The sequence below is a fragment of the Balaenoptera acutorostrata genome, chromosome 4, assembly GCF_949987535.1.
Source record: "Balaenoptera acutorostrata chromosome 4, mBalAcu1.1, whole genome shotgun sequence".
NCBI lineage: Eukaryota > Metazoa > Chordata > Mammalia > Artiodactyla > Balaenopteridae > Balaenoptera > Balaenoptera acutorostrata.
This window is the reverse complement of record NC_080067.1, coordinates 12,748,241-13,324,956: the sequence shown is the minus strand read 5'-3', so window position 1 is coordinate 13,324,956 and position 576,716 is coordinate 12,748,241. Positions and strand designations below refer to the sequence as shown.

Sequence of the window (576,716 nt, the reverse complement as noted above, 5' to 3'; positions counted from 1 at the left end):
TCATTTCTAATCTCATAGCGTTGTGGTCAGAAAAGATGCTTGATATGATTTCAATTTTCTTAAATTTACTGAGGCTTGATTTGTGACCCAAGATGTGATCTATCCTGGAGAATGTTCCGTGTGCACTTGAGAAGAACGTGTAATCTGCCGTTTTTGGATGGAATGTCCTATATATATCAATTAAATCTATCTGGTCTATTGTGTCATTTAAAGCTTCTGTTTCCTTATTTATTTTCATTTTGGATGATCTGTCCATTGGTGTAAGTGAGGTGTTAAAGTCCCCCACTATTATTGTGTTACTGTCGATTTCCTCTTTTAGAGCTGTTAGCAGTTGCCTTATGTATTGAGGTGCTCCTATGTTGGGTGCATATATATTTATAATTGTTATATTTTCTTCTTGGATTGATCCCTGGATCATTATGTAGTGTCCTTCCTTGTCTCTTGTAACATTCTTTATTTTAAAGTCTATTTTATCTGATATGAGTATAGCTACTCCAGCTTTCTTTTGATTTCCATTTGCATGGAATATCTTTTTCCATCCCCTCACTTTCAGTCTGTATGTGTCCCTAGGTCTGAAGTGGGTCTTTTGTAGACAGCATATATATGGGTCTTGTTTTTGTATCCATTCAGCCAGTCTATGTCTTTTGGTTGGGGCATTTAATCCATTCACGTTTAAGGTAATTATCGATATGTATGTTCCTATGACCATTTTCTTAATTGTTTTGGGTTTGTTTTTGTAGGTCCTTTTCTTCTCTTGTGTTTCCCACTTAGAGAAGTTCCTTTAGCATTTGTTGTAGAGCTGGTTTGGTGGTGCTGAATTCTCTTAGCTTTTGCTTGTCTGTAAAGCTTTTGATTTCTCCATCAAATCTAAATGAGATCCTTGCTGGGTAGAGTAATCTTGGTTGTAGGTTCTTCCCTTTCATCACTTTAAGTATTTCATGCCACTCCCTTCTGGCTTGCAGAGTTTCTGCTGAGAAATCAGCTGTTAACCTTATGGGGGTTCCCTTGTATGTTATTTGTCGTTTTTCCCTTGCTGCTTTCAATAATTTTTCTTTGTCTTTAATTTTTGCCACTTTGATTACTATGTGTCTCGGCGTGTTTCTCCTTGGGTTTATTCTGTATGGGACTCTCTGCGCTTCCTGGACTTGGGTGGCTATTTCCTTTCCCATGTTAGGGAAGTTTTCGATTATAATCTCTTCAAATATTTTCTCTGGTCCTTTCTCTCTCTCTTCTCCTTCTGGGACCCCTGTAATGCGAATGTTGTTGCGTTTAATGTTGTCCCAGAGGTCTCTTAGGCTGTCTTCATTTCTTTTTATTCTTTTTTCTTTAGTCTGTTCCGCAGCAGTGAATTCCACCATTCTGTCTTCCAGGTCACTTATCCGTTCTTCTGCCTCAGTTATTCTGCTATTGATTCCTTCTAGTGTAGTTTTCATTTCAGTTATTGTATTGGTCATCTCTGTTTGTTTGTTCTTTAATTCTTCTAGGTCTTTGTTAATCATTTCTTGCATCTTCTCAATCTTTGCCTCCATTCTTATTCCGAGGTCCTGGATCATCTTCACTATCATTATTCTGAATTCTTTTTCTGGAAGGTTGCCTATCTCCACTTCATTTAGTTGTTTTTCTGGGGTTTTTTCCTGTTCCTTCATCTGGTACATAGCCCTCTGCCTTTTCATCTTCTCTGTCTTTCTGTAACTGTGGTTTTTGGTCCACAGGCTGCAGGATTGTAGTTTTTCTTGCTTCTGTTGTCTGCCTTCTGGTGGTTGAGGCTATCTAAGAGGCTTGATGGGAGGCTCTGGTGGTGGGTAGAGATGACTGTTGCTGTGGCGGTCAGAGCTCAGTAAAACCTTAATCCACTTGACTGTTGATGGGTGGGGCTGGGTTCCCTCCCTGTTGCTGTGGCGATCAGAGCCCAGTAAAACCTTAATCCACTTGACTGTTGATGGGTGGGGCTGGGTTCCCTCCCTGTTGGTTGTTTTGCCTGAGGCAACCCAACACTGGAGCCTACCCGTGCTCTTTGGTGGGGTTAATGGCAGACTCTGGGAGGGCTCACGCCAAGGAGAACTTCCCAGGACCTCTGCTGCCAGTGTCCTTATCCCCACGGTGAAACAGAGCCACCACTCGCCTCTGCAGGAGACCCCCCCAACACCAGCAGGTACGTCTGGTTCAGTCTCCCCCAGGGTCACTGCTCCTTCCCCTGGGTCCCAATGCACACATTACTTTGTGTGTGCCCTCCAAGAGTGGGGTCTCTGTTTCCCCCAGTCCTGTCACAGTCCTGCAATCAATTCCCACTAGACTTCAAAGTCTGATTCTCTAGGAATTCCTCCTCCCTTTGCCGGACCCCCAGGTTGGGAAGCCTGAGGTGGGGCTCAGAACCTTCACTCCAGTGGGTGGACTTCTGTGGTATAAGTGTTCGCCAGTCTGTGAGTCACCCACCCAGCAGTTATGGGATTTGATTTTACTCTGATTGCGCCCCTCCTACCGTCTCACTGTGGCTTCTCCTCTGTCCTTGGACGTGGGGTGTCCTCCTTGGTGAAGTCCAGGGTCTTCCTGTCAATGATTGTCCAGCAGCCAGTTGTGATTCTGGTGCTCTCGCAAGAGGGAGTGAGAGCACGTCCTTCTACTCCGCCATCTTCGAATTTCTTGAATTTTATTTGAACAATTTTGCTTTGGTTCCCCTTTTCAAAGCCCTGCCCAGATGCACTAATGAGTAGTATTATAATAAGGGCATTCCTCCCTCATCGGGGTCCCATTTTAGTTCAGCTGTGGGTGATGCCAAGTGGGCTCCAGTTGTAGAGGACCCTCCTTTTGAAGGAGGGTTGCAATCTTTCCAGTTAAAGAAGTCTGAGAAACGCAGCTGACTGATCATTTGCATTTAGTCCCCATATGAGGTAAAGGTGTAAGGGAAATTGCCCTGCCCTGGGAGATGCCCAAACTGGGTGCCCTATCAGGTCTTAGATGGCGGTACTAGACCAAATCCCTGTGCCCCAGGAACTAACACAGGATTTTCTAATTGATCACTATAAGGAGGGGCAGTTCTGAGCCCCAGTGTCAGGAATTGGGGTTGGATAGGAACGGAAAGTGGTGGAAGGGGTGGATATATTGGCATAACAGCTGGAGGAGTTAAGGTTTTTTATCTTCCCCCCAGAATTAGACTTTTTAAATTGAAGTATAATAGATTTTTTTTAAATTGTATTTATTTATTTATTTGGCTGCTTTGGGTCTTCGTTGCTGCGCACACGCTTTTCTCTTGTTGCGGAGAGCAGGGGCAACTCTTCATTGTGGTGTGTGGGCTTCTCATTGCAGTGGCTTCTCTTGTTGCAGAGCACGGGGTCTAGTCGCACAGGCTTCAGTAGTTGTGGCTTGTGGGCTCTAGAGTGCAGGCTCAGTAGTTGTGGCGCACGGGCTTAATTGCCCTGTGGCATGTGGGATCGTCCCAGACCAGGGCTTGAACCCGTGTCCCCTGCATTGGCAGGCGGATTCTTAACCACTGCACCACCAGGGAAGTCTGAAATATAGTTGATTTACAGTGTTTTGTTACTTTCAGGTGTACAGCAAAGTGATTCAGTTATACTGTATATACATATATATATTCTTTTTCAGATTCTTGTCTCTTATAGGTTATTAGAAAATATTGAGTATACTTCCCTGTGCTATACAGTAGGACCTTGTTGTTTATCTATTTTGTATATAGTAATGTGTATATGTTAATCCCAAACTCCTAATTTATCCCTCCCCCTCCTTTCCCTTTTGGTGACCATAAGTTTGTTTTCTATGTCTGTGGGTCTATTTCTGTTTTGAATATAAGTTCATTTGTATCATTTCTTCTTGGATTCCACATATAAGTGATATCATATGATATTTGTCTTTCCCTGACTTACTTCAATTAGTATGATAATCTCTAGGTCCATCCATGGTGCTGCAAGTGGTGCTGCAATCCCACTCCTCGGCATATATCTGGACAAAACTCTAATTCAAAAAGATACATCCACCCCAATGTTCACTGCAGCACTATTTACAATAGCCGAGACAGGGAAGCAACCTAAGCGTCCACTGACAGGTGAATGGATAAAGATGTGGTACACACACACACACACACACACACACACACACACACGAGTAGAATATTACTCAGCCATAAAAAAGAATGGAGGAGTTAAGATTTGAAGCAAAATATTCTCACTCTCAGTCTCTTCCTTTTCTTATTTTCTTTGATGTAATAGCGCAAATGCTTGCTCATAAAGGATTTCATCATTCTTCCCTGCTTCTTCACAGAATAGCCATAAATAGTCATTGATGATCTCTAACCTTTAAAGGATGACTTTTTGCCTTGGCATCAACCAAACAAGGAGAATTCTGGGCTGAGGGTTTTGGTGATTTTAGGAACCAAGTGGAATCTTTCTCTTCTCCCTAGGAATGTCCCACAGACATGCCTTTGCCCCCCGCCCCATTCCTTTTCTCCATTTGACATCAGTAAAAGTTTTAAATATCACAAAATTGATTTGACTGTAAATGAAGAAACAATACCAAACAAAATGAAGTGAAAAACTCAGAGGACAAAGAGTAAATCCTAAATAAACCCTCAAATTTGGTCTTGGAGTTTTACATATACAATGACAGAGGAGACCATAAATGATGTAATTAACACAACAAGGGTAGTAGTGCATGGTGCACAGGGTCCCAAGATAACCCTGCCTAAACCCCCTGTGGAGATCCAGACAGGTACAGTGGCCACACATTTTTACAGTAAAATATCATCTTCTCACTCATGGGTTCATGGCTGTAATCAGGTCACTTATCCAAAACCTACCTCAGAGGACTTACTATAAGGGATATTTAAAACATTTCCCATTTTTAAAGACAGAAATTCTAGACAAAACACAAATGGCACATATAAATGCTAGCATCCAAAGAAGCAAATAAACCAGTTCACAAATCGAGTAAAAGTCCAACAACTCTTTCCTCTCTCCAACAGGGTACCCTAAACAAAGGTATTTTAGCTTAATGCTCATTACCTGGGAGGCAGGGTTCCCAAAGATGAGCCATTATGTATAATTTAAGCTTATAGGCAACATCCCTTTAGTGATTAACTTGTAATACAATACAAAAGTTCTTTCCCATTACATCTGCAGATGGACTGTGTGTCTGCATTTGAGTTTGAAGGAGAAATTTTCTGATCACCTTTTAGGATCACAAGTGTGAGCCCTGTCACTTAGAGCCAGACAGGGAGCAGAGGATCCACTTCACCCCTGCTCCCCACCACCAGCACCTTGTACAGCTCCCTATTTTTGAAGAGGATCAGGACCCTGTTCCCACAAACTTTTTCAGTGGCCCAGAAGAAGTGACCTGAGTTCTACTGAGCCAGGTGGGAAAGGAGGATGCCTTCTCTATGCTTACAGGGTACAAAAGCCAAAGTCTGCCTGGTCCAACAGACACTAAGCAAAACACCTGTGATTTGCTAAGAATCTTAGGTCACTTTCTGGCTCCAGCTCTTGTCATCAAATATTCAACTCGAGGAAAATGGAACTCTGCCTACTATGGATAAGCAGTACATGGTCTGGACACGGGTCACTCGCCTTTCTGTTTGGAGCCCATGCAATACTAGTAGCTTACTCTTGAGCTGTGTTGGCAGATGGAAAGGCATGGAGTTCAAATGGGCTTGAACTTGATCCACTGTTTTAGATTTTGTCTTGAAATGAGGAAATTTTGTAACCAAACTTCATTCAGTTTAGACATTTCTTCCAGTCTTAGTTGGTATTAGCTATTAGTTATAAAATAGGTAAATACTGGGCCTCATATAAATTCTGTAGGCCTCAGTGAGGCCAACTGGTCAAGACATACCTGCTTTAGCACCATTCACAATAGCCAAGATATGGAAACAACCTAAATATCCATCAATAGATGAATGGATAAAGAAGATGTTTTATACACACACACACACACACACACACACACACACACACACAATGGAATATAACTCAGCCATAAAAAAGAATGAAATAATGCCATTTGCAGCAACATGGATGGACCTAGAGATTATCATACTAAGTGAAGTAAGTCAGGCAGAAAAACAAATATCACATGATATCACTTATATGTGGAATCTAAAATATAACACAAACGAACTTATCTACGAAACAGAAACAGACTCACAGACATAGAGAGCAGACTGTGGTTGCCAACGGGGAGGAGTGGCATGGGAAGGCTGGATTGGGAGTTTGGGATTAGCAGATGCAAACTAGTATATACAGAATGGTTAAAAAACAAGGTCCTACAGTATAGCACAAGGAACTACATTCATTATCCTGTGATAAACCATAATGGAAAAGAGTATATATATCTGAATCACGTTTCTGTACAGCAGAAACTAACACAACATTGTAAATCAACTATACAATAAAATACACTTTAAAAAAAAATGCCCATTAGTGCCCGCATTGGCTGAAGGTCACTGCTTTGGAAGTTCCCCCTGCTCTTGCAGGAAGTATGGCAGGAGAACGGGCTGGTGGTGCTTATCTTGCTTCTATAAATTGTTGCATAATGGGCACACATGAGAAGGGAATGGAATGAGCATATTGAAGATTTTGTTTTCCTTCTATTCATTTGACCTTATTCCTTCCTCTGGTCTCGCTTCCCCTCTGCGTCCCGCTGACCAGCATAGTGCTCGGCAGGTGACAGGCAGAACCTCCAGAAGGCTTATTTGGTAAGTGAATGAAATGAACATACTGAACATACTGGAGCATCTTCTTTCTTTTTTTTTTTTCTGTCTTCCAATTTCCTTGGTTATTCTATTTGCCTTTCTCTTGGTTGACTCCAAGCACCATAGTGACATTCTTGTAAAGGTCTGAAACCATTTGAGAGGCCCACAGGGCAAATCGCACATTTACATACCCTACGCTTCTAGATGTTAATGGTCAGATTAAAACATGAATAAGTGGAGGGCAGACTTGTTCCTGGTGAAAATACTATATTTCATAAAATTTCCTGTTATTTCTAAATTGTACCTAAAGGTCCAGGGCCGTTCCATCATAATCCCACCAGAGTTGAGGGAAGGCAGTGAACAGAAAAGGCATGAGGGTATAATTCTGTAAAAATGGTTCTCAAATTCATCCAGAATAATAAACTAGAAGAAATCTCAAAAGAAATTCTAAAGATAATAAGTAAATGGGGAAAGATATATCTTTCCAAACTCTAAACCATAAATACTGCTTTAAGAATGAACAAAGCCCATGTGGTACTGGCACACGAATAAGTAGATCTAAAAAAACAATAGAACAAGTACAGAAAGATGCTTTTATAAGTAGTCAGTTTTTAAATTTTAAGATATTTGAAACACAGGAATCCATAACTCCATACAATAATACATATAAATAAGTGGGAGAGAAGGGAAGACTATGGCTTTCAATGGAATGTTGACTGCCCAGCTGACAAATGTGGAAGGGGTGCTAGAGTTGGAAAATCATTGTTCTGCAGCCATCATGGTACAGACAAGAATCATCAGTGGATACTAAGTCAAGGGGGAAGGAGGGACAGATTTTGATGGTAAGCAGGATATTTGCATGGTATTAAAGTGTCTCCCCATACATGGAAGCAACCTAAATGTCCATCAACAGATGAATGGATAAAGATGTGGTATATATATATATACACACACACACACACTGGAATATTAGCCATAAAAAGAATGAAATAATGCCATTTGCAGCAACATGGAATGGACCTGGAGATTATCATACTAAGCGAAGTGAGTCAGACAGAGAAAGACAAACATCATATATCACTTATATGTGGAATCTAAAGTATGACACAAATGAACTTACCTATGAAACAGAAACAGACTCATAGACATAGAGAACAGATTTGTGGTTGCTGGGAGGGCAGGGAGATGAATTGGGAGTTAGGGGTTAGAGAATGCAAACTATTATATATAGAATGGATAACAACAAGGTCCTACTGTATAGCACAGGGAACTATATTCCATATCCTGTGACAAATCATAATGGAAAAAAAATAAAGTGTCTTCCCATGGATTGCTTACTAGTTGAAAGGGGAAAACACTAACTATACAGTAATTACCAGGTGATCAAAATTAATAGCACCAATATGGGACAGATGAATATTGTGAAACCAGATATAATACTTTGAGACAAAATGTCACTCCTATCATATCCCAGCTGGAATGTACAATCTGAATTTAGTCATTAAGGAATGTCAGGCAATTCCTCCCAAAGAAAAAGGGAATGAATGCTTTCAAAAAATGTCAAATGCATAAAAAAAAATAAAAAAAAAAGACTGGATATAGATACCAGATTAAAAGAGATTAAAGAGACATGACAACCAAATGTAATACCTGATCCTAAACTAGATCCTGTATTGGAGGTGGGGAGGGATGCTAGGAAGGACATTATTGGTAAAATTGGAACATGGACTTTATATATTTTTTTTATTGAAGTATTGTTGATTTACAATGTTGGTAGTTTCAGGTGTACAACAAAGTGATTCAATTATACATATCTATATATATGTGTATTCTTTTCCAGAATCTTTTCCCCTATAGGTTATTACAAAATATTGAGTATAGTTCCCTATGCTATACAGTAGGTCCTTGTTGGTTGTCTATTTTATATACAGTAGTATGTATATGTTAATCCCAAACTCCTAATTTATCCCTCCCCTGGAACATGAACTTTAAAGTATTGTGTCAATGTTAAATTTACTTAAATTGACAACCCTACTGTGGTTATGTAAGAGAAATTCTTATTTCTAGAAAAGGCACACTGAAGTATCCAGAGGAAAAGAGTCACAGGGAGTGCAACTTACTCTCAAAAGTTCAGGAAAAGACTCAGGAGAAAATATTTATATAAAATAGGTAGATAGATAATAAAGCAAATGGGTGTAAAATGTAAGCAATAGGTGAATCTAAGTAAAATGTACATGGATGTTCTTTGTAGTATTATTGCAACTTCTCTGTAACTTTGAAATTATTTCCAAATAAAAAGTGGTTTTTTGTTGTTTTTGTTTTTGTTTTAAGAATACACACAGTTGGGACTTCCCTGGTGGCACAGTGGTTAAGAATCTGCCTGCCAATGCAGGGGACATGGTTTCGATCCCTGGTCCAGGAAGATCCCACATGCCGCGGAGCAACTAAGCCTGTGCGCCACAACTACTGAGCCTGCACTCTAGAGCCCATGAGCCACAACTACTGAGCCTGCATGCCACAACTACTGAAGCCTGTGTGCCTAGAGCCCATGCTCCACAACAAGAGAAGCCACCACAGTGAGAAACCTGTGCACTGCAATGAAGAGTAGCCCCCACTCGGCACAACTAGAGAAAGCCCATGTGAAGCAACGAAGACCCAATGCAGCCAAAAATAAAAATAAAATAAAATAAATTTATTAAAAAAAAAATATGTCCACAATTTAAAAATACTAAAAAAAAAAAAAAAAAAAGAAAAACGAATACACACAGTTATGGTCCCATTTATATAAAGTTCAAGAATAGGCAAAACTGGGACTTCCCTGGTGGTCTAGTGGTTAAGAATCTGCCTTCCAGTGCAGGGGATGTGAGTTTGATCCCTGGTCAGGAAATTAAGATCCCACATTCTGCGGGGCAGCTAAGCCCATGCGCCGCAACTACTGAGCCTGCAAGCTCTAGAGACTGTGTGCCACAACTAGAGAGCCCATGTGCTGCAACTACTGAGCCTGTGCACTCTGGCATGGAACGAAAGATCCTGCATGCTGCAACAAAGATCCTGTGTGCCACAACCAAGACCTGACACAGCCAAATAAATAATTTAAAAAATAAAATTAAATTAAAAAGGATAGACAAAACTACTATAGAGGTACTGAGTGGGTGGGGCTCACAGGAGTCAGGTGTGGTGTTGGAGACATTTTATACCTGGATTTCAGTAATGGCTATGTGACTGTATATGTTTATATGTAAACATTCATTGAGTTGTTTGCTTAAAATTTGTGTACATATACATACTATGCCTCAATTATAAATTTAATTAAAAAAATTTTTTATTAATTGTGGTTGAGAGCAAGTCGTGTATGAAAGCGTAGGAATAGAAAATGAGGAATGGCAGATTGGAGAAGATGGCGGAAGAGTAAGACGCGGAGATCACCTTCCTTCCCACAGATACAGTAGAAATACATCTACACGTGGAACTGCTCCTACAGAACACCCACTGAACGCTGGCAGAAAACGTCCGACCTCCAAAAAGGCAAGAAACTCCCCCCGTACTTGGGTAGGGCAAAAGAAAAAAGAAATAACAGAGACAAAAGAATAGGGACGGCACCTGCACCAGTGGGAGGGAGCTGTGAAGGAGGAAAGGTTTCCACGCACTAGGAAGCCCCTTCGTGGGCGGAGACTGCGGGTGGCAGAGGGGGGAAGCTTTGGAGCCACGGAGGAGAGCGCAGCCACATGGGTGCGGAGGGCAAAGCGGAGAGACTCCTGCACGGAGGATCAGTGCCGACCAGCACTCACCAGCCCGAGAGGCTTGTCTGCTTCCCCTCCGGGGCGGGCGGGGCTGGGAGCTGAGGCTCGGCTTCGGTCGGATCGCAGGGAGAGGACTGGGGCTGGCGGCGTGAACACAGCCTGAAGGGGTTAGCGCACCACAGCTAGCCGGGAGGGAGTCCGGGGAAAAAGTCTGCAGCTGCCGAAGAGGCAAGAGACTTTTTCTTCCCTCTGTGTTTCGCTGCGCGCAAGGAGAGGGGAGTCAGAGCGCCGCCTAAACGAACTCCAGAGAAGGGTGCGAGCCGCGGCGATCAGCGGGGACCCCAGAGACGGGCGTGAGACGCTGGGGCTGCTGCTGCCACCTCCAAAAAGCCTGTGTGTGAGCACAGGTCACTCTCCACACCGCCCCTCCCGGTAGCCTGTGCAGCCCGCCACTGCCAGGGTCCCGGGATCCGGGGACAACATCCCCGGGAGAACGCACTGCGTGCCTCGGGCTGGTGCAACGTCACGCCTCGGCCGCCGCAGGCTCGCCCCGCCTCCTCCGTACCGCTCCCTCCCCGCGGCCTGGGTGAGCCAGAGCCCCCGAAGCAGCTGCTCCTTTAACCCCGTCCTGTCTGGGCGGGGAACAGACGCCCTCAGGCGACCTACACGCAGAGGCGGGTCCAAATCCAAAGCTGAACCCCAGGAGCTGTGCGAACAGGGAAGAGAAGGGGAAATCTCTCCCAGCAGCCTCAGAAGCAGCGGATTAAAGCTCCACAAACAACTTGATGTGCCTGCATCTGCTGAATACCTGAATAGACAACGAATCATCCCAAATTCAGGAGGGGGACTTCGGGAGCAGGAGATATTAATTTTTCCCCTTTTCCTTTTTTTTGTGAGTGTATATGTATATGCTTCTGGGTGAGATTTTGTCTGTATAGCTTTGCTTTACAATAGCTTTATTTTACTTCACTATATTATAGCCTCTTTCTTTCTTTCTTTCTATTTTTTCTCCCTTTTACTCTGAGCCGTGTGGATGAAAGGCTCTTGGTGCTCCAGCCAGGCATCAGGGCCATGCCTCTGAGGTGGGAGAGCCAACTTCAGAACACTGGTCCACAAGAGACCTCCCAGCTCCACGTAATACCAAACGGCAAAAATCTCCCAGAGATCTCCATCTCAACATCAAGACCCAGCTTCACGCAACGACCAGCAAGCTACAGTGCTGGACACCCTATGCCAAACAACTAGCTAGACAGGAACACAACCCCATCCATTAGCAGAGAGGCTGCCTAAAATCATAATAAGGCCACAGACACCACAAAACACACCACCAGACGTGGACGTGCCCACCAGAAAGACAAGATCCAGCCTCATCCACCAGAACTCAGGCACTAGTTCCCTCCACCAGGAAGCCTACACAACCCACTGAACCAACCTTAGCCACTGGGGACAGATACCAAAAACAATGGGAACTACGAACCTGCAGCCTGTGAAAAGAAGACCCCAAACACAGTAAGATAGGCAAAATGAGACGACAGAAAAACACACAGCAGATGAAGGAGCAGGGTCAAAACACACTGGACTTAACAAATGAAGAGGAAATAGGTAGTCTACCTGAAAAAGAATTCAGAATAATGATAGTAAGGATGATCCAAAATCTTGGAAATAGAATAGACAAAATGCAAGAAACATTTAACAAGGATGTAGAAGAACTAAAGAGGAACCAAGCAATGATGAAAAACACAATAAATGAAATTAAAAATACTCTAGATGGGATCAATAGTAGAATAACTGAGGCAGAAGAAAGGATAACTGACCTGGAAGATAAAATGGTGGAAATAACTACTACAGAGCAGGATAAAGAAAAAAGAATGAAAAGAACTGAGGACAGTCTCAGGGACCTCTGGGACAACATTAAATGCACCAACATTCAAATTATAGGGGTACCAGAAGAAGAAGAGAAAAAGAGAGGGACTGAGAAAATTTTTGAAGAGATTATAGTTGAAAACTTCCCTAATATGGGAAAGGAAATAGTTAATCAAGTCCTGGAAGCACAGAGAGTCCCATACAGGATAAACCCAAGGAGGAACATGCCAAGACACATATTAATCAAACTGTCAAAAATTAAATATAAGGAAAACATATTAAAGGCAGCATGGGAAAAAAAACAAATAACACACAAGGGAATCCCCATAAGGTTAACATCTGATCTATCAGCAGAAACTCTGCAAGCCAGAAGGGAGTGGCAGGATATACTTAAAGTGATGAAGGAGAAAAACCTACAACCAAGATTACTCTACCCAGCAAGGATCTCATTCAGATTTGATGGAGAAATTAAAACCTTTACAGACAAGCAAAAGCTAAGAGAGTTCTGCACCACCAAACCAGCTTTACAACAAATGCTAAAGGAACTTCTCTAGGCAAGAAACACAAGAGAAGGAAAACACCTACAATAACAAACCCAAAACATTTAAGAAAATGGGAATAGGAACATACATATCGATAATTACCTTGAATGTAAATGGATTAAATGTTCCCACCAAAAGACACAGACTGGCTGAATGGATACAAAAACAAGACCCATATATATGCTGTCTACAAGAGACCCACTTCAGACCTAGAGACACATACAGACTGAAAGTGAGGGGATGGAAAAAGATATTCCGTGCAAATAGAAATCAAAAGAAAGCTGGAGTAGCAATTCTCATATCAGAAAAAATAGACCTTAAAATAAAGACTATTACAAGAGACAAAGAAGGACACTATATAATGATCAAGGGATCGATCCAAGAGGAAGGCATAACAATTGTAAATATTTATGCACCCAACATAGGAGCACCTCAATACATAAGGCAAATACTAACAGCCATAAAAGGGGAAATTGACAGCAACACAATCATAATAGGGGACTTTAACACCCCACTTTCACCAATGGACAGATCATCCAAAATGAAAATAAATAAGGAAACACAAGCTTTAAATGATACATTAAACAAGATGGACTTAATTGATATTTATAGGACATTCCATCCCAAAACAACAGAATACACATTTTTCTCAAGTGCTCATGGAACATCCTCCAGGAAAGATCATATCTTGGGTCACAAATCAAGCCTTGGTAAATTTAAGAAAATTGAAATCGTATCAAGTATCTTTTCCGACCACAACGCTATGAGACTAGATATCAATTACAGGAAAAGATCTGTAAAAAATACAAACACATGGAGACTACACAATACATTACTTAATAACGAAGTGATTACTGAAGAAATCAAAGGGGAAATCAAAAAATACCTAGAAACAAATGACAATGGAGACACGACGACCCAAAACCTATGGGACGGAGCAAAAGCAGTGCTAAGAGGGAACTTTATAGCAATACAAGCCTATCTCAAGAAACAGGAAACATCTCGAATAAACAACCTAACATTGCACCTAAAGCAATTAGAGAAAGAAGAACAAAAAAAACCCAAAGCCAGCAGAAGGAAAGAAATTATAAAGATCAGGTCAGAAATAAATGAAAAAGAAAGGAAGGAAACAATAGCAAAAATCAATGAAACTAAAAGCTGGTTCTTTGAGAAGATAAACAAAATTGATAAACCATTAGCCAGACTCATCAAAAGAAAAAGGGAGAAGACTCAGATCAATAGAATTAGAAATGAAAAAGGAGAAGTAACCACTGACACTGCAGAAATACAAAAGATCATGAGAGATTACTACAAGCAACTCTATGCCAATAAAATGGACAACCTGGAAGAAATGGACAGATTCTTAGAAATGCACAAACTGCCGAGACTGAACCAGGAAGAAATAGAAAATATGAACAGACCAATCACAAGCACTGAAATTGAAACTGTGATTAAAAACCTTCCAACAAACAAAAGACCAGGACCAGATGGCTTCACAGGTGAATTCTATCAAACATTTAGAGAAGAGCTAACACCTATCCTTCTCAAACTCTTCCAAAATATTGCAGAGGGAGGAACACTCCTAAACTCATTCTACGAGGCCACCATCACCCTGATACCAAAACCAGACAAAGATGTCACAAAGAAAGAAAACTACAGGCTAATATCACTGATGAACATAGATGCAAAAATCCTCAACAAAATACTAGCAAACAGAATCCAACAGCACATTAAAAGGATCATACACCATGATCAAGTGGGGTTTATCCCAGGAATGTAAGGATTCTTCAATATACGCAAATCAATCAATGTGATACACCATATTAACAAATTGAAGGAGAAAAACCATATGATCATCTCAATAGATGCAGAGAAAGCTTTCGACAAAATTCAACACCCATTTATGATAAAAGCCCTGCAGAAAGTAGGCATAGAGGGAACTTTCCTCAACATAATAAAGGCCATATATGACAAACCCACAGCCAACATTGTCCTCAATGGTGAAACACTGAAACCATTTCCACTAAGATCAGGAACAAGACAAGGCTGCTCACTCTCACCACTATTATTCAACATAGTTTTGGAAGTCTTAGCCACAGCAATCAGAGAAGACAAAGAAATAAAAGGAATCCAAATCGGAAAAGAAGAAGTAAAGCTGTCACTATTTGCAGATGACATGATACTATACATAGAGAATCCTAAAGATGCTACCAGAAAACTCCTAGAGCTAATCAATGAATTTGGTAAAGTAGCAGGATACAAAATTAATGCACAGAAATCTCTTGCATTTCTATACACTATTGACGAAAAACCTGAAAGTGAAATTAAGAAAACACTCCCATTTACCATTGCAACAAAAAGAATAAAATATCTAGGAATAAACCTACCTAAGGAGACAAAAGACCTGTATGCAGAAAATTATAAGACACTGATGAAAAAAATTAAAGATGATACAAATAGATGGAGAGATATACCATGTTCCTGGATTGGAAGAATCAACATTGTGAAAATGACTCTACTACCCAAAGCAATCTACAGATTCAATGCAATCCCTATCAAACTACCACTGGCATTTTTCACAGAACTAGAACAAAAAATTTCATAATTTGTATGGAAACACAAAAGACCCCGAATAGCCAAAGCGATCTTGAGAACGAAAAATGTAGCTGGGGGAATCAGGCTCCCTGACTTCAGACTATATTACAAAGCTTCAGTAATCAAGACAGTTTGGTACTGGCACAAAAACAGAAATATAGATCAATGGAACAGGATAGAAAGCCCAGAGATAAACCCACACACATATGGTCACCTTATCTTTGATAAAGGAGGCAAGCATATACAGTGGAGAAAAGACAGCCTCTTCAATAAGTGGTGCTGGGAAAATTGGACAGGTACATGTAAAAGTATGAAATTAGAACACTCCCTGACACCATGCACAAAAATAAACTCAAAATGGATTAAAGACCTAAGTGTAAGGGCAGACACTATCAAACTCTTAGAGGAAAACATAGGCAGAACACTCTATGACATACATCACAGCAAGATTCTTTTTGACCCAGCTCCCAGAGGAATGGAAATAAGAACACAAATAAACAAATGGGACCTAATGAAACTTAAAAGCTTTTGCACAGCAAAGGAAACCATAAACAAGACCAAAAGACAACCCTCAGAATGGGAGAAAATATTTGCAAATGAAGCAACTGACAAAGGATTAATCTCCAAGATTTACAAGCAGCTCATGCAGCTCAATAACAAAAAAACGAACAACCCAATCCAAAAATGGGCAGAAGATCTAAATAGACATTTCTCCTAAGAAGATATACAGTTGGCCTACAGACACATGAAAGAATGCTCAACATCATTAATCATTAGAGAAATGCAAATCAAAACTACAATGAGATATCATCTCACACCGGTCAGAATGGCCATCATCAAAAAATCTAGAAACAATAAATGCTGGAGAGGGTGTGGAGGAAAGGGAACACTCTTGCACTGTTGGTCGGAATGTAAATTGATACAGCCACTATGGAGAACAGTATGGAGGTTCCTTAAAAAACTACAACTAGAACTACCATACGACCCAGCAATCCCCCTACTGGGCATATACCCTGAGAAAACCATAGGTCAAAAAGAGTCATGTACCAAAATGTTCATTGCAGCTCTATTTACAATAGCCAGGACATGGAAGCAACCTAAATGTCCATCAATGGATGAATGGATAAAGAAGATGTGGCACATATATACAATAGAATATTACTCAGCCATAAAAAGAAATGAAATGGAGGTATTTGTAATGAGGTGGATGGAGTTAGAGTCTGTCATACAGAGTGAAGTAAGTCAGAAAGAGAAAAACAAATACAGTATGCTAACACATATATACGGAATCTAAGGGAAAAAAAAATAGATAACTAGTGGGAAGCAGCCGCATAGCACAGGGAGATCAGCTCGGTGCTTTGTGACCACCTAGAGGGGTGGGATGGGGAGGGTGGGAGGGAGGGAGATGCAAGAGGGAAGAGAAATGGGAACATATTGTATATGTATAACTGATTCACTTTGTTATAAAGCAGAAGCTAACACACTATTGTAAGGCAATTATACTTCAATAAAGATGTTTAAAAAAAAAAAAAAAGAAAATGAGGAATGCAATGAAATTGCATTTGTAATGAAATGGGACCAAGAAAAACTACTTCAAAATTGGCCTCAGAACTTTCACAAATGAAACAAACTATTCTAAATCACCATAGGACTACACACAACAGAATGATACAATCGCTGTGCAAGAAATGCTAAGTCGGAGAAGGATTGGCAGAGAGGTTGATTAGGAAAGGTCTCCAGGAAACCTGAGGTGAGGCTTGAAAGGAAATATAGGAGTTGGAGGGGAAGAGGATTACATAGCATACTTACTAATTTCCCTTCTTCAACCATTTATGTAAGCTTTTAGGTTGGTGAGGCTTTCATTTGAGACTGGCTTGGTCTTTTTTTTTTAATGCACAAGTATAGAACTGAAGAAAGTCATATCTGTTAGATAAAGAAATAAACAAGCATATATTATCTCTCTGAGGAGAAGTATTAAAAAAAAAAAGAAAACTATGATGATGGATTCTCGAGACATGGGGCTGCAAGAGAAGGTTGGCACTTAGCAAGTCTACATACTTACTTAAACCCACATTTATAGAGGAACTTCTCCCATGTCCTGGACAAAAGTGCTATTCTTGGGAGACCAAGATGTGTCCCTCAAAGCCCCAAAAAGCTTACACACTCATAGGAATACATAACGAAGAGTCATATTAAAAATGGCAAGTTGGGACCTCTCATCTGCAAAGTGAAATGAGATCACACTTTTTTGCACCCCCTCTGTTCCAAAACATAACAGTGATAGACAAGATCTGTAAATAGACATAGCCAGGCTCCACAACAAATAAACCAGAAAAGGAAAAATATGTAAAGCAGAGAACAAACTGAAGCACAAGCCTCTTAAGACATGGGTGAGAAAAAAAAATTGTGGCAGTGGAGTTAAAGGGGCCAAAATGCTTGATTAAAGAGGGGAGACCAAAGCCAGAGGAAGGGCTATACCATCCCAATATCCTCACCAAATGAAGACAAGGGGGAAAAAAAAAAAAAACCTTTTGCCAATGTCATTTACTGGCCTAAGCATACACACACACACTCACACACGCACACACACAATGGAATATTACTCAGCCATAAAAAAATTAAATTTTGCTATTTTCAGCAATGTGATTGGACATAGAAAATATTATGCTTAGTGAAATAAGTCAGAGAAAGACATACTGTATGATATTTATATGGTCGAATCTAAAAAATAATACAAATGAATGTATATGCAAAACAGAAACAGACTTACAGTTATAGAAAACAAACTAGTGGTTACCAGAGGGGACAGGGCAGTGGGGAGGGGCAATTTAGGGGTATGGGATTAAGAGAGAAAAACTACTAGATATAAAATAGATAAGCTATTTTATTTATTTTTAATATATAAATAGATATAGCCATTATCTTATAATAACTTTTAATGGATTATAATCTGTAAAAATACTGAAACACTAGGCTATATACCTGAAATTATTATGACATTATAAATCAACTATATTTCTATTTTAAAATATATATATATATATTGCCCTTCCTGTTTATAACCCTGCAATGATTTCTGTTGTTTTTAGAGTAAAATCCAAACTGAGCCAATCAATCAATTAATAAATGTTATTACCCAGAGATAAACAAAGTTCCTGCTGGCTCAGTAACTGGATTTGCAAAGTCTTCGTTATTACCAGAGATCAGGATCTTTTGAAATCCTTCTGGACTAAGGGTCCAGGAGCCAGGTAGAAGCAACTAAAAAACCATCAGATGAAGACAGATGAGCAATGAGGCTAAAAGAGAAAAAGAAAATACATTTTTATGGGTAAATAAACAAAATATCTCCCATTCAAAATCAAAATTCTTTTTTAAAATGTTATGTTTTTACCATAAAAAGAAATCAAACGCTAAGAAAGAGCCAAAACAACCAACAATCATAATGAAGTCTCTCCACATGAAAGTTATAAACAGTTCAACAAAGAACTTAAAATTAATGTCTTTAGGATGCTCAAAGAGATGACTAAAATTACAAATTTCATTCAACATGGTAGGAAATGACAAAATAAAAACAGGCCAAAAGGAAATAAGAATGGATTGCTATATCACAAAATGGTATGCTCCTAACAATTTAACTTCAAAATATATAAAGCATATAAAAATAAAATTTCAAGGGAAAAAAATCACAAATCAATGATTAGAGTGGAAAATGTTAACATATCTTTATCGGGTATGTTAAAATAAACTGATAAAAGAAGCAGACCAAAATCAACAAGGACATGGAAGATGTGAGCAACACAATTAACAAGTTTAATCTAATGGGTATTTACAGAACAGTTACACCCTGGCAGCACAAAGGTCTCTCTGGACTCTTCTAGGCATTAATTAATACTTTGCTGTTTCTGGAAGATTCATTCCAGCCTTATCCTAGATAAGGTGCCTATCATTTCTGCCATTATTGCATCAGTGACAATAATAATTGCTGAAATTTATTGCACCAGGCCAAGGGCTAATTATGCTGTTATCTAATTTAATCTTAAAAACAGTTCTCTAAGGTTGTACTTTCCAAAGTACTGGCTACATGTGACTCTTGAAAACTTGAAATGTGTCTAAATTAAGATATAATGTAAACATAAAATACGCACTAGAATTTTAAGACACAGTACCAAAAAAAAAAAGAATAACACATTTCATTAATAATTTTCATAGGGTGGCCTTAACCCTGGTGGCCCAGTGGTTAAGAATCTGCCTGCCAATGCAAGGAACACAGGTTTGCGCCCTGGCCTGGGAAGATCTCACATGCCATAGAGCAACTAAGCCCACACACCACAACTACTGAGCCTGAGCTCTAGAGCCTGCAAGCCACAACTACTGAGCCCATGTGCCACAACTACTGAAGCCTCCGCACCTAAAGCCCGTAGTCCACAACAAGAGAAGCCACGACAATGAGAAGCCCACGCACCGCAACAAAGAGTAGCCCCCGTTCACCACAGCTAGAGAAAGCCGTGCACAGCAATGAAGACCCAACACAGCCAAAATTTTTTAAATAAATAAATAAATAATTTTTATATCTATTACATGTTGGACACAGACAATCTCATACATGCCAACAGCCAACAAATCTACTCGGTGACTGTGACAGAGCAGTACAAAAACATGATCATTGAAATTGTGTCTGAGCACAAACAGAGCAAGAACACAGTCCAGACCATAAAAATGACCAAACGCCCCAACTCCCAGCTAATACAAGTGACTTCTTCACCAATTACAGCTTTTATTATGTTTTGTTTCTCTCACCTCTGAGGGATAAAAATTATTAAGGTTAGCAGAATTGTTCCTGCTCACAGCACCCAGTCACAGCAAAAGCACCTGTCTTTGAATTCTCTCCCAAATCACCTAACACAAGTTCAAATCCTGCGACAGCCCCCTCCTAACCACCCCTTTCTGAAAAGCCTTGAGGCTCCTTGTGGATGGCTATTTCCAGCATTGCCGCAGGTCATTAAATCCACTTTGTTCAACTACAATGTATTCCTGATGGTCTTTGGCTGGAGGGCATTGACAAACCCGTTTACCAGATAAGAAAATTGGGCCTGGAAAAGCTAAGTCACTGGCTTGAGGTCATACGGGATACTGGGCTACCATCAGTGATCTTCAACCTTGACCACACATCAGATTCTCTGGAGATGGGACCGAAATATCCATATGTATTAAAAGCTCCCCCCAGCAGTAGCCAGCCAGCTGAGGTTGAGAAACGCTGGCCGGGTGATGTCTAGGGCGGCACATCTCAAACTTCAACATGCCTGTCAATCATCCAGGGATCTTGTTAAAAATACAGATTCTGGGCTTCCCTGGTGGCGCAGCGGTTGAGAATCTGCCTGCCAATGCAGGGGCCACGGGTTCAAGCCCTGGCTGGGAAGATCCCACATGCCGTGGAGCAACTGGGCCCGTGAGCTACAACTACTGAGCCTGCGCGTCTGGAGCCTGTGCTCCGCAACAACAGAGGCCGCGATAGTGAGAGGCCCGCGCACCGCGATGAAGAGTGGCCCCCGCTCGCCGCAACTAGAGAAAGCCCTCACACAGAAAAAAGACCCAACACAGCAAAAATAAATAAATAAATTTACAAAGTTCCTACCAAAAAAATTCTAAAAAAAAAAAAAAAAAAATACAGATTCTGATTCAGTGGGTCTGGGTGGAGCCTGAGATTCTGCATTTCTAACAAGATCCCAGGTGACACTGACACTGCTGGTCCATAGACCATATTTCGAATAACAGAATCTGGTGTCCCCTACACCTCCATACACTGACTTTCCAGAAATGTGTTTTATGTCTCTATTTATCAAAAAAAGTAACTTATTCATTTATTGAGCACCTACGATTCATTAAGCACCATGCTGGACCCTGGGGAATCCAGCAGGAAACCAGATAAAAAAATGTCTCTGACCACCCAGAACTGACTTTCTCAGGACTGAGGGGGAAGTGTCTCATTGTCCGGTTGACCCAGGGTCAGCGATCGTGCTTCCCCTCTAGCTGGGGCCCTTGTGTTGGTTGGGGCCCTGGTAGCTTCCTTCCAGCATCAACATTTTATTATTTGATTTTCTCCTGAATAGTATGAATTTGGGAACCATACATTTATTCCAGAGATGTTTGTTTACTAAAACAACTATAACATGGGGAAGAGAAAACACAATATATTCAAGGTCATGAAAATAGAAACTGTGTTGTCATTTTTAAAAAATCACAGCAAATGTAATGGAATTTCACAGTAAATTATTTAGCATCCACGAAAGAATCCCCCCAAAGATTATCGCATGCTTAAAGTAGGTCAGATTCTGGGACTGTGTGTCTTTAGACTGTACCTAACTGAAGCTCAAATGTTTTCATTGCTCTTGCATTAAATGGTTTTGACATGAAATTTTAATTAGTCTTCAAAAGGCATTGTATGTCTGCTGCTGGGAGATGGGGAATTTGGTAACCCTGGCTTTTTTGTTTCTCCTGGATGTTATAACTACAGGACCAATTTATTGAAAGCTGGAGTTTTCTTGCTCTTCATGCCTGGTCAGTTGTGTAGGGTGAAAAAGAGAAAAGCTGTCCTTGACACCTGGGAGCTGGCTTGGTGCTCTCTGCTGGGCTGTGGTCCTCTTGAGGAATATAACACTTGCACAGACCATCAGCATCAGAGGAGGCCATCCTGTGATGTTGATGGATGGAGACAAAAAATGACCACCCTACAATCACGTATGAACACAGACAAATTGTGATCATCGTCCAAACCACAAAGTGACCACATGTCCCCTATCTTGGCTGAGTGACCGCTGCTGCTTTCCCAGCACCAGCCTTGGTCTATTCCTCCCTCCTTCTAGGTGAGATTACTCGGGTAATTACTTGGGTAATCACAGAATTCTCCTGGCACACAGTGGCCACTCCAGATATAATTGTGGAATGGATCTCCTAATTTCTGATTCCGTACTCCCTCTTCTTGGACCGCCATTTCCTATTCTTCTAGCTCACAAGACTTACCTCAGATGCATGGATGTCAAGGATGCAAAGCCAAGCTTTTCACCTTCCCCAGGCCTGGCCTCAGCCGCTGGACGAGGCCGAAGAGACTCACAGCATCAGCTGAGCTGCCTCACATTAGGCTCAGGAGCAGGGCCACTGCAGATGCTCACACATGCTCTCAGGCTGCGGGACAGACCGGGCAGGCGATTCCCCCGGGGGAGATTTGAGCCGGGCAACATATAAGGAAGGTAAGAGGGGTTTGAGATAGAACTGAGAGGTCCTGGGGCAGAAAACATGGAGGAAAGGGGATCAGAAGTGAGGGGTCATCTTCAGAAGCACGGGCTTCCAGTGGAAGAAAGTGGCATTTCACGTCTCTGGGGTAGAAAGAAACAAATTCCTTTTGGGAGCATGACCTCTTACTCCTCATCCCCCAAGTTCTGGACCATCCCATTCATAAGCCCTTTTACAATATTTTAGAAAGAGGTTCATTTAATAAAAAAGCACTACCAAGTAGCCTAGTGCTGCCGTTGCGTGCAGGGCAGAGAGCCCCGTAGCGGTCTGGTCTCTGGATATCCCCCCGTTGTTGTCACACCCACAGCGCTAGATGGGCGTGGACTCTCCCCACCTCCTGACACACAAGCCCTCTGCCTTGTCCGGCTTTCAGCCCCTACTCCCAGCTCTCCTGTGACGTGGAACAGCTCTTAACTTATTTTGGGCCATCCTTCTCCTTTCGAGCTCCGCAATCACCTGCCTCTTTCCCAAAACACATCTCCAGTATTAATAAAGGAAACATTTCTGCTCAAGCCACAGTCTCAGAGCATCTAGTGTCAATGCCCCCACATGGCAGTAGGAAAGCATTCTTTCTTGGGGAGTGTGGTAGACTGAAAACGGCCCCCCAAAAGATACACATGTTCTAATCCCTGGAACCTGTGAAAGTTACCTTATGTGGCAAAACAGAACTCTGCAGAAGTGATTTTGAGATGGGGAGATTGTCCTGGATTATGGGAGTGAACCCTAAATGCAAGCTCATGCATCCTCCCTGGAGGGAGGCAAAGAGAAGACAGGCAAAGAGGAGAAGCAGAGTGACGACGGAGGATGCAGCCACACGGCCAGGAACACCGACAGCCACAGAAGGTTGGAAGAGACCAGGAATGGATTCTCTCCTGGAGCCTCCAGAGGAAGCCCAGCCTGCCAGTGCCTTGATTCAGACCTCTGCCCCCCCAGAACTGGAGAGACTACATTTATCTCTAGCCACTGAGATTGTGATCGTTTGTCACAGCCTCCCCAGGAAACTAGTATAAGGAGGTCCCACCTCTCCCTCTCCTGCCAGCAAGCTGGTGAGCAGCCTGCCGGGAGCACAGAGTGGGCACCAGACTCAGAAAGACAAAGAAATATGTGTGGAGCAGCAAGGGGATTCCAGCCAAGGTGTCTGCCCATGTTTCTGCTCTTGACCTGTCATTGGGCAATGAGGGTCACTACCCAAAAAGAGGCAGAAAGTTCATGACTCCAGATGAACCCAGAAGCCCTCAGCTACAAACCAGCATTTCTTGGGGGGGGGGGAAACCCCCCATTTTTGGAATAGAAAAATTTACAGGGAAAGCCTTCAGGGAGGTGACCTTTCTTGAAATGTCATGGCCTGTGCAAACTTCCAGTGTTCAGTTTGGCAAACAGAGGAGCCTGGGGCTGGCAGGAGAGGAAGGCCCAGGGTAAGCTGATACTACTGAAGGCTGTTGGTTTAGAAGGGGCTGGAAGCACCAGGGGCTGAAACCATTTGCAGAAAGCCCCTTCCTTTCCTGAGTTCACCTAACCCCAGTGTTGTCCAACAGGAGCTGAAGAACCAAAACGTTCAATGAATAAAAATGTTTCTAGCCTCTCAGACCTACCCCTTCCCCAGGCTAGTGTGAATGGCCAAAAAAAATCCCTTTTGGTGGGTGTGAGTTATGCTGTGCCCAAGGGGAGTCTGGGATCTATTAAACAAATACTTCTTTCTCTTAATATTTACTTTTCATAATTAAAATATATAAGCATTTTACAGAAAATTTGTAAAACAGAATAGAAGGGGAAAAAAATCATACACCCATCCGTCTAAATGCACCCACCCACTGTTGGGATTTCAGAGTATTTCCTTCTTCCACATCGTTTTTCTTTGGTTTTAAAAAACTATAATCAGAGGACTAGATTCTCAAATTCTGAGAGCTTGCACCTGACCACCCACTTTGAGACAGTTACCTATCACCTCTCCCTGTTTTTATGTTCCTCATAACCCTCATCATCGTTTGCAGTACTCACCTGCAGTCAAGGCCCAGACATTGGAGGGAAAAGGGATGAGGAGGAGGGGAATGAAAATTGGTAACAATCACCAAGCAAAATTAAGCTCATTTGGATAAATAGTGTTCATTAGTGATGTCAAATCCAAGTGACAAAAGTGAAAACTCTGACTTTATAAAGTTGATTCTCATTATTCATGGATTTGTGAATTCGCCTACATACTAAACTTCCTCTGTAAGTGGAAAATCCGTACTTGTGGGCCTGGGGTCATTTGCAGACACAGAGGAGGGAAAACCTTGAGACCCTGCCACCATGTTCCAAGCCGAGGTCACACAAAGGGACACGGCCTCCTTGCTTCAGCTCTTCCTGTAAACAAGGGTCCTTTTTGAGTTTTATTTAGCGCTATGTTTATACATTTTTGCACTCTGTGTTGGTGATTTTGCTGTTTTCCGAGCCTAGTACAGAAGTGCTGTCTAGGGTCCTAAGTGCAGAAGGCTGTGATGAGTCTTACAGAGAAAATACACGTGTTAAATAAGCTTCATTCAGGCGTAAGTTCTAGTGCTATTGGCCATGAGTTCAATGCCAATGAATCAACCAAATATATTAAAAGGTGTCTTTAAACAGAAACACACGTTAAACAAGGTATGTATCCATCGGTTGACAAAAACACCATGACCAGAAGACCAGGACCCTAACCCTGTATTTCCCCTGGGAGCAGTGGTTCCATGTTCACAAATCTAGTGTCCATGGCACCTTTATAGAATATCATGACTGCAAATAACAAGATTCGATTAGACACATTTTAAAAAATATTTTCCTTAAAAAACTAAAAATAGAGTTACCGTATGATCCTGCAAGCCCACTCCTGGGCATATATCCAGAGAAAACTCTAATTTGAAAAGATACATGTACCCCAATGTTCATTGCATCACTATTTACAATAGCCAAAACATGGAAAAAACCTAAATGTCCATCGACAGATGAATGGATAAAGAAGATATGGTACATATATACAATGATATACTACTCAGCCATAACAAAAGAATGAGATAATGCCTTTTGCAGCAAAATGGATGGACCTAGAGATTATCATACTAAGTAAAGTAGGTCAGACCAAGACAAATACCATGATATCGCTTATATGTGGAATCTAAAATATGACACAAATGAACTTATCTGTGAAACAGAAACAGAATCACAGACGTAGAGAACAGACGTGTGGTTGACCAGAGGGTGGGAGAAGGAAGAATTGGGAGTCTAGGGTTAGCAGATGCAACCTACTATATAGAGGATGGATAAATAGCAAGGTCCTATTGTATAGCACAGGGAACTATATTCAATATCCTGTGATAAACCATAATGGAAAAAATATGAAGAAGAATGTATGTATATGTATAACTGAGTCACTTTGCTGTACACTAGAAACTAACAAATCATTGTAAATCAACAATACTCAGTAAGAAATTTTTTTAAAAATTATACCTTTAGAGGATTTTGATGCATGTATAATGAAAACAGATGGACCAAGTTCATGGGCACATCTGTGTACAAGTCAATGAAGACAGCAAAGGTGCTTCTAATTTTTGTTCTGCGTGTCAGAGACCACTGGAACTCTCCCCAACACCTCTTTTTTCTCACAGCACCCTAATTTTATTTGGGGTACAAAAACATACAACCCAAAAGTCTACATTTCCCAGCTTCACTTGCAACTGACAGTGATCACAAGAGTGTAAGCAGCAGTCATTGATGGTGAGATGGTTTTTTAAATTACAATAAAATATACATGAACATAAAAGTTACCATTTTAGCCATTTTTAAGTGTACAATTCAGTAGTATTAAGTATATTCATATTGTAGTGTTGCTATCACCACTATTCATCTCCAGAACTTTTTCATCATCTCAAACTGAAACTCTGTCCCCATTAAACACCTTCCCCACCCTCCCCTGCCCCCTGGTAACCACTATTCTACTCTCTGTCTCCAGTCACATGACATACCTGTCATACCATATGACATACCATTCCAGTCATACCATATGACATACCAGTCATGTGGTAAATGTATGTCTAACTTTTTAAGAAACGGTCAAATTGATTTCCAAAGCATTTGTGTATTCCCACCAGCTAGTCTGAGGTTCAAGTTCCTCCATGCCCTCACCAGTACTTGGTGTGGCCAGTCTTTCTATGTTGAACCATTCTAATAAGTGCGTAGTGGCATCTCATTGTGGGTTTTTGGATTTTTTTATTTGTCTCAAAAATCTTTTCTTAATAGGGTGAAATTCACACGACAAAATTAAACATTTTAAAGTGAACACATCAATGGCATTAAGTACATTCACGATACTGTGCAACCACCACCTCTATCTAGTTCCAAAACCTGTGCATCCCTTCCAAATAAGACCCCATTAAGCAGTCACTCCTGGTCCCCTCTCTCCTCAGACACTGGCCACCATCAACCTACTCTCTGAATTTGATGACTCTAGGGACCTCATATAACTGGAATTACATAGTATTTATCCTTTTGTGTCTGGCTTATTTTACTGAGCATGTTTTCAAGTTTTATCTATGTTGTAGCATGTATCAGAATTCCATTCCTTTAAAGCTGAACAGTATTCCACCTTACATTGTCTTAGTCCATTCGGGCGGCTATAACAAAATACCATAAACCATGTGGCTTATAAACCGAAATTTATTTCTCACAATTCTGGGGGCTGGGAAGTCCAAGACCCAGGCACAGCAGATTGTGTCTGGTGAGGACCCTCTTTCTGGTTCATAGACAGTGTCTTTGTGCTGTGTCCTCACGTGGTGGAAAAGGAGCAATCTAGCTCTCTGGAGTCTCTTTTAAAAGGGCACTAAACACCTCCCAAAGTCCCAACCTCCTAATACTATTAGATTGGGCATTAGGTTCTACATATGAATTTGGGTTGGGTGGGGGGAGGTTACAGTGGGGGACACACAGTTTTTTACCCCTCCCTGGTTCCTTTACTTCATCTCTAAATGTGGATGTAATAGCTGGAGCTTCAGCAACCATCTTAGAACTTGAGGGCAGTTTGAGGATGGGGCACTAAGAAAGATGAAAGTCTCCTTGATCATATCATGGAATGTAGTATAGAGATGGTGATGGCCAGGTTTCCTTCCTGTGAGAGAAAAATCCAGTTCCTCATTTGTCTTGTGGGGTCAGAGTGGCCTCTGATACTTGGCAAATACAGGCCCTAACTGACACATCCCCCTTAGTACTGACCTCCATCCTGGGGCAACATTGGTTGGATCAGAAATAATTCTGCTAGGAATAAACCTACCAAAGGAGGTAAAAGACCTGTACTCAGAAAACTATAAGACACTGATGAAAGAAATCAAAGATGACACAAACAGATGGAGAGATATACCATGTTCTTGGATTGGAAGAATCAATATTATGAAAATGACTATACTACCCAAAGCAATCTACAGATTCAATGCAATCCCTATCAAATTACCAGTGGCATTTTTTACAGAACTAGAACAAAAAATCTTAAAATTTGTATGGAGACAAAGACCCCAAATAGCCAAAGCAGTCTTGAGGGGAAAAAATGGAGCGGGAGGAATCAGACTCCCTGACTTCAGACTATACTACAAAACTACAGTAATCAAAACCATATGGTACTGGCACAAAAACAGAACAGGATAGAAAACCCAGAGGTAAACCAACGTACCTATGGTCAACTAATCTATGACAAAGGAGGCAAAGATATACAATGGAGAAAAGACACTCTCTTCAATAAGTGGTGATGGGAAAACTGGACAGCTACAGTAAAAGAATGAAATTAGAACACTCCCTAACACCATACAAAAAACAACTCAAAATGGATTAAAGACCTAAATGTAAGACTAGACACTATAAAACTCTTAGAGGAAAACATAGGAAGAACACTCTTTGACATAAATCACAGTAAGATTTTTTTTGATCCACTTCCTAGAGTAATGGGAATAAAAACAAAAGTAAACAAATGGAACCTAATGAAACTTAAAAGCTTTTGCAAAACAAAGAAAACTACAAACAAGATGAGAAGACAGCCCTCAGAATGGGAGAAAATATTTGCAAACGAATTAATGGACAAAGGATTAATCTCCAAAATATATAAACAGCATATGCAGCTCAATATTAAAAAAAACAAACAACCCAATCCAAAAATGGGCAGAAGACCTAAATAGACATTTCTCCAAAGAAAACATACAAATGGCTAAGAAGCACATGAAAAGCTGCTCAACATCACTAATTATTAAAGAAATGCAAATCAAAACTACAATGAGGTATCACCTTACACCAGTTAGAATGGGCATCGTCAGAAAATCTACAAACAACAAATGCTGGAGGGGGTGTGGAGAAAAGGGAACACTCTTGCACTGTTGGTGGGAATGTAAATTGGTACAGCCACTATGGAGAACAGTATGGAGGTTCCTTAAAAAACTAAAACTAGATTTACCATATGACCCAGCAATCCCACTACTGGGCATATACCCAGAGAAAACCATAATTCAGAAAGACACATGCACCCCAATGTTCATTGCAGCACTATTTACAATAACCAGGTCATGGAAGCAACCTAAATGCCCATCAACAGACCAATGGATAAAGAAGATGTGGTACATATATATAATGGAATATTACTCAGCCATAAAAAGGAACGAAATTGGGTCATTTGCAGAGACGTGGATGAATCTAGAGACTGTCATACAGAGTGAAGTCAGAAAGAGAAAAACAAATATTGTATATTAACACATATATGTGGAACCTAGAAAAATGGTACAGATGAACCAGTTTGCACGGCAGAAATAGAGACACAGATGTAGAGAACAAACATATGGACACCAGGGGGGGAAAGTGGTGGGGGGGTGGTGGTGGTGGTGGGATGAATTGGGAGATTTTGATTGACATGTATACACTAATATGTATAAAATAGATAGCTAATAAGAACCTGCTGTATAAAAAATAAAATTAAAAAAAAAAAGAAATGCCAAATTTTTCATGCAACTTTTGACCAGTGAACTCATACTTTTTACTTCCTAGAGGATGAGTTGGTTTTAATTCAATAAAGTGAATGGAAACACACACACACAAAAGAAACACTCTGATGTTCTGATGTCAGAATGCCCCAGGGGTTCCAGGGGCCAGGCTGGCCATGACTCTGTCAGACATGCATCCCAACTCACCTGCCTCCTCCCCCACCTTCTACGGGTATTGATCTCTAGTAAACATCCTGTGCCCCAAACTCCATCTCAGTCTCTGCTTCTGGAGAACTCAATCTGCAATACACTCCACAGTCTCTCAAAGTGTTTCCTGGCTCTAAGCGTCTATGTGGAAAGACCAGTGGAGAAAATACAGCAGAGTAAGGGCATGGGCTTCAGAGTCAACCTTGTTTGAATCTTCATGCTTCCCAGCTGTGTGGCCTTCAGTAAACGACTTAAATTTTCACATCTATGAAAATTTTCACATCTATGAAGGACAAACAACAGTTTCTCCTTTGTGTAAAAGGGAAGAACAAACCTGACTCCATATTAGATCTGTTCATTTTTTTTCTTTAATTTTACAGAAATAGTTGATTTACAATGTTGTGTTTAATTCCTGCTATACAGCAAAGTGCTTCAGTTATATCAATATATAACTGAATATATTCTTTTTCATATTCTTTTCCATTATGGTTTATCACAGGATATTGAATATAGTTCTCTGTGCTGTACAGTAGGACCTTGTTGTTTATCCATCCTATATATGCTAGTTTGCATCTACTAACCCCAAACTCCCAGTCCCTCCCTCCCCCACCACCCCTCCCCCTTGGCAACCACAGGTCTGTTCTCTATATTTGTGACTGTTTTTTGTTTCATAGATACGTTCATTTGTGTCGTATTTTAGATTCCACATATAAGTGATATCATATGGTATTTGTCTTTCTCTTTCTGACCTACTTCACTTAGCATGATCATCTCTAGGTTCATCCATGTTGCTGCAAATGGCATTATTTCATTCTTTTTTATGGCTGAGTAGTATTCCACTGTATATATCTATACCACGTCTTCTTTATCCATTCACTTGTTGATGGACATTTAGGTTGTTTCCATGTCTTAGCTATTGTGAATAGTGTCGCTATGAGCATACAGGTGCATGTGTCCTTTTGAATTATAGTTTTCTCTGGGTATATGCCCAGGAGTGGGATTTAGATCTGTTCCTTTTACTTTAAACTTTGTGCTCTGTTGCCTGTGCTTAATCATGCTGGCTCTTTACCTTTTGTAAAAGAATATTGCCTATAGCCTGAAATATATAGGATAGCACATTCTCAAGGCTCTGACATTTAAGAGTCCGTTCATATAGAGGTAAAAAGTTGCAGAACAGAGAATAACATTTGTCCTGTTGAAGGTTTACAGGAACATTATGACCTGACCTATGTGGTGCAAGAACGAAGGATTCCAACACCAAGAAGTTTGTAACAACCAACCACGTTTCTCCCTTTCCTTGCCTTTAAAAATGTTTGTTGAATCCCTTCAGGGAGTTCGGGGTTTGGGGGGCACGAGCCACCCATCTCCTTGTGTGATCCTGCAATAAACTTTCTCTGCTCCAAACTCTGACATTTCAGTATTGTTTGGCCTCACTGTGTGTTAGTGTGCACACGAACTTTTGTTCGGTAGCATTTAGACAGTTATTGTGTGGATTAATTGAGCTAATGCATGTAGAGGGCCTGGCAGAGGGAATGGCATATGCTAATAACATTATTATAATTCTTCCTTTGGCAAAAACCTCCTTGTGCATTCAACTTCACACAGTGATTCACATAAAAGAATTCCCTAATGAGCGTGCATGAAGCATCAAACACTAAGATTTACATGTATTTTCCCATTTAATCTTCCTGGGAACCCTACCCAACCCAAGGTGGTTGTCATTAATATCTCCATTTTACAGATGAGAAAGTTGAGGTTCAGAGAGATTGAATAACTTGCCCAAGGTCACAAAACCAGTAAGTCATGGAGCTAAGATTCAAATCTGGGTCTCTTTGTGTCCAGAGTGTGAGATAATAAGAAATACATGTATTGGTCTCTGCCCCAAGATTCTAACACAGAGTTCCTAAAATCCTTGTAAAAAGGGATGCTGGGAGAATCTTTAGTTCTAATATTTAGTCTTTGATCCTGGTTCCTAATACTGGTTCCTAAATCCCTTGGAATTTCCTGGGGGGACAAGAACATCTTCTGTTCAAATGAGATGACTCTGGGTGTGCTCTTTGATGAAGGCTGGTCACAGGAAAGACCAAGCCATGATTAGAGGCTTGGAACTTTCAGCCCCTCCCGTCATTCTACAAAGAGAGGAGGGGGCTGGAAACAGAGTTCCTAATCGATCATGGCTATGTGATTAGGTTCCATAAAAATCCCAATAGGGGATTTCTGGGTTAGCAAACACATCCAGGTACCAGGGGGTTGGCACACCTGTGGTGGAGGGGGGAATTTTCCCCCTACCTCTCGTGGGTTCTTGTGGCTGGATTAATAATGAAATTAACACAAGACAGATTAACAGGCAGAAAAGAAACAGTTCAAATAGTGAGCACAGAGGTCACATAGAAATGGCACCTATGAAGTGGCCAAAGCAGGCAGCTTTTATACTTTTTAGACAAAGAAACAGTAAATTTGAAAGGACAAAGAAACTTAGGTTTGGGTGCTTAATTAGTAAAGAAGTAACAAGGTTTGTTTATATGAGCTTCTCAGCCCTGGATTCCCTGCCTCTGGATGTCTCTCTACCTCCTGGAATGGGGAGGATGCCTTTCATGTGGGAGATTTGTTTCCTGCTCTCAGCGGACAGAGAGGAGGGTAAAAGTCTCTCTTGTATCAGCTGTTTCTTAAATAACTTTAATTCAAAACAATCAATACACTATTGAGACATATTTGGGGGCAGCCTGTCCTGGGCCCCAACACACCTCAGCTCCACGGGGACTGAATTTCCTGCACTTGGGGCTCTTCCAGACCTTGTCTTATGTATCTCTCCACCTGGCCATTCCTCTGCATCCTTTATCATATCCTTCATTATATAATAAACAACTAGTAAACATGAGCATTTTCCCTGAGTTCTGTGAGCTGTTCTAGCAAATGATGGAATCCAGGGAAGGGGTTGTGGGAACCTCTGATTCGTAGGCAGTTTGGACAGAAGTTGTGGGTCACCTGGGAACCTACTGCTTGTGATTGGCATCTAACATTCAGGGGATGGTCTTGTGGAACTGAGCCCCTAACCTGCGGGGTCTGTGCTAACTCCAAGTCAGACTTGAACTGAATTGTGGGATACCCAGCTGGTCACAGAGAATCTCTTGGTGAAGGGAAATGCCCAGACATTTGGGGACCAGAAGTGTCAGAGCAAAGTTCTCTGTGTGAGGAGTAACAGGAGACACAGACACGTGCCGTCCTGGGTGAGACGCAGAGGCTGAGCGCTTTGCTGCACAGCCATCATGCCCGTGGCTCTGTCCCCATCATGCAGCCCTTCCCAAAGTAGCAGGGGCTGAAGAGATGATTGCTAGTTCAATATTAGGCAGGGGAAGCCTCAGGGAGAATACAGATACAGATCAGTATTTGCTTCTATACATTTATGTTTGTTGATTTTAGTTAGGGAAAGATAATCTTCAATTCACTCCCTGGATCAAACTAGGGCACAACTGAAGAATGCAATCGCTGTGCATGTAAAGCTCCTCTGGGAGCCCCAGAGGGAGGGAGTGAAGGGGCTGGAACCATGGAGAGGTGGGAGGAGGAGACAAGTGGAGGTCAAGCTGGACAGTAGGACAGTGAGGGGCAAAGCACAGGTGGCAGTTGTGGCTGGGGGACTTCTAAGAAGGGGATCCCTGATGACTGGTGTTTACAGACCAGCCGGACTGACCCAGACACCCCAACTCCATGGTGATCTGCAAATCATCAGTAGTGGAGACTTCACAGGAGTGTGAGTGGCTTGGGGGCAGCAGGGAAAGGAGGCAGGGGCTGGTGTTTGCAGGGGGGGTGGTTCACATGCAAAAGAAGGAAATGGCCACAAGAGACAGAATGGGATACAGAAATCAGCAGAAACAGGAAATCAGAGCAACGATAACTGGGAGAAACATGTGCCTTCAAGAGTTTCCCCAAATACTAAGGAGGCCAGGATTTTGGAGGACTTGACACATCCAGGTGGTGCTGGGCCAGATTGATTGGAAAATGGCCAGGTACCTCCAGCTCGGTGTCCACTGCTTCTGCAATGGCTGAGCCTGGATGTCCTCTGACCAGGTCCCTTAAAGAATCCTAATCGGATAGAGAGACACTGCCCCACCCCAAGTCACCTGGGAAAGAGAGTGCATGTGTGTATATACATCTGTGCACGTGTGTGTGCATGTGTGTGTGTAGGGGCATGGAGCATTCTCTGGGACTGGAGCTGCCTTCCCCTGCCTTCCCCTCCCCTTGGGCTCAGCCTTTGAGAGCTGAGGAGGGGAACGCAGAGAGAGGGCTGCTGAGGGCTGGAGGGAATCGTGCCTATGAATGGGCCCTGCCGGGACCTAACTTTTTCCCTCTTCCAACCACAGTACACATAAATGCTCCTGCATTAACGGACTAGGTCTTACCTGTCCACAGAGGAACCCACCTGTGGGGAGAAAAGCACGGAGATTTATCAGCTGTCCACCCGCAAGACCATTTCTCCTAAGGGCCTTGCCGGCAGCCCTCACACCCACCTGGAAGAGAAACTGTTTAGTTCTTCTGGGTGGCAGGAGGTGGGCGGGTAAGGAGACAGAGGCCTGACCCTCTTGGCCACCCCCCCATCAAAACAGACACCCCTTCCTCACCTGCCTCTTTCCCACCCACCGTGACAGGGAGCAGGCAGGGAGGAAAAGCAGCTGTAACGGGGCTCTTTCCACTTCTCACAGCAAACAGGAAGCTCATCCCACCCTGGAACGCTGTCTTCCCCAGAGTAGAAGGCAGCAGCCTGGAGCAGGAAGACTAGGCAACCTGGGGTTCAAACCTACCCCCAGCACCTACAAGATGAGAGTCCTTGCGAAAGTAGCAACCTCTTGACGCCTGTCTCCTTGCCAGTAGAATTGAGATAGTAGTTGTGGAGATTCAGAATATGTCACCCCAAAACATGCCATTTGGGCATATTGATTATTTTGAATTAAGGGTACTTGAGAAGCAGCCAGTACAAGACACTCTGAATCTTCTGAAAGCAGGAGGTGAATCTTCCATGTGAAAAGCACCTGCCCAGTGCTAGGAGGGTAGAAGCACCCTCATCACCAGAAATAGGGAATTCAGGGCCCAGAAGTCTGTATAAACAAACCTGTTACTTCTTCACCAGTTCACTACCCGAAGCCCAAACCCCTTTTCTTGTCAATTCTTCACAAATGTATTATTTCTTTGTCTAAAATGTACAAAAGCTTCTTGCTTTCGTTACTTCTTTGAGTCTCATATTTTTATGGGACTCCCATACATAGGAAATTAAATTTGTTTTTCCCCTCTTAATCTGTCTTATGTCAATTTAATTGTTAGACCAGCCAAAGGATCTAGAAAAAAAGAAGGGAAGTTTTCCTCCCCACTCAGTCTTGTGCTCACAGGGGGGCTCTAAGAAGGAGATTGCGAACACAACACACTTGGAGCAGAGCTAATGCTCAGCAGATGGCAGTTTACTTTTGCTCTGGAAAACCCAAAGCCCTTCCCACCATTTACTGTTTTCCCCAAGTCAACTTGAAAAAGCAACAGGGGCTCATCATGTGACCTGAAGGAAGGTCAGTATCTGCAAGCATCTGCCGTCAATCAGGCACCTGCTGTGGGCCTTCTTAAAACAAAACAGATGTGTGGGGATGAGACCAAGGAGCCCATCCTCTCAACCCCAACTTGTGGCCCCTGATTTTCTCAGTAAAGAGCTAAAAACGACAAAGGGTTTGATCAGGGTGGTGTATGGAGCCTGGAACAGAGACCATCTCCACCCCCGGTCTCGTGAACGCTGTTGCCTTCTGGCTCTGATGAGCCTGGAGGGAAATTGGGAGAGAATGGAATGGGGTGCAAACCTCTGTGAGCTGGTCTTATTGTGTTACTGAGTCCAAGCTCACTCTGCTCGCCACACGACAGGCCAATAAATCAGAGACAAGGTGTTGTGGCAAAGAATAGCAACTTTATTCAGAAAGTCGGGCGTCTGAGAATATGGCAGACTAATGTCCTAGAGTCCTATCTTATTGGTGTCTGGATACCAGTTTCTTTCATAAAATGGGGGGGGGGGGTGTGGGTGAGGAAGTAAAATAAAAAGGCCATAAGTACCTCCTGGCTTGGCCAGCCTCAGGGAGGGGATGTGTTAATTTCTTCTTTTCTGCAGCCATTCACAGGTGGGCAGGGTCAGGGTGTTTCCCTGTGAGCTGAACAAAGGCACTTTAGTTTAACAAGCAGGTGGAGGGGCAGGGTTCCCCGAGGCAGGCCATTATGTATGCTTACAGCTATAGAGAGCATCCTTTTAGTGATTATAGTAACAAAAGCAACAAAAAGCAAAGGTAAAGTAAAAGAAACAGATCTAACATGGAGTCAGATCCTGTTCTTCCCTGCTACAGTTGTCTACAGTAACTGGGAGTGGGGGCAGGCACAAGGCCCTGCTCTCTTCATTGAACTAGAGTCTCCTACAAAATAAAAGCCTTACACAGCTGCGGAAGCGGCAGTAAAGCTTGCTGTCTCCAGGGCACAAAGGCCCATGTATCTGGAGGAAGGATGGAAGAAAAACTCTACCCCAGCTTAGGGCAGAAACCTGTCTTGTGGGAAGGGAGCTGCTGTACTGTGAAAACACTCAAGCAGCCCTGTGGAGGGGCTCCCATGAAGAAAAACTGAGCCCTCTCCACCTCCCTCCCCCCACCCCCTCCCTGTCCCAAGAGCCAGAATCACCTTTCCAGATGCATGAGTAATCCACCTTAGAAGTGCCACCCCAGTCAAGTCTTCAGCTGACAACTGACTTCAACCTAATTATAAACACCAAGCTAGAACCATTTAGCCAATTTACTCCCAAATTCTTCACACACACAAACTGTTAAAACCAAGCAGGACCCTGTAAGGCCTTCTCTGGTACAAGTCCTTTCTGTGTCCCCCATTTCTCATTTTCAGGAAATAGGCTCCATTTAGCCTCCTTGACCTTCCCTGACTTCCAAAGGACAGATTTAAACAGTTGTTAATCAGGGAAGGGAGGGAAAACAGAGACAAGAGAGGAGCAGTCAAGAAACAATAGTACAGCCTTGGGGCAGGGTCCTGGTTCCTCCTCAAGTAATATACATAAGGATACCTTTGAGTTCTTCTGCAGGAACTAAAGCCTCCACCCAGGTGGAGGATGTTAACTTCAGGCTGAGCACAAGATTTCTGGAGCACCGTCCTGTTACCTCACCACTGACCAATCAGAGGAAAGTCACACACCCTGTGGCCCTCACCCCAAATTTTGCCTATAAAATTTTTTCCCCAAAAACCATCAGGGAGTTCAGGGTTTTTGAGCACAAGCCACCCATCCCCATGCATGGCCCTGTAATAAACCTTACACTGCTCCGAACTCTGATGTTTCAGTTTGTTTGGCCTCACAGTGCATCAAGCACATGAACCTGTGTTAGGTAACACTGTGAGACATAATAAATTATTACTTGTTTAAGCCACTAAGTTTGGGGGAGATTTGTTTAACAGTAATAGGAAACCAATACAAGATTTTATACATCAGAATTCCAAGTAAAATTTCATTTGAAGAACTCTGTTGTGTAAAAGAAAACAACAGCAAACAAAAAACTTTAGTATCCATGTAATCCAACCTTCTTAATTCATTAATTAGAAATAGAGCCAAGAAAGATCAAGATATGGTGACATAACTGAGTCAAGGAAAAACCAAACCAACACACAATTTTGATGGCTACTTCATTCCATAGCATTCAACAAGATCAGATATTGAGAGAACAAGGTATTCAGAATTTGGTTTAGAGAAAAGACTGGTTTATCCAACCTGGTTGTTAAGGCAAGTACCAAGATGTTCTTGAGGGAAGTTTAGTTGCCTGGCCTTCAGGTTTAATTTGATAACAAGGTGAGACAGGAAGGGGCCAGGGAACAACATTTTAAAGAATGATATGGCCCAAGGACATGACATAAACTGGTTAGAACCAGCTAGGTCCAAGATGGCAGATGAGTCAACTTCTGCTAGACCTTGAGCCTCAGTGTACCCTCATTGTAACACAGCATGCTAAATGACACACCCACAGGTGCCATGACAGTTCAAAGGTCAACCATAAAAGGTCAAAAAGTGGGTGGTGGTCCAATTCCTGGAAATCCCCACCCCTTCCCCAAAATAGCTAGAATACTCCTCCCACTCATTAGCCTATGAAATTACCCACCCCTATAAAAATTGACAACCCCATTCCCTGGGTTCTCTCTCACCTTCTGAAATGACCCACACCCTGTCTATGGAGTGTGTATCTCCCTGAATAAAACTTCTTTTGCTTTACTTTGGCTCGCTCTTGAATTCTTTCCTATGTGAAGTCAAGAACCCACACTTGGTGGCTGTCCCAAGGATTCACCTGAGACCTGGGACATGACAATCCTCTCGTGCCCCACTCTTTTTCATGCAAGAAAGGGTTGAGGTAAATGGCAAGACATCACTGTTTATCACTATCCTGAACATAAGGCATGATGAGTTGGAACTTTAAGTCTTTATTTAAAAAAAAAAAATTTCTTTATAAGCAAGTTTAAAACTCATCAATCCATTAACTAAAAACTTTGCTGCCCCAAACATGGCAATTTCCAAACACCAAATCAGTGATTTGCAACATAAATAAAGCAATCAGAATGATGAAAATAGAAGCCTTCCAGCAAAATCCACTTCTGAGAGCTGCTGCCAAATGGAGAAGAAAAAACATTTTCAAGTTAAAATTTGGACTGAAAATGAGCTGAGAATAAGCTGAAAATTATCACCTCTCTCTGAAACCCAGTGGTTAATTACACTGTTTCACAGCAAGGTGCATATAGATGTAGCTGGGATAAAAGAAATAAGTGTACGTTCAGAGAGAATTCAAACCACAATTCCCTTGATGGTGCATTAGTCACTTCTTTTTCCTGAGCACAGGCCAGGCTGCAAATGTTATGCTGACTTCCTTCCATAGAGGTTGTGAAATTGCTAGAAAATGGCTGAGGACCTTTGCCCTGTCTCTTCAAATGGCAAGTTCCCAGATCTCTCCTTTCAACATGCCCTGATCACTGCTATTTATATTCCCACCTGGAAGCATATGCAGTGTGTGGGACCAGTCGCAAAACTTGCTGGGGTTCTTGCTGTTTCCCCAGTCTGTGTGAGTAGCAAAGATTTGGAAGGTCTCACACGTGCAGGGGCTGGGGCTGCTGCACAGCTCTACATGGAAGTGCTTTCCTCTCTATTCAAAATATGATTTATATTATGATTTAATTTTTATATAAATGCATCTACTCACAGTCAAAGGCAGGTAGAATAGGGCTATTTAAATAATTAGAATGAGCAGAGTAGCTCATGTTGAAACGAAGCAGGATCCTGTGGGACTCTCCCAGGTACAAATCCTTTCCATGTCCCCCGCTTCTTGTTCATAGGAAATAGGTTTCATTCAGCCTCCTTGACCTTCCCTGAGTTCCAGACAGGGAAGGGAGGGGATGCAGAAGCAAAGGAGGAGCAGTCAAAACAAACAAAACAAAACAAAACAAAAAACAGTGCAGAGTAAAGCAGGGTCCTGGTTCCTCCTCAAGGGATACACATAACAATGTGTTTGAGTTCTGCTACAAGAACTAAAGCCCCCACCCAGGTGGAGGATGGTAACACCAGACTGAGCACAAGATTCCTGGAGCACCACCCTGTTACCTCATCACCAACCAATCAGAAGGAAGTCACACACCTTATAGCCCTCACACCAAATGTTGCCTTTAAAAACTCTTCCCCCACAAACCATCAAGGAGTTTGGGGGGTTTTTGAGCATTAGCTGCCCACTCTCCTTGCTTGGCCCTGAAATAAACCTTTCTCTGCTCCAAACTCCAGCGTTTCAGTTGGTTTTTCCTCACTGTGCGTCAGGCACACAAACTGAGCTTGGGTTCGACAACAATATACAATGTGCCAGGTGACGTATTTTGCAGTAGTGTGTCCTGACCCCACCATTAGTTTATTCTCTTCTTTATCATGGTTGATTGAAATGTATTATTATTATTATTATCATTGTTATTAATAGTTTTTAAAAGTTTCTTTTATCTTTACTGCTCATTGTTAGTAAAGTTATGTAAATCTTTAGAACTATTGTCAAAATAGAAAATTATCCAGTTTCTTTCACAGATGTAGAAACTGGAAGATTTCAAGGCATGTCAGGTCTTCCTGTGCACTGAGCAATATTAAAGAATTATCACATCAGTATACTAAAAGCCATTCCTAGACCCAGTCACATACAATAAACATTCTATTAAGGGTTTGACTTTGTATGTGAGCCAAGGCCCACAAAGCTCTCCTAGGAAAAATGGCCTGCTGCCTGGCTGACAGGTCCCAGCCTCACAGATGGAAAAGAAGGTCACTTCCTGGGAGGCCGCAAAGCTGAGAAAGTTGAAAATTGAGAGGACCTCAAGAAGAGAGGAATTTACCAAATTGATAGGTTCTCTAGGTTAAATCTGGTGGATATAGTTTCTTGGGTTTCGTTCCTCAAGCCTAGGAAAGAAAATAATAGAGACTTTATAAAGTCCAATTTGAGATTCTTAATCCATATAGTTGTCCAATACTATATGGCTCTAGATTTGAAAAGCAAATTCGAGGAAGCCTTTAGGGTTACTTAACACTCTCCCTGCATCTCTTAAACATTGCAGATTATTTACGATCCCAGTAGAGGAGACTGTCAAGAAAAATTATCCTAAACTTGAAAATAGGCCAAGGAGATTATTGGGCATTCTTTCAGAGTAGTGTTGGGAGTGTTCCTCTGACTGGCTTTCTATGGACCAGGCTATTTTATAGCTCTGTAGGGGTAGAGGCAAACTTACAGAAAACTGACGGCACTGCAAATAATTTTTGCCCGAAAGCAATGCAGTGGCTGCCTGACAAATGCTGATTTTGTCTGGTAGTAAGACAATTGATTTCCATCTGTAAAAATGATAACCTTCAAAGTTACTCTTTATTGTCTGTAGGATATTAACCAATTCTGCATCTCTGAACAAACTCATTTCAACATTTTCTTTGGTCTGACTCTTGTAAAGCTCTGCTCTTCAAATTCTCATTTGAATTAGTTTTAACGTTTTACTGGTTCCCTAATGAGTGGAAGAAAATCTCTGACATGTTCATTTTATATTTTTATGAAATCATGTATGTAACTTTTTGAGAAGTATTTTTCAGCACACGAAACCGAGCAGGACCCTGTGGGGCTCCTGGGCACAAAACTCTTTCCGTGTCCCCCGTTTCTTATTTGTAGGAAATAGGCTTCATTCAGCTTCCTTGACCTTCCCTGAGTTCCAGAGGATAGATTCAAATAGTTGCTAACCAGGGAAGGGAGGGGATGCAGAGACAAGGGAGGAGCAGTCAAGAAACAATAGTGCAGCCTTGGGGCAGGGTCCTGGTTCCTCCTCAAGGGATACACATAACAATATCTTTGAGCTCTTTACAGAACTAAAACACCTAACAAATGGAAGATGATAAGTACTCGATGGAGCATTCTTTATTCCAGAGAGAAGGTCACAGTTCAATAGCTTTGAGAACCGCAGAAGCCCATCATGAGACCACCTGACGCCAGATGATCTCTAGATTGAAGGAATGCAGGCCCTGCATGTACCCTGATCCTTATCAACAACTCTGCCCATTGACTAAAAGACTCCTCACAACCCCCCACCCCCACCCCAGGTCGGGACACACAGTTTTGAGGGCATTAGCTTGCTGTGGCCCCCTTTCCCTGTAAAAGCAATAAAGCTATTCTTTTCTGCTTCACCCAAAACTCTGTCTCCGAGATTCAGTTCAGTGCTGGTGCATAGAGGTCGGGTTTCCTCATCACACATGCACTAAAAATATTCCAGCAGTTTTGTAATGTGCCTCCTTAGCCCAGTCTTAAGATCCAGTTCACACTATGGAGCCAGATTAAGCTTCCCATTGTCCAGCTCTGACTTTATCACTCCCTTGTTCAAAACTCTTCAATAGCTCCCTCCTCTTGATACAAGAAGGTTCAAATACATTAGGTTGGTATCCCAGGCCTCTTACAATCATGCCCCAACCTCTCTAGATCTACCCTTGGCTTCAGGTAGGGTACCTAATTAATGTGTGGTAACAAATAGATGACTGAATTCATTAATACCATTTGCCTGAATGTAATGGCTTGCTTTCTGCTGTTAAGAATGAAAGCTGTCCCTTTCCCTTATTGGGCATCCCACCTAAAGTATTTTTCATCTGGCTTCCCCCAGGAGCAGAGCTCAAGACAAGGTTTTAAGGATCAGTAGTTTGAGAGCTGATCTGAGAAAACTCCAGCAAAGATGTAAAAAAGGTGGCCTAGGAAGAGAACAATGTGACAGAGGGTGTGTGATGAAGCCAGCTCCCACGGTATGTAACTGTGAAACCGAGCAGAACCCTGTGCCCACACCCGCAAGTGAAAAGGCCCTTCCATGTTTACAGAAGAGCGGAAGTCTCCCAGGCCAATTTGAGTCACAAAGAGCTGGCTCAAGCAGCTAATGATTAGGACAAAAGAGTCACAGACCCAGTGGCTGATGAATATTCCTGAGTTGTCTTACAGATACTGTACTTGCCACCAGAGGGAAAAAGCTAACTGCATGATGAACAGACTGCAGCCATGACATAAGCTGCTCCATCTTGAGCAGTACTGAATGTATGGCTAGTACAATTCCAAGAACTGGCCTTAGGAGAGTGGGATTAACACTATTGCTCATAAGAATCTATATCTTTGTGGGCATCCAAATAATTGTAGTTTGTTCTGCCCATGTATGAAAATGGGCAACTACAACTGTCAGCAAAGAGATGCTACAGACCCATGTCGATGTCTTCCACTCTAAGAACATGGCACCTTGTGTCAGCATGAAGAAGTTACAGAAGATGGACCTTAACCCATGATCCCATAGAAATGAAGTGATGTTCTGAGAAGTGGGGATTTGTAAGCAGCTTTTGGCAGGAAAGACCACTTTGCAGGAAAGAGTTCTCTGCAGGAGGCCCCTTTTCTCTTGACACTAACCTTAAGCCAGGCACCTCCATGATCTACTCATCTCTGGCCGAAGCACACCTTTCAAATCTTTTGACCACACAGTACTTTGCCTAACTTGTTGGTTCTTTCTGTAGAACAAAGAAGTCGAAATGAAGAATAAGTAACTAACAGATGACCTGATCTCTTCCCCAGCCTCCCTTTCAGTAAACTCATGAACAAACTGTGTGAAGAAGATAGTATCTAAAGAAAGACCACAAACCTGCACACAGTGGGGGTTAGTGACAACTCTGACCCTCTATCTCAATGAGTAACTAAGATTACATCCCTGTTTACCTTTAGAAGCTTTCATGGCTGAGCAGAATCTTCAGAGGTGGTTTTGGGGGACCCTGTGTCCACCATCTCCCCAGATTACTGGCTTTCTGATTAAAGGCAACTTTCCTGTCTACCATCATCTGTGAGTATTGATTTTGTAAGGGGCAAGCAGTGGGACCCGATTCCATAACTGGAGCTCACTTCTACTGAGGTGTCCTGGGGGGTAGAACAGGACCCTCCTCAGAGCTGTCCCAACCAAGCAGTGAGGACACGGTGTGTATTTATCTACTGATTCCCCATCTGTCATTGGTTAAGTGTTACTTCTGGGGACATTGTCTCCTGACACTTGCAGCTGCTCTGCACACGGGCCAAGCTGGCTCCCTCATCCAGACAGAAATGCTCAAGGAGAGTCAAAGTTCTTCCCAGTAAGCAGCCTTCAGAGCACCAACAGCCCAGGATGCAGTCCTGCAGAGATTCCCAGCCAAGTAATTCAACTTGTTTCCTACAGATTAAGACAGGTTCCTCTCTCCTAACAGCTTTCTATGTCAGAAGCTGAATTTTTTTCTGATTATATTCTACCACTACTGAGTTATATTGCAGTCCTAGATTTAGGCATTATGGCTTTGGAATATATTGAAGGGTCTCAGGGGTCTGGACTCATCGTGTTTGGTCATAAAGGCAATTAGATGTCTGCAATTTTTTATTAAGATTGTATAATGTGTCAATTACATGCAAGATGAGATTGGTTGGGACTCCTGCCTGCCTTTATGGTATCACTTTTCCATGCTTTTAATGTGCTCCCTTTGGGCTCTGTTTAGCATGCAGGTTACAGTGTGGGGAAGTAGAGGTGAGGGGAGGAGGCCAAATGCTGGGAATCTGAATCATCCTTGTTAAAAGATAATCTGCATGCATATGAGGAAGAAAAAAAGGGAGGCTCATATCTCTCTGCAGGAGGTTCTTGAAAACCAGTAACAGACAGCTATCTGTTCACCTCTGGAAAGGAGGAGGGCCAGATGGAACGTGGGTAGCTTTGGGAACCAACTGAGTCATGAGAAATTTCAAATTGTGATAAAATTTAACCATAAATGTGCTCCAGTACAGGTGGAACAAGGCTTGTAACCAAGCAGGACACTGTGGGGCTTTCCTTGGACAGACCTCTCCCCGCATATCCTCTGCTGTAGCTCTTCTCTGAAGTACCCAGATAATAGTATTTGCTATATTTCCTGAGTTTTTCAGATCCTAAAAACCACCACCAAGAGGAAGAAATTAACTGCTTGATGATCATGAGCACAGAGCCCCCCGACCTACTGGTACCTAAGGATTGATAATGGTAACCCCAGTGACACTGCCCTGTTACCTCAAAATCAGCCAATCAGAGAATTATGCAGGAGTTGATCACACACCCTATGATCCCCCCTCCCTCACCTGGCCCTCAAAATACTTTGCTGAAACCCTTCGGGGAGTTCAGGGTTTTGGGGAGCATGAGCCACACATTCTCTTCTCATGGCCCTGCAATAACCTCACTGTGCATTGGGCACATGGACTTGTATTTGGCAACAGGCTGACTCCTAGTTCAGACTGGATAATTGTACTTGGAGAAATGCTATAATCTGTGGATTTGTTATCCAAACACTGGGTTTGCCTCTTGGTGGGTGTTGAGCCAAAAGACACAACCAAGCCGAAGATCAGGAGAAGGAAGGATTTATTACCTGCAGCAAATAAGGAGAACACCTGGGATTTTTCCCAAAGCAGTTTCTCCCCCAAACAGCAAACTTGGGGAAGTTTTAAGGTAAGGGTACAGACATATTCATGAGGGGCTTGGGTGGTGTATGCATATCCATGAAGGGCTTGAGCAGAGGAGAATTCAGCATAGAATTGGGGCAAAGGTCAACAGAGTCTAAGCTTTAGCTGATTGAAGTCATGAGGGTCAGAAAATGTCAACATCATCATCCCTTAGGTTCCAGTAGATCTGGTGGTTGAGCTTCAGACTAATCTTTACCATTGAATTAGAACTGGGAGCCTTTATACCTGATTTGTTATCTTTGCTATTGTTACTCTTTTGCCTGATAACAGTCCTTAGATTCTTTGTTCTTTTGTTCCCTTAAGATCATTAATTATTGAGACCTGTTCAAGAGCAAGCACCGTGGCCAGGCTTAGATCCCAAAATGGCTTCTCTTATGTCAAGAAAGTCATGCCTGGTTCTCCTTTCCCGGGGACCCCCTACAGTACCTACTTACAGATTTACACACCAAGCTGACAGTCCTTCACCTCTTCCCTCTGCCTCCCACCCTGTTTCCAGCACACTCCTTACCTCCCTGGGTTCCAGTGTTCTTAGAGGCTTGTTCAGATTTGCAGTTAGTTATACTCAAGAACAGTAGTTCTCAAACTTGAGCTGCATCAAAATCACCTGGAAGTTTTGTTAAAACGCAGATTGCTGGGTCTGAACTCCAGAGTTGCTGATTCAATAGTTCTGGGGTAAATTTGCATGTCAGGAAGTTCCCAGGCGATGCTGATACTCCTGGTCCAAAGGCCATACTTTGAGAACCACTGCTCTAGGAAGAGTAGGTAATTGGACATGGGTCTTCAGCCCCACCAGAAGTCTGCCCAGTCTTTACAGAACGACTGAAATCATCACATCCTTCAAAAGGCCCATGAATACCTCCCAGCTCAGCTCTATGTTGAAACTAGCAGATCATCCCATTTTGGGGCTTCTGAATTTTAGGATTTGCATCAGAAAGTCCTCAACAATGATCCCACCCACAATCATCTACATTCTTGCTTCTCCACAAAGTTTGTGGATTGTTCCTAAAACCCCAAATGCAATCTTTTCACTAAAGCTTTCACTCTTAAAAGGCCAAATATCTACTCAGTGTGAATATGACTGTTCTACAGATGGGAAAAGAGGAAAGATCCCAGGGACCAGATCATGAATACAGGAATCTGCTGAATGTAATGGAATTTGGGTCGTCCGTCTCCTGGCTGAATGCAAGTTTCACTCTGGTTCCCTCAGTGTTTGGTGAGTTCAAGGACAGCCTTTGGCCCACAATCCAAAGAAAGCAGCACCTGTGGGAACTAGAGCCCTGCCTCCCAATTTTGGCATTTGGTATGAAAATCAGTATCTTTTGGCTTTTTTATTTTTATTTTTTGGTATGAAAATCTACAGCTACCAGTGGATTCTTGCCCCTAAAGGTGGGGACTAGAGCTCTTTAATCCAGCATCACAGCACAGAGAGCCCACCAGCATGTCCCCTGAAGCTGCTATTGACAAGGACTTGGGGACAGGTCCTGGAATCCCAGTGCCCAAACTGAGCTACGGACAGTGAGCTGGCATCCACAGGGACAGGGCTGCTGTGAGAAGGGGTAAGCGCATCCTCTGAGCCGAGGATTTCCCATCTATTCACTGGATGACTTAGAATAAGCCACCGATTTCTCTGAATTAGTGTCCTCATCTGTAATAATAACACAGCCTGTGTTTACTGAGAGCTGGACTATGGGCCAGGTGCTATGCTAGTCCCTGTCGACCAAAAAAACCCACAGAAGGCTGCAAACAAGAGTTTTTTTAGGGTCGTAAGAATTGCAATTTGGGGGCCTCCCTGGTGGCACAGTGATTAAGAATCCACCTGCCAGTGCAGGGGACACAAGTTCGAGCCCTGGTCTGGGAAGATCCTACATGCCACGGAGCAACTAAGCCTGTGTGCCACAACTACTGAGCCTGCACTCCAGAACCCGCGAGGTACAGCTACTGAGCCCGAGTGCCACAACTACTGAAGCCTGCATGCCTAGAGCCCATGATCCGTAACAAGAGAAGCCACCGCAATGAGAAGCCCACGCACCGCAATGAAGAGTAGCCCCCGTTTGCCGCAACTAGAGAAAGCCCGCGCGCAGCAACGAAGACCCAACGCAGCCAAAAATAAATAAATAAATAAATAAATAAATAAATAAATAAATAAATAAATAAATAAAATTAAAAAAAAAAAGAATTGCAATTTGGGAGGTGCACCAATTCCAGTAGCAACTCAAATGTGCTCCAAGGGAAACAGAGAATAGCAGGGGTTTGTAAAGACGACAGACAGAGACATTCAGAGAAGTTAACATAGGTTGTTTTATAGAACTACAACGCGTGCCAGCAGACATTCAGTTACTTACTTGTCGGCAGCAGATTGCTTGCTGAGCTGCAGTTTCTAGGGAGTAAAGAAAATGAGTTCTAGGTGGCCTGTGGATGCCTGGATCAAAAGTCTATATTATATCTGGGTGGAGGTGTGTTAAGTTCCCCCTCCCCACTGCCTTCCTGGCTCCAGGGTAGATCCCTTTGACATAAGTGACTCCATTTTATTATTTATAGTCCACATCCTTTACCTGCATTATCACATTAATTCTTCCTGAGAACTCTATGTGATGGGTATTATTATTACCCCATTTTACAGATGAGGACACTGAGGCATGAACTGGCTGAATAATTGGCCCAAGTTCCTAAGCAGTGAAAACAAGATTCAAGTTCAGTTCTATATGACTCTAAACCATCCTTTCCCTAGTGTGGTCTCATCTAATCTCATGATTTGAAGCACCACCTACTAGCTAATGACTCTCAAATTTATACCTTCAACTCCAATAAGTATCTCCAAAACTGAACTCTTTTTTTTTCAAAACTGAACTCTTGATCCAGCCTTCACCATCTCAAAAGTGGTGATGGAGAGAAACAGACTGAATACGAAATAGTTTGGAGGCAAAAGCAACACAATTCTACCATTAGTCCCTGGCCAAGGGTGCAAAAAAGTTCTCACATAATTACTGGGATTTTTCGTGGTCAAGGAGTGATAGGATAAGGACAATCTTCCCCCTAAATCCCATTAGAATGCAAATCTCCCAGACAAAGATAGCATCACCTCAATCAGTATCAAGCTTTATCACCTTTGTGTGACTAATTTGACTGAGACCTGACCAGGACTCCCCAGCCCAAGGGCCCACCTGGCCTGGCAGGTAAAGTGAGTGAGTGAGGCCGCCCCGCTTTCAGAGGATAACCTGCAGCCCGTGCTGTTGCCTTGTTAACAAATGCATGCTGCTTCTCCAGTCCAGCCCCTCCCTAGCACTGGACAGTATTGCTGGAGCTTCCAGTTTTCTGAGATGGAGCATGGGCTGCAGGTTATTAGTGTGAGAATGCTCAATTTTTAAACATTGCAACTAATTTATACTGGGCGGAGAGGGGGACTCTGAGGGGGGAAAAAAGAAAAATAAGGTCAACCCTTGCAGTAATTTTGGAATTTCTTGACTAGTATGTTTAGACATTAACTCATTCGATTCTTACATTAATCCTGTGAGGTTAAGTGGGAGTGTTCCCATTCTGCAGATGAGAAAGCCTCACAGGGCATGGAACTTGCTGCAAATTAGTCTGAGGTCTTGGGCCTGAGTTTCTATATCTGTAAAATGAGGAAGAGGAGGTTTCTGAGCGCCCTGAAGTTGGGTGTGAAGGTCTGCACAAGTTAACACATGTGTATTTTTCTCAGAAAAGGATGCATAATAAGCTTCATCATATTCTCAAAGGGGTCCCAGACCCAAACAGCTTGAGTATCACCATCCCAGAGAGGATACAGATGTGGAATTTATAGAAGAAGGCTGTCAGATGTCCAATAAACATGAAAAACTGCTCAGCTTCTCTGCAGTCAGGGAAATGCATGTGAAAGAAAGGGGCTTATTTCAAAGATAAGCCATGAGGATCCAAGGACCCGAGGTGGTGCAGTGAAGCTGCAAATGGCTCATTCAATCAGTTATGGCTCCTCTGGTGGTCGTGCCTCTCCTGCTTGATGTCTGTGGTCATTCTTGCGCTAATCACGCCAACAAGTGCCCTATGGCTTCACAATTCCTGTGCACCAACCTTCAAGGAACAACTATAAAGCTCAGTGTATCAGGATATTATTCAAGGCTGATTCTAGCTGTTTGAAAATATTTTGTATCTTTTGAATCATTTTATAACATCCTACCCTCCTCTCTACTGCAAAAGGATTTTCAGTAATAACTACGAAATGAAACTAATGATAACAATGATCAGAAGGGAAATGAAGACAGTAAATATTTCTATTATTGAATTGCAAATATTTCTATTATTGAATTGCATGTGCATAATTATGTCAGTAAATAAATCTTTAAATAAGTATTACATTACAAAGGATAAAAGATGATTAACATTTCAAAATTATATAAATGTAATTTTTGAAAAAGAAAAACCTACCTATGCCATCTCAGTGATGAAATAGCATTATAGTTCTTGTGTTTGAGCCTTAACTTTTGCAAATGTCAATAATTTGGTCCAAATTTGCATATTCATGTTACATAGAATAGCCAGATTTGCCTACCTATCTCCTCACTAACAGTTCATGGAAGACAGTTTTTATTAATTTTAATTCTGAAAGTTTTCTTTCACTCGAAGTAAGTTATTCAAATCATTAAGAAAAGTCTTAAATAGGGACTTCCCTGGTGGCGCAGTGGGTAAGACTCCACGCTCCCAATGCAGGGGGCCCGGGTTCGATCCCTGCTCACAGAAGTAGATCCCACATGCATGCCGCAACTAAGAGTTTCTATGCCACAACTAAGGAGCCCACCTCCTGCAACTAAGGAGCCTGCCTGCTGCAACTAAGAGACCCAGTGCAACCAAATAAATAAATAAATAAAAAGAGAGGCACCTAGTTCTCAAAAAAAAAGTCTTAAACATAAAGATAAATTTGACCGATTCATAAAAACCTCAATTTATAATGAATGTCAGAAATGCAGCATTTTCCACATCTTTGTTTCTTGGGGATTGTTCTCAGTGGTCTTCATATGTCTCTGTAGCTCAAACATTTCTACTGAAATGTTTTCACCAGAAGATTCATCATAAATTTCTATTACATTTAGTAAAATCCCTAAAGATTTTCCTCTTACACTGAATTTAGAGGAAATGACTAAATAGTGAACATTGAAATTATTTGATCCATTGCTTTAGAATGAGTGTCCTGTTCCTGGTGAAAACTATCCAGGTGTTCAAAGACTGTCCTTTTGATTTATTCTGGCAATAGAAGACCAGCACCTTTTGTCATGTTTCCTGGAGTTCTTCTTCAAAATTTGACTCTGTTTTCCATGGAATTGCCTATTTCCTTACTTTTTAGCAGTTGTTGTATTATTCCTGGCTTTCTCCACAGTTTCTGTGCACTGACCTTCAAGGAACAATGTTAAAGCTTGGCGCTTCAGAATACGTGATTCAAGGCTGATTCTATTTGAAAAAGTTGTTGTGTATTTCAATCTCCAAACAGAAAAATTACATCCAACTCTCCTGGTTTATTATGAATCTCCAGTGTAAACACGAGTGTGTGGAACCATAGGGACTGGAGACACAAGCCACACCTGAAGTCAGCTAGAATTATTGAAAAACATTATAATTCACTTTTAAACAAATATGTGTGGCTGAGTTTGTGTGCATTTGAGGCCAGTTGTATAGCTGGGACTCGAAGCTTACACATATTATTAAAACTCAACAGTACCCACAGCAATAGCTTAGAATGTAGGCCAACAAAAGATTTTTTTAAAATTTATTTTACTGAAGTATAGTTGATTTACAATGTTGTATTAATTTCTGCTGTACAGCAAAATGACTCAGTTATACATATATATATTCTTTTTCATATTCTTTTCCATTATGGTTTATCACAGTATATTGAATATAGTTTCCTGTACTATATAGTAGGACCTTGTTATTTATCCATTCCATATATAATAGTTTGCATCTGCTAATCCCAAGCTCCCAATCCACCCTCCCTCACCCCCTCCCCTTTGGCAACCACAAGTCTGTTCTCTATGTCTGTGAGTCTGTTTCTGTTTCTGTTTCATAGATATGGTCATTTGTGTCATATTTTACATTCCACAAATAAGTGATATCATATGGTATTTGTCTTTCTCCTTCTGACTTACTTCACTTAGTATGATAATCTCTAGTTCCATTCATGCTGCTGCAAATGGCGTTATTTCATTCTTTTTTATGGTTGAGTAGTATTCCATTGTATATATGTACCACATCATTATCCATTCATCTGTTGATAGACATTCAGGTTGCTTCCAGGTGTTGGCTATTGTAAATAGTGCTGCTATGAACATAGGGGTGCATATATATTTTTGAATTAGAGTTTTCTCCAGGTATATGCCCAGGAGTGGGATTGCTGGGTCGTATGGTAGTTCTATTTTTAGTTTTTTGAGGAACCTCCATACTGTTCTCCATAGTGACTATATCAATTTACATTCCCACCAACAGCAACAGAAGATTTTTGAGGGAGGGAGTACATTATCACTGACATTGTTAGAATGGCCTACATGTGGTGATGGATAAAAGCAAACTGACGTTGTTTGCAATCTTTTATTGCTTGTACCTTGAGCACCTGCTATCACCGGAGTCAGTTTGCCACTGGAGAGAGACACCATTTTTCAATCATAATTCTGGAAAAATCTAGAGGTGTGACAGCACCTAATGCTAGACCAAGATGTGGAGTGTCTGGGGGCAGTGAGATAGAAGGGGAAGGGAGAAGGCAGAATATACTCACTCATTGCAGGAGAAAATGGGGATCAGTCTCACCTTTGAGCTAGAATCTGGTAATATCTATGAAAATTAAACATAAACATGCCTTTCAATCTAATCCTACTCCTGGGAAAGAGGTTGAGGTACCTCAAAATATCGTTATATCTGAACCGTGGAATTCCACAAGGCCACTAACAAGAATAAGTTAGATCTGTTTTGGCTGACTCAGAAGTATTTCAACAATGTTTTATTAATGGAAAAAAGTAAGTGTTTACCAACTACAAGCCCTTCTACGTGTGATATGAAATTTTCCATGAGGGTAAGAGCCCAGGGGAAGGCCTGGAAGGGCTCCTACCCATCTGGCTTATCCCGACAAGAGAGGGGAGGGGTCAAAGCAAGAAAAAATAAGCCGTAGATAAGAGAGAATAACTAAAGAGTCCCACAATAAAAACAGCATGCAAAATACTCCATTTATATAAAATTACATGTATTTGTTCACTGTCCCCGAGAACTATGAAAAAAAGGCCAAATTACCCAGGGCTGCCCATCAGAACTTTCTATGATGATGGAAACGTGTTCTATTCATGCTGTGCTATCCAAACCAGTAGCCAGGAGACGCATGTGGCTACTGAGCGCATGAAATGTGGTTAGTGTGACCGAGGAACCAAATCTTTAATTTATTTAATTTTAATTAAACTTAAGTAGCTAGTACAGCTATAGACAATGGTTTACTATAAGCAGTACTGTTGCTTTATTTTCTTTTTTCTACTCTTTATAGTGTTTGAATGGTTCTATGATGAGCAGTTATTATGTAATCAGTAAAATAAATAAATAAATAAAATTTAAAACCTGTAGAGAAGCAGTATGTGTGGTGATTAAGAGCTCAGATTTAGATCCAGACAGCCTGGTTCAAATCCTAGCCTTGCTACTTCATTGCTTATACTTTGGAGCAAATGCCAAATAAATAATTTTTTTTTTTTTTTTAAAAGGGACTTCCCTGGTGGTCCAGTTGTTAAGACTCCACGCTCCCAATGCGGGGGGTCTGGCTTTGATCTCTGGTCGAGGAACTAGATCCCACATGCTGCAACAAAAACCCCGCATGCCGCAACTAAGACCCGGTGCAGCCAGATAAATACATACATACATATATACATAAATATTTTAAAAAATAATAATTTGGGGCAAATTACTTAGCCTCAAATTCCTTTCTTTACTATGCCTCAGTCTCCTCACCAGTAAAAGGGGCATAATCATAGTACCCGTGTCATGGGGTTACTGTGAGGATGAAGTGAGTCTGTACATGAGAAACTCTTAGACCAGTTTCTGGCACATGGTGTTTGATAAGTAGTTGCAAATACAAATATTACCAAGGGTTTAGTTACAAGTGATAGGAGACTCTGGCTAAAGAATATACTCATTGGATACCTGTGGGCTCGCAGAAATGTTGAGATGTCTGGAGGACCAGGTTTCAAGCCCAGAGGGCAGACCCCCAAGTGATGCCTCACTGCTGTTCCGATGCCAACATATGTTGTCGGGGGCCACTGCTTCCCTTCGGTTCCCGAGTGCAAGTGCTGTCGGGTGTATCAGGTTGGCACAGCCTAGATCACCAGTCTGGCTGGAGCCCTGGCTGGAGGGAGTCTGGGCAAGCGAGTACTCTACCTGCGAACTCAGCCTCTGTCGGGCGAGGGGGAGGCTCTACGATGGGAGGGCTCCCCTCAGATTCAAAACACTTCATGTGCTGGGAAGACCAAAATAAAGATAAAAAAATACTACAAATGTTATTTAAATTAGGGAAAGGCTGGGGAGAGGGGGGAACGAAAGAAAAAAAGGTTTTTCCTCAATGTTCTGATAGTTTTATTTAAAGAATTATTTTTCGAAAAACAGTTCATTAATAGAGAAACGTTGAAGGTTTAGAATGGGGGAGGAATAAATTAGGAGTTTGGGATTAACATATACACACCACTATATATAAAATAGATAACTGACAAGGACCTACTGTATAGCACAGGGAACAGTACTCAATATTTTGTAATAACCTATAAGAGAAAAGAATCTGAAAAAGCATATATATATGTAACTGAATATATATATAACTGAATCACTTTGCTGTACATCTGAAACTAACACAACACTGTAAATCAACTATACTTCAATTTTAAAAAAAGGATAGGAAAATTTTTTTAAAATATTTCATGAATTTTTAAGCTAGAATTTGAGTCTTTTTTTTTCTTTTTTTTGAATTTTTGAATTTTATTTTATTTTTTATACAGCAGGTGCTTATTTGTTATCTATTTTATACATATTAGTGTATACATGTCAATCCCAATCTCCCAGTTCATCCCACCACCACCACCCCCATGCCGGCCCCCCCCTCCCCCCCGCCCACCCCGTATAGAATTTGAGTCTTGAAAGATATTTTCTTGCTTGAGGCAGAAGATCCAAGCAAAACACTTGGACCCCCCCCACTAGCTCAGCTACTTTGCTTTGCCCCGGGGTTAGAAATTTGGGTAACCTTGATAATCAGGTTAATCAATAAGATCTGTCCCAGCTCTTGGATTCTAAAAGTACCTCCTCCTTTCTCTCCTGGGGCCCTTATTCTTTTCAGAGGTGAGAAAAAGATATTCCAGTAGCTGAAAACTACTTCTCCCCATGTTCGTGCTGTGCCATCTATACAAAAAGCCTCTCTGATGGGACATTCTGAGAATTGTGGGTTTGAGGATACATAAAGCCCTGGGTGGTGAGTGCCCAAGGTCACTGGAACCAGGGGTTCTGCTGTCCACGATCATCTGATACCACTTCACTAGGAGCCACCACTTCTAGCTGTGTGACCTTTGGGCTCATCCCTTCACCTTGGTCCTGTCTCAGTTTCCTGGTCTATAGAATGAGGGCCATGATAATAGAATGTACTTCATGAGGTTGTTAGCAGATTGCATGACTATGTATGAAGTGCTTAGAGCAGTGCGTGGCATATATCATGCACTATAAAAGTGTTCTGGTGGGTAAATAAAATTTATTTTGGACCTGTTCCTTTCTCAAGATATTTAAAAATTTTTAGTTCCAATAAAAAAGACTGACCTTCAATAAAGGGGAAATGTTGAGTTTGGGTTTGGATATGACATATTTTAAATGCCTACAAGATAGCCTCTTGAGGATGTCTGCCTACACACACTGTAAACTGAATCTGGAATTCTGTTGATATCTCTGAATCTCAAGTTTGGACATTTATGCAGCTAGAAGTAGAAGGCCTCTGAAGAATAGCTAGGGTGAGAGTTGTTATGCATTAAGATGTGTAGATACTGGGACTTCCCTGGTGGTCCAGTGGTTAAGACTCTGTGCTTCCACTTCAGGGGGATGGCTTCGATCCCTGGCCAGGGAACTAAGGTGCCATGTGGCACAGCCAAAAAAAAAAGACTAGTAGATAAGGAGTTTATTATTAGTATTTGTGAAAAAACAAAGAAATGAGATTGCTCCTAGGCTGATCTCATTCTTTTTTGATTTATACTGGTGATTGTTATGGTCCTAAAATTTCCTTAGAAGAAGACCAATAAAAGTCTCATTTTCTGCCATCAGCTTCCAGGTAAAGTGATTATCTCTTCAGAAATTGCAGCTCCCTTAAGCCATCTGTAAAAGGAAACAGCATCAATTCCACCAGTCCCCAAAGGACAAACTTTGAGCAGAAATACTGCCCACGGGGTCTGGTTTATTGAAAGGGAACGTCTCCTGCCTCCACGGCACCCACTTGCTGCTGAGCATCTGCTTCTCAACTTTTTGAGAATTCAGTGGAAGGGATGGGAAGGAAACAAAGAGATGGTTGACTATTTAGGAGCCAAGACCTCTCCATTACTTGAATTTATCTGAAAGCCAAGTGTTTTCTATGGCAGGGGATGAACAACACTTTGTCTCCAAAATTAAAGCAGGTTGGTGGTGGAGCTTTCCTTATTTTGTCTTTTTCCAGGTTCTTGCCAGAGAAACAGAAGCCCTTGTTCTAATTCACGTATTCTCTTCCAGGTATGTAATAAAGGTTCATGAATGTGTCTAAGGCATTCAGTTTGTATTCCAAAGTGTTTTTCCAGAGGCGGTTGGAATCTTGCTAACAGCACCCTAATTTTTCCCATGGCTAGTGTCTTTAGGATTAGTTATTCTGGCTAAAGAAAGTGCACACAGGTTTCTTTCTTTTTCTTTTTTTCCCTGTCTTACTTTGGATCTTCCTTCTCTTAAGTAGTATCGTAAAATGGTAGTCTCGGTGAAAAAGCTGGTTAAATTGGTGACATTCGTGGATGTGGAATAAGCCTTTTTTTTTTTCCTTCTTCTTCTCTTGTTTCTTCCTTCTGCTGTTGCACCAATCATGTTTACTTTCCATGTAAGCAAGGGGGGAAAAAGTAGTGAAAAGTGGAAAAGTAGGAGAGCATATTCCGCAGGACTGAAGGAAGGTATGGGCATAAAATATCTTGGAGACGAGAAAAATGATAAAATCCTCATGGAGGTGCCGGGGATTGAACCCAGGGCCTCATACATGCAAAGCATGGGCTCTACCACTGAGCTACACCCCCAAGTGACAGTTGCTTCTTTTTTTGGTATGTTAGGAAATATACCCATTTTCTGTATTCTTTGGTAAAGCTATTTCCTTTTGTCAGAAAATTTATTCAGTTAACTCCACTATTTCTACAATTTTTAAATTAGACTTTTTTTGGTGGATTGCTATGCTCAAGACTAGTAAATTCTAAACCCAAATTGTTACCATTCCTGCTCTTAGTTTCTTCTCAGCCGGGTCAGTCCTCTCCAAGACCTTCTCACCTGGACCAAAAGACTATGACAGAGTAGATGGAAGCGTATAAAACAAAGAAACCAGTTCACTGGAAATTATCACCTGGAAACAGAAAACTGATTCCACATTAACAAAAATTAATCCATTTCTCAGAATCTTTGAAGATTATTCAAGAATGAATGAAAAGAAGAGAAAAAATAAGGGACTCTAAGAAATTTAAAAAAATTTTTTCCGTAGTTTTCTGAGCTGTGTCAGAGGAGCAGAGAGGCTTTCCAATGAATCCCTATCATTTCTCTTTGGTATCTCCTGCTACCATCCCACACCACCAGGAACTGGATGCAAACATCATACGTGGAAGACATTCCAAACTTTTTGGGTGGATAAATATATTGGACAACGAGACAGCAACACTTTCAAAGACTGAAATGTTCTAAAAAATTGATTGAAAACAATCTCCATTTTGAAAAATGAGTGTCAGGGAAGCTCACCCCTAAGGAGCTGAAATAGCTCAGTTGGGAGAGCATTAGACTGAAGATCTAAAGGTCCCTGGTTCAATCCCGGGTTTCAGCATGTTAAGTGTTTTAGTCAGCATCCATGAGGAGGAGCAATTCTGGTAACCCCTACCAGAAAGGTCTACCTTTGCATCCTTGAAACATCAATTTTTTTTTTGTTTTTTTTTGTTTTTTTGGCCATGCCACATGGCAGTGGAAGCTACCAGCGGAATCTTAACCACTGGACCACTAGGGAAGTCCTGAAACTCCCATCTTTGAATTTAGGTCTTGTGATTGATGTCCGATGAGCTTGGCACATGAACAAAGGGAATGTCTGGCATTCATTGCTTCTCCCATGTGTGTGCAGTGATTGCAATGCCCAATGAATTTTGATGTGCAAGATAAAAATGAATAGTAAAATTCATTCTTATAATTAAAAAACAAAAAAAAGACTGCCCTTACTGATCTCACCAGAATTCCCACAGCAATTATTATATGGATGAGTAGTAGGACAGGGTTCTTACTTCCCCTCACCATTGGCATTTTTTCCTCTCCTTACACGTGGTGGGGTGAATAATTTGCATAATAGATACTGCAAGTTATTCTAAACAAGGTCGCCCATTTTAGCAAAGGAAAGATTTGTTTGGCTTGGAGATGCTTGTGATAGGCTTGAATAATGGCATCCAAAAGATGTCTACACATTAATCCACAAAACTGTGAATATGTTACCTTATATGGCAGGTGTGATTAAGTTAAGGACATTGAGATGTGGAGATTATCCTGGATTATCCTGGTGGGCCCTGTATAATCACCAGGATCTTTATAAGAGGCCGGTGGGAGGTCAGAGAGGAAAGATGCTACATATGGCTGGCTTTGAAGATGAAGGGAGGGACCATGAGTCAAAGAATGGAGGCAGGTTTTAGAAGCTGGTAAATTCAAGGAAACAGATTCTCCTCTGAAGCCTCCAGAAGAAATGCAGCCTTGATTTTAGACTTCTGATTTCCAGAACTATAAAATAGTAATTTTGTTTTGCTTAAAGCCACTAACTTTACACTAGTTTGCTACAGTAGCAAAAGGAAAAGAATACAATGCTCTATACCAAAGACTTTCTCCAGTTAGAACATGGAAAGTTCAGAGGACTTGACCTTGCAGAAGACGCCTAGAGTGAACCATAGCATAAGTAGATGGCACTTTTTTTTAAAGAAAGATTTGGCATCATCCTCTGGACTCTGTTTTGTGATCAACTAAGAACGAGATCATTTGCCATCTGGTCATGAGTTGTACCTGCAGGTGTTTCCAAACATAGCAGCGAATTTTTTCCTTAGAACATACTTGAAGAGTTCCTATTTTTCTCTTGTGCCATTCCTTCCATTGTTTTTGTTGTCTGTTCCCTAAATCTTTTATTTACATTTTTACGTATTTATATAATAGTACTTAAAACTACCATGTATCACAAGCCTTCTGTGATCAGGCATGGCCAAAGCATTCACATGCATTCATTCATTTAATCTCCACAATAACCTTTGGAAGTATTTACTGCAATTTTACCCATTTTACAGATGAGGAAACTGAGGCATGTAGAGAATAAGTAACTTTCCCAAAGTGGCACAGCTTTACAGTGAGCCATGGTTCAAAACCAGGTCATGAGCCTAACTGCTCATAACAATGAACTTCCTCAGGGCCAAGACCCAGTGTTATTCTTGTTTTTACCTCCCCGACTCCCACTCTGCCATGCCTAGACCATTTATTGAGCTCCTGTTATTGCTAGCACTGTGGTAAACACTTCCACATATATGACTTCATATCATCTCTACTAGAACCTCAAGTGTCTTGTCCAAGGCCCTACAAATACTAAAGTGGAAGACCTTTCCAAACCACTATGCTGAGTTACAGACCTGAGAGCACTGGAGTTGGGGCCAAAAGCCTGATTGGAGCCTTAGCTCTTCCACTTACTACCAGCGGTGCAACTTGTGCCAGTCTCTTCATCATTTGGGTATCTGTTACTTCACCTCTAAAATGGGGGTGATCAAACCTACCCTGTAGGCATTTCAAGCTCCTCCTGGATGGGGCTGGTGGCACATCACAGCTGGGAGACAGAGCTGGCTCCCCAAAAGGCAGCAGCAGGTGCCTGAGGCTGGCTGATGGAGCAGAGCACTGGAGGGCACTCTACCCTTTCTCCAGTGAAGCTCAGCTCTGGTCCTCCTACCTTGCCTTCTCCAAAAGGAGCCACCAGCCAGCTGAAGATGTTAGAGGTTACTTCCTCCCTGGGAGCAGTGTCACATCACCTGCCCCAACTCCCGTACCATTCATTCACTAGGTGCAAATGCTGTTTCTCCCCCCCTCCCCCCCTCAGCCAGGGTCTTGTTGCCACAGGCATTGGCAGCAGCTTACAGAGCCTCACTGTCACGTGGGGATGGGAGCAGGAGGCTAATGCCCTACCTGACCCTTTCCTTCACCATGGTTCCAAACACCTATCCAGGCACTGAAGGAAATTTGAAGACGAAAGGGCTATGGGACCTTTATGCTTGAGATGAGGGAGAGGGTCCCAGTGCCTGGGAAATAGGCATGCCACCAGTTTCTACTACTTCTGCAACCCAAGGATAAGGAAGAAAGGAAGCAGCCCACAGCAACCTCCAACCTCAACTCCAGGAACCAGGAAAGATTCTCAGCCACCTCCCAAATTATTTAAAATGTAATTCAGGAGAGACCGGCCAAGATGGCGGAGTGGAAACAACTTGAGCTCACCTCCTCTCATGGGCACACCAAAATCACAATTATCTGCAGAACAACCATGAAACGATGAAAAAGACCAGAACTTACCAGAAAAGATCTTCTACAGCAAGACACAAGGAAGGAACCACAAGGACGTGGGTAGGAGGTGCAGACTCACAATACAGTCAAGTCCCGTACCCCCAGGCACCAAATTAGCACCAGCACCTGGCCCCGCCCAGCAGTCTGTGGGCACAGGTGCTGGGACCCCTCAGGCTGAGCAACCCCCGATCACCAGCAGACAGACTGCCTACAGACTTCCTGAGCCTACAGCCACCTCTAAACACGGCCCTGCCCACCCTGGGAAATCTTCAAGTACACTTGGATTTGGACTCATGAGCTCAAAGTAGCTCTGCAGTTTTCAGAGGGAACGCTCTCTGGACCCTGGTTTTCACATCTGTGAAATAAAAGTGTTGGATGAGGTGATTTGTCTGGACATTGGCAGCTGTGAAATGCCACGTTCTCTGATGATCTCAGTAACTGGTATGCTCTGACAACAAAGGACATCAAGAAGATCCCATTATTATGCTGAAAAAAAATGATTATTTTGTCTGAAGTTGTCTCTAAATTCCATTTTGGAAATAGGCAGTGTGTGCATTTTTATAGGAATTTGTACTCGTTTCCCTAAAGCACTTGCCACAGTCACACTCTTGGTTATTGGAAGAATTGAGGGGCGGCCCTCAGTCTCCAGACTCTGAAGCCGGAATGCGGGCCATTTCTATAAGGACCGAAAGAGGTGCCGAAAGGGGACCGAAAGGGCAGGCTCTGCTTCTGTAAAAGTCCTTTGGAGCTTGCTGACAGTTTTAGTTTCAGCCACACTCAGACGTGCGCTCTTGCTGCTGTTCCCATTTTCCACATGAAAGTTGCTAGGGCTCTTTCACACTTTCCTTCTGAATTACTACAACACGGTTTTAGGATTATTCCTATTTCACCTGGAGGCTTTCCTTTAAATGTACAGTGAGTGTGCACACATCTGTTTACAGTTTGCTGAAATCTCAAGTGTGATTCCATAACATCTCGGTTTCTTTTTCCATGGGGGATGGATGTCTCCCTCATTTTAAGCCTAAGTCAGGGCTGCCCAAGGTTTTTCACATCAGGGCACTCATAAAAATGGTATTTGCACAGTGGATGGGGCTACTCCAGATCCTGAGGTGCCTGCCTGGAGACTCCAGCCTTTAGGTACCCCATCCCAGCCCAGCATCCCTGAGGACTGAGGGCATGACAAGGCCCACATGTTTTCTCTAACATTTTGTTATAAAAAGTTTCAGACATAAATAAAAGTTAAGAGAATTATACAGAGGATAACCATGTACCCACCACCTAAATTCTACCACTAAGATTTTACTTTACTTGCCCTATTACATTTGTATTCATCTATCCACCCTTTATCCAGCCATCATATTTTGTGATGTAATGCGATGTAAGTTGCAGATGCCAGCATCCTTCACCCTAAACTTTTCAGCACACATAGTATTAGTAACTAGAGCTTCAATATTTATTTTTTTAAGATGAAGCTTATGTACTGTGAAATGCACTAATCTTTCTTTTAACCATTTTTTAAAAATTGAATTATACTTAATTTACAATGTTGTGTTAGTTTCAGGTATACAGAAAAGAGATTCAGTTATACATATATGTGTGTATACATATTCTTTTTCAGATTCTTTTCTATTATTACAAGGTTATTACAAGATATTGAGTATATTCCTTGTGCTATGTAGTAGGTCCTTGTTGTTTATCTATTTTATATATAGTAGTGTGTATATGCAAATCCCAAACTTCTAATTTATCCCTCCTCCTGGTCCCCGTTTTCCCCTGGGTAACTATAAATTTGTTTTCTGTGTCTGTGATGAAGTGTACTAATCTTAACTGGCAAACCCATACACTCGTGTAACCCAAACTTCTATCAAGATAAAGAGCATTGCATCACCCAGGAAGTTCCCTACTGCACTTTCCAGTCCATCCCCACGCCCACCACCCCACCTCACCCCTACAGGTCAGTTTTGGATGTTCTAGAGTTTCATGTAAATGGAACAATACAATATGTTCTCTCTCAGCCCAGCTTTCACTCAGTGTGTTTTTGACATTCATACATGTGGTTGCATGGAATCTGTAATCCCCTTTTACTAACAAGTAAACCACACTGCATAAATGCACCATGGTTTGTTTAACTGTTCCTCTGTTGATGGACCCTGGGCTGCCCCACTTTTCCATTCTCTCTCATGATATCTACCACTCAGATACATTTCATGCTCCAGCAGATCCATTCCTGGAAGACTGTGTGAAGAGTGCTCTGGTATATCAAGCCCAGTTTGCCCACTGGCTTGGGCTGGGGTTTGGTTTCTCCAGGGGCAGTTTGCACACTGGTGAGCCGTGCATGGGACACGATGGTGGCCTTGTCATGCCCTCAGTCCTCAAGGATGCTGGGCTGGGACGGGGTACCTAAAGGCTGGAGTCTTGACTGTATTGTGAGTCTGCACCTCCTACCCACGTCCTTGTGGTTCCTTCCTTGTGTCTTGCTGTAGAAGATCTTTTCTGGTAAGTTCTGGTCTTTTTCATCGTTTCATGGTTGTTCTGCAGATAATTGTGATTTTGGTGTGCCCATGAGAGGAGGTGAGCTCAAGTTGATTCCACTCTGCCATCTTGGCCGGTCTCTACTGAATTACATTTTAAATAATTTGAGAGGTGGCTGAGAATCTTTCCTGGTTCCTGGAGTTGAGGTTGGAATTTGCTCTGGTCTGCTTCCTTTCTTCCTTACCCTTGGGTTGCAGAAGTAGTAGAAACTGGTGGTATGTCTATTTCCCAGGCACTGGGACCCTCTCCCTCATATCAAGGATAAAGGTCCCATAGCCCTTTCGTCTAAGAGATTTATTCCAGTGACCTCATTTAACAGATGAGGAAACTGAGGCCCAGTGAGTAAGAGACTTGCCCTGGGTCACACAGCTAGCTAGTGGCAGGCGAGGCCTAAAACTTTCAGGCTGAGAACCCTCTTGGTTCTATCATTAGGAAAGGTTTTTGCCTCAAATCAAAGCATTGCTATCGAATGCATTTTAGAATCTTGGACTTTTAGTTCTAATAATGTATTTCTGCAAAGGGTAATCTTTGGTATCTCCTGAAGCAATTAGTTCAAACATTTTTTTTTAATATTTGTTTATTTATGTGGCTGCTTCGGGTCTTAGTTGCGGTATACAAGCTCTTCATTGCTCACACTGGCTTCTCTCTAGTTGCAGTGGGCGAGCTCCAGAGCGCACGGGCTCAGTAGTTGTGGCGCGTGGGCTTAGTTGCCCTGCAGCATGTGGGATCTTAGTTCCCCAACCAGGGGTCGAACCTGTGTCCCCTGCATTGGAAGGCAGATTCTTAACCACTACACCACCAGGGAAGTCCCCAAACATTATTTTTTAAAGTTTGTAGACACTTTAAAAAAAAAAAAGAATGAAACGGTAATTTAATTACCGTTTAATTTAATTAAGCAGCTTAATTAAAGTTTTTAGCTATTTATCTATTTATTGCTTTATAATAAAGTGTTTCTGCAATGCCCAACTGCTTTGGCAGAGCATAGAGAAATACAATTATTAATTGCTACTATCATAACCACTTCACAAAGCAGTGAGTACTTAGATCTTCACCCATACTTCCTGGGAGCAAAAGTTTCACACCAACATTCCTCAAAGACAAGCAACTTCAGAGTAAAATATTCATATGAATCATCAAGAGCTATTATTAAACTCTTTTCAGAGTTTCTGAGTCATTGCCTAAAAGAATATCTAACTTGGGTTTAATTTGAGGAGAAAATAGGGGGCTCAAATTTAACATTTTTCTTCTGCCTTAAAAAGCACTGGTCCTTGACCCTGTTTCCTGGTCCTGCCCTCCCCATCACTCCTTCTAGGAGAGGAGTGGTACTCACAGGCACGCTGACTGCTCTGTAAAATGAGATGTGTGCACAGGCCTTTTCGTAACTCTGACAAAGTAGCGCGCTGACCACCTTGCCAACTCCCTCCAACCCAGAGCCTCCCTAGAAAAGTTGTAGAAGCAGGTGCAGCTGAAAAACTATCAACAACACCTCCAAAGTGTTAGATGCCCCTGGGGAGAAGGCAGGCTGTCTAGGCAGGTGTGATGGGGGAGACAGCGGGAGGGCAGAGCAGACGGAGGGTATGGGCAGAGAGAGGATTCTAAATTCTCTTCCCTCTCCATGGCCTGGCCTTGGATGGATCAGAGCAGCCTCTTGGCCGCAGAAACCTGCAGCATCAGTGCAGGCGGCCAGTGCTGCCAGGGTACGTAGAAGTACCACAGAAGCCCTGCTGGTGCGAAGAGCTGATGAAAACTGGACCGGCAGCTGATACTTAGCATCCTCTCACTCATCTCTCCCACCTCAAGCTCCCCAGGATGACGGATTCTAACCTAGGAAACCCCTGCTCACAGGAGGTGCCTGGCAGCACGGTACCGAAGGTTGTAGTCTGCGGGGTTCTGTGGGGTCCAAAGTGGTCTGCCCAGGGGCTCGTCCCTTCCCTTCTTCTTAAACTCCCGTGGAGGGATCTGGCTCTTCCTCAAAACCAGAGAGGATAGCTTGAAACAGGAACATGAGTTCCCAGGGTGAAATAACCTTGCACCTAAAGACGACAAACGGAACAGCAGACGTTGATTGGAACTCACCGGGCAAAAGCTTAAATAAACACAATAAATATTCTCTAAAGGGCTGGAGGGTGGGGAAGAGGCGAGATGGTGGCCAAAGGGCACGAACTTCCAGTTACAAGATGAGTAAGTTCCAGGGAGCTAGTGTGCAGCACGGTGACTACAGTTAACAACACTGGGGGTTGTATACAATGGAAGTTGCTCTGAGATCTTAAATGTCCTCACAACAACAGCAACAGAAACGGTGGTTATGGGAGGTGAAAGAGGTGAGAACTAAGTGATCAAGAAAAACCAAGTCCTATCAGGTCGTTAGAGCAGAAATGCCTAAAGGCAACCACTGCTGGGCTTTTCCATGGCAGAGCCAATAAAATCCTGTGTACGTGTGCGCACGCGCACACTCCAGACAGCTTGAATTAGGTTTCTGTCTCCCGGAAACAAGGACCTAAGAGAGGACGCGGGAGGGGGCGTAGCTTTGCCGCTTTGTGATGCAATGAACAGAGTGACTTCAGAAAGAGCCCCTTTCCGAAGGCGTTAGTTACTTTAGCTAATAATTCACTGGCTAAAGCCCCTAGTCTTCTTATCCATTCTTGACTTGGCAGTCCACATAATCTTGCTGAAATAATACAAAAATGTGTACTCTTTAGAATACATATAAATTTTGATTCCATCTATACAAAGCTCTGGAAAATAAAAACTAATCTCTACTGACAGAACGCAGATCAGCAGTCGTCTGGGTCTCTGAGTGAGGCAAGGAGGAGGATTTAAAAAGGGGCAGGAGAAAATGCTTGGGGTGATGGACATGTTCGCTCTCCTGATGGTGTTTATGGTTTCAACAGGATATATGTGTGTGGAAACTCACCCAAACGCATACTTTTTTTTTTTTTTTAGTATTAGGTTCTTCTTGTCTCAAAGTATATATATATATATATATATATATATACTTTTTTTTAAACATCTTCATTCGAGTATAATTGCTTTACAATGGTGTGTTAGTTTCTGCTTTATAACAAAGTGAATCAGTTATACATATACCAAACGTATACTTTAAATATGTGTAGTTTATTGTATGACAATTATATCGCAATAAAGCTTTAAAAAAGAAAACAAAATAAAAACGTATTGGCAAAACAAAAAGCAAATTGGATAATGTCACCCTATTTAACACCCTGCAGTGGTCTCCCAATTCTCTCAGGGCAAAACCCAGTCTGTAACGGGGTTTGGAAGGCTTTCCTGATCTGCCCCTGCCCGGTCACAGCTCTTACCATGTCCAACCTCTCAAGTGGGGCCCCAGACATCCTGGATTCCTCCCAATTTCTGGGTCCACTTCAAGCATGTGTAACCTTCTGCTTCTTGGAACATCTCCCCATGCCCACTCCTGCACGTGCACACACACGTTTACCTGGATACTTGCTTTAGGCTCCTGCTCATACATCCCCTCCTTGACACTTTCACGGAGCATCTCCCCACCCCCACGAATGCTCAGAGCCTTCCTATGTACTCCATTGTACACAAGGCTTTCCACAGCTTAGCACGTATGACTCTGTCTCCTAAGTGCCTTTTTACTTCTCTGAAGCCCCTCACCATCCTGTGAGATATTCTGAGGGTCTGTCTTATAAATCATAGCTCTGGTGCCCTGAACACTGTCCAGAATATGATATGCTTGTTGAATGATTTGATAAATAAATCAATAGGTCATAGACAGTCCAAGAGTATATCTTAACTGCTAAACTTAGAGGAGACTGTGGCCAACCTTGAGAAAGGGGGAGAGTCAGGGTAGCACAGTGATAAGAGCTCAGGCCCCAGTGTTAGGTAGTCTTGGGTTCAGATATCAGCTCTGCCACGTAGTAGTGTAAACACATGGATGTTCCCAAACCTCGCTGTGCCTCAGTCTCCTCCTCTGTTAAATGGGGATGGTGATATCTATTTCATTGGGGTGTTTTGAGGATTAAAGGAGATAATCTGTATAACTTGAGGTCCAAATGTAACTACAACTAAAGAAAATAATATCATAGTCCTTAAGAGAAAAAGGAACTAAATAATAATAGAAGCCAGTCAAATACATGTTCCTGGTATTACCAAAATGAGGAAGCCAGTTTAAGGTCAAGTAGCTGCACAGTAGTTCATTTCCCTCCGATCAGTTTGTGCCTGAGAGCCCATCTCAACAAACTTCTTGCCTGAAAATCTCTATCTCAGGACCTGCTCCCCTGGAAACTGGGCCTGCGACACTAAGTCCAAACACCCATCCCTCGACGCACAGGTCACCCCCATGCGCATACACCCATGCACCACTGGGCAAGCAGTCAATTCAGGACTCTGATGCCTCCCCTGAAGCCAAAACAATGGGGGCAGCTGAGTATCTTGGATCAGAAGAATAAAAGCAAATTCCCACTGCCCTTATGAATCTGAAATGTTGAATCATATTTCAGGGCAAGGAGCCTTTGGGAAAGAGGCTCTGAGTTTATTGACGGACTGGAAGGAAAAGGGTATTTAGGGGGAAAATCTGGGAGAGCAGGACACAGACAACTGAGCTTATTCTTGATAGAATATAAGCTCCTGAAGGGAGGGATTTCTGTCTGCTTTGTTCTCGGCTGTGTCTCCTGAAACAGTGTCTGGCATATGGGAGGTGCTCAATCAGTATCAAGTCAATGAATATAGAGTTTGACAGGGCAGGGAAGGAGGCAAAGCTAACAGCAAAATGAAAACTTTAATGCAACTGCCAGAGAAAGAGTGAGGCGGTGAAGCTTGGTGGGTCAGATCCTGAGTTGTGACCACAGGCAGACCTGAGTTCAAGTCAGGCTTTGCAACTTACAGCTCTAGGACAGCTGGCAAATCATTAGCCTCTGCAAACCTGTTTCCTTATCTGTGAAATTGGACTCATATTTAATACAATGACTCTGAAGATTAAATAAAATGATTTAGATTAAGTGCTTGTACAGGGTAGACACACAGTTCTCTGTTCATAAGTGAGCACATTTGGTACACATGTACACACACACATATACACACTCACACAACCTCCAGGGACTTGAGGGGTGACAGTGTTTTACTTCTGGATCCTCCAGAGGAAGGAGTGTGGTGCTTTGTCTGCTTTAAGGATGACAAGAATCAATGCAAAATGTTCTGGCCAAGTAGAGCCTGTGAAATAAACCTGAAAGGCTATACCAGCCCATTAATTTGAGTCTTAACCATATTACTGATTTTAGAGTCACTTAAGCAAATCAATGTTTCGAAACACACTTTGGAGAACAGCCTAATTTGTGAGTAATTTTTTTAAATCGGCCATTTGAGATACTGCCGCTGAGGCCTGACTATTCCACTTTGATTTAGAGCAGAACGCTTGTGCCAGACAGAGGACAGGCCATTTGACTCTTTCTGCCCACGCATTCTAAACAACAAAAGCTAGGACACAAGATTAGCTATGGCCTCCCGTTACCATGGTATATAAGCTACAAAATCCATTTCTGACTCCAGTCTCTAATTGAATGTGGGACGGAACTGGGAAAGCTGCCAAGGAGAGCCAATGGTTTCACATAAATTCTTCAACTATAGGGAACAATACAATACAATACAGGCAGAACAATACAAGTTTCCTTTGTGCTCCCTTTACACTTTGATTGACAAAAGTAATTATGTACTTATTCAGAGGTAATGGTCTGTCTTCCATGGTACCATTATGGGTGGTTTGGACATTGTGGTTTTCTTTCCTCCCTCACTGAATAGCATCCATGAGATCTGAATAGAACCGACCCTCACTTAATCCTGTTCCCCTGGGCACAGTCGCTGCTTTAGGCCACCCAGGCCAAAGTTCATGGTTGCCCTTTGACCATAGGGGTTGGTCAGGGCTGGTCAATCATGGCAAAGCTAAGGACTCTTGCTTTGGATACAAATAAGGGGAACCAGCCTTGAGATGGAGCCCTCACTATAGTAGTATAGTGTAGAGAGAGAATAAAACTAAGTCATTGAGCCTTTGGGTCAACTATTCCTGAAATCTACATACTTCTCAGATTTCCAGGTATATGAGCTAAAAAGGTTTAAATTGGATCTTCTGTTACTTACAACCCAAAACTTCATAAATAATATATGCCCATCAGAAAATGAAAAGGTATGTACATTTACAAAATTATATTTGACTTCCTGCCTTTCATCCCAGACCCAAATTCCTTGCAGTGGCGTGCATAATCAAGGTGGACAGTCTTACATACACAGAATGATTTTCCTTCACATCAGAAAAATCTATCATTCATCCAATGGGCTTGGTTTATCTGTTAAAATGTATGAAAATAACACTTGCTATAAATAACTTATATCTTAGTGTAATTACAATTAGCTATAATGAATGCACTTGGAGGCCTATCTTGCGGTCTGATAAACTGCCACCAGCTGTCATGCTAGCAGACCTGAAACAATGATTTGTGAGTTTAATTCCCTTAAAATAATATCATGAAACTGAAGCAACATGACCTCTCAACTCACCAGTGTTATCTTTAAAATTTCCATGCAGCCAATACACAAAGATATTTGTTCTGATATTGGACACGGTTTAAAAAAAGTGGATGTTCTATGTTTTTTGAAGGACATAAAGCCCTTCACACTAAGGAGATGAACCATAGAATTTCAGTTATCAGCCAATAGGTGGAAGAGAATTTGAGGAGTGTCCGTTCCATAGGGACCACAAAAACCTTATCACATAACAATCAGCAGGGCTGGTCTTGAGTTCCAAACCTCAATGTAAATACTAGGTCAGCTCATCTCGACTGTACCCATATTTGAAGACTAGGAAGTGTGATGTTGCTATGGTAATAATTTGCTAGGATACCTCCAAGCAGCCAGTGTAAGCTGACTTTGTTAAACGGTATCACAAGGATTAAGAACTAATACGTGTTTTGATTGGATAGAGTGACTAGAAGTGTTTCTTTGCATTATTTAGGAAGCCAAATAGGGACCTTTGAGATAATTTATCCTAACCTTTTGTTCATTTCACAGATTAATTTATTCAAATATTTATTGAGCACATACTATGTGTCAGGCAATGTGATAAATAATGGAAGACACAGGGCACCCTTGAGATGTGCACAGGAGATGCGGAGACCAAGACCCAGAGAGACTAGGAAGTTGCCTAATGGACACAAGACCCCTGGACTTGTACAAGAGTCTTGAATCCCATTCCAGTGCTATTTGCCACAATGTGAAAAAACTTGTTGGAGGGACTTCCCTGGTAGTCCAGTGGTTAAGAATCTGCCTTCCAAGGTAGGGGACGCAGGTTCGATCCCTGATCAGGGAACCAAGATCCCACATGCCACAGGGCAACTAAGCTCATATGCCACAACTACTGAGCCTGCACACCACAACTAGAGAGAAGGTCAGGTGCTGCAATGAAGAGCCTGCGTGCTGCAATGAAGATCCCGCGTGCTGCAGCTAAGACCTGACACAGCCAAATAAATAAATTTAAAAAATTATTTTTCAAAAAAAAAAGAAAAATCTTGGACAAAAATTAATATGAATTAATATTCAAAATGAGCTTCTACTGGCTTGCTCAGCTTTCATAAGAGAAAAGACTTTTCAAGAAGCATGCATTCAATAAGCATTTTACTGAGTGCTTACTGGGCCTACTCTATTGTAACATGCCAGATGCTGGGGAAACACAGTCATGTTCTAGTAGGGCCGAAAGAAAATCAAAGGAAGAATCCTGGCCAGTGGGATGGTTCTCTTGTGGAGGCATGCTCAAGTTACCATGGCAGCCCAAATGAGGGGAATGAAAGCTGCCCTAAAGGGGTGATGAGCTTTGAAGGACAAGCTTTGAAGAACAAGTAGGCATTAAGGAGGCTTGGGGCAAGCAGGCCTTTCCAGGAACGGACTCCATGTGATGTAATTAATATGTTACTACAGTGAGGACTGGCATTTTCTCAGCAGTGCCTGAGGGCAGGTGCCTGATACCTATGGGGACCACGTGTTCAGTTTAAACAGTCAACAACTTTGTCCCAAAAAGTTGGAGCCATTTCAACCAACCATATTCTAGTTTGGGAAATGGGGTATTGAAGCCAATATTTGAACAGATCTTAAAGTACATGGTGCTGGAGTTACTATGAATGGTTCAAGTGGTTGAGTTATTCTGCCTGAAACATTTGTCCCAATCACAGACCCAGCACAGTTTTAACTCCTTCCTTAACACCAGATCCATAAAGGCTTTGCTTCCCCTTGTGCCCGCCTCCTCCAGGCTGCCTGTCCTACACCGTTAGCCCTTGTCTCTGGAGACAGTTTCGTGTCCACTGTGATCTCCTCCCTGCTTGGCTGGGCCCTCTCTTTCACAGGAGACTTGGGGCTGGTCTGGTCATCGATGGCACTGACAGGCAGAGGCACTCACCCTCCCAAGCCTTGCACCCTGAACCTCCATTCTGTTCCATGCTGGGGAGGCCTCCACCAGCATCCTGCCCCACCCGCCCGGCCACATTGTCCAGTCTCCAGCACCTCACCTCTTGCTTCCAAGCTCAGCGCTGCCCGTCCTGGTCTCTGCCTGGTGCTTTGGGCAGTGGCGGATGGGCCAGACCAGCCAGTCGTTGGCCTTTCTGACCCCTGTCTCTCAGCCCCCACTGCATGCTGTGCCCTATTTCTTAGAAGTCACTTAGGACTCCAGATGCCTCCAGGGTGAGAAATGAGCTTCTCCCCTCCTGCATTTCACCCACTGTAAGACATCATTGACTGCTACATGCATTATTATTTTATGTACTTCTAAGAAAGAAAAATTCTGCCATTAAGCCATAACACGATGTTTTCTTATCACTTCATTTTCTAAAAATTTCTATATATTGAAGATTTTTTTACTTCATTAGACATGGTTTTTATCATAGATCACTCTTGTGCATACACGGGAAATATACCCAAAGTAAAGTGATTTAAATATTCCTAAAACTTCTGCAGAGTGTTCAACTCTTTTGAATCATTTTTCAACTTGAGGTGTTAGGTGTTTGTGTTTTTCTACAAAACATCGACCTCTGTGCCATCAAGAGCAACATTTCTTAAGAGTTCTCCACCTGAGTCTCTGGGGTTTCCTCCCAAGCTGCTGAAATTCATCCCACAGGTTTTCAGGCCATGTGCAGCAGGTGACGACCATGTCAGGACCACCACCTGGCATGAGTTGTAAGACCTATCCTGACTTCAGAGAGTTTAATGTCTGTCTTAGAATAATGGAAACAAGGGGACGTCAGACCTGCTGTTCCCCACACACGACCACCGCTGCAAAACTCACCAGGGAAAAGCCCAGGACCTGAACTTGTCTACCTCAGCCTTTTGACACAGCACCACCCTGCGTGCATCTCCAGAGATGTCTAAGCTGTGAGTGGCTCTTCCTGGCGGCCTCGTTCCTGGCAGCCCCACCCCAGTGGGAGAAGGATGAGCTTCAAAGCCGGCACCACAGCAGGACCTGTGTTCAAGGACTCTGAATTCAAACCTGTCAAATTCATGCCTGGATCCCTCTGAAGAGTTCCTGGAGTGAGTGGTGTGCTGAGGCAGGGTAGGCCTGCAAGGAGGGTTCTCACACCCAATACCCTCTTTTATAATCAACACTTCTAGACACCAAAGATGGCTGCAAATATATCTGTCCCACCTGATCTTCTAGAACTTGGTCACTCCTTTATCCAGAGATGGAGCTCAGCCTCCCCACCCCTCGAATCTATGTGAGTTTTGTTGTTTGTGACCAACGGAACATGGCAGAAATGAAGTTGACTTCTGAGGCTGATTCAGACAAGGCCGTGCAACTTCCATCTTGCTTTCTGGAGCCCTGACGGCCAGGTGAACAGTCTGACCACCCTGAGGTGACCACTCTGAGGAGCCCAAGCCAGTTACCATGAAAAAGCCTGAGACTGCGCGGCAGGAGACAGGCCTGGACGGCCTGCAGCTGCTCAAGTCCAGCCTGGATCTGACCCCAGCCATGAAGGATAAAGGAACTGCTGTTACTCTAAGCCACTACATTTGGGGATGATTTGTTACATGACCATAGCAGATGGAACCCACCTTTGTGGATGGGGTGTCATTCCCACGGGGAATGACGGGCCTAGAGTCATTAAATCCTCCACGTGACCACCAAGAACAGCGTCGCCAGGGAAAGGCTTGGAGCTCCGAGACCACTGTTTTGGCCACTTCCTGCTCACAGAGCTTCAATTACCTTCTCCATGCCCTCTTCTCCTCTTCATCACCCTGAAGTCTTAGGATGGAAAATCTAGATAACTTACCATCTACCGCGTAAGCAAGGAACAACTTGAGCTAGCTCTTGAAGCTGGAAAAAGGTCAAATGGATGACAGATAATTCCCTATTTAGTTACACCCTGGCCTTGGCTTTGGGGCTCCATCGTGGCATCGGCGGCTTCATGGGGTGTGAGGTGGTGACAGGCCTTGCCTGCCTTGCTCTACGCCGATAGTGAGGGCGTCCAGGCCTCCACACTCAGCCGGACTAGTCTTTGTGAGACATGAATCTCATACAACTTGGGGAATGTTCTTTAGGAAAAAAAGAAACCAAATTTAGAAAAAAGGAAACCAAATGGAATATTGATATAGGATGTAAAAGCACAACCAATTACAACTTTAAAAAGCTGAAAAATACCACAAACATGACAAAATCCAGGAAAAAACCCCCCATAAAATTATGATGAGTTAATTACCTGACATGATTTTATGGTATTCTTTCCTACTTTGGGGGGTTGCATACTCTTTTATTCCATTTTATACTATCATTTTCTATATAGTATGAGGTAGATTAACCTAGTCCAGAAGGTCAGGACCAGAGACTGCTTCCCTTAGGAAGTGACATTAAAAATAAGAAAGAATGAGAGTTAGTGAGGCAAAAGGTGCATGTGGGAGGGGGAGCTGGGGCGGGGGTGGAGGGTGAGTGGCCTGGGGAAGGGGATGAGGATTGCCCTGCAGTGAGCCTGAGGTCAAAGTTGCTTTCTCAGCTCTGGTGGGTCGGAGGATGAGAAACTAAAGGGGAGGTGATCAAAATGCAGGGGAAATGCCTGCGTGGAACATTATGCAGCCATTAAAAGGGATCCTGTGGGGGCTACGTAGCAGCATGGAGCAACACTTTGGCTGCAAATTGCAGGCATGAGTTTCTACACAAAAGCACAGCCACGTGAAGAATTATGGAATCTCATGAACAAGATCCCTATTGGAACAAAGAGGAAGTTTGAGTCTTTAGTCTTTTTTTCCACCTGTGCTAGGCATGGGTTGTTTGTGCTACACAGCATCCCTGCCCCCTCCCTCGGGGGTCTGCTATATCCCCAGATCTCCTCTCTGCTCCCCCAGCCACCACGAGGGTGGAGGAGCCTGGCCTGGTCAGTCAACTGCATAGTCCTAGTGCCAGCAGGGAGGGCCCAGGTGAGCATGTGACCACACCTGGCCACTCAAGCTCCACCGTGACTTTCTCATTTGGGGCTGAAGAACTTCAGTCCTCCAACTCAACAAACTACCCAACATTCTTCCTGGGACGGGTCCCATGTCCGCCCTGAATCCTTTCCTTTTTTCTTTAGATTCATTTGGGTTGGGTTTCTGTAAACTCACAAGAAAAAAGCAATTTCCTTTTTATTTTTTTAACTGGTCATTTTAAAAACAAAATACGTACACATTGTAGAAGGTTCAGGCAATATGAAAAAGCATAAAGAAGAAAGTGTATGTGGCTCTCCCTGTCATTTACTTCCAGTTTTATCACGTTGTGCTCAGAGAGTGTGATGTGTACTCTGTCATTTCAGAGGTGGTACAAGACTGGAGAGGATTTACTGAGGTTTTCTAACGCCCAGTAGATGAGTAATTTGGTAAATGTTTCCTGGGTCCTTAAAGGTAGATTCTCTGCTTCAATCAACAGAGCTCAGGATTTATCTTTCATTTTGCTGACGTTTGTGCCTAAGTATTTTGTTTGGAGTCTGGAGATAATATAATAGTATCTCTACCTGATATAGTTGGGTTGTCACATATGTTAACACATGAAAAGAGCTTACTTAGAATAGTGCCCACAGCACAGTAAGCACTGCCAGAATATTTGTTGCCATCATCATCGTTATTATATATCCTAGATCCTGTACTTAAACGTTGACATTTTATCTGCCAAGGACTGAGTTTGTGGTCTCCCAATACTGTTGTGCTGACTTCTCCTTGCATTTTCCATAGATATCCTGTATATAATCTGAAATTCATGCGGTCATTGTGGATAAACTCTTGATCAATTAAAGAAAGCTAATACAGATCTAGCCCCTTAAACCCTTTCCTCGGGGCTGCCAGCTCTTTGTGTCTTATCCCATCTTTCCTCTTATTCCCCAGTCCACGTATTCCTTAAATTCCCTGAGCAAAGCCTGCTTCTGTTGGGGAATCAGTCTTCTAGAGAATGCTCTTTATCATTTACAGCCAGCGTTCACGTCCCTTTCATGAACAGACCGCATGTTGTTATTTCCTGTTTACTTCAGTGAATTGGAGGCGATCCTTCCACTCCTTTGCCCTCAACAAGCACATGGCTCACTCACCTGCTCGCCCCTCCCTGTTACCTGGCCTCTGCCTACATCCCCACCTGGAACCAGTCCTGGACCGCAGGAAGTTGGGAATGGATCAGTCTGTTCTTTAGTGGCCAGGAGAGGCTGGGGGGCTGGGGCTGTGGGTAACAGCCATCCTCCCGGGGCTTTTCCAAGGGCTGTTTTATAATTACTGAAAACCCCACCAGGGTCATCTGAGAAGAAAGAGAGAAGTCCTTGCCACTGCATCCCCTGGGAATGCCTGTGGAGGGTAACAGGCCCCGGGGGGTAGGAGGGGGCTGCGCTCATATGCGCATCAGGGTGAGCAGAGCACTTGGCAGGGGTGGGGCGGGGATGGGGGAGAAGGCCCCAGAAGGCAGCTTCATCTCTCTGCCTCTGGCCTCTACCAGGCTGCCTTTACCTGGAGGGAACGTGAACTTCCATGTTCCTGCCTCTTGCAGAGTTAGGGGGCGAGGCCATGTGGTTTCTTTTCCTGGAAGTTTTCTGTGGCCTTAAGTCCACGGTGGGTGTTTCTCTTTCCCCTGCCCTGCCCATGCCCTGTCCTTCCTCCTCAGAAGTGAACGTGTTTTAAATATAACCCCCCACCTCCTGCTCACTGCCTGTCCCTGAGGAGGGCCAAGGTACAGCGTTTGTTAGCTGTGCTCAGATTCTGTCGCCATTCACTAATTTCGTCAGATAAAATTTCTCTGTTTTTTTTCTCATGTTCATTTGTCTGTGTGGAGGGGACGGTTTGGAGAAAAAAGTTTTCTGTGCAATAAACCAAAGTCATAGGACCCCCGCCTTCCCTCATCTGCACGTCTGCCCTGGTCTGGTTTACTCAGCAGCCTTTGGCCTGAGTAACTGTGAAGGTGGCGGCCACTCTCCTCAAATGTTTCTGCTCAAAGCAGCAGCTTTGCCAGAAATTCGATAACCAAGGAGACTCTGGCTCCGGACAGCATGGGGCCCAAAAGTGTGAATTCAGCACCAGCCGCCGCAGCCGCAAGGAAAAAGCAGAGAACTGAGAAGTGCGAGCATCTTGCTGACTCTGCTGAGAAAGGCAGAAATAGGTGTTTGGGGGGATGCAGCCGGGGCCACTCACCTCCCATGAAACAAAATGCGAGAGGGGCCAGCATCAGGTGGAGACCGTGCTGGGTAAGTGCTGCCTGCTTTACCCTCCCCACAGGAACCACAAACCCAGTGGCTCAGAGGAGGAAGAGGTCAGGTGCTGGCTGAGTCACCACCGCAGTTAATGGGGTCAAGGATTCCACGGAGCTGCCCGGCTTCTCTCTCCCCTTGATGACTGGTTTCTCCAGGCCAAGCGGTTTCCTCATACTGCAGCAGGAAGGTACTGGATAAGAGGGGCGAGACCAGAGGCAGGTGTGCCTGCCTGCAGAAGGGAAGATGAGGCAGGCGAAACGAACACAAGCCACAGAAAGATGAACACTCTAGGGGGGCTGGCTGAGACGGCACCCTCTCACTGGGAGAGTGCGTGTGGGGGTGATACAGGGGAGCCATGGGCTGTCCCCCTCAACAATCCCCAGAGCCAAAAAATAAGAAGATTTAGTAGAAACAAAAAGGCAAGCTGACGACTGCACTGCCAGGAGGCTCTGACGTGCGGGGACAGCCCAGCAGTAAGATGCAGTCTGTAAGGGCTGTGAAAAAGTGTGCGCGGCTGGGCCCCGGGCCGGGTCTGCACAGGCCCAGCTCCAGGTAACGTAAGCAGTGCCATCACTCTGATCCCGCTCTGCCGCAGGGTCCTTGCCTCCTCACAGGGATGAGCGAGGGCTGCGGGACACACAGCACAGATGGAGTGGGTGCAGGCTGTGCCCTGGGAGGCTCTCAGGCATCCCTTCCCCCGGCCTGCCTACCTGGGGAGCTGACGGAGGGTCAGGGCCAGGTTAGGAGACAAAGGACAGAGTCGGCCACCTCTCCAGGCACCTACCTGATCTCCACAGCTGCTCCCACCCCCACCGCTTCAAAGGCCAAGAGCTGCCACCCGTCCCCACCCACCCCTTCTTCACAGCCCTCTCGCCCAGGGCTCCTGCCCTGTCAACGCCCTCCTTCCCCTCCTGGAGCCTCGCTGAGGACTTGGCTAGTAGCTCACACCACCTTCTCCAGCAGCCGTCAGTTTCTGGCTTCATCACATGGACCTTGACTTTCCCATGATGGCTCCACCTCAGCTTCAGAAACACCCTCTCTGGCTCAAGTACCCCTCCCCACCCACCGCAGCCCATGCTGGAGTCCTACCTCACCAAGACCTCCAGTTCACTAACCCTTCCGGGGTCACCTCCTGCCTTCAATTCCCGTCTTATTCAGATTAAACCTTACACCCCACAGTCCAGCATTACATCTCCTCTAATCTCAGCCCCCTTGCCCCTCCTCCCTTGTGCTCTGCCTCAGTGACCTCGTCCCACCTGAACGCAGCTGTGGGGGAAACACGTGTGTGTGTGTGTGTACACCGCCCCCCCCCAAGATGTGGTACATCTAAGCGCCTAGATCCTGGTCTCATAGCTCAGCCCTGCCTGCCCTTCTGCGTTTCTGTAATCGACTTGCTTTCCCAGGTGCGGATGAAGGACTGCCTCACGCCCTCTGACAGCATCCTCCACCCACGTCCAGCCGACGGTCTCACGTCCTTTCACCAGGAAGAGATTACAGCTCCTTCAGCCCACCACTAATTGAGCCCCTCCTCCTCTATACTTTCCCCTCCTCTTCTTGAGCCCATTGTGTTGCAGGACTGGCTGTCCTCCTCTCAGAGGGCTCAGCCCGCCTCCTTTTTCACGACTGTGCCCCTTCAGGAACCCTCTCTCCACTCTCCACCTTGACTGTTCCCATCGACACCCAGGCTCTCCCACTGCAAACCCTCCCTGACCTGACAGCCCTCTCCAGTTCTCGCCCCATTTCTCACACCCTCTGGACCTGCTTCTCACTGTCCACCCCACCACCACCTACTCACTCAACCAACGCCCACCCCTTCCTGAAACGGCTCCCCTCCAGGTCATCCAAGACTCCACGCTAAGAAATCCAAGAGACAGTTCTGCCCTCCTTTCACTGAAACACTCATGAGAGCTTGGCATGTCCACCCTCTTCAAGCAGCTTCCTCTCAACTCCTTGTCCTCCTGAACGTGTCCTGCTCCCCCAACCAGACTTTCAGGGCTGGGCTCCCTTAGGGCCCCGTCCTGAGTCTTCTTCTCTTTTCTCTCTCCCTGGATGACCCCATCCAGTCTGAAGTATTGCCACACCATTTTTATGTGGATGACTCACAAATTTAGGTCGCAACACCTCCAAAATGACCTTGATTCCATCCCCTCCAAAAGCCTGTGTGGTCTCCCTTCCAGCTTTGCCAGGCTTTCCCTTCATCCATAAGTTGAACACCTTAAGGCACCAGCTGAAAACTCACCCTTGAGTCCTCTCTCTCCTCACCCCACCCTCTAGCCAGCCCATCAGAGGGCCTGTCAATGCCGCCACCACCATCTCTCAAGGGCTCCCACTTCTCTCCACCTCCTCTGCCATCCAGGCCCAGATCAGCACCACCTCCCACTTCCCCTCCTACCCGCTTCCAGTCCGTGCTCTACACACCTTGCCCCGACCATGGCCTGTAAGGCTCTGTACCATCTGGCTCCTGCTTCACCTCCCCTTGCTTACTTTAGTCTAATTACACTGGCCTTTTGCTGCAAATTCTCTGCTTCCCCTTACCCCCCGCTGCCACCCCCAATTGAGAAATGGAGTCTCACTCCCTACCTTTGTTCTGGGATAATTTGCCAAGATTCGTTCCCAGAGCCTTAACACATGCTTCTCCCTGGAACACCCAGAATCCTCTCCCCACACTCCTCCCTGGCTGTCCTTTCCATCCTTCAGCCTAAATGCTCTTCACAAAGGCCCTTCTGGACCACCTCAACTAAAAGTGAAAGATACCAAGGTGGGACCTGTAGCAATCCTTTATTTCCTTCTTAACACGGACATAAATAAAACAAGTAAATAAGCATCATAATTTAATTAATCTTATCTTCCTTTCTAGAGCAGTGGTTGGCAAACTGTGGCCCACAGGCTGGCCACATCCCTTTTTAAATGGTTTTATTGGAACACAGCCACACCCACTGATTTATGTATTGTCCACTGCTACTTCTGACTTGGCAGAGTTACGCAGTTGCTACAAACACCATGTGCCCCACCAAACCTAAAATATTTACCATTTGGCCCTTTAAGAAAAAGTTTCCTGGCCACACGGAGAGCAGTCTATGGCTCTCACATCCCTAGATCACCAATATCTCATACAGCTAATTTGTTGAAGGAATTGAAGGGCTTTGAGGCCCGGCTATAAGCCCTTCTTTACTGGGAGACTCTTTTTTGTTGGGGCAGGTCTAGATCAGGGCTGGGCCAGCTCCCTTCACTGTCCCCAGAGTCTAAGGGATCCCAAGTGAAGGGATCCCTTAGATTTCTGGAGGAAATGCACCAGAACCCAGGAGTCTCAAGTCCAAGGTCAGTCCAAGGAGGCCAAACCTTTTCCTCACCCCTTCTACCCAGTTTCAGAAGAGGGCAGGGGGTAGGTTAGGGCCCTCTACCACCCTTTCGGGGGGATACTGCTCTGGCCAACCCCCAGGCAAGGATGCAACTACTTTCAGGGGGAAAATGGGTCCTCTGCTTCTCTGTCCTCCCCAACAACCATGGGCTGGGCTAGACCCTGGGAACAGCCATGTAGGAGTGTGGGGAGAGACCCTCCCTGGTTCAGAAGCTCCTCCCCAGCAAGGAGATGGGTATGGCGACAAGCTACGCCCCACACGTGCCACTTCCTGCTTAAACTGGACATGGCGAGGGATGGGGGAGGCATCAGCTTGTGTGTGAGTGCGTGTCTGGGGGTCACTAGGCTGTGTGTGTGTGCACATGTACAGGGAAGAGGCAGGCTCTGTGAATCTGTCAGGGCGCCCAGGATGAGCTGCGGACTTTTGCCACTGACGCCATGAGTCACCACGGTCTGCTCAGAACACACTACATACCTTTCCCTTTTAATCTGTTATCATCTATCAGGCCCAGGCCCAGAGGAGAAAACATCCCCTTTTTCCTCCCTCCCTCCCCAGTACAAAGCCCCTGATCTCAGGCAGGTTCCATGGGTTCGTGGAGGGCAGCCTCTAGGGACGAGCTGAGAACTTAAGGCGTGCGAAAGAGCCAGGTTCCAGCAGTCCGAGGTTCTGGAGGGCTTCCAGCAGCTGTTCCCGTGCATTTCCAATAAAGGTGTTCTCCAGGAAGGCAGGCAGGCCTCCCACACCATCCCGCAGGGTGTACAGGGGCACCCGTACCAGGCCCAGCACCTGGAAAAGAAAGGAGACATGAGACTCTGGGAACGCAGGGAGCTCGTCCCAGCCAGATCTTTCTAGATCAGCAGTCTCACCCCTTTATCAGTCCAGCAGAACCAGGCCTGAGGATGCACACCTCTATGGCCCTAGAGGGCCCAGGTCTTTGCAGACAAATGACCCAGGTCATGCTCTCCAGCTCCGCAAAAGCTAACCCTTCCCACATCACTGTAGTGGCTCCTGCCTCCGGGATGCACCCTGGGCCCTACGCCAGTAGTCCTCAAAACGTGGTCCCCGGAGCAGCCGCATCAGCACCATTTAGGAACTTTTGAAACATGCAGTTCTCAGGTCCTTCTACCCCTCCCCCACTGAGCCGGCAATTCTGGGAGTGGGGCCAGTAATCAGCTTTAATAAGCCTCCCAGATGATTCTGATACCCGCCAAAGTTTGAGAACCATCGCCATACACAATGTCCCCCTCTCCCCTCGCCTAAGTGCCAGGGTTTTCCCACAAAACATCAGGCCACTTCTCCTACGCAAGAAAAACAGGGGACTAAGGTACAATGCCTGCCACTACCAAGGGGGAGTAGAAGAGTAACTTGGGTGGGTGTGTTCTACAAAGACAACTGTAGAGGCTTGTGAAGTGGGGAGGGGGTTAGATCTCTGCAGGGAGACCAGGTTGGCTGCAACTAGTCACCCAGACCCCAACTACACGAGGAAACTTCGGGACAGGCCTTCGGGAGCTGGAGGACGCGGGGTGGGCTCCTGGGCTGGCCCCACCTCCAGCCCGTGGTCCCGGGCGCGCGGCGCGCCCATCTCCACCGCAGTCAGCTGCTCCAGGGTCAGGCACTTTGCGTAGAAGTGCGCCACGACGCGCGGCCGGGACCCGGCGTGCGAGCTGCGGTAATCGGCACGCTCCACGCGGAAAGAGGCCGTGGCCTCGCCCAGTTCCTCGCCCAGCTCGCGGTTCAGCCCGGCCTCCAGGCTGCCGTCCCGCAAGTCCACGAAGCCGCCGGGGAAGCCCAGGCGCCCGTCAAAGCGCATCTGCATCTGCGGGAGAGGGAAGCGGAGATGGCCGGGGGCGCCCAAGGCGGCGTGGCCGCGGGGCGGGGGCGGGCGGTGGCCGGGCGCGCCCCTTCCTCACCAGCACGGCGTAGCGCAGCGGGATGCGGCCGAAGAGCAGCCCCGGGTCCGGCGCGTAGAGCAGCGCGTGGCACGCGTGCCGCCAGCCCGGCCCCAGCTGCAAGGCCTCCCCCAACTCCAGCCTGCGCATCCCGGCCATGACCGGACCTCCCAGCTCGGCTGTCCAGGGGGCCGACGTGGGTAGCGGGCGGGGCGGCCAGGACCAATCCCTGCAGGGCCCGGCGGCCAGGACCAATCCCTGCAGGGCCTGAGGCGGGACGCGGCCGTGGGCCCGGGCGGCAGCCAATCAGAACGGGGCGCGGCGGCGGGTGTCCGGCCCCGGGAAGCCTAGGGCCAAATGGGACCTGGGGGAAGTTGGCCTTGGCACTGGCAAGGCTGCAGGCGTGGCCAGGTCCTGGACGCGGCGGGAGACCGTTAATAGTGCTGACGTCACAGTCTAGCTCCAGGGGACTTCCCCAGCCGGTTGGGAGAGCTGGGTCATGCGAAGAGGTTTGCAGGCTGGTAGAGTTTAATTATCGAATTAAGGACGCGTCCTGGGAGCCACACCTAGTTGGTCTGGATGGTTCACGAAGCCCGGGGCCTAGGGTGGGGTAAGGGTTAGCAGAGTTGGCTTCCGAGCCGCGGCCTTGCCTGGGTGGTGGGAACAGAGGAGCAATGGGTGTCAGAGCCATCCTGAGGGTGACACTGCGGGGACTCAGTAGCTGATTGAGTGTCGGGGGGACTTTGCCAGGATGACGTCAGGGTGGATGGCGCCGTCACTTTCTGGGATGGGGACAGTGTAGTTCTGAAATTGAGGGTGGCAATAGGTGGTGGATAGGATGGACATACCCACGAGATTTTCCGGGAAAGGGTAAGGAAAGGGCTGTGGGTGAAACCCTGTAGGCACAGGAAGGAGAGAGAGCAAGGGTCAGAGGTAGAAGAAGAGCCCAAGGCTTTCTAGACTTTACTCTCACATACGCTCGCTCAGACCACTGAGCTGTGAAGCAAGGTGGGGAACCGCGCACCCCCAGGGCAGGGGGCTGCTCAGGACCTGATGCTGAGTGAGGAACAGGGGTTCAGAATCCCTCGCCCCAGGCCTCCCCACTTTTTCTCAGGCCCTGCACTCTTTGCAGGTCATCTCTCCTCAAGAGTCAATATTTATTACACAAAGGAAAGGAGGAGGCAGCTTCTCGAGAGGGGCTGGGCTTGGAGTCACAGACTGTTAGTAACAGCACGTGATGAGAAAGAGCCCAAGAACCCACCCAGAGACAGGCTGGCGACCTTAGCAAGGCAGTCAGTTCTCTCAGATCCCAGTCTCTCATCTGTCAAGTGCAGAGTATTCCAACCTATTAGGGATGTTAGAGATTTAAAGCACTTAGAACGGTGCCAGGCACAGCAAATGTAGCCATCCGTGGAGTCAAGGGTGGGGCAGAGTCTTATGTTAAAGGCCCGCTGGTTGGAACTGAGCCACACTCACCAGGCCTCAGCATGGGGGCTGGGGGGTGGGGTGGGTGGAGTGAGACGTTCCTGGCATCATCTTTCCTAGCTTAGTCTTCTGAGTAACATGGCAGAGACGGTATCTACTGACATCAGGCAATTGGATCGAGGTGATGAGACACACTCATTCCCCCCTTAGAGTTCTAGGGAGCCTGGAAATGGCCCTGGTTAAACGATTAAACCTTGCAAAAAGCTCATAAAGACTGCCAATTCCAGAATGTAAATTGGTGCAGCCACTGTGGAAAACAGTATGGAGGTTTCTCAAAAAACTAAAAATAGAGCTGCCATATGACCCAGCAATTCCACTCCTGGGTACATATCCAAAAAACAAAAAATAAAACAACAACAAAAAACAGAAACACTAATTCAAAAAGGTACATGCACCCTAATGTCTGTGGCAGCATTACAATTGCCAAGACACGGAAGCAACCTGAATGTCTGTTGACAGACAAATGGATGTGGTATATATACAATGTGATACTATTCAGCCATAAAAAAGAACGAAATTTAGCCATTTGCAGCAACACGGATGGCCTTGGGGGATACTGTGTTAAGTGAAATAAGTCAGACAGCAAAAAACAAATACTGTATGATATCACTTATATGTGGAATCTAAAAGATACAACAAACTAGTGAATATAACAAAAAAGAAGCAGGTATAGAGAACAAACTAGTGGTTACCAGTAGGGAGAGGGAAGGGGGGAGGGGCAGTATAGGGGCAGGGGATTAAGAGGTACAAAATATTAGGTACAAAATACCTACAAGGATACATTGAACAACACGGGGAATATAGCAAATATTTTATAATAACTATAAATGGAGTACAACCTTTAAAAATTATGACTCACTATACTGTACACCTGTAATTTATATAATATTATACATCAACTATACCTCAATAAAAAGATAATAAAAGCAAAAAGACCTGCCACTTCCAGTGTTCCACCCCAGACCAATCGAATCAGAATCTCTGGCAGTGGTGCTTAAGTGTAAGTGGTTTTTATATGTGTTTCAGGTGACTCTAATAAGGAACCAGGGCTGGGAACAGTGCCCTAAACCCTTACCCCTAACACTCCAAAGGGTTTCTTGGTTTCTCTCCTAGAAGGGTTTCCTTGAAGGATTTAGGGTCAAACATGCACTTTCCAGAGCTTCTGGCTGTTGTATTTTTCTTTTATGGTTGCTTGAGGAGACTTTTTAAAGATAGATTCAGCTATTTCTAAGGCAATGTGTAAAACTATGAAAGCAAGGCAACAGCTCTACAAGAAAGTGACTGGAGGCCAGAGCTTTTTCAGGATGAATGAATATGGAAGCCCTCAAGACCCTCCAATCTTGCCTCCCCTTCCAAACTGCTCTCTGCCTCTGCCGGGGGAGCCCAGCCTCTACCCTCTGCTATTCCACCTCCTGAGGCAGACTGCCTAGCAGTCGGGGCTGAAGGTAGAGAGCTGAACCATGTGCCTCCGGAGATGCTGCAAGTTCAAAACCAAAAATAGCTCAGTGTTCAGCCTCAGAGGATGCTAGGGAACATATTCATTATTTTTAAGATAATGAGGAAAGGAATTAAGCATTTATCCTTTTTATATGGGCTCTACCTCAGGGTAACCAAATAGTTGATGAGGGGAGGTTTTTCTTTCTATGGAGAATTCCAGTTATTCAGAGAAGAAAGATGGAGCCAATCAAAACTTTGCTTTTTTTTTAAGCTTTAAAGAATTAAGAGATCCTAGGAAATGATCATCAATGGCTGCTAACATCACTAAAATGATGGAAGAATGCACCACCTATGAAATATTCTTGCCAAAAAGTTGAATTTGAATCTAACCACCATATTATAAGAAATACAAAAGAACATCTTTTTCAAATATCAGGAAGAAGCTAGAATGATCCTGGTGGTAGTGGATTAGAGTTGGAGACATCAGTAAGAATTTGTTTAGTTTAGATACAGATGGTTACATACAGAAGCATTTTTGGATAAGTGTATATTCAAGGATTATTTCGTACACATATAAATTTCATTGCTCTGTCAGCTGGGAGGGCCTAGAAGCAGCGATTCCCCAGGAGCAACAAGCACACGCAGCTCCCAGATCTTGGTTTCTGTTACCATTTCCCAATTTAAGGAATCAAGACTCCTTGGAGAAGTGCTGATTCAGGCACCGGGGCAGGAAATATACACAGTGGATACATGATGAGCCTGGAGCATCTTGTGATGCCAGAAAATAAGGAAGTGCACCGAAAAGCCAAAAATCAATAATGAAAAAAATAAGAAAAACCACCCATATCGATGGGAGTTTGTCAAAGGGATAAGGACACAGGAGCCAACTCAAGAGCTAAAGAGCTCCCTACAGCTAAAGCTGAAACAGTCTGGGCAAGAAAATAAAGCAGTATAGGATTATAACCCAAAGGATGAAATAAATCTCTACGGGTCTATACTGATCTAAATCATGAATAAGTACATAAATGGGGGGAAAGAAGATATCCCACGCAGAAGTAGCTGAAATAATTTATATAGGAGCTGTGCCCTGAAGACAGTGAAGTGTAACTGCCGACTCCTTCAGCGTGGGCTGCTGAGAACAGCCACTTCTTTCCAAAGGGGGCATAATGGAAGGGGGTAGGGGTGGGGCCTCTGCCGGGTGATCCGGGGCAGTATCAACAGTGGTAAGTCCTGGGGTGGGGGGGGTATGCACTCGTGATATGATGGTAATTATAGGGGCGACTGCGTGAACTGTCTGGGGTCTCTGTACTGTCTTCACAATTTTTCTGCAAATCTAATACTTCTAAAAAGTAAAGTTTATTTTTTTAGAAAATCAGGATGATGCCATCTAGACTGAAGGAAACTTTACGAAAGAAACGAGCTGGTTTCTTCAATAAATGAATTACATGGGGAAAGGAGATGGGGGTAGAATCTATACATTAAAAGAGATTGAGGAGACATACCTAGTGAAGGGATTACTTGGATCCTAATCTGAAGAAACAAAGAAAGTGGGGGAGATGTGAATACTGAGCGGATATTTGATATATAGGAATTATTGATCATGCTTAAAATGTGATAGTAGTATTATGGCTTTTTACAAAAAAGTCTTTATCTTTTATAGATACATGCTGAAATATTTATGAATGATAAAAAATTAGCCAGTGAGGGGGTAATGGGTGAGACTATAAATAAAATAAGATTGGCTACGAATTGATCATTTCTGAAGCTGAGTGACAGTTCCCTAACAAGGGCTTATTATGTTATTCTCTTTAATATAGTTCGATGTTTTTCATAGTAAAAAGTTAAAAATAAAAAGCACTTTGACTTCTCATGAAGTTAAAGGTAAAGGTTATAATTTACAGTTGAATAAAGCTTTGCATTTCACAAAACCCTTTCATAGATAGGATCCCTTTTGGTCCAGGAGAGGGAGAGGGAGGTGAGGGTCTGGTCTCACTTTTTAGGCAAAAGAGGACTGCAACCAGCATCTCCCATCTGTCAGGAAATTTTACATCATCCCACTTACTTCTCATAAAATTTCCCAGGTGTTTCAAGTGCAGAGCCAAGACTAAGAACTACTGATTTTGAAGAGTATAGGAATGGGGGAGGGAGGGAGGGAGAGGAGGTGCTACTCTCAGAGAGCTGCCAGCTAGAGCCTGTTGGTGTTTATCCAAAAGGACCTACTGAAAGTGTTAAATGCTGCTGTTATTATTATTTTTCAGGCATTCACATACCTGCAGTCACATCCAGCAGCCTTCAAGGAGGTGGCATTCTACAGAAGGCAGCCCTCTTCTTGGTTATTTGCAGGCACAGCATCAAAAATATCCACGGCTGTGTTGTCTGGAGCTCATCAGGTGGATCCATTTCACTAGGAGGACAGAACTTTTCAGACACCTCCAGTTCATACCTGGACCTCTCCCCCTGAATACCCCACAAATGCCTCAAGTCCAGCACACCCAGGAATGAGCTCAGTATTTCATCCCCACCTGCGTCTCCTGTAACCCCACCTCTGTGTATGCCCACCGCCTGCCATCCTCCTTTACCCACCCCAGGCAGCCCTCACCCCTCAGCTCCCTCTCATCGTCTCCACGCTCCATGCCCTGACTCATCAGATGAAGGTCAGGCTTCATCTTTGCTCACCTGGACTAACCTCCTAACTGCCTTGCTGTCCTGCCTGTCTCATCCTTTTCAAACCTGCCCTTCACAAGGTCTCAAGTTACAGCTTAAAGTCATGCTGTCTTCAGGTACTTCGCATTTCTAAGGGATTCTTGCAGAGCAAACTCAACAGCTCACATGTGAACTTCACCTTCTGTATTAGTGATCTGTTGCTGAAACATACTGTAAAGTGTAGTGACTTAACAATAAACACTTCATATCTCACAGTGGCTGAGGGTCAGGGACGGGATCAGCAAGGGCTGCAGTCAAATGAAGGCCTGACTAGGGCTGGAGAATTTGCTTCCCGGGTGGCTCACTGTCATGACTGGAGGTTAGTGCTGGTGGCAGAAGCCTCAGTTTCATGCCATATAGATCTCTCCATGGGGTTGCTTGAATGTCCTCATGACACAGTGGCCGGCTTCTTTCAGAGTGAGGGACCCAAGGGAAAGCAAGATGGGATCCATGTCTTTTATGACCTAGTTTTCAGAAGTCATACATGACTGCTACAGGATTCTCCTGGCCATAAGGCCACCCCTGATGCCACGTGAGAGGGAGTTGCACAGAGCAGGATACCTACCAGAGGTGAGGACCACTGGGGCCATCTCAGAAGCAGGCCACACACCTTCCTCTCAAACCTGCCATGGTCACCCTTACACTTGAACCACCAGCACAAAAAGATGACACATTCCTGGAACCCACAAGGCTTTGTGTTCTTCATGTCTGTAAGATCTTTGTCTCCTTCTTTCTTGCCTGAAATATTTTCCCCAGCTTTATTGAGGTATAATTGACAAATAAAAACTGTATATATTTAATTGATATACATATACATTGTGAAATTACCACAATCAAGCTAATTAACATATCTATCACCACACATATTTTATGTGTGGTGAGAACACTTAAGATTTACTTTCTTAGCAAATTTCAAGTATACAGTAATACAGTATTATTAACTATAGTCACTATGTACATAAAATCTCCAGAACTTATTCATTCCATATAACTGAAACACTGTACCCTTTAACCAACTGTCCCTGTAAGTTTCCTGCTCCTGAGTGATCACTCAGCCAGAACGAGTTCAATGGCCAAACTCAGAGTCTGAGGGTAAGGAAATACTCTCTTCCCATGATAGTGGGAAGAACTACGAAGTTAAAAGGGAGCAGTCAGCGTCCAGGGAGGGGTGAATTGGAACCAAAAATTCAATCAGAGAAGGAAAAAGCATAATATTTCGGAAAAACAATGTTCTAGCTGTTGAAAGTTTGTCTCCCAACTAAACTTACAAATCTACTTTGCAAATACTCTATTGGAGTCAAGCTCTCAGTTCTGCATAAATGTTAACAACTCCGGTACTCCTAATGAGTATTTATGAATATATTATTTCATAATGTATATTTGTTGGACTAAATTTCTGAATTTCCTGCTGAAGTTAGGGGAGAACTGAGCGTCCTGAGGGCACTAGGGATGCTGCTTACCCCGGGGTCACACAGGTGGGTTCATGAATGTGAAGTGGGTTGAGGCCTGGTTGGGGGACGCAGCTGGTCCTCAGCACAGCTCGGTTGCCTTTTCAGAGCTGCTTTCTTCATGGCCTCTCAGCCGACTGTGAGCAAATTTTTAGTCAGACGCTGGATGAAAATGGCTAAAAGTGTCTACTTTTGGGGTGTGTTTGCATGTTAGTACTAGAATCTTAGCCGCCTAAGGAAGTCTTCAGGGATGAATCTCCAATGATGGGAGATCAGGCAGCCTGATGATAAATAATTCCTCCTCCAAAGTTGAGAGCATCTTAACAGAGTTTAAAGCATACCCACACATTACACCGAACCCCATGAGCAATCTCCTGCGATTCAACATATGAGATAATCTTGCTTATTTTTTATGGCTATCTTCAGACAAAGGCAGGAGACTGAGACTCAGAGGAAATGACTTGCCCTGGATCACACAGTAAATGGCAACAGTGGGGCCAGAATCCAAGTCATCTGGGAGCAAGTTCAGTTTGTTTGCCTTACACGAAGGAAGATCATTTTAAAACACTCTGCTGTGTGTCCACACCTGCCCCTCCCCCGGTCCCCTCTCTGTCTCTGTCTCACCCCTTCTCCTTCTCTTCCTCATTTTTCATTCTTTCTCCTTTATCATCTTGGTGTCCTGGCTCCCTTCCCTTCTGACACAGTAGTTAACACACATGAGTTACCCATCATCTTGAAAGAGGAGCAGGGTATTTCTACCCCCCTCCCCTTGAGTTACTGTCTGATTTGTCTGCCCCCTTTATCCTGATCCCATATAATGGACCTAGAGCTTTCACTCCAGCCTCAGCCCCAAATACATTAAATAATTAACTCCATCACTCTCCTTTGTGTGCCTTATCTCTGCATCACCCAAAATAGCTCGTGGCATTTCCTCTGCATAAATAGAAAGCGGAAAGGTCAGTTGGCATTTGTGAAATATATATATATATATATTTACAAAGCCGAGAGCTAGCAAGGCTTCTTTATTCCCTCATTCCTGTGACTGATTCATAACAAACAACTTCCTAGCTTTCCAATTCCTCAGCCAGTTTCCACTCACCATCTTGCAATTTGGTCAGTGATTAATACCCACATTGAGTATGGCTGAGGGACAAAGCATTTTCCCAATGGTAAAATCAAAAAGGAATTTTCTAGTCATCTTAAATCCTGTGCTGCCACTCCCAGTGAACCAACTAGAAGGTAAACACAGTGAATTTCTTTTATAAGACATGGAGCTCTGATCCAAGATGGTGTTTCTTCCTAGCTTTCCTTTCTTCGATGCCTGATACAGTGCACAGCACAAATCCTGGAGGATAAGGTGTTTTCCTTCTGCACCTGTCTTCCTAGACATTGTAGGGGACCAGACTAGGCCACCTCCAAATATGCCACTTTGGCATAAGGATTATTTTGAGCTGAAAGTAATTAAACAGTAGATGCAGGAAGAGCCCTCTGCCTTCCCACGTTCTGCCTAAATCATACATTTCCCATGAGAAAAGCGCTTTCCCTGGACCAGGGAGAGAGCATTCTTATCGCTGGAGATGGGGCACCAACACCGAGATGAATCTGTACAAACAGACCTACTAACTCAACCCTTATCTTCCATCACTTTCCCCGCGTGTCTCCTAGTCACTGCCCCACAATTTACCTCTCCTCAGAGCTCAAATCTCTTTTCCTTTGTTTTGTCACATCTCCACAAATTGATTACTGCTCTTTCATCAAAACAGTACATAAGCTGTCTGGCTTCTCTGGTGTTTTCACTTCTTTCTAGAAAGCACCCCCCTCACCTCCCCAACCCCATCACATGCCATGTAAAAACATTAAGATCAAATAAAACTGTATCCTTTTTCTCCTGCTGTCTGTTGTCAGTTTATTTTGTAGGCCCCAGCTACGGCACCTAAGAGGGTAGAGGAGGTCTTTTCTTCCCTCCAACATGTTCTTAAACCGAGGGTGTTGTTCCCTGGACATGTTTATTTGTTTGTGAAATATTTGAGAATCTAGCTATTTCCTCTTGACCCAGCAACTCACCCAAGTGTCAGGGAGGAAGAAATTTCCCCTCCGCCCCTCTTGAGTTCCTGTGGCTGGACTAGTAATAAAATTAACACCAGACAGATTAAAAGGAGAAAAAGAAACACATTTTAATTCATGTGCCTGAAGGTCCCATAGAAATGGGACTTAAGAAGTGGGGCAGCTTTTATACTTTTTAGACAAAGAAACAATACATTTGTGAGGAACTGACAGGACAAAGAAACTTAGTTTTGGGTGCCCAATTAGTGAAGAATCTAAACGGAGCTTGGGCTTGGGTAGTAAACTAAAAGAAGTGGTAAGGTTTGTTTATACAGGCTTCTCTACCATGTTCCCTACCTCTGGTGATAAAGGTGTCCTTCTTCCAGACGCAGGGAGGGCACCTTTCATATGAGATTTATTTCCTGCTTTTCAGGGAGATGCAGGAGGGTCAGAGTTTCCTTCTTGCATCGGCTGCTTCTCAAGCAACTTTAATTCAAAATCATCAGTCTGTCGTAGTGGCATAATTTGGGGCTGCCCACCCTGAGCCCCGACACAAATATTCTGTTCTAACATGAAAACCATCAGCAAGGAGATTCAGAAACTTTTATTAACTTGGGTGCTACCCCTCTTCCAGATGTAGTTGAATCTGTTTGGTCATAAAAGGGCATGGGAGCTACAGGGAGCTCCTCCTGGTGGTGAGGGCTCTTCCTTGTTCGCACGAGGGGCATGTCCTCATCTGTTCCCCTCAGCAGAGTGGTCAAGTGCTCCATCCATCACGGGCTTCCCAGGGCAGACCTGGCTTTCAGTGTTCCCCCCTGGCAACAACCGCAGGTTCTGGATTTTGACGTGAGCAATGTGCTCAAGTTCAGAATTCTGCTAAGTCTCAGATCCCACCTGCAGGGAAAGAGGGCAGAACGGGCATCTTCGGCTTTGGGGAGAGGCAGCGTGAAGATCTATGGTGGCCCTCGTACTGGGGTACAGAGGCTAAATCTCAGAGATGGAGTTTTGGGTGAAATAGAAAAGAATAGCTTTACTGCTTTGCCAGGCAAAGGGGGCCACAGCAGGCGAATACCCTCAAAACTCTGTGTCCTGACCTGGAGGGGGTAGTGAGGAGTTTTATAGTAATGGTTCAAAGAGGGCATGATCAGCTCATGGACATTTTTCTGATTGGTTGGTGAGGAGGAAAGCGGGAGTCAGCATCATCAGCCTTCTGGTTCCAACCAGTCTGGGTTCTGCATGCTTATGGGCAGCATACAGTTAACTTCTCCCACCTGGTGGGGGCTTCAGTATCTGCAAAACAGCTCAAAGTTATTGTTCTGTGTATCCCTTGAGGGGGAACCAGGACCCTGCCCCAAGGCTGCACTATTGTTTCTTGACTGCTCCTCCCTTGTCTCTGCATCCCCTCCCTTCCCTGATTAGCATCTGTTTGAACCTGCCCTTTGGAACCCAGGGAAGGTCAGGGAGGCTGAATGAAGCCTATTTCCTGTAATCAAGAAATGGGGACACAGAAAGGCTTTTGTGCCCAGGAGCCCCACAGGGTCCTGCTCAGTTTCAGCCCCAACACCTCTTCATAGGGCACTGGAGTTGGAGGGAACACAGAACAGTGATGTTCACAAGCCCTTGATCATTGAAGTCATGGCTCACTTGGGTCCCCGTGATTCCTTGGGTTTCTGGGCAGAGGTGGGAATGAGGCTTAGAGCACAGCCACCAAGCACCCTTGTCCTTAAACTGACCCCACCAAGTTCCCTCAAGTTAGTCACACTGACCTTTTTCCTCTCGATCAGTACGTTTTGAGAGTATTCACAGTGAGACATCTGGAGTCTTTGGGCTCTTCCTCCCAATCCTCAAACCACCTTCAGGGACGGTGGTAAGCGAGATGAATTATGCCCCATCTAAGAGAAGACAAAGCTACTGCTCCAGTAAAGGGAGGTGGGGAAGAGGGCAGCAGAAGGAAGGGTCTGGAACAATGGTTCTGGTTGTGGTCCTTATGCTGGCAGCGTCAGCATCACCAGGCACTTGTTAGAATCGCAAATTCTCAGGCTTCGACCAGATCTTTTCAATCAGAATTGCTGGGGATGGGCCGGTAATATGTTTTTTAATAAGCCCTCCAGGTGATTCTGATGCTCAGATTTGAGAAACACTTGCCTAAAAGACCGTGCATTGAACTGGGGGCACAGCCCCATCCATAATGGGCCAATAAGCCCCTCTGTCTCAGTGTCCTCAATCTGAGGCAGGAGCAGAATAGTGAATCTCAGTGCTTCCTTGCACCAGATTCACCCAGGCAGCTTGGTAACAAAAGACAGGCTTTGGTCCCTTATCTCCCCAGAGAAAGGGAGGGGATTGGGACTGGGTATTGATAAAGATTCTCTCCTTGACCAATCCTGGAAGCCCTCTTTTTTTTTTTTTTTTTTTTAAATATTTATTTATTTATTTATTTGGTTGCACTGGGTCTTAGCTGCAGCATGTAGGCTTCTTAGTTGCAACACGTAGGTTCCTTAGTTGTGGCAGGCGTGCTCCTTAGTTGTGGCATGCGAACTCTTAGTTGTGGCATGCATGTGGGATCTAGTTCCCTGACCAGGGATCGAACCCGGGCCCCCTGAATTGGGAGTGCAGAGTCTTACCCCCTGCGCCACCAGGGAGGTCCCTGGGAGCCCTCTTTTGACTACTCCTCAACCTTGGGCCCTGTCTTCAACCTGGTAAGTCAGTTTAGGGAGAACCCCCCACCCCTGATGTTTGATCACCTGGTCTGCCTCCAGCAGGAACCCTGTTAGGTCAGTTTAGCAACAATCCCCCCTGCCTTGGATGTCTTCTCTTAGTAACCTTCTACCCTGGATGCCCACCAGTGCCCCCACTCCTCCTTGGCTGTAAATGCCGTGCTGTCTTTGCCGCATGAGGAGGTGAGTCTCTCCTGTCTCCCTACTGCAATAGTCTTGGCACCTGGTCCTGAATAAAGTCTTCCCTATGGGTGTAACAAGTGTCAGAGTAACTTTTCCTTTAACACATTTTCTTAAACGTGTGCATGTGTAAGAAGCTGCTCAAGCAGGTCTGATGTAGCTCCCTGGTCAGAAACCCACATGCACTATGGTTACAAGTGTGGGCACTGGAGTCAGACAGACCTGGGTGAAACCTAAGCTCAGCTTCTCGGGACTGCGTGACCTGACTGGTTACCTAACCCGAGCATCGTCAGCTGCAGAGTGGGGAATTTCTCTCTCTCTCTCTGGTGAAAAGATCGAATGAAGTAAGGTCCTTACAGTAGTGAGCACAGCACTGGTCCATAATAGACAACAAACAAACCAAGTCTTAGCTGCTTTAAGCAATAATTACCCTTAGATGGATGTGCTACATTCAATAGGATACTTCTGGATAAGGACAGGGTAAAATAGGTGATTTATTTTGTAACCATGGAAAATATATTTATTACGAATAAAAGTCTTCAATACTCCATGGATGAGTCTGGGGAATAAACCACAGAAAGGAATCACTTTATCCTTACACATATGCTCTTCTTGCTTTTTAAGCATTCAAGGGCAAAAGCGGGTCAAAAGCAGGTCACCTGAGACAGGTACATCTGACCCATGGGCAGCAGCCCAGCATGGCCGAGGTTGGGGTCCAACGCTCTTCAGGGGCAGGTGCCCACAGACCATGGAGACCCAGAGCGGTCGGGCGCTGAGCCTGTCCTCCAAGTGGAAACAGTGAAGAGCAGGTGCTTCTCCCAGGCCAAGGTCAGGGTGGTCCAACCCCGCTGGAAACCCCAAGGGCACACAAGCGGGAATGCTTTTCAGGAAGCTAAACTTGACCGATCTCACAGTTTAGACCCAACAACACTGATTAGCCCAGGTTTACTACTCCCTAAAGGAGCCATTCCATTTGACAAGGGATTGAGAGTAGAGATAACAGCTCCAGCTCTGTACCCAGTTCCCAGTACAGAGTCCAGCATACGTGCTGACGGATGCTCACAGGCATTTGTCTACTTCAAGCTGCTTGTTTCTGACATTTGCTTTGCGATGGTTCTGGAGAAGAGCGGCCCCTTCTCCCCTTGTGATCAGCAACTGCTCCTCAAAGTAGAGCCACTGGTCAACCTCAGAACAGTCACTGGCTCGAGGCATGACTGTTTCCAGAGCCACCCGGACCTCTGCCTCGCTGGCTCTCTGCTGCCTTGCTCTCGAGGTAACTGTAGACCTCCTCAAACACCTCCGCCCCCAGCTTCTGCACAGCTGATCTGCCAAGCAAGTTAGGAAAGAGTAAGAAGTGTTACATATTGAGATCACTTTAGAGAAAATGTACTGTCAGCCCTCCGTGTCGCGGGTGGTTGAATCTGGGGGTGCGGAAGCCAAGGACACAGACGGCCAACTGCGCTGCCAGTTTATACGAGGGAATTGAGCATCCGTGGATCTTGTTATCTGTGAAGGCGGGGGTGAGGAGAGTTTCCTGAAACTAATCCTCCGTGGATACCGAGGAACAACTGCATTTTAAAAGCATTTATTTAACCTAAGTGTCCATCATCGGATGAATGGATAAAGAAGATGTGGCACATATATACAATGGAATGTTACTCAGCCATCAAAAGAAACGAAATGCAGTTATTTGTGGTGAGGTGGATGGAGTTAGAGTCTGTCATACAGAGTGAAGTAAGTCAGAAAGAGAAAAACAAATACAGTATGCTAACACATATATATGGAATCTAAGGAAAAAAAAAAAAAAGGTCATGAAGAACCTAGTGGCAAGACGGGAATAAAGACACAGACCTACTAGAGAATGGACTTGAGGATATGGGGAGGGGGAGGGGTAAGATGTGACAAAGTGAGAGAGTGGCATGGACATATATACACTACCAAACATAAAATAGATAGCTAGTGGGAAGCAACCGCATAGCACAGGGAAATCAGCTCTGTGCTTTGTGACCACCTAGAGGGGTGGGATAGGGAGGGTGGGAGGGAGGGAGATGCAAGAGGGAAGAGATATAGGAACACATGTATATGTATAACTGATTCACTTTGTTATAAAGCAGAAACTAACACACTATTGTAAAGCAATTATACTCCAATAAAGATGTTAAAAAATAAAAATAAAAATAATTTAAAAAAAATAAAAGCATTTATTACACAAATAACATTGTAGCCCTGGGATTTAGAGAAAACAAGACCTTGAACATTCAACAATATTCAACAAATACTTCTTGAATGTTTATTACATGACAATTATCCTTCTAGGAACTATGAATACAGCATTCAACAAGTGAGGCAAATTCCGGCCTTCATGGAGCTTACCTTCTAGGGCAATGGTCCCCAACCTTTTGGACACCAGGGACCGATTTCTTGGAAGACAATTTTTCCACAGACAGGGGTGGGTGGGGATGGTCCAGGCAGTAATGCGAGCGATGGGGAGCGGCAGGTGAAGCTTCACTTGCTCACCTGCCTGCCGCTCACCTCCTGCTGTGCGGCCCGGTTCCTAGCAGGCTGCGGCCCGGGGTTGGGGACCCCTGTTCTAGGGTAAAGAATAAACAGGTAACTAATAAGATACATACATAATAAAATAGGTGGTGCTAAGTGCAATGAAGAATAAAGCAGGGAGAGAGATGGAGAAGGTGGGTGGACAGGGCAGCCCTCTCTGAGGAGGGGTCGTTGAGAGAGACCCACAGGAAGTGAGCCAGTATTGGGGGGAAGAGGTGAGGGGACCTTGAGGCTAAAACGTGCAGGAGAAATATCCGGAAGGCGAGTGTGTCTGGAGTCAGGCAAACGAAGGGAAGAGGATGGTTGGGATATGAAATCAGAAATAATGATAATGAGAACAATCAAATGATAATGAGGAGAGAGAGGCAGAGGAGGGGAGAAGAATAGTCCTATTACCCACCCGCTAGGCACTTTTCTACCCACTTACACTTTACAACAGCTCTGTAAGGGAGGCATTTTAAAAAATCCCTATTTTACAGATGAAGAGACTGAGGCTTAAAGGCTGCGGTAATTTGGCCAAGTTCCCACGGCGGCCAGCGCTCACTTCCATGCTTGCCCCGGTCCTGGTCCATGTGGAGCCACAGTCTGTGTTATAATCCTATTGCCACACCTGGAATGTTTATTTTGCCTCTGTTTCCCCTCATCTCTAGCCAGGGTCGCAAACTAAAGGCTTATGGGCTAAGCTTGGCATGGGACGTGTTTTTTTCCATCAGCACCATGTTCTATTTTCTCCTGTTTTATTCGTATTTTTTACACTTGAATGTGAAAATCTTCAGGCTGCGCCTGCCCTCCTCATTCTCTGTTTTCTGCCTCTTCTTCACTCACCTCCCTCACTCGTGACCATTTTATCCTAGGCTGCGTCCACTTGCCTGACTCAAGGGCACTCGAGTGTCGAGAATTTTGTTTTACAGTTCACGGTTGTTAAAGGCTCCATACTGCTCCACCGAATCTGTGTGCCAACACTTTCCTTATCACTCCTCCACCATACATTTAGTTTTTTTTCACAATAGCACTGTATGGACGCCCTTAGGAACACAGCTTTTTCATTTAGGGGAATCTTTCCTGGCATCAAACTTCTAGAAGTGGGGCTAATTACATAAGTGTGTCCACCCTGTGAAAACTCATATATACACTTATGATTCATGCCCTTTTCTGTATATGTATTGAGTTCGATTAAAAAATAAAATATTTTGTGAGAACAGATTAGGTTGATGTGTATACAGTCGTCCCTCAGTATTGGCAGGGGATTGGCTCCAGGACTCCCTGCAAATAACAAAACCCGTGGTTGCTAAAGTCCCTTATATAGAATGGCATAGTATTTGCATATAACCTACCCACACATCATCTCTAGATTACTTACAATACCTAATACAATGTAAATGCTATGTAAATAGTTGTAAATACAATGTAAATGCTATGTAAATTGTTGCTGGTTTGAAGCAAATTCAAGTTTTGCTTTTTGGAACTTTCTGGAATTTTTTTTTTCAAATATTTTTGATTCCCAGTTGAAGTCACGGATGCAGAACCCATGGGCCCAAGGGCCAAGTATAAATATTTTTATAACTTTAACTGTGAATAAATGTTTCTTTATTCTTCATTTCAATGGATTTGGTGAAAAGAAAAATCAGAGGTTGTTTTTTGTTTTCCAACATTTTTAAAGCATTACTGCTAAACAGTAATGATGGTAATGTTGACAATAACATTGAAGGCATTAATCACAGATGCTTTCATTCATTTTTTATGCTTTTGTTGTATAGTAATATTCAACCTTGTAATCCCTAGAACACAAGGATCTGGGTTAGGTATTGTGACAGATAAAAAGAAGAAGTAATTGATCCTGCTCTAGTTTAGAGGCTTGTAATTATAATGCAAGTTATATGCATCTTAAATTTTAATTAACATTTTTATAGTACTTCAGAACTTGCAAAATGCTTTTACATTTATTATGACCCTTGTGAACTAGGCAATACATTGAACATTTATCTCCGTTTTACAGATGAGAATAAGTAGGCTGACTTTCACAAACTAACACAACCACTAGGTTGATGGAACTTGAACTCAAACAAAGGTCTTGGAACTTCAAGTGCTGGAGAGATAAGCAGCCCTAGGGTCCCACATCCTCCAGCTTGTGTAGGTTTCCCAACTCTGCCAAGAGATTATCAGAACCGATCCCAGGATGCCTCACATACCTTGTCACCTCAGCCACTCTCAGAAATCCAAGCTTTCCTTGCTGACATGGTCAAATCCTACCACTTCCCTGCCTCACAGACTCATATAATATTAGGGTCTGATCTCTTCTCTACTCTCATTTATCAAGTTGTGTATACTCTGTCTCCTGCTTTCTTCCACCAACCTACTCTGTCTTGTCCACAGTCTGTCTTAGCCACTAGCCTCCAATCACACCTACCTCCTTTCTGTTCTTTAAATGCAACCCAAGCCTTATTCCCACCTCCAGGCCTTTGCACTAGCTGTACCCTCTTCCCTGAAATGCTTTTCCCTTTGATGTTCACATCACTGCCTCCTTCTTGACATTCAGATCTCAGCTTACATACCTCTTTCTTGGAGAAACCATCCTTGACCACTGAGTCTAATGGATCCATCCAGTGATTCCACAGGATCACATCACCTGAACCATTTGCGCAGCACCTATCACTCTGGTATTTTTCTTCTATCTTTTTGCGTATATTTGTTTATTGTTACTCCCCTAAATACCCTACTCCCCTAATTAGCATACAGATTCCATAAAGGAGGGACTCAGTACCTAGAACAGGACCAGGCATGCAGTAGGTGTTCAGGAAATACTTGGGGAATGAAGGAACCACCCAGACAGCCACTAATTATCATCAAATAGTGTCTCATGAAAGTTTACTGTTGGGAAAATCAGGGAACACCCAGTGGAGGAGAAGGGGACACTGTAATAACTGGAGGACTGTGGGTGGGAGCCAACCGTGGGAGCAGCGGGAGACCAGTGAGGCAGCCTGGCAGGTACGGAGGATGCGCGAAGAAGAGGGTGAGAACCGCATGAACACAACATTAAAGAAACCTTAGAATGTAATTATTAATATTAACCATTGATGATAAAGAAGCCCCAAAATGTTCCCTGAAAACATAAAAAGTAACTAACAGTTCTTGAGATTTCTCTGTGTGCCAGGTTCCATTCTGAGCATCGTCTCAGATCATCCTTTTAAATCCTCATAACAACAGTATGGATAGATGTTATCGTTATTCCCATTTTACAGATGAGATAGAGGAGGGTATTAAATAACTTGCCCACTGCCACCTAGCTTTGAAGTGGTGGAGCTGGAATGTGAGTCCTAGTAGTTTCACTCCAGAACTCATTCTTTTTTTTTTTTTTTAATTAATTACTTATTTATTTTTGTCTGTGTTGGGTCTTTGTTTCTGTGCGAGGGCTTTCTCTAGTTGCGGCAAGTGGGGGCCATTCTTCACCGCGGTGCGCAGGCCTCTCACTATTGCGGCCTCTCTTGTTGTGGGGCACAGACTCCAGATGCACAGGCTCAGTAGTTGTGGCTCACAGGCCTTGTTGCTCTGCGGCATGTGGGATCTTCCCAGACCAGGGCTCGAACCCGTGTCCCCTGCATTGGCAGGCAGACTCTCAACCACTGCGCCACCAGGGAAGCCCCCCAGAACTCATTCTTTTCATCACTATGATATGGCCTTTGGATTCAGAGAGACCAGAGTTGGATCCTGGCTCTCCCTTTCACTGGCTGTGTGATCTTGGGCCAGTTACTTAACCTCTCTGAGCCTTGGGTTTTTCATATCTAAGTGGAGGTTACACACACACACATTTTAGCAGAGTACCTGTCACCTACCAGGAACCTGATAGCCATTGTTTTTACTATCCTGTACATTATTGTTGCTTTCCCAATGGTGAATTGCACAGTAATCCTATTTCAATTTAACTGGAAGCTTCAAGTAATTTTGTAGTTCTACTGCCAGTTAAGACACTATTTTAGGGGACTTCCCTGGTGGCGCAGTGGTTAAGGCTCCGCACTCCCAATGCAGGGGGTGGGGGTTCGGTCCCTGGTCAGGGAACTAGATCCCACATGCATGCCGTAACTAAGGAGCCTACGTGCCGCAACTAAGGAGCCCGTGTGCCACAACTAAGGAGCCCGCCTGCCACAACTAAGGAGCTCACCTCCTGCAACTAAGACCTGGCGCAACCAAATAAATTAAAACAAAAAAAAGATACTATCTTAAGTATTTTTATCGTTTCTAACTGAATTTGAAAAAAAAATGACATAAGAAGTCTAGTGGCACAGTGGGAGTTTAAAAAAGAAGTAATTTTGTAGAAGTAATCATGAAAACCGAGTTTAGCAGAAAGCATTAAGAAACACAGATTATTCTTCAGACACAGTTTAAGGAAACTTGAAAATGATTTTACAGACTATAAAACATTCCTGCACATCACGTATGTATGAGGCACTGCAGGAACAGAATGGCAACATGAGCTTTCCTTTTACCGTGGCTATCTTAATGATCACTGGTGCTGACAAGTACCAGGAAACTTTAGGAAAGATGGATCTTGTACCCCTTCTCTCCATGTGTAGTATTTCACATGGCTGTCTCTGAATCTGGTGGGCAGAGACAGGACAGATCTCTGCACAGAGACAGACGACTGCATTTTCCACGCTTGGGCGACATGTGGCACCCCCATACGGGACGTGTGACTTTCAGGCCCTTTGTGAAAACGGTGTTGGCTTCTGCTCTGTGCCCTGGGCACAGAGTCTTGTTTGTTGGGTACCCTGCTATAGCTAATCATTCCTGGAAGGGTTATTTTATTTGTGATCTAAACATCCTCTAGTAAATGTGGATGAATAAAATGTCTAAAAACCAAAATCCATCTAGGTATAATTTATGAGACACACGTTAATATATAGGGCATTGAAAGGTTGAGAGTAAACAAATCTAAAAAAAAAAGATACGCCAGGCAAATAATAACCAAAAGAAATCTGAGGTAGCTATATTAATATGAGACAAAATAGATTCTAAGGGGAAAAAAAGCATTATTAGAATAAAGAATGCCACTAGACAATGAAAACCGTTCAACTCACCAGGAAGAAATAAAAATTCCAAACTCACATGCATCTAGTAAAGTAAAATCAAAACACATCAAGCACTATAGGGAGAAACTGTCAGTTACATCCTCATAACGTAGGATTTCAATACACCTTGCTCAGTTATTGATGGAAAGCATTTGAAAAATTAGTAATAGAAAATCTGGATATACTTAATAAGCTAAATTTAATAGATATATATAGGACCCTCTCCCTCCTGATGATTAGAGAACCTACACTCTTTCCAGACTCTCATGTAACATTTACAAAAACTGACCATATACTAGACAACAATTCAAGTCTCCACACATTTCAAATAATTGATTTTATACAAGATCTAGTTATCTGACCACAATTGTTAGAAACCTGTAACAAAAGTATGGAGTAAACAGTTCTGTGTTTGTAAATTTATTTATTCTAAATAAATTGTGGGTCAATCAAGAAATTAGGCATACCATTAAACAAACTCATTTTAAGCCAAAAGAAAAGTGACAGGTGTGCTACCATTGTAAGATTGCAGCGTAAATTTACTTTGACACTGGGAAAATAGGCTGTAATATTTCTGCAATGATGTGTTCCAGTATTTTAGGAATCATAAAATAGAAAATTCTATTTAAGGGGACTCTCTTGCTGTTATCTAAGGTTTGGAGAGAGTGTTCCTTGTGCTGTTTAAGGGGAAAAAGGGGGTTCTAGGTTTGTTTTTATAAAGAGAGGGGGGCAGGAACTATCCCTTTAGTTATGTGGATATCTCAAATAAAAAGAACTTACATTTTCAAATGAAAAAAAGTATATTTTAATCCTTTTTCATCTATTTTGTCCTATGCTTCATATCCTTGATCAATTTTATCCTCTTGCTCAAAGTATTTTAAGTGTTTAAGATATCCTAAATATCATCTTAGCCCAGATGGTTCATTTACAGGCTGGTGCTCTTTGGGCTGGATCACCACCCTGCCCAGGCCAGTGGCAGACACAGGGGAGCTGAAGGAAGCCTCCCACGGTTCTAAAGAAGCTCCAGCTGCCTGGGGAAACCCCCAGTATATATATTTGGCTGATTCTCCAGCTGAAAAACTCCATTAAACCGCAAGGGAGCACTTCCGCCCTCCCCTGCCTAGCTCCTCTAAACTCAATCTCTCATCCTCCAAACTCCTTTACTGACCTCTTCTCATGTTTACTTGTTCTTTGTAAGCAATATATTTATCATACCTATTTATTTTCCCATCAGCTATTGATTGCTCTGTGTGCCCTCTATCTCTCTCTCAGAGGCTCTAAAGAAGAGGTCTGTGTCTGTGTAGTTCTATAAGAACAGCCAACGAAAATGTCCTCACATTTTAAATATTCTTTTAGTTTGGAAGCCATCTCACACTTAGAGAAGAGTTACAGGTATAGTTCAAAGAACCCTTTTTTGACTTGAGCCTTTTGAGAATAAGTTGCTGACCTGATGCCCCTTTCTCCCATACTTTGTGTGTATTCTTTACAAATAAAGATACTCTCTTACATAATCACAGACCAGCCATCAAAATCACGAAATTACCACTGATATATTACTGTCATCTAATTCTCTAATCCATTCAGGTTTCCCCAGTTGTCCAGTAATAAATAAAAGGATCCGGGTCAAAATAATTATGTTGCATTTATTTGTCATGTCTCTTTAATCTCCTTTAATGACCTTGACACTTTCAAACATTTGAAGCAAGTTGTTTTGTAGACTGTCCGTCAATTTGCATTGTCCTTGCCCATGGGACTTACCAAGTCTAGCTATCCTTCCTTTTACATATTGGCCTGAAAGACAGGAGTAGAGCCTTCTATTACCTCAGGGCATTCTTTGAGAGCTCCACCTGCACCCCTTCAAGAAGGTTCTCTCTTCTCTAGAGTCCAAAAAATGCCTGGGTGGTAATAGTATCTTGGTGCCTAGTTCATGATTCCTCCCTACAGCTTTGTTCCCAGTGTCCTGTAAGAAATAAGGGATCTCCTAAGGGAAAGGAAGCAGCTTGTGAAGTAAGTTTCCAGACATTCAGGAAAAAATGCCCTGAACATTCTACCCACTTGATATCTCCACTTGAATGTCTGGTAGGCATCTTACAGTTATCACGCCCAGATGAATTGCTGATCTTCCCTCCAAATCATCCTAGTGCTGCAGCCTTGCCCACGTCTGTTCATGTCAGTTCCTGCCTTCCAATTTCTCAGACCACAAACCTTTAGGTCATCCTTGATTTGTCTCTTTCTGTCACACTCCAATGGTCCACTGTCTGTCATAATCAGACCAGTTATTAAATCCTATTGGCTCTCACCATTTCCATCACTACCACCCTGGTCCAACCTACCATGCTCTCTCACCTGACTGCTTCAGTAGTCTCTCAATTGGTCTCCTGATTCTACCCTCACTCCCCTACAGTCTGTTGTCAACTCAGCAGCCAGAGTGACCCAGATCCCTTCCTCCTCTGCTCAAAACCCTCTTTTGGGCTCCCCATCTCACCCAGAGTAAAGTCAAGATCCTTCTGGTGGTTTAGAATATCCTGAACGATCTTCCCGCCATATCTCTGCAAACACATCTCCTCCCTCCCTCCCCTCACTCACTCCATTCCAGCTACACTGACCCCCTTGACCTTCCGTGAATACACTGGGCTCATCCCATGCCAGGGTCTTTGCACTTGCTGGTCCCTCTGACCAGAATGCTCTTTCTCCAGATATCCATATCTCTTCTCTTCATCCTCTCCAAGTCTTTGCCCTGGTGTCATCTTTTCAGAGACCTACCCTGACCACCTTCTTTAAAACTGTAAACTTTACCCCCATTCTGCACTGCCACTCCACCCTCCCTGCTTTGTATTTTCTTCTTAACATTGTTACTTTCTACTGTACTCTGCTTTCCCTTTAGGATTTGTCAATCACCCCATTTGAAAATAAGGTCCATAGGGCAGGGATTATTTTCACCTTTTTTGTTCACTGATCCCACTGCTTGGAATAGTGCCTGGCACAGAACAAGTACACAATAAATGCTTGTCAGCTGAATGAATATATACCTTGAAAGCCAAGTAAGGAAGGAATAAGGTGATGTTATACAATTTTATTTTAAAATATTTGCATCTGAGGTGGGGGTCAAGGTGGTGAAGTAGGAAGACTCTGAGCTCACCTCCTCGCAGGGACATACCAAAGTTACAACTACTTACAGAGCAACTACCACTGAGAACAACCTGAAGATTAGCAGGAAAAATTTTCCACAATTAAAGATATAAAGAAGGAACCAAAATGAGCTGGTAGGAGCGGCAAAAATGGGTCCAGCCATATCCCCTGGTCGGTGACCCACAAATGAGAGGGAAATCACAAATGCAGAGGTTCTCCCAAGGAGCAAGGGGTCCAAGCACAACAGCCTCAGCATGGGGAAGATGAGGCCCCAGAAAGTCAGGCTTTGAACACCAGCTGGGCTTACATTTGGCAGAGCTGGAGGGCTATAGGAAACAAAGACTTTGCTCTTAAAGGGCACGTGTAAAGTCTCACAGGCTCGAGTCCCAGCAGAGAGGCAGGATGTTCAAAGGAGCCTGGCTCAGACCCACTTGCTGATCTTAGAGAGCCTCCTGCAGAGGCAGGAGGCCGTGGGACTCCCCCCGGGGACTGAGACACTGGAAGCAGACATTTTTGGGATCTCATTTACCGCACTGGCGCTGGCGCTCGCAAGTACCATTTGGGAATCCCCTCTCTAGCCAATTAGACCTTCCTTGCCCACTGTCAGCCACAAGCCACTGGGCTGCACAGCCAGCAGGGGGTCAGCCTGCTTATGAGCACGACCACAGTGGTCGGCCCCACCACATCAGAAGTGCACACGCAGCTGACGCAAGGAGCACCCCTAGAGCACATAGGTCCGAGGAGAGTGTGTTACTGGGCCTCACAGGACGTCTCCTGTAAGGACGTCTCCACTTATCCAAGATCAGAAGACATAATGGACCTGCCTGATACGTAGAAATAAACACAGAGAAGTAGGGGAAGTGAGGAGACAGAGGAATATGTGCCATATGTATATATAATATATATATATACACACACACACATACACACACAATGGACTAGCCACTGAAAAGAATGAAATCTTGCCATTTTCGATAACTTGGATAAATCTAGAGGGTATTATGCTACGTGAAACAAGACAGAGAAAGACAAATATCATATGATTTCACTTACGTGTGGAATCTAAAAACAAAACAAATGAACAAACAAAAAGAAAACAGACTCATAGATACAGAGAACAAACAGGTGGTTCCCAGAGGGGTGGGGTGGGGTGAAATAGGTGAGGGGAATTAAGAGGTACAAACTTCCAGTTATAAAATTAAAAAGTCTCAGGGAGGTGTTGTACAGCACAGGGAATATCATCAATGGTGCTCTAATAGCTTTATTTGGGGACAGATGGTCACTAGACTTATCGGGCCCATCATTTTGTAATGTATTTAAATGTCGAATCACTATGTTGTACACTTGAGACTAACATAATATTGTACATCAACTACATTAAAATAAAAGATAAAAATAAAAATATATGCATCCTTATTATTTGTTCTAAGAATTAGCACATAGTGAAATTATAACCTAATTTTGCAAAGTGTAAGATCACTTCTGTGATTCTTACTTGTTTTCCAAATTGTTTTTTAAGATAAAACTCTGATCAAGTGTACTTTTCAGTATTTCTTATGTTATTTTCATCCTATTTCAAGTGGATTGGCTTTATGGGGACTGCGTGATCATCTGTGGATAAAAATGACCTCATATTTCTCTGAGTGGAAAGCAACAAGCTTTGTTTTTTGTTTTTTTAAAATTTTTTTAAATTAATTAATTAATTTTTAACATCTTTATTGGAGTATAATTGCTTTACAATGGTGTGTTAGTTTCTGCTGTATAACAAAGTGAATCAGCTATACATATACATATATCCCCATATCCCCTCCCTCTTGCGTCTCCCTCCCACCCTCCCTATCCCACCCCTCTAGGTGGGCACAAAACACAACAGAGCTGATCTCCCTGTGCTGTGCGGCTGCTTCCCACTAGCTCTCTATTTTACATTTGGTAGTGTATATATGTCCATTGTTTTCTTAAAATAATTCTGTGTGGAAGGGGCTGTGTCCCTGCCGTCCTCTTTCACACTTGCACACCGGGGCATCTGGAGAGCTGCCTAGCCAGCTGCCCAGCCGCACGTGCGAGGCCTCGGAGAAGGATGGAGGGAGTGAGCAGCCGAGGCGATGCCCTTCTACAGCCATCACCCTCTGCCGTGAGAGTTAAATACGGCAGAGAGCAGCAGCCGAGGGCACTGTAACCTCCTGTTCTAAACAATATTTTAGCTTAGCAGCAGAAAATGTTTGACACCATCCCCCCTCCTAGAAGAATCACAAGCAGTTTCTCTTCAGGGAGAAGGAATGAGTTTCCACCCGTTCCCGCAGCATCATCAAAGCTCCCTTAGCCCTGTCCCTTAGTGAGGACTAACAGGAAAGTCTCTCTCTTACCTTGGGGTTGATTTGCTTTGCAAACCTTTCCTCTGCCCAGTAGAAGTTCCCCAATAATGGCTACATTTACATTTTTGTTTCCAGATTAATTAACCACTTGAGGAGTGTAAAACTGAAAGCAAAGGACTTTTCTTTGTTTTCCGGTCTGCTCCCCCACTGGACTTGGGGCCCCCTGGGGACAGAGGGCCTTTCTTAGGCATCCTTGTACCCAGCATGGTCCTGGCACAAACCTGCCCCTACATTATTTATTCATTCAGCAGATCTTTAATGAGTGCCTAGTGCATGCCAAGTTCTAAGAAGCAGCCATAAGCCTGTGACTTCACAGAACTCATATTTTAGTGGGAAGATGATGGCTGTTAAACAAATAAACAAACAAATAAGGTAATTTCAGATTTTTGTCATTGCTGCAAAGAAAGTAAAACAGGGAAATGGAAGAGTGAGAGCAGGGCTGCCTAGAATAGGGTTTGAGCCCCCCAGCAAGGTGGCGGCAGAAAAGGTGCTTCTAGGGGGTCTGGTACAGGCCGCTTGGTGACCGCCAGGCCCTGTCATTTTGAACCAGCTCCCCCATCTTCTTGACTGACCCTAATGCAGAGGAAGCAAGGCCCGCCTCGAACATTTGTGGGGATACAGCAAGAGGACCAGTGGAGTCCCACATGTCTAAATATCTGTAAGTTATGAACCAAGCTAACAAACTGTTAAATAAAATATGACCTACCTTCTTACCCTGACAAATTAACTTCACAGAGACCTGGAAGGCCAGCTTCAGTATTCTCAGACTCCTCCGAGTTCTGCAATGGAATGCGACAGAGCTGGGTGTGCCAGCCCCCCGACCCTCATCCCTAGATGTACATCCCGACCCTGCCCCCACCTCTCCCCAGCCTGGCTCCATCTCCCACAGTGAGGGGTCTCCGCACACACTTGACACCTCAGTCCCTACGTCCAAGAGCCACTGATGCCTTCTGCAGACAGCCAGCCACCCTGTGGGCCACCTCCGACGTTGGGGGGTGCAAACTGGCAGCACAGACCACCCCCGGGAGGAGGGCCCTGAGGCAGAGGCCCGCGGACTCTGGAAATGAGCTTAGGTCATTTGGGCCTAAGAGAATTGCGGGGTTCCAGGTGACCAGGGCATGGTCTAGAAGAGGAGACACAGGCCCTGAGTATGCAGGTCCCCTTGGCCCCATGGGCTCCTTGCTCCATGGGGAGGGTTGAGGCTGGAGGATGACCACAGTGGCGCCCTCGACAGCCAGGCCCAGGGCCTAGGGATGGTACCAGGAGGGAGGTTACCTTTGCCAATGTAATTAAGGAAGCCCTCTCTGGGGGGCAGGCGTAGGAACGACATTTGAATGGAGACTTGAATGGTAGGATGAGTCATCCAGGCCAGTATCTGGGAGCAGGGCATTCCCAACTGAGGGAAAAAGAAGGGGCCAGGCAGGTGAAGCTCTGTACGGAAGAAGACTGGGGTGGCTGAGGCCTAACTCAGGGGAGAAGAGTGACAGGAGAAGAGGGCAGATGGTCAGGCAGGGGCAGCGACCTTGGAGGCCGAGGTAAGGAGCCCTGCCTTGACCTGGGTGCAGGGGAGCTTCTGAAGAGCTGACACGATCTGAGCCCTGTTATAACCAGATCACTCTGGTGCTGTGTGAAGTGGATGAATCACAAGGAGCTACTGTCAAGGGCAAATCAACAGATTTGAGCACCACTCAAAATGCTTCAGTGCCTTTGATGTAAGGATCCTTGTGATTAATTCTTCCCCAAATTTTCGAACCAAGAAAACTCTCCTACTAAGCTGGCTGCTGTTGACTCAGAGGGTTTCTCCTCCTGTCTAGGCTGCCTGCAAGCTCAGAGCTGAGTTGGTGCTTATTTGCAGGGTAAACTGTTCATTTATCAATCTGGCATCCAGTCTCAATTTTATATCTCCTACCCATATACATGTTTTCACAAACTTTTCTCAGAACAGCAAAAATTATAAGTAAATAACAATAGTAGTTAGAAACATAAGCAGTTGCAACTCAAAACACTGGTACCTGACCAGTAGTTCTTTTGGCAATGTGTACACTGGAAGTTGTTTGTTTGTTTTGTTTTGATTGTTTGGTATATTGTAATTGAGGGGCAGGTAGCATGGAGCTTTTAAATGCACGTTAACCTTTTCTACTAAAAAATTATAGCGACTTGTTGAGACTCAGTTTCTAATCTTTACAAACAAATGAATGCCATGGCTTTTCATAACTCTCCCAACTTTATTACAAGGATGTCATAAAATATTTTAAGATATACAAAAAAGTATAAAGTATAACACAATGAACACTCACATAACCAACTCCCAGTTTAAGGATTCAAGCATTAGCAAATGCAGCTGAAGCTCTGAATTCCCTCCCTAATTATAACCCCTTCCCAATCCCCACTATTCTGAATCTGGTGTTTTATCATCACCAAGCATTTAAAAAATACTTTTATTATATATGTAAGTATGTAACCCTCAAAACAAGTAGCACCGTTCAGTGTGCTTTTACACTTTAAGTGATATCATACTTGGTTTTTTTCTTGCCTTTTTTGATCAAAATTGTTGATATTTATCCCCTTTGATGCTGGAGCTCACTGATTATCTGTGTGTCATTCCAGCACTATTCTGCATTTGTTCTCCTGATGAAGTACCTTTCACATTGTTTCTACCCCTTCCCCACCTCACTATCACTTTTACTAACAAAGCTGCTGGGAACATTCTTTTTTTTTTTTTTTTAACATCTTTATTGGAGTATAATTGCTTTACAATGGTGTGTTAGTTTCTACTTTATAACAAAGCGAATCAACTATACATATACATATATCCCCATATCTCCTCCCTCTTGCGTCTCCCTCGCACCTTCCCTATCCCACCCCTCTAGGTGGTCACAAAGCACCGAAGTGATGTCCGTGCTGTGCAGCTGCTTCCCACTAGCTATCTATTTTACATTTGCTGGGAACATTCTTGCATACCCTCCTTGGATTCATTATACCTTAAACTACAAAATATACACATGCATGGAAAACCAAGCTTTTCAGACACAGTTCCTACATAAAGTCATTATTTTCAGAGTGATTTACCATCACTCATATTTGATCCTTTATAATGGCCCCAAGGTGTATATTTTATAAGAAGATGCAATCCACAGAGGGATAGACTGATTTAAAAATCAGAATTATGGAACTTTTGAAAAGCCCTGCAAAGTACCAAGGAGTCATCTAATCGAACACCTTCATTTTATAGACGAGGAAAGTGATTCCAGGATGGGGAAGGGGCCTCCCCAGTGGTGAGCACTGGGCTTCAGAGTGGATCCTATACTGGTCTCCATCATGATGGACATACGTGTGAAATAAATATAATATAAATAAATCCCTTGCTTTTTCTTCTGTTCACTAAGACCCACTAAACAATGCACCATGAGACGTGGACCACTCATAAGTCCTTCCTGGCTGAATTATGACTGTGCTTCCCTTGGTCAATTCAAACCACATTCTTAATTTTTGAAAAGTCAATTTCACCCTAGCTTTGCTGGAATCGAAGCAAACATCAGAAGATAAAATAGATTTTCTAATCAAACACAAGAATAATTGGATTTGCAAAGGGAAATAAAATCATAAAGGAAAAGAAATTAGAACATAAATATGTTTGGAAGAATTTCTCAGAGCAAGAGTGAGTTATTACAGTTGGGAAACTATGGGTTTCCTTGGGGAAGAATGAATTTTAAAAGCTTCCTGTCATTTGATGAGATTCCGTAAGAATTCCCTCTTTGACTAAACTTTAGTCAGGCTCCTCTGAGTCCATCCTCTCCTCAACAAGGCCTCCTCCTCGGCTGCAGTCTCTGTCCCACTGGGCCCAGCTCAGCAAGTATTCCCATGCCCTTCATACCTAACCAATTCCCTTAGTAATCTTCCATCCACTGACCCCTCCCTGCCCACTGGCTACACATCCCCAGCTGCCTGTGTTGTATTCAGCATGGAGGTTAATCTCTCTCCCTTATTGCAATAGTCTTGAGTAAACTCTTCCTTGCCTGTTTGATTTCTGTCTGGTGCAATTTTTCTTGGACAACTTCATGTCTAAATGCCAGAATGTCACTGGGTCCCAGAGTACAAACTGCCCATAATTAGGAGGACCGTGTCTTGGTTAACCTGAAAAGGTTTTAATTTCTCTGTCAAATCTGAATGAGATCCTTGCTGGGTACAGTAATCTTGGTTGTAGGTTTTTCCCTTTCATCACTTTAAATATGTCCTGCCACTCCCTACTGGCTTGCAGAATTGCTGCTTGAAAGATCAGCTCTTAACCTTATGAGGATTGCCTTGTATGTTATTTGTTGCTTTACCTTGCTGCTTTTAATATTTTTTCTTTGTATTTAATTTTTGATAGTTTGATTAATATGTGTCTTGGCATGTTTCTCCTTGGATTTATCCTGTATGGGACTCTCTGTGCTTCCTGGACTTGATTGACTATTTCCTTTCCCATGTTAGGGAAATTTGCAACTGTAATCTCTTCAAATATTTTCTCTGACCCTTTCTTTTTCTCTTCTTCTTCTGGGACCCCTAAAATTTGAATGTTGGTGTGTTTAATGTTGTCCCAGTGGTCTCCGAGACTGTCCTCAATTGTTTTCATTCTTTTTTCTTTATTCTGCTCTGCAGTAGTTATTTCCACTATTTTATCTTCCAGGTCACTTATCCATTCTTCTGCCTCAGTTATTCTGCTATTGATCCCTTCTAGAGAATTTTTAATTTCATTTATTGTGTTGTTCATCATTGTTTGTTTGCTCTTTAGTTCTTCTAGGTCCTTGTTAAACGTTTCTTGTATTTTCTCCATTCTGTTTCCAAGATTTTGGATCATCTTTACTATCATTACTCTGAATTCTTTTTCAGGTAAACTGCCTATTTCCTCTTCATTTGTTAGGCCTGATGGGTTTTTACCTTGGTCCGTCATCTGCTGTGTGCTTCTCTGTCTTCCCATTTTGCTTACCTTACTGTGTTTGGGGTCTCCTTTTTGCAGGCTGCAGGTTCGTAGTTCCCGTTGTTTTTGGTGTCTGCCCCCAGTGTGTAAGGTTGGTTCAGTGTGTTGTGTAGGCTTCCTGGTGGAGGGGACTGGTGCCTGTGTTCTGGTGGATGGGGCAGGATCTGGTGTTTCTGGTGGGCAGGGCTGCGTCCAGTGGTGTGTTTTGGGGTGTCTGTGAACTTAGTATGATTTTAGGCAGCCTCTCTGCTAATGGGTGGGGTTGTGTCCCTGTCTTGCTAGTTGTTTGGCATAGGGTGTCCAGCACTGTAGATTTCTGGTTGTTGAATGGAGCTCGGTGTTAGTGTTGAGGCGGAGATCTCTGGGAGAGCTCTCACCAATTGACATTACATGGGGCCGGGAGGTCTCTGGTGGATGAATGTCCTGAACTTGGCTCTCCCACCTCAGAGGCTCAGGCCTGACACCTGACCAGAGCACCAAGACCCTGTCAGACACACAGCAGATGAGTGGTTTATTACCAAGGATATTAAAGCACAGGAACCAACACCCAGATGAAGAGCTACATAGGGTGAGATAGAGAACAAAGAAACTTCAGTCCTCTTGGAGTTTGGAGCCCAGCACAGTGGCACAGGGAGGCATTCTGCTTCACCAACCTGGAAGTTCTCTGAAACCCCTCCTTTTGGATTTTAATGGTGGCTTCACTACACTGCATGGTTGATTAAATCTCTAGGCACTGGTGATTAATTCAACCTCCAGAACCTCTTGGTTAACCTGAGATGGTCTCAGTGCCTGCCTGACACAGAAACATTATCACCAATGGTGCCCGTTCCATTGTCAAAAGGGTCCTGGTTTAGACAATAAATTATATGGCCACCCACATGTGATGTGAAATTTACTGGCTAAACTGTCACTGAGGACCTTAATGACAAGAGGACCTGTTGGGCTTAAAAACGGTGTTACAGCAACTACAAAGGACACAAGAGAGAAGACTCTTTAAATGAGAACATTCCTTTTTAGTCCTGACTCCCTAGGCATAGTTACATTTGATTTTATGACCCAAATTAAAATGTTTCTCCATAAATAAAAAATGATTTTCGTCACTTCGTATTTCAAACATGTTCACCCATTGCCTTTATTATACCTCTCCCTTGATGACTGCAGATAGGTTTATCACAGTACATTTTATGAGACATGCATTCCAGAGTGAGAGGGAGGGAGGGAGGAGATAGAGGCTGGGAAAGCCCATGAGGCACAGGCCTCAGGAAAAACAGCGGAGATAAGGGAAGCACTACCTCATTCTCTGCTGAGTATCATTAAAGGACTGAAATGAATTTGCAAAACAATAACTGAGGTTGACACCTGCTCTTGACAGGTGGGGGCAGATCAAGATTGAGCTGTGCTTTTACTGCTGTGGAAAGAGGGCCAGGCAGGAGGGAATCCCCTACCGCCTCCCCCCTGGAAACACTGTGTTTCTTGTCTTCTTTCCTAACACCAAAGGAGGAGACCCCTCATTAAGGTGAGGTTTGTGAGAAATTTTGAGCAATGGTTTTTTTAAGTTACTTCCACTTATTTGAAAATATCTTCAAGAGACCCTTATCCTGCAGAGCTCTCCCACATCTGATGGGATGGGCTGAGAGCTGCAAACCCTGTAGGCAAGATCTCAGGCTCTGGCTTTAGGGTACAGATGGGCTGGGGAGGTGGAGGGGAAAGGGTTGGATTAGGATAATCTCCAAATTTCCTCCTACCAGGAAAGTCTAAGATTCTCCCCTCCACTAGGTTTGTTCGCCCCATTTAACAGGCAGGAAGATTTGAATGAGGAGAGAGCAAGGTCACTGAGGGGGGCCTCTTGACTTCAGTGTTCAGTATGTGACCTGCAGGACAAGATCACCAGTTTAGAAAGAGGAACAAAGGCCGTCAGAAGGGTGTTTTACCCATGCTACTCAAAGCACGATCCTGCCCACAGCATCACCCTTCACAGGAGCTGGTTGGAAATGCAGGCTCTCAGGCCCCACCCAGACCCGCTGGATCAGAATCTCCATTTAACAAGACTCCAAGTGATTCGTATGCACTTTAGAGTCTGAGAAACACTGGCTGGAGCTGTGGATTACACTTTGAATAGCAGGACTCCAAAAAGCATTTCAAGCTATGAAATAGCTTTTGAAGAAAATTCTGATGCTTTTATGGGATCAGACCAGCTTTCCAAGCTCCAAGCCATCACTTCCCATACCAGCACCCTCTACAGAATTACTAAACTTAATTTTTTACAATATGAATTTAAATCTGATATGAGTAATAGAAAAGGGGCCCTCATGAATTTGGGGCTGAAGCGTGTGCTCTTTCTCTCTCTCTCTCTCTCTCTCTCTCCTCTTTCCTTCTCCCTAAATCTCTGATGCACAGCTTTGCATTAGTAATAATCTTGGATTCATAACACACTCTCAGCATCGTGTTTGTCTTAAGAGGAGGACACCAAACTTGTTTGGGTTGGAGATTATGAATTATAGTTTGTTTGGCAGTTTGCTGGGTTTGCTTGCCCATGTTTGCCCCTGACTCTTAATTCTGCATCAGCTAGAAGTCTCTCTGCTTAAATAAGCAGGAAACCTCTTTCCCTTCAATTTAAGAAATACTGTATTCTAATTTTATCTTACTGATCATCTGACTAATGAGTGAAAACCAAGCATAAACCTGTGTTAATAATTTTCCCACCTTTTCATTGTATCTGGGGCAGATACTGCAGAAAATCATTCGGTGTGAAATGAAGTTTCAATTAGTTCTAATATATGGGTAGTCTGGGGAAGAAACAGGAAGAATTAAATTGCAGGTTTTAGTTGAACTACATGAAATTGCTACTTTTACAAGTTAAAAAAGTCAAATATTGGCAATTTCATTTAGTCAACCTAGTTAGAATGTTTCAGTTAAGAATTTCTTGACCTAAGAAATATTAAGAGGGTTGACAGTGCTATTTGTGGAGGCTGGGTTGTCTCTTTTATTTGGAGATATTTTTTGGAAGTTGGGGCAAATGCTTTGAAGACTAGACAACCACTTTTCTATTCTAAGCAGGCAGGGAGACGTGGGCTGTGGGAAGGTCAAGTTTGGTTACAGATTCAGGATGAATGTATGTGTCCTTGAAGGAGGCTTATAACCTTCTGCATCTGTGAAATATACAAATGGTGACACAGAAATATAGATAGTTGACACACAAACTAAGGTAAGTTTCTTTTCTACTTCCTTTTTATGTCAGGTGTAGTTAACACTTGAACTCTGACAGGAGTATGAAAAGAAAACTCCCCCCTCATTATGTTAGTATCAGTCTTTAGCTGGAACGTGAGAGAAGAAGCATCAAAGTGAAGTGTAAGAATCTCATCCCTTTCTTGGTTAATTGTCACAGTTACACTATAGGCCTGCTGTGTTCCATGGCACGCTGGGCATAATTCTATGATTGGCCAAATTGCATCACATTCTAATTATGTGTGCTGTCCTGGGATCACACTTTGAGTTGAAGGTGGAGACGTCTTATTCGTGATGATGTGCCCAGTGGCTTCAAGGCAGCTTGGCACACAGTAGGCATCAATAACTGTTTTATGCCAAATTTTAAAATTTGTGGAACAAATGATGACTTTTAATAACTAATCACATTAACAAAAATTGAAAATATTACATTAAAAATCTTTGTGGATTACAGAAACCAAGTTGGCAATAAATATCAAGGGTCACATCCTATGAACAAATAATTATAATAAAATCTCATACCCTATGAACCAGTAATTACAAGACATTTATCTTAGGAGAGAGCCTGAAATTCAAAACAACGTTAGGTTAAAAATAAGTTTGTCAAAATTATATATGAGGGCTTCCCTGGTGGCGCAGTGGTTGAGAGTCCGCCTGCCAGTGCAGGGGACACGGGTTCGAGCCCTGGTCTGGGAGGATCCCACATGCCGCGGAGCAACTGGGCCCGTGAGCCACAATTGCTGAGCCTGCGCGTCTGGAGCCTGTGCTCCACAAGAAGAGAGGCCGCGATGGTGAGAGGCCCGCGCACCGCGATGAGGAGTGGCCCCCGCTTGCCACAACTAGAGAGAGCCCTCGCACAGAAACGAAGACCCAACACAGCCATAAATAAATAAATAAATAAATAAATATTTTAAAAAAAATTATATATGAGTTGGAAAAATTGAAAACAACTTAAAAACCCAAGAGTAGGATATAATATTATAGACAAATAAATGATATTTTTGGGAATATTTAATAACATTGGAAAATGCTCAAGTAAGGAGGGGGAGAAAAACCATGACACTAATGTCCTGCTTTTTTTTTTTAAACTTAGCATCACATCACAAAGATGTCCCAAGTATTCAAAATTCTGCCAAAGTAATGTTTGTAATGGCTGTAGAATTCCATTGGATACAAATACAGTAAGTTAGTAACTATGTTTTATAAATGTACACATGTACACACACACTAAAAGTAACATGGATGGGGTAATATGCATATTGTCTGGTGCCTTCTTTTTCTCAGGTAACAGCATAATCTAGACAGCTCACCACAGAAGCACATGCAAACCTTCCTCAGTTCATTTTCGTGCCAGGATATTATTCCATTGGAGAGACATGCATTGATTTTTCAAAACAACTTGTATCGATACTTTCAGCTGTTTATAGCTTTTTGCTATTAAATAATCCTGTGATAGATACTTTTTTTTTTTAGAAATATACCTGGGCTTGTTTATTTAATTAATTAATTAATTAATTTATTTATTTATTTATTTTTCGCTGTGTTGGGTCTTCGTTTCTGTGTGAGGGCTTTCTCTAGTTGCAGTGAGTGGGGGCCACTCTTCATCGTGGTGTGCTGGCCTCTCACTACCGCTGCCTCTCTTGTTGTGGAGCACAGGCTCCAGACGCGCAGGCTCAGTAGTTGTGGCTCACGGGCCCAGTTGCTCCGTGGTGTGTGGGATCTTCCCAGACCAGGGCTCGAACCCGTGTCCCCTGCATTGGCAGGCAGATTTTCAACCACTGTGCCACCAGGGAAGCCCCTGTGATAGATACTTTTGACAAACATTTCTGTGCATTTATGCAAGTACATTTGTGGGATAAATTCTGAAATTGCTGGATCAAAGAGAATGTTCACTTTAAGAACTTGAATAAACTTTGGCAAGGTGCCCTCCAAATTGTCACACCAATGAACACTGTCTTGAACACTGTATGAAGCCACTGCTTCATTTTAAAATGGAAATAGGGGATGGGATATATTTGCGTGGGTGTATTTGAAACAGAGCTCATGAGCTCCTGCAACACATGGAGCCATGAAAACTGGGTCTCCCTCCCTCCTTCCCTACGCCCTTCTCACTCTGTCTTCCTTCCCTCCTTCCTGCCTTTCTTCTTTTCTTCCATCCTTCCGTCTCCTTCCCTTCCTTCCCTCCACGTTCCTCACTTCCCTCCCTCCTTCCCTCCCTTCCTTCCTTTCTTCCTTCCCACCTTATTATTTGATCTAATGGGAGGAGAGAGGGGGAACATTAGAGTGAAGGCCAGTGAAGAATTCGTGTGACAGGTAGAGAATTAAGAGAACAGGAAATGGGCTTAGCTGGAGGTCGGGTGTTCCCTCTGGGAGGACATGTGCTGAAACTGGACCCACACAGAGGAGGGCAGCATGGCCCCTTCCTAAGGATGACGTGCAATTCTGTGACGTGTTCTGTATTTTACAGTAACTATGAGGTGACCATGCGCTCACTAACCTTATTGTGGTAAGTGTATCAAATCATGATGTACCTGTATCAAATCATCACCTTGTACATGGTAAAAGATAAACTGAGGCATATTGAACAATTTAAGAGTTTATTGAGCAAAAATAGATTTGAATGGAGTGGCGTTAAATCAGAAGTGGTGAGGAGCCTCCACTGACAGGATCTCAGGGAGATACTTTACAGAGAAAAGGTGGAAGCCAAGTGAGGAAATCATTGACTGGCTGCAGCTTCAAGCCTGATTGGCAGTTTGTGCTCGGTTGTCCCTAGGTTTCAATTCCATAACCTTGAGGCATTTACAGGATTAGATTTTGGTTTGCTGATGTTGGCTGCATCAGCATTAGAGCCACAACAGACTAATGACCTATTAGTTTAATTCTCTTAGTGTACACCTTAACCTTACACAACATTACATGTCAAATATATCTTGAGAAAGCAGAAACAAAAGTCGGAAGCAGACTGTTGCGGGGAATACAGTGCACAGAAATCTGCAGTGTGGGCAAGTAGGACATGGGTGAGGACAATTTAGATGTGTCTCTAATTTTAATGGGCATAGAAAGGATTCGTGGAGGATCCTTGTTTAAGATGCAGCTTCTGATTCTGTAGTACTAGAGTGGGGCCTGAGATTCTGCATTTCTAATGGGCTTCCAGGTGACACTGATGCTGCTGGTCTGGGCCCACACTTTGAGGAACAGGACTTAGTTGACAAAGCTCCCTGCCAGAAACAACAAGCAGAAGCATCAGCAATCAGTGGGGAGCAGGTGAGCATTACTGTTTAGAGCCAGGAATGCCCCCTGCAAATATTACAAGGTGATAAAATAACGAGCTGGCTCAGTCTGTCACTGCTGCTTCAACCACCAGATCCAGCCTGGCCCACAGCAGCAAAAGGACCAAACAATGTTGCATTAAACCTATGCTTACTTTCCCCACTCTTACAGGAACTCTTACTTTTAAATCAGATTGTATTTTATTTGCTTCATCTCCAAAAGTCAATAATAACTTCTGTCACACAAAGTCCTTCAATATTTCCTTGATTCGTGTAATACCTGGTATCGCTGACACTGTCCCAGGTTTAAGTGACAATTACCTGCCTTTGGTTCAGTCGAGGGTGCCCACAGCCTGCAGCTGGAGGGATAGAGGCCCTGCCCATTACTTTCTTTATCGTATGAGAAGAACAAAATGGAGCTACTGCCCGAAGGCCCAGCATTAACGTGTGTAGTTTCAGTTGGGCTTTACAGCACTGCAACTTCCCTTGGGATTAAACCACTTGAAAGCTCCTCTACAACCTCCCCATGTTCCACCGAGATATTTTCTGAAGCGTTACATCCGGCAAAGCTAAGGTTGTTAATGTATGTTTAGGAACCAGGATGCTTTTATATTTAATTCTTCCTGTGTGACCATTTCTCTACCATCAGTCCTTGCAAATCAAGAGAAGTTTAAACGCTACAAAAATTCACAAGCTGCAGTTGACAGGAACATTTTTCACCTCTCTGATCCAAGGCAGACAAGTGCATGATGCTGGCAGGCTAGCTGTTCCCTCTCTCACCTCCTGCCCAAGGATAGGGAGCCCAGATGATACCCAAGAACACACACACACACACAATCACTATACAAACAAGAGCTCCGGGTTGAAGCCTTAGGAAAACTAGTTGATGCTTGTTCTCCTTTTCAAAACATAATCAAGATGACAAGACTCAGACAAGCACAGGTCTTAAGAACTCTTGTCACCTGATGAAGCTCTTCAACGTATCCTCTGTGTTTATACCTAGAAAGGTGTTTGCATTTAAGAAATAGGTTTGATGTGAGTGAATGTTGTATTCCTCTAAAGGCCGGGGGATATGCAGGGTCTGCTTTCTGAGTGATAGATACAAATTAAGTATCCATGAGAAAAATTTCTAATGTGCTTGTATTCACTTTAAATTTTGTTCTAATTAGGGATCATTAAAATATATGATGGTTAGAAATTAGGTTGTTTTATGCTTGATTCATGCTTTCATTTGCATTAAAAAGTTCTATTTGAGTAGAAAATCAGAGAGGCATAATGTTTCTTTCCTTTTTCAAGAAATTAGGATGTTTGAACTCTATGTTTATAATAACCACAAAACGATTGTCTACCTGGTGTAAGAAAGAAAACAAACAGCTCTTGTGTGTGTGTGTGACACTTAGGATTTCATTAGTTTAATTTAGCTCCTCACTCACAGAGCAGACCACAGTATCAAAAGTATTAGTCCATGGGAGATAGCACTTAGAAGAAAATATCTCTCTAAATTCCTGTTATCGTTTCAAATTCCCAAAGGTAAATTTTCCAGGCTTCTGAGAGAAGTAGCATATCTGATGTTGCCAAAACCCAGATGCAAATAAATATATCAATATAGGCTCATTTTACAGATAATTGAAACTCTTATTTTTCTATAATTTCATGACACCGAATACAACATTTAAAATGTTGATATGTGTTCAACATTTACTATGATCTATGATTTTCTTTTTTTTTTTTTAATGTGGACCACTTTACTTTTAAGTCTTTATTGAATTTGTTGCAATATTGCTTCTGTTTTGGATTTTTGGCCATGAGGCATGTGGGATCTTAGCTCCCCAACCAGGGATCCCCTGCACCAGCACCCCCTGCATTGGAAGGTGAAGTCTTAACCACTGGACCACCAGGGAAGTCCCTAGTATGATTTTCTTTTTTATATATATATAAATTTATTTATTTTATTTATTTATTTTTGGCTGCGTTGGGTCTTCGTTGTTGCACATGGGCTTTCTCTAATTGCGGCGAGCAGGGGCTACTCTTCATTGCGGTGCGCGGGCTTCTCACTGCGGTGGCTTTTTTTATCGCGGAGCACAGGCTCTAGGCGCACGGGCTTCAGTAGTTGTGGCTCACGGGCTCTTAAGAGCGCAGGCTCAGTATTTGTGGCGACCGGGCTTAGTTGCTCCACGGCATGTGGGATCTTCCCAGACCAGGGCTCGAACCCGTGTCCCCTGCATTGGCAGGTGGATTCTTAACCACTGCACCACTAGGGAAGTCCCTACTATGGTTTTCTTAATGAGGTTTTTATAGTGCTCAACATCCTTTTCTACCCTAAAAATAAGAAAAAATGAAAGAAATGGTGATAAATATATGCGTGTGTACACACATACTAGTCATTTCTTGACCAAAAAGAAATAAAAAGTTTTACCATTATTATTGCAAAATATTTCTATAAGGAACATGAGCAATACCAGAGAAACTGGCAACCTCTTACCCTCAGTGTGAAAAACAAACAGCTTTTTGAGAGTTATCTTTACATATACACACATAGAAAGCCATATAGGTCTTTACACATTTATATGGATGACTTAAAAGAAATATGAAGGGGGAGCTTAGAGAAAGGCCTGTCCCAGGACCACTGAATGTCAAGGCTCTTTTCCACCAAGGATGCTGAAGGAACTGCTCAGGTTTCATGGAGCAGCAAGAAGCACATAACCCAGGTCTGCTCCAAGGACGCCTTTGACGTGGGTGGGCTGGCAAGCTGTGCAGTTACAAAGCTACTGCCTCAGCTCCAAACCCACTCTTCCCTTCTCTGCATTAGGATGCTGAACCCGACTCTGCTGACCATATTTTCGCTTTGCCAGTTGCTCCCTACTAGGCTCCGCCTGCAGGGGGTGTCAGAGGGAGACAGGTGAGTGGGAGAACTTACCTCCCATCCCTGTGAATGTCAGGCTGACGCTGCTCCCCGCCAGGAGCTGGTGAATCCATTTCTGGTTTCTCCGACAGTTTGGAAGATACAAACTGCTTGAGATGCCCCATTATGTTGTTACACAACTCCTGTATTTTCTGTATTTGTCATTTTTTCTGCACAGATACAGACTGTACTTCCTTCTACTGATGTTCAGAAGCAGCCAATAAACATCCCGCTGCAGCTGACACTCAAAAGGTGCAAATGCCAGAGCCTCTGACATTGCTTTTCACTTTTAAGTTTGAAAGGATAGTTGTCATGTACAAAGTAAAAGTTAAAAATTTTAAAAAACCCTGAGATGCAAGAGATTAAAGACAACACAATCTTTAGAAGGTAATAGCTAAATTGTTCATCAGTGAATTCGTCTATGAAATCTCTCCCCATCTAGTCCTGAGAATTCATCTTTGAGGCCCCACTGTCTCCTATGAACACCCCATGTCAAGCCTCACATGAAAGCCCTGCTCCTTACTGCAGCCCTAAGTATTATCCAGAGAAAACAAACCTCTGGTTGTCTGAAAACTGCCCTTAAAGCCCATTTTCCTTAAGTGTAATCACATTCCATCTAGAGGATTATTAGAGATGAGTGAGCAATCTTTTGGAGACTTGGGGATGCCATAAGGAAGAAACCCATTTGTTTGATGCCTCCCTATTTCCTTCATTCATCCACTCATCCTTTAGTTACTTATTGAGTACCTGATCTTTGTGCCGAGGAACCAAAGAATCCTGTCTAAATCATCTCTGTATCTTTTTTCCATGGACAAAATGCAATAAGGAAGTCATATAATCATATCTGCCTTTCAAAATATACTGTTTCACCCTCACATTTCTGAACAAGAGGGGAGTTTTCTTTATAATACTCTTTAGGCTGTCTGGCCAAAGACTCACCTCCTAATTTACTCACCACCCATCCTTCCACTTAGGCAGATAATCGTGTCACACACACACACAAACACACACACACACAAATTACACAGCACTTGTCTTGTACCCAAAGAACTTAGTCTAAAGGAATCTTGGTATGATTTGGGGGGTAATGAAACCTCATTTTCTGGGAGGTGTGTTTAATGAGAACACTTTCCTGGTCTTCCTCCCTTGTTTAATGGGGTCTCACAGCCAGCATCATGGTGTCCATGCTTCTGATTGTGGGAGATCAATGTTAGCCTGACTCTCAACTAGGAAATGACTCATTTATGACTTTTTAAAGTAATCCAAGTAACAGTTTCAGAGACCAACTTTATGTTGCTTTGGTTTTCCCAAAGACTCAATTGGGAAAGAAGGTATACCAGTGAATTTTCATGTTTTTCCCAGTACCATGGCAGGCAAAATATTCACACAGAGGCCAGGAGTCCTGATATTCTGGAGAGATACAGGTCAAGCAAATAGCAGAAAGCATTCTGGAGGAATTAAGTAGCACCTAGCATTTTACAGAGTGCATTAGAGAGGGCAGAGTTACAAAAACTAGCCAATAGTGACTGCACTCAAATTGAATCTTACCAATCCTTAGGTGCAAATATATACTTTTACAAATTATAAAAGGGCCCTGATACAAAGAATAGATCATCTCAGTCCAGAATAGAGTGGGACATACAGAAGACCACCAGCAAAACATGTACCATACAAGGAGGAGAAAAACCTAGACCAGACTGGACAAGTCATGCTGTAAAAGGGTAATCGCCAAGTCCTAGGGAAGGAGGTGGAAATTTACTGTGCTCACTCCATCTTGTCCTCTGCACCGTTTCATTTAGCCATCAGATTTCTGCATTAATAAATTGTTCACATGCCAAAGGTAAAGGTAAAGTTGATCACGTTCCGCAAATACGTGAGATGTCTTTAGACAGTTCTGAGTTAAGAAACCCCTCCATGCTTTAATATATCAAGATTTTCTTGGCTATTATGGATAATATATATATATATATATATATATGTATATACACAAATATATGTGTATATGTATACGTATGATAAGTCTTACATGGATAAGGCCTGAACATTGGCAAACCAACACAGCAGAACCCCTTCCTGAAGGCTGCTGAGGCTCCACATCGAGTTACTGATGGATGTTATTCTGTGTCCTGCTTTTCTTAGAACATCTATAATAGTGATTGTACTTTAGCACTCCTTGATTAGGAATTGACCATAAAAATAGAAAGTCAAAACACAGTTAGTTAATTAATGCATGGCAGGAGGGAAACATACTCATCAAATCAGCCAAGGGCATCCCTGTCATTTATTCCTCAGAGACCTCAAATCAAAATCTGCCTTCAGTTTTGCTCTTAACCCTTCTTCAAGGGTCACATATTTCTAATAAAAAAAGTAAGAAGGAAACATTTAATTCTAATTAAAGTCGACAGATTGTAAATTCTCTAGGTACTCCTAGTCTTACTTTTGAATACAGTTAGACCCCCTAGAAGACTGTATGGTCTAATTCATCATAGGACAGCTTTTTATCACCAAAGAAGCCATGTTTATGAACTTCATATCTGCATTTCCTGCAGGATTGTTGAGGATGTGACTTCACTCAGTACGCTCTATATGGAGACAAAAGCTCTGTCTTCCCTGAGGAACCAGTAACAGTCACATTGTTGATAATGAGAACTAGTAACTCTATCATGTTTCTCTGTTTTCACTTGGCTTCCTGGAAGCTCAGAGCCATACCATACACTCAGCCACAGCAACTATGGTCATACATTGACTACCCCTCACTTCTCTCTGATCTTCATTTTCTATACATATTATTTTATTAGGCTTATTGTATATTGCATTTGATGTAATAATGAATTAAATAAACTTCTCTCGGGTGTAAGAGGTAAGCTCTGATCAGCAAAACATGCTATTCATATGTATCAACTGGTAACTCGATTTTCAAAACCCCTTGACAAATAGTTAAAGAATAAATAAAGTTTTAAGTAAAATTTCAGTCTCTCAGAGGCAAAGACTGTGTCTCCTATTTCTCTCTTCACTCCATCATTCTCTGCAAACAGCAGGGGCTCAGTAAATGCTACTGAAGGCAGTAAGGACTAACATTGAGGGTTGGGTCCGTATTTCTTGGAATTTGATGTGTTTATTGAGGGTTGGGTCCGTATTTCTTGGAATTTGATGTAAACTGGGATTGGAACTTGATTCCAAAATAGGAGGTGTAGAGGGGGAGCCTCAAGATGGCGGAAGAGTAAGACACGGAGATCACCTTCCTCCCCACAGATACATCAGAAATACATCTACATGTGGAACTGCTCCTATAGAACACCTACTGAACACTGGCAGAAGACCTCAGACCTCCCAAAAGGCAAAATAGGAGGTGTAGGATTAGAAGATAAGTAGAGAAGATTTTAATTCCCCCTCTGAGGAGTTCTCTGATCTCATAGATTTGGGCAGACTTGTGGAAATCTGGGTGCATGATTACAAGCTGTCCTGAGACTTCTGCATCAAGGGCCTGGTGGAGTTCCAGAGAGTTTGGCAGCATTGCAGCAGCAGAGGACAACCCTGGGCCCAGGACTCTAATGGATAATTGTCCAGTACCAATGACTTGAGCAAGAGACAAGGGAGACAGAGCCCTGTGCCTGAGCAGCAGCTTACACCTCTGTAAGCTGCATTCTCTCACCTGCCCTGCTCCCCTCAAGTCTCAGCCAGTCTCTGCTTTTCTCCATGATGTACACCATAATTTCCTGGGATTGGAACACTGCTGTTGAAAAAATTCACTAGAAAATAATCCTTTCTTCTTTCCTCTTGTGAGATAATGCAAAGGCAGAGGTGCACTGCCTTGTCTGAAATTTCTTTTGTCAGTCTCATTTCTGGCCTGACGTTGATGAAGCTGTGCAGTTTGATAAGAGTAAGACAGGACCACATGAGCTCAGCTTCCTGCCCATGTTGCTGTCCAGGCTGGCTCTGTAACCAAGCACTAGAGCAGGGCTCCAAAGCCACGGCATAATCAGCACTGCAAAACAGAGAGGCTGAGACACCTCTGATGTGCTTGAGAAAATCTATTCCTGTGTCTAGCATGATTAGTCTGTGGAGAGACCTGGTTGATGAGTTGAAAAGATAACTGTGCCCATGGATTAATTACTATTGTTAAAATAATCACACTACCCAAGGCAATTTACAGATTCAATGCAATCCCTATTATAATACCAATGGCATTTTTCAAAGAACTAGAACAAATAATTTAAAAACTTGTATGGAAACACAAACGATCCCAAATAGCCAAAACAATCTTGAGAAAAAAGAACAAAGCTGGAGGCATCATACTCTGTGATTTCAAACTATACTACAAAGCTGTAATAATCAAAACAGTATGGTACTGGCATGAAAACAGACACATTGATCAATGAAATAGAATGGAGAGACTAGAAATGAATCTACACTTATGTGGTCAACTAAACTACAACAAAAGAGGCAAGAATACACAATGGAGAAAAGACATCATCTTCAGTAGATGATTCTGGGAAAACTGAACAGCTACATGCAAGAGTCAAATTGGACTGCTTTCTCGTACTATATACAAAAATAAACTCAAAATGGATTAAAGACTTAAACATGAGACCTGAAACGATAAAACTTCTGGAAGAAACAGAGGCAGTTTTTCTTTGACATTGATCTTAGCAATATTTTTTTTTTAGATCTTCTCTCAGGCAAGGGAACAAAAGCAAAAATAGACAAATGGGATTACATCAAACTAAAAAGCTTTTGCACAGTAAAGGAAGGAAACCATCAACAAAACCAAAAGACCATCTACTGAATGGGAGAAGATATGTGCAAATCATATATCCAGTAAGAGGTTAATATCCAAAATATACAAAGAACTCATACACCTCAATATCAAAAAGCAAACAACCTGATTAAGAAATGGGCAGAGAACCTGAATAGACATTTTTCTAAAGATGACATACAGATGGCCAACAGACACATGAAAAGATGCTCAACATCACTAATCATCAGGCTAATGCAATTTAAAACCACAATGAGATATCACCTCACACCTGTCAGAATGGCTATTATCAAAAAGAAAAGAAGAAAGGAGCTTCAAGATGGCGGAAGAGTAAGATGTGGAGATCACCTTCCTCCCCACAAATACAACAGAAATACATCTACATGTGGAACAACCCCTACAGAACACCTACTGAACACTGGCAGAAGACCTCAGACCTTCCAAAAGGCAAGAAACTCCCCACATACCTGGGTAGGGCAAAAGAAAAAAGAAAAAACAGAGACAAAAGAATAGGGATGGGACCTGCACCAGTGGGAAGGAGCTGTGAAGGAGAAAAGGTTTCCACACACTAGGAAGCCCCTTCATGGGCAGAGACTGCAGATGGCGGAGGGGGGAAGCTTCCGAGCCATGGAGGAAAGCACAGCAACAGGGGTGCAGAGGGCAAAGGGGAGAGATTCCCACAGAGAGGATTGGTGCCGACCAGCACTCACCAGCCCGAGAGGATTGTCTGCTCACCCGCCAGGACCGGTGGGGGCTGGGAGCTGAGGCTCAGGCTTCGGAGGTCAGATCCCAGGGAGAGGACTGGGGTTGGCTGCGTGAACAAAGCCTGTGGGGCACTAGTGCACCACAACTAGCCAGGAGGGAGGCTGGGAAAAAGTCTGGAGCTGCTGAAGAGGCAAGACACTTTTCTTGCCTCTTTTTTTCGAGGTGCGCAAGGAGAGGGGATTAAGAGCGCCGCTTAAAGGAGATCCAGAGATGGGTGCAAGCCACGGCTATCAGCATGGACCCCAGAGACGGGCATGAGACGCTAAGGTTGCTGCTGCTGCAGCCAACAAGAAGCCTGTGTGCAAGCACAGGCCACTATCCACACCTCCCATCCCGGGAGCCTGTGCAGCCCACGAGTGCCAGGGTCCCGTGATCCAGGGACAACTTCCCCGGGAGAACACATGGCACACCTCAGGCTGTTGCAAAGTCACACTGGCCTCTGCTGCCGCAGGCTGGCCCCGCACTCCGTACCCCTCCCTCCCCCCGGCCTGAATGAGCCAGAGCCCCCGAATCAGCTGCTCCTTTAACTCCGTCTTGTCTGAGAGAAGAACAGACGCCCTCAGGTGACTTACACGCAGCGGTAGGGCCAAATCCAAAGCTGAACACCAGGAGCTGTGCGAACAAAGAAGAGAAAGGGAAATCTCTCCCAGCAGACGCAGCAACAGTGGATTAAATCTCCACAATCAACTTGAGTACCCTGCATCTGTGGAATACCTGAATAGACAATGAATCATTCCAAATTGAGGTGGTGGACTTTGGGAACAATGAAATATATATATTTTTCCCTTTTTCTCTTTTTGTGAGTGTGTATGTGTATGCTTCTGTGTGTGATTTTGTCTGTATAGCTTTGCTTTTACCATTTGTCCTAGGGTTCTGTCTGTCCATTTTTTTTTGTTTTTTTTTAGTATAGTTTTAAGCACTTATTATCACTGGTGGATTTGTTTTTTGGTTTGGTTGCTCTCTTCTTTCTTCCTTTCTTTTTTTTAACTACTTTTAATTTTTTTTAATAATTATTTTATTTTATCTTTTTCTTTCTTTCTTTTTTTTCCTCTTTTATTCTGAGCCGTGTGGATGACAGGCTCTTGGTGCTCCAGCCAGGCATTAGGGCTGTGCCTCTGAGGTGGGAGTGCCAAGTTCAGGACATTGGTCCACCAGAGACCTCCCAGCTCCACGTAATATCAAACAGTGAAATCTCCCAGAGATATCCAACTCAACGCCAAGGCCCAGCTCCACTCAATGACCAGCAAGCTACAGTGCAGGACACCCTATGCCAAACAACTAGCAAGACAGGAACACAACACCATCCATTAGCATAGAGGCTTCCAAAAGTCATAATAAGGTCACAGACACCCCAAAACACACCACCAGACGTGGACCTGCCCACCAGAAAGACAAAATCCAGCCACATCCACCAGAACACAGGCACTAGTCCCCTCCAACAGGAAGCCTACACAACACACTGAAACAACCTTACACACTGGGGGCAGACACCAAAAAAAATGGGAACTACGAACCTGCAGCCTGTGAAAAGGAGACCCCAAACACAGTAAGATAAGCAAAATGAGAAGACAGAGAAAACACAGCAGACGAAGGAGCAAGGTAAAAACCCACCAGACCTAAGAAATGTAGAGGAAATAGGCAGTCTACCTGAAAAAGAATTCAGAATAATGATAGTAAAGATGATCCAAAATCTTGGAAACAGAATGGAGAAAATACAAGAAACGTTTAACAAGGGCCTAGAAGAACTAAAGAGCAAACAAACAATGATGAACAACACAATAAATGAAATTAAAAATTCTCTAGAAGGGATCAATAGCAGAATAACTGAAGCAGAAGAATGGATAAGTGACCTGGAAGATAAAATAGTGGAAATAACTACTGCAGAGCAGAATAAAGAAAAAAGAATGAAAAGAACTGAGGACAGTCCTAGAGACCTCTGAGACAACATTAAACGCACCAACATTTGAATTACAGGGGTCCCAGAAGAAGAAGAGAAAAAGAAAGGGACTGAGGAAATATTTGAAGAGATTATAGTTGAAAACTTTCGTAATATGGGAAAGGAAATAGTTAATCAAGTCTAGGAAGCACAGAGTCCCATACAGGATAAATCCAAGGAGAAACATGCCAAGACACATATTAATCAAACTATCAAAAATTAAACACAAAGAAAAAATATTAAAAGCAGCAAGGGAAAAACAACAAATAACATAGAAGGGAATCCCCATAAGGTTAACAGCTGATCTTTCAGCAGAAACTCTGCAAGCCAGAATGGAGTGGCAGGACATATTTAAAGTGATGAAAGGGAAAAACCTACAACCAAGATGACTCTACCCAGCAAGGATCACATTCAGACTTGACAGAGAAATTAAAACCTTTACAGACAAGCAAAAGCTAAGAGAATTCAACACCACCAAACCAGCTTTACATTAAATGTTAAAGGAACTTCTCTGGGCAGGAAACACAAGAAAAGGAAAAGAACGACAATAACAAACCCAAAACAATCAAGAAAATGGTCATAGGAACATACATATCGATAATTACCTTTAATGTAAATGGACTAAATGCTCCAACCAAAAGACATAGACTGGCTGAATGGATACAAAAACAAGACCCATATATATGCTGTCTACAAGAGACCCACTTCAGACCTAGGGACCCATAAAGACTGAAAGTGAGGGGAGGGAAAAAGATATTCCATGCAAATGGAAATCAAAAGAAAGCTGGAGTAGCAATTCTCATATCAGTCAAAATAGACTTTAAAACAAAGACTATTACAAGAGACAAAGAAGGACACTACATATGATCAAGGGATCAATCCAACAAGAAGATAAAACAATCGTAAATCTTTATGCACCCAACATAGGAGCACCTCAATACATAAGGCAAATACTAACAGCCATAAAAGGGGAAATCAACAGTAATACGATCATAGTAGGGGACTTTAACACCCCACTTTCACCAATGGACAGATCATCCAAAATGAAAATAAATAAGGAAACACAAGCTTTAAATGATACATTAAACAAGATGGACTTAATTGATATTTATAGGACATTCCACCCAAAAACAACAGAATACACATTTTTCTCAAGTGCTCATGGAACATTCTCCAGGATAGATCATATCTTGGGTCACAAATCAAGCCTTGGTCAATTTAAGAAAATTGAAATCGTATCAAGTATCTTTTCCGACCACAATGCTATGAGACTAGATATCAATTACAGGAAAAGATCTGTAAAAAATACAAACACATGGAGGCTACACAATACACTACTTAATAACGAAGTGATCACTGAAGAAATCAAAGGGGAAATCAAAAAATACCTAGAAACAAATGACAATGGAGACATGACGACCCAAAACCTATGGGATGCAGCAAAAGCAGTTCTAAGAGGGAAGTTTATAGCAATACAAGCCTACATCAAGAAACAGGAAACATCTCGAATAAACAACCTAACCGTGCACCTAAAGGAATTAGAGAAAGAAGAACAAAAAAACCCCAAAGTTAGCAGAAGGAAAGAAATCATAAAGATCAGATCAGAAATAAATGAAAAAGAAATGAAGGAAACAATAGCAAAGATCAATAAAACTAAAAGCTGTTTTTTTGAGAAGATAAACAAAATTGATAAACCATTAGCCAGACTCATCAAGAAAAAAAGGGAGAAGACTCAAATCAATAGAATTAGAAATGAAAAAGGAGAAGTAACAACTGACACTGCAGAAATACAAAGGATCATGAGAGATTACTACAAACAACTATATGCCAATAAAATAGACAACATGGAAGAAATGGACAAATTCTTAGAAATGCACAATCTTCCGAGACTGAACCAGAAAAAAAAATAGAAAATATGAACAGACCAATCACAAGCACTGAAATTGAAACTGTGATTAAAAATCTTCCAACAAACAAAAGCCCAGGACCAGATGGCTTTACAGGCGAATTCTATCAAACATTTAAAGAAGAGCTAACACCTATCTTTCTCAAACTCTTCCAAAATAGAGCAGAGGGAGGAACACTCCCAAACTCATTCTACGAGGCCACCATCACCCTGATACCAAAACTGGACAAAGATGTCACAAAGAAAACTACAGGCCAATATCACTGATGAACATAGATGCAAAAATTCTCAACAAAATACTAGCAAACAGAATCCAACAGCACATTAAAAGGATCATACACCATGATCAAGTGGGGTTTATCCCAGGAATGCAAGGATTCTTCAATATCAATGTATCAGTGTTATACACCTTATTAACAAATTGAAGGAGAAAAACCATATGATCATCTCAATAGATGTAGAGAAAGGTTTTGACAAAATTCAACACCCATTTATGATAAAAGCCCTCCAGAAAGTAGGAATAGAGGGGATTTAGCTCAACATAATAAAGGTCATATATGACAAACCCACAGCCAACATTGTCCTCAATGGTGAAAAACTGAAACCATTTCCACTAAGATCAGGAACAAGACAAGGCTGCCCACTCTCACCACTATTATTCAACATAGTTTTGGAAGTTTTAGCTACAGCAATCAGAGAAGACAAAGAAATAAAAGGAATCCAAATCGGAAAAGAAGAAGTAAAGCTGCCACTGTTTTCAGATGACATGATACTACACATAGACAATCCTAAAGATGCCCCCAGAAAACTACTAGAGCTAATCAATGAATTTGGTAAAGTTTCAGGATGCAAAATTAATGCACAGAAATCTCTTGCATTCCTATATACTAATGATGAAAAATCTGAAAGTGAAATTAAGAAAACACTCCCGTTTACCATTGCAACAAAAAGAATAAAATATCTAGGAATAAACCTACCTAAGGAGACAAAAGACCTGTATGCAGAAAATTATGACACTGATGAATGAAATTAAAGATGATACAATTAGATGGAGAGATATACCATGTTCTTGGATTGGAAGAATCAACATTGTGAAAATGATTCTACTTCTCAAAGCAATCTACAGAGTCAATGCAATCCCTATCAAACTACCACTGGCATTTTTCACAGAACTAGAACAAAAAATGTCACAATTTGTATGGAAACACAAAAGACCCCGAACAGCCAAAGCAATCTTGAGAAAGAAAAATGGAGCTGGAGGAATCAGGCTCCCTGACTTCAGACTATACTACAAAGCTATAGTCAAGGCAGTATGGTACTATCACAAAAACAGAAATATAGATCAATGGAACAGGATAGAAAGCCCAGAGATGAACCCACGCACATATGGTCACCTTATCTTTGATAAAGGAGGCAAGAATGCACAGTGGAGAAAAGACAGCCTCTTCAATAAGTGGTGCTGGGAAAACTGGACAGCTACATGTAAAAGCATGAAATTAGAACACTCCCTAACACCATACACAAAAATAAACTCAAAATGGATTAAAGACTAAATGTAAGGCCAGACACTATCAAACTCTTAGAGGATAACATAGACAGAACACTCTATGACATAAATCACAGCAAGATCCTTTTTTGACCCACCTGCTAGAGGAATGGAAATAAAAACAAAAATAAAAAAAGGGGACCTAATGAAACTTAAAAGCTTTTGCACAGCAAAGGAAACCATAAACAACATGAAAAGACAACCTTCAGAATGGGAGAAAATATTTGCAAATGAAGCAACTGACAAAGGATTAATCTCCAAAATTTACATACAGCTCATGCAGCTCAATATCAAAAAAAAGAAACAACCCAATCCAAAAATGGGCAGAAGACCTAAATAGACATTTCTCCAAAGAAGATATACAGATTGCCAACAAACACAGGGAAGAATGCTCAACATCATTAATCATTAGAGAAATGCAAATCAAAGCTACAATGAGGTATCACGTCACACCAGTCAGAATGGCCAACATCCAAAAATCTACAAACAATAAATGCTGGAGAGGGTGTAGAGAAAAGGGAACCCTCTTGCCCTGTTGGTGGAATGTAAATTGATACAGACACTATGGAGAACAGTATGGATGTTTCTTAAAAAACTAAAAATAGAACTACCATATGACCTAGGAATCCCACTACTGGACATATACCCTGAGAAAACCATAATTCAAAAAGAGTCATGTACCACAATGTTCCTTGCAGCTCTATTTGCAATAGCCAGGACATGGAAGCAACCTAAGCGTCCATTTACAGATGAATGGATAAAGAAGATGTGGCACATATATACAATGGAACATTACTCAGCCATAAAAAGAAACGAAATTGAGTTATTTGTGGTGAGGTGGATGGACCCAGAGTCTGTCATACAGAGTGAAGTAAGTCAGAAAGAGAAAAACAAATACCATATGCTAACACATATATATGGAATCTAAAAAAAAAAAGAAAAGAAAATGGTCATGAAGAACGAAGGGGCAAGATGGGAATAAATATGCAGACCTACTAGAGAATGGACTTGAGGACACGGGAAGAGGGAAGGGTAAGCTGGGATGAAGAGAAAGAGTGGCATGGACATATATACACTACCAAATGTAAAATAAATAGCTAGTGGGAAGCAGCCGCATAGCACAGGCAGATCAGCTCGGTTCTTTGTGACCACCTAGAGGAGTGGGATAAGGAATGTGGGAGGGAGATGCAAGAGGGAAGAGATATGGGTATATATGTATATATGTAGCTGATTCACTTTGTTATAAAGCAGAAACCAACACACCATTGTAAAGCAATTACATCCAATAAAGTTGTTAAAAAAGAAAAAAGACAAGAAATGACAAGTGTTGATGAGGATGCAGAGAAAAGGGATCCCTTGTACACTGTTGGTCGGAATGTAAATTGGTGCAGCCACTATGGATAACAGTATGAAGGTTCCTCAAAAGATTGAAAATAGAACTACCATATGATCCAGTAATTTCACTACTGGGTATTTACCGGAAGAAAACAAAACATTAATTTTAAAAGATATATGCACTATGTTTACTGCAGCATTATTTATAACAGCCAAGATATGGAAGCAACCTAAGTGTCCATTGATAGATGAATGGATAAAGAAGATGTTTATATATATATATACATATATACACATATGTATATATGTATATATATATACACACACATATATATATATGCACACACACACTGTATATAAACATTATATATATACACTGTATATATACATTTTATACACATATACATATACAATGGAATATTACTCAGCCATAGGAAAGAATGAAATCTTGCCATTTGCAGCAACAGGGATGGACCTTCCTTGAGGGTGCCGTGCTACGTGAAATAAATCAGATGAAGAAAGACAAATACCATGTGATTTCACTTATATGTAGAATCTAAAAAACAAAACAAATGAACAAATGTAACAAAACAGAAACAGACTCATAGATACAGAGCACAAACAAGTGGTTGCCAGATGGCAGGGGGTGGGAGGGATGAGTGAAATAGGTGAGGGAGATTAAGAGGTATGAACTTCCAGTTACAAAATAGATGAGTCACAGGGATGAAATGTACAGCACTGGGAATGTAGTCAATAACTATGTAATATCTTTGTATGGCTACAAACGGTAACTAGACTTATCATGGTGATTATTCTGTAACATACAGAAATATCGAATCACTATGTTGTGCATCTGGAACTAACAGAGTGTTGTGGGTCATTTATACTTCAACAAACTCATAGAAAAAGAGTTCAGATTTGTGATTATCCAAGGTGGGGGGAGGGGGAACTGGATGAAGGCAGTCAAAAGGTACACACTTCCAGTTATAAGATAAATAAGTACTGGGATGTAATGTAGAACATGATGAATATAATTAACACTACAGTATGTTGTATATGAAAGTTGTTAAGAGTTATCACAGGTAAGAAAATTTTCCTTTTTCTTTTATTTTGTATCTGTAAGAGATGATGGATGTTCACTAAACATTGTGGTCATAATTTCATGATGTATGTAAGTCAAATTGTTATGCTATACACCTTAAACTTATACAGTGCTGTATGTTAATTATAGCTCAATAAAACTGGAAGAAAAACATTTTTAAAAGAATTTGATTATATAAATGTGCAGTGTTTTGAAGACATTCAAGAGTGTAATTAGTAATACACTGTCTACTCAAATGTTTTAAATTGATATCTAGCCAACTGAAATAAACTGGGTCTTCTGAATGAAAAAAAAAATGATGAGAGTCAAAACTCAACAAATACAGCAATAAACATGAGAGCTTCTCCTTAACCTGTGGTTCCTGGTGGTGTTTAGGGTTTTCAGCACTGAACAGACTGTAGATATTTCAAAATAATATAGAAACCGCTGTGTTAATTCATTCTAATTTTATCACAAACATGCTTAGTTGTTTAAAAATAATGCCTATTGCCTCCAGCTAGGAGAAGTATAAGTTTACTATAATTCAGGCATGGTCTTAATGGGAGTCAAAGACATGGAACATATTTGATTTATGGACCAAGAAGAAACAATCTTGAACAAGGGAGAGTAACCAGGAGACACCGGGAAGACTGAAGACGCCTCAGTCCATGAACACGAACATGGCCTCAGAAGTCCTTGAACTTGTGCCCCCCTGCCCCCCAACCCTGGACATCTGTTCTGAGGTTGACAACAGCTACAGGACCTCTTTAGGATCGTTTCCTTGGAAGTAGGATTTCAAATCTGTGAAAAAAAATTTGTGAAAAAGTCTAACTGACTAACAAGCACTGTCATAGTCAATTAAACACCAGCTCATAAGTCAGGGCTGTAGAGTGGCAACTGGAAGGTCAGGAAAGAGGTTTGAGCAGGGAGGCAGGGTGTCCGCTGAGTACTCAGTAGACAGCCATTTGATACCCATGCTAATGATGCTTCCATTTCACAGGTGAAGAAACTGGGGCTTGGAGGCAACCTCTGATACCCCCTCCTGTTACTGAAATAGGACAGAAGGAATTAGGGTACAAGTGTGTTAAACTTCAGCTGGTACACACACACACACACACACACACACACACACCACACACACACACACACACACACACGTGTCTAGAAAAAACAGGTACAGAAGACTTTTTCGGGGAAGATGAGATCCTGAGGACACAGAAATGAGCAAAAGCCCAAAAGCAGAAGGAAAGGCTAAGGCGCTGGCCTGAGAACATTTCATTTTGCTCCCAAGAAAGGGAGGAAAGCAACAGATGGCAGGAAATGGGGATTGGAGACCCCTGGGGGGTCACAGTGGATGCTGGTCTGTACATCAAGATCCCTCATCAGGAGGGAAGTCTGGTTCCCCAGCAGCCGGGAACACCCCAGCAGGCAGCCCTCTTGGGGAATTGCCCTCAGCTGAGCTCAAGAGCTGCCTCGTCAGGGCTCACGCCCTCCCTGTGTTCCTGCAGCCGGTGACTGGTGGGTACAGGGCTCTTGAGCTGAGTCCCCTCAAGCCAATGTGGGACAACTTTGCAGGCAGGGCCATCCCAGCTTCAGCGCAGCCCATACACCGGACAAGGCCTTGTTGACCCCAGCTCAGCTTATACCTCTGTCCAGTCCTGCTTCCTCCCCTCCCCCTCACATGTGGATCCAGGGAGCCGGCCCCCGCAGGAAAACTTTCTGCAGGAAAATCATCTCAGAGCCTGCTTTCCAGTGAGTCTACCTGTAACAGGAAGTGAAAGAACATTTTTAAGAACAGGGATGGCTAATGATTATTTGAAGTTGCTTAAGTCCTTGTGACATGAAGCCTTTACCACTAGCTTCCAAATCATCAAAAAAGGTCCAGTGCCTTCGTGGTTAACTTGGGTGAGTAAGGATGTTAAGGAAAATGAATAAAGAGGCTAGATTTTCAGTCTAAGCCAATATGGCACAGAATGGAGGCAACAGAGAGAAGATACTCATGATACCCAAGGACTTGCAGATGTCTTGGGAAGGGCTGTGAACTACCACAAGACACGGACTTAGGACTTGAGCCTAAGCTGCCCAGACCCTGGAGGGGCAGGACAAGCTGGCTGACACCTGGGTTACAGCTATGAGGCTGAACCTTGCCTTCATAGAAAGGGGAAAGTCATTCCTAGGGCAGGCAACAGACACAACAGGTCCACTTGAGGGAGAAGGTATCAGCTGGGCAGTGCGAGGGCCTGTCCATCCCTTTGGAGGAGACGGGCTCCTCCTCTGAACTTCTTGGGCGTTGGCTCCAATTGGGCAGCACTTGGCATTCACCCTAGTCTTGTGAATCACACTCAGGGTGTCCAATCTCCCTAGGCAGGGTGTAAGGTTTCTCCCTTACGTACCTCACGACACTTAGAACCTTCCATTTCACAGACTCTCAAGAAAAGCACAACTAATTGATTGCAGACCTTGAGACACCTGAGTAGGAGGAAGCTTGGCTGGCTCTTTACAGGATCTCTTAAACCTTACATGTATATTTGGAAAGGCTGCTTTTTGGGGAAGGACCCCTTGTTTGCCGGTCACCAAGCCTTCCTTACACACGAGCTTTTGTTTGTTGTTTTGAAATTGAAATGTTGGTTTCAATCAGCAGTTCCTTCAGAAGTGCTGCCTGACACCGACCTTTTATTAAAGAAATGGAATGTTGGAGGCATAACTAACACCTCTTCAATGAGATTTGAAAAGTGGTGGAGAAAAGAACCATTGCTTTATCTATTTCTCCACTGAAGGGTTATTTCAATCAGTCAGACAGAATGAGCTTTATTCATAAAGCACTTGGAAAGCCTCAGATAGTAAGTTCTTTGTGTTAAATACCTACATTTGACAAGGAGAAGCCTGAGCTCAAGAAATAAGATGCTGTCGAAATACAAACACCCACCGTTCCTTCAGCTCTATCATCTCCCACCTCCTCTCCCTCCTCCAGCCAGTAACTCTTCTTGCCTGTTCACTCGTTGCCAGCCCCTGTATGCCAGTACTATACTACCGTACTTTTCAAGGTACTATACTGAAAGATTTAAAATGTTTTCTTTACTTTTTGTGTTTGCTAGTTTTTTATGTATTTGTGTGAAAAGTATTATAAACCTATTACAGTACAGTACTATATGGCCGATTGTGTTAGTTGGGTACTTAGGTTAAGGTTATTGGACTTAGGAACAAATTGGACTTACAAAAAAGTCTTGGAAAGAAACTCGTTCGTATGTAGGGTACTTACTGTACAGCTTCCTAAATTCCAAAAAATATAACAAAAGCAAGTAAAATAGACCCCACAGTGAAAGACTACATTTACAAAAAAGATAGACAGACAGACATAGAAAGATAATATAAAATATAAAATACAGAAGTTTGATGTACTCTGTGGGGAAACTGAAGAAAAAGCATTCTCATACATTACTGGTAGGAATGCAAAATGACATTTGGAAATGTCTACCAAAATAATACTATGCATTTTTATTTTGACCAAGCAATCCCACTTACAGAAATCTCTCTCAAAGAGAAACTGGCAACAAAACAAAAAAGCTGAATGCAAGAGATTATTCACTATAGAACTATTTGTAACAGCGAAGGACTGGGAAACCCATATGTCCGTCTAGGGCACAGGCTGAATAGACAGCAGTCCATCTGCACAAAGGAAATGTTGAAAGCTATGAAAAGGAATGAAGTATACTGCTATATACAACTATGAAGTAATCTTCAGGATACACTCCTAAGGGAGGCCGACAAAAGTGTGTATAATGTGCTACCAATTTCTTCAGAATAAAAATATTTGAATATATTTTAAAAATGAAAGAATGAGCCATAAAAATTTTTTTAATTATTCCTTTTTGGGAAAGGGAGCCATTAGGGTAAGGACAGAGACTAGTCTTCATTAAATATACCTTTTTATGAATTTGACTTTGGACTCATGGAAACACTTTACATAATCAAGAAACAAAAGTAATAAAATAAAAGCAGTTTCTAAAAATTTAAAACAAATAAGCCTCTGTATACCCACACAGAAACTAATGATTCGGCTCAGTAGAGATTAGTACATGTGCGTGAGGGAATCACTGAGGGGAAGGAAATAACAGTGTGAGTTAGAGAGAATAGTTCTTGGAGCTCACACAGGGCCAGGCCAGTGCCTCTCCATACCCACCAAGCCAACCTGATAATTCACTGGCCACTGGGTGGAACACACAGAAGGGTCTTTCCTCGGTCATGGGCAATAATAAGGGATAGTTTAATTGCTGCTCTGGTCCCACATAACAAAGCTGAATCAAACTGTTTCTAAGTAACATAACTGAATCCTAAAACAAAGGTCAAGACTGTTTACTGGAATACAAAAATATCCAGGACCCAACAAGGAAAAATTCACAATGCCTGACATTCAATAAAAATTACCAGGCATACAGAGAATTAGAAAAATATGATCTATAATAAGGAGAGAAATAAACTATTCAAAACCAACCCAGATATGACACCAATGTTAAAATTAGCAGACAAGGACATAAAATAGTTATTATAACTGTATTCTACTTGTTCAAATAGAGGAAGTATTGAACATGTTAATCAGAGACATGGAACATATTTTTCAAAAAGACCCAAATCAAACTTCCTGAGATGAAAACTACAATGTCTGAGATAAAAAATACACTGGATGGGATTAATAGCAGTTTAGACATTGCAGAAGAAAACATTAAATTGAAGACATAGCAATAGAAACTGTGCAAAATGAAACAGATGGAGGAAAAAGCCTAAAAAAATTGACCAGAGCATCAGTGAGCTGTGGGGCAATGTCAAGAAGCCTGATATCTGTGTCATTGTAGTTCCCAGATCGGGGACACACAATGCATGCAGACAATAGTTTGTTTTTCCTGTGCTCTCTGCATGAACTGGCAACACAGAGGTGATTCAGTGTTGTGGTCCCCACAAAAGGATTCTACCTCTCCAGGGCCCAGATATTTTTCAGGGTGTCAGCATCCAACAGGAGAAATGGGCTCAGAGCCCAACCCCAGACCTTCAGGCCTTCTTCATGGCTTTTCCTTCTCAGGCTGGTCTTAGTAAGGTGGATCCCAGCCCTAGAACTTGGTCCCACTGAGCAAGATAGTGGAGGCCACTCCTACTCCCATTGTCCCCAGTCACTAAGGCAAGAGCCTGACAGGCCCCTCACAGCAAAGTTCAGCCTCAGAATTTCCAGGGTAATGAGTCTCTAACACTTGGCTTCTTGGGTCCAGAAGCCTTAGGGATAACTGCTCTGAGGGACCTGAGACTTAACCCCAAACCTGGCTCTCTTTGTGACAATTCTGTGGAGAATAAAGGTATTCAGAACTACAAGGGTCTAACACATGATTATTCATAGATCTGCATCCATGTCCACAACTACTATCAGTTACATTTGGTGCCTATGATGTAAGTGATGAGTCCACTTATGTGATTTTCTGCAACAGGCAACACTAATAAGGACAGAAAACAGATACATGGTTGCCAGGGGCAGGGATGACAGGAGAGATGGACTACAAAGGGGGAGCACAAGGGAAGTTTCGGCAGTGAGAAAACCATCTTTCAGTCTCGATGGTGCTGATGTTTATATAACTATAGGTACTTATCAAAATTGATAGAACTGTATAATTTAAAAAGTGAATTTTATTGTATACAAATAAAAGAGTGATGAATTTGTCAAACCTTATAGAACCATACTAGATATAAATGATCTCTTCCTTAATAAAATAAATGGAAAACAAGTAAACAAAAAAGTCTAAAAAATTGAGGCCTTAAAAACATACATATATAAATATATTTTTATATAATACTTGGCTTTTGTTAAGATTGAGCCCAACTCATATTCTGGTAATAAACTCTCCCAGGGTGAAATCCTCTTGAATCAGTGCTTCTCAAACTTTAACATGTACATGAATCTCCAGAGAGTTTATTAAAACGCAGATTCTGATTCTGCATTTCTCACAAGCTTCCCAGTGATGTCAATGCTGCTGGTCTGTGGGCCACACTTTAAGTAGCAAGGCTGAGGACACCAGTGAGATCACCTGATATATAAAGGCCAAGAGAATCATTCACTCAGATTGAACAAGCCCTTCATGCGTGACTCACTGCCTTGGCCTGTGTGAGTTACAGGATTAGTCCCTTGGCAACAGTGTGTCACTTACACACTCACTGCTGAAAGCTGACCCACTGTCATTCCATAGGTCCTCCTCTTTGGCCTCCAGTGAAAGCCTGGGCCCAGGCCTGGAACTGAATGCAGTTGACAGTGGTGAAGAAAACTCTTCTTAAGAGAAATCTAGAAACTCCTGCCCTGAAGGTAGAGGCTTCAGGAGGTGCATGAAGCCACAGAGGCCCAGCCAGCCAGCCACCCATCCTTCCAGCCACCCATCCATCCATCCATCCATCTATGTATGAATAGCAGCATCACTTCAAACATCCATGGAAATTACTCAGCCAGAAAGGAAGCCCACACTTACTTCTTGTGATTCTGCAGATATTCGAATGACTTTGATTGGCCCCCCACCTAACGACTGCTCAAAGTGAGTGCTGCCTGGGCCCCAGCAGGGGCGTTCCATTTGTGGACAGTCTCCCAGCAGGAGTAAGAAGTGGTCCCGACAGGAAGCCAAGTGTTGGAGGATGGTAAATGGCTGGCTTTTATATTCAACAACTTCATGACATTTTCCCAGCAAATTGGCACTTCTTTTTGTATGCTAAAAATAATGCTCTATAAATGGCTTCACAGACAGCTTCTTTGCCCACAGATGCCCTCAGGTATGAAACATCACTTAGCAGGCTAACACATTACAACACCTTCAGATATTTGCTTAAGGTTTTTCAAAAGGAAGCAACCACATGTATATCCAGAGTCTATTTTAAGTCGTTAACATTTATTGAGTACTTACTATGTGCCGTGAAGTATCCTAAGTGCATTTCATACATTCATAATCCCAACTAACGCTCAGAACAACCTCACGAGGTAGGAGCCATCACATTTTATAGATGAGAATTCTCAGGCACAAGGAGGTTGGGTAACTTGTCCAAGGACACATACTAGTAATGAGAAACAGGGATATAAATCCCAGCAGCTACTGTCCCCTGCCCTGGCCTTCCCTCCTGACCACTATGCTAGGGTCACTCTTTGCCTGACACTGCATATATTTATGCTCACTAAGCCCCGGGGCTTCCAGCTGAGGGATCGTGAAGGAACACTGCACTACAATAATAACCTGTTCCTCCCCACTTCCTTACAGAGCCTCACTCTCACACAAGGGAGGATGAAAAGGTTTGTTCTTACCTAGGTCCTACCTTTCTTATGTAAAGATGGGGAAAGCTGTAGAGGAAGTAAACTTGGTTCAGGAAATCAGGAGTTCAGTTTTGAACATCCTGAGTTTGAAATGCTCATGAACATCCAAGGGAAGTAAGAACAGATTAAAATTCACATATTACTGAAAGAATAATGGATGAAAAGATGTGCTGTCATACAGAGTGAAGTAAGTCAGAAAGAGAAAAACAAATACCGTATGCTAACACATATATATGGAATCTAAAAAAAAAAAAAAAGGTCATGAAGAACCTAGGGGCAAGATGGGAATAAAGATGCAGACTTACTAGAGAATGGACTTGAGGATATGGGGATGGGGAAGGGGAAGCTGGGACGAAGTGAGAGAGTGGCATGGACATATATACACTACCAAACCTAAGATAGATAGCTAGTGGGAAGCAGCCGCATAGCACAGGGAGATCAGCTCGGTGCTTTGTGACCACCTAGAGGGGTGGAATAGGGAGGGTGGGAGGGAGGGAGATGCAAGAAGGAAGAGATATGGGGACATATGTATATGTATAACTGATTCACTTTGTTATAAAGCAGAAACTAACATACCATTGTAAAGCAATTATACTCCAATAAAGATGTTAAAAAAAAAAGTTGTGATGGATGGTACGTTCTTAAAAGCAACATGGAAGAATAGATGGGAGTGGAGACAAAACAAGGTTTGCCATGAGTTGTTGATTGTTGAACTGGCTGATGAGTCCGTTGGGATTAATTATACTACTCTGACTACTCCTGTATACGTCTGCAACTTCCAAAAATGATGTTTTTAAAAATTCAGAAGGAAACAGAATCACATATAGGATACCATAAAAAATGTATAACTTGGATCTGATCATGAGGAAATACCAGACAAATCCAAACTGAGGGACATTCTACACAACTGGCCTGTACTCTTCAAAAATGTCAGTATCGTGAAAGATGGCAAGTAACTGAAGATCTGTTCCAGAATAAACGACACCAAAGAGGTGTAACAATGAAATGAAATGTGTGATCCTGGTTTATATCCTGGATCAGAAAAAACAATTGCTATAAAGGCCATTATTGGGGCACTTGGTAAAATTTGGATATAGATTGGTATATCAAATAGTATATCAATGTGAAATTTCTTAAATTTAATCATTTACTATGATTATATAAATGAATGTCTTTGTTCTTAGGAGTTGTACATTTAAATATTTAGAAGTAAAGAATCATGGTGAATGAAATTTATTCTCAAATTACACTGTAAAAATAATTACAATAATTTATATATATTATATAGATAGATATAGAGAGATTATGCAAATGTGGCAAAATAATAATCAGTGAATCTAGATGAAGCAGACATAGGTGTTCATTGTGCTATTCTTACAACTTTTCTTAAGCTTGACGTTTTTCAAAAAAAAAATTAATTTGATTTACCTGATGCAATTAGTATCCCTATAATACATCCCTTGTGTTCCCTTCCTTACAGCCTTTTGAATAAAAAGCTATCTTCTTTACTCTTTAGAGTTGGGTACCAAATACTTGATTCTTCTTTAAGAATGCCTCTCGTATGTATCAGTTTTACATGTATTAAGTCACTGACTCATCTCAGCAGGCCCTGCGCATATTTTCCAGCTGCTGGGGGTGCCCCTGGGGGTCGGCCCTCCGCCGTCAGCCCCTGTGGGGATTGACTTGGCTGAGTAATTCCTTGTCACAGTCCCTTTCTGGGGTAGCCCACATCCAGTGCTTGGTTGACCTGGGATCATATAGCCTGGCCCTCTCACCCCCAACTCAGGGGAACCCTGCAGGGCCGGCCCAGATTTACAGCTCTCTGCAGAATCAGCAGAGACCTCCACTGAGACCACATCACAGCTTGGCATGTCCCTGTGCCCGGTCTGCATCCTTTGCCCTCCTTTCTGCAGATGTTGGCCTCAAAGACACCCCCTCACAGACCTCCTGCACAGAAATCCCCATCCCCAAGTCCACTTCCTAGGTACTCAGCTGTGGCAATAATATGATGACCATTTCGCAGATGAGAAAACTGAACCTCAGAAAAAACCACTTGCCTAAGCTCAGAAAGCCATCTACTGGTGAAACTAAGACTCGGACTCCAAATGTGCTGGCCTCCAGTTACCCCCTTCTCTTTACCCTTCAAATCCTACATCTCTGTTAAGGCCGAGGCCAAGTTCCCTCTCCCCCCAGAGACATCCTCGACTTCGTTTTCTCACCTTGACGCCCTCACCATCTGCTCTGTTTGGCACATGGCTATGGTCCCACTTGGATACTTTCTTTAACCGTCACCTCAGATTACATAACCACTGTGTTGTTACTTAGTTTTTCAGTTTGAAGTTTGGTGCTTTCCCTGCATTATAATCTCCTTGGGGACAAATGTCATTTATTGTTCTTTGCATCCCAACAGTTGCTGCCCACATGCTGAGGATGTGGCCAGTACATTACCATGTAGGGAAAGAAGGCAAGATTCCACCTCTTCTGGCTGTCCTCTAAGTCTTAGAACCTGAGGAAACACAACATTCTCAGAAGATCCTCAGCCCTGCAGCCTCAACTTCCTCTTCGCCTTTTCTGGAATGATGTGGGCCTTCGTGACATGGAATATAAGGGGATGGCACATTATTCTGCCAGAGGAGCAGTACCATCCATGGGGGAGTAGCCCAAACTGTATCCGTGAGCCAGAAGACATTTGGTCAAATTCAGTCAAGCAGTAAGGAAGAAAACAGCAAACCGGGAATAAATTCACTGGAATGCATCTTGGTCACTTATTTTGGCAAAACTGCTTTCATTTTAATTATTTAAAGCATTTTGTAATGTGCTAGGAAGTGAGATGTTGTATACTTTGCAAAAGTAATGAAGTCTTAGATCAAAAATCTGACAACACCACATTATTAAATTTTAAGGGTGAAATAAGAGAGTTGCTTTTCTTGTCTTTGAAAATTATCGACTGGGAGCTTAACAAAAGCCTTCTCCATAATCTCCTCCCACCAAGGACGAGTGGAATGAGGGAGGGTTGGGAAAGCTTAGTTCCAACTCCCTCACTTCCAGATCCTGGGACTCTCTTGTTGCCATGGTAACTGTGTTACTAGGTTACCACTCAGGTACAGGCAAGACTTGAAAACAATCGGCATCTAAACACATTATCAGCTTGAGGTTTGGAAATAATTTTCAGTACTTTTTTTCTCCTTTGTTTCCAAACATCAGCCTATATGATGATGTGTTGCATTGCAAGAACAATATAAATGCACATCGACTGAAAAATAATTTTTGCCAAGCTTCCTAACTATTCAACCAGCACCAACAGAGCAAGTAGATTTTAGAGAGAAGCTTCTGAGTTGGAACATCTACAGGAGGGGTCCACAAACCATATAGCCCACAGGCTAAATCTGACCTGCTATTTGTTTCTGTACATCTTGTGAGTTAAGAATTGCTTGAATACTTTTAAATGATTGAAAAAAATCAAAGGAAAAATAATATTTTGTGCCACCTGAAAATTATATGAAATTCACCTGCATTTTGAAAACCATGTTTTACTAAATCACACCCATACTCATTAATTCACATTGTCCATGGCTGCTTCTGTGTTATAGGAGCAGAGTTGTAATGGTAACAGAAATCATATGGCCCATGGAACCTAAAATATTCACCATCTAGCCCTTCACAGAGAGAGTTTCCCACCCCTGATCTGGAGACATGGAGAAGTTAGATTAGGAGGCTGGGGTCTCTTCCCTGCCAAGAAGTTTATAACAGGTGCTTAGTCTGTTTGGGCTGCTACAGCAAAGCAGCACAGGCTGGGTGGCTTATAAACAACAGACATTTTTGGTCACAGTTCTGGAGGCTGGGAAGTCCTAGGTCAAGGCACCAGCGTGGCCACCTTCTGGTGAGGCCCTCTTCCTGGGTCATAGCTAGGGCCTTGTCATATGGCAGAAGGGGCTGGGATCAATCTGGAGCCTCTTTTATAAGGCACTAATCCCACTCCTGAGGGCCCCACCCTAATGATTTAAGTACCTCCCAAAGGCCCCACCTACTAATACCATCTTTAGGGGTTAGGATTTCAACATGTGAGTTTGGGGGGAACACGTTCAGACCACAGCCAGCAACTTGCATGCAGATTCAGGCCTCTTCAACTGAGCTGTGCACACTCCATTCACCACTGCTTCTAGAAAAGCACAGCTGTGATTTTTGTGGTGACCAAACAGAATGGCACCACATGACTGACCAAATTCTTTCCATACGTTCACACACTGCACTCTCCAAGGGGTCAGGCCACAGGCTACTTACTCCCGCATGCATTTCATCTTGGCCCTGGTCGCTGCACTGTTGAAAACTGGTGGTCCTGCTAGTGTGTCTGGAGCTGAGCTGGTGACAGTCCTTGTGCCTGAAAATCAATGCACAGCCCTTACTGACTCCATCAGCACTTCAGCAACTTCAAGGCAACAGGCAAGGGCAATCAGAAGACAGAAGCTATCACAGGCAAATTCTATCAAACATTTAGAGAAGAGCTAACACCTATCCTTCTCAAACTCTTCCAAAATATAGCAGAGGGAGGAACACTCTCAAAATCATTCTACGAGGCCACTATCAGCCTGATACCAAAACCAGACAAAGATGTCACAAAGAAAGAAAACTACAGGCCAATATCACTGATGAACATAGATGCAAAAATCCTCAGCAAAATACTAGCAAACAGAATCCAACAGCACATTAAAAGGCTCATACACCATGATCAAGTGGGGTTTATCCCAGGAATGCAAGGATTCTTCAATATATGCAAATCAATCAATGTGATACACCATATTAACAAATTGAAGGAGAAAAACCATATGATCATCTCAATAGATGCAGAGAAAGCTTTCGACAAAATTCAACACCCATATATGATACAAACCCTCCAGAAAGTAGGCATAGAGGGAACTTGTCTCAACATAATAAAGGCCATATATGACAAACCCACAACCAACATCGTCCTCAATGGTGAAAAACTGAAACCATTTCCACTAAGATCAGGAACAAGACAAGGCTGCCCACTCTCACCATTATTATTCAACATAGTTTTGGAAGTTTTAGCCACAGCAATCAGAGAAGAAAAGGAAATAAAAGGAATCCAAATCGGAAAAGAAGTGAAGCTGTCACTGTTTGCAGATGACATGATATGATACATAGAGAATCCTAAAGATGCTACCAGAAAACTACTAGAGCTAATCAATGAATTTGGTAAAGTAGCAGGATACAAAATTAATGCACAGAAATCTCTTGCATTCCTTTACACTAATGATGAAAAATCTGAAAGTGAAATTAAGAAAACATTTCCATTTACCATTGCAACAAAATAATAAAATATCTAGGAATAAACCTACCTAAGGAGACAAAAGACCTGTATGCAGAAAATTATAAGACACTGATGAAAGAAATTAAAGATGATACAAATAGATGGAAAGATATACAATGTTCTTGGATTGGAAGAATCAACATTGTGAAAATTACTCTACTACCTAAAGCAATCTACAGATTTAATGCAATCCCTATCAAACTACCAATGGCATTTTTCACAGAACTGAACAAAAAATTTCACAATTTGTATGGAAACACAAAAGACCCTGAATAGCCAAAGCAATCTTGAGAACGAAAAACGGAGCTGGAGGAATCAGGCTCCCTGACTTCAGACTATACTACAAAGCTACAGTAATCAAGGCGGTATGGTACTGGCACAAAAACAGAAATATAGATCAATGGAACAGGATAGAAAGCCCAGAGATAAACCCACGCACATATGGTCACCTTATCTTTGATAAAGGAGGCAAGAATATACAGTGGAGAAAAGACAACCTCTTCAATAAGTGGTGCTGGGAAAACTGGACAGCTACATGTAAAAGAATGAAATTTGAACACTCCCTAACATCATACACAAAAATAAACTCAAAATGGATTAAAGACCTTAATGTAAGGCCAGACACTATCAAACTCTTAGAGGAAAACATAGGCAGAACACTCTATGACAATAATCACAGCAAGATCCTTTTTGACCCACCTCCTAGAGAAATGGAAATAAAAACAAAAATAAACAAATGGGACCTAATGAAACTTAAAAGCTTTTGCACAGCAAAGGAAACCATAAACAAGATGAAAAGACAACCCTCGGAATGGGAGAAAATATTTTCAAATGAAGCAACTGACAAAGGATTAATCTCCAAGATTTACAAGCAGCTCATGCAGTTCAATATCAAAAAAACAAACAACCCAATCCAAAAATGGGCAGAAGACCTAAATAGACGTTTCTCCAAGGAAGGTATACAGATTGCCAACAAACACATGAAAGAATGCTCAACATCATTAATCATTAGAGAAATGCAAATCAAAAGTACAATGAGATATCATCTCACACCGGTCAGAATGGCCATCATCAAAAAATCTACAAACAATAAATGCTGGAGAGGATGTGGAGTAAAGGGAACACTCTTGCACTGTTGGTGGGAATGTAAATTGAGACAGCCACTATAGAGAACAGTATGGAGGTTCCTTAAAAAACTAAAAATATAACTACCATACCACCCAGCAATCCCACTACTGGGCATATACCCTGAGAAAACCATAATTCAAAAAGAGTCATGTACCAAAATGTTCATTGCAGCTCTATTTACAATAGCCAGGACATGGAAGCAACCTAAATGTCCATCATCGGATGAATGGATAAAGAAGATGTGGCACATATATACAATGGAATATTACTCAGCCATCAAAAGAAACGAAATGGAGTTATTTGTAGTGAGGTGGATGGAGTTAGAGTCTGTCATACAGAGTGAAGTAAGTCAGAAAGAGAAAAACAAATACTGTATGCTAACACATATATATGGAATCTAAAAACAAACAAAAAAATGGTCATGAAGAACCTAGGGGCTAGACGGGAATAAAGACACAGACCTACTGGAGAATGGACTTGAGGATACAGGGAGGGGTAAGGATAAGCTGGGACAAAGTGAGAGAGTGGCATGGACTTATATATACTACCAAACCTAAAATAGATAGCTAGTGGGAAGCAACTGCATAGCACAGGGAGATAAGCTCGGTGCTTTGTGACCACCTAGAGGGGTGGGTTAGGGAGGGTGGGAGGGAGGGAGACGCAAGAGGGAAGAGATATGGGGACATATGTATATGTATAATGGATTCACTTTGTTATAAAGCAGAAACTAACACACCATTGTAAAGCAATTATACTCCAATAAAGATGTTTAAAAAAAAAAAAGAAGACAAAAGCTAATCCACCTTGGCCACAAGGTAATGTCACATTAATTAGAGATAAATTCAATTATGAGATGAATAATAAAGAGATTTATTCCAAATGACAAGATGATTTACAGTTTTAATATGTACAAGGAATTCCAGGACAAAGCCTTTCTCAAAAAGTATTATTTAAACAAACACCATTATTTAAAAGATGGGCTTTTTATACGCAGGGGAAAATGTATCTATAGAAAAGAAAACATTCTTGGGGAGCCTTTGGCCAGTATCTTTCAGCAGGGTTGCTCTGATGACTGAGGAATTTTTTCTGATAAGCTTAGTTTTCCCTTTATCTTAACCTCACACCTGAGCACTAGCTTTTTTGCAGTGGAAGGCAAGATGCTGACCAGGGGGTCATCTGCATCCTTGAACTTCAGCAGAATGGAGCAAAAGACCAAAGCTGGGTTCAGAAGGTAAAGAGTTGCTAATGAAAGCTGGGGAGTTAGGAAATCTGCTGAGAGAGCCACAATTTTACCAAGATACCCACAATTTTACCAAGATACCCTGGAAGCTCTTACAGAACATGTTGGAACTGATGGGAAAGAAATACTCCACCAACTGAAACAACATTCCTTTCCCACTAAGAAGCTAAGGCTGCCCCCAAGTGAGGGGCTGGGTCATCAGAGCTAGATCTTCATGTGGGCTGAGGGACGGGGGCAGAGTCCTGTGTCTCCATCCCTTAGACCTCCCACAAGGTGCCTCATCCCATCAGGAGAAAACTTTGAGCCCTAAGATTCATTTATAAACTACTGTATATCCACGTAGTTGCTTTGTCAGAGAAGGTATCCACGCTGTGAAACTCCAGCTTTTCCCTCATATAACACGTGACTGTCTGCTTTGGGGACCAAATGAGGAAGTGAGGGCCAACTCACATTTTGTGTATTAGTAAAGCCTTTTCCCTATATTTTTAATTTAAAAAGATTAAATGCAAATTCTATTATTTTTTACACTGCCCTTCTTTGTACACCCCCTTGGGGGCATGCACCCCACTTTGAACTTCTTGTTCTTACAGACACCATCAAGATGAATTCTGTCTTGCTTCACTTTGTCAGAATCTCTGGTCTTTCCTCAGGCTCCATCTCAAGATACGGAATCGCTGGTGTGAACTTTGTAAAGGGCACGTTACAATTATCTAAGCAAACCACACGTCCTTCCTGGTATATCACAGGTAGGTCTGAGAGAAACCTGCCTCAGCCTCTGTCACCAGAGATTGCTCCACGGCAGCGTCCTCTCCCAACAGCTCTGGCCCGATGGTTGCTTTTCTCCAGGGAAGGCTCTTGTGAGGGGGGTGACTGGGAGGCAGAGAGGTTCATTTCATATTCATGTTGGTTGCTTTTTATAACCATCTTTCCTAGAACCTGAGAAGTTACTAAAACAACAAGCATACCATGTCAAATAACATGCAAGCTCAAAAATCAGTTTTGCCAAGACAGAAAGGAAGGCGATGTTTCCCCATCTCTCCCAGAGAGAGCTGGCAATCCTTAGGGCTTATGCAAATAAAGGTCAGAGCAATTTCCCCAGAGTTGCAGCTTATTTTAATCTGGCTACTCTTACCCTCAGTAAGGCTCTCAGCATCAAGGGGAAAGATGCTGAGCCTTGAGCCCAAGCAAGGGTAGAGGACGGGGCAAAGAGAATTTCAAGCAACAGGGCTGGAGAAGCTTGGTGCTCAGAGCAATTCCTTTTTCAGTGTTTCTTACTGACCAGCCTCTCTCCTTCCATCCCACCTTCCAACATGAATAGCACTTGCTTTATTGTCAAAGAAAAGGACAGCACATTCAACAACCACAATAAAGATGAAGTCACAGGTTTCGTCTAATAGGAGGTCACTGAGTCCCAGAGTACATTCTAGGCCACTGCCAGAGATCCTGCTCAAATGTGATATGAATCAGCTAGGGATTCTGTTAAAATGCAGATTCTGACTTAGTAGGTGTGGGTCAGGCCTGGGATTCTGAATTTCTAAATGCTCCCAGGTGACACCAGTGCTGCTGGACCTGGGACCACATTTTGAGTAGCAAATGTGACAGGCTAGCTAGTAATCCATGGGATCCAGTGCTAAATGACAATGCAGGGTCTGTTGTTCAAAAAGCAAGAGAAAAGCTGGTTTCTTTTTCTGCATCTATCTTGGGACCTGCCATGGTGTTTCTTACAGGATTTTTATTTCATGTCATCTTCCCTCAGGAACTGGGCTAGATGCTCTCAAGGAGTGAAGACCCTCACAGGGACCCAGGGGCCTCCCTGATCCCATCCTTCCAGAAGCCATGCCTAGCTGCCCCCTGCCCAGGGAGTAGAGGGCAGCAGTGGGGGGAGGGAGGGGGGAGGGGAGGGTAGTATCAGGGAGTAGGTGCTTGTCGGAGGACTCTCTCCAGGGAGCCAGCTCCTGAGCAAGGCTCCAAGGCCCTGCTATGTGTTCCACTGTCCCATCAGACTTCATTTATAAAATACAAATTCAAAATTAAAATTATTAGGAATTTCATTAAACCCCAAGTGCAGGCCCCCCTCCTGGGCCTGGGGCCCTACGCTCGTTGCACGCACGTGAAGCTCTGATTCCAGAGCTCTGCCGTCTTAGATGTTTTTAAAAAAATCAATGAATCCTCAATCCCTATGTTGATTTTTTTACAATTAATTTTCTCTTTGTTAATTTCAACAGCATTTTCATGCACTTGGAAACAGCATGTACGTGTGAGATGCCCACACAATGTCAGGGGCACTGATGGCGTCACAGATCGGGAACTCTATACTGTCACCTCTCGCAGGGCTCTCTGAGCCATAGGCTGGGGACCCATCCTCTCTACTGAGTCTGTCCCTTTCTGACTACCTTTGATTGGTCCTCACCTTTGCTTCACCTCCAGCTCTTTCTAAAGAACAGTGAATCCTGACAAGAAGCATTGTTTAGACAGCACTCTCCTCCTTTCAGGGTTTCTAAGACTGAAGAATGTCCACCAGCCAGTCATCAGAGGCTATACCTATGGTGATTTTTAAAGGTGGTTGTGTGCACGGCGGGGGGTAGATTTTAGAGAAAACTCTGACCACTCTATCCTGCCTGTGGGAAGTTCTGAAGATACTTGGCTCCGTGCACCTCTGAGAAAAGCCCTGCAGTGTGTGCTGTGTGGTTGGGAGCCAGCGGGTCTTCCCTGGCTGTGACTCCAGCCAGAGGGCAGCAGGGGATCAGTCGGCAGCCAAGTCCTGCCACGTCCTGCCTCTTCCACCCACTCCGTGCCTGGGCTATCTGCTCCTTAGGAGGAACTACGACCCCATTAAAATACAGGGAGTGACCAATCATGCTGCCTGAGCAGAGGAGGGCACCGTACTCACAGCTCGCCATAGGTCAGCATCAAAACAGAGGGCCAGACGTTTGGAAAAGAAGGCGGTGACAGGAAGTGTCACATGGACAATTTGAGCATTTGCTCCCTTTTCCCTCCCCATCGTGCTTCACCGGAGCAAGAGGACCTTCTGCTCTAGGAAAACGTACCTGCAGGCAGATGTCAGGACTTGGTGGTTCACGATGAGTTTTCTCGAAAACCAACTCCCCTCTCCTCTCCTGTGTCCCTCAGCCTGGGGTCCGTCCCCTTCACGTTCTACTCCAATCTGTTCACCATCATGGTTGGCTCCCTCTGTTCTGCCCTTTCCTTGTTCCCATGTGTCAACTGTCCCCCCCACCTTTCCGTCCTGGGTTCCTCCACCCTCCTGTCCCAGGGGTGTGACTCATATTTCTATTGCTTTTTGAAGTGTCATTTCTATACAAATTCATTCCAATTCATCATGAACAGCAGCAGCAACAACAATAACGGCTGAACATTTTTCAGTGAATAAGTGCCAGGCCCTGGGCTAAGCATCTTACCTGCTCTCATGGAAGGTTCCTAGGAAGTAGGTTCATTTTTCAAGGAGGAAAGAGAGGTTTGAAATGTTCATTTCACACAATTGATAGTCTACGCAGCTGGAACTTGACACCAGGCCTAGATGCTGGCCGCCCATGTTTAATCGTCCTAGAGGGAATACCCACTCCATGGCGACCACTGCGCTGGGTGTCAGCCAAGGTGCTCCTCGCCAGGTTTTGTTTCCCAATACTCTTCACTCCCTCTCCACTCCCCTACCCTTTTCAACTAGTTAGTAACTCCTTGACCACAGAGATTATGTCCTGTTCATCTTTTTTTTGAACTTCTTAATCCATTTTTAAGGGTACAACTCAATGGCATTAGTACATTCATGATGTGTCTATCTCCAAAACTTTTTCATCACTCCAAACAGAAACTCTGTAACCATTAAACAATAACTCACTATCCTCCCCTCCCCAACCCCCTGGTGATGTCTAATAGGCTTCTGTGTCTGAGAGTTTTACTGTTCTAGATATCGCATGTAAGTAGGATCATACAATATGTGTCCTTTTGTGTCTGGCTTATTTCACTGAGCATCATGTTTTCAAGTTCACCCACATTGTAGCCTGTGTCAGGACCTCCTTTTTATGGATGAATAATTTTCCATTGTATGTATATATCACTATTTGTTTATCCGTTCGTCTGTTCATGGACACTTGAGCTGTTTCTACAACAACAGATGAATGGACAGACAAAATGAGTGTTATGAGTAATGCTGCTGTAGGTATTTTCACAGAGGTTCTTTGTCAGGTTTAGGAAGTTCCTTTGTATTCCTAGTTTGTTGAGTGTTTTTATCAAGAAATGGTGTTGGATTTTGTTAAATGCTTTTCTGCATCTATTGAGATGGTCATATAGTTTTTGTCCTTTAGTCTATGAACATGGTGTATCACATTAATTGATTTTCTGATGTAAAACTATCCTCACATTCTTCGGATAAATCTCACTTGGTCTTTCTATATAATCCTTATAATCCTTTTTCTATTGCTGTGTTTACTTTACTAGTATTTTGTTGATGATTTTTGCATATATATCTACAATGAATATTGGTCCATAGCTTGTTGTTTTTATTTTTTCTTGTGATGTCTTTGGTTTTAGTATCAAAGAGCAGCCTCACAGAATGAGTTGGGAAATGTTCTATCATATTCTATTTTTTGGAAGAGTTTGTGAAACTGGTATTAATTCCTCTTTGAATGTTTAGTGGAATTCACCAGTGAAGCAATCTGGGCCTGGCCTTTTCTTTGTTGGAACTTTTAAAATTACTAATTTGACCTATTTGTTACAGGCCTATTCAGATTTTTTTTTTATTCTTGAGTCAGTTTCAGTAATTTGCATCTTTCTAGAAATTTGTTCTTTCATCTAAATTATCTAATTTTTTGGCCCTTATAATCCTTTTAATTTCTTTAAAGGTGGTAACAATGTCTCCCCTTTCATTCCTGATTTCTTAATTTGAGTCTTCTTATTTTCTTGGTCAGTATAGCTAAATATTGATCAATTTTTAAAATCTTTTCAAAGAAACAATTTGTGGTCTCATTGATGTTCTCTACTGTTTATTTCATTTATTTCCACTCCAGCCTTTATTATTTTCTCCCTTCTGCTTGCTTTAGGTTTAATTCAATCAAGTTTTCAAGTTTCTTAAGGTAAACCATATATTTTAGATGTTCAATAGGTGGGAATTAAAATCAAAGGTAATGTAAATAGTAGCTGTGGCCCTTAACCTGTAAAGGGCTTGCAATCAATTGGGGAAGGCAGGATATCTATCTAGATAGTCAGCAGAAGTAGTACTGAGGAGATGTACCCTGGTACAGGGACTACAAAGAGGTATAATGAGGATCTATGGAAAAAGCACCAGCCTTCAGGTTAGGGGACCACAATTATCATTCTGTTTCTAACATCACCAGCTGCATGGCCCTCCAGTCACCTCTCTGGGCCTCAGTTTCCTCACTGTATATCAAGTGTTTCACTAGACTAAGGGCCTTCTTTCATTTCAAATGTTCTATGATCTGGTATAAGACATATCCCTGGACCTCCAGGGTTACAGACTTTACTTGGGAAGGTAACACTTACACTAACAAAGATAAAGAGCAATCAAAGGGACCAAATGTTAAGAGGCAAATGGCTGGGACCAACGATAAATGTTAAAGGCATTAAAGAACATCAGGCACTGCCATCCCGAAGTTGTTCCTGTAGAAATAGGAACAACTGTGAAATATTGGCTGGTGAGGCTTGTAACACTTGATACCACCCATGGGAGTGTTTTGACAATGAGATGAAAGCAAAATGATATAAAGAGACATTAAGCAACTAGAAGCTGTGTTTCTTAAGAATGTAAAGCACAGCTCATGATAGTAATATTGTCAGGATCCCTCCTACTTCTGTGGTCTCTTACAGCAGAGCTATTTTCCCTGAAGGTGTGACAGCTTGATGATCCTGACATTTCACCAGCAGAGAGAAATTCTTCTCTCATTTCTTCCAAAATCTCCCTTTACTCATTCCAGCTGCTGGACAAATGACCTTGATTGTAAAACAAAAACGTGTGTTTACCCTCCCTGCTAAACACCCTACCATGTGGGTAATGAAGAGCTGATGCAGGCAGTGCAGGGGTGGATATTTTGGCATACGAGCTCTCCCTTAAGCTCCCAGCACATTGCTTAGTCAGGAATCCTTGCAGACACTGTCCTTGGTGCACAGCACATTCAGAATGCTTCTCACCTAATCTCCTTCAACCCTCCTCTTTCTCTCAATTGCCTACAGAATACTCAGGGAATAGCAATTCCTTAACAGACAACCTTCTTTGCCCAGATTATTGCAATGACACGTCTTCATGGCCCTCATTCTTTCTCCTCCTACTCGTTAGAATGGCGCGTGACCAAAGATTTGCCTAGGGGCTGGCAAACATTTTCTGTAAAGGGTCAAGTAGTAAATATTTTAGAATTTGCAGGCCAAAGAATATCTCTTGCAATGACTCAACTGAAGACAGCCACTGGCAACAGGTAAATGAATGAGCATGACTGTGTTCTAGTAAAATTGTATTTACGGAAACTGGTAGTGAACCAGATGTGGCCCGTGAGCCATAGTTTACCAACCCCTGGTCTAGATGATGGAGAATCATCATGATTCTAAGCTGGAGGTGACCACAGACCTCTTCAAGCCAAATTCCCTCATCTTACAGATGAGGAAACCGAGGCCCAGAGAGGCCAATGTCACAGAGCTGTAAGGGGAGGGGCAAAGGCAGGACTAGAGCCGTGGTTTCCTGACTCCCAAGTGAGTGCTCTTTCTAATCCCCCACAGAAGTGCCACATCCAGATAAGGATTTTCATGTGCTGATTTTGAAAAGTCAGGAGATCAGCAGACAAAACCCCTCCTCCAAAGGCTCAGATTTGGAGAGAACATTGCATCTGTCACGTCATGTCTCCACCTCTCCGATGATGGCCCCGTGGCTTATTATAGGAGAGGCTGTGAACCAGCAGGACACTGTGAGAGCAGTTCCACTTACCGAGAGGCTTAGCTGACCCATGTTTTTGTGAAGACTTTCCTCAAGCATCTCCTATGATGATACTGGACCTCAGGATGTTAATACAATTGGCTAAGAATCTTTGAAGAAGGCTGCTCTCTGTTTTCACTGTGTTATCCCAACACCCAGAGATGGAGTTGTACCACCCAGATCTCCTTTCAAGGAAGGACATGTTGCCCAGCTGCCAGGAGTGGGGGACACAGACAGCCTGCAGCTGTGGTCCCTGCAGAAGCTGCCTCAGCTGCAGAGCTGCCTTGCCCAAGATCACGCCCTTCCCATGTGGCCCACACTTAACAACTGGTCACGGTCGAGGTAGAAGCTCTGGTCATTTTGTCCTGAGCAAACAATCCTGAGTCCTGAGCGCCCCATGAGTTCGGGTAAGTCTTGTCAGGCCCCACTGCTCTGTGACTTCTCCTCTGCCTCATCCTGCTTTCCTCCTCTCCTGTCCACAGGGACCAATCCTGCATAAATGTCCTGCCCACTCAGCTCCATGTCAGAGGCTGCTTCCTGAAGAACCCAAGCCATGACACATGGGGACTGGGGCTTGGTGGGGGGTGGGGGGGCGCATGGAAGTGGTTGTCTTGGAGCCTTTAACAAGCTGAGTATTTGATAAGAGTGATAACAAAAATGACAATGTAACCATCCTTACCCTCCCCTCACCCCCCGCCAGCCCCAGCTCTTTCAGAGAATTGTTTCTGTAGGAACAGGGCAGAAGTCACCACCTAAGGAAGTTGTTGCTAACCCTGCAGCAGCAGCTGAGTCCCAGCCAAACCCCAGGAGGAAGCTGGAGAAGAAAGCAGACAGGAGGAAAGGGAAGACGGCCCAGGAGAGAACAACCTCCAGATGCTTCCAGTAGGAAGGGAGCCAGGGCACATAAGGATGAGTGTGTGAGCTGCCTTAGTGGACTGGGGTCTGAATCCTGACTCCGTGATGTTTGGTCAGTTACAAAACTTCTATGACTCAGTTTCCTCACCTGTACAGAAACAAAAATCTGCTTTTTAGGGCTCTAGCAAAGCTTAAAAGCAATGATCTCTGTGAAGGTATGTTGCTGTCGGTAAAGGCCCAGGTGTACGAGGACACTGTCTCCCTTGTCCCCAGAGCACCCACCCCACTGCTCTGCACAGGGTAGCTTCTCAATGAGTGAACAGCACTCACTGCCTCTACCAGAATTAATCAGTTGGAAAAAAGGTGGGTCAGCTCAGAAAAGGAAACCTGCTGTTCACGGGGAGACGATAAATACCAGAAGATAGGAAATAAATAAACTTTCTATTTTTACTCCATGGTTATTTCACACAACAAATATTCAACTGAATTGTATGGAAAATTAAAAACAACAGGAGTTCAGGGGTTTGCCAATGTTTATTTCCTTTTGAATATACCAGAAGACACCTCTAAGAATAGTAACTATCAATTAAAAAAAAGGGGGAGGGAGTGTCTATTTTAGGATTGAGGCACAACAATTAAATGTGCATTCAGGGTAAGAGGTGTGTGGAGGCCAGACCCTAACTATTTCAATTGTGCTTACCCTGTAGCCAGTGTTTGGGAGTTTCATTATTCTGGGCTGCCAATGGTGGAGAATCTTGGCTTTAGAAACAAAACCTGCTTTTCTGTAACAGCAGATTGGGCTGGCTTCAAACTGACCCAAATACTTAAGGTAAGTACATCAGCACTCCCCTCTTCTTTCAGTAGAAAAGAATCACAGAAGTCATCCATGGTCATTGCAGATAAATTAGAAAACATGGAGGGGGAAAACTCCTCTGAGAACCATTATTATCACATTGGTATTTCCAGTGTGTGTGTGTCTATCAACTATAGTTTATTTATAACACCTTTCATGCCAATGAATATGTAACTACATCATCATTTTTAATAAACTGAGAAGAACTTCTTTGTTCTAGAAGATATACCAGCCCCCATTGCTAGGCATTTATATTGATTCTCAATTTTTACTATTGTAAACCACACTGCCATGAGAATCCTTGTATATATTTCTCCTTACACACAACTCTGATGATTTCTTTAAGATAAATTCCTAGACATAGACTTGCTGAGTCAAAAAATATTTTATGCTTTCAGGTTAGTTTAACCTAAATGTTGAAAGCAAACCTTTTTCTAGGTTGTAAGTAACACTCTCTTCAATGGGGTCATAAATATATTAAAGATGGAATGTGAGGCATCTTTATTAAAAACTTGATTCAATTTATGAAAGTGTCCAATATAAGCATTGTCTTTATAAAGCCTTGGCTGGATGTGAGAGCCCAGTGGTTCTCAAAGTCCCTGGACCAGCAGCATCAGCATCACGTGGGAAATTGTTAGAGATGCAGATTTCTGTGCCCCACCCAAATCTATTGAATCAGAATCTCTAGGGGTGGTGCCCAGCAATCTGGTGATTCTCATGCTGCCCTACCACCTGGAGTTCATCACTTCCTGCCTGGAGTTCTAGTCATTTGGTCTAGAGATGGTGATACCCCTAATAACCTGGAAGTTCCCCGAAAACATGAACTATGTCTGATACTGCTCTGTGAGTCCTATGATGGTTTTATGCCAGGAAACGCTCGATAAATATATCATCGTTTGCGATGCAGCCTTACATTTCCAGCTTTTCGCATAAATAACCTAATAGAACTTTTAAATGAACTGCATAAGAAACCCTCTGCCCTAACAAATGAGTGGACAGTCTCCAGCCAGTGACACACTTTTACTGACCCAACCAGAAGTGGCCTCAAAAAGCAATTGGTCTGGTGTATAATCACTGCTGATAGAATAGCTTGATGTTGCTCCTTGGAGAATGAGTTGTCTAAAGTTCAAATGGCCAGGTTGATTTGTCATTTACTAGGGCCACTAACAGCCACCTCACCCAGGAAGGCATGCCAATGGCCGTCTGTGCTGCATGCAATCAGACACACCGAGGAGCATTACTGAGCCTCTTCTGGGGTTGAGGTGGATGAGAAGGGACCTCACCCCTTCCTCCTCTTCTAAGCTGATGGTGTGGAATTTGAGTCTCAGCTGAGCACTCAGCTAAGCAGATTCAGGACCAGGCTTTTTGCTTCTGCAGGCAGGCATTCCATAGCACCCATTGCCAGCTGCCACTGCTGTGGTCCTCTGTTCAGGTGAGAGCACAGGACAGCTTCTCACCTTTCCTTAGAGTGTCAATCCTAACAACTGCTGCTGAAGCAAATGGCTCCCTCTGCAGTCAGCAGCACAGAAGATAAACTGAAGAATAACCACCTGGATCATCTACTCTTGTGAAAACTGAAAGAGGAGCTATATCCATAGGACACTGCCAGGGCCATCTCTCCACATCTCTAGGCATTTTTAAGGTCTATCCTTATCACAAGAAAGTCCATTACCATAGTAGATAGTCATTATTATTTGGGGCTTCACATTCCCCTTTCCTGTTTAGGAGACTCTTCTCCTTCATGAGGCAGAGGCCAGCTCCCACTAAAGCAGCTATAGATGCCTGACAGTCACTTCCCAGCCACTGTGTTGTCAGGGTGCAGGCATGCGGCCAGCCTCTGATGTCCTCCCCAGACTTACTATCAGAAGCTTGTATTGAGGAAGAGTGGAGCTCGAGGAGGCCGTCCAGGCAGGGATGGGGCCCCAGCCAGGGGCAGCCTAGTAACCACACCCCACGTCCATCACTAGTGGCCTTGAGGATGCTCAAGCCACCCTGTGAGGAGCTCCATGTGGAGGGGAGCTGAGGCCCCAACCAACTCGCTGTGTGAGTGAGTGAGTTGCCTGGGAAAGGCATCCTCCGGCTCCAGTCAAGTCTTCCCATGATCGCGGTCCTGACAACATCTGACTACAACCTCACAGGAAAACCTGAGCCAGCACCCCACAGCCAAGCCGCCCCTGGATTCATGACCTGCGGAAACCACGAGAGGTAATAGAGGACTACTGCTGTTTTCAGCTAGTGCGTTTCTGAGTAGTTATTAATGCAGCCATAGTTTAGGCACCAAGATTTTACAGAGGGTCAGGATAAGAGACTAACATATGAAAAATGTTTCTGCATTTACCTTAAAACAAGTTTTTTGTTTGTTTTTTAAAATTAATTAATTAATTTTTATTTTTGGCTGCATTGGGTCTTTGTTGCTGTGTGCGGGCTTCCTCTAGTTGCGGCGAGTGGGGGGCCATTCTTCGCTGTGGTGTGTGGCCTTCTCATTGCGATGGCCTCTCCTGCTGTGGAGCACAGGCTCTAGGCAAGTGGGCTTCAACAGCTGTGGCACGAGGGCTCAGCAGTTGTGGCTTGCGGGCCCTAGAGTGCAGGCTCAGTAGTTGTGGCACACGGGCTTAGCCACTCTGCAGCATGTGGGATTCTCCTGGATCAGGGCTCAAACCCATGTCCCCTGCATTGGCAGGCAGACTCTTAACCACTACGCCACCAGGGAAGTCCCTTAAAACCAGTTTTGAAATCATTGTTTGTTGTGTTGCTTCATGGTCACCATAGAAGAGTACGGTGTTGCTAAGTATTCGTAAAGACCTTAATAGGAAAAAGTAGGTGTCCTTTGGAGATGGATAAAGAATCTTAAAATTCACGTGGGAAAATGAATGTCAGAGGATAAGAATATTTGAAAAAATAAGAAAATTAGAAGATAACTGTCTTATCAGACATTAAAACATTCCATAGAGGCAGTGTAATGAGAACACTGTGGTATTGACAGAGGATTAAGAAGCTAGATCAGTAGGCCAAAAATACAGTCAGAAATAAATAATATCCAGGAGTTGGAATATAACAAAAAAGAATTTAAATTAAATGGAAAAAATAGATTTTACTCATTTAAAAACATCAAGTGTGAAAAATAAGACAATAAAAATTCTAGAAGAAAATTTAGGAGGCTATATATAAAACACTTTTTTAAAAAAGTGGGGGACGGATAAATTAGGAATTTGGGATTAACATATACACACTACTATATATAAACCAACAAGGACCTACTGTATAGCACAAGGAACTATAGCAATATCTTATAATAAGCTATAATGGAAAAGAATCTGAAAAAGAAACAAAATACACACACACACATATAACTGAATCACTGTGCTGTACACCTGAAACTAACACAAGATTGTAAATCACTATACTTCAATAAAAAAGGGAAAAAATATCGAATTACTATGTTGTATGCCTGAAAAAAATTGTACTTTTATTTTGATAACATTTAGATTATACTTACATTGTTTTGGTCAGTTGTACACCAATAATATTTGGAAAAACAAATCTGAAAAAACTGTTAAAAAAAACAAACAGAAAAGTTAGAATTTATAAAAGTTGAGTCACATTTACCTACTTAAAAAATAAAAAATTTCCCCCACCAAAAATCCCAAAGAAACAATAAATGAAATTAACAGACATAAAACAGACTGGGAAAAAATGTGCTACACATATGATAGAAAAGGGAGTAGTAATGTCTTTATAATAATTCAGCTTAATATATTGAACATTAAATCAAGTGCAATGGCAGTGACTATTTCTCTCCACACAAATGGGTATGGGATATTAAAGATCCTAGTAAACACCTTTTACAAGGAAAACACTTTGTTTAGGAAAAATAATAAAAATTAGTTACCAAGATAGTTCATGCCGTATTCACAGTGTGATGATTTGAACTGCTCACCATTCCCGGTCAGCCTGTTGTTGCTGCTGCCTGTTCCTGTCTCTGTGTTTCTCCCTGTCCTGTCCCTTCCACCTTCAGGGCCTTCCTCCCCACCTTCTCATGGCCAAACCTATTCTCATATCAGGAACGATCTCGGATGCTGCCTTCTCCTTGAAACGTCCTTGATGACTTGCATCCCCCAACTAAAGACAATCTCCCCACTTTCTGAATCCTTACTCTCTTGTTGTATGGCTATTTAAGCCCTTGTCTTGGTTCTATTCTGAAATCATAAAACTTTAACAGCAGGATCCAGGCCTAACACATCATTGCCACCTAATACCATTCCTCTACAATGTATATTAACTTTGATGGAATCCTAACATGTGAGTAATGAAGGAATGCACGATTGCTGAGTTTCTCTCTTAGCTAGGTAAACTTGATTCCTGAAGTTTTTTTCTAGGTAATAGGAGTATACAGAATGTTCTTTGCTAAGAGTGTGCTACTAAGAATGATTAATAATATTGTTTTAGGAATTTATTTAAATTACAAAGCCTTTCTCTACCTCCTTCCCATCACTACACATCTGCCAAATGAATGTGTCTGGCATGGTAGCACACACATAACAGGTTCTCTGTAAATTGCCACTAATCCTGAATCTATTGCAGCCTTTCAAGTTTTAAAGAACTTCTAGAAACTATTAAATTTCTGTAAGACATAAACAGAAGGGATAGTGGCAAATTTTGTGCATTCACATCAAAATGATACAAGTGGTTTTTGATCCAAAATATCCCCCCTCTCCCCCAAATGCAGTGGGTTTAATGTGTCAGTAACCAAAGATAAGACACTATGTTGAAATCACTCTAATTATTATGAGAAATTCTTTTCTGTCAAGGTGAAAAGCACAATAGTGCAAGGTCAAATGGCTGTCAGTCATCCCTACATTTAACAGCTTAGAGTTTGAAGAGCTTAAGCAAAGGAAGTTTCAAAGGGATTCAGAAACCCTGATGTCTTCTCTGGTCTGTATCAGTCACATTGTTTAGTGGAGATTAAACAGTAATTACCAAGGTTCAATGGAAGATTTGAAGGGTAACAATTTTCAAAAAGCCAAACTGATCAGAGGTGTCAACACACTAAAGAAATCATAATGGGCAGAGAGGTTTGGAAGAATCTCTTGTATTCTAATGATTTCTGTGACAACATCCTGCTTGGATGTACAAAACAAGCCTTTTTACAAATAGTTCACCCAACTTGTATCATTCTGCTGATGACTTCTCTCTAAAGTACAGCTAATTTCCCAATCGTTAAAAAGTGCTAAATTTCATATGTTGCCTTGGTCCATAATCTGATTACTAAGAAACACAGAGACAGAATTTTCCTTTTTAAGGAAAAACAAAAGTCATCTTCTGCCCCTACTGGCTAGTGATGGGCCTGAACAGTTACTATAGCAACACCATCTGTTGTCTGTGGAATGAAAGCCCATTACCAGTTCCCCAACTCAAGTCACTTCTTTCAAAGCATCCTCCTTATTGTTTGTTAAAGCTGATCTTTTCTGACCATGCTTAAGAACCAGTGGTATCCTAGTCCACAGGATAAAGTTCAAGCTCCTTAACCTGGCACCAAGGTTCCCCATGGCCCTGGCCCTGTGTATTCAGATTTGCTGATCCCTTCCTCACACCTTACATTCCAGGAGCAGCAGCCTTCTTGATAACTCCATGAATACATCCAGTTGTTTCATACTTCTGAGCCCTCCACTGCTCGATCCTTTCTAGAGGACACTCCCTCTTCCTGACCACTTGGCCACTCTACTCACCTTTTCATTCATTCATCTAATGATTATTGAAAATTACTGTGTGCCAGGCTATGTGTTAGACTCTGAGAACACTGCCATGAATAAGACCTTGTCCTGCCCTCATGGACCCAGGCAATCACAAGCCTCCTCCTCCTCTGTGGAGCCTTGCCCCAGCTGCACACCCACAGTGGACGCCCCCCCCCCACTTCCCTTGTTCCCAGTATGCATTGTCCTCATCACAGTGCCCTGTAATTACCTGCCTCCCTGACTAGACTGGAAGCTCATCAAGGCAGGGACCTTGTTTTCTCCATCACTCTGTGATACCTGGCTTATGATATGTGCTTTATAAACATCTGTAGGGAAGAAAGGAGGGGGGGTGGAGAGAAACTGCACATTTCAACCATGGAAATTTCATGTTTTGAAGTATCTGCCCTCAGTGAAATGGCTGCTGCTCGCATTCTTGGCTGTCCCCCAGACCCCCCATTTTTGGCCTTTCCTGTTCTGTTAAAAAAATGTTTTGTTCTCCTTTCCTCTCCTAATTCTACCTGGGATCCCTTAGCATCCTGTTCATGACTGGCCTTTCTTCTTATACCCCATGGGAAATGTTGAGGGGAATTTAGGGCTTCAGAAATGAGGTACCTCCATTTGGGAGGATATGTCCTCCATGTGTAAAAGAAGCACCTAGTGGGTGATATTGTTACAAAGCTTTGCACTGATTTGTCCAGGACCCCACTTGGTGGCTGGGACCATGTTCCAAGTAAGTTTCAACATCTGAGTCTTCATGTAGTGTCTTCAACCCACCTAAATGTCTGGCACAGATACTGAGGATGAAGAAAAAATACAATATTGGTTCCAAGGAAGCTCAGTAACTCTTGTATATAGTGCCAGATAGCCCAGCACACACTGACATCACCACAAAAAGAGAGAAAAAAATTCTAGAAGAAGCTGTTTTCATTTTGGCTTATAAGCAAGTTCTCTGTAATTTCAAGAAATAAATTTTTTATTTTATACTTTAGTAACATTTTGTTTGAGTTATAAATTAGGGTGGGTGTGCACGATAAGAATCTCAGGGCTTAAGGGCATTAAAGCCATGGCTCTCAAAGTGTGGTCTGGACCCAGAACATAAGCATCACTTGGGAACTTGTTAGAAACAAATTCTGGGGCACACAGAACACCTGCATCTTCCCAAGTGCTCTAAGTGATCCAGATGCCTGCTCAAGTGTGAGAACCACTGGTGTAAAGGCTTTAACCTGACCTTGATGTACAGAAGAGACTCAGATACTGAACCTGTAATTCAAAAAGCCATCTTCTAATTTGGGATCTCTTGAAGCTCCACAAATGCTACCTCATTCACCCTCTCCACTCCCCAGTGACACAGGAAGGGGAGGCATCACTACCCCTGTTTCACATGAAAATAAAACGGAGTCTGGGGTAAACCAGCCACCAGCAGCATTTTCAGGGCTACAAAGTTACGACTTTATTTGTCCAAAGAACCAGAAAGACATTTGCATCTGTTGTTCTCTCCTCTCTTGTTGAGGGTTGGAAGAAGCTCTTGAAAATGTTTGCGGAAGAAAATTACAAACCTGTCATGCTCAACGGGCAACTGGATATTTCCAAGATGCATAGGCTGATGCTGCCTGTAAGTGAAGCATGGCTCAATCGTGGAGGGTTCCTGCTTAAGTGACAAGGCTTATACTCTGACATATTGAAGTTTCAATTGTCCCTTGGATCCTGTTAACATTCGGACATATATCAACAGCCATGATGGTTAATAAGCTCTAACTATTATTGCAGCTGGTGAATCTCCCAAAATGTAGTTAAGGCAAAGCAGCTACTGTCTACTTAAGCAATCTCATGTCCGATGAGACTACGTGAGGGGATTCCTTCACGGCTTCTATGCAAAGACAGAGAAGCACCTGGAATCCAGAAAGCCATCATACTCTCATCTGTAATGAGTACCACCCCAGACAGGTGTTTCAAAAGCTCGCTGCCCCTCATGTCAGTGTCCGCCAGTCCACCCCTCCCTCTCTGCCTTCCCACACACACTTAGGAGTTTAGCTGTCACCTTTCTCTGCCCCTGAATCACTCACCACTCACCCATCAGCTTTCTGCCTTCCCAAACTCACTAACAGAACTCACCTGGCTCCCATCTCCTCTCCTGTTCCCTTTGTTTCTGCAGGTTTATATCAGCTTTATTCCTTTGCTGTCACATTAGTGGCGCTCCAGACAGAGATGAATGTGTATTTTTATTCCATGTTCCTAAAACTCATTTTCATAAAATCATACAGTCTAGAAGGGAATTGAGATATCATCTATCCAATCCAGCACTTTTTTTTTTTTGCAGTGAAATCTTTTTTAAGACACAATCTTATGTAGAAGTCTAATTTATAAAACAGATAAGAGTGAAACTGTTTTGGTTGAAGCTGGGAAAGGAGCAGAGTCTGCATCTAATTTCTCTTAAAATATTTAAAAATATTTGTTAAGGGCCTCTTCTGCACCAGGCACCATGGTAGATGGGGCTTCTGTCCCCGTGCTGCTCAGGGTCCCCCTCCCCACTTGCTAGCTCCTGGAGGTCCCCAAGGAACCCAGTTTGAAAATTACTGAGCTAGTCTAACTGAGGTCCAGAGAGAGAGTGATTGCTTGGCCAAAGGACAGCCTTCCTGGTCTGCAAATTCGAACTTGGGATAACTGTACCTCATAAGTGTTACTGATGTGCAATTAAACAAGTCACAGTGTGATGGCCAGGAGAAAAAATCGGGGAGCTGTGTTATAAGTGAGGCTTCTCACACAGAGATGTGGAATATGCTAGAAAAAGGTTATAAATTGTACATAAACTCCTAACAAAATAGTGGTGAATGCTGGCACTCCTGAAAACTTCATCTTTATTCCTGCCATTCCCTTTTTTTTTTTTTTAACTTTTTATTTTATATTGGAGTATAGCTGACTAACAATGTTGTGACAGTTTCAGGTATATGGTAAAGTGACTCAGCCATACATACACATGTACCCATTCTCCCAGAAACACCTTTCCTATCCAGGCTGCCATATAACATTGAGCAGAGTTCCCTGTGCTATACAGTAGGTCCTTGTTGGTTATCCATTTTAAATATACCTGCCATTCCCTTTGAAGGGACTGCTTTTGGTCACACGACTGTGGGACATATATACAATGGAATGTTACTCAGGAATAAAAGGAACGAAACTGGGTCATTTGTAGAGACATGGATGGACCTAGAGACTGCCATACAGACTGAAGTAAGTCAGAAAGAGAAAAACAAATATCGTATATTAACGCATATATGTGGAATCTAGAAATATGGTGCAGATGAACCAGTTTGCAAGGCAGAAATTGAGACACGGACATAGAGAACAAACGTATGGACACCAATGGGGGAAGGGGGAGGTGGGATGAATTGGGAACTTGGGATTGACATATATATGCTAATATGTATAAAATAGACAACTAATGAGAACCTGCTGTACAGCACAGGGAACTCCACTTCGCTGTACAGTAGAAACTAACACAGCATTGTAAAACAACTATATGCCAATAATTTAAAAAATTAAAATAAAAATTCACCGTCAAATTTCAAAGAAAAAAAATCTCACCCCTTTTCACCCAGGACCTATAAGAATAGAGTCATCCATCCCTTGGTATCCCTGAGGCATTGAGCCCCTGTGAATACCAAAACCTGTGGCCGCTCAAGTCCCCTGTACACAGAGGCCTAGTACAGTGAATACAGATGGCCCTCCGAGCTGAAGGAGCTTCTGTCCAGGGCTGGTTGAATCTGGGGAAGTGAAACCCGCAGATAACAGACTGTATCCTCTGCTATTCCATCTGTGTCAGGTGACAATTTATCACCCAATGCTAGAAGTTATCACAGTTGGGTTTGTTGGGTTAAAAAAAGAAGAAAATAAGAAACAGCGTTTTTTTTGTTTTTTTTTTTAATCCTTGAAGCACAACAATCCCATTTATAGAGACCAACAATGCTAAAGAAATTTCGGCTTTGTTTTTCAGACTAAATCTCTTCTAGTAACTGGCTGATCTTCAGAGTGATGGTCCTTTCAGCTTGAATGAATATAGTGTTTCTATAGGACCAGTGAGGTAGAAAGATTCCTCTCCCAGGAAACCTGTAAAACCTATTATTGTGCCCTGCCAGGCCACCAATGGATCACAGTGGACCACTGAATTTAATGATTTCATCCTTGGAGACCCAGGGTCACTGAACAACAAGGATAAACAATTCTTCTTTGCATTTCCTGGCCCATGGGCCAGACATTCAACCTCTGTTGGCCTCAGTCTCATCTGTCAAATGAGGTTGGATTAAAATATGTATAAGATTCTTCCCAAGCTTTCTACATGTTGAATATTCCATTAGAATCAGTAGATATCAGTATATTTTGGAATCTGAAGAGACTTACTCACCTAGAGTGGTGCAGCCCAGCACATGCTCCAAACATCTGGCCAGTGCTTCAATATCACTGTCCTGTCAGAACAAGAGAGATTTACTTCTGTGGGTGGTAGACATGGAAAAATGTTCTCGCCACATGTAGGCAAGAAAAAACGCAAAAAAATCTAGTTGCAAACTCACTGTACAGTATGATCCTATTTTTGAAAAGAAAACTCTATATCTATATGTATATCTATTGATACATCTCTTCCCTCATATCAATCTATATTTCTATTGCTCTATCTCTCTGATGGGAAGAGCATATACTAAAAATGTTAACTGCGGTTTGACTGCAAGGTGGGATTAAGGGGGTATCTTTATTTTCTTCTTTGTGTGCTTATGTCTTTTGTAAATGTTTATAATAAACAAATATTACTTGTTTAAACTATAAAAATGGTAATTAATATTCGAATGAAGAGAAAAAGGTTCTATTCAATCTATAATCAATACAACAGGAATCAAGTAAACATATTTTCCTAGAGAGCATCTCTACTGCTCTTCTTTGGAAATTTATGGTCTTCAAGGAGTCATAAATCTAAGAATCGTACTTGTTATTTACTTTAACCCTCAATAAAAGTCAGGCACCCGCATGAGGATTTGAAGAGGGGGGATCCTAGAACTGTATTTGGTAACAAATATTATCTTTAGTGCAAAATAAATATCTGTCCTCTACCCAGGAGGCTGGAAATACCCAAAACAGCATCATAACGATCAGGGGAAATGTAAGCTCTTAATTATTTTCAGGTTTGTGGTTATATTGAGAGAAATTAATAATTTATGGCTTACCTGCTCTATTTCAAAACAAGCAACACATTTCATATTTTAGTAATTGTGGATTTTAGAAAAATGCACTGTAGTATAATAGACTACCCTAAAACGTTACATAAATGTGTTGGGTTTCATTTTATAACATCTGGTGGGGTTTGGGCAGCCACTTTTTATGCATGTGGTAAAACCCAGCATCACTTCATTTTCCAATGTATAGAAGAGGAGTGATGAGGAAGGCATCCCTGGTCAGTACTGGTCAATGAGGACAAAACACTAATGGGAGACTCCAATGCCCAGCCCAGGAATAGAGGGCAGGCACCAAGCATAGAAACAGAAGAAGGAAAAACAGGTCCCTCCTTTCTTCTATACCCTTGTGGTCTCCAAACTTAACAGGGGCAGCCTTGAGTCAGACAGGAACTTGGCAGGAAGAAAAGCTAAGCACACATCTGCATATGCAGGTGATGATGCCAACCAGACAAGCTGGACCTAAACCTGGCTTCTCCACTGACTGTGCTGGTCAAGGCCAAGTGCTTGACTTCCCAGGTCTTAGTTTCTGCATCTGTGAAACTAGTGGTTAAGTCAGATGATGGTTAAGGAGGCTTCCAGTGCTCAAACCCTATTTTTCTGGCTAAAGAGCCAGATGCACAGAGAGTGTGGTAAATTGCTTTCAAAGTCCCATCCTCTTGCTCCTATGCCATTCCTCACATCAAGAGGTGGCAATCTTCTGCCATCCCTGGAGCTGGCCCTGTAGCTTGCTTTGGGCCACAGCACAATGCAGAAGTAATGCTGTGACTTCTATAACTAGGCCTTAAGAGGCATGTAGCTTCCATTTTTTACTCTGTTGGAAGCCAACAACCACATAAAGAAGTCCAGGCTGTCCTCCTGGAGAGATCAAGTGGGGAGATTCCCTGGAGCATGAGAGGCCATGGGAGGAAAAGAGAGGCCCCCAGCCAACAGCCAGCACCACCATCGGACACATGAGTGAGGCCACTGTGGACACCCAAGCCAACCTCTCAGCCAAAGGCAGCCTCAGGAGAGACTCTACACACTATCACGTGAAGCAGAACAGCTGTCTTGTGAGCCCTGGCAATGCACAGAGTCATGAAAAATAGGAAATCATCATTTTAAGCCACTAAGTTTTGGGATGTTTTGTTGTACAGTAAAAGATAACTGAGGCATGATTTTGAGTTCACTCAAATCAAATACTCAAGTATTTTCCTCTTTTATGTCCCAGCACCAGCACAGACCCTGCCATGCAACAAACACTAAGTCTCATCTGTTCGGGTCTCTTCCAGCTTCTGTGATTTGCAAGGAAGGAAAACAGAAAAATGGCATGAACTCTGGGTTCTCCCCTACTCAAAGTATTGTACTTCATTCCTGGGAAGCTGAGGAAAAAGCACACTGCTTCTTAATTCTTTGTCCTGGTCAAGTCAGTTAACCTCTCTAAGCCTCAGTTTCTCTAATTATAAAGTGATGAGAATAACAGTCTCCATCTCACACAGGGCTCTTATGAGATGGAAATGAAATAATACAAAGCCTTTACTAGAGTGTGTGGCTCACTGGAAATATCCAGTCAATGGAAAAAGAGAGTTCAATAGAAGAAGATGGGATGGGCAAGGGAAAGAGACATGAAAGATGAAGAGGTTCCACTTGCTGTGCTGGCCACACAGCATGAAAAGTCTCAGGAAGCAACTGAGTTGAACCAATGCAACAGAAACAACAAGAACCAGAGACAGGTCTGCAGGAAGCACCCAAATGGCTGTGATACATCAGTCACATCTTCCCAACATAGAGGTTAGGAGCACTGTCCATGGGTGTGGGAAGGGCAGAAATAATTCTAATACTATAGAATGAATGAATGAATACTAACTTTTATTAAGGTCTTAATATGTGCTATTGTTGTACCAGCTTACATCTATTAATTCATTTAAACTCTACCAGGTTTGCTGTATTTCTTCCCATTTAACAGTTGAGAAAACTGAGGCACAAACAGTTTCCATAATAGACCAAGTTCACGCAACTAGTTAGAGGTGCAACAGGCAATGTCTCCAGGGCTTGACCTCTTAGCTACTCCACTACACATACACAGAGTAGAAATCAGGGGTCCAAACCCAGAGCAACCCACGATATTGTTGGAAGAACTAGGGTATAGACTCAAGAGAAGACCTAAGAAAAATTTCTTGGGAGATATATATAAAACAGAATGCAGACTGGAAACAAGATGCAGCTAAAGAGGGGGCGGTGGGAGGGGTGGGTTCTTCATCAACAGATTCTGACTTCAGGTTAAAAGAGCGGTTTAAGCAGAACAGCGATTCTCTAAATATGGCCTCGACCCAAGGGGTGTGCCTTCTCACGGTGGAGCAAGCAAATCCAGCTGTGATCCGTGTGGGCACTTGGAAACTTTGCTGACTTCCCTTCCTGCCCCTGAAGACTGTGACCCCAGAGGTCATGGGCAATGACTGAGCTGAACCTTCATTCCCAACAAGGGACAAGTCATTTTCTATCTCTAGGCTGCAGAACAGGGTATTACAATTTAAACTGCCAACTACACCCATTGAAGACTTTGTAAAATTTTGAAATAATTTCAGACTTACAGAAAACTTGCAAAAATAATGTGAAAACTCCCACGTACCTTCCTCCCTGATGTCATTGCTATGCCATATTTATGTTATCATCCCCCAACTATGCAAACACACCAAAGTTTCTCAACCTGGCACTACTGACGTTTGGGCCGGATAATTCTGGCTAGTGTGCTGGAAGATGTTTAGCAGCATCCCTCCCCTCAACCACCAGATGCCAGACACTCCCGTCAGCTCTTCCTTTGACCCTGAAACTGGAAAACCAAAAATGTCCCCAGACACTGCCAAATGTACCACCAGGAAAAAAATCTCCCCTTGTTGAGACCCACTGACCTACATACATCTCTATCTCCACATACATATTTTCTCTACTGGTCAAATCTGGAACAGCTTGAGGATCAAAATAAATGATTTTAATGGGTTATAAGCCATAGGATTAAAATAAGATGCCAATTGTACCTTTTAACATTTGAATGAAATTTTGTCTATTTTGACAAATAGACAATTTATAACAAAGATCAGGTTCTACACTTTTCACATTAAATAACAATTTAGGAAAGGAGTTAAGGAGCTTGTTTTATTGTGTTACAACTTAATGTGGCAACCAGTTCATTCCTAGTGTTCCAGAAATTATAATTTAATGCATACAAATGACCTCAATAGAAATACACTCACCCCCATGAGTAAAGGGGGAAAATGGAAATGAACTGCATGCCTTTCTAAAGATGTTTCCTGGATCTGCACCATGTTCGCGCTTAGCAAGAAGTTCAGTCATGGAAAAGACCTTTCGGGAGTGTATCATGGCAGGTGCAATGTGGAGATTATGCGGCTGATTGGAATTTTTGCATTTTCTCCTTGTTTCACAGTTTAAATTGACCTCTGCCCGAGCTCAGTGGCCTGTGGAACACCCATGTCTCCCTAGGGGCCACATTACAGTGTCGCCAGCCTTACAGTCATTCCAGCCAAATGCCAGGAAGCTCATTTTCAAATGTTGTGAAAATAACCTAATGGTTCCTTGGCTGATGAACTTAGATGTTCTTCAAGTTTCCTTCCCTCCTAACCATCAACCTCTCTAACAGGAACGTGCCTTAGAGCCTCGAGGAATATCTTTTTAAGATTCAGCTCTGAAAAACTGTCCCACAGATTCAAGTTCAGTCAAACACCCAGATTTGTTTCAGAAACAGATGCAGTAATTTGGCTAATTAATTAGAAATTGCTTCTAAGGGGGAAAGGGTAGTTGTTATACTATGTTCTCTAATAACTCATATTTATTTTTTAATCTGGAAAATATAGAAAATTATCAAAAGAAAATAAATATCACCCCAAATTCCATTACTATTAACATATACACCCACAAAAATACATACACAGTCTTTTCTAGGTAGATCTATCTTTTATATATTTGAGATTATACTATATATGTATGGTATACATAGAATACACAGACATATACACTTTTGTTTGGATTTTCATCCTATGCTATTAAAAGTTTTTTAGAAACATAATTTTAATAGTTACACAACATTGTACTGTAAAGCTATATGAATTTATTTATCTATGTCCCTGTCATTGGACATCTAGATTGCTTCAGTTTTTTTGTAAACAACATTGCAATGACTACATTTGCACCTAAATCTTTGCCCCATGTTTACAGTTATTTCTTTAGGTTAGCCATTCAGAAATTAAATTATTGAGTCAAAGAGTGTGAACATTTAGAAACCACCCTCTTTCTCTGCTCTGGCCTTTTTCTTCACATTTCCACCCATTCCAAGTAGCTTATTTTCTCCACAATGAGCTTCGATGCCTTCAAACTTTTTTCAACCTTCATAAAATGTGCTTTCCTTCAAGATAATATATGATAGATTCATTATCGCAAAGATGATTGATAAGGCTTATATGTTATCTCGGGATACTTGTGTTTCGGTAAGGGATATAGCCTCACATCAGAGGAATTAACTTCTAATAGCAGGAGTGTAGGCAGCAACAAGCAGGCATGTCAGAGGAGGAAGTCAGGTGGTGTGTTCACAGAGCTGGAAAAATCACATTTTTCCATTTAGTTATCAGCCAGTTCTGTCTGACTAAATAATCCAGATTATCTCCTCAGTTTAGAGCTTTCACCCTAGTCGTGGTGAAAGACTTAGTTTATACACATGTGCATACCACGCACACACACACAAAGCCACTTCATTACTCAATTCAGTTTTATTCAATTCAGGTAAAGTGTATTAAATACCAATTATGTTCCAAATGTATACAAAGTTGAAGGGGACAATATGGCCACAACCCACCATTTCGGGACAGATTATCCATTCCATATCCCTGGGGCATTCCTGCCAGTACCCTAGTGACTCACTGCTCTTTCGGCAGTAAATTCCCAAATCAAATCCTCCTTTGATGCATGTCCTCCATGCTGGTAGGATTACACAAGCCAGGTTGAGAAACCCATTAAAATTAAACAAATATAACCCAACAGCTACCCTAACTCAAGGCCATTTCTTGCCTGGACCACACATCAAGCTCCTTACTTCTCTTTCTGCCTCCTCTGTGGCTTCGCTTTAGTCCATTTCCTTCACAATAGCCACGACTTTGTCACTATGTACAGAATAAAATCCAGACTCCACTTCCCTTACAGATTAAAGTCCCATCACAGCTGGCCACACCTTGCATGACCTACCTCCTGATGATCTTTCCAACATCATCTATTTCCACTTCTCCGACTAACTGTGCTCCAGCCATGTTGGTCTCTTTCCTTCAAACATACTAAGATCTTTCCCATCTTGGGGCCTTCTCACTGGTTGACAGTGCTCTTGCCTCACATGTTATATGACTGTCTTTCTCATCCTTCAGATCTCAACTGTAGGTCACCTGCTCAGAGAGTCCCCCTATTTGAATTAGGTTTGTTTCTACCACCACTCTGGCCGACATATCATAGTGTTTGTTTCTTTCTTTTGAGGCACTTAGCCAAAGATATACTTAAAAGTTTTGTTTGTTAGTATTTGCTCCATGAGGGCAGGGACCATGCCTGTTGAGTCATTATTAGCTCAAAGCTGGCAACCAATAAACCCTTTCTGAATATGTTGATGAAAGAAAAGCAAACATCGGGGCAACAAAGTCAAATAAAATATTCCTCTGTTTCTACCTCACCAGCAGATTTTACCTAAATTCATAGCTTCTTAACCCTGCGAAAACTTCTTTTTTAATATCTTTATTGGAGTATAATTGCTTTACAATATTGTGTTAGTGTTTGCTGTAAAACAAAGTGAATCAACTATATGTATACATATATCCCCATAGGCCCTCTCTTTTGAGCCTCCCTCCCACCCTCCCTATCCCACCCCTCTTGGTCGTCACAAAGCATCAAGCTGATCTCCCTGTGCTATGCAGCTGCTTCCCACTAGCCGTCCATTTTATATTTGGTAGTGTATATATGTCAGTGCTACTCTCTCACTTCATCCCAGCTTCCCCTTCCCCACCATGTCCTCAAGTCCGTTCTCTACGTCTGCATCTTTATTCCTACCCTGCCACTAGGTTCATCAGTACCATTTTCTTAAACTCCATATATGTGAGTTAGGAATATATATGTATTTGTATATACATATATATGTATTTGCTTATATATATACATATATATGTGTTTGTTTTTCTATTTCTGACTTACTTTACTCTGTATGACAGACTCTAGGTCCATCCACCTCATTACAAATAACTCAATTTCATTCCTTTTTATGGCTGAGAAATATTCCATTGTATATATGTGCCACATCTTCTTTATCCACTCATCTGCCAATGAACATTTAGGTTGCTTCCATGTCCTGGCTATTGTAAACAGTGCTGCAGTGAACACTGGGGTACATGTCTCTTTTTGAATTATGTTTTTCTCAGGGTATATGCCCAGTAGTGGGATTGCTGGGTCATTTGGTATTTCTATTTTTATTTTTTTAAGGAACCTCCATACTGTTCTCCAAAGTGGCTATATCAATTTACATTCCCACCAACAGTGCAAGAGGGTTCCCTTTTCTCCACACCCTCTCCAGCATTTATTGTTTGTAGATTTTTTTGATGATGGCCATTTTGTCTGGTGTGAGGTGATACCTCTTTGTGGTTTTGATTTGCATTTCTCTAATGATTAGTGATGTTGAGCATCTTTTCATGTGTTTGTTGACAACCTGTATGTCTTCTTTGGAGACATGTCTATTTAGATTTTTTGCCCATTTCTGGATTGGGTTCTTTGTTTTTTTCATATTGAGCTGCATGTACTGCTTGTATATTTTGGAGATTAATCCTTTGTCAGGTGCTTCATTTGAAAATATTTTCTCCCATTCTGTGGGTTGTCTTTTTGTCTTGTTTATGGTTTCCTTTGCTGTGCAAAAGCTTTTAAGTTTCATTAGGTCCCACTTGTTTATTTTTTATTTTATTTCCATTACTCTAGGAAGTGGGTCAAAAAATATCTTGCTGTGATTTTTGTCTTAGAGTGTTCTGCCTATGTTTTCCTCTAAGAGTTTTATAGTGTGTGGCCTTACATTTAGGTCTTTAATCCATTTTGAGTTTATTTCTGTGTATGGTGTTAGGAAGTGTTCTTTTTTTGCCTCTTAATTTTTGAATTTTATTTTATTTTTTTTATACAGCAGGCTCTTATTAGTTACCAATTTTATACACATCAGTGTATACATGTCAATCCCAATTGCCCAATTCATCAGACCCCCACACCCACCCCTCCACCACTTTCCCCCCTTGGTGTCCATACGTTTGTTCTCTACATCTGTGTCTCAATGTCTGCCCTGTAAACCAGTTCATCTGTACCATTTTTCTAGGTTCCACATATATGTGTTAATATATGATATTTGTTTTTCTCTTTCTGACTTACTTCACTCTGTATGACAGTCTCTAGATCCATCCACGTCTCTACAAATGACCCAATTTCGTGCTTTTTTATGGTTGAGTAATATTCCATAGTATATACATACCACATCTTCTTTATCCATTCATCTGTCGATAGGCATTTAGGTTGCTTCCATGACCGGGCTATTGTAAATAGTGCTGCAATGAAAATTGGTGTGCATGTGTCTTTTTGAATTATGGTTTTCTCTGGGTATATGCCCAGTAGTGGGATTGCTGGATCATATGGTAATTCTATTTTTAGTTTATTAAGGAACCTCCATAATGTTCTCCATAGTGGCTGTATCAATTTACATTCCCACCAACAGTGCAAGAGGGTTCCCTTCTCTCCACACCCTCTCCAGCATTTGTTGTTTGTAGATTTTCTGATGATGCCCATTCTAACTGGTGTGAGGTGATACCTCATTGTAGTTTTGATTTGCATTTCTCTAATACTTAGTGATGTTGAGCAGGTTTCCATGTGCTTCTTGGCCATCTGTATGTCTTCTTTGGAGAAATGTCTATTTAGGTCTTCTGCCCAGTTTTGGATTGGGTTGTTTGTTTTTATAATATTGAGCTGCATGAGCTGTTTATATATTTTGGACATTAATCCTTTCTCCATTGATTCGTTTGCAAATATTTTCTCCCATCCTGAGGGTTGTCTTATCATCTTCTTTATGATTCCCTTTGCTGTGCAACAGCTTTGAAGTTTCATTAGGTCCCATTTGTTTATTTTTGTTTTTATTTCCATTACTCTAGGAGGTGGATCAAGAAAGATCTTGCCGTGATTTATATCAAAGAGTGTTCTTCCTATGTTTTCCTCTAAGAGTTTTATAGTGTCCGGTCTTACATTTAGGTCTCTAATCCATTTTGAGTTTATTTTTGTGTATGCTGTTAGGGAGTGTTCAAATTTCATTCTTTTACATGTAGCTGTCCAGTTTGCCCAGCACCACTTATTGAAGAGACTGTCTTTTCTCCATTGTATATCCTTGCCTCCTTTGTCATAGATTAGTTGACCATAGGTGCAGGTTTATCACTGGGCTTTCTATCTTGTTCCATTGATCTATGTTTCTGTTTTTGTGCCAGTACCATATTGTCTTGATTACTGTAGCTTTATAGTACAGTCTGAAGTCAGGGAGTCTGATTCCTCCAGCTCCGTTTTTTTCCCTCAAGACTGCTTTGGCTATTCGGGGTCTTTTGTGTCTCCATACAAATTTTAAGATATTTTGTTCTCGTTCCATAAAAAATGCCATTGGTAATTTGATAGGGATTGCACTGAATCTGTAGATTGCTTTGGGTAGTATAGGCATTTTCACAATATTGATTCTTCCAATCCAAGAACATGGTATATCTCTCCAACTGTTGGTATCATCTTTAATTTCTTTCATCAGTGTTTTATACTTTTCTGCATACAGGTCTTTTGTCTCCCTAGGTAGGTTTGTTCCTAAGTATTTTATTCTTTTTGTTGCAATGGTAAATGGGAGTGTTTCCTTAATTTCTCTTTCAGATTTTTCATCATTAGTGTATAGAAATGCAAGAGATTTCTGTGTATTAATTTTGTATCCTGCTACTTTACCAAATTCATTGATTAGCTCTAGCAGTTTTCTGGTGACATTTTTAGGATTCTCTATGTATAGTATCATGTCATCTGCAAACAGTGACAGTTTTACTTCTTCTTTTCCAATTTGTATTCCTTTTATGTCTTTTTCTTGGCTAGGACTTCCAAAACTATGTTGAATAACAGTGGTGAGAGTGGATATCCTTGTCTCATTCCTGATCTTAGAGGAAATGCTTTCAGTTTTTCACCATTGAGAATGATGTTTGCTGTGGGTTTGTCATATATGGCCTTTATTATGTTGAGGTAGGTTCCCTCTATGCCCATATTATCGAGAGTTTTTATCATAAATGGGTGTTGAATTTTGTCAAAAGCTTTTTCTGCATCTATTGAGATGATTATATGGTTTTTATTCTTCAATTTGTTAATATGGTGTATCACATTGATTGATTTCTGTATATTGAAGAATCCTTGCATCCCTGGGAAAAATCCCACTTGATCGTGGTGTATGATCCTTTTAATGTGTTGTTGGATTCTGTTTCCTAGTATTTTGTTGAGGATTTTTGCATCTATATTCATCAGTGATATTGGGCTGTAATTTTCTTTCTTTGTAGTGTCTTTGTCTGGTTTTGGTATCAGGGTGTTGGTGGCCTCATAGAATGAGTTTGGGAGTGTTCCTTCCTCTGCAATTTTTTGGAAGAGTTTGAGAAGGATGGGTGTTAGCTCTTCTCTAAATGTTTGATAGAATTCACCTGTGAAGCCATCTGGTCCTGGACTTTTGTTTGTTGGAAGATTTTTAATCACAGTTTCAATTTCATTACTTGTGATTGGTCTGTTCTTATTTTCTATTTCTTCCTGGTTCAATCTTGGAAGATTATACCTTCCTAAGAATTTGTCCATTTCTTCCAGGTTGTCCATTTTATTGGCATAGAGTTGCTTGTAGTAGTCTCTTAGGGTGCTTTGTATTTCTGCGGTGTCTGTTGTAAGTTCTCCTCTTTCATTTCTAATTTTATTGATTTGAGCCCTCTCCCTCTTTTTCTTGATGAGTCTGGCTAATGATTTATCAATTTTGTTTATCTTCTCAAAGAACCAACTTTTAGTTTTATTGATATTTGCTATTGTTTTCTTTGTTTCTATTTCATTTATTTCTGCTCTATTGTTTCTGCTTTCTTTCCTTCTGCTAACTTTGGGTTTTGTTTGTTCCTCTTTCTCTAGTTCCTTTAGGTGTAAGATTAGATTGTTTATTTGAGATTTTTCTTGTTTCTTGAGGTAGGCTTGTATAGCTATAAACTTCCCTCTTAGAACTGCTTTTGCTGCATCCCATAGGTTTTGGATCATCGTGTTTTCATTGTCATTTGTCACTAGGTATTTTTTGATTTTCTCTTTGATTTCTTCAGTGATCTCTTGGTTATTTAGTAACATATTGTTTAGCCTCTATGTGTTTGTGTTTTTTACTTTTTTTTCCCTGTAATTAATTTCTAATCTCATAGCATTGTGGTCAGAAAAGATGCTTGATATGATTTCAATTTTCTTAAATTTCCTGAGGCTTGATTTGTGACCCAAGATGTGATCTATCCTGGAGAATGTTCCATGCGCACTTGAGAAGAAAGTGTAATCTGCTGGTTTTGGATGGAATGTCCTATAAATATCAATTAAAAAATCTATCTGGTCTATTGTGTCATTTAAAGCTTCTTTTTCCTTGTTAATTTTCTGTTTGGATGATCTGTCCATTGGTGTAAGTGAGGTGTTAAAGTCCCCCACGATTATTGTGTTACTGTCGATTTCCTGTTTTATAGCTGTTAGCAGTTGCCTTATATATTGAAGTGCTCCTGTGTTGGGTGCATACATATTTATAATTGTTATGTCTTCTTCTTGGATTGATCCCTTGATCATTATGTAGTGTCGTTCCTTGTCTTTTGTAACATTCTTTATTTTAAAGTCTATTTTATCTGATATGAGTATTGCTACTCCAGCTTTCTTTGGATTTCCATTTGCATGGAATATCTTTTTCCATCCCCTCACTTTCAGTCTGTATGTGTCCCTAGGTCTGAAGTGGGTCTCTTGGAGACAGCATATATATGGGTGTTGTTTTTGTATCCATTCAGCAAGCCTGTGTCTTTTGGTTGGAGCATTTAATCCATTCACGTTGAAGGTAATTATCGATATGTATGTTCCTATGACCATTTTCTTAATTGTTTTTGGTTTGTTTTTGTAGGTCCTTTTCTTCTCTTGTGTTTCCCACTTAGAGAAGTTCCTTTAGCATTTGTTTATGCTAAAGGAACCATAGAGCTGGTTTTGTGGTGCTGAATTCTCTTAGCTTTTGCTTGTCTGTAAGGCTTTTGATTTCTCCATCAAATCTGAATGAGATCCTTGCTGGGTAGAGTAATCTTGGTTGTAGGTACTTCCCTTTCATCACTTTAAGTATATCATGTCACTCCCTCTGGCTTGTAGAGTTTCTGCTGAGAAATCAACTGTTATGGGAATTTCCTTGTATGTTATTTGTCATTTTTCCCTTGCTGCTTTCAATAATTTTTCTTTGTCTTTAATTTTTGCCAATTTGATTACTATGTGTTTTGGCATGTTTCTCCTTGGGTTTATCCTGTATGGGACTCTCTGCACTTCCTGGAATTGGGTGGCTATTATTTCCTTTCCCATGTTAGGGAAGTTTTCGATTATAATCTCTTCAAATATTTTCTCTGGTCCTTTCTTTCTCTCTTCTCCTTCTGGTACCCCTATAATGGGAATGTTGTTGCGTTTAATGTTGTCCCAGAGGTCTCTTAGGCTGTCTTCATTTCTTTTCATTCTTTTTTCTTTATTCCGTTCTGCAGCAGTGAATTCCGCCTTTCTGTCTTCCAGGTCACTTATCTGTTCTTCTGTCTCAGTTATTCTGCTATTGATTCCTTCTAGTGTAGTTTTCATTTCAGTTATTGTATTGTTCATCTCTGTTTGTTCTTTAATTCTTCTAGGTCTTTGTTAAACATTTCTTGCATCTTCTCGATCTTTGCCTCCATTCTTTTTCCAAGGTTCTGGATCATTTTCACTATCATTATTCTGAATTCTTTTTCTGGAAGGTTTCCTATCTCCACTTCATTTAATTGTTTTTCTGGGGTATTATCTTGTTCCTTCATCTGGTACATAGCCGTCTGCCTTTTCATCTTGTCTATCTTTCTGTGAATATGATTTTTGTTCCACAGGCTGCAGAACAATAGTTCTTCTTGCTTCTGCTGTCTGCCCTCTGGTGGATGAGGCTATCAAAGAGGATTGTGCAAGTTTCTTGATGGGAGGGACTGGTGGTGGGTAGATCTCGCTGTTGCTCAGGAAGTGTTCTAATATCATTCTTTTACAGGTAGCTGTCCAGTTTTCCCAGCACCACTTATTGAAGAGGCTGTCTTTTCTCCATTGTATATTCTTGCCTCCTTTGTCAAAGATAAGGTGACCATATGTGCGTGGGTTGATCTCTGGGCTTTCTATCCTGTTCCATTGATCTACATTTCTGTTTTGGTGCCAATACCATACTGTCTTGATTACTGTAGCTTTGTAGTATAGTCTGAAGTCTGGGAGCCTGATTCCTCCAGCTCCATTTTTCTTTCTCCTTATTGCTTTGTCTATTCGGGGTCTTTTGTGTTTCCATACAAATTGTGAAATTTTTTGTTCTAGTTCTGTGAAAAATGCCATTGGTAATCTGATAGGGATTGCATTGAATATGTAGATTGCTTTGGGTAGTATAGTCATTTTCACAATGTTGATTCTTCCAATCCAGGAACATGGTATATCTTTAAATCTGTTTGTATTGTCTTTGATTTCTTTCATCCATGTCTTATAGTTTACTGCATAGAGGTCTTTTGCCTCCTAAGGTAGGTTTATTCCTAGATATTTTATTCTTTTTGTTGCACTGGTAAAAGGGAGTATTTCCTTAATTTCTCTTTTGATTTTTCATTGTTAGTGTATAGGAATGCAAGAGATTTCTGTGCATTAATTTTGTATCCTGCTACTTTACCAAATTCATTGATTAGCTCTAGTAGTTTTCTGGTGGCATCTTTAGGATTTTCTATGTATAGTATCATGTCATCTGTAAAAAGAGACAGTTTTACTTCTTCTTTTCCAATTTGGATTCCTTTTATTTTTTCTTCTCTGATTTCCATGGCTAAAACTTCCCAAACTATGTTGAATAACAGTGGTGAGAATGGGCACCCTTGTCTTGTTCCTGATCTTAGAGGAAATGCTTTCAGTTTTTCACCATTGAGAATGATGTTGGCTGCGACTTTGTCGTATATGGCTTTTATTATGTTATTATGTTGAGGTAGGTTCCGTCTATGCCTACTCTCTGGAGAGTTTTTATCATAAATGGATGTTGAATTTTGTCCAAAGCTTTTTCTGCATCTACTGAGATTATCATATGGTTTTTTTTTTAATTTATTTATTTTTATTTTTATTTATTTTTGGCTGTGCTGGGTCTTAGTTGCTGCATGCGGGCTTTCTCTAGTTGCAGCGAGCAAGGGCTACTCTTTGTTGTGGTGTGTGGGATTCTCATTGTGGTGGCTTCTCTTGTTGCAGAGCACAGCTCTAGGCACATGGGTTTCAGTAGTTGTGGCACGTGGGGTCAGTAGTTGTGTGCTCTGAGCTATATGAGATCTTCCTGGACCAGGGCTCAAACCCAAGTCCCCTGCATTGGCAGGCGGATTCTAAACCAATGCACTACCAGGGAAGCCCTATCATATGGTTTTTATCCTTCAGTTTGTTAATATGGTGTAACACATTGATTGATTTGCATATATTGAAGAATCCTTGCATTCCTGGGATAAACCCCCCTTGATCATTGTGCATAATCCTTTTAATGTGCTGTTGGATTCTGTTTGCTAGTATTTTGTTGAGGAATTTGAATCTATGTTCATCAGTGATATTGGCCTGTAGTTTTCTTTCTTTGTGACATCTTTGTCTGGTTTTGGTATCAGGGTGATGGTGGCCTCATAGAATGAGTTTGGGAGTGTTCCTTCCTCTGCTGTATATTGGGAGAGTTTGAGAAGGATAGGTGTTAGCTCTTCTCTAAATGTTTGATAGAATTCACCTGTGAAACCATCTGGCCCTAGGCTTCTGTTTGTTGGAAGATTTTTAATCACAGTTTCGATTTCAGTGCTTGTGATTGGTCTGTTTATGTTTTCTATTTCTTCCTGGTTCAGTCTTGGAAGGTTGTACTTTTCTAAGAATTTGTCCATTTCTTCCAGGTTGTCCATTTTATTGGCATATAGTTGCTTATAGTAGTCTCTCATGATCCTTTGTATTTCTGCAGTGTCAGTTGTTACTTCTCCTTTTTCATTTCTAATTCTGTTGATTTGTGTCTTCTCCCTTTTTTTCTTGATGAGTCTGGCTAATGGTTTTTCAGTCTTGTTTATCTTCTCAAAGAACCAGCTTTTAGTTTTATTGATCTTTGCTATTGTTTTCCTCATTTCTTTTTCACTTATTTCTGATCTGATCTTTATGATTTCTTTCCTTCTGCTAACTTTGTGGGGTTTTTTGTTGTTCTTTCTCTGATTGATTTAGGTGTAAGGTTAAGTTGTTTATTCAAGATTTTTCTTGTTTCTTGAGGTAGGTTTGTATTGCTATAAACTTCCCTCTTAGAACTGCTTTTGCTGCATCTCATAAGTTTTGGGTCATCGTGTTTTCATTGTCATGTGTTTCTAGGTATTTTTTGATTTCCTCTTTGATTTCTTCAGTGATCTCTTGGTTGTTTAATAGCATATTATTTAGCCTCCATGTGTTTGTAATTTTTACAGTTTTTTTCCCTGAGATTGATATCTAGTGTCATAGGATTGTGGTCAGAAAAGATGCTTGATATGATTTCAACTTCCTTAAATTTACCGAGGCTTGGTTTGTGACTCAAGATGTGATCTATCCTGAAGAATGTTCCATGTGCACTTGAGTAGAAAGTGCATTCTGTTGTTTTTGGATGGAATGTCCTAAAAATAACAATTAAGTCCATCTGGTCTAATGTGTCATTTAAAGCTTGTGTTTCCTTATTTATTTTCTGTTTGGATGATCTGTCCATTGGTGTAGGTGGGGTGTTAAAATCACCTAATATTATTATGTTACTGTCGATTTTCCCTTTTATGGCTGGTAGTACTTGCCTTATGTATTGAGGTGCCCCTATGTTGGATGCATAGATATTTACAATTGTTATATCTTCTTCTTGGATGGATCCCTTGATCATAATATAGTGTCCTTCCTTATCTCTTGTAATAGTCTTTAATTAGGGAAAATAACACAGAACAACAGAAAAGCAAAGTTAAAATAGAACTGCATAAAAAAATAAAAGTAAAAAACAAAAATTATGTTATAAAACACAGAGATCCCAAAAGACTAAAAAAAATAAAAGAACTAAAACAACAAAAAGCAAAAAAGATAGAAAAAGAAACCAAAAAAAAAAAAAAAAGCCAGACCCAACAACAGAATGAATCAAAACATAATAAAATTAATAGTAATAATTATTTTTCCCTGGGGTCTCCACAGTAAGTGTCCTTGCACACACCGTGAGGCACAGCCCACCTCCATCTCCCCAAGAGGCTGTCCTGCCTCTGGGCTGGTCTCTGGACCTGCTGTGGTACCTCTGGGGACCCCTCAGACTCTGATCTGGCCCAGTTCCTGCGTGTACTGCCCCCAAAGTCCACAGCTGCCAGAGCTAGATGGTTTTCTTTCATGGGAACACGCATTGTCTACTCAGATATTCCATAGATGCAGGGTCTACCTAGCTGATTGCAGGGATTTAACCTGCAGGTTGTACAGCTGATGAAAAGATTTTCAATCCTCTTCCTTAGACACCCCATCCCTGTGGTTCAGCTTTGGTTTATCCCCACCTCTGCATGTGGTCCACCCACAGGAGTCTCGTCCAGAGGCTGCCTTGGAGCTCTTGGGTCTGCCCCAGTGAGGACAGGGCATAGAGGTGGTATGAGTCCTTGGATCGTGGGAGCCTCTGCAGTGCCAAATGCACAGGGAAGCCGGTGGCCATGGGTGCAAGAGATGTGGCCTAAGTGAGGCCTTTTCTGGTGCCCGGCATAAGGCCCATGAGGGCCAGTCCTGGCTGGGGTTCTTCTGGCACTCAGCAGCAGGCGCGCAGGGTCAGCCCTGAGAGGGCTTATTCTTTTAATCGCCCTGCAGTCGACACTTGAGGGCCAGCTCTGAGGGAGCTTTTTTTATTGCTCGGCAGCCAGCGTGCAAGAGCCAGCCCTGAGCAGGCTTCTTTTATTGTCATTGGCAGGTGCCTGCGTGTGGGGAGAGAGAGGCTACAATAGTGGCTCCTCCCCCTGCATGTGACTCAGCAGTAGCGCCCTGCTTCCATGGCAGTCCTGTCTTCCTCCATAGGCATTCCCTGTTGTGGCTTTCCTCCCTCCCATCCCCTCAGTCTGTCTCCCCACAGCCAACAGCAGTTCTCACTCTGGGCCTGTTCTCCAGTCCCCATGCACCAGCTCTCAGCCCGCTTGCACACCTGTGAATACACATCCCAGTTGGGACACGTAGGGCCCGGGTACAGACTGTGTATTTCTCACTCTGTCCCCATCTGCCACAGATCGGCTGCTTCAGCATCTTCTGACAGCCTCAGATGCTTCCCTTCTGTCCCAATCGATTTCCCCATCAGAGAGGGGGTTTCCCCAGTGGATAGGGGGTTTCCCTGAATTTGGGAATCTCTCCTCTGTTTCAGCTCCCCCACCCTGGGGTGCAGGTCCCATCCCACTTCCTCTCCTCCTCCTTCTCCCTTTTTTTTTTGTCATCCTACCCAGTTATGCAGGGATCTTTATAGTCCTTTACGGTGTCCAAGATCCTCTGCTAGTTTTCAGCTGGTGTTCTGTGAGAATTGTTGCATCTATAGATGTATTCCTGATGCATCTGTGGTGAGAGATGAACTCCACGTCCACCTACTCCTCCACCATCTTGAATCTTCCACTACTCCCTGTGAAAACTTTGGATACATTTCTCCCACTGAATTCTTTCAGAGGCGTTTATTTGCAAAGCTTCATTCCAAGCCAGCTGACTGTGTATCTTCTGCTTCCATCTGCCCTTTCTTCTTGGTTCCCAGTTGTTCTATTATAAGGCTATTTTCTGTCTGCTTCTGAGGTGACCCCAGAGGCAGATATGACCTCACAGGCTCCCCACAAACTACAGCTGCCTCTGGTGGAATCCTTGTCATGAGCCTTCTGGGAAACTTTCTGTTGTAACTTTCCAAATGGTCCCCAATGAGGAACTTTGCCTTTCAGAAGATGGGCCCTCTGTGGGTTGCAGCCATTGCTACAAGCTTTCTTCCCCTGTGGCCACCACACGGCATACACCCTCAGGCACTGTGGGACGCACAGCTTTTGGGGGGTAAGAGCCACGTGTGGGGTGCGTGAGCAGCAGACTCAAGAGTTCTCAGCCCAATTCAGCTTTGTGCTTACTGGTCTCCCAGGCTTTCCTGGCTTCATGGCTCATCCTCCCTGGAGCAGGTTCACTAATCTTCCCACTTCCACAATCTAGTAGACCCCATGTTATTTTTCTATAGATCCTGTGATCCTACAGATCCCTACAGACCCAGGACCTGGACCCCTTATTGTCTGGGTCACAGATTTATCCACCTTGGCCTCAACTATATATGTATGTATACATATAATTAGAGGATTCTGATTCCTGGAAAACATAAAAATCTCATAAAGAATTCAGTGGTGTAAACAAGCAATCCAGGAAGATTTTCTATGAGCAGTATTTTGTTGGAATCTGACACCTGGATAGACACAATGGACCAAATTCTCAAAAAAATTCTCATCTGGATGATCTGTAACAGAACATGAGAGTAAACATGTAAATAGTTAAAAGGTTTATACCAAATCAGAGCTACACAGCATCTTACATTTTTATCTTTAGTTCTTAGAGGCAAGCCCCAAATACTGTCATCTGTACATATCACAAGCATTGTTTTGTTCCTTGAAGTTTCAACCTTTGATCTGAAAGTTGATAAGATGCTGTTTTGAAAATATAATCGAACAATTATTCAACCATAGTTCTATATCAATATGCTTGCTAGAAAAAAAAAAACAACCTTATTTAGCATCTAAATTACCTAGGACAGTTTCAGCTACAAGTAACTGAAAACCTACATAAAATAGCTTAAGCAAAGAGTCCTAGTATGTTACTTTTCAAGTATTCTCAGAGCCCTCTCTTTCCCAAGAAAGTATATCCTCATACTTTATGGCCAGAATCAATTGCATGTTCATCTTAAACCAATTGCTGGCAAATGGAGCCCGATGGCCAGACTTCTAGAATGGATCAGGATTTACCTAAATCATGAGGGAAGGGTGGCCACTGGCACAGAGCTGAGACTCTGACTGAATGGACCAGAGGAGAGGGGGCACAGCCTACTGGTTCAGAGCCTGGACTTTGGAGCAAGACTTCCTGAGTTTAAATCCAGCCCTGCCACTTGCCAGCATGTGTCTTGAATAAATTATTTAACCTATAGGTGCCTCTATTTCCCCATCTGTGTGATGGGTTGTTGGGAGAATTAAATATGTTAGCATTTTTAAAGTGTATAGATATGTGCCTGGTACATACTAACTGTAATATGTGTTTGTGAAACAAAATGCTCAAGAATGTGTGTTGGGTGCACAACCAATATGCACAGCATCTTGGCATGAACCTGGTTTAATTTTCTGCTTAAGCTGTTGGAATGGATCACGGCAGTTGAAGACATTTCTTTCTGAAGAAGTTTGTCTCTCAAGCTGTTGCTGATGGTCATGTATCCAAGAGACTCCGGTCATGGTGTGCAGGTCAATCTGAAACCCGGTTTCAGAGGAAAAAAGTGAAACAAGGGTGGAAAAGAGGCTCTGCCATCCCCTTAGGGAACAAAGCAATGAGAAACCACACAGAGAAGCCTAGTCCCATGAGACGTGTCTGTCCCAAGTGTCAGGACAGTTGGCCTTCGTGTGGATGAAGAGGAGATGGCCGAGGGACGAGTCAAAGAGAGGCCAGGTGGGGGACGTCAGATGCTGCATCCCTCACTCCTCCACTAGCCCTAATGATGCCTTCCTCTTGTTAAATGAGAGAAAAAGAACTGTAAGTTGGCTAAAAACAAACAAAGCATCTGTTTAAGAGAAATTTTGAGCAACTCTGAAACTTAACGAGTTGGAAATAAACCAATGGGAGAAGCTTTAGTTATAAAGTTGGGTGAATGAAAACAATTTACACAGCTCTCTTTGAGGCTGAATATATGGATAAAGAGAGAAAGCACTGATATCAGTAAAATGGTAACTAGTACACCTGCCCCTCGAGGAGTGAGCTGTGAGTGAATGAATGAATGAATGAATGACAGGGAACCAGCTGCCATATGACCTTAGTTTGGGAGCAGTTTGGACACCAATAGCCCCTGTGTGATTGTACATCTATTTTCGGACATTCTCAAGAGGCTCTTGAGGCTTCTGCTTCCTGCTTCCACACCTTGAGGCTTCTGTCTCCATCCAGTGCCCTCCACGCTCTCTGGGCAGGCGGCCAAGCTGACTCCCAAAGATGTGTCCAAGGAGGTGCGCTCTAACCAACACAGACACAGACAGTTTCACAGCTACAAAGTGTCCTGTTTCCAGAGGCTGAAAGCTGTTCCAAGCTAGTGGAAACAGATGCCGTCACGTGCTGCCAGGCCTGAGACCACAGCCTCCGTCTGCTGAACAATCCCAAGCAGCAGAGATGTATAAACATATGTACAAGATGGATTTAACCTTCCATTTCAGCTCCAGCCATTGAGAAAAGCACAGCCAAGTCCATCTCACTCAGACCCCCAGGCATGTCCTCCTGTTTAAGGGTCGCTATGTCTGCAGGGGTGAGGGGCAAAGGGGCTGATCTCCTTCACCTCCTGGTCACCTCCCTTCTGAGAGCCATCTCACAAGGTGACACCAAACCATACAGAACACTCATCCCTACTCACCCTCAGTCATTCTGGACCTGCTTTCTCCCTGAGAGATCTCATTTGAGGGCACACAGGACCTCCTCCAAGCTGAAAAGTCATGCTTGGGCCACAAGCAGCCAAAGAAGTGGCCTTGATGCAGGCTAAGGACTCACACATCTCATTATGTGTATATGAATATCACAAATCTATTGTAGTTCTTTTGTAGTTTTTCTTCTACAAAAGAAAATGTAGAAGAAACATGTGATTTTTACTGAAGTAAAATCTGCATTCAGTAAAATGCCCAGATCTTAAGAGTACAATTTTTAAAATGTATATACCCATGTAGCCACAACCCAAAACAAGATAAAGGACACCTCTCTCATCCTGAAAGTTCCCTCCTGCCCCCTTCCAGCCAATCCCTACCCTCTGTAACCACAGTTGTTCTGGTTTCTATCACCATAGATTCACTTTAAGACTTTATTTCAGTTGCCCTTCACTGGCTTGGTCTTTCACTCTCCTTATCGGGCCTTCACGATGTAGCTACAGCTGGCCTGACATCTCCAATCTCAGCCACCTTCTTGCTCACCCTGCGGTTTCTTCAACTTGCTGAGCCCTTTCACGCCCAGGGCCCTCCCATGTCCTCCTCCCCTCTCTGGGGTGCTCCTCTCCCAACCCCCTTTCCATACATGGAGGGCTGCCTTTTCCCATCCTTCAGGTCATGGCTGAAAAGTCCTCTTCTAGAAACTTTCCTCACCCCCTTCTAGGTCTCCCCACACCCCCAGTGCTCAGTTCCTCTATTACTTCAATTTCTTCCTTTCCTAGTCACGCTCATCTGTTTGTGGATGGGCTTATGGGCTACCTGTACCAATAGGCACTCATTCATTCATTTATTCTGCAGTATCTACAGAGTATTTGCTCTGTGCTTTCTAAGCACTAAACTAAACACTGTTCATGATGTTGGGAATATAGCAGTGAAAATAAAACCCAACCAGAATCTCTGCCCTACTAGCTCGCATTCTAGTGGGGGGAGACAGACCATAAATGAATAAGCAAACAAACAGTGGTAACTCAGATGGGGATAAGGACTTGAGAGAAAAATAAAGCAGGGAAGGGAAAAGGGCATTCTCAGGCCAGCAAGTGCTATTTTACATCAGTTAGTCAGAGTCCTCCCCAGTAAGATGGCATGAGCGGACTTGGTGGCATAGAAGCAGCAAATCATTTGTGTATCTGGAGGCGAGGGTATTCCAGGCTTCCTAAGGCAGGAACATGCCTGGTGTGTTCCAGAAACAGGAGGATGGCTGGAATGGATGGAGTGGGGTGAGCAAGGGCAATTTTCATAGTGATGGAAGGATGGGGAACTAGAAGGCCTCTGACCAGACTCTGCCTCTTATTCTGAGTGAGATGGGGAAAGCTCTGGGAGACCAGTTAGAAATTACCGCAATGATCCACTGGGGAGGTGACAGTGGCTCTGGCAGTGGGGTAGAGGTCCTAAGTAGTGATCATATTCTAAACACACCTCAAAGGTCCAGCCAAGAGGTTCTGCCTGTGGACTGGATGTGGAATGTGAATGAAAGGGTGTGAGTCATGGCTGGCTCAAGAGGCGCTGATTGGGACTGAGGCTGGGGGTTATTAGTCTACTTTGGAATAGTCTTAGTTCAGGACTTCCACTAGAAGTCCACATGACTTCTAACCCCACTCCAGGGCAAACTGGAGATGTGAGTCTAGGGTTCCAGGGAGACAGAACTGAAGAAGACACAAAAGGGGGAGGTGACAGTCTGTGGATAGGACTTAAATACATGAGGGGGCGTGAGATGCCCATGAAGGTGGAGCTGTGTCTGTTTGGTTCACCACCGTACATCCAGTGACCAGAACGCTCAAATAGGTGGTGTATAAAGGAATGATCCGAGCAAAACCCCACCCATTTTCTTTTATGCAAGTTGCTTTATTAAGCTATTGTCCATCTCCTTCAAACCATATCCACAAACAGCCCTGAAAAATGTCACTAAGTTACAGAAACCAAAACACCAAGGTGACCTTATCCATTTTCTGCACACTCAGATGGACCTTTACATCTGAGTTTGATCTCATTAGAAACCAAGCCCTTGCTCATCTGCATTCGTAATACGTATGAAGACAGCAGATGCCGTTCAGCACAAAGCCATAGGGCAGAGCTGATGGCACCTTTGTGGAGGCTGCCCAGAAATCAGGACGCTGATGTCCTCATTCCTATCTCACTGCCAATGACCACCTTCTGCCCAGGAGAAAGGCCTGAAAGAGTGTGTATTGATGGGAACAGAGCCACATCTGCAAAACTCAAACTGCAAACAAGCCCCCCCCCACAGCTCCTGTAACACCGAAAGTGCCTCTGTCACTGCATTGGGGACCGCTGGATGTGACTGTCAGCGTGTCCATATTTCACCGCTAATGCCTCTTCCCTCCTCATTATCAAAGCCTCCTAACTGCAGTGTTGCTCGTCAATGCCAGGTTCGCGGCAAGTCAGCATCCGCGAGTTGCTTTAGGGTTTCACAGACACTCATGTGCACCCACTACAGAATTCTCAAGACATTCTGGGTTACAGTCGGGAATGTAAAGAATGGAGAGAAGAAACAAGAAAGCAGGGCTGACGGAGTGGCGCCACGACGCCTACCCGAGACCGTGGGCAGCGGGGTTTTCAGGAGCTGATGAGGAGGGTCCTCCCCTTGCTGTCCCCCCCACCCCGTTTCTAGAGTTCCAGCAGCTGGAGGGGAGCCTGCCTCTGTCACCCCCCTCCCTCCCAATAGCTCACAAGCTCTTGATGGACTGCTTCTCTCACCACAGCCCAACAGTCCCAAGGAGAAAGTCCTGCAGTTGAAGGAAGGTTGACTGGAACAGAGAGAGAAAGGTCATGTTCCAAAAGGCAGCCCTCGCGACACACACTCCCTTACTGCAGATTCCTATTTCTGACTCCAGTTCTAGCTTTCTTCCCATACAAATCCCAACAGAGTAAGCGGGAACTTGGCCCTGTGTTTTGAACATAATTTTAAATCATCAGATATTCCATTTTCACACATCCTGGGGCCGTCCCTTAGGTCCCAAGCATCTCCTTATCGTCTCCTTTACCAAATTCCCCAGTAAGTGCTATACTCACCCAGGACGCATACCAGTGGACACAGGAGTGTTTACTGGTTTGAATTCCAGCTCTGGCAATGCACTGAGTGACCTAGGAAATTGGTTATTTTTTCTGCTTCAAGTTTCCTCATTTGGAAAATGGGATGAAAGATGTTACTCCCAGAAACTGCTGGTGAGCACACCATGGGGCAAGGCACATAAAAGACTTATCACGGCACCGAGCACACTGCAACGTGGCTGTTTATTCACCACAGTGGTCGCTTTCTCTGGTACGATGTGGACCCATGTGCTCCCAGATCAGCAGGTTAATGGAAGGACAGCACCTCCAACAATGTCCCAGATGTGTCACACCCCTTTCCTCCCAGACTGAACACCAAAATTCTCTCTCCAGATGTAGAAAATATTCAGAAAATAAAATTAAATTTCTCTGTGTAACTGAATCACAAAACAGTGGGCTGGGCCTTTTGTTTGCAAGGGCTGTTTAGGAGGATTTTCATATTCTTTGCAGGCTCTCTTACACCCGTGTGGTCAGGGCACCCCAGCCTCTCTGAAGACAGAGAGGGACAGGAATTGATGTGTGTATGTGGAGAGGGGTAGGTTGGAGAGAAAAGCCCTGAATGTGCCACTGCAAGTCAGTCAGCTCTGCGAAAACCTGCGCAAACCTCTGCACCTCTGACCCCAGCTCCAGGAGCAGCGCGGCCGAGCACCGTGCAGGCCGTTGTCCCTCGCTCCCCATCCGCCTGTGTGCCTCAATCACCCACCGACAAGGAGGTGGCAGAGGGGGCGAGCTCCGGTCCATACCCTGGAAGGATCGCACAGACCCTGCCCTCCCACCCAGTGTGCTTTGTCTTTATTCACCTATTGCCTCCCTTGCCTCTGTGCTTTGGCATCAGGGTGAAAAGTGTAGGTGTGATCCTGAGCACAACACTGGATCTAATTTAAAAGATGTCGGGACTACGGTCTTCTACATGCCCACTGTGCTGTGTCCCAGACAAGAGCAAGGTTTTGCTGGCCCCCGTCTGACAAGCAATGAGCTGTGCTTCAGCCTGGACCAGAAATGGTAGAGCGAGAAGGGGGAATGTCCATGATGGGTATGAGAGCTGGAATAGGGGCGGGGGCAGAAACTGTCACATCAGGGTCACTCCTTCAGCAGCACACATTGGGTCTACAGATGCCTGTTACCTGGAAGGAATGACACCTAAACTGTGAGTTCACTAACACTTCAGCAGGGCTGGCTGCTGTATCGCCTGGGCCACAGGCCAGGGGATATTGATGGGGAAATGATTCAGCAGCAGGGCTGGCTGCTTCTTAGAAGTGATGATGACTGAGGTAATTCAAGACAAAAAGTGTTTCCTCCCATGCATAAAGCTAAATTAATTAGGTCTGATTATGCAAAATAGGAGGTAAATCAGTCCTACTATTTGGACTCAAGAGTTCTGGCACCTTCTATAAAAATTTTTAAAAAACAACAAAAAAAAGCAGTAGGAGGAATGAAATCTGTATCCCATAACAGACATGGGAGGCAGGTTCATTTTATTTCTAATTTTCATAATTCAGCAATTTTCCTAGAACTGGCACCAACTTTGCCTTGTACACAGGTCAGTACTTCTCTTCAGTAAAACAGGTCTCAGCAGAGGACCAGATAATGCAGTGGCCCCTTAGCTAGTCCTTCAGATGACTGAGTAAAGTGCATTTTCTCAGTCATCATGGAGGAGCAGGGATTGTAACTGCTGTGCAGGAGACGACTGTGTAAAGGAGAGGCTGCAAATAGGGGCAGAGAGTCCGGCTCTGCTACTTACTGGCTGTGCCGCCTTAGGGAAGCTCCTGCGCCTCACCAAGTCTCAGTTTCCTCTCATGCAAACTTAGCATAGCACAACAGTCTCGTCTTTCAAGGGACCTGAGTTTTAAAGTCAGTGCTTCATACAATAATCAATTATAGACAAAATACTCTGTTTCTTTTTTGAGCACCAAATGAAATAGCTAGCTTGCACTTGGGGAGGGTGTTGTATGGAAAACATGTGTCCTTAAATATTATGTCTTGGGTAATAATTCAAAGCACCAAGAGGTTCACAATCAGAGAGACACGCAGGAGCTGAGGGGCACTGGAGACTCTGGATTTATAACTCTCAATCCAGGACATTCGCTTTTTGACAGAATTGTCAGGCAGAATTGCCTGGAATCCCTAACTTCCTCCTACTTCAGCTTCTTCATCACCCTCACATTCTCCCTTATTTGAATTCCAGCCAGTGAAATTCTAGTTTGATTGACTTCAACCAGAAGACACATCATCACATACACTTGCATCGAAGGGTCGTTGCAAGAACTGAATGAAACAATGGGTCTGTGGCAGCCACGGAAGGGCCCCTGACCTGTCTCTTTGAGGGCAAGCCTGCTACCGGTTGTGTGGAGAGTTGACAGCCCCCAGCTGCTGCCACTTCAGAGTCATTGCACGTTCATGCCAAGGCCACTCTCTTCCTGGGCAGCTCCCAGCCACTGAGAGCACGGCGGACACACCAGAGCCAGGCCATGTCTGCCCATTTTGGGCTCCTCTAAGGGGCAGTCTCTGCCCTGGGGTGCCCTCTCGGTGCAGCCAAGGGTTTTTTCACAACTGCATGGCAGGCCAAGGCTCTCACCCCATCCTCTGTTCTCCCCTCCCACCCTTGTCCTCAAAGATGCAGACCAGCATCACGGCTTGAGGCTCTTCCTGCCCATCTCACAGGCTTTTCTCTCATTTCTAGTTCCATCTTGTCATCTGCTTCCCATAAAACCTAAACTGACATAGCACACAAAGTACTGGGCATAAAATGAAGGTTCTGGAAACGTTAGCTCTTATTATTATAGTAATTATGACTTGATTAAACAAATGACTCCACTAGCAGAAGATGCTCTTAGAGGTACCTACTCCCATGACAATTTGCTCCAAGAGTCCTCAGTGGAATCTTAGGCCTTGCTTAGCCTGTACCCATCTCTCTGCCCCTGTGGCGCCATTCCAAGGTCATTCTTGCTTTTTCTAATGCTTCACTGTGCAGAGAGAATTTCAAAATCACTGGAGGATCTGGTGAAAATATATTAAAAACTTCAGAATTAGCTGGGAAATGGGCCTCTACAGCTCTTCATCTTAGCAAGAACAAACACCATGGTCCTAAGAGCCTTCTCCAAACGAGTGTCAATGAAAGCCACATTCACTAAACAGCAGAGCCTTTCCCGAGGGAGTTCTGAGTCACATCATTATGGCCCACCTCATATGTGCCTCACCGGTGCACGTGGGACGTTGATTAGTCGTGGAGAGGGAAATGATGGTCAAGACAGTAAGGGAAAGATGTAAAGGTCTACAGAAACACCCAGCAGTCCACAGCCCTAAAACATATCCATTAAGGCACATGAAACACTTTTCAGTGACAGGTCCCACAAATACTGTTGAGAACCCTGTTATGATGACAGCTATAAATTCCATTCTCTTGAGATCTGAGAGGCTGGTTCCAATTCAGTGACCACAGACTTCACAGAGGAGCCATCAACAACATAAGGGCTTGTGATAAAGGGGCTACTGATGCTGTGCTTATTGAAGCAGAGAAACAACTGACAAATAGGTGCTTCACAAAACTGCTCTGGAGAAACTGCTGCTGAAAGATTGTCTTGGGTGGCACAAGGGATCCAGCAATCCAATGAAGCCCATGGCTGTCTTTCTTTTTGAAAGTACTTCTTCCATTAAAATAGAAACCATGTGACTTCTGTTCCATCTGAAGGAAGAGGATAACAACTTTGACCTGATTACTCACATAAAAGCCATGGGTATGATGACCACCTAAGCAGAACTTGGGTGCTCGGGTCAAGGGCAAGACTGGGGAAAGGGGAGAAGAGGCAAATCCCAGAGAAGGCTGCAGGTATCACCCAGTTTACAGAGCCAGCAGTGACTGGGTCTTAGTACAGGGTTCTGTAACTGTAATTTGTGTGTTGCTAATAAAATAACCTAAAAAGCGAAGGGTAAATACCCATCACAACCTCACACTCACCACCACTGGGGAAGGGGAAATTATATTGAAAAACAAACGGGGTTGTAATTACCTATCTCTAATACAAACTACTCACTCGACATGCCCCCCCCCCCGCTTCTGTTATGCCAAGTTCATTCTAGGGTGATATATCTTGTGTACTAGAAAAACCATTGGCTTGGAAATGTGATGGACCTGGGCCTGAAACATGGTTCTGACCCTTTTCCAGCTGCGTGGCCACAGGCAAGTTACTCCCTCAGAAATTCAGTTTCCTCATCTGGAAAATAGGGATAAGAATAACTACCCAACAGGGTTTTGTGAAACAAAACAGCAACATATATGTGAGAGGCCTTAGCATCTTGTCCCAATAGATTATTTAAAATCAGTCACAATCTATCAAACCACATGTTACAGAGGCATAGCCCAGAGAGCAAAATCACTGCTCGATATTTATCATTGGCCCTAATAAATAAGAAAGGATATATTTTATACCACAGTTGTAAACTCTCACTTTAGCATTAAAGAGTTTTGGAAGTATCATAAAAAAGCCACAAGATGGCTACATAGCTTTATCATAATAACAGCTAATATCTCATGAGTAATTACTTCATTAAATTCTGGGCACTATACTAAGTACTTTTTTGAAAATATTTTATTTATTTATTTATTTATTTATTTGGTTGTGCTGGGTCTTAGTTGTGGTCAGCAAGCTCCTTAGTTGTGGCTAGTGGGCTCCTTAGTTGCGGCAGGTGGGCTCCTTGGTTGTAGCTCACGGACACTTTAGTTGCAGCTCACCAGCTCCTTAGTTGTGGCACATGAACTCTTAGTTGAAGCATGCATGTGGGATCTAGTTCCCTGACCAGGGATCAAACCAGGGCCCATGCATTGGGAGCGCAGAATCTTAACCACTGTGTCACCAGGGAAGTCCATATTCTAAGTACTTTACATTGATTACTTCATTTAATCCCCAAAACTATTCTGTGAGGCAGGAACCATTATTCTCTCTTTTTACAGATTAGAAAACTGAGGCACAGTGGGGTTTAGTAACTTGCACAAGGTCACATGACCCACAAGCGACAAAGGCTAGACTCATACAGGCAGTTCGATTTCCAACCCTTTGTTCTAACAAGTTCTCCAAAGATGGGACTTCTGGAGGGGCTGGCAAAGTTCTACTTCTTGACCTCGGTGGTGTTTGCCATATATTTTATTCCTTTGTTTTCTGAAGTCAGTTTTATTTTATTTAAAACATTTTAAAGTAATAAGGTTAGTAGCTAAAATTTTACCACTTGACGCTTTGGACAGAAATAGAGGATGTGTTTTGCACATCGTGTGCCTTGCAAGCACAGGCACAGAATGAAGTTTCTGTAATACTGTAACGACATTTGTCTCTGTTGTTTAGGACAGTGGCACAAAAGCGAATGAAAATTGTATTTTCAATTCGTGGTAGGAGGTGTTTCTGTTCACAAGTCCATTGGAAAAAATGGGGAAATGGTATAAAGAAAGTGTTTTTATTTTGGTATGCTGAATCCCCACTGCCTGGACTCTGTTTTTCTCAATATTTATTTGTTTCTCTCTTCATGTATTTGTCTCTCAATTTCTCTCTCTCATCCTTTCTCTCATCCCTTTCTCTGCTCAGCCCCATATCCATACCCATCTATTCCCTTCTCCCTGCCTCTCTCTCCTTTTCTTAAGGAGAACTTGAGAACATTTCTTACTGGTTTTATTTATTGAATATTATGATGAATTGCTTAGTCTTCATTAGAAAGGACTGAATGGATTGTGTACCACCTTCAGTTAATTCTCCTGAATTAAGTCTTCGTCGACATAGGTGCCCTTTGATTGACTTTTATCTTACTAGCTTAATGGTTCCCAGTTAGTAAAAAGCTTCTGTACCTTATGGAAGTTTAGGACTGGGAAGATTATCAAGTTATGGCCTAAAAACAAAATCAAGTATATGAGCATAAATTGCCCAAAGTCATCTGCTTTTTCTTCACGTAACTCTTACTTTTCCCCTCTCCTGCAGACACCCAACAGTGAAATCACATGCAGGGCTGTTTCTTGGCCTATGACTCAGATGGGTCTAAGTCTTGTCATTGTTACAGAATCTATGGCAAGGACACAGACTCAGATATTCCAACACTGTATGTAAGGGGGGGACTCAGAGGTTGGAGTGGCCAGGAAGACCATCTCCTAAGCCCAGGATCTCTGGGCCTCATCCCCAGAACTAATTAGTGCACTGGGACATGACTCACAAATCTGATTACCAGACAGAAAAGTATTCAGTATAATTTTAAATATCCTCTTCCCTCTTCTAAAGACACATGTGCAATGTTCATTCGACAGCTGTATGTGGGGTGCTCCTCAGTGTGCAAACAGTGTAGCGTGTATCATCCTCTCACCTGAATCAGTACTGGGTGCTCCAGCCCTTCCCTCATCAACATATCCAGACCAGATTCGCAGAATTCCACAGGGCCCTGCCTGTCCCTCGGCCTTGGAAATCCAGACACATCACGTGGAGCCCGTATAACAAACACTAGTTCTCCATCCCCTACTTGGGTTCTAAGACTCCCTTGACTCTTTCTGGGAAGTCACAGCCTGCTCAGCACCTTGGACAGCCCCACCACCTCTGCTGGGAGCAGCGTGTACCTGTTGGTTTGTCCTGTAAGCAGGCTGGGGTCCCGCATCCTTGACCTATTCCTCTCCCTCCTCACTTTCTTCAGAACAGGAGTCAAATGTATCATCAGAATACCTTCAGCCACAAGTGGGTCTTCTGGGATCTCTGAAATAAAGAATAAACAAAAATCAGATCCCACCAGTCATTAAAATTATGATGAGTCTAGGACCACCTCCCTCATGTTTTCCCAGAGACGTATATTTTGTTTGCACTGACAAAGTTTTCATGGAGCGTAGAGCTGAATCTTAGCTTCCTGAACACACCTAGTGGAATGTAATAAATACTCAGCACAGTTAACCAGTGGAGGAAAGGAGGGATGACTCTGTTTGCAACCACCTTTTGAAAATGGAAGAATAAAACCTTGAAAAGAGAAGAAATTATCTCTTCTAAAGTCTTTACCTTCAGAGGCATGAATCATTATTACAAACGAGGGGATTTAGGAGCAAAAGCAGGGTAAGATGCCTTGGCTGCAGGACCCTATTACACACTCACATAAAGTTTTTGCAGAGACAGTTGGAGGGGATAAATGTCAGCATTCTTCCTGGGAATTTCTTTTTTTAAAGAGAATACTAGTAGGGAGACCAGGCAAGAGGGATAGGATATATAGCAATAGCATTTTGGCAAGCTGAGGAAAACGTTAAAATTCTTTTCTAACAGGCTATGAAGGCTTTTGAGATGGAGTTCACTCTGGGGTATTACTTACTCACATTGATATGCAGCATTTATTAAAAAAATAAGTAAAGGCCACCCAGTTAAGCTGATGCCAAGAAGTGGCTACCTAAGTTACTTGATGCAATATTATTACTAACTAAAAATATAGTTGGTGCTTATAATGGTCTTCAACCAAGAAAGGCCAAGAATGGCTCACAAAAAAAGCATAGTGATATCAATTCCAGTTTGCTAATGGGGACCTAGAAATAGAGAAATATCCTTGGGGAGGGGAGAAAACTAAACAATGGTAGTCTCTCTACCTCATTAAAACCATGGGCATTTTAGGCTTTGCACCATACTCTGACTTATAAACAAAATTATTCTAAACTGTAACACAGAGCACTGTTTTTCATCCCATTGTTGCTATTTTTGGGGTCAGAGAATCAAGGTTTGAATCTAGCTCTACAGCCTCTTAGATGAGAAACTTGGGTGAGGGATTTGAACTAACTGAGCTCTAATTTTTCCAGGAAAGCTGACATAAGGGTAATCTAACAGGGTAGCTATGAAGATTCAATATGATTCTTATGAAAGCATCTGTATGTAGGGAAACTTTATACAAATGTTCCCTTAATTTCCACATCTGTAAAAATGAACTTTTCATTAACTGATTCCAGAATCCCTTGAAAGTAAAATACTTAGTGTATGTAGAAATCCCTGACAAAAGGATACTTTAAAATCTTTGCTGTCTGTAGTTTTCCATAGAACACAAGAGGCAGTACCAAGGAATCAAAACTGGTCAGCTCAAAAGACAAAATTTACATATATTCAAAACTACCTTTGCCAGTTCTTTAGGAAGGAGCTTACTGGGAATCTCACACTTTCTCTTAGTAACGCCAACACAGCCTGTTCTCCCCTCAGATCACCTATTATCAGTTGAGCAACAGATGAAACAGACTATTTATATATAGGGGCCATGTTTTATAAAAATCTTTATTTGACTCACACTCAGAATGACAAGAGGATCACCACAAGAGAAGTATATAAAAACCAAAATCTACCGAGAGGACAATTCAGGTCTCCAGTTTTGTCCTCAAGCAGGGGCACATGCTCATTGAGCGGAACGGTGGACAGAACCATGTGACTTCCTGTCTCTCTTTCTCCCCCTTGACCTCTCCCTGAGCCTCTGTGTCTCTTACACAGAGATGTCCATTCTCTCTGTCTCCCCACTTCATCTCATTTCCTCTCCCATTCCCTGAGTCTCTGTCTCTCTGACAGTTGTTCATTTGCTGACTCACTCATATTTTCTCCCTCTTTTTCTCTATCCCCCCAGCCCCACTTTCAGGCAAGAATATTTACTTTCAAGTTGACTATGAAAGAGTAAGAAATATCATTTACACTGTTGCCCAGTATACAGAAATGTGCTTGGATTTGTGTATATATAAAAACATCTTTATAGTTAAAACAAAAGCTTCATGCATCAAAATTTACCCATACTACAAATGACATACTCTGACATTTCACATTCTATTTAATGTGTTTTTTTGGTTTGTTTCTTTGTTTTGTTTTCTTTTGTTTTGTTTTTTAGAGTCACTATTTTTTTTTAATTTTTAAAGATTGAAGTATAGGTGATTTACAATGTATTAATTTCTGCTGTACAGCAAAGTAATACAGTTATACATATATATATACATTCTTTTTAAATATTCTTTTCCATTATGGTTTATCATAGGATTTGTGTGTGTGTGTGTGTGGATGATTTCTGTATATATATATATATATATATATATATATATATATATATATTTTTTTTTTTTAAACATCTTTATTAGAGGTTAATTGTTTTACAATGGTGTGTTAGTTTCTGCTTTATAACAAAGTGAATCCGTTATACAAATACATATATCCCCATATCTCTTCCCTCTTGCGTCTCCCTCCCTCCCACCCTCCCTATCCCACCCCTCTAGGTGGTCACAAAGCACCGAGCTGATCTCCCTGTGCTATGCGGCTGCTTCCCACTAGCTATCTATTTTACATTTGGTAGTGTATATAGGTCCATGCCACTCTCTCACTTTGTCCCAGCTTATCCTTCCCCCTCCCCATATCCTCAAGTCCATTCTCTAGTAGGTCTGCGTCTTTATTCCAGTCTTGCCCCTAGGTTCTTCATGACCTTTTTTTTTTTTCTTAGATTCCACATATATGTATTAGCATACGGTATTTGTTTTTCTCTTTCTGACTTACTTCACTCTGTATGACAGACTCTAGGTCCATCCACCTCACTACAAATAACTAACTCCATTTCATTTCTTTTTATGGCTGAGTAATATTCCATTGTATATATGTGCCACATCTTCTTTATCCATTCATCTGTTGATGGACACTTAGATTATTTCCATGTCCTGGCTATTGTAAATAGAGCTGCAATGAACATTTTGGTACATGGCTCTTTTTGAATTATGGTTTTCTCAGGGTATATGCCTGAGATATTGGGATTGCTGGGTCATTTTTTTTTTAATTTATTTTATTTATTTTTTTATGGTTGTGTTGGTCTTCGTTTCTGTGCGAGGGCTTTCTCTAGTTGCGGCAAGTGGGGGCCACTCTTCATCACGGTGCGCGGGCCTCTCATTACCACGGCCTCTCTTGTTGCAGAGCACAGGCTCCAGATGCACAGGTTCAGTAACTGTGGCTCACGGGCCTAGTTGCTCCGCGGCATGTGGGATCTTCCCAGACCAGGGCTCGAACCCATATCCCCTGCATTGGCAGGCAGATTCTCAACCATTGAACCACCAGGGAAGTCCCAATGCTGGGTCATTTTTAATGCTAGTTGCAACTTGCTAAACTGATTTCTCAACCCACAATTTGAAAAACACTGGTTTAGAATGCTGACTTTGGCATCAAAAAGACCCTCATTTAAATTGAGACTCTGACATCAGCTTCATAACATTAGGCGTTATTTAAACTTTCTGCCCTTCGGTTTTCTCATGGGGATGGTGGCACCCGTCTAGAATCATTGTGAACATTACATAGTATGATGGATGCAGTGTGCAGTGCACATGGTATGTGCCCAATAAATGTGAGTTACTGATATTTAACATAAAACTCTGTAGTTTTGTCTGTAATGCTCAACACCAGGAAGAAAATAAATATAAGGCAATCACAAAGAGATATCAAGTTAAAATTTTTAACAATATTTTAAATAGAATCGCGTCTCAAAATCCGTATGGTACCCAACTCAAATGGCAATAAGAAGTGGCTCCTCCTGCTGCCCTCCCTGCTGCTGGGCCCCAGAGGGACCCTGGGCATTTCACACCCTCCTGTCCTCCCATTGTCCTTCCTGTCAATTAATTGGTTCCATCCCGGCTCCCTCCAGGCCACTCACAAGGAACCTCTACAACAGGGGTGAACGAACTTGTTCTGTAAAGGGCTGGATAGAAAAAGTGTTAGGTTTTGCAGGGTATACAGTCCCTGTCACAACTACCCAACTCTTTGTAGTCTGAAAGCAGACACAGACAATACATAAACAAATGAGAGTGGCTGCATTCCAATAGAACCCTATTTACAAAAGCAGGTGGCGGCCAGATCATACCACAACTCTACCCCACAGACAGATGTTTCTCTTGCTAAATATTGAGCCCCACCTCCCATAACATGGCTCCCTCCATAACAGTCAGTCCCCTTCCCTCTCCTACCAAGGATCTCCTCCCAGGGAGGAGAGGAGGGAAGAAATGGACAGGGGGAAAGTGCCTAAGTCATGAAACAGACCTGGATGAACCCATCTCCAGTGTTTCTTAAGCAAATACCACTAACTTGGTGCAGCTCAGAAAAGGGTGCATTTTCAAAGGGAAAAGTCCAAAGAAATAAGTCAGCTCAAACTGTGTTTGTCAAACCCTGTGTTTTTCGGGCCCTGGCCCAATGTGAAGCCTTGTTAGGCTAAGGCTCATTTCTGCTGTCATGAGGGGAAAATGGTCTGTGATAAATAGCTTTCATTTTTTTGCACCCTGAAGTCAGCCTCATGACAGATGCTCAGGAGTGGCATCCAGATCTATACTTCACTGGGCGGCAGTGACGGAGCATGCTTATGAAGGAATCCAACAACGGCTGCCTGAGCTTGAACGCAGCTGTTGCAAATCCATGCTGGAGAAAAAGAGAAGCAATTACCCTGTCCCAGGAAAAGGATGTTCTTTGTCAGACCCTTCAGTTGAGATCCTAATAAAGCCCTTCCTCTAAGACTAAAGTGAGTAGCAGGATCACCTGCAGGGCTTGTTAAAACACAGAGCTGCTGATCCAGCGGGTTGGGAGTGAGGCCTGAAAATGTGCATTTCTAACAAGTTCCCAGGGGATGCCGGTGCTGCTGGTCTGGGGGCCACACTTTGAAAGCTACTGCTCTAGGATGTGACTATTTCAAATAAAAGTACTATCATATACTATTACAGAAGCACCATAATAAAATGTATAAGACTGTAATATCTCTACATCTTCTAACATTTATATGTTAGGCAAAAAAAAATGAAGAAATACGCTTTACTTTAGAAGAGCTCAAATTGTTGTGCCATTAGTTGTTTCCACGACTCACCATCTCTATGGAGTTATAGGGCACTATTCCCATTTCATTGATGGAGAAGAACAAAACTATGAGTCAGCATTCCAAAGTCACAGCACTTTACAGACTGTAAAAGCACATTCCTATCCATTATTCCACTTGATCATTGTAACAGTGATTCAAGTTAGACCAGGACAACCTTTTTATCTCAATTTTTAGATAATTAAAGTGAGACTCAGACAGGCTAATAATCAACCACAGGTCACATAGCTGCATGCATGGCAGACTGGAATGTAAATTACCTGAATCCTATCTTTATTCCACTGCATTAGTGCTATTTTATGGTTAGCTAGGTATTTTCACCTTTACTGGTAAAACCATGTCATATATAAAAATTGTGATTATCTTCCTCATAACTCTGAAAGATGTTAGACAACAAGGGATAGACTTTTGACTTAATGAGATAGAAAAATTGAAGCTTAGTCATCCTGGTAAATTATCTGAAGGCAGCTGGCAATAGTGAATGCCAGGGGCCCTCGCTCAGACTCAGCCCAACTGTCACTCAACCCAACTCTGTCTCAGATGTGCTCAGACTGGACTGTGGGTCAGGATCACCTTGAGACCTTTGTAAAACAGATTCCTGGCCCCAAAGTCCACTGTTTCAGATTCAGCTAATCTGAGGTGGGGCCTGAAATTCTACTCAGTGATGCTGCAACATATTTTGAGAACTACTGCTCTATCTTTTGGATCTTCAAGGAGAAAATGATATACAAGTGCAATTGTTTAATGATAAATTCCCCAATACTTCGTCTATTATTGCACCTGCTCTTTAAACTTCTAAAATGATCAGGAAATGCATTAAAGAATTTTTTTTAAAGAGCCAATAAGATAAGAACTTCGCCTAAAGGCAAAACCAAATTTCCTTTAAAGGAACTTAGTTATGTGGGAGGAATTTCTCAGCCTGTGAGCCCACCATCACCCTAAATGATTCTAGCCATCCATTTGCCTTGAGCAAATGCGGGTAACAAGCTTAGCAGAATGGTTCTCAAAGGGTGGTCCCCAGAAGAGCAGTAACAGCATCACCTGGATCTTATTAAAAATGCAAATTCTTGGGCCTCCCAGACCTACTGAATCAGAAACTGCGCTGAGGATCCAGCAATCCACATTTTAACAAGTCCTCCAGGGGATCCTGATGCACACTTAAATTTGAGAACCACTAGTTTGGCACAATGTAAATAGTAAGCTCCTGGAGGGCAGGAGTCCTCATCCTGTTCATCATGGTATCTCCAACCCACAGCTCAAAGCAGACACTCAAACTTCTTGCTGAGTAAATGAATGCCTACATCTCTAAGAGAGAGAACTTTCAGACTACCACATAGTATCTCATGCAAAGAATTTCCTAATTTTTGGGAGGTGCAGGAGAGGGGAGGAGAAGATAAGGAGGAGATATGGATTTTTTTCCCCTGAGAGCCCTACTCTCTCCCCCTCTCTCACATCCTCTGATCTTATATCTCAGATGGAGTCATAACTCCAAACAGTAAAATATGTCTTCCTCATACTACCATCTCCAGCTACATCCCACAGGCCCGCCGAGTTTGAGGCCTCAGTTTAAGATTGCCCAGCCTGTGACGGCACTCGCGTTGGACAGTGGCTTTCTCCAGGTGTCCCAGACTCTGCTCCAGCTGCAAAAGCACCCTGCCTCTCTCTGCATATCTAACAATACTGTCAGAATTGATTAATGTTTCATGACCAAATGACTTGTGATTTGGGAAATCCAACAGACTCACTTGCATGTTTCTGCCTCTTCTCCGAGGAAGTCAACAATATCCACAAAATACTTTTTAAAATGGTTCTCACTATATCCTCTATACGGGAAGGGTGGGGGTGAGAATCGCTTCATAAAGAGAAGATGCTCTGTATTTTAGCTATGGTGAGGCAAGCTGGGGATGAGTATGGGACCTTGGTAGCAGGCAGCTGCCCAGAGATGCCCTTCTTTATTTTTTCTTTCTGTCCGAGTTTTCTGAAGGAGGCAATGGCTTTATTACACTGAACCAGAAAATACTGAGCAAAGTTATAATAAAAACAAACCGATTTATTGTTAGATCTTGATGTGGCCACTCCAAAGACCATGCTCAGTGACAGTGCTCAGAATGACAACAGTCATTATTATTACACTGACAAGGCAGATCTCATAATTTCTTATTTTCCCAAAAATGGCATTTGTGGATGTGAAAAAGATTGCCCTAGTTCATTTTTTAATAAAAACATTTTAAATAAAGACATCATCTCACATGCAGGGAAAACCTGTGATTAATATGCTACACCATTCTCAAACAACAGGATAAAAGACAATGCCTTGAGAAGGCACTTAGATGCAGACATTGTCTTTGCTGAGCTGGCTTGGTTTCCCCAAGGAGCTCCATCTCGTGTAAGGTGCAGACAAATTAGGGTAAAAAGACAGAAATGGAGCCCAAGTTAACTGGTGATGTCTGCTGCTTCTGAGAAAGACTGCAGAATAGTGACTAGGAGGGTCAGGTATAGGGTTAGACTGAGGTTGAAATCTGTTGCTCATTGACTGTGTGACCTTGGGCAAGGCACTTCACCTTTCTGGTCACAGTTTTCTGATTTATAAGTGGGTGTAGTGAATGCTATTGATGCCCCACCCAAAGCTCCTTACCAAACACACTCTATCCACGATTGTTGCCCTGCTCATCCTCCAGCTGCTATGAGCGCCGACTGCTGTGTTAGTCTTCTAGGTTTGCCACGACAGAATGCCACAGACTGGGTGGCTTAAACAACCGAAATTTATTATCTCATGGTTCTGGAGGCTGGAAGTCCAAGATCAAGGTGCTGGCAAGTTTGGTTTCTCCTTGGCTTGCAAGTGGTTGACCCTCTGTGCACTGGTGTCTCTCTTCTCGTGTCCTAATCTCCCTCTCTTATAAGGACACTAGTCAGAATGGATTTGGGCCCTGCCCTAACAGCCTCATTTCAATCAACTTAATCGCCTCTTTAAAGGCCCTGTCTCCAAATACTGTTGCATTCTGAGGTCCTGAGGGTTAGGGCTTCAACATATAAATTTTAGGGGAACACAGTTCGGTCCATACCAACTGCTTACAGAGTACAGATGCCCCCTTCTCCAGACAACTGCTCTCAGATCAAAGAATTTCCTTATCAAAGAGGTTAGGTCTCACCTCGACCCCAGGTGCAGTTCTGGCCGATGACTGACTGACTCAAGGTGGAGCCAACTCTGTGGTGTCATTCATGCCACGAGCTACTATGGAGGCTAGTCTGCAGCTGGACCACATCCTTGCACAGCAACTTCCGCTGCCCTGTCCAGACATACCCCCCACCCATCCCACCCCACCCAAAAGACACATACGTCAGAGTGACCATCTCAGCCTCTGCTTCTAAGCAACCTAACCAAAGACTTGGGGTATTATAATACTAATACCTTAACTCATAGCTACAACATACAATTTTATAAAAGCTAAGCGAGGCTATACAGTAATGTAAACACCCCTTAAAGGAAAATAGCCAGATGCCAGCAAGATTACATACTTTTATATTACACATTTAATCCTCAGACTTTCTAGAAAACAATAGAGCCCATTCCCATGGATACTTCTAAAGGGAATCCTTCATCGGCTATCAATTATATCTCTGACAGCTAAATTTTTTAATCTCTTGAGGTCTAGTCTACCTGCCCTGCTTAAGGTCTTCTTAAAATGCTCTACATAGCATAGTGTCCTGCACTTAGTAGGTGCTTAATAAATGACCATTATTATTACCTTAGCAGGTAGAAAATGTGGGTTTTCTTATAGCTGACAAGAGTGCAGGGGGAGAAAATAGGATCCCTTCCACCAGAAATAAGAGGTGAGCTTTGGCCTTACTCCAGAATAGGGATGCAGAAGGAGGGTGGGTGATTCAGAGCCAGCGAGACGGTGGATGGTCATGTGCTCTGTGAGATGCTGAGCTCATCAAACACGTGTACAGGTGAGAAAGCTGGGTTTACTGTCTGAACCCGTAAGTGCCATGTGGAGGCCACCAGCTTCCATGCATGAGCTACAAGCAGAGGGAAGCCTGCATAGTGATTAAGAGGAGAGCTCTAGACAAGCTGCGGTTTGAGCCAAGCTTCCCAAATCTCCCAGGGATGGAGTCTAAGCTGACATCTAGGGTACATCATTACTGGTGTGTAAAAGCAGCATTTATACAAAAAGAGCCAACTGCAGAGCTAGAGAAAACACTCCTTGGGCAGAGGCAGTTGGACTCCACCATGTAGAAAAGCATCATTCCTAAACCCCAGGCTTCTGTCCTCCTGGGAGCTAATAAAGGTACCAGTCTCTCACCTCTGGACATATCTTCCCCTACACCATTAGAAGGAAAGAACTGATCCTGAAACTTTGCTGTTTTGGAAAAGGTATTTTGTCAATTTCTAAACTTGAACTTACATTGAATTTTATTTTTCCTTTTCAATTTTTAAAAGCCATCTCTCCCCCCACAGTGAACCATGAGATGGTTTATCAGGGTTATGTAGTGACTCATCAGCTGGGCCTAGAATACCCTTCCCATTGGTAGCCACTAAGATTGCTCACTGGAGCTTGGAAGTCATAGGGGAGAAGGGTGCACCCTAAGACCAGTGATCTCTACTTCCCCCGGTGAGTCATCCCTTCTGCGGGTACCAGGGGTCCCTGCTGGAGGTCCTGGGGAAGCCGTTACTCCATATGCCAAAGGGCTGCTGCAGCTCTATTTCATTACACAGCCCCCTTCTGGGCCCATGGGAAGCAACTGTAATTTTCAGTCACTATTTAGTGGGTCTGGAGGCTTACAGCAGCGTATTTGCTAAGGAGTATTTTGAACCAACGTTCAGTCCAGGGAAGCATGTAGACAGCCCCCGGTGAAGCGAGCACTCCAGAGTTCAAGGGAGAAATGAACACTCAGCTCTGTGACTCCCTCCAGTCTCACCCAGTCTGTCACAGATCTTGCCTAACACACTTACCATGTCACTTCCCCACCAAGGACTCCCTCACTGCCAATAAAATTGAGTATGAAATCTTCAGCTTGGCAGCCAAGGCCTTTTATCATCTGGTTGCAACCTGATTTCCCAGACCTGCCTTCTCCTACTGATGGATGTGGTCACTCTCATTTAAAGGTGGGCACTAAAAGGGATTCTGATTGGGTGGCCCTGGGCTAGGTCTAGGCAACTTCATCTTTCTGGTGCTTTCCAGATGGTTCTCATATGTACCTTTAGATCAGGACCTTGGCTTTTGTAACCTGGACTCTACATTTTCCCCTGAACCTGCTTTTGCTTTCCAACTTCTGTACTTTTAAGAGCGCTCTCTCCTCCTAGAATTGCCTTGTCCAATATGGTACCCATTAGACACATGTGGCTTAAATTACAGTTAATTAAAAGGAAACAAAATGACAAATTCAGTTCCTTATTCACACTGGCCACATCTCAAGTGCTTGAAAGCCTCCTGTGACAAGATTATAGAACATTTCCGTCCTCGTAAGACATCCGCAGGACGGCACTGTTCTAGAGGCTCCTCCCCTGCTGGGCGGCAGCCTCCAGTTGGAATTTGGCCAGATTGCTTTGAAGCCCTAGGATGTGGGTCCCTTCACTTCTCGGACCCTCCATCCCTCCCCTGACCAGCACGTCCTCCACCACCACCAGCCCCACCCTGCGAAAGGGAATGTGGAACCACAGGCCCCCGAGGGCCTCCAGCTCTCACAGTCCTGGGCTCAGCAGGGCCAGGCAGTGGCTCCATCCCATCTAGCCTCAGCCTCCTTCGCCTGCCCTTGGAACCATGTCAGACCAAGCCTTCTCATCTGTGCCAACCTTCTTTTACACAGTGTCTACAAGCGGGGCTTTAATAGATGTCCAGCCCCCACCCTTCACCCCAGAGAAAGGCAGCTCATGGACCTCCCAGCTCCCCACAGCAGACACTGTCTTCACAGCACAGCAGGCGTTAAGTCCACTTTACTAATTATATCACTAACTCTAAGTGGAACTAAATCTCAAATACAAACAATACATTTGTATTCCTGGGGGCAGATGTGCAGCAGTTGCTTGGTTTTATATCTTTTTGATGCTTTCTTCTCTCACACAATAAGCTATAGGTTAGTACCAGTACCGTGACCTTTTCTAAAATAAACCCTCAAAACTAAGGCTAAAATTAGCCATGTTCATTAGCTTAGCCTGCAGCATCACATATGAGGCTGTGAAAAGAAATAATTTTCTTAGGCAATATACATATTCATGACCCTTTCTGCATGGAGGGCTAAATTAGTACAGTACAGTGCCATGTATAAATATATACAACAGCAGGTTCTGCTGTAAGTTTTTCTTCGAGAGACACCCCTCTATATGATCAAGTGCACCAAAGGGGCTCCCCCCCTACACACACACACACACACACACACACACACAAACACATGACAGAAAGAAGCTCCATGATGCATTTGGAAGTAGGTCTCCCTCAAGCTCTCAAGTCTATGCTTTTTTTTTTATAATAGATCTTTATTGGAGTATAATTGCTTCACGATACTGTGTTAGTTTCTGTAGCACAACAAAGCGAATCAGCCATATGCATACACATGTCCCCATATCCCTTCCCTCTTGAGCCTCCCTCCCACTCTCCCTACCCCCCCACCCAGGTCATTGCAAAGCACCAAGCCAATCTCCCTGTGCTATGCTGCTGCTTCCTATCAGCCAACGATTTTACATTCGGTAGTGTATATATGTCAATGCTACTCTCACTCCGCCCCAGCTTCCCCCTTCCACCCCATGTCCTCAAGTCCATTCTCTATATATCTACCTCTTTATTCCTAACCTGCAATTAGGTTCATCAGTACCATTTTTTTCTTTTTTTAAGATTCCATATATATGCGTTAGCATACAGTATTTGTTTTTCTCTTTCTGATTTACTTCACTAGGTATGACAGAGCACCTCACTACAAATAACTCAATTTCGTTTCTTTTTATGGCTGAGTAATATTCCACTGTATATATGTGCCACATCTTCTTCATCCATTTATCTGTCGATGGACATTTAGTTTGGTTCCATGTCCTGGCTACTGTAAACAGTGCTGCAATGAACATTGTGGTACGTGTCTCTTTTTGAATTATAGTTTTCTCAGGGTATATGCCCAGTAGTGGAATTGCTGGGTCATATGGTAGTTCTATTTTTAGTTTTTTAAGGAACCTCCATACTGTTTTCCATAGTGGTTGTATCAATTTACATTCCCACTAAGAGTGCAGGAGGGTTCCCTTTTCTTCACACCCTTTCCAGCATTTACTGTTTCTAGATTTTTTGATGATGGCCATTCTGACTGGCGTGAGGTGATACCTCATTACAGTTTTGATTTGCATTTCTCTAATAATTAGTGATGTTGAGCATCTTTTCATGTGTCTCTTGGCCATCTGTATGTCTTCCTTGGTGAAGTGTCTATTTAGGTCTTCCGCCCATTTTTTAACTGGATTGTTTGTTTTTTTTGATATTGAACTCCATGAGCTGTTTGTATATTTTGGAGATTAACCCTTTGTCTGTTGTTTCATTTGCAAATATTTTCTCCCATTCTGAGGGTTTTCTTTTTGTCTTGTTTATGGTTTCCTTTGCTATGCAAAAGCTTTTAAGTTTAATTAAGTCCCATTTATTTTTGTTTTTATTTCCATTACTCTAGGAGGTGGGTCAAAAAAGATCTTGCTGTGGTTTATGTCAAAGGATGTTTTTCCTATGTTTTCCTCTAAGAGTTTTATAGTGTCTGGTCTTACATTTAAGTCTTTAATCCATTTGGAGTTTATTTTTGTGTATGGTGTTAGCTAGTGTTCTAATTTCTATGCGCCAAAATGATTCTCCCTTAGGCAAAACTATAACATTTCTCTGAAACATTTTTTCTGGTTTGGAGAGCAAAAGCCAAAATAAGTAGGTAAAGTCTGTCTTTTCTCCAGAAATGAATATAGGCCAGGAAATCCACTCTCTCAAAGGGAAATATAGGGAGATTGAGCAGACCCTGAAAAAGCTGGTATGTATGGCTGGATACTGTGTTTTTGGCAGAAGACATCAAGTTCTGTGACTTTAGGCAACTGGCTTAAGCTCCCTGAGTCTTAGGTGTCTCATCTGTAATATGCAGATAGTAATAACTCACCAGTCTAAGAGCAGGAGCCCGAACTAGATGATTCCAGGTTGTTTCCCTGCTCTAAGGGTTGCAAAAGTATGACATGGAGTAACAGACCAGACCAGTGTGTATATGAATCGTTTGGGGAACTTGATGAAACGTGGATTCTGATTGGTAGGTCTGTGTGGGGCCTGAGAGTCTGCATTGCTGACATGGTCCTCAAACCACACTTTGAGGAGCCACCAAATGTTTGTCAAGAAGTGAGATGACAACTAAGACTTTCACGAAGCTGAAGAATTTAAAGCGCTGTCAAAATGAAGCCTCTGCCTTTTCTCTGATTTTCCTTTGGCAGTGTTTCCTCATTAACAAGAGGCTTGGGTACCTCAGAATGCATTTAGCGATTGGTTTATTGGCAGAGAGAACACCTTGTGAGCCAAATAGGATTTCTCCTCTGATGAAATCCTGGAGTTATAATTTCTATTTTCCACCTCATTTCTCCTGGAAAATATTTGTTTCCCACTGGCAGCATCCCTCTGTTAACTGTCCAGCTGTAGGTAGTCAGGAAACTGCCAGAAGATGTCTGCTTGTGCTAAGGTGCTTCGAGCTTGCCAATGTGAACAGACAAACTGAATACGGCAACATGGGCCAATGATCACAAAACACAAGGGAAATCTACTGCATTGACACTGTGGACGTGTCTTCATTTAAATGTTTTTAATTAAAGGAAGTGCATATCATACACATCGGTTTAGAAAAATCTTCATGGTCCTGCTCAGGAAAAGCTTCTATCGCAACGTTGGATTTTCCCGTGTGACTGGGTACTTCCTGTTGAATGTGATATGGTCTTGGAGAGCAAGGTAAACTCAAGTTTAAAAGGAACTCTTTCCTGGCCTGTAAAATCTAGAAAAGCTTCCATTTACATGTCCCCAGGTATTATAAGTAATAATAATAATTACTTCCCATTGTATGACCCTCCATGATTCACAAACTGATTTCAAATATATTCTCTCACCTAAGGCTCCCTTACTACATGGTGTGAGATGGGTGGTGTTATCCCCTCGTGTCCACACAAGGAACATAAAAGTTAGGGTTCCTTGACCTCTTCAACTTAGTTTGAAAGTGGCAGACCCCAAACCATGTCTTCAAATTCTAGATCTAGTGCTCATTTGTATCAAATCATATTGATTACATAATTCTGCTTGGCTACTCTCTGAAGGTAACCACTCAATTTGGTCACATACTCACAAATGCAACCCCATCTGCAGAATGTGACATTAAAAGTTCATTGCAACCTCTACCTCTTTTCCACATGCCAGCTTTCCCTTCTTCTCAAACACTACCCATGCCACACACATGTCACTAACTACTACAGAGCACCTTCAAATAATGTCTAGAACCTTGGCCAGAGGTTAAAATGTAACTTTTTAAAACATGAAGTCACTAGAAAGAGCCTTTGATAAAAATTACTTGCATTAGTTATCTATTATTGGGTAACAAATTACCCCCAAACCATGGCTTAAAACAATAAAAAATGTTTATTTTCTCCACATTTTCTGTGGGTCAGGAATCCAGGAGTGGCTTGGCCAGGAGGTCCTGGCTCAGGGATTGTCATGAGGCTTTGGTTAAGAAGTCATCTGAGGCGATAGTCATCTGCAGGCTTAATGGGGACAGGAAGATCCAACCCTAAGCTCACCCACGTGGCTCCTCACAGGGAACCTCAGTTCCCGGCACATGGACCGCCCCCCCTCTCCGAGGGCAGCTTGAGTGTCCTTGCAACATGGCAGCTGACTTCCCCCAGAGGGAGTGACCCTAAAGAGCAAGGCAGAAGCTGCGCTATCTTTGCCACCCAGCCTTGGAAGACACACTCTGCAATTTCTACACCATCCTATTGGTGTCACGGGTCAGCCAATTTAATGTGTGTGGGGGGAACCATACAAGGGCATGAATCACTGAGGACCATCTTAGAGGCTGGCCACAAAAAATAACCTAAAAGTTTAGCTTTTCTTTCATTTTTTTTTTGAGAAAAATATTCATTTTATCTTCATGTATAAATAGTTGGGTTGTTATATTGAGGTTACGTAATGAATCGTGACAGACTTTACACTAGAACTTTCTCCCAATATCCAAGTTGGTGAAACCTCTACCTTTAAAAGACGGTAAATAGAAAAACATATATGTAACAAGATTGGGTTCATAATTAGGACGAATATGGACTTGAACAGTCAGATCCTACTGAAATTTCACATGATTACCCAAGTGGTCAAAATCATATTTAGGGGAGTAGGTATATAATTATTTTCAGTATCACATCATATTGCTAGAACACTAAGTATTCACGTAACTATGGGGAGAAAATAACACAAAACTAAGATGTACTGTAACCTACATGAAAGTGAACATGGACTAATTAAACAGAGAAATGTCCAGAACAAGGGACGCTGATCAGGGACATTTAATGTGATCTGTATTAGTCACAGTTTTCCAGGGAAACAGAACCAATAGGATATATGTGTGTGTGTGTGTGTGTGTGTGTAGAGAGAGAGAGAGAGAGAGGAGGGGATTGGAGAGACACAGAGAGAATCAGAGAGATGGAGAGACACAGAGACAGAGACAGAGAGACAGATTTATTTTAAGTAATTGGCTCTTGCAATTCTAGGGGCTGGCAAATCCAAAATCTGCAGGGCAAGTCAGCAGGCTGGAGACCTAGGCAAGAGTTAATATTGCAGCCTTGAGTCTAAAGGCTGTCTGGAGATAGAATTCCTTCCTCCTCGGGAGGCCTCAGTCTTTTCTCTTAAGTCCTTAGACTGGCTGGATGAGGCTTGCCCATACTATCGAGGGTGATCTGCTTTTACTCAAAGTCTACTGATGATTTAACATTGATCACATATGAAAAATACTGTCGCAGCCAACATCTAGACAGGTGTTATACCAAACATCTGTGCACCACAGCTTAGCCAAGTCGATACATAGAATTAACCATCACAGGATCTAATACGAGTATTCTTTTCCAATTTGGATCTGACAGAGAAGGTGAATGAAGTTGGCAAAGAGAACTCAGATCTCCCACTCAGGCTGCAAAAGTCCCAGAGAGTAGGATTCCAGGCTACTTCCAATACTGAGGGACATCTGAACACCTAAATGCTGACTTGGGGACCAGTCAATCCAATTCTTAGGTTGGATTCCCCAGAAACAGATGAGGGTTTTCATCAAAGTTTTTTGTTAGAAAGGGTTCCCAGGAGAAACTGGCAGGGGTGGGAAGGGGGACAGGGAGGAGCAGGAGGTCACACAAAGGGGCAGGATGGAGCAGAGTCCCACGAAAGGTGAACTTGGCTCAATCCCATAGAGCTCAAGAGACAACTGAGACAACCGGCGGGAGGCACTGGAGTGTTTATATGCTTGCACACAGTAGCCACTTTAAAAATGCTGCCTCCAGGGAACTGGGGGTTGGGAGCGGGATGTGGATTCCCAGACACTCTGGCTCTCATTGAGCAGCTTGGGGAAATGCAAGAGAGTTTTGCAGGGCTTTGGGGGGAACAAGTAGACTTATGAGAATCTAAATTCACACTCCTCATGTGCTGTAGGTTTTCCTAAGACATTAACACTAAATTGGTGGGGAGCAAATATACAAGGTGCCTGCCAGAAAAAAAAAGAAACAACTCTGAAGGGACATTTCTACAATCTGACGTTTAGCGTTTTCTTGGAGAAAAATCCCCACTGAAGATAAACCCTCAATCCAAAATTATTTGCATGTTCCAAACAATGTTGCAATGAACATATAATTTTGCAAACTTGTAGGGGTATTTCTAGAGGATAAACTATTACACATGAAAATGCTGGGTCAAGAGCATTCCAATAAGAGAGAATCCTCCCAGATATGGGCATGGTTTGCTCTCTCATTTCATTCAAGTCTCTATAAAATGCTACCTCCCGAACAAAACAATAAACAAGCAATATAAGGAATAAACATAAAGCAAATACTTATAAAACTACTATCTAGGCGGAGGCGTGACTGCTGGGCTTGGTGCTGCCACAGTGCAGCCAACTCGACCTTGAGCGCACAGTTCGGCGTTTCCAGCTGCTACACGGCGGAGAGGTTGTTGAGGCCCTGCAGTTGCTCCTTCTAGTTAGTGTGGAAGAACTTGTACTCTTAGGTGTGCACCACCGCCTGACTCATGTCCAGCACATCGAATGCCGGGGATGGGCAGTAAGCCAGGCCCAGGCAGAGCTACAAGGCCGAGAAGCAGGCAGCTGAGGAGGCCACACTGCAGCAGGACAGTGACTGCGAGTGGAAGCTACGCACGCCACAGGCCCCAGAGAGGCCCAAGGACAGGCGCAAGCTGTTTCTGAACACCTTGCGATAGGAGGAGGCAGCGCACAGGTAGTCCTCAGAGCTAAAGCTCATGATGCCTGGACCAGGGCTGGGAGAGCGGTGTGGCTGGGAGAGGAGAGCTAACTCAAGAATGGTGTCTACATCAATCTGCGAGATCTCTCCCAGAGATCTCCATCTCAATGCTAAGACCCAGCTCCGCTCAATGACCAGCAAGCTCCAGTGCTGGATAACCCATGCCAAACAACTAGCAATACAGGAACACAACCACACCCATTAGCAGAGAGGCTGCCTAAAATCATAATAAGCTTACAGACACCCCATAACACACCACCAGACGTGGACCTGCCCACCAGAAAGACAAGACCCAGCCTCTTCCACCAGAACACAGGCACCAGTACCCTCTATCAGGAAGCCTACACAACCCACTGAACCAACCTTAACCACTGGGGGCAGACACCAAAAACAACGGGAACTACAAACCAGTAGACTGCGAAAAAGAGACCCCAAACAGAGTACGTTAAGCAAAATGAAAAGACAAAGAAACACACAGCAGATGAAGGACCAAGGTAAAAACCCACCAGACCAAACAATTGAAGAGGAAATAGGCACTCTACCTGAAACAGAATGCAGAGTGATGATAGTAAAGATGATTCAAAATCTTGGAAATAGAATGGAGAAAATACAAGAAACGTTTAACAAGGATTTAGAAGAACCAAAGAGCAAACAAACAATGATGAACAACACAATAACTGAAATTAAAAATTGTCTAGAAGGGATCAGTAGCAAAATAACTGAAGCAGAACGGATAAGTGACCTGGAAGAAAAAATAGTGGAAATAACTACTGCAGAGCAGAATGAAGAAAAAAGAATGAAAAGAATTGAGGACAGTCTCAGAGACCTCTGGGACAACATTAAAGTCGCCAACATTTGAATTATAGGGGTCCCAGAAGAAGAGAAAAAGAAAGGGACTGAGAAAATATTTGAAGAGATTATAGTTGAAAACTTCCCTAATATGGGAAAGGAAATAGTTAATCAAGTCCTGGAAGCACAGAAAATCCCACACAGGATAAATCAAGGACATGCCAAGACACATATTAATCAAACTATCAAAAAATAAATATAAAGAAAACATATTAAAAGTAGCAAGGGAAAAACAACGAATAACACACAAGGGAATCCTCATAAGATTAACAGCTGATCTTTCAGCAGAAACTCTGCAAGCCAGATGAGAGTGGCAGGACACATTTAAAGTGATGAGAGGGAAAAACCTACAACCAAGATTACTCTACCAGCAAGGATCTCATTCAGATTCAACGGAGAAATTAAAACGCTTACAGACAAGCAAAAGTTAAGAGAACTCAGCACCACCAAACCAGCTTTACAACAAATGGTAAAGGAACTTCTCTAGGCAGGAAACACAAGAGAAGGAAAAGACCTACAATAACAAACCCAGACCAATTAAGAAATGGTAATAGGAACATACATATCGATAATTACCTTAAATGTAAATGGATTAAATGCTCCAACCAAAAGACACAGACTGGCTGAATGTATACAAAAACAAACCCTGTATATACGCTGTCTACAAGAGACCCACTTCAGACCTAGGGACACATACAGACTGAAAGTGAGGGGAGGGAAAAAGATATTCCATGCAAATGGAAATCCAAACAAAGCTGGAGTAGCAATTCTCGTATCAGACAAAATAGAATTTAAATAAAGACTATACAAGAGACAAAGAAAGGCACTACATAATGATCAAGGGATCAATCCAAGAAGACGTAAAAATTATAAATATTTATGCAGCCAACATAGGAGCACCTCAATTCATAAGGCAAATACTAACAGCCATAAAAGGGGAAATCGACAGTAACACAATCATAGTAGGGGACTTTAACACCCCACTTTCACCAATGGACAGATCATCCAAAATGAAAATAAACAAGAAAACACAAGATTTAAATGATACATCAAACAAGATGGAATTAATTGATACTCATAGGACATTCCATTCAAAAACAACCGAATACACTTTCTTTTCAAGTGTTCATGGAACATTCTCCAGGATACATCATATCTTGGGTCACAAATCAAGCCTAGGTAAATTTAGAAAATTGAAATCATATCAAGTATCTTTTCTGACCACAATGCTATGAGACTAGATATCAATTACAGGAAAAAATCTGTAAAAAATACAAACACATGGAGGCTAAACAATATACTACTTAATAACCAAGAGATCACTGAAGAAATCAAAGAGGAAATCAAAAAATACCTAGAAACAAATGACAATGAAAACACAACAACCCAAAACCTATGGGATGCAGCAAAAGCAGTTCTAAGAGGGAAGTATATAGCAACACAATGCTACCTTAAGGAACAAGAAACATCTCAAATAAACAACCTAACCTTACACCTAAAGCAATTAGAGAAAGAAGAACAAAAAATTCCCAAGATTAGCAGAAGGAAAGAAATCATAAAGATCAGATCAGAAATAAATGAAAAAGAAATGAAGGAAACGATAACAAAGATCAATGAAATTAAAAGCTGGGTCTTTGAGAAGATAAACAAAATTGATAAACCATTAGCCAGACTCATCAACAAAAAAACGGAGAGGACTCAAATCAGTAGAATTAGAAATGAAAAAGAAGTAACAACTGACACTGCAGAAATACAAAGGATCATGAGACATTACTACAAGCAACTCTATGCCAATAAAATGGACAACCTGGAAGAAATGGACAAATTCTTTAAAAAGTACAACCTTCCAAGACTGAACCAGGAAGAAATAGAAAACATGAACAGACCAATCACAAGCACTGAAATTGAAACTGTGATTAAAAATCTTCCAACAAACAAAAGCCCAGGGCCACATGACTTCACAGGCGAATTCTATCAAACATTTAGAGAAGAGCTAACACCTATCCTTCTCAAACTCTTCCAAAAGAGAGCAGAGGAACGAACACTCCCAAACTCATTCTACGAGGCCACCATCACCCTGATACCAAAACCAGACAAAGACGTCACAAAGAAAGAAAACTACAGGCCAATATCACTGATGAACATAGATGCAAAAATCCTCAACAAAACACTAGCAAACAGAATCCAACAGCACATTAAAAGGATCATGCATCATGATCAAGTGGGGTTTATCCCAGGAATGCAAGGATTCTTCAATATACGGAAATCAATCAATCTGATACACCATATTAACAAGTTGAAGAATAAAAACCATATGATCTTCGCGATAGATGCAGAAAAACTTTCGACATGATTCAACACCCATTTATGACAAAAATTCTGCAGAAAGTAGGCATAGAGGGACCTTAGCTCAACATAATAAAGTCCATATATGACAAACCCACAGCCAACATCACCCTCAATGGTGAAAAACTGAAACCATTTCCACTAAGATCGGGAACAAGACAAGGTTGCCCACTCTCACCATTATTATTCAACATTGTTTTGGAAGTTTTAGCCACAGCAATCAGAGAAGAAAAAGAAATAAATGGAATCCAAATTGGAAAAGAAGAAGTAAAGCTGTCACTGTTTGCAGATGACATGGTACTATACATAGAGAATCCTAAGACGCTACCAGAAAACTACTAGAGCTAATCAATGAATTTGGTAAAGTAGCAGGATACAAAATTAATGCACAGAAATCTCTTGCATTCCTATACACTAATGATGAAAAATCTGAAAGTGAAATTAAGGAAACACTCCCATTTACCATTGCAATGAAAAGAATAAAATACCTAGGAATAATCCTACCTAAGGAGACAAAGACCTGTATGCACAAAACTATAAGACACTGATGAAAGAAATTAATGATGATACATATATATGGAGAGGTATACCCTGTTCTTGGATTGGAAGAATCAACATTGTGAAAATGACTCTACTACCCAAAGCAATCTACAGATTCAATGCAATCCCTATCAAACTACGACAGGCATTTTTCACAGAACTAGAGCAAAAAAATTCACAACTTTTATGGAAACACAAAAGACCCCAAATAGCCAATGCAATCTTGAGAAAGAAAAACGGAGCTGGAGGAATCAGGCTCCCTGACTTCAGACTATGTTACAAAGCTACAGTAATCAAGACAGTATGGTACTGGCACAAGAACAGAAATATAGATCAATGGAACAGGTTAGAAAGCCCAGAGATCAACCCACGCACATATGGTCACCTTATCTTAGATAAAGGAGGCAAGAATATACAATGGAGAGAAGACACCCTCTTCAACAAGTAATGCTGGGGAAACTGGACTGTAAAACTGTAAAACCTGTAAAAGAGTGAAATTAGAACACTGCCTAACACCATATACAAAAATAAACTCAAAATGGATTAAAGACCTAAATGTGAGGACAGACACTATAAAACTCTTAGAGGAAAACATAGGCAGAACACTCTATGACATAAATCACAGCAAGATCCTTTTTGACCCACCTCCTAGAGAAATGGAAATAAAAACAAAAATAATCAAATGGGACCTAATGATACTTAAAAACCTTTGCACAGCAAAGGAAACCATAAACAGGACGAAAGGACAACACTCAGAATGGGATATAATATTGCAAATGAAGCAACTGACAAAGGATTAATCTCCAAAATTTACTAGCAGCTCATGTAGTTCAATATCAAAAAAACAAATAACCCAATCCAAAAATAGGCAGAAGACCTAAATAGACATTTCTCCAAAGCAGATATACAGATTGCCAACAAACACATGAAAGGATGGTCAACATCACTAATCATTAGAGAAATGCAAATCAAAACTACAATGAGGTATCACCTCACACCAGTCAGAATGGCCATCATCAAAATATCTACAAACAATAAATGCTGGAGAGGGTGTGGAGGAAAGGGAACCCTCTTGCACTGTTGGTGGGAATGTAAATTGAGACAGCCACTATGGAGAACAGTATGGAGGTTTCTTAAAAAACTAAAAATAGAACTACCATACGACCCAGCAATCTCACCTCTGGGCATATACCCTGAGAAAACCGTAATTCAAAAAGAGTCATGTACCACAATGTTCATTGCCACACTATTTACAATAGCCAAGACATGGAAGCAACCTAAGTGTCCATCTACAGATGAATGGATAAAGAAGATGTGGCCCATATATACAATGGAATATTACTCAGCCATAAAAAGAAACAAAATTGAGTTATTTGTAGTGAGGTGGTCTGTCATACAGAGTGAAGTAAGTTAGAAAGAGAAAGACAAATACCGTATGCTAACACATATATGGAATATTAAAAAGAAAAAAGGTTCTGAAGAACCTAGGGGCAGGACAGGAATAAAGACGCAGAGATGCAAAGATGTAGAGAATGGACTTGAGGACACGGGGAGGGGGAAGGGTAAGCTGGCACAAAGAGAGAGAGTGGCATTGACCTATATACACTACCAACTGTAAAATAGCTAGTGGGAAGCAGCCACATAACACAGGGAGATCAGCTCTGTGCTTTGTGACCACCTAGAGGGGTGGGATAGGGAGGGTAGGAGGGAGATGCAAGAGGGAGGGGATATGCGGATATATGTATACGTACAGCTGATTCATTTTGTTATACAGCAGAAACTAACACAACATTGTAAAGCAATTGTACTCCAATAAAGATGTTTTAAAAAAAGAAAGAATTGTTTCTACTTCTACACTGAACTTTTAAATAAATGTTTTATTTAGATGTAAAAAAAAAAAAAAACTACTATCTAGGTCAAGAAATTTAGAATTAATCAGTGACCCAGAAATACTACTCACATTCATATATTCCATATCCCTTCCTGGTTATAACCCTGTTCTTCACCTTAGAAATAACCAAATATTTTTACTTTTATGGTAATCACCTCCTTGATTTCCTTTAGTTTCTAAACTTTACATAATTCTTAAATGATATAGTCTGATGTATCGGGTTTTGATGGTTATGAGAAAAGAATTATACTTCAGGGATTCTCTTGGTTCTTGCTCCTTTTATGTTTACAAGATTTATCTGTGTTGTCACAAACAGTTGAAGTCTGTTTACATTTATTGTTGTATAGGATCCTATTGTACCAATATACAACAATTTATTTGTTATACTATTAATAAACATTTGCATTGTTTCTAGTTTGGGGCTATTACAGCATTCTTGTGAATGTTCTGGTGTACACATGCATATAGATTTACAAGGAATAGCCCCAGGAATGAAATTGCTGAGCCATACAGTGTGCAAATTTTCATCTTTATTAGATGATGCAGAGCTATTTTTCAAAGAAGCACGAACTGACACTCCAGTAATGGAAGTGTTATTTGTCCTTGCAGTTTCACATCCTTGAGAACACTTGGTATTGTCAAACTTTAAATTTTTGTCCATCTGAGTAGTATGTAGTGGTATCTCAGAGTGGATTTGAGTTTTCATTTCCTGATTTACTCTGTATGGAATTGTAGTATGGAATTGTAAGTTGGAAGTTATTTGCTTTCAGCACACTGAAGATGCCAATGACTTATGCTTTCCTTTATTGCTATTAAGTCAGCAGTTAGTTAACTGTCACTCTCTTGAAGATAATTCCTTTTTATTTCCCTCTGGACTCTGAATATCTGAACTTTTGGTTGTCTGAGGTTTTAATATAATGTAGATTTCTTTTTGTTTTCCTACTTGGCATTGGTGGATCTCTTGAATCTATTGAATGATTTCTATCATCAATTCTGGAAAATTCTCACCTATTATTCCTTGTTTACGTTTCTTTCTGAAACTCCAATTAAATGATTTGAGATCTCACTCTATCCTCCATGTCTTTCACCCTTTCTTCTGTAATTTCCATGTTTTGTCTCTCCATGTTATAATGTCTCCAACTTCTCTTTCCATTCTTTAATTTCTGCTTTAGCTGTGTCTAATCTACTATTAAACTCATTCATTGAGTTCTTAATCTCAGTGTATTGTGGTTTTCATTTTTATAAGTTCTATTTGGTTCCTTTTCCAAAAGGCTATATGGTGTTTATAGTTTCTTATTTCCTGCAAATATGTTCAAGCTTATTTAAACATAGGAAGCATCATTGTTTTATAGACTATATGTCAGATAATTCCAGTATCTTAAGTCTTTGGGGGTATATGGTATATGTATGTCTAGTCTAGTGAACACTTGTTGGTACTACCAAGCCTGCATTATCAGAAGCAGAACTCCATTGTGTTTTATAATCATATTTTATTTTTATTTGTTTTTTAAAATTCATTTTCTAACTTCTCTTCTAGAATGTTACATTCTGTGACTTACATTTTTTAAACCACTGTATCCTAAACATCTAGAATATTACTTTGCACATAATTTTTAAATTGTTAAATAAAAATATTAATTCTTTAAAAATACTATATAATATTTCTTCAGAACAGTTATGCCATGTTACCAACAATGTTTTAAAAAATCCTGTTTTTTCCTCACATCTTTGCTAATACTGTATATTCTCAGTCTTGTAAATCTTTGCCTGTTTCACAAAAAGTGACATTATTGTTTTAATTTTTATTTATTTAATAGTTAATGAGGTGGAATCCCTCTTATTAGCCATTTGTGGCAGGTCTTCATGAAATTGGTAATTTCCCTTGCTCATTTTTCTTTTTTTATTGAAGTATAGCTGATTTACAATATTGCGTTAGTTTCAGATGTGCAGCAAAGTGATTCAGTTATACATTACATATATTTTTTTTCAGATTATTTTCCATTATAGGTTATTACAAGATACTAAATATTGTTCCCTTTGTTATACAGTAAATTCTTGTTGTTTATCTATTTTATATGCAGTAGTTTGTTAATCCCAGATCCCTAATTTATACCCCCATCCTTTTCCCTTTGGTAATCATAAGTTTGTTTTCTATGTCTATGAGTTTGTTTCTGTTTTGTATATAGATTCATTTGTATCCTATTTTAGATTCCACATATAAGTGATATCATATAATATTTATCTTTCTCTGACATACTTCAATTAGTATGATATTCTCTAGGTCCATCCATGTTGCTGCAAATGGCAATATTTCATTCTTTTTTATGGCTGGGTTAAGATTCCATTGTATATATACACCACATCTTCTTAAACCAGTCATCTGTTGATGGGCATTTGGGTTGTTTCCATGTCTTATCTATTGTAAATAGTGCTGCTATGAACATTTGGGGTGCATGCATTGTTTCAAGTTAGAGTTTTTGTCTTTTCTGGATATATGCCTAGGAGTGTGATTGCTGGATCATACAGTAGCTCTATTTTTAGTTTTTTAAGGAACCTCCATACTGTTCTCCAGACAATACTACAATTGGGAGGGTTATGCCTCCAGCTTTGTTCTTTTTCCTCAGGATTGCTTTGATAATTCTGGGTCTTTTGTGGTTCCATATATATTTTAAGATTATTTATTCTAGTTTTGTGGAAAATGTCATGAGTAATTTGATAGAGATTGCATTAAATCTGTAGATTGCTTTGAGTAGTATGGCTATTTTAATGATATTAATTCTTCCAATCCAAGAGAATGGGATATCTTTCCATTTCTTTGCATCATTTTCAATTTCCTTTATCAACACTTTATAGTTTTCAGTGTATAGGTCTTTCACCTCCTTGGTTAGGTTTATTCCTAGTTATTTTTTGACACCATTTTAAATGGGAATTTTTTTTTTTTTATTTTCTGATTTTTCATTGTTAGTGTAAAGAAATGTAACAGATTTCTGTATATTAATCTTGTATCCTGCTAACTTGCTGAATTCATTTATTAGTTCTAATAGTTTTTGTGTGGAGTCTTTAGGGTTTTCTACATAGAGGATCATGTCATCTGCATATAATGACAATTTTACCTCTTCCCTTCCTATTTAGATAACTTTTCTTTTTCTTGTCTAATTGCTGTGACTAGGATACCCAGTATTACATTGAATAGAAGTGGTGAGAGTGGGCATCCTTGTCTTGTCCTAGAATTTGGTGGAGGGCTTTTAGCTTTTTATCATTGAGTATAATGTTGGCTGTGGGTTTGTCATAAGTAGCCTTTATTATGTTGAGATATGTTCTCTCTATGCCCAGTTTGGTGAAGAGTTTTTATCATGAATGGATGTTGAATTTTATCAAATGCTTATTCTGCATCTATTGAGGTGATCATGTGGTTTCTGTCTTTTCTTTTGTTGATGTGGTGTATCATATTGATTGATTTGCATCTGTTGGGCCATCCTTGCAATCCTGGAATGAATTCAGCTTGATCATGATGTGGTGTATGATCCTTTTTATGTATTGTTGGATTTGGTTTGCTAATATTTTATTGAGGATTTTGCATTTATATCTATCAAATATATTGGTCTGTAATTTTCTTTTTTTGTAATATCTTTGTCTGGATTTGATATCAGGGTGATAGTGGCTTCATAGAATGACTTTGGGAGTGTTTCCCTCTTCTTCAAGCTTTTGCAATAGTTTGGGAAGGATAGGTATAAGTTCTTCTTTGTATGTTTGGTAGAATCCCCAGTGAAGCCATCCAGTCCTGGACTTTTGTTTGCAGGGAGTTTTGTTTTGTTTCGTTTTTTGTCAGCAGTGCCACATTGCCTGCGGGATGGGTTCTCAGTTCCCTGACCAGGGACTGAACCTGAGTCATGGTAGTGAAAGCTCAGAATCCTAACCACTAGACCACCAGTGAACTCCCTTGCAGTGAGTTTCTTTTTATTATTATTATTACAGTTTCTATTTCACTTCTAGTGATCGGTCTGTTCAAATGATCTTTTTCTTCTTGACTCAATTTTGGTGGGCTGTATGTTTCTTGAAACTTGTCCATTCCTTCTACGTTGTCCAATTTGTTGGCATATAACTGTTCAGAGTATTTTCTTATGATTTTTAAAATTTCTGTGGTATCAGCTGTTATTTCTCTTCTTTCATTTCTTATTTTGTTTATTTGTCTTTTCTTCTTGGTGAGCCTGGCTAGAGATTTGTTGATTTTGTTTATCCTTTCAAAAACCAGCTCTTGGTTTTATTGATCCTTTCTATTTTTTATCTCTATTTTATTTATTTCCTCTTTGATCTTTATTATCTCCTTCCTTCTGCTGACTTTGTTCTTCTTTTTCTAATTCTTTTAGGTGGTAGGTTAGGTTGTTTATTTGAGGACTTTTTCTTGCTTCTTGAGGAGGGCCTGTCTTGCTATGAACTTCCCTCTTAGAACCACTTTTGCTGCATTCCATAGATTTTGTAAGGTTGTGTTTTCTTTGTCATTTGTCTCTGAGTATTTTCTGCTTTCCTCTTTGATTTCACTGTTGACCCATTGGTTTTTTAGTAGCATGTTATTTAGTCTCCATGTTATCTTTTATTTCCCGTTTTTCTTTCTGTGGTTGATTTCTAGTTTCATATTGTTATGGTCAGAAAAGATGCTTGAAATAATTTTTATCCTCTTAAATTTGCTGAGGGTTGTTTTGTGTCCTAATATGTGGTCTATCCTAGAGAATGTTCCATGCATGCTTGAAAAGAACTTGTATTCTGGTTTTTTGGACGTGGTGTCCTATAGATATTAAGTCCAACTGTTCTAATGTGTCATTTAGGATCTCTGTTACCTTATTGATTTTCCGTCTGGAAGATCTGTCCATTGATGTCAGTACAGTGTGAAAGTCTCCTACTCTTATTATATTCCTGTCAATTTCTCCCTTTTTGTCTGTTAGTATTTTTTAAATATATTTAGGTGCTCCTACCTTGCTCATTTTCCTACTGGGTTATTTTTCCTTTTCTTAGTGATTTATGAATTGAAATATAGATAGATATCATGTATATTTTATATATTATAGATTGTAAACATTATAAGAATTATAAATATTTCTTAATTTATTTCTCATTTGTCTCTTAATTTTATTATGGTTTTTGCTATATAGACATTTTTGTGTTTTTATATAGGCAAATCTGTATGTCTTTTATGCTTTCTGGGTTTATTTCATAATTATCAGAAATTTCTTACTCCAAGATTATGAAATTATTCTCCAATATTTTCTTCTTTGATTGTTTTATACTTTTAAATTTTTAATCCATTATAATTTATTTTTGTGTTGTATAAGGCAGGAATCTAATTTTGTTATCAAACATGCAATTGTTTCAAGACCACTTATTTAAATATGTTTTTCTTCACTAAATAAAGCAATGCCATTTTCATACACTAAATTGACATCATTTCAACTTACAAAGGGCCTTCAATATATTGCCTCACATAATAGTCACCATATGTAACATGTGTTTCTATTCATTCATTAAGAAAATGTTTACTAAGCACACTTTACACATGCAGGGAAACACTTACTTACATTTACCAGTTTATTGTAAAAGGATATGAAAAATGACAGAGATGAACATCCAGATGGAAGAGATTGTAGGGCAATCTTATGGGAAGTGACATGGAGCTTCCATGCCCTCTCTGGGAACCCCACTCTCCAAGAACCTCTGTGTGTTCACCAACTCAGAAGCTCTCTGAACCCCATACTTTTGGGACTTTTGGTAGAGGGGGGATTAACTCTATTTCCAGCCCCCTTTCCCTCTCTGGACAATGAAGGGTGGGGCTGAAAGTTCTAAGCTACTAATCATGGCTTGGTCCTTCTGGTGACCAGCCCCCACACAGGAGACCACCAAGAGTCACCTAATTAGAACAAAAGACATTCTTATCTGCCAGGAAATTCCAAGGGATTTAGGAGCTCTGTGTCAGGAACCAGTGTCAAAGAACAAATATTAGAACAAAAGATGCTCCTAGTGCTCTTATCACTTAGGAAATTACAAGGGTTTTAGGAGCTCTGTGCCAGAAATCAAGGCAGAAATCAATCCATATATTCTATTCTTTGTGTTTATCATATAAAAACAGAGTTGAGAGGATGCATCCAATTGACTGATCCTAGGTAGGATGAAATTTTCTTAGAGAAATAAAAAGGGAAAATATATTTTGTATTTTGTAAATCATTGTGGTCTGTCCTATGTAATCAGTTGTAAAGGTACATTTAAATCATAAGCAAAATTCACAGTTAAAATGGTATGATAATTATTACCAAAATATTTAACTAGAAAAGACAATTTATACAAGTTTTACAAATGCAAATAACATGAGTATTATATTGCTTCACTCAATAAAATGAAAATGATTATTTTAAACAATGGGGAAGGGGAAAATGATCAGTGTTAAAGTGAAAAAAATGTTATGCATTTCTGACTTAGATCTGAATTAACAGGGTTTTTTCCTACTGAAAAGCCCCAAGGAAACTTATAGGATCTAATAAATCTTGTCAATGGATGAGGTGCATATATGGAAATACAAATTTGGACCCAACAGTGCTTTTGCTGTGCATTCAACTAGAAAACTAAAACTGTATTTATTCCATCAGTACATTAGGTACCTTTGGCAAATGCACCTAATTTTTCACAGGCCATTCAACTAAAAATAACTTTATATCTTCCTGAGAGAAAATAAAACAAAATAGGAATATATTCATTTAAGAATATAGCTAGATAAGCTAAAACAGAGATAGCTATATGTGTACTTTATCAACGATGACATAGAAAAATCCATCAAAAGACATGCTGTAAAATCCCATGCCACCAGAGAAAGAGCACATTTCACTGTCACCATAACTCCCAGTGTCTGAAGGTTTTATCTCCATGACAGTGAGAGCTAGAAATCAACTTGCTCTAAAGCATTGATTGCATGTGTTGATGCTACAGCTCTCCAAGGACAATTTTTCCAAAAAGTTGAAGAGTAACACAAAATAATTAATTAGACAATTTGCATTGTATTTGGGATTCCTCAGTAATGAAAAACTGCTCACCGAGCAAATGCTGGAGCCCAGAGTTTGGGTGATTGGTTTAGAAACTCCCAGACTCTTTGGAGGAAATAGGTAGTGTGTGAGTGTGCTGCAGCGCACAATTAACCCTGCAGGAGGCCCCACAGACAGTTTCAAGATCTTGCATCCAGTTAGCCCATAAAATGATGTCGATTAAAGCATAAAAGTGCATCATCTCAGTAAGACTGCAGATTTTTATGACCATTACAATAACACTGGCAACATTACTTCTGCTTTTTAATGATTTCACACCCATGAAATTCAAATAGAGTAGGGTTTTTACCTTAGAGCATCCTATTCATGAAAAGGGCTCCTGCTGCTTCATTATCTTTTTTCTAGTTTATTAAAAATTTATTTAACAGGGCAGTACAGATGGAGAAATTATTCATGAGATATATTTAATGCTATTTAAATATTTAATGCTCACTCTTTCAGTGTCTCCCTTTATGCCCAGAGGAACAATTCCCACAAATGTGGTCCAGGGACCCTGGGAGTCCCTGACACCCTTTCAAGGGATTCCAAAGCTAACTTCATAACAATACCAAGACGTTATTTTCCTTTTTCACTCTCATCCGCTCAGGTGTACACAGTGGAGTTTTCCAGACACTATGTGACATGTAACATCACGATAGTCTAAATGCAAAGCAGATATGAGAATCCAGCTGCCTTCTGTTAAGCCAGTTACTTTTTTAAAACTATGAAAATGTAAACCAATGTTGCCCTTCTCAATAATTCTTTTTGGAAATTATAGTTAATTTTCATAATATGTGACAACATGGACAAACCTTGAGGACATTATGCTAGGTGAAATAAGCCAGTCACAGAAGGATGAATACCATATGACTCCACTCATTTGAGGTTTCTAAAATACTCAAATTCATAGAATCAAAGAAAGAAATGGTGGTTGCCAAAGGCTGGGGAGAGGAGGATATGGGGAGCTACTAATAAATGGGCCCAGAGTTTTAGTTCAGCAAGATGAATAAGTTCTAGAGATCTGTTGTATGACACTATCTATGATCTACATTAGTATACTGTACACTGAAAACTGTGTTAAGAGGCTAGATCTCCTGTTAATTGTTCTTCCCACAATAAAATAAAATTTAAATAATTAAGATAGGGCTTCCCTGGTGGTGCAGTGGTTGAGAGTCTGCCTGCCCGTGCGGGGGACACGGGTTCAAGCCCTGGTCTGGGAGGATCCCACATGCCGTGGAGCAACTGGGCCCGTGAGCCACAACTGCTGAGCCTGTGCGTCTGGAGCTTGTGCTCCGCAACAAGAGAGGCCGTAATGGTGGGGGGCCCATGCACCGCGATGGGGGGTGACCCCCGCTTGCCGCAACTGGAGAGAGCCCTCGCGCAGAAACAAAGACCCAACACAGCCAAAAATAAAAATTAATTAATTAATTAATTAAATAATTAAGGTAAAATAAAGTAGCAAAACCACTAATAAACAAACAAATCAATAAATAAAAGCAACGAAGGAGTGTAGGTCCTACTAAATATTTAAACATATCATGACACTACAATCATAACAGATTTTTAGTGAGGGAATCAAGCCCTGTATTAACGTAAACATACAAGCAGGAATTTGATGTACAAAACTGGTGTATATTTCAATTATATGTGGAGAAATAATCACTTATCAAACAAAAAATAATTTTAAGAATAAATACGCTATTTTTGTTAACATGTAACAGGTTTATTATTGCTATTTTTAAATGGCTGTTGTTTAAGTTCTCATAGGTATAACCACATAAACAAAAGCTCTTTGGTGTCCTGAGTAATTTTTAAGAGTGTAAATGTGTCTTGAGATCAAAAACTGCTAGCCTAGGGTTTATTAAATAGCTGGCTCTGGGCTGCGTCTGTTATTTTGTTCATCATCACTGAGAACAAATTCCCAAAACAGGTGGTGGGAAGAAAGTAGGCTTCTGTGTCAGGTAAAACTAATGTCAAATTCTGGTTTTGGTATTACTGGCTGTGTGACTTCATGTGAATCATTTAACCTCTCTGAACCATAGTCACCTCATCTAAAACAGAGGTGATATTATCAAACTATTTCCCACAAGAAATTTGGCAATTACAAAAGAAAAAAAAAACGGTACTTTTACAGGAGACACCACCTTCTGCAAGGAAGACACTACCTCATCCAAGTGATCAAGGGTGATACATCAACATCACATACTCTACCTGACGTGATACACTGAGGACACGTCACTTCTATGTTAGTCTTGCCCAGAATATGTAACCTCAATCTAACTGAGAAAACGTCAGACAAACCCACAGTAAGAGATATGCTACAAAGTAAGTGACCATTACTTATCAAAAGTACCAAGGTCAGGAAAGAGGCTGATAAACTGAGGGCCATCACAGATTGAGGGAGATGAAGGAGACACAACAATAAATACGTTTGGAGAGGGGGGGGGGACTGGTAAAACTGGAATAAGATTATTATTTAGTTAACAGTATTGTTATTTTCCGGGTTTTGATTACTGTACTTTGGCTAAGTAAGATGTTAACTTTAGGGGAGCTGAGTGAAGGGGATACAGAAACTCACTGTACTATTTTTTGCAAGTTTTCTGTATGTCTAAAATTATTTCAGAATAAACAGTTAAAAAGTAAATTAATCAAATGGAGGCAATCATGTCTTCCATACAGCACTGTATGGGTTTAGAGGTAACCAGTGTGAAATGTTTTCCACCATACCTTGCCTACAAATGGAGGTTTTTATTTTCATTCTTCTTTTTTGTTCAGTAGTGATATGCTTTATTTTTTTTCCCCTGTGACAATTCATCTTTATTTTATGTTTTTAGCATTTGTTGCAAAGCTGGTCTGGTGGTACTGAATTCTCTTAGCTTTTGCTTGTCTGTAAAGCTTTTGATTTCTCTGTCAACTCTGAATGAGAGCCTTGCTGGGTTGAGTATTCTTGGTTGTAGGTTCTTCCCTTTCATCACTTTAAATATAACATGCCACTCCTTTCTAGCCTGTAAAGTTTCTGCTGAAAAATCAGCCGATAGCCTTATGGGAGTTCCTTTATATGTTATTTGTTGTTTTTCCCTTGCTGCTTTTAATATTTTTTCTTTGCCTTTATATACTTTTTAATTTTTTAATTTTTATTTTTTTATTTTTTGGTTGTGTTGGGTCTTCATTGCTGTGCACGGGCTTTCTCTAGCTGCAGCAAGTGGGGGCTACTCTTTGTTGTGGTGCACGGGCTTCTCATTGCAGTGGCTTGTCTTGTTGTGGAGCATGGGCTCTAGGCACTCGGGCTTCAGTAGTTGTGGCTCACAGGCTCTAGAGCACAGGCTCAGTAGTTGTGGCTCATGGGCTTATTTGCTCCATGGCACGGGGAATCTTCCCAGACCAGGGCTTGAACCCGTGTCCCCTGCATTGGCAGGCGGATTCTTAACCACTGTGCCACCAGGGAAGCCCTGTCTTTAATTTTTGTCAATTTGATTACTATGTGTCTTGGCATGATCCTCTTTGGGTTTATCCTGCCTGGGACTCTCTGCACTTCCTGGACTTGGGTGACTGTTTCCTTTCCCATGTTAGGGAAGTTTTCAGCTATTACTTCTTCACGTATTTTCTCAGGTCCTTTCTCTCTCTCTTCTCCTTCTGGGACCCCTATAATGCAATGTTGTCCCAGATATCTCTTAGACTGTCTTCATTTCTTTTCATTCTTTTTTCTTTATTCTGTTCCATGGCAGTGATTTCCACCATTCTGTCTTCCAGGTCAATTATTTGTTCTTATGCCTTGGTTATTCTGCTACTGCTTCCTTCTAGTGTATTTTTCATTTCAGTTATTGTATTGTTCATCTCTGTTTGTTTGTTTGTTCTTTAGTTCTTCTAGGTCTTTGTTAAACATTTCTTATGTCTTCTCAATCCTTGCCTCTATACTTTTTCTGAGATCTTTGGGATCATCTTCACAGTCATTATTCTAAATTCTTTTTCCAGTAGGTTGCCTATCTCCACTTCACTTAGTTGTTCTTCTGGGGTTTTACCTTGTTCCTTCATCTGGGACATATTCCTCTGCTATCTCATTTTGTCTAACTTTCTGTGATTGTGGTTTCCATTCTGCAGGCTGCAGGACTGTAGTTCTTCTTGCTTCTGCTGTCTGCCTTCTGGTGCATGAGGCTGTCTAAGAGGCTTGTGAAAGTTTCCTGATGGGAGGGACTGGTTCCTGCCCACTGGTGGGTAAAGCTGAGTCTTGTCCCTCTGATGGGCAGGGCTGTGCTCAGAAAGACTTTTACCAGCTTGTCTGCTAATGGGTGGGGCTGTGTTCCAGCCCTGTTGGTTGTTTGGCCTGAGGCATCCCAGCACTGGAGCCTACAGGTTATAGGGTGGGACTAATGGCAGCCTCTGGGAGGGCTCATGCCAATGAGTACCCCCCAGACCTGCCGCTGCCAGTGTCTTTGTCCCTGCCATGAGCCACAGCCTCCTCCCTGCATCTGCAGGAGACCCTCCAATACTAACAGGTAGGTCTGACCCAGTCTCTTATGAGGTCACTGCTTTTTTCCCCTGGGTCCTGGTGTGCATGGAACCTTGTGTGTGCCCTCGAAGAGTGGAGCTTCTGCTTCCCCCAGCTTTCAAAACCAGATTCTCTGGGGGCTCCTTCTCCCATTGCCAGACCCCCAGGCTGGGAGGACTGACATGGGGCTCAGGACTTTCACTCCTGAAAAGTGTTGGAACTTCTGTAGTATAATTGTTTTCCAGTTTGTGGGTCACCCACCCAGCTGGTGTGGGATTTGATTTTATCACGATTGCGACCCTCCTACTGTCCTGTGGCTTCTTTTTGCCTTTGGATGTAGGGTATATTTTTTGGTAGGTTCCAGTGTTTTTTCATTGAGGTTGTTCAGCAGTTGGTTGTGATTTTGGTGTTTACCTAAGAAGGGGTGAGCTCAAGTCCTTCCACCCTGCCATCTTGAGCTAATCCCCTTTACTTTTTAAATTTTTATTTTATATTGGAGTATAGTTAATTTACAATGTTGTGTTAGTTTCAGGTGTACAGCAAAGTGATTTAGTTATACATATGCACATATCAATTACTTTTCAGATTCTTTTCCCATATAGGTTATTACAGAGTATTGAGTAGAGTTCTCTGTGCTCTACAGTAGGTCCTTGTTGATTATCTATTTTATATATAGTAGTGTGTATACATTAATCCCAACCTACTAATTTATCCCTCCCCCCCACCCTTCCCCTTTGGTAACCAGAAGTTTGTTTTCTAAGTCTGTGAGTCTGTTTCTCTTTTGTAAATAAGTTCATTTGTATCATTTTTTTAGATTCCACATATAAGTGATATCATATGGTATTTATCTTTCTCTTTCTGACTTACTTTACTTAGTATGATAATCTCTAGGTCCATTCATGTTGCTGCAAATGGCATCATTTCATTCTTTTTCATGGCTGAGTAATGTTCCATTGTATATATGTACCACATCTTCTTTATCCATTCATCTGTTGATAGATATTTAGGTTGCTTCCATATCTTGGCTATTGTAAATAGTGAGTGCTGCAATGAACATTGGGGCACACGTATCTCTTCAAAGTACGGTTTTCTCTGGATATATGTCCAGGAGTGGGACTGCTGGATCATATGGTAGCTCTACTTTTAGATTTTTAAGGAACCTCCACACTGTTCTCCATAGTGGCTGCACCAATTTACATTCCCACCAACAGTGTAGGAGGGTTCCCTTTTCTCCACAGCATTTATTGTTTGTAGACTTTTTGATGGTGGCCATTCTGACTAGAGTGAGGTGATACCTCACTGTAGTTCTGATTTGCATTTCTCTAATAATTAGCAATGTTGAGCATTTTTTTCATGTGATCTTTGGCCATCTGGATGTCTTCTTTGGAGAAATGTCTATTTATATCTTCTGCCCATTTTTTGATTGGGTTGTTTGTTTTTCTGATATTGAGCTGTATGAGCTTTTTGTATATTTATTTTCATTCTTCTGCTCAAAACCTTTCAGTGGCCTCCCATCCTTTTGTGAGAAAAGTTTCTATTTCTTAGACTAACATACTCAAGATTCCACATAGCCTGACTCCAAATTATATTTATAATTTTAACTAATTTTTTATTGTGGTAAACTAACATAAAGTTTACCTTTGTAAGTGTACAGTTCAGTGGTATGAAGTACATTCACGCTGTTGTGCAAACCATCACCACCATCCACCTCCAGAGCTTTTTAATTTTCCCAAACTGAAACTCTCTATGCATTAAACAATAACTCCCTATCCCCCTCTACCCCAGCCCTTGGCAACCACCATCTACTTTCTGTCTCTATTAATTTGACTATTCTAGGTCACTCATATAAGTGGAATCATGCAATTTTTGTCCTTTATGTCTGGCTTATTTCACTTGGCATGTCTAACCCTGTATGACCGTGTCCCCCATAATCTGACTTCATCCCCCTCTGCCCCACTCCTCATAACCTCCCTCCAGCCCACTGGCCCTGCTGCTCCTTGAAGACGCCTGGCAGACTCTTGCCTTGGACTTTGCACTTGATGCCTCCTCTACTGGGAATACTCATGCCCAAGGCGCCGAATGGCCCATTCACCCACTTTCTTCAAGTCTTTATTCAAAACTCAACATTGTGGCCCATCTAAAATGTCAACCCCTCCCTGAAGCTTCCTTTCCCCCTTCTTGCATCATTTGTTCTCTTGAGTACTCATCACTTTCCCATGTGCTATTTTACACATTTATCTTATTTACTGTCCATGCCACCCCCCCCCACTGAATATAGGTTCCACAAAAGCCAGAATATAATGGCACCTATGAAGGTACAAAGATAATGGCAATAGGAAATTCCTGAAAGGAGGAATTCCAGAATTCCTAAAAGGAAGCCCAGAAAGAAGGGAGGAAAAGTAGTTTTGAAGTTATTTTTTCAGAACAGATAAGGCAACAGCTTTTGAAGCTCAGAGAAGCAAACTGCCACTTAAGAAAATAAAGTCTATTAAAATAAATATTTCAGAGGAAAAGAAGCACTACTGGCTAGTTTTTTGATCACTGTAAAAAACAAAATTTCGGTCACATAGGAACTGAAATAAAATGGATATTGTTTAGACCACACAAGCACCTTGGAGACAGTAACTCACAAAGCACACTTCTACATGCCAGGCTATGTATCAATAATAAACAGACCATCACCCAGCAACACATAAGAAACACACCTACCGTGGTGGCATCCCAGGCCAGCTCTCTGCTGGCTGCACCATCAAGCCTCTATCTGCCTATTGAGGCCTCGTGAACTCAGGTTTTGGTGACCTGCTCCACAGATGTCACTAATCACTCTTAATGATTTCACCTGACCCTTCATCTCTAATTAAATCCTATTCCCTCTTTAGTCTTGTGTAATCTGCTGTTGGAACACTCCTGATTCATTGATATGACCCACTGGTTGGGAGGGAATTATTAGATAAAGTCTGAAAGACCTCCGGGGCCTTCGCTTGCCATACATTTCATCTGAGGCAAGATAACAGTCTCTCAGACCTGGGCCCTGATGCGATCTGGAGATGATACCAACACCAAACACCTGTAATAACATTGTCTCCTTAGTGGAAAGCTGTCACAACACAGAGGAGAAACCTCTGGAGTGAAAGAGTTATGGGCTTGGGGCTGGGTCCCAGTTCAAGTGCAAAACCTATTCTATCTTTACCTCTTTGCACTTCAGTGTCCTCAGCTATAAAAAAGGGTCATTAATAGGTGTTGTCAATATTTGAGAATTTCAGCAAACTGATCCTTCCTCCCTAGTAAGAACTAGAAAATGGGAAATACAGAATTTTTTGTGAGCTTGATTTTTAGAGAGCTGAAATATAAGATCAACGTTTAATAATTGTAGTGATTACTGAAACAGGCTTCTCACCAGAATTACCTGTGGAACTTTAAAAACAATTTAGGTGCACAGCTTTTATCCTCGGGCAGTGCTGTCCAATGGGACTTTCTGTAATGATGAAACATTCTAGAAATGTGCGGTCCAGCACAGGAGCCACTAACCTCCTGGGACTCTTAAAACACCGCCCCCCCTCCGTTTTATTGAGATATAAAAGACATATAATATTATATTAGTTTAAGCAGTTGAAGTGTGACTAATGTGACTGAGGAACAGATTTTAAATTTTTATTTACTTCTAGTTAATTAAAATTTAAATAACCACATGGGCTAGTGGTTATCAAACTGGACAGCATAGTTTTAGACAAATTCCTCTTAGTGTGCACTCCTCAAACCAGCAGCAGCCATGTCACCAGGGAACTTGTTAGAAATGCAGGCTCTTGGGCCCTGTCCCAGACCTGCTGAATCAGAAGCTCGGGGGTGGGGTCCCACCCTGGTGTGCTGGTGAGGGTTTAATGAAAGAGAAGCAATGATTAGCAGCATTTGTCAATGCTCCTGGTGTAAATACTCAGCATAGCAGATTTCAGGCAATCACTGGACACGAGATTGGCCGGAGAGGTACCATGAGCTCTGAGAGCCCACGCGGGCTAGCTCCTGCATGCCACCAAGCCAGCAATCTGCATTTTAGCAAGTTCTCCAGGTGGTTCTGATGTTCGGTAGAGTTTGAGAACCACTGATGTAAACCAGAGCCTAAGAAGACAGAGACCATGGCGTTTGTGTTTTAAATTTTTCATGAGGGGTTTCAATGAGCAGCCTGTTTGGAAAGCCTGACTCAGAATACATACGAGCAAGGGCACTGACTTGAGGAGACAGGTGGCCTCCTCAGCCTCCTGTGCGTGAGGCAGCCTGACACAGACTATTAAGACCTGCTCCCGCCGTAGCATGGAGAAGCCTGAGCCTCGGCCCCTCAGATGGAGGGTCACAGCCAGCCTGCCTTCCCTTCCCTTCAAGCGGCCATTCCAAACCTCCCACCTTCTGATATGATGAGCGACATCACAGGCATAGCCCACTCTAGGGGCAGATCCAAGGTGTAAGCAACACTGGCCCTCTAACCACAGCTTCTGCTTTACTCTCCCACTTAAAAAGAGGATTGAGAATTGAGAATCATATTATTACTAGGATAATCTAGAATTTTTACTTTAAGAAAATATCTTACAAATTTCAGAAAATATCTGAAGATACCTTATAGTTGTTTACGACATACAATAGTCCAAAAACACTGTTTTGAACAAGCTACTATGTCACATCTAGGACATACATGCCCTTCTTTAAAATAAATATGGCCTGCCTATCTCACCAGATTTGTGGTAAGAATTAAATGATTTAACTATGCACATAAAATCATACCTGGAATATTCTAATTCCACGTGCAGCCAGCCCTAGGGAGGCAAAATCATACGTTCATTTGAAATGAGCACAGACTCTTTCCTAGTTTAACAATCTATGCTATGGAAAAGCAACCTGCTGAAATTCCTTTATATTTTAACTAAAGGAGAAAATAATAGAAAGAATTCAGAGCAACTTGTCTAAAACCAGGAGGTCACTCATACATACAACCTCCAAGGTAGAGTACAGAACAAATCCCTGTGATCCAGAAAATCTCCCTCATTTCATTACAAACCCAGAGCAGAGAGTTCCATTAAAATAACTGCATACATTACTTGAATATTTCATTGCAAAAGTCATATAGTTATGCCTACCAAGCTCTTTATTTTGATCTACTGAGTTTGGCCTAAATCCCAAATGAGACTACAGTGGAAAAAAGAATGTATATTCTTGTCTTTATTATGCTCCTTAGCACAAAATATTTTTACATTTATAATGTTTTTAGAGAAAATAGCTAGAAATTTTAGCTGCCAGTTTACAGGCTCAGGATGGCTGGCAAAGGAGCATCTTTTAAAGCAGTAACTTTGTCCTAGGTTCTGCTTCCCAGTATAACAACGGCACTCCTGACCTGTGAATAGGAGAACACACATATCTGTAGAGACTCAGCTTTTGCTCTGGGGGCTGCCTATGGTCTTGACAAAGAAGGTAATTTTTCTTGGTGCTAAACTAACTGGCCCAGATGGACATAATTAAGGCCATAATTTGACAGGGGGAACTAATGAACCTGAGTCATTTTGCATTTCCCATGTGCAAAAACTAGAGCAAAAAAGTATTGTATTCCAAATCATACTTAATTCATAGAGTGAAGGTGCTTATAAACTATAATCAGAAGGTCTCCTGGGTGGTTAAAAACTGAATTATCTCATCACCAATTGCAAAGGTTTTATGTGGAACTTGAGAAAAATACTGCAACTTGCTTTGACATGGTATGTTTTCAGTAAGAGATTGTTGTGCGCTTTCTCTGTTTCATGTACTATGCTAAGTTCTTTGTGTATCATTTAATTTATTCCTCATTTAACCCACAAAGATTGGGTATTACTATTACTCCCATTATATGGATGAGAAAACTGAGGCTTGGAAATATAAATTTTTTGCCCAAGTTCACACAGCTGGTAAATGGCAGAAGCGGGGAAAAGATAAAGTCTGGCTCCAAACCTCTTTCAAGTACACTCATGGCTTCCAGTCCAGTGGAGTTCTGTGAAATGTCTGTGGTTATTCCAGAAGTTTCAGTCATTCTTACTTTGAACATATTGGAGGTAAGGTTACTTGAAGTTAGAGAAAAGTATTGAATTATAGACTGTTTATCCAAATACTATTTTTGTCATCTCAAGCATATGGATGACTCAGATGAACTACTGCTGTGGCATCTACGGAGAGTCTCTCAGCTCTCCTCCCACAAACTTGCTGCTTAGCTGCAGCACATGCAGCGGGCTGCCAGACTCCACCTGCAGCATCTTGGGGCCCTGCTGAGCGCTGGAGCTGGTGGCGATGGTAAGGCACAACATTTCTGCCCAACACAAGATTCCTCTATGGGAAATCTTTGATCTAGAAGCTCCCCATGTGGCTGATGGAGGCTGTCTCAGAACTTTAATGAAGTCTGAAGCTCTTCCTACCCACTCTCCCTCCTTCCTGCTCACCTTTCCCAGGTGTCAGACCTGCATCACAGACTCTCTCCGCCTACTCTTGATCCCCTTCCATTTTTCTTCCAGCAGACGTTACCCTCAATACATCTCTTGTACTTCGACCTCAGTCTCGGGGTCTGTTTCCCAGAGGACCCGACCCACCAACCATGAAAAATATTTTCATATGGGGGCCCGACCAAACCTGCTATTAAAAAAGAAAGAGTAATCCACCAACCAATGTCTGCTCACACTGTCACACATAAAGTTTGCCATGGATTCCATGGGGAGACTAAGCGGATGCAAACAAGAGATGTGTGTGCCTGTGACACAGACTATGCTTCCCAAAACCCCGTCATTCCTGTTAATGGGAATACACTCAGCAAATATGTTAAGGAGTCTGGGAGGATTACCTTATGGTGATGTGACCACTTTTATTAAACTAAATACTGATCTATTATTATTGCAGAAGAAGAAACCATATTTTTGGCACTGTTGGTGGCTTCCATGAGAGATTATTTAAATGTAGGAGTATCTATAAAGAAAGAGGAAAAGGCTAGGCTACTTAAAAAGCAGACATGGAGGATTTATATTCCCAGGTCTCCAAAATGCCTCCTTTATTTTTCATCTTTCCAGTATCCATCTGGGAAAATTAGATTACAATCTCCCTTAAGAAGAAGGAGACAAAAATTATAGGTGAACACCAATGCACACAAATTAGCCTCTTCTGGTAACTTGTTATTCTACTGTTTGCCCAACTGAATTAATCTGTGCAAGAAATGTATGCTGTTTATGACAAAAAGCATTAGTGCTCTTATAGGATTTTCCCCCTAGATTTAGTCACTCATTCAACAAATATTTACCAAGCATCAACTCAGAGCCAGTCACCATGTCCGCCAGTGAGAATAAAAAGATAAACCATATAGCACAGGGAACTATATTCAATATCTTGTAACAAACTATAATGGAAATGAATCTGAAAAAGAATATATAGGTATACCTACACACACAAACACACACACACACTCACACACACACACTTGTCACTGAATCACTTTGCTGTGCACCTGAAACATTGTAAATCAACTACAATTTTTTAAAAAGTCATGGAAATACAAAAAAACTGAAAGATGAACCAGAAGGCATGGTCCACACGCTCACTGAGCTTAGAGCCTAGCCCAGTGCTCTTCCAACTTTAATGTGCAGACGAATCACTGGGATTTTGCATCTTCTGATCCAGCAAGTCTAGGATGGGGTCTAAGATTCTGCATTTCTTACAGGTCCTCAGGACGGCAGTGATATGAGTGCAGAGACCATGCTTTAAGTAGCGAGGGACTGGCTTACTAGCTCTCAGCAGCGGGGCTGTGACACACTCCTGCATGTGAATGCCTTTCCCCTGAAAGGCATCAAATGTGAATATCATCAAATGTGAATCGATGAATGTTGTCAATACAATAGAAAACATATACTCTCACCAGGATACCTGCTGGGTGGAATTTTGAGCTGAGATCAACAAAATGTAGGTGTATGATTTTTGGAATAAAAAGTAGGAGGCAAGGTATGGAATGACATCAGGATGGTGCCAAAGAACGCTGGCATTCCCAGGAGCAGGTGCAAACATGGCCTACGAACACGACTGCACAGCCAGGGCACTGGCCCACGTTCTTCATCAGGGACGCAAAGCTAAATTCTAAGCATTTAAAATTTTTCCCCAAACCTGCTTTTTCCCAACCAGTAGTCAATTTCTAGCCCTCTCAAGTACACCACTAAAATTTCTCACCCAGGGCACCATAAACACACAAAGGTTAGCCTTGTTCAAAATGTGTAATCTCACAAATAAGAGGAGGCCAGATGTATAATTAGAGGCCACATGTCATAAGCAACTGCTTGTGTAAACTGTCAAATTATATCTTAAAATGGGGTTGTGGGGAGGTGGAAGGTAGAGGGAAAGAGGGGAGTTAATTTAATTCTAAGCTGTTTGAAACCAGGAAGACAGGCCATATGGAGTTAAGCTGGGGAGAGGAGTTGGGTTTGCTCATTTTTCCTAGATTCAAAAGAGAAAATTAATCTGAGCTATAAAAAGACTAAAGTCACTTTGATCTCTACAACCCCAAACGTCCAGGTGCAAAATGTAGTGAAAGGTAGCAGGCATCTTAAACTCATCTACAACTCTGTACTTAGCTGGCTCATCTTTCATAGTAAGAAGAAACTCTCATTAATAATTTAAAGGAGCCATGCCAGAAAAAGTAACCCAAACAAGTCCAGAGTTAGCAGGAAAGGATGGTCAAGGTCAGCTGTGAAGTGGGGTGTGTAGGGGTCACACTACACATTCATGATTCGTATGACATGCATTCTGACTTGTGAATGCCAATGCACAGAACAGCAAGGGGAATTTACAAAGACCCCATCCTGCAACCTCAGAGACGAGTCCAGCTGGGGAGCTCTAAATGCTGACAGCATCACAAACATTCTGAAGACAAACATGGAAAAATGGGTTTTTTAAGAGTATGTCAAATTCATATTACTGCTCACACACAGACATACTACTTTGAAACATGACAATCATTTTGGATATTTTTGTAGGTTTCCTATTTTTCTATTTTGAAAAAATTTTTTTAGAAGCAAGAGAAAAAGAGAAGTCAATGGAAAATGCTGCTAGTCATGAGTAACAAAAGGAATTAGATACTGCTGTAGTTCCTTGCCAGAAAGGTTTTGTTATTGTTGTTGTTGTTGTTTTTTCTGGATATATGTTATTTCACTTGAAAAAAATGAAAGTTTGACAAGCGAATCTAGAGCTGATAGTGAGGCGGTCTCACTGCCGCAAAACAGAACAGAAAGCCCCTTTACAAAGATCGGAGAGGACAAATTTAAATGCCTATTACAAATAGCTAAATTAAAGTCTGGCCTTAACACCAAAGCAGAATATTTCAATCACTTAAACAAAAAGTTAGCATATGAGTCAAAGACACTCGTGTGACTGGAAGTAGGCACTGTCCAGTATTGCTGTGTTCATTTCCTATGGCCTCTTAGCTTCCCTTGGGCATCATGACAATGCTCTCCAGGTGGTGTGCAGGAGCCCTGAGCACAACTGTGAAATTGCATGCATGGAAAACAATTTCATCGACTAAAGGAAAACCACACCATGGTATGTCCAAAATGCTGTCTGAAGCTTATATTATATGAGGTTTTAGTCTATTATATTTTGTGTCTATCTTACCTTAAAGCCATGATTGATGCTTATTTAATTTTCTGCTTAATTGATTCATTCCAAACCTGAACCATGATAGGGCAGGGCAAAAAAAACAAAAACAGATGCTCTCTGCTCTATCAGCAGAACCCTTAGGTTAATAACTACTGTCTAATTTATGTTTAGCTAAGGGGTGGTTCATGGAATCCACATACAGCTTTCCCAGGTGAGAACATTATTTGGAGAATGTTATTTTGAGAGGTCCATGTTGTGGGGACTGATTTTCCTCTTATTTCTATTATGCCTGCTTAGGACACAACAGGGAAGTAGCTGATTGGGCAGGTGTTATTCTGCATCCACTTAAAATTTTCAACTGGTATATAATCTTTCAAATTTCAACCAGAGGTACCTACCCAGCTTATCATGCAGAAGAAGCACTCTGAATTATTAAATATGCCTCAGGGTGGGGAATCAGCACATCTTCATTCGATATTAGCTTCATTCTAATTATCCTCTAGAGCTCAGAAAATTAGGGAGTGACTGCAGGGGCCTATTCCTGGGAGTAAATGTGAGAGTCAGTAGGAAACACAAATGTAACTCAGTGGAATACATGGAATACATGACAAATATGAAACAGAACCACCATCAATTTATATTCATCAATCAAGTCTCTAAGATGGTTAGAGCTCTGGAAGTGATGGGACAGCTGGAAACATGGACATGGCCTCCAGCACATGGTCGTCTTTTCCAAGGGCTGACAAGCCAAGCAGACCCACCAGCGTCTCTGTCTTGGGTGGGTTTGGCGTCTGGGCTGTTATGTTTTGTTCTGTTATGCTCAGGCTGCTTTTGTGGGTCCTAGGTCCTCTTAGACCTATTGGTATGGGTCCCCAACCACACCAACATGAGCCCTCCAACCAAAAAGACTGAGAGAGTAGCCAAGGGATTCCAGCCCCTCATCTTCTCACTTCCTGAGAGAAGACCTCAAACTCTATTAACACTCCTTGTGGAAGACAATGTTGCTTGGTTGACATTAGAAGAAAACCCCACGATCATTTTCTGGACTAAGGACTTTGTGTCCCAAATAACATCTAGAGATCCTCCTGGTTGCCTTCTAGCTCCACGACTTCAGGAAAGTCTCTCTCAGCCATTCATTAGCTAAAATGCAGGCTAATAGGCATTACTCATGTTTCCTTTTTCCTTTTTTTTTCTGGATATTTTGTAAATATATTTTTTAATTCATCAACCTTACTGAGGTATAATTTATGGACAATAAAATGTACTCATTTAAAGTATAGAGTTCAATAAGTTTTGACAAATATATACATCTGGGTAACCATCACCACAAGAGGCTCCTTGTGCACTTTTGGAGTCGATTTCCAACACCACAATCCCCAGGCAACCATTGGCCTCATTTCTATCACTAGAGACAAGTGCTGCTAGTTCTAGAACTTCATAGAAATGGAATCATTCCATAGGAATTCTTTTGTTTGTGGCTTCTTTCTCTCAGCACAGTGTTTTGATATTTACCCATGCTTGTGTGTATTGATAGTTTGCTTCTTTTCATGGCTGAGTATTACACTGTATGGATAAACTACAAGTTTGTTTATCTGCTCACCTGTTGATTGACACTTGACTTGTTTCTACTTTTTGGTACTATAAACACAACTGCTAAGAACATTTGTGTTCAGATCTTCTTGTAGACATGTTTTCATTTCTCTTGGTAACTATCTAGACGTGGAATTGCAGTAAGTAAACATTTTCTTTTTTTAAATTAAAACAATAAAATTATATCATTGTCTGACAGAGTTCAATTCACCTTAACATTTAAAGGGAAGAGATGACACCATAAGTCATAGGTCAGCCTACAACTAAAAAAGGGCATGTGGGCTTTCTATGAGCAAGCAAATTACGACCCCCTTGAGGTCTAAGCTTTCTCTGAGCACAGTGAAGGGGCTCAGGACTCGCTCAAGGAGTGGCTTAAAAGGAAATTAAGTGACAGCTGGTCAGGCTCTGGGTGGGCAGCCAAGGCTGACACCAGTGCAGCCTCCGCATTATGAGAGCCATGTTCTGGGTGGGTCTGGGGCCCCTGAGTCCCAGGCTATTATTCCAGCTTTGCAAGAAATGTCATACTGAAACTCAGCTGTGAGTTGCTAAAAATAAGGCTAGAGTGTAACGAAGCTCCTCGCAAAAATTAATGTGCAAGTAATCATCAGCATTACATATAAGGAGTTAAATAGGAATAATTTCTTCAATGTTCCAGTCATGCTTTCTCATTTGATTATAATGGTTATCCATGACTTCAGCTAGATTAAATCAGCTGTTGTCAACTAAATGCATATCAGATGTAAATAATGCCTCACCCTGTCTTGTTTCTCTGCAACTAACTCCTCAATCCCAGAGGGAATTTCCCAATTCAGCATCTAAGACTGATTAAACATTTTCTGCAGGAGCTTAAAAAAAATGATTGTGTAATTTTATTTTATATATACAAGCTAGATAAAAAATAAATTACAACCTCCTCTGGGTGCTGAAAGTTTGGAGTCAAATCTTCTATAAGGCAAAGAAAATGGGGGTAATAATTAACCACTTCAGAGTTCATCAACAAATTAAAGTTTCCTGTCTCAAAGTTTCATGATTAAGCTATGAGGTCACTACCCATCTTGCAATTACCCACCATCTAACCAATCATCAACCCAAAGGCTACATTTTCATAGTTCTTCATAGTCTCCCTTTTCAATTTAATATTTAAGAAAGAATAGAAATTAGAAAATATGAATTTACAGAGAGGAAAAAATAAGGGAAATGTTTAAAGTATTTTACAAGGCATTTGGCCCACCTAAAACTACTATGTGTTTTTGGCTCTCACAGCTTATAATGGGCATCTAAGTAGTTTCCTTATGGCGTGAACAAGGTGGGCAAAGGAGTGGATTGACCCACTTCCAGTTTGGCTGGTAACTCAACACATGGTCTGCCATACCAAAACCTCCCGACAGAAGACAAAAGGCAAGGTAAGGAGGATGCCAGCCTGAGAGTCCCGGCAGCTCTGTGGTCAGAGCTAGCTTAGGAGTAACTTGCACTAGAAAGCAGGAACTTTGGAGTCCTTGAGCAAATTACCTACTGTCTTTGGCTTCTCATCTGTGAAATAAGTACCCTTTCCTATCTGAAATCTGGAGGCTGGGCCCAGGCCTCTTGATCCTAGACCACCCACTCCACACCCTGTCCTGGGGCTTCCTCTTTCTAGATGGCGATGGCCCTCCAGCAGTGCACAGGCCATCCATATTGGTGCTACTCAAAGGCCTGCCTAGCCCTTGGTTTTATAGCCTTGGAAAGAAAGGCCCAGGGGACAGTTCTACATTTCCAAATTTTACCTTTGGAAAATAACAAATAATGTATTAAAGAAATACCTGGGGACTTCCCTGGTGGTCCAGTGGTTGGGTGTCCACCTTCCAATGCAGGGGACGCAGGTTCCATCCCTGGTCGGGGAACTACGATCCCACATGCCACGGGGCAACTGGGCCCACGTGCTGCAACTACTGAGCCTGTGTGCTCTAGAGCCCAAGCACCACAACTAGAGAGAAGCCTGCACCCTGCAGTGAAGAGCCCGCGTGCCTCAACGAAAAGATTCTGCATGCCACAACTAAGATCCTGCATGCTGCAACTAAGACCCAATGCAGCCAAATAAATAAATAAATAAATAAATAAATAAATAAATACCTGAAAAGAATCTAAATGTAAATCCATCTGATATACATATTTGTCTGCCAATAACACCCATTACCAGGTGGCTTCCAAAACACCATTTCAAAAGTTGGCAAATGGCAACCTGAAGAGCATCAGGTCCTAGTCTCCTCACAGCTGAAGGAGGCAGCACGAGCTCTAACAGCTCCATCAGGAAGACATCGAATGCAAATTTGGACTGAGATGACCAGCCAAATCCAAGTTTCACTACCTCCATTCTGTGGAAAGAGAACTCAGCTACTGCCAAAGAGAGTTCCAGCCACGAGGATGCACCTCAAGACCTTCACCCACAAGGAGAGTGAGGCTACCACGCCCCTCCGCCATCCCCACCCCAGGCCCACTGCAGCAGGGACACGCAGCCTCCAACAGCTGAGTCTCCTGAAGCACTTCCTTACGTCCTGGCTGCCTCTGACTGCGTCGCAGACTAGTGCTCATCCAGCGAACCTCTCTCTTCACTTGGAATGAGACTCGAATTGCAGTCTGACAGCCCTCTCAGCCTTTCCTAGCTCCTTTCCTAACTCCTTTTATGCAGACATTTCCCCTAATAATATCTTTGCACTTTTAGTCCCATCTTGGCATCTGCTTCTCAGAGGTCGAGACAACATGTCATTCATCCACACATTCATTCACTCAAGGAATATTCACTGAGTGCCTACGATGTTCCTGACACTTGTCAGCTGCCCTGGGGAAAGGGGTACAGGACTGAGAAGCCCCACGTTCCCAGCCCTGCCCCTCGCGGTCATGAACTGCTTCCCTCTCTTTGGCTTTTACCATGTGCTGGACATGGAGCTGAGAGCACATCACAGGCCTTAGCTAATTTGCTTTATTCTTGTTTCATGGTAAAGGAAACTGAGACCTAGACAGATTGTTGCCAGGGTCTTCCCTGATTGATAGGGCCAGTTTTTTTACTCTAAAACTCATGTTTTATACCATTAGGCTATGACATATCTCCCCAGTTTGGCTGACAGCTCTGAGCACTTTTTTTCTGGTTCATGAGGGCCAGGGAAACAACTTTCTTCAGAGCATTCACAGTCTTACACATGTTAATAGTGATGCTGTTTAACTCATGTAGAAGGGGAGGTCCCTCATCTGGTGCGAGTTTCCAGCTCATCTTCACTATGACAAAGACAAGAGAGGATGGACAAAGCCCTCGGCTTCTCTGCTCTTCACCACCACAGCCCAGCTCTGGCAAACTGATGGAAGGTGGCTGCATACACCCAAGGCTTCTCCTAGAGGCCGGCCAGGCTCACTGGAGGGTCAGCCTCACCAACGCACATGTCATCCAAGAGCAGCCTTCTGCAGGCTGATGCAAACTCATACCGTGATCTCCAAGGTCAGCTACGGTGTCCTCTACACTTGACCCAAGTGTGCCAAGCTCCAGGGAAGGAATGGGCTGAGACTCAGGCAGGTTCTCTGAAGCTGGGTCATCAAATTCCTTGCAGAAGGTAATGAACAATTCATGAGAAGCTGATCAGAGGAAACAGCGTTACCACAAATGAAACAATATTCTTGTTTAGAAGATGACTTAGAAACAAAAGCCTACCTAATCCTTTCCCTTAAACATGATAACATTTTCAAATCTCAAGAAGGCAGCTTGGGATGAGAGGAACAGCTCTGAATTAACTCGGCAGGTGACCTTGGGCAAAGCATGTAACCTCTCTTGGCCTGAGTGTCAGGGTCATGGTGAGGGTGAGGCGGGCAGGATGTCCAGCCCTGCTCAGCTTCCTCATCTCAAGACTAGAGGTGCTGGCTTCGATAATGTCTTTTAAAGCTCTCCTCCAGCTTTAAAAGCTCTGTGATTTTATGAATTTCAATTTCCTAAAAGAAAGAGATCTAAGAGGTGACATGAAAGAGTTTCCACTTCAAAAAAATAAAAGTTAAACTTCTCAAATGTTGCAATAGGCATTTCAACTAATCACTCTGTGTGTGTGTGTGTGTGTGTGTGTTTGCCACCCAGAGCTAATGCTGAATTGACCTGTTTTCCTGGATAAATGGCTTTCATGGAGAACTATTCCAAGAGCGTCTTCTTATCAAAAGGAGAAAGTTCAAACTAATCTTCAGTGAATAAGTAAAACATAGCTGTGCTACACTGTGATGTGGCATCTGTGGAAATCCAGTCATAAAATATTTTTAAGAAGTCCATTTTATGTACTGTATAATAATTGTTGCAGGAGGTGAAACTGGCTCCACATTTCAAAGGATCACTGATAGTGCAAAAAGCAGAGACTGCACAAAATGTGCCTTTGTGTGCACTTCAGAAATTATTTGAAAACAAGTATTTGGACTCTCAGTTGACTTTGATTTTCTGAGGTTCTCTTTGAAGAGAACAGAATTGTTATAATTGCTTCTCTTAGAAGGAGCAAGACTTGATCTGCTCTTTGATCCCCAGGACTATTTCACATTTGGAGGCATGATCTGCCACACAATTTTCACAGAAACCATCATACATGCATATACCCCAGGATAAAAGAAAGACTGGGTTTAGTGTGTGCATCGCGGTATCTAGTTGTTTTAAGCTACCATCCTTTAAAGAAATGGTGCCAACGTGATTCCACAGTCAACTACGCTTCAAGATTTCAAGGCCCAAATTCAGTGGAGCAGAAAATGCCTGCCAGCGTAAAAGGCGCCATCAGTCAGGATCTGAAAAACAAAGCAAGCCACTCTCCTAAATGCCGCAAAGAATTGTTCACATTTAAGAGGTGACACAGCCAGCCTGTCTCTCCCCTAACTGTGATTCTACCTCCTACAACTGCTTTTGAAATATAATGAGGTTTGCTTCAGCCAGCCAGACAGAAGGAAGAGGACTAAAGAACAGAGCCCCAGTGAGAGGAGGAAGAAATTCAACCACAAATGCGCATCTGGGCAAAGACAGGAATGTGTGCCTCTTCCTTCTCTCCTTCTTAATCATGTTTTTCTTTAGCCTCTTGCATCTGATTAATCCAGCTTATTTCTCGCATTGTATTTCATCCTTTTCAGCTCACTGATCCCTTTCCGTGAGGTGTCTAGACCCTTCAGTCCATCTGCAAAGTGTCAGCTCCCCCTCCTTGGTTCTCTGAATATATTATGCCTGCCTCACTCCTGTGCCTGTGAATGTGATCAGACTGGTCTCCTCTCTGCCTGGCCTCCTCTCTCCATCCTCCTCCAGGGGAAACAAGAAAGCCTTCCCTCAGGTTACCCCTCCTTTTCTTCAATTCCCATTAAATGCTCTTTTTCCTAAAGAGATTATAAGAAGGTCCGCTCATCATGGCTTTTCCAGATCCTCCTTCATCTGAAGCTGCTTTCAAGAACCCCAATTTCTGTCCATTACTAATCAGCGTGTGGTCCTGGCCCAGCAGCATAGGAATCACCAGGGAGTTTGTTAGAAATGCAGCATCCCAGGCCCCACCCGAGACCAGCCAAATCAGAATCTACATTTCAACAAGACCAAGAGGTGATTCAGGTACATTTTGAAGTTTGAGAAGCATTGCTAGAAAACATAAGAATTTGGAGGAGGGCTAGTAGACTGTGGACCTGAGAGGTCAAAGACAGTTCTCCTGAAGAGGTGGTGACATTTGAAAGAGAGAAAGTGGGATGCTACTGATGGGTCAGAGGGAAATGGCTGATGTAACTGCACAAGGGAGGGCGAGAGACCTGGGGTGCTGAACAACCCTGCGCGCTGGGCAGAATCAGCCCAAGGAGGGTCTTCTCTTCAAGAGCCAGGGGCTGCCTGGAGCACTTCCTGCCCCCATCAATATGCAACTTAGGAAACTTGCTTCTGGAAAGCTCAGAACCAAAGATGTTGGTGATACTGAATCTTACACGACCAAAGAATGAACCACCATCTCTGGTCAAGACAGCAGCAGGCACCTCCCACCTGCCTTTGCTCCTTTCTGATGGATGGGGGTGGAATTGGGAGAAACTAGGCAGACACTGTGGAGGTTATGAGTTGGGACTTCATAAAATCTCTGTGAAATCCTCACTTTCCTCATTTGAACTGGGCCAAGATCTGGACTCCCATGTTCTGTAGGATAATATAGAGCAAATAAAATCTTAAGTGACTTTAGGATCCCCCAAGGGCCCTAATTTATAGAAGGGACAGGACCTCATACAGTGTTGTTGCTTCACACTACTAGTAATCATATTGGAAATGAAAAAGAACACAGAAATGATTATCTTTAAGGCCAATGAAGAAAAGCAAAGAAGTTAAGTGAGTTATCAGACATTAAAATGTAAGATCGTACTTGAAACTACATTTTTATTTGCCATATACTAACTTTAAGAATAAAGTTATTTAGGCTTTATAAAACAAAATATTATCACGTCTGTACTTCTCAATTTCCAATCTCTGGGGGTAAAATCCCTTAGAAGCAGGGGACCCTGAGCATTCCAGAAAAAAAGTCCTGGTTTTTATCAGCTGATTAAACAAGTATTTTACATATATTAACAAACACAGAATTCTTATCATCATGCCAGACTCTTGTTGAGGATGTGAGGGAATCTGCAGTCTCAGTCCTGAGGGAAGATGACCCACCTCCACAAGTCATCACTTCAGGGCCTCGAAAGTATCTGGGGAGCTGAAGGAGGGTGCTCAGTGTTTGCAGGGGGCTTGGTGGTGTCAAGACCCTTCCCCGAGTAGGGGTCTGACACTGCTGCCCCTCAGCAGGCAACTTCTCCACCCTAAGGTTCTGTGAGCAGGAACCATCCCACCCCCACGCCTCTGAGGTCAGCTACCCTGGGAGTGAGAGATGGTGGAGAACAGGGGTTGGGATGGAGCAGTGTCAGCTGGGTACACACTGTCTGCTAAAGGGCCCAATGGACAGAGACTCCTAAGGTCAATGTAGGCTGGGCCCCCATCTGCTCCAGCTTTGGGTTTTCAGAACTCTAAAGCACTCCCAACCACTAAGTAATTGAGAAAGGTGGATCACCAATCAGAGGGAGGCAGAAAATAACGTTCCCATGCTCTGCCTTGTCTGCGAGTGATCTCTGCCCAGGGCTCCGGCACACCCCAGGGTACGGAGCCCTCTGATTACTGAGCTACAGTAGAATGAGCATCCCCAGACCTCAGGGATCATCCCCACAGCCTCAGGGGCTTGGTTCTTCCTGCTAAAGGAAAGAATCTCCCTCAGATGCAGGGATCACCAATGAACAAATAACCAGAATTTGAGACAATAAAGTTTTCCATAAAAAGGACTCCTTCCCCAATTGCTTTTACCAAAGAGCTAAGAGGTTGGTGTTGATGTCTATTATCCAAATACAACCCTGAAGAAAGACTACCTAAAGTACCAAAATCCACACCAAGGCCAATGAAGATATTTTTAATCATTAGGGAATGGTATGCAGAGGCTTGGGATGCAGAGGACATGAATTTGGGGTGCATTTCATGTGAGTCTGCAACCCTATTATTGGATATGTATGATAATTCTCCAAAGTTTGAAAGGGGTTATTAACACAATGCACGATGATATGGATGGGAGACAGAAAATAAAGAGGGAAAGAACGAAAAATAAGACAGAAAAAGAACAGTGGACTAAAGAAGCAAAGCAACAATAGCACGGCTGAAATTCAAAATTAGATAGACACACATTTGTTCTGCAAAGTCATACTTTTAACTCCTCAGTTGTTCATTCAGAGCAGATTAAGTCATCCTTACACAGCAGGCACTTGGTACAGCTGCTTTGAATTAGTGCCATCACTAATTGTTGGCCTATGTTCTAAAACAAATCCCAGTCCAGCCTGGAATTGGGCAGAGTTGGTCTGGATGCTTTTTTTCCCCACCTTGTCCCTTTTCCTACCCAACTGGCCCCGTGAATCTGAAGAATCTGAGGCAAGAAAAGGTCTTTTGTAAAATTGAAAACAGAAGCACACTCACGTGGAGCACATCCACAGCCAGCTGCTGGAAGTTCCGAGATCTCAGTTCTTGCATTCGTTTGTTGTTTTCTTCATATTTTTCTTCCACAAGCTTTCTGCATAAAGTGAACATAGAAAAAGAGCTGCAATTTGCTAAAACCACATCTACCTTACACAGGTGTGATCCCTGTTTCAAAAGGCAGACTGGGGTGTCGGGCAGCCAGGCCCGCGGTCTCTCCTTCATCACGTGAGTGCAGTGCAGCCCCACTCGATTTTCCTTTAACACACGCAGGATGCTGGCTCTTTGTTCACCCTCAAGAACCCAGAACTCAGGGGAAGAGGGTGGTGTCATCCCTGTGTGCTCTCGGCCTGTGCTGACAACAGACAGGAGTGTGTCTCCGACGCCCGCTAGAGAGCCCAACACATATGAATAACTGGATAACAAACCCATAGACGCGGAAAACAGACCTGCATTTCAAAGAATTTATGGAAAAGAATATGAGAGCCACTGTGAAGGGGAATTTTTCTCAGACATTTTCTGTTTCCTCTACAATAGGAGAGTCGAATTTAATAGACCTGCTATTAAACTGGAGGAAAGATTTGAGTTCTTGTGATTACTTGTATGCTAATTTATACTTAGATTTCTTGAAAAATCACTGAATATCCCTGTAGTCAAATTTTCTTGTCTATAAAATGGGTACATTATAACGCTCATGACAATGAAGTCGTTTTCTACCTAAAACACATGACCTTTCTCGAATCCTAGAAACAATAATCAAAACCACTCCAATGCAATTTATTCATAAAATCAAGAACAAACTTATTTAAAGATCATTGCCTTTAATAACAAAAATATTAAATGCCGTGAGGAAGATCTATGATTTTTTTGCATATTAAAAAAATAGTTTTAATTTGAAAAATAATTTGTAATGTGCAAGTTATTAAATTGCCTTTTTAATCTGTTACCTGTCAGAGATTTAATTTTCCTTTCACCCTCAACCAATGACATGAACCATGGTACCCCGGAAATATCGCCATTCCTGAGGTGTTAGAAATAGATCTGGGACTGTGAGTTGATGCAACAGTCTAAACAACTTTCGTGACTATATTTCTTCAGCAAAATCCACACTTAGTGGTGTACTGGTTTGCACATATCTTCCAACTGAATACTGAATGATATCACATTGGTACCTTGAAAGTGACCATTTACACCACAGAATCAGCAAACAAATTAGTAGATACCCCTCCAGTCCCCACAAGCCCAGAGGGGGCTGTAAAACATTCACCAGCACACGACTGCCCAGGAAGAACTTTGACAGAAATATTTTCCCACATTTATTAAAGGAAACATGTGTTAAGGGAAAATCATCTCTCAGGTTCTTACTTGGTTCATCATGATATTCACTGTAAGTGCAAGGACACCTAGAATCATTTTTCAGGTACATTAACAAGGTCATAAATGGACAGATTTGAGTTTCAGGTCTTTTTTTGTCTCTCTAGTTCTTTGTTGGGGCTTCTAAGCCACCAAAAAATTGGCAGAGGAAGAAAGAAGAAGAAAAATTGGGAAATTGGGTCACATACCAGCTGAAAAATCAGTCTTTGAGAAATTGGGAGTTTGGGGCTCTTTGGAACCCCCTTTTCATGTGTAAACTCTAAACACTTGTGATCTCTCACACCAGCAGCATGCCCTGAGCAGACTGTGAAGGGCTTTACCTGACAGAACAGAGTTGTTTCCAGGCTCCTTCCTAAAGCCAGCAATTTCCTGCAGGTACAGAGCAGCCAGGGCTCTGGGCAGAGGGGTTTAGCAAACACCTGGGGAGTGTGGACAGAATAGTGAGGCCACCATGTCACCCCCTCACGGTGCTGTGTACAGAAGGTGTCAGCAACAAAGAGGCTTCGTCTGGAGGCTGACCTTATATTTTCATTCCTAATAACCTCCCTGATATTCAATCCTTCTTTTCACACAAGACTGAAAGCCTGCTATTAATAGTGCCTGGCATCCAATAACCATCTATGGCTCAATAACCATCTTTTGAGGGAATGAGTGAATGAATAAACTGATAAATATATAATGAGAATGTGCATTTTCTTGTGGTTTTTGCTTTCCTTCAGCAAATTCCTCTAGAGCCCTGGGAAGCAGCCCAGGGCCCAGGGCACTAAGGGAAGGTCACTTACTTTAGCTTCCTGGCCTCCTCATCAGCTGCCTGGACCTTCCTCAGCCGCATCCTCTCTCTTGGTGTCATCCTCTGTACCTCAGACAGCGCCCGCAGGGTCTGCAGGTAGATTTTTTTCTGCCTATAGATAATAAAGATTCCCACGTGCAACCCATCCCAAACATGCTCAGAAAAATTAAACAAGTATTTTACAGAAGTATCATTACACTACTGAGAAGGGAAAAGCATCGCAAGACATGCCAAACAAAAACTAATAAACTCTGGGTAGGTAATTAGCCAAGAAGGACTGTGGCAATATTATTGGCAATATTTTTTAAGTTAGATTTTTGTTTAAAAGCAAATTATGTACTTTGCAAATTTCTGCTCATTTCGTTGCCTATGACTGGTTTTCATAGTGTAAGACAAATTAGGATCTTGGCCATTAGGGAGTAAATAGACTGGCAGACTAATTCAACCATGTGGATAAGACATCATTTTGTAATTAGACAGGCAGGGTTTGAATCCCATCTCTACCACTCATTAGCTCTGTAGCCTTGGGCAAGTTACTGAATTTCTCTGAACCCCAGTTTTCTCATCCATAAAGAATGGGCTATCCTGAGTATTATATGAGATAACGTATGTACAATGTCTGACATATAAAAGTATCCCAAAATTGTAGTATTATAATAGCTAAAAGTTACTGAATATGCCTTAACTTCTAGGCTTCATACAGTAGGTATTTTTATGGCAACATGGCATAGTGATTAATTGCACAGTTAAGAACATTCTCTGGGTTCAAATCCTAGCTCCCAGGCTACATGCTGTATGCCTTTGGGCAAGTTACTTAACCTCTCTATGATCATTTAAATAATAATAATAATAGTACCTACTTTGTAGGGTTGTTGTGAGTTTAAATGAGTTAATTCATGCAAAGAGCTTATAACAGAGCAAAGCATATGGTCATTACCCCTGAAAATGTTAGCCAATATTATTCGAGAGCCTCTTTCTTCAGTTAAAGAAATGTGCTTACATTAACCATGTATTGAAAGGTCTGCAACCACATTCTCAATGGCATTTGCTTCTGTGCCTGGCTTGGTTAGGGCCCAATAGCGGAATGCCTTTTGCACTCAACTCCCTCCTTAAGAAACACTATGAGGAAACTGTAATGACCGCTGTAGGCAGTTCTCATCCCTCTGGAATACAGTTCAGACCAGAGCCTCCAGGGGCCATGCAGTTTTCAGCAATACACATGCTTTATTTTGTAAAACCAGATAGAGCCCCTCAAAACAGTCATAGATCTTGAAAATAACAATGAGGATTTGAAATCGATATCTCATAATGTGAAAGATCACCTGAAGAACTAGATTCGAGCACACTATAATTGTAAGCACAGTCAGGCAAACTTTTCAAAACTGCAGTACAAAATGATAGTTAAGGTTAGTCCAGTATTTTAAAAATAAGATACATACTACTCCCACATATCTTGTTAATAAAATAAAATGAGAAGTTCCAGGCATTCTTGAAAAAAATAGGTAGTAACCCAAGAAAACTAGGTTATAGGGGCATGCTTAAATATTTATCTCCTGAGTTGCAGGGTATTTAAACTGGAGATCATGCATTAAACAAAGACTGAATACCTTTGATGGACCAGTTCCCTCAGTTTGAATGTGGAGATGGAAAACAAACACAGCACAGTTGAGAAACCACTGGACTGGGGGTTAGAGAAGCATATTTGTGTAATTTGGCCTTGAAGATCAAGCTGATGAGGGCTACCATTCTTACTTCACTGCCCTGCACAGCTCTGGGAGGGACTGTCATTCTCATTGGGTCCTCACAAAATTAAATAGCGTTTCTTCAGCAAAATTATAGATTTGGTCTTATCAGTGGTGCCCCCTGGAATTGTGCAGTACACAGCCTGCACAGCTGCACATGGCTGTTCTGGAATAACTTAGTATTCTGGGCCCTTGTAAGTTATGGCATAGAAATTTTGAATGAGGTAGGAGAGAGAAATGAGATCAGGAAAAAATTATGGCTCTTTGTGAAACACACATTCTCTAGTTCTTATGTGTATCTCAAGAAAGTAAATTTTGGCTTATTTTCAATTGTCCCAGGACTCCACAGTGTCAGCTTTTCAATAGATACTCTGCCAGTTCCTCTTAAACAACTAACATGTGAAAGCCATTTATGCTTAATCTGAATGTTCATTAGCATAAATATCACTAAATGTTTGAGAGATGAATTTCTCTATATACTTACAATGCAACTGCAGAGCTACCCTGCAGATATGTAAGCCGTGCAGAGGTTTAAACTTTTATGATTTCAATTTGCTACCACCTGGGGCAAAGGGCTTTGGAACGTCAAGTTACTGAAGCTCCTCAATTTCTTGGCAAGACTTAGATGAATTCTAGGATACTCCATGCTGTTAGCTTAGCACTAATAGATTGTTTAAGACAAATGCATTTAACATTTACACACAGTGGGCTTTTTAAAAACAAAGCAATTACCTACACAGCATTAATTATATAAGTTGCCTCCTTCTGACGATTCAAATTCTTGTCTTCCAGGGTCATTTCCGAATATCGGCACATCAGGTGCTGAAAAAAAGAACAGCCGTAACATACCTTAAAGACTCTTCAGGGATGAAGAGGCATAAAATGACCAGTAGCCTTTTCTGATGTGTAGTACTACTGACCCGTGTCTGAGGCTTGAAATCGAACCCACTGGTAACTATTTTTCCTTCTGTAACAGGTTTAAAACATTACACAGCAGCTCCTGTGGGGTCAGGCTCCTGTCCACCTTTCCAACTTCATCTTGCTCTGCCTGCTCTCTTGCTCCCGGTCACCCAGCCACAGGCAGGCCTTCCCTCAGCTCCAAGAACACACAGTTCTCTCCCACCTCAGGGCCTGTAGTGGACGATGTCTCCACTCCCAGTGAAACCGAACAGGACCCTGTGAGGCTCCTGGGCACAAAAGCCTTTCTGTGTCCCCTATTTGTAGAGACTAGGCTTCAACATCCATGACTTTCCCTGAGTTCCAAAGGGCAGGTTCAAACAGTTGCTAATCAATGAAGGGAGGGAATGCAGAGAGAAGGGAGGAGCAGTTAAGAAACAATAGTGCAGCCTTGGGACAGGGTCCTGGTTCTGCCTCAAGGGATTCACGTAACAATACCTTTGAGTTCTTCTGCAGAACTAAAACCCCCAACAAATGGAAGATGTTAACTACTTGACGAAGCATTCTTCATTCCAGAGAGAAGGTCAGAGTTTGATAACCTGGAGAACCACAGAAGCTCATCAGGAGACCACCTGAGGCCAGATTAAAGGAGTGCAGGCCCTGCACACACCACACCCTGATCCTTAACAGCAACCCTGCCCTTGCACCACTGCTATAAAACTCCTCACCAAATCCCCCTGAGCTGGAACACACAGTTTTGAGGGCATGGGTCTTCTGTGTCCCCCTTTGCCTGACAAAGCAATAAGCTATTCTTTTCTACTTCACCCAAAACTTTGTCTCCAAGATTTGATTCAGCACTGGTGCACAGAGGCTGAGTTTTGGCATCACCAGGGCCAGGACTAGGGTGAGACAAGCAAGGCACTCACCTCAGGTACAAATTTAAGGGGCACAAAAAACTCAGTAACCAAGATAAATAATATTTCAATGCAGTATTATAAAAAAATCAATATTAATGACAAAAAGCCTTGGAGAATACGATAGCAAAAGTTTAAAAAGCGACAAGACCTGTCCTGAACATGCACCATTCTACCTCACTTTCTTAACGAGCTGAACTTAGGTCCGCTCGCCAGCAAAGCCAATTTAATGATACCAGGTCGTGGTGAAGGAAAGTACAGCGTTTATTACAGGGCACCAAGCAAGGAGAATGGGTAGCTAATGTTCAACAGACCCGAACTCCCTGATAGCTTTCAGGGAAGGCTTTTTAAAGGCAACATTTGGGGTGAGGGTTGCAGCTCATGGACTTTCTTCAGATTAGTTGGTGCTGAGGTAACAGGGTGGTGTTTTGGGAATCTTAATCATCAATCTCTGGTTCCAACCAGTCTGGGATCTACATGCTGGTTGTCATCATATAGTCACCACCTGGGTAGGGGTCCTAGTTTCTGCAGAACAACTCAAATATATGCATTAGATTATTATGTATATCCCTTGGGGAGGAACTAGGATTCTGTTTTATCACTGAACTGTTGTTTAGGCTACCATTACTTTTCTTGCTTGACTCCTTTTCTTTTGTTTCTGCATTCCCTCATTCTCTAATTAGTAACTACTTGAGTCTGTTTCTTGGAACTCAGGAAAGGCTTAGGAGGCTAAAGCCTTTTTCTACAAACAGTGGACACTGTTTCAAGAAACAGTGGACATGGAGGGACTTTCATACCTGAGACGGCCCTGCAGGGTCCTGCTTGGTTTTAGCTCCACTTACATCCTAGCCCCATTGGATCCTGTCCTTGAACGTTTGACATTTTGTTACTATGGACTTTTTTTAGCATTACTTTGGGTTTTTTTAAAAAACACTGCATTACAACATTATTTATCTAGATTACTGAGTTTTTGGTGTCCTCTTTAATTTTGCACCAGGGCAAAGGCCTCATTTTTCTCACCCTAGTCCCAGGGGATCTATTGGATGCCTTTTGACTTTTTTGTTTGTTTGTTTGCTCAGTCACCCTTCATTGTGGTTTTGATCCCAACAACCAGCCTCTTTTCAGAAGTCTGCCCTCAGGCAAGTGGAGAGCTATACTCAGGGAGAGCTGAAAGCACCAGGGAGCTCCCACCACTTCCCCCTCTTGTCCTGCTCATCCCACATCTTTAGTGCTTCCCCCTCCAGGGGACATCACCTAAGTCAGAGTTTTGTACCACCCACTCCCCGTGATCCCAACACTCTCCCTCAGGCTCTTTGTAAGGCACGCTGCTTCTCACCATCTCACTGATGTCACAATGTCACCTGCTCCTTCTCTGACCACCAAAGCCCTTCCTTTCCCTTATTTCACAGCATGCTATTTTCTTTCTTCCTAGTTCTTCTGATAGTTTACGATTATTTTATTTACTTGCTTACATTTTCTTGGTTACTGGGTCCTCTTACTAGCAGTCAAGCTTCAAAACGACAGGAGTCATATCTGTTCCTATCATTTTGGCACCCCCCAGTGTCAGTACAGTGCCAGAGCTCAACTAATGACTGCACATCAAGTCAGCATCCCTGTTTCCTGTGCCTGAGAGCTGGACACTGATGAAAAGGTGTGCCCATTTGTGAAGGTGAATGACTGCTCTGTGGGTCCACTTAAAACTACTCATAAAAATTAAAGGAAATCTGCCTGAGGGATTTGTATTGTAAAAGCCTATGAAGTCTAAAAACAAGGAAACAAACAAACAAAAAATCCTGAGAGGACACCATTTGCTTTTTGCTTACCATTGAAGGCAGATTCTCTGCATCAAAATTTTTAATCTACAGGAAAACAAAATAAACTTAGCTAATCAATAAAAAGTATTAGTAGGATACAAAATAAGGAGTGGAATAATAAAGGTCCAATGAAACCCCCAGATTTTGTATCATTAGTAGTACATTCTTGCACTAGCAGGGATACACTTACAAAGTGTAGAGGTAAGATTTGTAAGCCAAGAGCTCTAAGGGTGGATGCTGCAGTTAGGCAAAAAATCACAATCCAAACTTCTCACATCTGGGGCACCAGGGAACTGGAGTTCACACACCTTCCTTGGCAAAGAGATTGTCTACTAATAATTTCCTCCAGCTTTAAAAAAAATCTTGTTTCTCCTTTCTGACTGATTCTTACTGCATCTTATTCCCACAGCACATCTACAAGTCCTAGAAGGTATATAAATGCTAATATGTGCTTCCAGGTATCCCTTTCATTTTAAATACCTGTAGTTGTTCATCAATGTAAGGAATTTTTTAAATTTCTATAGCAGATGGTCTCAATGAAGGACTCTTGTTCAACATGCTGTAATGTTTAAAAAGGAAATTATTGTTCAAATGAACTAAAATATAAGTACAACTTAAAATTGCTTCTGCAGCAATACATTTCTTTCTGTAGCTTTCCATGATGGCATTCAGCTGTCTTGGGTATCTCTCGGGGAGAGAAGGAATGTCGCCTTCAACAATTTTTATAACGATGGATAAGAAATTGGAGCCAGTGAATGCCTGATTCATGCAGCACATCTCATACAAAATGCATGCCAGAGACCTGAAGACACAAAAAATTTGAATGAGGAATAAATGTCCTCTTTTAAATTTGATCATCATACAAAACCTCAGATGTGTTAGGGCATTGGTTGTGAGGCACTAACATACACTTTGTTTTCTATTTAAATACATGTTTACTGAAAAAAAAAGGAAAAAGTGAAAAAAGAAAGCACAAAATATAAGTCTGAATGAACACTTTTTGTCAGAAGAGAGCAAACAATCCAACAGGAATATGCCTACACATAGTAGGGACTCAATAAATATTTGATCAAGGTAGTAAGAAATTTTTGAATCAACCTCTCTGAAGGAAAAGTAAAATGCAGGTAAATATTGTCTTCCTAAGGCAGTTCAATTAATGTTATATATGCAAAATAAAATTTAACTTTATTAGCCTAGCCTTCCCTCTACTGTGTATCCAAGCATTCTGAAAAGGAAGCTGGCATCTTTATTAGTTTTCTAAATAGAATCCATTTGCAAGTAGGGTGGGAGAGTGGCTGCCTGCAGCACTCATTAACGTGTATAATTCTCCCTTCAGGAGTATGAAGCAGAATATTAAAGTTCTAGATCAGTCCAACACTAATTTGTGTTAACTATGCAAATCAGTCATCTCTAAACTAGCAGAAAAATCTTTTAAATAATCTACATCATTAAGAAAACCAAGGGGAAATTTCTGCCTGAACTTAGTGTTAAGAAAGAACTTTTCTCCTGAATAATGGGTTATTTTTATCTTCTGGCTATCCTGAATTATGTAACTAGCCAGGTCTCCCTTTTCTTATTAGTTGCTTGAAAGATCAGAAATAAGTTTGCCGTTGACCTTGTGTAAGCTGTGTTTTATGTAACTTCAAACACTGTCCTGCTTTATCATGAAAGGCAAGGTATATATCAATAATACATACGTGAATACCATCATTTTAACCATTTTGTGGGTGTTCAAGAAAATTCTGGATATATACACTGAAAATGTTTCTGTTCCAGTAAATAATAATAACTCTAAAAATTTCAAACTGATTGGTACTTTACATATTACAAAGCACTTTCATATATATCTCAACAGAGCATCATAACTTTCCAGTGTAATGGAGCCAATATTATATTTTTCCCATTTTATACATGACAAAACTGGCTCAGAAAAGTTAAGTGACTTGGCCAAGGTCACACAAGTGACCTTGATTGACTCTTGAGTTATGTATTTTTCTTTCCAAATCCGAGACTATTTCCATTATAGAATGCTAGAAAGAGACAGACATTAGGAGAAATCTCACGATATTGACTAGAACACCAAGATCAATGTCAACCTTACAAATTATGAAAATTATTTGAAGCTCAATAAATTTTCATCCATCTGTAAGACTATTAAATGGTATTTGGTATAGTAGCACATATTTAGATTTCTATACCCAGAAAAACAATTTCCTTCAAATAAAGGTGAAATAAAGACATTTTTAGACCAAGAAAAACAGAGAATTCATATCAGCAGGAAAGCACTAAAATCCTAAAAGGGAATTCTTCCAAAAGAAGAAAGATGATCCCAGACAGAAACAAGGAATGAAAGAAGGAATGAAGAGCACTGGGAAAAGTAATTTTGTGAATATGTTTAAATCAACATTAACTCTATAAAACTTAACTATCTTATGGGATTTAAAATTTTGTGGAATAACATTTCATGACAAAAATAATGCAAAAGATAGAAGAGGGTAAATGGAGTTAAAGTATCATAAGGTCCTAATATTACTGGGAAAGTGGTAAAAGCAGTAATTTTTACTAGACTGTAATAAGTCAAGAATGCATGCTATAACTGCTAGGATTACCACCAAAAGAATAGTAAAATCATGTATAACTGAAAAGCATAAAACTAACAAGTTACTAGAGGGAAAAAATATCAAACAACAAAATTCAAATTAAAAAAAAAGAAAGAGGGACTTCCCTGGGGGTGAGTGGTTAAGAATCCACCTGCCAATGCAGGCGACATGGATTCAAGCCCTGGTCCAGGAAGATCCCACATGCCGTGGAGCAACTAATGCCTGTGCACCACAACTACTGAGCCTGTGCTCTAGAGCCAATGAGCCACAACTACTGAGCCTGTGTGCCACAGCTACTGAAGTCCATGTGCCTAGAGCCCATGCTCCACAACAAGTGAAGCCACCGTAATGAGAAGCCTGCACACCACAACAAAGAGTAGCCCGCACTCTCCACAACTAGAGAAGGCCCACGAGCAGCAACAAAGACCCAACACAGCCAAAAATAAATAAATAAATTTATTAAAAAATAAAAAAGATTTAAAAAAGCAAGAAAGGACAGAAAAAGGAACATAAAACAAGTGATATTTGAAGATTAAAAAAGAAGACAAACTGTCATTAAGCATTTCAACATGATTGTATACATTAAAAAGGTCAAAAGACACTACAAACTATTAGAATTAACAATTGAATTTAGCAAGGTTGTTGGATACAAAGTCATTTCTATAAGCCTGCAGTAAACACATTTTAAAAACAAAATTAAAAATGTCATTTACATTAACATCACAAAATGTCAAACACGTAGAAATAAATCAAACGTAAGATGTGCAAGACCCTACACTGTAACCTCAGTACATTGCCAAGAGAAATTAAAGAAGATCTAAAAAAAAGAAAAAAAAATAGGGAGGGATAGATCCACACTCTTGGATTGGAAGGTTTAATTTATGAAGATGTCAATTTTTCCAAGAATGACTTAGTGCAATATCGATTCAAATCCTAGCACACTTTTTTGTGGGAGTTGACAAGCTGATTCTAAAATTTACATGGAAATGCAAAGGGACAAGGGTAGCCAAGGCAACTGAAGAAGAACAAATTTGGAGGTCTTTTATTACCAAACAGCAAGATTTATTATGAAGTTTCATTTCTTATGAAAGTATGATATTGGCGAGGAAGAAAAAATAGACCAATGGAACAAAATAGAGGGCTCAAAAACAGATCTGCATATATTCAATCACTTGACTAATGCAAAGATGAACTGCACTGTGGTAGAGGAAAAGATGATCTTTTTAATAAATTATGCTAGGCCAAGTGAGTATCCATATGGAAAATACTGTATATTGACTCCTGTCTCACATCATACACATGCACAAAAATCAATTATAGGCGGATCTAACTGAAAGATAAAATCATAAAATTTTTAAGAGAAAACAGGTAAATGTCTTCCTGATCTTGGCATATGCAAAGATTTTTTAAATAAAATGCAAAAAGCACTAACAATAAAGTTAGGGACTGATACGGTAGACTTCATTAAAATTATAAACTTCTGTTCACAAAAAAACACCATTTGGAAAGTAAAAATGAAGATACAGAGTGGGAAAAGATATTTGCAATTCAAATATCCATCCAAGACTGGTATCCAAAAAATTCCATAAATCAAACAATCAATCAATCTTCTACAAATCAACAAGAAAAAGGAGAGAATCCAAGAGAAAAATGGGCAAAAATTTGAAGAGACACTAAATGGCCCCAAATCATGAGATGTTTAACATTATTAGTCATTAGAGAAATGGAAATTAAAACCACAGTGCAAGTCATCAGAATGGCTAAAATGAAAAAGGTAATTATCAAGTCAGTACCTGTTAGGCTATTGAAAAAGTTTTCTTGAAAAGAAGAAAGGGTGGGGCTATACACTAATATAATCATCAGATTGAACCAAATACTTTTACCTGTGTGGGTATGTGTAAAATAGTTGTGTGCTGTGAACTGCCCCAATATACTTCTTATTTCCCCAGAGAAGAGTCTAATTCTAACTTCAAGAAGTTTTCTTATATTGACACAACATAGAGCTACAAGGGACTATCAAGATTTGCTAATTCCAAACTCTCACTGTATCGATGAGAAACAAAAGCTCAGAGAGAGGAAGGACTTTGCCTGGAAAGGTGCCATGTTAAATCAGCTTGTTTGATACTGGTACTAGTTCTCATTCACTATTTCTTAAAAGTGTTTTCTAAAAAATTTATATTGACGACCCCCTGCTATATAATCTATTGCATATGTAATAATTTGAACACTGAAAAAAAAAATCAAATTCATAAGTCCAAGAGGTAGAGGCTATCCAGGCACCCACACATACTCTTCTGAGGACATCACTCAGCCTTGTGGGCTCTGAGTCTTCTTCAGGACTTGGGTTGAAGCAGAACAAAGCCAGATAATCTCTCCTGGCTCTGACAGATCTGAACGGTTAGATGGGAGCAATGATCCCTGACCCAGGACACTTTGAGCTGTCTTGGGAGCAGACTTTTATATTGTTTCCACCCATAATACAAATGGCAACAATAACAATGATAATAATAATGAAAATGACAGCTGAAATTTTAATGATGGTGTTTACTATAAGCCAGATACCCTGTTCTATGTTCCTTACATACTCAAACTTATTTAATCATCCTCACAACAGTCCTAATGAAGTAGGAACTATTATTATCATTCCCATTTTTCAGATGAGGAAACCCTAAAATTGGGTAAATTTTTCGAGGTTCCGTACTGAGTGGGTGGTAGGGCTAGTACTGCAACACAGGCTGTCTGGCTCTAGAGACAGAAACTCTATGCTATCCTGACTCTCAGTGCTGTACCAATCAGAGCATTTCAGATCCTTTAGGATGTCCTTCACTAGGAAATCTTGGCTAGCCCTGAGAGAAGCCTTTCAGGCAGGGGCTGACTTCCCTGATTTCAGGTCCCATCGGGAACCATAATCCACCATCAAAGATCCCTGGGGCTTTAGACAAGCCATGCAGGGCATCAGACCCTGGCAAATATAGAAAACACAGACAACTAGATGCTCTGGGGCAGAAGGAAAGGAAGGCAGGCAAGTTTGGCCTTTGCTTTTCTGTTGCTTGGCAGGGAAAGAGGGTTAGTGGTCTATTAAGCACAGTGAGTTGATCACAAAGTCAAACCCTGGTTTTATGGAGACATAATTTTACCTGAGTCATACTTGATGAATGTAGTGAGGTTATAAAAAGATGTGGAATTATCTGGCTAGACAGACTACGGAACAATTAGACAACTAAGAGGACAACTCAGTAATCAATTTTGATGCAAAACTGTTCTTCTTTGGAAATCCTCTCAGCTACACTGAAGGCATGCTGCTTTCCATTTACCTATTTTATTTTGATCTACTGATATTTGCTGGGCTGGAGCACATGGAGAAGACTTCATTTATTAGCCAGTAACTTGTGGAAAGGGACTTGCTATGGTCCCAGTGCACATGCCTGGCATGGGAGCCAGTAACTGAAATATGAGACAATCTGATTGTAGAAACTACCATGACACTTGGGGCAAAAGATTTTTTGATTATCCTGTACCAGTTTTACAATCTATTTTCTATGTATACTTTTTATTCTAATAACCATATGTCTGTGTATCTGTATGTCTATGTTTTAATTTTCTCCAGTTTCCAACCAGGCATTTCTACATGGGAATAATTACATTATCTCAAGCTCACCATTTCTATCCTTTTTGAAGACTTTTCTCTTATTTGACTCCCGGGTCTTACATATGGCAATGCAAGAGCAAGGAAGGGTGGGGGGCCGGGAGATAAATTGAAAAAACAAGAGGTATATTTAACTTAGAAGTCTGTAATTTGCATTCCTTTCTTTTTCCAAAATAGAGCCAACTGTGAAGAAGTAAGCAAATAAATCCCTGAGGGGGGTGAATGTGGCAGTGAAAGTGAAAGCTGGGATCAGGTGTGAGCGAAGCACATTATACCTGAATTCCATAAACTTGCCATCTGTCCAAGTCCACCAGAACTGCCCAGAGGATTTCTGAAGCACAGATTGATAATGAATTGCAAATTTAACTCTGACTTTGTCTTGTCTCAAGGTAACTAAATTTACCCTTTGAAATCTGCCCTGACTCTGCAAAGAGAAACCTACCCCACCGTGGTGCATGACTCTGGTTAGGGAAATTTTATTGATCTTCTAGATAATATTTTTACTTGATGTAATCCTAACATATCCATCTAGAAAAGAGTATACATAATTCATGCAGTCAAATAAATAGAGTAATAGAAATTTAATACAAGAGTAGCCGGTTTTGCTTTAGTGTGTGTTACCCTAAATAAAAGTCGTTACCGTGGTAACGTCAAATATAAACATAAACTCAGTCTATATATGATAAACAACACTGAGCTGCTTGAACAAATTTTAAGAAGCATATTATATTAATAACTACTGTTTATTAAGGGCCCATCACATCCCAGAACCTCTATCAGTTCTTCCCAAGCTTTAATATGCATACAACAAATCTCCCAAGGAATTTGTTAGAATGCTGATCCTGAGTATTTGGGGGAAAATTGTGGTTACACTGGAGCATAGTTTCTGTATCTTCCTTGAATCCCCATGTAAAACAGAGCAGCTAGATAGAAAAACTAAAAACCAGGGCCAACATTTTCAACAAAGTTAGGTGACAAAGTGTCTCCTTGAACCTCAAGGTACAAGTACATGGAGACAAACCACAATTGCCACATGACCTGCACAATATCAGCATCTGTGTGAGAAGAAGCAGAGAGAGTCAATGGAGTGATTGAAGGACCCAACAGTAGAAGACCCTCAAAACAGTCAACAGGTACTCACTGAAAAGCACAGGGGGCCAATCTAAGAACAGCAGCTAAAACTCGTAGGAGTTCTGCCCAATCCAAAAGCAGGGTGAATGCAAGAAAACCCTAGGGTAAGGCCTGAAGAGGCTGGAGCAGAAAAGCTCAGGACTATCCAGTAGAACTTTCTGCAATGATGGAAATGTTCTAAATTTCTGACTACAATAACCACTAGCCACATGTGGCTATTGACCACTTAAAACATGGCTAATGTGTCTGAGGAACTGAATTTTTTAAAAAGTATTTAAAAGGAAAAGTGAATGCAGGTGCGCTCACCCCTTCTTACAAGAACACTGGAATCACAACTAACTGCTGAACAACCATCAATAAAAAAATGCTGGAACCTACCATAAAAGACACCCAACATCCAAAGACAAAGAAGAAGCCACAACAAGATGGTAGGAAGGGCACAATCGCAATAAAATCAAATCCCATACCCGCTGGGTGGGTGACCCACAAACTGGAAAACAATTATACCACAGTTCTCCCACTGACGTGAAGGTTCTGAGCCCTATGTCAGGCTTCCCAGCCTGCGGGCCCGGCAATGGGAAGAGGAGTCCCCAGAGAATCTGGCTTTGAAGGCCAGTGGGATTTGACTGCAGGACTTCCACAGGACTGGGGGAAACAGAAACTCCACTATTGGAGGGGACACAAAGTCTTGTATGCACCAGGACCAAGGGAAAAAAAACAGTGACCCCATAAGAGACTGGGCCAGACCTACCTGCTAGTATTAGAGGGTCTCCTGCAGAGGCAAGGGGTGGCTGTGGCTCACAGTAGGGACAAAGACACTGGCAGCAGCCGTACTGGGAAGTACCCATTGGTGTGAGCCCTCCTGGAGGCTGCCATTAGCCCCACAAAACAGCCTGTAGGCTCCAATGCTGGGACACCTCAGGCCAAACAAGAAACAGGGAGGGAACACAGCCCCACCCATAAGCAGACAGGGGATTAAAGTTTTATCACACACAGGCCTGCCCACCAGGGACAAAACCCAGCTCTACCCACCACCAGTCCCTCCCATCAGGAAGCTTGTGCATCCCTCTTGGATAGCCTCAGCCATGAGACAGCAGACAGCAGAAGCAAGAAGAACTACAATCCTGCAGCCTGTGGAACAGAAACCACAATCACAGAAAGTTAGAAAGAATCAAACGGCAGAAGAATATGTCCCAGATGAAGGAACAAGATAAAACCCCAGAAAAACAACTAAGTGAAGTGGAGATAGGCAACCTTCCAGAAAAAGAATTCAGAATAATGATAGTGAAGATGATCCAGGATCTTGGAAAAAGAATGGAGGCAAGGATTGAGAAGGTGTAAGGAATGTTTAACAAAGACCTACAAAACTAAAGAACAAACAAACAGAGATGAACAATACAATAACTGAAATGAAAAATACACTAGAAGGAATCAATAGCAGAAAAACTGAAGCAGAGTAATGAATAAGGGACCTGGAAGACAGAATGGTGGAAATCACTGCCATGGAACAGAATAAAGAAAAAAGAATGAAATGAAGACAGTCTAAGAGATACCTGGGACAACATTAAATGCACCAACATTTGCATTATAGGATTCCCAGAAGGAGAAGAGAGAGAGAATGGACCTGAGAAAATATGTGAAGAGATAATAGCTGAAAACTTCCTTAACATGGGAAAGGAACAGTCAACCAAATCCAGGAGTGCAGAGAGTCCCAGGAAGGATAAACCCGAGGAGGAACACGCTGAGACACATAATAATCAAATTGACAAAAATTAAAGACAAAGAAAAAATATTAAAAGCAACAAGAGAAAAATGACAAATAACATACAAGGGAACTCACATAAGGTTATCAGCTAATATCTCAGCAGAAACTCTGCAGGCCAGAAGGGAATGGCACGTTATATTTAAAGTGATGAAAGGGAAGAACCTACAACCAAGAATACTCTACCCAACAAGGCTCTAATTCAGATTTGACAGAAAAATCAAAAGCTTTACAGACAAGCAAAAGCTAAGAGAATTCAGCACCACCAAACAAGCTAACGTCTAAAGGAACTTCTCTAGGCAGGGAAAGAGACCAGCAACTTAAAACAACCTTGCACATATAGAGACTGCTATATTGAAACTTCACAGGACCAGCAAACCCAAAAACTACAATAGAAACACACACAAAAAAGAAAAAGAAACCCAAAAACCACACTAAAGATGGTCTTCAAACCACAGGAAAAGAGAACAAAAGAGGAAGGGAAGAAAAAAGGCCTACAAAAACAAACCAAAAACAATTAAGAAAATGGCAATAGGAACATACGTATCAATAATTACCTTAAACGTATATGGATTAAATGCTCCAACCAAAATACACAGACTGCCTAAATGGATACAAAAACAAGACCCGTATATATGATACCTACAACAGACCAACGTCAGACCTAGGGACACACACAGACTGAAAGTGAGGGAATGGAGGAAGGTATTCCATGCAAATGGAAATCAAAGGAAAGTTGGAGTAGCAATACTCATATCAGACAAAATAGACTTTAAAATAAAGACTGTTACAAGAGACAAGGAAGGACACTACATAATGATCAAGGGATCAATCCAAGAAGAAGATATAACAATTGTAAATATATATGCACCCAACATAGGAACACATCAATATATAAGGCAAATACTAACAGCCACAAAGGGAGAAACCAACAGTAACACAGTAATAGTGGGGGACTTTAACAGCCCACTTTCATCAATGGACAGATCATCCAGACAGAAAATCAATAAGGAAACACAGAACTTAAGTGACACATTAGATCAGATGAACTTAATTGATATTTATACAGCAATCCATCCAAAATCAGCAGAATACACATTCTTCTCATTTACACATGGAACATTCTCCAGGATTGACCACATGCTGGGCCAAAAAGCAAGCCTCAGTAAATTTAAGAAAATTGAAATCATATCAAGCATCTTTTCTGACCATAATGCCATGAGATTAGAAATAAACTACAAGGAAAAGAACTGTAAAAAAAAGCACAAACATGTGGAGGCTAAACAATATGCTACTAAACAACCAATGGATCATTGAAGAAGTCAAAGAGAAAATCAAAAAATACCTAGAGACAAATGAAAATGAAAGCATAATGATTCAAAACCTGTGGGATGCAGCAAAAGCAGTTCTAAGAGGGAAGTTTATAGAAATACAATCTTACCTCAGGAAATAAGAAAATGTCAAATAAACAACCTAACTTTAAACCTAAAGCAACTAGAGAAAGAAGAACAAACAAAACCCAAAGTTAGCAGAAGGAAAGAAATCATAAAGATCAGAGCAGAAATATGTGAAAAAGAGACAAAACAATAGCAAAGATCAATGAAACTAAAAGCTGGTTCTCTGAAAAGATAAACAAAATTGATAAACCTTTAGCCAGACTCATCAAGAAAAAATGGGAGAGGACTTAATAAAATTAGAAATGAAAAAGGAAATGTTACAACTGACACCATAGAAATACAAAGGATCATAAGAGACTACTACAAGCAACTGTATGCCAATAAAAGGGACAACCTGGAAGAAATGGACAAATTCTTACAAAGGTACAATCTCCCAAGACTGAACTAGGAAGAAATAGAAAATATGAACAGACCAATCACAAGCACTGAAACAAACTGTGATTTAAAAACTCCCAACAAACAAAAGGCCAGGACCTGATGGCTTCATAGGCAAATTCTATCAAACATTTAGGGAAGAGCAAACACCTATCCTTCTGAAACTGTTCCAAAAAATTGCAGAGGAAGGAAAACTCACAAACTCATTCTGTGAGGCCACCAAAACCTTTGGTATTCTATGAGGATACCAAAACCAGACAAAGATACTACAAGAAAAGAAAATTACAGACCAATACACTGATGAATATAGATGCAAAAATCCTCAACAAAATACTAGGAATCCAAATCCAACAATACATTAAAAGGATCATACACCATGATCAAGTGGAATTTATCCCAGAGATGCAAGGATTTTTTGATACCTGCAAATCAATCACTGTGATACACCACACCAACAAACTGAAAAATAAAAACCATATGATCATTTCAATAGATGCAGAAAAAGCTTTTGACAAAATTCAACACCCATTTGTGATAAAAATTCTCCAGAAAGTGGGCATAAAGGAAACCTACCTCAACATAATAAAGGCCATATACGACAAACCTACAGCTAACATCGTACTCAATGGTGAAAAGCTGAAAGCACTTCCTTTAAGATCAGGAACAAACAAAGATGTTCAGTCTCACCACTTTTATTCAACATAGTTTTGGAAGTCCTAGCTATGGCAATCAGAGAAGAAAAAGAAATAAAAGGAATACAAATCAGAAAAGAAGAAGTGAAACTGTCACTGTTTGCAGATGACATGATACTATACATAGAAAATCCTAAAGACACTACCAGAAAACTACTAGAACTCATCAATGAATTTGGTCAAGTTGCAGGTTACAAAGTTAATACACAGAAGTCTGTTGCATTTCTATACACTAACAATGAAAGATCAGAAAGAGAAATTCAAGAAACAATCCCATTTACCATCGCATCAAAAAGAATAAAATACCTAGGAATAAACCTACCTAAGGAGACAAAAACCTGTAATCCAAAAACTATAAGATGCTGATGAAAGAAATTGAAGACAACACAAACAGATGGAAAGATATACCATGTTCTTGGATTGGAAGAATCAATATTGTCAAAATGACTATACTACCCAAGGAAATCTACAGATTCAATGCAATCCCTATCAAATTACCAATGGTATTTTTCAGAGAACAAAAAATCTTAAAATTTGTATAGAGACACAAAAGACCCCGAATAGCCAAAACAACCTTGAGAAAGAAAAATGGAGCTGAAGGAATCAGGCTCCCTGGCTTCAGACTATACTACAAAGCTACAGTCATCAAAACAGTATGGTACTGGCACAAAAATAGAAATACAGATCAGTGGAACAGGATAGAAAGCCCAGAAATAAACCCATGTTCCTATGGTCAACTAATCTATGACAAAGGAGGCAAGAGTAAACAATGGTGGAAAGACAGTCTCTTCAATAAATGGTGCTGGGAAAACTGGACAGGTACATGTAAAAAAAATGAAATTAGAACATTCTTTAGTACCATACACAAAAATAAGTTCAAAATGGATTAAAGACCTAAATGTCAGACCAGACACTATAAAACTCTTAGAGGAAAACATAGGCAGAACACTCTCTGGAATAAATTGCAGCAATATCTTTTTTGACCCACCTCCCAGAGTAATGGAAATAAAAACAAAAATAAACAAATGGGACCTAATTAAACTTAAAAGTTTTGCACAGCAAAGGAAACCATAAACAAAACGAAAAGAAAACCCAAAGAATGGGAGAAAATATTTGCAAATGATGTGACCAACAAGGGATTAGTCTACAAAATTTACAAACAGCTCATGTGGCTTAATATCCTCAAATCAAACAACCCAATCAAAAAATGGGCAGAAGACCTGAATAGATATTTCTCCAAAAAAGACATACAGATGGCCAAGAGGCAAATGAGAAGATGTTCAACATCGCTAATTATTAGAAAAATGTAAATCAAAACTACAGTGAGATATCACCTCACACCAGTCAAAATGGCTATCATCAAAAAATCCACAAACAGTAAATGCTGGAGATGATGTGGAGAGAAGGGAACTCTCCTACACTGTTGGTGGGAATATAAATTGGTACAGCCACTATGGAGAACAGTATGGGGGGTCCCTTAAAAAACTAAAAATAGAGCTACCATATGATCCTGCAATCCCACTCCTGGGCATATATCCAGAGAAAAACATGGTTTGAAAGGATACATGCACCCCAATGTTCATTGCAGCACTGCTTACAATAGTCAGGACAAGGAAGCAACCTAAATGTCCATCAACAGAGGAATGGATAAAGATGTGGCACATACATACAATGGAATATTACTCAGTCATTAAAAAGAGTGAAATAATGCCATTTGCAGCAACATGGATGGACCTAGAGATTGTCATACTGAGTGAAGTAAGTCAGACAGAGAAAGAGAAATATTGTATGTTATTGCTTATATGCGGAATCTTAAAAAAAGATACAAATGAACTTATTTACAAAACAGAAACAGACTCACAGACTTACAGAATGAACTCATGTTTCCCAGGGGAGAAGGTGGGGGGAGAGATAGTTAAAGAGTTTGGCATTGACTTGTACACACTGCTATATTTAAAATGGATAACCAACAAGAACCTACTGTATAGCACAGGGAACTCTGCTCAATATTATGTAACAACCTAAATAGGAAAAGAATTTGAAAAAGAATAGATACATGTATATGTATAACTGAATCACTTTGCTGTATACCTGAAACTAACACAACATTGCTAATCAGCTATACTCCAATATAAAATAAAAAGTTAAAAAAAATCGAAACTGAAAAAAAAAAGTGAATGCAATCCTTCTGCCATATCATCCCAATATACTACCATGTTTTGGGGGAGAGTCATAAAATTTTAGAAACAAAGTTTGAGTGAATTTCAGATCCTGCTCATATCAGCTCTTTCTAATTACTTTCTTCCACAATTGAGCTTTACAACGTCTGAAGGAAGATCAGCTCATCGCCCTCCCCCATGGTGGTCCCATGCCCTACACACCCTAAGCATCTGGCCACAGAAGAACTGAGGACAAGACCAACATCAGGGGGAGAGAGAAGGGAAAGAAGATCACAAGGGGGCAGAGGGTAAATAAAAGGGAAAGATTTTTTGCATCTTTAGCTATTCTTGGGGACATGGTCATAGACGCCATACAAACCATAAAGTCTGGGAAATAAACATGACAGTGTTCAAAGCTGGGTCGAGAAGCAGGTTGGCAACAATGATGAAAGCATCTTTCCACCGCCAACTGTTACTAACTCAGCCCCCCACTGCACAAAGGCTGGATGTGGCAACAGCGTGTGTTGCTCATGTGGCATAAGAGACTTCACACTTTGGAATCTAAAAAAAAGGTACAAATGAACTTATTTACAAAACAGAAACAGAGTTTCAGATATAGAAAACAAATTTATGGTTACCAGAGGGTAAGTGGAGAGAGGGATAATTTGGGAGACTGTGATTGACATATACACACTACTATATATAAAATAGATACTAAGAACCTGCTGTATAGCACAGGGAACTCTACTTAATACTCTGTAATGGCCTATATGGAAAAAAGAATCTAAAAAAGAGTATATATATATATATATATATATATATATATATATATATATATATATATATATGCTGATTCACTTTGCTGTACACCTGAAAGTAACACAACATTGTAAATCAACTATAGACCAATACAATTTTTTTTAAAAAAAGATACTTTACACTTTGAGGGAATGGCTGTGTTCCAACAGCTTTCATCATCTTTGATAGTTTCCGGAGGATCTTTTAAGATGGACAGAGCCTCAGAAGTAGCAGAATACCCCAAATTAACAGAAGGCCTGCCTTTCTCCCATTTTTCTCCACCAGACTTCTCCCCATTCCCGTCTGTTTTCTGTCGCAGACTCTGGTATCACTATAAGACCATCTCTCCTGGTAGATTGCCTACCCTTTGCAAATATCCCTTCCCCTTCCTTCTCCTGGGGGGTGGGCTTCCTTCCTTGTTGATATTGGGGTTGGCCACATGACCTCCCCAGTCTCTGATGTGAGATAAGAAGGGGAAGCTTCACATGCAGGTGCAGATGTAGCACAGCTCCTGCTCTCTTAGCACTAGGCAGGCTCATTCCAGACCAGGACACAGTCTGAGTCCTGGACCTGGGACACTGGAGCAGAGGCAGAGCAGGCTTGCAACCTGGAGCAGAGGCTCAGGTAACCTTCAGTCCTCGTGTAACGTGAAAATGAAATACATTTTATAAGTACCTGAGATTTTTGGAGCTCTTTGTTATTTCAGCAAAGCTGACTTATATACCATCCCCTTGTTTAACAACGTTCAGCAGCTTCTCATCCCGCAGAATGTAAAGTCCAAGCTCCTTTGCATGGCTCCATGGGTCATTCACCACGTGAACCCTGACTGCCTCCTCAGCCTCGTGTATTTATTGCCACACCCCCTCTGCCACACACACACACACACACACACACACACACACACACTTCATCCTCAGCTAGTCAGAGGACACCGAGCATTACTACACTTCCATGTCATTACAGTGCTCCCAGGGGCTTTCAGGAGTCAGAGAAGGCCCAGGTCACTTGCAACTACTTTCAAATTCTCAGCATATTTTCTAAAATGAAAAAAATACCAAAACAGAGTTTCAAAAATTATGATATATTATGAAAATTTTACATTTACTAGATTAACACCTTTAACATATATACACTCATTTGGATATAACTGCAAACACATACATTTGAGGCCCATTGTGAGGGAGAAGGCTGAGGGGAAATGGCTCTTTGGGCCAGCTTCTTTCCCTGTACAGTCCACCCCTCCTCCCCCAGTGGGCATCCCCTACCTTCAGTCATGGGCACTGGATCTTTCTGCCTGAAAGGCATTTTGTCAAACTTTTCTCCATCCTTCCCCATCCTAAGCAGCATTATCCACTCTCTGAGACTGTAGCTGATGCTCTGCATCTTCACCCTAGCAGTGAACCACTCACTCCTTTATACACCAGAGCCGTGTACACACTCCTTGTATTGCATTATAACAACATATGGCAATTTGTTTATGTCTGCAAATCTTTTGAGGACAAAGACCAGAACTTACACGTCTTTTTTTTTTTATTGGAGTATAATTTCTTTACAATGTCGTGTTAGTTTCTGCTGTACAGTGAAGTGAATCAGCTATATGTATACATATATCCCCTCCCTCTTGGACCCCCCCCCACCCCATCCCACCCATCTAGGTCATCACAGAGCACTGAGCTGAGCTCCCTGTGCTCTACAGCAGGTTTCCACTAGCTATCTATTTTACACATGGTAGCGTATATATGTCAAACCTAATCCCCCAATTCGTCCCACCCTCCCCTTCCCCCCCAGGTCCACACGTCCGTTCTCTACATCTGTGAAGAACTTACACGTCTTGATGTTTCTTTCTTTCTGTGAACAACCCATGGGCAAGAGGTAAACTGGCTTTCTGGGTGGAAAGGTACACCCTGATTTGTAGCATTTATTGATTTCTGTGGGGTTGAGAAGAGATGTGGATAGCAGAGCCTTGCGAGCTGGTCTGAGCTGGCTGCCACATGCCGCTGAGTTATGCGAGTGATGGAGAGATGGTGCTGGAGTCTGAAGGTGGTCCAGGGCTGGGATGAGCGGGAGAAGGGAAGCCAGGAGGAGTGGAGGGAGAGTCTGAGGCACATGGGAAAGCTGCTGGTCCAGTCTCTCAACTGAGGCCCAGGTTCTTGGGATCCATCCATCAAATGCACCTGCAAGGAGAGTACCAGACTGTTTTCCTGGCACAAGCAGTGTGGCCTCCTCTCCAGCCATTTCTTGAACTTCTTAAAATAAAGAAAATGAACAGTGCCAACTTGTCGTAATGGAGACCCAGACTACAGGCTGTGTCTCAACTCTACCTATTGTCCTCCTGACAAAGCCCTGTTCTAGTCACCACTATAAATAATAAAGCACCTCAAAACTTAGTGCCTTAAAACAACAATAGTCAGTAATTTTGCTCATGAGTCTATTCTCTCAGAAATTGACAGGGAGGCCTTGAATCTTCTCCCCACGGCATTTGCTGGGCAACCTCAGTTGAGGCTAGAAGATCCATTTCCAAGTCTCTCACATGATTGGCTGATTGGTGTTGGCCATTATGTAGAAGCTCAGCCAGGGTTAAAGCCCAGAGGTCTCGATTCCTTCCACACTGTACTCCCAGTGTGCTACACAGGCTTCCTCACAACACCATCGTTGAATTCCAAGAGCAAGGATCTCAAGGGAATCAGACAGAAGCATTGTCAACCTTTTATGACCTAGAGTCAGAAGGCACATAGTAACAATTTTGCCATAATCACAGTCTTACCAAAATTAAAGGGGTTTATTCACTAGGTGAATAAACAAGCAAATAATAACAAGCCTCAGAGAGGTGGGGGAGTGGGGAGAGTAAGTGTCCAGAGTTGCTCCAATATATCATCTAAAATGTCCAGTTTTCACCAATTACGAGACATGCAAAGAAACAGGAAAGAATGATCCATACATGGGGGAAAACAGCAGGCAATATAAACTACTTGAGAGAGCTCTGATGTCAGATTTAACAGAAAAAGATTTCCAAGCAGTCATTTTAAATATGTTCCATGAACTAAAGGAAACTATTTAAAGAAGTAAAGTATGATAAAATGTCACATCAAATGGAGAATATCAGTAAACAGAGAGAAATTATTTTTAAAATCAAATAAAAATTCTGGAGTTGAAAAGTACAATAACTAAAACAAAACATTCCCCAGAGGGGCTCAACAGTAGATTTTAACTATTAGAAGAAAGAATCAGTGAACTTGAAGATAGACTGACAGATATTATGCAATCTGAAGAACAGAGAGAAAAATGAAGAAGAATGATCATTGCATCAGAGCATGTGGGAAACCAGAAAACACACCAGCATACACACAGTGGGAAGACCAGAAAGATGGGAAAGAGGGAAAAGAGGAGAAAAAAATACTCAAAAAAAGAAAGGCTGAAAGCCTCCCAAGTCTGATCAAGTTTGATGAAATATGTTAATTTACATGTCCAAGAACCTCAACTAACCCCAGGTAGGATAAATGCAAATCCACACCTAGATACATTGGGTAAAAATGCTGAGACAAAGAGAAAATCTTCAGAGAAAACATTAAGGTCTTGGTTGAATAAACTATTGTGTCCAGGAATAGAATACTATGCAAACATTTAGATGATACGTAGATATATTTTGTTGCTACAGAGCAATGTTCTATTTTGCTAAATGAAAAAAAGCAGGTTATAAAATTATACATAGTGTAATTATTTTTTTGGAGTAACAAATAAACTTAGATGGGTACATGAAGAATTCAGCACATTAAATGTCAATCACAGAGTAAGAGCTCCACAGAGGGTAGCTATTCCTGGTTCTTTTGCTGCTGTTGTATTATGCCCTTTTAAAAATCCACCAGTCCAGGCTAACATTATCTGCAGAGTTTGTATCAATCATTTCATGCTCATCATTGAAAAAATATATTAATACTCAAATTTACTGCCGCTGACTTAAGTGTTTCCCTATCTCAGCTTCTGCTGAGTGAAAATAATGATGCCAGTCCTCACTCTCCAAGAAGCCTCACTCCCCAGGAAGGTGAAGCTGTCCAACAGTTTGCTCTGAAGCCACACAAGAAGTGCCCAGAACATGGGCAGGTGAGAGCTTCCTTCACCGAGAGGCAGCTGATGGGGCTGCTGGCTGCCAGCTACTTGAGGCCCCACATTAGCTACAGAACCTGCTGTCAGGTTGGCCTGTTTCTCCCTTTTCCTAAATCCGTCACCAGAAAACAGGCTTGTTTTCCTCTCTACTCCCTTCCCCTGTCTACCCTGGGAATGCTCTTCTGTGAGGATACTTTCTTAGTCCTGGCAGACCAGGCAGGTGCTGGTTCCTCTTTGTTTTCTTCCACCTGAAGCTAAGCCTTGTCTAACATTTCCATCCACAGTCACTACACTCTGACTCCAATGTTGGGTGTGAACTAGACTCCTCCAGTGTCCCCTACCCAGTCAACTACCATACCAGACCCCTGAACAAAACTTTGAGAGCATCCCATTATACTTTCCCCACCACCATTAACTCCACTTAAATCACCCAAAGAATGTATGGCTATCTGGTGACCTCTCACAACATGACAAATAAGGCCAACAATGAATACTCTGTTTCCTTTCTGCTTAATTACAGTACCATTATTCCAATAGTATTGTCATTGTCCTTTATTTGTTTCCCCTACAAAAATAATAAGATCTAACTATTCATAGTTTAAACCAATTTAAAGAACTAGTCTAGGAACCCAACTCATATATTACATTTTTCCTGTGGGGGAAAAAAATGTTCAGCAATAGCTTATACAAATCAGCCATGTTCAAAATATTGTCCTCAGTGAACCTAATTATCCTAACTTTCCAAATAATTGTTTATAAACTTTTAGATCCTAACTCACTTTTAAGAAAGGGACTTCCTGTACTTGATTGCTGTAAATAAATGAATCCCAAAAGTTTTAAGCAGGTTGCAGAAGGAGGATAAGGTTACATATGGGCGAGCATTAACAGATGAAAATATAGTTAGTATTATAACAATTCTTCTTCTTTAAGCATTATAAATAAATATATACAGCCATTAGTGCTAACGCAAAACACCTGTCAATTATTAGGATTGTTTCCAATCCTAAGACAATATTCCACAGTAAACAGATGCTACACATCTGTTCAGTGGATTCAGTGGAAAAATTCTCAACCCGATTCAATCTAAATTTTCTAAGAGTGTCTCCCAAAGATGACTGACTACACTTATATATCTGCCACTATAATTTATATTTCTCTGTTATTCTTTCCACTTTAGGTTCAACAATAGACGTTTCATTACCAGATAAGCCCATTTTGATTTGGATACAACCAAGGTAATTACTAAATTCATAATAAGGTGGTTATTTGGGGTCATGATGATGATGAATCCTTACCTAGAACTTGCTGAGTAGTTGGTAATCTCTGCAAAGAGAGCTAACCTAATGCTTGCAAAAATATATTAAAATTCTCCTGCATTTCTATATTTGGAAGGTGTTGGCTTCTTTAAGTTTTGCCTGAGTCAGATATCATTTTTGTAAGCCTAAAACATTATAGCAATACTGTCTGATATTCCTATGATTCTTCATGCAATACTAGAAACAGTTTTTTGTTTTATGTTTTTGGTTTTTTTTTTTTTTTAAAGAAGTAAGACAGACACAACTGAAACAAAAGACTCTATGCCCTCCTCTCTGTGGGCTCCTTTGCCTCGGTTTTCTAGGTGACGTCCATCCGATTTGGCAAGCAAATATAGACACCTGTCAAAAGGAGTCAACTTTCTTGCTATACATAATTCCAAGACTTAAATGATGAGCTTCATAAAATTAATTTACTCTTCATTCAAATGACATGATGTAACATCTTCCTGAGATACCATGTAAACTTAATCATGAAGAAATTTTATATTTAAATCTATTTTAAAATGTCCATAATAATAATAAAAATAAGTGTGAAGAGAGATTTAGGTATGTAACTCAAATTCAATCCAAAGTCCAAGATTAGTTTTTCTCTAACTGGAGAAAGGTACACCAAAAAGAGCAAGAAGATTTTTCCTGAGGGTCAGGAATCCTATCACTTTTGATTTTATACCCTAAGGGCTATTGAACAGCCATGGGCAAATAGTAGATGTTCAATAAAGCAAAGTGTAAAGAAACTCATTCATCTGAACATATATTTGTGGGTTTTTTCTGGTTTTTGTTTTTGTTTTTGGAGGGAATCAGGGAAGGTTGTGACTGAGAAAAGATGATAGGTGAATTGGAAAAGACCACCAGGGGGGAAACTAGTTAACAATGAAAAAAACCACTGAAGAACCTAGAAATGTATAATACCAAGAGTGATTGAAGGGGCAGGATGGATAGGGATCTGCCCCAGCCAGACTTAATCGTGACAGTGTTCTCTCCCACTTGGGAGGGACCACAGCAAGAACAGGAATAATGACCTTGTTGAAAATCCCAAGGCATAACCCCTGCTGTGCTTATTTTTCCCTAACCAGAGAAAAGGTAACTTTCTACTTTATCTTCTTTAGAAGAATGAAGTGGGCACAATATTTCACACTGCTCATCTTTGAAAGCTCAGAACTACTTTAGTTGATTTGCATACAATAATTATTTACTTAATTAACAAGTTCTCAGCTAAATTGTCCTTTCAACCCTTAACAAGTTGAAAATTATATAAGATTCCTCTTCAAAGGAAAGGAAATTTTCCCCAATTAGGATCTATTGCTATCAACAGAATACAATTTTCCACATGGCTTCTTGCACTGAGATTTAAACTGGTTCCCCAAAGAGGAAGGAGAAATTCCTTTGGAACAGAGCTCAAAGAAGCTGAGAAATCTCAAATGTATCTATCAGCGAAAACCCAGAATTTTTTTAATTTAAGTTGATCCTTAAGGCTAATATCTTTAGTAAAAATTCTTAAAAGCAACCAGAAGACAAAAATTAAAGGTAAGCTATATATTCCCCACAGAGGTGGAAGTTAACCTTAAAAAAAAATAAAGCACAGTGTTTAGAATTACAAATGCTTTATGTAATAGACTAGCAGAAACATATCAAAATTTAATGTTTATAATACATTAGGAAATTTCCCTCGTGGTTCAAGGAGAAAAAAATCTAAACCAACCAGTTAATCTATGAATAAAGAGAATTTTTGAAATCAATTTAATGGGATATATCAAGTTTCTAATCCAAAAGACCTTCTTTTACACTGCTCACAGAATAACTAATATTTAAAAGGGATAAAAGTGAGTGTACGTAGTAAGTAAATGAGCCTAAAAACAAAATGCACCATCTCTCAGGGTAGCAAATGAATAAGGCACCTGGACCAGCCCATGCACACTCACCAGATATCCGACTTTGTGTCATAGCCTTGGTGTTTCAGAGCCTCCGGGCTCATATAATGGGGAGTTCCAGTTAAAGTGGTGGCTAGATCACAGGATCCCCTTAAGAGTCGAGAAACTCCAAAATCCCCTTGAAATAATAATTTTTATGAATACTTTAAAACACAAAAATCAGTACTGTGCTGGAAATTAACAACTGTCTAATTTGACAATTTTAATATGCAATGATTCATACCATTTTAAAGGGAAAGAAAAGTCACACATTTTAAATTATACAATACTGGTGAATAGCTTTAAAAATAAAAGCCTTATAGGAGAAAGAAGACTTTGAAGACAGGAAAGTGAATTATGTAAGCTAAAACGTTTTTTCTCGAATTATGGAAAACCAGCAACTTGAAACAAAAAGCTATTTCAAGTCTGAATAACAACAAACAGAATGATTCTGGAAGCACTGAATATAATGACTTGCACTTTTATCTGAGGGGGGAGAGTTTGTTCTTCATTTACAATAAAGAAATTTTAAACAAAAAACCTGAGACTTTTCAAGAACATGTCTATAAAAATTTGAATCTATCAGCTTCGGTATACTTGCCTAATTAGTTGCATGATTTTATGTTTCCCCCTCTAAGAACACCTACATAAGATCAAACAATCCAGTAGCTGTTATGAGTGTAGGTACAGTTCTAAAGGAGAACTAACTATATCAACATTTTAATTATCTGTGATAACTGCTAATTGCTTGTGATAAAATAAGTGGGGGAGTGGGAAAACTGTAGTAATCAAACTAGTAAAACAAGTCTAATCATTTATTAATGGTTAGTGCATGGCATGGAATAGGAACTCAGAAGATATTTGTTGAATCTATGTAATATGTAGCAAATGTTTTATACCTCAGTTTATATCAGATAATCAGAAACAAAATAATTGGGTTTTTTGTTGTTGAGCACAACCAATCAAGAACAAAAATTTAGTAAGTTTGAATAAACCAATGATTATTCTAACACTTTTAGGTACTTTATACTCCAATTTGATATATTAATAACATCTAGAATATACTCTCTCATAGAATACATATTTCTTAAAATCTTACCAATTTTAAGTAGATTATTTTTTAGAAATATATTCTTTGATTTCAAGTCTTGATGAAGTATCCTCCTACAAAAGGAAAAAAAGGATATACAATTTCATGCAAATATAAAATTTTAAAATCCAAATATAAATAATATATATGAGTGAATGTGAAGTGATTCACACATAAATATACACTCCCAGAGATATATCTTTCAATGTTCAAAAGCTTCAAAGTCACAACATTATCTAATTTCACTAAGAAAATCAGAGTTTTAAAACAAAGGTTTTAAAGACAGAGAAACATGTAATTGAGAGAAGGGTGATGTGCTTCCAACTATTTCAATAGGCCAGATTTTATTGTGTTTTAGTAGCATGATCTACATTGTACTATATCCAGTAACCATATACCCAGTTCACAGAGGAGTTATCACAAAGCTTTATAATCTATTATATACTATATATAATCTATTACATGCATATATATTATATCTTTATATTTATAATATACTATATATATTATAATCCAAATGTTCACATTTTATATATATGTGGAAATAATGTTGATGATGGTATTTAATAATAGATAACACTTAACAAGTTTTACTGTAAACAGCAATGTAAATTATGTCAGTTAAGATTTTCATTTCTGAAATTATGAAAAATCAGACAACTTGAAAACCTTTGCCTAAAAAAACACCCAGAAATGTTGAATAAAGTATGTAAGTCTCTTCACATATAACACAGCTGAACCCCCAAGAAAATGAGGCAAATCCTTTGGGATTATACAAAAAGAAAACTGAAAATCAGAGGGAGCAATAGGTGCTGATGTCTCAGCAGCCCGAGCAACTCAGAACTCACAGCAGCCAAGACCTTGAGGCCATGTAATGTGGAGAGTTGGAAATAATATAAACACCTAAAGTCAGAATCCTATATGCAGTCCATATCTTAAGTGAAAATATGACCCAAGAAACATTCACTCACAAGTAAACAAAATGGAGGAAAAAAATCTCTCCCTTCATATTTTGCAACCATGTCTCTCTGCTCACTTACATTTGGAATTCAAATATGCAATAGCTGTATGGCTTAAGACATCCCAAACCAAGAAATTAACATAAAAATTGGTTCTCAGCTGTTAGTACCCTCTTGAGGTATCTGGCAGAAGCAAATGCAAACTGAATCAGCAGATAATATATAATAAAACTATACTTCAAAGCTACAGTAATCAAGACAGTATGGTACTGGTACAAAAACAGAAATATAGATCAATGGTACAGGATAGAAAGCCCAGAGATAAACCCACACACATATGGTCACCTAATTTATGACAAAGGAAGCAAGAACATACAGTGGAGAAAAGACAGCCTCTTCAATAAGCGGTGCTGTTAAAACTGGAGAGCTACATGTAAAAAAATGAAATTAGAACACTACCTAACTCCATACACAAAAATAAACTCCAAATGGATTAAAGACCTAAATATAAGACCAGACACTATAAAACTCTGAGAGGAAAACACACTTTGACATAAACCACAGCAAGATCTTTTTTCATCCACCTCCTACAGTAATGGAAATAAAAACAAAAATAAACAAATGGGACCTAATTAAACTTAAAAGCTTTTGCAGAGCAAGGGAAACCATAAACAAGATGAAAAGACAACCCTCAGAATGGGAGAAAATATTTGCAAATGAAGCAATGGACAAAGGATTAATCTCCAAAATATACAAACAGCTCATGGAGCTCAATGTCAAAAAAACAAACAACCCAATTAAAAAATGGGCAGAAGACCTAAATAGACATTTTACCGAAGAAGACTTACAGATGGCCAAGAGGCACGTGAAAAGCTGCTCAACATCACTAATTATTAGAGAAATGCAAATCAAAACTATGAGGTATCACCTCACACTTGTCAGAATGGCCATCAACAAAAAATCTACAAACAATAAATGCTGGAGAGGGTGTGGAGAAACAGGAACCCTTTTGCACTGTTGGTGGGAATGTAAATTGATACAGCCACTATGGAGAACAGTATGGAGGTTCCTTAAAAAACTAAAAATAGAACTACCATATGAGCCAGCAATCCCACTACTGGGCATATAACCTGAGAAAACCATAATTCAAAGAGACATGTACCCCAATGTTCATTGCAGCACTATTTACAGTAGCCAGGACATGGAAACAACCTAAATGTCCAACAGTAGGTGAATGGATAAAGAGGCTGTGGTACATATATACATATGGAACATTACTCAGCCATAAAAAGGAACAAAATTGGGTCATTTGTAGAGATGTGGATGGACCTAGAGTCTGTCATACAGAGTGAAGTAATCCAGAAAGAGAAAAATAAATATCGTATATTAATGCATATATGTGGAATCTAGAAAATAATACAGAGGAACCTATTTGTAGGGCAGGAATAGAGATGTAGATGTAGAGAACGAACATGTGGACAAAGTGGGGTAGGGGAGGGTGGGATGAATTGGGAGATTAGGTTTGACATAAATACACTACCATGTGTAAAACAGATAACTAGGGGGAACCTGCTGTAGAGCACAGGGAGCTCAGCTCAGTGCTCTGTGACGTCCTAGATGAGTGGCATGGGGGGGTGGGAGGGAGGTCCAAGAGGGAGGGGATATAGGTATACATATAGCTGATTCACTACGTTGTACAGCAGAAACTAACAACATTGTAAAGCAATTTTACTCCAATAAAATAAATAAATAAATAAACCCCTGAGAATTTCAGATAACTTAATAGGATATAAACTATAAAATAAGTATATTTCAAATGATTAAAATAATAAAGAATAGAAAACACGAGATAGAAACAGAATATTATCAAAAAAAGATGATGCTGATTTGAGAAACAACCAAATAGAATATCTCAGGGGAAAATGTGACCATTGAAATAAAAAACTCAAGATTAAGACCTCAGCTTCCAACTATGATGAAGTAAGCTTATATCACACTAAATCGCCCACCTTCCACAGTTGTATCGAGACCACTGCAAAATTTAAACAATGTAAAATTTGGGTAAATTTTTTAACAGCTCTTTGAAGATATCAGAGATCACTCAAGGCGAACAAAGGCAGGCAGCACTTGAGGGGCCAGAACCTAAAAGAAAAGAGATGCACTGAGATGAGCAAGCACTTCCCACTGTGTTTTCTTCTCAGGCATTTGGCAGAAGCAGAGTGTCGTGGCCCAGAGCTTGCAGCAGTTTCACTGAGGTTGGAAAACAAAAACTGTAGTTCAGAGATACAAAAGGCAGCCAGGACTCGGGGGGCAAATTTTCCAGAGAAAAGGGAACAAAAGAGAAGTAAGTCTGACATTGTGAATAGATTTTATTCTGAGGCATTTGCTGAATCCTAAGCTACTCAGGGGCAAGACATTCAGGAGAAAGCAGCTGCTGGAGATTAACCAAGATGGCGGAGTAGAAGGACGTGCACTCACTCCCTCTTGCGAGAGCTCCAGAATCACAACTGGCTGCTGGACAATCATTGACAGGAAGACCCTGGACTTCACCAAGGAGGATACCCCATGTCCAAGGACAGAGGAGAAGCCACAGTGAGACGGTAGGAGGGGCGCAATCAGAGTAAAATCAAATCCCATAACTGCTGGGTGGGTGACTCACAGACTGGCGAACACTTATACCACAGAAGTCCACCCACTGGAGTGAAGGTTCTGAGCCCCACGTCAGGCTTCCCAACCTGGGGGTCCGGCAACAGGAGGAGGAATTCCTAGAGAATCAGACTTTGAAGTCTAGTGGGAATTGATTGCAGGACTGTGACAGGACTGGGGGAAACAGAGACCCCACTCTTGGAGGGCACACACAAAGTAATGTGTGCATCGGGACGCAGGGGAAGGAGCAGTGACCCTGGGGGAGACTGAACCAGACATACCTGCTGGTGTTGGGGGGTCTCCTGCCGAGGCAAGTGGTGGCTCTGTTTCACCGTGGGGATAAGGACACTGGCAGCAGAGGTCCTGGGAAGTTCTCCTTGGCGTGAGCCCTCCCAGAGTCTGCCATTAACCCCACCAAAGAGCACGGGTAGGCTCCAGTGTTGGGTTGCCTCAGGCAAAACAACCAACAGGGAGGGAACCCAGCCCCACCCATCAACAGTCAAGTGGATTAAGGTTTTACTGAGCTCTGACCGCCACAGCAACAGGGAGGGAACCCAGCCCCACCCATCAACAGTCAAGGGGATTAAGGTTTTACTGAGCTCTGACCGCCACAGCAACAGTCAGCTCTACCCACCACCAGAGCCTCCCATCAAGCCTCTTAGATAGCCTCAACCACCAGAGGGCAGACAACAGAAGCAAGAAAAACTACAATCCTGCAGCCTGTGGTCCAAAAACCACAGTTACAGAAAGACAGAGAAGATGAAAAGGCAGAGGGCTATGTACCAGATGAAGGAACAAGAAAAAACCCCAGAAAAACAACTAAATGAAGTGGAGATAGGCAACCTTCCAGAAAAAGAATTCAGAATAATGATAGTGAAGATGATCCAGGACCTCGGAATAAGAATGGAGGCAAAGATTGAGAAGATGCAAGAAATGATTAACAAAGACCTAGAAGAATTAAAGAACAAACAAACAGAGATGACCAATACAATAACTGAAATGAAAACTACACTAGAAGGAATCAATAGCAGAATAACTGAGGCAGAAGAACGGATAAGTGACCTGGAAGACAGAATGGTGGAATTCACTGCTGCAGAACAGACTAAAGAAAAAAGAATGAAAAGAAATGAAGACAGCCTAAGAGACCTCTGGGACAACATTAAACGCAACAACATTCGCATTATAGGGGTCCCAGAAGGAGAAGAGAGAGAGAAAGGACCAGAGAAAATATTTGAAGAGATTATAGTCGAAAACTTCCCTAACATGGGAAAGGAAATAGCCACCCAAGTCCAGGAAGCGCAGAGAGTCCCATACAGAATAAACCCAAGGAGAAACACGCCGAGACACATAGTAATCAAAGTGGCAAAAATTAAAGACAAAGAAAAATTACTGAAAGCAGCAAGGGAAAAACGACAAATAACATACAAGGGAACTCCCATAAGGTTAACAGCTGATTTCTCAGCAGAAACTCTGCAAGCCAGAAGGGAGTGGCATGATATACTTAAAGTGATGAAAGGGAAGAACCTACAACCAAGATTACTCTACCCGGCAAGGATCTCATTCAGATTCGATGGAGAAATCAAAAGCTTTACAGACAAGCAAAAGCTAAGAGAATTCAGCACCACCAAACCAGCTCTACAACAAATGCTAAAGGAACTTCTCTAAGTGGGAAACACAAGAGAAGAAAAGGACCTACAAAAACAAACCCAAAACAATTAAGAAAATGGTCATAGGAACATACATATCGATAATTACCTTAAACGTGAATGGATTAAATGCCCCAACCAAAAGACATAGACTGGCTGAATGGATACAAAAACAAGACCCATATATATGCTGTCTACAAGAGACCCACTTCAGACCTAGGGACACATACAGACTGAAAGTGAGGGGATGGAAAAAGATATTCCATGCACATGGAAATCAAAAGAAAGCTGGAGTAGCTATACTCATATCAGATAAAATAGACTTTAAAATAAAGAATGTTACAAGAGACAAGGAAGGACACTACATAATGATCCAGGGATCAATCCAAGAAGAAGATATAACAATTATAAATATATATGCACCCAACATAGGAGCACCTCAATACATAAGGCAACTGCTAACAGCTATAAAAGAGGAAATCGACAGTAACACAATCATAGTGGGGGACTTTAACACCTCACTTACACCAATGGACAGATCATCCAAAATGAAAATAAATAAGGAAACACAAGCTTTAAATGACACAATAGACCAGATAGATTTAATTGATATATATAGGACATTCCATCCAAAAACGGCAGATTACACGTTCTTCTCAAGTGCGCACGGAACATTCTCCAGGATAGATCACATCTTGGGTCACAAATCAAGCCTCAGTAAATTTAAGAAAATTGAAATCATATCAAGCATCTTTTCTGACCACAACGCTATGAGATTAGAAATGAATTACAGGGAAAAAAACGTAAAAAAGACAAACACATGGAGGCTAAACAATACGTTACTAAATAACCAAGAGATCACTGAAGAAATCAAACAGGAAATAAAAAAATACCTAGAGACAAATGACAATGAAAACACGACGACCCAAAACCTATGGGATGCAGCAAAAGCGGTTCTAAGAGGGAAGTTTATAGCTATACAAGCCTACCTAAAGAAACAAGAAAAATCTCAAGTAAACAATCTAACCTTACACCTAAAGAAACTAGAGAAAGAAGAACAAACAAAACCCAAAGTTAGCAGAAGGAAAGAAATCATAAAGACCAGAGCAGAAATAAATGAAATAGAAACAAAGAAAACAATAGCAAAGATCAATAAAACTAAAAGTTGGTTCTTTGAGAAGATAAACAAAATTGATAAGCCATTAGCCAGACTCATCAAGAAAAAGAGGGAGAGGACTCAAATCAATAAATTCAGAAACGAAAAAGGAGAAGTTACAACAGACACCGCAGAAATACAAAACATCCTAAGAGACTACTACAAGCAACTTTATGCCAATAAAATGGACAACCTGGAAGAAATGGACAAATTCTTAGAAAGGTATAACCTTCCAAGACTGAATAAGGAAGAAACAGAAAATATCAACAGACCAATCACAAGTAATGAAATTGAAACTGTGATTAAAAATCTTCCAACAAACAAAAGTCCAGGACCAGATGGCTTCACAGGTGAATTCTATCAAACATTTAGAGAAGAGCTAACACCCATCCTTCTCAAACTCTTCCAAAAAATTGCAGAAGAAGGAACACTCCCAAACTCATTCTATGAGGCCACCATCACCCTGATACCAAAACCAGACAAAGACACTACAAAAAAAGAAAATTACAGACCAATATCACTGATGAATATAGATGCAAAAATCCTCAACAAAATACTAGCAAACAGAATCCAACAACACATTAAAAGGATCATACACCACGATCAAGTGGGATTTATCCCAGGGATGCAAGGATTCTTCAATATACGCAAATCAATCAATGTGATACACCATATTAACAAATTGAAGAAGAAAAACCATATGATCATCTCAATAGATGCAGAAAAAGCTTTTGACAAAATTCAACACCCATTTCTGATAAAAACTCTCCAGAAAGTGGGCATAGAGGGAACCTACCTCAACATAATAAAGGCCATATACGACAAACCCACAGCAAACATCATTCTCAATGGTGAAAAACTGAAAGCATTTCCTCTAAGATCAGGAACGAGACAAGGATGTCCACTCTCACCACTATTATTCAACATAGTTCTGGAAGTCCTAGCCACGGCAATCAGAGAAGAAAAAGAAATAAAAGGAATACAAATTGGAAAAGAAGAAGTAAAACTGTCACTGTTTGCGGATGACATGATACTATACATAGAGAATCCTAAAACTGCCACCAGAAAACTGCTAGAGCTAATTAATGAATATGGTAAAGTTGCAGGTTACAAAATTAATGCACAGAAATCTCTTGCATTCCTATACACTAATGATGAAAAATCTGAAAGAGAAATTATGGAAACACTCCCATTTATCATTGCAACAAAAAAAATAAAATACCTAGGAATAAACCTACCTAGGGAGACAAAAGACCTGTATGCAGAAAACTATAAGACACTGATGAAAGAAATTAAAGATGATACAAATAGATGGAGAGATATACCATGTTCTTGGATTGGAAGAATCAACATTGTGAAAATGAGTATACTACCCAAAGCAATCTACAGATTCAATGCAATCCCTATCAAATTACCAATGGCATTTTTTACGGAGCTAGAACAAATCATCTTAAAATTTGTATGGAGACACAAAAGACCCCGAATAGCCAAAGCAGTCTTGAGGCAAAAAAATGGAGCTGGAGGAATCAGACTCCCTGACTTCAGACTATACTACAAAGCTACAGTAATCAAGACAATATGGTACTGGCACAAAAACAGAAACATAGATCAATGGAACAAGATAGAAAGCCCAGAGATTAACCCACGCACCTATGGTCAACTAATCTATGACAAAGGAGGCAAAGATATACAATGGAGAAAAGACAGTCTCTTCAATAAGTGGTGCTGGGAAAACTGGACAGCTACATGTAAAAGAATGAAATTAGAATACTCCCTAACACCATACACAAAAATAAACTCAAAATGGATTAGAGACCTAAATATAAGACTGGACACTATAAAACTCTTAGAGGAAAACATAGGAAGAACACTCTTTGACATAAATCACAGCAAGATCTTTTTTGATCCACCTCCTAGAGTAATGGAAATAAAAACAAAAATAAACAAGTGGGACCTAATGAAACTACAAAGCTTTTGCACAGCAAAGGAAACCATAAACAAGACAAAAAGACAACCCTCAGAATGGGAGAAAATATTTGCAAATGAATCAACGGACAAAGGATTAATCTCCAAAATATATAAACAGCTCATTCAGCTCAATATCAAAGAAACAAACACCCCCATCCAAAAATGGGCAGAAGACCTAAATAGACATTTCTCCAAAGAAGACATACAGACGGCCACGAAGCACATGAAAAGATGCTCAACATCACTAATTATTAGAGAAATGCAAATCAAAACTACAATGAGGTATCACCTCACTCCTGTTAGAATGGGCATCATCAGAAAATCTACAAACAACAAATGCTGGAGAGGGTGTGGAGAAAAGGGAACCCTCTTGCACTGTTGGTGGGAATGTAAATTGATACAGCCACATATGGAGGTTCCTTAAAAAACTAAAAATAGAATTACCATATGACCCAGCAATCCCACTACTGGGCATATACCCAGAGAAAACCGTAATTCAAAAGGACACATGCACCCGAATGTTCATTGCAGCACTATTTACAATAGCCAGGTCATGGAAGCAACCTAAATGCCCATCAACAGACGAATGGATAAAGAAGTTGTGGTACATATATACAATGGAATATTACTCAGCCATAAAAAGGAACGAAATTGAGTCATTTGTTGAAACGTGGATGGATCTAGAGACTGTCATACAGAGTGAAGTAAGTCAGAAAGAGAAAAACAAATATCGTATATTAATGCATGTATGTGGAACCTAGAAAAATGGTACAGATGAGCCAGTTTGCAGGGCAGAAGTTGAGACACAGATGTAGAGAATGGACATATGGACACCAAGGGGGGAAAACTGCGGTGAGGTGGGGATGGTGGTGTGCTGAATTGGGCGATTGGGATTGACATGTATACACTGATGTGTATAAAACTGATGCCTAATAAGAACCTGCAGTATAAAAAAACAAACAAAACAACTAATACTAAACTTTCATTGGGTTATTTGTATGGAAATATGTTAATATAAATGTTTCAGACATTACATGAAATTTCTAAAAATGTTATATTTGTATTTGTATGGAAATATGTATGGAAATATGTTAATATAAATGTTTCAGACATTACATGAAATTTCTAAAAATCTTATATTTGTATTTGTATGGAAATATGTATGGAAATATGTTAATATAAATGTTTCAGACATTACAGGAAACTTCTAAAAATCTTATATGTTCTGGTATAAGGTTATAAGTAATAATCCTAGTTATTACTTTAAAATGTATATCTCAGAAATAACTAATTTTCTTGTCAACTGCATTATTATGAACTTTCATCAAATCTTTAACCATGGTCATTTTTAAGTCTTCTGTCATTTACAGACAGTTCTGGGTGTACTCTGATGATTTTGCAAGTATGTTCCTATAAAAGGGTTTCATCTTCAAGAAATTCATGGAAAAGACTCTGACAAGTACAGGTTTCTGGTAACTGACTGTACTGCTGAACTGAATGAATAAGCATTTTCAGAACTCTAATGAAAAACTGATGAACTCATAAAAGTGCTAACAAAAGATCAAGATGAAAAAAAAATTAATTACATGGGACTGAGTGAACTGATGAGGATGAGTATAATTTTTGTGACTTTCTGTCTGAATTAAAAAAAAAATCCCACAAGGACTCAGAGGCAAAGAATATACAAATCAATTTTCACTGCAAAGTAAAGGAGCTGTTACAGTGGAGGATTACTGGACTGAATGTCAATATTATGACATAGTATGAGTGTGTTTCATGTTTGGTAATTGCAATCATTGTTGCTTTTGTTGTGGTCATCCATGTACAATGCTTGGTGTCAGTCTATTTATCTCTTGTAAAAATAAAAAAAAAATATAGAGAAAGCAGCTGCTAAGAGGTAAAAAACTAAGCAGAGTTTTCAGTAGATTCACAAAGCTGAGGAGGAGTCTTGGTAAATAACTAAAGCCTTCAGCTAAAAACCCTGAACACTGGAAATAAAGGCAAACTGGAAATAGGCCAGCCCTCACAAACCTAGCCTTAAACTATCTCAGTCCTAATTGGATCAAGGTGATCTGCATCTACTACCAGCCAGCAAAAAAAATCAAATCCTCCCCAGAGGAAGATAATATCATCCAACATCTCTACACTATTTTACATATATTGTCCAACATTCACTCAAAAACTACAGGCATGCCAAGAGACAAGACCAAATGACCAAAAACAAAACAAACAAAAAGAAACAAATCCATATGTGATCCACCTACTGGAACTATTGGACAAGGATTTTAAAGTAACTATGATATGTTTAAGGAACTAAATGACACAATGAGAAAACTAGATTCTATAAACAATTTTTTAAAAGAACTGAATGGAAATTCTAGAATTGAAACAAATATAATTAAAATTAAGAATTCATTAGATATGTTTGAAAGCAGATAAGATGCAGCAGAAAAAAAGATTTAGAAATTGGAATAATGGTTAGTGAAAAATATTCAGTTCAAGTATTGAAAAATAATATTGATACTTAGACTAGGCAAGTAGAAGATGAGTTATAGATATAATACATCAACAGCCCCCACATATATAAATATGTAAATAAGTAAATCACCACTAGGTATTTTAAGAACAAGGCAAACGGTATGTTAGAAAGCAGTTATGGGAAGTAATTGGCTGGTGCTGTGGTAATAGAACAATAAAATATATGCAACAGACCAGATATCAAGCTACCTGGTAAATTTTTTAAGTATAATTTGACTTTGTGGCTACAGTAAGCAAAAATGGTTCCAGAAAGAAAGTCCTTTCATGTGCTTTGTTAATATCCTTTCCTTTGAAGTATTTAGAAATCAAGTCCAAGAAATAACAAGGTGACTAGCAATATAGACAGTTGACATAAAATCTTTCTTCTAAAAAGCTCAAGTAGCTCTCCACCTATGTCCCCATAATTTCTATTTTCATGATGCCCAAGAGAGTTAAGTGTCCTGATTAAGAATGGATGATAGTGGTGGTCACACCCGTGGTCGAGTTCCTGCCTCCAACACCCCATCAGGCCATTGTCCAAACCCTCAGCCTCCAGGACCACAGCAGAGTGAGGTCTGTGGAGGCAGCCACAGCAAGTGTTTCTCAGGCCCTGAGCCACAGTAGGACTGTGGAGACGGTATGGACAGTTTAACCTTCATTTCCCCTTAAGCCCTTATCTGAATAGTTTCTGAAACCTCAGCTCCCTCCCCACAGGTCTGTATTTATCCAGCAGGGTCTCAGGGTGGCCTGCAGACTCTTCTTGCCGAAGGTGCTGGCATGAGCAATGGCTCCGTGGTGATGCACAGCCCAGGCAGCTCCTGTTGCTGGTCTCTGCCATGTGGCCTTCGTCCTAGACTCTGAAGCGGCTCCTGCTTGGCTTCCTCATTGGTGTCCTGGGCCCCCAGGACCATGATAAGCCCTCTGTGCTATAAGCCAGGGGTGATGCCAGGTCCTTCTCAAACGTAGCTACACAGTAGGAGTTGCCGATACCTGGTACTGGAGTGGGGTCTCCTTGAAAAAGTGACCTCAGGACATCCCAAGAAGTGGGAACCAGGAGAAAGCAGGAATCTTCCACAACACCACAGACACAATTTCTCTCTGCTTTTCCATCTCCAGACCTGAGGGAGCACACCTCCATTCCCTGTCACATTTAGTAGGTCCTTTCCCTGGGAGCCTCACTACGTTAAAAATGAATTCCTCATACCACCTTTTGGGAAATGTTTAGCCATTCTAACACAATACCTCACCAAGTGGCTGGGGAAAGGTGTGGGTTGCTAGGTGACAAGGCACTCATCTTAGGTAAAGTGTCCCAGCCCTGTTCTCTCCTCCACTGTGAAAGCACCAAGAACACCAGCAAATGAGATCCCTGCAGAGAAGCTGCTCTGTGCTTCATGTTAAAAAATCTAGGCTAATTGAATAGAACCCCTTCAACAGAAGTGAGTTGGGGGGGGGGTGTTTTTTTGTTTTGTGCTTTCTGTGTTAGCACTGGGGGCAAAAAAGGAGGAGTCTTTTTTGCCCCCAGAGCCTTCTTGTCTCTGCCCCCAAGAAGTTCCCTCATGCCCAGTTCTGCTGTGGCATCCAGAGACAACATTTCAAAGATTAGCTAATTAATTGGACCAAAAAGAAGAAAGGCTCTAAGTCACTCAAATACTGGCCCAGTTTATGGAGGCTTGGGGGACTTGGTGACAAGCCTCTGGACACAAACAGCTTTAACAAACTTAACTCTGTCTACTTGCCAGAGGTTCAGGCCCAGGGGGGGAGGAAGGAGTCTTAGAGCTACATTCTCAAGACAGCTTTCAGTGAACTGTGAAAATTCTCAGCTTTTAACACATTATTTATAAGTGTGTATGCCATATGCCATAGATTTAGAATATTACAAATGTATAAATAAACCAAATTAAAATAAGTACAGGAAAGCTCCAAAGGAGTAAACAAAATCTTCATTTCTTCTGTAACTTCATTCTTCTTAGTTTTTCCAGGGTCTTCTTTATCTCCTCTGCTGCTACACTGTATTAGTCAGGGTTCTCCAGAGAAACAGAACCAATAGAAGATACAGATATGGATATAGATACAAATGGAGATTTATTATAAGGAACTGGCTCAAGAAATTATGGAGGCTGAGAAGTCCCAAGATCTGCTGTCTGCAAGCTGAAGACCCAGGAAAACTGGTGGTGTAATTCAGTCCTAGTCTGAAGACCTGAGACCAGGTGAGTCAATGATCTAGGTCCTTCAGTCCAAGGGCAGAAGAAGATGAGATGAGACACCCCAGCTCCCCAGTGAGGCAGGAAAAAGGGGGCAAATTCCTCCTTCCTCTGCCTTTTGTTTTATTCAGACCTTCAAGGGATGGATGTGTCCAACCACACTGGAGGGGGCAATCTATAGAGTCCACCGATCCAAATGTTAATCCTGTTACCGAGGCCAAGCTCGCTCCGCTCACTGCCAACAGGCAAATAAATCAGGAGATGAGGTATTGAGGTAAGGACTAGCGACTTTATTCGGAAAGCCAGCAGACTGAGAAGATGGCAGACTAGGGTCCTCTCAGAACACTATCTTATCAGGGTCTGGATGCCAGTTTCTTTTATAGAATTAGAGAGGGAAGTAAAGTAAAAAGGCAGAACAGAGAGGGAGAGGCAGGGAGGAAGTAAAAAGGGCCAACGGCCTTGCAAAACATCTCCTGGAATGGCCAGCCTCAGGGAGGGGATGTGTAATTTCTTCTTTCTTGCAGCCACTCACACATGGGTAGTGTTCCTGAGGCAGGCCATTATGTGTGATCACAGTAACAAAAGCAACAAAAAGCAAAGGCTGAAGTCAAAGAAACAGATCCAACATGGAGTCAAAATTGGCTCTTCCCTGTTACAATCCCATCTGGAAACACCCTCACAGACACACCCAGAAGCAATATTTAATCTGGGCAACTCACGGCCCACTCAATTTGACACATAAAATTAACCACCACATGCACTAAAAAAATTTGCAAGGAAATTTGCAACAGAAGAGCCAAATCCATCTTCTTCTTTTTTTCCAAAGTAATTTCCTAACTCATTTGTAAGCAGTCTATGTAATTTTCAAAATGCATTTGAATATATACTCTAGACCAGCGGTCCCCAACCTTTTTGGCACCAGGGACCGGTTTCGTGGAAGATAATTTTTCCACGGAAGAGGAGGGTAATGGTTCTGGCAGTAATGTGAGCGATGGGGAGAGATGGGGAGCGGCAGATGAAGCTTTGCTCGCTCGCCCGCCACTCACTTCCTGCTGTGTGGCCCGATTCCTAACAGGCCACAGACAAGTACAGGTCCATGGCCCAGGGATTGGGGACCCCTGCTCTAGACCATAAGAGGAAAAGGCTGGAATAATGTTTCATAGACAGATCTATTTTATTGGTTATAGTTTGACAGATTTAAGCAGAAAACTAAGGGAAGCACTGTGGTAGGCTGTATTCTTGTTTCCAAATATTTGCACCTCTCGTGCCTGGCAGCAGGTGTCTGCCTTGGGAGGAAGAGGCACCTCCACTGGGCTTGGTCACGTGACTTGTTTGGGTCAATGGCATGCAAACAGACCAGGCAACTGTCATGTCGGAGCAGAATCTTTAAGAACCATTGAGTGTTTCCCATAAATCTCTTGCTTTTCCCTCTTCCAGGAGAAAGCATGTCCCAGACAAGAGCTGCTCCTTCAGAGTAGGCAGTGGTATGGGAAGACTTGCAGCTGATCTGCAGCCAATATGCAACAAAAGAAAGAAATGACTGTCCTAAGTCACCGAGGTTGGGGTTTTGTGTTAACACAGCATGAGGAAGGAGTTTTAGTGCTACAGTCTCAAGGTAGCTTTGAGTGAACTGTGAATACTCTTAGCTTTATACATTATTATTTATAAGTGTCCATGCCATATGCTACAAGAACAACTCATGGCTCACTCAGATTGACATAAAATTAACCATCACATGCACAATGAAAATTTTTCTTTTTCCCCAAGATCTAGGCCCTCACTTCTAACGTTTTATTCTCCTTCTCCTTGCCCTTCCCCTTCCTCTGCTTTCCCTCCCTCTGTCTCCTCCTCCTCCACCTCCTTCTTCTCCTCCCTCTATATCTCTTTCTCTCCATATTCCACTAAGCATATTTATAATTAAACTCAGCACTATTGCTTCAAACCTGTCTTTCCAACTTCTTGCTCACCCTCAGCTGATGAACAGGTTCATCTTTGACCTTCTCCTAGCATGCCTCACAACCTACTTAATGTCAAGTTTGGTCATTTCAGCTTGTCGAATTCACCCTCACCCTTCCATGCTGCCCAGTGCTGTCACCTTGGCTCAGGTCTTACAACCTCAGGCATAGATATTATAAAGGTTCCATGTTGATAACCCAAGTCCCCCTCTCTCCCCCCTATAATTTATCATCTAATCCTCCTGAAGTTCTGGTCACACTACAGCTCCATTCAGAAGGTTTCTGTGGTATCAATGTCTATGCTACAAAACAAAGCCCTCTATAATCTGATCTAATTTGATCAGATCTACAATCTGATGTACAATCTGATCTACCTTGACTCACAGCTCCATTCATGTACTCCAGTGAGCCTTTATGATGGGACCACTCATCATTTACCCTAAAAGTACGATGTTTTCCCAGCTCTGTGACTTTGCTCACTCTGTTCCCTAACTGGAAAGTTCTGACCCATCTTCTACCATATTCAAAATGCACCGTGGTTCAAATATCACTCCTTCCAAGAAGCCTTCATTGATTCTCCCAAGTAAAAGCATTACTCCCTCTTCCGAGCTCCTATAGCAGGGATCCCCAACCCCCGGGCCGTGGACCAGTACCGACCTGTGGCCTGTTAGGAACTGGGCCGCACAGCAGGAGGTGAGCGGCAGGTGAGCGAGTGAAGCTTCATCTGCCGCTCACCATTGCTCGATTACCGCCCGAACCATCCCCACCACCCCCACCCACCCCTGGTCCGTGGAAAAACTGTCTTCCACAAAACCAGTCCCTGGTGCCAAAAAGGTTGGGGACTGCTGTCCTATAGCACTTAAATTGTACTTTTCTTGGCACTCTTATCACCTGTTTTAAATTGAGTATAATTTACATTAAAGTATATAAATCTTAGGCTTGATGAACTTTTACATACACATCACACTTGTAATCCTCCACCCAGATCAAGATGTATAACATTTCCAGCATCCCAGGAGGATTCTTTGTTCCCCTTCCAGTCGAAATTCCCTTCCAAACATAACCTCTATTCTGATTCACCCGACATTGGTTTTGCCTGTTTTTGAACGTCATACAAACGGAGCCATATAGTACCCACTCTTTTGTGTCTGTTTTCCTCACCCAACATCACATCTCTGAGATTCATCAGATTGTGCATATCAATCATGTGTTCTTTTTTATTGCAGAGTACCCCATTGTATGACTATACCATAATTTATTTAACAATTCAACTGTAAATGGACATTTTTCTGTGTTTTGGCTATTACAAATAAGGCTTCTATGGTCATTTTTGTACATGTCTTTTGTTGGATATAGGTACTCATATTTCACCTCACAAATAGAATTACTGGGTCATAAGGTATTTAAACGTTTGGCTAAGGAGGAGAAGATGGCGGAAGAGTAAGACGTGGAGATCACCTTCCTCAACACAGATACATCAGAAATACATCTACACGTGGAACTGCTCCTATAGAACACCCACTGAACGCTGGCAGAAGATGTCAGACCTCCCAAAAGGCAAGAAACTCCCCACGTACCTGGGTAGGGCAAAAGAAAAAAGAAACAACAGAGACAAAAGAATAGGGACGGGACCTGCAAAAGTGGGAGGGAGCTGTGAAGGAGGAAAGGTTTCCACACACTAGGAAGCCCCTTCGCGGGTGGAAACTGTGGGTGGCAGAGGGGGGAAGCTTCTGAGCCATGGAGGAGAGCGCAGCAACAGGGGTGCGGAGGGCAAAGTGGAGAGATTCCTGCACAGAGGAGCGGTGCTGACCAGCACTCACCAGCCCGAGAGGCTTGTCTGCTCACCCGCCGGGGCAGGCGGGGGCTGGGAGCTGAGGCTCGGGCTTCAGAGGTCGGATCGCAGGGAGAGGACTGGGGTTGGCAGCATGAACACAGCCTGAAGGGGTTAGCGCACCACAGCTAGCTGGGAGGGAGCCCGGGAAAAAGTCTGCAGCTGCCGAAGAGGCAAGAGACTTTTTCTTGCCTCTTTGTTTCGTGGCGCGGAAGGAGAGGGGATTCAGAGCGCCGCCTAAATGAGCTCCAGAGACAGGCGCGAGCCGCGGCTATCAGTGCAGACCCCAGAGATGGGCATGAAACGCTAAGGCTGCTGCTGCCGCCACCAAGAAGCCTGTGTGCAAGCACAGGTCACTATCCACACCGCCCCTCCTGGGAGCCTGTGCAGCCCGCCACGGCCAGGGTCCCGTGATCCAGGGACAACTTCCCCGGGAGAACGCACAGCGCGCCTCAGGCTGCTGCAACGTCACGCCGGCCTCTGCTGCCGCAGGCTCGCCCCACCTCCCTACCCCTCCCTCCCCCCGGCCTGAGTGAGCCAGAGCCCCCTAATCAGCTGCTCCTTTAACCCCAGCCTGTCTGAGCAAAGAACAGATGCCCACAGGCGACCTACATGCAAAGGCGGGTCCAAATCCAAAGCTGAAACGCAGGAGCTGTGCGAACAAAGAAGAGAAAGGGAAATTTCTCCCAGCAGCCTCAGAAGCAGCGGATTAAAGGTCCACAAACAACCTGATGTACCTGCATTGTGGGATACCTGAATAGACAACGAATCATCCCAAATTAAGGAGGTGGACTCTGGGAGCAAGATATATTATTTTTTCCCCTTTTCCTCTTTTTGAGAGTGTGTATGTGTATGCTTCTGTGTGAGATTTTGTCTGTATAACTTTGCTTTCACCATTTGTCCTAGGGTTCTGTCCATCCGTTTTTTGGGGGGTTTTATTGTTTGTTTTTTTTTTTTACTTAAAAAATTTTTTTTCTTTGTTTCTTAATAATTATTTTTTATTTTTTTATTTTAATAACTTTATTTTATTTTATCTTTATTTTATTTTATCCTCTTTCTTTTTTTCTTTCTATTTTTCCTCCCTTTTATTCTGAGACATGTGGATGAAAGGCTCTTGGTGCTCCAGCCAGGTATCACGGTTGTGCCTCTGAGGTGGGAGAGCCAACTGCAGGACACGGGTCCACAAGAGACTGCCCAGCTCCACGTAATACCAAACGATGAAAATCTCCCAGAGATCTCCATCTCAACACCAAGACCCAGCTTCACTCAACAACCACCAAGCTATAGTGCTGGACACCCTATGCCAAACAACTAGCAAGACAGGAACACAGCCCCATCCATTAGCAGAGAGGCTGCCTAAAATCATAGTAAGGCCACAGACACCCCAAAACACACCACCAGACGTGGACCTGCCCACCAGAAAGATAAGATCCAGCCTCATCCACCAGAACACAGACACTAGTCCCCTCCACCAGGAAGCCTACACAACCCACTGAACCAACCTTAGCCACTGGGGACAGATATCAAAAACAACAGGAACTACAAATCTGGAGCCTGCAAAAAGGAGACCCCAAACACAGTAAGATAAGCAAAATGAGAAGACAGAAAAACACGCAGCAGATGAAGGAGCAAGGTAAAAACACACCAGACCTAAAAAATGAAGAGGAAATAGGCAGTCTACCTGAAAAAGAATTCAGAATAATGATAGTAAAGATGATCCAAAATCTTGGAAATAGAATAGACAAAATGCAAGAAACATTTAACAAGGACGTAGAAGAACTAAAGAGGAAACAAGCAATGATGAAAAACACAATAAATGAAATTAAAAATACTCTAGAAGGGAACAATAGCAGAATAACTGAGGCAGAAGAACGGATAAGAGACCTGGAAGATAAAATAGTGGAAATATCTACTGCATAGCAGAATAAAGAAAAAAGAATGAAAAGAACTGAGGACAGTCTCAGAGACCTCTGGGACAAAATTAAACACACCAACATTTGAATTATAGGGTTCCCAGAAGAAGAAGAGAAAAAGAAAGGGACTGAGAAAATATTTGAAGAGATTATAGTTGAAAACTTCCCTAATATGGGAAAGGAAAGAGTTAAGCAAGTCCTGGAAGCACAGAGAGTCCCATACAGGATAAATTCAAGGAGAAACACGACAAGACACATATTAATCAAACTATCAAAAATTAAATATAAAGAAAACATATTAAAAGCAGCAAGGGAAAAACAACAAATAACACACAAGGGAATCCCCATAAGGTTAAGAGCTGATATTTCAGCAGCAACTCTGCAAGCCAGAAGGGAGTGGCAGAACATATTTAAAGTGATGAAGGAGAAAAACCTACAACCAAGATTACTCTACCCAGCAAGGATCTCATTCAGATTCGATGGAGAAATTAAAACCTTTACAGACAAGCAAAAGCTAAGAGAGTTCAGCACCACCAAACCAGTTTTACAACAAATGCTAAAGGAACTTCTCTAGGCAGGAAACACAAGAGAAGGAAAACACTTACAACAACAAACCCAAACCATTTAAGAAAATGGGAATAGGAACATACATATCAATAATTACCTTAAATGTAAATGTATTAAATGCTCCCACCAAAAGACACAGACTGGATGAATGGATACAAAAACAAGACCCATATATATGCTGTCTGAAAGAGACCCACTTCAGACCTAGGGACACATACAGACTGAAAGTGAGGGGATGGAAAAAGATATTCCATGCAAATGGAAATCAAAAGAACGCTGGAGTAGCAATACTCATATGAGACAAAATAGACTTTAAAATAAAGACTATTACAAGAGACAAAGAAGGACATTATATAATGATCAAAGGGATCGATTCAAGAAGAAGATATAACAATTGTAAATATTTATGCACCCAACATAGGAGCACCTCAATACATAAGGCAAATACTAACAGCCATAAAAGGGGAAATCGACAGTAACACAATCATAGTGGGGGACTTTAACACCCCACTTTCACCAATGGACAGATCATCCAAAATGAAAATAAATAAGGAAACACAAGCTTTAAATGATACATTAAACAAAATGGACTTAATTGATATTTATAGGACATTCTATCCAAAAACAACAGAATACACATTTTTCTCAAGTGCTCATGGAACATTCTCCAGGATAGATCATATCTTGGGTCACAAATCAAGCCTTGGTAAATTTAAGAAAATTGAAATCGTATCAAGTATCTTTTCCGACCACAACACTATGAGACTATATATCAATTACAGGAAAAGATCTGTAAAAAATAAAAAAACATGGAGGCTACACAATACACTACTTAATAACGAAGTGAGCACTGAGGAAATCAAAGGGGAAATCAAAAAATACCTAGAAACAAATGACAATGGAGACACGACGACCCAAAACCTATGGGATGCAGCAAAAGCAGTTCTAAGAGGGAAGTTTATAGCAATACAAGCCTAACTCAAGAAAACAGGAAACATCTCGAATAAACAACCTAACCTTGCACCTAAAGCAATTAGAGAAAGAAGAAAAAAAAAAACCCCCAAAGTTAGCAGAATGAAAGAAATCATAAAGATCAGATCAGAAATAAATGAAAAAGAAATGAAGGAAACAATAGCAAAGATCAATAAAACTAAAAGTTGGTTCTTTGAGAAGATAAACAAAATTGATAAACCATTAGCCAGACTCATCAACAGGAAAAGGGAGAAGACTCAAATCAATAGAATTAGAAATGAAAAAGAAGTAAAAACTGACACTGCAGAAATACAAACGATCATGAGAGATTACTACAAGCAACTCTATGCCAATAAAATGGACAACCTGGAAGAAATGAACAAATTCTTAGAAATGCACAACCTGCCGAGACTGAACCAGGAAGAAACAGAAAATATGCACAGACCAATCACAAGCACTGAAATTGAAACTGTGATTAAAGATCTTCCAACAAACAAAAGCCCAGGACCAGATGGCTTCACAGGCGAATTCTATCAAACATTTAGAGAAGAGCTAACACTTATCCTTCTCAAACTCTTCCAAAATATTGCAGAGGGAGTAACACTCACCAACTCATTCTACGAGGCCACCATCACCCTGATACCAAAACCAGACAAAGATGTCACAAAGAAAGAAAACTACAGGCCAATATCACTGATGAACATAGATGCAAAAATCCTCAACAACATACTAGCAAACAGTATCCAACAGCACATTAAAAGGATCATACACCATGATCAAGTGGGGTTTATCCCAGGAATGCAAGGGTTCTTCAATATACGCAAATCAATCAACGTGATACACCATATTAACAAATTGAAGGAGAAAAACCATATGATCATCTTAATAGATGCAGAGAAAACTTTCAACAAAATTCAACATCCATTTATGATAAAAGCCCTGCAGAAAGTAGGCATAGAGGGAACTTTCCTCAACATAATAAAGGCCATATATGACAAACCCACAGCCAACATTGTCCTCAATGGTGAAAAACTGAAACCATTTCCACTAAGATCAGGAAAAAGACAAGGATGCCCACTCTCACCACTATTATTCAACATAGTTTTAGAAGTGTTAGCCACAGCAATCAGAGAAGAAAAAGAAATAAAAGGAATCCAAATTGGAAAAGAAGAAGTAAAGCTGTCACTGTTTGCAGATGACATGATACTATACATAGAGAATCCTAAAGATGTCACCAGAAAACTACTAGAGCTAATCAATGAATTTGGTAAAGTAGCAGGATACAAAATTAATGCCCAGAAATCTCTTGCATTCCTATACACTAATGATGAAAAATCTGAAAGTGAAATTAAGAAAACACTCCCATTTACCATTGCAACAAAAAGAATAAAATATCTAGGAATAAACCTACCTAAGGAGACAAAAGACCTGTATGCAGAAAATTATAAGACACTGATGAAAGAAATTAAAGATGATACAAATAGATGGAAAGATATACCATGTTCTTGGATTGGAAGAATCAACATTGCGAAAATGATTCTACTGCCCAAAGCAATCTACAGATTCAATGCAATCCCTATCAAACTACCACTGGCATTTTTCACAGAACTAGAACAAAAAATGTCACAATTTGTATGGAAACACAAAAGACCCCGAATAGCCAAAGCAATCTTGAGAACAAAAAATGGAGCTGGAGGAATCAGGCTCCCTGACTTCAGACTATACTACAAAGCTACAGTAATCAAGACAGTTTGGTACTGGCACAAAAACAGAAACATAGGTCAATGGAACTGGATAGAAAGCCCAGAGATAAACCCACACACATACGGTCACCTTATCTTTGATAAAGGAGGCAAGCATATACAGTGGAGAAAAGACAACTTCTTCAATAAGTGGTGTTGGGAAAACTGGACAGGTACATGGAAAAGTATGAAATTAGAACACTCCCTGACACCATACACAAAAATAAACTCAAAATGGATTAAAGACCTAAATGTAAGGCCAGACACTATCAAACTCTTAGAGGAAAACATAGGCAGAACACTCTATGACATAAATCACAGCAAAATCCTTTTTGACCCAGCTCCTAGAGAAATGGAAATAAAAACAAAAATAAACAAATGGGACCTAATGAAACTTAAAAGCTTTTGCACAGCAAAGGAAACCATAAACAAGACCAAAAGACAACCCTCAGAATGGGAGAAAATATTTGCAAATGAAGCAACTGACAAAGGATTAATCTCCAAGATTTACAAGTAGCTCATGCAGCTCAATAACAAAAAAACAAACAACCCAATCCAAAAACGGGCAGAAGACCTAAATAGACATTTCTCCATTGAAGACATACTGATTGCCAACAAACACATGAAAGAATGTTCAACATTATTAATCATTAGAGAAATGCAAATCAAAACTACAATGAGATATCATCTCACACCGGTCAGAATGGCCATCATCAGAAAATCTAGAAAAAATAAATGCTGGAGAGGGTGTGGAGAAAAGTTCTGTTCTGTTCTGCTTGCACTGTTGGTAGGAATGTAAATTGATACAGCCACTATGGAGAACAGTATGGAGGTTCCTTAAAAAACTAAAAATAGAACTACCATACGACCCAGCAATCCCACTACTGGGCATATACCCTGAGAAAACCATAATTCAAAAAGAGTCATGTACCAAAATGTTCATTGCAGCTCTATTTACAATAGCCAGGACATGGAAGCAACCTAAATGTCCATCATCGGATGAATGGATAAAGAAGATGTGGCACATATATACAATGGAATATTACTCAGCCATAAAAAGAAATGAAATGGAGTTATTTGTAGTGAGGTGGATGGAGTTAGAGTCTGTCATACAGAGTGAAGTAAGTCAGAAAGAGAAAAACAAATACTGTATGCTAACACATATGTATGGAATCTAAGGGGAAAAAAAAAAGGTCATGAAGAACCTAGTGGCAAGACGGGAATAAAGACACAGACCTACTAGAGAATGGACTTGAGGATATGGGGAGGGGGAAGGGTAAGCTGTGACAAAGTGAGAGAGTGGCATGGACATATATACACTCCCAAACGTAAAATAGATAGCTAGTGGGAAGCAACCGCATAGCACAGGGAAATCAGCTCTGTGCTTTGTTACCACTTAGAGGTGTGGGATAGGGAGGGTGGGAGGGAGGGAGATGCAAGAGGGAAGAGATATGGGAACATATGTATATGTATAACTGATTCACTTTGTTATAAAGCAGAAACTAACACACCATTGTAAAGCAATTATACTCCAATACAGATGTTAAATAACTAAATAACTAAATAACTAACTAACTAACTAAATAAATAAGTGTTTGGCTTTGGAGGTATCAATACTACCAAACATTTTTCCCAAGTAGTTTTACCAATTCACACCCTAACAGCAATGTAAGAGAATTCCAATAGCTCCACCTCCTTGCCAATACTCGTTATTGTCAGAGATTTTTAACCCCTTCTGGTGGCTAGGCCCTCATTCTATATTGAATTACAACCACAAACAATAACACTTACACAGGGCTTGACAATTTGCAAACTTTCTAAGTGTGTAGTATCTCAAAGCATATTCCCCACAGCCCTATAAAGTAAGCAAGGAGAGTCCCATTATGATCTCTATTTTATAGATGAGGAAACAAAGGCTCAGAAAGGTTAAGCAGATCGCCCAAGGCCATAAGCCACATGCAGTAGAGACCATGAACTCTGTATATCCACCATGCTATGCGGTTTACAGTTATTGGGGGACATGTTTTATCTCTGTTAGTTTACTAACAGCTCTTCGAGGTTAGGCTTTATTTTAACTTAACACTATTTAATAAATGAATGAATGAACTTAAATATAAAATTGAAATTTCTCCATCTATAGAGAAAAACTTTACAATAATTTGTTACAGTAACATAATGAGGGACTTCCCTGGTGGCGCAGTGGTGAAGAACCTGCCTGCCAATGCAGGGGACACAGGTTCAAGCCCTGGTCCAGGAAGATCCCACATGCCACGGAGCAACTAAGCCCGTGTACCACAACTACTGAACCTGTGCTCTAGAGCCCGTGAGCCACAACTACTGAGCCAGCGTGCCACAACTACTGAAGCACGCCTGCCACAACTACTGAAACCTGTGTGCCTAGAGCCTGTGCTCCACAATGAGAAGCCACTGCAATGAGAAGCCCCGCACCGCAATGAAGAGGAGCCCCCGATTGCCTCAAACTAGAGAAAGACTGCAGGCAGCAAGGAAGACCCAACGCAGCCAAAAATAAATAAATAAGTTTATTTTAAAAATAATAATAATAACATAATGAAAGAAGCATCATCATTTGTTATCTGAATCACAAAGTGTGGTATTTCAGATCCACAGATCCACAAATACCGAAACATTTAGCCCTATTTAATGACTTTCTTAGAATGGTGAAGGATTCAAAACAAATTTAAATCCTCTCTTGGAAGGATTTTTTTAAACACTTTTTTCTTTTTTTTAAATTAATTTATTTTTTGGCTGCGTTAGGCCTTTGTTGCTGCACGTGGGCTTTCTCTAGTTGCGGCGAGCGGGGGCTACTCTTCATTGTGGTGCACGGGCTTCTCATTGTGGTGGCTTCTCTTGTTGTAGAGCATGGGCTCTAGGCACAAGGGCTTCAGTAGTTGCAGCACGTGGGCTCAGCTGTTCTGCAGCATGTGGGATCTTCTTCCCAGACCAGTGCTCAAACCCATGTCCCCTGCATTGGCAGGTGGATTCTTAACCAGTGTGCCACCAGGGAAGTCCCTTGAAGGATTATTTTTAACTCATTTATTTTAACTATTACTAAGCAGACCCAAAATGTATTAAAAAATGTTTGGGTTCCTAAATCAACCAGATTTCAGTTTTATATTTTACACACTGAACACCAAAGTTGGCATCTTTATATGTGTTGTTTTCCTTGTGTCTAAGTTAACAAATATGCCAAGGAATAGTAGAGAAAATAAAAGGAATACGAATGTAACTGTATGCACACAGAAGTCTTATATTCAGCAGCTTTGGTAGTTTATTAAAAGATTATTTGATATTCTTTTATCATTGTCTCTTAGGATAGTTTGACACCATTCAAAAGATTGTTGTGAGTTGTCAATAAGTCAGTGGCTGTCTGTCTCATCAAGCATGTGTTTCAGAAGATACACGGCAAAGCACAGAATAATCGGATTACTTTTTATGCCATCAGAAAGCAAAGATGACACATTTAAGCTATTTGACATTCATGGACAGCCAGGCGTTGGTGTCCCCTACAAACTCCCACTTTTGTTCAAGAAGAATGTTATGTTCTGCCCCATCCTAAGTTGAAAGCTAACATGGACCCCTCACAGCATCTACTTTTATTTGTCTATGTATGTTCATCTTTTCAAATGCATTCATATCATGTTATGAGCCTATAAAACATTTAACATCTAAAACATCTTGCTTTTGACCTGTGAAAAAAATAGTAAAAAGTTTTAAAACACATTTTTGAGGCTGGGATTGCAAAGACAAATTATAAACAACTGAACCATAAGCATACTTTGACCTTCTTTATCGGATATTTAATGTCAAAACTGACTGGTCTGAACACTTATATCTTCTGCCTCAATTCCTTTAGCTCATCTTGGAATGTGAGCACAGCTAGATGTGCACTGACACACTCCAAAATAACCCCGCCGTCTATCTGCAGCATGCTAGGGTATTCACAGCTCAAGCCTGCTGGAAGATGTAATAAATTCATAGCAAGCTAAAGGTATCTGAGAATTGCTTGTGGCTCACAGGATAGGATCAGATATAGAGGAATGTGTTTAATACAAGTTTCTGTCTTGTATTTAAGGCCAGTTTGATTTCTAGAACAACAACAAAAAAGGTAATCAAATAAATCCTCTAATCATTCGACAGTTTCCTATGGAAAAACATATCATCGATGTTTAACTACAGTCATTTACCTTTGGACTTGCTTCCTTTCAATTCTACCTCCCAAATTTCATTTTTCAAGTTCAGATGTGACTGTTAAAAAAACACTGTCCTTCAGTAACAAATGAACATACCTTTCATGAATGTAGTCAACTCCCAGCAACAGCTGGATAAACCATTCTATTATTTGACTCTCTGGAAAGGTTTTTCCAGCTTCTTTATATTCCTGAATTTTATAGTCCAGATCTCGGCCCTGAAACAAAATAGCATAATTTTTCGTATTTTCCTTCAGTTAGGAATTTAAAATCAATCTCTCTTAACAAGAGCTGACGCACAGCGGCCATTGTTAATAACAGCACAGTGGGGTCGCACTGGCGCTTGGGAACTATCGCTGCACAGACCCTCTCCTGACCAAACGCTGCCAGCCTCCTGAGCCCTCTTCTCAAACAGGCATCCACTTTCGCCTATAAAGCCTTGAACAAATGCTAACATATTTCTAACAGCTTAAGGTCACATTCCTAGGATGACCCTCGTCCCCCTTAAAGTGCCTGCTTGAGAAAACTCAAGGCTGCCGAAGGAACTGACTATTCCAGCCATACCTCAAGATGGAGCCCCTGTCCCCTGCTCTCTGGGGAGGGCAGGAGCCCAACTTCAATAAGTGCCAGTTAGCAAGCCCAGGTGGTTTCACAGGAACCAACCCCCTTCCCACTTTCTGCAATATGTCAGTCCCCTGACTCTGCTCAGGCCCCCTGCCTGCATTGCCTCCCCTGCCCCCCACTCCCTCCCTCTCCCTTTAATTCACCCAATTACTTTGCACACAGCACAGTGGAGCTCAGCTCTTTCCCCTCCTGTCAGTGGTTACTGAAGAAACTCTGTTTTCAGTGCTTTAACTATTGTCCAGCTGTGTTTATCTTTGACACCATACAAGAACAAAATCCTTCTAAAGGGCCTTAACTTTTATTACATTACCTAAATTCTACCTAAAAATTGTCTTTATTATATTACATTACATATTTATATGTACTTGCATAAAACTAGGAATAATTCTCCTTATGCTTGGAGTTTTATATAACTATAGAACCCTAACATGTATACAAATTAAAAACACAGAGCCAATAAAATTCAAATTAGTGAAGTTAATTTAGTATCAAGTGGTGATGTTTTGGTGCTTACATTGTGCATATGGTGCTGGTGCTGGAGTATCGATCCTTTTCAGTTTGTCAAGCCCTGACTCTTGCATCCTGGAGATGGCCTCTCTCTCGTCTTCTCTATTTAACTACAGCAACTCTCAGGAATACAGCCCCTGCTGATTCCTGCGGGGCCCACACACATCATTTAAGCATTAGCAGTCTCTGTCCTACTACTCACTGCTGTTCAGTTAAGGAATAACACTTGGTGCCAAAAACTAATCCAGATCACAAATGACAAACACCTAAAATTGCCTGGTAGTGTCTGATACAAGACCATTTCTGATTATGCTGATATTAATGTATGTAATCTACCATAGAAATGAAGACACTAAGTGTTAAATTCTCTTAGAGAACTGCTATACCTTATCCCTTTTACCTTAAAATACTGAAAAATTAGAGACAATTCAAAAGGCTTTCCTCTGAAGAAAAGGACGGGTTAACTGCGACTGTGTTTGGTCTTTGGAGGATGCCAACAACACAGGCCCACAAAGAGAAGAGGCACTTGCTCCACCCCTAAGGAGCATCAGAGCCAAACATTAAGTAAGCTACGCAGACTATTCCTGACAGAGTCATCATCATTAGATGCAAAGGAAAAGCACTCATCGGCAATGAAACAATCAAAGAAAAATAACTTCTAAATGAACAACATCAGGTCAACTGACTAACTCATGTGTAATGCATTTTTATTTCCCTTCAGTGCAATGTACAAATATTTGCCTAGCATTTTCTCTCCTTCTACACAGGGCATGACGAGTCAAAAGTGGCATATTAAACAACTCGCACCCTCACTCAAACTCGATATCTGGCTGGATTTTCTGGGCCAAGGCGATCAAAGTTTAAGGAATGAATTGAATATTTGACTCCTTGTCAAAAAGACCCACATTTCCTTCTCATTCTCCAAACCTGCCTTTATAGCCTCTCTTTTTAATCCTAGAGTTTATCAAAATTCTGTTGGATCATACAAGTTGTAGTGTCATAATGTTTCTAGAAGTTGCAGAGAACATTTTTTGACATCAGATTATTATAGCATCCTGTGAAGTAGACATTGAAAAGTCCTTCAGAAGAAAGGTGAGCTGTAAATGTATGTATTTTTCCAAACCCAGATTTCCTTTTCTACCCAAGAGGACTTTAGCAAACCTTTCTCTCACACAAAAAAGAAAATAATTTTTAATAAAAAAACAAGATCTCCTTTCAATATCCCATTTAGATTCTCAGAATATGATAAAACAACTTCAGTGGCAAAAAGATAATTATCTACATGTTGCCATCTCCTTCCTGAATAGCTTGAGATAAGAAGTGACAGAAAGAAAGCCAAGAAAGCAGGAAGGAGGGAGAAAAAGAAGGAAGGAAGGAAGGAAGGAAAAAAGGAAAGGGGGGAAGGAGTGAGGGAGGGAGGAAGGAAGGTTGGAAGGAAGGAAGGAAGGTCGGAAGGGAGGGAGGAAGGAAGGAAGAGGGAGGGAAGAAAGAAAGGAAACGGAAAAAAAAAGAAGAAAAGGTTGCCTTAAAGAAATATCAATGAAGTTAACAGCTTCAACCCAATGTTTCCTACTTTAGGAAGGTCATACATAAGTACAGTCACCCCTATGAAAATGGCCTTTGTGATGTAATTGTCTGCCTCAATAATACTGAAATTTGGAGAAATTTTTATGTTCAAATAACATTTCTTTCAGGAATTTGTCTCCAAACCTCAATGCTTCTTTTCATTTCCTATGGTCATTTTAAAACTATATTAGTTAAAGAAATACAAATTCCTACCACATTTGTATCAGCTTCGGTATTGTTTTCCTTGTGAGTGAGCAGAATTACTTTCCCTGTGAGTCGTCTTGCCATAGACGAGCACACTCCCTGGGTGACATTCATTATTAGTCTGACTATCACCTCCTTATGCTCCCCCCTCAAGTAGTGAGTAGAGGTTGCTTACCTGTTTCCTGCATTGATGTTAAGTGTGTGCACATTTCCTATGACTAAAGAAATATATACTTAGACTATTGGGGAAAAAAAAAGGAATAGGGCCTTCAATACTAGGCCTCAAAGTGAAATGTCAAAAGAGGGTACACAAACACCTCCTTCTCAGGTAGAACCATAAGAAGAAGAAATGTACTAGTTCTTAGCATTAAGCAAGGGACATGTTCTATTGACAAGAGGACAGAATGCCAAAAGATCAGATTAATTGGGGAGCTGGGTCTTATCCTCCTCAAGTTACTCCCCCTGCAGTTTTCATTCTGCATGTTTATCTGCAAGAAAAACTATTTGTTTTGTATTTACTTTGTTCTTTAATAAACACTCTGTAGATTTTCTTAGGATTTAACTAAGGTAGTCAAGTCACTCACAAATTAAGACACAACAAATTTCATATAAAAAAGAAACAATTTTTTGTGAAGCAGTCTGATTTTAATTCAGCAATATGAAAAGCATTTATTTCTTTTGCCAAGCCATTATCAAAGTAAAAATCAAATGTTTCGGATGAAATGTCACACCTTGGTTTAAGAAGTTCTTATTACAATATCTGTAGGCTCATTCTGTTTCCTTGACTTTGAGAAATATTTAATGATGACTTTTATTGCTAAGGCAACTCTAATGAAAAGGGTATTGACTTAAATTTGAACCAATATTAATATTGCCCTAAATCTATACTGCTGACAGAAAATGCTTTCCTTTACTAATATCATCCCTCAAAAGTTGCAATAAAAGCCTTGATGTTAACTTCTAAGGTTTCAAAAATCTGTAACCCAAAATGTGCCATTTGATGGATTAATGGTCTTGCCTCCTTCTGCCGTCCAAGTTAGCCAACATCAGATTGACTTTGAAACACCAAGACCTTGAAGAAATGAAGAGCAACTCAAATACAGTGTCTGAACTCCATCTTTAATTGACATTAAAAAGTTTTAAAACCTAAAAGGATTTGATTTTAAAAATTAATCCGTGTTTTTTAAGTCATCAATAGAAGCACTTACATTCAGTTTAAAAGACAGAGGAGAGCCTTCTCAGAGCCTGAATACAGTGAGACTGCAATGTTCAGAGCATACACAAAGGGCAAAACAATCTCAGGATTTCAGGGCTGGAAGGAGCTTGAAAAATTGTTCTGCCCTACTTCTTCATTTTAAAATGAACACGCTGCCCCTGATTAATTCCCTGGGCCGACATCTTAAGATGCAGCTCCCTCACACTCTACATCTCCTTTAACTAAGGTTCTGAGACATCTTTCCAGTGGACCTCAAAATTTTGCATATATCAGATACATTCAAGTTGCTTGTTTAAAATGCATATTCCTGGGCTGTATCAACAGAGACTCTGATTCAGTAAATTAGGAGAGGACCAGGGAATCTGTATTTTTTAAAATAAATTTATTTATTTATTTATTTTCTTTTTTGGCTGTGTTGGGTCTTCGTTACTGCGCGCGGGCGTTCTCTAGTTTCTGCGAGCAGGGGCTACTCTTCGTTGTGGTGCATGGGCTGCTCATTGAGGTGGTTTCTCTTGTTGCAGAGCACGGGCTCTAGGCATGTGGGCTTCAGTAGTTGTGGCACGCGGGCTCAGGAGTTGTGGCTTGCGGGCTCTAGAGCGCAGGCTCAGTAGTTGTGGCACACGGGCTTAGTTGCTCCACGGCATGTGGGATCTTCCTGGACCAGGGCTCGAACCCGTGTACCCTGAATTGGCAGGCAGATTCTTAACCACTGCGCCACCAGGGAAGCCTGGAATTTGTATTTTTAAACAAGCATCCTAAGTGACTCTGGGACAGGCCATAGACTGCATTTTAAGAAAGTGCTGCTAGATAATAACACAAATGGGCCAAATACTTAACATCTCACCTATTAATGGAAACATTTTGTCCAATAGTTTGAAAAATTCCAAAGGCAAAAGCTGTATTTGAGAAAGTCTGGGTTGAATAAAAATTATTTTATAATATATTTTTAAATTTGTAAATGGAGTTCATAAAAAGTGGGGAAAATGTCAAACCACGTTATGCTCTTAAAAGCAAAATAAGAAGATCCAGTTTCTAAATAGTTACTAAAGAATGCCATGTAGTATCGTGACATTTATGTCTTGATAATATAACTGAGCACTCTTGGGTTTAGTTGCTAATTTTCTTTCAAATTCTTTTAGAGGAAATTTTCTTCCTGCTGAGGTAAATGTACATAAATAAGAATAAAGTGGTAGAATTTATTTTTTTTTAAGAAGTGACATGAAATAATGCTTTCACCTATAAATCACTGGACTGTTTTTTTAAAATAAACTATTTGGAGTGGTTTATTCTGATTCTATTTTTGATCACATATTTATATAAAGTCATATATGATAGCTAAAGCCACACTCCAAATGCCAAAAGTTCTACTGGGCTTATGAATTGCTTGATATTAGTGCATTCATACATTTCTCTTAAATGAAACTAGTTTTTTTTTTCAATTTTTACATCAACAATTTTAAATAAAACTCAGTGGCCTTATTTTTAAACTCTTTTTTTGTGAAAAGCTTAAAATATTTCATAGTTTAAACAAAGAAAGTAAACGGAACAAGTCAAATGATTTTACTTATGGTACTTACAAAGATCATGAACAGATAAGTTTAGGTAGATAAGTTTAGGTGTATAAAAACACAAGATACATATTATTTACAGTCTTCTTTAGCTGAATAAAGTCTAGACCCATAGAACTGGCACAGTGAATTCAGGGAGGCCTACATAGCCAGGCAGGAGCTGCCCAGGAAAACCAGAGGGCTCTGATGGGATGCACCTCTCTGAAGATAACTCTAGTTCCCTTAATCAGCAGCAATTCCAGCAATGCAGACCACTGAAGACAGCCCTGATGTGCGGACACCTGGAGCTCACACTGGGAAGGATAATGCTATAGACAATGTTCGTGTCCCCCGAAATGCATATGCTGAAATCCTAACCCCACAGTGTGATGGTATTAAGAGGTGAGGCCTTCGGGAAGTGAACAGATCATAAGGGTAGAGCCCTCATGAATAGGATTAGTGCCTTTATGAAAGAGACCCCAGAGAGTTCCCTCCCAGCTTCTGCCATGTGAGGACACAGCAAGAAGACGGCCATCTACAAACCAGGAATTGGGTTCTCATCAGACACTGAATCTGCCAGAACCTTGATCTTAGACTTCCCAGCCTCCAGAACTGTGAGAAATAAATGTATGTTGTTTATAAGGCACACAGTCCACGGTATTTTGTTATAGCAGCCTGAACGGACTAAGACAGAAGGTCACTAATCAATGCCACAAAGATCAATATACCAGGAGTGTCTCTCATCCATGGCCTCAGACAGAGCTTCAGCAGTGGCTTTAAAGGACAACAAAGGGTTTGTCTCTAACAGTAGACCCAAGACATCCAGCATGAAGTTGTAAGGACCCTCTGAGAACCAGTAAGCCTGGTGGTGCATGTCATTGCCAAATTCACTTGCAAGAGTCTACAGAGACTCACTAGAATTTCAACATTATAAAACTCAACCCACTTACTTGGTTTATTTAAACAATTTGCATAAATGAGAAACATAAGAGGAGATTTAAAATGTTCTTTTTATATAACAAACAGATCCTTAGAAAGTACTTGCTTGAATGTTGCTATTGGACCCATTAGTGTTTAAAATTTTCCATGTTTCCTCCTTCTGGCATGAATCCTCACACTAAAGGCTGCAAGCCAAAAACTCAGAGGTAAAAATTAGCTTGCCTTCTAGAAAACAACCTGGGGGGAGAGTGAGGTCACACTGAAATCATGAACTATTATAAAGACAGCTTCCATTATTGACAGTCTATTATGTGCAAAGGTCTGATAGTCCCTTTTTTAACTTTATTTTAACTCATAAAGTTAATAAATTAACTTTATCATTTCAAATACCTATAAAAAGCTAATAATATACTAGGTGTTGTTTACTCTATCTTAAAATTAGGGTAGGGGTCAGAAAAATGAAATAACTTGTTCAAGGAAATGGACCAAGATTTGAACAGAAGTCAGTGTGATGCCAGAGTCCACACACTTTCTACTGTTTCAAACCCTATCTAGTCCCCTATTGATAGAAAATACAATAATTAATTATATTATCATTACATTAAGACATATGTGTGTGTACAAATTGATATACATGTGTTTTTGTGTCTATGTATATGTATGTATTATATAGAGATAGATAAAGATACAGAACATAAGTGAGAATAAGCCAAGGGAAGGAGAAGCTTTCCCATAAAACAGGATGATCTGGTGGACGTGCACTGTGAGATGATTACCACAGTCAAGTTGATTGACACATCCAATATCTCACATGGTTCCTGTGTGTGTGTGTTGAGAGCACTTGAGATCTACTCTCTTGGCAAATTTGAAGTGTCTAAGTGCAGTATTGTTAATCATGGTCACCATGCTGTACATCAGATTCCCCAGAGCCTGTTCATCTTGCAAACGAAAGTGTTAGCTTTATATTTTGCATAATTCACCCAGACAGGCTTGATTAGTGTGGCTGTGTTAAAATCTATGTTTAGTGCCACATGTTTGGTTAACATTGTTGATATGAACAATAAAACAATCCATCTCTATTGATTCATGTCCGGGTAGAAGTAGATAATTTCATGCTTGGGAAGGTAGGCACCATGAACTATTTGGTTGACTCTATTAAATATTAAGGGAGGAATAGGAGCAATCCAAGTAAAAGAAAAACAGGAGCAGCTTTCCCTATAACCCCTGTGGTCCTGGTCCTGGTCCTGGTCCTGGATGAAATCCAACATTCCAGCCATGTGATTGCCAGAAAATCACCTCTCTGGGGTCCCGTTTCCTCATCTACAAAATACAGTTTATAGATAAGAACCCACTTCTCCTTCAAAAAGGATGGGGGCATGTTTAGAGGACACAGGGGCCAATCTGAAGGAGCCCCACTAGCCGAAGCTGGACCAATTTGAGAAAGAAAATTAATAATGACAGCATTGGGCTATAACCCATAGAATAAAATAAATATCCATGAGTCCATACTGATACAAACAATTGAATAAAGACATCAATGGAGGAGAAGGAACAGTGGAATAGCTCTAACAGGAGAACCCTAATTAGTCAATGTAGAAAGAATGAGGGAAATACATAATCACCATTAGGCAAATCTCACAGTAAAAACTGCTCCAGGCAACTACCACTGAAAAAATGCTAAAATCAGGGCATGAAAGTTTGAGGAGAAACAGGATAGAAGGTTGCTCAGGGAGCCCGGAGAATAAGGCAGGTAATTTTCACGAATAACAGCACCCAGCTGGTGGCCTGAGCAGAAAACCACAGCCACCAGCAGAGCCAGCCAGACTCCCCTGTTCTCAGCTGAGCTTCATCTTTGCTCAGTGCTCCATAAACACTGACACGGTTTTCTTCTATGACTATATTTTTCTGTTTCCACACTGGCCATTCTCCCTTTTTTGCAGTTCTCGGCCCTGGCTGCCCATTAGAATCTCCTGGAGAGCTTTCAAAAATCCTGATGCCTGGGTCGTTCCCCAGACCAATTAAATCAGACTTTCTGAAGGAGGGCCTCAGCCCTCAGGAGTTTTGAAAGCTTTTCAGGTGATTCCAGTGTGCAGCCAAGGTTAGGCACTACAACTATATTGATATAATTTTTATTTAGCTATGTTAATATCACAGTGCGGGAAACAGACAAGTCCAACCTTCCCCGCTTTCTGACAAAATGCTTTCAACATATATGACAGATAGAAGGATCCAAAATTTTACCATCAGCATTTGACAGAAATAAGGTGAGAGGCAGCTGGAAGCAAGTGGTAAAGAATTCGTCAAAAGAAAAGAAATTTCCTGAGTGCTAACTTCTTTGTGGCTCATTACATGGGTTCATGATGCGATGCAAAAATGAATCAGAAAAAGATCAATCCCACACGCTGAGAGTCTGATCTGAGATGGATGATACTATGTATAATGTGCTGTGTGTCACCGAGTTGAAATGCGATGAGAGTTGGGGATCGGGTGAGGAGTGATTTCCAGCCAGGAGATTATAGGAATCTTTGTAGAGTGGGTGACATTTCAGCGGGCCTGGGAGGATGGGTGGGAACTGAAAACATGGGGCCAGGAGGAAGGACATTCTGAAAGGGCACAGATGAAGAGGTGGGAAACTGTGGAGGAGGGACAGGGGACAGCAAGTTGTCCCATTTCCCTGGCTGGAGGAGAATGGAAGGCACCAATACCTGAAACAGTCTGTCAGTTTGGTAGTTTGGGTACTATTCCCCATCAAAGATTTGGTTAGATCTTGACAAGAAGTTGTGAGAATTGAGTAATTTGCTTTTTACACTCATAATCTGATGTGATGTGTCCAAAGGGTTGGGTGGTGGACATAGCAGCCTCGTGAATGCATTTATATGTGTGTATTTCAATCTTGCAAGGCCCCAAATTAAATTACAGAAGAGGGAACTTGGGGATTAAAAAACCCAGCTATTTCAATGGTGATAACATTTTTCTGTTAGGTGCAAGTCTGGCCATCTGACATTTCCAATATTATTATTTTACCTCAATAAGAGGATAATGCCAGGTTTGTGTGAGTTAAGCTCATGAAGGTGAGAAATATCTCGGTTAGCAAGGAGAACTAGCGACCCCCACACGTCATTCCTCAGGGAAGCGCGTCCTGACAGCTCAGCAGGTGGAACAGGGAAGCCCAGCAGCTGCTCCCCGGCCAGCGGCCGTCACCATGGCAACGCCCCCGGGTGGGAGGAGCAGCTCAGCCCGTGGAAACCTCCAGCATTTAAAAAGTAATGCAGATGATCCTGGATTGGATCCTGCTCGAGAAAAAGACATTCTTATAGAAATGTCCTTTCTAAAGACATAACTGGGACAAATGGGCTCAATTTGAGTGTGAATTGTGGATTAGATGCGTGGTTCTCAAACTGCAGTGTGCTTTAGCCTCACCTGGTGGGCTTGTCAAAACACAGATAGCCAGATCCCACCCCCAGAATTTCTAATTCACTGTGGCTGTGGTGGAAGCTAACAATCTGTATCTCTAAGGAAAGATCCCAAATGATGCTGATGCTGCTGGTCTGGGATCACACACTGAGAACCACTGGATTACATACCAGCATTGCATCGATGTTAATTTCCTGATTTTGATCTTCGTACTGTAGGTATGTTAAGGAAATGTCCTTGGCCTTAGAAAACACTCACAGGAGGATTTAGGACAAAGGGGCATCATGTCTGCAACTTACTCTCAAGTGGTTCAGGAAAAAATAGATAGATAAATAGATAGAGAGAGAGAAAGAAAGAATAAATAGAATAATAAAGCAAATGTGAAAAAATAACAATTGATAAATCTGGGCGAAGTGTATATGGGAGTTCACTGTGTTCTGTAAATTTTCTAGTAGATTAAAATTACATGAAAATTAATAATTAAAAATTAATATAAGGAGAAAAAGTTATAGCTTATCATCTAGCTCTGTTCAATATCGTAGCCACCAGCTACACATGGTTATTTACATTTAAAGTAATTAAAATTAAATAAAGTTTAACATCCAGCTCGTCAACCATACTAGCCATATTTCATCAGGTGCTAAAGGGTCGAATGTGACTAGCAACTACCATATTGGACAGCACAAATATAGAGTATTACCATCATCACACAAAGTTCCACTGGACAGTCCTCACTACAGTGAAAAATATTTTAAGATCGTGAGAGTCTCTTTGGAAAATTCAGTGTGCCGAGAGCAGCAGCAGAGGTAGCAGTAATAGGCATAAGCAATAGGAGTCAGTTGCTTCCCACATAAGATAGTTTATTAACTGAATGGGGCAAAAAGAAGAAAATGATTAAATTATAGCTGATGGATCATAGTGTAGCTATATTTGTAAATCCCTGGGTTTTGCATGGATCAGTGACATAATTGCCGGAGCAGCTGTTCTTACCCATGGACCTCATCATTTTACTGATTTTCTTAACAATCTGTTGGATGAAGGAGAAATAAGCACCTAAATGTCCTGGTTCTTTTTCTTTTCTTCCCCCCCTTCTCCTTCAAGCAGAGGAGGGGCAAGACTGGATGGGGAAACTCCCAGCAAGGCTGTGCCAGGGAGACTGTCCTGAAGGGGAACAGCCAAGACCTGGATGATATCAAATTTTCAGATATTCTAACTTTGCTACTGGTTTCATTTTGGATGACACATCAGCTACCATGTAAAGCACAGCGAGGCTGGTTTTTGTTGCTATCTTTACTCCTTCCGATTTGCTTCCCCTCCTTCCTCTTCTTTTCCGCACCTCAGACACCCAACACCCTCTGACCCAAACAGGCCTGCCTCCCCCTCTAAAGAGCATCTTCTTTCTTCCCAGAGTCATTCTCTTGGGCCCCAGCAACACCCAGGTGATGAACTGAATACATTCTAAACTATGAATAGAATCAGATTCTCCCAAGGTACATTTGGCCAACACTAGCTCTCAGAATGTTCTGGGAGATAGTGTCTGAGCAAGGTCATGTTTGGATATTCTCCTTCTGACCCAACCCCTGTAACTCCCCTCTCCCTAGCCTCTCAGGAGTGACCACCCAGACCCACATATGCTGCACCTTGTCAGCCCCAAGCCACCTCCACCCGGCACCTTTCTCAGCAGCTTCATGTTCACTTGGGCTCAGTAAAATGCACAGCTATTATCACTTGGGGAGAACATGGAATGGCAGGGAAAACTGCAAATACCTGAAGCCATAAATCACAAATCAGTTAATATGAAGGATTTTCATGGGGGAAATGAGCCATATTCCCATTTCCAAGTGTCCATTAGGGAAAATGAACCACAGAGCTAGAACCCAGGACTCAGGAGGTGTCCCTCTGCTCTGTCCAGCCCTCTGTTACGGCATTTAAATGTCCATCTAATAATCGAACCGTTGTCGGAGGCTTGGAGAATGCACCCCCCCACACACACACACCAAAAAAAAATATGCTGGATCGTTTTTCTGCAGCAATTCCTCCTTAAAATACATTCACTCTGAGTTTTCCAAGAAAGAGAAACCCTTCATCAGAAACAAGTTTGTCAGTTACATAGAGATGATCACTCTTAGCAGCAAGACACGTCCCAGGTATTTATAGTTCACCTTGTGGTTGGCTAATTAAACTTCTGAGATGTCTCTTTACAGACAGCTTTTTACTATGAAACATGTATATATATATTTTTTTAATTTACTTATTTTATTTATCTTTGGCTGCATTGGGTCTTCATTGCTGCGTGCAGGCTTTCTCTAGTTGTGGCGAGTGGGGGTTACTCTTGGTTGCGGTGCACGGGCTTCTCATTGCGGTGGCTTCTATTGTTGCGGAGCACAGGCTCTAGGTGCGCAGGCTTCAGTAGTTGTGGCACGCAGGCTCAGTAGTTGTGGCTCGTGGGCTCTAGAGCACAGTCTCAGTAGTTGTGGTGCACGGGCTTAGTTGCTCCGCGGCATGGGGGATCTTCCCGGACCAGGACTCGAATCCATGTCCCCTGCATTGGCAGGCGGATTCTTAACCACTGCGCCACCAGGGAAGCCTTATGAAATATATTTTTATTAAGGTTTCAAAAAGAGAAGGAGAGTCTCACCTCACAGTACTCTGTGATAATGCAGAAACTATCTTGCTCCACAAAGCTCGCGTGAAACTTGACAATGGCTGGATAGTCCAGCTTGGAAAGGAGCTGGGCCTCCAAAGTGGCCTGCACAGTCTCATTTGGATTGAATTCTTCAATAGAGATTTCCTTCAGGACCTTTCTGTAGCCAAAAAAGAAAAAAAAATTTTAATACATTTAGAACTAAAAAACACATTTAATAGATATGAACAGTGGTGCAGGACCATCTAATTAATGCCCAGGCTGTGACCTACTCAGAGGTCTGCTATCACCGGTGACTCCTGGGCACCCTGGGTCTGCCTCTGTCCTGGCAGTGCCCTCCACACCTGCGGCCCTAGTTTGGTCACACGGGGCAGAGACAGGGCTAATCTTGAGTGGCGTGGCTGAAGCGGCTCTTCCTCAGCCTCTAGGTGTCTCTGTTTCTCCTTGCCTCTCTCAGGCATCTCTGTTTCTGTCTTTTTCTGTCTCTTTGTGTGTTTTCTGTCTCTACTTATCTGTTTTCCTGTTTCTGTCTGCTTTTCTATTTCTCTCACTATTCCTATCTTGGTATCTCTCTGTCTCTGTCTCTCTCTCTCAATATATATATATATATATATATGTGTGTGTGTGTGTATGTGTGTGTGAATATAATATAATTATAAAAATCTGTCACTCTGTCTCTCTGCATCTGTCTTATTCTCTTTTTGACTCTCTCTTTTCCTCTCTGACTCTCTCTCTGCCTCTGCATGTATGTATAAATACACATGCTTCTCTCTGTCTCTCAGCTCTAAAATTTTCCAAATCTATCAGCTTAATATCAGCACAATCAATATCTACTTATTTTCTTTTTAAAACTATCCTTGGCATATCATACTTTATTGCTACCAGTATTTAGGAGAAGAAAAAAATCTAAAAACATTGACAGAGGTATTCAAGCATGTATAAGTGGAACAAGAGCTCATTACATCTCCAAATTATTAATTTAAAAATTGTGATAACTAATGAGGAGTGGACCAAAACATTATCTCTTCCCATCTACAGAAAGAAACAGACTGATGACCAAACCAATTACAGTGCCACGGTGTAAACAGATTGCTGGGAGAAGCACTTTAGACCACCAATTATGTATGCAGACAGATTCCACTGATTATAAGTGAGCTTTAGCTGTTCATTAAGTTCTGCAGGACCTGTACTAGAAGACATTTTGCAGTAATGTTATTTAAGAGTAACTACCTATGCATATTAATGAAAATGTATTTATAGTAGAAGCTCTCTTAATTAAAGGCCCTTTAACCAAATCCTAGATTAACCAGAGCTCTGCAGTCCTTTCTAACAGATGCCAATGGCCACCTTTGTGTTGGGGACGCGGTGGCCAGCAGGTGCTCTCTGGACCACCTTCCAGTTGAGGTGTTTACCCAAGTCATAGCGTCTATTCCCAAACTTGTTTATGCCACTCGTGCCCAGTATTGTAAATCTGTGACTTAAATATGACAAACTGATGAAGGGTGAGTGAGTGTTGTCTCTGCTAGGGAAACTAAGTGTCAAATGCTTACCACAAAGCTTAATAATGACAAGTTGAAAAAAAAAATGCTGCTAAAGAAGTAATTGATAAGACAGTTCTAAAACATTGGTTTAAAAATGTAAAAATCTAGCATTCTGAACTGAGATTGCTAAATCCTCATTCTACTTTAAAGAAGGTAAACTTGGAAAACTTAATCAACTTAACATGGGTAAGTTTATGCAAAAAAGATGAAGTGACCTCTCATTAGAGGACATCAGATGTTGGCTGCACAACAAAAATGAGAGAAAATGTACAACGATATGTTTTAAGTTGATGTAAACATTTTAGTTATGTCATTTCATTTTAAAATTGTTCCCTTATGTAACCAAGGACCAGCCCCAATAACACTGGACAGGGGCCATCACATTAGTTCTGTTAGGTCTTGAACACACTACCAGGCCCCTACTTGATAATGGAGTGGATTCTGGAGAAATTCTTGCTTGGTAACGTGTTCTATAGAGAGATTGTTCTAGCAAGAATTTGGTTAAAAATGACCTCATGTTATTAAGAGTGGCGTCTCAAACTGTTTGGTATAATAAAGGAGCTTGAAATGACAGACGCGGCTGTTTTCCTGTAACTTCTAAAAATGACAAAGCTGCAAGCCAAATGACATCTTCATGGTACTTTTCCAGTACTTACTGCACCCCAGCCAACGTGCAGTTGTAAAAGTCACAGTGGTTAATTTATATAGCACGGCGATATAAAGTCTCACACAAACTTGCAATATTCTCTTGCTGTGAAGGAACAAATGCTATTGAAAGATTTAAGATACTTATTTTTTCTTGCAAACATCAACTATTGTGCAACAGGGCATGAGATTTTACATATAGTTACCTGAGCCCCGTCTGGCAGCCTGATGATAAGGCATAAAATCTCATTTGCCCACAGCTTAGCAGACGAAGGTAAGGCTGTCAAGACAGGTGATATCTAATATAATCACCTCTGGCAGATGTGGAGATATTCCACCTTTCTTACCTAAAACTGATAGAGGAAACTCTCATTGCGTGTCACATAATGTGAGAGCCTTATCAGCCGAGCAGAACGCAGAAACTGACCAAGTCAAGGAAGCTTGTCCCTGGCTCAGTGACACTCAGCCTGTCACCCTCTCCTAAGTAATAGGACAGATATTTATTTTATCAGAACTTCAGCTGTTCAGGAGAAACTTTTTAGCAGCTGCAAAAACAGGCACCCCTTCAGACTCACTCATTTTGCAAACTTTCTGTTCTCTTTCCCAAGTGGCATGTTTCTTTCTAGAATCAGTAGTGAACTGACAAACTTTGGAGAGTGACTGGAAATTTGGGATAACTATAGCTAATTTCATTCCCTTCAAACTGGCCCACCTTCCATACAAATGGGGCAGATGATATCTTTGAGAAGTTCAGGGTTATTTTCCCCAAATTTCCCTGTAGTCTTTCACGTATTTCCCATTGAACAAGTAGCATAGGCTGCCTCAGGAAAAAGATGACATCACAAACTACAGAGAATATGAGTCAAATCCTTGGCTTTTGATTTTCCAAAGGAGAGACCAAGGCCAAAGAGAAAAGATCCGAAGGAGCACCTGACCAGTGGCGTGAGTGTCCTCCCTGCCCGATGTGAGAGAGACCCTCGGGACCAGACGGAGGGGAGGCAAGAACATTAGGTACTGCTGAGCCCTTGAAAATAGTTCATGTCCCCCAGGCCGTGTCCTGGGGGACAGAACTCCCAGATGGGGAGAAGAGCCCCAGAGCAGAAGCCCTGCTATATTTCCAAAGCAGGAACCTCACATTTCCTTGTGTCCAGCAAGGGGTAGGAGTGAAAGAAAGGTCTTCAAGGGGCAAGTAAACCAAGGGGCCTAAGAGTTCTGGAATCTCAGTGAGGAGTGCTGTGTGTGTAGTGGTGTAGTGGGCTCTGAGAATTTGTCACCCCTGCCCTTGGGTCTCCTGAGGAAGACAGATAGTAAACAGAGCAGTGTGCATAAATGTGTGTATATGACTATGTTTGTATTTTCTAAAACTTCAAATCAAGCTGGGTGCTACAAAGTTAGGGTAAGTGATGTCTGAGGCCCTCCTGATTTAAGCTGCCGTAACTCTCTAATTTGATCAGCAGCTACTGCAGCCACTGAGGGCAAATCCACAGGAAACAGATTTTAACTGCAGCTTAAATAAGACAGTAATATTTTTTGCTTTTTAAAAAATTCAATATTCACCCGTTTAACAGATTATTAAATCTGCTCAGGACTTCCAAAGTAAGAATTTTCATCCATCTAGCAAGGCTGCAATTATGTTAACTAATCCTTTCTTAAATGGTCAGCTCTCTTTTTTTTTCTAATTTACAAGGAAATATAGTTTTATTACAGAAAAATTTGAAAACAAAACATAGTCCACAATCCACTACAGAGATCATCAGCAGTAACAATTTTGTGTACTTCCTTCACATCTTTTTGCTACACATATTTTTAACACTAGAGGCCAGTTTAGACAATTTGCCTGCTATTTTCACGAGACAGTATCATAGCAGAAATCTGTAATTTGTGGCTGCGCAGTGTCTTTAGACAGCCTCCCTACATTGTAGTAGACCCTTGGGCTGTGGGTCCTGCCTTCTCTAGATAAAAACAGACAGACAACAATTCCTCCATCTCCCACCTGCCTTGAGTTGGGGTGCCAGTGTGGGACCTAGGTTCTGCCAGTCAGCTGGACCAAGCCGGGACCTTGCCTTGGGTGTGAGCTGTGTGGAAGGACAGGGCAGGCACAGGACCTCTCTTCGCTAATACAGGTGTCCTAAGAAAGAGCGTGGGCCTGGGGGCAGTGGCAGTGGGCCAATTCCAGGCTGACATTCCTGGAAATTTAGCCTCCCCTGCCCCACAGCCTCCCGCAGCTGTGAGAGCCATCTGTGTTCAGAATAAATCCCCTTCTGCCTCAACCGTGCAGAGGGCGGCTACTCATATCTGCGTCTAGAGCCCTGACGCACGTGATTATGCATCACAGAAGCACCGTGAGATGTTCCCGTGAAGCACTGACTTTGAGATAATGAAAACTGAACCTCCAAAAATTTGACTCATTTAGGTTAATTTTTATTCATTTATTTGAGTCTTAAAACTTAGGATCTTCTGAGGGATTTAGGGCCTTTTATGGGTAGAAGTATCATGAGAGTGGAAAAACATCCTTTTAAAAGTTACTTAATCCCCTTTAATATGACATATAACTTTAAAACGTAAAGGGACGTGAAAAAATGGCAGTGATATTTGTTCCAAAAAGTGGCACATTAATAAAAGATGGGAAAGCCAGCCGGGAACTAAAGGCACCTAAAGGAGTAGCTGAAAAAACATTGTAGGTGTTAGTGGAGAGTATACTACAGATGGAATTTTATTTTATTTCAGTTGTTTTTCCTTCTTTCAGCAATTCAGAAATATTTTTAATGTCTGTGACCAGAGAAAAAGATAATATTATTTTATGGATCATCATCATATGCCATAATCTATGAGCTGCCTTTGTTTTTTTGCTTGTTTGTTTTTTTATTTTATTTATTTATATTTATTTTTGGCTGCATTAGGTCTTCGTTTCTGTGCGAGGGCTTTCTCTAGTTGCGGTGAGCGGGGGCCACTCTTCATCACAGCGCGCGGGCCTCTCACTGTCGCGGCCTCTCTTGTTGCGGAGCACAGGCTCCAGATGCGCAGGCTCAGTAGTTGTGGCTCACGGGCCTAGTTGCTCCGCGGCATGTGGGATCTTCCCAGACCAGGGCTTGAACCCGTGTCCCCTGCATTGGCAGGCAGATTCTCAACCACTGCGCCACCAGGGAAGCCCTGCCTTTGTTTTTAACAATTAAATCCCTGATCCCACCTTGTTTCAGGGCACAAACTCTGATTCATCTGGTCTTTTCCTCTCCACCCCTGATCACAGGCATGTTGCCGTTTTTGGACACAGACGGAGCTCAGATGACATCACCATACAGTGCAGGGACAGCAAGCCTCAGGTGCCCATGGCAGACACCAGCAACTAAGGAGCAAAATCCTTCTGCTGAGCCCGACTTCAGACTCCACGCAAGTGCCAGGCAGCCACTGCCAAATACCTTCACATCAAAAATTCCACATTTCTGTTATTTCACCATCTATTGACTGCCTTCGGTATGCCAAACACAGTGTCATGTTCTGGGGATAGAAAGATGAAAAAGATAAAACTCCGGCCCTCCAAGAAAGCTCAGTCTCATGGGGAAGGCCAACAAGTACAAAAATAGTTGAACAACTTCACAATAAATGCAATAATAGAGCTGGGGATGGGGTGAGGACCCCTAACTCTCCTTTGAGAAGAGAAAAAACGCAAAATCTATAGACTAGAGCCCCAGGACATTCACTTTTGCACACGGAAACTACTTTGTAGTAAGCTGAATTGCCTTCTCCCCAGGTGGATTCCAAGTAGCAAAAGAAATGAATTTATCGTTCTTTATAATTTGCCCTGTATAAACCAATAGCCAGTAGAGGGACAGCTATATTTGCATTACCTGAATAGGCTACGAAAGTTAATAAGCAGGTGACTTTTCAAAAAAAGAAAACTGCTTGAGAATTTCAATATCTATATATCCTTCTTTAGAGTAACTCATGCACAGACACACACACAACCACAGTATACATTATGGAATGAAGAATGAAAATGTTACAGGGAGGGGTATTTCTTAAAATATCTAAAAACCTGGCAGGTTCACAAAACACTCCTTCCTTCCTTCCACCCCCCGCATCCCCGCCCCCGCCATTTATCTATCCCAATTTTTAATCAGAAAAAAGCATTTGAGCTATATATAACTACATTTTAAAAGATAATGTATCGGGCTTCCCTGGTGGCGCAGTGGTTGAGAATCTGCCTGCCAATGCAGGGGACACGGGTTCGAGCCCTGGTCTGGGAAGATCCCACATGCCACGGAGCAACTAGGCCCGTGAGCCACAACTACTGAGCCTGCGCGTCTGGAGCCTGTGCTCCGCAACAAGAGAGGCCGTGACAGTGAGAGGCCTGCGCACCGTGATGAAGGGTGGCCTTTGCTCTCCGCAACTGGAGAAAGCCCTCGCACAGCAACGAAGACCCAACACAGCCAAAAATAAATAAATAAATAAAATTTTTAAAATAAATAAATAAATAAATAAATAAATAAAAGATAATGTATCGAGCCATGTTCTGCTCTAGAGGACTCTCTTAGTTTGGGGTCCCCAGGAAGCAAACCCTGAGACAGGATTTTAGGCAGGTAATCAACTTGGGCAGTAAGAAGAGGGGTAGGAAAGTGAGGTGAAGGGAGAGGAGCCATTCAAGGGCCTGTTATCAAGCCAGTTACCATTGTGGGCAACTGGGGCTTAACTGTGGAGGAAAGGAACCCTAGGGGCAGGCATAGAACACACCTCTGGGCTCCTCTGCCCGAAGGGCGGGGACCGACTCCCTCATCCACTGACTCAGGCTGCTCCTGGGTGTATCAACTCCCCCGCTCTCCGCCCCACTGGAGCACAGAGGCCCTGACAGCCAGGGAGGCCTCAGGCAGAACTGCCCCTGCCGCAGGTGGAGGCTGGGTCCATGTACAGGAAATGCTAATTGGCCAGGGGACATGGGTGGGGCCCCAACACCGTCTGCCACAGGGATGAAAATAAAGGCAACTTTTCTCCACTTTAAATTCTGCTCTATTTTACCTTTACTCCTGAAGATAGGTAGGATATAGTGATTCTGAGACACAGTGTCTGTAACACTGAATAATGAAACTGCAAATCAGTTATAACCTATAGATAAATTCCATCTCCTATGCTTCTCGAGACTTCGTTTACAAACACATTAGCAACATATGGGAGTATTATGTACAGATAATAAGCAAAAATAACTAATAATAATAATACAGATAAAAAACGAAGAACAAAGAACTGTAGAAGTATTTCAGACATTTTTGTTAGGCAAATATGCTATTCCTGGCTCCTGTTTAGATTATATTTTCATTTGTGGTAACAAGTTCCATGCAGTGTTTCAATGCTGGTACCATAACAAATTAGGCAAGTTGCCTTTTATTTTTAAGGAACAGAAAAGAGTAAACAGAAATTTCAGGAGTAGGAGTTTTGAAGGTAAATATTGCCTGAATAAAAAGTATCTAATAATCATGTGAATTCGATGACTCTTCCCATCTGTATAAACTTAAAAAACAGAAATGGCTTGAACACAGGTCTCAAGGCTGGAAATAGCGCTGGCACTCAGTGGAAGTTCTCCACAGGGAATCTCTGGTGTCAGTGCAAGAACAGAACTGGCTTCAGGACAGACCCCAACCAGCCCTTTCCCAGAAGGGCTCCCTGGAGGTGACAGAGAAAACACAAAGTGTCTAACTGCTCTGCTGTGCAAAGCTCTCCTCCCAGGGCTTGACAGAGACTCCACAGCCGAGCCCAGGAATCCATGAGTGAGTGTGAATGGGTCGGGGGGTGGGGGGGAGGGTAACAGAGGGCAGCCTGGGTATCTGTGCCCTCACGGCCAGGCAGCCATCTCCTCCCTGTGTCTAAGTCACAGCCTCTACCAAAGCTGCTGGGACTGTCTCCTGAGAGCTCACTGAGAACAAACTGCCCTTCCCTCTCCTTTCAGCCAAAAAAATGAGTGGGTTGCCTTCACGGTGAGCAGCTTCCTGGAGCTCCTTTCCACAGCCTTGGAAAGTTCTCTTTACCGCCAGGGATGTAACGGAGCCAACTCCAGTTCCCCTGACAACCAGTGAGGGCTCTTCCCCACCCCCCCCCTTCTCCCACACACCTCCAGACCAGTGGTCAGGCAGTTCTGTCTTTCTTGTTTATACAGACGAGCACAGTCATTAAATATTGTGGCTTAATTATTTTAAGAGAGGGTGGCTGTCTCCCCCTCTCCCCAGCCCCTGGGGTGAATCATAACTGATCTAAGCCCACCATGTAATCCTAGTCCCCTTGCCAGTGATCAGTCTAGACATGTGGTGTAATTCTGGCCTGGGACATGCGGGGAGGTCTCATGATGGTTTTCTAGGAAAGATGCTCCTCACTGATAAAAAAGAGAAGCATAGGAGGAGAGTCCCCTTCCTCCGTCTCTGCAATGCTATCATTCGCCTGTGACTCCTTTGACCTCGGCAGCCAGCTGGCGTCCTGAAGGAACTGTCCTGAGATGACAGGCTGGGTGACGGGAAGGCACCAAGGCCCCTGACGACTTCATCACGGGGATCTGCTCTCCCTCTGGACTTTTTGTTAGGGAGATGAGTCTTTCTTATTGTCTAAGCCATCTTGGTGGCCAAAGATATCCTGATACCAACACTTTGCTACAAGAAGAAAGAGGAGGCTTTTAAAGAAGAGATTAGAAGCAGAGGTGGAGGACGTGGTGAACACTCCACACATTGGTACGTGCTTCAGGCTGTGAAAACCCAAAGGAAGGGAGTTAGGTTTAGCTGTGCAGTACATAAAGATTAGAACAGAGATAAGCCCCTTGAGAACAGGGGCTATGTCTTATTTCCTTAGAAAGTGCTAAGTCTCCTATTTTAAACTGGAAAAGATAACTTGGTTCTTTTCTACTTGGACGTTGATACGAATCTTCAAAAAATTATGACAAAGTAAACTACAGTGAACTATACAAAAATGGATTTATAGTGAGAAAAAACTATTTGAATAAAGGACTAGAAATTATGTGTTGTTAGTGAATCTGGAAACTAAGATAACATGGGATTTCTTTAAATAATTTGAAAACAATTTTATTCGTTGATTCAAAATTCTCATGTGGCAAAAATTTCAGCAGTTATCAAAAAGTATCAGGATTCAGAAAGATTAAAATTCCACCGCTGTTCCCTTCCTTCCCTTGGGTAGAGATATTAGAGTTGTGATAGCAAACAGGAGGTTTCTAAAATGAGGGACAATGAGGAAAAGAGGGAAGTAAAGGGCACAGATAATACAGCAATCAAAAATAAGATAAAATATACAAATAAAAAAATACTTCCCACCCCTTCTCCCTCCTCCAGTCAGTAACTCTTCTTGCCTGTTCACTTGATACCAGCCCCCGTACGCCAGCTGTTGTAGTGTACTATTGTACTTTTCAAGGTACTGTACTGTAAGATTAAAAATGTTTTCTTTAAAAAAAAAAAGCTGGATGAAAATGACCAAGAAAAAAAGAATTTCTAAAATATTTGGTCTCTCTCCTCTCCTGCTCCTCCCCAATTAAGAAAACATACTTTAATAAATAATAATAAATATACGTTTTTCTATAATTCTCTGGAGATAGAAAAAATTGCTAATATAAGGAATTACTTTGTTTTACATAGTCTGAAGCCTCAAACTTAAGAAATTAAGGATGACGTCATTAGGTGTTAGAGGCACAAGGGTGATCATTATAGTTTTTAGAAGGTAAAACAAAGTTCCAAGAACTGGAGGTGATGTTTATTCACATGGCGGCATTGTGAGAAGCCTCCATCCAAGAGAAGTCTCTCTTGACCCCTCAGGGGTAGGACAGGGGCCCCTCCTTCAGGCTCCCATTGCCCCCTGTGATGTCTATTCACATAGGAGGTCCCGTACTGGCCTGCAGGCCCCCAGAGCCAGCTCACAGTCCATTCACTGTGGGATTCCCAGCAACTGGCAGTGTGTCTGAGTGGAACCAAGCTTGCACACTCATCACCGTTCAAAACTCAGCTCATTCATTACCTTCACCATAGGAAATCTGACAATTATGTCTTTTCGTATTTATTTCTTGATCTCCATCCCCAGACTGAGAACAATTACATTTTGTTCCTTTCTGTATCCTCGGTGTCTAGCACAAGTCTTAGCACATAGTGGATGCACCATCAACGTTTATTGACTATTACATGATCAAAATTAACACCCCACCAAGCACTGTTGTACAGGTGGTGAGAGACACAATCCCTATGTGTGATTCTTCCCCTTATGGAAGCACATCAGCCTACATGCTGGGCATCCATCAGAAAATGAAAGTTTATAAAAACTGCTTCCTAAAATCCTTGCTGGAATGGCCCTTATCTGGAAGCGACTTACCCATGGGAGCTGACAGTAACACTTGCATAGACAGAGAAAAATGGCAAAAAGATATTTCATCCTGGAAAATGGTTCTTCTCAGAGGTTTCCTAACATCTCAGAGATGATAACTCCCACTGGATGACCTGGCCCAAGAGAAGCACAAAGCTGCCCAGTTTCTGATCCTGTCCCCTCACTCAACCTCTTTCCCAATCTTGGGATGGATTTTATGTATTTATAGAATTTTAAAGCTAGACAAGATCCTCAAGAGTAGATCCATCAAAGCAGCCCAACCTATTAAGGTCCTGAGGATTGAGTAAATTTTTTTGGCTGTCATTTTTTAAAAATTTTTATTGGAGTATAGCTGATTTACAATGTTGTTAGTTTCAGTTGTACAGTAAAGTGAATCAGTTATACATATACATCTATCCACTCTTTTTTAGATTCTTTTCCCATATAGGTCATTACAGAGTATTGAGCAGAGTTCCCTGTGCTAGACAGTAGGCCCTTATTAGCTACCTAATTTATATATAGTACTGTGTACATGTCAATCTCAATCTCCCAATATATCCCTCCCCCACTTACCCCCTGTAACCATAAGTTTGTATTCTACATCTGTAACTCTATTTCTGTTTTGTAGATAACTTCATTTGTACCATTTTTTTTAGATTCCACATATAAACGATATCATATGGTATTTGTCTTTCTCTGACTTACCTCACTCAGTATGACAATCTCTAGGTCCATCCATGTTGCTGCAAATGGCATTATTTCATTCTCTTTTATGGTTGAGTAATATTCCACTGTATATATGTACCACATCTTCTTATCCACTCCTCTGTCGATGGACATTTGGATTGCTTCCATGTCTTAGCTATTGTAAATACTGCTGCCATGAACATTGGGGTGCATGTTTCGAATTATGGTTTTTTCCGGATATATGCCCAAGAGTGGGATTGCCAGATCTATGGTAGTTCTATATTTAGTTTTTTAAGGAACCTCCCTACTGTTCTCCATAATGATTGAACCAATTTACATTCTCACCAACAGTGTAGGAGGGTTCCCTTTTCTCCACACCCTTTCCAGCATTTATTGTTTATAGATTTTTTTTGATGATGGCCATTCTGACCAGTGTGAGGTGATACCCCATTGTAGTTTTGATTTGCATTTCTCTAATAATTAGTGATGTTGAGCATCTTTTCATGTGCTTTCTGGCCATCTGTATGTCTTCTTTGGTGAAATGTCTATTTAGATCTTCCACCCATTTTTTGATTGGGTTGTTTGTTTTTTTGATATTGAGATAGCTGCATGAGCTGTTTGAATATTTTTGAGATTAATCTCGTGTCAGTCGCTTTGTTTGCAAATATTTCCTCTCATTCTGTAGGGTGTCTTTTCATTTTGTTTATGGTTTCCTTTGCTGTGCAAAAGCTTTTAAGTTTAATTAGGCCCCATTTGTTTATTTTTGTTTTTATTTTCATTACTCTAGGAGGTGGATCAAAAAATATATTGCTGCGATTTATGTCAGAGAGTGTCCTGCCTATGTTTTCTTCTAAGAGTTTTATAGTGTCCAGGACTGACTAATGTATCCAAGGTCATAGAGAAGTTACAGCAGAACCGCCATTCACCTCTTGAAGGAGGAAACAGACCACAACTCCAAAGAACAGAATTCCGTCTCCAAGTTTAACAGTTTCCCCTCTTTCATTTGTGTATAGGATCTGCAGTGTCTAGCAGCTAAGACAGCCCAAAACTTTCTCATTTTTCAAAGAACAAAAACACCCATCACCTGCTCTACTCATCCCCTCCTTAGCATCAAAGAAGAGAAAACGAAATGACTAGAATAACGGTCTTGCTCCTGATGACGCACGGGTGAAGCTATGTCTGTTTTTATTAATTACCATTTGAGTGTTATGGAAAATCTTACCAATAATCAAGAGTATGTGCCAGTTACAGAGTCCCAGATTTGGAGGTTTGGAATGAGACCACACAGAAGGGTAAGACAATGTTTCCCAGGACTTACCTTTCCTAGCATTAGATTACATTTCTGAGGTTGTCCTGGGTACCACAACCCTGCAGGTGTGACTGTGTGTGTGTGAGGGCCAGTTTTCAAAAAGCTCAATTGTGTAAAACTCACTTGATTCAAAATTGTTCAACAATGCAGTAACATGCCTTGAGAACAAAAATATCAATAAGATTCAATGCAATCAATCACTCATTCACTCTGTCACACTTTGAAAGGTACTGAGCTTAGAGCAAACAAAGATCCTGTTTGTGTCAGCAAGGAAGTTAAGGAGCATGACAATGTCAGTAGGGATGTGAAAGAATAATTTACCATAGATAATAGGTTAGCTCTTGTTATGACTGTTCTATGCTCCAAATTTACAATTACTGTTAGATTAATATTCAAAATGCAAAATTCTGATACATAATTCATGTCAGGTTTTTATTTTGAACATTACAGAAAAAAACCTAGAATTGCGGATTGCAATGAGATAATCAGATGTGATGCAAAGTCTATCATGAAATCAAGACGGGAACAAATTGAGTTTTAAGAAGCAACAAAAACTGATTAGCTCCATTTCCCTGACTAGGTAAAGCCAACAAAGGATAAACCCTGTGTGAAGTAAAATTAAATTAAGATCCAGGCAAGAAGAAAGTTGGTGCTCCAAAAATAAAACAAAAAAACAATCTAGGGTTTCAGTGAAATAAAGTCTCCTGATCTTATCTATAGCAGGTGCTGGTTGGCCTCAAGTTAACATGAAGACAGCCAAAATGGAAAAAGGTTTGTATTTCCAGATTTCAGTCTCTATTTCATCATCACAGTAATTATAACATAGGGATTTGAGCTACAACTCTCTCTTTAACTATAGCACAAAGCAGTTGTTACTGTATTTAATTTTGAGATAGAAAGGGAGGAAAACGAAGCTCTGGATTAGCATACTCCCAATAGAGGGTTTAAGCAACTGATTCTGGGTCTCATATTTTAGCTGACTTGTGCTGAGGCTGAAAATAATCTGTTTTTATGACCAGAAAGCCAGGGCTTAACCTACTGACAGAGCTCAAATTAGAATCTACTAGTAGGAAGGATCCAGTTTCCCTAAATGACAGCTTATGGGTTTAGTCAATGATTTGTCACACACGAAAAAGTCACAGTGGGCTGTGTAAGGGGAGGAAGGGATGGGGGACACGGGGCTGGCCTGCCTCCTATCACACAAGGCTTCACTTCCCAGAGTCAGGAGGCTGAGGGGAGCCTGGCTAAGCCAAGTGCTCTGGAAACGTCACGGCTGCTGCTTCTCACAGCGGTGACTGTGCCGGGCTGTCCCATTTGCCCAAGGAGTCCGCAGGAGCTCGGCAGGGAGGCCAGCTCCTCAGGAAACCACGCTGAGCAAAGGACACTGCAAAAGAGTCTTGAGCACGGTTTTCCGCCAGCACTGTTTCAGGAGAGTCTGGAACTTATTTGAGGATAAATCAAAGTGTTTTCATGTTCATATAATGAAAGGAAAAAGAACTGTTGGACTCATAAAGCGTGGTATCTGAGGAAGCCTCAAAGGAGGACACGGCATCTGAGAGCAGTCCTCAAATTGCGCTGTGCACACAAATCACAGGGATCTATCCCAATACCGTCCAGGGTGGGCCCAAGACACGTCTCTAACTAGGTCCCAGGCAGCGCCCTGAGCGGCTAAGTCCAGGGAGCACACTTTGAATAGCGAGCTTGGGAGTGGGGAGGGGTCAGAGGGCTGCTGGCGCTGCGAATGCTGAAGGGTCCCAGCGCTCTAGAGAGGCTGGGGGGTTGGAGGGGGCTTTGAAGAGCAGCCCAAGCGAGAGGGCCTGTGTGCCCCTCCCACTACAGGAAACATGAGAGCTCCTCCAGCAGCAAAGGTTTGGGACCCACTGCTGGCCCAGTCCCTCACTTTCCAGATGAGGCCACTAGAAGCCAGAGAGGCTGTGAGACTCGACCACATGTCCTCCTGAGACCATTCTGCAGCCAACACCCACAGGACCCAGAAACTCCAGTCAGGGTTAAAACACCGTAAGGAAAATCACCCTTACACTTTTGGCTCACGTCCTAAAAACTGTGGTTTGCGTAGGTTACCTCTTGTTCTGTTCCCAGAAGTGGTAAAGTACAGCTGCCCACTGACCCTCTGAACATGTCCTGCTACATAGTTTACTACTTGAATGGATTTGTACTCAGCCTCATTCCAGAGAGGATTTGACATAACTTATATAATAAAATAGAAAACTGAGACCAGCAAGGGTAGGTGGAAATAAGAACGAGGAAAAGAAGAACACAGATGTGCTGGTCAAAACTTGTTGCTACGGTTGAGCTTCAAATTCAATTCCCAACTTCTTGGAATGTATGATAATGATTATTACTATTACTATTGTTGCTGTCATTGGTGGTTATGTCGTAGATGTAAGTCTTGCCTATTACAAGGGGGGATCTCAATCTCTGGATCCTTTGTGACATAAAGCAGTTTTCACTCTAGTCACATAGCAGTGGAGGTGTCCCCAAGGAGACATCAGTAATTCTTTTAAATAGAACTCATTCAGAAACAGAATTCCAACTTACAACAACACTTTGATGTTGAACTTATGAGGAAAGCTTCTCAACTCTTACCTCAATTCTAGTCTCTAAACTTGGTACCTGTGTACAGAGCACCTGAGCTGTGCAAGACACTCTCCTTGTCCAAGGCACAGCCTCTGCCATGCAGGGTTTGCAATCCAGAGGGAGCGCAGAGACAAAGCATAACAAGCTATCAGAAAGTGTCATGTACCTTAAAGGGATGAAATGAATATCCTAAAAAGAGAACCAAAACCAAGATATGAGCCAATCCTGAGAAAACATCCAGCCACTAAAACAGTGACACTGGTGTTAACTGTGACAACAGCAGGTGCCGTATGAGGAGCAGTTACCTGGCACCACATCCACTGTGCTAAGAGATTGTTACAATCCTCATTTTTGAAATGAAGAGACTGAGATACAGACAGGCTAAGATCCTCTCTTAAAGGCACATAGTTGATTGAGTGACCACACCTGGTAATAATGAAACTGAGACCCCCCCCACTCCACTTCTGAACTCTGGGCCCCTCACCACCCTGGGATCCTGCCTTCTGAGTTTATGGAGTCAGAACCAGGTGAGCTGCATGCCAAGAACACAACTTGAAGATACATTCTCTGCACCAAGGTTGATAATCTGAATAATCAGGAAAAAAGGGAGAGGTGCTCTCCTACCTCTCCCTACCAAAAAAGTACTGTTCTGATTTTCAAGAAAAGTGTCTTTCAGAAATTGTAGAGCAGTAAGCCTGACACCAATCTCTGGTCAAGTCGAAGAACTGACAAACAGACGGCTTGTAAGCATTTAGAACATGAAGCAGTGGCCAGCAGAGGCTCATGTGGGCTTACAGAAAACAAGCCATACTATATTAACCTAATTCCTTTCTGTTAGAGGGTTATTTGATTGGAAGATCAGAGAGAAGCAATTAGTCATGGGATATCATGATTCCAGCCCATCTGATGAAGTCATGTTAACATCTGTCAATGAGAAGAGTCTTGTGACATCCTTTAACATGGATGCAGTCTCCATGTGGACCCATGGCCGGCTGAACAAGCAATCCAAACATCCTGGAGTCTTGGGTCTCAGGCCGTTTTGCAGGTACGCCCTCTTGTTATGCCCTCGGTTCCACCCCTAACGATATCTTCACCAACATTTTACTAATGACTAAGATGAAGATCCCAAAAGACATATTTACCAAGTTTGCAGAAGATGCAAAGCCAGGCAGCAGCATCAATAGACACAGGCTGAGTCAGTTTTCCAAAGTGATGAAAGAAGCTGAAATGTGATCTGGAAGCCACCCAGGTTGGACTTGCAAGGCTAAACCTGAAGTTCTCCAGTCACAGGTCGGAAAATCAAATCCACAAATCAAAGATGAGTGAAATGCGGCTGAAGAATAGACTATCTCATCTATAAACATTCTGATGGTAGTGTGTGGGGAGGAGAGTAGTTGCCCCCCAAAGTTCAATACGAGACTGTAATATGATGTGACCACTAAAAGAGGTCCTGAGACTCTAAGATCATTTTGCAATGTATGAAATGTTTTAGCATCAATATACTTGGTTCCATCCAGCCCCTTGTGTTCAGGCCTGGGAACCTCATTTCAAGGGGTATATTGTCACCAAGGAATGACAATTATAATGTTCAGGGTTCTTAAAATCAGGTTACCCAAGGAATAGAGGAATGAGAGGGAACAGAGCTAATATATTTTGAGCAGTAACTTATGAGAATGTGCTAGGGATATTTCCTGTGTCATTAGTTTAATACTTATAACCATACAGAGTAGTTATTACTTTCCCCATTTTACAGATGAGAAAACTGAGAGTTTAGGTTGCTGTCCAAAGTATGTGGAGAGACTGAGATACAAACGGAGGGGAATCTGACTTTAAGGCCAAGGCTCTTTCCACTTCAGGATTAATGTAACCTCCAAGCAGCAGTTGAAACATTGATAATATTGAGAAATCAGAGTAAGATAACTACATCATACAGTCCCTGTATATGCCAGGGTTCCATGCTATTTCCTTTGCCTGGGACACCCTCTCTTTACCCTTTTTCTGCCAGATTCATATTCGTCCTGTAAGACTTGGCTCCTATGCGCCCTTCTGCAATGTCTTCTCCACCCTAGAAAAATAGGGTAAGTGCACCGGCATCTAGCAGGCCCTGCAAGGGGATGAAAGTGCCTATTTACAACCTGGTTGGCCTGCTTGGCCTGTAAGCTCTTTAAAGGCAATAGCCGTGTCCAATTTGGTTTTTATTTTTCCTTCCTAACAGCTTTATTGAGATATAAGTCAGGTACCATAAAATCTATTCTTTTGAAGTGTACAGTTCACTGGTTTTTAGTATACTCTCAGAGGTTTGAAACTATCACTGTGTAGTTTCAGAACACTTTCATCATCCCTCTTATGGGCTGAATTATGCCCCCCCACCAAAATTCACAAGTTGAAGTCCCAACTCCCTATACCTCAGAAGTTCTTTAAAGAGATGATCAAGCTAAAATGAGGCCATTAAGGTGGGGCCCTAATCCAATATGACCAGTGTCCTTATAAGGAGAGAGAAAGAGAGAGACACCAGGGGCATGCTACAGTAGCACGCAGAGGAAAGGCCACATGAAGACGATGAGGAGGCTGCCATCTACAAGCCAAGGAGGGAGGTCTAAGAAGAAACCAATCCCACTAGCACCTCGACCTTGGACTTCCAGCCTCTAGAACTGTGAGAGACACATTTCTATTGTTTAAGCCACCCAGTCTGTGATATATTGTTACAGCAGCCCTCGAAAACTAATTCAATCCCCAAAGAAACCCTTCACCCATTAGCAGTCACTCCCATCCCCACGCCCCATGGTTCCTGGCCACCACTGATCTGTGATTTCTGTCTATATGTATTTGCCTATTCTGGACATTTCATATACATGGAATCATACGACATGTGGTATTTTGTGACTGGCTTCTTTCACTAATGTTTTCAAGGTTCATCCATGTTGTTTTGGTACTTCATTCCTTTTTATGGCTGAATAGTTTTCCATTGTATTGATAGACCACATTTTGTTTACCCATTTGTCAGTTGATGGATATTTAGATTACTTCCACTTTTCGGCTATTACGAATAATGCTGCTATAAACATTTGTGTACTAGTTTTGGTGTGGAGATATGTTTTTCTTTTGGAAAACATATTCTAGGAGTAGAATTGCTGGGTCATGTGGTAATTCTATGTTTAACATTTTGAGGAGCGGGCAGATTGGTTTGCAAAGTGGTTGCACCATTTTACATTCCCATCAGCAGTGTATGAGGTTTACAACTTCTCCACATCCTCATGGACACTTTTATTCTAGCCATCCTAGTGGATATGAAGTTATCTCTCATTGTGGTTTTGATTTGCATATCTTTGATGGCTAATGATGTCAAGTATTTTTTCATATGCTTTATTGGCCATTTGTGTATCTTCTTTGGAAAAATGTATATTCCTATTTGTTTTTACTCCAGCCCCTGGTCCAAACTGGGCATACAGTGGGGGCTTAATAAATAGAAGTCACAAACCACTTACAGCAGAATCACCCAGGGCTCCTAGGTCCCAACTGAGACCTACTGGGTCAAACTTTCTGGCCTCAGAATCCACATGTAAACAACATCCTGGGGAGGTTTCCACCACACACTGAAGTTTGATAACTACTACCTTAACTGAACTAAAGATTCTTTAAATATCTGAAGAGCTGTGATGTATTCAGAGGTAAACATGAGATCTATGCTGTTCTAGACTGCAGGTGTGGGGCTGGTGGACAACAGTCACAGGCAGGAGGACGTCACCTCATCACGTGGTATCGACTGAGCTTGGCATTTGGCTGGTCTATTTGCTATGAAAGTTGCAGAAGGGAGTCGCAATTGGCTGAGATGTAGAACAGCGTGTGGTCCTTGTAGGGAAAGTACCAGGTAGATTCCATTAATTTTAAAATATTCTGCCTTATGATAACATATCCTGGTATTTGCTGTATCTAAAATGGACTAAGTCTCTACTAAAGAAGAATCTATATGTTTTTCCTCCCTCTGGATGTTTTTTTTACATCTTGCTTTTCTCTGATTCCCCCAGGCCCACACAAGCTATCTCACTCTAGAGACCATAATACATGTGTACTTATCTTCCTGTTGTCTGCCAGGTTTCTTGGTTCCAAGCAACAAAATAAGACTTGGCTGAGTGAAGCCCAGAAGGAATTTATTACAAACTTAGTGGGTGGGTCACAGAGTCACCAGGAATTTCAGAAGGACCAGAACAGGGACAACCTCCCTGCTGACATCACCAGCCCCGGGAACTCCATCTTGCTGCCACTGCCACCACCAGAGTCGCCTTCCTGGGCCCCTGATTCTTGATGTCATCGGTGCCTAGTCCCAAGTCCAGGGCATCAGGTTGTAGAGCACACAATACTCAATTGATGGATGACTGAGTTGATAATGCGTGAATTTAATGGGCACTGGGAACACTGGCTGCCATGGGACATGTAAAAAAACCTCAAGGGCCCAATTCATGTCTTCCAGGAGCTTAGATTTTAGGTGAAGAGCTGCAATGTACAAAAATTGTTGTTAGGAAATAATTACAAGGTTCTCCATAACTATGGAGCACAATTTAAGGTGACAGAACATGTGTGCAGCAGTGTAACTGCAGTGCTGTGGGGTAATCTGTACATCGCTGTATAACCAAGGAATAGATGGTACCTGGCAGCTCGCCATCAGTCTTGGGGCACTCTGGTCACCAAAAAGGACATTTTGTAACCTTGTGATCTGAACCAGAAAACCTCCCAGGTTAAAGGCTAAAATGCCTTTGCACACTCTCTCCTAGGAGTGTGGGGAGGGGAGGTGGACTGGTCATGTTGAGGAATAATGACTAATACAGTTCAGACAGAGAGAGAGGGTCTAGTTGACAGAATGCCTTGAACATGAGGCTTAATTTAAATTTTGTCTGACAGGAGGGATTCAAGAGCTGTAAGATCTTTAGCAAGAGAGTGACATTATAAAAACAGCATTTTGAAAAAATGGTTATCTTTGAGCTTGAGGAAAGAGTAGAGTTGCCCACCAGCCAGGAAGCTACTACAGATGTAAAATTACAAAGGCTTATAGTAAGGTGACAGTGGAGAATAAAGGTAAATTTAGAAGATTCTTAAGAACTGGCAGGTGACTGGCCATGTGGTGGGCAGAGAAGGCAGTCACATGTGATGCTATTTACCAGTCTTCAGAATTGGGAGTGGTAACTACCAGAAAAAATAAAAGGATGCTTTCCATTTCATTTGCTAAATTTCAGACATTGCCTAGATATTCAAATGGAGATTTCCTTTAGACCCTAGAAATATGAAACTGCATAACAGGTGAAGGAGCAAAGCTAGAGGTGTAGGCTTTAGGGCCATTTGCTCTCAGGTAACAGGGAAAACAAGGAAAGTAAATGGAGCGAATGTGAAACACCACCTACGCTTAATCTATCATCCTTCACCCCAGAGAACACTGTACCAGATAAACTTCAGCTTAGTTAATCATCAGAAGTCTAGATAAATTGCCTCAATGAGGAATGCAATGAAAGCCAGTTAACAAGTATAAGACAAAGCATATTTTCTCACATTAGAAAGTGGCCTCCCAGGCCTTTATGTCTAAGATTTCATGTGAGGTTAAAGATACCTTCAAACAAGATGACTTCACCCTTGCTAATTATCTTTAGACCCCTGGAACCAAAATAGTAACTATTTTGAAGCTATTAAATTATGCCATGGGGACTGTCATATGGGGGAGACTCTATTTGCTGCTCCTCCCCACATGGCAATCTCCATGCTATCCTGTGCTCAGGGCTGGCTTCCTGGGCATAGGGCCTGTGCAGGCACACAGGGCCCGAAGACTGCAAGGGCCCTACACTTGGCTTAATGCTCTGTTATCACAGGCTTGAAATTCTTAATAATTTTTTAACAAGGGGCTCTGCATTTTCATTTTGTACTGGGCCCCACAAAGTTTGCAGCCAGTCCCACCTATAATATTCAAACATAAAAGCTATTTATAATTGACTCATGTTAAACTAACCAACCTCATTCTTGGTCACTGGATCAATTTTGCCTTTACACATTTGATAAAGTGAGGCAGGGCTCAAATCTGTCAATTCCCTATGTGTCCGTCGCTGTTGTGAATGTTCTTAACATGGAAGGGCTGTGAGACCATGGTCACAGATGAGGAAGTCAGCAAGCCATAGGAACATCTACAGGAACTGTAACATCTTTATCTGCCGATGCAAATCAGGTACTCGGAGCAACGCTACCACCAGTGGGCTCACTTAAAAATTGACTTTCTAAAGTCTGTAGAAAAGGTCAATCAAACAGGAATCAACTATGTGCACACTTTGATACAAGTGCTATTAAACACATATACCTCATACCATGTGGATAGATCTTAAGTTGGTTCAGGTCCTAAAGCGACTATATGGAAGGGTTAAATGCACATTGACAGAGCTCCCATGAATGATGAGACTCTGATGGGATTTTTATTACACTTCAAAATCAGGTTTTATTTCTTGTGGGTTGCACTTCTAAAATTCTAACTTATGTCAGAGAAATATGACTATTAAGTTAGAATAGTTTTACCCTAACTCTTTAAGAATGTAGGTAAAAAGCAAAATTAATGTATATAATAAAATTTCCTCTTGTATATGAATCTCCAGCTTCAGAAAAAGTACCTTGAAATAAAACTGAAGCAATTCATAGTAGTTTCAATGAGGTAAAATCTATTTTCCTGAGGACCAAGAATAATAATGCTTCTCCTTAAAATAATCTGAAAATGTATTTTTAGTGTTAAGGGTTCTCCTGAACAAGAGATCAGTAATACCTTGTAGTTTACCTAGAATGTTTTTAAAAAACTTTTTATTTGAAGCATCCTCATTGAACTACTGAAAATTCAAATGAAATGATATTGTTGAAGTACTTTGTTTTTTTGAAAAGAAAAAGTAACACTATAATTAATGGGAAACAATATAGAAAGACAAATTTCTGTGATTTTCGGGATCAACTCTGATCAATTTTATATCCATAGAAAGTTAAGACAAAAGAAAATCAAACACTTCATCCTTAATCAATTACAGAGTTTGTTTTCAAAATGTAATGGTTAAATCCTCAGTTACAATATTCTCGGCTCTCTAGCGCACCCTAGAGCTATGCCCATCTCCTCTCCTCAGTGACCTCAGCTGTAGTAAGGGAACTGTGATGGAGGCTTCGGGACATTAGGAGATGAGTCCATGTGTTTCATTTACACAGAATACAACAACAAGCAATATCCAGATATTATATCAGCAGCTTTCAGCCCTCAGCCTGAAGAGGAGATTCTTCATTGTCTAAAAAGCCATGACCCAGAGGCTGGTTTGGCTTTCCCTGAGACTGGGGGCCGAGGACAGAAGGAGGTGCCCACCTGCAGAAGGCATCAGCTCTGACGCCCTTGGCTATCCTTTTTCAGGGCAGAGATGGGGGCCCACGTCTGGAAGCACAGCAGCGAGGTCAGCACCATGGACAGCACACTGGCCAGCGTTCCCCACCGCGAGGGGCTTCGCTCAGAGGGAGCATCAAATGCTGCATGCTTTTCTCACTGCAGGGCACAGCCCATCTTCCGGGAGGGAGACACCCATATCTCAGGGTGACACTTAAAAATAACAAACAGTAGTCACTGAGCATTAGACTCATGTGCTCCCCAAGAGAAACCATTAATGCAAGTGTCTGGAGACTTTCAGGCCCCACATGGAGGACTTCCTGAGGGCCTCCATCACTGTCCCCGATCATGGGAAAACACACGGCATGCTGGCTGTTGCTGGAGGCACCGCATGAAGCTGAATGCCCCTCTGAAAACACTCACCTCCTAACATACCCCCTCCCTACCCAAGGGCGGGGGGGTGGGCTGTCTCTTTTGAGATCTCTCCCAACCCAACACCACAGCACCATTCATCCATGTGAAATCTCTTCAGCAGAGAAGGACACACAACAAGGCAGAGACGGTGCAAACCAGCCAGAGATTTCATAGACATCTTCACTGAACCTCAAGGCAGTGAAATGAGGTTAAAGCCCTTCAGAGGAAAACTCAAGGGCCATTTACCCCACCCACAGTCATCTTTCTTCCCCTGTAACATGGCTCCAACCTCCAGAAAAAGGAACTGAATAACACGGTCTCTCTGCACTATTGCCCAGACTTAGAAACACAAACATATTCAAAAATGTTGTACACCTCTGCTACTGGGAAAACAAGAGCTTTGGTGACAGGTTTTGCTCCAAAATTCCTTCTGATGGTCTTTTATCTTGGCTTTTTTTTTTTTTTTGTCAGTCACTATTGATTACCATTCTAATACCAAACATAATATGAACCATGGACGAGCACACCCAGCACTCCCATCCTCTTTCCCCATTTTACTCTTTCTATAGCACTTAATCACATTCCAGTGCATTATATAACTTGATTTATCCTCTCTCTCTCTCTCCTTAGCTCCACCAGAATGCACCCCCCTGAGAACAGACTTTGCTGTGTTCACTGCTGTATCCCAGGCCTAGAACAGCACCTGACACAGTGAGCAACCCACCCACTCACATTGCGGGTTACTTAAGGTACACACCGCTTCCTAACGGCACTGAATGAATGACTCTGTGGCATCAAGCATTTGGCTAATGTAAACTGGATCACTGTACTTTTTCCTGTGGGACTCGGCGAGATATATCCTCGAATCAAGAGAGTGACTCCCCTCCTCACCCGGGAACAGCAGGGCATCACTGCCTTCCTGTCCCTGGGAGGGACACAGTCCAGGCGGTTAATGAAGACATCAGCCCTGCTCTGCTACATCTGGAAAAAGAGGCAAAGCCTTGAAGCGAGGAGGATGGAGGGACAACGTGGAAAGGCTGCCCAACTGCACCTCTGAAGGGTCATCAAACTGGTCCCACGTATCAGCAGACACCCGACAACCTAAGCTATAACCTTTCCCTAGGCCGTCTCAGCAATTCCGCACCTGTCAGGTGGGCCAGGTGCCCTTCCCTGGAAGAGCCTCTCTTCCCTGCAGCTCCTCTGGGTTTATCACTTGCATCAACGTTTCTCATCAAAGTGACCAAAATGGCCTTCTGCTCGGGACTGGAGATTCCTCAAGGGCTCTGAATGTTGACTCTTCACCAGAGCTCCAAGACAGATTGTACCCTCTCTGTCACACAGACACACTGACAGCTCTGAAAGATGTCCTCACCCAACTTTAAATGTATTTCCCACTTCTGGGCCACTCCAGCTATAACACACTAGGAGTTAGAATTTATAGTAATTCTATAATTATCTTGTGAGCAGTATAGTCACATTGCATTGCACTTTTGCATGTTAAATTTTTTGTGTTTAAATTTAAAACATACCCCATTTTTGTTGCCTTGTTTTACAAAGTCTCATATTTAATAGACCTCAAAAGAATGAAGTGGCCCAGATCTCTCTCAACCTCTAAGAGACCCTGATCCCTCCCACCTCATGGCCCTTCTAATAGAGCTATTTGCACTCAAATCCTATTTTCAGCCCAATACCAGTTCCTGGAGGACAGTGGCCATAGCGGCTTCATCTCCTTGATAGCCACCAGCTGGATGCTTGTTGGATGAAGCTGCTCTTGGCCATTCTCAAGGACAGTGGAGAGTGACGTTTAGTTAAATATATGGCTTTTTCTTTCGATATAGAGCATGCATACATCTTCGTGTACACCGAAACTAGGAAATGTCCACCTAATACACAGATGGCAAGAAAAAACAAACCTATTTCATTCCAGTTAAAACAGTCTGTGAAGATAAAAAGATTTTTCCAAATTTATTTCTCAGCGGACTTGTGCTTTTCCTATGAAGAAATTAAAAATACGTTAATGACCTATTCTTAGACTTTTATTCATTTAACCAGTGAAATTAAAATATTGGTAGATTGTAACCAAATGAAGATGACTTTATGGACCTGAGTTAATCCTGCCAGTAGGGATGTTGCCCCCTCGGGAGTTGGTCTGCATGTCACTTTAGCACCACCTGCTGGTCATGATGGTCAGTGTTAAAACAGTGACTTTCATTCCTACTCCTCTTACTGAATCTCTTGTAAATTTAAATACCACATATGCTTGTGACCAATAATTTCAACATGGTGGCACGGTGTCCAACATGGGTAGTAACTCCCAAGCCAGGCTCCTCAGAACACCAGTGCTAATCAGAGGGGCCTGGGGAAGGGAGTTCAGTGGCTGAACACAGTTGGGAAAAGCTCTTGAAGGGTCACAATTTAGCCAGCAGATTTCAGGCTCTGAAGAGTTCCTTAGCAAACAAACTGGTTTAATTTTGTGGAGCCAAGTGTTTTCCAAACTCATTTAATCATGGAACTCCTTTTTACACAGAACATCTATTAACATTTTCAGGTACTCTAGGGCTTAAGGTCAGAGGGCATTGAGGCTGTCCCAAAAAATCACAGCTGTAAATGTTTCACTGTATCGACTGCCTGCCTACCCACAAACTAGACAATTTTACAACATGATTTTTGCTTACAAATAACTTTCCAACAGATTTACACCCTTCACCTCCAAGACACACAGGATGGCAAAGTGACATTGTCATCACTATCACTTCACAGCCAAGTTATTTCAAAAAGTGAAAAGTCATCCCACCACGAGGCCTCAATAACAAGTTTCCAGCAGTGCTTCTCAAACTTTTCCAGCAAAACACCCCTAGTAGCAAAGAAGGAAAAACTCATACCCTGGAATAGGACTGCCAAAAGCAGAACATGTCTCTGAAATCTCAAGCTTTATTTTAAAAATTCATGCAAGAAATAGTGACATGTTTGTGAAAGGACAAATGTTCAGGGTTATTCACTGCAGCAGTATTTTTAATAACAAAAGATTAAAAGCAATCCAAATATATATCAACAGGAAAGTAGCAGCCATACAATAGAATGTACTATATAGTTGTTAAAACAAAGAATGGGAACATTCTCTTCATACTGACATGGAAAGCTCTCCCAGATATTTTGGCATATGAAAAAAACATGAAACAGAAGTGTGTAATACGCTAGTTTTTATCAGAAGGAGACAAAAATAAGAATCTATATTCCAGAGTCGCTTATAGATGCACAAAGCAACTCTGGAAGGATCCATGGGAAACAAACTGGTTACGTCTTGGGGAAGAGAATGGGAACTCAGAAAAAGGGGGACAAGGATGAGAGGAGACTTTTAACAGTACAGCTTTTTATATTTATTGAGCCATATAAATGTGTAACCTATTAAAATTATAGTAAAAATTCAAAAATTATGCAAATTTTTTATTCTACTCCATGACATATTCACACATGTCCTAAATTTTTTTAAATTACCCATATATTTTCACATTAGTAAAACTAAATGCATATTTAAACTCCTGCTTGGTGGGTCATCTGGGACACCATATGTATGGTCCAGTGTGAAAGGTATGGGTTCAGGTCATTAAATTTTGCGTAAATATTTAGGCTTCATTTCATTTGGAGAACCAACATCAACACAAAAAAATCTGGAAATGCTACTAAAAAATGCTTGCTCAACAGTTTGGGATTTTTATCTACAGGCTGGGGCTTTTAACCAGGGAAAGGTTAACCCCAGCGTCTTAGAACTCTTATGCTCAAAATCAGTACTAACTTACCTTTGGTAAGTAAGAAAGTGACACCACACTGAGATGGTGCCCAGAGTGTGAAGCTCACAGACTTCTGCCCATTCTTCAATGCCAGTGAGTCCAGGGGCAGCCAAACCCCAAAGGCAAACCTCTGCTTTACAGCCAAAGTAACTGGAATTTCAAACTCTCCAACTATTTTCAACACATTTTTAAAAGCTTGGTGATTATTTTTTAAATTAATCAGTCTGGCTTAAGTCAAACAATTTCCTATTATATTTCCTTAATAGAAAAAATAATTAGGCTTCTTTTGGTTACTTTCACAACACTTTTTTAAAAAATTTATTTATTTTTAATTTATTTATTTTTGTCTGTGTTGGGTCTTCGTTGCTGCGCGGGTTTTCTCTAGTTGCAGCGAGCAGGGGCTGTTCTTCATTGTGGTGCACGGGCTTCTCATTGTGGTGGCTTCTCTTGTTGCGGAGCACAGGCTCTAGGCGCGTGGGCTTCAGTAGTTGTGGCACACGGGCTTAGTTGCTCCGCAGCATGTGGGATCTTCCCAGACCAGGGCTCGAATCCATGTCCCCTGCACTGGCAGGCAGATTCTTAACCACTGCACCACCAGGGAAGACCCACACTTTTATTAAAATGCTTTTTATATAACATACGTGAAAAACATATGGCATTTCTTTATATGAAAGATATGGGCTAAAAAATAAATAAAACACAACTCAGATATAACTCTGATGCAACAAGCAAATGTAGCATGACTAATGTCAATAAAATGTACTATAGGTACCTAGTGCATTTTATCCCAGAAAGGATATTCTAAGGACAAGTTTTTCATCCTTGTTTACCTCCTAGGAGTGGTTTAATAAACCAACAGTGCTATAAATGTCTCCTAAATTCTCTCAAACTGAAATTTTATTTCTAGGTGTAAATAAGGCCAGAATTAAAAAGACAAACAGCGTGAAGAGATGAAGCAGTGCAGCACAACCAGCAGGGAGTCATCTGCTACTGCTTTCATCCACCCTGGTTCCATTTCAGAAGGCTGTTCTCTCTGGGATCCCTTCAGAGAAACAAATAGGCAGTGGGGACCATAAGGACTTAAAACTCTACTGCAATCTCCTGATGATCTGTTGGATATTCATGAGGTGCAGAATGATTCCACCTTTAGGTTTTATTTCAGCTGTAATAATGAGTTATGAATAATTGATCTCTAGGTAATAAATTATTCAGGTAGGCACACAGTTTCCAAGGAATCCTGGGGAGAGTCTAGCTAATGGCATAAGATGAGTCAGAGGCAGCTGCCGAGGGGACATCCCATAATCACCCCACACAGCAGAGGCAGGGTAGTCAGGGCCTCCCAGCAGGGGCTTTACAATGAGTGGGCCATATTAATGCCTTTTGAATTAGTATAAAGTGGAAGTCCCCACAGGGCACTCCACTGTCTCTCCAATGTATGAAACACTGAGCCCTGGATCGCTTCATTCATCAGACCAGGATATTTGTTATCAGCTGAGTACAACCTCTGCTGCTGAAACTAGTGCCGAACTGAAAAACTGTGTACGTGTGTGAACACACACACACATACATATATATACACTTGTGTGTTTATGTGTATATATACACATATACGTTTATGTGTATATATACACATATACATAGTTTTTGTGTTGATGTACATATATACAAAGACAAACATACACACAGGGAGTTTTTATGATTGTGCAGGGCTAGCAAAATAATGCTAAAATAAACTTTACCTGGAGGAAATTATCTACTGTTCTTGGTCTTCAAAACCTGTTGAATATACCTTACCCCTTCTGAGCTCAAAACTCAACCTCAAAGATAGTAAGGCTTACTTCAGGTTTGTGTCAAGTCCCATCCTTATCAAATATCCAAATGCTTTACTTCCTAAGTAATGTTAAACTGCCTTGCAAATAACATCTGTCACTGGACCTTCTTATAATTTTCATTTCTAAAACAATTCTAAAAATAACAGAAATTATTAAGTTAGAGCTCAATAATCATTGTACTGAAATATCTTTCAAAGAGCACATGAAATAAAAGCAGCTGATCAACAAACTGCAAATCTAATTATTGTAAAAACTGCATTGGCTGATCTTGCCCCCAGACCCACAATATCTATACTTGTGTGAGGCCCATGAAATGGAAGATGTAGGGAGACAAGGGAGAGAAGAAATGAAGGGCTGCGGATCTTCCTCAAATCTCTCCTGAGGGAAGGCAGATATAGCTACATTAGGTTTTTAGAGGTTTCTCCAAACTCAAACTAATAGAGAAGTGGAAATATCAATCAAACTTTAATTAAAATGTTGAGTGCCAACTGCATATGGGAAGTTGAGAAAACTAACACCCAAACACATTCTAATCAAAGCTGCAATATTCCAAATTTTCTACTCTTAGAAATTTGTAAACCTAGAATATATGAATTTAACCTTCCTTCCTCACTTGCTCAATAAAGGTCATGAAAAACAAAGCCTATGATTCTTCTCTGATCTAAAAACAAGAAGATTGATTGGTCTGAACCCAAAGATTAAAAAGCAACATTAAGCTTAAGCTACCAAATTTCATAATGATTATCACTAGCAACTACAAAATCAACCAGTTTAACAACCTTAGAGGTTTCATATATCACAGTCCAAGGTTCACCTTCCCTAAACACATTTATTAAGGTATAATTGGCAATGATACACTGCACAGATTTAAGGTATGTAATCTGATAAATTTTGACCTATGGATATGCCCAGGAAACCATCTCCACAGTCATGACAATGAGCATGCACATCAGCTGCAAAAGTTTCCTCATGCCCAAGGTTTGCTTTTTCAATAACTAAAATTTGGGGTGGATTTTTCACATGATTACTAAATAGTAGCACTGCCGTCCTATTAAGTATGTTCTACAACATGTCAAAGGTTTCATAACTGTTCATTCATACTTACAATTATCAGGTAACAGGGGCTATGAAAGCAGCTGAGAAATAAAAAGTGATTGTATCCCTGTTAAACTATGGAACAGAAATTCAATTTCATAGTATTTTAAAGCAATGAGGTCACATAATATTAACTGCTTATTTTTAATACTATATGAAATTATTTATACAATGCACAATTAGTGTAGTACACAAGCTACTTTTAGAAATCTTTGGTATTAACTATATCTATTGATACTTCCCATATAAATTTACAAATCACTAGTTCTAAAAATGAAGCTTAGGAATAACTGACCAAGAAGCTAATAGTAACATAAGCTTTATTGTTTTTCTCCCCTGTTGACTTTTAAGTCACCTACGTCATGCTAAGTTCACTATTTAGATATGGATGTCATGGCAACCAAACTTTTTCCCCAGGAAAATCTGCTCAAGAGTAATAAAGTAAGCCAGAAACTAATTTTAACCTGAGGGTTTTCTGCCTTCTCATTTCTTTGATGATTAAGTTATAGATGAATCTCATTTTCCAAGTTATTTAAAGGTGGATGGTATCACAACTCACATTTTCAGCTCAAAATATTAGAAAGGTGGGTACTAGCCAAAACTGCCCATACCTCCTCCCAGGTCAATGCACGTGTCAAAAAAGGAAGTGGACCAGTTCAGAAGGGAAAGGACTGGGAAAAGAAGATGCCCCTCAGATGGTCCTGCAGGAACAAGTGACAGTACAGGGAACTGCCCGCTGTGTGGCAGGCCCAGCACTGGTTGGCTTGTCCCGCCAAAAGCTGTTGGAGGAAACGATCTCCCAAGAAGGCCGCTTGAATAGAACCAAGAACAAGAAGGGCTAGTTACAAATTATACTCAACGGTGTCATGCTTGCTTTGGCATCAGGAAACTAAAGTTAGCCCCAAAAATATTGGATTTGGTCATCGAGGTTCCTCTGGAATCTATCAAAAATCACCTCAGTCTTTGCTATAACACGTCTTGCCAGAAAAAACGTCCTTTATTTGTTAGGGGATAAAAACTTGAATTGTCCTATGCCCATAAAGTTTTGTTCTTGCATTTTGTACATTCATCCTTATTTTGTTTTATTTATTGAATAAATGAGACAAAAATCACATTTAAAGAAATAGGCTTACACAAATCTCCTGTTTTTAAAACTTGGGGTAGTCAACAATGACAATGTAAAGGGACCAGCATATCCAATTACATTTAAAAATTATTATTTACTAAAATAGCTTAGATATTCCCCCCCCCCATCTCATACACTTATGAAGAATAACATTCCTTATTTCCTGGGGGTATTATTCAGTGTTAGCAAAACCATTAGCTTCCCTACTCACAAATCCACCAAAACAATACATTGGAAGAATAGAGTGGGATAAGGAAAGAATTTAAACAACCAGTCTGAAAATCTAATAAATATAGTATAGTAATTTATCTACACTCTTTTCCTGTCAACAGTCGTATTTTAAATAAATCACTTTTGTTTTCTTTCAAACAATAGTAATGTAAGAAAAAAGCATTTTAAAAAAGGCTTTTTGTGTGCTGGTGTCTTCCTTCTAAATGCTTCTTGGTGATTCAGTCTTCAAGCAGGCTTGTTTGGGCCCCTGCCCAAGACAAAATGAAATGGAGGGTTTCCCTGCATCCTACTCATCCTAAAATATTTTATTTATTAGTCATCTCTCATCCGTAAATATTAAAAACTAGATAAAAAGCTACAGAAAAAGGACATGCAGCAATACATGCAGCAAAGCAGCCTCAGGAAGATGTAAATCATTTACCCCAGAATGTCAACCTCATTACCATGATTGAGGTAAGTCAGTGTGCACCCCGCCTTCTGTTCTCTCCTTTTCCCTTCCAGCTCCCAACCCTTACATGTTGCAAAATTGCCAGAAGCTCAGAGGCTTGAGTTACTGTAGACCAAGAACTGGCAAAGCCCAAAGTGAAGTCTAAGTTCAAACTTACCCTGTCCGGATTTACCTAGGTGGAACCTACACACAATATCCTCCAGAACATGAACTATTTTAAAAGAGATTTTAAGATGCACTCATAAGCTCTATTAAAAGACTGAAGATTTTAAGGGGAAAAAGACATGATCACTACAATAAAAAAACGAAGAAAACTGTATTTTCTGGTAGGGAAAAATAGAAAGAAATCATTAGTTTCCTCCAAATTGCTTCCATAACTCTCCACTGCATAAACCACTGAATCCTATTAAATTAACTCAGCCCACTCAATAACCCAATTCTACCATCACAGATACCCACTGGGGAGAACTCCTGGTCATACTATAGAAATAACAGCTTTAATAAGAGTGCAGAGAACAGGCTCAAAGCTGGACTCATTATCTACTGTTTTATTTAAAATGACTCAAAACTGAAAGTAAGGATATGTTAAAATAATTAAGTAAATCAGACAGAAAATCCATAAATAAGTGTTAGTAGGTGCATAGGTGTTAGCAGGTGCAAAATATAAACAGTAGCTTTGCTGAAGGCTATCTGCTATTAAATAGCAGAAATTACTGTCACATTCTGAGTCACTGAAAGCTGTTTCAAATATTATAAAATCTATGCATTCTAGTTAAGAACTATTACTCATTTTTAATTATTTTTGACACTGGCAGGCTACTATAATCAATTTATTAATTCTCTAAGAGGAAATAATGTCCTTTTGTGTAAACAGTGAAAACCTATACACAGAAAGGGAGGCTTTTTAGTTCATTCCTTATAATATGAAAACTGATTTCTCCATTTCTCAATGTGTCAGAAATAAACTTGAAAATGGATGAAGTACTTTTCTCTAATTACAACTGAGCATCTGAGCAAATGTGGCCATAATCCATAACTGGCTCAAATATTTTTCAACTGAATGCACAGAATGCCCATCACTTCTCAGTGAGTGAAGCTCAGTTATTCATTAGTTTCCCAGACTTATACCACTGACAGAAAGGATATGATGAAACAACCATTACATCAAATCTCTGAGGATGCAAAAAGGCACAATAGTTTTTTACTTCTACTTCAAAGAGAGTACCAGAATCTACATATCCAACAAGAAGGAGCTAAACGATATTAAAGCCATAGGGTGGACTATTATGCAGGCATTTTATATGATGCTTTTCAGAATATTCGATAAGATGGGAAAATACTTATATTTTAATGTTTCCAAAAAAAGATGCAAAATTATATATACACTGAATGGAAATGTTCTCCCATCCTTTTGCCTAGTTCAGTGGTCCTCAAACTGCAGTCCTCAGGCCAGCAACAGCTGTTAGAAACGCAAATTCTCAGGCCCCACCGAGACTTGCTAAACCAGGAAGTTTGGGAGTAGAGCCCAGCAATCTGTGTTTTAACCTGCCTTCCAGTTCTGATGCCCAATAACATGTGAAAACCACTGGCTAGTTCTTAATCATTCTTGAGGTCTCAGCTGAAACGGCATGTTCTCAGGGAAGCCTTGCCTCACCAAAGCTCATCCTGCCAACTTAGACAGGTCTGTTGTACCTACAGCAACCAAGACTTTTCTTTCACAATACTTAATGGCAGTTTGTAATTATTTACTTTTATGATCATACAATTAGTGTTTTTCTCTCCCACTAGACCAGATACTCTCAAGCCTAGCTATACATTCAAATCACCTGGAAGCTCTCAAAAATCCAGATGCCTGGTGTGTGGCCCAGTTAAAACAGAATGTATTGGGGTGTGACTCAAAGGTGTATTTTTAATATTGTTATTTTACTGTTCAGCCACAATTGAGAACCACCCAACTCAAGCTCCTTAGAGAGCAAGTGACCAGAAAATGGGGACCAGATTTGTTGAATGAATATGTAAAGTTTCTTTTACTTTTATTTATTATGTGGATTTTTTTCAAGCTTGCACATGGTATAAAATTCCAAATGTACAAAATGGTTCAATGAAAAGCAAGTCTCCTTCACTCCTCGTCCTCAATCTCTGAGGCAACCACCATGACCAATGCCATATGTTTCCTTGAAGATTAAATGTCTGTCTGTCAGTGCTTACAGAAAAGACCAGAAGTTGGATGGCAGGATTACAGATCATTTTCCTGCTTTACGCACACCTGCACTTTTTGTAAAACATGTGCACATTACCTTCAATATTGGAAAAGGAGGTAGCCTAGGGTTACCTGTATGTACGTGCCTCTGGAGCTGTTCAGCAGACACACACTGGCACTGAGGGTCCCCAGGAACACAGTCACTTGGAACGATGTTCTCTATTAGGAAGAAGAGACCCTTTATCTGGCTAATCAAATAACTGTCTAAATTGTTCCACCTATTTTGTTTTAGGTATATTTTCACTTCTGATTAGATATTCAGCTTCTCCAGACTCACATCAGAAAACGGTGGAAAGGCACATGAAAGGAGATACTTATTCATTCTAGGCCCAGAATTAAGAAGCGGCATCATGATTTATAGATTCATCTTAACTGAATTTGGTTAACATAAGCCCCTCATCAAGACCGACCATCTCAAAGTATATTAAGATGAAAAGCTGAGGAATGGATCCTCATGTGGTGGCTTAACCGTGGCTGTGTCCTTCAAAAGCCCTGACTCCCACCGGCCCACCCCTGTTGGTGGCTACTGCTCAACACAACACTTTGGAAATGGGCTGTGGGCCTGAGATGTCCTCAGAAGGAACTGGGCTAAGGAGAGCCATTTAGCTTTACAATAAAGGACCCAGACTGTTGTGGGGTTTTTTATTACCTCTTTATAACTTTTCACCACCTTCACTCTTAACATGTAAGGCCACTCCTCTATTGCTGTCAGTGTGACTAATTCTATCAGCAGCCCCCAAACCCCTCTCCTCCATATTGTCTCCATGGCTGGCTGGGAAATCTGCTTTTTAGGACTTTTAAAAATCCACTCTAATACAGGCCCAAGAGCTCTCCTGGGAGGCAGGGTCCTAGGCCTCAGTGTGTGGGCTTGAGGACACTTCTCTAAGGAATTGGTGGCCTTTCCTATTTAAGATCCTCATACTGGGAAGAAATGTCCTGTGGAGAGAGAAAGCATTTCCATGTTAACCATGTCGACCATATGTAGGCAAAGACCAAAGTGTAGGTGCACAGTTAAGGGGGGAAATATTTAGATATTACATGGACAGAACCAAGGGGGGGAAAGAATGAAAGCTCTTACATAATGTACAGATACCAGTAAGATAATGACCGTATGTAGCTAAAAGGGAGCTGGGCAGTGGCCATACCAACATCTCTAAGAGCAACCTGCCACACAGATGCTAAAGCACTGCACTGGCTGCTGGTTGTTTTATGTATGTTAATTCTGCCTCTCTTCTAGACTGGAAGTTCATAAGGGCCAAGCCTTGTATCCTATTGTTTCAGTTTCCTCTCTGGTACTCAGTCCAAAGCAAAGGTTTATTACATAAATTGTATTAAATACTTGAGTTGACAAACTAAAAGACTACAGCAGAAAATCAACTTCACATAATAAAGTCACTGTATCTTAAGTGTGATGAAATTTTTTTAAAAACCAGCATCCTATGCTGATAAGATTAATGTTGAAATTCACCAACTGTGGCCATGACTAATTGTGTATTTTAATCATGGACAAATAATCATATAATTCAGGGTAAGCCTATTTCCTTAACATCTCTTTTCTATTAAATTACACACAGTATGCTAAGGGCCAAAGTAACTTCCTAGCTTATCAAAATCTTGTAGGTTTGCTTAATAAAAAATTGACAGCTTATATATATATGGAATCTAAAAAAAAAAAATGGTCATGAAGAACCTAGGGGCAAGACGAGAATAAAGACGCAGACCTACTAGAGAATGGACTTGAGGACACGGGGAGGGGGAAGGGTAAGCTGGGACAAAGTGAGAGAGTGATAGTGTATATATGGACATATATACACTACCAAATGTAAAACAGATAGCTAGTGGGAAGCAGTCGCATAGCACAGGGAGATCAGCTCGGTGCTTTGTGACCAGCTAGAAGGGTGGGATAGGGAGGGTGGGAGGGACGGAGACGCAAGAGGGAAGAGATATGGGGATATATGTATATGTATAACTGATACACTTTGTTATAAAGCAGAAACTAACACACCATTGTAAAGCAATTATACGCCAATAAAAATGTTAAAAAAAAACTGACAGCTTGGGCTTCCCTGGTGGCGCAGTGGTTGGGAATCCGCCTGCCAATGCAGGTGACATGGGTTCAAGCCCTGATCCGGGAAGATTCCACATGCCATGGAGCAACTAAGCCCAGGCGCCACAACTACTGAGCCTGCGCTCTAGAGCCTGCGAGCCACAACTACTGAGCCCGCGTGCCACAACTACTGAAGCCCGCACGCCTACAGCCTGAGCTCCGCAACAAGAGAAGCCACTGCAATGAGAAGCCCGCGCACCGCAATGAAGAGTAGCCCCCGCTCACTGCAACTAGAGAAAGCTGCATGCAGCAACAAAGACCCAATGCAGCCAAAAATAAATAATAAATAAATTTAAAAAAAAAACTGACAGCTTAACAAAAATATAAAATTATGAGCTAGAATTAGAATAATCTTTAGGAATATGCGTTAACATTATCACACCTTCACATCCATTAGTCCAGAGTTTCCATAATTATAAAAGAAAATATTCCCAAATACTGTTTTATGAATTCCATGACACAGAATATAATAAAGTAAAAACCTCTATCTCATTCACTAATCATTTTAAGCTTAATTTTATTCTACTATGATAACTAAAAAAAGAATAACAGATATTTTTATGCCAAAAAAACCCCCTCTCTTGAAACATACATTAATCAAGTGTAATGCCTGTGGCCTTTTTTTTTTAATTACATAGCAAATGCAGAAAGTCAATAAAAATGTAAAGGAATGTGGTATTTACGTTGTAATTAAAATTCACAACATCATAGTATATGAAAATGTCGACGGTAGAGTGGTGCCCTCAAGTGGCACAGTGATAAATTGCAACTGTTTAACGGGAAAGTTCTTTGATTAATTAAATCTAAAGTGCATATCGCCTGGACCTAGAGTTCTCAGGGGCTGGTAACAAGTGTCCTACAGACCAGCTGGGGCTCACGGTCTACCTAAGTCCCTCCTTTAACAAGGGTACCACGGGGTAGTCTGGCATGTAAAGGTACCATACTCTTTCCTTATTATCTCAGAAGGTTAGGGGTGTGTCTGCAAAACGTGAAGAGAGTCAGATCTACTCTGATCTGTTAAGGGAGCAGCATTCATAACATTACAGAAATCTTTTTAGAAGGTATCTTCTATCCAGCCCTTAACCAATTTCCTATGTTTATGGCCTAGTATGTAAAGCAGAATTTAAAACCTTATCTAACCAACTTGCTTGAAGAATGGGTGGTGCTTGTTGATGTGTTTTGATCACAAACCAAAGGTTCACCTGTCAACACTCTCAGGAAAGGATCCTAAAAATATGAGTTTAGTTTCCTGCCTCCGTATATGCATTAAACACAACAATCGCTGATGAGCTGCTGCCTTACACAGCTAAAAGGTCAACATTCTGAGGACCAGTTTTCTTCCGACAGCCATAGAGATATGAAAGAAGAGATATGAAAGAAGAGGTGGCAACAGAAGGGTTACAATCTCAAGAAAGATACTAGAAGAAGGTTTTAAAATCACATATCTGACATCACATTGCTTTGCTTGGGAGACTTTCCTCTCTTAAAAGTGGAATGTAAAAAGAAAAGCTTCCATTTAGTAGAGAGTTCCAGTTGCAGTTATTGGGGGGTGTCTAAGAAAACTGAAACTCAGATTAGGAACCTGCATAACCTTAATCTCAGTTAAGAACAAGACTGGCTTTACTTCCTGACCTGTTCACCTTCAAAGCCTGTGGTCTTAACCCATGACACTGTACTGCCTTCCTTTGAGCATTCTAAGATTTTGTGAGCAGCCATATCCATGATTCTTCATGATTTCAGCAGTTCTAAAAGTCAAACGTCTACAAAAGTAGGCAGGTAGTGGAAAGGTGTAAGAAACGGTGAGGAGTGGCGGGAACGTGGTGAATCAGAGAGGAGTCCAGGGTCTGCTTAAAGAGGGCCGCTGCCTGCAGCTCCAGCCCACACTGGCTACACAGGCAGCAGTGTTAGCAAATATTTTGATTTTTTTCAAGAGAAGATGAAAAGCTCAATTTTATGAAAGCAACCCATTTTTAAATACTGGCAACTAATTTAGATTTAAAAAGAAACAACTCTGCAAGCCAAACAAAAGACATCTGAACGCTGAATGTGACCAGTACGTAATATGTTGTAGAGTTTCTGATGATGAATGATTCCTGTCCAAGAGATTCTAGACTAGACCTTTGGTATCAAATGATTTGTCAATTATCCTCACTATTGAATTTACTCTACACACCTAGGCTTCTTCTGCCATCTTCAGCTCAACTTATACGTCCTAAGATGAGTTCAGGTACAGTGAAGGTCACTAACAAATCACTTCCCATTCAACTGGCCCCAGCCCCCTCATCTCTCTCATTCTCTTCCCCTCCTCCCTACACACATACACACCCACCCATCACCTCAAGTCTGAAACTTTCAAGTTTGGTCTTCATACATCTTATGTTACATCCCTTTAATCAACTTTTTTTTTTCCTATTCTCTTAAATTCTTCACATTCCTCATTAGTTGAAGAAACCAAAATTGGATACATTCTTTACATTATGATTTTTATAACTCTTGGGTCAGATTTAGGCCTTACTCTTAATGTTTCCATAAAGGGTCTCTAGTAATTTTCATAAATTTATCATCCTGTTCTAAACAGCTGGAAGAGTACCTCTAGGATTTAAGGTAAAAAATTATTTTTTGGTAGAAGTCATAAAGCATGTTCTAATGACACCAGAAAAGTGCCAGCATTATTCCCATTCTTCACATAGGAATTTATCAAAAATTATGAAGTCTAGATAACTACTTTTTAAAATTCTGGACACAGAGACCATTTAAAAGGCTGATTTTTAAATAAAATAGTAGCATCAGTAACATTTGCTTTTATAGTTCCTATGACATATTAAGAAGTAGAAAAGTTTATCACACTGATTTTAAATCCACAGTCCTATGGGCAAAAGCTGGAAGCATTTAGAGTAGCCTCAAAACCTCTGAATAAAAGAGTAGATTATGGGATGGAAATCTGTTCTTCTCAAGGGCTGATTTCTTGGATCACTCTTCCTTCTCCTTTCTCTTCCTCCTGTGTCTGATGTACAAGTTTCTTATCCTAACTTCAGTTCCAACTAACTTTTCACTGCAGCAAATTCAAACAACTTTAAGCTAAAAATGAAGATTCATCCTTATTTGTAAGAGATGTACTGTCCAACAACATTAGAGTTTTTCTCTACCATGAAAGTTTATAGGGTTTGATTAAAATCAAAGGAAAGGGAGAGGAACCAAGATGGCAGAGTAGAAGGACGTGCTCTCACTCCCTCTTGCGAGAACACCAGAATCAGAACTAGCTGCTGGACAATCATCGACAGGAAGACACTGGAACTCACCAAAAAAAGATACTCCACATCCAAAGACAAAGGAGAAGCCACAATGAGACGGTAGGAGGGGCGCAATCAGAGTAAAATAAAATCCCATAACTAGTGGGTGGGTGACTCACAGACTGGAGAACACTTATACCACAGAAGTCGACCCACTGGGGTGAAGGTTCTAAGCCCCACATCAGGCTTCCCAACCTGGGGTTCCGGCAACAGGAGGAGGGATTCATAGAGAATCAGACTTTGAAGCCTAGTAGAATTGATTGCAGGACTTCGACAGGACTGGGGGAAACAGAGACCCCACTCTTGGAGGGCACACACAAAATAGTGTGTGCATCGGGACCCAGGGGAAGGAGCAGTGACCCCGGGGGAGACTGAACCAGACCTACCTACTAGTGTTGGAGGGTCTCCTGCAGAGGCGAGGGGTGGCTCTGTTTCACCGTGGGGACACGGACACTGGCGGCAGAAGTTCTGGGAAGTGCTCTTTGGCGTGAGCCCTCCCAGAGTCTGTCATTAGCCCCACCGAAGAGCCCAGGAGGCTCCAGTGTTGGGTTGCCTCAGGCAAAACAACCAACAGGGAGGGAACCCAGCCCCACCCATCAGCAGACAAGTGGATTAAAGTTTTACTGAGCTCTGACTACCACAGCAACAGCTAGCTCTACCCACCACCAGAGCCTCCCATCAAGCCTCTCAGATAGCCTCAACCACAAGAGGGCAGACAGCAGAAGCAAGAAAAACTATAATCTTGCAGCCTGTGGAACAAAAACCACATTCACAGAAAGACAGACAAGATGAAAAGGCAGAGGGCTATATACCAGATGAAGGAACAAGAAAAAACCCCAGAAAAACAACTAAATGAAGTGGAGATAGGCAACCTTACAGAAAAAGAATTCAGAATAATGATAGTGAAGATGATCCAGGACCTCGGAATAAGAATGGAGGCAAAGATCGAGAAGATGCAAGAAATGTTTAACAAAGACCTAGAAGAATTAAAGAACAAACAGAGATAAACAATACAATAACTGAAATGAAAACTACACTAGAATGAATCAATAGCAGAATAACTGAGGCAGAAGAACGGATAAGTGACCTGGGAGACAGAATGGTGGAATTCACTGCTGCGGAACAGACTAAAGAAAAAAGAATGAAAAAAATGAAGACAGCCTAAGAGACCTCTGGGAAAACATTAAATACAACAACATTTGCATTATAGGGGTCCCAGAAGAAGAGAGAGAGAAAGGACCAGAGAAAATATTTGAAGAGATTATAGTCGAAAACTTCCCTAACATGGGAAAGGAAATAGCCATCCAAGTCCAGGAAGCGCAGCGAGTCCCATACAGGATAAATCCAAGGAGAAACACACCGAAACACACAGTAATCAAATTGGCAAAAATTAAAGACAAAGAAAAATTATTGAAAGCAGCAAGGGAAAAATGACAAATAACATACAAGGGAACTCCCATAAGGTTAACAGCTGATTTCTCAGCAGAAACTCTACAAGCCAGAAGGGAGTGGCATGATATACTTAAAGTGATGAAAGGGAAGAACCTACAACCAAGATTACTCTACCCAGCAAGGATCTCATTTAGATTTGATGGAGAAATCAAAAGCTTTACAGACAAGCAAAAGCTAAGAGAATTCAGCACCACCAAACCAGCTCTACAACAAATGCTAAAGGAACTTCTCTAAGTGGGAAACACAAGAGAAGAAAAGGACCTACAAAAACAAACCCAAAACAATTAAGAAAATGGTCATAGGAACATACATATCGATAATTACCTTAAACGTGAATGGATTAAATGCCCCAACCAAAAGACACAGACTGGCTGAATGGATACAAAAACAAGACCCATATATATGCTGCCTACAAGAGACCTACTTCAGACCTAGGGACACATATAGACTGAAAGTGAGGGGATGGAAAAAGATATTCCATGCAAATGGAAATCAAAAGAAAGCTGGAGTAGCTATACTCATATCAGAAAAAATAGACTTTAAAATAAAGAATGTTACAAGAGACAAGGAAGGACACTACATAATGATAAAGGGATCAATCCAACAAGAAGATACAACAATTATAAATATATATGTACCCAACATAGGAGCACCTCAATACATAAGGCAACTGCTAACAGCTATAAAAGAGGAAATCGACAGTAACACAATAATACTGGGGGACTTTAATACCTCACTTACACCGATGGACAGATCATCCAAAATGAAAATAAATAAGGAAACAGTAGCTTTAAATGACACAACAGACCAGATAGATTTAATTGATATTTATAGGACATTCCATCCCAAAACAGCAGATTACACTTTCTTCTCAAGTGTGCATGGAACATTCTCCAGGATAGATCACATCTTGGGTCACAAATCAAGCCTCAGGAAATTTAAGAAAATTGAAATCATATCAAGCATCTTTTCTGACCACAACACTATGAGATTAGAAATGAATTACAGAACAGTCAGCTCTACCTGCCACCAGAGCCTCCCATCAAGCCCTTAGATACCCTCAACCACCAGAGGGCAGACAGCAGCAGCAAGAAAAACTACAATCCTGCAACCTGTGGACCAAAAACCACAGTTACAGAAAGGTAGACAAGATGAAAAGGCAGCGGGCTATGTACCAGATGAAGGAACAAGAAAAAACCCCAGAAAAACAACTAAATGAAGTGGAGATAGGCAACCTTCCAGAAAAAGAATTCAGAATAATGATAGTGAAGATGATCCAGGACCTTGGAATAAGAATGGAGGCAAAGATTGAGAAGATGCAAGAAATGATTAACAAAGACCTAGAAGAATTAAAGAACAAACAAACAGAGATGAACAATACAATAACTGAAATGAAAACTACACTAGAAGGAATCAATAGCAGAATAACTGAGGCAGAAGAACGGATAAGTGACCTGGAAGACAGAATGGTGGAATTCACTGCTGCAGAACAGACTAAAGAAAAAAGAATGAAAAGAAATGAAGACAGCCTAAGAGACCTCTGGGAAAACATTAAACGCAACAACATTCGCATTATAGGGGTCCCAGAAGGTGAAGAGAGAGAGAAAGGACCAGAGAAAATATTTGAAGAGATTATAGTCGAAAACTTCCCTAACATGGGAAAAGAAATAGCCACCCAAGTCCAGGAAGCGCAGAGAGTCCCATACAGGATAACCCAAGGAGAAACACGCCGAGACACATAGTAATCAAAGTGGCAAAAGTTAAAGACAAAGAAAAATTATTGAAAGCAGCAAGGGAAAAACGACAAATAACATACAAGGGAACTCCCATAAGGTTAACAGCTGCTTTCTCAGCAGAAACTCTGCAAGCCAGAAGGGAGTGGCATGATATACTTAAAGTGATGAAAGGGAAGAACCTACAACCAAGATTACTCTACCCAGCAAGGATCTCATTTAGATTTGATGGAGAAATCAAAAGCTTTACAGACAAGCAAAAGCTAAGAGAATTCAGCACCACCAAACCAGCTCTACAACAAATGCTAAAGGAACTTCTCTAAATGGGAAACACAAGAGAAGAAAAGAACCTACAAAAACAAACCCAAAACAATTAAGAAAATGGTGATAGGAACATACATATCGATAATTACCTTAAACGTGAATGGATTAAATGCCTCAACCAAAAGACATACACTGGCTGAATGGATACAAAAACAAGACCCATATATATGCTGTCTACAAGAGACCCACTTTAGACCTAGGGACACATACAGACTGAAAGTGAGGGGATGGAAAAAGATATTCCATGCAAATGTAAATCAAAAGAAAGCTGGAGTAACTATACTCATATCAGATAAAATAGACTTTAAAATAAAGAATGTTACAAGAGACAAGGAAGGACACTACATAATGATCAAGGGATCAATCCAAGAAGAAGATATAACAATTATAAATATATATGCACCCAACATAGGAGCACCTCAATAAATAAGGCAACTGCTAACAGCTATAAAAGAGGAAATTGACAGTAACACAATCATAGTGGGGGACTTTAACACCTCACTTACACCAATGGACAGATCATCCAAAATGAAAATAAATAAGGAAACAGAAGCTTTAAATGACACAATAGACCAGATAGATTTAATTGATATATATAGGACATTCCATCCAAAAACAGCAGATTACACATTCTTCTCAAGTGCGCACGGAACATTCTCCAGGATAGATCACATCTTGGGTCACAAATCAAGCCTCAGTAAATTTAAGAAAATTGAAATCATATCAAGCATCTTTTCTGACCACAATGCTATGAGATTAGAAATGAATTACAGGGAAAAAAACGTAAAAAAGACAAACACATGGAGGCTAAACAATACGTTACTAAATAACCAAGAGATCACTGAAGAAATCAAAGAGGAAATAAAAAAAATACCTAGAGACAAATGACAATGAAAACACGACGACCCAAAACCTATGGGATGCACCGAAAGCAGTTCTAAGAGGGAAGTTTATAGCTATACAAGCCTATCTCAAGAAACAAGAAAAATCTCAAGTAAACAATCTAACCTTACACCTAAAGAAACTAGAGAAAGAAGAACAAACAAAACCCAAAGTTAGGAGAAGGAAAGAAATCATAAAGATCAGAGCAGAAATAAATGAAATAGAAACAAAGAAAACAATAGCAAAGATCAATAAAACTAAAAGTTGGTTCTTTGAGAAGATAAACAAAATTGATAAGCCATTAGCCAGACTCATCAAGAAAATGAGGGAGAGGACTCAAATCAATAAAATCAGAAATGAAAAAGGAGAAGTTACAACAGACACCGCAGAAATACAAAGCATCCTAAGAGACTACTACAAGCAACTTCATGCCAATAAAATGGACAACCTGGAAGAAATGGACAAATTTTCAGAAAGGTATAACCTTCCAAGACTGAACCAGGAAGAAATAGAAAATATGAACAGACCAATCACAAGCAGGAAATTGAAACTGTGAGTAAAAATCTTCCAACAAACAACAGTCCAGGACCAGATGGCTTCACAGGTGAATTCTATCAAACATTTAGAGAAGAGCTAACACCTATCCTTCTCAAACTCTTCCAAAAAACTGCAGAGGAAGGAACACTCCCAAACTCATTCTACGAGGCCACCATCACCCTGATACCAAAACCAGACAAAGACACTACAAAGAAAGAAAATTACAGACCAATATCACTGATGAATATAGATGCAAAAATCCTCAACAAAATACTAGCAAACAGAATCCAACAACACATTAAAAGGATCATACACCACGATCAAGTGGGATTTATCCCAGGGATGCAAGGATTCTTCAATATACGTAAATCAATCAATGTGACACACCATATTAACAAATTGAAGAATAAAAACCATATGATCCTCTCAATAGATGCAGAAAAAGCTTTCGACAAAATTCAACACCCATTTCTGATAAAAACTCTCCAGAAAGTGGGCATAGAGGGAACCTACCTCAACATAATAAAGGCCATATATGACAAACCCACAGCAAACATCATTCTCAATGGTGAAAAACTGAAAGCATTTCCTCTAAGATCAGGAACGAGACAAGGATGTCCACTCTCACCACTATTATTCAACATAGTTCTGGAAGTCCTAGCCACGGCAATCAGAGAAGAAAAAGAAATAAAAGGAATACAAATTGGAAAAGAAGAAGTAAAACTGTCACTGTTTGCGGATGACATGATACTATACATAGAGAATCCTAAAACTGCCACCAGAAAACTGCTAGAGCTGATTAATGAATATGGTAAAGTTGCAGGTTACAAAATTAATGCACAGAAATCTCTTGCATTCCTATACACTAATGATGAAAAATCTGAAAGAGAAATTATGGAAACACTCCCATTTACCATTGCAACAAAAAGAATAAAATACCTAGGAATAAACCTACCTAAGGAGACAAAAGACCTGTATGCAGAAAACTATAAGACACTGATGAAAGAAATTAAAGATGATACAAATAGATGGAGAGATATACCATGTTCTTGGATTGGAAGAATCAACATTGTGAAAATGAGTATACTACCCAAAGCAATCTACAGATTCAATGCAATCCCTATCAAATTACCAATGGCATTTTTTACGGAGCTAGAACAAATCATCTTAAAATTTGTATGGAGACACAAAAGACCCCGAATAGCCAAAGCAGTCTTGAGGCAAAAAAATGGAGCTGGAGGAATCAGACTCCCTGACTTCAGACTATACTACAAAGCTACAGTAATCAAGACAATATGGTACTGGCACAAAAACAGAAACATAGATCAATGGAACAAGATAGAAAGCCCAGAGATTAACCCACGCACCTATGGTCAACTAATCTATGACAAAGGAGGCAAAGATATACAATGGAGAAAAGACAGTCTCTTCAATAAGTGGTGCTGGGAAAACTGGACAGCTACATGTAAAAGAATGAAATTAGAATACTCCCTAACACCATACACAAAAATAAACTCAAAATGGATTCGAGACCTAAATATAAGACTGGACACTATAAAACTCTTAGAGGAAAACACAGGAAGAACACTCTTTGACATAAATCACAGCAAGATCTTTTTTGATCCACCTCCTAGAGTAATGGAAATAAAAACAAAAATAAATAAATGGGACCTAATGAAACCTCAAAGCTTTTGCACAGCAAAGGAAACCATACACAAGACGAAAAGACAACCCTCAGAATGGGAGAAACTATTTGCAAACGAATCAATGGACAAAGGATTAATCTCCAAAATATATAAACAGCTCATTCAGCTCAATATTAAAGAAACAAACACCCCAATCCAAAAATGGACAGAAGACCTAAATAGACATTTCTCCAAAGAAGACATATAGACGGCCACAAAGCACATGAAAAGATGCTCAACATCACTAATTATTAGAGAAATGCAAATCAAAACTACAATGAGGTATCACCTCACTCCTGTTAGAATGGGCATCATCAGAAAATCTACAAACAACAAATGCTGGAGAGGGTGTGGAGAAAAGGGAACCCTCTTGCACTGTTGGTGGGAATGTAAATTGATACAGCCACTATGGAGCACAATATGGAGGTTCCTTGAAAAACTAAAAATAGAATTACCATATGACCCAGCAATCCCACTACTGGGCATATACCCAGAGAAAATCGTAATTCAAAAAGACACATGCACTCGAATGATCATTGCAGCACTATTTACAATAGCCAGGTCATGGAAGCAACCTAAATGCCCATCAACAGACGAATGGATAAAGAAGATGTGGTACATATATACAATGGAATATTACTCAGCCATAAAAAGGAACGAAATTGAGTCATTTGTTGAGAAGTGGATGGATCTAGAGACTGTCATACAGAGTGAAGTAAGTCAGAAAGAGAAAAACAAATATCGTATATTAATGCATGTATGTGGAACCTAGAAAAATGGTACAGATGAGCCGGTTTGCAGGGCAGAAGTTGAGACACAGATGTAGAGAATGGACATATGGACACCAAGGGGGGAAAACTGCGGTGGGGTGGGGATGGTGGTGTGCTGAATTGGGCGATTGGGATTGACATGTATACACTGATGTGTATAAAATTGAAAACAAAAAAAAAAAGGAAATGAATTACAGGGAAAAAAACGTAAAAAACACAAACACATGGAGGCTAAACAATATGTTACTAAATAACCAAGAGATCACTGAAGAGGAAATCAAAAAATACCTAGAGACAAATGACAATGAAAACACCACGATCCAAAACCTATGGGATGCAGCAAAAGCAGTTCTACGAAGGAAGTTTATAGCTATACAAGCCTACCTAAAGAAACAAGAAAAATCTCAAGTAAACAATCTAACCTTACACCTAAAGGAACTACAGAGAGAAGAACAAACAAAACCCAAAGTTAGGAGAAGGAAAGAAATCATAAAGATCAGAGCAGAAATAAATGAAATAGAAACAAAGAAAACAATAGCAAAGATCAATAAAACTAAAAGCTGGTTCTTTGAGAAGATAAACAAAATTGATAAGCCATTAGCCAGACTCATCAAGAAAAAGAGGGAGAGGACTCAAATCAATAAAATCAGAAATGAAAAAGGAGAAGTTACAACAGACACCGCAGAAATACAAAGCATCCTAAGAGACTACTACAAGCAACTCTATGCCAATAAAATGGACAACCTGGAAGAAATGGACAGATTCTTAGAAATGCACAAACTGCCGAGACTGAACCAGGAAGAAACAGAAAATATGAACAGACCAATCACAAGCACTGAAATTGAAACTGTGATTAAAAACCTTCCAACAAACAAAAGCCCAGGACCAGATGGCTTCACAGGTGAATTCTATCAAACATTTAGAGAAGAGCTAACACCTATCCTTCTCAAACTCTTCCAAAATATCAAAATACAAATGGCATTTTTCACAGAACTAGAACAAAAAATTTCACAATTTGTATGGAAACACAAAAGACCCCGAATAGCCAAAGCAATCTTGAGAACGAAAAATGGAGCTGGGGGAATCAGGCTTCCTGACTTCAGACTATATTACAAAGCTTCAGTAATCAAGACAGTTTGGTACTGGCACAAAAACAGAAATATAGATCAATGGAACAGGATAGAAAGCCCAGAGATAAACCCACACACATATGGTCACCTTATCTTTGATAAAGGAGGCAAGCATATACAGTGGAGAAAAGACAGCCTCTTCAATAAGTGGTGCTGGGAAAATTGGACAGGTACATGTAAAAGTATGAAATTAGAACACTCCCTGACACCATGCTCAAAAATAAACTCAAAATGGATGAAAGACCTAAGTGTAAGGCCAGACACTATCAAACTCTTAGAGGAAAACATAGGCAGAACACTCTATGACATACATCACAGAAAGATTCTTTTTGACCCAGCTCCCAGAGAAATGGAAATAAGAACACAAATAAACAAATGGGACCTAATGAAACTTAAAAGCTTTTGCACAGCAAAGGAAACCATAAACAAGACCAAAAGACAACCCTCAGAATGGGAGAAAATATTTGCAAATGAAGCAACTGACAAAGGATTAATCTCCAAGATCTACAAGCAGCTCATGCAGCTCAATAACAAAAAAACGAACAACCCAATCCAAAAATGGGCAGAAGACCTAAATAGACATTTCTCCAAAGAAGATATACAGATGGCCTACAGACACAGGAAAGAATGCTCAACATCATTAATCATTAGAGAAATGCAAATCAAAACTACAATGAGATATCATCTCACACCGGATGGCCATCCGGTGAATGGCCATCATCAAAAAATCTGGAAACAATAAATGCTGGAGAGGGTGTGGAGGAAAGGGAACACTCTTGCACTGTTGGTGGGAATGTAAATTGATACAGCCACTATGGAGAACAGTATGGAGGTTCCTTAAAAAACTACAAATAGAACTACCATACGACCCAGCAATCCCACTACTGGGCATATACCCTGAGAAAACCATAGTTCAAAAAGAGTCATGTACCAAAATGTTCATTGCAGCTCTATTTACAATAGCCAGGACATGGAAGCAACCTAAATGTCCATCGACAGATGAATGGATAAAGAAGATGTGGCACATATATACAATGGAATATTACTCAGCCATAAAAAGAAATGAAATGGAGGTATTTGTAATGAGGTGGATGGAGTTAGAGTCTGTCATACAGAGTGAAGTAAGTCAGAAATAGAAAAACAAATACAGTATGCTAACACATATATACGGAATCGAAGGAAAAAAAAAAAAGGCCATGAAGAACCTAGTGGCAAGACGGGAATAAAGACACAGACCTACTAGAGAATGGACTTGAGGATATGGGGAGGGGGTGGGGTGAGATGTGACAGGGTAAAAGAGTGTCATGGACATATATACACTACCAAATGTAAAATAGTTAGCTAGTGGGAAGCAGCCACATAGCACAGGGAGATCAGCTCGGTGCTTTGTGACCACCTAGAGGGGTGGGATGGGGAGGGTGGGAGGGAGGGAGATGCAAGAGGGAAGAGATATGGGAACATATTGTATGTGTATAACTGATTCACTTTGTTATAAAGCAGAAGCTAACACACCATTGTAAGGCAATTATACTTCAATAAAGATGTTTAAAAAAAAATGGATTAAAGACCTAAATGTAAGAGCAGACACTATAAAGCTCTTAGAGGAAAACATAGGAAGAACACTCTTTGACATAAATCACAGCAATATCTTTTTTGATCCACCTCCTAGAGTAATGGAAATAAAAACAAAAATAAATAAATGGGACCTAATGAAACTTCAAAGCTTTTGCACAGCAAAGGAAACCATACACAAGACGAAAAGACAACCCTCAGAATGGGAGAAAATATTTGCAAACGAATCAACGGACAAAGGATTAATCGCCAAAATATATAAACAGCTCAGTTAGCTCAATATTAAAGAAACAACCCAATCCAAAAATGGGCAGAAGACCTAAATAGACATTTCTCCAAAGAAGACATACAGATGGCCAAGAAGCACATGAAAAGCTGCTCAACATCACTAATTATTAGAGAAATGCAAATCAAAACTACAATGAGGTATCACCTCCCACCAGTTAGAATGCACATCATCAGAAAATCTACAAACAACAAATGCTGGAGAGTGTGTGGAGAAAAGGGAACCCTCTTGCACTGTTGGTGGGAATGTAAATTGATACAGCCACTATGGAGAACAGTATGCAGGTTCCTTAAAAAACTAAAAATAGATTTACCATATGACCCAGCAATCCCACTACTGGGCATATACCCAGAGAAAACCGTAATTCAAAAAGACACATGCACCCGAATGTTCATTGCAGCACTATTTACAATAGCCAGGTCATGGAAGCAACCTAAATGCCCATCAACAGACGAATGGATAAAGAAGTTGTGGTACGTATATACAACGGAATATTACTCAGCCATAAAAAGGAACGAAATTGAGTCATTTGTTAAGAAGTGGATGGATCTAGAGACTGTCATACAGAGTGAAGTAAGTCAGAAAGAGAAAAACAAATATCGTATATTAACGCATGTGTGTGGAACCTAGAAAAATGGTACAGATGAGCCGGTTTGCAGGGCAGAAGTTGAGACACAGACGTAGAGGACAGACATATGGACACCAAGGGGGGAAAACTGCGGTGGGGTGGGGATGGTGGTGTGCTGAATTGGGCGATTGGGATTGACATGTATACACTGATGTGTATAAAACTGATGACTAGAGGGATTAACCAAGATGGCGGAGTAGAAGGACGTGCACTCACTCCCTCTTGCGAGAGCTCCAGAATCACAACTGGCTGCTGGACAATCATTGACAGGAAGACCCTGGACTTCACCAAGGAGGATACCCCATGTCCAAGGACAGAGGAGAAGCCACAGTGAGACGGTAGGAGGGGCGCAATCAGAGTAAAATCAAATCCCATAACTGCTGGGTGGGTGACTCACAGACTGGTGAACACTTATACCACAGAAGTCCACCCACTGGAGTGAAGGTTCTGAGCCCCACGTCAGGCTTCCCAACCTGGGGGTCCGGCAACGGGAGGAGGAATTCCTAGAGAATCAGACTTTGAAGTCTAGTGGGAATTGATTGCAGGACTGTGACAGGACTGGGGGAAACAGAGACCCCACTCTTGGAGGGCACACACAAAGTAATGTGTGCATCAGGACCCAGGGGAAGGAGCAGTGACCCTGGGGGAGACTGAACCAGACGTACCTGCTGGTGTTGGGGGGTCTCCTGCCGAGGCAAGTGGTGGCTCTGTTTCACCGTGGGGATAAGGACACTGGCAGCAGAGGTCCTGGGAAGTTCTCCTTGGCGTGAGCCCTCCCAGAGTCTGCCATTAACCCCACCAAAGAGCACGGGTAGGCTCCAGTGTTGGGTTGCCTCAGGCAAAACAACCAACAGGGAGGGAACCCAGCCCCACCCATCAACAGTCAAGTGGATTAAAGTTTTACTGAGCTCTGACAGCCACAGCAACAGGGAGGGAACCCAGCCCCACCCATCAACAGTCAAGTGGATTAAGGTTTTACTGAGCTCTGACCACCACAGCAACAGTCAGCTCTACCCACCACCAGAGCCTCCCATCAAGCCTCTTAGATAGCCTCAACCACCAGAGGGCAGACAACAGAAGCAAGAAAAACTACAATCCTGCAGCCTGTGGTCCAAAAACCACAGTTACAGAAAGACAGAGAAGATGAAAAGGCAGAGGGCTATGTACCAGATGAAGGAACAAGAAAAAACCCCAGAAAAACAACTAAATGAAGTGGAGATAGGCAACCTTCCAGAAAAAGAATTCAGAATAATGATAGTGAAGATGATCCAGGACCTCGGAATAAGAATGGAGGCAAAGATTGAGAAGATGCAAGAAATGATTAACAAAGACCTAGAAGAATTAAAGAACAAACAAACAGAGATGACCAATACAATAACTGAAATGAAAACTACACTAGAAGGAATCAATAGCAGAATAACTGAGGCAGAAGAACGGATAAGTGACCTGGAAGACAGAATGGTGGAATTCACTGCTGCAGAACAGACTAAAGAAAAAAGAATGAAAAGAAATGAAGACAGCCTAAGAGACCTCTGGGACAACATTAAACGCAACAACATTCGCATTATAGGGGTCCCAGAAGGAGAAGAGAGAGAGAAAGGACCAGAGAAAATATTTGAAGAGATTATAGTCGAAAACTTCCCTAACATGGGAAAGGAAATAGCCACCCAAGTCCAGGAAGCGCAGAGAGTCCCATACAGAATAAACCCAAGGAGAAACACGCCGAGACACATAGTAATCAAAGTGGCAAAAATTAAAGACAAAGAAAAATTACTGAAAGCAGCAAGGGAAAAACGACAAATACAATACAAGGGAACTCCCATAAGGTTAACAGCTGATTTCTCAGCAGAAACTCTGCAAGCCAGAAGGGAGTGGCATGATATACTTAAAGTGATGAAAGGGAAGAACCTACAACCAAGATTACTCTACCCGGCAAGGATCTCATTCAGATTCGATGGAGAAATCAAAAGCTTTACAGACAAGCAAAAGCTAAGAGAATTCAGCACCACCAAACCAGCTCTACAACAAATGCTAAAGGAACTTCTCTAAGTGGGAAACACAAGAGAAGAAAAGGACCTACAAAAACAAACCCAAAACAATTAAGAAAATGGTCATAGGAACATACATATCGATAATTACCTTAAATGTGAATGGATTAAATGCCCCAACCAAAAGACATAGACTGGCTGAATGGATACAAAAACAAGACCCATATATATGCTGTCTACAAGAGACCCACTTCAGACCTAGGGACACATACAGACTGAAAGTGAGGGGATGGAAAAAGATATTCCATGCAAATGGAAATCAAAAGAAAGCTGGAGTAGCTATACTCATATCAGAAAAAATAGACTTTAAAATAAAGAATGTTACAAGAGACAAGGAAGGACACTACATAATGATCCAGGGATCAATCCAAGAAGAAGATATAACAATTATAAATATATATGCACCCAACATAGGAGCACCTCAATACATAAGGCAACTGCTAACAGCTATAAAAGAGGAAATCGACAGTAACACAATAATAGTGGGGGACTTTAACACCTCACTTACACCAATGGACAGATCATCCAAAATGAAAATAAATAAGGAAACACAAGCTTTAAATGACACAATAGACCAGATAGATTTAATTGATATATATAGGACATTCCATCCAAAAACGGCAGATTACACGTTCTTCTCAAGTGCGCACGGAACATTCTCCAGGATAGATCACATCTTGGGTCACAAATCAAGCCTCAGTAAATTTAAGAAAATTGAAATCATATCAAGCATCTTTTCTGACCACAACGCTATGAGATTAGAAATGAATTACAGGGAAAAAAACGTAAAAAAGACAAACACATGGAGGCTAAACAATACGTTACTAAATAACCAAGAGATCACTGAAGAAATCAAACAGGAAATAAAAAAATACCTAGAGACAAATGACAATGAAAACACGACGACCCAAAACCTATGGGATGCAGCAAAAGCGGTTCTAAGAGGGAAGTTTATAGCTATACAAGCCTACCTAAAGAAACAAGAAAAATCTCAAGTAAACAATCTAACCTTACACCTAAAGAAACTAGAGAAAGAAGAACAAACAAAACCCAAAGTTAGCAGAAGGAAAGAAATCATAAAGACCAGAGCAGAAATAAATGAAATAGAAACAAAGAAAACAATAGCAAAGATCAATAAAACTAAAAGTTGGTTCTTTGAGAAGATAAACAAAATTGATAAGCCATTAGCCAGACTCATCAAGAAAAAGAGGGAGAGGACTCAAATCAATAAAATCAGAAACGAAAAAGGAGAAGTTACAACAGACACCGCAGAAATACAAAACATCCTAAGAGACTACTACAAGCAACTTTATGCCAATAAAATGGACAACCTGGAAGAAATGGACAAATTCTTAGAAAGGTATAACCTTCCAAGACTGAATAAGGAAGAAACAGAAAATATCAACAGACCAATCACAAGTAATGAAATTGAAACTGTGATTAAAAATCTTCCAACAAACAAAAGTCCAGGACCAGATGGCTTCACAGGTGAATTCTATCAAACATTTAGAGAAGAGCTAACACCCATCCTTCTCAAACTCTTCCAAAAAATTGCAGAAGAAGGAACACTCCCAAACTCATTCTATGAGGCCACCATCACCCTGATACCAAAACCAGACAAAGACACTACAAAAAAAGAAAATTACAGACCAATATCACTGATGAATATAGATGCAAAAATCCTCAACAAAATACTAGCAAACAGAATCCAACAACACATTAAAAGGATCATACACCACGATCAAGTGGGATTTATCCCAGGGATGCAAGGATTCTTCAATAGACGCAAATCAATCAATGTGATACACCATATTAACAAATTGAAGAATAAAAACCATATGATCATCTCAATAGATGCAGAAAAAGCTTTTGACAAAATTCAACACCCATTTCTGATAAAAACTCTCCAGAAAGTGGGCATAGAGGGAACCTACCTCAACATAATAAAGGCCATATATGACAAACCCACAGCAAACATCATTCTCAATGGTGAAAAACTGAAAGCATTTCCTCTAAGATCAGGAACGAGACAAGGATGTCCACTCTCACCACTATTATTCAACATAGTTCTGGAAGTCCTAGCCACGGCAATCAGAGAAGAAAAAGAAATAAAAGGAATACAAATTGGAAAAGAAGAAGTAAAACTGTCACTGTTTGCGGATGACATGATACTATACATAGAGAATCCTAAAACTGCCACCAGAAAACTGCTAGAGCTGATTAATGAATATGGTAAAGTTGCAGGTTACAAAATTAATGCACAGAAATCTCTTGCATTCCTATACACTAATGATGAAAAATCTGAAAGAGAAATTATGGAAACACTCCCATTTACCATTGCAACAAAAAAAATAAAATACCTAGGAATAAACCTACCTAGGGAGACAAAAGACCTGTATGCAGAAAACTATAAGACACTGATGAAAGAAATTAAAGATGATACAAATAGATGGAGAGATATACCATGTTCTTGGATTGGAAGAATCAACATTGTGAAAATGAGTATACTACCCAAAGCAATCTACAGATTCAATGCAATCCCTATCAAATTACCAATGGCATTTTTTACGGAGCTAGAACAAATCATCTTAAAATTTGTATGGAGACACAAAAGACCCCGAATAGCCAAAGCAGTCTTGAGGCAAAAAAATGGAGCTGGAGGAATCAGACTCCCTGACTTCAGACTATACTACAAAGCTACAGTAATCAAGACAATATGGTACTGGCACAAAAACAGAAACATAGATCAATGGAACAAGATAGAAAGCCCAGAGATTAACCCACGCACCTATGGTCAACTAATCTATGACAAAGAAGGCAAAGATATACAATGGAGAAAAGACAGTCTCTTCAATAAGTGGTGCTGGGAAAACTGGACAGCTACATGTAAAAGAATGAAATTAGAATACTCCCTAACACCATACACAAAAATAAACTCAAAATGGATTCGAGACCTAAATATAAGACTGGACACTATAAAACTCTTAGAGGAAAACATAGGAAGAACACTCTTTGACATAAATCACAGCAAGATCTTTTTTGATCCACCTCCTAGAGTAATGGAAATAAAAACAAAAATAAACAAGTGGGACCTAATGAAACTACAAAGCTTTTGCACAGCAAAGGAAACCATAAACAAGACAAAAAGACAACCCTCAGAATGGGAGAAAATATTTGCAAATGAATCAACGGACAAAGGATTAATCTCCAAAATATATAAACAGCTCATTCAGCTCAATATCAAAGAAACAAACACCCCAATCCAAAAATGGGCAGAAGACCTAAATAGACATTTCTCCAAAGAAGACATACAGACAGCCACGAAGCACATGAAAAGATGCTCAACATCACTAATTATTAGAGAAATGCAAATCAAAACTACAATGAGGTATCACCTCACTCCTGTTAGAATGGGCATCATCAGAAAATCTACAAACAACAAATGCTGGAGAGGGTGTGGAGAAAAGGGAACCCTCTTGCACTGTTGGTGGGAATGTAAATTGATACAGCCACTATGGAGAACAATATGGAGGTTCCTTAAAAAACTAAAAATAGAATTACCATATGACCCAGCAATCCCACTACTGGGCATATACCCAGAGAAAACCGTAATTCAAAAGGACACATGCACCCGAATGTTCATTGCAGCACTATTTACAATAGCCAGGTCATGGAAGCAACCTAAATGCCCATCAACAGACGAATGGATAAAGAAGTTGTGGTACATATATACAATGGAATATTACTCAGCCATAAAAAGGAACGAAATTGAGTCATTTGTTGAAACGTGGATGGATCTAGAGACTGTCATACAGAGTGAAGTAAGTCAGAAAGAGAAAAACAAATATCGTATATTAATGCATGTATGTGGAACCTAGAAAAATGGTACAGATGAGCCAGTTTGCAGGGCAGAAGTTGAGACACAGATGTAGAGAATGGACATATGGACACCAAGGGGGGAAAACTGCGGTGAGGTGGGGATGGTGGTGTGCTGAATTGGGCGATTGGGATTGACATGTATACACTGATGTGTATAAAACTGATGCCTAATAAGAACCTGCAGTATAAAAAAACAAACAAAACAACTAATACTAAACTTTCATTGGGTTATTTGTATGGAAATATGTTAATATAAATGTTTCAGACATTACATGAAATTTCTAAAAATGTTATATTTGTATTTGTATGGAAATATGTATGGAAATATGTTAATATAAATGTTTCAGACATTACATGAAATTTCTAAAAATCTTATATTTGTATTTGTATGGAAATATGTATGGAAATATGTTAATATAAATGTTTCAGACATTACAGGAAACTTCTAAAAATCTTATATGTTCTGGTATAAGGTTATAAGTAATAATCCTAGTTATTACTTTAAAATGTATATCTCAGAAATAACTAATTTTCTTGTCAACTGCATTATTATGAACTTTCATCAAATCTTTAACCATGGTCATTTTTAAGTCTTCTGTCATTTACAGACAGTTCTGGGTGTACTCTGATGATTTTGCAAGTATGTTCCTATAAAAGGGTTTCATCTTCAAGAAATTCATGGAAAAGACTCTGACAAGTACAGGTTTCTGGTAACTGACTGTACTGCTGAACTGAATGAATAAGCATTTTCAGAACTCTAATGAAAAACTGATGAACTCATAAAAGTGCTAACAAAAGATCAAGATGAAAAAAAAAAATTAATTACATGGGACTGAGTGAACTGATGAGGATGAGTATAATTTTTGTGACTTTCTGTCTGAATTAAAAAAAAAAAATCCCACAAGGACTCAGAGGCAAAGAATATACAAATCAATTTTCACTGCAAAGTAAAGGAGCTGTTACAGTGGAGGATTACTGGACTGAATGTCAATATTATGACATAGTATGAGTGTGTTTCATGTTTGGTAATTGCAATCATTGTTGCTTTTGTTGTGGTCATCCATGTACAATGCTTGGTGTCAGTCTATTTATCTCTTGTAAAAATAAAATACAGTGTGTGTGTGTGGAAAAAAAAAAAAATTAAATTAAAATTTAAAAAAAAAAAAACAAAAAAAAACTGATGACTAATAAGAACCTGCAGTATGAAAAAACAAACAAACAAAACAACTAATACTAAAGTTTCATGGGGTTATTTGTATGGAAATATGTTAATATAAATGTTTCAGACATTACATGAAATTTCTAAAAATCTTATATGTTCTGGTATAATGTTATAAGTCATATTTCTAGTTATTACTTTAAAATGTACATCTCAGAAATCACTAAATTTCTTTGTCAATTGCATTATTATGAACTTTCATCAAATCTTTAACCATGGTCATTTCTAAGTCTTTTGTCATTTACAGACAGTTCTGGGTGTACTCTGATGCTTTTGCAAATATGTTCATATAAAAGGGTTTCATCTTCAAGGAATTCATGGAAAAGACTGACAAGTACAGGTTTCTGGTAACTGACTGTACTGTTGAACTGAATGAATAAGCATGTTCAGAACTCTAATGAAAAACTGATGAACTCATAAAAGTGCTAACAAAAGATCAAGATGAAAAAAAAAAATTAATTACATGGGACTGAGTGAACTGATGAGGATGATTACAATTTTTGTGACTTTCTGTTTGAATTAAAAAAAAAAATCCCACAAGGACTCAGAGGCAAAGAATATACAAATCAATTTTCACTGCAAAGTAAAGGAGCTGTTACAGTGGCAGATTACTGGACTGAATGTCAATATTATAACATAGTATGAGTGTGTTTCGTGTTTGGTAAGTGCAATCATTGTTGCTTTTGTTGTGGTCATCCATTTACAATGCTCGGTGTCAGTCTATTTATCTCTTGTAAAAATAAAATACAGTGAGTGTGTGTGGAAAAAAAAAAAAAGAAAAAAATCAAAGGAAAGGAAGTAACAAGAGGGTCATCAATATAAGATAATTTTAGATGGGAGCCCCTGTTTGGTTTAAATGTCTAATTTGAGGGCTGTATGACTACAGACTTTGAAAACCTCCTCCATGGGAAAAAGCCAAGCAAAGTCAATACCGTATTTCCTTCAGTACACTCTATTCACCTCAAATGTGAATTACCATCGATTTGCATTTCCTAACATTTCTAAAAATGCAGTCATTATAAACAATTCTTATTTTCTCATTCAAGTCCCAGTCAAGTGGAAGCAAGGCTGTAATTGAGACTTTGGTACGCATAAAAATCTTACTTTCACATAATCTACCCCATTTCCCTACTCTAGGTCACTTGGGTACTTCACTCACCTGCTGAAATGCCTTTAAAAATCTCATCTGAAGACATCATTCAAGGAGATTTTCTATTTCTTACTAAATTCTTACCTTAATGCAAAAAGCAAAGTAAACATTACTCCGTGCATTTAATCAGCTAAGAGCTGCACACACACAGCAGCCAACTCAAGGTTTGCATGAAGTATTTTTTACTTACAATTCCTCTCCTTGTTTGGCATTCTTGTCTGACACTAGATAGACAGTTCCAAAAGTTCCACTGCCAAGTTTCTGTTGAAGCATGTTTCTTCTTGCGATCAAGGGCTTTGGACATGTGGAAGCAGCTATTGATCCACTCACACACTTAGCAGCCTCTCGGAATTTCAGCATTGCTCCAAACAAGAGAGAACTGTTTGTTTGCTTATCGAAACTCAACATGCAAGTCTCCTAGGAGATGGTCAAATGCATCCAAGTAGCATCAGTCAATGCCTTAAAGAGGAAAATTCCAGTGGTCAGGTCTAACGGGTGCTGAACTATTCCTAACAAAGAGTGTAAGTTTCTGACAGTGATACCTGTACCTTGATTGGTGGACTGAACAACCCAATATTGGTTAACTTTAATTGAGAAAATGTTAAAAGGTAGAGATACTGCAGATTCCAATAGAAGGCAGTCTTCCACAAAAACAGAGCCTTCCCTCAGGCATCTAAATTTGGCAGAACTGAGTAACAGTCAAATTTCCCCAGAGTTCTGAGATGTATATATGTTTTCCAATCAATAATCTGTTTAAGACTTTATACTCCCCACCTACTTTTTAAAAAACATCCAAGTATTAGAACTTTATAATTTCCTAAAATCTACATATCTGCATCAAGCTTTACGTATTCTTTCTTCCCACCTTATGTCTATTTTGATTAATAAATGGTGAGTTAGGATTAAACCAGAAATTAGCATATTGCTGGTTTCTTTCGATTTTTTTTTTCTGTAGACTTTAAACCATGATATTTGCATTTATCAGATGTGAAGAGGGATATGGATTCGAAATGAATTTTTTCCCATCCTAAGCAAATTCTGATCCAGTTTCTGAAGTTTTTTATTATGCACACTGTGTATAGAGTAATCTCCCTGGATTGGAAACAAGATGTGTCACAAATGCAGTTCAAATCTAAAATTGTATTTTAATGTTAGCTGAACATAAATTTGTTATAGGTAAATCTGTAATTTCTCAAAAAGCTATAAATGTACAGTGGAATTATGAAAGGCAGGACTGTTTCATATGAGTATGTGCATGGTAAAATCACTTTTATTTCATCAAAATGTAAAATGTTTTGTTAGTAATTATGAAAAGTGGGTTTTATTTTAAATCTGTAAGAAAAACATGATTTTAATAACTAATGAGAACAGACTGTGTAGTACAGGGAACTCTATTCAATGCTCTGTGGTGGCCTAAATGGGAAGGAAGAGGGGATATATGTACACGTGTGGCTGATTCACTTTGCTGTACAGCAGAAACTAACACAACATTGTAAAGCAACTATACTCCAACAAAAAAAAAAAAAAGGAAAGAAAACATGATTTTAAATTGAGGACTGTGCTCTGGAGTCAGGTCAGTCCATATTCAACAATTCCAAAGCTATAAGACAAAAACCTATTGTGCATAATGACAAAACAAGATGCTATCTGTGTACTTTGGGGTACATGGCCAGCGGGCTTCATCATGGTGGTGGCCAATTACAAATATCCTTGGAACAGAACATAAACAAGGAAATGTCTATTTACAGCATTTCCCTTCTTGAAATAATGTATTAATCAGTTAAGTTTCACCTAATGCCAGTGAGAAGGAAAACTAGTAATCAGAGAAGGAAGGAAGGAAGGGAGGGAGGGAGAAACCAAATCACCTAAGTGGCTATGTGATCACGACAATACTAAAACATCAGCATTGGGCTGAAACTTCAGAGCTGGGGCCCATACCTCAAAATGCCTGAATTATGTGGGATTATCAAGATTACAGAAAATATTAGTGAAATCTACTGCTGAAAAAACAACTGGAGAGCAGGGCTCTCAATGTGTCTTTGTGTGCTTCCTCTGATCACATAAAAGTGATGCTTTCTGGCCAAATTAAGCTGTTAAGAAAAAAGTATGGACTCATAGCCTTTTCAACTGTAAAGGACCCTTTCAGTAATCCTCCTTACTGGAGATAAAGGTCCCTGTCTAGGGAAGGTCAGAATAGTTCTGAGAAGTCCAATTTCCCAGGGGCTCTCATTTGTAAATGAGTGTTTAAGCCCAGCAGTGTCTAAGCAATGTGGCCAGGCTACAGAGTACCTCGGGACTAGGCTCCCTCTGGCCCAGCCTCCCAGTCGCAGCCCGGCCGCCCCCTCCCCAGACCACTCAGTCTCCTCTGTGCGACCACAGAGCTACCCGAGAACTGGTAAGCGTCCACTCGCCCCCACCTCACAGAGGTTGTGAAGGAACCTGAGCGCAAGGAACAAGCCTTATCTCTGTGTCCTCGGTGCCTGGCACACAGTAGGTTTTCAGTAAACTCTGTTAGGGCAGATAAGCGTCCAGCAGACAAGCTTTCTGCCCAAGCGGGGCGGGGGGGAGGAGGGTGTGTGGTGGGAAAGGGAGAGACGGTTCACAAAGCTGCACGTTGACCCTTAGGGGTGGAACTGTGTGGCTGGGGGCACAGACAGGGAAGGGCAGTGTTTACCAGTCTCCTCCTAGGTAACAACAAACAAGAGGAAGCAGATCTGACACCGGATTCTGCTAAAGTAGGTTTACCTTAAAGGTAAACCTTAACCCTAAGGTTAAAAGAATAATTCCTTGCCTCAAGTATTTTAAATATACATTTTCGCAAAGCGGGCTAACACAAACGGAGGAGGCACAAGCCACACATCCTCCCGGGACGGGAGCAGGTCCGGGAGGTTAAGAGCCGAGGGAAGTGAGGAGACGCGGGCTTGGAGGCCCGGAGAGGCAGCCCTGAAACCATCACCTTCCCGGCGCCGGGAGCCCGCGAGCCCCGAGGAGCCTCCGCGTACCTTTCCGGGTGAAGGGCGAGGGGCGGCGGCGCCGCGCGCGCCCAAGGGCCAGCCAGTAACCGGGACGCCGGAAGAGCCGCCTCACATTCTTGCAGCGGCGCCAGCGAAACTCCGGACCTAGGTTGCGGGGGCCGTTGCCAGGGAGACAGCACGGGGAGTGCCGGGAAATCGAGCGCGGCCGCTGGGCGCCGTTGCCAGGGAGACGGCGCGGGGCACTCCGGGAAGTCGGGGAGGTGGCCCCTCGCGGGTCACCGAGGCGGAAGTGTGCGCTGACCAAGGTGGGCGGGGATAAGGAGGCTGGCCCAGCGGGCCTCGCTGCCCTAACCTAACAGCAGCCGTTCGGAGCGTGCTTTCCAGCCTTCCTGGGCGACCTCGCGCCAGGCCCGGGGGCACCTCACCCCTCCGCGCAGTCGGCGCCGCTAGCTTCCTGGAATCGGGCTCCCCGTGACGTCATACTCGGAGACTTCCGGTTCTGCTCAGGAGGTTGGGCTCACGTGCCGGGATCTCTGGTCTCCCCCGGCTCCTGTGGGCTTGTGGTGGAGTGGCTGGTCTTCTGGGAGGACGGAGCAGGTGGGCGCTGCCGCTGCGGGCCCGGGGGTCGCGGTTTGAAGGCCTGTATTTGAGGACTTGGAGCAAACCTTTTGCGCGCCCTCCTCCAGTCTAGCGCGCATTTGTTGAACATCTTCTGTAACTAGCTTCGGCTGAGTTGACGCGGTCTCTGCTCGCATTTGCTGTACAAGACAGACTTGAGAGAAGTAGGTACCCTACAGGGTAAGGTACTGAGACAGGGCCAAGCCTAGGGTGAAGTGAGTTGGGCAGTAAATGCAAGGGGAAGCCCCAAAACTCTGTGATCAAGATAAATAAATTTTAACACAGTATCTTTAAAAAATCAAAACTGATGAAAAAAAAATACATGCTTGACAAAACCTCACGATTTTAAATAAAGACAGTATCAGTAACCGTGCCATGCTGAGCCATATTGGACCCTGAGGCCAAAGGAGAAACCAGTAATACTTATCCTGTGACTTAGCCAGTTGGAGAAGGATATCTTCAGTTACTGGGACGTATATGCCAAGACAGATGAGAAGAGCCTCTGGTTAGCGTGAAACTGGAGAGTTCAGTTCCTCCAGGCTTGAAACTCAGAACTATGCTAATTAAGACGGGCCCATAAGCCAAGGCCTCAAAGAAATTCCCAGACTCTGATAATGAAAATAGAAAAACTGGATCCATATCATTGACCCTACACACTTTAGTTAACTGAACCCTAATGCTTTCTAATTTATTAATTATGTTATTGAGGTTATCATTTTTATAGCTTAGGATCTTTTACGCTGACCCCACAAAACAAATATTATGTGTTGTAGGATGGTGACTGTCTCAGTATCAAAGTCCGCAGAAGTTCTGTACGTCAGCAGCCTCCGTCCCTGTCCAAAGAGCAGACTCCATGAAGCCATTGAGTTTGTGCCTTGTAACATATGGGGAAAGCGAGAGAGAATGAAAAAGCACTCAGCTAGGTGGTATTGCCTGAGAATCTAGGTAAGGACTAAGATGCTGACACCTAATGTGTTCTATTTAAAGAGCTCTTCATAACATTTGCTGTTGATTTGATGGTGCTAGAAACAGTAGCTTGGTCCCCCATAAGCAACATCAATTAAAAATGTGTTCTCTTGTTTTAAACAGGCAATTCTTCAGATAGTCATGGGTATCCGAGGACTAATGAGTTTTGTGGAAGATCATAGTAATGAGTTCTTCACAGATTTGAAGTTGCGAGACACAAAAATTATCATTGACGGCTATGCCCTCTTCCACCGGCTTTGCTTCAGTTCAAACTTGGAGCTCCGGTATGGAGGGGACTATGATTCTTTTACAGATGTTGTAGAAAAATTCTTTGAATCACTTTCTGCTTGTAAAATCTGCCCATATGTTGTTTTAGATGGAGGATGTGACATCTCAGATAAAAAGCTTAACACTTTAAAGGATCGAGCTAGGGAGAAGATCCAGATGGCCCATTCCCTTTCTGTTGGCGGGGGTGGGTATGTGTGTCCCTTACTCATCCGGGAAGTATTCATACAGGTCCTGATCAAGCTGCGGGTACGTTTTGTCCAGTGCTTTTCGGAAGCAGATCGGGACATCATGACCCTTGCTAATCACTGGAATTGCCCCGTGTTATCGTCTGATAGTGACTTTTGCATTTTTGACCTGAAAAGTGGGTTTTGCCCATTGAATAGCTTTCAGTGGAGAAACGTGAACACTATCAAGGGTACACGAGACTGCTATATCCCTGCCAAGTGCTTTTCCCTTGATGCACTCTGCTGTCACTTCGGCAATATGAACAAAGTTCTGCTGCCTCTCTTCGCGGTGCTGTGTGGAAATGACCACGTTAATCTGCCCGTCGTGGAGACGTTCTTAAGTAAAGTATGTCTTCCTCTTGGGGCTCCCAGTTCTAAGGGGAGGAGACACCACCGGGTGCTGGGACTTCTGAATTGGTTGTCTCGTTTTGCCGACCCTACCGAAGCATTAGACAACGTTCTGAAACATCTCCCCGGAAAGAGTCGAGGAACCGTGAAGAAGCTTCTCTGTGGCTCCATGGGGGAGTACCTGCAGTCCCAGGGGAGGCTGCAGGACTTCTTCCAGCATGGTGCTTACGCCTGCCCAGACACCTGGAATCCGGGTTTACCGCCATGGGTGCTCGCGGCCTTGGCCAGAGGCCAGCTGTCCCCTTTCATCAGCGATGCTCTGGTGCTGAGACGGACCATTCTCCACACACAGGTAGAAAACATGCAGCGACCAAACGCCCACAGAATCTCTCTGCCCATCCGGCAAGTCATCTATGGGCTCCTTGTGAATACCCCTCCACATCCGGGAAATGTGACCTGGGATGCACTGCCTCCTCAGCCTCCAACTTTCAGCGAAGTGGAAAGGATTAATAAAAATATCAAAACATCAATTGTTGATGCAGTAGAACTGCCCAAGGATCATTCTGACTTAAGCAAATTGACTGAGGTAAGTGTTTGTAATACCACTGCAGTTTCTGTAAAGCATTTTACAGGTTACAAAGTGCTTTCATGTGTATTATCTCTCTTAACATAACAAACTGAGGTTGGTTGCTATATTGCCCCCATTTCATAGCTGATAAAACTAAGACTCAGCTAAATCCTTAGCCAGGGAATTATCCGTGCTAGGACTCAAACCTAGATCTTTTTAGCTCCAAATCTGCCATTTCCACTGTACTTCAGTAGCATGTGTTATCTTTGCGGTCATTACTACTACTCTGTTGTTAACTAACTATCAGTAGAATGGGGTTAGTGACTAAAAAAAAAGGAAAGGGAAAAAAATTCTGAGCTGCAGAAAAAAGAAAGCTTGCCTTTAGGCCTTGATCAAAGGCACAACTAACATCTCAGACTGCATTGGATTGCAATTAACAGGATTAATACTGATGCTTAGGCCTAATTTTTCATTTTTATTGATGAGGACTTTTTTTTTTAGACTTGAGATTTATGGCATCATGGTGATTTGCTTAGTTTGATACTGAAAACGTGACTCTTAGCCTAACTCAGTGTTGATTAAACCTGAGTAACAGACCAACCCCCTTTTCAAGGTAAAAGAAATTCTCATGGATCCCAGTGTTTACCTAGCTTTTTTATAATATTACATAAACATATTAAAAATTACAAAATAGATGTGAAGCTGCTTATGCGAACACAATTAAATTTACAAATTAAATGCAGATAAACTCACAATTCCAATTGCATTGGTTATTGGGGTTTTTTTAATTTTTGTTTTTAAATTTATTTATTTATTTTTGGCTACATTGCGTCTTTGTTGCTGCACGCAGGCTTTCTCTAGTTGCAGCGAGCGGGGGCTACTCCACTGCAGTGCATGGGCTTCTCATTGTGGTGGCTTCTCTTGTTGCGCAGCACGGGGTTTAGGCACGTGGCCTTCAGTACTTGTGGTACGCAGGCTCAGTAGTTGTGGCTCATGGGCTCTAGAGCGCAGGCTCAGTAGTTGCGGTGCACGGGCTTAGTTGCTCTGTGGCATGTGGGGTCTTCCCGGACCAGGGATTGAACCTGTGTCCCCTGCATTGGCAGGTGGATTCTTAACCACTGCGCCACTAGGGAAGTCCCGGTGGGGTTTTGGATCCAACTCAATATTCAGACTCAGGAGACTCTCTCAGGCCACTCAGGGTGCAACTCTGCTCCGGGATATAGGGCTGCGTAACAGCGTCCACGAAGGTTTGAATCAAGAGCGGGAGTCCTCCTAACGGTCTACACCATTGATTCTCCTGGGGGTGATTTTGCCCCCCCAGGAGACACTTGGCAGTGTCTGGAGACACTTTTGATTGGCAGTACTTGGGGAGGGCTGGCTGTTGGTACTGGCATATAGTCGGGAGAAGCCAAGTATGTTGCTAAACATCTTACAGTTGACAGGACAACACCCCCAGCCAAGAGTTATCCAGCCCAGAATGCCCACACAGGTGACCAGGAACTAGCCCTTTTAGCCTCCCCATTGGTGACAGCTCAGGCAGGAGGAACAAGATTCACATCAGTGGGTCCAGGAGCCTCCTTGGCAATGGGGAATGACTGCTGTTAGGAACAGGGTTTCTTTCTGGGGTGATGAAATGTTCTGGAATTAGAGGTGGTTGCACAGGCTTATAAATAAAACTACTTTAAAAGGGTGAATTTTATGACATGGGAATTATATCTCAATTAAAGAAGGAAAAAGTCCCACTGGCCTCCTTCCCCACGGGATCTACTCTTTCTTGTAACAATTCCATAGACATAGCTTCTGAGGTCCCTGCAAGGGACATGCCTGATTACAAGTCACTGCACTCAGAGAAGCCCCAAGATAGGGCGTCCCCATCTGGTTTGTACAGTTCATTTATTGTGTAAGTCTAGATACAATTTTACAGGAGTCATTCTTATCATGCTAAGTAGCACAGCTCACTAACTTCATCATATTTCCAGGTTTAAAGAACTGGAGAGTTGAGCATAGGTCAAATTCCAAACAGGAATTTATTAAAACTTTACCCACACCAGAAAAATTGAAATTACCAATGGTGTGGCTGTTAGCATAGCTGACGCTGTCCCGAGCCCTTACAGCTCTTCCTATCCTTTCACTGACCCTACCCAGGACTGTACTGTGCCGTCAGTCACTCCTCTGCATCAAGGGCTTTGTGGTTAATAGAGACTGTTTAATAATCATTACGACCAGGTGGCCTCTATGCTCTGTTAGTCCCCAAACAATGAAAACCTTTTCTGAGGTACTCACGGCGCCCATGAGACTGGCTAGCTACCCATTCATGAATCTTGACTTAGGAATGCACACCCTGTTTCCAAGCACCCCCCACCACAAGGTTAACTATAAATTGTCCCAGTGGCCCCGCAGCCATGCGCAGCGCAGTTGCATATGCTTCCGATGAATCGTTGTCCACCAGATCCCGATCCCACCCTGAGTACGTTACCCGCCGATAAACTGATCCAGTGACTGCATGGAGCCGCCTGCCTCGTTTTCCAGTCTCAGGATGCCTTCTCAGTTTGGTGGGCACTTCTCATTCCCTCCACCCTCCAACAGCAACATTCTGAAGGGTGTTTTGCTGAAATTACATTTCTCCTCACAACATAAATGGTGCTATGTTGGAGGGCTTTTTTTTTTTTTAACTTTTTTTATGGCTTTATTGAGAAGTGTCTTTAAGTGTGCATACTCTGATGAGTTTTGACGTACACTTACATCCATGACTCCATCCTACAATTAAGATAATGAATGTATCCATCAGCCCTAAACATTTCCTTTGCCTCTCTGCCCTTCATCCTTCCCTCAGTGTGTACACATAGCAAAGTGCACAGATAATTTACACCTTGTTGAGCTCTTACCGGCTCAGCAGTTCCATGTAAAGGGCACCCAGATGAAGACGCATTATCAGCACCCCCGCCTTCCCCTGTGTGGTTCCAGTCACTCCCTCCCTTACCCCTTGTACCCACTGTTCTGATCTCTAACAACCTTGAATACTTTGTTTTTACACTTTATAAATCGTCTGGCTTCTTTTATTCAACATGGTGTTCATGAGATTCATTCATATCACTGTGCATAGCTGTAGATCGTTCATTTCTCATTGTTGTGTATTCTTACCTTGTGGGAATGTACCACAATTGGTTGTTCCATTTTATAGCTGATGGGCATTTGTGCAGTTTGCAGTTTGGGCTATTATGAATGCTGCTATGAACATCCGAGTGCACAGCATTTAGTAAAACTACGGTCACATTTCTGTTGCACATATAACTAGGAGTGGAGTTGCTGGGACATAAGACACACGTATGTTCAGCTTAGAAGACACATTGCCAAGTGCTCTTGCACAGTGGTTTTACCAATAAATATTCTGACCAGCAGTTTATGAGAGTTCCTCTCACTTTATACCCTTGCCCTTACTTGGTATCTTCTATCCTTTTAAAAAATTTTAACTGTTCCCTTTTTTTTTTTATTTAAACAGATTTTTATTAGCTTTATTCTTTTTTTTTTGAATTTTATTTTATTTATTTTTTTATATGGCAGGTTCTTATTAGTTATCCATTTTATACATATTAGTATATATATGTCAATCCCAATTGCCCAATACATCACACCACCACCACCATCCCCTCACTGCTTTCCCCCCCTGGTGTCCATACGTTCTCTACATCTGTGTCTCAATTTCTGCCCTGCAAACCAGTTCATCTGTACCATTTTTCTAGATTCCACATATATGCATTAATATACGATATTTGTTTTTCTCTTTCTGACTTACTTCACTCTGTATGACAGTCTCCAGATTCATCCACATCTCTACAGATGACCCAATTTCGTTCCTTTTTATGGCTGAGTAATATTCCATAGTATGTATGTACCACATCTTCTTTATCCATTCATCTGTCGATGGGCATTTAGGTTGCTTCCATGACCTGGCTATTGTAAATAGTGCTAAAGTGAACATTGGGGTGCAAGTGTCTTTTTGAATTATGGTTTTCTCTGGGTATATGCCCAGTAGTGGGATTCTGGGGTCATATGGTAATTCTATTTTTAGTTTTTTAAGGAACCTCCATACTGTTCTCCATAGTGGCTGTATCAATTTACACCCCACCAACAGTGCAACAGAGTTCCCTTTTCTCCACACCCTCTCCAGCATTTGTTGTTTGTAGATTTTCTGATGATGCCCATTCTAACTGGTGTGAGGTGATGCCTCATTATAGTTTTGATTTGCATTTCTCTAATAGTTAGTGATGTTGAGCAGCTTTTCATGTGCTTCTTGGACATCTGTATGTCTTCTTTGGAGAAATGTCTATTTAGGTCTTCTGCCCATTTTTGGATTGGGTTGTTTCTTTCTTTAATATTGAGCTGCATGAGCTGTTTATACATATGGGAGATTAACCCTTTGTCTGTTGATTCGTTTGCAAATATTTTCTCCCATTCTGAGGGTTGTCTTTTCGTCTTGTGTATGGTTTCCTTTGCTGTGCAAAAGCTTTGAAGTTTCATTAGGTCCCATTTGTTTATTTTTGTTTTTATTTCCATTACTCTAGGAGGTGGATCAAGAAAGATCTTGCTGTGGTTTATATCAAAGAGTGTTCTTCCTATGTTTTCCTCTAAGAGTTTTATAGTGTCCAGTCTTACATTTAGGTCTCGAATCCATTTTGAGTTTATTTTTGTGTATGGTGTTAGGGAGTGTTCTAATTTCATTCTTTTACATGTAGCTGTCCAGTTTTCCCAGCACCACTTATTGAAGAGACTGTCTTCTCTCCATTGTATATCCTTGCCTCCTTTGTCATAGATTAGTTGACCATAGGTGCATGGGTTTATCTCTGGGCTTTCTATCCTGTTCCATTGATCTGTATTTCTGTTTTTGTGCCAGTACTGTATTGTCTTGATAACTGTAGCTTTGTAGTATAGTCTGAAGTCAGGGAGTCTGATTCCTCCAGCTCTGTTTTTTTCCCTCAAGACTGCTTTGACTATTCAGGGTCTTTTATGTCTCCATACAACTATTAACATTTTTTGTTCTAGTTCTGTAAAAAATGCCATTGGTAATTTGATAGGGATTGCATTGAATCTGTAGATTGCTTTGGGTAGTAGAGTCGTTTTCACAATATTGATTCTTCCAATCCAAGAACATGGTATATCTCTCCGTCTGTTGGTATCATCTTTAATTTCTTTCATCAGTGTCTTATAGTTTTCTGCATACAGGTCTTTTGTCTCCCTAGGTAGATTTATTCCTATGTATTTGATTCTTTTTGTTGCAATGGGAAATGGGAGTGTTCCCATAATTTCTCTTTCAGATATTTCATCATTAGTGTATAGGAATGAAAGAGATTTCTGTGCATTAATTTTGTATCCTGCTACTTTACCAAATTCATTGACTAGCTCTAGTAGTTTTCTGGTGGCATCTTTAGGATTCTCTATGTATAGTATCATGTCATCTGCAAACAGTGAGAGTTTTACTTTTTCTTTTCCAATTTGTATTCCTTTTATTTCTTTTTCTGCTCTGATTGCCAGGGCTAGGACTTCCAAAACTATGTTGAATAGTGGTGAGATTGGACATCCTTGTCTCGTTCCTGATCTTAGAGGAAATGCTTTCAGTTTTTCACCATTGAGAATGATGTTAGCTGTGGGTTTGTCGTATATGGCCTTTATTATGTTGAGGTAGGTTCCCTCTATGCCCACTTTCTGGAGAGTTTTTATCAGAAATGGGTGTTGAATTTTGTCAAAAGCTTTTTCTGCATCTATTGAGATGATCATATGGTTTTTATTCTTCAATTTGTTAATATGGTGTATCACATTGATTGATTTACGTATATTGAAGAATCCTTGCATCCCTGGGATAAATCCCACCTGATAATGGTGTGTGATCCTTTTAATGTGTTTTTGGATTCTGTTTGCTAGCATTTTGTTGAGGATTTTTGCATCTATATTCATCAGTGATATTGGTCTGTAATTTTATTTTTTTGAAGTATTTTTGTCTGATTTTGGTATCAGGGTGATGGTGGCCTCATAGAATGAGTTGGGAGTGTTCCTTCCTCTGCAATTTTTTGTAAGAGTTTGAGAAGGATGGGTGTTAGCTCTTCTCTAAATGTTTGATAGAATTCACTTGTGGAGCCATCTGATCCTGGACTTTGGTTTGTTGGAAGATTTTTAATCACAGTTTCAATTTCATTACTTGTGATTGCTCTGCTCATAATTTCTATTTCGTCCTGGTTCAGTCTTGGAAAGTTATACCTTTCTAAGAATTTGTCCATTTCTTCCAGGTTGTCCATTTTATTGGCATAGAGTTGCTTGTAGTCGTCTCTTAGGATGCTTTGTATTTCTGCGGTGTCTGTTGTAACTTCTCCGTTTTCATTTCTAATTTTATTGATTTGAGTCCTCTCCCTCTTTTTCTTGACGAGTCTGGCTAATGGTTTACCAATTTTGTTTATCTTCTCAAAGAACCACCTTTTAGTTTTATTGATCCTTACTATTGTTTTCTTTGTTTCTATTTCATTTATTTCTGCTCTGATCTTTATGATTTCTTTCCTTCTGCTAACTTTGGGTTTTGTTTGTTCTTCTTTCTCTAGTTCCTTTAGGTGTAACGTTAGATTGTTTACTTGAGATTTTTCTTGTTTCTTGAGGTAGGCTTGTATAGCTATAAACTTCCCTCTTAGAACTGCTTTTGCTGCATCCCATAGGTTTTGGATCATTGTGTTTTCATTGTCATTTGTCTCTAGGTATTTTTTGATTTCCTCTTTGATTTCTTCAGTGATCTCTTGGTTATTTAGTAGCGTATTGTTTAGCCTCCATGTGTTTGTCTTTTTTACGTTCTTTTTCCGGTAATTGATTTCTAATCTCATAGCGTTGTGGTCAGAAAAGATGCTTGATATGATTTCAGTTTTCTTAAATTTCCTGAGGCTTGATTTGTGACCCAAGATGTGATCTATCCTGGAGAATGTTCCGTGTGCACTTGAGAAGAAAGTGTAATCTGCTGTTTTTGGATGGAATGTCCTATAAATATCAGTTAAATCTATCTGGTCTATTGTGTCATTTAAAGCTTCTTTTTCCTTGTTAATTTTCTGTTTGGATGATCTGTCCATTGGTGTAAGTGAGGTGTTAAAGTCCCCCACTATTATTGTGTTACTATTTCCTGTATTATAGCTGTTAGCAGTTGCCTTATGTATTGAGGTGCTCCTGTGTTGGGTGCATATATATTTATAATTGTTTTATTTTCTTCTTGGATTGATCCCTTGATCATTATGTAGTGTCCTTCCTTGTCTCTTGTAACATTCTTTATTTTAAAGTCTATTTTATCTGATATGAGTATTGCTGCTCCAGCTTTCTTTTGATTTCCATTTGCATGGAATATCTTTTTCCATCCCCTCACTTTCAGTCTATATGTGTCCCTAGGTCTGAAGTGGGTCTCTTGTAGACAGCATATATATGGGTCTTGCTTTTGTATCCATTCAATGAGCCTGTGTCTTTTGGTTGGAGCATTTAATCCATTCACGTTGAAGGTAATTATCGATATGTATGTTCCTATGACCATTTTCTTTATTGTTTTGGGTTTGTTTTTGTAGGTCCTTTACTTCTTTTGTGTTTCCCACTTAGAGAAGTTCCTTTAGCATTTGTTGTAGAGCTGGTTTGGTGGTGCTGAATTCTCTTAGCTTTTGCTTGTCTGTAAAGCTTTTGATTTCTACATCGAATCTGAATGAGATCCTTGCTGGGTAGAGTAATCTTGGTTGTAGGTTCTTCCCTTTCATCACTTTAAGTGTATCATGTCTGGCTTGTAGAGTTTCTGCTGAGAAATCAGCTGTTAACCTTATGGGAGTTCCCTTGTATGTTATTTGTTGTTTTTCCCTTGCTGCTTTCAATAATTTTTCTTTGTCTTTAATTTTTGCCAATTTGATTACTATGTGTCTTGGTGTGTTTCTTCTTGAGTTTATCCTGTATGGGACTCTCTGCACTTCCTGGACTTGGGTGGCTATTTCCTTTCCCATGTTAGGGAAGTTTTCGACTATAATCTCTTCAAATATTTTCTCTGGTCCTTTCTCTCTCTCTTCTCCTTCTGGGACCCCTATAATACGAATGTTTTTGCGTTCCGTGTTGTCCCAGAGGTCTCTTAGGCTGTCTTCATTTCTTTCCGTTCTTTTTTGTTTATTCTGTTCTGCAGCAGTGAATTCCACCATTCTGTCTTCCAGGTCACTTATCCGTTCTTCTGCCTCAGTTATTCTGCTATTGATTCCTTCTAGGGTATTTTTCATTTCAGTTATTGTATTGTTCATCTCTGTTTGTTTATTCTTTAATTCTTCTAGGTCTTTGTTAAACATTTCTTGCATCTTCTCGATCTTTGCCTCCATTCTTATTCTGAGGTCCTGGATCATCTTCACTATCATTATTCTGAATTCTTTTTCTGGAAGGTTGCCTATCTCCACTTCATTTAGTTGTTTTTCTGGGGTTTTATCTTGTTCCTTCATCTGGTACATAGCCCTCTGCCTTTTCATCTTGTCTGTCTTTCTGTGAATGTGGGTTTTGTTCCACAGGCTGCAGGATTGTAGTTCTTTTTGCTTCTGCTGTCTTCCCTCTGGTGGATGAGGCTATCTAAGAGGCTTGTGCAAGTTTCCTGATGGGAGGGACTGGTGGTGGGTAGAGCTGGCTGTTGCTCAGGTGGGCAGAGCTCAGTAAAACTTTAATCAGCTTGTCTGCTGATGCGTGGGGCTGGGTTCCCTCTCTGTTGGTTGTTTGGCTTGAGGCGACCCAACACTGGAGCCTACCCGGGCTCTTTGGTGGGGCTAATGGCAGACTCTGGGAGGGCTTATGCCAAGGAGTACTTCCCAGAACTTCTGCTGCCAGTGTCCTTGTCCTCTCGTTGATCCACAGCCACCCCCCGCCTCTGCTGGAGACCCTCCTACACTAGCAGGTCGGTCTGGTTCAGTCTCCTGTGGGGTCACTGCTCCTTCCCCTTGGTCCCAATGCACACACTACTTTGTGTGTGCCCTCCAAGAGTGGAGTCTCTGTTACCCCCAGTCCTGTCAAAGTCCTGCAATCAAATCCCGCTAGCCTTCAAAGTTTTGATTCTCTAGGAATTCCTCCTCCCGTTTCCAGAACCCAAGGTTGGGAAACCTGACGTGGGGCTCAGAACCTTCACTCCAGTGGGTGGACTTCTGTGGTATAAGTGTTTGCCAGTCTGTGAGTCACCCACCCAGCAGTTATGGGATTTGATTTTATTGCGATTTCGCCCCTCCTACCATCTCATTGTGGCTTCTCCTTTGTCTTTGGATGTGGGGTATCTTTTTTGGTGAGTTCCAATGTCTTCCTGTCGATGATTGTTCAGCAGTTAGTTGTGATTCCGGTGCCCTCACAAGAGGGAGTGAGAACACGTCCTTCTACTTCACCCAGTTTTAGCTGTTCTTATGGTTGCCATCATTTTAGCCAATTTGGTGGGTGTTAGTTTGCATTTCTCTGATGACTTATTTGAACACCTTTGCATGTGTTCACTGGCCATTTGCATATTCTGTTAAGTTTCTTTTTTTTTTTTTATAGTTTACATAAATTAATTTAATCATACATTTGTCTGAGGCACCAAAACATTCAACACATATTCCAAATTCCCAGATTCAGTCATTCAGATATTAACAAATCAGGTTTTTAAAATCAAGTTAACAGTTTTTTATACAAGCCCTTCTACTATTGACTCTTTCTTAACAATAACATAAAACCTTAAAAGTTCCCCTGAGTTATTTCTCTTTAATGAAATTTTATTTTCTCCCTCTGCCTGAGGCATACTTTTTCAATTATTTACATAAATACTAATGTTATCTGTAATCAGTGCTTGATTTAAAAATATTAAAACCCACAGTTCTTTGCACGGAATGTCCCCCCAGAAAGTTATGGGTTAATGAATTAATGAAACATCCACAGGTCCTTCAAAAATGTACAAAATATCAGTCTTATAGCACATCCAGGCTAATGAGACACAACAGTCTCTGTGGGCTGGTGTATAGGTAAACCTTAAAGACAAATTCCAACTTTACATCTCAGTATACCAAAGTTGGATTCCTAAATAAATGTATTCACAAATCTTAAGCCAATTATTTATCTTGTATTAATAATTCAGAGGTAATCCCAAAAGGTACATTGATTCTGATATAATGCAGAAAAAAAAATCAATGCAGCCTTAAACCCAGTTTATAATAACCATCCTAAGAAGACATAAATAATAGTCTTCAATAAATTAAATTAATATACAGTACCAGAAAATGTCAGCTGACAATGAGATGTGGAAAAGAAGCATTGTCTTCCTGGGAACTATTCAGCAATTTAGTTTTGTTTTTAAGTGAGAATGGACATTCATTAGAATAGGAATAACTTTCTTACTGTTAAGAACCCCCTACAGTTCTAAGCTATTAGCCTCTATAAGGCTACTTTGGTTTTAAATTATTCACAAAGTTCTCTGCCTTCCACTTAAAATGAGTGTATACCTTCTTGTAAAGGTCTTCTGTAGTAGTCCTGAGCTGAGCTTTCTCTGAAAACCTGCATAAGTTCAGGTAAGAAAGTATAGAGTCCAAAGAAAGACAAACTCAGACCCTAAAACCAGGAAAACGAAATAGAAGTAAACTGATCAGAAAATGGTTAAAAGATCATAAAATGATCATTGAGTAGGTAGTTGCTTCTCACACATCATGGAAGACACCTTGGAAATATCGATAGCGTAGAAAGCAATGTGCAGCATTTTGTCATCTTGTAACAGCATTTAAATGTTCAAACATCTTAGCTTTTGTTCTTATTATAAGTTGAAATTCAAGTAAAAAGATGTCACACTCATTTCTCATTGGATTGTACAAAAGAATGAAAACTGTTTTCCCCCTTTAACTTGAAGACATCTTTAAAATCAACATGAAAATCTTCACAAGTATGACCCCTTTCTCCTTAACAGAGATGTTAAGTAACACAAGGAGTTTAACATAAATATTAAATAATTAAGTTAAAAGAAATAGTTCATATAAATAAATAAATATGATCGATCAGCTTCTACAGTTCAGTTGAACGTTCTTTTAGTAGTACTGTGGGGTTGATATCATCTAGTCCAGAGTGGGAAGAGCTTGCATTAATGGTGACTGTTTTGGTGAGCTGTGGATCTTGAACACTGAATGAGGTAAAAGGACAGCCTTTCACGTTATTGCAGATGAGAGACTGAATTGAGGCAGTGGTGATGATTTTAAAACCTACTTCTCCACCAAAAGTGCTAGGCTTCCAGTACTCAGGAGAACATATAGGATTACCCATAAGTCCTTTCAAGGAGAATGGTGCCCCAACTTCTACCATGGTCTCCCCAAAGATGGCGTCCGGTCGAGGTTTTTCTACCAGAAGAGCAGGGTACAGCTCCATGGCGTCAATGTCACCATAGAGCGCTTCTAACTCCGCAGCCATTTCCTTCTCTCCTGTAAGTTCTTCAAATGATGTATAAGGCTTCAGCAGAAAGCGTTTGCGGTACTCATTAAAAGACTGGTATTTCATCTCTCTGCTGTGGTCAATTGAAGCCTTTGATACTTTCTCTACTGCAACTGGAAGATTCCTGCCACCAGCAACCCTGCCAGCAATTTGCCTGGTGAATGATTCAACAAACTGAGTGAGGCCGTGTTCCAGTAGGAGGGAGTTGTTATAGATAAATTGCTGATAGTTGTAGTGTTGGCCATCAATCTGAAAGGTGTCAGGCAGAAGGGCATGCCAGTGGTAGAGTGTGTTAAACTCAGCAGCAATACGGTTTTGGTACTGGAATTGTTGGTTGAAAAGCAGCTCTGGGTCAAACTTCAGTTTGAAGTGATAGCCACTCAGGTGCTGTACATAGTCTTCAATCACAATCTTAATAGTTTCTCCTATCAGTATCAGCCTACTCGTCTGGAACAGCTGCTCATCGTCCCATTCTGGATGCTCATGTTTAAGCACATCACACACTCTGTTATGTTCCCGCAGCCAAATTGTGGCGTACATCATCAGACCAGGCACCAGACCAAAGACTTCCTGCCCCACAGCAAACCGCAGGTGTTCAGGAACATGAGGGGGGTAGATCATCTCGACCTGAGTATCTTTGACTGTGGGAGGATACATCTCGCCACCAATTATCTGATATTTCATTTTTCCATCCTTGAAAAGGCGCAGTTTATGCTGTCTCTCCAAAGATTCACCATAAACATGATTTAAGTCCACCCCGTGGCTCTGTCCCGTGGTGAAAGCTGGTCCTCGCTTATGATCTGTCTTGAAAAACTGATGGGTGAAGTGCTGGGCAAAGGATGCAAACATCATATTTGTGCCCTGGGGATCAGGGATGAACTTTCTTCTTAGAAGTACTTTTTCCACAACTTCTTTTGAATCAGGAAGCTCTTTCCTCCCTTTCACACCCATGGGCGTTGGGCAGTCATCAGGCACAGGAGGAAGAACTCTGGTGTAATAGGACAGGTTAGAAAAGGCTTCCCAGCTTTTATAGCTGTAGTGCACATTATAAGTTGGCGGGCTCTCAATCAGATGTGATCTCGATATCAACACGTATCTCATAATCATATTCTGCAGGAAGGGAATGTTATTGACAATGTTCCAGAGTCCCTTGAAGTGCGTTAAGTATGTAGTGCACTGTGTTTGGAGTGGGTTTCAGGAATAATTTTATTCTTGTCAGAAATTCAGGTGTGGTACAGTTTTCACCATAGAATCCTGTTCGGGTACAGTCACATTTATACTTGTCAAATCCTATGCTCATACATACACCTCGATTCTGGCATGGACTGGAGCAGCAAGGGTTTGCTGCACCGCAGAGCGCCAGGGCGGCGCAGAGCAGCAGCACGCGGACGAGCATCTCGGCTGCGGGAGGGGCGCGGGATCGGCGGAGGCGTTGCGCTGTGTGAGTCCCGCCTGTCCAGCTGGAGGAGGCGCGGTGCGGAGTTCCTGAGCGTCCTCTGACGGTTGCTGCGAGTCGTTTGACAACTCTGTTAAGTTTCTATTCAAAGTCTTTTGCCCATTTTCCTGTTTTTTGGTTTATTTCTATATACAGGTCCTTTGTCAAATAACATTGTGGGAGCATACTGTGGGTTGTCTTTTCACTCAAGTATGTTTTGCTGAACAAAAGTTCTTAATACACTCTAATCTAAAATTTTATTATTTATGCCTGTCACTTTTGTGACCTACTTAAGAAATTATTGCCTGCTCCAAGGTCATGAAAAATATTTTTGCCTTTTACACTTAGATCTGAAATCTATCTAGAATTGATTTGTTTGTGTGTGTGGTGTGACATAGGGGTCAGGGCACTTTTCCCCCACATGAAAATCCAATTGAGTCAATGAGTACAGCAGGTGGATTATACTCCGGGCTCAGTGGAGGTGACAAGTGTTCTCATCACGTACTTGTATTCAAAGTGGGGTGAGATTTTAGTTCAGTGTCCGTGTAGTGACATCATTTGGCTTTCCCTTGGCACCATCAATTCTGCATTTTAGCTCAGTGTTGTTAGCTCTAATTAGCCCGTGATAATTCTAAAGGGAATCAGGTGCAAATATGATTCCAAAGGTGTGCAGGTACAAGTATGGAGACTTTGTGATAATATCTTCATTTTGTATGCTTACCATGATGTGACAGTAATACTTCATCTGCTCTGTGCCAGCTCTTGTAATAGAAACTTTATACAACCTCTCATTTATTTCCCACAGTAACCACGTAGGGTAGAGTTTCCATTTTGGCTGTGTCACTTGCAGTGGACAGAGCACCATTCAGGTTAACCCGTGAGAGGCTAACCGTAAGGAGAGATGGAAGGGATCATTCTTGGGGAGTAAGTCAGTGCCAAGCCCAGCCTCTCTCCAGGTGCCTCTGCCTCTGAGGCAGCTTCTTCTGCAGACTTGTCACATGGGATGAACCCTGACTAGATCTAAGGGCTGTGAGCAGAGTAGTCCCCCTTGGGGAAGGGAACAAGGACTAGTGGGTTCCATGAAACATCTGTGTGACTCATTCTAGTGCCCATTTTACAGATGATCAGACCTGACTGTAGAAAAGCTCAGAAACTCGCTCAAGGCTGCAGAGTTAGTGAGGGCAGAACCTCTCTGAAGTCAAAGCCCAGACTCTGCTTGGTTCATAGAAGTTGTAACTTGGCTAGAGATTTCAATAATTTAAGCATTATATGTCAGAAAAGAATTCATGTATTTTCTTAGCTTTGCATGGTAGGTCTTTCTATCAGTTTAGATTATGAGGAATATATTTAAATTTAAGTAGTTAATGCTACTTCCCATAGGGGTGATTGACTGTACTGTAAACCACTTTGCATATTTCTAATTTTTAAATTTTTATCACAGTATCAAATTATTAAAACCAGTACCTATAAATCATTGTATTAAAGTTGTCATACATTGATGATGAACCTATTTTGTCAGTTACAACGTGTTTTACTTCAAGTTAACATCTCTGTTTTCAGCTGTCAACACACTTACTTACTGACTAGGTGTTAGGTGCCAAGAAACGTGCCAGACTGTCTCATCCGTCCAGGAAATTGAGAAGGAAATCTTTTCTGGGTGTGTGCAGAAACCAGTAATGCAGACTAGTTTTTTTCCTTTTAGAGTTTGATTGTGAAGTCGCCCAGAGGTGCTCTTTTAATAGTCCTAATTTCCTTATCTGTAAAAGTGTGTGACCCTCAAGGTCCCTTATGGTTCTTAAACTTAAGATTCACAGTAAATCAACTATACTTCAATTTTTAAAACAATGGAATAAAAATCAACAAAGAAAAAAAGATTCATTAAGGCAAAATTATGTCTACCAGAAGCCCGAAGCCCTCATAGCTGTTTACTTCCTTTTGTTTGAAGCCTGGAGTGAAAGTTGGTGTGGTATGTTAGTACAAGGACAATGCGGGCAGCCCTTAAATATTCCTATTTGCTGAAATATACCTGCCAGTAGAAGCGGCCACCCTGGGACAATCCCCGTGTGGGAGAAAACAGACAATAAGACATTCAGCTGGGTTGGGACACGAGGCAGGACCCAGACAAGCAGAAGGCTGCGTGGGATGCTGCAGAGGGTGCATGTGGCCGAAGTCTGCCTTCCGGAGGTGATTGGTGATGGCATCACAGAGGAGGGGGGCCTGAACAGTCACTGGCAGGTAAGGCTAGGGTTGAGTATAGATCTTTGTTTCTTAAAGCAGAAGAGTTAAAATGCAGATTCCTGGGCTCCCCTCATTTACTGAATCAGTTTAAGGGGTGGGGCCTGAGGATTGTTTTAACAAGCTTCCCAGGTGACAGGCACACTGCAGATGCCCAACAGCCTGCGTGGGGGATGGACTGACGCGAGCAAGGGCTGTGCAGCGGGAAGAGACAGCACGTCCAGCCAGTCACTGTATTTATTATGCCCCTTATGAAGCTTCTGATTTTGAGTGTGGCTGATTTTTTTCCACAGGAAAATAAGAAACTGACCTAGAGAATGAAAAAAAAAGACATTCTCCAAAGTAACTTACAGAATGTTTGGTGTATATTTTCAGCTCTCCTTGGCTAGACGGCAGATACTTCTGTTAGAAACGCTGAAAGTGAAACAGAGCATCCTGGACCCAATCCCTGCTGCGTTGAAGTTGCCCATCGCCGTCAGCTGCTACTGGGTGCAGCACACGGAGGCCAAGGCCAAGCTGCATCATCTGCAGGCCTTACTGCTGGGGATGCTGATGGGACCCTTGCATGCCATGATCAACAGCCCTGGTAGGTATCTGGAAGTCCCAGGAGTATGTTACTTGCATGTAATCAAACATTTAAACAAACAAACAAAAATTCTCGGATTATTTACTTCCATCAGTTATATCAGAACTTCGAAGTGGGGCACCAGAATGTCACTCATTCCTTGTCGATCTTTCTGAGTGCTCTGTGTACCAGGTCAGTGCTGGAGGGCTTGACCTCAAGGGCACAGCATTGAAGATGCGCTGATGCTGCCTCACCACCCTGTCCTGTGGCACCTGACGCTCAGTCTGTAAAGCGTGACCATGATGTACATTTTGTGCTCCGTGTTCCCCGTCCTTCTCTTCAGTGCAGCAGCAGCATCTCCCCTGGAGACTTAAGTAAACTTGCCCATTGGTGAAACTTAAGAATACCTACAATTACTGTAAACATTCATGCTTGTGCTGTTTTGTGTTGTTTTTTTTTTAATTTCTTTTTTCTCCACTGTAAGTTTCAGTTAGTATATGAGTTGTGATGGTCGAAATGGTAACTTCTCTTTCTATTAGAGAAATACACTTTGAGGCAGTTTCAGCTTTATTTAAACATCAGGTGAAATAAATGTTGATGCATTGGACCACTTCAATCCTCTAATGGGATTATTCTCTTTACAAAATTATGAATGCTTTATCCAAACATGTATAATAGTTGTCACACTCTAGAACAGTACTAACGTGATGGCTACTAGCCACAGGTGGCTATTTAAAATTAAAACTTCAGCTTCTCAATGCACTTGCCACATTGCAAGTGCCCAGTAGCCACAGGTGGCTAGAGGCTGCTGGACTGGACAGCACAGATGTAGAACGTTCCCGTCACTGCAGAAAGTTCTGGACAGCACTGCTCTGGCATTTACTGTTTAAAATAAGTTCATGAAAGGGTGAGCCGGCATAGACTCCAGGACACCCCAAAGTGGGAGAGCAGCTGTCAGAAGGGACTGTTGCACAGCAAGTTAAGTTCCGGCCCACTGCTGGTTAGGACACAAGTTTAGGGTGTTTCCTCTCATTGAACATAAATATAGTTTAAGAAAATTCTCAGAGCACCAGTCTATTAAGTCTTTACCTGAGTCCAACAGAAGGGGCATGTCAAGGGTCTGTTTCTTTTCTTTTAGGAATGTGGACCCCACACCCAGGCAGGCTCAGTGCCTTGCTGCTTGCTCATTGGTAAAAGGTGGGCCTCCTTTTCCTTCCTTCCAGGTTGGTCCGGAAGGCAGGCTGCACGTGGAGCCGGGACCAGGCAGGTTTCCCGGGGTGGTTGCTGCATGTCCTCCACCACTGAGGAGGTGGCTGATTTGCCCCATTCTCTATGAGTCATACTCTTATTCTCTTCCCATACAACAGAAGGTAAAGCGTGTTTTGAACACACGGCTGTTTCTTTAAGGAAATGTAGTGAAATAGAACAGTAAAGAGAAGGGAATTTTTCATAGAGAGAGATTTAGGGTTTGGAGAGTTGAGATGCAGATGTGTTTAAAGTCAGGTAGTAGATTAAAGGAAGAGATACTATTGTAAGGAAAAAGATAAAGAATTTGGGGTTGAATAAAGTTAGGTTGTCACTAAAAGTGCATCTCAGTATAAATATTTCAGTTTATACATTGAAAGGCTTTTACATTGACATGAAAATAGAAAAGAGCCAAAAAAGAAAAGCATTTTGGTTATTCAGTTTTTTTCTTTATGGAATTTGAAGTTTTATATATGGAGAAAATTACAAGACGATACAGTGTTTTTGGAAATACTGCCCTTGGGTTGTGTCTTTATCTAGATGAGGAAGCTCTGCAGGGCCGTGGTGCTGAGATGCTGTATGAAGAGCTGCAGAGAGTAAAGGCACAGCCGGGCCCGAGGCTGGACTTAGACACAGCTCACGTCTTCTGTCAGTGGCAGTGCTGCCTGCAGATGGGGCTGTATCTCAACCAACTGCTGTCCGTGCCTCTCCCAGAGCCAGACCTAACTCGGTAAGCACCCCGGGAAACTAGTGCAGGTGGCTGCATGTAGAAGTAAATACTTCAGTTTACATTTAACGCAAAGAAGTTTTTTTTAAAAAAATCAAACTTAGTATATATAACTGGTCTTGGATCACTGTTATAGCTGAAGAGCTGTAATATTAAATTTTTTAAATATTAAATTACTTCCATATTTCCAAAGAAAGTTTCCATGATTTTTTAAAGTTTTCCAAATTTAAAAAAAAATCTGTTCCTTAAAATAAAAATGAGAGGCAGTTGTTGGTAGATTATAGCTCTTTCCCTCATTTCTTTCAGGTCTTTATTCAAATATCACGTTATAAAGGCTTTTTCTGATCATCTTACTGAAATATTATTCTCTGCTTCCAATTTCTCTAGTCCTATTACTCTTCTGTATTTTTGTATTGATAATTGCATTTCTTACCACTCAGCATATTGTTTACTCATTCATTCAGATATTAAATGCTTACTCTGTGCTAGGGTGTAGTGAGCAAAACATTTAAAAAGTCTGTGCTCTCACAGAGCTTTTATTTTAGTGAGGTGACTATTAGATGCTTATGTGGATTTTTTTAATTTGGGGCTTTTGTTTTGCCAGGCAAGTGTGAAGAAGGGAGAGACAGCCTGTATGCCAGAAGTGGTTTAACGTTTGACTATGGAGTGTAAGCTGCGTAAGCAGGAAAGGATAGCAGTAGGGGGTGAGCCAGTAAAAAGGGTGGTAGGATCAATGGATTGGACATCAGGGTGATTATCCGTTCAAGGGAGTGAGTGAGGAAGATAAAAGGGAGATGGTTAGAAAATGGAGTTGAGATTACATATGTGCTTTGTCTCTCCACTTGAAGATAAGCTCTGGGTGTGTGCTGGGACTTGCCTGTTTTGTTTACTGTTGTAGCCCCAGTGCCTAGCATAAAGTACTCAAATACTTGTTGAATTAATGAGTGCTATACGGAGGCCTATCATATATGCTGGTGTGACTTGAAATGTTTCAAGTTGAAAGCTTCCTAGCAGTACATAGTGTTGTTAATGTTACTGAACGCAAGTCTGTGTGTCTGACGCAGTGAGGCCAAACAGTACCAAAACATTGGAGTTTGGAGCACAGAAAGGTTTATTGCAGGGCCCTGCAAGGAGATGGGTGGCTCATGCCTTAAAAACCCCAACTCCCCGAGAGCTTTCAGCAAAGCCCTTTTATAGGAAAGGTGAGGGAGGCACATGGTTAGTTGTTGCAGACTTCCTGGTGTCAGATCCTTTGTTCTTGAGGTCAGGTCACCATGTTCCTATAAACCTCTAACAAAGCAAACGTTATCCTTGCTTCTAAAGAGAAAGGGAAAGGGAGGCATTTAATTCTGTCTCCATGCCTCCTTGTGGCTTTTAACACTTAACAAATCCCAGAAGCGAAGTGACATCATTACGCTTCATTTTACCTGATCAAAGTCCCAAGGATCGACTCTCGCCCTCCTAGGTCCAGGCCCTGGCTAAGAGGAGGGGGTCCCTGTGGGGGCTGGTTACCCTGCCCCGGAGCGTTCGTTGGTCCGGCACCCAGTCTGGGTCCTCCTGCCAGTGCCCAGGCCCGACGGGAGAGGCAGATCTCAGCTGGCGGCGCCCTCAGGGCCTGGCCCCAGACCCTGCCCAGCCGGCATCACTGAGGGAGCCAGGCGCCCAGGACCCCGCCGGCCCTCAAACTGGCCCCCAGTTCCCCCAGCTCACCCGCTGGCCCCAAGGCCAGCGGGCCTAGGACTCAGGGAGAAGGCTGTGATCCACCTCTCACTGCACTCGCTGTCCCAGCATGGCTGCGAGCTGACTGCTCCTGGAGGGGGACCGCTGTCCCGGCTGCCGGTCCTGGCTGAGGACTGCGTGCCCACCCCGCCCCCTGTACTGAGCGCGGCGCCCCCCCGCGGCCCTCGCCACCCACACGTCGGCCCGCCGGGCCTGCCAGCTGGACACTCGGCAGCACTAGGGCCTCAGCTGCCCCGAGGCCCCCCGCCGGCTCCTTGGGAGCCGCCTCCGCACGCAAGTTCCCAGGAACGAGCCGCAGCCACAGGGTGGCGTGGCGTCGCGAGCTGAACCGGTGCTGCAACCTCGGGCGGCCACGCAAACCTGCCAGCCTGGCCCCCTGAGCATGCCCGGCCCCTATTACATTCCTACACCCTAGACCTCTACCAAATAAGATTGATTGGCGTCTGACCTATGGATTCTTTATTCCTTTCCTTTACTAATTTTGGTCATCCTTGACTGGATCCTCTCTAGTGACCATGGATCCCTATAAAACAAGACAGCGGAAACAGTTCCCTCAATAGTGATTTCAGCAGGAGAGTTGTTCCTGCATCTCAGCATCACCAAGGCTCTTTAAATGATGATTTTACACTGAGTAAATGATGGTTCTCCATCAGTTGCTAAGGTACCAGTCAGTCAACCCTGGCAGTAAGTTAATATGTTAAATCTGTGGCTTCCAGTTCATCCCAGCTTACATTTGTGGAGTTGGTTTTTAATCCAAGTGAATGAATGACCTCGCAAATGATAAGATTAAATTTTCTCATATTTCAACAAACTGCCTGTTTGTCCTATCAGAGGCATTTTTAACTCCTTGTCTTTGAAGTGTTAAGAGGCCTGCTCAACTTTGGGCTAGCTGGAGAACCAGCAAGCATGCATCATTTAATTTGTTGATAAAAAGTTCTAAGTATCATTAGCCAAGAAGTAATCTCTGTAACAATTCAGTTCCTTTTTTCAAGAAACAGATTATTCTTGAGTAACCTTAATAATGATTTTATAGAAGCAGCGCTCTCAGTGTTTGATGCGTCTGTTGAAGCCACGTTAGTGAGTTGTCCCAGTGCAGGAACCTCTGCTGTAATGACACCCTCTTCTCTCCCCTGAGCAGACTGTACAGCGGGAGCCTGGTGCACGGGCTGTGCCGACAGCTGCTGACGTCGGCCTCGGTGGAGAGCCTCCTGCACGTGTGTCCTGAGGCCCAGCAACTCTATGAGCATATGTTCAGTGCCACTAGGTCGTGTGCCCCTGCTGAACTAGGCCTACCAAAGGGTAAATCAAAAAAAAGAAGGCAAAAGAAACGCGGTACCCCCCGGTCAGAGAACAGAGTGGGGACCACCTTGAACGCTAGGAGTTGGCATGAGGGAGGCAATCGGTTTGAGCTGTTGATGGTGGGGACCTTGGAGGAGCACATGGAGGCCCCAGAGCTCGAATAAACTCAGTTGCAACCAGGTTAGGATTCTTACTGAAAATATGTATTACCTCCCTTGAAATGATTGACTTTTTTTTTAGAATTAAATCTGTTAAAGGATAAACATTGCAGTATTTTGAATTCCAAAGTACTTTGTATTCTGCTTTTAATAAATACGTGGTTTAAGTAAACTTTTGTACTTTTTCAATACGTGAAAACATGTTTGCACTTGCCATGTTCCACTTTAGTAAGTTAATAATAGTCTATAACCTTCAAATTGTGGCAATTCAGCCAAGCTCTTTTCAAAAAGAACAGAAGTCCTACGTCAGTTCCTATAAGCTGAAGCTGGGTTATCATCATTTAACACAACTTTTTTACAACTGTCTCCTCTTCATTCTTTATTATGAAAGGTCTGGGCCCCGGAAGATAGACGTGAGGAAGCCAGACAGAAAAGGAGACCTTTAAGTACTTTGTCAAGGAGCCCATGGCAGGGCTGATGAGCATTTTAGATGTGCTCCAATTTTTATTTTACTTATTTTTTTTTATTTTTATTTTTTTTTTAGTTTATTCATTTTGGGCTTCGTTGGGTCTTCATTGCTGCACATGGCCTTTCTCTAGTTGCGGTGAGCAGGAGCTACTCTTCGTTGTGGTACGCGGGCTTCTTATCGCGGTGACTTCTCTTGTTGTGGAGCACGGGCTCTAGGTGCATGGGCTTCAGTAGTTGTGGCACACGGGCTCAGTAGTTGTGGCATGCAGGTTCCAGAGCGCAGGCTCAGTAGTTGTGACGCACAGGCTTAGTTGCTCCATGGCATGTGGGATCTTCCTGGACCAGGGCTCGAACCCGTGTCCCCTGAATTGGCAGGCAGATTCTTAACCACTGCGCCACAAAGGAAGCCCTATGTGCTCCAGTTTTTAGAACAGGAATTGAAACTGTAATGGTCCCAACAAAAGAAGAAACAGCATCCCATTAATGGGATGTGCAATTAATGGCATAACCATCATTTTTAAATGGAATATATCAGATATGCATTTCATAGATTATTTCTTTTTTTTTTTTTCAGTCTGCCTCAGGCTTTTATTTTTTATTTATTTATTTATTTATTTTTAATTTTTTTTTAAACATCTTTATTGAAGTATAATTGCTTCACAGTGGTGTGTTCACCACTTTATAACAAAGTGAATCAGCTACACATATACACACGTTCCCATATCTCCTCCCTCCCGCATCTCCCTCCCTCCCACCCTCCCCATCCCACCCCCCCAGGCGGTCACAAAGCACCGAGCTGATCTCCCTATGCTATGTGGCTGCTTCCTACTAGCTATCTATTTTACATTTGGTAGTGTATATATGTCCATGCCACTCTCTCACCCTGTCAAATCTCACCCCTCCCCCTCCCCATATCCTCATGTGCATTCTTTAGTATGTCTGTGTCTTTATTCCCATCTTGCCACTAGGTTCTTCATGACATTTTTTTTTCCTTAGATTCCATATATATGTGTTAGCATACTGTATTTGTTTTTCTATTTCTGACTTACTTCACTCTGTATGACAGACTCTAACTCCATCCACCTCATTACAAATACCTCCATTTCATTTCTTTTTATGGCTGAGTAATATTCCATTGTATATATTTGCCACATCTTCTTTATCCATTCATCCGATGGTGGACACTTAGGTTGCTTCCATGTCCTGGCTATTGTAAATAGAGCTGCAATGAACGTTGTGGTACATGACTCCTTGAATTACGGTTTTCTCAGGGTATATGCCCAGTAGTGGGATTGCTGGGTCGTATGGTAGTTCTATTTTTAGTTTTTTAAGGAACCTCCATACTGTTCTCCATAGTGGCTGTATCAATTTACATTCCCACCAACAGTGCAAGAGGGTTCCCTTTTCTCCACACCGTCTCCAGCATTTATTGTTTCTAGATTTTTTGATGATGGCCATTCTGACCGGTGTGAGATGATACCTCATTGTAGTTTTGATTTGCATTTCTCTAATGATTAATGATGTTGAGCATTCTTTCATGTGTCTGTTGGCCATCTGTATATCTTCTTTGGAGAAATGTCTGTTTAGGTCTTCTGCCCATTTTTGGATTGGGTTGTTTGTTTTTTTGTTATTGAGCTGCATGAGCTGCTTGTAAATCTTGGAGATTAATCCTTTGTCAGTTGCTTCATTTGCAAATATTTTCTCCCATTCTGAGGGTTGTCTTTTGGTCTTGTTTATGGTTTCCTTTGCTGTGCAAAAGCTTTTAAGTTTCATTAGGTCCCATTTGTTTATTTGTGTTTTTATTTCCATTTCTCTAGGAGCTGGGTCAAAAAGGATCTTGCTGTGATTTATGTCATAGAGTGTTGTGCCTATGTTTTCCTCTAAGAGTTTGATAGTGTCTGGCTTTACACTTAGGTCTTTAATCCATTTTGAGTTTATTTTTGTGTATGGTGTCAGGGAGTGTTCTAATTTCATACTTTTACATGTACCTGTCCAGTTTTCCCAGCACCACTTATTGAAGAGGCTGTCTTTTCTCCACTGTATATGCTTGCCTCCTTTATCAAAGATAAGGTGACCATATGTGCGTGGGTTTATCTCTGGGCTTTCTCTCCTGTTCCGTTGATCTATATTTCTGTTTTTGTGATAGTACCATACTGCCTTGATTACTGTAGCTTTGTAATATAGTCTAAAGTCAAGGAGCCTGATTCCCCCAGCTCCATTTTTCGTTCTCAAGATTGCTTTGGCTATTCGGGGTCTTTTGTGTCTCCATAAAAATTGTGAAATTTTCTGTTCTAGTTCTGTGAAAAATGCCTGTGGTAGTTTGATAGGGATTGCATTGAATGTGTAGATTACTTTGGGTAGAAGAGTCATTTTCACAATGTTGATTCTTCCAATCCAGGAACATGGTATATCTCTCCATCTATTTGTATCATCTTTAATTTCTTTCATCAGTGTCTTATAATTTTCTGCATACAGGTCTTTTGTCTCCTTAGGTAGGTTTATTCCTAGATATTTTATTCTTTTTGTTGCAATGGTAAACGGGAGTGTTTTCTTAATTTCACTTTCAGATTTTTCATCATTAGTATATAGGAATGCAAGAGATTTCTATGCATTAATTTGGTATCCTGCTACTTTACCAAATTCATTGATTAGCTCTAGTAGTTTTCTGGTGGCAGTTTTAGGATTCTGTATATATAGTATCATGTCATCTGCAAACAGTGACAGCTTTACTTCTTCTTTTCCGATTTGGATTCCTTTTATTTCTTTTTCTTCTCTGATTGCGGTGGCTAACACTTCCAAAACTATGTTGAATAATAGTGTTGAGAGTGGGCAACCTTGTCTTGTTCCTGATCTTAGTGGAAATGGTTTCACTTTTTCACCATTGAGGACAATGTTGGCTGTGGGTTTGTCATATATGGCCTTTATTATGTTGAGGAAAGTTCCCTCTATGCCTACTTTCTGCAGGGCTTTTATCATAAATGGGTGTTGAATTTTGTTGAAAGCTTTCTCTGCATCTATTGAGATGATCATATGGTTTTTCTCCTTCACTTTGTTAATATGATGTATCACGTTGATTGATTTGCGTATATTGAAGAATCCTTGCATTCCTGGAATAAACCCCACTTGATCATGGTGTATAATCCTCTTAATATGCTGTTGGATTCTGTTTGCTAGTATTTTGTTGAGGATTTTTGCATCTATGTTCATCAGTGATATTGGCCTGTAGTTTTCTTTCTTCGTGACATCTTTGTCTGGTTTTGGTATCAGGATGATGGTGGCCTTGTAGAATGAGTTGGGGAGTGTTCCTCCCTCTGCAATATTTTGGAAGAGTTTGTGAAGGATGGGTGTTAGCTCTTCTCTAAATGTTTGATAGAATTTGCCTGTGAAGCCATCTGGTCCTGGGCTTTTGTTTGTTGGAAGATTTTTAATCACAGTTTCAATTTCAGTGCTTGTGATTGGTCTGTGCATATTTTCTGTTTCTTCCTGATTCAGTCTCGGTAGGTTGTGCATTTCTAAGAATCTGTCCATTTCTTCCAGGTTGTCCATTTTATTGGCATAGAGTTGCTTGTAGTAATCTCTCATGATCATTTGTATTTCTGCAGTGTCAGTGGTTACTTCTCCTTTTTCATTTCTAATTCTATTGATTTGAGTCTTCTCCCTTTTCCTGTTGATGAGTCTGGCTAATGGTTTATCAATTTTGTTTATCTTCTCGAAGAACCAGCTTTTAGTTTCATTGATTTTTGCTATTGTTTCCTTCATTTCTTTTTCATTTATTTCTGACCTGATCTTTATGATTTCTTTCCTTGTGCTAGCTTTGGGGTTTTTTTGCTCTTCTTTCTCTAATTGCTTTAGGTGCAAGGTTAAGTTGTTTATTCGAGATGTTTCCTGTTTCTTGATGTAGGCTTGTATTGCTATAAACTTCCCTCTTAGAACTGCTTTTGCTGCATCCCATAGGTTTTGGGTCGTCGTGTCTCCACTGTCATTTGTTTCTAGGTATTTTTTGATTTCCCCTTGATTTCTTCAGTGATCACTTCGTTATTAAGTAGTGTATTGTGTAGCCTCCATGTGTTTGTATTTTTTACAGATCTTTTCCTGTAATTGATATCTAGTCTCATAGTGTTGTGGTCGGAAAAGATACTTGATACGATTTCAATTTTCTTAAATTTACCAAGGCTTGATTTGTGACCCAAGATATGATCTATCCTGGAGAATGTTCCATGAGCACTTGAGAAAAATGTGTATTCTGTTGTTTTTGGGTGGAATGTCCTATAAATATCAATTAAGTCCATCTTGTTTAATGTATCGTTTAAAGCTTGTGTTTCCTTATTTATTTTCATTTTGGATGATCTGTCCATTGGTGAAAGTGGGGTGTTAAAGTCCCCTACTATGATTGTGTTACTGTTGATTTCCCCTTTTATGGCTGTTAGTATTTGCCTTACGTATTGAGGTGCTCCTATGTTGGGTGCATAAATATTTACAATTGTTATACCTTCCTCTTGGATTGATCCCTTGATCAGTATATAGTGTCCTTCTTTGTCTCTTGTAATAGTCTTTGTTTTAAAGTCTATTTTGTCTGATATGAGAATTGCTATTCCAGCTTTCTTTTGATTTCCATTTGCATGGAATATCTTTTTCCTTCCCGTCACTTTCAGTCTGTATGTGTCTCTAGGTCTGAAGTGGGTCTCTTGTAGACAGCATATATATGGGTCTTGCTTTTGTATCCATTCAGCCAGTCTGTGTCTTTTGGTGGGAGCATTTAATCCATTTACATTAAAGTAATTATCGATATGTATGTTCCTATTCCCATTTTCTTAAATGTTTTGTGTTTGTTATTGCAGGTGTTTTCCTTCTCTTGTGTTTCTTGCCTAGAGAAGTTCCTTTAGCATTTGTTGTAAAGCTGGTTTGGTGGTGCAGAACTCTCTCAGCTTTTGCTTGTCTGTAAAGGTTTTAATTTCTCCATCAAATCTGAATGAGATCCTTGCTGGGTAGAGTCATCTTGGTTGTAGGTTTTTCTCCTTCATCACTTTAAGTATATCCTGCCACTCCCTTCTGGCTTGCAGAGTTTCTACTGAAAGATCAGCTGTTAACCTTATGGGGATTCCCTTGTGTGTTATTTGTTGTTTTTCCCTTGCTGCTTTTAATATGTTTTCTTTATATTTAATTTTTGATAGTTTGATTAATATGTGTCTTGGCGTGTTTCTCCTTGGATTTATCCTGTATGGGACTCTCTGTGCTTCCAGGACTTGATTAACTATTTCCTTTCCCATATTAGGGAAGTTTTCAATTATAATCTCTGCAAATATTTTCTCAGTCCCTTTCTTTTTCTCTTCTTCTTCTGGGACCCCTATAATTCGAATGTTGGTGCGTTTAATGTTGTCCCAGAGGTCTCTGAGACTGTCCTCAGTTCTTTTCATTCTTTTTTCTTTATCCTGCTCTGCAGTAGTTATTTCCACTATTTTATCTTCCAGGTCACTTATCCATTCTTCTGCCTCAGTTATTCTGCTATTGATCCCATCTAGAGTATTTTTAATTTCATTTATTGTGTTTTTCATCATTGCTTGGTTCCTCTTTAGTTCTTCTACATCCTTGTTAAATGTTTCTTGCATTTTGTCTATTCTATTTCCAAGATTTTGGATCATCTTTACTATCATTATTCTGAATTCTTTTTCAGGTAGACTGCCTATTTCCTCTTCATTTGTTAGGTCTAGTGTGTTTTGACCCTGCTCCTTCACCTGCTGTGTGGTTTTTTGTCTTCTCATTTTGCTTATCTTACTGTGTTTGGGGTCTCCTTTTCACAGGCTGCAGGTTCGTAGTTCCCGTTGTTTTTGGTATCTGTCCCCAGTGGCTAAGGTTGGTTCAGTGGGTTGTGTAGGCTTCCTGGTGGAGGGAATTAGTGCCTGAGTCCTGGTGGATGAGGCTAGATGTTGTCTTTCTGGTGGGCACGTCCACGTCTGGTGGTGTATTTTGGTGTGTCTGTGGCCTTATTATGATTTTAGGCAGCCTCTCTGCTAATGGATGGGGTTGTGTTCCTGTCTAGCTAGTTGTTTGGCATAGGGTGTCCAGCACTGTAGCTTGCTGGTCATTGAGTGAAGCTGGGTGTTGATGTTGAGATGGAGATCTCTGAGAGATTTTCGCCGTTTGGTATTACGTGGAGCTGGGAGGTCTCTTGTGGACCAGTGTCCTGAAGTTGGCTCTCCCACCTCAGAGGCACAGCCCTGATGCCTGGCTGGAGCACCAAGAGCCTTTCATCCACATGGCTCAGAATAAAGGGGAGAAAAAAATAGAAAGAAAGAAAGAGGATCAAATAAAATAAAATAAAGCTATTATAATAAAAAATAAGCAAAAAAAATATTAAGAATAAATGTATTCAGAAAAAAAATTTTTTTTCAATTTTTTAAAATAGATTTATTAATTTTTTATAGTAAAAAATAAGAAAAAAATTATTAAGAAAAAAGTTTTAAGAGAAAAAAATTTTTTTAATTTTTTAAAATAAAAAATATGAAAAAACTTATTAAAAAAATTTCTTTTAATTTCTAAAAATAGGCAATAAGGAAAAAATTATTAAGAAAACATTTATTAGGAAAAAAAATTTTTTTAAGTAAAAAAAAAACATACAAACAAACACGGACGGACCTAACCCTAGGACTAATGGTGAAAGCAAAGCTATACAGACAAAATCTCACCCAGAAGCATACACATATACACTCACAAAAAAAGGAAAAGGGGAAAAATTAATATATCCTGCTCCCAAAGTCCACCTCCTGAATTTGGGATGATTCGTTGTCTATTCAGGTATTCAACAGATGCAGGCACATCAAGTTGTTTGTGGAGCTTCAATCTGCTGCTTCTGAGGCTGCTGGGAGAGATTTCCCTTTCTCTTCTTTGTTCGTACAGCTTCCGGGGTTCAGCTTTGTATTTGGACCCGCCTCTGCGTGTAGGTCGCCTAAGGGCGTCTGTTCCCTGCCCAGACAGAACCAGGTTAAAGGAGCAACTGCTTCGGGGGCTCTGGCTCACTCAGGCCGGGGGGAGGGAGCGGTACGGAGGAGGCGGGGCGAGCAGAGACCAGCGTGACGTTGCAGCAGCCTGAGGCGCACCGTGCATTCTCCCGGAGAAGTTGTCCCCCAATCACGGGACCCTGGCCGTGGCGGGCTGCACAGGCTCCCGGGAGGGGCGGTGTGGAGAGTGACCTGTGCTCGCACACAGGCTTCTTGGTGGCGGCAGCAGCAGCCTTAGCGTCTCCTGCCCGTCTCTGGGGTCCGCGCTGATAACCGCGGCTCGCGCCTGTCTCTGGAGTCTGCGCTGTTAGCCACAGCTCGCGCCTGCCTCTGGGGTCCGCGCTGATAGCCGCGGCTCGCGCCCGTCTCTGGAGTTCATTTAGGCAGAGCTCTGAATCCCCTCTCCTTGCGCACCGTGAAACAAAGAGGCAAGAAAAAGTCTCTTGCCTCTTCGGCAGCTGCAGACTTTTTCCCGGACTCCCTCCCGGCTAGCACCGAAGCCCGAGCCTCAGCTCCCAGCCCCCGCCCGCCCCGGCGGGTGAGCAGACAAGCCTCTCGGGCTGGTGAGTGCTGCTCGGCGCCAAGCCTCTGTGCGGGAATCTCTCCGTTTTTCCCTCTGCACCCCTGTTGTTGTGGGATCCGCGCTGATAGCCGCGGCTCGTGCCCGCCTCTGGGGTCCGCGCTGATAGCCGCGGCTCGCGCCCGTCTCTGGAGTTTGTCTAGGCGGCGCTCTGAATCCCCTCTCCTTGCGCGCTGCGAAACAAAGAGGCAAGAAAAAGTCTCTTGCCTCTTCGGCAGCTGCAGACATTTTCCCGGACTCCTTCCGGGCTAGCACCGAAGCCCAAGCCTCAGCTCCCAGCCCCCACCTGCCCCGGCGGCTGAGCAGACAAGCCTCTCGGGCTGGTGAGTGCTACTCGGCACCGATCCTCCGTGCGGGAATCTCTCCGCTTTGCCCTCCGCACCCCTGTGGCTGCACTCTCCTCCGTGGCTCCGAAGCTTCCCCCCTCTGCCACCCGCAGTATCTGCCCACAAAGGGACTTCCTAGTGCGTGGAAACATTTCCTCCTTCACAGCTCCCTCCCACTGGTGCAGGTCCCGTCCCTATTCTTTTGTCTCTGTTATTTCTTTTTTCTTTTGCCCTACCCAAGTACGTGGGGATTTTCTTGCCTTTTGGGAGGTCTGACGTCTTCTGTCAGCGTTCAGTGGGTGTTCTGTAGGAGCAGTTCCACGTGTAGATGTATTTCTACTGTATCTGTGGGAAGGAAGGTGATCTCCGCATCTTACTCTTCCGCCATCTTGCCCCTCCTCCAAAGTGTTATTTCTTACTGTGGACTGCAGTCAAGACTTTGAAATGGCACTGCTCTGGAACACACTGGAGGCTACTAACATTACAAACACCTGTTACAGAACTGTGAAGGCACGGCCAGTTCCAAATAAAGAACTTGAAAATAGAAAAGCAAGTGGAATGAATATATTTGGGCAAGATCTGAAGATCTGAAAGTACACTCCAACCTTCATTTTTTTATGTATTCATACAAATTGTGTTCCTTTCTTTACTCTCTCACTGATATATTCCATCAGCAGCTAAATGTGGTTTTCAGCTTTTTGAGCAGGCCTGTGTTCAGTTATTAACGCCTGGTAAGCAGTTCTCTGCACTTCCCTAGAGGTACCACACTCACAGAGGAAGTAAGCCCAGCATCAGCCACACCTAAGCCCACCCCTCCCAAGGGCTAACTGGCTTTAGCCATTTACAAAAGGCAAAAACAAAATCTCACAGGCTCCTAAAGTTTTCAACCCTAAAACTGGCTTCTGTTTCAAATAAGAGTATTTGAAATAAGGACATTTTTGTTTAAGAGTGCATGGGGCTCCAGAGTAAGGTTGTTTTCGTCTCTAAAGAGATGGTTATTCCCAGAAGAATCAAGAAAAGAGCAGTCATATGCATCGATTTTTAAGTAGACATGTATTTTTCCAGCAAATAATGGATCTAATGGGAACTATAAGCATGTAAGATCTTTGTAATATCAAAATTGTCTTCCTTGATTCCTGGAGCTGGGGTCCAATCTGGAAATTATACCAGTATGAGTGGCCCATTTCCTGGCTCATCCACACTGCTTTTTAAAATCACCAACCTTGCATGAAAAACTATTCCTTCCCAGTTCCACTTTGCCAAGTGACTGGTTTGATAGGCACCAGACTGAAGAGTGTAGGGCTATAGAATTTAAAGTCAATTGAATTATATCATTCACCTTTTTCTTTCATTAACAGGAAATATTTCAAGCCAAGGGGCCTTCCTTCAGTAGACATAAGAAAACAGGTTCCTTTCTCTAACTGTTGGAATTGGGCAAGGCCATTCACTTGAAACTACCCAGCTTTGCAGTAAAGGAGTTAAAATCGAATGTCCATTAACTCTTACTCTCTGAGAATTCAGGAAAGTTACCTACCCCGGTATATATCTTCTCCTGTATATATTAAGCGAGAGGTTGCGAGTACTCCACAGGACATCTGAGGGGGTTTACCAGAGAAATAGGACATAGTACCCAACCCCCAAAAGTCATGCTTGTGTAAGCTGTTTGGGGAGGTAAAACAACGAAATAACGAGAGAACATTTTATGATGCAATCCGTCAGGTGCAAATGGCAAACTGCAGACTGAAGGCTACAATCAGGAGACAGCAGTCACAAGGACGAGGAGGCTAAATCAGAGGATTCTCAGACATGGCTTCTGAGCTTGGCTTTAAGAGACAGGGATGTGATTCGGATGAGGTACAGGAGGCAGTAGGAGCACGTGTGTAGAACATCCCAACTTGGAAAACCTGTTTCGTTTTTTAATCAAGTCTTTAAACCTTGTTCTTTCTGATTCAGTTCTAGCTAATGAAATCTCACCTGAGTCTTTGGGGATGTTAAGTCTTCAATTAGCAATTTAAGTAACAAAAAGAACTCTGGACACTGAAGATCAATAAATTTTAGGAATAAAGTTGGAGAGAGAAGAACACTATAATGTAATCTTCTGTGTTTAGCTGTGATTAAACTTTTATTTGTACAAGTCCTTTTTGAGATACCTGGACCTGGAAAGTTGAATATGTATATCCTATAAATATAAATTCTAAAGGCCTTTCATAATAATTATGACACAAAAGAATTCAAATTAATTTCCGTATTTGAATTTGGATTTCTAATTCAAATTAATTACAGTTTTAGAAGATAAAGACCTTTATAGCTAGAAAGATCTTACAATTATCTTTTCCTTTGTGCATAAAATAAATGAATCTATCTGTAAAATAGGGATCAGGATAATTCAAGTTGTTGTCTAAGGATAAAAAATGACATGTATTTTAAGTTACTTAGAACAGTCACTGGCACTAAAAACATGCCATAGATGACAGTCGTTGTTACATCCACACATGAAAGCCAAGAGCAAAGCAAGGGATCTGGGAGAAGTGGGGGTGCTGGGCAGAAACATAAGGCACCATGAGACCAGTGGCTGCCAGAGCTCATGGCAGAATTTTGCAGAGGCAAAGCAGGTCAACACTATTAAATATGGCCGAGATGAGAAGGGCAAGAATGTGAGAACATTAAAGCAGCTTCAGCAGAGTTGCCAGGCTGAAGCCACACTGAAAAGCAGAGAAGTGCCAGGAGAGTGTGAATAGGCAGCCAAGCTCAACCTCAGGAAACAATAAATAAAGACCAGAAGGAACTAGCCCTATGTGAGCACTTTGCCCCTCTTGTCCTTTTTTCTTGTTATCAAGGAATTTTCTGTAGTGTTTTTAAACCCAGTTTGAAAGAGTTTGGGATATGTTTAGAGACAGGAGAAAATTAAGAGCAGGTATTACCTCTTCCTGCAGCTGCAAGGGCTATATCCTGGCCCTACCCCATAACCCTAAGGAAACCAAACACGGTCTCCCCAGTAGTGAGGTTTCCAGAGTTCACCGGGCACTGCTTGCTCTCTAGCACATGCTCTTTGGCTGGTTGGCACACCATGAACCCAAGCAGCATCCAGCAAGCAGTCACTCCCAAGACCAGGAGAAATAATTCCACTTCTCTAAGAGGACAAACTTTCACTAGTATCTGACTCCAGACATAGTGACCTTGTATTCTTAGTGCAGTGTTTGTGGGGTACTCGGTATTTATCTCATAATGTCTTTCATTGGTGCGTTTCAGTCAAGGCAGCTAGAAATGATTCTGTATTTGTATCACTTTGAAATGAAATACTATTTCTTTTGGACAGATGTATTAAAAAGATGCCTGTCCACTTGAAGCAACAGCTTTCTGAGCCATACAGGATACGTTGCTCTGGCATTTCTTTCCAGGTCTGAATAATGCTAAAATTCAAGCCCATCCAGCTGTAAAAATTCTAAGATGAGAACCTCATGCTGAGGAAGAACGTTTTAAACTTCAAAGGCATGGACTTCCCTCAGGCAGCATACCAGTCTGTTATAATGCAAGAAAGAAATGAAGAGGTAATACGTGGAAAAGTGTTCCAGCTAGTTTCACTGGATTCAGTGTTCAGGGAGAGAAATGTCACATGAACAGTGTTCAGGGAGAGAAGTGTCACATGTTGCAATGCACATGCGATCACCTGTTTTTGTTTTGTTTTTTTTTTTTTTTGGCCTTGCTATGCAGCTTGCAGGATCTTAGTTCCCCAACCAGGGACTGAACCCAGGTCACAACAGTAAAAGCGCTGAGTCCTAACCACTGGGTCACCAGGGAATTCCCCCACATGCAATCACTTTTATTCCTAACTAGTATAGGTAACATTTTAGGTATTTGGTTAATATAGCTAAATCTTTGGTTAAAACAGCTAAATCATACATATTGTAAGAAATTTTCTCATTACCACTTTAGGAGATACTTGGAGATTTCTGTGTACAATGTAACCCACTGTCATCAGGATCAAGGAATACCTAGGAATGTTTTTGCACAAAACAAAATGAAACAAAACAATCAGAATATTTCAATTCTGGATTTTTGATACTTTATGAGACTGAATCATTTGACTCTGTGAAAACATTATATTGGGTTGGCCCCAAACTTTCTGGCCAACCCAATACCATCGCATGAGCTAGCACACAAGATTAGGAAAACTTTCCAGGTGTGTTGATACATATAATTAGCGCTTCTTGGATTAACTGAAGTGCTGGTTCTTCTTGAAAAACTTCCATGTGTGTATCCAGCCGTCACTCCCCCCATATCTTCCTGTGTCTGGTTCATGTGTCTTCCTCTTAACAGGGGACTAAATCAAAGGATGTTGACAGGAAATACAAGTCTACTCTTCAGTGTCTCAATGCTTGCTGTCAGGGATACACAGTAATGAGCTCTATTTCATAATGGAGGATGTGGATTAATCTACCTATTAAGGTGAACTTGCTCTGACGTGGAAGCCTTTGAGTAAATACATATTAACATTACTCTAAAAAAAATAGGGGTTATAAACATACCAATGAGAAACACTACAAATTATTGCTAAAATTGCTGTAACAACAGCATTTTATGCTTTCATTAAAAGACTGGAAAGAACCCTCTGTTTTCAGATTTCCTATTCAGTTGTCATTCATTTGTGTAGGATGGGGTGTAGCTGGGAAATGAGGAAACCAGGGGGTTCTGTTGGGGATATGTTAAACACAGCTTTTAGGCGCTTAAGTGCAGAGAAATAGCTGCTAGGCAGCTGGATATATGTCTGGAGCCTAGATTAGTCTTTGGGTGTTGAGATTATGAAATGTTTTCCTTTTCTATTCCTCTATTTACAAATATCTCCAATGAGTATATTGTACTGTTATAGTCAGAGAAATGTTTGTATAGTTGAAGACTCTAGGAAGGATGGCATCAAGGGAGCGATCTTCTGAGGTTCCCTTGTCTTGCCCCCCAAAACTAAGGAAAACGAGGTAAAAATGGTGGGCAGGGGGTCTTTGGTATTGAAATCTGGGAATGGTGACATCCACAAATCCAAGTTCCCAATCACAAAGCACTGTAGCCCTTCAAGCTCCCAGATTTATGCAAGTTGTGTTTGTTTTTTTTTAAAACAAACTAAAGAAACTGACCCTGTTATGTATAATAACCATAATTCATTCTGTAAAGCTATTTTGATAAGTCGGACAGCCAAGGGGAATTCACTAAGAAATACTGTCATAACTTTACCTTAGAAATATAAATACTGTGCAAATATGTTCTGGTTTAGAAGGTTCTGTTCTTCTTCCCTAAGACTGGACTGATAGTAAGCCTGCACAAACGACGACGCCTGTTTCTGTGTGTTAGGAAAAAGCAACTGATGAGAGGGAAGCCCCCACTTCTCCTGTCCATCCGAGGGGGTGGGAGGGGCAGGTGGATCAGAGAAGAGCAGACTCTGCAGTAGAAACTTAGGTGAGTAGTGTGTGTGGTATGTGTGTGTTGAGCACAACTCAGATGGGAGAACAGATCAGAACACCCCACCCACTGTAAGAAGAGGGAGCCTTGGTGAGGAGGTGGGACAGACAACAGCTGGCAGGTCCTTCGTGTTGATGATGTTCTGAGAACAGACTGAGTCTCTGACAGCCGATCTGGTATCAGTGGCTTTCATCCCAGAGAGAATATCCTGTTGGGAGACTGGACGGTAACGGTAGAGAAAATTGATGCCACTTCCTTTCTGGTCCACTGAATGCAATGCATAGGCCTATTCTGCTCTTTGTGAATATCTATGAGTAGGCAACTTTTTTCTGTAAAACCCCAGCGTGAACGCAATGGTAGCAATATGGAAGTGAATGTGTGTACTTGTGTTCCAATAAAACTTGTGGGCAGTAGTCTGTCATCCCCAAAACTAAATCAACAGCCCCACCACGTGGGTAAGTTAGGAAGGTATTAAAATAAGCTGTTTCCTTAACTTGTAACACCTCCAACTAATTCATGGGCTATCTAGACCTGTTCCACGAAGAAAGATGCTTATAAATTCTAATGCTATCTTATTATGCAACTATATGGATGAATATGAGAAAGGACCATGAAGACATACTCATTTATAACTCCCTAAAATTGATCTAACAATGCTTAAATATAAAGTTTTTCATGTTTTTCCTATCAAGCATACATTTTTCTGCCATTTGGTTGGGGCCTGCTATATACTGCTCACAGACAGTATTTTGTGAGACTCACAAGTTGTTGCATATTGGCTTTTAAGATGCAGACTTGATGAAAAAGAGCAAATGGTCAAGGCATTATGGTATTTTATTTATGACCATAGATGACACCAAATTGTCACTTCTAACTATACTTATCACAGGAAAAGCCTTAATAGAAAATTGCTTTTAATATAGTTGAGTGAATTGGTATTTAAAAAAAAAACCTGTATCAAAGAGCATATTTTGTTTGAGTTCAAAAACTGGAAACACTCAGAAAACAAAAATGGACCTCTATGGTCATGTAGAACAATGTGCCCAATTTCTGGCACTGTGTGCTCTTAACACTGTGAGAGGTGGTTTCTACCTAAGTAGAGCAGTGCAATTACTGCTGAAGAAATACTGGTGTGACCTGGATTGGTGCGTGAAGGCAGTTCAGCCAGGCTGACAGCCATGGGGCCACTGCAGACATGGAGCCTTTGCCAGGGTATCTGTCAATTTGGCTAGACTTGAACACAAAGGGAGCGGAACGGCAGAGCCTGGTGGGCCCCGTGATCTGCACAGGAAACACTGCCTACCTAGACCAGAGCAGACAGAGGAAGGCCCCACACTCACATGTACACGGGAACGCTGGCAGGTCTAGATCAGAGAAGAACTTACAAAGGATCAAAACTAAAGCCTCAAAATATTTTTCCTACCAAAACTTCACCACCTAAACTTATTTTGAATGAAAAGAGAAGATTATAGGAAATTTCTTGTCCAGATTTATCACTTACATGGCTTGGACTTAAAATTTTAATGCTTTCTAAAAAATAAAATCCCACAATTTTATGCCCAAACTTATGGCTGCATTTATTCTTAACAGTATTTACAAGAAACTGCACCACACACACACACACACCACCCCCCCATTAGAGCTATCTGGAAAGGCCATTCTGGTTGGCTCTTCAGCTGGGCTTTGAAGAACAGGTAAAAACTCTGATTCTCAAATTGAAACAGAGGAAAAAGTATTTCAAGTTGAAGGAATACTGTCCAAAAAGACCAGTAAGTGGATTGTGTTGGAACATCATGTGTGAGATATGAGGCTAGAAAGATCCAAGGAAGAATTATGAGTAAAATGGAAATGAAAAAAAAAACATTGTTTTCTACTTGCCTACCATAAATTCTTAATAACTATACTAAAGAAATTACTTTTTAAAAAATCCTACTCTGTCAAAGCTGAGTTTACATTCATTTACTGCTTTACTTTTATCAAAAATAAAAATAATCGGTGCTTGTAACAAGAAATTATTCGTATTTTCTAACTACCTCTTAATGAGTCAGCCATGGCTTTAATTCATTCTGTGCTAGAAACCTCATCCAACATATCCACTGGGAAAGGACATCACAAACTTCACACTTCATATTGACCTGTGTCCCACTAAAAGCTGCTTGGCTCTGGTAATTCTCCCAACAGCTCTAGTAGCCAAGCCAGAAAGCCAGAAGCTGCAGTATCTTCCTCTCCTCCCATCAGGTCATGTCAATGCTCTCTCTTAGAAGGCAGAAATTCCAGTTTTTCTCTCCATACTAACTGCCACAACTCAGTTAGTCCCTCTACCTCTTAAGCTTCTACAATTCTCTAATCAGTCTCTCTGTTTTGTCCTTACAGTCCACCCTCTGAGCTTCCACCAGCATGTTACAAGACAAAAATCCAAACTCTTACCACAGGCTGAAATCCTACAGCAGGCTCCAAGCCAAATGTCTTTACCTTCACCACTAGGCTCCTGCCTATCTGTCCAGCCCTCACATTATATATACTCTCCTTGCCCTAGCCCCAGACTCCTGTGGTTTTCACCTGTTCCTTCCAGACCCCACCAACACCTCTGCAGAGACTATGCCGTTTGGTTACAATATCCTGCTGTTCTCAGCTGGAGATTCTCAACTAAAGGCTTGATTCGGATGCCACTAGTTCTAGGAAATTTGACAACCTCCTCCTATGAAGTTATTTCTCTCCTTTGGCTACTGTAGCACTTGGGGCAGCACTTACCACTGTACCACATATATTTCACTTTGGTTTCCAGAGTTAAGACTGAGAACTTCCCAAATCTAAACCTACCAAAATATTTGCAGACTATTATACCTACATTAATATCAAGGATTGGTTAACCATTATCCATTATTAACAATAACTAACTCTGAAAACCAAACCCCGAAACCCAACAAGAGTTAATAGTCATACCAAGTGCTAACTGATCTCAAGGAAGCTTAATTATCAGGATAATCTGTCTGTCTAGTCCCATACCAGTTAGGATTAACATTTATCCACACCTTGTTTTAAGTATGCAAATCAGCTACTGTTCAGATTGCAGCTTAATCGAAAAAGGCATTTCAAAGATTTCCAAATGCCAATCTCAAGGGAAACTTCCAGTAAAATGTGTGCTGGATTCATTTTACTGTATGTGTATTTTTAAAATAAATGTGCAAAGACCACTACTAACTTTCAACAGACAGCCTGTTAACAGTTATATCCTCAGCTAACCCAGCCCATGAGCTCTTGAAGGGCAGGGATGCCACCACCTTTCTATTCCTAGTACATTCTAGGTACTAAAGAAAAGTTTACTGAAATGACAATTAATTCATCCATTTAAACTGAGTGAGTCATACGCAGAAGTAAAATGTACATGAATTGCCAAGTGACAAAGGCAGAAAGCAAGGTAAAGTTAATTAAGGTTCTTAGATCTTATATTTATTGTTTGCCACCAATTCATTTCACTGAGAAGCTGTTATATGGCCAGTGCTCACTTTACTTAGGTACTATATGAAAGAGATCAAAACTTGAAATGACTTCACAAAGATTACCCATGTAAAAGATGTACCTTGCATGGGTATGAAAGGTAAAAAATGTGTTTTATCCTTGTGGGTATGGTTACTGCTATTAAATGAAGTCTGTGTCCTGAGCGGGTAGGTTTTTTAGGTTGCCTGGTTTCAGGCTGTTCCATTTCTGGGTCATGCAATGCCCAGCAAAAATCTGAGAGAACATGCTAAGCCTTGTTCCTCTGCCGCCAGTTTGAATCATTTGAGGGTTATCTACCTAGTTGGTGAATTAAAGCTCCTTTTCTTCCCTGATATTTAATCACTTTGAAGTCAAAAAACTTCATGAGGTAGTCTAACAGGGAAAAATCACATAAGTTAGTATTGTAAGGGACTCTAGCAAGTCCCAGGGCCAGGAAATGGGGAAAAATTTAAAATTTAGATACTAGTGCATTTGAATTATCCATGCTAATTCTGATAATATGCTATGTAAAATACATACACAGACCCTAATTTGTTGTTTTACTATGGGAAATCTGTTATACAGATGTAGTATATCTGAATCGTACATTTCACTTCATTTTAAATCACAGATTCAATGTACTGTGAGTACTGCCTAATTTCTGTATCTTCAACATCCATATGATTTTAATGTTAACAGTCCCAACTGGAAGAACATTAACTTATGAAAATAAATCATTCTGGGGGAAGGTTTAAAATCTGAACAATAAGATAGGCACATTTATTTCATATGAGTCATACTCTGAACGTAAAATGCAAAGCAAAAGATTGACGTGCACTTCATATTTCAAGTCCTTGTAACAGAGAAGAAAACTCATTACAAAACTTAGATATGATACATCACCATCATTAAAGATAAAGTTGATTAGACAATGGTTTCCATGTACATTTGACTAGCCTTAAAGAGTAAAGCAGAGTACACTGCAGATATCTCAGGTCCTTATATTAAACTGTTTCAGTAACAAGACTCAAAGAATAGGTATCTTTCCTATCGTTCACAACAGTACTGCAGTGCTAACAGTGCAGTTTAATATTGCTGATAAAAACTAGAGAGCGATTTATCCTCACAGTTTAAAAAATTAAGAATAATTATAAAATGCAAAATTCAGTAACTTCAGGAAGAATTAAACATGTAAGAATTTGAGACCCGTTTCTGTTTCAGAGAGAAATATTCAGCAGGAAAATGTATTTCTAATTTTGAATTTCTGGCCCAAATTTGCCACACACTCAAAACAAATTACCTATACCTCATCCAGCTATTACAAAAACTGATGGCATTCCAGGAGAAAATCTATCTATTTCTCTAGCACGCCCAGTGAAGCAGAACAAGGCAGAGGACAACGGTGGAAGCAGGAGAGGGGCAGGCTCCAGGCTGTGCTGCAACCTAGGCCCCAAAGCTGCAGATACACAAAGAGTAAAGGTCAGCACAGAATCTTCCACTTATACTCTGCTTCATAAACCATCTGTTTAGGTTTGGGGCTTTTTTATTCTTTAAGTTTACCACTCTATACTTCATAAGAAAGATTTTTTTAAAGTACACATAAAAAGACATTAAGAAGTAATAAAATTCAGATATTCAGGTGAGGTACTTAGATTTATATTTAGGAGATGACTTTGTCAAGGTGATACTTGACAAAGTATGTATTGATATTTAACTCTAAAAGAAGGCATAACACATTAACATAATCTGCTATAAATATCAGCCCAACCAGTCTTAAATTTTTTTGACTCCATGACTAAGTGTTAATTACAGACATGGCTACCCTACCCTAGAATGCCACTCCACAGCCCTGTATTAATTGTGCTAGACCAAAGACTCATACCAAAAAACAAAAGAAGAAGAAAAAGGCAACCATTTACACTTACTAAGAAAAGCAAACATTTACTTCAAATTGCAGTATAGGCTTTTCAATCACAAAAAGAAAGAAAAGAACAGTGATCTGACAGTGGTCACATCCTGTGCAAAAAACTTGAGATACAAAAATGGTAACACAAGGTAGCTGAGCTGCTTACACTGCAGGAAAAGGAAATACAGTAGCTGAAATATGGCACTCCTGGGAATCAACTTCTAAACCAAACAGAATGCCTTTGAAATGATTAAATTTATTTGTGTATTAGTAAGAAAGCCCCACCACCATAAATAGTACAATATTTAAAAATTAAAAAAAAAATCATATTTATCTAGGATAGATTGTATATTTGAACTCTTAGACCTCTTTAAGTGCAGAAGGTGGTTCAGGTTTTGCTTGTTTTTTAAATTAAATAACTGCCCATACACTTTACGAAGTTCCACTCAATCGCAAAAGCCAATTTCAATCAAGGAATATGTTATCAAAGTTGCATAATTTCATTTGGGACTGTCAGCAGGTTAAAGTCTCAAATCAAGTCTTCAACACTCATTTTTAGTCAATAAAAAGTTCAAAAGTTCTCAAATCTTCATTATCCTCTTGAATTTGCCCTTCTAAATGATCCTCAGACTGCAATTCCTAGTTTGCAAATAAAAGAATGCAATATGCATCATACTTCAAGAAAAGACGACGATGTCGAGCTAACAGGCTTCTGGATCTTCTCCCTGCTCCTTTCAACCTTCTTGATAATTTCTGCCACTATGCACACTGACGAGGTGAGACCCAGAAGAAACAGCAAATCTGCAAGAGAAAGTAAGTTGGGTTTTACAATTCTTTAAACTTACAGTTGCAGAGCTTAATAACTTATGTTTTTCTAGCATTTTACCACAGCTTTTAAAATACATTATTTCTCAACCATTCCACAAAGTAGCCACAATCGGCCTGAAATTAAAATCTTGAAATTAAACTAGTTCAACTCTAAGGTAAACTTTAACTTAGAGCAAAAAAATACAGTGATTCATAAATATCCAAATTACCTTTAAAAACCCAAGAATTAGAACTAGCATTATCATAAAATGTGTCCGTTCTCACACTTACATAGGAAGATTAACTTTTAAATGTACTGTATGGTGATGCATTTAATGCACAGTCTGTGAAAGAATAATGACTGTCTTCACATCAGCTTAATAAAACTCTCTGCTATTAGGGCTATTTCATAAAATAAGAATGTGCAAATTAGCAAATAAGAATAGGAAAATGTTAGTTTAACAATCAAAATGGTAATTTTAAAGAAGAGCCATTTGGTTTTCAGTGAGCTTAAATCTAGTTTTTTCTTCATACAAGATTAAAAAGTTATAAACTACAATTACTCTGTAACACGTTTTGATTTGCTATCTTTCAGAATCACCAAATATGATTTTGACAAGTGACAACCTACAAAAAATTAACAAGAAAAAAATTACAAAAAAGTTTAAAACCTAGAGTTGGGAGAGTGACTCCCCTAAACATTTCCAAATGAGAAAACAGAGCACACACATTTTTCAAAGCAAGCCACTTATTTCACTTTTTAAAAGAAAATTCTTCTTAGAACAAATGCATGAGAAAATACAACTCATTTATAATATGTAAATTATAAAGATAACATTTCCCTTACCCAGTATACTTAGGCTCTCAGTCTGAAAAACTTTCTGAAGTGGAGGAAAGTAAATAACTAATAACTGTCCCATGATGGATCCAAGAACTGCGTAGCAAAACATTTTATTACTGCAGAGTCCGATCTCAAACACAGATTTGGTCTGTTGGCAGAGCACAGAGTTCAGTTATTACTCCTTGGTCACAGAAACAACTTCTTTATTATTACACTCACCTCCAGTTTTTAGTAAGCTGGACTGAATTCTACAATAGTAGTATCATGAAATCTCTAAATTTTAACTATTATTTTGGAATAATTTAGATGGAATAGGGTAAATTTTAAAGCAGCTTCTCTTCATCAAGGGCTTTAAGAGTGATGCTATTAAAAAAATAAAAACCACAGAAACTTCCTTTACTTCTCCAAAGCATAAGAAACTTTATTTGTATATGATAATTTTGCTAAATCATTTCTATCATTCATTAAGGTACATAATCTAAAAACCTTTCTCGAAGAATGGACTTAGTTATGTGTGTAGTAGTGAAAAAGTAAAAATGCCTTTCATAAAACAAAAACCAAATACTAAAGCTTCTTCAAAAATTAGTCTAAGTTAATGACAATTCACTGTACTTGGAAAGTTCTAGCATGGTGAATGGTAATAGATATAGTTAAGGATTTATATGGTGCTCTTAAATTGAAATGAACAGTCAGGCCTCAAATGTAGCTAGTTTCCAAGAACAACATGCTCTGAAAAAGTACCATTAGGTTCTAGCCCATTATTTTCTAACAAAGCATTTCAATCAAGAGAAGGTAATCCAGGGCTTCCCTGGTGGCGCAGTGGTTAAGAATCCGCCTGCCAACGCAGGGGACACGGGTTCGAGCCCTGGTCTAGGAGGTTCCCACATACCGCGGAGCAACTAGGCCCGTGCGCAACTACTGAGCCTGCGCTCTAGAGCCCGTGAGCCACAACTACTGAGCCTGCATGCCTAGAGCCTGTGCTCCACAATGGGAGAAGCCACCGTAGTGAGAAGCCCACGCACCATAACCGAGAGTAGCCCCCACTCGCCGCAACTAGAGAAAGCCCACGCGCAGCAACGGGGACCCAACTCAGCCAAGGATAAATAAATTTAAAAAAAAAAAGAGAGAGAAGGCAATCCACCTTAAGATAAAGCATGGGAAGAAAAGAAAATTTTAAATGTCCTAAGCTTTGACACACTGATGGAAATAATGAGAAAAAGTTAATATGCACAAAACTGTTCCTGGACTTCTAACAATACTTGCTTCTATAATGAGGCTAATACCATCTTAGCAGAAGCCATGAGCTTTGTCCTATCCTCAGATAATGTTAACTTGAACCTATCATATAGCTACAGATAATAAGAAAATGAAAAGAAGAAAAATCAGGTGATGACACCTGTGATTTACTTTGATGTCCTAGCCAAAGTTAAGGCTTATCTCCCCAAATGCCCCATCCCTCTTAGGACACATTTTGGAGGCACATGTTTGTAGGAAGGCTATATCCGGGGCTGTAACCATGGCTACAAAAGCAAGCAAAGCTAAAAACCCTGCCCACTTACAACTAGAGAGTACCCTATCCAATTGGATTAGTCAGCTAAGATCACCTAAGCATACCTGGGATCTGGAACTTAGTGCATTGAACATGTCAAAAAACACAAAGCATGTGAAGGTCATTGTTGTATCCCGAGGTGTTATCACATTGTCTCGCAGCTGTCGAGAGGAAAGAAGATTTTCAGCTGGCTGAATTTAATGAACAAATACTACATGCTTTTAAAGGGTTAATATTTTCTTCCTCTCAGAATGAAATAGCTTTAGTTTAAGATATAAAACATATAAGCAACCTAAATTTCCCATACGCCATTTAAATAAATCATCTAATGAATAGCTGTAGTCTACATAAAGTAAAAAGTCTTTTCCCAAACCATAAACTGGATATTAAAAGAACTTTTTTTGATGACATGAAAGTAGCTATATTAAAGACTCAGATTTTCTACCTTCTTCCCAAATTTTCATGTTAATTTTTATTGTATCTGATACTTCCCTGCAGATTTAAATAACTCTAATATATAAATCAGGAATTCTATTAACCCATAAATACTGAAATCAAACTATTTTTAAATGTTTTTATTCTATTTTTGAAAAAGCTCTCCTAACTTCCAGCCTTCTGCTTAATACACAAAAATAACCGAGTCCTACTGTACAGAATGAATATTAATAAAGCAGCTTATCCAGTGAGTATACCTCCCGCCAGAAGACAAACAAAGTCCCACAAACAATGATTATTGAGGAAACAAGTATTTTAAGTATCAGGTTTTTGGTCAAAATGCTGTCCTTCCAGTTGCGTGGAGGTTTACGAATGACATCTTTATCCACTGGTTCTACTCCAAGGCTTCAAAACAAACAGAAAAGTGAATTAAAGTTTTAAGTAAGATTTGGATTTATTACATTCACAACTTCATTGACCTCAATTATCCCGGAAATGAAATGTCTTCTTTTGGAAACAAAATGTTGAATCATGAAGAAAACCTTGGCTATGATCACTTGAAAATAACCAAAGTTTTATCACTCTTTCCTTTTTTGTTTATTTGGCACAGTTTGGGAGGGGACTGACAATCAAATACAAAAAATTGCCCAATTTCATTTACATATAGCTTTACTTATTCCAAATATGGCCTGAAGTATATGACCTACCAACTGGACTTTGAACTATCTTTCATGCAAGGAAGTTTCAACTAGGATAATTTGTTGTAATGGTCACTGACATGTATCACTCTGTGTTGGGAAAGCAACATCTAGGGCCCCATTATTATACAAGAAGATACTTAGATGCTTAGGTCCTTCAATACTTTCCCAAAGTCTCTAAGACTGACAACAGAACCTTGGTAACAGCACTAAAGCCAGAGATTTCTCCATTACAACCTATTCTAAGAAACAAAAAGCTTACTTCGAGGATGGGGACTGCAACTGTTCCCTCCTCTGTTCTCAACTTAAGGCTGGGCATCTAACAGCCTAAAAGCTCAGATCATAATGCATGAATGAGCACTCCAAGAGAATAAATGATATGCTCACATCACACAATTTATAACAAACACAATGCTGCAGAGATTTCCAACGCTATCCGTGATGAAGTCTTAGAGCTTAATTATCAGGATAGCATGCCATCCTTGTCTTTCTAATTTACATGAGAAAACTCTCACCTCTGAGCTGGAGGTCCATCCATAATAATATTGATCCACAAAATCTGCATGGCATTCAGAGGATTGGGAAAGTTCATTAATGTAGCCAGTGAGATTAAAGTTAACGCTGCTATACTCCTATCGAAAGAAAGAGTCATTTTAAAAAATGTGTCAGCATAGTATAATTCTTGCTAATTTTATGAAATCACTTTCTTAGCATTTAAAACTCTCATGTTACTACTGTTCTTTTAAAGGAAGCCCGTATTTCCAAGTAAGCTACTGCTTCATTAGTGTGAATATTTTGAAGCTAAGAGTTTTAACCCTTATGATCCACAGCATTTTAATAAAGGACTTTCAAATAGAGGAAGAATTTTTTTAAATTGAGTTCAGATAACAGTTAATAGTTTCAATGATATTTTTGTAACTGTTTTTTGACTACAGAAAAGCCCTTCTACTTTTGGAAAAATATACCAAGAAGAAACATTAAAATTTGACACCCCTTTCTTAGTTATTTCAGGGCTATTAAATAAGCCACAAAGGTTTATATATTTTGATGATGATACAGACAAATAATTATCACATTTAGAACCTCTTTATCATGCCACTTTTAGATTTAGGACAGAATTCAATTTTCACACTGGAAAACTTTTACATATGAACAACCCTCAGAAATAGAGCCCAGAAGCTTGTAGGCACTCTGCTTGAATTCTACTTTGCAAATAATTTATCTGTAAGACCCATAAGTTTGTCACAACTTCTTACAACTTACGTGCTCAGCTGGAATCTAACAAAATTTTTAATGTTATTATAAATCCCTTTACCCTCCTCAATTGCAGACCTGAAAGTTAAAAATAAAATTAGGTGAGAAAATATTATCACAGAAAAATGAGGATACATCAATACTGTGGAACTAATTTTGAAAACAAATTTCCAACTAATAAAACACATACATCAATAAGAGAATCTATTATTTTCTTCACATAATTAAAACTAGAAAAAAAAAAGGAAACACTACTGTGGCAAGTAATTGAAGTCTGGCCTGCTACACTCTACCCGAACTAATTTCACAACACAGTAATTTTTATTCTTAAAAAGACATTTCAACATTAAAATCACATCTTGTGTTTCTACACAAGAGACAATAATACACATTTATAACACTAAAATAATGATCTTCTTTACCCCTCCAAGTTTATTTTTCTTCAAGATACAAGATGCATGCATGGTAAGGGGTTAATTTAATGTAGGTCAGAAATTAAATGGCAATGAGACATATAAAACTTATAGAATTTAAGCCATCTGTTGCTCCTACACACAATTAGAGATATGTTGTACCAGAATTATAAAAAGAATATGCTTTACAAAGATTCATGTAAATTCTCTCATTCATTTTGCTCAACCTAGGAAAATATGTGTTTTATAAACATATTGCCCTATCTTCCAAGATTTTTATACAATTCTAAGAATGGAAATTAAGTATCTTATATCTTTTTAAGAGCCTAGCAATTCTGGGTCCTGAGGGCCCACATGCTCCACTTGAGGCCACAATGGGTTAATGAGGCACACAGGGCATCACTGAACTAAGGCTTAGATCATTCAAGAGGTGATCACCTCCACCTGAACACCGTGAAACAACCAGCAGGTACTGCAGAAGAATCTTAAAGCAATTAGAAACTGTGGATGAAACAAATCTATTCAAATGATAAATTGCATCATTAGTAACATGAACAATTCCTGACATAAGGAAACAGATATGGATGGGATCTTTATTTATAATACTTACTGTAAGGCCAGGCACATGCTTATTCCTGTGAGCCTGAATTTAACTAGAATAAAGGCCACATGAAGGTTCACTGCTGTATCACAACACTAGTGGCCAGGAAATGAGACACTTGGCTGGTACTCAGTAATATTTCTTAAATGAATAGCCCTGCCATTTATTATGTCCATTCCATACAAATAATTTTCCCCCAAACTACACACTAGTACACAAAATAAGATAATCTAGTAAAAAAGTTTAGTTTATCCAATGTCTAAAACTGCTAAACTCTTTTCTATGAATGGGGTGCAAGAAAGGATGGGAGGAGACTCTGTGATGTGCATTCATTGAAGGAAAACTTACATGATGGTTTGGAAATCATCATCCACCAGGATCATGTCTGCTGCCTCTTTGCAAACATCTGTGCCAGTCTGACCCATTGCAACTCCAATGTCTGCAGCCTTCAGAGCGACTGCATCATTTACTCCGTCTCCTGTCATGGCCACAACCGACCCGTTCTTCTGCAGAGACTGGGGGCGGGAGGGGAGAAGCGGGAGGGAGGAGTTCTGATTAAAATGTTGCTTCCACACAGATAAGGGGATAAACAAATCCTCTCTCTTTTTCTTTCTCACATAATTAAAGACTGGAAATAAAACAATCACTGTTTCAATAAACTTCAATAAATATATGGAGGTCTTAAGATAAAGCTTAGAAAAAGCTGCCATTAATGTTTCCATGTGTGAAAATTCTGTGTGTAAAGCCTGATGAAGAGTCAATTACACAGTTGTTCTCAGGGAAATTTTGTCTCCCAGGGGACATCTGGCAATGTCTGGAGACATTTCTGATTGTAATGACTTCAGGGACGCTACTGGCATCTAAAGGACAGGAGCCGGGGATGCTGCTAAACTTACAACACACAGGACAGCCCCTCACAATGAAGAATTATCCAGCCCACAGTGTCACAGTGCCAAGGCCGAGAAACCGTGACCTCAGTACCATGGAGCACTACTGTGATTAGTAAGTCCATGAACTGATGGTACCATGTCAGCTGCTTTGTATGTATTTGACTAATATAAATAATCACAGCCCTTTAAACACTGTTCACACTCTCAAAACATTTTTTTCTTGCTGTGTTTATTCAGTTTCTAAGTAATTATTCCTATTCACACCGGGATGATTTGGCTATAGCCTCCTGTCAGAACATATTTCTACATTATTCAAATGTTTTAAGAAGGTTGTATTTGCAGATATTTCCTTAAAGTTTTCTTCTACATCTTCCTCTGCAAACTAAATTCTCTATTAATGTTTCCATCTCAGGCTTTAAAAAAACACCCATTTTGCTTCACAATACTTCTGACTTTAATGCTCTATCAATATTCGCAGTAGTAATGCAAACATAATGAAAGACAAGCAGTAGCATTTTGGATACAGAGATAAAACAGTGTGATTCTTAGACACCCACCTTAATAATTTTCATCTTGTGCCTTGGACTGGCTCTGTAAAATACCGCAACCTGTTAAAACACGGGACACACTAAAAATCTTCAACATTAAGAAATATCAGAATAACCTATGCACTTATAACTAAGAATATTTTTTAACTTATCAATTTAAACTGTCTGTATTTTGCCACAGAGATCAAACTTAAGAATATGCCATACATTTGTCAGGACACTCATTTGACAGGGTCATTTCAAATTTTTAGGTACTATAAGAAATACACAATCTAAACAATTTACCCAGTTTATCCCATTATGTTTAAGCTCTGAAGAGAAAAAAGCCTTATTCTTGAAACGTTCAGAGACAGACAAAGGAAAAACTCTCCTGCATCGGCTTCCTCGACACTGACACAACTAAAATGGCCTCTTCCCTTTGTCCTGTCTTCAGATTTAAAGAACAGCTGCTTCTCAACGTCCCTCGAGCCTTTTTTTGTTAAAGCACTATGAAGTGTCTGCGCATGCTCTTCTACTCAGGTTAATCCATCAGGCTCTCTCTCCTCCACTGCGTCTCCACCTGCTTATACCATCTTCTCTCTCCAAAGAATATATTTAATCCCTTTTCCTGATCCCATCTCCTGGTCTCCTGAAACCCTCCCACTGTGCCCCAGTCATCGACAAATCCCCTGGCCCTCCACTCTTACCCACACTGCTCTAACCTAATTTATCCACAAGACAGGGACTGTTCCCACAGTCCTCTCCAATAGCACCACCAGCAGAGCACAGAGGGGGCAGGTGCCCTCCATTCCCTTCTTCAGTCACACATCCTCGGTTCTGAACGTCACAGAAGACTGTACTTCACTCCCTGTGGTCAGTCACTGCTCCCGAGGCCACCCTCCATGTTTCACAGGAATCTGTAACCACTGCCTCCCATCAGTCTTTCCAACACCCCCGAGCCAGGTGACCTTAATACCCACGTAACCCACCGTTCTCTTTCCTACTCTCCTAGAGGACGGGTCCACACTAGTTTTCTCTCCTCATGCTTCCAATTTATCCCCTTCCCCAGCCTCACTCTCAGCTGACAACCTTGTTTTCTGCTTCAAAGAAAACAGAGTCAGGAGAAAACTTCCACAACTCCCACCATCCAATAGCTGTATCCAGACAGTATCCCTCCTTCTCTCCTTTTACTACAAATGAACAAGGTGAATATGTTTCTAGTGCAGGTCAAATATCCCACCTTCTTACCAATCAGAAATTCTCCCCCCCTTGTATCAAAATTTTTCCCTTGCTGCTGCACCTTTACCATCATTATACAAACATGTCTTTACTCCTTCCATTTAAAGAAAAACAAAACCAAAAACTTCCCTTCCTATCTCAGCTGCTACCCTCCTTTCCCCTTCTCTTTATAAGCGAAACTCCTCTAGGGAGCTGCCTGTACTGCTGTCTCCCATCTCTCTCTTCCACTCTCTCCTGAATCCCTCCTAATTAGGCTGCTACCCCCACCCCTGCACTGAAAGCTCTAATCAAGAGCACCAAAGACTCCCCGCATTGCTGACACCAGTGCCACCTCTCACGTGACTTAATCCCGCACGCAGCCGATTACTCCCTCCTCCTGAGGCGCCCTCTTCTCCTGGCTTCAGGACCACCCTACACTCTCCTGCTCCTCCTCCTACCTCTCCAGCGGCTCCTCTTGTGCAGGTTCCCCCAGGCCTCCCTGAAGTCTACACGTTGGAGTGTTCTAGAACTCAGTTCTTGGGCTCTTTATAATATAAGAGGTCTCTCCCTAGGGGATCTCATCCCACCTTAGAAATCTGGCTTTTATTTATATGCCTTTTTGTCTCTTCTGAAATCCAGATTGATAAAACTAATCCACCTACCTACTCCACATTTGCTCTTGGACATCCCATCTCAGACTTAAACATCCCAAACAGAACCCCTGTTACTTCCCCAAACACATGCTCTCTCACATCCTCTGCCAATGGCAAGTGCACTCTTGCAATGGCTCAGGCTCTAAATCTGGGGAGCCACCCTGATTCCTCCTCTTCTCCCACATGCCACACGCAGTTTGGCCCCATCCTCAAATATATCCACACTTCAACCTCCTTCCTCAAACATCGAAACCCGCTGCCAACACGCTGGCTTAAAAACATAAGTCAAACCACACTGTCCTCTGCTGAAAGCCCTCCAAAAACCTCCTGTCCCTCTCAGGACAACTGAATGGTGCCCAAGTCTTTTACTGTCCACCAAGCCCCGCATGAAGTGCGTGCTCCCCGGTTAGTCTTCTCTCCCCCCTGCACTACACTGGCCGCCTCACAGTTCCTGAAACATGCCAAGCACACTTCCCTTGAGGCCTCTGCCCTTGTGTTCCCTCGGATATTACACAGCCTGCCCCTTTCATCGCACAGGACCTTCTCAGTGATGCCTTTCCTAGGCATGCTGTCTAAAGATCTCATCCTCTCTCTTCCCTGCTTTTGTCAGTGCTCTCCCCTCCTGCTCCCATACTACAGTGATTGTACTGTGTGCTTATCTAAAACCAGTATATTCCCCCCTTTTTAGGTGGAGAAAGACATAAAGATGAAAAGATTATTAACAGAGGAGTTTTCAGTTACCCCCAAGTTTAGTCCCAGCTCTGTGATAAAATGATATAGTTCAACTTTTAGACACTTCTGTGTTTTTTTCTAATACCTAATTTCTTCAGGCCATAATTTTGTGTCACTAAATTTCAATATTTTTACTCAACCAAAAAGAATGACCTGCTAATCCTGGTGCTTTAAGTAGAATTTTTACTCTGTGCAATGTCATACTCCACATGAGTCTTATCTTAGACTATAAGCTCCATGAGGCAGAGATTTTGGCCCTGTACCTCCAGTGCTCTATAAACACATGTAAAATGAATGAATAAATGACTGAATCTTAGGACCATCGTAAAGACTATTCCCAGGTTCTCTCCCAATTTTAATAGAGGTCTAAAACAAAAGAGGATTATTTTCTTAGGTAAAAAAATTCAGTTTAACTGTACTATCGCATTACTGATTACCCTTAGTTCCTCTAGGTACCATGAATCACATAACTCATATATGGAAAGCATTCTTCCTTTAAAAAGGTTCAAACTCCATTTGGAAACTCTTTAGCGTGTCTTTAAAAAGTACTAAACATACAGATGGTCAAAAGGCACATGAAAAGATGCTCAACATTGCTAATTATTAGAGAAATGCAAATCAAAACTACAACGAGGTATCATCTCACACCAGTCAGGATGGCCATCATTAGGAAGTCTACAAATAATAAATGCCAGAGAGGGTGTGGAGAGAAAGGAACCCTCCTACACTGTTGGGGGGAATGTAAATCGGTGCAGCCACTATGGAGAACAGTATGAAGATTCCTTAAAAAACTAAAAACAGAGCTACCATATGATCCTGTAATCCCACTCCTGGGCACGTATCCAGAGAAAACTGTAATTTGGAAAGATACATGTACCCTAATGTTCACTGCAGCACTATTCATAATAGCCAAGGCATGGAAACAACCTAAATGTCCAGCGACAAATGAATGGATAAAGAAGATGTGGTATATATATATAATGGAACATTATCAACCATAAGAAAGAATGAAATCATGCCATTTGCAGCCACATGGATGGACCTAGAGATTATCATACTAAGTGAAATCAGGCAGAGGAAGACAAATATCACATGATATTGCTTATATGTGGAATCTAAAAAACAAACAAAAAAAACCATCAAAGTGATACAAATGAACTTATATACAAAAAAACTTATATGCAAAACAGAAATAGACCCACTGACATAAAAACCAAACTTATGGTTACCAAAGGGGAAAGAGGGGGAGGGTAAATTAGGAGTTTGGGATTAACAAATACACACTACTATATATAAAATAGATAAGCAACAAGGACCTACTATATATTGATAACACAGGTAACTATACTCAATATTTTGTAATCTATAAAGGAAAATAATCTGAAAAAAAAGATATATATAGGGACTTCCCTGGTGGTCCAGTGGTTAAGAATCCACCTTCCAATGCAGGGCACGCAGGTTTGATCCCTGGTCAGGGAACTAAGATCCCACATGCCGCAGGGCAACTAAGCCCACATGCTGCAACTACAGAGCCCACACGCTCTGGAGCCCATGCGCTGCAACTAGAGAGAAGCCCGCACACTGCAACAAAGAGCTCATGCGCCGCAACGAAAGATCCCATGGGCTGCAACTAAGACCTGACACAGCCAAAAATAAATAAATAAATTAAAAAGTGTTCACTTAAAAAAGATATACATGTATGTATAAATGAATCACTTTGCTATACACCTGAAACAAACAACATTGTAAATCAACTACACTTGAATTAAAAAAATTTTTTTAAATAAAATAAAAAGGACTAAGCTGCATACATATTTAAAATGTACTGGTTACCTTCTAAGTGAAAATTCTACATTACTGCAGAAATTAATCATGTAGCACACAGCACTGAGCATCTAGCAAAGACTGTGGATTTTACAGAATTTTTTACAAGAGCATCTAGCAAAGAGTGTGGATTTTACAGAATTTTTAAATAAATGGCTAATTACTAATTACAAATACTCAGGTTGTACAGAGTAAAATTTTGCCTTTGTTCCACTACAAATCATTCAAACCACTGCAAATCACTCCTTTACAGCCAATGCAGCTTATCACTGACAATGGCAGTAAGGATAACAAACCAACTGTTGGGCTGAAAACATACCTCTTTTGTATAGTAACAAATTACTTTGGCATGCATCCAGTATACCTATTACTTGATATAGATTTCAGCATTTCAAAGCTTTGATGGCAACTCAAAAATAAAAGCAGTTTCTTTGAGACTAAGCAGATCTCAATGCAAAGCTGAAGAATCATGTAGAATATAATATTGCACGGAGTAAAAATTCTCCTTAAAGCATCAGGACTAGCAGGTCAATCTTTTTGGTTGAGAAAAAATATTGAAATTTAGTGACACAAAATTATGGCCTGAAGAAATAAGGTATTAAAAAAAAAAAAACACAGAGAGAAGTGACTAAAAACTGAACTATATCATTTTATCACAGAGCTAGGATTAAACTTGGGGGTAACTGAAATTCCTCTATTAATTATCTTCTCACCTTTACGTCTGTTTCTCTACCTAAAAGGTGGGGGAATATACTGATTTAAGATAAGCACACAATATAATCACTGTAGTATGGGAGCAGGAGGGGAGAAGACTGAATGAGGACAACAGGATGGTAAAAGGACAATGGGAAAGAAGTAGAACTCTGTCAGCAAAGAGAGAGTTCAGGGAATATTATGGAGGGAAAGGGAGAAAGGCTGTGTATTTTCAGAAGGAACCTGAAAGAGGAATTTTCTCTTCTCATGGGTCCATCTTTTCAGTGTCATATTTGTGGTCAGCACTCACGGTTCTTTTGATCAACATTAACAGAAAGTAAGTTATGAAGAGAAGAAAGTAGGTAAATATGAAAAGGAGAGGCTAATGGAAAAAAATTATTCCTGGCATTAAAATAACCTCCCAAAGTTCTCCAAATCTTCCAGAACAGATTAAAAGATATCTGATGCATTGAAATAAGTATTGACAACATACCAAAAATTAAACAGCACACGAACTGGGATTTTATTATAGGGACTTGGTTAATAGGTTTGGTAAAAACAAAAATGGAGGCAGTGCTATAAAAAGCAAACAAGAAAAGAGAATGTCCATTTTTATCAACAGGAAATGTAGAACACACTCAAGAAATCATAAATAAAAAACACTGAGAATTCCCAGATGGACTTTATAAATAATTAAGCAAAATTCAGTTTCCATACTACTTTCTAACTGGCTCTAGGTCAAAAGGACAGAGAAATGTTGAGGGATTTGGAATGTGTGACAGAATTATGGAAACAGGAAAGCCAAAAAACGTTTTAATGAGGAACAGAATTCATTAATATGATTTTTAATACATGTGGGAAAACCTCAGCTGGCAATTTAGAAGAAAAGTTTTGTTTTGTTCAAACACTAATAAAAGAAAAACTTTTCAAAATGATCTGAAGTAAAAGCAATAAGACCAAGATTTAAGAGTTACATGAACACAAGATAAAAATAGGAAAAAAGACAAAGTAGGGGTTGGGGGCACTAAAGGACCTAAAGGAAAGAAAAGACTTGGGTTTTCAAAAGACATGATAAACCTGAAAAAAGTGCTGGTATTTATGGAATTCCTCCTCAGAGCAGGATGACTCTAAGCAATTCAATGAGCTTTTCTCTTTGAACAGCATCAGAGCATCTGCCATAATTGATGCACAAAAACTCTTATTTGAAAATGACCAATGATGTAATTTGTCCGGGCTGATGATGCAATTTGTAACTTACTTCTTCCTTCCCTAACTGCCTTTACATTGGTTTTCAGAGTTCATTAGCATTTTTATCAGAGAGCCGGAGAGTGAACTGAAGAAAGCAAATAAAATGAAATTTCAAATCTGTCCAATGTCACTACTTGTTAGCATCTCTGGGAAAAGGTTTGGAAGAAAAGGTTGAACAAAGGTTAATGGGAAAATGTTTACTAAATGTACATTCTGTCTCAATACCCCCAGGGAACTTAATACAGGAATTATTCTTTCAGAAATAAATGTCAGGAAGAAACTATCAGGATAGGACACACACACACACACACACACACACACACACACACACACACAGTCCTGTTCAAATATGGAAACACCTACCCCACTAAATCTAAAACAAATCAGACGCCCACACTGCTCTCAGATGCTCTGAAAGGGCATTTCAATGAAAAAAAAGGACAGTCTTTTCAACAACCAGTACTGGAACAACTGAACACCCATACATAAAACAAATGAACCTTAACCCACTTCTCACACATAGACAAAAATAATTCAAAATGGATCACAGATGTTAGGTAAAACGGAAAAAGTATGAGACTTCTATTAAAAAAAAAAAAAAAAAAACCAGGAAAAAATCTTTGTGACCTTGGGTTAGGCAAAGAGTCCTTAGATAACATATCAAAAGCATGATCCATAAAAGAAAAAAATGATAAACTGGACTTCACCAAAATTTAAAACTTCTGTTCTTTAAAAGACAATGTTAATAGAATAAAAAAATAAAACCACAGACTGGGAAAAAATATTTTCCAATCAAATATCTGATAAAGGACTTTTATCCATAATATATAAGTAACTTTCAAAATTCAAAAATAAAACATTTTTTAAAATTAGGCAGGGCAGACTGTTCACTAAAGAAAACATATGAATGGCAAATAAGCACATGAAAAGGATACACAAAATCATTAGTTGTGAGGGAAGTGCAAATTAAAACCACAATAAGATACCATGATACACCTATTAGAATGGGCATGGGGAAACTGACAATGCCATGTGCTGGTGAAGGTATGAGCAATTAGACCTTTCAAACATTGCTGGTGGGAATGCAAAACAATAAAAGCACCTTGTAAAACAATTTGGCACTTTCTTACAAAGTTAAACATACATAACCATATGACTCAGCAATTAATCTTAGGTATTTATCTAAGAGAAATGAATATTTATTTTCATACAAAACCTATATACAAATGTTTAGAGTAGTTGTAATCATAATCAGCAATAACTGAAAATAATCCAAATGCCTTTAAACTGGTGCATAGGTAACACACACCCAATACAGTGGAATACTACTCAGCAATTAAAAATGCATTATGCTAAGTCAAAAAAGCAGATTCAAAGCCCTCATACTATATGCCTCCATTTTTAGAGCATTCTGGAAAAGGCAAAACTATAGGGACAGAAAACAAATCGACGGTTGCCAAGCAGTGGAAGCAGAGGGAGGAGCGGACCACAACAAGAGGATGTGGGGTGGGAGGAACCTGTACCCGACTGTGTGGTGGTTACGAGGACCACACACATTTGTCAAAACTTAGGGCTGTACATTAAAAAGGAAGACGTTTACTGTTTGCAAATGATACCTCAATTTTTTTAAAAGCATTATATATGCATTCAATTAAAATAGAACACAAGGGTAAGAGGTATGAAGTGATGGTCTCTCTCCACTCTGTACCTTATAAATACAAAACACCACTGTTAATTTCCACAGTACCTTCCTCAGAGGAAACTTGGCTCTTGCTAAAGTACTGATATTCCTAACAATCACATCATAAATACTCTCAATGATAAGACCGATTTCAATGATAAGATTTCATCTCATGATTTGGACCAACGAATCTGGGGGTCATGTCCCAACTGCGTTCAAATGTTTCAAACAGCTTCATTAACACAGCAGCAGAAGTGGTCTAACACGGAGAATAAGGCCTTTCAGTCTGAAAGGCTCTGGTTTAGGCCTACCTTTGGCACCATCTGTGAAAGCTGCTGGACATCCATCGCGTCTATTTCTTCTCCTGAGACTGACTGGGAGGTTTTGGAATATAATCCCAGACGACTAGCTGAAGTGAAATGGGAAAGAAAACGTAATTAACCAAATTGGTTTTGCTTGATAGGCTAGTCAACATAATGCTCACTTAATATGATTTGTTATCAACTCACTTTCTCTCTAAGTATAAAATGTCTTTGTATCAAGGGATCACAAGACAGACTACGATAAGACAAACAGAACTGAATTAGTAAAAAGTGTGGGGTTTTCTGTTTGACTTCTTGATTTTTGTTTAAATTTAAGAATAAAGAGTTTTCACAATTTAACCCACCACACCTAAGAACTGAAACAAGGCCAAGCAGGTTCTGCTTGGGAGCTCAATTTTAATGAAGATCAGAGTGCATTTTAAATAAAGTAAACAAAGCCAGGCAAAATGGTGGCTCATCTGTGGTATCCTGTAGTTGTATGCAAATGAAAATAAATGTTGAGAAGTTTCTCTAGAAACAATCTTCCCAACAATATGTTTCCAGTGACATATTTTTCTTAGATCACATAAAGTGTGAAATTCCTGTCTTAGTCTCTTTCCATATTAATAAGATAAGAATTAATGAACTTTAGCAAATTTTAAATTTATAAGTATGAATTATAGTTTACAGGTTCTGGGAGATTAACTTCCATGTCCATTTTATTTCCTTATACTTGTTAAGTAATCTTAAACAGCATTCAAACAACATAGGCATATATGTATTAGACAACAGAAATACAGACACAAGTTATTTTCTTTCAAATTAGGTACAAAGTCTGCTTTTAAAAAATTATACTCAAGTTGAAAGAAAAAACTAAATTTCATATTTTCTTTCACATTCATGATCTAGTGCTTTTATCCGTCAGCATAGTGGACTATGAGGTTAAAAATAATCAACTATTCTTTTGTAAATAAAATGTGATTTCACAAGCTTTAGTTATTTTCAACTAATAGTATTATTTTTTTTAACTAAAATAAAATTTTGCCCACAATTTTATAGAGTATGAGCAAACAAAAGCATCAATTTTAACCGTATAACTCAGTATTATGTAAACACACTTCATGTCAAATGATTCACAGAACTATGCACTGCAGTAATTTAAGAAAAACTATGGAAAACAAAGGAAGCAGCCTAGTTATACCGATTGCAATTGCAGTCTCCTGTGAGTCTCCAGTAATCATTTTTATTGACACTCCCGAGGCAATGAGTGTTGTAACTGCTTCTTTCACACCAGTTCTAGGAGGATCAATGATTCCCACCAGGCCAAGGAACGTCAGTTGTCCCAATTCAGGACCAGAAGCCAAAGCAAGAACTTGGGAAATAATAATAAAATCCGAAAAAGAAAATGTGAATCACAAAACCATTAGAATTTACTTTACGAAAGCTGGAGACCATAACACTTCTCAGGTAAATGACTTAAGACTACAATGTCATTGTGGTAATTACAGAAACTCTAAAAATCAAAATTACTACATGCAAAGATATTCTAGTTTAATGGTTCTCAATATGGGGTTGCTTTAACTTATTAAAAATTAAAAAGGATACGACTAAAGAACTGTTAAGCAGAGAAGGCAAGCGAGGAGCAAATAAGAAATGTTTTCGCATAGCAAACACATGCAGCTCCTTTCAGCAGAAACTACTGACTCTTAAGAAAAATACAATTAATTATTTGGAAAACTATAGGTTTGTTGAGCTTTTTTAAAATTTTTTTAAAAATAGATTTGTTTTATTTATTTATTTATTTTTTGGCTGCGTTGGGTCTTCCGTGGCTGTGCACGGGCTTTCTCTAGTTGCCGAGGGCTTCTCACTGCGGTGGCTTCTCTTGTTGCGGAGCACAGGCTCCAGGCGCACGGGCTTCAGTAGTTGTGGCGCACGGGCTTAGGTGCTCCGCGGCATGTGGGATCTTCCCGGACCAGGGCTCGAACCTGTGTCCCCTGCATTGGCAGGCAGATTCTTAACCACTGCGCCACCAGGGAAGCCCCAGTTTGTTGAGCTTTAAAGTCAATTTTAAACAGACACCTTTGAAGGTGGCTTCTCCTAATGTATTTTCATCTTTCCATCTTATAGGCCTCCAGAACAATTCAATAGCTTGAAGAGAAGGCTATGTTAATTATATACAACATGTAATAATTTTGTACCCAAGAAACCCTGGGAGGTAAAGTTAATTTGTAAAGTGATTGTAAAACCACTAATACCAACAATAGTTTATATTCTTTCACTCTTTCTGTAACATTAATAGGATTTTCTTATTTGTTACTTTGATTCTCTTAAAACTATATAAATAATACCACCATACCATCATTTATAGTTAGTTTCCTGTCATCCTTGGGAACTTAAGATATAGCACAAAGCACCATTCATTTCCAAACACCATTTAGCTTTTTCTCAGAATTCTGGAACCTCTGGTAGCTACCTTATGAGCCAGAGGGATGTGTCTCCACCCGGGAAATTATAAGACTGAACAAGTTACCAAAGAAAACACACCAACTAAACATGTGTATCTCACAGGGAAACTGAAACGTCCCAGAGAGATCACAGGAAGTATCCATTCTTACTCAAACAGAAGGTATGAAGGATGAGATACATTTGGAAAACCATGGTTAGAGGCAAATGACTTCTATTTGCCAATGTATGAGTCATACCTAACTATTTACGTAGATGTGAGCCCCAAACGCTTTCACTCTGGAGAGAATGAGCCACTTGACAGTCCCTGGTGTTGGAACAGATGGCAACAGAAGGGGGGCACTGAGTATCAATCTGTGTGTCAGCAAATCCTAAGAAAGGGACACCAGCTCCTGGCACTCTCAGTGAAGGGGTGGTATTAGCCCAGACGGCAGTATCCTGTATTTATTTGTTTGCTTCTTTAGCACAAATGAAGATCTATTGTTACTGTTTGGGACAAAGGTATGTAGACCTTTTCTGTGTGGAGGGTCCCCAACTTCTTCCTTTATATTTAAAACATAAAAACGAAACGTACTCCAATTTTAAAATTAACATGTATTTTAAGAAACTTGAGTTTTATAAAGTATAAAATAAGTTCATATCAAGTTAAACTTAAAATCTTTATTCATTTATTCTTTACTCTTCATTATGGTAACTTGAGCGGGAGAAGGAAAATGGAGCATAAGCAGAGAAGAGGAAAAGATGTGAAGCAAGGGACAAATGCCCAGAACGTTTCCCAAAGCCTTGTGAAACAAAGATGTTCTCCTCCACCAAGTCTTGTCTATTTCACAATGTTACCACACCAAACCACACATACACAAGCTCCACAATCTTTCAGATGAAGAGAATTAGTCAAAAAAAAAACCACAAAAGTGTGAAACCTCTGTTACAAAAATTAAGGAAAACAGGGAGCACATACCAGACCTTTAAGACTCTCTAAATGCAAGCCAACTTTGAAACCCTTTTGCTGTGAGCTGCTAAGAATAACAAAACACTGCCCTCAAATGAAGCCACAAGAATACCTTTCTAAACCTATCTTATTATAAGAGCAGAAGTCCTGTAAATCTATCCAAAAGTTCTATCCCACAGAAAGCCCTTGCTTAAGTGAACCATGAATAAGAAGAATACTTTTTATATAGTTGTTTCCTGCTCCCAGGAACTGTGGTGCTTGACTTCCATTTTGTAAATAACAATAAAATTAAGGAAGCCAACTCTTCCAATTTCCTTGAGAAAGACTACATAAGTGCACGGGTGGGTGTGTGTGTGTGTATTCCCCACAAGCCAGAAGGTAAAAACCAGGTACGGCCCCAAGCCCTGCTCTTCAACCCTACATACACACGATGTCCCTAGAAGAAGCGGCCGATGTGTGTGTGCACAGCAGACCCCCTTTCCCTGTCACCGTCCAGTCAGCAGCATTTCACAAGGCAGAGTCTGGGCACCTCTTTCCTTGCTGGTGATCGGCAAGGGAAGGAGTCAGCAGATGAGGAACAAGTAAGTAACCACCTTGATTTAAAGAGTTAGAGGCCTAAGTCTTTTAATATTTAGGAAAGTATTTTAGATTAACAAACAAGACCCAGTGATAACATAAGGAAGGAGTAATATCACCTTACTTCTATCTATCACCCTTCCCACAAGATAAACGTATCTAAAATACAATTTCTATCACCTGCTCAGAGACCACTGCAGGTCTGTAAGAACTAGAGATTTCATATTTTGCTACATTCCCAACTTTTTATGTTTTGGGAACATAGAAACAATTAGCCAACTAAAACCTAACACTTCAGAAATGGCAGGCTTCTACGAACCCTGGAATAGAGCTGTGCAGCTCAGATGTGAAGCATGAATTCATCTGCAATTAAAAGAAGGCATTACCTCTCCACCTAGGGGACTGTGCTGAAATGGCCTTACCTCTGAGCCCTGCAGAGCCCATCTGGGCCTTCTCTTGTTGGTACAGATCTTTCTGCTGCTGGGTGAGTGTCAAGGTCTGCCCTTTGCTGTGATATGTAGTACAATACTTAATCACCTGTTCATAAGCACCCTTCATAAAACAAATCTCTGGTCTGTCCTAAGAAGAAAGAACACAGCAAATAAATTCAAGTTAATTTCAATTTGTATATATCTGCCATTGGAATCAAAAACAAGTGGCATGCATTCCCATAATCCCCAGGGAAGTTACTCAAGCCTAAGGCTTTGAACAGCACTTGAACTCTGAAGATTAAAAGCTCACATGGGAGTTTTCTGCATCCTCTTTAGAACACAGCATCTACTCCACACCCTCAGCCCCACACTGAAGGCAAGGCTACACTCAGCTCCGCACTAGGCACTCTGAGCTCACGATGTAACAGGAAAGGGAAAAAGATCTAACGTCAGCCCACAAGCAATGGTTCAGGCTTTCTACTACTGCTATTATATGTATACATGTGACCCCATTTAATTCTCACAACCACCTTGCAATTATGGGTATTATCAGACTTTTTATTTTTTATTTTTTACCCTAATAAAGTAATAAACAAAAACTTACAATGAAAACCCACAGTCCCCTGCCCAAACCTCCTCACCTCCAGTCCTACTCCACAGAGGCAAACCAATTTTATTTTTTTATAAATTTATTTATTTATTTTATTTATTTTTTGGCTGGGTTGGGTCTTCGTTGCTGCGCATGGGCTTTCTCTAGTTGCAGCAAGCAGGGGCTACTCTTCGTTGCGGTGCACGGGCTTCTCACTGTGGTGGCTTCTCTTGTTGCGGAGCACAGGCTCTAGGCGCATGGGCTTCAGTAGTTGTGGCACACGGGCTCAGTAGTTGTGGCACATGGGCTTAGCTGCTCCGCGGCATGTGGGATCTTCCTGGACCAGGGGTCTTGAACCCATGTCCCTTGCATTGGCAGGCGGATTCTTAACCACTGTGCCACCACAGAAGTCCGAGGCAAACCAATTTTAACTCTCTTGGTTGTTTTCTTTGGTATTTATCTTCATGTTTTTAATTTTTTTATATATATAATTTATTTATTTCTGGCTGCATTGGGTCTTCGTTGCTGCACGCAGGCTCAGTAGTTGTGGTGCACAGGCTTAGTTGCTCCACGGCATGTGGGATCTTCCCGGACCAGGGCTTGAACCCGTGTCGCCTGCACTGGCAGGCAGATTCTTAACCACTGCATCACCAGGAAAGCCCTTAATTATGTTTTTATTGCTACTTGTTCATGTATCAATTTTATACTCTGTCTACTGTGACAGGTGATCGTCTGGCCACCCCCACTATCTATTCCTTCTCCTCACTGTTATAATACATGCAGAGCAAAACTCACCGGTATTCTGCTCACTTTCTAACTCCTCACTGCTGAGCCAAGTGGCCACCAGAGCAGTTCACAAACATCCCAGCTCTCCTTGGAGGCACATGGTAGAAATGTATTTTCCTGCACCTCTTACCACTTTGAAGTCAGATGTGATTTGCTTTGGCCAATAAACATGAGCAGTACTTTGTTACTTCCAAATGGCAATTTAGGAACCAGAGCGTAACGTGGTCCTCCTCTGCCTTGGTACGACAGTGTGAGCTCACATTGAGAGGAGTGTCCATCTCTGTGGTCCCCAAGTGATGAGCAGTAACCAGATGTTACGGGGAAATAGGCAGCAGAAAGGTACGATGTTGTTTCCATGGCCTACAGAAGCCCAATGTATTTCTTCCTGTTCAAGTTTTATCTTTCATAAAGTTAGTAACTGTCTTTTTTTATTTGCTTAGTTTTCTTTACACCTATTACTCATTATTCCCAAGCTCCTCTATGTCATATAAAGCCCTTCTCAATGTATTTTTCACATGATCCAATAAGCAGGTAAGCCATTACTCCCGTATTATGACTGAGACCTCCCTCCTCGGGCTGTGCTCTCCTTTCCTTTTCTAGTGTGAGCTGGCTCATCTCCAGGCTTGCTGCATGACTGGCATCCAGGAGCTTCCCTTCACCCCTCTGCTGGTTAGAACTCACGAGGTTCTAAGTCTCCCTGTTCCTTGATTTATACTCTTACCTTGGAATAACACATCCATCAGTATCTAAGAAAAGCTGTATGGGCTATACACTTTGAGGCTTGTGTGGAAACATTTTTATTTTACCCCCACATATGTAAGGTCAGCTGGGAAGAGATCTCCTCTCAGTTGAAGGCTTTCCTCTATCATCTTCCAGCCTCCAGTGTGCAGTGCCGCATTTGGAAAGTCCTAAACTTTGGTGTAGGACCTCCCCCCTCCTTGCCCTTCCTCCCACCCCACAATCTCTGGAAGCTTTTAGAGTGCTAAGTGCCCTCAAATTACTTGATCGTGGGCCTTGGTGTGTTTATTCTCTCACCCCCACCCCTCTTTAACATACATATTGTGCTGAGCAGCTGGTGGGCAATTTTATCCTAGAAGCTGAAGTTCTTCCTCTAGAAAATTTCCTGATGTTATTTGCTAAAATCTTCCCATTTTCTGTCACCATTATTAGGTGGATATTGGATCTCCTACATCAATTTTCTGATTTTTACACCTTACCTTTTATATTGTCCACCTCTTTGACTTTTCTACTTTCTGATAGATTCTTTTGACTTTATTTGAAAAACATTCTATTTAAAGTATCCTGGTGTCATTTTTTACAGTCTTTGGAAATTTTCTTCAGCATCCAGCACTATCTTTGTTTCTCTGAGACCCTTTTCTCTGTTGGCTTGGTCTGTGTCTTTCATACTGAAGGCTTTCCCCAAGTATCTCACAATCCCTGTCTGTCCACTTACATTCAAGACCAAAGCAAATAAATGTCTAGAAACTCCATGGGCACTGCAGGGTTTATCAACTGGTGGCCCTCACAGTAGAGTGACAAGACAAAGGCCAGGAGCAGGTAAACTCTATCAATGAACGAAGAGCTAGCTTAGTTAGGACTACTCCATACTGTAGGGATCTCCCTGGGACCAGTCAGCTTCTCTAAAACTCTTCGATCTTCTGACTTGGAGAATGAGGATATGGGGATACCTACCTGCAAGCATTCTGAGAAAGTGGAGTTAGGACCTAGGACAACGGCTTGCCCTTAATCACCCTGTGTTTAGTCTTAAACCTTAATTCTGCCTTCCACTCTTGTCCCCAAGATGACATTTCTGGTCTGGCCTCAAGAAACAGAAAAGTAAGTGGGGGAGTTCTATTGGTTCCTTATTAGAATTTTAACCTGATCTCCTCTTTTTAGCCCCATGCCTTAGGCCCCACCTTCAAAGATACCTGTCCCCCCTAAGTCTTTCCCATACTTTCTCTTTTTTAGTTTATCTTTTATTCGTTGGTTGTCATTTTGGTAGGTTCCAGGGAGAGAGCAGAGATGAATGCAGATTGTCATGTTCAAATGAAAGTCCTCTAAAGACAAACTATTTGAGCCTGGGGCTGTTTTTTGTTTGTTTGTTTGTTTATGGCTGCGTTGGGTCTTCGTTGCTGCGCGCGGGCTTTCTCTAGTTGCGGCGAGCAGGGCTACTCTTCTTTGCAGTGTGCAGGCTTCTCATTGCAGTGGCTTCTCATTGCAGAGCAGGGCTCTAGGCACGCGGGCTTCAGCAGTTGCAGCACGCAGGCTCAGCAGTTGTGGCGCACGGGCTTAGCTGTTCCGTGGCATGTGGGATCTTCCTGGACCAGGGCTCAAACCCCTATCCCCTGCGTTAGCAGGTGGATTCTTAACCACTGTGCCACCAAGGAAGTCCCGTGGGGCTGTTTTTAAATTGGTACATTTTTCATATCTGTGCCAGGCTGACCTCTTCTAAATCCTGAGTCAGGTCAGCGGGTTTGGGTTTTGTTAGTTACATCGGTTGATTTTGTTTTCTAAGAGAAACTCTTCAAGTCAGCAAATGGAAAGAATAATCACGCCCTTTCTATACTTGTATCCCGCCATTCCCTACCCCTACCCCCAACTGAAAAGAGTCAATGTACAACTATGGTGAGGTTAGATTCAAAACTGCTGAAGTCAAATCTTCAAACTTACATGAGCCACATTATCTTGAAGTAGTGTGTGACCATATATAAAATGTAAAGAAATACACCTTCCAAATAAACTCATATACATATTCTTGCTATGTAACGATATAGACAAGGGACATCAGCTAAAAATTACCTAACTCTGATGCAATTTTTGAAAGCTTTACATTACAAGGTTTAAAGTAACAGGCATTTTATTTTTATAGTTTTGTTTCCAACTGTCTCCCTTCCCTGAAGTTTATAAAAGTTCCTTTAAAGACTAAACAGAAATCTTTTTTCCCCTCATCATCAGAGTTCCTGGCACAAGTTCAATGTAGAGCAATTTAAAACCAATGTTTCCTACTTATTATGGGCAAGGGGGAATCCTCTCACTAATTCCCATCTACAGAGATGTAACTGGTTTCTAATGTTTGCTCACAGGTAAAAACACATAACCGTTTATTAATTCCTAATAAAGAAAATGTAAAAACAGCTATATATTTTTAAGGCCAAAGTAAGTGTAAGCATCAAGCTGGTAATAGCAACTATGAGTGATATGATTATATACTGTAGATAACTATTGTACATAGCTCTTACTGCACTGTGTAAAAATTCTAAAGCACCCAGAGATAAGGTAGTAGCTTGAAATATCAGTGCATTTCGTTTGCCAGTTTGTTAGCAGGATCAACTAACATGAATTATACACATTTGGTAACCACGTTTCCACAAAATAATGTAGTTTTTGTTCAGTCTGAAGACAAGACGTTCTTCAGTGGAAAAACACAGACAACAGACAGCAGAAACCTGTCATCAAGAACAAAAAAGATGTCGAAAGACTGATGTCACAAGCTCCAGGAGACCGAGAGCAGGCTCCAGCTCATTTGAGTCGTTTGCTCACGCAGCGAAATGGACATGTCTCTGCATAAATTCAAAGAGAACATGAAAACAACCAGGGATGAGTGTGCTATGAATCACACACACTTCAGAGCTGGTCTGTGTTATGCTCACTGACTGCTTAAGTCTAAAGGTGGATAATAAATGAAAAACAGTAATCTAGTTAAACAATACAGAGTAAGTTTTCTATAAATGGAAGGATACCTGCTGTGTTCGGTGCACACACTTAACAGCCATCCACTTCTGCTCAGAGCTAAAAGGGTATTCAGCTTTTCTGATATAATCCTGTTGAAGTCCATCAAGACCCATCTATATGGCACAAAAGGAAAGTTAATTCTCACCAACACGTGACTACTTTTTCCTTTAACAAAGAAACAAGGGTCACAACTTGTAGGGAGGGTGGCTAGAGATACCCGGATTATTTTTCAAACAGCTGTGCTCCATCTATACCTACCGTATTTCTCTGAACAGCAGCACACATGTTCAACATGAAAGCCTAGGTGTTTGATAAAGTCTAGGGCATGCTATTGAACTACATACAGAGCAAAACTTCAACGCTGACTATATTAAAATCTCAACTGGCTCAAACTCTGGAACGAAGCAGGATAACAAATAAAGGTGCCCAGCCAATACATACTTTATAATCAACAGAAGCTACAGATTCAACTCCTCGCTTCTCAGGGATTCGAATTTACCCTGCCTGCTGCTGCCATGCTACTCCCTTTCACCCCACCCCTTGACATGCCGACTACTACCAATGCCATGTAGCTCTTCTCCTTCCTTACCCTTTGCATTTCCCACCAAATATTCAAAAATATTCTTTAAACTATTCAAAAACCTGGCTTATTGCTTTTTACTGTCTACTGAAACGTGTTCAGACTCGCCTTCCTAGCTTTCAAAAATCCTCCAGTAAGCCACCACACAGCCTACTTAACCACCCTCGGAGCCACTCAAACTGTTCATTTCATCCAGGTTAACCAACTCATAAGCCACAATCCAGTCCATGCTTTTTTATTTCTCTGTGCTTTTATTCTTGCTCTTTCCCTAGCTTATCCCCCCAACGCCATCTAAGTCCTTCCTCCCCTTCAAAGTCCAGGTCCCAAGTCCAAATGTGCACTCTTCTTACATACGGCTCGATGTTAAGACTGTCTACTACCTTGGTCTGCCTTTTATTTGTTCCAAGCACGTCATTATTAACTCCCTACCTAAATTGTGAGGTCCCCACCCATAAAGAGGTGGTTTCAAACACTTTATTTCTCAAAGAGAGAAAGTTAAATATAACACATAAATACTTGTTAAGTTATTTAACTTTTGAATACCTTTTAAAAAGCTATACTATGCTGTTTTAGTTACAAGGCGAACAGATGATAAAGGAATGTGACTTTCTGTTAAGGAAACAGAAATAATGTATATATTATAGAAATACCAATTTTACTTTATCAAATTAAATGTTACAACAACCTACATTTCTATACTGAATCTCAATTCAAGCAACCTCATTTAGAGGCATCCTGTTTTATTTATGTAAGTCTCAAAGTTTCCTAAGACTGCTCTTAAAAGTAGTTTTATTTTTGTTATGGGAATGCCAGGTTGGACTTTTAGGTTTCTCATTTAATCAACTGTAGGACTTAGAAGAGGAGATCAACTGGGACAGATAAAAGGGTCACTGAGAGCAGCACTCCTTCTCCCCAACACAAACTCTAACTCTACACTCATTGTTAGAAATTGATAATGAGGAAGGGGAAGGAAAGGAAATGGAAGACTGGAAAAAGAAAAGCTGACTTCCCATGCTGGCCTTAATACCTTCATGTGGAAATACTAAAGAATGTTCCCTCTTACGCATTTGAAAATTGGCATTTATCAGCAATTACACACATTTATACAGCTTTTCACACTACACTCTGAGTATTATGGAAGACAAGAACATTACTTCATAAGAACAAATCCGTCACTGGTCATTAGTTTGTATGCTGCATGTAGGAGATATAAAGTTATAGTGAAAAACCTCTATGTTCTGTATTTCCAGGAAGAATAAAACTGGTTCCCAAAAGGCAATAAGAACTATGAAATAATGTGACTCTTCTTCACTCTAATGTGAATCTTCTTCACTCTACACCTAAAAGCCAGTAATACTGAAATTTATGGCTTCACATTCTCTTGTGAGGGTGATATTTTCACATGTCAAAGAAGAGAAACCAGGCACATACCTTCATTGCAAGAGCAATTAAGGCTCCTTCTGTTGGTTTCCCCATTAGAGTGTTGTTTCTAATTACAGCATCATTGCACACACAGCCCGCCTAAGAGAAATACACATAAACTATGAACCCATCACTGCATCCTAAGTCATTATGAAGAGAGCCACTTTCTTAGAGAATGCAGTATTTACCTCGACAATTCTGCTAACAGATGGGTTATAGAATCCATGAACAACATCACCATCAACAATCACTTCCCCAAATGGATTGTAGCCAACTCCAGTAACCTAAGGAACATAAAGTAGAGTCAATAATACCAGCAGACAGTGACAATACTTATGAAAACCAAAAACTATGAGTTGCGTTCATTTCATTTTATACATCATGACACTGTTAGTGCGTACACCTAGAAAAGCATTTAAATTTGTCTAAAACAACACTTAATAAAAGAATATAGATAGTAATTTTCACCACAATGGTAAACCTACAGTTAATTATACTAATAATTAACTACTAATTATGCTAATTAATAATTATAATGCATAGTATATTGTAAATAGAAACAACGTAATTGTTAATATAATTAATATAATCTTATATTGCTTCTACTTACAATATACTATAAAAAGGATAAATAAACCATGAAAATCTCTATATATAAGTGAGCTTAAATTTATATAACATTACATTTATGTAACACTACAATTTGCAAAGAATTCAAATCTATTACCACATCTAACATTCATGACAAACCTGTGACCTAGACAAAAGTAGAATTCTTTTTGCAAATATGCAGGCTCAGAGACAAGTGATTTACCCTAGCACTTATAAACTACTTTAACATAGTATATATTACATGCAAATTTTTAAAATCAGAGACAAGTCAGATACTTACCCTATACAGCTAGAAAAAACCAAGCCAAATAAAAGTTATATATCACAATAAAAATAGGACAGTTTAGAGGAATTAACAAACAGTTAATGCTTGACATATAAAATTATGGGCTTAAAACAAAAAAGAAACCTGTATCTTACCTTTCATACCTGGACCATATAATATAAGCACATGTAACCCCAATGACCCTTCTGAGTCATCCAGAAAAGGCACATTCAACATAGCACTGGGTATCCTTAACCAAATCTAACACCCTAAATATCAATAGTCTCATTTTAAGACCTAGTAAAATGGAATTAAATAGACCTAAGTACAACTTCCGTCAATTTGTGAAATACTTCCTTTGCTCAGAGAACTGGCTATAAATACATTTTAAAATACTGTTCCCATCATGAATAGTGTTAATGAAAATTCCAGCCAGAAATCCCACAAGGTCCAATCCCAATCCAGAGATTGGAACGTGTCCTCACACAGCTTCAAAATTAACCAATGCACGTACACTGACATGCACTTCAGGGGCTGCCAATATATAATTTTTAAAGTAGATTAATTCATCCATTCATTTATTCTTTCAACAAGTATTTACTAGTATGAGGCAGACCTTGTGCTGGGCAACAGAGTTCCTGCTCTATTATATTGGGTTGGCCGAAAGGTTCGTTCAGTTTTTTCCCTAAGATGGCTCTAGTAGCACTTAGTTGTCTTTAACTTCATTCAAAACAATTTTGTTAGGTTGTACGTGACAGCTGTTATATCAGCGTGCATTTAAAATAAGGCTTATCAAAATTGGTGAATTTTTGTGTAGCCATTTTAATACTGAAGATTGAAGGAAAAAAGCAACATTTTCAGTATATCATGCTTTATTATTTCAAGAAAGGTAAAAACGCAACCGAAATGCAAAAACAGATTTGTGCAGTGTATGGAGAAGGTGCTGTGACTGATCGAACATGTCAAAAGTGGTTTGCAAAGTTTTGTGCTGGAGATTTTTCGCTGGACGATGCTCCACGGTCAGGTAGACCAGTTGAAGTTGATAGCGATCAAATCGAGACATTAACTGAGAACAATCAACATTATACCACGCAGGAGATAGCTGACATACGCAAAATATTCAAATCGAGTACTGAAAATCATTTGCACCAGCTTGGTTATGTTAATTGCTTTGATGTTTGGGTTCCACACGGGTTAAGCGAAAAAAACCTTCTGGACCGTATTTTCACAGGTGATTCTCTACTTATAATGAAAACGTTCCATTTTTAAAACAAACTGTGATGGGCAATGAAAAGTGGATACTGTACAATACTGTGGAACGGAAGAGATCGTGGGGCAAGCGAAATGAACCACCACCAACCACACCAAAGGCCACTTCATCCAGAGAAAGTGACGTTGTGCGTATGGTGGGAATGGAAGGGACTCCTCTACCATGAGCTCCTTCCGGAAAACCAAACGATTAATTTCAACAAGTACTGCTCCCAATTAGACCAACTGAAAGCAGCACTCGACGAAAAGCGTCCAGAATTAGTCAACAGAAAATGCATAATCTTCCATCAGGATAATGCAAGACCTCATGTTTCTTTGATGACCAGGCAAAAACTGTTATAGCTTGGCTGGGAAGTTCTGATTCATCCGCCATATTCACCAGACATTGCACCTTCCGATTTCCATTGATTAAGGTCTTTACAAAATTATCTTAATGGAAAAAATCTCAATTCCCTGGAAGACTGTAAAAGGCACCCGGAACAGTTCTTTGCTCAAAAAGATAAAAAGTTTTGGGCAGGTGGAATTATGAAGTTGCCTGAAAAATGGCAGAAGGTAGTGGAGCAAAAGGGCAAACACGCTGTTCAATAAAGTTCTTGGTGAAAATGAAAAATGTGTCTTTTATTTTTACTTAATAACCGAAGGCACTTTTTGGCCAACCCAATACTTAGAGTATCATGGGAAGAGGGACAGAGGATTTCACCTGAAGTAAGAGGTATGGAACTAGGAAAACATGTAACACAGGGCAAGTTCTGGGTGGTCAGCAAAGCTTTTCTGTAGAAATGGGTTGGAAATGAGGTGCAAAGGTTGAAGAGGCATTAGACTGTCCTAAGTAGTGACAACAGCAGCAAAGGTCCTTCAGTAAGACGAATTTTGTCACACTGAAAGAACCATAAAGTCAATGTATTTGGTGTATGGAGAGCAAAGGAGAGATACAGGCTGAGGAAGGAAACAAGGGACAGAACACGTAGGGCTGTCAGCAGCCCCATTTCAGGACCATGGTCACAACGGGAAGCCACTGAAACATCTTCATTTAGGCATCCAGAGTCTGGTAACAGATGGATGTAGGGGAGACTGAAAGAGAGGTGTCGAGGGGGATCAACGTTTCTGGACTGCACAACTGGAGCGGGATCAAGACTTGGGAGAACCACACAGGACAGAAAATGCTCAGCTGCTAACTTGCAGCCCTTCTAAAGACACTAGAATGGTTAGGAACACTAAACACCAAAACTTCTGAAAAGGAATTCTGTTAAAAAAAAAAAAATCTATAGAGTACCTCAGCACGCAGGCCATCCGAAGTAAATACGTGGGTAACAGTCATTTCATTCTTCGTCAGGGTTCCAGTTTTATCTGAACAAATCACATTACAGCACCCTAAAGAATAAATTGCTACAAGTCACCAAAAATCAGGGAAAAATGCAAGTTCACATTAAAAACAAATCAAAGACTCTGGAAGCCTGCCCTGCTTCTCTGAATTTTGTACAAATCAAGCTCATGGATAATTTTAGGTTGTTTTCTCTCCTGTGCTTACTTCATCATAAGGTATGAACAGTTTCTAGAATTAAAATTAATTAGATACTGATAAATGCTAACTTTTTCTTTATTTCCAGTTGAATTTCTACAAAGCTACTTGATATTAGCTTTATATAGTGACTTTACATAATACATTTTCTAGAAAGTTTCAAGGTTACCTTACTATAAACCCATATAATTTTTTCAGCCATTATTTTAAGGAATTTTTGCCTTCTCAATATTAAAATGCAAACTAGAAGTTAAATTCAACATTTTTGAATTCCTAAATAAAAAGAAGTTTCATAACATACATAAAGTTACCACAGTTTTCATATCACACATAAAATTGTTACAGCAATGTAACTACTGTATGCTTACTGTTCTTAATAAATTCAACTCAAGAATGACATTTTAGGATCTATAATTATCAATTATCTTCCTTGAGATGTCAAAAGAAAACATTTCTCTGTCACTCTATGGTTTCATTTGTTACTTTTTTTTTTTTTTACATGATTTAAGCATTAGAACAGTCCATGATGCAGAAAGATTTAAAGCTCCCTGACGTGAGTAATATGAATTTTTAATGACCTTTTTTGGTTGTTAAAACCATACTCAACATTGCTACAAGCCAAACACCACCATGTAAACCTCTAAGACAGGGGTCCCCAACCCCCGGGCCGCAGACCAGTACCGGCCCACGGCCTGTTAAGAACGGGGCCGCACAGCAGGAGGTGAGCGGCGGGTGAAGGAGCGAAGCTTCGCCAGTTGCTCCCCATTGCTCCCCATCGCTCACGTTACCACCTGAACCACCACCACCCTCCCCCCGTCTGTGGAAAAACTGTCTTCCGTGAAACTGGTCCCTGGTGCCAAAAAGGCTGGGGACTGCTCTAAGACAAAATCTGTAAAACCCAAAGACCCCTGTTGATGTAAACTATCATGTCAATGGATAAGCATGCTCTAACCAGAGACTTACCCAGAGTTTCAACAATAGGTAGCTTTTTCACAATGGCCCTTTTCTTCACCATTCTCATAACACCAAGGGCTAGAGTCACTGTGACCACAATGGGAAGACCTTCAGGAATTGCTGCTACAGCCAAACTGTAACCAGTAAAGATATAGCATTGAAGTATAAATTCAGTAGTACCCATAGCAATAATTTCAATTGGCTGTTACTTAAAGTAGAGGTTAAAAATGTAAAATTGTTGCTGTCAAACCCAAAAAAGGCCTCAAAATGAGGGAAAACTGATTAACATTTATTGGCCACCTACTAGCTACCAGGTTAAGCACAGTGGTTAAAGAATATAGGTTCTGACATCAGACTGCCTAGATTTGTACCCCCAGCTTCAATTTTCACCTGTGTGACCTCAAGCTATTATGCCTCCACCTCTGTAGTTTAGTTTCTCATCTATAAATATAGATAATAACAGGTGTTCAGACAAAAACTTGTACGTGAATGTTCACAGCAGCATTATTCACAATAGCCAAGATGGGAAGAGCCCAAATGTTCATCAACTGATGAATGGGAAACTGTGGTGTGCCCATACAAGGGAGTACTATTCAGCCATTAAAAAGAATGAAGTACTGATTCATGCTACAAATGAAAAAGCCTTGAAAACATCATGCTAACTGAAAGCAGCAGGACACATGTTGCATGATTTCACTTATATGAGATATCAAGAATAAGCAGATCCAAAGAGACAGAAAGCAGTTTAGTGGTCGTCAGCTGGTAGGGAGAGGGAAGAATGGGGAATGACTGTAAAATAGGCACAGGGTTTTCTTTCGGGGGTGATGAAAAAGTTCTGACACTAGATGGTGGTGACGGTGGTAACATTATGAATGTATTTAACTCCACTGAACTGTATACTTTAAAATGGAAAATTTTATGGTATGTGCATTTTATCACAACAAAAAAATTAATTACTTTACTATTTCCCTTCGTAATACTAAAAAAGAAACACCACCTCAAATTAAATCTCTACTTTTGTCCCATTCCATATCTCCTGATTCTGCTACAGATAAGGACAGGTGCATGCCTATCCTTCATTCTAACAATGCTCCCTGAACTCCCTCTACTGCCCAGTTTCTACAATATAATCTAGATCCAATGGACCTTTTCATTCCTTTACATTTAAATCATTTTATAAATAATTTACAGAGGAATAAAATGGATTGTGAAAAACTTCAATAGAAATTTTCATTTGAATTTTAACCCCAAACTATATTCCTGGATATGAAAGTATATATATCTGAAATGGACAACGTCCTTGAATGCAACTGCTCTACTGTCATGAATAAACCTGGAACATATTCACCTTTTAAAACAGTGATTTCAAATTCAAAAACCATTTCTAACAGGTTTTAGGTTTATCAATTCTGGTTCTTCTTTTTGCATTTGTCTCTTCAAAATGCAACACTTCTAAAAATGTTAATGGTCCATAACTTTTAGGACAGTCATCTTCTCAGTAATACAATACTGCATGATGAATTCCTTGCTGTAGAATGACTAACTATAAGAGAATGCCTGTCCTTCCCCTTTCATCCTTAAAAATAAACAGTTCAGGGTATTCCCTGGCGGTCCACTGGTTAGGACTCGGCGCTTTCACTGCCACAGGCCCGGGTTCAATCCCTGGTCAGGGGACTAAGATCCCACAAGCCACTCAGCACAGGTAAAAAAAATAAAAGTAAAAACCCAGTTCACTCATTAAAATTCAGGAGTTTGAGAAAATCTAGAGTACCATCATCCAAGGATTCAGTGTTGAGATTACACTTATATGATTCAATTTCACCTTCATCATTAGAGCCTACAGTGGTTGTCTCTTTGCATTCATCTTCTGGTTTGTCTAATAATTATGAAAATTCTTCTGTCAATTCTTCTTTGCCATTATGGTAAAAAAAATTAAAAATTCTCAATTTCTCAATTTTGTTTAATGAATGCAAAAAAAAAAAAAAAAACTACCAAGATTTTTGTCTCCAGACTTTTTTTATACCTTTTTAAATGATAATGTAATGCTTTGGGCAACATAATAAGAAAATTAAAGGATAACAGAATAATAATGATTTATTTATTATTACAGTAGCCTTATAAGCTACTTATCCTTCTGCTTTCTCATTGTTTTACTCATTTTTAGCACAGTTGGAAATAATTGTTAAAATACTTGCTAGGGGAATAAAATAGCCAAGATGTTTCAACACACAGGAAAAATAAGTTCACTAAAGATCCCACATGTATTTGAGCATATATAAATGTACAGTAGACCCACATGGTTACTGCAAAATAGAATGAGTTTTATTTTATTAAAAAATTCTTAAACGTTTGGTCCTTTGGAAGATCCTGAGGTAGGAATAAAAGTCATGAGGTATTAATCTTCACAAATAGTCAGAACTGCTCCAAAAAAAATACTCAAAAACATGAGTCCAATAGATAATAATATGCCAATGGTTAATAAAATTCATGCCCCATTTTAAATTCATTTCATATTTAACCCAAGGCTCCTTTACACATATTTAAGCCAAGAGTTTCAAGTTGTATTTTTGCTCCTCCAAGGAAAAAATATAGTCCTTCACTATGTCACAAATATCTTTTAACTTCTTATTCATCCTACTTATTCCTTGTACTCCACTTGACTTTTTTTTAATCCATTGGTTTTTATTCTGAAACTTGAACTATTACTTGCTAGGCCTATTACAGAGCTGTCATCCAGGATTTCTCTACCTTAGAGGACTAGGTGAGTTCCACTTTTTCTTACACCCTACACAATATCATCTTCCTTTCTTTCACCCTTGTTTTGCTGGAATTCATACAAGAAGAGGTAAGGGATAAATTTCCTGATTACTTGCTTATCCATTTGTAATTACCTAAATTGATACTTTGGCTAGACCTAGATTTATAGATTTAAAATCATTTCCCCCCATACTTTAATTGTACTGCCCCACTGTCTTCTCATTTAATCTAATGTTGCTGTGAATGAAGGTTTAATAAAATCCTTTTTCCCTTCTGTATTTGGTTAAATAAATCTCTAGCTCTGTTCTTAGTGACGACAGTATAGCAACTATGTTGCTAGGCAACACTGCTTATGATAAAAGGATCTCCTGACCGATAAATTACCCATGGACTGGGAGAATTATAATTATCTTACAGGAAGCTACAGCTTTGGGTTTCCTCAGTGTGGTGACTCTCATAACTGGGCATGTTTCTTGCAGGCATCCTGGAAAGTGTACATTTCCAGAGATGCTGGCTCCTGCGGATTATGAGGCATTTTAACCCAGGACAGCTCCTGCCCTTACATGGTCATCTCATCTGCTTGTACCTAAGCTGAACTGCTACAGGGACTGCTGTAGGAACTCTCTCAGAAGAGGACGTTGCCCTGTGGTGTTCAGGACACAGGTACCAAGTATGACCTATGAAAGTCTCGTGAGTTGAAAATCTTAGTAGAGCCTAAAAAGACCCTGTGGTGGAAATTGTAGTTGCTAATGAGAAGTATGATACCAGTCTAATTTTCCTTCCTGTACAGATGACCCGACCTGTTTTCTTTAGTTTCACAATGATGTATCTGGGTTGGAGTTTTTTTCATCCTGCTTGGCATTTGGATAATCCTTTCAATCTATAAAGATTCATGTCTTGCTTCATTTCTTATATAATTTCTTCTTATCTCTTTTTAAATCTTCTGTTACTTAGATATGGCATTTATTGAATTATCCTTTGTCACTTTTATCTCATTCTCTGTTTTAGACTTTTTACTCTATTTTTGGGGAGACCACTTCGACTTTATATTATAGCCTTTAAACTGAATCTTTAATTTCAGCAATCATAACCTTAATATCTTAAAAAAATATATTTTGGTTCTGTGATGCTTTTCTACAGCAATCTGTCTGTCTATCATGAATGCAGTTTCTTCACAAATCTCTGAAAATACGAATGCTTTCTATTTTTAATTTTTCGTCAATTCTTGCATATTTGGTTTTCCTCTGAGATGGATTATTCAATTTCTATATTGTGGTCTTTCTCTCTCATGCTCCTAGTTTTCAGTTTGGCAATCCTTAATTGTCTATTTAAGTATAAAAATGCAATATTGGGTTGATAACACTAGACATGTAGTGTGGGGTTTCTCCACTGCATATACATAGGTTTTCATTTTCCTGGAGCTCATTTCAACATATGAATTCTGAACTATTTAAGTAGAGTTAATATACTCTTACGTGCTCGTACAATACCTCCATAATGGAACATAAACTATGACTAACAAAGAAATAAGAGAGCCAAAAGAGACTTCAAATTATAAACAAACTATCAGAACTTACCTTACACTAATAGTAAACATTTCCAGGATATCTTTTCCTAGTAACCAGCCAACCAACATGATGATACCTGTAACAGAATCAAACAGCTATTTTTCCCTTTTATATAAAATCACCTGGGCATGGAAGGGATAGAACAGAAAGCTGAGGGCAGCAAAAGTCCCTTAATATAAAAGGGAAAGTTTATCAGATCACAATTATAAGATTTTACAAAAATCCATTAAGCAGGTGAGATTAAATTAATCTTAAGGTTAAAACTGTGTATGCATGCACACACCTACAGTTTTACCTTCTGCTGCCCCCCATCCCTTAAAGTAATAATATCTGAGAGTTCCCAATATAAGAGGACAGTATTTTCATACAATGGGGGAAAAAAAAGAAGGCAGCATATACATATAGGTTTTCTCTTAACTATGAGGTTTGCAAAAATAAACCCTGGAACTTTACTTCTCATAACTCAATATCCAGACACTGCACATTAAGTTTGTACTACAAACCAAGGAGTACTTAGGACTTGGCTCAAAGAATGATATAAGACATTGTAAGACAGCCAAAACTGCAATTAACATTTAAAAATTACTACCTTTACAGCGTCTAAAAGTTAAAAACGAATTAACATAAACCAAACAGCTGATTCTTTACTCTCTTCTTTAATCTTTATCTTTGAAAAGAAGGGGGGGGGGCGCAAGGGATGTACCACTGGTTTTGTGAGGAAAAACACCGTATCAGAGTTTTAATAAAATAACTTCGAGACTGTATTCTAGATCAATATGGACATTGAAAACAAGGTCTTCTTCATCTTTCTGCAACTACAAAATAATGATCCAGATCCCATCCCAAATACTATCCTGATAAAAGAAATTTTGTCCAGTGAATTATACCAGAGTCCAGCAAACTATACAATCTATGGCCCTCTTACGTGTTTTTGTAAATAGTTTGTTGGAACACAGCCACACCCATTGTTTGTAAATTGTCTGTGGTTGCTTTTGTGCTGATGGCAAAGTTGAGTATTTCCAACACAGAACGTACGAACCAAAGGCTAAAACATTTACTATCTGGCACTTTACCAAAATGTCTGCTGACCCTTGATTTCGATCTTGATCCTTCTCCTATTCCATATACTATCCCAACAAGAAAAATTATGTCCAATGCATTTAAAACCAGGTAACCATAAAGTTGAAAAATTTTTATCACTAAATTTGATGTGGTTTAATGGTACAGTGTTAATATAAACTGGAAAGATTTAATTGGTTAAACTGCCCTTCAATTTACCAAATTCACTATAAATTCTAAAAAATAAACAGCAATGACCAAATGAAGGGAGCTATGAGAACATACACACCATTTAAACAAAAAGAATGAAATACCTTCCCAGCTTCTACTTTATGTTTATGATAATGAGAAATGGATCAACAGGATTAATATTTAAGAAGTTATTTCACTGAAACTGTACAGCAGAAATGTTGTCTTAAAATTTCATTGGTATCTTAAAAGCTAGCAAGAAAAATTAAAATAACATCATGGAAGAATTAAACAGAGAAGGACTCTCTCGCAGAGTTCATCCATGCATCTTTCCACATGTGCTCTGCTTTTCCAATAAACATTTTACTTTTCTCTTTAAAAAAAAAAAGAAAGAAACAGAGAAAAGACTCCAAAATTGATGTGTTTAATGTTATGATAAAGATGTTGTTTCAACTCAGTGAATTAAGAATGGACTATGGAATTGATGGTACTAGGATAATTAACTTTTGAGTAAAAAAAAGTAATAATTCTACCTTAAGTCTTATACTAAAATAAATTCTAAATAAAATAATAAAATTAAGTGTCAAAAGTAAAAACTAAAGTAGTATAGTGATGTTTAAATAACTATAAACAAAAAACATTCTCCCACATGGGATTGGGAGAGCCTTTATGAATAGAACACAGACAGAAACATAACTGCACTAATTATCAACAGAAGGGTGATAAGAATCTCAGGCAAGAGACTGTTTCATTACACACATCTCTCCCCTCCCTACCAAGTTTATTATACAGCCCTCAAAAGCAATTTAAAAATCAGGAGAAAAAAATACTTGTAACTTAAACAACAAAAAGATTAATATCCTAATTATACAAAGAGCTGTGACCAATCTAAGACTTATACCACAAGAGAAGAGGGACAAAAGAAATAAACTGGCAGGTCATAAAATAAAAAGGACTAACACACATATGACAAAGTATTCAGTTTCTCGAATAATGAATTTTGAAATAAAATAATGAGAAGACTTTTCTTCACCTATTAAGTTACTGACAAAAAAGCTGGCAAGGGTGCTGGAAGAGAGACTTTTATCTTGTTGATGGAGGATATTATTTTGCAATATGAAACAAAAGCCTTTAAAAAGATGCCAAAAATTTTAAAATCACACAGATACTCTTTGACCCAATAATTTCACTTTCAGGAATTTATCCTAAGGAAATGAGAGGTGTTTATAATAAGATACCTGCACTGAAGAATCACTTACACAATTCTTTAAAACTTTAAAAACCTACACAAATGCCTAAAAGAGCACTGGCTTTTTATATATGTATACACACACATATTCACACAATGGAATACTATAAAACCTTTAAATTTGTTTTAGATGAGTATCTATTTAATGACAAGATGTTTATGATGGGATACATAAAACAAAAAAAGAAAAATATAACACAATACTATCGTATTTTATTGAAGACTAGAAAGACAAATACTAAAATGTTTATAGAAATGCTCTTTGATTACAGGAATTACAGAGTTCTATTTTATCTTTGTAGAAAAGGACAACAGCTGGGGATTAGTTTTATAGTTCAAAAAAAGTAATAGTAGCCGAATAAATGAATGCATGAATGGAATTTTTCTATGTATGTATCTAACTCCCCCTTCCCACTCAAAAAATAAACCTAAGTAAATATAGGAGATATACATACTCACTCTTCTCTTACCTATTATACCAAAGGAGTAAAAGGAAAGTTGTTTTCCTAAGAGGTCCATGCTCTTCTGCAGAGGGGTTTTTGGTGCCTTAACAAATAGGAGAAGAGTGTCACCACAATTACCCAATTACCTAAATTTAGTGAGCTTTACTAGGTGCCAGGGACTCTTAAGTGTTTGACACACACATGCTCGTGCTTAACACACCCATGACATACACAACTCTCCCTTGAGGTAAGTTTTAGCTCCTTCACTGAGAAAACTGTGAGGCCTAGACTGTTAAAAACCCGTTTATTTGAAAAGGTTCGTGCCCTCTATGCCTCTTTGAGGAAAAATCTACTCCCCCTAGCAGCTTCCCCAGGACTTCATTATCATCAGCTGCCCCTCATTTTTCTACTCTTTCTCGTTACAAAGATGCTTGTAACCCAAGTCTTTTTACCCTGTTGGCTCCCTGACCTCTGGCGATCCCTTCACCCCCAAGCTTGGGACAGTTTTACACACTGCATCACATATGGGAGTCTTGGCAGGCTACCTGAGAAATCCAGATAATTTGAGAAGAAAATGATATTTGTAGAATGCAACTTCTTTTTTAAATATAAGAAGATATTTTAAATGAGAGAACTAATCTTCAATATCCTTCAACAAGGGTATCTTCCAAGTTATTTCACTTTGCAATCTTTTTTTCTCCAGATACTTGGAATTATGTAAAGTTGGGAATTTTGGTAGAAGACATGTTCTAAAGTACAAATATACTATTTAGTAATCTTTAAATTTAATATGATAAAGCTAATTTCTAAAAATAATAAGCCTTATAAATAACTGGCTAAACCTTCTTCTCCTATGAACAATGAATAAACATCAGAATATTTCAGAATATTAAGTGTTAATTCAAACCCTTCCAATTACAGGCTTTCCACTTATGATTTTAAGCACAGACAACTGAGTGATATTCTGAATAAAATATTACTTCCAAAATTAACAAAATAATCCTCCAATATTCTCTTTTCCTCTACTTACAATGGAAAATATTTCGGATTTCAAACTAAAACATCATTAACAAACTAAGTTTGTTACTCACTTCCTCTGCTTGCATCATTTTAAAAACCTCTCCAAATTCAGAATTTTCTCCTGTTCCAATGACAATACCCTAAAGGGAAAAACAAGAAAACATATTTACATTCAGATGGAATCACCCCTCTCAACCAAAAAACAAAACCCCTTCATTCCCTTTCTCCAAAGCCACCCACAGTCAAGATGCCTGACATACGTATCCAAGGTTCCCTCAGCAAATTTACTTTTGATGTTACTATAGATCCTAGAAAACAAACATCTTATTAAACTTATTACTGACTCAATTCTGTGGCCCATTTTTTTGTCTATATTAATATTTCTGAAATTTGAACCTTTCTTATACTCAGTAGAGACATTTAATGTAGTTTCCCTCTCAAACGCTATTGAATGATGCCTTTTATATTTGTGTAATATTAAAATCCAGGAAATAAAATATTTGAAATCAATCAGTAGGAGAGTGATATGTAGTCCGAATATTATAGCCAGTATCATATCAACTAAATTGAAATTTTATTTAACCAATGGTGAACATATCCACAAGCCACTGTTTCTATCTAAAAAAAAAAAGAACATGTACTGAGGACTATGCTTTTACAGGATCCATTACCTGGTAAATGGCAGAACTATGGATGTATTATACCTCAGGGACACAGCTCCTCCTTAGTCTCACAAATATCTGCCAAGGATTAGGTTCAATTCTGCCATTTCTTCGTCATATATTTTTAAAAGCTCCACATAAAACTAGCCAAAAAAGAACTGAGGAAATGGTTGAAAACAAAGGAACTGCTATCTTGAAAACGAGAAAGAAAACTTACCTTTGCTTTGCCACATCTGACCAGTGTTCCCATGAAGGCAATGTTACTTCTTGATGCAAGATCTCCATTAGTGGCAGCCAGCTGAGGAGCTGTCACCTTAGAACAAGGTGTTGTCTCTCCTGTCAAGCTGGACTCATCAATGGAAAGATCCACAGCCTTGGGGAACATAAAGCACTCCACTAAGTTCAAGTTTGAAGACTCTCTCTGCTAAACTTAACATCTAAGGAGTTTGTAACCATCACTCTTCCACAAATATCCTCCCTTCTATAAATTAACCAAATCTTTTATCATATCCATCACTTTAAGACAGTAGGCTAGAATAGGTACAACCATATTTAAAAACGAAGCTAGGGACTTCCCTGGTGGTGCAGTGGTTAAGTGGTTAAGTGCCTGACAGTGCAGGGGACATGAGTTCAAGCCCTGGTCCGGGAAGATCTCACATGCCGCGGAGCAACTAGGCCCGTGTGCCACAACTACTGAAGCCCATGCGCCTAGAGCCTGTGCTCCACAACAAGAGAAGCCTGTGCACCGCAAGGAAGAGTAACCCCTCCCCCTCGCTACAACTAGAGAAAGCCCGCAGGCAGCAACAAAGACCCAAAGCAGCCAAAAAAAGAAAAAAAAAAAAAAAAAGAAGCTAAGTCAACAAAATCTACATGCAAAGTAGACAGAACCATGAGCCAAAATTAGCCTAAACTTCCAAATACAACTAGGGAAAAGGAGACACTAGCTGAGACAATCTTTATTTAGAGAAATCTCGACTCTCGTGAGTTTTCTAAAATTATTTCCTAATTTTGCCATATCCTGAAGTCCTGAAAATGGGTTTGACAGATTTAAACCAACTATAACAGAAGAGAAATACGACTGAAAGATATAAAAGATACTGAGAAATAAATAATTTCATCATTTTGGGTTTAATTTTCATGAAATTGTTCTTGCTATACATCCCTACATTTATTCTAAATTTATGTCAGCAAGAATCAAAAATGTATATAAATGTTTCCATGCAGATCATGAATATCATATCACCATCCAACTCTGCAATGGGGTTCAATACTGAAGGCTGCACTCCTAACACAATTAAGAATTCACCTACCCAAGCATGAAAAAAAAAATCATCATTTTATACGTGGAAAATACTGCAGATGTGACCTGGCTCTGTTTCTAAGTATGGCCCACAGAACAACAGTTCCAAGGATGTTAATAGGCATTGTGTATAGTGTTATAGATGGATGATCATTGATAAACCGACACACACATATATACACATACATACAAGGGAGGAGTACGCTGGTCAAGGAAGTTTTAGAAACACTGTGTTAAGAATTAAACAGCTTCCCCTACCATAGTGCTTCTCAAAACTTACAATGCACCGGTGTGAGGCACCTCAACAGGAACACAGATACAACAGGGGTTGTGGAAGTGTGGTCTTAGCAGAACCAGCATCACCTCTAACACGTCAGAGCTTGTCAAGAAATTCACTGCCCTACCGCAAACAAGGAGGTAGGGAGAGTGAACCTAACAGACTGCATTTTCAAGCCCTCCAGGTAATTCTGATGTTGCACTCAGGTTTCAGAATCAACAGAAGAGTGTTTTCCAAACATCTTTGATCCATTTTATTCCAGAAGCTCTAGTTCAAGGATCATTAGGAGGCTCTTTGGGAAACTAGAAACTAGTTCATGATTTTACTCATTTTATAGGTTCATTCACTCACCTAAGCAACATTTACTGACTACCTTAACTATGTACCAGGCACTGGGTTAGATCCTAGAAAGAAAACAAGATAAGAAAATGAACCCAGAGCAGTTAAATGTGCAGTCTCACTGCTATTATAAACTGAGCTGGTGTTCTGAATTGGGCCTCCTGATTGACAATTCCTACTATGTATCAAATACTCTAAATTTAAATCCTGTTTTTTCTTTTTTGTGGGGTGGGGAAGGGGAATAAATCTCATCTATTTAAATGATTATTTTGTTATGACCATAAATACCTTAAAAAAATCTCACAGAAAATAATTAAAAATTGAGCTCATGAATTCTTTCTCCCCATCTACATAATAAAACTTTTGATTTGATCAACGCCATTGATTCACATTCACTTAAAAAGTATTTATTAATACTTATAATATGCCAGGCCCTGTACTGTATCACACAGAGTGAGAATCAGCAGTAAACAAAGTTTACTGCTGCCCTCAGCTTTTATTCTAATGGGAAATTGATTTGAAAAAATAAACAAGAGTGGATAATATAATGCTTGATAGTGGGGGAAAAAACATGGTAAGAATGGAGTGACATAAGTGATAGAGAGAGAACATCTCTCAAAAGCAGATGACCCTTTTGCAGAGCCCTGACTGGCGTGAGGGCCCCAAGGTTGGGCCATAATGAGGGAGGAAGGATTCTAGGGAAAAGGAGCACAAAGTACAAAGCCTGTAGGGGCAGGAACATGCTAGGTGCGTTCCTGTGCTAGGCAGGCATATAACACTGCAAATATAATCAAAAGTTTATAACATTAGATCATAAAGTTTAAGAATGTTCAGAATAAAAATAAATTATATCATACAACTCCAGAGAGACCAAACTGTGGTAGCATTTCCTGAAAGTTTAGTACCATGTAAATGTGATAGATTTTAGTATCAAAATAGGCTTAAAAAAAGTATTCCTTAAAACACAGATCTGACAGTCCTTTAGTCTTTAAAAGGCTTCCCATTTTATATAATTATGTATGCAAAGACAAGCCAGGTAAATTTGGGTTCATTACTTCACCACAACTACAGATTCAAAAAAAACACCTGCCATGTTCAAAAGCAATGATTTTTTTTTTTATATTAAAAGAACACATTTGACTCTTCTTCCCAAATTAATCTTAGGTCTATATAATTTTTCACACTAACACATTTATTACCAAGTAAGAAAAAAGTTAGATCTTTCTTCAAAGATGATGCTAATACTAAAAACAGTTGACACTTCCTTGCTCACTATCTGCTAGGCACCATGCTACACACCTATACTAAGTTATCTACTAACAGCTACTTAGCTACTAGCAACTCCAATGAGGCACTAGTAGTATTATCCCTATTTTACAGACATACTGAAGGATTAAGTGCCTCACCCAACATCACACAGCTTATAAGGTATGGAGACGAAACCCAAATGTTGACAAATTAACTCCTATTCTTCTAAATTACAAAAGTCAACAAATAGTTTATTTTGTTTAGCAAGTTCCTCTTTAATGCTTGTTACAAAAATCAGAACTACTTGTAATTTTCTAAGCTCTTAATAAGAAAGATCTGCTAATATTTAAAAACAAACAAATACTTGTATACAAGCTATAGAACTCCTTTCTCTGTGACAAAGTTGAAATTTATATTTTCCCACTGAAGAATTTTTACTTCAAATGTAAATCTTACACAAGGATAAATACTAACACTAGGTGGTTGTCAAGGAATACAACTATAATCTGACTTTTTAAAGAGGGGGGAAGCATGCCTTTTCTTGACTCTGTCAGGGACCCAGCTCTTCAGTGTCAGCCTCAGCAGTGCAACAACCATTTAAGAGAGTAAGAATTTTTGTTCAAATCAGGTTTTTCTACAGAAAAGACGCATGTAATTTTTTGTACGACAACAATCAGCCCTGTGTTAGTATACAAACTAATTTGGAAGGAAAGGGAGCTTTGTGTCCTTATCTTTTTTCCTATATAATTATAAATCTGTTAAAATTAACAATACATTATTAATGAAATTTGTCTAAATCATACAATGTAGCATAGCTCTCAACTGTCCGTTGAACAAGAGTATTTTCTAAGTGACAAGTTAGTTTCTCTTAATGGTGACTGCAAGTTTTCGCAGGAAGCAGTTTTGAGAGAGTAAGGGGAAGGAAGTCATTTCTAAGAAGGGTGGTACCTTAATAAAAAGTAGGCAAGCCTAATTATCACACTTTAACAAAGTCACAATTTAATTCACCTGAGAAGAAAGACATTAGAGTCATTTATCCATTGCATTCATGAGAGAGAGAAAGGTCAGGATAAAATGAAGTCAAAGAATCAGCCAGCTCCATGCCTTCCAGCCAAGTTTAAACATAAAACCTTCAGAAAAGCTGTTAATAAGGAAACTGATTATGTTCCACTTTCTCTTCATTCTTCCTCAGGTGGAGGTGTAAATAAGACACAACACAGTTCAAAAGCAGAATGTAAATAAGAATCAAGATGCATACATAATCCCACAATCTGAATATTTAACACCTACAGAATTTAAATGGTTGAAAATAATTCACAGGATTATTCCTATAAAACATTAGGCAGAAATAAGGTAAATGCCAAAGTCACAAAGGTTTCCTGGAAAGCAAAAAGTGACTGCTTAAAAAAATTACAGTTAATATGGTACAATTGGTAACTAAAAATAAGTTCATAAACTAAAGAACATCTTAGTATCCTGTATGCTGCTAGGTTAATCACTTCTAGTCCAGAATTAAAAGCAAATCAGAAATGGATTTCTTTCCCCAGAAATGAATCTTCCAAAATATTCATCTGCAACTGCCTGATCATGATAAAATTTCTTACTTATGCTCTCAAAAATTAAGATTCCTCTTACTGTTTATTCAAATGAAGGAAAATATAATTAAAAATTCTTCATGAGCTCTAGCTTATTAATCAAAGCCCAACCAACCAAGTGTTACCTGAAATGAATTTTATCCCATGGTAAATGCTTGCAAACTTGACTTAAGAGTATGGATTCAGGGACTTCCCTGGTGGTGCAGGGGTTAAGAATCCGCCTGTCAATGCAGGGGACACGGGTTCGATCCCTGGTCCAAGAAGATCCCACATGCCGTGGAGCAACTAAGCCCATGCGCCACAACTACTGAGCCTGCACTCTACAGCCCCCGAGCCACAACTACTGAGCCCATGTGCCGCAACTACTGAAGCCCGTGTGCCTAGAGCCCATGCTCCACAACAAGAGAAGCCACTGCAATGAGAAGTCCGCGCACCGCCACAAAGAGTAGCCCCCACTCACCGCAACTAGAGAAAGCCCACGTGCAGCAACACAAAGTGTACATTCAGTGGTTCTTATTTAAAAAAAAAAAAAAGAGTACAGATTGAACTTGATCAAGTTGTCAATAATTTAAAGACAATAATTTAAATTCGGTTAACAATGATTTATAGGATAATTCAGTAAGACTATTAAAAGGAACAAAATTTCAAAAGGGGACCTATTTTTGTAACAGTCCTTTCCTACCAATGTAAAATGATACTCTTAAAACAAAGACACTAAGTCTCACTTCTAACCCACCCATATTGTCTTTTTAAATTCTAGTGACTTACTGAGGAAAAAATGAGTTCTTTCTTTTCAGCATTTTAAAATGAATAGCATTTCTCAGCTCACAATAGTTTTTAACCACTGAAGTATAAAAATCAGACAACAAAACACTAAGCAGAGCTCCAGCTTATACAGTCTTAGAGAATTAACACTCTTACTGCTCTAAGTATGGAATGGTTTTCTCAGTTGTATGATACTATTAAAGAAAAATACATCTTTTCCAAAGTCAAACACAAGTGATTATATCAAATAGCTTTTAGTGAATATGATGTTTCCACATTCCACAAATACAACATACACCTTTTCCAACATTCTAGTCAATTTCTTTTCACAGCTAATTTAAAATCTCTACTTCCTAAGATGTTTGTAAATTGCTTTTTTACAAGTATGTATATAAGTTTAATAATACAGAAATTTAAAAGCAAAGTTTCAGTGATAAATCACAATAAGGAGGGAGCAACATACTATAAATCAATTTATCAAATTTACCTGCCAAAAAAATACACTGAAGTCTATATAAAAACTTACAACTCAGGAGTAACATCACAGAAAATAGTGGAGCACAGCACTCAAACAACTGGTCCCTCCACTAAAAGATCATAAGCTGGCAAAAACTGACAGAATAAACTCTGGAATAAAAAAGCAACCAGGGAAATGCTTGAGAAGAAAAAGGCATTTTTATTTGCCTGTCTGCTATGCCCCATTCCCAAGAGAAGCAGCAATAGCTGTGGGGATGGAAGCTTCTGTTCCTGGACCCTGCTCCTAAAATACTATAGTTGTGTGTTTTGACCTGTCTGGCAGTTCTCTGAAGGACTGGTGCAGAGGCTGACCTTTACTTCACATCCCAACTCCAGCTGGAATAGCTTTCCAGGTATCTGCCAAAAGATTAAAGACATATACTAGCAGGCAAAGCACAGAACAGGGCAAGCAGCAGACACAACCAAAAGACTGAAAAGGAAGAGACTAAGGTGGAGGTTTTTGAAGAAATAAACGCTTGGAAGGGCTGCCACATATACCAGGGAAGACAAAGTGTAAAATGCATACCAATTTAAGCATTATAAGTGTCCTAGAAGAAAAAAAAACTAGAAATGGGCAGAAAGAATATTTGAAGAAATACTGGATGAAAACTTCCCAAATTTAATGAAAGACAGGAATCTATACATCAAAGAAGACAAATACACTCCAAACAGGATAAACTCATAAACATCTACACTGAGAGATATTATAACCAAACTGCTGAAAGACAAAGACAGAATCTTGAAAACAGCAAGAGCAAAGCAACTTATCATGTACAAGGGATTCTCAATAAGATTAGCATCCCATTTCTTATCAGAAACCATGGCAGCTAGAACCAGTAGAATAACATATTTAAAGTGCTTAAAAAAAATCAAAGAGAATTCTATATCCAGCAAAACTATCTTTCAAAAATGAAAATTTAAGACATTCCCATTTAAACAAAAACTGGGTTTGAAAAAAAAAGTGGCAACTGTACCCTGTGTGTAGATCCTGAAGACAGTTTCGAAGAATGATATGGGCTAATAACCCTAACACATGAGCCACAAAAGAAAGTGTCAATAGAATTAATCATTCAGTACTCCAGGTGAAGGAAAATCGTGCTACATTTCAGGCAATATTTTGGGTTTAGTTAAAAACTTGTAGCTAAGAGGTAAAATATTTTCAACAGCCAAAAGAAATCCTCTTTTCCTCTGACTCGTACATTGTTTTCTCTTACAAAGAATTCTTTGTTCAAATTTTGATATAGACTTTACCTGGAACATTATGGAAAATATGTTATGTTTCCAAAAAGGCAAAATGTACTGTTATGCAGATATGTATAGTCTATAAGACTGCTTCATCTAAAGTCACTGTCTGACCAATCCCTTGGCTGCCCCCAATTAACTAGCCAGAGGTATCTCTTCTCAACTACTACTAAAAAATTAAAATAAAAATCCTAAGGGAAAAAACTGGAGAACATGCCCATAGCTCAATTCCTCTAAGTTTTACTATCCCAGCTCCACAAATAATTCTAAGGTTCCTATGCTGGTAAGGTTACTGCCACCAACACATATTCGCTCATTCCTTGGCCATGGAACACTGACTCAGGCAAGAAAACCAAATACAGAAATCCTTAAGTTATCAATATTAATCTTCTTTAAAAAGGGTTTTACAAAAGATAGACTCAGCCTGCTATGGACTGAATTTTGTCCCCCCAGAATTCATGCTGAAGCCCTAAACTCCAATGCAATGTGATGATAACTGGAGACAGGGTCTTGGGAGGTAATCAGAGTTAAAGAAGGTAATGTGGGTGAGGCCCACATAATGGGATCAGTGGTTTTGTAAGAGGAAGAGAGATCACTCTCTCTACCATATGAAGACATAGCAAAAAGACTGCAAGACAAAAGAGTGACCTCACCAACAACCCAATTCTGCCAGACCCTGATTCTGGACTTCCCAGCACCCAGAACCGTAAGATACAGACATCTGTTGTTTAAGCCACCCAGTCTATTGTATTTTATTACAGCAGCCTGAATTGACTTAAGACACAGCCAGAAAATACCAGATAAAAGTTATATAGCAGGGGCTTCCCTGGTGGTGCAGTGGTTGAGAATCTGCCTGCCAATGCAGGGGACACAGGTTCGAGCCCTGGTCTGGGAAGATCCCACATGCCGCGGAGCAACTAGGCCCATGAGCCACAACTACTGAGCCTGCGCGTCTGGAGCCTGTGCTCCGCAACAAGAGAGGCCGCGATAGTGAGAGGCCCGCGCACCGCGATGAAGAGTGGCCCCCGCTTGCCGCAACTAGAGAAAGCCCTCGCACAGAAACGAAGACCCAACACGGCCAAAAATAAATAAATAAATAAAATTAAAAAAAAAAAAAAGTTATATAGCAGTGAGTCACTGAACTTGCTGACAAGATGCTACTACAGGCCCACGCAAGAATTACAGCCAAAGTCTGAACCACTGAAATTATGACAGGAACCCTAGAGTTGCAGCAATGACAATGCTGAAGTGGCAACCTTGGCCATGGGCCATGTCCACACGAAAAGAACTATACTGCAAAAGTCCTACGCTTGCTTTTTCCAAAGTGAAATCTATGTGCTTTATTTGTGAAAAATTAATAACATCCCAAGGATAACTGAGGAGTCTTCTGTTTCCTTTATACTCTAACAAAGAGCTTGTTTCATGTAGGAACATCGAATAACCAGCTAGCCTTACATAATCATTCACCACAACCAAATTCAGCAAACAACACTCCAATAAGCCAATTTAATTACAAAAAGTTAGTAACCTGTGTCCAGAAGAGAATTTCACCTATCAGCTTTCTTATGTCTTCGGTCAGTACATTTAAATCTAGAAGCAGCAGGAAAGGCTCAATTCTTTTAGGAATGTTGTCTCAATCTACTATCAAAGTAGTTGCAAAAACGTGCCTCTGGTACCAGGTAGGGGAGAGAAGTGACAGAAGGAATTAAAGACGTTCAACTATATATGTAAAGTGGATTAACTGGAACAAAATCAACCTAAGCACAGCACTGCCAAATAAAACGTGCTGATGAAGTGTCTGAAAAGTTAACAAGTAGGGGGAAAACAATCACAGCTAATCAATTACTCCACAAAGCATACACTTCTAATTTTTACAGCATCAAGCTTTAAAATGTCAAAAATCCCTCTTATTAAACTCACAGTAAGTCTTCGATATATATTTGCTGAATGGATAAAATATGTACTAATCCATATTCTGACAAGTATTTTTCTATACGAGAAAATTAATTTTATTAATTATCTGAGATAATTCTCAATTAACCCTTGTTTAAATGAAACCCTTAAATACTTTACCAAGTCAAATGGTGTTTTGAAGTTTCTACGCCGTTATACTGCTCAAATTGTTCAAACAATGGGAAAATCATCTTCTAACTATCCCACTGAGGAGGTCTGCTTCTGAATTAGAAGAGAAGCACTCCAGAATAAATGGTGACAAAAACTTCATGGATTCAAATTAGGGTTCTCTGGGGGAGGGGAAGATGATTTATATCAAGTGACAGGCCTACTGCATCTCTAAGGAAGAATAATTCAAGGTCTTGTCATGAACCAAATATTAGGGATAGGAGGAAGGGACAAGAAATGAGTAAAAAAGATACAAAAAGACCTACTAAGGGGAGAAAGAGGGTAATAAAGTAAAATTAACATTCCCAATACTTGTTGTATTGTATTATTTGCACTCAACAATTAAAGCAATCTGATATCTTTCTAAGGATAAATTTTAAGTATTTGGAAGAAAGACCTTTCTTTATTTCAAGATTAAATGAAGCTTGTACTTATAATTCCAAATGTTCTTCAGGCTTTCCATAACCTCCACATGAGAACGCTCATGTTTTGGGACATACCAGGTATTCAAAGAATGACAGCTCTGTACATGTCAATTCCAATAACAGATGAGACTGGCGTTCTCATGGGCGATGAGGGCTTCTTATACTAGGTGCCTTACTCCATCCCTTCAACATATTCTACACACGGTGGCAGGATTAAACGTAACATCATTGCCAGCTAGGTATGACCTTCAAAGCTAAATCCCAACCAATAAAATCTGAAGTGGAGCTTCACATCCAAGGCCCCCTGATTCTACCACGCATTTTCTACCTTTAACATACTGCAGCTCTAATCACACACCAGAACACTCACGGGGATCTAAATACCGCTGCTGCTCCATCTCGGTTCAGTACTACCCTTCGATTATGACCACCAGAGCAATGCTGTCTGAGGCATTCTCATTTCACTCAAATGGGAAGTAACCTCTCCCTTCTCTAAATTTTCTACTCCATTCTTTGTAGTTCTCTTGCACTTACCCAGTTCTAGCTTATCTTATGATGATATGTGTACACCAACAGTCTGCTCCCTGAGGGCAAGAACTCTATCACACCATCTTTGTGTCTCCCACAATGCCTAACACTCATTTCCATAAAGATCTGCTGATTTACTACGTGGATACCTCAAAAGACTCTATGGGAAAAACAGATATATTTTAAGGGAAAAAAAAAAAATGTTTAGATATGTCACTGTTTTAAATTGCATTTGCTTTTTATATCACTTTGATAATCTCAGTGTTTTAAGTGAATATTTAATCCATTTACAATTAAAATAAGCACTAGGGGCTTCCCTGGTGGCGCAGTGGTTGAGAGTCTGCCTGCCAGTGCAGGGGACGCGGGTTCGAGCCCTGGTCTGGGAGGATCCCACATGCCGCGGAGCGACTAGGCCCGTGAGCCACAATTGCTGAGCCTGCGCGTCTGGAGCCTGTGCTCTGCAATGGGAGGGGCTGCGATACTGAGAGGCCCGCGCACCGCGATGAAGAGTGGCCCCCACTTGCCGCAACTAGAGAAAGCCCTCGCACAGAAATGAAGACCCAACACAGCCATAAATAAAAATAAAATAAAATAAAAAATAAAAAAAATAAGCACTAATACAGTGGGGTTCTATAGCTCTTCCTACTATTTGTTCTCTAATTGACCCATCTATTTATTCTATGTTCCTATTTCTGTTCTTTTCTTATTTTTTGCCTTCTTTTAGATTAGAAAAGTTGTTTCCTTTCTTTATTAAATTAGTTATACATGTTACTATTAACTTTTTTATTTTTATTGAAGTATAGTTGATTTACAATGTTGTGTTAATTTCTGCTGTACAACAAAGCAATTCAGTTATACACATATATACATTATTTTGCCAAATTGTTTTCCATTATAGTTTATTACAGGATACTGAATATAGTTCTCTGTGCTATACAGGACCCTGTTGTTTATCCATTGCTATATATAATAGTTTGTGTCTTCTAACCCCAAACTCCCAGTCCATCCCTCCCCCACCCACCCCTACCTTGGCAACCACAAGCCTTTTCTCTATTTCTGTGAGTCTGTTTCTGTTGTGTAGATAAGTTCATTTGTGTCCTATTTTAGCGATATATATAAGTGATTTAGTCCTATATATAAGTGATATCATATAATATTTGTCTTTTTCTTTCTGACTTACTCATTTAGCATGATAATCTCTAGGTCCATTGCTGCAAATGGCATTATTTCATTCTCTTTATGGCTGAGTAATATTCCACTGTATATATGTACCACATCTTCTTTAGCCATTCCTCTGTCAGTGGTCATTTAGGTTGTTTCTATGTCTTGGCTATTGTGAATAGTGCTGCTATGAACATAGAGGTGCATGTAACTTTTTGAATTAAGAGTTTTGTCTGGATATATTCTCTAGCCCCTTCCACCATGTGAGGACATAGCAAGAAGACACCAGCTATGAACCAGAAAAAGGGTCCTCACCAGGATGCGACCATGCTGGTGCCTTGATCCTGGACTTCGAGCCACCGGGACTGTGAGAAGTACATTTATGTGTTATTTTGTTACAGCTGCTCAAACAGACTAAGACATCAAACTCACCTCAAACAAGCGCAAGTCAGCAGGAACTCTGTCCCCAACAGAAAGGCAAACTGTATCACCTGGAACCAAGTCTCGTGCAAGTGTATGTTCCAATTTTCCTTCACGCACACTGTAACATGAAACAGAAACAACCACGGCTGAAGAAAGCAAGCCAGGCCACTTATTTTAAGAAATTCCTGGGGCTTCCCTGGTGGTGCAGTGGTTGAGAATCTGCCTGCCAATGCAGGGGACACGGGTTCAAGCCCTGGTCTGGGAGGATCCCACATGCCGCGGAGCGACTGGGCCTGTGAGCCACAACTACTGAGCCTGCGCGTCTGGAGCCTGTGCTCCGCAGCAAGAGAGGCCGCGATAGTGAGAGGCCCGCACACCGCGATGAAGAGTGGCCCCCCTTGCCGCAACTGGAGGAAGCCCTCGCACGGAAACGAAGACCCAACACAGCCAAAAAAAATAATAATAATTAATTAATTAATTTTAAAAAAAAAAACAAAAAATCAAAAAACAAGGTCTGAATCTTAGTTTAAAAAAAGAAAAAAAATTCCTTCCAGTGGGCTTGCCTGAGGGAAAATATATTGCATTATCACCACTTTTAAGGAGATAAGTCAAATACAGAAACCAAGAAAAGACTTACTCTTGTGCTCTTGGTAATTAAGATGCTCAGATGAATTAAAAGAAAAAAAACAAAGCACTGGAAAAGCGGACCAGTTGCTCAAATGTAAAATGTGAGAACCGTAGCAACCTTCTCAATCACCAGGGTCTGATTATACATCACTGCACCCACAACAGCGCTTGGCACGCAGTCACACACAGAAAGTATCTGTTGAATAAATCCATGTCTCAAGAATCTCAAAATTAGAAGTAACGGAAGTTTTAATAGTACTACTTGCTATACTGAATAGGGCATGAATTTTTCATGTCAGATTAATGGTTTCTACCTTACGTTTAAACAAATATTGGGCCACAATGTACACTGTACTAGTCACATTTATTTTGTACTTTTAAGAGTAGAAATCCATATCAGAAACAAGGATCATACCAATGGCATTCTGGTGGCATAAGTTTACTCAGTTCTTCAAGAGATTTTTCTGAACGATATTCCTATTAAAAAAAGAAAATTAAGAAAAAATATTTATAAAGAAATGCAAATATGTACATTCTTAAGAACATATATTATGTTAGACTTAACTAAATATTGACCCCAATCATTATTTTAACATTTCTCCCAATTTTTATCTTTTTCTTTACTTGCATTTATATTCCTACCCATAAAAGCTTGTCCCTTATGTTATAGTGACCAATTTTTGATAATTAAGTATTCTCAATTTTTTATATATATATATTTATATTTTTGGGGGGGGGGGGGGTCGCACCACGCAGTATGTGGGATCTTAGTTCCCCAACCAGGGATCAAACCCACGTCCCCTGCATTGCAAGTGCGAGTCTTAACCACTGGGCCACCAGGGAAGTCCCTCAATTTTATATTTCAATATTCAATGTGCAAACCTAAGGTCAAGTTACTTACAAGAAAGTGAAGAAAACTGATTTGTGTGTCCAAAGAGTATAGAGTTTTCAGTCATTAAAAGTTAAGACCATTGAGCCTCATAATTAAGATAACTTCACTTTTAATGTTCAACGACCAAGGAAGTCAAAGACAATTAACTGCAAACAACACTGGCGTTGAGGATTAAAGCCCAAGGCGACTGTAAAGGTTTGTGAAACGAATCTGCCTGGGAAGAACATACGTTAAACCAGGAGGGGGATGTGGCTGCCCTACCCTGACAGACACCTTTCCCACGACTGAATTACCTGGAAGGGGAGATTCTCAGGGGCCCTAACTCCGTGAGGCTCCAGCCCTCCTCCAGCCATACAATCGCAGCTGAGAGTCAGAGACACCCTTCACCTCAGTAACGTGGGCTGTCTTGCTTCACACAAACATCACTGCTATTTTTGTCTCATGTCTGCACTAAGTACACCAATCTTTTGATCTAAGGTTAAAAAGGGAGAAGAAGGGGTAGGGAGAGTAGTGGGAGTGAAAGTCGGGGGGTGTTCTGAAATGACTGCAGTGCTAGCACTAATCAAAACTGCATACCCATCACAAACGTTTTCAAATAGAAAATGCAAAGCTCTATATGAATAACTTAGAACTAAATCTGTCTTTACTACTTAGGCAAGAGGAACAAATGTGAGAGTAAGGTAAATCTGTAAATATAAAACTCACAAGACACCCAGTGTAATATACGGTATAAGGAACATTATAATAATTCTGTATGGGGACAGACGGTTACTAGGCTTACGGTGATCATTTCATAAGGCATGCAAATATCAAATCACTGTACAGTGCACCTGAAACAATACTGCACCTCAACTATACCTCAATTTAAAAAAAAATTACAAAGACATCCCTCCCCCAATCATACCAAGATATTAAGGAATTTGGAAGTTTTACCCAAAAATTCCATAAAAGGCTAGAAAACACTCACTACTCCTAGATCCTACTAATAAATGACACAGAAGCTGCCCAATCTTCACCTCCCTCTTCAGACTTCTTAGCCTTTACTCCCTACAACTACAAAGATACCTCTATATCAAAATGATCCTTCAACACACCACAAAAAACTTGACAGCCGTCTCAAATGAACACTTAAAAGTTAAATTTTAAATTTATTTGTAAGGTGGCCTCAATATATGACTATACAAAACAATTAGCTATTTTTATGACTGCAAGGGTGTACAATGAAGATGGGAAACTGAGATTAGAAAGGGGGGAAGGCAGATGTAAATGATAAAAGACTATAAAAAGCATTCTCCTCCTAAAACACAGGTAAAAACACAAATATAAATAATGAACCTATCAAATGAACCTATCATAAAGATATTTGGCAGATGGTTTCAGCCACTACATTTACGGTGTGTAACACACTATCTTTGTGTAAAAGTCCACACTGAGTATGTTAAAACAGAAATTTTGTGGGATTTTTTTGAGAGTAGGGGCTATTACCAAGCTACTGACGTTCTTCCATACAAAGTGATAATACTGTAAGAATACTTCTGAAGCAAGCCACTCCATACATCTGTAGCATTATTAAAGATGCAAAAGGGTTCCAGTTACTGGTCCAGTGGGTCGTGCCACCCACATGACCAAATGAATAGCTGTGTCCAATCAGGCTCAGCCTGGAATAACCTCTGCTAAACTAAGCCCGCCACCTGCCCTAAGGCAACTTTTATCTGTTCTAAGCAAAAGGATTCCCTAGATACAGGATCCCTGATGGTGTACTAATGCAACTCACAAACTTGCTGCAGATAATCTGATTAAAACCGGCTTTTCTACACTGGGTGACTATAAAACAAATTACTAAATTAGAGATTACCACAGGAAAACTGGATCATGACAGGAAATACCCAAGGAATAAATCATAGATGTGAAAATAACCACAGCCACTTAAAATATAGTCTTACGATTCAAAATAACATGAATTTCAAATGACATATTAATTTTTCCCTAAACTAGAATAATTCTTCTAGTCTTATTAACCATGCTTTAAAACCTTTAGCTAATCAAATGACACCTGTCAACACTGTTCTAAAACCTGAGGAAGTTATCAGATATTTAAATAAACTTAAAACTAAGCCCATGTTTTTATTTATATCTATACTTGTCAACAGAAATCCAGACATTATCTCCACATTATTCACATTAATTTTTTAAAGGGGGTTCCTTTTCATATATTTTCTTTACTGTTTCAATGTCTATGCTGAACAGGGAGTTCGATCCAGATCAGAACATCCCTTCCATGGAGGAATGAGGAATTTGAACTCTGGCCCAATTTTTTAACTGGAAAAAATTTAAAAGCCTACTGCTGGATTTTATTTCTATTACTGTAGTTTTTGTTTCCATCTGCTTCAGTTACCTTTAACATCATCAAATAAAAAACTAGATTTTCTTCATGCCACTGCCTAAACCAAAGCAGTCAAGTTGGTTCCACAAACTTCCTTGGAGAGTTATTGTTTTTGAAATTATTTCAAAAACAAAGAATAAATTGTTCTGACCAACATACCCATTAACTATACATTTTAACATAAGCCACCTTGATTTTTTTAAGCAATTAACTAAAATACTATTTTTATGTTGTCAAAATAGGCTACTTACTCACCTGAACAAAGGCGACTGTAACGACGATAAGTATTGCCTAAACAAAACAAACAACCTTTTTAAATAAGACATTGTAACTTCTGAAATAACTGTTAATCATATCTTATTTTTCTGACTCTATCTGCAGCCCCAAGACACCAGACAATAAGCACAAAACAGTCAGGGAAGGAATCACAACTCCGCCTTGAGGCCTGTGGGGAAAAACAGACAGCTGACAGGGACCTGCCTCCCCAGGAAGGCTTCTCAAACTCTTTGATCTCAGGATCCCTTTATGCTCTTACAAACGGAGGACCAGCTCTTGTTTATGTGACTTCCAGCTATTGATATTTACCATATTAAATACTTTTTCAATCACTCAGTTTTAATTTCTACTTACTATCTAAAAAAAAGTAAGCCCATTACATGTTAACACATACAACATTTTTTATGAAAAATATATTCCCCCCCAAAAATTGTGGGAGAAGTGGCAGTGCTTTCAATTTTTCTATCTTTAATGTCTCCTTTAATACAAAGCCAGATTCTCGTATCTGCTTCTGCATTCAATCTATTGATATATGTTGATTAGGCTGAAGTATATGAACAAAATTCAGCCTCATTCAGATATTGTTGAAAAAGGGAGGAGTATTTTAAAAGCCTTTTCAGATGATTGTGGATATTATTCTTAGCTACTACACCAAAATTAGACAACTGTTACTTTAAAAGTAATTTGCAATATAGAACCTAAAACTATATCAATGAACTTTTCATAATCTGTTATATTAAAATCTATCGATCTCTTTTGCATGTTGAATGGCTCTTTTGTCACCGAGTATTTTATATCGTCATGCACTGGTCATTTAGAGAAGACTGATTCACTTGGTTATTCAAATCTTTCAAGTGTTGACACATTTCATAATAGTTAAAAAAAAATCACATTCACTAAAATCACTACTGATCTCATTAGAATAAGGTCTTAAATACTGGGAAGCTGTCCACCATAAAATAATGCATAAAATTTTTGCAAAATTCTAATTATCACTGACAGCTTGAATTTTACCATTGGCAACAAATTCTGTCAGTTGTTTTTCTTGTAGTGATAGGTTCATGTCACTCACTTTCAAAAAAAGTATGCCAGTTATCCAAGTCTTAATAACCATAGTTTGTCTCAGTCATTCTTTCGAGTAAAAGGCTAGTTCAGCTCAGCACACAGCCTTTCCTTGAGACAACCATCATACTTCAATGCGTACTTCCCATTTCATCACACAGAACATTAAAAAGGTATATACTTAAGGATCAAGACTTAATCAAATTAAGTTTTACTGTTTTATCAAAAACACTGCTAAGAGAAACAGTGAAAGAAAACAATGACTACTAGACAGTTTGTTGCCATTATTTTGATTCAAGCCAAAGCTCTAACAGTTTTACCCGCCATCACTTTTGCACCACTGATGCAAATGTCTATAGCAAAAAGACAAATAATGTTTTTAGTTTTATGAAAGTAGTTTTGACCTCATATGCTCCCTTAAAAGAATCTCAGAGACTCCTGGGAGTCCACAAGCAAGAGCTGGTGAATCACAGCTCTACGTTCATTTCTACTGTGTTCTTAAGCCTAACACACTTGCTTTAATCAATGCTTATACTTACTATAAATTTTTATACTACAATGAAACAGAAGGGCAAGAAAAAAAAAAAATGATGAAAGCCAGAATAACCTAACTGGAAAGAATAAAAATACAGAGTACACTGTTAAATAATACTTTTAATTTTTAAAATGTCAGGCTTCAGTTCACGATTACTGAAATGTATTCTCAATTGGAAAGTAAAATAAATATTTAACTGGAAAATTATTATAAAATATTTCATATCTGTTAAATTATCGGATTGTTAAATAATTCTAGGGTGCCAATCACAGACCCTTGAACATTACTTGAGATCACTGCAACTAAAACCAGAATTTGGATTTTAACAAAAAAACCTGAAGAAGCATTAAGGCATGTCTCAATTCATTTTCTAAAATAAAAGCCAATCCTAGTTTATATGATTAACAATTTTTAAAAATATATATTTTTTCTTACCACAGTGATACTGACAGCATCATCAAACTGATGCATTAAAACACTGATGACTGCAGAAGCCAGAAGCAGCATAATAAGGGGATTTTTAAACTGAAAGTGAAAAAAAAAACAGCAATTCAACAGTTTTGTATGAAAGACAGTTGTGTACCAGCACAGCAAAAGCCTAAAAAAAAAAAACTATCAGGGCATTATTACTTAAAACTAAGAATTTACCAATTCCTTATAGTACACATGTATTTTTAGTATGCTATAAGCTGTTCTGAATTTCTACCGGGGCTAGAATAAATGGAAAATAACTTTTAAGCTAAAGGTTTACATTAAGCACTGGGTAGAACACCTAAATTATAAATTCCAAACACTCCTCAGCATTCCTATACTATAAGTAAATGGGTGTAGATTACAATTCTGTGGTTGACCCACCCACCAAAGGAATAACCATCCCCCACCAGGGGAGGGGCAGGGCAGCTAAGAGCAGACAGTAAGATCCTCACCACAGAAGAAGCTGAAGATTTTCCCAACACTGGTTTTCCTAACATCTAGCTAGCAGAGACAAAAGTATCTAAAGAAACAAACCACAGCACCAACTCAATCGGGCAGCTCTTAAATGACCAAGCACCAGAGCCACCCCAAATTCTTCCAGTTGGACATCCTAGTTAAACGTCAGAGCTCTGCTGCCAGAGTGCCTTCCTCTGATGAAACGGTGCCAATCGCCATCAAAGTTGCAAAGTAACTTTGCAGAGAGCCAGCAGAGAGCCTCAGCCCCTGGATATCATAACTCTGAAGTTAGATGCCACCACCTCCCACTCCCTTTATGGCTCCGTTCCTTGGCACAGTGGTTGCAACCCTGCTTCACATCAGAATCACGTGAAGAGTTTCCAACAAATGCCCAGGTTCACACCAGAGCAATTAAATCAGAATCTCTGGGCACAGGGCACAGGCTTCAGCACTTTTAAAGCACTCCCCAAGTGATTCTAATGCACAGAGGACTGAAAATCACTGCTCCAGCAAAATAAAAGTACAACTGCAATGTGGTTCAGGGTTGACAAACTACACACAAACTGAGCCAGAGTACCTGGGTTTGAATCCAGCTCCAATTTTTGTGTAACCTTAATTTTTTAAGCCCCGGGGGTGCTTCCCTACCTTGTACCAAAAACTGTGGTAAGGATTAACCAAGAATGTATATTAAATCACTGTGTAAACTACAAACCCCTCAAACATTAGCTGCTATCACCACACTTTGAGAGGAAGGCCCATGATCATTCTATTTCACCCTAAAACAGCTGTGCCATGGTACTAAGGAAACCACCTGACAGATGGCAGGCTCCAAATGTTTGCAGAACAACAAATTCAGTGTTCTCTGTAGAGGAGTGAGGAGTCGTCCAGTGCTTTATGATTAACAATTGATATTTACTGTTAATTACTGCTTGCACTTAACTACATTACAGGCACTATTTCATTTCATTCTCACAGCAATCTCATGATGCAGGTTCTCTAGCTTTGAAACAGGATCAAGAAAGCAAAACATTAAAAATCATATTGCCTAGTGATAAGTCAAATCACTGTAATTTATAAATCCAGAGTAAACTCTGAAGTTTTAGGTAATGTGGAAATGTGGTAAATGTGAGAATACAAATATACATATAAAAAATATTCCAATAAAAACAAGACAGATACAAGGTTCTTCTCTAAAAATTCAGTTCTTCTACTTTAGACAAATTAATTTAAATAAGTTAAAACTGATAGATTTTGGTTCATTAACAGGCAAGGCCCTTTAGAAAAGTTAAACAAAGATTTTTTTAAAAAAGAACCTGCAGGTTAGAAGGCATTAGAAAGTTTCTTCACTAAAAAGAATTTGTTTGGCAAACTAATCCTACTACTTGAAAACTGGCCATAGGAGTTTTTTAGCTTTTCACTAATATACTTGTCATAAAGGTAAGAAAAATCTTACAGTAAATCTTTCTGAAAAGATTAGGACATTAATAAAATATAATTAAAAATAGCTATCATCTATTGATAGCTTACTAACTCCTAAGATTATTATCCCCATTTTACAGATAAGGCTCAGAAGATAATAAAGAGCACACAGCTAGTAAGAAATAAAGGAGGAACTTGTACCCAGGCAGTCCAATGACCTAACTTTTACTAATTTTCTAAGCTAGCCATATTACTTTAAAAAAAATTAGCATTTCTATAATAAAAAATATTTAAGTTAAGACACCTGCAAAGGAAACTACTGTTAATAGTATCACCTCCATGTAATATAAGTCCTTAAAGATTTGCACACTAAAATCATAGAAATTCCAATGTAACAATAAACTCTAACAAATGACAAAATTTAGGTAAAAAACACTTAAAAAAATTATTTCCTTTCTCCAAAAATCACTTCACAAAAGTAAACAACTACATTTACAAAAATACATGTAAGTTACACAACAGGAGACAATAAAAATATCTCACCTGAGAAATATACTTCTTCCATAGTGGCTCATCTTCACTGATATCAAATTCATTCCAGCCATGGAAGGCTCTCCGATGACTTACTTCACATTTGTTTAGACCGTTCTGAAGATCAGCCTATGAGATTTTACCCATAAAAGTCATTGAGAATATTAGCAGAGAAAAAAAAGAAAACACAAAAAAAGTACATACATATGATCACACTCACAGGAACTTCTATGACAGTCAAAACTAATCTATGGGGACAGAAAGCATATCAGTGGTTGCCTGGGGCCAGAGCACTGGGAGGGATTAGCTGCAAAAAACATGTGGAAGCTTTTCAGAGTGATGAAAATTTTCTACATCTTAATTGTGGTGATGGTTACATCTGTCAAAATGCAAACTGTACATTTAATATGAGTACACTGTATTTTATATAAATTATACCTCAATAAAAAAATTTTTAATGTAAGCAACAAGATATAGAGTTTAATAAACAAAAAAATTATGATTTTCTTTGGAGAAAGAGAAATAACACAAACCAGTCAGGATGTACAGAAAGCAAAATACCAGTACATTTTAACTAGTTTTCTTCATTTTCACTGTTGTCTTGTTGTTTTCTAAAATTAGTTTCTCCAAAAGATCACACATCTTTCTTGTTCTCTGAGCCTATCAAAATTCTGAGATTGGTGTTACCTTTTGTTCTTGGACTGAATATTTATTCCAAGCAGAAAATCTGTGGTTCCTAAATTACTCAAAATAATGAAGTTAACATGAACTGGTTCTTGGGACATTTTATGCCCTATGAACACCACCTACATTCTTCAGTCACTGCCTCTCATGATTCATTACTTTAACTATCATTAAAGAATAAATTACTTGCATCTCTAAAATAATTAAGTTTCTCTGGCCAAAAGCTTTATAATAGAGTTCACTAATAGAGTCTTGCGACACAAATATATTTAGAGTAAGTATTTTTGAAACAGAGTATAAATACAACTCGCCCCCCAAAAAAAACCTCAAAAAAAGGATACCCAATGTTTTTAATGCCATTGTTAAAATATGTGAATTCTGAAGGTAGAATTTTAAATATTCTTTTCCTCATGTTTCATTAGATTGTGCTTTTTAAAACTAGGAAGAGATTAAATTACATAAGCAAAGTTTATTTGCAGTTCTGAACTTGTACTTAGCTTTTACATTAGAAAACACATAAAAAAAAGATAAACTCCTAACTCTACTTATGTTAATAATTAAATTATTTTCCTAATCCAACTAATCCTCACACAGCACAAATAGTCCCTAGCAATATTAATGATCTAGAGCTGCACCGTCCAATCAGGTGACCACTAGCCTCATGAACCTATTTAAATTTCAATGAATAAAAACTAAATTAAATTAATTTCAGTTCCTCCCCTAAACTATCCGTACTTTAAATCCTCAATTGTCATGTTTAACTAGTGGCTACTGCACTGGACAGTGCAGAACAGAATATTTCTGTCATCACAGAAAATTCTACCAGATAGCACTTATCTATAGAGTCTAAGTGACTCATTCTACTATCCACTCCCTTCCTCTCCACCAAGCACTTACTTGGAGAATGCTTGCAACTTCAGTGACTGGTAATTCACTTGCTTTTTTTGATGTCAATACAGGAATCATTGTCTCATTTTCAGCATTAGGAATTTTTTGAAAACGTGCAACCTAGGAAATAAAACCAAAGGAAAAATATTTGAATATACTAAACAATTCTAATGCGGTCTAGAATAAATGAAAATTCAAACGTTCCCAGAAACCTTTTTTCACAGTTAGAAAACAAATATTTTCAGACTAATAATGAGTTTCCAGTCCTATTAAGATAATTTTATACTAATCGTGTGCTATTCCAGAAAGCACATTTCAAAAATTAAGTCACCAGTGCTAGCTAGAACACAAAATAATTTTCACATTAAAAAAAAAAAAAGATGCTATTTATACACCAGTGTAATGAGTAAAAAGTAAAACAGATGTCCTGTCTAGCAGATCCCAATGATTACATGGAGTCATAATCCTCTAAACTCATTATGTTTAACACGAGGGACAAGGAACAGCTAAGCTTGCTCCATTTTAACTACTCCTGTTGACCAGCTCATTTCTTAACTATACAGAAAGGACACCAGGCTACTCTACCGAAGCACCATGACAGAACATCAGACTTACAAACCCATTCTCAAACGAGGGGAAACAGAAAGCAGAGAAACCAGACAAGCAGCGGACACACAGGTGAGTGAAGGGGCTGTGAACAAGCAGAGTGAGTCACAGAGATGATGGTAACCATGGCACCTACCTGATGCAGCTTCATAAGCAAATATCTACAGAAAAGTGTTTAACACACTTCTAGAAATAAATCCCCAATCCAGACTTGAATCTTTATAGACAGAAAGTTTTGAAAAAGTATGAGAAAGGGAGACAAAAGCTCCACGCTGAAACTTTAGAGAAGAAAACATTTCAGCTGCCACACATCCACTGATTTAAACAATACTGAAACTGAAGTGATCATCTTATTGCCAAGATACCAATCTTTAAGCTTCCAGGTGAAATGTTTTCAACCTTGGATAATCAACATATTTAGGATAAATATTTCCCTAAAAATTGTTTTTGAGGCAGCACTTCTTTAAGACAACAAATAAGGTCAAAAAAATAATAATTTAAGTTTCTATTATTATTAAAGTATTATTATAGAGACCTGTATCCATTAAAAAAAAAAAAAAAACTTTGTACTTACTCCAAAAAAACAGTAAATAGCTATGGAAAAAAAAAAAGTATTTCCCAATGTATCCAAGTTCTGGAACAATCATATACACATTTTCTAATCTCATCTATTACAAAGGCATTGTTAAATATTTAAGTATTTTAAAGAAAAGAGCATAAAGTGTTTTTCTTTTAATGAGAAGATACTAGTGACCAAAAATTCTGAGGAAATTGGAAACAGATTACCTTTCTTGACATGGTTATTTTACCTTCTGAGATCATTAAGAAGGATCAAATATGTTTACACTGCCTGCAGTGACAATGAGATTAAGAAAATCTTCTATTTCTAAGATTCACGTACATCAGTTTCTTCATATATAATATGAGGATAGTGCCTAAGGTTGTTTGAGGATTACATCCATTAATACAGTATTTGACCCACTAGTAATAAACACTGAAATAGCTATTTTCTCCCAAAACTATTTAATATTTATACGCACATACTCAATAATATAATGAGCTCAATAAATTATTAAGGTTAGTAATGCTAGATTTGCAGTAATTCTTCTATTAGACATACTTCTATTAAACATATCATTAATATATTGGAAACTGCCCCCTCTGGTACAAGAGCCTTACTCACAAAAGTCTTTTTTAAAAGTTACCCTTTGGTAGTTGGTATATAAATAGGGTCTATGTTGGAACACACTTTACATAAAATCCCTCAGGAGCATTACATGGGCCCAAAAGAGCTCAAAAATCTCAACAGAAGGAAGTGAGACTATATTTGATTTAATAAAGGATAAGATAACTCTCTACATATATGAAGGGCAAGAGGGCAACCCCAAACCCAAAGGGTGAGTTTACAGCAGACCAACTTCAGGACTTAGAATGAAGAGTGCCAGATGCTGGGGGTGGTGGCAGAGGCTGGATGGCCATCCACGATAAGGACCGGTTTCCACAACAGAGGGAGGCCACATCCCAGTAAATTCTTGGCCAAAGGCAGTGATGTTAACTGTATTTATGCTTACTAGACTCTGTATCAACTTAAAATTATGAAATCATTAAATTTTAATCCTATTTTCTTTTTAAGCAAATGTTACAGAGATTTACCAACTCAAATGGGTTGTGAGTTATATAAATCATAAGAATATTTTGATTTGTTCATTTACTCTTTTAAACAAACACCTGCCATTTATTGAGAATCTGACTCTGTGCTAGGCCCTTAGAATTTAAGAGAGAGCAAAATAAGGGGGAGGGCAAGTGGAGGGAAACAGAAGACAGGTATTAACAAAGAACAGCACAAATGAATGGAAACTGAAATGATCACTACTATGAAGGAGTCCACGGCTAAGGGCACTTGCAATCAGAGACTACAATCAGGACAGGAAAGGTCTGATGAGGAAGTGATGCTGATGGAAGTGAGAGGCAAGAAGCTGCCTGAGGGAGGGGATGGAAGAACAGAAGGAACTGAATGTGTGAGGAAGGGGGAGCACGGCGAGAGTGAAGCACTAAAGATGGCCAACATTCATCCACTCACTCACTCAGTCCTTTGACACATAATCGATGCTTATTATTCTTGGTACTGGGGACACAAAAGTGACCAAACAGGTAAGAACTCTATCCTCATGGAGCTACATACCAACAGGAAGCAAAAGACCATAAATAATACACGATAAATGTTCTAGAAAACAATTAAGAAAAGAAGGATAAGCAAGGGAGGAGTTACTTCATTTTATATGGTGGGGGGTGGTGGGCACCGCAAGGAGGACCTCTCCAGTAAGGTGACATTTGGGCAGAGACCTGAAAGAAGCAAGGGAACCAGCTATTAGACATCTAGGTAGAAACGTCCAGGAGGAAGGTGGGTACGTGTGCACCTAGGAGAGGTCCAGGCTGAAGCAAGAACGTGTCGTCATGAGCATATAAATGGTATTAAATCTGAGGATAAACATACACACCAGCACAGAAGAAAGGGAAGAGATCTGCAGGCTGACCCTAGGGCACCCTCCCAACAGACAGAAATCCAAGATGAGCAGCGACCAAGAGAAAAGACCAAGAAGGAGCAACCAGTGAGGTAAAAGGAGAACCAAGAGAGAAGCAAGTATTTCAAGGACAGTGTAACGGGCTGGGCCAAATGTTACTGAAAAGTTAAGATAAGAACTGAGAGCTGACCACAGGACTTGGTGACAAGGAGATAAATAAATGAGTTCAGTGTAGTATAGTGGGACCCAAAAATCAGGAGTGGGTTCAGCAGAAACAGCAGGAGAGAAGTTAAGAGACAGCAAGTATAAGTAATTCCCATTCTGATGCAAAAGAGGAGCAGAGAAATGGGATCATAGACAGAATGAAATGTAGGGTCATTGTTGGGTTTTTTTTTTTTTAAGATGGAAGAAATAACATCATGTTTGTATGTTGATTAGAATGATAACTGACAACACAGAAGAGAGACAGGACAACTGATAAAGCTATGTTCTGGACTAAATGAGAGGGGTGGAATCTGGCCAATTTTGAATAGAGCTGGTCTTAGATAAAGGGATGGACAGTTCATTCAGTTACAGATGGGAAGGCAGAGTAACACAAGTAGGATGCAGGCACATTGGTAGCTATGGTGGAGGGAGCATATTGAAACACTCCTCTGAGAAGTAACTGGATTGAAGAAATCAAGACAACATACAAAGCAAAAACAGGCTAAAGAAGTGGGTGGGGATCCTACAGGGTCCTATGGGCCATACTGTAGAATTTCTATATTGATCTTAAGAGCAAAAGGAAGACCTTGAACTGTGGTCTGAAAAATAATAATAATAAATAAAGGCTACAAGTTGGAAAATAAAAGGAGTGGAGAGTAAGAGTGGTGAGAATATGACCAGTCTGGAACCTATTACATAAGTCTAAACAACAGCTAAATGTAGCTTGGACAGGGTGATAAGGTGCAGAAATAGTAGAAGTAGAGGTAAAAATGACAGGACATGATGATGAACTAGATTTCTAGCTTGTCTTATACGCTAAATAGTAACACTATTCACCCTGGTAAAGAATACTTGGAGACTCTTTTCAACAAATGGTGCTGGGACAACTGTATAACCACACAAAAAAGATTAAAGCTATACCCCTCCCTCACACCATATATAAAAATTAATTCAAAATGGATCAAAGACCTAAATGTAAGAGCTGAAACTATAAAACTCTTACAAGACATGGGCTTAAATCTTCTTGACCATGGCATCCTAGACATAATGCCAAAAGTACAAGAAACAAAAGAAAAAGACTGCACATCATCAAAATTTTAAAATTTTGTGCTGCAAAGGACACCATCAAGAAAGTTAAAAAGATAACCCACGGAATAGGAAAAAATATCTGCAAGTCATTTATCTGATAAGGGGCTTATATCTACAATATATAAACTCTTACAATTCAACAATAAAAGAAAAAAGGACCAATAACCCAATTAAAAATGAGTAAAAGATTTGAACATATATTCCTACAAAGAAGATATACAAATGAGCAATAAGCACAAGAGAAGCTCCTCAACATCATTAGTCATGAGGCAAATACATATTAAAACCACAATGACATAATACCTCACACCCACTAGGATGGCTAAACTTAAAAAGACTGCCAATAAGAAGTGTTGGAGAGAATGCAGAGAAACTGGAACCCTCATATGCTGTTGGTGAACTGTTAAACGGTGCAACCACTATGGAAAAGTTTGGCAGCTATTACGTATTATTATGCTATTATGCAAACATTTCAGCTTAAAAACAATCTCTAAGTGATTTAGTAATGCTTCAATTTTGAGAATTATAAAATACAAGTAAGTTCACAGAAGTTAAGTTGAAGGTAACCATCTTAACCACCTGAAATAAACCATTTTAAGAAATAACATGTCTTTCACATGTTATTTAGAAGTTCACTGTCTACAGATTCAGGTTTCAGGGAAAACTTCCCTGAACTAAGCCATGAAGAACGGACAGCAGAGAATAGCTAAAATATGCCAAGGAAGTATTCCAAACAAGAGATGAACACTACTAAAAGTCACAGCAATAGAAATTTAATATGTAAGTAGGCCAATCTGGCTAAAATGAAAGAACTGTTTATTATGTACCTCTACCTCTACTAAATGACTCAGATCTACCCAGACAGTAAGACAAGCTATAAGTTTTTAATTGGATGCATTTAAAAACTGCAGAAACTTTCAGATCTTTAGGATGTTATAATTCAGTCAAATATGGGTCCTATATACATAGGCCCCATAACAGACCTACTGAACGCATATGTCCATTTTACCAGGATTCCCAGGTGTTTCACTCACATTTTTGAGTCTAAGCACCATTATCCATCCGTTTCCAATTCTTATACACATCAGAATTACATGAGGGTTGCTACAGACTGAACTGTGTTCCTCTCTATTCATAAGTTGAAATCCTAACCCCGCAATGTAATGGTATTCAGACATGGGGCCTCTGGGAGATAATTAGGTTATAAGGGTGGAACCCTCATGATAGGATCAGGGCCCTTAAAACAAACACCAGAGAGAGCCTGCATGTGCATGAGCGGGGCAGGCAGGCAGGCTCTCCCCCCGATCCCCACCCTGCCCCGCTCCCACCATGTGAGGACACAACAAAAAGATGACCGGCTGCAAGCCAGGAGAGGACCCTCACCAGCACCCTGATCTTCGACTCCCCAGCCTCCAGAACAATGAGCAATAAATGTCTGTTGTTTAAACCACCCAGTCTATGATAGCAGTCAGAGCAGACTAAGACAGGGGTCTTCTGTTTCTGTTTTAATCCAAGTGTCCAGGCCCCATCCTAGAGAGTGTGAATTATTAGGTCTGGGGTGAAGCCAAGACATTTATTTTTAAAAGCTCCCCAGGGCAGGTCTAATGTGCAGCCAATGTTGATAATCACTGGCCTAGACAATGGGGCTGAAAGGCACGGTTAGATTAAATATGAACATTATAATATTTTATTTTTAAAAGGTAAATACCTTCTAAAATGAGCTACCACCAGAAGTTTATACACTATCCCTGAGGAAAAATTAGTTTTACAAATTCTGTTACTTCACTCAGCACATGAGCAGAAATCTGATTTTTAAAAGAAAGTCAGCAAAGGTAGCCCAAATTACCCAAAAGAAGTCAAGCCATGGGGGAAAAGTGAAAATACTTCATCCCTGCAAAGTTGGGGAGTTATTAAACAGAGTTATTAAAATTTTTCAGGTCAACGCTTTGACAGTAAGTTTTCCAAGTTTCACTTGCAAGTAATCAGAAAGACCTCTAACGCCCAAGAAAATCAAGTCTACCAGGCATTGAACTTGAACGAACCAGGCACCTCTCCACAGTTGTTTAATAACTATAGCATAGGAAAGCAGGGCTATCCTGGGAACTCTAAAGGCCAAACCATACAACGCTATTATAAAAATGTGAAGAAGGCATACACAGGCAGAAGAAAACAACAGTGACAAAGCAGTTCCAACAACACTGAGGACAGCAGTTCCAAGAACTGCAGGTTCACAGTGATTTACAGAAATCAAGTAGACCTGCTCAATTGCTTGCTGATTAAAGCCAAAAGTGAATGACACTAAACAATCCCACCTAGATGTGGTTGTAATTACTAACACAGAGAAGCTTACGTGCATAAAACACACTCCAGGTAGAAGGGAGAATTTGGACTTTTGGTACCTGCAAGTCATAATTGTAAGAAAGGCCCATGGCACTATCATTAGAAATAGTAGTGAATTTTGGTCCCAAAGGTATTGACCAAATGACTCCACGTTTCTTTAACTGACCTTCTGGTTGAGAACAAGGCGGCCAATATTTTTCTGTAACCCTGTATAAGTGTTTATACCCACACCATACCACACTCAGCTGGCGGGGGTGGGGGGCGGATAACAGTAGAGTACAGCAGGTATCCAACCAAACATCCCCTTCAGAATGGGAAGACAGGACAAGGTCCCATGCCCACTCCAACTTCAAACAATAGTTTTGTTTTTATGTATTCTATGTTTTAGCTTTGGGGGAAAAATAGTACTTAAACAAAGAGTTTTACAGCTTTAAAGTGGGGGGGGTTGGGAGAGGGGGTGAAACACTCTAGTATAGTGATTTTTCAAACTTACTAGTTTCAGGTCAACTCTTAACAATAAAAATTTTTCAAGGTTCACTTGCAAGTAAACAGAAAGACACTAGTAATCAGAAAGATTACTAGTGAACCTCAGAATCACCTGGAGGGCTTGTTAAGACACAGGTGACTGGGCCCCAGCCCTAGTTTCTGAATCAGCTGGTCTTGGGTAGGTCCAGAAAGTACATTTCTAACAAGTTCTCAGGGAATGTTGATGATGCTGGTCCAGGGACCACTGCTCTGGTCAAGGTCAGACTTGACTAGATCCCAATTTATAATCCCAATTCTATGTCTTGCCATCTCTGTGTCCCAGAACAAGTTACTAACTTCTCCGTGTCTTTTTTTCTCAGTGGAAAATCGAAATATTACCTATTTTCATTTCAACAAGAGCTAAAAGAAACACCATTTATAAAAGTGTGTAGCATGGTGCCTAGCGTGTGGTTCCCTTCCCCTAAGGTTAACACTAGTGATATAACATTTATGCATCTGTCTCGCCCCCACTCTAGATCTTCACATGAGTATGACATGGCTTTTGTCATCTTGGTACCCTCTGCGAAGCTCTTAACAATATCCAGCATCAGAAGTACTATTTGAAAAAAAGAAAATACTGGGATTTTTCTTAATGGACAATTACACAGCAATAGAATAGTGTTATCCTGAGACACACCTATGCCTCTTAAATGATCTTTCACTGAAAGTACAAAAAGGTGACAGGACTGATCAGAAAGAGTGTATGTAATCATCCACAAATTTAGTCTACTATCTTCTACAAGGACTAGCAAGTCCATGTATTTCACCTTTGAAAGTGCTGAGATTAAGGTTTCCAATTGCCAGACACTATTTTATTGGCAAATGTAGCAGCCATGCAAGCAGGAAAAGTCAGCCTGTCCCTGATGAAGCTCTCCAAGGATCAGACTGCTGGCATGGAGCAGAGCAGAAGCTGGCAAGTGTCTCCTAGTGGGCAAGTCTTATTAATAAGTGAGGTGTTTATCAAGAATACAGGTTCTGTAAGTATTCTTGGCAAAAAAATTAAAGCTGCACCCTGACCAGTGGTAACTAGGTCTAGAACAATGGTTCTCAACCCCAACTGTATGTTAAAATCACCTGGGGAGCTTTTAAAAATTCCTACAACAGCAAGAACTCCAGACCAATTAAATCAGAATCCACAGGAATGGTGCGTCCCAAGGATGGGTGGGTACCAGGGATAGTTCTTTTTTAAAAAAACTCCCGAAGTGATAACATACAGTAAGTGCTCTTAACCCATCCATCAATTTACAAGAAATACAGGAGATAGAGAAGCACATTAAATTACCTCCAAAGAATGTACTCAGCAAATTCCAGGCTGTGAGAAATTCTACAGAACAAACAACCTGATTTTGTAAACAAACTACAAGGAAAAGAAAAGAAGGAACATTTTTAGACTAAGAGATATTTAAGAGATATTTACGGCCCAATTACAGTGTGTGGGCTGTATTTCAATCTCGATTCGAATAAATAAACTTAGGGGAAAAAAAAAATCAATCCGAGATCACAGTTGCATTTAACTGTTTTATCTCTTTCCTTAAATCTGGAACAGTTCCTCACTCTTTTTGTCTTTCATGACCTTGACACTTTGGAAAAGTACAAGCAAGGAGTACTATAGTGATATTCTACAAACTACAACTTGGGTTTGATTTTTCTAAATGGGTGCAAGTGATGCATTTTGGGGGAAAGGGAAACACCACAGAAGTAATGTTGTATCCTCCTCAAAGCATCATTATCAAGAGGCATATGATGTTTGTGAGAAATAGAATACTGTCTGCCGTATCAGTAAACAAAGGATTTCACAGTCATCATTGATTGCAGCCACCAGCCTATGGTGAGCTGGTGAGCCCTGAGGAAACTCCAGATATGAAAGCACAGGATACTGGCCCCAGATAGCTGAGGTGCGTATCAAAGGAATGATTTCAGTGTGCCCAGACTCTTATATCTTCCCATACAAAGAAAGGCGTTAAATTCCTTAATTTGGGATATCTGGTTTTCTTTAACTAATAATAATCTTTTGATGTTCAGACTACCTGCCCTTTGTTGCAAAACTCCTATATATCCTGGCTCCCCGCTCCGCCTCCTCGGAGCAGTTCTCTCAGGGTTACTTGAGATGCTGCCTCCCGGGCTTGAAGTCCTAAAAATTCCCGCTGAATAAAACATAACCCTCAACTTTTAGGCTATGAATAATTTTTAGTTGACATTTATTATAGATTTGTCTCCCCAGAATTCATATGTTGAAGCCCTAACCCCGACGATGTGACTGTATTTGAGACAGGGCCTTTAAGGAGGTAATTAAGGTTAAATAAAGTGGTAAGAGTGGGGCCCTAATCCAAGAGGACTGGTGTCTTTGTAAGAAAAGGAAGACCAGAAGCAGGCACACAAAGAGGAAGGGCCACAGGAGGTGAGAAGGCAGCTGCCTGCCGCCAGGAGGCCTCACCAGAAACCAATCCTGCCAACACCTTGATTTTAGACTTCCAGTCTCTAGAACTGTGAGAAAATGAATTTCTGTTAAGCCACCTAGTCTGTGGTATTTTTGAGTACTTCCTAACTTTCTGGCACCAAAAGATGTTCAAGCTTATCTTTGCATCTTCCTTGCCCCTACATTAGAATCAGCCCCTTCTCCAGGGAGCCTTAGTTCCTTTCATTGACAAACATTATTCGGAAGTGTCATGGCTTTAAGGCCTTCACCACAGGCTGAGTTAAGGAATATATACATATATGCACAAACACATATCTATATCTATTTTTATGTTTATCTGTAAATATGTTAAAAACCATGAGTCCATACTGAAGCTGCCAATGCCAATTAACTCTACAGAAGTTCATTACAGCCTTTTCCCTTTCCTTATCTGGAACACTTTTCTCTTACAGTGAAAAACCTGACTTTCATTATCACCATTATATATATTTATTTGCTCTAATCTAGAATACACAGAGTAGTTTCGGAGTTCTAACCATATCACTGTAAAAAAAAAAAAATCTAACTCAAGTACAGTATTTGTATACAGTTCTGTCTTTAGTCTCAAGTCTGTTTATAGTTCTTTTGTCAACAGCCTTATAGAGTCAAAACCCTGTATTCCTAAATTACTTAGGTTAGTTCTTCCCATGCCCACCCTTCAGTGTGGTTATGTTATTCATTTGAAATATAGTTAGGTTCATTTGTTTCTGTTTGTATTATTCCATTTGGGATTTGGGGTGTATTTTTTTCCCATCCTCTCCCCCATCCTTGTTAATCTTGTTTATTTGAGTATATAAAACATTAGTTTAGTTCTAACAGTTAAAACTACCCAAAACAGGTAAAATCAGTGAAGTGTCAAGCCCTCTCCATCCTTTCAATCTCTCTGTACCCCACCCTCTTTATGAAACCAATCTCATTTCTAGTGTATCTTTCCTATGTTTCCTTCTGTTCAAATGAGCATATGTGTGTATATTTTCTTATTTCCTCTTCTTTTGCTTAGAGTAACATAACCTATATAGATATTCTCTCTTTCACTTAACAGTATATCCTGGAGATCAATTTATCAGTCAGAGTTCAGTTCAGATATCTTCCTCATTCTTCCTATAGCTGCGTACCACTCTGTTTTACACACACACACACACACACACACACACACACACACACTACATACACCATAGTTTATTCAACCACTCTCCTACAAAGGAGATTGCACACAATGACCCATAAATAACCCTGCATATGGAATTTCGTATCTTTGGAGTTGTACCTTCAGGGAAAATTCCTACAGTTGAAACTGACAGGTCAAAAGGCAAATGCATATGTAGGGCTTTGTTGCATATTGCCAAATTCTCAAAAAGAGTTGTACCAGTTTGCCTTATCAGGAATGTACAATATGTGTCTGTTTCCTCATACCCCTGCCAATAGGATGGACTGTTATACTTTAATTTTTGTCAATCTGACAGCTAAAACATGGTATCTCAGTGCACTTAAATTTGCATTTCTCTAATTATGAATTTAAAATCATTTCATATGTTAGGGGCCATTTTTATATGCTGGGGGGGAGGATTATTAATGTATTTTGATCATTTTTCTATCAGGTTACTGTAGTATATTCTCTCAATTTTTAAGAGTTATTTATATATTAGAGATCTCAGCCCTTTATCTTGATATAGTGCAGATATTTTCTTCTCATCTATCAGCTGTCTTCACTATATGTTTTTTGCCATGCAAAAAAAATTTCATTTTAATGTAATAAAATTTATCAATCCTGTCTCTTACTTTCTTTGTATCTTGAGTCATTCTTGAAGACTCAATATTAAGAACATATTTTAAGAGCTAAAATGCCCAGTTCCATGAACTATCTGGTACTCAATAACTAAGGGCATAATGACTAAATATTACACGAGGTAGAACTTAGAAAGTAACTGCCAAACTTAACAATACAGAATCTTTAAAGAAAAAAAAAAAACAGTATGTCTTGGTCATAATTATAAAATTCAATGATCTACCTCACACAATATACAAATATTAGATCAAAATGGATCAGCTACCTAAATATAAGTACTAAAAGCCATAAAACTCTCAGAAGAAAACAGAGGATCAATCTTCATGACCTTGGATTCTTGACAATGGACTCTTAAATAAGACATCAAAAGCACAAGTAACAAAAAGAGAAAAAATAGATAAACTGGACTTCATCAAATTTTAAAACTTTTGTGTATCAAGACATTATCAAAAAAATGAAGACAACCTATAGAATAGGGGAAGTTATTACAGATTATTTATCAATAAGGGTTTAATATCCAGAATATATAAAGAACTCCTGAAACTAAACAACAAAAATACAAAAACCCAATTAGAAAATGGTCAAAGGACCTGAATAGACATTTCTCCATTTGTGTATGTATAAATGGCCAATAAGCACATGAAAAGATGTTCAACATCATTAATCATAATGGAATGCAAATCAAAATCATAATGACATACTACTTCATATATACTATGGTGGCCAGAATTTTTTTCTTAATTAAAAAAAAAAAAAAAAAAGGAAAATGAGAAGTGCTGGTGAGGATGCAGAGAAACTGAAACTCTTGTTTATTGCTGATGGGACTGTAAAATGGTGCAGTTAACGTGGAAAACAGTTTGATGGTTTCTCAAAAAGCTAAACATAGAAAAATCATATGACCCAGCAATTCTACTCTCAGGTATAAACCCAATATATAATTAAAAACAGAGACTCATATTTGTAGACCAATGTCTAACACAATATTATTCACAACAGCCAAAAGATGGAAGCAACCCCAGTATCCATCCACAGGTAAACAGATAAACAAAATGAGGTATATACATACAATGGATTACTATTCAGCCACAAAAAGAAATGAAATTCTGATACATATACAACATGGATAAACCTTGAAAATATGCTAAGTGAAATAAGCCAGAAACAAAAGTACAAATACTGTATGAGTCCACTTAACGTGAAATATCTAGAATAGGCAAATTCATAGAGGCAGAAAGTAGATTAGTGGTAACCAGGGGTAGGAAAAAAGAGAAAATGGGAAGTTATTATTTAATAGGTACAAGAGTTTCTGTTTAAGGTGAGGAAAAAGTTTTGGAAATACACAGTGGTGATGACTGTAAAACGCTGTGAATGTAATTAATGCCACTGAATTGTAGACTTAAAAATGGTTAAAATACCAAACTTTATATTAAATATATTTCACAATTTAAAAAATGCTTCGCACATAAAAATATTCCAATGATGTTACCATCCCTTCGAATCTAAAGAACTAGGTTATGACATTTACAAATTAACCAAGTGAATCTAGTTTATTACTCTGGCACACATTACTACAAATGTATGCAAGCAACGGAGAACGTTGATGGTTTGGTCAACTCCCTGTAGCTGAAACCTGCAATGCAGACTACACACACCACGGTCACTGTAACATCCTCAAATACCTAAGAGCCTAAAGGTAAAGGTTTGTTCTTCATGCATTCCTAAGACCTGAGTCAAAATGCAAAGGTGAAGGCTGTTCAAAATGAAAGCACAATCTGAAACAGTGGTTTCCATCAAAGTCCTGGTATTTCCTCCCCTAAGTTCTATTCTTTCCAATTAAGTGTTTTATTGATAATTTAAATCTATCCACTCAATTTCAGTTTTTGCCTCACATATTACAACTTTCTCCCTCTTCCAAGGGAGACATTTTCATTGCCATGCTTATCTACTAATTCATCGTTACCAGATGGCTACGTACTTTCTTAAAATAAAAAATGTAAAAATAGTAAAGAATATGACAGCTACAATCCCACCAACCTCCCTTTCTATATATCTAGTTCATTATACATTCAATAATGTTTTACATGGTGGCAACTGTACTTTTTTCTAAGCCATTTAGTCAATGTTTAACTCTGGTATTAATGCTGGCAGCCCTCTGGCAATTCCTCTAACCCACGAGACAGAATTCTTCTTGGTTCTTTCCTCCTTTCTTTGACAGATATTTCTTATCCCATAATGACACACAGCGGTAAAGAACAGGATCACTGACCCTTTTCAAGTTTACCTGTATTAGCCATATTACCTCCAAGTTAAAAAAAACCTCCAAAATGTACACTTCTTTGAACAAAACTGCTTCTTAAAGTGCTTTATAATACATATTTGTAGCTTTTTTCCTGCAACAATGCCGTTAAAAAAAAAAAAAAATACAGATTCTCCTGCCAACTTTCATCCATCTGATCCCAAGTTTTAGTAGACTTTTTTTAAGTGTCCAAGTAAAATAAAAGAAGTGTTTCATTTTAATTTTCAGCACACAGAACTTTTTTTTTCTTTAGTATCGTATTTGACATAATCATAATACAAATAAACAACAATGAATATGTTGTACTATTCTATATAACAAAGTTATCCTGTTGTAGGAGAGAGACTATAGAAATAATTCACTGTTTATAAGTTCAAACTGGGTTCAATACACACAAAAATATTTTTCTGGCCCTGTCCATTTAATAATCAAAAATTCTTGCCTTCAAAACTATGTGGTATAAAAGCAACTATACTCCAATAAAAATTAATTTAAAAAAATTAAAAGGAACGTGAATTCAAGAAAAAAAAAAACCCAACTATGTGGTATACATAGATTTTAGACAGCAAAAGAGAAGCGAGAAGACTCAAGCTTTTGTCTTGCTACTGAGAATTAATTCACCTTAGAGCCATATACTCGCCTGTTTCCATCTCAGTTATCTAATTCTCAAACCCTTCTCAAAAAAGAAGCAAAAAGGAAAAAAAAAAAAACCAAAAAACAGGATAAAGGATTAAAAGCTCTTTCAGAAGGTGTAGGTAGATACACTCCCCTTTCCACTGCTTTTTCACCACTTAGGTAGGTTATTTAGTTCTCTTAAGATTTAGCATTGGATCATTATTTTTAAAAATATTTTTCATATTCATAATAAAAATTTCAGCAGTAAAATAATACATGCACGTCTTATAAATATGCAGTTGTTTTCCATGCCATAAAAGTTGTTTTTTTTAACATCTTTATTGGAGTATAATTGGTTTACAGTGTTGTGTTAGTTTCTGCTGTATAAGGAAGTGAATCAGCTATATGCATATGTATATCCCCATATCCCCTCCCTCTTGCGTCTCCCTCCCACCCTCCTTACCCTACCCCTCTAGGTGGTCGCAAAGCACTGCGCTGCTCTCCCTGTCAGCACACAGAACTCTTTAAGCAAGATTCAGAAATAGACTCTGGCATTCATTCCCAACTGCTGTCTGTTGAATACTGTTGTAAACCATCTGTAATCCAAGAGAGACTAAAGTCTTACATAAAATGAACCAATCCAAAAAAAGAGCTCACATTTTTAATATGCTGTCTCCAAAAAAAAAAAAAAAAAAAAAGCCCTCTTACCTAGTTAGGTTTTTTTTGTTTTGTAAAATCTACCTACTCAATACTTTGCTTCCGCTAACCATGATGGTAGCTGCTTCCAAGGACACAATTAGGGGAATGAATTCCTAATCAGTACACACTAACAACAGCCATGTTTTGAAAAACCAATCCCCCACATGAAGGAGAAGAGCAGGCAAGAAAACACCACTTTTGTATATGGATAATAAAAGATAAAGAGAACTGGGGGATCAAGTTACACAGAAAAGCTAAGACATCATAGATTCAGTCTCCCACTTCATTAGCCAGACAACTTGATTTCTGCACTGTTATCAGCTGTTTCTTTTCCAAGCCAAAAGAAACTGGTACTGCAGTAATGTACAGTAGTTTTGAAAAGCAAAAATAATAATAATAATAATACAAGTCTAAGCTTTGACTAACTCCATTAAACAATCACATTCTAAGCCCAACCCCCAAGGAAATCATAGTTCCTACCTCACTTTAAACACTCACAACCCATGAGTATCTCTAAAAGGAATGTTACCCAATAGGAGACCATAAGAATCCTATTGGCTATACTTCAACATTTCATTGCTTGACACAATTAAGTTTGCTTTACATGTCCTAATAATGCTGCCTAACAGAGGATATAAGAATGGTGTATCCTCTATTATTAGTAAGATATATAACTGATACATTTAGTGACAACTGAATTTGGACTGACTCAGAAAGCCTCAGAGATGGCTAAATAAAAAGTCCAAACCCACACCTCTGTAAGTGGCCTACGTAGGCCAACAAGTCTACCACTTAGTCCCCCCTGCCTGAAATACTTGCAGCATATCTCTACAGACAAGAGGAACCAGGTCCAGCCTGCATGCTCGACACCTCACTAAGCTTCAGACCCCATTCATTCCATGAGACTTTTTGTGACAACTCCTCACAACACTGAACTAAATTACTCACCCCCTAGTATCCTACTTAGCTACCACAGCTCCTCCCAATGTCTTTATCCCTCCACTACAATGTAAATTCAATGGCTTCAAGAACTGCAGGCCACACAAACCAGTGTTGGCCATGCCTGGCACATACCTGGTTCTCAGTAACTGTTAAAAAGACAAATGAAAAATTAACAGACTTCTTTCCTAACCATTTCAACTAACACTATGTCCCTAAACAAAAACTGGACACTCCTATAATTAAGAATTAATTAATCCCTTTAAGTTCATACTTAAACTTTCTCTTTCCTGATCTATACTGGGGGGAAACCCTCTTGTCATCCAAAGTAACTAATGAGTCAAAGGAAGATTCAGTGATCTAACTGCTTTCACTTAAGTGTCAATGCTCTATTTGCTCCATATTATAAATAGCTGCAGAATATTTAGATGGTTTTTACATTTGTTTATGTATAACTGGGCTTCCTTCTATTGAAATTCATGTTCCCACACTAAAAATATGCCCTGGAGAAGAAAGGTGAAAGATAGAAGAAGAATCAAAATTCTCTTAAGTTCCTCAGCATCTCCTTGCATAAACCTTTTATAACTTCATCAGTAACTCACATGTATGTTTTTAATTCCTTGCTTCAATTTTCATTCTTTTATTAAGGTATACTCAAAGACACTCCAAAATGATACCACTGAACCCAAAGTGGCAGAAAGTAACTTCAAAAAGTAATTTGAATGAATTTTTAGTTGTAAACCTAATGGCTTCAGCCCTAAATTATAAAGAACAAAAATCTCCAGTTATGAGACTTTCGCAGTGCACTTTCACGTTAAAAGATTAATTATTTGTCCTTAAAAGATCCACAAGAAATACGGTGTTTTTATTATTTTGAAGTTTTGAGTTTAAAAAAGTCTAAAATTCCTGATTCAGTATAATAGTTTATAAATGTTATCACAGTAGTAGTTGGAAGAGATATAACAGAAAAAGAGCTAGTAGTAGTAAGAGTAAGGCGATACAAAACATAGAAAGAAACCAAAAGGTAATCCTGGAGCTCAAAAGTACAATAATTGAAATTAAAAATTCATTAAGGGGACTCAAAAGCTGATTTGAACTGGCAGAAGGAACCAGCAAACTTGAAGATATGACAATGGAAATTTAGAATTTGAGGAACAGAAAGAAAAAAGATCGAAGTGAACAGAGCATTAAGGACCTGTAGGACACCAATAAGAAGGAAAAGACAGAGAGAAAGAGCAGAGAAAATCTCTGAAGATATAAAGGTCAAAAACTTCCCAAATTTGATGAAACATGTCAAGATAAACATCCAAGAAGCTCAACAACCTCCAAGTAGAATGAACCCAAAGGGACACACACCAAGACACATTATAATCAAAAGATAAGACAAAGAATCTTGAAAGCAGCAAGACAGAAGTGATTCATTACATACAAGGGATCATTAATGATATAAACAGATTTCTCATCACAAACTATGCAGACCAGAAGAAGGCAGACTGATGTATTTAAAGTGTTAAAGAAAAAAACTAAACTAAGAATTCTGTATCTGGAAAAACTGTCCTTCAAAGTGAGGAAGAAATTAAGACACTCCTAGATAAACAAAAGTTGAGCGAGTTCATTACCACTAGACTTGCCCTACAAGAAATGCTAAAGAGAGTCCTGCAGATTGAAATAAAATGACACATGACAGTAACTTGAAGTCATATGAAGAAATAAAGATTTCAGTAAAGGTAAATACACAGAAAATTATAAAACCTAGTATTGTTGAAACTTTGGTTTGTAACTCCACATTTTGTTTTCTACATGATTTAAAACACTAACTTTTTTTTCTCACACACACACACAGTATTTTATTTTTACAAGAGATAGACTGACACCAAGCATTGTAAATGGATGACCACAACAAAAGCAACAATGATTGCAATTACCAAACATGAAACACACTCATACTATGTCATAATATTGACATTCAGTCCAGTAATCCTCCACTGTAACAGCTCCCTTACTTTGCAGTGAAAATTGACTTGTATATTCTTTGCCTCTGAGTCCTTGTGGGATTTTTTTTTTAATTCAAACAGAAAGTCACAAAAATTATAATCCTCCTCATCAGTTCACTCAGTCCCATGTAATTAATTTTTTTTTCATCTTGATCTTTTGTTAGCACTTTTATGAGTTCATCAGTTTTTCATTAGAGTTCTGAAAATGCTTATTCATTCAGTTCAGCAGTACAGTTACCAGAAACCTGTACTTGTCAGAGTCTTTTCCATGAATTCCTTGAAGATGAAACCCTTTTATAGGAACATATTTGCAAAAACATCAGAGTACATCCAGAACTGTCTGTAAATGAAGAAAGACTTAAAAATGACCACAGTTAAAGATTTGATGAAAGTTCATAATAATGCAATTGACAAAGAAATTTAGTTATTTTTGAGATGTACATTTTAAAGTAATAACTAGAATTATGACTTATAACATTATGCCAGAACATATAAGATTTTTAGAAATTTCATGTAATGTCTGAAACATTTATATTAACATAGTTCCATACAAATAACCCAATGAAAGTTTAGTATTAGTTGTTTTGTTTTTTTATACTGCAGGTTATTAGTCATCAGTTTTATACACATCAGTGTATACATATCAATCCCAATCGCCCAATTCAGCACACCACCATCCCCACCCCACCACAGTTTTTCCCCCTTGGTGTCCATATGTCTGTTCTCTACGTCTGTGTCTCAACTTCTGCCCTGCAAACCGGCTCATCTGTACCATTTTTCTAGGTTCCACATATATGCGTTAATATACGATATTTGTTTTTCTCTTTCTGACTTACTTCACTCTGTATGACAGTCTCTAGATCCATCCACTTCTCAACAAATGACTCAATTTCGTTCCTTTTTATGGCTGAGTAATATTCCATTGTATATATGTACCACAACTTCTTTATCCATTCATCTGTCGATGGGCATCTAGGTTGCTTCCATGACCTGGCTATTGTAAATAGAGCTACAGTGAACATTGGGGTGCATGTGTCTTTTTGAATTACGGTTTTCTCTGGGTATACGCCCAGTAGTGGGATTGCTGGATCATATGGTAAATCTATTTTTAGTTTTTTAAGGAACCTCCATACTGTTCTCCATAGTGGCTGTATCAATTTACCTTCCCACCAACAGTGCAAGAGGGTTCCCTTTTCTCCACACCCTCTCCAGTATTTGTTGTTTGTAGATTTTCTGATGATGCCCATTCTAACTGGTGTGAGGTGATACCTCATTGTAGTTTTGATTTACATTTCTCTAATAATTAGCGATGTTGAGCATCTTTTCATGTGCTTCTTGGCCATCTGTATGTCTTCTTTGGAGAAATGTCTATTTAGGTCTTCTGCCCATTTTTGGATTGGGTTGTTTGTTTCTTTAATGTTGAGCTGAATGAGCTGTTTATATATTTTGGAGATTAATCCTTTGTCTGTTGATTCGTTTGCAAATATTTTCTCCCATTCTGAGGGTTGTCTTTTCATCTTGCTTATGGTTTCCTTTGCTGTGCAAAAGCTTTGAAGTTTCATTAGGTCGCATTTGTTTATTTTTGTTTTTATTTCCATTACTCTAGGAGGTGGATCAAAAAAGATCTTGCTGTGATTTATGTCAAAGAGTGTTCTTCCTATGTTTTCCTCTAAGAGTTTTATAGTGAAAAACACTAACGTATTTTTTCATTAGGTTTTTGGACACACAATGTATAAAAATGTAATTTGGGTACATCAACAACTGAAAGGAGTGAGGGTGGAGATGTAGAGGAGCAGAGTTTGTATATGTTATTGAAATTACACTGATATAAATCCAAATTACAGTGTTTTAACTTTACAATTATGCAACGCTCACAATAACCACAAAGAAAATAGCTAAAAATATACGTAAGAATCAGGAATTTCAATGTTTCACTACAAAAAAATCAACTAAACACAGGCAATAGTGCAGGAAATAAGGGACAGAAAAGCTATACGGCATACAGAAAACAAACAGGAAAATAACAGAAGTCCCTCATCAGTCAGCCTTAAAAAGGAAGGAAGTTCTGAACTATGCTACAATACAGACAAACTCTGAAGATGTTATGCTAAGTGGAGTAAGCCAGTCACAATACATGACTCCACTTATATGATGTACCTAAAATAAACAAATTCATAGTGACAAAAAGTACAGGTTACCAGTGGCTGGAAGGAGCGGGGAATAGGGAGTTACTATTTAAAGGGTACAGAGTTTCAGGCTGGGGTGATGAAAAAGTTTTGGAAATAGTGGTGATGGCTGCACAACACTGTGAATGTACTTAATGCCACTGAACTGCACACTTAAAATGGTTAAAATAGCAAATTTTGTTATTACTTACCTTACAATTTAAAAGAAATAATGTAATAATACCAAAAACCATTGACTTTTACATTTTCTTTTTATAAATTTATTTTATTTATTTATTTTTGGTTGTGTTGGGTCTTCATTGCTGCACGCGGACTTTCTCTAGTTGCCGCGAGTGGGGGCTACTCTTCATTGCAGTGCGCGGGCTTCTCATGCTGGTGGCTTCTCTTGTCGCGGAGCACACGCTCTAGGCATGCGGGCTCCAGTAGTTGCAACACGTGGGCTCAGTAGTTGTGGCTCACGGGCTCCAGAGCACAGGCTCAGTAGTTGTAGAGCACGGGACTTAGTTGCTCTGCTGCACGTGGGAGCTTCCCAGACCAAGGATCGAACCCATGTCCCCTGCATTGGCAGGCGGATTCTCAACCACTGTGCCACCAGAGAAGCCCGACTTGTATATTTTAAGTGGGTGAATTTGTATCTGAATTTACAGCTCAATAAAGCTGTTTTTAAAAAAACCTAGGGCTTCCCTAGACTTCAGGCTCTATCCGTTTAATAGTCTATCAACAACTCAAATACCTAAATAACATGCTTATCCAAGATGACATCAACTCAAAAGCCAGAGAGGGGCAGCCACCTTGCCTCGTAACTCAAACAAGCTTATCAGGCTAAACCAATGGGTAGAGACCATATACCACTACCTTCACATTTACAAAAGCATATATATACTTTACTAAAGATAAATGTAAAAACCAAAACTCAAAAACCAACTACTAGAGCACCAGATGCTAAGGCTCTATACTGCTGAAAAGGTAAATAACATCTTAACCTGCTTTAGGAGAAGTACAACTTTTAAGCCAAGGGAGTAACAGCCCCAGAGTTCTATCCGATCCAACCACACCCTGAGGATTCTATATTCAGTACAGAGCAACCTTAGGGTCTGCCCCAAAGTGTGGCACACTATGGTGACATACTATGGAAGTGAGGTCTTAAGAAGACTGGTGGAATAAGTTAGGAATATTTGGCCTAGAGAAGAGAATTATGAAGGGCAGTGCATGACCATTAACTGGACTTCAATAAAAGTTTCTAAGTAAATAAAGGATATGGCAGGCACCTTCAAATATTTTAAGGCTGTTAAATGAAAAACAACATTCTGCTGAGATTAAGGAAAGAACTAGTGTCAACAGACAAAAGTGTAGAGTTTCCAATCACCAAAAACTTTCTAGGAGAGAATATTGATGATTTTTATATGGGGTGGGAAGTTGGTACCCCCGAACTCTAAAATTCGACAATTTGGAAAATTGCAGGGAGATACCACTGCCTCCTATCGTCTGTGGTACTAAGGTTTCCGACAATGAACCGAGGTTACTACCTCGGTTAAGGAAGATACTGTGAAATGGCTACCTTCCACACTGAACTTTAAGTTCCAGAACATGGACCCAAAGAACAGTGGCACAATCAGGCTCCAATGTAGACCAACACTTAAATATTCTTCATTTGACAAAATAAAAACTAGCACAATCGCAAATCCTATTTTTCTCCCATACTTAGAATATTTGGGAATGAAACAGTAGGTTCTAAATGCTATTAAATATTTGTATCCAAGAGCTAATTCTAATCCATTTTCAGTAAAGCAATACAAATCACACACCAAAAAAAAATCCATTTACCTCTGCAGAGCAACAGGGATCATATACAAAATAATCAACTTGAGAGAAAAGGACAAATCTTTTACTCCTAAACTAGTATAAGTTCTTAATTATATTACTAAGTCATTTTTAATGATTTAAAAAAAAATAAAAACCTGCTCATTGTTTTTTAGAGTCAAGTAGTAAGAAAGGGTTTAAAATAACAAGTGCATCTCCCCAGTTCTACTGCCCGTAAGTAACCTCTGTTAACTCTGTGTATACTGACAGCCATTTCTATGCCAATATGTTACAAGTTTTGTTCTGTTTTGTTTTAATTACAAATGGAACCACATAACCACAACTTGCTTTTTTCACTCAGTACATCTTGGACCTCTTTCTATTTCACCACACATACTGATCTGCCCCATTTTTGTGTAATGGCTCACAAAGCATTTCATTATATGGGACTGCCCCAGTTTAACTAGTCCGCCTGATGACAGACATTTGGGTTATTCCCATTTTTGCTATTATAAATGCTGCTATTATATTTATGTTATAAATATACTATATCTTTATACAAATCTCTTTATATGCTTATCCAAGTACAGATACAAGATACATTCCTGAGTGTGGAATTGTTGGATGTTATTTTTTATTTTGACAGCTATCACTAAGATGCTCTCCAAAGGAATTGTGTCAAATGAACTCCCAATATCTGTCAGGAGCTTCTATTTTCCCTGCAATCTAGCCAAGATTAAGCATAACCACATTTTTTCATCTTTGCCAGTCTGATGAGTGGAAAATGTTATTTTAATTCTCATTTCTTCATTACTGAAGTTGGGGACCTTTTCATATCTTTTGGCCTTCTGCAACCTTTTTCAGTGAAACATTTGTTCATGTCCTTGGGCCATCTGCCCCTACAAGTTACTGGCTATTATAGATATAAAAAGCATTCTGTAGGAAGTAGACTTTTGTCATTTGTTTCAAGTGCTTTTATCATTGGTTTACAGTTTAGCTACTTACTTTTTTTTTCTTTCTTTTTAAAATTTTATAAGATCAATGTTTTGCATTATGGTTTTGGGGTTTCATCTCATGCTTAGTTTTTATAAAAAGGCTTTCTCATTCCAGCTTTACATTTTTTTTTTTTTTAACCAGAAGTTAGCTAACTGTCCCTCCACCATGTATTGAATGATTGATACAGCTCCCCCCAACCCTGCCCGCCAACCACTAAGTAAGTTATTCTCTGGAGAAGAAGGCAAAGAAGGGAGGAATAAAATATTACTAACTCAAACTTTTAAAGCCATTTTGTACAGTTACCTAGAATAAAATGACACCCAAATGTTCAAGAAGATCTTCTTATGTTTGTACCTATGTAAGAACATTATATCCTTAAAGTAAAGGGCAAGTCAGCGCAATGCCTATGAAAATTCCAACTGCCTTTTTTATAGAAATGGACAAGCCAACTGATGTGGAAATACAAGGGGCTCAGAATAGACAAAACAATCTTTAAAAAAGAAGAACAAAGTTGGCAGACTCATAATCCCTACATTCAAAACTTACTACAAAAGCTACACTAATCCAAACAGTGTGGTACAGGCATCAAAACAGACATAGATCAATGCAACAGGATTGAGAGTCTAGAGATAGATCCATACATTCATGGTCAATTGATTTTTAACAAGGGTGCCAAGACAATTCAATGGAGAAAAAAACAGTCTTCAACAAATAGTGCAGGGATAACTGGATATTCCATGCAAAAGAATGAAGTAGGACCCTCACCTAACACCATATATGAAAATTAACTCAAAATGAATCAAGTGAAAGCTATAAACTATAAAATTCCTAGAAGAAAACACAGATCTTTATCACCTTGAAGCAGGCAGTGGTTTCTTAGCTGTAACATCTAAAGCACAAAGAGCAAAAGAAGAAAATAGATAAATTGGACTTCATCAAAATTTTTAAAGTTTGTGCTGCAAGACACAAAAGAAAGTGAAAAGACAATCTAAAATGAGAGAAATATTTGCAAATCCTATGTCTGATAAGGGTCTTATAACTGCTGCAGTAAACACCTCTGCACAAACCTGTTTGTATGCCTGTGCAAGTCCAGGTATAGTACATACTGTTACGCAGGATCCAGAATACAGAGAGAATCTTTACAACTCAATAAAAAACCAAATAACAAAATCAAAGGGGCAAAGGATTTGAATAAACATTTCCCCAAAGGTATGCAAACAGCCAAAAAAGCACATGAAAGGATGCTTGATACCATTAGTCATTAAGGAAATACAAATCAAAACCACAATATGATACCATTTCATACCCCATGGAATGGCAATTTTTTAAAAAAAGAAAGAAAATAACAAGTGTTGGAGAGGATGTGGAGAAATTAATCAGAGCCCTCAACACACTGCTGGTGGGAATGAAAAAAATGATACAACCTCTGTAGGGGTTCCTCGATAAATTAAACATAGAATTACCATATAAGCCAGCACTTCCACTCCCAAGTATACACCCAAAAGACTGAAAACATATTCACACAAAAACCTGTACAAGAATGTTCACAGCATTGTTATTCATATTAGCCAAAAAAGTAGAAACAACCCAAATGTCCATCAACTGATAAATGTATAAACAAAATGTAGCATAAACCATACAATAGAATATTATTTAACCAAAACAAAAAAAAAAATAGAATGAAATGATATATGCTATAACATGGCTGAATATTGGAAACACGCTAAAATGAAAAGAGTCAGACACAAAAGGTCACATACTGTATGAATCCATTTACATGAAATATTCAGAATAGGCAAACCCAGAAACAAAAAGTGGATTAGTAGCTGCCAGGGTTGGGGAAAGGAGAGAACAGGAAGTGATTGCTAATGGGGTAAGGGGTTTCTTTCGGGGGTGATGGGAATGTTCTGTAATTAGATGAATGCATAATCTTGTGAATATACTAAAAAACACTGAACTGTGCACTTTAAAATGCAGATTTTACAGTACATGAATTATATCTTAAAAAAGAAAAACAGTAAAGGACAGGATCCACAAAATAATTTAAGTCATGATTTACCCCAGCAATAAAAGAATTAGTATTCAGTCTGTAGGTGACTTTGGGTCTAAAACTATGCATCCAGAATAAAGAAGGTTAATTGGGGGACTGATTTCAAGCACTTATAGTCATGGTACCATACACAGAACAACTTTCCAAGTGCAGATGTAGAAATGAGAGCTGTAACTAAGGAACCAGATGAGCAAGCCCAAGAGAATGATCCCCAGAGTACAGTTCCTTTCAAGTAAACTGCTATGAGCCAAAGCACACTACAGCTGTACCTATATAATCAAATCCAGCCCTTTTATGAAGGTATATTCATTACAGATATGGAGGAGGGATATGATCACCATTTACTTCAAAAGATTTAAAAAATTAAAAATCAAACAGGATGTGGAAAGAAACTAAAAGAGAATACAAACAGTTAATAAACATAATTTTATTACAAATGAGTAACACAACCTTACAGAAGTAGGTCGGGAAGAAAAGAACTAGCCTAAGTAACTTTGGAAAACAGATTTAGACTGTGTACTGTAAAGCTGAAGACAAATACTGTATTCTAGTTTAAAAATGTGTTTCTCAGACATCAGCAACATGGCAGAGTGAAAAGCTCCCTTTGTCTCTCCCTTTCAATCTACAACCAGTAAAACAGCCACAACGCAACAAAAGGTGCCTCTGCCCAACACACCAGGACGCCAGAGAACTCCACACATTAGTACATATAAAGGTGAGTGGACTGGAACACACAGGGGAGGTGCTGCCTGCAGTGCCCTCTCTACCACCTCAGCAGCTGAGCCCTCAGCCCCAGAGAAGCCAGTAGTAGCAGGGGAGGCAGTACACACAATACAATTCCAGCCTCCCAGCCTCAGCAGTCCCCAGATTAACTGGGCAGCAGCAGCTGTGGGGCCTGAGACGACACCCCTCCAGCCACTGAAGCACCCATATCTCCACGCCCCCACACCCTACCTGCCGTAGCTGAGCTCTCACACCTTACAACACCCGACACAGCAGAGGCGTCTGTGCAACCCTAACTCCCCCCACCCCCTTCCTTCCCCCTCCCACAGCAGCGTAGCCTGCAACTCAGGGGATCCCGGATGCAAACGACGAGCCCACCATTGGGGCGCACCACCAGGTAGCGACACCATAACACCAGTGACACTGGCAGAAGCAAGGTACCAACAACTCCGGAGGCACAAGAGGAAATAATGAGGGCACTGGAGCCACACCTCCGACGGAGGTGGTGGAGGATGGAAAGTGCTCAGAATCCAGCAGAAAGGCGGTCACCACTTCAAATGCACTGGCAGAGGAACAACTCATCAAGCACCGTGCACAACCACAGTAACGCTGTACCACAAAAAAGAAAAGGACAATTCTCTAGAAACCAAAATTAAAGTCACAGAATATTGCAATCTGGTGGAGAATTCCAAATAGCTGTCATGAAAAAACTCAATGAGCTACAGGAAAACTCAAAGCACTTCAATGAGCTCAGGAATAAAATTAATGAACAGAAGGAACACTTTACCAAAGAGACTGAAACTCTAAAAAGGAACCAAACAGAAATTCTGGAGCTGAAGAACTCAAACAAGATGAAGAATGAATTATAAAGCACTGGAAATAGAGCAGACCACATGGAAGAGAGAATTTCTGTCTCAAAGACAGAAATCTAGAAATGATACAACTAGAAGAGGAAAGAGAAATAAGATACTTTAAAAATGAGGAAATTCTACAAGAGCTATCAGACTCTTTTAGGATGGGCAACATTAGGGTAACAGGTATCCCAGGAGAAGAGAAGGAGAAGAAAACAGAGAGTTTATTTAAAGAAATAGTAACTGAGAAATTCCCAGACCTGGGGAAAGGAACCAGATATACAAGCCCATGAAGCTAAGAGAACACCTAATTACCTCAATGCAAAAAGACCTTCTCCAAGACATATTATACTAAAATTGTCAAAAATCAATGACAAAAAAAGAATTTTAAAGGTAACCTTCTGAAAGGGACCCCACTCAGGCTGCCAGCAGATTTCTCAGCAGAAACTCTACAACCAGGAGGGAATGGAATGACATTCTCAAAACACTGAAAGAGGGCTTCCCTGGTGGCACAGTGGTTGAGAATCTGCCTGCCAATGCAGGGGACACGGGTTCGAGCCCTGGTCTGGGAAGATCCCACATGCCACGGAGCAACTAAGCCCGTGAGCCACAATTACTGAGCCTGCACTCCACAACAAGAGAGGCTGCGACAGTGAGAGGCCTGCGCACTGCGATGAAGAGTGGCCCCCGCTCGCCGCAACTGGAGAAAGCCCTCACACAGAAACGAAGACCCAACACAGCCATAAATAAATTAATTAATTAATTTAAAAAAAAAAAAAAAACACTGAAAGATAAAAACTGTCACTCAAGAGTACTCTAGCCAGCAAACTTATCACTCACATATGAAGGACAAATACTTTCCCAGACAAACAAAAGCTGAGGGAGTTAATCAACACTAGACCTGCCATCTACCAGAAACAAAAAGGCAGAAGTACACAGAACTTTCAGTAAGGTGACAGACTCAGAAAATTGCAACTCTTTATCAGAATAGGTTCTTAAACACTTTATTATAGCATAAAGGTTAAAGGGAGAAAAAAAGTAGAAAAAATAACTATAGCAACTTCAATTTGGTAACAAACTCAACATAAAAAGGGAAAATTAATTTGAGACAACAAAAACACATAAAAAAACGAGGGCTTCCCTGGTGGCGCAGTGGTTGAGAATCTGCCTGCCAATGCAGGGGACACGGGTTCGAGCCCTGGTCTGGGAAGATCCCACATGCCGCGGAGCGACTGGGCCCGTGAGCCACAATTACTGAGCCTGCGCGTCTGGAGCCTGTGCTCCGCAACAAGAGAGGCTGCGATAGTGAGAGGCCTGCGCACCGCGATGAAGAATGGCCCCCACTTGCCGCAACTGGAGAAAGCCCTCACACAGAAACGAAGACCCAACACAGCCATAAATAAATAAATAAATAAAATATTTAAAAAAAAATACTTTAAAAAAAAAAAAACCATTTCCTTCAATGAATGCTGCCTAAATTGTAATCTGCCACTTCTCTAAAAAAATAAATAAATAAATAAAAAACGATGAAAACTATATAGGTAATTACTTCATCTTACTAGAAAAAAAAATGTTTTTAATGTGTTTCTCACAGGGGAAAAGGTTAGCAATTCTGAAACTACTTTTGTGTGTGTGCACAAAGATTGAACAAATAAGTAAATATACTGTGGATGAGAACAGATTTCTTACCTCTGGAGAAGAAAGGAAAAGGAAAGGGAAAAAGCTGGAGCGGGGGGAACTGGAATGAACCCTGAGGTATGGGACTGGAACTGGCAGCATCCGTATGAACTCATGGTTTTTAATTTACATGTAGATGGACAGATAACGAAATAAAAATATATTTTTATGTAAATTACAAATGAGTATTACTATACATGTATGTGCTAGTTCTGTCTACTAAGAAGACTCAGAAACAGTAACACCCCAACAGTACTGAGCACACCTGGCACCCAAATCTTGGTTTCTAGATACCATTCTCCAATAAAATGAATCTGCCTCCTTTGGAAAAATGGTTGATTCCATGGCTGGCGCAAACAGGAAAAACATGAGACACATGGGGAACGCACTGTGGTACCAGAAAGTGAATTAGTTCTCACAAAACGGTGGGTACGCTGTAGAAAGGACACAGCAGGCAAATGTGAATGTGTTCTCAGTAACCAAAGCTGGAACAATTTGAGCAACAAAGCACTGGATTTTAACCCATATGGTAAAATAAAAATCCACAGATCCATGTAAATAAATAATTGGACCATTGGTAAATGGAGGAAAAAGGACAATTCTTCCTTAACAGTAGAACTGCAATTAATAAATAGAGAAGGAATGAGAGGGTAGGAGTTCTAACAGGTCTCCCCAAGATGTGCCACTTTGGCATGTGGATTATTTTAAGCTGAAGGCAACAGAGGGGCTTCCCTGGTGGCGCAGCGGTTAGGAATCCGCCTGCCAGCGCAGGGGACACGGGTTCGAGCCCTGGTCCGGGAAGATCCCACATGCCGCGGAGCAACTGAGCCCGTGCGCCACAACTACTGAGCCTGCGCTCTAGAGCCCGCGAGCCACAACTACTGAGCCCACGTGCCACAACTACTGAAGTCCACGTGCCCTAGAGCCCGTGCTCTGCGACGAGAAGCCACCAAGATGGGAAGCCCTCGAAACACAACGAAGAATAGCCCCCACTCGCCGCAACTAGAGAAAGCCCGCGCACAGCAACGAGGACCCAACGCAGCCAAAGATAAATTAATTAATTTATTTATTTATTTTAAAAAAAAAAGGTATGATGAGGTGCAGGATGTTTGCAGTTTCAAAGTACCTCCTCACAAGAGGAAGGTATTAATTACAAATGAATTATTACAAGTGAAAAATTACATTTATTATTAAACATACAACTACTGTTTTTTAAAGCCTTCAGCTAGCAACAATTATTTTACCAGTAATACCAGAATTTAAAAGACTGTGGTCCTCGTTTGTTAAAGGAATCACTGCCCTTGAAATCTATGGACTAGCCAGTAATTCAACCATACAAACAAATGGTAGATTCCTTAATTCCTTCCCCTACTACCTCCTACACCAATGGCATTCATTTAAGGCAGCAGTTAATTGATGGACTTAATTTTACAGGCTATGGCAAACCAACCCCTTATGAAATCAAAGACATGACTGTGGCCTTCTTCACACCCTGTACTTACCTGACCTAGAGGGCTACAGGTACAACAGGGAGCTGTGTAAGCCCTTCCAGCAATTTGTGGTCAGATACAACTTAATGGCATCAAAAGCTACCACTTTGAATCCTATAGATTTAAGCTGAATGAGAATTTCTTTGCTGCCACAAAATCAGCTTTATTAATCTCATGTGACAGACGGGAAAATTAATGCATGGGAGACAGAACTGATTTTTTTCCTAAAGGAAAGACTCCTCAAAGTACCAGCAAAGGACTCCTCAAAAATGAGAATGCCACACAACTATGTACATGTAAATAAACATTAAAACACAATGAGGCTATGATTAGAATGCATTTCCAAGGGAACGGTCTCTTGTATTAGAATTGAAAATACATGTGTCCTGTCCCTAACATGAGTGGAACAGATGGTGGTAATGTCCACACTTTACAAAAGAGAATAAAAAGGTACTTGACAAGCAAAAGAAAGCCACCTATCCACACCCTAAATAAGTAAATCTGAAGGAAAGTGCTGACTTCTGAGAGGAGCCTACTTGAAATTTTGTAAATGGATAAAAAGGAAAAGGACATCACAGATATACGAGGTCTGGCATTTTCCAAAACAAGTAACTCAGGACACTTCAGTCTTAATTTCAAAGAACAATAATACTGCTTTCAAATAGTAAAAGTTCTGAAAGCGAGTAAAATAATGAATTTAACCTACATGATTAGTAGGTAAAAACTTTTAATCCAGATTTTAACATTTTTGCCTACTGATAGAAACAAATCATGAAATACTCAAACCCCAAGCCAACGTAGAGTCAAAAATATAATTTGATGAAACCATGAGAAAAGCATTAAGATAATAAACGCAACTATAGTTTTGCTAGGCGTCCCACGCATCTCAGAAAAATATGTGAAGCCTTGAAATCAGAAGTTGTTTAAAAGACCAATGACAAAAATAATTTCCTCAAATCTATTCATCAACCAAGGTAAAGGAAATTAGTATTTCCTGAGCAGCTTTTTCATGCCAGGCACTTACACATCTTGCCCTATTTGATCCCAAAAAGCCTGAAGTAGAGTCATTATTATCTATTTATAAGTGAGGAAATCATTGCTTAGAGGAGCTAACTTCCTTGCCTTTGGCTAGAACAATGTTTCTCAATCTCAGCACCACTGACATTTGGCCAGGTAATTCTTTGTTTCGGTGAGGACAGGGGACTGTCTTGTCAATCACAGGATGTTTACCAGAATCACTGGCCCCTATCCACTGGATGGCAGAAGCATCCTCCCATGGTTGTGATTAACAAAAACCTCTCTAGACACTGGAAATGCCTCACGGAGGGCAAAACTGTCCCCAGCTGAGAACGACTGAGTTAGCGAGTGAAGAAGGCAGTATTTTCATTCAATGGACAAGGGCTACGTGCCAGACCCTTTTCAAACTGAATTAGGGACAACTGAGGGTCTCTGTCCTCAAGAACTTGCTTTGAACCCTGGTCTTCTAGCCCAAGTGGTGTTTGATTTTAAAACAAACCTCTCTCCACACACAGACAGTGTGACCTCCAACACCCTCCCTCTGGCCAGCGCCCACGTGAGCTCACCCCTTCAGCCAGTCAGCAGCACCTCCACTCACCCGTCTGCACTGGCTCAACAGCCTGCAGCCACTTCTGACTCAACCCTCCCCTTCATTCCCTGTTATCAAGATACTGCCCACGCTCCGCTAGTTTTGCCTAGGCATAAAATGTCTCTCTCATCCATCCTTACCCTCCATTCCCATCATTCTAATGTAGACACAAGGCCAACTCCCTGCCTTTTTTCTACTACCCGTAGAAATCAGAAGAAATTCACCTCTCTTGGTCCCTCAAATGAATTAATAATGAATAATACATCAAGATATCATAACTGAACTACCAACCTCTAGGGTAGGGGGCTGGCAGATACCAAAGAGTAGTCGGCAAAGACCACATCCTCTTTTTCTGGAGTGGGAAAGGAAACTGAAATTTCCCGTCCCATCGCGGACACTTTCACTCAGATGTTAACTCGCAGTAAGGAGCAGCCCTGACAAGCATTAAGAAAAGGACACAGGAGAGATTAGTTCACGTGCCATTAAAAAGTGGCTCACGTGCTATTTCTGGCACTTGTGCCATGCACCACTCTTGCCTGCTCCAAGGGAATGGAGAACTGACACTCAAGAGGGAAGTGAGGTAAGATTCCCAAAGAAAGCTTGAACCAACTAGCATTTCTGCCCCTCCCAATGTTTAGACCCAGAGGTAGGTACAGCAAACATTCCACTAGGGAAACTCTAAAACAGATGGTCAAACAAAATCTAGTGAAATAACTGCACACAAACATATATATTTACATATATATACAACACATTCATAACATAATATACAGCACAAAAACGTTAATTTATTTATACTGTAAATGAAAGGCTTTAAGATGAGAAAAAAATCCAGGATCTGTTTTAAAACTGATCTCTCGGGACTTCCCTGCTGGTCCAGAGGTTAAGACTCCACGCTCCCAATGCAGGGGGCCCAGGTTCAATCCCTGGTCAGGGAATTAGATCCCGCATGCCGCAACTAAAATCCCACACACCACAACTAAAGATCCCACACACAGCAACGAAGATCACACGTGCAGCAACTAAATCCCAGCGCAGCCAAATAAATAAATAAATTATTTTTTTAAAAAATAAAGTTGATCTCTCTCCTAGGCAGAGAACAGAACTTCATTATATTAATGGTTCTTAGGAAATGCTTTGTCCCTTTTGACTTTAAGACATCACAATCAAAATAACTGTAAATCCACTATCTGAAATTCACAACCTAATCAAAAGTTTTAATTTATACTTCACAGTTTCAAAAAAAATAATGATCAAGAAAAGTATTATGGGTAACATCCTAAATACTTCTACCTTATTATTTCTGAGTTTTCCTGTAAAGAACTGAAATCAAACACCAGTACACAGTAGCAAATATATTCAGTGTCAGGGTCCTACTGCTATTCCAACTTTATCAGGTTATTCGTTTTATGTAACTAAATAAATAAATGAAAATAATTTCTACAAGGATCCTTCAACGTCTCAGAGTTTTCTGAAAGAATAAAGAATGTGTTGTGCGGGCTTCCCTGGTGGCACAGTGGTTGGGAGTCTGCCTGCCAATGCAAGGGACACGGGTTCGAGCCCTGGTCTGGGAAGATCCCACATGCTGCGGAGCAACTAGGCCCGTGAGCCACAACTACTGAGCCTGCGCGTCTGGAGCCTGTGCTCCGCAACAAGAGAGGCCACGATAGTGAGAGGCCCGCGCACCGCGATGAAGAGTGGCCCCCGCTTGCCGCAACTAGAGAAAGCCCTCGCACAGAAACGAAAACCCAACACAGTCAAATAAAGAAAGAAAGAAAGAAAGAAAGAAAGAAAGAAAGAATGTGTTGTGCTAAATTTCTGTTATTTCCTCTTGGGGGACACAAGTTTAGGTCAGTAACTTGATGAAATGATCAAAAGTCAAGCCAAAAGACCTCCCTTTACCAAGAAATTATCATTAACAGGAATATTAAAGACATAATTCTAATTCACACATTCTCTAACATCTGATGCAGGAAGAAAGAGATTGAAATTGAATTAGATGCCCAGTTACAACCATCTTAAAATGATGTTTCTGACCCCTGCTATTACTGTCTTTCTCTGTCCATAACCTATGATAGCCTTGTAACATTTCATTCAATTTTTTTCTAAATGTATCCAATAAGCTTAGTCTAAACTAATCTAACTGAACACAATTTGAGTAACTCGGCCCTCCTTATCCACAGGTTCTGTGTGGCAGATTCAACCAACTGCAGATCAAAAACACTAAAAGAAAATTCCAGAAAGTTTCAAAAAGCAAAACTTGAATTTGTTGCATGCTAGCAACTATTTACATTGTTTTTTACAACTATTTATATAGCATTTAGATTGCATTAGGTATTATAAGTAATCTAGAGATGATTTAAAGTGTAAGGGAGGATGTGCACAGGCCATATGTAAATTACTACACCATTCTGTATAAGGGACTTGAGCATCCTCAGATTTTGATATGTGTGGGGTTCCTGGAACCAATCCCCTGATACTAAGGAATGACTGTAATTCTAAGATGTATACCTTTGTCAATATTAACTTAAAACCTTGAAGACGGAAGACATATTAACCAATGCATATATAAATACCAGCCATATAAAGGAAATTGCATTGACTTCAAATCCAAGCCTGTCTCTTTCTACACTGTCCTCTGGTTTGTTGGTAGAGCCCCAACTTCTCTATGGGCTTAAAGCCTTACACTACAGAAAATTCTGCACTTAACTCCACCCACTCCCTAACTAATAATGAAAACTTCACACAGAGCATTTTGGCCACTACTGTACCCCCTTTCAACATTCAATGTCATGGGCTTCCCTGGTGGCGCAGTGGTTAAGAATCTACCTCCCAATGCAGGAGACACGGCTTCAAGCCCTGGTCCGGGAAGATCCCACATGCCACGGAGCAACTAAGCCCATGCGCCACAACTACTGAGCCTGCGCTCTAGAGCCCGCAAGCCACAGCTACTGAAGCCCGTGCGCCTAGAGCCCGTGCTCCGCAACAAGAGAAGCCACCGCAACGAAAAGCCCACGCACCGCAATGAAGAGCAGCCCCCACTCACTGCAACTAGAGAAAAGCCCGCGCAGCAACAAAGACCCAATGCAGCCCTAAGTAAATAAATAAATAAATTTATTAACCAAAAAAACATTCAATGTCATAACAACATTAATGGCAGGTGGCATATTAGTATGCAAACACTGGGCTAGGCTATTTACAATTAGCATTTATTGAGCACTACTATATATGCCAGATACTATTCTAAATGCTAACAACCTAAATGCTACTAATAAGGTAGGTTCTACCAGTATCTTTATTTCACAGATAAAGAAACTGAAGCACAAAACGCTTTACTAATGTGCCCAAGGCCAAATGATGGTAAGTGGGGATCCAGCATTCAAATCAAGTTGCCTGGTTCCACAGTGCATGCTCTTAAATGCTAGCCATCCTCTCTCCCAAGAGAATTTATACAGTTTCTCATTTAACCCTCCTAACTATGTAAGCTAAGTATTATCAATCCCGATTTATAGATGAGGAAACAGAGGTTTAGAAAGGTTAATTTGCTTAAAATCACACAACTTTTAGTGGTTAAGGTATAATTCCAGTCTGTTTTTGTTTCACACCCCTAAGATGTTACTATATCTCATATAAAAGAGAATACTAACTGTAGAAAGGAAAGCGACAGTAATCTATGTATTTCAAAATGGCCAATTGGTTTTGAAAATTTCTAGGCTATATACAAGTTCTTAAAAATGTTTAAGAAAAGAAAAAGAAGTGTTATGGTAATGAGAAACTGACAAAAATGGCCTCGATCATTATGAGGCACAAAACCTCCACTAGTTTTTAAGAATTGTATAATCTTTTACTATGAGGCCAAATCATTATTTGGCCATAGAGTACAGAGACTCAGACATAAGCGTGCACCATGCTCCCATCTCACAACCACTCCCTCCCACCTGAACAGACAATGACAGTCAGCTTTATTAGTCATGCTCCTTTTCCTAAGAGATCAAGAAACAGAAAAGCAACATCTAACAATCCACTGACTTTAGGCTACACTCTTAAATCTGGTAACATTCTAAAAACCGAAGCTCAAGTTTAACATGTTATTTAAGATTCAACTACCAAGAAACAGGTATATGAAGACATTTAATATCCTTTGTCTCTTTTACAGAAAGGATCTGCCTTCCTTAAATCTATAAACTAAAAGACAAAGTAGAAAAAACCTCAGAAAACTGATTTTCCATACCACCAGACAAATATCATTGCTTTCGAATGTTGTTTCTAAAGATCCAGTTAGACAGTAAAAGTCCGCTGCAGTTATATACATGAGTATTTCAGAAAATGTCTTCCACAAATTATCCATCCAGAGTAAAATTAAGCAAGATAATCATGCCTCTCATCATATTTCCCTCATATCCCAGGGGTCTCAGATAGCAAAACAGATTATCGCATATAAGAAAAGTCTAGTTTAAAATAACTAGTCCTACTTAGGACAATCAAGCTTACATTTGCAACAACAGAAAAACAAATTAGAAAGCAGCCAGCAAGCCCAACTGCAGCTCCTTTGTACCAGATATAGATTTTAAAAACCAAAGATACATGAAAACAAAATGTAATTTGTAAATATCTTTCATAGCAACTTACAGCCCCACTCAAAAAAAAAAAAAAAAAGGAATAAATGAAAAAAGATTATCACACACAAGTCAGAAGTCAGCCCAAAGAATAAGTGCGCTTGTTTCAGGAGGGGAAAAACAACATCATTGATTCAGAGTTGTTCAATGCTTTTAAAAAATAATCAGTGTATGAAAAGCATTAAATTTTTTATAAGGCCAAAGGAATCAAGTAACATGTGAATGATAATCCAGTGCACGTGCAGCATACAGTGGACAAACAGGTTCCACTGTCAACCTCCCAAAGCATGTTTTGAAATGAGGAACTTTAAGAAAGGAAATCACCTCATAATATTTCGTTAAAATCAGAATTGATTTTTGTGAACTGAAAAACAATGAATTTTTTTTCCCCAAAGCTGCATTTAATAAAAAATCGTTTTCTTTCTTATAAACGAATCCAGTTACACCAAATCAAGGCTTGATATGCAAATATACAGGGATGCAATGCAGAGCCTTCCCTCCCCATCTCCACTTCCCCTGGAGTGATTCCTCTCTCAGAGACTATGGAAACATGCAGAGATGCCATCTGAAATGAAAACTTCCCTTCCATCCCCTAAGCTAAAGAAGCAGGTTCCTCGGGAAAGCAGAATCAAGCTCAGTCACCCTACAGAACCTTAATTTCCGAAACGCCCTATGTTACCAAAATAAAAGCTAGATATCCTAGGAAAGCAATTCCTTGGACACTTCACAAAGGAAAAAATAAAATCAGAGAATTAAAAAGGTGGCGAAAGACAGACAACTTAAAAGCCAACCACCACACCCTCAACTCCGCGCTGCAACCCGCCTGCCGGGGGCCTTTACCTTCATCTTCCATCGAAACTGCACTTGGGTTGATGGCTACAAAGTCTTTAGTGTCAGCCACGGCCACACTGGGAAGAGAGAGGAGAGGAGGGCAAGAAGAGAGGCCCCCGGAATCCCAGGCCGTCACCCCCGCTCCCGGCCACACGACCCGCGGCTGCGCCCACCACCCCTAGCAGCAGCATCTGCAAAAGAAACCGGAGAAGCGGCGCTGACGGGTGCGGGGAAGGACCGCCGCCCACCGCCCCCCAGGCCCCGCGCCCGCCCCCTGGCTGCCCGCATCCCCCGACTCACGCCGGTGGGGCGGGGCAGCGCCCCGGAGACGCCTCCAGCCGGGTACCCCGGACGCCCCCAAGACCTGGAAGTTTCTAGAAACGGGGGACAAGAGGTAATCCGGGCGCCCCCCAAAGCCCCAGACCCATTTTCTGGGCTGCGGGGGACTCACCCGCGGGCTCGCGGGAGCGGCTCGCCGAACGGCGGCGCCAGACGGGCGCCTCTCCCGGCGTGGGGGCGGCAACCGGGAGGGCAGGCAGGGCGGGCGGGCGGGGCGGGAAGGGCAGCAGGTGAGGGGACTGGTCTCGGGCGGCTCGGTGCGGCTGTGCTGGTCTGCTCCCGCCTCCGCCTCCTGGGCTCCGCCCTCCCCACCGCCCGCCGCCCCGGCGCGCCCCGCACCCTGGGCCCGCCCCGCACTCCCGGGCCCAGGCGGACCGAGCTTTGTCGCCACCACTTCCGCCGCAAGGGGCGCGCGCGCAGGCGCACATGCACGCCCGGGCACGGACGGCGGAAATGAGCGGAGCCTGACCGCCCGCCCCGAGGTGCTCTGGCTGGGAGCGCTGGCCCCGGCCCCACCTGCCCTACGGCGGCCCCTTGGCCACCCCGGAGACGTGACCGGCGTTTCTACCCACCCGCCGGGCGCAAGCGTGGGAGAGCTGCCAGCTCCCCCGCGCCGGCCGCGCGCCCTCAGGAAGCAGCCGCTGGCCCGGACCGCGGGCAGGCGCAGACATGTTCTGGGCCCCCGAGGTGTCTGAGCGCCCCGACGATGCGGTGGGAAGCCGCTCCCGCTGGGCGGCCGTCACAATATGGGCAGGCGACGCGGGGACCCCGCGGCTTCACTTGCAAGCCAGTCACGGCTGCTCTGCGCTGACCGCGGGGCGGGGCCCCGCGGGGCCACTTCCCAAAGTTCCATCACGATGGGGGTTTGCCTCAGCGCCCGCGTGCAAAGAGAGCCAAGAGCTCCGAGAGCTCAGGGTAGGGCTTCGCATCCGTTCGAGTGTGCAACCCGAGAGGCTGGAACAATTGAAAGCCTCGTGTCCCCAGATGGAAGCTGAAGAACGGGCATTACCTTCAGCCGCAGGTTCTCTTTTGCCACTTGAACTTTTCACTTGCTTAGCACCTAATCCAGACCCCCAACAGGTCACTTTTGATGGACGACTGAGTTTAATAATCCTTGTCAAGCCAGACACAGCAGACGTTGAACCTAAGTCGTCGCGCACCCAGATCCACTAGAGGGCAGGTCTACACCTGCTGAGTTCCAGCGCATCCTGCAAAGAACTCAGGGGACAGGATAACAAACGGACCGGGTTACCTGTTCTCTTTGGCCCAGGTTAAGTGGAACTAGTCTAGGATCAAAAATCCTGGGCAGGTTTCTTGATTGAAGAAACATTGAGATTTTATTCGGCAAGGTCACTTTTAAATTTCAGAAGTGAAACCATAAAAATCAAGATGAAACATTTCAAGTCTCGGAGTTACTATGTATATGACCACCTTTGGCTTTCATGCTTAATGATTTTTGTCTACTTAGTGGTGACACACATAAGGCTATGATTGGTACAACAGTGAATGTGCTATCTCTTGCTCAGTGTTGTAATCAATTTGTAATGATTATTACTATACTTACTGGACCTTGACACCACCACAGCATCACATTAAAAACACAAGAAAGCATCTAAAGTAGGAAATGTATAGATATAGACGTTATTTGTTATTAACATATGATCTTACAAAATAGAGGGTAATTTTCTATTGGATTGCTTTAATGAGCTCAAACATTTTATCTCCGGCAACTTTTCAGAATTATCTGTTGTGAACTGCAATACTCCTGCATTGACACTGAATTCCTAATTACCCACCCCCCAAGATTTATCACTCCATTGCTTATATCTAAAGTAACTTACACTAGAATTTTACTCTTTGGTTGCCTAAATTGTGAAAGTCATTATTCCTATTGCCAAGCCAAAAAAGAAACTGGACAACACCAGCTTTGTTAAGAAGAATTGTTACATACTTCATGCGTCATCTCACAAATTCCAAGGCACTGGAGCAGCAAAACCCGTAAAGGATAGCTTTCAACCACTTAGCTGAACCTTAAGCTTCATCAACATATCTCTGCAGAGTGGTCTTCTGTTCTATGCCTGTACCAAGCTAGCTCCTCCACCAAGCTAGCCAATATCAGTAGCACCAACTTTGACTTCCTATGTATATGAAAGGCAGCATTTATTAACAATATTCAAGCCAGAGCAGTGAGGAATGCTTGGGCCACAAGCATCAGAAATCTTCCTTCTCCCAGCATTTCCTTCTCTGACCAGCTGACCCACCATGAAACTTTTGTGTAGCAATCTCCACTTCCTCATCTCAGGGAAAGAGGACTAAAATATAGGTACACTGCATTACATACACATACAAACATATGTGTGTACACACATTCACATATATACATACACATATATTATGAGAATATATATAGATCTGGGCATAACAACTACCCTTTCTCCCTCAAAAGATCGTTGTGAGGACCTGATAAAATGAAGACAGGTTGTGAATTATAAGTGCTATAAAAGTGTAAGATTATCATACGGAGAAATAAGCAAAGGCATGGACTATTACGAGGTAGAATGAGATTGATGGCAACGAAATGTATTATGTTCAAGTTTCCTCTTAATTCTTTAGAAATCAATGCTCTAAAAATCTTTACTCCCATTTTGTTCTGAATATTTAACCTGCAAAATTAAATATATCTGATGCGAAAAGTGGACACACGTGGGCAATAGAGGGGAAATTTGTCAGGCATCTCTGCTTAGGGAAATATTACAAATAGGGAAGATTAAGGAAGGACAGACGTGATGTTCTAATTTTATTTATACTGTGCCTTATTACACAAAGGTTGTGAGGCATCCTGTTTTAATATCAAATTTGATAGCTGGCATTTTTAGAAACCTGGATGATAAAGATATATGTGGCCTTTAGGATTTAAAAATTAACTTAGAAAAGGTTATTTTAAATCTTTCCTCAATGTCTTAAAGACTCTTTTAACATTGTTTTAAGTACCAAAGGTTAATAATTAAGGAATTTTACATAGCTGCTAGAAGAAAAAAAGTCATATTTTAAGTGGAATATTCTAAAAAAAGTTGTCATATTTTAAGTGGACTATTTTAAGTAGAATATTCTAAAAGCATATAAAGATAATTCTTCATTTTGTAAGTCAACCTACTCCAACAGAACAAAAGTATTTTCCTTCTTATAAGGGACCTGCTACGGGTCAAGTCTGGGGAAATACAGTCTTATTGCAAGAAGTGTCCTATGAAATGAGTGTCATAACAACCACCTGCCAGAATTGCTATACATCTTCTTGGTTCTATGTCTTAGCAGTAGTGGAAGAGTAAAAACTGGAAGCAAGAATAAAAATCAGATGGGCTCAAAAATGAGCAGAAGAAACTAGGAAATTTAAAGTATATTCTTTTTATTTTTAAAGAAGTTTATTCCAAGTATGACTCAGTTTCCCCGTTCAAGGGTTCTGAGCATGCAGTGATATTTGGGATCTTTGGTATGTAGTACTACCAATCTTCTGGGTTGGAGATGTGGGCAGGTCAGGGGTTCAGGTGAGCGAGGGTAAGAAAGGGAAGGAGGAAAAGTGAGTGTGAGTTCATGTCCAAGAGCCAACTCTGCACTTCATTATTTCCATGGAAAATAGACATAGAATATTCCATATTACATATACCCCAAGATTTGAGATAAAAATGAACCCATTTAAAAGCTATTCTGTCCAGTTTCCAAATTGGCATAATTCATCTCTGGTCCCAAAATATTTTGTCTATAGTAAATATATAAGACCTATTGAATAAATGTGTAATCTGGAAAATGGTCATCATAAAAAAAATCTGTTGTTGAATGAATAAACATAATCCCAACTTTGCTTCTTGCTTTCTATGATCAAACTAAAATATGAGCTGCTACTTTCCTATAAAGCAAAGAAAAATTAAGGGATTTTCAAAGGCTTAAAAATGAACTCATATCTCCAAAGGGGTTAGCTAGGACAACTCGATCTGAACGGGAATAAGTACTAATCATTGCAAGAAGTGTTAAATACTGAGCACTGCCCAGAACAGATGAAATTTCAGACTTGGATTTTGAACTCAGGTAACCATTTGAAATTAAAAGTTAACAATGTTGAGGTGGCTGCTTCTATGCAAGTAGGAAATTTCAGCTGAGCTTGTGCTTTGGATTTTGATATCATGCATATCAATGCCTGACAAAGTCAAAAACTGTAATTCCCAGCACAGTCTTGACTTATTTCCTTAGGGACCACGGCATCTACTCTTAATTCTTAGACAAGACGACTAAGGTCTTAATGTTAAGACCTCATAATGGCTTTAGATAGTAGGGAGGACATAACAACTATTATACCTTTTTTATATTCCATAATTTAAATCAACAATTAAAATTGTCAGTTGCTGCATCAGTTTAATCAGTAAACAGCTACAAAAGAACTAAAAAAATAAGAACATTTTCAGTTATATTCTTATAGCAAAGACACTTTAATGATTTCTTTCATTACTAAGCATTGTGTCATGCTACTAGGGCTGGGGCAGCTGTGGGCAGGAAATGGTCGATAAGGACCTGTGAAGCTGTAAGTCATCATCACTATCCCCCTGGCTTTAGCAACGACTCTCCATCTTCTAAAGGGCACATGCGCTATTCTTGAGAAGGTACAGCAAACCCTGTCAGCTTTGATTTTGAAAATATGCATCATCAAATGATCTTCATCAGTAGTTCTCAAACTATGATCCCTGCCACCTTAGTACTTTTTAGAAATGCAGATTTCGGGCTCCACCTCAAACCTACTGAATTAGCAACTCTGCGGGTAGGGCCCTGCATTCTGTAGTTTCGTACTTCAGGTGCTAAAGTTTAAGCGCTGATCTACAAGAAACATAAAACTTTCATGTAAAAATATTTTGATTGTGCTAATAGTCCTCAATTCTGAAGAATGACTGAGAACATATATCAGAATTTTAAAGCTCCCAGCGTTCTTAAATCATAAAGGGCTTTGAACTTTGAGTAGTCACCTGTTGGCTTAAGACCAGTTATTTTAAAAGACCCAGGGAAAGGGCATTAAGACCATAAAGAGATCATACGTCTCCCCTCTTAAGTGACTCTGAGCATCACATCCACATAGCCATGCTGGAAGAGAAGAGAACAAAAGTGCAGTGCAGTGGCAGTGGAGCTATGGTTATGTTCCCAGCTATGAAGTCAGCCTTTGTTTTCCTATATCAGCTCAGGACCTTTGGAACAATGCTTCTTTGACCAGGTGTATCAGGCTTTAGCAGCACCAGTTAGATGAAAGAAGGGGGGGGGGGGAAGCTTCATAAATAAAAACTGCCATTCTCTTGAAACAGTGTATTCCTCAGAGAAACAGTTTCATCCCTCAAAAACAAAACAACAAGCTGTGTAACGTTTCAGAGGGTATAAAAAAAATTTTAAGTGCGTTATACAAAAATTATATGTCGGGCAGAGGGTAGTATTTCAACATTAGTGAAATAGGATTTTACACTAATCAATCACTAAACAATTTGATTATGCACTCATTATATAAGACCAAAATACTTCTATAATATGCTTTACTTATTTTGAGATGTACATATAGGCCATAGTCCAGTTTAGTGGTAAATATTATAGTAGGGTAAACGGTACAGGACACAAATATAAGGACAGTCACTCATAGAACAAAGGAAGAGGAGTAAGATGAATCACGAGTTTCCACTAAAAGGAAAATGTACACAAGAAATCTGGGTATTCAAATACATTACCAGTGAGAACAATTCAGTAAAGAAATCCAACATAAAGGTGATTTTATCCAGAGACAAGTTATAGTAACTATGTTATAATTGCTAATAACAGATGAGTTTACAAAAGCTTGATCACATCTCAATGAAATCTTAGTCTTTAGTGCTGCTATAATTTTTCTACTGTGTAGTCTTTAACAGCATTAACATGCTCTTTCTCTGTGTGTGTTAACTGGCCTGCTTGGAAGGATAGTAAATGGTGTATTTAATATTAATTAGACCAATATAGGAGTTTTGAGATCTATTGTATTTGCAAATAATCCCATTACAAATAATGTCTTTTGTAAATATAAATGGGAATGGGGGTGGCGGACCTTTGAGTTTTAGCAGTACCAGAACATCTTCATCTCCATGGTACTATTTACTATAGAACACAATACACTGAGAGAATATCCTCTGCTTCATTCAATGGGTTTGGGAGCTCAAGCTGTTCAGAACAGGATCTCATTCATTACTTTGGAAGCCACCCTATGGCATGGACTCTTGCATATGGTAGCAAAACACCTTTCTGTTTGTTTGTTGTTTGTTTGTTATACCATTCTTCCAGAGCTGGATTTTCTTGGAAACCAAGGAAAATTAAGTTTCAGGGCCCCTCACTTGCAGATGCCCCTTTTAAGGTCCTAAAAGAGACCCTAGCAATGGTCTCATGGTTTGGTAAAATTTGCAAAAGATATTTTAACTGCAGTTGATTTTGATTATAGAGTACTCTTTTTTGCTGACTTTTCCCCCTTCACACTTCTCCTATTATGTAGCACTGGAACAGCCAAGGGCAAAATTCTGGATCTGGCTTAAAGGAAGTTGAGATGGGGATACATTTAGATTTTATTTGTATTTAGTGATATATAAAGGTGATTTGTAGTCATGTCTGTGTATGGTTAGGTCAATGCTAGCTGTCCTCGTAGAGAAAGGACATCCAGGAATATTCCCACTACCTACTGTACTAAATCACAAGGCCTGAAATCTTTATATAAATGTGTCCAGTGGTGCCCAGCACCTGAAGTGTATGGCTGGTAAAGGAGAAACAGCCAGAAGCTAGTCTATAGAAGTTTTCTAGATGCTAATAAAAACCAAGTATAAATTAACTATGCTAGGAGTATCTGAATTATCTTTCAATTATCGCTTTAGAAAATATTAGAAAGTCATTTTCACATAAAGTGGTGATTAAAGACTCTGAAGTCCAAAAATGTAGGAACAAGACACCTTAGGATGCATCCGTGAATTAGTAAAAATGCTTATGTTTTTTTTAGATTTTGTGATATTTATTGTATTTGTCACCCAAATTTGTAATTTATTGTGATTTCATTCTAAGTCTTCACTTTGTATCCAATTTAATATTTATAATTTTGCATTCTTTTTCTTAAAAGAAGTTTCCCCAAATTGAATAAACTTCAAACCTTTCAAAAACGTGGATCTCCACCTAAAAGGATTTAAGGTGTCTTTCCTGCACAGTAGTTATGGTGGTTTTATTTTTAAAACCCCTTTATCCTTAATTAATGAGAACACACCAAGGAAAAAGGGAGGAAAAGAAGGGAGGAGGCAAGGGAAAGAAGGGGAGAAAGGGACCCTACCTATGGGAGATATCTCAGTATGAGGCAATGAATCAGGCTGTAGAGTCAGACAGGCAAACCTGGAGCTAAAATCTTACTGCCATCACGTATAAGCTATGTACCAAGTTACCTTACATCTTGAGACTTCAGTTTTCTCATCCATGAAGTGGAGATAATACCACCAATTTTGTAAGGTTATTATGAAGATTAAATGACAATGTATATAAAGGACATTGCCAAGTGCCTGGCACATACAAGACATTTAGTAAAAATTTCAGGGCTTCCCTGGTGGCGCAGTGGTTGAGAATCCGCCTGCCAATGCAGGGGACACGGGTTCGAGCCCTGGTCTGGGAAGATCACACATGCCGCGGAGCGGCTGGGCCCCGTGAGCCACAACTACTGAGCCTGTGCATCTGGAGCCTGTGCTCCGCAACAAGAGAGGCCGCGATAGTGAGAGGCCCGCGCACCGCGATGAAGAGTGGCCCCCGCTCTCCGCAACTAGAGAAAGCCCTCGCACAGAAACGAAGACCCAACACAGCCATAAATAAATAAATAAAAATTAAAAAAAAATTTTTTTTAAATTCCTTATTCTTGAATGTATAATCCAAGTTGTATTACTTGAAATAACCTTACTAATATGCTGCCTTTAGGATGAATAGGAAAGAGATAATTCCAGCATCTTTCCTGCTCTCTTCACAGCAAATTTTGAGCAGCACAACATATGTGGGAAGTTCATTCCTTTTTCTGTTAAGACATGGAACTATTTGTACAAGGTGAGAAAATATGTCATCTTCCATTCTGAACAAAAGTTAGCAAATAAAATGTTACAGACAAACTGTGTAAGAAATAGGATAGGATAGCAAATTTAGAAATCTGCATAAAAAGCTACACCATGGTTCACAAAAAAGGGTTTTACATTTGAGTTAATGTAGTTAATTATTTCAAAGACAAAGGTTTTGGTGTTCATCCAATTCATCCTGTGTTTCAAAGACATCTGAGCACAGTAGATTAGGAAAGTTTAGAAGCAGATAACAAGATTAGAGGTAGCTCAGAAGTTAACTCAGGGTCCAAGTGTCTCCCAGGAGTGTCTAACAGTTCACAGCTGTGACAATATGGACAAGAAGGGGGGAATACCTTCAAAAGGGACCGTAATAAGCAACTAGTTGTCAGCACTAAATGCAGGAAAAAAGAAAGTAAAAGAGGTTTTTGATATTAAGGGGAAAAAAGCGATTAAAATGCCACAAAATAACCTGAAATTTCTCCGTGTACCTGTTCATCAATGACTACATAAGTATACTTAGTTATTTACCTTTATACTGGAGAGGGTTATAAAACCTATAAAACTATGGGTACAGGTAGTTCAGTGGTGGATCAGGAGCAGAAAAGCTAGTCATTGGTGCATAAGCTTTTCACCTGAGGTGTTTTCTGGATACAGCAATATTTCCCTTCCTTGATGGAGGATTACATGCTACCTGAATCTCCAAAGACGTTTGATTCTGTCTTCTTTGGCCTTAGATTCCAGAGCAACATGCTCAGATTGTGGAGTATTTACCACTAACTGAAAAAAACAAGTGAACTCTAGCTGCTGCAACTGTGCCCGCTCTTTTTCCTAAGGTCTCTGAATCGTCCATCTTTCTATTGCTCACTGCACCAGAATCTTGGGGCTGAAAGGGGTCTTGTGAGTCATCCAGTCTTCTCTTTCATGATGCAGAAACTGTCACTACAACATCCCCTGAGGAGGGTCACATACCCCGCCCTCTGCAAAAGGTGGCCCATCTCTTTACCTCTCCTTTTTAGAAAGTCCATCCTTATTATTGTATCACAACCTCCCCCTGCAGTTCTGCCCATTAGTTATGGTTATTTCCTCTGGAACCTCCCAAATGCACCTCCATTTTTCTCTACAAATTAGCCCTGTGTGTCTTATGAAACACACAAAAAACAAATGCATACACAAAAAAATCACCCCTTAAATTTCTTCCTCACAGAGCCTAACATTCAGGATTCCCTCAAACACCTCTGTCTCAGAATAGCATTCATTACCCCCTAGTCCCCTCACCACTGCCACCTACATCACCTGGTCCCTGAGAGCTAACTCCACAAACTTGTTCTCAGTGCCTTCCATCCAACAGGTACTTTGCTTATCCTCCAGGACATTCTGGGAATCAAATAGTCCCACAAATAGGTGCACAATTGCTACTGGGATAAGTACAGCAACAGAGAGGCATAAGGTGCCTCCAAAGTACCATTGAGAGAGAGGACCAAGGTGGGAAAGTCAGAAAAGGCTGCCCTCAGGGACCTCATACTGAATTAAGATCAGAAGGAAGAGTAGGTATTAACTAGGGGAGGATAGTGAGGGGGCAGTGGGACAAAGGCCCTGACCAGGATGCGGCAGGGAAGCAGGGAGAGGAGAAGAGTATTGTATTTGGGGCGCAGAGAGCAGAGGGAGGCCAGGCAAGTGTGCAGCAGGAGAGCACATCGGGCCGGACTGCACACTGCACAGCGCTCTGTGATGGGGAACTCTGTCTTTATCCTAAAAACAAGTAGAAGCCAGTGAAAGATCAGAAGCGTGGGTCTGGGGAGTTTCATGGTCAGGTTTGTCTCTAGAAGACCCCCCTGCCCCGCCGGCTGCAGTGTGAAGAACCCATTAGACAGGACAGCAGTGGCTGGAGAGAGACCAACGAGAAGGCTATCACAGTACTTCGGACAAGAAGGGAGATGGCCTATTGGGCTAGGGTGGCAAGAGGGAGAAGTAGACTGAATGATTGGAGGCATATTTCGGGATAAAATTGAAAGGATTTGCTGATAAATTAGATATTGACCGAGGGAGCAGAAAGTGCCAAGGACGACTCGAGTTCTCTGCCCGAGTAACAGGATGGATGGTGGTGCAAAAGGGTTCTATCTGAACCCTTTCTCAGATAGAGAAGAGGTTTGGGAGAGGGGATGAGTATGAAGAGTGGGTGCTGTGACCAGAAAGCCATTCATCTTCATGAAAGCCACCAGTTACAATCCTTGGGCATTTACAGGCTATGGAGTGCTGCAGACTGAATGTTTGTGTCCCCCAGGTTCGTATGTTGATATCCTAATCCCCGGTGTGATGGTATTAGGAGAGGGGCCTTTGGTAGGTGACAGGTCATGAGGACAGAGCCCTCATGAGTGGCATTAGTGACCTTGTAAATGAGAAGCCGGAGAGCTCCCTCCTCCCCTTCTGCCATGTGAGGACACAGCCTAGAAGTCAGCATCTGAAACCAGGAAGTGGGTCTCACCAGGCATCAAATCTGCCGGCACCTTGATCTTGGGCTTTCAGCCCCCAGAACTGTGAGAGATAAATTTCTGTTGTTTATAAGCCACCCAGTCTATGATATTTTGTTACAGCAGCCCGAACAGACTCAGGCATGAAGAAAATTGTTGGAGACCTTTTTTGGTGAAAAAATAGCTTTTTTTTTTTTTTAATTTCTCCCTTCAGATAGAGTAGACCGTTGCATTTACCATGATAAAATAGTTCAACTTTTGTATCATATTTAATGGTCACAAATATTAAGGTTCAGCTTCGTGTTACCACAGCAATTTAACTGTCAGTGTTACCTATATATAATCATGCAAATTCCTCCACAGAAATGGGGTAGAATCTCTTCTATCTTAAATTATACAAGGATCATCTTTTTCCTTCTGCTTCTAAAGAAATAAAGCTTTTTCTCTACCCAAGCACATGGGGCAAAGGCCTTTAGTTCTCCCCTGAGACGTCATTTGAGCATTTCATGACTTTTTTTAGAGGCTTTTAAAAATGGATAACTTCGGTATACTCTCAAGATATAACCAACACACTTACTTTAAGGAGCTGAAAACTCAACATTTCTTTAACCAAGCTGTAGTAAAATTTCTATCATTTTACCTAGAGAGGAAAGCCTGCATCAGCAACCCAACACCCTATGCAGTATTCCAAATCTCAACATAGCTTTTTGGGGGTGTGTGAGGGGAGTCCTTAACTTTTATATTGTTATTCAGAGCAGGTATAAGAGCCAAAATGAAGAACTAAGTTTCTAAGGTTCAAATTAAATCCAAATACGTATTTAACAACCCAGCACTGAGGTTAGCATTCACTAAGAAACAAAGCAAGAAATAAAACTTCAGTGATCCTGTTTGAACTGGAAAACTCTTCTTAAGCCATTGAAGGGAAACTTTAGAACAGCCTCCAAAACAAAATCTGGTTCTAATCCTTAATTAAAGTATAGCTACTAAACATAACCCCTGACCCCCAAAGACCACTCTCCTCATTTTAAACTATCAGGGCAGGTCTTGAGCCAGAAATACCTGCTATGACTGCAGTGCATGGTTTTTGCCTCATATTATAAACACTTGAGTACAGCTCTTTCTACTAATTAAGACTGTAAGCATCACAGAGGGGTTACACTACACCTGATCCATTTTTACATCTTCATCACCTATAAAAATGCGCCACACACAATATACACAAAAAAAACTTGCTTAATCATCAAAGGAATTTCACAAAACAAGATGACAAAGCAGAGCCCTGTTAGCGCAGTATTCAGTCCTAGCTAGGTCAACATTTGTATCCATGTTTATATACAAGGACATCAATGGTGACATGATTGCATTTTCAGATAACAAGAATATGGAGAGATAGTAAAAAAAAATTATGTGTATTAATTTTGTTGGAAGATGACATTATACTAGTTCAAAGGTCTAATTCCAAAAATATATCTTTATATATAGCCATTGTACGTGCCCTCTGGCCCCCAAGACCACTCTCCTCCTTCTGAGCAGATTTACCATTAAATAGGCAAGACATGCCAGGTCAGGTCTTAGATCTTATTTCTTGTTCAGAAAGAAGTTTTCTATTCAAGAGAGAGCAAGGCACCAGATCATCCCAAGTTCTTGTCTATTAATTAGTCATCCTGTACTTTCTGATCCCTCATCTGTGGGACACATGGAAGAAGAGATTTAAGTTGATGAAGCCATAGCAGGGCAGTATAAGCTCTGTTGCTGTCACTAGATTGTTAAGAGATCAAGCATGGTAAAATGGGTCCAGTTTAAAGCCAGGCAGACGGGAGTTCAAATTTGCCTTCAGTACTTTCTGGCTGGGTGGCCTTGGGCAAGGCCTCTTACAGTCTCAAAGTCTGCCTTCCCGGTACCTTTGTAATGAGGATCCATCCCATGGGAATGTAAGGAATAGAGACAGCCAGTGCAGGTCCTAAAACTATAGGCATTACTAACCTCCTTTCTAACTTTCCAACAAGCTTCCCAAGGTTAGCCATGATTGACTCTGACCTCATTTCTCTAATTCTGTGAGACGTTATGCTGCAGAGCTGTTAACCGGTTTCAGAAAGGAACTGAATATGTTATTTCTCTGATTTTGTCCATTAGTTTATATAGCAAGTTAAGAAATCAGCACAATGCTCATAGCTGTTCCAGGTCATCCCAAAGGGTTGTCAACTGGGAAGGGGACCACCCATTCAGTCCAAGTCAGAGGATCCTGTTAAACTCTAATAGTCTTTGGTATGAATTTTGTGACATTTAAAAAATAAACTTAAAAAAATAAACTGTACAAGCAATATAGTCACATCTCTGAAAATTTATAATACTGAGAAAAGGGGGAAAAAATCACTTCATCCACATTCCACAGTTCCAGCCCCATCATTTTAGCCTCTTCTCCCTCCCTGTTACTCCCTCCCCTCCCCCCATCATGAGGCCTGAAGGAGCCTGTGGATATGGACTTAGCCAGCGTGGCCAATCCAGAACAAGCACCTGGGTCTCTGGCTTTCCACCTCAAAAGCAAGCATGCGCTGAGACTTGGAAACCAGGAGATCTCCTTGTAATCTCGACACCTTGCCTAAATAAGAGATAATCTGGACCAGCCTAGCTCCCTTAGTGAGCACAGTCTGAATTTCCATTACTTGTAAAATCATTAAGGCACTGAGTAAGAGCAGTTTCCCCTCAAACAGTAATATTAATTCTCATTTTCCAAATTATGCATCAACTTTTTGGGAAACCTCTCATTAGAGGATTTTCTGTCTGCTGACCTTTGCTTTCACATCTTGGAAGTGTTTTATTAAGTAGGGCATCTTGTTCGAATACAGGACACTGCTACTGTCTCCCATGAGGTTTTGCAGTTCTAGTTACAAGCATGATACACACGCAATTTATGACTCTTTGGGTCCTCGATGTGGCTACACATTTGTCCTTTACCACTGCCATCCTTTTTCCTAAGTGAGCCACCAGATTTAAGCGAATCAGATACAGCTACTTCTTCTTACAATTCGGTACAATTCAGAAAAGCAGTTTTTAGAAATGCTTTTTTCATAGATTGTAAGGGATAGAATGAGATAAATCTCAAAACAATAAAATGAATACATGGTTTTTAAAAAGAAGTGATCAAACATTTTAGCAGGTTTTTTAATATTTAAACTCCCACTTGCTAGTCTACTACTAGAAATTCTAACTTTTGATTGGCTAAAAAGACTAAAATCAGCAGTGCTCCATCCCCTAACTTCCACCAAAAAAAGTGACTAATTACTTCTGAAAGATCTTCACAGCTCATTAGTGATCTGTTTAAGGCTATCACACTTACAGTCTACACAATGTTTTTTTGTTTGGCAAATCCTGGTGATATTAACATAGCCATAAATATATACAAAAAGACAAGTGTATTTCTAGGGCCTGCTATTATTCTTTGTCGAGATATTAATAGTTTAAAAATTTGTATTTGATGCCTGAGAAAATTTTCAAGGAATGCACACAGTTTTACTCTGATAGTTTAGTCCAGCTGTTCAGAGGAAAGGAAAGCAAGAGGTTGCTGTTTTGGTTTTTTTGGCTTGTTTTTTTTTTAACTGAATTTGAGCTTAATCTCAGGATCCAAATGTTCCAAGTTCAAATAAATCCCCCACATGCCTGCCTGCTCCTCTGCCAAATCTGAACAGCTGAAAGCAAGTGCCGACTTGTGCCTACAAACAGGTACACTAGCAGAAAATAAATCACCAAGTGACATAAAGGCAACACCCAGAATCCAACCCCCATTAACCTTAAAGGTAATGTAAACAAAATGGTACCTGTTCTTCGTCTCTTTGGTTTCTCAGCATCGATAAATATTTTCTAATTGCATGGAGGGGATATTTTTTGAAATAAGAGAATCTTGACTGAGGCAACATATTATCCATGGTGAGGAAAGCACGAAGAGCCTTATTTGCCCCTCCCTGTCAGAAACCACATGAAATCTAGAAGCTGCACAATTCCTTAGATGCCTAGAGATTTGCTTGTAGCTTGACCACTTTCCTGCAAACAAAGCAGACCTTCTCCGCGCTGCTTCCTCTTTTGGGTAGAGTTCTTGGTGAAAGCAGACAGCCACGTCCCAATGCCGCCCTAAAAGCATCCAGAAATGCAATGCCCAGAGGGCAGCAGGAGCCAGGAGGAATCCAGGGGCTGGTCCGCCGAATGCAAATTGCTTAGTGGTAGTGATGCGACTGTCCTATTTCTAGCAACAGCATTCTGTTGCAAGCTATGTTAATATTAGGTAGCTGGTGACTTTCCACACCCACAGACTCTCATGAGGTTTAATCTTAATTCTTCCGACAGCTTTTCTAGCTCTTAAAGAGGACATGACATGTGTTTTTTTCCTGTTTCCTTCCAGAATTCTTATCAGCATGAGCACACACAGACAACCCTCAGCGGCATCTCAGCTCTAAAGTGTTGAATCATTCAGCCTTGAGAAGCATTGTTTCAGGGGATTTCTAAAAAAATTAACAAATTACTTCACTCTTCATTGTTACCAAGGAGTTCAATGTCAGCACTTAAAACGGTCCCTTTACACTGTCATGCATTATGCAACATGCCCAGTAACCAGATACTTTACGTCAATTGAACAATAGCTGCAAACAGATTCTGTTCTGAGTTAAAAGGCTTCTCTCCAAGAATCCTTATCTCAAAGCCACAGGCTGAATCCAGGAATATTAAATTTCCCCAGGCTTTATTCTGAGTTTAAGGAAGAAAAAATGTTATACGTGTACTTTCTAACTGTTATAAAAAGGATTCATGCTTAAAAAAGAGAACATGATAAGAGGTCTGTGGTCTTAGAGGACATGAAATCATAAAATTTGAAAGTTCAATATTTTCTTAATACTCCATAGAAGTCACAGGGTTTCTGAACAAAGTCCCCAAGTTGGCTTTGCTATTTTATTACCCTTTTTAACTTTGCAGTAGCTGGTTTATTTGATGAAACATTTGGCCACTTCTGTGAGGGGCTGTCATGTAGAGTCCAGGTGTACATCAGCCAAAAATCATGAGGCCCAGAGATTTGCTTTCAAGTGGAAAAGGAGAGCTGGTCTTTTCCCCTTCAGAGCTAGCACTGCAGGCTTGGGTGTAGGGGGCAAGCAGAGCTTGGGGAACCAATGTTGCAGCCTGTGCCATCCCCCTGGACAGCTTCCCTGACACCCTGGCTGGGCCACTTGCCTTCAGGGAACACACTTGATCAGCTAGCATGGGCTGTGCTGTGAGCAGCCCAGGCCAGCTGTCAGGCTGGCGTCAGCCCACTTGCAAGGTGATCTTCCAGTCTCATCAGGGCCAGGTCGGAAATTCCGAGAAGTACTTTGCATAATGCTGCTGGGGCTGGCTCCTCAGAGGAGGCCCTGCCCTCCTGCCCCCTCTCCAGGCACACAGCCACATGCTGACTGACAGAGGCCCTTGCAGCCCTGCTCCTCCGTAGGCTGAGGACAGCCAGCTCTAATGAGGGTCCCAGAGAAGCACCGTGCTTTCAAGCCACCAGAATGCTAAGGGCATGTGTTGTGCCCTCCCTGCCGGCTCTGGCCCTGGGACGAGGGGTGGTCCTCAGGGCATTGGGAACAGGCAGAGATCCATTTATACACACGCTCCAGGAAGCCACAAGCTGCCCTTTTGATTCTCTTTTTGAAAATATCTAAAACTTCAGAGCCGACTGTTATCATGGGCAGAGCCACACCCTCACAGCACGGCTGGTGATCAAAGCCTCTTCCCAATGGAGCAGCGCAAAGCAGACCTCATTTCAAATCATTGTTTCACGGTCACCTTTTCCTGGGTTGAGGAGAGTGATGAAAAGAGATGACAAGGGAGGAAAAAAAAAAAAAAACCTACACCAAAAACTCTATCCTGACTAGCATAAAAAGAAAAACTGGTGAAACAAATGCAACTAAAATTCCCTTTGGGGTTTAGTTGGTAATAAATACAAATCGTATCTGATATTTACTGGGCCTTTGGGCCAGGCACTGTGCTAGACTCCTTACACGTATTATCTCGTGTAATCCTATGGCACCTTCTGGGGCAACTGAGGCTCAGAGAGGGTAAACAACTTGTCAAGGTCACACAGCTACAAAGCAGAGAAGGGATTCCAACCAAACAGCCCTACCCCAGAGTCTCGGTTCCTGATCAGTACAATGCACAGCCCCTCAGCCCACATCCAGAAATGGCTTCCTGAGGACCCCACTAAGGATTAACCTGAAGAAGGAAAGGTGTGGATACGGCCTGTTAAAAGAAAACACAAATGTTGATGATGGGAATTTACAGACCAAGATGATTAGGTTAGAGGCCAGGTGCATCGTCACGAAAAATCATGCAACTTCCTATCCTGGATTCTCTATAAATAAGGCTAATACTCATTATTTACCTCTTAAAGATTCCTTTATGAAATGATTCTAGTGATCTTGAAGAGTTTGTATCCATAAACATAGGTTTTCTGCTTCCCACACTTGGAAAACTGCTGTAATCTCAGTTTCTGTTTGACATAGGTTGCAGTGGTCCATTTCTCTCAATATTTAACACAAACATGATGTGGGATTTTATACACCCGGTTTCTCAGGCGAGTGTCATCATCCCTTTGTTTTCACAGTGGGGCCACCTCTGCACCCCCGCCTGGAGGAGTGCCATGTTGATTGCCACTGTGACTCAGCTGCCTTGGCAAAAGGCAGTCGGCCAGAGTGCTGGTATCTACAGTGTGTGTCTGCAAGGACCAGAAGAGCTCAGTGTAGCTGCCTCAAGCAATAAGAGGTTTACCCTGCCCCCTGCAAAGTACACAGTAAAGAACGGAATGATGGGGCTTCCCTGGTGGCGCAGTGGTTGAGAGTCTGCCTGCCGGTGCAGGGGACACGGGTTCGAGCCCTGGTCTGGGAGGATCCCACATGCCACGGAGCGACTGGGCCCATGAGCCACAACTGCTGAGCCTGAGCGTCTGGAGCCTGTGCTCCGCAACAAGAGAGGCCGCGGTGGTGAGAGGCCTGTGCACCGCGATGAAGACTGGCCCCCACTCGCCGCAACTGGAGAAAGCCCTCACACAGAAACAAAGACCCAACACAGCCAAAAATAAAAATAATAAATAAATAATAAATAAAAAATTAAAAAAAAAAAAAGAACGGAATGATGACCTGTTATTTGTACAACTCCCTCCCACCCCTTGTCCTCTATTCAATAGAAAAATAACCAGCAGAAACCACAAACCCAGGAAAGCCACTGATGGAGGCTGCAGTCCCACTGGGAAAGGATATTCATGTGTTCTCTTTGATATATAAGAATTACCTGCTTTGTCACAAGTAGCTTAAAATACAGGGAATCTCAATCTCTTCACTTGAAGAGCAATATAAAGAGGCAAAACCAAAGCCAGAAAAAATAGTTACAAGGGGGTGAAGAGAGAGATTTTACAGTTTACTCCTTTGCAAATGTTGGAGAAGATGGGATGAAAATGTGGGCTTGTGAAGCCACCTAGCACCATGCGTTGCACACAGTAGGTATTTCATTAATGCATGCCAATGTATATTTATTAAAGGGGAAAGGCAAAGAGGAAAGAATGGGACCTAAGTGTCAAATTTAGGATGAGAACAAGGAAAGGAAAACAGAAAACTTGTCTCTAAGATACCTTTAAGTTGGCGGAGTTTCCAAATTGCATCAGGACAAAAACTAAAACCCCATTATTCCCCTTCTCTTTTTCTTTCCCATCAGAGCTGAGAGTTTCCATCAAGAAAATGGTTCCATTCTCCGAGAATTAATCCAGCCCAGATATCAAGTGAAGGGCAGGCAATTAAGATGATGGAGAAGCAGCTAGCCCAGGAAACAGAAACCATTTTTCATTATGAATCTCACTGAGAAATCATTCTCTTCCCACTAGGTCTGTGGAAACTGGCCCAGCCTCCTGATCCCCCAAGGACAGTTTTAAATGAAATCAGGAGAGAGGAGAGGGAGACATTTACCGCTGATCACGCAGCACCAACATTCTGCTTTTTTGTGCCATTAAAGCACTTGTGCTACTTCCTATGACATTTTCTCAGTGCCCCCACCATGTAGGGGGTAACTATATTTGCATATGGTGCATTTTTACTTTCCCAGAATGCATGTCCAACCCCCCCACCCATGTTACTATTATAACCACCGTTCAACCATCATTGATGTTTCTAGCTGCTCTATGAGCTACACAACTTTTATGCCTTCTGCTTCCCGGTTTCAAGGATTGATTTCTCAGATTTAACAATAACTGGGAATTCCCTGGTGGTCCAGTGGTTAGGACTCCGTGCTTTCACTGCTGTGGCCCAGGTTTAATCTCTGGTCGGAGGAACTAAGATCCTGCACGCCACACGCTCCGCCAAAAAACAAACAAAAAAAACCACCAATAACAGCACCCATGGGACACTTGTCCTCCACCAAAAAAAAAAGAAAAAGTTCTTTTCTGCATCGTTTAGGACAAACTTGAACATGCCTCAGAATCACCTGGAGAGCGTGTGAAAGCCCAGATTGCTGGCCCCGCCCTCAGAGTTTCTGAGACAGTAGGTCTGGGGTGAAGAGCAAGAGTTTGCATCTGTAACAACTTCCCTGGTGAAGCTGATACTGCTGGTCTGGGGACCTCACCTTGAGAACCATTGGTTTGGGTGCTGTCAGGTAGGCACAGCTGCAGAGGGATTCTCAGGTGGTTTCAAGGACAAATACTCTGTTTGCTGGAGCACTTTGAGAGCTCCCATCAGATCCACATCTTAAAATGCACTCCCCTGGTGGTGGTGGTTTTCCCTGGACCCATCTCTGTCCTTGTAGCCACTCTTCCACGAGGGATCCCCTGCATATGGCAAGTTCCAAATGGGCCTCCCACCAAGTTCTGTCTCCTCGGTCATATCTTGACTTGATGTCCGGTTTCTCTTAAACTCTCTCTCAGACCCTCTTACCAAGTCACGGGGGGCACTAACAGTATTCTCAGCTCAGAGATCAACTCTCTCTAAGCCCAGGGCCAGAAACCACAGCCAGCTCTACCCAACACTCCCTCCCTCCCTCTTCTGCCTCTGACACCTTGTTCCATTACAGCGGGGGAAGGAGGAATCTCACTTGGATCAGGAGCCCATCCACCAAGAACCTCCCAAATCTCAGTCTTCCTCAAACCCGCCCCAACTCTGTCTTCAGTGCAACTCTGTTTGGGGATGGATCCTCCACTAACCCTGTCTCCTCTCATCCAGTCTTGAGTTTTCTCTCAGGATTTAACTGAAAACCATTCTTTTGTCAGAAACATAACAAATCCCCAGCAAGCTTACTGTTCCTGGTGGGTTTGGGGCCGGGTCTCTGGGGCCGTGTCACCTTCTCCTCAGGACATGGTTTCCTTCTAGCCTCTTCCCTGGCCGCCGTGCTTTGCTCCTTCTGAGAGGATGAGCACCAACCCAAGAGAAGAAGAAAGAGGAGAGCAGGGATGGGTCAACCCTGAGGAACTTTCAAATTGGTGGTTTTATACACAATTATAAGTTTATAATTGTGTATAAAGCTAATAATATGGTTTTAGAAATAAGGAAAATATACGTTTTCCTTAAGTAAAATAGTTCTGCTAAGTAGGAGGCTGGAGGGATGGGTGGGTGGGGCAGGATAATGTGTTCCCCTCTAATGCCTGGTGGTTGGAAAATTAAGGAAGTAACTGAAAGCAGATGTGTGATTGAGGTAGGCCTCCGTTGGCAGAGATGGCCCTTGGGATAAAGAAGGGGCCTAACCCCGCTTTCCCATTTCTCTGACTCCCTTGCCTGGGAAAAAAACTAAGGGGCCAAAGAGCATGGTATCTCAGATGGTACTCAAACTTGTCTTGGGTTCTGGTGGGAAGGCCCAGGCCTGAGGTGTTTGTTTGGGTAACTCACCCAATTTGGTCAGGGGGTCTTCAGGAGGTGGCAGCCTATGTCTTCTAAAAGAAAGATAATGTGCATGCAATTTGGAGTAGAGAAATTGCTTGTCAGTGAGGCATATAAAGCCCTGTTCTTCCACACTATTACCCTTGATTTTTTAAAATATCAATACAAAAGGCAATTACCCTCCACACTGGAAATGATATGTGTCTTTCCTCAGTCGGATCACCAAAGAGCATTAATATTGGTGTAACCCAGACTCTACATAGGGTATAACGGGTGATTATGACCAGAATGTAAATTTGTCTTTATTGCTAAAACCTTAGGTAACAAAGTCGGAGGTATATGGGATTATTTATTTATTTATTTATTTTTGTGAGACTTGTTAAGTGTTTTTTAAAAATTTGCCAATCGTTTGGTCTACAGACCAGCACTGTTGGCATCACCCGGTCCTGTAAGCTTGTTAGGAATGCAGAATCTCAGGATCCACCCTAGATCTCCTGAATCAGAATCTGAATTTTGACAAGATCCCCAGGTGGCTCGTATGCATATGAAAGTCTGAGATCACCACCTAGGAATAAACACAGAACTCCTACGCACGTCCATTGCACCCCACACATAACTTGATTCCACCACTTAACTCTCCAAGATGCCTGTTTCTTGTCTGTAGCCTCTTGGCTGGGAACTTCTTCACTGACCTCCTTCAGGCCAATGACTGTATCTTGTCCATTGTTACAACACAGGGGCTCAATAGGGTTTTGTTTAAAGATGAATGACTGATTGTACATGTAATGTAGCATTTGGGTATGAGCTGCCTTGAGTTTTCCCAGGTCCTGTTGGCCTCTGAATCCAGACTGGTTATGTTAAGAGTAACAGCCCGCTGGCTCATGTCTTCATCTGTTCACATAGGCCCTCCTGTTGCTGCAAACTGCCACCCGACTATTTCTGGGAGCTTTCAGATGTGTCTCTCATATAGTTTCAATCAAATCCTGGCCAGCTGCCAGGTAGCATTCACTGTTCCCTGTTCCTGTTCTGGTGCCCCAACCTTGTTCACATGTCACTGCTGTTGTCACCTGGTATGTCCCTGTGTACCCACAGTGAGGCCTTGAGGCTCTTGACGTCCAAAGCATCTTCCAGTCTCCTCATTTAACTCACTGCTCTCTGTCCCTGCACATTGCTGGTCAGGAGCTGTCCTTCCAGGGGTGCTCCTATTCATACATTCTTGGAAGGCTCTTCAACTGCAGCTCCCAGGACCCCCTTTCAATCCTCCCCACCCTTCTGTCTTCAGCACAGCTTACAGCCCTTACTGTGGGTTCCTCACCTCACCAACCGCCCTTCTGGGCAGAATCCCCTTTACAGTGACTCCAGACCAATATTCCAACCTCAGGTTCCATACCTGGGTCCTGGAATTAAATACCCATGACCTGCCACCAAAGGCGAACCAAGTTATTTGCTAGATATAGTCTTCGGCTTGATGCCATGGACCACCTCCCTTTTTCTCAGGTGCAAGTCATGTCAATATCTCCAAGTGCTTCCATGAAAGTTTGAAGTGAGGGCCACACTGCCCCTTTCTCCCATGCTGAGGTGTAGACCCATTAGCACTATAAGGGTCTCTGCAAAGTAATACATCTCACAGAATAATTTCTCTGCTTTTCTACTTGCTTGACTTTTTCTCAATTGACAAAGACATGAGTCCTTGACCAAACTTGAGTCAGCTCCTTTGAGTTTTCACTTTAACTATGTCCCAACCTTGCCTGCTTAGTCCAGTTTTGGCAGAAGTCCTGCTGGGTCAGTTTAGATTAAATCTTTCGTCCTTGATATCTTATCACCATGGCTTGTCTTCAGCAAGAATCCTGTGGAGTTGGTCTAGTAAGACTCCCCTAGCCTTGATCTTTCCTCTTAGTAATTTTCCATCCATTGACCCCCAACCCTGCTCCTTGGCTGTTGTTGGGCTGCACCCCACAGGCCTGCAAGCCTTGTAATTGCCCAGCCTCCAGACTGAAGAAACAGCTCAGAGACAGTGACAGAGACATCAACAGTTTATTGGATAGGGGATCTTACAGGTTTGAAACAAAAGGTCCTGGAGTGATGTCCCACCGTCTATGGCAGATGGGAGGCAAGACATGACAGCAATCTTTGCTCCTGTGGGAGAAGGAGGCTACCATTTGTAGGGGCAATTGATGTCAGGTTGACTCATCAGTTACCAGGGAAACAAGAGGCTGGGGCAGGGGGCATGCATGTAGGCAGTTACTGATTAATAAGCCCTATAATTAAGAGGATTGGATAGTCATGTGAGTGAAGCAGGGACTGGTCAAGCAGGGCATGTACAGAGAGCAAGAGAACAGCCATCTTCAGTGGCCTTACCATACAGCGATCAATCTCCACTTGTCCTTGGTATTTTCGGAGTTCAGCACAATCGCTCTCCCCCACTGCCAGACCTCCCTTGAAGTAGTCCCTCTTGAATAAAGTCTCCTTTACCATCTTTAACAAGTGTCATGAATAATTTTTTCTTTAACGCAATATGGGTAAGAGGCTCAAGAGGGCTGTAAAACATGTTTAGATTAGCGCCTTTGAACCTTCTTATATGATTCTAGTACAGTGCTTCTCAGTCTTTCTTGTGCCTATAAATCACCTGGTAGGTCTGGCGTGGACACAAGATTCTAGACTTCTGACAAGTTCCAGGGCAATGCTGATGTTCCGTGCACTCCACTCTGATTAGCAAGAGTCCAGCACCTCTTTTGGAATGCAAAATCAACAGTATCACAGAGCTCCTGTGAAAACTTCCATTTTAATGTCTTGTCACATGAGTGTGCCCCGTAATGTTCATCACAATTTGCTATTTTTCTATTCACTTGTTTCTTCTATTGTCTCCTCCCCTGGAATGTAAGCTCCATGAGGACAGGAAACACACCCACATATCACTCATCATTTTATTCCTAACACCCAGAGCAAACAGCAACAGAATTGGAAGCCAGAGCACAGGAGAACAAGTGGCACCTGACTCAGCAGAACAGAGGAGCTGAGGCCTAAGGCAGCAGCACAGAAAGCTAAGAAATCCAATGTGTCCTGCAGAATTCCCCAGAGGCTCAGGAATTGGCAGAGCAAGTAACTCTGGAAGTGGGGGCGGACACAGGAAGGTCAGTTAAAAAGCTTTAAGAAGCATTTGGACCAGATCCCTCCCGACTCCATTAAGGAAGGGACTCAAATGTCCTTGCAGAAGATTGGTGATTATCTTCTGTCTTGTTCATTTGGTCTTTTGGGTTTGTGCCCCTCCTCCTTTTTTTTAAATACATTGACTCTTATTTGAGAGGACACAGAAGCGAAGATGAATCCTCCCCGTGTGCAGCTGCCTCCTTTTTCATTCTTTAGGTCTCAGCTTAAATAACACCTCCTTGGAGAGCGTTTCCATAGAATATCTAAAATAGGTTCTGTCTAGAATAGGTTCCCCCTGACTTTTTTTTCTCACTAGCTGAGTCCTTTCTTGTGTAACTGGTTCATTGAACACAGGGAACTCATAGGGTGACATAAAAAGAAGCATTATTTTAGACGCTTACTGTCCCTTTAAATGGGGTGTGTGTGTGTGTGTGTGTGTGTGTGTGTGTGTGTGTGTGTGTGTGTGTGTCCCTCACCTTCCTCTATATAGGAGTTAACTTTTGGGCACTCCCCATGACTTTTTTAGTTGCTCCAAGGAACTGGAAAATCCTCCAGTAACTTTAATTCATGAGCACAGTTTCAATTTGATACTGCCTAGTCTCAGAAAAAAGTTTTTAACCTGATTTACCTGTAAGTCTTCTCCCTTCCCTCCAGCTGAGACCTGCTAAGCTCTGACCACTTGCAATAGAAGAACAAGGAGTGGTCCTCCTGCTCTCTTTCCCAGACTAGCATTTCTCCTCATCCCCTAGCTTGCTAACGGAGATTTCTGGATCTGCAGTGCAAAGGCAGGGGGTAGGAAGAGAAGTAATAAGCCTGGAAAGTTCTCTCTTGCCTGTGCTGCTGTGAGATGTCTTCATTCTCTCTGGGCGAGGTGGTTGCTTAGAACTTTATCTTCCCCTGATGGTTCTCCATTCATCAAAGCCCTTAGCACCTGGCTCAAGTTATCCTCTCCACCTCAGGCCTGCCACCATCCTCTAATGCATGTCAAACCTGTCAGTATTTTGGCTTTTGGGTTTTCTAACTTGCTTAATAAGACTTCCCTAGCCCTGAAGTTGTAAAAGTATTTCTATATATTTTCTAATGTGTTTTATTTTTTTTTACATTTAGATACTTAATACCATTTAAATTTTATTTTTGTACATTTGTCCCTTGGCATCCATGGGGGATTGGCTCCAGGATCCCTCCCAGATACCAAAATTTGTAGATGCCCAAGCCCCTTATATACAATGGTGTAGTATAGTCAGTCCTCTGTGTCCACGCACTCCACACCTGCATATTCAACCAACCGTGGATTGAAAACATTTGGGAAAAAAAATTCTGGAAAGTTTGAAAAAGCAAAAATTGAATTTGACATGCACTGGCAACTATCTGCATAGCATTTATATTGTATTAGGAATTATAAGTAATCTAGAGATGATTTAAAGTATATGGGAGGGTATACGTAGGTTATATGCAAATACTATGCCATATTATATAAAGGACTTGAGCATCTGCAGATTTTGGTATCTGCAGCGTCCTGGAAAAAACCCCCTGTGGATCCTGAGGGACAACTATATTCAGTTCTAATTTATACCTGTGTATTAGTTTGCTAGGTCTGCCATAACAAAGTACCACAGACCGAGTGTCTTAACAGAAAACTATTTTCTCACACCTCTGGAGGCTAGAAGTTTGGGATCAAGATGTCAGCAGGGTTGGGTTTTTTTGAACCCTTTCTCTTTGGCTTGTAGATGGCCATCTTCACCCTGTCTTCACATGGGTTTCCCTCTATACATGATCTGTGTCTAAATGTCCTCTTTTATAAAGATCTCAGTCTTTACTGGATTAGTACATGTGCTAATGATCTCATTGTAACCTAACTACCACTTCAAAGCACTTATCTCCAAATACAGCCACATTCTGAGGGACAGGGGATTAGGACTCTAACATATGAATTTGGGCAGGTCTGGGGGTGAGGCAGGGGGACACAATTCAGTCCATAACTTGGATCTGTTTTCAGATGCTCTATTTGTCCATTTCTGTGTTATCACAGGTACAGATTTATAGAGTACTTAGAAAACAATCTTCTACTTAGAAATTAACTTTTCTTAATAGTTTAGTTGTTACATCCTTTGTAAAACTTTCCCCAGTCTCTTCTTTCTCCTACTAGAAAAATAATCTCCCATTGTATTTTGTTTGTTTGTTTGTTTCTTTTTTTTTAACATCTTTATTGGAGTATAATTGCTTTACAATGGTGTGTTAGTTTCTGCTATAACAAAGTGAATCAGTTATACATATACGTATGTTCCCATATCTCTTCCCTCTTGCATCTCCCTCCCTCCCAGCCTCCCTATCCCACCCCTCTAGGTGGTCACAAAGCACAGAGCTGATCTCCCTGTGCTATGCGGTTGCTTCCAACTAGCTATCTATTTTACGTTTGGTAGTGTATATATGTCCATGCCACTCTCTCACTTTGTCCCATCTTACCCTTCCCCCTCCCCATATCCTCAAGTCCATTCTCATTGTATTTTATTTGAACCTCTATTATAACAATGTTCCCTTTATAAAGAGGTGTGTCAACTTCTAGCTTCAAACTAGATTGCAAGCTCCTAGAGGTCAAATAATTAAATTTAAAATTATTAATTATTCATATTTGACATTATTAACAGCAGATTGTTAATGACTTACTATGCCGTAAACACTGTGTTGTGAGTTTTGCTTGCACCATCTCATAAGTACCCTGAAGTAGGAATAAGGCTCAAAGAAATAAAATTACTTGCCTGAGGGAACATAGCATGAACGTAAATGACCAATTGACAATTTCAACACAGTTCTATTTCACTCCAAATCCCAAACTCTTAACCACTGCACAGTATTGCCTTCCTGGCTATTTTGTATCCTCCTCCATCTCCAAGCAGAATGCCTGGTGCACAGTAGGTCCTAATATATGTGCTTATAAAATGAACTAAGCTGAAAAGCACACCAATCAATGTTTATGTTGTCATCCTTTTGTTTAAAGTCTTGTGACTAGTGAGCTATTTTAGGTCTAGATTACTGTGGTTGAAGTAACAGATATGTGGCTAGGGTCCTCTCTATCCCCATGACACATGGAGCCTGTACTTCCAAATAATGACAGTCACCTTTTCCTGTCTGTGCACTCCTGGTCTTTAACATAACTCTTGGCTCAAACCAAGCTCCATTACAGCTGTTTACTTAATGCTACCATTTCTCAGCACATCAAGCCAATGCCATAAAATGTTCTCATTTAAAGATAAAAAATAAAACAACTTTTGCAAAAGATATTAGCACATAGTCAGCCAACAATAATTCTCCATTATCACTGGAGAACTTATACACTGGTTTACCTATGAGCGGTATACTATATAACAATGTATATGATGTGGTGTGTATCTTAGTCAGCTTGGGCTGCCATAACAAAATACCACAGACTGGGTAGTTTAAACAACAGAAATTAAGTTACTCACACATCTGCAGGCTGGGAAATCCAAGATCTAGGTGACAGCAAATCTGGTTTCTGGTAAAAATTCTTCCTGGCTTGTAAACAGCTACCTTCTCACTATGTCCTCACACGGTCTTTCCTCCGTGGGTTCACACAAAGATGGAAAGACATTGAGAGTGCTCTCGTGTCTCTTCTTAAAAGGACACCAATCCTGTTGGATTTGGGCCCCACCTTTTTGACCTTGTCAAAACTTATTTACTTCCTTAGAGACCACATCTTGAGGTTAGGCCTTCAACGTATGAATTTTGGGGGGACACAAACATTCAGTCTATAACAATGGGTCAAGTTGCCTCAGGATGGAAACAGGCCCTGGAAGATCTTAGCACATTTTTGGGCTCAGGAAGTATGACCAGAACAATGCCTGTTTCTACCTAAATTGTTTCATCTTCCTACATGTAAGGACCCACATCTCTATAAAGTTCTGAACAATACTGCCTACTCAGAGTTTATTTATAATGCTTGAGTTTCCTGGATGAAAGTTCTCTGTATTACTTAATGGTGTAAAAAATTTAATCAAAATGAATAAAGTCTCCATTACTCTCTATCTTCAGCATTAAAATATTGATATAATTCTCATCCTCATTCACAGTTGTTTTATTTAAAAACAATTTTTTTTTGAGTTATTTCCTTGAATTATCCCAAACAATTGAGACAGGCTGGGACCTGGGAGTCTCTGCTGCAGGGCTTTCACCTGGACAAAGCTCTCCTCAAGTAACAGAATATCAATACAAAGAAACTATAAGGGACTAAAAATAGCTGTGTGCATGCACAGTTGGGGGAAATTATGGACAACAAGATACAAAAAGACCAAAAGCCCAACAAAAACAGGGTGTTGGGAGCAAAAGCAGGGTACTGCAATGCACCCTGCACACAGCACCACCAAGGGGGTGGGCAGACCATGTAAGCCACCCTTCCGGCCCGACCCATGGACCCACTCCTACACTCACCCCATATAAGGGACCAACTCACATCTCAGGGAGTGAGAAAGGGCACCTGTTACTTGTTTTCGCTCCCTCGTGCTTTTCCTGTCTGTGCACTCCTGGTCTTTAACATAACTCTTGGCTTGAATTTCTTAAAGCCTTGCTTGAATTTCTTGTCTGGCCTCTTATCAATTTCTATTGATTAAGGAAGCCAAGAACCCTGGTCAGTAACATACTTTGTGGCGACCATGAAGGGACATTGTCCCCTTCCTGGGAGAGGACCTGGGCACCTCCAGGGTCACCGAATGTAGCTTCCCTGTGGGTGATAAGCAGGCACCTGAACCTCTTGTTTCAGCGTCACCATGTTTGGTAGTTCTGCCTTCCTGGCCCCTGGGGGCCTCAGTACCCTCATTCAGGCAACATTTTCCCCCTCCCATTTGTCCTTTTTTCCTCACCACTTTCCCTTTCCCCTTTGTCCCTTTCCCTCTCCTGAAATCTCTCTACTTCTCTGTCCTCTCCTCTCTCTGTCCTCTCCTCTCTCTGTCCTATCCTTCCGAGAGAGTGGACGTCGGGCAGCTACAGTATCACTCCTCTCAGCCTGTGAGACCTGCTCCCTCTGGCCAGCAATGGCTCACCTTGACGGGTGACAAAGAGGTGGGAGAGGCTTGCCTCATACCGTGCAGATCTTGGTCCAGCGGGCTCTCCCTAATGGGTGATTTCTGAGAGTGATAGAGGTTCAAACCTCATATCCTGTAGTGGCTGGAAGTCCAAACATCCAATATTCTCACCTTTATCTTCCTGCCGCCAAGAGAAGTCCCACTGGGAACGGGCTACAGCAGCAGATTTTTATATACTGGTGTATGCGTGGGTGAGAGTCCCACATGTAGGTTGGGGGCCCACAGACGATGTACAACTGGCTCGTTTCCAGGCTTGATCACCCCGGTGGGCGGTGGACAGGGTGCTCCCTCTTTCACTGGCCTTTCTGGAAGCACACAGGTTGGTGCCTGAATAGACACCTTCAGGGGGACAGGTCGAAATGACAATCTCTTTCTGTCTCTTTCTCTTTTTCAGTCTTTTCTGTCCATCCTCCCTTTACCTCTCCCTTGGTCCTCACTGCTACACTCCCATCCCCTTCTCCTGAAGACTACTTGTTTGTGTCTTTAATTTTCTGTTATTGGTACATGTTGAGTCTTAGTGAAATTAAAAGGATCTTTGTTTTATGTAGCTTTGTTTGTCCAACTGCTCCTGCAAGTCTCTGCTGAAATTGTGGGCACGGTGGAGCACTGAAGCCTTGAAATGCAAACACGGCCCTCCTTACCTGAGACTCCAGCCTTGGGTTACTTAGTATGAGTTTAAAGAACAGAAAAAAAAAAAAGAGGAGCTTGCATTTCTCTCCCCTGCCTTTAAAGTATAACTGTTCTGCGGGGTTCTCAGAACTATCTGATCTGCCTGTAGTCCCCCAGACTGAGGGAAAAAAAAAAGGCCTTTTTAAACTCAGGCAGGAAAACTATGAAATCTCTGTTTCTGTCTGTCTTTATGTAAAAATTAACTTGTAAATGAGCTGTATTTAATTGGCTTAAAGGAAATTGAGCACTTACATATATTCTCAGAGATATAAAAGAAACTCACCAGAGTACCTTTCAGATTAAGGTAAACGTGGGAAATGCCCAGAGAATCCCCCAAGATTCTCCTCTGGGCTGCATTCTTAATAACTGGAGACAGTTTAAATTAGACAGTTTAAAAAGAAATAAGTTGATTTTCTTTTGCAATGCAGCCTGGCCCCAGTATGCCTTGGGTGACGAGGAGAAATGGCCACAGAATGGATCCCTTAACTTTAACAGCATTTTATAACTAGATCTATTTTGTAAGCAGTCCCAAAACTGGGGAGAGGTCCCACATGTGCAGGCCTATATGGAATTTTATCAAGACTCCAGTCTGAGGGATTCCTGTCATGTGTGTAGGCTCTATTCCTGTGCTGCCTCCAAAAGATTCGGAGCCAGACCTTCTCACAGACCCCCTCTTTCAACCGCCAACTAGTCATCGGCACACCAAGCCTCCTTCTCAGGCCCCCGTTTCTTCCCCTTCACCATCTTCTTCAGCTCCCAGACCCCCACTTTACCCTGTCAAATCAGAAACCCCCAAATCAGAGCCCCAGTGTTTTCCCCAATGGGGCTCCAATCAAGTTCAAAGTTAGCCCCCACTTTTGGCCCACAAGGCCTTTACCTGCTCCAGGAAGTACCTGATGGGAACAGAGGGATCACTAGAATGCATGTACCCTTCTCAGTGGGAGACTTAGGAATCTAAGAAGAGGTTTGGCAGGTTCTCAGAGAACCCTGACAAGGTTAGGGATGAATTTATCAGGCTGGGGTTGACATTTCTCTCACTTGGCAGGACATCGTGGTTATTCTGGCCCACTGTTGCACCCTGGATGAAAAGGGGTGTATACTGAGAAAGGCCAGGGAACACGCAGATGGCCTATTGGCCACCAATCTGCTCTGATCTCGGAGAGATAGCAGTGAGCGGTCCTAAAGAGAGATCTTAGTTCCCTGACCAGGGATTGGACCTGGGTAGCCTGGATGAAAACCAGGAATCCTAACCGCTAGACCGCCAGGGACTGGAGGTTAGAAGCAAAGTGGCCCTAACTCTTTCCCCCGTTTGAAAGCAAGAATGTTTCAAGGAGGCAAAAACTGTAAAAACAGGTGCAACATCTATTATTAGAGACACAGCACAATGTATGGGAGAGCAAACAGAGAAACAGTTTATTTATTTAAGACAGAAGGAATACAGAAATACATACCCAGAGAAAAAGGGTATGGGTGTCCTCTCTAATGAGGAGGAGCGTAGTAAGTCAGAAACTAGGCAGATACACATACCCAGAGAGAAGTGGAAGTGAGGGAGTCCTGAATGAGGAGAGCAGTAAGGCGGTGATTTAAATCACTAATATAGGACAGTCCTTCCGGGTCTTTGTTTACATTTGGCCAATTATCTCGTTTCTTTTTTCACAACTGACTGGTCCTAGGACCCTCCCCAACATGCATGTGCAACTTTTTGCTGAGATGGATTCCACCGCAGAGGCCTATGGGTGCATGTCCACACTTATTATGGGGTGGGGCCCCCTCCCTTTTTGACCCCCAAAGAGCCTTCCTGCGCATGTGCAGACAGGGAAGTTTTCCTTGACCTCAGGAGTGGGCACCTTATCTCTTGACTTCAGCAGAGCTCAGCTTCTGCCACTAGCTTTGTCCTTGGAGTGTCTAGGTGAGAACAAAGCTGCAGTGTTACTCCACTTGACAAACACCAGCTGTCCAGTCCAGGGGCCCATCTATCTTCTACCTCAGCACCACCAAATTTACCAAGTGGGTGGGGACACAATCCCAGAAAATGACCCACACTGGGACTATGAAGATCGTGCAGGCCAGGCTAGGATGAGACATTATATTACTTGTCTATCATAGGGAATGAAAGGTGTGTGGTGAAGCCTGTAAATTATGATAAGGTCAGAGATTTTACACAGGAAAAAGGTGAAAACCCGGCCGTCTTCCTGAACCGGGTGCAGAGGCATTCAGGAAGTACACCAATATTACAGACCCTGAGCTTGCAGAGGGGAGGACATTAGTAGCCATGCATTTTATCACCCAAGCTACTCCTGATATCAGGAGAAAATTACAAAAGCTTGAGGCTGGGCCCCAAACCCTGCTGTCGACCTTGGTAGAGGAGGCCTTCAAAGTCTATAACAACCGAGACTTAATAGAGGAGGCCAATACCTTTTGGGTGCTCTGATTCACCCACCACCTCAAGGGGACCCTGGAGGGCTGAGAAGGCTGGACAGAAAGACAAAATCTGCCTGGGCCCGAACCAGTGTGCCTTTTGTCAGAAAGGGGGGCACTGGAAGGGGGGGAGAATGTCCTGAGCGCCCTCCTGTGGGACGCCCAAGGGGCAATCCCGACCTGCTCCAGTTCCTTGCGAATCTCTCAAATCTCTTGGATGAGAGGTTCCCACACACCGGCTGAGAGGCTTGAGTGCCTGCCCAGCTCCAGATCCCGCCTGATCCATCCTCATGACTCCAGCGGAGCCTCAGGTCACCTTCGATGTGGCAGGTAGGAGAACTGAATTTCTCGTAGACACTGGAGCCACCTGCTTTGCTCTGACTTGGCCGGCTGGCCCCCTCTCCAACCGAGACTGTACCGTGACGGGAGTTGATGAATGGCCAAAGGTAAGGTGATTTACCTGTGGAATCGGGTCCATTATTATCACTCACTCCTTTTTGTATATGCCAGAACGCCCTGTCACCCTCCTTGGAAGAGATTTGCTAAATAAATTAGGAGCTAGTATATTCTTAGGACAGGGTGAAGTCCAAGGACGTAGAGAGTTCAAACAGAGAATGAATCTATTAGTAGCCCCAGATGACCCACCTGCTGGTCATTAAAATATTCCCCAAGACATACCCCAAGAAATGAGAGAACAAGTAGATCCTGCAGTCTGGGATACTTCAATGCCAGGAAGGGCAAAACGTGTTCCCCCGATAGAAATAAGATTAAGGCCTGGGGAAAAATACCCTGAAAAAGACAATATACTTTAAAGCCTGAGGCACTGAAGGGGATCCAACCGCTGCTCACCAAATTCCTAAAACATGGGCTCATTAGGCCCTGCCAATCCCCTTGCAACACACCGATCCTCCCTGTTCAGAAGCCTAAAGGGGAGTATCGGTTTATGCAAGACTTAGGAGCAGTGAATGAGTCAGTCACACCTATTCACCCACTGGTGTCAAACCCATATGCCCTCCTTGCCCAAGTGCCAGGAAGGGCTCAATATTTCTCTGTTTTGGACCTCAAAGATGAATTTTTCTGTCTTCCCCTCCATCCAGACTCTCAATACCTTTTTGCCTTTGAATGGAGGGACCCTGACACCCTGGAGGCTACCCGATATACCTGGACAGTGCTTCCGCAGGGTTTTCAGAACAGCCCCCATCATTTTGGAAACGTGTTAGCAAGGGAACAGAGAGAACTGAGTCTTTTTATTTATTTGTTTATTTATTTATTGGCTACATTGGGTCTTCGTTGCTACGTGTGGGATTTTTCTACTTGTGGCAAGTGGGGGCTACTCTTCCTTGCGGTGCATGGGCATCCCATTGATGTGGCTTCTCTTGTTGTGGAGCAGAGGCTCTAGGTGCACGGGCTTCAGTAGTTGTGGCTCGCGGGCTCAGCAGTTGTGGCTCTCGGGCTCTAGAGCACAGGCTCAGTGATTGTGGCGCATGGGCTTAGTTGCTCTGCGGCATATGGGATCTTCACGGGCCAGGGCTCGAACCTGTGTCCCCTGCATTGGCAGGTGGATTCTTAACCACTGTGCCACCAGGGAAGTCCCAGAAACTGAGTCTTGAGAAGGGAACTCTGCTACAATATGTTGATGATTTATTGATAAGTAGTGAGACCAAAAAATTCAGATGAAAATACTGTTAGGGCCCTAAATTTTCTGGTAAAAAGGGGATATAAAGTTTTCCCAACCAAGGCTCAGATCTCACAGCAATGGGTTCAATATTTAGGGTTTGTTTTGACCCCAGGGACACAAGCCCTGGCCATAGATCAAAAAACAGCAATTAGTGCATTACCGTCTCCAACCACAAAGAGGGATGGCTGGGTTTTGTTGTATCTGGATTCCAAATTATAGCCTTATAGCAAAACCCCTATATGAGGCTCTGAAGGGAGAGGAAAGGGAACCCCTTCAATGCAAGAAGGATGACCAGCAGGCCTTTGAGACTCTAATGACTGAGTTGAGTGGAGCACCAGCATGCAGGCTTCCATGTTTGGACAAGCCTTTTACCCTATACATTCACGAGAGGTCAGGCATAGCACTAGGAGTCCTGACCCAAAAGCTGGGACCAGATCAGACACCAGTGGCTTACTTTTGAAAACAGCTGGACTCAGTGGCCCTGGGATGGCCAAGCTGCCTGCGGGCAATAGCAGCCACAGCCTTGTTGGTTAATGAGGCTTCCAAGCTCACCCTGGGACAACACTTAGATGTGTCGACCCCTCATCAGGTACAATCTGTGCTGGAAGTCAAAGGACATCATTGGTTGACTGGAGGAAGGTTGACAAGATATCAGGCCCTTCTCATGGACACCCTTGCTATTACCTTAAAGGTGTACCAAACCCTGAACCCAGCAACTCTGCTTCTGGCGGTCGAGAGTGGAGACATTGCATCAGTGTACAGAGAGCATAGAACAAACTTACTCCAGCAGGCCTGATCTTCTTGATGAGCCTCTTGACAGCCCTGAGGTCGAATGGTTTACTGATGGGAGCAGTTTTGTAGAAATGGGAACCCGAAAGGTGGGGTATGCCATAGTTAGTCTAGATGACATCATAGAAGCCAAGACCCTGACACCCCAGACATCAGTCCAGAAGGCTGAACTAATCGCATTAATGAGAGCTTCATAATTAGGGAAGGATAAGAAATTAAATATTTTTACAGACTCTAAATATGGATTCCACATGCTACATGCTTATGCTGCCATTTGGAAAGAAAGAGGAATCCGCTAGAAATTCCCCCATAAAACAAAGATTTGATTCTGGCTCTTTTAGAAACAGTGCAGCTCCCTAGCTGGGTAGCTGTAATCCACTGTAGGGCCATCAGAGGGAGGGATCTTTTGTGAGCCGAGGGAACAGCAAAGCTGATCAAATTGCAAAATAGGCAGCTCAATTGCAGGAACCTGAACAAGTTATGGTTCTAGTGTTTGGCCCCCCTGGACTCCCTAGCCTCCTCCAGTATTCCCCACAGGAACAAGAAAATGCTGAGAAACAGGGCTATGAGCAAGGAAGCACAGGTTGGTATTAAAGGCAGGATAAGGTTCTAATCCCTGAGGCCTAACAATGGAAACTCACTAAGAGCTTACATGATGCCACCCACTATGGGAGCGATACACTATGGGACTTGATGCAAAAGGCTTTTTCAGGGAAGGGGCTTTAAAGAACAGTAAAACAAATAATGCTTGCTTGTGGTTTATGTGCCTGTAATAACCCACAGGCCCATCCAATCCCCCCTTCGTTATTCAGGCCAGAGGGACATTCCCTGGGGAAGACTGGCAGTTAGATTTCACCCAAATGCCTCCACCATCAGGATATAAATACCTTCTTGTGTTTGTTGATACTTTCACGGGATGGGTTGAAGCCTTCCTCACACAATCTTAAAAGGATAATGAAATCTGTAAGTCCCTTTTAAAAGAAATAGTTCCTCGGTTTGTTCTTCCAAAGTCCCTCCAGAGCGATAATGGACCCTCTTTTATAGCCAAAATCACACAGGGGCTCACAAGGGCCCTAGGGCTAGACTACAAGCTACACACATCTTGGCACCCCCAGTCTTCAAAGAAGGTGGAGAAAATGAACCATCCTTTAAAGAAAACCTTAGCAAGACTCTGCCAAGAAACTCACAAACCCTGGACCAACTTGCTTTCTATTGTACTCCTCAGGGTACGTGTACCACAAGGAGTGGTCTGAGACTCATTTGTAACGACCTATGGGAGGCTTTTTCTTACTACTGACATTCTACTGGATGAGGAAGTGAGCCAGGCCCTGAGATATATCATTAATCTAGGACAAGTTCAGAAGGCAATCCAGGACTAGGCCCACAAGGCGCTGCCAGCTCCCAGTAAAAATACAGACGAAGGAGCAGTTCCCTTCGTAAATAAACCCCGGGGACCAAGTTCTTCTCAAAACCTGGAAAGAGGGGTTTCCTGAAGACCAACTATTGCCAAAATGAAAGGGCCCCTATAGAGTGATTTTAGGCACCCCCACTGCTGTCAAACTGCAAGGGGTATCTAATTGGATACATTTGTGCAGACTAAAGCTTTTACCTCCAGAAACCCCGCAGGTCACAACAGAAGGACAATGCACCTGTGAGCCAGCGGAAGATCTGAGAAACCTATTCAGAAGACAGGCCCCATCGACAGAGAAGTAAAATGATGCAGTGGGTTGGACTCCTGTGTGCCATTCTTGCCATTGTACGCTTGCCTGCGTTCTACCTGTTTGCTCAGCCACACCCGCCAGGGAAGGAGCTCCTTTGTCTGTGCGGGGTTTAAGGGAAACATTCCACCACAGAAATGCTCCTCCTATTGACTCTGTCCACATTATTGGTCCCTCTAACTAGGGGACAATGGGAAAAAAATACAATTATCAACATTTCCAGAATCATATCCAAAGGGAAACATTTAAAAGAATGCTGGATATGCCATCAACACCTCCAGCTGGCTACTGGCTCTTGCATTTCTCCTGAACCTGCCAGGTCCAATGGTAATAATTGCCACTCCCTCGACTACTGGTAGTCACACTTGCACCTTCCAGGGGGCTAATCCAATGTTTTAATCTGACTCCCCCATACAACTTGACCCGAGGCATGGGGCATGCTATGTTAAACTGCACTAATGGCACTTGTCTCACATGTCCCGAGAACCCCCTGAGGCATAATTACACCAGATATCCTGCCTCTTATATAGGGATAAACTATGTCTACAACCTTACCCACTGATGCCCTGTTTCAAATTATGGTCCCATATCCTTAAACAACACAGAAGCGGAATGTGAGCGGTGGGGAGGAAACATCCCATTCACCTGGTCAACCCAATTCAAGCCAGCTGTGGGATTCCAGGCAAACAGTGATCTGGCCTATGGAGCACGACTGTCTGAGGGGGTCAGCAGGATCATACACAAGCATCTTGTTAAACATGTTGTAAAGCTTTATACGTTTAATTATCAACATAGTGGTCTGCTGTCCCCTAATTGTTTAAGTACTAACAACAGTTATGTCCTTCAAGGACTGTCTGCTCTTAACAACAGTGAGACAGACATAAGGTCTGTACCCCTGAAGGGTTTGTTTTCCTCCACAGACACCCAAACCATCATATGTTACAGAATTATGGTCAGGCCCTGTTCTATTTCCAACCAAGCTATGACCTATAGATGCATTGATAATGTCCACTTCATAGAAGTGTGTACTCTAGGGACTCTAGGAATAAGGGCGATTTTCATCTGTAACAGCACCACTCAGGCTCACCACCAAACCTAGAGAGCACTAGGAATGATCTTAGCAGGGGCAGGGCTGGCCGCGCTATGGGGAGGCTTTACCTATCATGAAGCAACACTGAGAAATCTCACCAGACAGCTTGGTTTATGATGGAACAGACGGAAAAAGGCTTAATGGCACTTAAGACCTCCCTTGTTTCTTTGGCTAATGTAGTTCTTGACAATCGTCTAGCTCTTAAGTACTTTCTGGCAGAACGAGGTGGAGTTCATGCAATAACAAATACTTCCTGCTGCACCTGGATCAATGCAACAGGACAGGTAGAGGTTAATATTAAGGAAATATACACCCAGGTAGAATTTTGGCAACAATTTTGGCAGGGGCGATATTGCCTCTACTTTCTGGTCAACAGTTAAGGAAGCACTCCCAAAGTTAACCTGGTTCCTTTCCTTTCTAGGCCCTTTGGTGGCTATTGCTGTTTTTCTCCTTTTTGGCCCTTGTTTGTTTAACCTTTTGGTTAAGTTTGTGTCTTCTAGGCTCCAACAGTTTCAGGTAAGACTCATGATGGCTCAAGGAATTCAACCCATTCCAGAGAAGGTGGCCCAGGTCCCTACAGGTCCTTGGAACAGCCGGTGAGGGACTTCTACACCTCTAGGATAGGCTCTAGGATAGGTCTGTGGCCCCTGTCCAGCAGGAAGAAGTTTCAGAAGAGACCTTCAGCCCCTTACCCCTTAAGAATAAGGGTGTAGAGTCCCTCAGGGGTGAAAAAGACAGGCTGGGACCCAGGAGCCTCTGCTGCAGGGCTTGCACATGGACAAACATCTCCTCAAGTAACAGAATATCTATACAAAGAAACCATAAGGGACTAAAAGTAGCTGAGTGCATGTGCAGTTGAGGCAAATTATGCACAACAAGATACAAAAAGACCAAAAGCCCAACAAAAACAGGGTGTTGGGAGCAAAAGCAGGGTACTGCACATGACCCCTGCACACAGCACCACCAAGGGGGTGGGCAGACCACGTAAGCCACCCCTCTGGCCTGACCCCTGGACCCACCTCTACCCTCACTCCACATAAGGGACCAACTCACATCCCCTCAGTAAACTCACATCCCCTCACCTGTTAATTATTTTCACTCCCTCGTGCTGCAGCAGAGGCCTCAGTAAAGCCTTGCCTGAATGTCTTGTCTGGCCTCTTATCAATTTCTATTGATTAAGGAGGCCAAGAACCCTAGTCGATAACACAATCTCATTCCTTCCTTAATATTAGTTTTCAGACACTTACATATAACTCTGTCTCCCCAGAGGCCTTTGTTTATAGTTATAAAATTTTTATTGCTACAGAATTCCTTTCGGCTCTTTATGATTTCTTTTGCTGTGAGGTCCCATCTGGATCTGACATCCTACGATTCTGAGATGCTCCATGATGAAAACAATGTTTTAAACTCTAGTCTTGTCAAGCACAAAAAGAATGTAAGGATGAAGCAACGAAGAGAGCAACAGAAGTGCTGTATTGTTACTGTTCTGCAGAATTGTAAAAGTAGCTCAAAATGACAGCACTGTTGAGTCCCCTTCCTTCACATAACTGTAAATTCATAAACAAGTTGTTTTCCAAGAGCATGTCAAGGTTTTCTCCTTCCCAAGAATTTTCCCCCAAGTGTTTTTGATGGCTTCCTACCGTGCATATCTTATCATGTTACCATGCATATCTTATCATGTTACCATGCATATCTTATCATGTAAAAACTGCCTCCCCACCCCCTTAAGAGCAGGTGCTCAACTCTCTACTTCCATCTGCCTTGTTTCTTACACTTCTGTCCTTGTTAGGAGCTTCTCTCTTTTGTTTTCCAAAGAGGCAAACTTGTGACAGGTGCCTTCACTCTGCAGGTTAACATTGCCAGAGCTGCTAAGTCCCCTGCAGCCTGTGGCTGTGTTTCTTGCTATGGGTGCAAACAAATGCAATGCTGAGACTACCATTTGAATTTCAATATGCATCAGACTGACTATAATATCTGAATGAAGAATTTCATTTTGCTAATTTTAAACATATAAGAGCTAAATAACACACTTAAAATTTTTTACTGGACAACACCTTTTCAGTAATTGTCCTAGCTTGGGTGCTCTCTCCCTTTCTATCCCCAAATGCACAAAGTTCACCTTGTCCCTAGAAGAGAAGGGGCCACTATGACAGAAGTCACATTCTGCCTTCTTTTCTGAAAGTTTTACCTAACCAAACCTGGGTCCGCTTGCCCATGTGCAGTAAAGCCCAATCTACTGACACAAGGTGGTGGTGAAGGAAAGTGGGGCGTTTATTGCAGGGCACCAAACAAGGAGTCCAGGTAGCTAGTGCTTAAAAGGCCCTAACTCCCCAAAGGCTTTCAGGGGAAGGTTTTTAAAGACATGGTGAGGGAGGGGCATTGTGGGGCATGTGATCAGCTCATGGACATTTTTCTGATTGGTTGGTGGTGAGGTAATTAGTAGTCAACAACATCAACCGTCTGGTTCCAATTAGTCTAAGGTCTATGTGCTTGTGGGCAGCATACAGTTAACTTTTTCCACCTGCTGGGGTTTCAGTATCTGCAAAACAGCTCAGAGGACATGGCTCAGAATATTATCTATAGCCCTTGAGGAGGAACTAGAGGTCCTTGACTTTATTATTATTTTGTCTTGCTTGACTGTTTTCCTTTCTTTCTGCATTTTCTCACTTCTCTGATTACATTTACTCTGGAAGCTGGGGAAAGTCTAGGAGGCTAAAGTTTTTCTACAGACAAAAGGCAGGCGGTTTTTTTACTGAGCTCTGACGCCACAGCAACAGTCAGCTCTACCCACCACCAGAGCCTCACATCAAGCCTCTTAGATAGCCTCAACCACCAGAGGGCAGACAACAGAAGCAAGAAAAACTACAATCCTGCAGCCTGTGGACCAAAAACCACAGTTACAGAAAGACAGAGAAGATGAAAAGGCAGAGGGCTATGTACCAGATGAAGGAACAAGAAAAAACCCCAGAAAAACAACTAAATGAAGTGGAGATAGGCAACCTTCCAGAAAAAGAATTCAGAATAATGATAGTCAAGATGATCCAGGACCTCGGAATAAGAATGGAGGCAAAGATTGAGAAGATGCAAGAAATGATTAACAAAGACCTAGAAGAATTAAAGAACAAACAAACAGAGATGACCAATACAATAACTGAAATGAAAACTACACTAGAATGAATCAATAGCAGAATAACTGAGGCAGAAGAACGGATAAGTGACATGGAAGACAGAATGGTGGAATTCACTGCTGCGGAACAGACTAAAGAAAAAAGAATGAAAAGAAATGAAGACAACCTAAGAGACCTCTGGGACAACATTAAACGCAACAACATTCGCATTATAGGGGTCCCAGAAGGAGAAGAGAGAGAGAAAGGACCAGAGAAAATATTTGAAGAGATTATAGTCAAAAACTTCCCTAACATGGGAAAGGAAATAGCCACCCAAGTCCAGGAAGTGCAGAGAGTCCCATACAGAATAAACCCAAGGAGAAACACGCCGAGACACATAGTAATCAAAGTGGCAAAAATTAAAGACAAAGAAAAATTACTGAAAGCAGCAAGGGAAAAACGACAAATAACATACAAGGGAACTCCCATACGGTTAACAGCTGATTTCTCAGCAGACACTCTGCAAGCCAGAAGGGAGTGGCATGATATACTTAAAGTGATGAAAGGGAAGAACCTACAACCAAGATTACTCTACCCAGCAAGGATCTCATTTAGATTTCATGGAGAAATCAAAAGCTTTACAGACAAGCAAAAGCTAAGAGAATTCAGCACCACCAAACCAGCTCTACAACAAATGCTAAAGGAACTTCTCTAAGTGGGAAACACAAGAGAAGAAAAGGACCTACAAAAACAAACTCAAAACAATTAAGAAAATGGTCATAGGAACATACATATCGATAATTACCTTCAACGTGAATGGATTAAATGCCCCAACCAAAAGACATAGACTGGCTGAATGGATACAAAAACAAGACCCATATATATGCTGTCTACAAGAGACCCACTGCAGACCTAGGGACACATACAGACTGAAAGTGAGGGGATGGAAAAAGATATTCCATGCAAATGGAAATCCAAAGAAAGCTGGAGTAGCAATACTCATATCAGATAAAATAGACTTTAAAATAAAGAATGTTACAAGAGACAAGGAAGGACACTACATAATGATCCAGGGATCAATCCAAGAAGAAGATATAACAATTATAAATATATATGCACCCAACATAGGAGCACCTCAATACATAAGGCAACTGCTAACAGCTCTAAAAGAGGAAATCGACAGTAACACAATAATAGTGGGGGACTTTAACACCTCACTTACACCAATGGACAGATCATCCAAAATGAAAATAAATAAGGAAACAGAAGCTTTAAATGACACAATAGACCAGATAGATTTAATTGATATATATAGGACATTCCATCCAAAAACGGCAGATTACACGTTCTTCTCAAGTGCGCACGGAACATTCTCCAGGATAGATCACATCTTGGGTCACAGATCAAGCCTCAGTAAATTTAAGAAAATTGAAATCATATCAAGCATCTTTTCTGACCACAACGCTATGAGATTAGAAATGAATTACAGGGAAAAAAACGTAAAAAAGACAAACACATGGAGGCTAAACAATACGTTACTAAATAACCAAGAGATCACTGAAGAAATCAAACAGGAAATAAAAAAATACCTAGAGACAAATGACAATGAAAACACGACGACCCAAAACCTATGGGATGCAGCAAAAGCGGTTCTAAGAGGGAAGTTTATAGCTATACAAGCCTACCTAAAGAAACAAGAAAAATCTCAAGTAAACAATCTAACCTTACACCTAAAGAAACTAGAGAAAGAAGGACAAACAAAACCCAAAGTTAGCAGAAGGAAAGAAATCATAAAGATCAGAGCAGAAATAAATGAAATAGAAACAAAGAAAACAATAGCAAAGATCAATAAAACTAAAAGTTGGTTCTTTGAGAAGATAAATAAAATTGATAAGCCATTAGCCAGACTCATCAAGAAAAAGAGGGAGAGGACTGAAATCAATAAAATCAGAAATGAAAAAGGAGAAGTTACAACAGACACTGCAGAAATACAAAACATCCTAAGAGACTACTACAAGCAACTTTATGCCAATAAAATGGACAACCTGGAAGAAATGGACAAATTCTTAGAAAGGTATAACCTTCCAAGACTGAATCAGGAAGAAACAGAAAATATGAACAGACCAATCACAAGTAATGAAATTGAAACTGTGATTAAAAATCTTCCAACAAACAAAAGTCCAGGACCAGATGGCTTCACAGGTGAATTCTATCAAACATTTAGAGAAGAGCTAACACCCATCCTTCTCAAACTCTTCCAAAAAATTGCAGAGGAAGGAACACTCGCAAACTCATTCTATGAGGCCACCATCACCCTGATACCAAAACCAGACAAAGACACTACAAAAAAAGAAAATTACAGACCAATATCACTGATGAATATAGATGCAAAAATCCTCAACAAAATACTAGCAAACAGAATCCAACAACACATTAAAAGGATCATACACCATGATCAAGTGGGATTTATCCCAGGGATGCAAGGATTCTTCAATATACGCAAATCAATCAATGTGATACACCATATTAACACACTGAAGTATAAAAACCATATGATCATCTCAATAGATGCAGAAAAAGCTTTTGACAAAATTCAACCCCCATTTATGATAAAAACTCTCCAGAAAGTGGGCATAGAGGGAACCTACCTCAACATAATAAAGGCCATATATGACAAACCCACAGAAAGGCACAGAAATCTCTTGCATTCCTATACACTAATGATGAAAAATCTGAAAGAGAAATTATGGAAACACTCCCATTTACCATTGCAACAAAAAGAATAAAATACCTAGGAATAAACCTACCTAGGGAGACAAAAGACCTGTATGCAGAAAACTATAAGACACTGATGAAAGAAATTAAAGATGATACCAACAGATAGAGAGATATACCATGTTCTTGGATTGGAAGAATCAACATTGTGAAAATGAGTATACTACCCAAAGCAATCTACAGATTCAATGCAATCCCTATCAAATTACCAATGGCATTTTTTACGGAGCTAGAACAAATCATCTTAAAATTTGTATGGAGACACAAAAGACCCCAAATAGCCAAAGCAGTCTTGAGGCAAAAAAACGGAGCTGGAGGAATCAGACTCCCTGACTTCAGACTATACTACAAAGCTACAGTAATCAAGACAATATGGTACTGGCACAAAAACAGAAACATAGATCAATGGAACAAGATAGAAAGCCCAGAGATTAACCCACGCACCTATGGTCAACTAATCTATGACAAAGGAGGCAAAGATATACAATGGAGAAAAGACAGTCTCTTCAATAAGTGGTGCTGGGAAAACTGGACAGCTACATGTAAAAGAATGAAATTAGAATACTCCCTAACACCATACACAAAAATAAACTCAAAATGGATTAGAGACCTAAATATAAGACTGGACACTATAAAACTCTTAGAGGAAAACATAGGAAGAACACTCTTTGACATAAATCACAGCAAGATCTTTTTTGATCCACCTCCTAGAGTAATGGAAATAAAAACAAAAATAAACAAGTGGGACCTAATGAAACTTCAAAGCTTTTGCACAGCAAAGGAAACCATAAACAAGACGAAAAGACAACCCTCAGAATGGGAGAAAATATTTGCAAATGAATCAACAGACAAAGGATTAATCTCCAAAATATATAAACAGCTCATTCAGCTCAATATCAAAGAAACAAACACCCCAATCCAAAAATGGGCAGAAGACCTAAATAGACATTTCTCCAAAGAAGACATACAGACGGCCACGAAGCACATGAAAAGATGCTCAACATCACTAATTATTAGAGAAATGCAAATCAGAACTACAATGAGGTATCACCTCACTCCTGTTAGAATGGGCATCATCAGAAAATCTACAAACAACAAATGCTGGAGAGGGTGTGGAGAAAAGGGAACCCTCTTGCACTGTTGGTGGGAATGTAAATTGATACAGCCACTATGGAGAACAATATGGAGGTTCCTTAAAAAACTAAAAATAGAATTACCATATGACCCAGCAATCCCACTACTGGGCATATACCCAGAGAAAACCATAATTCAAAAAGACACATGCACCCGAATGTTCATTGCAGCACTATTTACAATAGCCAGGTCATGGAAGCAACCTAAATGCCCATCAACAGACGAATGGATAAAGAAGTAGTGGTACATATATACAATGGAATATTACTCAGCCATAAAAAGGAACGAAATTGAGTCATTTGTTGAGACGTGGATGGATCTAGAGACTGTCATACAGAGTGAAGTAAGTCAGAAAGAAAAAAACAAATATCGAATATGAATGCATGTATGTGGAACCTAGAAAAATGGTACAGATGAGCCAGTTTGCAGGGCAGAAGTTGAGACACAGATGTAGAGAATGGACATATGGACACCAAGGGGGGAAAACTGCGGTGAGGTGGGGATGGTGGTGTGCTGAATTGGGCGATTGGGATTGACATGTATACACTGATGTGTATAAAACTGATGCCTAATAAGAACCTGCAGTATAAAAAAACAAAGAAAACAACTAATACTAAACTTTCATTGGGTTATTTGTATGGAAATATGTTAATATAAATGTTTCAGACATTACATGAAATTTCTAAAAATCTTAAAAAAAAAAAAAAAAAAAGGCAGGCGGAGGACATGGGGGTGGGGGTCTGTCCCAGGAAGGCCCCATAGGGTTCTTTTTTTTTTTTTTTTTTTAATTAATTAATTTATTTATTTATTGGGTGTGTTGGGTCTTCGTTTCTGTGCGAGGGCTTTCTCTAGTTGCGGCGAGCGGGGACCACTCTTCATCGCGGTGCGCGGGCCTCTCACTCTCGCGGCCTCTCTTGTTGCGGAGCACAGGCTCCAGACGCGCAGGCTCAGTAGTTGTGGCTCACGGGCCTAGTTGCTCCGCGGCATGTGGGATCTTCCCAGACCAGGGCTCGAACCCGTGTCCCCTGCATTGGCAGGCAGATTCTCAACCACTGCGCCACCAGGGAAGCCCCCCATAGGGTTCTGATTGGTTACAAAAGCACAACCAGCTCCATAAGATCAGCAGGCAAAATTTAACACAACCATTTCTTGGGACAACAATTCTTGATCAGAGCCACAGGAAGAGAACAATAAGATGACCCCTTCTGCCCAGGCAGAGTGTGCCAGTTATTATGTAATTGTCTCTCAACTTCAAACACATCATTCTATACTCTACTTGGTGATGCTGGGTTTCTACAAATCATTCTACCCCTTTGCCAACTATTCTGCCATTAGGCTCTGCCAGTGGAGGGTGACAGCAAGGTTGAAGGAATGAAAATGAACTTGTTCCTTTCTGTTCCAGTTTTGCTTCCTGTTCTTGAGAATCACACCAATGATGCTCCTTCACCCTGGCAGCAGCACTCTGGCAGCAGCATTTATTTCTATTATTTCTATAGTGGAGGTTGAATCCAGCTTGCAGATTTCCAGCACTCTCAGAATCAGCATCATTTTCCCTCTCAGAGGTATCAGCACAGCCAGATATGTCCTCCCCTCAGAGGTCTGAGTCCCAGCCTCTTTCCTAACTGGGTACTAAGAATGTTTGGTGGGCCCAGACTTCTTGCATTTGCATGCATGGGATTGAAATTCAGGTCATTTCGTTTGAATGTTAAGGATAAGGACGTCACAAGAAGGCTGGGGGACTTGGGGACATTCAGTTTACATGTTAATGACTCACAAAACTGTATCTATATGCCAGACATCTTTCCTGGGTTTAAATAGAGGGCCTATATGTGCCTCAAACTCAGAATGTCTACAATTAAATCATTGTCTTCCCCCTTAACTCAGTGAATATTGACACCATCTACCACTTCCCAGAAAGAATCACTTTTTACCTTCACAGACAGTCTCCAAGTAATGTCAATTTTACTTCCTAAATGTCTCCTAATCTCCATCTCTACTTCACAGCCCTAGTTCAGGTCCACTGATCTCACTGCATTACTGTAAAACCCTCCTATTGTCTCTTTGCTTTCAATTCTTTCCATTCTAATCTGTCTAGAGTGTGTACGGCTTTTACAAGATCTGAAAAGATAATAAAAACTTATCATTTCCAGGACATAATCCCAGATCTGTCCAGGGACTCTGAAAGACTCTCTTATGACTCCAAGTCATTTAAGATTTTTTTTTTAAATCACTGGCTCTGAGCAACGTGATCATTTGTCTTGTGTTGTTTACTTCATGTTTCTTGTACCTATTGTTCATTGAGCTTGGATCTGTGGGTTTAGAGTTTTCATAGTTTGAAAATTTCGGGGCCATCGTTTCCTCCAATATTTCTTCTGTGCCCACATTCAGGGACTCCAATAACAGGTATATCGGGCTGCTTGAAATCGTCCCACAGCACACTGATTCACCCTTTTTGCATTCTCTTTTCTACTCGAGTTTCACTTTTTATACCTTCTAGTGTTATGTTTTGAATTCACTAGTCTTTTCTTTTGTCATATCTAATCAATCATTAATTCCAGTGTATTTTTCACCTCAGTCATTATTGTTTTCCTCTCTAGAAGTTCTATTTTTATTATATTTTTATATTTTCCATGTCTCTGCTTAACATTTTGAGCATGTATAATACAGTTATAACAACTGTTTAAATGTCCTTATCTTCTAATACTAAGGTCTATGTCAATTCTGAGTTAGTTTCACTTAATTGATTATTCTCCTCATTATGGATCATGTTTTCCTACTCCTTTGCCTGTTAATCTTTGTTTAGATGCCAGACATTGTAAAATTTACCTTGTTGGATGCTTAATATATTTGTATTCCCAGTTCTCATTCTTTTGACTACCCAGCATCTGTACCTTCTATTGAGGCAGAGCTTGTATCCCATCATAGAAACTGAAAACGCCAGACCCATTTTTTTTCCAGCATCCTTGCAGTGAGGATGAAAGCCCATGACCTAGCCATGACCGTGACCAATACCAATACTTGTTCTACACTTTAAACAAGAAACAGGTGCAGGGAAGAAGCAGAGATCACACTAAGTTCATTCTAGTGACAGGAAGCAGCAGCAGCAGTAAGAGCAGCTACATCCATTCTTTAGAGGCAGCATTCCTAGTGGCCATAGTAACAATGACCTAGCAGATGGCCATCTGGTACCCAGGAGCATAGCAGTGGGGTTTTCACTAGACCTGTTCTGTAGTGAGATTTTGGGCTTTTTTCCAGCAGTGTAGTCTGCCAGCCTGGTTGTCCAGTTTTTCTAGAGATGCTGCATGCCATCCAATATTCTTTAACATTTTTTACTATTGTGTGGACAAAGAATGTCTTTTTTGCAACATGTCTGATTTTCTTTAATTAACAGTAATCTTTTGATGTTCTGACTACCTGGGTTTTTTCTTGCAAAAACCCCTATATAACCTGGCTCCTCCCTTACCTCTTTGGACCAGTCCCTCAGAGCGATCTGAGAGGCTGCTTCCTGGGATTAAGTCCTCAGCAAGTCTGCCAAATAAAACATAATTCTCAACTTTTAGGTTATGCATTTTTTTCAGTCGACAATTGAAGTATATGTATGTGTGTGTGTGGTGTGTATAGTTATATATTTATGTTTATATATGTATATGTATATATATATATCTCTCACATAATTGATGATTTTTCACAAACTGAATTTTCATGAACCAAACACATGTTTATAACCAATGCTCAAATCAAGAAACAGAATATTACCAACATCCTAGAAGCTTCCTTATTTCCCCTCCAGTCATTACCCTCTGCCATCCAAGGATAACCATAATCATGACTCCTAATATCAAAGATTAGTTGTGCCTGTTTTTTTAACTTTATACAAATTGAATCATACAACATATTCTTTTGTGTATGTCCACCATTATATTTATGAGATTCATTCTTATTGTTTTATGTAGTTGTGGCTTGTTTATTCTTATTGGAATAGTAAAGCATTCCATTTTATAAGTATACTTTATAAATGCATTTATACATTTGTGTTGAGGGTCCTGTGAACTAAAAATGCCACCTGCCGTCTCAGTAAACAAGGGATGTTACAGCTGTCAGCCACTACAGCCTCCCCTGACGGTGAGCCATGAGGGAATAGCTGAGGTGCATATCAAAGGAATGATTTCAATGAGCCCAGACTCTTGCATCTTTCCATACATAGAAAAGCACTAAATTTGATGTTCTGACTACCTGGTCTTTGTTGCAAAAACTCTGTATATCCTGGCTCCCCCCTTGCCTCTTCTGAGCAGTCCCTCAGAATGATCTGAGATGCTGTGTCCCGGGCTTAAGTCCTCAGTTTTGTCCACTGAATAAAACACAAGTCTCAACTTTTAGGTTGTGCATTTTTTTTTCAGTCTCCAAGACCACACTCATGTTCAGTGATTTGCTAGAGAGACTCACAGAACTCAGAAAAGTAACTGTTATATTCCAGTTAAGGTTTATTACAGTTAAAGGATACAGATTGAAATCAGCAAAAGGAAAAGGTACATAGGGCTGAGTCCAGAGAAAAACAGGCACAAGCTTCTAGGTGTCCTCTTCCAGTGCAGTCGCTTGGATAGAACTTAATTTTTCCAGCAAGTATGGGTGACAACAGGTGCAAAGTGTTGCCAATCAGGGAAGCTCTTTCAAGCCTTGATGTCCAGGTTTTTGGGGTTTCTTTGGAGATCAGTCACTATAGGCATGCAGTGCCCACATGACAGACCTCAGCTACTCAGTCTCACGGTCATCATACATCATGACCTAAAGGCTCAGGCATACAGAAACAGGCATTCACATGAGTCACATTATTAGCTTAACCTAACTGGCATAGCCCATGGCTTTAGGCATACAAAGACACACTTTTCAGGAAGGTTATTCCATGGGCTCAGAGAGCTGCTCCTAGGATCCAAGCCAAGGGCTCGTTCTGAAGACTCTGGGAATGTACAGGGTTCGAGTAGGCCAGGCTTGCAGAATTAACCCATTCTGCATACTATTATACTGTTGATGGGCATTTAGGCAGTTTACGTTTTGTATTAATATGAATAGTGCTGCTATAAACATTCTGGTACATAGTTTTGGTGAAGATTTGGGTGCATTTATATTTGGTGGTTCCTCAGTAGTGGAAATAATAGGTCATAGGATATGTATTCAGTTTTCATAGACACTGCCAAATCGTATTCCAAAGTGACTATACCAATTTAAACTCCCACCATCAGTGTATGAAAGTTTTCAATATCTTTCTTTTTTGTGGGGGCGGACCTGCCGCATGGTTTGCTGGATCTTAGTTCCCCAACCAGGGATTGAACCCGTGCCCCCTGCATTGGGGGCGTGGTGTCTCAACCAATGGATCGCCAGGGAAGTCCCTGGTTATCTATTTTATATATAGTGGTGTGTATATGTTAATCCCAAATTCCTAATTTATCTCCCCCACCCCTTACTCCTCTGGTAACAAATTTGTTTTCTATGTCTGTGAGTCTATTTCTGTTTT

The 576,716-nt window shown here is 40.9% G+C and overlaps 5 protein-coding genes, 1 long non-coding RNA gene and 3 other non-coding genes across 24 annotated transcripts; 4 read left to right on the top strand and 5 right to left on the bottom strand.

Annotated features, from left to right (window-relative positions):
• Positions 1–56,156: 56,156 nt before the first annotated feature.
• TRNAA-UGC (transfer RNA alanine (anticodon UGC)) lies at positions 56,157–56,228 on the bottom strand. Its single transcript has one exon. It is a non-coding gene; the product is annotated as a tRNA-Ala (tRNA).
• A 712-nt stretch (positions 56,229–56,940) lies between these two features.
• Positions 56,941–57,013, top strand: TRNAF-GAA (transfer RNA phenylalanine (anticodon GAA)). Its single transcript has one exon. It is a non-coding gene; the product is annotated as a tRNA-Phe (tRNA).
• A 21,723-nt stretch (positions 57,014–78,736) lies between these two features.
• On the bottom strand, positions 78,737–81,434 carry NUDT16 (nudix hydrolase 16). Its single transcript, XM_057545520.1, has 3 exons — positions 81,244–81,434; positions 80,880–81,149; positions 78,737–80,119 (listed from the first exon to the last, which is right to left on the bottom strand). The coding sequence occupies exons 1-3, from the start codon at positions 81,379–81,381 to the stop codon at positions 79,940–79,942; spliced, it is 588 nt and encodes a 195-aa protein (XP_057401503.1). The 5' UTR covers positions 81,382–81,434; the 3' UTR covers positions 78,737–79,939.
• A 12,946-nt stretch (positions 81,435–94,380) lies between these two features.
• Positions 94,381–383,422, bottom strand: NEK11 (NIMA related kinase 11). Its single transcript, XM_057545576.1, is given in 17 exon segments — positions 94,381–94,504; positions 94,506–94,557; positions 167,822–167,882; positions 198,261–198,364; positions 198,367–198,393; positions 247,840–247,954; positions 252,368–252,461; positions 254,521–254,640; positions 257,007–257,092; positions 260,376–260,456; positions 260,550–260,697; positions 281,852–281,978; positions 282,939–283,003; positions 309,310–309,428; positions 321,866–322,031; positions 380,434–380,702; positions 383,246–383,422. Coding segments are annotated over 16 exon segments (1,707 nt in total). The 5' UTR covers positions 380,652–380,702; positions 383,246–383,422.
• Positions 116,894–116,998, top strand: LOC114238178 (U6 spliceosomal RNA). The gene has a single exon (XR_003623591.1). It is a non-coding gene; the product is annotated as a U6 spliceosomal RNA (small nuclear RNA).
• Positions 329,670–345,490, top strand: LOC103000295 (uncharacterized). 5 transcript variants are annotated; one of them, XR_009008179.1, is made up of 6 exons: positions 329,670–329,813; positions 330,398–330,761; positions 333,863–334,367; positions 335,105–335,155; positions 337,821–338,027; positions 338,988–340,926. It is a non-coding gene; the product is annotated as an uncharacterized LOC103000295 (long non-coding RNA). The 5 variants fall into 5 exon arrangements; XR_003623589.2 differs by lacking the exons at positions 330,398–330,761; positions 333,863–334,367 and having other exon boundaries at positions 338,988–339,060; positions 340,678–340,926; XR_451187.2 differs by lacking the exons at positions 330,398–330,761; positions 333,863–334,367; positions 338,988–340,926 and adding an exon at positions 345,402–345,490.
• Positions 383,423–383,503: 81 nt separating the features above from the next.
• ASTE1 (asteroid homolog 1) lies at positions 383,504–407,244 on the top strand. Of its 6 annotated transcripts, XM_057544878.1 has the most exons (7): positions 383,504–384,000; positions 384,610–384,781; positions 384,926–385,660; positions 386,015–386,248; positions 401,724–401,934; positions 403,699–403,888; positions 406,764–407,244. In XM_057544878.1, exons 3-7 carry the CDS (start codon positions 384,944–384,946, stop codon positions 407,086–407,088), a joined length of 1,677 nt encoding a protein of 558 aa, XP_057400861.1. In that variant the 5' UTR covers positions 383,504–384,000; positions 384,610–384,781; positions 384,926–384,943; the 3' UTR covers positions 407,089–407,244. The 6 variants fall into 6 exon arrangements, with proteins under 6 accessions (XP_057400861.1, XP_057400859.1, XP_057400858.1 ...); XM_057544876.1 differs by having other exon boundaries at positions 383,504–383,728; positions 384,926–386,248; XM_057544875.1 differs by having other exon boundaries at positions 383,504–383,815; positions 384,926–386,248.
• Positions 397,226–399,189, bottom strand: LOC130708063 (prostaglandin G/H synthase 2-like). The gene is given in 2 exon segments (XM_057544880.1): positions 397,226–398,845; positions 398,847–399,189. Coding segments are annotated over 2 exon segments (1,815 nt in total). The 5' UTR covers positions 399,075–399,189; the 3' UTR covers positions 397,226–397,258.
• Positions 407,245–425,126: 17,882 nt separating the features above from the next.
• ATP2C1 (ATPase secretory pathway Ca2+ transporting 1) lies at positions 425,127–541,863 on the bottom strand. Of its 7 annotated transcripts, none has more exons than XM_057544870.1 (28): positions 527,717–527,834; positions 526,815–526,996; positions 489,919–490,029; positions 488,350–488,466; positions 485,893–485,982; positions 483,840–483,875; positions 480,725–480,786; positions 479,692–479,800; positions 467,960–468,115; positions 467,152–467,220; positions 466,088–466,163; positions 463,130–463,196; positions 458,805–458,929; positions 457,596–457,693; positions 454,365–454,460; positions 454,186–454,275; positions 452,183–452,287; positions 447,059–447,215; positions 443,850–444,020; positions 442,658–442,755; positions 434,328–434,378; positions 433,229–433,395; positions 431,876–431,944; positions 431,128–431,244; positions 430,172–430,319; positions 429,545–429,640; positions 427,937–428,078; positions 425,127–427,083 (listed from the first exon to the last, which is right to left on the bottom strand). In XM_057544870.1, the coding sequence occupies exons 2-28, from the start codon at positions 526,818–526,820 to the stop codon at positions 426,953–426,955; spliced, it is 2,760 nt and encodes a 919-aa protein (XP_057400853.1). In that variant the 5' UTR covers positions 526,821–526,996; positions 527,717–527,834; the 3' UTR covers positions 425,127–426,952. The 7 variants fall into 7 exon arrangements, with proteins under 7 accessions (XP_057400853.1, XP_057400852.1, XP_057400855.1 ...); XM_057544869.1 differs by lacking the exon at positions 527,717–527,834 and adding an exon at positions 527,257–527,396; XM_057544872.1 differs by lacking the exon at positions 527,717–527,834 and adding an exon at positions 527,257–527,353 and having other exon boundaries at positions 526,815–526,882.
• Between the last annotated feature and the right edge of the window lie 34,853 nt (positions 541,864–576,716).

Excerpts from the sequence above, each read along its gene's own strand:
- NUDT16 (XM_057545520.1), bottom strand. The coding sequence starts at position 81,381 with ATGGCCGGGATGCGCAGGCTGGAGTTGGGGGAGGCCTTGCAGCTGGGG. Across the intron at positions 81,150-81,243 it reads CGCTGCGCTACGCCGTGCTG|ATGCAGATGCGCTTTGACGG; the intron begins GTGAGGAAGGGG and ends CCTCTCCCGCAG. Across the intron at positions 80,120-80,879 it reads CCCGGGACCACGGGCTGGAG|GTGCTGGGCCTGGTACGGGT; the intron begins GTGGGGCCAGCC and ends TTTCTTTTCCAG.
- ASTE1 (XM_057544876.1), top strand. The coding sequence starts at position 384,944 with ATGGGTATCCGAGGACTAATGAGTTTTGTGGAAGATCATAGTAATGAG. Across the intron at positions 386,249-401,723 it reads ACTTAAGCAAATTGACTGAG|CTCTCCTTGGCTAGACGGCA; the intron begins GTAAGTGTTTGT and ends GTATATTTTCAG. Across the intron at positions 401,935-403,698 it reads TGCCATGATCAACAGCCCTG|ATGAGGAAGCTCTGCAGGGC; the intron begins GTAGGTATCTGG and ends GTCTTTATCTAG.
- ATP2C1 (XM_007166978.3), bottom strand. The coding sequence starts at position 541,646 with ATGGATAATATGTTGCCTCAGTCAAGATTCTCTTATTTCAAAAAATAT. Across the intron at positions 483,876-485,892 it reads ATGCTGTCAGTATCACTGTG|GCAATACTTATCGTCGTTAC; the intron begins GTAAGAAAAAAT and ends TGTTTTGTTTAG. Across the intron at positions 468,116-479,691 it reads CTGACTTGCGCTTGTTTGAG|GCTGTGGATCTTTCCATTGA; the intron begins GTGAGTTTGATG and ends ATGTTCCCCAAG.